The 531,256-nt window shown below is 40.4% G+C and overlaps 6 protein-coding genes across 39 annotated transcripts in view; 4 read left to right on the top strand and 2 right to left on the bottom strand.

Moving 5' to 3' along the window:
• Positions 1-122,169: 122,169 nt before the first annotated feature.
• Positions 122,170-124,830, top strand: TMEM252 (transmembrane protein 252). The gene is given in 3 exon segments (XM_077790210.2): positions 122,170-122,574; positions 124,333-124,639; positions 124,642-124,830. Coding segments are annotated over 3 exon segments (621 nt in total). The 5' UTR covers positions 122,170-122,302; the 3' UTR covers positions 124,684-124,830.
• A 6,601-nt stretch (positions 124,831-131,431) lies between these two features.
• Positions 131,432-199,264, bottom strand: PGM5 (phosphoglucomutase 5). The gene is made up of 11 exons (XM_021531754.4): positions 198,921-199,264; positions 191,636-191,798; positions 189,306-189,452; positions 185,126-185,251; positions 182,897-183,087; positions 181,857-182,011; positions 155,758-155,873; positions 147,117-147,252; positions 145,991-146,174; positions 142,503-142,637; positions 131,432-132,976 (listed from the first exon to the last, which is right to left on the bottom strand). Exons 1-11 carry the CDS (start codon positions 199,179-199,181, stop codon positions 132,887-132,889), a joined length of 1,704 nt encoding a protein of 567 aa, XP_021387429.2. The 5' UTR covers positions 199,182-199,264; the 3' UTR covers positions 131,432-132,886.
• A 12,413-nt stretch (positions 199,265-211,677) lies between these two features.
• ZNG1A (Zn regulated GTPase metalloprotein activator 1A) lies at positions 211,678-242,264 on the bottom strand. 15 transcript variants are annotated; one of them, XM_085566815.1, is made up of 17 exons: positions 242,123-242,234; positions 240,900-240,989; positions 234,630-239,534; positions 233,003-233,089; positions 232,054-232,150; positions 230,727-230,818; positions 229,601-229,657; positions 228,532-228,578; positions 223,810-223,856; positions 223,005-223,091; positions 222,133-222,177; positions 219,615-219,671; positions 216,881-216,932; positions 214,931-214,999; positions 214,764-214,829; positions 212,823-212,952; positions 211,678-212,192 (listed from the first exon to the last, which is right to left on the bottom strand). In XM_085566815.1, the coding sequence occupies exons 3-17, from the start codon at positions 234,652-234,654 to the stop codon at positions 212,119-212,121; spliced, it is 1,032 nt and encodes a 343-aa protein (XP_085422941.1). In that variant the 5' UTR covers positions 234,655-239,534; positions 240,900-240,989; positions 242,123-242,234; the 3' UTR covers positions 211,678-212,118. The 15 variants fall into 15 exon arrangements, 9 of the variants coding, with proteins under 9 accessions (XP_085422941.1, XP_085422939.1, XP_085422937.1 ...); XM_085566813.1 differs by lacking the exon at positions 240,900-240,989 and having other exon boundaries at positions 242,123-242,264; XM_085566811.1 differs by lacking the exon at positions 242,123-242,234 and having other exon boundaries at positions 240,900-241,838.
• On the top strand, positions 241,969-331,364 carry DOCK8 (dedicator of cytokinesis 8). Of its 10 annotated transcripts, none has more exons than XM_085566796.1 (49): positions 242,026-242,162; positions 253,663-253,733; positions 260,045-260,147; positions 264,351-264,507; positions 267,435-267,506; positions 270,793-270,916; positions 271,641-271,856; positions 272,241-272,326; positions 273,406-273,472; positions 273,724-273,873; positions 274,492-274,572; positions 275,390-275,549; positions 276,140-276,258; positions 276,493-276,586; positions 277,736-277,898; positions 284,991-285,108; positions 286,813-286,883; positions 287,564-287,702; positions 289,249-289,350; positions 289,992-290,087; positions 291,205-291,439; positions 292,385-292,549; positions 294,304-294,479; positions 296,122-296,217; positions 297,142-297,237; positions 297,993-298,142; positions 300,474-300,587; positions 301,902-302,057; positions 304,590-304,729; positions 305,314-305,483; positions 306,791-306,936; positions 307,626-307,808; positions 308,422-308,557; positions 309,151-309,238; positions 310,992-311,088; positions 311,788-311,922; positions 313,924-314,076; positions 315,136-315,294; positions 316,052-316,152; positions 316,586-316,778; positions 321,316-321,459; positions 322,322-322,453; positions 324,034-324,168; positions 324,721-324,810; positions 325,248-325,484; positions 326,126-326,269; positions 327,258-327,364; positions 328,230-328,400; positions 329,005-331,364. In XM_085566796.1, exons 4-49 carry the CDS (start codon positions 264,380-264,382, stop codon positions 329,066-329,068), a joined length of 6,099 nt encoding a protein of 2,032 aa, XP_085422922.1. In that variant the 5' UTR covers positions 242,026-242,162; positions 253,663-253,733; positions 260,045-260,147; positions 264,351-264,379; the 3' UTR covers positions 329,069-331,364. The 10 variants fall into 10 exon arrangements, with proteins under 10 accessions (XP_085422917.1, XP_085422922.1, XP_085422918.1 ...); XM_085566792.1 differs by having other exon boundaries at positions 264,332-264,507; XM_085566794.1 differs by lacking the exon at positions 242,026-242,162 and adding an exon at positions 252,347-253,316 and having other exon boundaries at positions 264,332-264,507.
• A 12,148-nt stretch (positions 331,365-343,512) lies between these two features.
• On the top strand, positions 343,513-470,285 carry KANK1 (KN motif and ankyrin repeat domains 1). 10 transcript variants are annotated; one of them, XM_085566803.1, is made up of 14 exons: positions 343,646-343,669; positions 366,570-366,675; positions 375,618-375,746; positions 420,272-420,388; positions 443,449-446,100; positions 455,723-455,941; positions 456,794-456,902; positions 457,890-458,099; positions 460,029-460,116; positions 462,821-463,040; positions 465,482-465,624; positions 466,141-466,341; positions 468,572-468,670; positions 469,298-470,285. In XM_085566803.1, the coding sequence occupies exons 4-14, from the start codon at positions 420,352-420,354 to the stop codon at positions 469,358-469,360; spliced, it is 4,041 nt and encodes a 1,346-aa protein (XP_085422929.1). In that variant the 5' UTR covers positions 343,646-343,669; positions 366,570-366,675; positions 375,618-375,746; positions 420,272-420,351; the 3' UTR covers positions 469,361-470,285. The 10 variants fall into 10 exon arrangements, with proteins under 10 accessions (XP_085422930.1, XP_021387419.3, XP_085422934.1 ...); XM_085566804.1 differs by lacking the exon at positions 366,570-366,675 and having other exon boundaries at positions 343,513-343,669; positions 455,723-455,932; XM_021531744.4 differs by lacking the exon at positions 366,570-366,675 and having other exon boundaries at positions 343,513-343,669.
• A 16,990-nt stretch (positions 470,286-487,275) lies between these two features.
• The window catches only part of DMRT1 (doublesex and mab-3 related transcription factor 1), a 66,498-nt gene continuing 22,517 nt past the window's right edge, over positions 487,276-531,256 (top strand). The window contains exons 1-4 of one of the 2 annotated variants that reach the window (XM_031507300.2): positions 487,276-487,771; positions 490,824-491,004; positions 510,900-511,183; positions 520,528-520,690. In XM_031507300.2, coding sequence (XP_031363160.2) covers positions 487,487-487,771; positions 490,824-491,004; positions 510,900-511,183; positions 520,528-520,690 — 913 coding nt within the window. In that variant the 5' untranslated portion in view covers positions 487,276-487,486. Of the gene's footprint in view, positions 487,772-490,823; positions 491,005-510,899; positions 511,184-520,527; positions 527,055-531,256 lie in introns of those variants that run through there. The other variant, XM_085567830.1, reaches the window with a different exon arrangement.

Genomic DNA, 531,256 nt, shown 5'->3' with positions numbered 1-531,256 from the left:
TACTGAAAGTAAATCCATTCTGCCTGAGTGGAGGGTGTACAGCAGGGATGCCAAGAGACCTCAGTAAGTTGAGCATTTTGCTAAGGAGCTCCTCTTTTGGGAGTGGATGAAGATCTCCACCACTGGGCATTCTTATATAAGGGCTCACCATCAGTATTTGCCTTGTGCCCAGGGATGTGCCTTTTAGTCTTGCCACGGCAGTGCCCCAAGAGTCCTTGTGGAGCTGGAACCATACCATGGGATAGGCACGGTCTGCAATGATTTCCTCCTAAAAATTGTCCTGATTTTATGTCAGGTTTCTTGCCAGAAGTTGCATTATAACCTCTTCGGGTAATTTTAGGGTGGTGTTATATTTTTGAAATAAATTTTGCTCTTTCTCATTCTTTGCAAAGGTAGTAGAGCAATATTAGAGCCATTGCTGAAAAGTATGATTTCCAATGCAGGAATATAGATCCATGACCAAGTACATAGTAAAATGGAGAAAAGAAGCAATTTGTTAAAATGTTCTTTTCCAAATATTCATAGCCTGTTTTTTGAGGTTGTCCTGTGCCAGATCAGAAGCTGGATTCAATGATTCTTGTGGGTCCTTTCCAAGTTAGGCTATCCTATGATTCTATTAAATATTCCATTAAATTTTCCCTAAGATAGCCTGAACTTCTTTAATTGTGGGTTTTTTTTCCCAACTTCTCCTTCTGCTGGTTCCAAAACCATTTTGAATTCCAAATTTGAAAGGGTACAGTAGTTCTTCAAAGCTCAAGGAAGGCAAGATTTGTATTAGCCTGACTTATTTTACTGCAGTAATCCTCAGGCATACTTTAGAGATAGCAGCTATTATATTGTCATTATGTGGAACAATTGTATATACTTGTGCATAACACATAAATGATACAAGAAAAAACTATTTCTCCTCCCAGTAATACTGGTAATACTACTTTTTTACATCTTCTTCCACAGCTGCACAGAAATGTTGCTATTTCTGGGTAACACAAAGTACCATTGCACTCAGTTTTGTGAAAAGGCATTAATGTATCCTTCCAAGCAAAGTCATGGGTTTATGTTGCATAGATAGAATGTAATCTCCATTTTTGAGTAATACAAAGGCACTGTATTTTGGCAATACATGGTCAGAACTGTTTTTTCATAATTCCCTGAGAAAATCACAGTTCCACAAACCACAATGTGTTGATTTTGTAGTAGCAGGGAACAGTTTTATTTATCTGGATATCCTGACCACATGCTCTGTATGTTTTCTTTGGATGATTTGTGTTGAGTAGGTTCAGTCACAGTAGATTTTGTCTTCACTGAGAGAAAGCACTCAAACAAATCCATATGACCTATGGGTCATAAAATTTTTTATTGCTATAGTCCTGAATTTATACATTGTATTTTTAACAGCATTAAAGTAATTATAGATGATTCATTCAATGAAAACATTTGCTTATCTTCAGAGGAGTCTCTGATTACCTCTTTCTTTTTTGACATCTCAAGCTTTAGGCTCAGTCTTCCAGTTTGGTCACGTCATTTTCCTTGGGTTAAGTTAATGTCTCAATCTGATTTGATAGTAACAAATTCAGTAGAGAGCATAAGGCAGCTGTCCATGGCTATTTTTAGAGAAAACTAAATTAAATCTGTGGTAGAAGGACCAGTAAATCTCCATCTAGAAGAAAACTGCTAAAGCCACCTTACAGTGCAAAGTACTGCAAAAAGGACTTAATGGAAGAGAAGATTGGGAAATACTGCTGGTTTTGGCAGAGATAGAGTTAATTTTTTTTCACAGTAGCTGCTATGGGGCTGTGGTTTTGATTTGTGCTGAAAACAGTGTTGACAATGTAGAGATGTTTTCATTATTGCTGAGCAGTACTTTCTGCCAAAGCCTTTTCTGCTCCTCACATCGCCCCACCAGTGAGGGGGCTGGGGGTGTAGAAGGAGTTGGAAGGGGACACAGCTGAATAGCTGACCCCAAGTGACCACAGGGATATCCCAGACCATATGGCATCATGCTCAAGATATAAATCTGGGGAAAATGAAGGATATGTTAAAAATCTTGGCATTTATCACTTCCCAAGTCACTGTTATACATGATGAAGCCTTGCTTTTTCCATGGGCAAACTGAAAACAGCTTGCCCATGGAAAGCAGTGAATTAATTGCTTTGCTTGTTTATGGGGCTTTTGCTTTACCTACTAAATTATCCTTATCTCAATGCACAAGTTTTCTTGCTTTTACCCTTCCAATTCTCTCCCTCATCATGCTGGTGAGGGAGTGAATGAGCAGTTGGGGCTTTGTTGCCAGCTGGGGTGAAACCTGACAGAGATGAAGTGCAAAGAACACTGATGAAGTTATAATAAAATGGACCAGGAGTTATTTTCTTCCTCAGAATATTTTCTGAAATCTAAGTTTATGCCCCTGGTTTTTTGGTGTTTTTTAAGGACAAGGTTGATGGTAAGATATTTTTCCCATTGGCTTTCCTAGTTAGGAGTTTAGCATGACAGTCTGGCTCCAAACAGAATTGCTGGCAGGTACAGTCCAGCAATTCTAGTTGTTGCTAGCATCCAGCACATAAAAGGGGTAAATATCAAGGCTGTGAAATATTTTTAGGAGAAAAAGTTTCTGAATAAGACCAATATGAAATCAAGGGTCATGTTTATTTTGTCTGAAAAAGATGTCTCAGATGCTGTGCAACCTAAATTAAAACACATATTAGTTCCTCTTTTCAGACTGGTGCCACTGGAGGAAAAGTAGGGTAAGAGCAAAAAGGTGACTACCAAGAGGGCCATGATACTGTCAATTGAAATTGGAAAGTAATTACAAAAATAAAGGATTAGACAATGTAGGAAAATACTTGGACAGATACAATAGATATTGAAACAAACATTAAATATCATAATTTCTCTTCCCATGCATTCTTCTTGCAAGTAACAGCAAAGGAACTCATCATTTGGGGAAGAAGAGGAAGAAGGTTGGTTGTGGTACAATTCCCCTTCAGCCTTACAAAACGCAGGGCATTGCACAAAGGGTAAGTTAAGTTGTGTGCCGGCATCCCCTCCAACAAGTAGAATGATTTCTTGCAGCCATGGTTGTCCATGGAGCAGAGCAGTGGCCATGCAGTCAGCACTGAGAGGGCACCCGAAGATTCCCCTGAGACTACAAAGGACGCAGAAGCCCCTGCTGGAACCAGCGGAGCAGGCTGTGCAAAGCAAGGTGTCATGTTGCAGGATTGCTATACAGCTTCTCTTCAAGCAGTGCCAGCATCCTCCGGGTCCAAGGCCAAAAGCTAATGGGGATGCTCTCGTGAGTAAGCATTTCTGGACTGAGTGCGCTGTGATCTCCATGAATTGTATGTCCGGAGAGAAATTTCTCAAGATTGCTTGCAGACCCCTGCCTCCCTCTATCTCTGCATGGTGTCTTTGGTGGCTTAGCCTGTACATCCACTATTGCAGCAGCAGCAAATGCAGAAGAACTAGACAGGTGTCTAACATAGCTCCAGATTTGGGCTGCCTGACCAGGGTAGCCACTAACATTTTCATTCCATTTTCATTCCATGAGAATTGTTTTTCAGTGTCTTCAGCATAAATTCCTATTTAAACATTTTTCCTAGGGTTTTTGTTCTGTTTTGCTTGGGGTTTTTTTGTGTTCGTTGGTTGTGTTTTTTGGGATTTGTCTGTTTTCTTGTTTTTTTTGGTTTGTTTTGGTTGGGCTTTGGTTTTTTTTTTTGTTGTTTGTTTGGGTTTGGTTTTTTTTTGTTGTTGTTGTTGTTGTTTGTTTGTTTTTTTGGTTTTTTTGTCTGAGCATGAGCAGGAAAACAAATCTACACAAGAATCTAATAAATCCTGAAAGCCAGCCTGGGCTATTTTGGGTTGAGGCATCTATAGTAATATATTAATAGTTTACACTGAGTATTTAATTAACATTATCATAAAGTTCTCTTAATGATAAATAAACCAGAATAAAACCAGCTGATCTTTCAAGAACTGAATTTGTCCTCTGCTGTTATTGGCAGTAAAAATTGATAAAGTATTACTTTAGTGTGCAGTGTAAGCTTAAATAATTCTCAAAAAATGAAAGGAGCCCACTTGCCAAGGGAAACTATGTGTTTTACCTTTGTCCCAGAGATGTATTTATATTAAATCATATAGTTGGCCCTCATTGTTCTTTTGTTTTCTTATGTATAAATCACAGATTTTCTTTGCTTTGGAAAGCTGTTTGAAAAGGTGGATATAAATTCTTCAAGAAGAGCAAAGTAAGAAGTGCTTTATCTCTAAGTTTTCATTTACATTAATTTTCTTCTGCTCAATTTCCTACATGTATACCTTGATTTTAAGGAAGTTTCTGCTAGTGTTACACAGTTGTTTGAGGGTTTCACCTTAAGTATTTATGCTCTTGATGTAATTGATTGGAAAAGTAGGGAGATGCCCATATGCAAGGGAGTGAAAGTGAAATTATGTAACACAAGAGGATGATCATCCTCCTTTTGCAGTCTCCTAACCTGAGGGGTCATCTTATCTACTCTCTATATAAATTCTGAGCAGGCTGTGATAATATTAACAAAATGAGTTTATAATATTGTGAGTTTATCATTTGCACGGACTTTAAGATCCAGGCATGCTGAAGAAAAGTCTACCTTAAACTCACACTTTTTTATGTTTTCCTGAGAGAGTAATAAGTTTACTCTATTGGTATAGTAGTATATCTAGTAAAATATAGCAGCATAGCTTTCTTTTTACCTGTGATACAATGCCTCTGGTCTAGTATAAATTCATTATGCAGTACGCCCAGTTTACTGAAATTCTGGAAGCTGATAACAATAATTAAAATACTACATGACAAGTAGTATTTTATTATGCACTCCCACAATGCCTCAGTGAGTTAATAGGCTCAGAGCCAACTGCTTTGAACCACCTGGAAGAATTATTTTTACACCTATCATGGATAGTGTTAGGGAATGATCTGGTGGGCTTGCAGATTTGCAGTTATCAAACACTAATCACCCTGGTAAGATTTCATCTCCTGAGTAACTAAACTGATATTGAGTCAAGTGACAATGACCACGGGTGAATATTGCTACTGCTTTAATGACTATGGAGCTAAACACATGGCCCAAGACTTAACAACAGGCCCTTATTCAGCAGGCAGAGCCCCAAAAGCAGCTGTGGGTGTTGTTATAATCTAAGACTGGCTGCAGGTGTTTCAGGAGGAAGGGGAAGAAAAAAGCAGCATCTTCATATAGGCATAGGATATACCTAAGAAATAAGGTGTGCCTGAGCCAGATGTCGTGAATGTGCTTAACATTTCATATTTGTAAATATGTGTAAATTTATCTGAGTAGCTTAAACTATCTTAAAAGGTTACATTCCAGAAAATGGGATATCCTCAGTCTGGATACTTCATCCTCTGATGTTCAGTTATTGCCTCAATTTTCAATTTTTTTTAATGTACCTTTCCAAGGCTTTGCTCACACTGGGACAAGCCTGGGGCATGATGAAGTCACAGCAAAAATCACAATTGTTTCACTGGGATGATTATTCTTGTGTGGTGGTTTTGTGGCTTCAAGATATTGCCAAGTTAAAATTTGTAGCATTTCTCTAGTCTGGACCACAATAACTTCATTTCTTGTCTTCATTGCAACCATAAGATCATAATGATTGGTCCTTGTATTGCTTAACTTAACATTGCATTCATGTACGTTAGGTAATGAACACATCAGGATTGCCCAATGGTAGTCATGGGAAGTTAACTTTGAAAATGCACCATGAGAATTGGGCATAGTCATGTTCTCTAAGAAAGACACTAAACCTGGGTTTCTAAGAAGGATATTATTTTTAATGTACTCCTAATAAAATCTGTTCCCTATATTGTCAGGAGAGAAGGAGGTGGTGTTCAGAGCAAAAGGCTAACTGGGGTGCTGTGAGCACATTGCAAGATCATCCCTTTTCCTCTACTTATTATAGTAGGAACTAAGGATACTGAAATATTAGATGCCAAAAAAATTACTTGAAAAAAAAAATTAAGCTTCTCCTATTAAATTTTGTGTTGTATATGGAAAGTAACCAAGTTACTAGTTTTGCATGAAGGATGAAGTAGTTTTGGTTGCTCAGCTGATGACAACACATCGTTTCTTAGAAGATACTGAGTCTTATGGGCACATGTCATGATTTAGGAATGATACTTCCCAGTTTAGTGCTCCACTGACACTCTCCAAACCATGCTGCTTCTTGCTTGTTCCCCTTCCTTCTCCCCCTCTTCTGCACTGTATGGAGAGGAGAATTGGAGGCAAAAAAAGGTAAAGGGTTGAGGTAAGAACAATTTATTTGAAACAGCAATGAGATAAGAAAACAAACACTGACAATATTAATAAAAATGTGTGCAAAAGAGAGAGTGATTCACTTGCAAAATGCTCTCTGCAGAGCTTGACCTGACCACAGCCACACCACCTCGACTGTTCCATTCAGCCCCTAACCAGTGCCATTCAACTACTCCCTCTGGCTCAAAGCCAATGCTACCCCACTGTTTCTCTGCCATGCCTCCTCGACAGAAAAGAACCCCTTCTCCTCAGAAGGGAGCCCCTTTACCCTGCCCTGGAAAAAGTGTGAAGTGGTCTAGAATAATCTCCAAGTCCTGGACATGCCTCCTCCAGACTACTGCAAAAATTAGTCCTGGCTGGAGCTAGGAGAGTAATTGAACTGAAGAGCATGAATGCTTTGTCACTTGTTCAGTGGTTTTATTGCTGAGTTTCATCTAAACTTAACTGTCCAATAAGGCATTTGAAAAAAGTATATATTTTCTGTTTTTAATGAGTGAAGGGCCTTTAAGCAGGTTTGCCTTGAGTGTTGCCTCTAGAACATCATACGTTATCAACAATTCAGAATGCAAATTCAGAAAATGTACAGACACAAAATTCAGACAGATCATGACAATCCCATGCTCTTTGAAACCCATCTGGAAAGAGAGCTCAAATTCCACAAGTCTTTCCCACTTTCTATAACACAAAAGGGAATTTGAAAACATGCAGTGGTAATTTCTGTTGCCTGGCTGACTGGTAGGCTGGTTTAGGTGCTAACAATGGCTTGCTCTTGCATAAGCCTTGGTCTAGTGGATTACAGCAGAGGGACCACATGGTGACAGAAGATGCCATTTGATTTCTCCCCTGGGTGACCATAGGGTCTGTCATAAAATTAAAAAAAGAAAAAAAGAAAAGAAATTGGGATAACTGGTCACTATCTGGGCTGCAAGAAAACTAGATAAGTGCTGCAGGCATAGAGTTTGTGAGCCTGTACACAGGCTGGAGGTATACAGTATTAACCTGTCATTTAAATCAGTTGTGTGAGAAAAAAAATGTATAGAAGATATTTGGGAAATCATAAACCTGGAAAACTTCTGTGCAATTATTAGTAAGGAGTCTGTCTGAACATACATTTAAATGACATATAAACTCTCCATCTTAGAGAAAACACTTAGCAGAAATCTTTGATCAAACTTTATTCGTGGAAGTTGCTGACAGCAAAGTGAAAGGGCAAATGGCAAAGAGCATCATCTCTATAGAAACACCATCAACAGAGGCTTATGAACCATGTTTCCAAGAGCAGAGCTGGACAAGAGAAGTGGAGCTATCACAACTGTCCTTTTCCCAGCTATAGACCTGTCATGAATAGCTATGCTGCTTCTTGCTTCCCTGACAGCTTAAAAGAAATGCAGCCTATAACTACACTGTTGCCAGCTTGACGTGACTTCTCTTTGTTATCAAAATGTTTCCCACAATGTGTTAACACTGGAGAGCACAGACAAAACCCCCTGCTTTAAGATTTAATTTGCTATTATAACCCTAGGGGAAAATGCCATCCATGAAGTTTTCCATGCAACATAATACAAGAATGGGTTGGAAAAAAAAAAGACAAATGAAGATTTTCCTGCTATGCTGCTCTCCTTGGTGGTGTGATGGGCTTAAAAGCTGGTTTAAAACCAGATCTCTGCAGGTGGCTGCAGAAGACAAGCACAGCCTGTACCACCTGGCTCTGAAGAAATTTCCACTGTGACTGCTTATAAGCAAGTTGCCTTTAAAGGTGCTATACCATCAGCAACTGCTGCCAAAAGTGCTCCTTCTCTGGAAGTTTCAGGGTTTTAGCACTAGGACTCCATCCAACTGAAGGCTCAGCAGTGACGGTAAAGCAAAGCTAACAATCAGCTCAGCTAGACAGAGAGTAGTCTCTTTGATGTAGGTAAGGAAAATTGCTTTTCTCAAACAGCAGCATTCAAGATTTCCTTTGCATTTTTTGTTTTTCTTGCATTTTACCTGGATCAGAGTAAAGCGGGGGAGGGCTTGAGACTTCTAATGAATACCTTGTTGTGAAAATATCTATTACAAAAATTCCATTCCTTCACCTCCTAAAAACTCATCAATATTTTCACTTTTTTTCTGCTATTGTGCTTTGAGTCCTCAGACTCCATTAGTTCTATCTCTTATCTAAAGGCAATGCTGGAGGATGGCTGAACTCCCTCACACAGAGCGGGGAATTGTGCCAGAACAGATTGCAAGGAGAGTGATGCAGCACAACTCAGATCCCTCCTTCTCTCAAGATAGAAACTGGGCTTTGAAAACAATAAGCCTCTCCACCAGGCATGCTCAGAATCTCCCCACTGACTCCTGATTACTGTTGGCATCCGCTTACTGCCTGGAAGGTGTAACAAGCCAAGCCCCAGCTCCTTTCTGATGTACCCCAGGGTGAATCATTGGTTTTGTAGTTTTGAAAAATATAAATATTTGATGAGCTACAGACTATCATTGTCTCCCAACTCCTTTTCCTGCACTGTATTTTTCACACAGGAACCACCTTTCTGTCCATACAAAGATCACATATCTACCGATGTGAAATTAACTGTTAAGGTTAATGCATCTAGGTGTATCCTAGATGATAATTTAAATCCTATTATCCTATACTTCAGATGACAGAATGACTTTGCAAAGATTTTCTCCTGCAATAGCCAATTTCTTTAGCAATTTTCCCTGGATTTTTCAAATGTCATAACTTTTCAGGGCTATTAGTTGAATTCAACATTGGTTAAAAAACTCCTAGAAATGCTACAACAGTGGTAGATTTTATTGCCTTCACCAAAGTCTTGGTCTGAGATTGGACAGTAGCCCCCAGTTACTTATGAAGATAGCAGTGTCAAGCTGGCAAAATAGAAGTCAGACTAAGGGTAAGGTCACCAATAAGATAAGAACAGAAATACTCTATTCAGAGTGATGTGGAAATAATAAAAGCCAAATAATTAGCATAATTTTTCAGGGAAGAGTAAAGATTACCAAATTAATATAAACGTCTTTATTTTTTTATTTTTTTATTATTTTTTTTTTTTTTAATTCAGTGTCATCTTTCTATGACAGAACTTGAACAAAGGGATTTTTGAGAAGCCTGATACAAGGACCTGGGAGCTTCCCCGTAGTTATTAACAGAAAGGAATGTTATCGATTTCAACACCTGAGAAAAATCAAAGCAATCCTGACATCAAGGTGGCCATAAAAAGAGGCTTGCTTGGTAATTCAAACCATGAGTTTTGACAAAGAACTTTCACAGAGACAAAATCATTCACAGAATCTCACAGTAAAGTTTGTTCCTTGTTTTCTCTATAGCTAGAACAGTTCTTATCATTTACTGCACAAAATAGTTTACGCTCTAATTTTCAACAGTCCCCAGTTACATAAGAAATTCTAGCCCAATACTCTTATATTACTCCCTGAAACCCAATATCCTGCATCTTCACAGCTCACACACACTTTTAGACTGAATGCTTTTATTTGGATTATCGCAGCTAGAACAGAAAGAATCATTACAACATCTCCTTGATGAAACACAGAGTATGTACAATGCACACAATATAATTCCACTTGGAAGGGGTCAACCCCAGAACAGGATGTGACCCTCATTCAATACCTAAGGAAGCACAGCACAGCTTTGACATGGCATGACTGCTTTGCTACTCAACAGCAATAAAGATATGTGTTCAAGAAGTGTGCAAGGCCAGGCTGGATGGGGCTTTGGGCAACATGGTCTAGCAAAAGTTGCCTCTGTCCATAGTAGAAGGGTTGGAACCAAGTTTGATCTTTAAGATCCTTTCCAAACTCAATCATTCTGTAACAGTTAATATTCCAGACAAAGCCTTGGATTACATGTAATTCCCCCTACATGCTAAAAAAATGTAAAATCTGTACACTACCATCTAAAAAATAAGAGTATGAAGCCCCAGACCTTCACTTGGGAATACTCTGTTTGGGGCATATAACTCTTTTTGGTAATGTTCTTGTAGCAACTTGAACTTAAAAGATTAATTAGGTGCCAAATTCCACCAAAATGATCAAGAAAAAAGAGGCAAGACATTAAGAAACCAAGAGCCATACAGCTTCTTTGTTTTGTATTGTCATGGATTCTTTCAGCCCCAAAAGAGAAGGAATAATATCTCTAACTCTGATCTCTTACCCTGGATTATTTCAGTTACTGGATCTTTTTTCCTAATCAAAACACAGCAAATTTTTTTTCATCAATTAACTTTTGACAGAGAATCAGCTTGGTGAAGGAACAGATTTGAGTTTCTGAAATGGTTACTTCAGGCTTGGGTAAGCACTTCTGTAGATGAGGAGCAGAGCTATTTCCAGGTCCATTAGAAAATAGGAGTGATGCCATGGTGATCAATGCAATTATTTTGCTTCAGATGGAAATGGTTTGGCAGGGACATTGCAAAGGGACGTTAACTGAAATGTTTATTTTTTATTAGATAAATGATGAAGATGGTTTCTATATTGTTTTAAATGGATGTTTGCTCACTTGTATTTTTCAGTGTAATCTGTAATCCAGTAAATTTACAATCTTTTTAATAAACATATGTCCAAAAATAGTATTTGGTAATCAGGACACATGATGTACAGAATAGCAATTTAGTAGTCTACATCTAATTGCTGAAAAATATACCTGAAAGTGGAAAACACGTAGAATGATCATAGAAGGTTGGGTGGAAAAAGACCTTTAGGATTATTAAGTCCAATACTGCAAAGTCCTCAGGTAAACCAAATCCCTCTCTGAGTGCCACATCTATACATCTTAAATACCTCCAGGGATACTGACTCATCCACTACCCTGGGGAGCCTATTCCAATGTTTGACAGCCCTTTCAGTGCAGAAATTTTTCTTAGTATACAATCTAAACCTACCCTGGTGAAACTTGACCCCATTTCCTCTTGTCCTATCACTTCTTACCTAGGAGAAGAGACTAACCCTCATGTCTCTGTAACCTCCTTTTAGGTAATTGTGGAGTGTGGTAAGTCTCATTGCACACCCCACCCCAGGCCTGAGTCTCCTCTTCCCCAGGCTAAACACCCTCAGCTCCCTCAGCTGCTCTTCACAGGACTTGTGCTCCAGAACCTTCTGCAGTTTCTCTGGACATGCTCCAGCACCTCTTTTCTTCTAGTGAGTTATTGAAACTGAACACAGGATTCGAGATTTAACTCCCCCACATCCAAAAAAGAATGGAGATTCTCCTTAGCTCTCTTTCTGTTGTTAATGCATTTATAGAATAGGATATAGACTTTATGTTCCAGTTATGAAACAATATAAATACAGAAGAAATATTCTATTCCTTATTTTGTTACAAACAAGGGGCATATGCCATGAACAGCATTTTGCTTTCACTTAGATTCTTTATAATTATTATTCCTTCTTTTCAACTAAACCAGCCCCACCACCCGCCAACAAAAAAAAACAAAACAAAACAAAACAAAACCAAAAAACAAAACAAAACAAAACAAAACAAAACAACAAAAAAAAACCCAAACTTATGCTAGTGATGGATGAACTAGCTAAAATGTGGTTTAAAGCTGTATACATATATGCTTGATATATATGTACAACAGTATTCAACATTTGAAAAAATAAAGTGAGATGCCATGAGATAAGGTTCCATGAGATATTTGACAGCTCCCCTTTAATTTGCATGCTGGGTAATGCTGGAGTTGTTGGATGGATGCCATGAGCACAGCTCTGAAAAAAACTACCCAGACCATTTTGATTTTGTTCTCCATCAGTGTAATGATATCCCAGGAGGCTGATGATGGAATTTCTTGTTTGTGGCATGACGCTCCTCGCAATTTTGATTCTTATACCCAGCAATCATGCTCTTATGAACTGAGGTTCGAGAAAGGAACATTTTCATACCCCTACCTTTATGGATACCATTTTTTCCTTTCCTTTTATGAAAGAAGACAGGCTATTTGTTCATTTTTCATGATAAATTTGAACCATGATGTGACCATTGTGTTTGTCCTTTTTCCTTATTTTTTTCAATTGCTATCTTATGGACTTGTTTTCTTTCACTGAGAAGGAGCCCATTAATAGATTCTTCAGTGGTATGATTTGTTATTCAGTACCAATGTAGTAAATCCTTTCATGTAGTTTGCCAAAACCCAGAGGCCTTAATTTCCCTGTTTTCACATTCCTGCTTCAGCTGGCAATGTTGGAAATGCAATAATTAAAAAAAAAAAAAGTTAGATGCATATAATCCTCTTCCTATAAATACGAGATATCACCTGGCTGTCAAAATGGATGATCATATTGTGTTTTACTGATAAATGGTATTTACCATTTAGATTTAATGCATAATTTTTAAAATGCTTTAACTTGCAAAAAAAAAACCATCTACAAAGTAGTGGTGCTTTCTTTCAAGGCACAGGCACATATGCTTCATATCTCAGTAGTAACACACTGATTCACAGCAACCACAGCTTCTGTGACATGTGTTCGGATTAGAGTAATATAAAATAAATGAAATGTTTGGATTCCAAAATACTGTCCAGATCTTTTATTTATTAACTAATGTAAAAGAACTTGCTTTTGAGTGTATGCAAGAGGAGGCAGGGAGCAGTTGGAGGCACTGGAATGAAACCAATTTACAGAGCAGTCTTTATTCTGACAGAAAAAAACACAGTCACTGTCTTATTGTCCACAGCCAATCACATCAGTGTGAGACTGGGCACTGCTTTCAAATTACATTGGACTGACATATACTTATTTACTAATCCCATCCCTTGAGCAGGCATTATTTAATTGCATACTCAGACAAAGTTTAGTAGAAGTCGGGTCAGAAGATTCATGAAAGAATCATGATGAGACTGGATTTGATCTTAATAACTACATCACTTGTCAAATCTTTATTCATGAAATAAGAAACAGAGCTGAGTTCCCACATGAATCTACACTGAGCTGCCAGAAGAGGTTCAGAAAAATCTAGGATACAGGGCAGAGAAAATCCATCTGTCAGAATTTTTAAAAAGGGGCTCTTGCAGGGTCTGAACTGACTCTGAGATTTCTGAAGTGCTGACTGATCTCTGCTTTTCAGAATTTAAGTGCTTCAAACAATAATGGCCTTATGAACCAAGATAACATGCATTTAGTGCTTAAATGATATGCATTTATGTTAAAATCTCTTCTTTGGTAGTGAGCCTCTTCTACTCAGTGCCATCTTATTTCCATGCATACCCCCTCCCAAAAAAAGCCCCACCTAACAGTCTGGATGTTGCACTACAGCAGGTGCTTAGTTTTGCTTTGAAAAGACTTGTTTCTCTCAGAGCAGGCAGCTCAGGCTGAGCTGGTACCCAGAAGCAGCTCTTGCTTGGAAGCTGGCAGAGCAGCTCTGTGTGGGCACAGACATCCCACCAGAGGTGTAAAACATAAAGCATGTGTACAGCATTGCAAAGTCTGGGACCAAGGACACAGAATTAACTAGGATGGCCCTGCTGCTCTTAAGACTAAGCAATATTTTAGAAGCGGTCAATGATTAGTGTGTGACGGCTGGTAAATAAATGAGCACACTGTGCTGTCACATAGCCATTGTCATGTATTGACTGGTGGAGTTATTCTGGATGTGTACAGGTAGAGAAGAGATCAGCATCCTGCCTGCTATATGGGTTGTAAATATAGAATAGCATAGCATATTAAAATGAAATGTGTGCCAGCCTTTTATATACAGTTTGATTAACTTCAAAGGGGCTTCTATGGCACAAAAGCTATCTCATTTACAAAAAAAAGCAAACCAAAGATAAACAAAAAACTCTTCAGAAATGAGATCATTTGCCTCCATCTTATACATGGTATACCTACTTATAATACGCAGTATACCTACTTATATTAGTTCCAGTATGACTCTAATGACAAGAAAAATAGCAGTCCTATATTCACTGTTTTCCCACTGCACATCCATCTTCTGTATTAGACACATTTTACTCTACAGTCTTTCAAGATTATCCCTTTTTCCCTCTGAGTTGCTGTGTGTCTGAAGTCAGGCTTGTCCTTTGCTGTACAGACTGAGGAGGGGAAGATATGGAAACATGGTCTGTGTTACCATGCATCCATACACACAGGCCCCAAGCATGTCTGGGAGCACAGGAGACCCCAGTGGCTGTGCAGCCCCCTGTCCATCCCCCTTGTACTCACCCTGCAGCTGCAACCAGGCTGGACAACATCCTTTTTTCCCCCCACCCATGTTGAAACTCCCATAGTGTGAAAAACAGAGTGCCAGGCATGACATGAGGTGATCCCTGATATATCCTATATTACAGACTCCCTGTACTGTGTACCCAGGGGTCAGTGGGAATCTGGAAGTCTAACATGTCCAAGCAATGTTTTCCTGTGTTTTTTTGAGGGCATGAAACCAGTTCCTAGTTTAATGTGTATATTTGTGGGGATGCTGCCCATCCCATGATCTGGGAAAGTTCTGAGAATACATCTATTACAAAAGAACTGGGAATGAAAAATTCTTGTGAAATTCAGCCTATGTTCATAGCCACACAAAATGCATAAACCTCCTAATTTCCCGGTCATCAAGAAAGTCTGCCAGGATAAAGAAAATATAGTTTGCTAATGTAAGAAATAAGCACACTGTGTGATATTGAGCAAGGAAACTCTCACACAGAGGTCACAAGCCTTTGTTTATATTCTGCCTGGCTAGAAGCATGTACCTTCCTTGGGAAAAAAAGTATGTTATTGTTGAATTATTCAGTTTTACTTCATTTACATGCAGGTATAGGTGGATATTCTCAGTCAGAGAGAAAAGGAGAGATTTCTACCAGGCTTGGCCTCAGAAGAGTTTCAAATGAATGTAAATAATTCTCTATCTCTCTTGTTGTTCACCTTGTTTATAGATATGTTCTGCCACTGTGCGTCATTCACAGCGCACCAATGGTGTCAGATACTCTTACTTTAAGACCAATGAAATCGGTCTGCATGATATTCTCTATAAAAAGAGCAGTATTTTAAATAAATCAGTTCTCTTCTTGCCTTCTGACTTGGAGTCTCTTTTGTTCCAGTCCTGCCTCAATGGCGACAGGTGTATATAATTATTACTATCATTATTCACGTGTGTTGTTTTATTGCCCACTAGCTCACTTCCGAGGTGAATGATTTTGTGGTGGATGTAGCAGAAATCTGAAAGAAAACAACAGTGACTACTTCACACAGATGAAAATGTCTTTTTCTGGCTCGGTCCTGGCTCTTCCTACAAAACCATGAGCTGTGGAGTATTCAAGGCAAACATATTTCCACCAATAATAGATTAAACAATTGCCCCAAACAAATAGATGCATGAGGAAGAGAAGAAAGCAAGGGTAACCTGAGAGGGTGTTCATGTAGATTAGCTGTTTAATCTCAATTTAGCTCACCATCTGCCTCCTCCTAACCTGCATGTTCAAGACAGCACTGTGTTTCAAAAAGGAGTGAGAATTCGCCTGATGCACATGGATGAAATTGCTGCTTCCTGCACAGTAGTTTGTTCATGGTTCTCTTTCTGTCCCATCAGGGTGCCTTTGTTTTAGCCATGCTAAAATTAAACACTGTACACTTACACTATGCTTCTTTATGTATTTTTATATATGTGCTACATAGAGAAACTAATATGTCTATCTGCATGCATGTGCTATTGCTATGTGTGTGCACAAGTATACACACCCCCCCCACACATTTTTCTAAATGTATTCATCAACACGTAAATTTTTCATAGGAATAACAGTATTTGAGACGTATTTTAGAAGTGTATATCTAGACATTCATGAGAGAAAGGGCTGATTAAGCATGATGCTACAACATTTTCCAAGGTAAGGGAGTAATAAAAACCAACCTCTGGTTTCAGCACATTTGTTATTAATTATTATAATAAACAGCTTATCTACAGGGAAAATAGAATTTTCACAGGATTAATGGAAAATTTTAAAGTCATAATATATTTAATGCATGAGTTACTTATTTGGATTTGTAGTGAAGAAACAGAAGAAAACAAATACTTTGAGTAACCCCTCAAATTATATTTTCTAGTTGATGCTTAAAATAAAATTATGACTAAAAATGTAAGAGATTATGCCATTTTTCCTCTTATACAGCTCCTGTTTTCAGACTTCAGAACTGGACTCACACTGCTCTCCCAGGAGGAGCTTGGCTGGTGGATTCTTGGGTAGCTGGCTTCCAGAGGAAAGGGCTTGTCCTGCCCTGAAGAGTCAGTTTGCCCTCTGCCAACCCACACGTCTCTATCACCCCACCAAGCTTTTATAAAGGGTATTCTCTTCCAAGCAAAGAGAAGCATCTTCTAAAACATTAACGAGCTGGAAGGACCACAAACATGTTAGCATCCCTTGGTCCTGCAGATAACCAAACTTGGTAGCCCAGATTTTTTTCAATTGCATAGGAGCAGTGAAAGTGAATGGTCTTCAAGAGCATACAGTATCCCAGCTCTCTATTTACATTTCCATAGTTTTAGGGCTTTTGTAAGCAAACATGTTTCTTTGCAATGAACTTCAAAAGCAAAATACAGAGCTGAATAATTCAGGCCCCCTATTTTTATTACATTTCAGAAATGGACCCATCTATATGCTTCACTGCTAATTTATACTCCACAAGAACCCTTTTGGCTACACAAAGGTCCCACAAAATGTAAGGTCACAAAGATGCTGCTTCCAGATTTTCTGTTATTAGCAATCAAAGGTGCCCTGCCTGGACACTATTCACTCTCTAAGGTATTCCTCCATGCCAAAAAAAAAAAAAAAAATATATATATATATATATATATATATATATATATATATATATATATATATATATATATATATATATATATATATATATCTCATTTAAAATCCCGAGTGGGAAAAATATTAATATCTGAAAGACTACAGGAGACAAAATATGTGCACAGGCCCTGTGTAGATTTCAGGTGAGAGTTGGTCCCCTTGTTCATCACTTAACAACAGAGAGGAGCAGAATTCATCACTTGCATATAAATAAGTAAGTGATCTCTGATGTGTTGCAGGGACCACCCACCCTGCTCCAGCAGTGTCTCTGTTCTCTGCCTGCAGGAAAGCCTCAGGTTTTATGAGTGTTACCTTTCTCATCTCTGCTGTTTTCTTCTGGCTGGCTGTGTTTGATTTTTAAATTTTGCTCAATCCATCTTTCATATCCTTTCAGCACCACTTTCCTCTCTTTCCTCTCTTCTGTTTCATAACTAGATGCTTTTAAGTGTCTTCACCATAATTTCCAACCACTATCTATTTCTTTGCTTGTTTACTCTAGAGAGAATGTGAGCACCAAAACATTAGTTTTCAGTCAATCAGGGACTTTCAGAATTTATCAAACCTCTTCTCCTCATTTTGTAACGATTATTATAATACTCCCATTTTGCTAAATGAGCTTTTCAACATACTTTTTTCTGTCTATGCTTTCTAATGGCTTTCTAATGACCAAAATTTACAGAGCAATTTATATTTAATACAGCTGATGTCTGTTTGCTTAACACAAGAGAATGTTTGCTAATAAGAAGACATTTAAATAATCAGCTACACAGCCCTCAGAAGCAATGTAAGAAAATAGGAAACTGCAAGTCACAGTGAATATATAATGAAACAATGCCCTCCACCCAAGTATGATGTGTAAGAGGAGCACCTGAGCTCTACTAAATCAGCTAATCAAGGCAATGGAGGCCCCACTTGCATGAAACAAAACCAATAGATAATTAGTATCTCAGGACAAGCTTCAAAAACAATGAAACAGGAAGACCTTAAGCCTGATGCTACAACATTTTCCAAGGTAAGGGATTTTGTACTGTAAAAGTTCAGAGCAGGAGCTGCCTGGGCAGTTTTCACACAGTACCTGGATGCAGTAACACGTGTATGATTCCTATTTTCTGCCCTACCCTCTAAAGTTTTCTCAGATGCTCCTCCCTCTCATTTCAGAAGCACTACACTTAACTTTTGGCATCCTCATTTCTTTTTCCATTAATACATTTTGTGTCATCTCTCAGAGTCTTTGATTTGCTCACTTCCTATTTTTGGAGAGTCTTACAACTGAAGTATTTCCAACAGCATGCCTCACAAAGGCACATTAAAAGATAGCAGAACAACTTGAGTCCCAACATACCTAAAGTTCATTGTTAACAAAATTTTCTTATTTTTCCATTTACAATGTCCATTTACAGGGACATTACAACCCTCCTCAGAGCCCTTGGCCTTTTGCCATCACTTTGAAAGGGAAACTGCCACAAAAGTCAATGGGAGATTAGCATAACACTCAGTGACAGATTTGGCATGTTGCAGCTTGAATTTGCTTGAAGGGTCATAAGACTTGATAAGTGTTCATATCAGCCCCCTTTGGCCATGTAATAATATACTCCATCACTGACACAGCATTAAAAACCTGAAATTCATTACACACTGAACCACCCATGGTAATTTTGCTATCACTCACCCTGATGCAAGTCAGCTTTGGTACCATAGATATTGTTTCATGACAGCTCTACAGTTCTTTTTAGTCATCACATTAGGTTGTCTCCATCTTGCTGCTACTGCCTACCTTAAGGCTTTATTTTCACTACCAGTTTTTAAACTCCTGCCTCTGGAACTGTATATGAAACATACAGACATGTTTTTTGTATGTAAATGGCTATTAATCTATTCATTCAAATTCATACATTCATTGTCAGATACTCCCTGTATCACCTTTGAATACATACAGAAATGCAAATTCTCTATGAAAGCAGATATAAATGAAGGTTTAGCATATGTACCTTTAAACTCAAACACCAGTTTGAATCTTGCTGGCATTTGATGTTTTCCACTCACCAGCTCAAATTCAGAGGCAGAAATGTGTAAAAATAAGAAGAGAGGGAGTCTCTGTTTTCATCCAATATATAAGCAATAAGTGACACTATTGAAATGGGGCAATCGTTTAATCACTGAGAGAATGAAGCTAATTCAGATTGATTTGGGATGAAAACACAAAGTATTCCTAATCCCAAGTGAAACACAGCAAACACAATTACCATTCATTTAGAGAAGTAAAACTGAAGATATGCCAACATCCTTTTACAGACCGAGGACAACTAATAATTCTACACTAAACTTTTTCAGCTGAGTCTTCATGTACACTTCATGGTGTCTAAACTTTCAAAAACAGAAAATAATTTATAATAAACAGCAAGTAATCTCTCAATAAAATTTTAAATAAACTCTAGCCTTGGCAAGTGAGTATCCCAATTAAAACTGGGACACTAATCAAGACCTTCACTAAGGCCTTTCAGCTGTCCTCTGTGCGCAGCTCCTGAGAAAGCTGAATAAGAAAAGCAAGGGCACACACACATACACATACATGTGATATTCCCTGGGGAAATGCCACTCCATCACAAAGCAGCAACAAATGTAGTGGGTCTGGCTCTGTAAAGAGTGGCCTGCAAGCTCATTTTCAGCTCACTACCTATTATCCCGTAGCATTTCTCCCTTACTCTCACAAAGGACCTTGCAACACCTTCCCTTCTGATTTGCCTCACTGTTCAAAGTGTCCAGGACAAAAAATGAGTGTGTGGTGCCTTTCACTGTCTCTGGCAGTATGGAGATGAAAGATGTCCTTTGTAAACAAGAACCCCTGCTGCTGCAATTTCAAACCACTGGGGCAAAACAGAGGCTGACAAGCTTAAAACCCTTTTTCAGACTTCCAGTTCTTCTTTCAGGGTTTTTCTGGCTGAAATGCTGTTTTTCTAGCTTTGTTACTGGACTTGCATCCAATGTTTACACTGTATTACCAATATCTGTTCTATATTGCTTCTGTCACAGTGTTTCAGATAGCAAACATTTTTGTTTTATAGCTCTCCTGCTTCCCTTTAACTTCTGACCTTTATTGAAAATGAACCATTTGTTTGCAGAATGTCAGGCGAAAGGACTGAATCACAGGGGCTTGGCATCTGTGAAATGCTTTGCAATCCATTGCAGCTGTATCAGGAAAGTAGTGATGGAAAACTATGAAATTCCGGGGATTATCCTGCAGGACCCTTACTTGCCTTTGGATTTCCAGGCACATTTTACTCACCAATCTACAAAAAAGAGGCCAGTTATGAATTACCCTCTTGATGCTTCCCTAATACTTTTTTTTAATGTCTCATCTATAAGCATTTCTGTCATTTTTGTAATATCTTTACTGCTCTCAGTATTTCACAGTTCTCCTCAGTGGGCCCTAGGTACTTGCATGAAGTGCTTCAGAAGACAGATGGGGACTGGATGAGTTCCAGAGCTCAGCAGTGTTTGGCAGCAAGGTGCACACTGCAATGCTGGGACATGGCATGCTACAAAACAGAGGCAGAACCCCATTTTACTTTAATTTCCACAATTCATTAAACACTAGCCAATCAGCATCTTACATCTGCATGGTTAACCAGCAGTCTAAAGAATGCTATAGTCTAAAAAATACATGCATCTTCTGGTCATAGAGGGGCAGGATGAGCTTTGCAAAGGAAAGCTGACAAAGGAAAGGATTTATCAGGAGGAGGATGGGATGAACATGAGACTACTTGTATGCTGTTGTTGCAGATATTGCTGCAAATATTCCTAAGAGGGTCTTTTCACACCCAGACTTGGAGCTATGGAAGTTCTACCTGAGAGCACCACTTAGTTTTTCAGGATTTTAAGTGGAACCTGAAACAGGATTTAGTAATTTGTGGAAGACAACCACAGTTAAGCAAATCTTCTTCCTACTCCCCACTACCCCACTGGCAATGCTCTGCAAGAGTGTAGTAGCAAGGTCATGTGCAATTTCCCCCATCACAGACCATAGATGGATATCTTCATTCCCCTGGGTACAGCAGAATGGGAATGTTGTGGTGGCTTCCCCTAAATGGGCACAGCTTTCAAGATTGGTAAAGGGCTGAAACATGAAAAATGGGCCAAGAGGCTCAGACTTTATTATATATAGACTTTATTATATATTCCTAGCTACTGAACTGGTACTTAAGTTGTCCTGCTAGCTATATGCCAATTACTGTCATTCACACAAGTTCTAATGACCTTGGCAGTGGTCACTTTATTGACACTGAAGTTAGAGGGCTTTGAGGGCTTGACAGTATGTTTGGAACATATTTCTGGAGGAAAAATCAAGAACCACAGGGAAGGAAGTGACAGTGGCATTTATGTGCCACCAATGCAACTCAGAGTTAATTTGGCACACTAGGAAAACATACAATCCACGCTCACCGAAGTTTAATAGAGGCCCTGAGTAATCCAGCTGATCAAGGTTAAGCAGGGGTGGGGAGAGAGAGGAAACCCTGCTGAAACAAAAGAATTGAGCTCAAAGAAAAGTACAGAGTCCTTGGGATTTTTGGAATGGTTTGGGTTAGAATGGACCTTAAAGATCATCTAGTTCCAATACCCCTGCAACAGGCAGAGTCACCTTCCAGTAGATTAGAGTGTTCAGAGCTCCATCCAGCCTGGCCTTGAACATGCCAAGGATGCAGCATTCTCAATGTCTCTGGGCAACCTATTGCCATGCTTCACCATATTCACAGTGAAGAATTTCCCCTTAACATCTAATCCAAATCACCGTTCTTTTAGTATAAAATAATTCCTCTTTGTCTTATCTCTATCTGCCCACGTAAAAAAAAAAATCTCTGCATCTTTTATATAAAACCATTTTAAGACCTAAAGGGCTGCATATACACAATTCTTCACAGAATCACAGAATATGCAGATTGGAAGAGACCCAAAAGGATCATCAAGTCCAACTCCTGGTCCTACACAGCACCATCCCCAAGAATGCACCATGTGCCTGAGAGCATTGCCCAAAGGCTTCTTGAACTCTGGCTGGTGCTGTGATGACTTCTCTGGGGAGCCTCTACCAGTGCTCAGCCACCCTCTAGGTGAAGAACCTTTTCCTGATATCCAGCCTAAACCTCCCCTGACACAACTCCAGGCCATTCCACTGGGTTCTGCCACAGAGAAGAGATCAGTGCCTGCCCCTCCTCTTCCCTCACATGGAAGTTGTAACTGCAGTAAAGTCTCCCCGCTGTGTCCTCTGGGCTGAACAAGCCAGGTGATCTCAGCTGCTCCTCATACAAATTTACCTCAAGGCCCTTCACCATGCTCATGATGCTCCTTTGGATGCTCTCTAATGGCTTAATGTCTTATACTGTGGTAACTAACACTGCACACAATTTGCAGGACATGTGAACCTCACTCCCTAAAGAAAGAAAACACCACAAAACGTAATTGACAATTATGATATAACTTGCCTTGAAGGCACCTCTCAGATCATGAGCTATAGCCTTGAGCATGACAGAGACTAGGCAAGTGACCTACACTGGCCCACTGGCAAAGAACAGTTAAGATATAAGTAGTGGGCAGGATTTCTAAAATGTGTTTTATGTGAAACATTTTATGTTTATATGGAAATTTCTTTCTCAGAACTCAGCTGTGCTATTAGGACCAATGCTTGTCTTCCTTTAGGAATGATGTAGAGTTTCTTTTAAATGTGGTTTTCTGGGTTGTTCTCATTCCAAATTTTTTCTGCACTTGCACAAGATTACTTGTAGACTATAGCATATTTTGTGATCTCTTCTTGATGTCTCAAACAGCTGCATCATTCCATAGCAAAATCAGACTTCACCTCCAAAGCATATTTGTTATTCCTTGCTCTGCAGCTGAAACATCTAAGTTTTATTTTCTCAATTTTTTGGTCACTGCGTATATGATGTACTTCTGGGCAGGCTTGTATTGATCTAAAAAAACATAGTAAATTTTCCAGGCTCAGATTCAAGTTGCATTAACTGGAAAAGGCAGATCACTGTAAAATGCAATATTCTCAAGAATCAATAAATCTTGCTATCAGAACAGATGAAGGTTTTCTCTGCCTCCTCTCTACTTTCCAGCCACCTCTTCAGAGAAAAGCAGGAAATTTTGCTGTGCAGGAGGAATAGTCACAAACCAAGTCCCCACAGTACCCTCCAGTGCTGCTCTTCCCATGGCAGCAGCATCCACTCTCTGGGTACTGTACTAGGCATTAAGTTTAAAATGTTATTTATCCCTCTTCAAAATTTCTATTTAATTTATAATTGTTCACTAAACCCAGAAGATAGATATGGTTATCAAATCTGTTTATTTTGGGAAGGGGGTGAAAAGGAAAGAAGGGAAACACGAGTAGTTAATATCAGCTTTAGCACTAGGCAAAAAGGAATCACAAAATTCTATGGACTGGCTGACACCTCTGGAGGTCCTCTAGGCCTGATCCCAGAAGGGTTGGGGCAGCATGTTACTCTGGAGCATGTCTAGGTGGGCTTTTAATACCCCTAACAACACCTGACAATATTTCATCATTGGTCAGAAAATTTAAGTATCAACAGAGCAACAATTAGCTATAAAATAATCTTGCCAATTCAGTGTGTTAACAATTTTTGGCAGTATTACCATCTGAGACAAATAATGTCTCATTAAGAATTTGGGAACTTCCTCTTATGTTAGCAGGATATTTTCAATTGCATCTTTTCATCTAATCTAAGAAAATTACTACTGCTTTCCTGTTTTCTGATGCTAAGAATTAATTTATTTTCTGAATGGGGCATTTTAACCACCTGCATGAGGAAAATGTCATTGCAACCACAGTATTTTATAATCCTGGGTGTCTCTTCAATAACAGGTGTATCAGATTTTCGTGCAATACTTCAGGAAAGAGCTCTGGGATGTGATACCTTTGGGTACTTGTACCTGCAGGCTGGTCCCCTATCCTACAACCTACATATTCGTAGCAGTGACTGTGCCTCCTATCTCTTATCAGTTCATCTTTTGATGACTCTTAGCCCTCAGGCTTCTTCTAGTGCCATACAACATGGCACAGCAATTACCTCAGAGGGCCCCAACAGCTCACCTGCATCTCAGGAAAGCACTCTTATAATGAATCCTCCTCCCTGCTGCCAGATATAAATCAGTCAAGAGAGTGTATACAACCTTCATCTGCCCTTGCCTGAAGCAAGTGCTACCTGTTTTGCATCCCATCTGACCTTCTGGTAAGGTTGCTGCACTTATTGCCCCTGGTGAAAGGCCATATTTGCACTGGGTGACATGCAGAGGTGTATTTAATAAGTTGAAAAATCTTGTTATAGTTTTTTATTTCTTCTAATTTCAGATGATGAAAAAAATCTTGCAGGCAATTTAAAATTCAATTCTACAACAGGAAAGTAACTGAGCTTTCATTGAAAGTAAGCACTTGTAAGTGCAAAATGAAGCATGAAAGAAGTGAAAATGTAATGGGAGATGCATTACCCTGGGGTGGAATGAAGCAGACCTGTGACCTTGGGAGACACTTCTCCGTTACATGTTAGAAATAAGTAGATGCATTTCTAATCAGCACAGCCAGGGTGAAATAGCAAGAGAAAAATGAACCCAATCCACCATTTGCCTAGGACTAGCAGGTGACAGCACTACACTACATGAGAGGGACTCAGGATGTGGCTTGGGAGGAAATAAGCCTGGAAACCCAACTCCTTACAAGCACAGAAAATGCTGGAGTGACAGTCACTCCCAGGTTGTGGAAAGCATGGGGTTACAGAGCTGTCACATGAGTCACAGCAGCAAGGTCTGTCACTGCTCTTGTCTCCTGAGAAGACTGGATATGTATCTATCCAGGAAGGGGATCTCTGAAACAAGCATTCTGTTTCACACAAAACCCCGTCTGTGCATTAAAAAAATACGCAAGATTTCTGCAAGCTCCTTTCCAGCCCTCCAATCTCTCCAACGCATCTGTGAACGCATCATGAAAATTCTCCAGTGCTCAGGTGAAGTCAGCTGAGGTGATTAACGTTTCAATGTCTGACTTCTTCTTTAGCATATCCACTTACAATCTGTAAACAAATCCTGCCACGTAGTAAACTAACAAACATTTCTATGAAACTATTTATTTCTATTTCCCCAGCATTCTTGCAACAATATAGAAATCACAGAAATAATGTGAATGGCATTTTCTGTTGCTCTTGCAAACAAACCAGTTGATGCTAGCAGTAATGTTCAAATGACATTGTAAAGCTAGACTTTCAAAGCCAGCTTGCATTACCTTGATTCTGATCCCACAGAATGAAATGAGGTCAGCTTTGACAAATACTGAGAATCTCAGCCATGAACACTATTGTTCTTACCTATAAAAGATATTTCTCACTGAGAAGGCAACAAGCCATTCAAATATAAATTACCTTATGCCAGGTACAGACTAACTTTGGACCTTGCCCTGTGGATGGCAGTGAGAGTGTTGCAGCTCAGACCATGTACCACAGATCACTTAATGATGACCCAGGTTAAAGGGTCTGTTCAAGGTCTCAAAGACAGTCTATGCCAGAGTGAGGTATTAAAATCAGCTTTCCTAATTTCTGGAGCACTGCTGCAGCCACTATTCTTATCAGCTTGTCACTGATTCTTCAGTATTTATGTGTGGACATCATGCTAATTTATGGTGTTTCTTTACAAGTGTGTCTAGAACAGCTGGATTTGTCACAGGTGCAGAAGCAAAATATTTCATCAGACTGAAGCTGAATTACTGAGACCATAATCTCATTCACAACTCAACCTCCTCAATTTAAAAGCTGTTAAGGTCTCCTTTGTGAGCACATTTTTTTTCTTTTAATTAAAACATTATCTAAGTTCAGTGTATGTTAAGAACAACAATTTTGATGGTATTTCTCTCGCCAAAAACTCATCCTGCAAGTAATCATTTTTCCTTTTCAAAGCTTTTGTCTTACTCAATATTAGAATATTAATACATCAAAACTATGATGTCCTTCCAAGGTCACAGCATAACTATATCCACTTTAGTTCCAGAACATTATTCAGCAAAAATAAAATAAATTATCACAAGAACAGTTCACAGTCAGTGTGCCAACTTATTTTTAAGTACTACAAACAAAGGTATGCAGATGTTTTTCTCTGAATATTCCTTGGAGTACACTTTTTACCTGTATGTTAATTTTCTGGAAATTTCACTTTGTTTTTATGGTACTTGAAGAGAATAAGTGTCAAATTCACAGGTTTGATACCCAAAGAACCCTTCTCCAAACAAAATCATTTCCCAAGCTTTTAATCACAAACTATATTCACCCAGAAAAGCCATGAAGACTTAAACACAAGAGAACAGGGCCACGTAACTGATGGTCTAGTCAACATGTCTCAGTTTTAAGCACTGAATTCTCAAAATGTTTGCCATAAATCCAGGATTCAGGAAGAAGGGGAAATTTTTACTAAGAAGCTCAAGGATAGGAAATAAGGATCATGTCACTACCATTCTGGAAGAAGAAGGAGCACTGAAAAAAATAAAATAGATCATGCATTGCTGAATTATTTACTCTGCTACCCAGGACATATTTGGAACAGTATTGCATTAGAAGGGAGGTTAAACGCAGTGCTACTGCAGTCTGTGCTGTCAGGTGAGTGATATTTCTTTGGAGACAAAGTATTTTGGGGTTTTTTTCCCAATGAGTAAAGTGCTTATATTCACTTCCTGTCAATCAGCCACAGGGAATTGTCTGGTGGGTCTTGAAGTGTAAAGAGGCAACATCAAGGGGAAACTACTAATAAAGGAGCAGCAACTGGGAGGAAAAAGAATTGAACTTCTGCTGAGCCTGCCTCTGATTCTCTAGGAATTATTGTTCAATCAGGCATTCATAAAAGTCAGCTGAAAACTTAGAGAAGGAGTCAAGAATGTGATTTCACTCAGTGCTCTACCGTAGAAGTGCTCATATTGCAAGGCATAAAAGTGTTGCTGTTAAATACCTATCAAATTAAACTAGGGCAAACATGCTAGAAGAGAACAAAGGGCTTAGGGGAAAAAAAAAAAAAAAAAAACCAACAAAAAAACAACCAGAAAAAGCCACCATCTTTTATTTTTCATTGGAACTATCTGTTTGTATCTCCCTCTCAGGATCAGTAACTGTGTCACTCTGTGTCAATCCACAGCACAGCCCGGAGGTTTTTCAGAAAGCCCAAGTGTGACACTGTGCTTCTGTTAGTGCTGTTGACATTACTCAGCTTGGTGATTTGCCTCCAAGGGCAGCACAAATGGGTTGGCTGTGGTACCTCGTGGGAAGGGATGGCATGCCCGGCGGGCAGCGCTCCACCGAGGGTCCCGCTGCAGACAGCCAGATGCCAGACTCCCAGCCAGAAGCCAGTGCAGCAACACGACTAATTTTCTGCTCCCCACAGCACCACTGAGCAGTTTGTGACACCTCCCCCTCCTTTCTCTCATGCAACAAAGGCTATATTGTAGGGAGGGGCATTCCCAATTCAAGGGTAGAAAAGCTGTGTATTCAGTATTTTTGGGGGATGATGGGGGAAATAATTACACAGCAGCACAGCCGGTTGCTCTGGTTTTGTCTGATTGCTTAGCATACTTTCAAAGGAAAGCAAGTTGTCACTATAGAAACTACCACATCATATGGCTATTCATGGTGCCTCTGAAATACAGAATATGTTTTAATAAGACATTTGTACTTTTTCCTGCCTTTAGAATACACTGCATAATAAATAGCTAGGTTTTGTTTTGTGTGGGTGTGTGGTTTTGTTGTTGTGGGGTTTTTTTTGTTTGGTTGGTTGGTTAGGTTTTTTTTTTTTTGGTCTTGTTTTGGTTGTTGTTGGGTTTTGTTGCTGTTGTTTTCATAGTTGTTGTTTTAATTATTATTATTATTTCTTCAAGTTTACTTTTCCACCATTGAATGGAGTACAGGGGCAGGGTTTATTTGGAAATTGATTTCCACAAGTGAGAAATGACCAGTCATTTCAGTCTGTTTTTAGCAGCAACATCATATCACTGTGGAAGAGCTCACATTGAGGGATAGGTGTTGAAATGAACAGGGCTCGTGCCTTTATTAATGTCCAGCTCTTTATTAAAAAGATTAGCTGGGCAGGGGGCTTGACATGGAGCTCACCCTTGCTGGTGTAGCTTTCCTGGTAGCCGAAGGGTGAGAAGGCGTGCACAGTCTGTCCCTGGAGTCTCCATGGCACACTGGTAGCTGGAGGTGAAGAGGTGTCCAGTCTGTATCTGAAGTCCCAGCAGACCGTCCTCTCTCCTTTCCTCCTGGCACACTGGTAGCCGCAGGGTGAGGGGATGTGCAGAGCCTGCTGCCAAAGTCCAGCAGCAGCTGTCCCCTCTCCCTACCTCCTGGTAACACCAGGAAGAGCTGCTCCTTTGCTCCTGCTTCCCACAGCCCAGTCCAGTCTGGTCCTATGCAGGTTATGGTGACAGGTCAAACACAGACTAGGGATGTGGCTCCCTTTTCCCCAGCCAGTGCACCCATCCAGCCCCTCCACTGTACCCAGCCTTCCATTTAGGGGTGTTTTCATCCCCAAAATCCCCTCCCATGATTCCACTGGTCCCTCTATTTTGCATCCCTAGAATGGCAGTGTGGGTGGGGGGTGTAGGTGATTCCCAGGAGCAGTTAGCTAATTAACATTTCAATGTCAGTACTTAGCTCAATTCAGCAGTGTCCCCATAGGAACCAGGAAGGCCCTTTTGTTCATAACAGGTGTTACAGGTAAAAATGATCCAGCCAAAGTAATATTTAATAAGTTTTTATTCAGCAATTAATATTTGGTCTAAGACAGCCACAATCAAAAGGACAGTGCCGAGCGCAGGATCGGTGCTGGGTGAGACACAGACCTGACCGCTACAGCATTGGGTCTCCTATGCTCACACCAACTGCTCTGTCCAAGCGGTTCTTATACTGTCTATTCTGCCTGAGACCAGGTTTTCTGTGATCAAGTTTTCTTCCTTTCAGAGTCCCACATATTCATGGAGTTTCTTTTCTCCACATTGAGATGAACATAATCATGTCTGGAGAGCGATGTATGTCCATGACTGAGTTACCGGAACTTGGCATTGAGATGTATCTTTCCGATGGCTTCAGCTATCTCAATCTTTGATATTTATTGATCACTTGGGAGTTCCCTGGATCACCCTGGGTAACAACCCATCTCCAAGGAGCTGTGTTTATTCATTTGCAAATGAGGTCCTCCTCCCTCTTGTCAGTGGTGGTTTCAACATATTGTGAAACAATCCCCCAGCTCTGGCTTGCATGCTTAAAATTTTATAAGAATATTTCTCACCAACATAATGTATTTTATTTATGTTTCTTTTTATAAGCAAAAAATATCCAAAATATACATAACAATAGGTATAGTAAAACTGAGTACAAAAATAACTGTCAATCCACAGCCCATTGGGAAGGAGAAGCAAAGAGATCACATGCATTAAAGTCCAGCAGGTCCCAGTTTGATGGCCAATTTTGGTAATTCAAAAATCAGTGTCTACAGAGAAAAAAGCACTAGCTGTTTGCATTGACTTTGTAGGTAATAGAGCTATCACATAAAAGATAAAACATCATAAAAAGTATGAATACATGTAAAATCTCTTGAGCGAGTGAAGTGCTCAGTAAACACATTAAGAAAAACATAGTGCATGTAACCTTCCAGTGATCATTTCCCTGTAACCCATGGTGACCTATTTCTATTTTAATATCTTTGCCATGACAGAGCTGAGAAGATATAAATCATTCAGTGGCACAAACCCACTGAACTTCGCTTTTGTTCAAATTTTCACCTCTCAGCTCCCAGATCTGTTTTTTCTTTTATTTCTCTTCACTGAAAGGAATAGAAGACTTTTGTCAGAAGTTTCTGATATGCTGTCTGGGCTCCCTCTTTTCTCACAGTGAAAAGCTCCCTCTTTTACCCCCTTTTTTTTGTCAAGTGTTTCTTGCATGAATAAAGAAGTATTCAGAAGTACAGGATTATTTAATGAGATTCTCTGGATGTTTTCCACTCCTTCACCACAGCTTTCAGCTCAAAACAACCTGTTCCACCAATCCAGCCTGCTCCCTCAGCCTCATGTCCTGCTGGTCTGCCACACAGGCTCAAGCATCCTTGCTGATCCATGTGTATTGCTACTTGTTTATCTTTTCTAGCTCCTCTTCATCCTCAAACTCTCCAGTTTCCCAGCTGTCCTTCTTGTGACAAAGCAAGTTTTTACCCGCTTCATTCTGCAAGAGCTATCAAGCCTTTACTTTCACCCAAAGCTGTAGGTTGCCTTCTGCTCCCTCTGTGCACAGTGCAGAAAGTGGCAGGCAGATGGAGGAGCATTCCTGGGGCCAGGTTGGGTCCTTCATGCCCATACAGTCGAGCTGGAGGGCAGAGGGGCCAGAACTAAGCACCAATGGTGTTCTCAGATATCTGAGTACAAGCAATCCCAGGAGCTAGGCAAGGAACTCAGATCAGTCGGGCATCTGGCCAACTGGCCTAAACCGTGTCTGTCTTGCACAGAAAGGCAAGCCTAGGAAGCTAGCATTTCTGTCTTCATACCTTCCTCAGAGACACCACAGCTCTTATAATGCCTCCATGCATACTTCATTGTTTAACTACTGGAAAATTACTGTTAATCAACCATAGCCAACTGGCCATGGCCTGAAGACTGGAATGAATTAAGAAATATGCAGATCCTGGATCTATACCAAGCATTACTTCAGCAGAGTTTTCAGGCCAGTTTTGAATGAGGTACTGGATAATCCCTACCCATGAATATAAACTTGGTCCTTACATACCTTTGTGTATCAGTTTGGCAGATTCATATTCAGAGGTCTGCCTGCTGTTAGACCTTGAAGTTACAAAGAAAGATGATGAATGGAGGCATTTCTGATGGGCCAGATGGGTCTGTTCACAGTCCAATGTTATTTGGTGTATTTTCATTTAGCTGATGACAAACTTACAGCTGGAAAAGTTGGAAGTAGAAGCAGAATGGGTAGACTGGTGAATAGATGAGGTTATGACTACTGTCAGATCTGTATTCCAGTAGTAAGAAAATTTCATACTAACATTTCATTATATCTATAGATAACATCTCAGATTGAAGTCTGTAGGACACGCAAATACAGGAATAGTTAGGAAGCATGAGATTCAAAATTATTCAGAGTCAAGCAGGTTAACCCACTGATCCTGCCCTTCCAGCAAACCAAACAAAACAAGCAATAAGCACAGATCTATCGCAGAAGTAGGGATGAGTTACTCTAAAGCTATATGTGGCGTTTGTACAGAAACTATGGAATCCGACACCTCTGCTGGGAACCACTGTGATGGACACATTGCAGAGCTGAAGAGAGTTCAGAGGAAAACAAGGGGAATGACAAGGGGAAGTCCAAGAGAAGCTATTTACTGAAGAAGCACTGTCTAGTCAATTTAGCCAAGTAAAGGTTAAGAGGTGACTTGCTCCCTGTCCAGGAATTGCTGCATGAGCAGGTAATTACTATGAGCAAAGAGCTCTTCAGCAAGCAGGGGCTTAACAAGATCAAATGGCTAGAAGCAGAAGCCAGCTGAATTCACAGTAAAAAACCCTCCTGTTTAAAAAACAGTAACCAATAGAGCAATTTTCTAGGCCAATGTTGTCACTTCAATGTTTTATCAAAACTCCCTTTTTTTCCTTTGAAGATATGTCAGGAGTTAAGCTCTTAAGGTAGGAATAACTCAGCTAATTTCTGTGGCCTACTTAAAAATCATGACAGCAGCAGCTGCAGATCTGACTTCCAGGTCCATGTAAAACACCTCCTAGAGAGACCAGAGTGGGTGGCTGGGGAAGGCTGAGAGAGAGGCTGGGCACAGCACAGTGCTCCCACAGGACAACCTCTGCAGTTTCCTCTGTTGACAGTGCCAGGAATCAGCCTGAAGGGAGCTGGGTCCCTGGAGCAGGCTGCTAGCCTCTGTGCACCACAAGAGGCAAAACCCTCAACCTGCCAGAAGCAAGCACAGAAGGTTAACAGAAATACCACCAGGAGAAAGGTCAAACCAGCAAGCCTCAGGAAAGCTCAGAAGACAGTGAGAAGTCTGGGAAAGAGAGCCCTCCCTGCTGGGACCTTGGGCCAAGGGCATTGCAGAGCTCAGCCACTTTCCTCCTCCCCTGAGACCACCTGCCCTCCAGAGCAGCAATGGCTGCTGCAGCCCTTGGGGCCTCTTTGTTTACAGGCAACAAACACTAGCGTGGCTCCAGACACCCAGCTGCTGCAAAAGAGTCAGACCACCTCCAGATGCTCCCTCATTTCCTTCCTCTTCCCTCATTCATACTCTAAATGATACCAGTCATTATCACCTGTCATCTCCTTCATCAGGCCTCCTCCTGCTCATTATCACTATCTTCCCAGTTCTCCTCCTTCCCCCACACCTCTTAGCAATGAGCAAAGTGCAGTATGATAGAGTCCAGTATACAAATCCTTAAGCACAGTTTGCCCCTGTTGTGTGGCCACCAGGAGCAGGTAGATACCTGTTGGAAAAAGCCACATTCCTTCAAGGAGCTGGAGTTTCCAAACAGATACTTTCCAACAGGGGCCTCTGGCAAAGGTGAAAATATAGTACAGAGCTTCCAAAAACCTAACATAAAAATGTCTTGGAAGTATATAAAAAGTAAAGTGCAGTCATTGCCAGGGAGAATAAACTAGAAATCATCCAGTGTTGTAAAAAAATGAAAAACTTAGGGGAGAAAAACAATTTCAAAGCAAGTGCTACGTTACCAGAAAAAAATAGATAAGGTTCAACAAGGCACCAAAAGGGAAACAGGGATTTACAATAAAAGAAAAACAGGTAATGTGGGTAACCAGAAGAGTGTAGCAGTTAGCAGGACTACAGACTTGGTCACGCAACATATCTGGGAAATGTTATAGCTGAGTGTCCTTCTTCACTAGAAAGTCTAAATGTTTGCACTCTTCACATATAAATCCATCAGTTCTTTGGAGAAAAGACTACATGCATGTAAACATAAAATACCATCAATATTCAGACATTAAGAAGAGTAACAAAATGTTCTGCATGGCTCCCAAAAGAGCAGGTAACTGCACCAGAAACTTATCTAGAAAAAACATCATTAATTATTGCAAAAATGTTAGCAGAAGAAAATTCTGCTTCTATTAGGAATGATGGCCTTTCACTTCCTTTTGCAATTGGCAGCCATCTATTTTTGGTTCAGAAATACATAATGTTAAGACCATAAATCTCAGTGACAAGACTATAGTCTCATGCTTCTGTGGACAGCTGGCCACCTGCCCTCACAGTAGCAGTGAATTTTGTCATGCACCGACAAGATTTTCATCATTGATCTGTGCATTCAAACCTGATGGCGTTTGCAGAAGACTTATCCACAGACCCCCTCACTGCAGCAAATCCCAGAAGATTCGGACTCCTAGGTCAGCTCTGTGCCTGCTCAAGTAACATTTGCTGCTGTCAGCACAGGATGCACTCCCTCCACAGTCTATCTCACATGCATAAGAAACAAGAGCCACAACAGTTTGCATACCTGCAATTAAAAGTCTTTTGCAGTATTTAATGGCTGAAGAGCCATTAAAACATGTGTGGCCCTGTTTCTTAAAATCTGTATAAGCAGGGTACTCTGTATAGTCATATGACAGGAGGGAGGCTACAGAGCCATTTTAGTTCCCCTCCAACAGCCACAGAAGCTTTTAATTGCAGGCTGTAGTCCACAGGGAGTACAGTACTCCTTGTCTGTCCCTGTACTGAAGCAGGTGCTGTTTACCATTCTCACCCTCCCTTAGGAATTTTTCTAAAGGAAAATAGCAGCCTCCTTGAACCGAGCCTGTAGAAAATAGGTTGATGAGGATATGAGTATCTGATCCCATCTCTTGTCTCTTCTCTTATCAATTTGAAAGTAGTTTTAGCTAAATCTAGGAAGTTACAGGTTTTGAGTATCTACAGCTGATTCCAGCAACTTCCCTGACTGCACTTCATGTCAGATCCTGAGCTGTGCTCATTGCCACAAAGGTAGCCTGATATGATTCTATGACACTTCATCTTTGATAGCTTTATTAATATTCTTTATAGTAAATTGCCTTCGCTCCAGTGTAACAGGAGTTAGAGCCTTACCTTCTCTGTGTATGCTGAATTCAAAAAACTGCTTTGATTCATTGGGGAATACAGGATTTTCTATCTTGCCAGATTTCTTTTCCCTTTTACAATCAATGAAAAATTCATTTTTTTAAGAAAAATACAGACGTTGTGTTCTATGTTTTACACAGCTGTTGGTATAATGTTGGCTGTGTTTTATATTTGCATGTCTGAGGGGCAGTTCAGATGGTAGCAGTCTAGTTAGTACTGTGTATGTAGAAAAAATGTATGTACATGCAGAAAAAAAGGTTGAAAATGCTCTTTAAAGGGAGAATGATTGGTTTCCATTTCTCATTGAAAAAACTGCAGTCCTTTGTGGAGAAGCCTTTCTTACCAAGAAGTGTTAGAACAGTATTTAATAAGTCTTTTATGTTGTGGCGTGGCATGCGCTCCTCTTGCCGCGGCACTCCGAGCCGTGCCAGGCTGGGCGGTGAGGGAAGAGAACGGGCGGCCGCTTCCCCCTGCAAGCTCTGCAGTTCAGTTCGTGGCACGCAGGGACAGACGAAGGCGACACGGGACTTGGGGGGTGAACGGGATGGTTTTATTCACTGAGCCCCAAGACTCCCTTGGGGGCGGGAGCAGAGGTTTTATACAGAACTCAGGAGGACGGGTGTAGGAACAGTAACCAATAAGGGAATAGCAGGGGAGGAATTTAGGGCAGAACTAACATCTGGAAGCTGAGGAGGGGGCTAGAATGAATGACAGGGAAGGTTCCAGGGAAAGGGGCAGGGAAAGGGAGGATTGACCACTTGGAGATGAGGGGGGGGTTAGGGGAGAGCTAGGGAAGACTGACACTGGGGAGAGGAGGAGATTGGGGGGTTGGGGGGGGGGAAACAGATATTAAACAAATATTAAATGAAAGAAAAACACACCACCGCATCTCCCTCTTTTCTTTTACAAAAAGAAGGAGAATTCTGTGGTTTAAGCAAATTAATAAAACATGCAAATAATATAAAATCATATGATAACATTGTAAATTACTTAAAGGACATGAAAGACACATTATTGCATTTATAGGGCAGGAAGAGTAGTAACATCCTAAATCAGACATAAGACTGTATAAAACTTGCTGTTTTGCTGCTCTGAGTAACAATCTAGAATAATGTAAATAATTGAAATAATTGAAATAGAATTGAAATCAGATAAAGACTAGGTGATTGAAATAGAATGAAATAATTGACAGAAATTAAACTAAAAAATTTAATTAGAATGATTAAAATTACAACTATTTAATTTAAGTAAAATAATTAAATGGAATTATTGGAATTAAATACAATAAAAGATCAACTAAATATAACTACTAAATTTTTAAACCTCGCAGCAATGCAGCAAGCCTGAAGCGATATACTAGTTATGCGATTCCTGTAGCAATAATGGTTAAAAACACAGCCTTTAAGTCAAAAAATATTAGAAAAGACTGAATTAATTATAATTATAACAAAACAACTTAATATTGAATTAAATTGTAACATTATATATTATTAAAAAAACATAAGTTGAAAGACATCAAAAAATGATAAACTAATTGTGATTACAACATATGAAACATATAAAAACTTCATCTGGAATATATAGAATTGTCCTAAACGAAAGTCCAAATTAAGGGTACAAAGCATAGCAGGATTTGTGACTTCATCTGATTTAGAATTTGCTTAGTTACGGCGTTTGCGATATTCAGCTTCTTAAATTCTTAAAGCAGAGTCAGCGGATAGCGGCGCTTGTCTTAAAGCAGAGTCAGCGGATAGCGATGTGGTTTGTTCAATTTGAATGTTTGTTTGCGAGGTGGGCATAATATCTTGAGTATTAATTAACTGGGATGATATTTCTTTCTATAAAATATAACTCAACAAATAGATTATTCAAAAATTAATTAAAAGCAAAAAGAGGAATTTGTAGTTAAATAAAAAGGAGTATTGGGTAGGGTACATTAAGGAATAGGATAGGGGAATCAGACAATCACTTAATTAGTGATTGCCATGATTAACAGGGGGTATCGGTAGGGGGTGGACTGGGGTGTCGCCATTTTAGGGGGAAGACAAAATGACGGATCCTCAGTCCCGGGTTTCGGCTCCATTTCCTCGGAAGAAGATCCCTCCCGACCTTCCCCCCGGAGGAAGAGCCAGAAGAAGGATTGGGGAATATCCAACCCCACCTCCCCACAATAGGGACTAGCCTCGTGCAGGGACGGTGCAGGGCTATTGGGAGAGAAATGGGACTGGCGGGAAACCAGGGGCGGAAAAGAAGGGTCAAGGCGGGAAATGGGTCCCGAGCGGCGTGGCCAGCGCCATCTTGGGAGGGGGTGCCAGATACACTGCACTTGGCCTGAGCAGTGTCCGGCAGGGCACTTGGGGCGGCTCGGCCACAGCAATCCCCAAGGGAGGATAGGAAAGGGTTTTAGGAAAGTCCGAGGGGATGGGGATATAGGGAGCTTCACAGAAGCAAAAAGGGGAAATTTATGGGGGGGTGGGCCCAACGCAGCTGGATGTTGGCGCAATGCGTGGGTGTAAAGGGTCTCTTTTAACAACTCTCCTATAGCTAATGTGTCGCCCTCTTAGCTGTTCCCTACTGGTGTCTTTTCTACCCCCTCCGTCCAGCCCAGAATGGGGAGGGGAGGATAGAGAAGACAACATTTTCGAGGAGAAGAAAAAGCGATCCAATCTAGGTCCCCACAGAAGACTAGGCGAAGAATAGCACTCAGTGCTAGCTTCCCCCAGAAAAGGAAAACCCACCCGCCTGCCAGGGACATGCAAGGCTACAGCCCCAGTCTGGGCGCAGACAGGGGTTAAAACGCAAAAAAAAAAGTGGCAAACCCAGCCGCCCGTCAGGGCGATCCCCACCCCGTGTAGCCTACCTTACCTTGCAGGCTCGGATGGAGATGGCTTGAATCTTCTCTTCGACTCGATGGAAAAGTCGTGCTAAAAACTGGGGATGTTCTTTCCCGGTTTGGCCCTTCCGGAGGCCTGGGTGTTCCCGTTAAACCAAGACTCGTCCCCGAAGCCTTGGTTTCGGCCACTATCAGCCTCCGGTGGTCTCGCTGCAGATGCTGACTGAGGAACGAACCTCTTCTCGGTCAGCCCCTCTTCAGGCTCCCCCAAGCCGCTGCCAAAACCGCCCTCTGTGTCCTCGGGTAAGTCTGCCCGCCAAAAAGCTCTGCAGCCCGGCTGCCCGTGCAGCGTGGCTGCTCCAGGGCGGGTAGATGGCGAGAACAAAGAGGGTCCCGGAGCCTCAATCTTTTTCGCTCGGCGCTCAGCTTCTCATAGCATCCGGCAGAGCTTTTACGGCCGTAGATTTTCCTCTTCCCTCCTTCTTCTTCTGTGAGGCGGGCGCCCCCACGAATTTGCCTGTTTTTTCTACAAGACGAAGGAGGGAACCATCCTCTTGCTACCATATGTTGTGGCGCGGCATGCGCTCCTCTCGCCGCGGCACTCTGAGCCGTGCCAGGCTGGGCGGTGAGGGAAGAGAACGGGCGGCCGCTTCCCCCTGCAAGCTCTTCAGTCTCAGTTCGTGGCGTGCGGGGACAGACGAGGGCGACACGGGACTTGGGGGGTGAACGGGATGGTTTTATTCCATGAGCCCCAAGACCCCCTCGGGGGCGGGAGCAGAGGTTTTATACAGAACTCAGGAGGACGGGTGTAGGAACAGTAACCAATAAGGGAATAGCAGGGGAGGAGTTTAGGGCAGAACTAACATCTGGAAGCTGAGGAGGGGGCTAGAATGAATGACAGGGAAGGTTCCAGGGAAAGGGGCAGGGAAAGGGAGGATTGACCACTTGGAGATGAGGGGGGGGTTAGGGGAGAGCTAGGGAAGACTGACACTGGGGAGAGGAGGAGATTGGGGGGTTGGGGGGGGAAACAGATATTAAACAAATATTAAATGAAAGAAAAACACACCACCGCACTTTTACAACACAAGTGTTTGGGAATTCAGAAATTCCCCATTGCCTGACTAAGCAGGCAATGAGGGCTCTCCCAATGACTGCCCCACTTAACTTGCAAAGCATCTCCCTGATGCTGGGGAAAAAATATGCTAAGAGTAAATTCTTAACATTTCACTGAGGTTTCAGCTACGATCTATTTTTGTCCTTTGAAACAGTCTTGTTTTTGAAACAAAACCTTTCTCTCTGGAAAACACATTTTCCCCTGAGAAACACCAAAGCAAAGCAGGTAAAAATTTTCAATAAATTATTGCATAGCAAATGCTGTACCAGGCTAGACCAGATCTTCATCTCATCTTGTGTCCCATCATTGGCAAATACCAAAATCCAGTGCTCAGGGCAGGGCAGAGTGACTGTGTTGAGAAGCTGTCTCTGAAAGCTGTCCTGGGAGGAAGTGGCAGCACAGGGTGTTGTCAGTCAGGGCAGCTGGGTTTGTCATTAGCAGCTTCCAGTGACTTTTATTTAGAGAAGCTCAGTGCCTTTTACATTACTGTGGGAATTTAGCACCTATCTGCTGCTACTACTTGTGCTCAGGATCTTCCACACTCAGCTGCAGGTCACATGAAGATCCACATTCCTGTGGCACAGCATGTGATTAAAAAGACATAGAGCTGTTTTTCCTCTGCCCTCATACCGGTGTCTTTCAGTGTCTACAGAGCCCTCTCAACAACACCCTGCCAGCTCATCTCCAAGGTGAAACCCTCTCATTCCTTGAGCAGTGACTGCCCTTCCTCTGACACATGACACATGGAAACAGAGTTTGGCAGAATAACCAGCATGTGGGGATGTCAGGAATTACACAGCATCACAGATATGCATTACACAGCATAAGCAGATATGTCCTAACCTCCTTCCTAGTAACTCTATTTTTAATCCCAAGCAAATTTACATTTTCTGGACTGCGTCTGGCTTTTTATGTTTTTAAAGACCTAATCCAAAACCACCATCTCACTTCCAAGCGGATATAGCAATAGTGTCTTTAGTCCAGAAACTAAGGGTAACTGCCGCTTCCCTATAAAAAGTTCAAATTTTTATCAATCCAGAATATGTCCATAAAGAAGGGGAGGCTTTGCAAAAAGAAAATCCCAAAAGCTTGTTCAGGAAGGAAACTTTCACAGACACTACACTAAACTATGAAGTTCATTGCACCTGATCTGTCACAGCATTTACTTCTATCCTAAGCAAAACTGTGCTTTTCCCAGCATCACTGAACAAACTGGGTTCCCTACACAGGACACAACTTCTGCCTCTTCCATCATTCCCTGTTGCCTTCATGGGAGGCAACGGCTACCTGGTTGCAAGGAACAGCACGGCAGCCCAGCCTAGTCCGGGCTACTTGGGCTAACGACACATGCAGACACCAGTGTGGTGGACGGTCGAAAGCGTTTATTATCTTATCTCATGGGTTTAAATAGTCTTGGGGGACTTTGCTACATCAGGGGGGGTTTGGTAGGGTCTCTAGGGTTAGTCAGGAGTGGAAAACTACTGGGTTAGGTGTGGTTGCATTCTTTGGGGTAATGGATAACATGCTGCAGGAGGAGAGGGGGAAGGGGGTCTTTCTTTCCGTCACATCCCGAAATCTTCCGTTCGCCTGTCCCTATCTACTACATCTCCCCCCTCCTTTTCATAAATAAAATGAGGTAGTCCTAGATATAGGCACTGGAGTGAGGTACAAACTTGTAACTTGGTAAGGAAAAAGGGGTTTGGTAAACTTGAGTCATTCTCGCAAGGCGAGTTTCGAAGGCTTTTGCGACTGATTGTGTTCGCTGTGGTGACCTCTTTGAACACCTTGTCACTTGAGAGATGTTGCATGACCCACCTGAATGGCTGATGAGGGTAGTGGCCTGGGTCGGCTTGCCCCCCGACCACAAGCCCCAACAGCAAAATCACACAAAGACACTGTGCATGTCTGGGTCTCACTGGTGTGGGACTCATGGGCTTTGTCTGGCGGCTTGGTGGTTCGTCATCTCCCTCTGGAACAGGGGTGTACACATCACGGGGACGGTCCATGAGCATGTCCTGCAAACAGAAACTCAGTTTTTCGTTAGTTTCATTCTGAAGGTCAGGTTTGATTGACCTGAGTGGACACCACCTGATTCTGCCCTCTTTTTTGACTGCTGCGTACCCTCGTCCCGTAAGCACCAGTCTCCAGCCCCGTTCCCATTCGCCTAGCTCGTTTTTGATCGTGACCTGCGGGCCCTCCTCTAGTGTCTGGGTGGCCAGTGCTTTCGAACGGGACTCTTTGTCTCATCTCCCCTAGGGAATTGGTTCAGTGCTAGCAATGCGGTTGCCAGCATGCATGTTTGGTCTCCTGAGGGAATGGAATTGGCAAAGCCCTCTGCCTTTGCCAATACTTCTAACTTGGCTTTTAGGGTCTGATTTGCTCACTCAACAATGGCCTGTCCGGTGCTGTTATAAGGGATTCCCTGTATTAAGGTGATGCCACACACTGAGGCGAATTCCTGCACTGATTTGGAGATAAAATTGGAAGCATTGTTTTAATTTGCTTGAGTATACCAAGCCATGCCATAACTGTCAACCAGTGCTGGATTGTGGCTTTAGAGTTACATTTGAGGTGCTGTGTTGCCACGATCACTCCACTGTAAGTGTCCACTGTCACTGCAAGCCATGCCTGGGACGGCCCCCCCACTCCGTTCACTGGGGGGACTTCTTTGCATTGCCAGTGTCGGGGCCACAGTGATTGGGGAAAAATTGAGCAGTCTGCTCCTGTGTCTGCCCAAAACTGAAGCCCTATGACGTGGGGGTCCTGACTGCCATAAAGGCGGCATGTCCTCCACACCTTCGGGGGCTCCTTCCCTATTTTCATGGCTAGGGCCACCCAGGGGTCTCGCTCTGGGGCATTTCCTGCTGGCCCTGTGGCACAGGCGCTGCTTGCGGTGGTAGTGGGTATGAAGATACCGCAGGCTGTGTTGGGAAATTCTGCAATTGTGTCGCTGGCGGGGTTACAAAGCTGGCTGCCTCCCGTGGGGGTATGGGGTATAAGGGTGCCCTGTCCTACTGGGGGTTGGCATAGACGGGCTGCCTTGCATTCGCGGCGGGAGGAGGCTGAGTGTGGCCCGCACGCCCCCTCCCTTTCCCGTTTCCCTGGGGCCGGGACCTGCATTCCTTAGCGAGATGTCCTTTCCTCCCGCAGCTCCAACAGGCTCCTCTCTGGCGTGTTTGGAGTGGAGGCGCCACGGGCTGCTGTGCTGGCTGGGGACAGCTCACTGCAATGTGACCTGCCTCACCACACTTGAAACACGCCATGGCACTGGTCAGGGTGTGGATGGCTGCCTGAATGGGTGTCAGGTGCTCTTCCCTTACCATATGTCTGATCATGTCAGCCAGGCTTGCTCTGGCTGGCAGGGAGCATAAGATATCCTTGGTGACAGAGTTGCACTGCTGGCGCAAGCAGTCAGCTACCACGGGGCCCTTTGCCTCTGCTGGCAGGGTAGAGGAGTCTATCGCTGCCTGCAGGCGATCCACAAACTGCGTGAAGCTTTCGCTCTCTGCCTGCCTCACGGTGGACCACGGCGACGGCTTGGCTACGACCCGGGAGGCTGCACGAATAGCCTCCCTTGCAGCCTGAGTGGTCGCCCTGACCTCCTCAGCCTGCATCTGCGTGGCTTGTTGCAGAGGCATGATCATATCATCGTGCTTTCCTATCAGCCTGGATAAACTCGGTCCGTGTAGTGGCTTCCTTGCGCCAGATGCTTGGGCTAGTAGCTTTGTACAATTATCCTCCCATTCCTGTCTAAACACAATCATCCCTGCACCATGAAGTATCATGCGACCTATTCGCTCGATATCAAAGGGAAGCAGGTCGTCATTATTAAAAGACCATCGATTAAAGTGGAAACCATGGCTGAATTGATTCCTTTTTCTGCAATGGCTTTGACAATTGACTGTACATCTTTTGGGTTTACCGGGGTATATACTCTTTGCTGGTTTCCTTCCGGGCCGGTGATCCTCACTGGGAAGGTTTGCATGGCAGCCGCTGGGGACCATTCCACACAGGCTATTTTTATTTCTCTCCAGTCGGTAAACTGGGCTGGTTCGTACTGTGGCTGCTTTTCGGTGCGGCTTAAAGCTTTACTTGGTTTTGTTTCAAATCATGTTGGCTCCGTTTCCTCTGTTTCAGAGTCCCAGCCGGCTTCTGTCAGCTCTTCCGAGCTGCTGGAGCTGCTGCCGGACTCCGAGTCAGAAGTCCAGTACCAACGCACTTCCAGGGCTCGGTGCCATTTGCCTGGCTCCGACCCCGCTCCTCCACCCGGGGGTGGCACCGCTCCCGCCCCCCGGGCTCGCCCTTCCTCCTTCTGGGGGAGGTCTCTCCCTTAAATGGTAGCAGCATTCGGCACAGCTGCTGGTTGGCTCCGTGCCCTCTGCCGCTCTCCTCCTCTTTCTCCCGCATACGCGCATTTGTAATACCCCATGCCTCTGGGCTTTTCGCGCCGAGACTGCCCGCGCCCCGCCCCTCTCCCTGGCTGCCAGCACCATTTTCAATGGAGTAGGGTGGCGGTGTGGTTAGGATTTTTTCCCGAGCTGCGGTTTCTGCCTCTCTGGCTTCCTTTGCCAGCCCCTGCCAAACGGATTCTGCGTGCTGCTGCACCTTCAGCAACGGGTCACTGATCGGCGGCAGCAGGACGGATGGGGAAGCCACGGATTTTTGGGAGGTTTCCGCGGGGGGCCCCGGGCCCCGGCCCGGGGAGGGGGGTGACGCGCTGGGCCCCCCCGGATCCCCGCTCCCGGGCGGATCACCCTCAGGGGCGGTTTGCGTTGCCGCTCCTACCCCTAGCTTGGGTGTAACTAATAAACACGTACGCGCTGCGCTCCATGTCTCTTGCTCTTCTAATGCTTTGCGTAGGGCTTTTTCTACTTTGCCCCATGCCTTAAGGCTTCTGCCACTGCCTGAGGATTTCGTGTCCTTGGCCAGTGTGGCTGTGCGTTTCTCCAATATCTCTGGATGCAAAACATCCACGGGGCGGTCAATTGCCCCAAGCTCAAGCAGCCTTGCTATAGCAAGATAAAAGTCTTTGAGCTTACACTCAATTCCCCATTGCTTATGAACCTCACTTACGACCCTGGCGATGGCGTCCATGACGACTGCGGGTCCTGGGACATCTCCCTCGCCGAGAACACGGTCTCACCGGTCTGGCCGCTGCTCTTGTCCAGGCGACACCCACTACCCGAGCGAATCTTTCCTGGGTTTTGGCACCAGATATGTTGCCTTCATGGAAGGCAACGGCGACCTGGTTGCAAGGAACAGCATGGCAGCCCAGCCTAGTCTGGGCTACTCGGGCTAACGACACATGCAGACACCAGTGTGGTGGACGGTCGAAAACATTTATTATCTTATCTCATGGGTTTAAATAGTCTTGGGGGACTTTGCTACATCAGGGGGGGTTTGGTAGGGTCTCTAGGGTTAGTCATGAGTGGAAAACTACTGGGTTAGGTGTGGTTACATTCTTTGGGGTAATGGATAACATGCTGCAGGAGGAGAGGGGGAAGGGGGTCTTTCTTTCCGTCACATCCCGAAATCTTCTGTCCGTCTGTCCCTATCTACTACAATTCCCCCAACTAGCACTGTGCCTGTGATGTTGCTAATTAGCCCATAGCATGATTAGTCAAGTCAGACATATTGTAAATTGAGTTCTAGAGATTTTTAAATCCTGATATTTGAGTTAACCTTTAATTAAAATATTTATAAGCACAAAACATCCTCTCTGAGCACACTGCACCAGACAAGACACTGAAAATTAATTGGCCTAGTAAAAGTTATAGACTAAGAAACAGTGATAATCAGAAAAAAGGACAGCAGACACTGTTTTAACAATAAGCTGCCCTAAGTTTACAGACAGGAGATATCAACAGGAAAGCTGCAGTATCTCCATAAGTCAGCATTATTTTCTGTAGAAGGTGAAAACAGTAACTACTGTTCAGCCAATAGGTCAAGAGAAAACAAATATGTTTGAAAGGGTAAGTGAAAAGAGTAACATGGAACATTTCTAAAAATACTACTGATGTTAATAGAAACACATGAGCTAGCACTTTAGCAACAGAGAGAAGACTCAGCAGGTCCTGTTTTTTTCTAACCCCACCTTCCTTTGTGGGCCTCAGCAAGCCAAGCTCAGTATTGATCTGAGGTATTTGTAAGGCTTTACCATTTTATTTCTTTCCACATAAATCAACAAATTTTAGCAAAATCCATCATGCACTTTTAGGAGTTCCTGGCATATCTGCATTTTTGAGTAAAAATAGCAAGCATGGGTATTTTTAAAATTTAGTTATTTCAGTTCCTGTAATGAGCAGCATTTTTAGTTCCTAGGCAGTTTTGTTGTTGTTTGAGAAATAAAAAGGAAATTCTCAAATACTAATCTCCCATTTAGAGTCTGTGTCTTGCTCAGGAGAAAACACTGCCTAGTACCTTGGAGATACATGCTTTGAAAAATTTTTGCATATTTCTAAACCCCAGCAAGAGATGAAAATACAGTTCAGGTTGTAACTGGTTGATTTATTTGATCTTTTCAGTAAAGGAGGTGCCATGGAGGACAAGCATTGGCCCTGTGCTTGTTCTAGACTTTCATGTAGGCTTTTTAAAGGCTGAGTATACTATGGGCCTGAACCTTCTTGGTCTGGTGGAGTTGCCCCTCACCATTTCACTGACTGGCTGATATTCTGTCTTTGTCTGAAGCTTGTAGCTCTATTTTTCTCAAAAGACTCAGGCCAGATACACAGACAAATGATATGGGCAAAAGAGCCAAGCATGCGACTCATCAGTGGTTATCCATTACCCAGCTGCACATTCTTACTGCTTGCTCTAAGTGCAAGGTGGCTTACAACTACCACAGGCAAGCCATTACATGTGCCTGTGATGGTTAGAATCTCTCAAAGGTTTGTATTCATTTCTCAAAGCATCTATTTATAGGTGAAAAATAATCTCTGTATTTTTAGAGACACATTTGCTGGACCCTTTTAGTGACAGCAGACAGAGCGAAAATAGCCATCCACTTACAAAGCAAGGGAGTTTAGTCCATACTCTTCAGCCGAGATGGTGGTTTTTTGCACATATTGAAATTCCATCTTAAGAGCACAGACTATGCAGAAAAAGCAGGTATTTCATTGCAATGACACCCCTGTAATTGCTGTGCAGACTCTTGCCATGAAGGCAGGGGTACAGAAGAAGTGTAACCAAAAGCCAAAAAGAAAATTATGTAGTGGGTAGAGAATAACTTTGGGTAAAAACAAGGTTAAAGCTAAGATGTCCTTGTGTCACATCTGGTTGCTTTTACTTAGGAACAAATTGCAGTAAATTTTGTAGAAAAAAGACTGATGCTATGAACACACATGTATCAATCTGTGAAAGGTAATAGGATGACTTTTCTGAGAAAGGTGTGAAGTCTAACCATCACTCTAGAATTTTCTTTCTTTCAGAGCTAATTATAAGGAGAACAAAGACAAGAGAACATCCTTTTACAGAGAAAAAGCATGGGAAAAAGGAATTTTTTCTTTCTTCTGGAATTTCCTTTGAAACATGACATTTGTGATGACATGTTACATGTTTAAATGCATGTGGAGTTGAAAAACTCACATGTGTTATATATTAAAAATGCATAGATATTAGTCATGATGGGGTATTGTTACCTTCCATTGCAAGGTACCTGCTACTTCTCGGTGAAGTCCTAGAGAAAATGTATTGGATTTTAATTTATTCCTATTAGAAAGGATAAAAGGCACTAGGTAACCCGGATTTAGTTTGAAAACTTTGTGTTTATTTAAAATTATTAAAAAATAAAAAGTATGATAAAGAAGATAAAAGTTAGAAACACTAGAAAACAAGGAGGGCAACAAACAACAACATCAGTTTGGGAGGTAATAACTGAAAAGCATAATCAAAAATAGAATCTAAAGAAGATAAGAGGTTCTTAACTGATAATAAACAACTTTAGGAGGCTGCACAGTGACAATCTTAAAGGAAAGTTAGACCCAAACACTTCTCTGAAGGGGTGCTTTTTACTTCCTATCTCTTTGTCACTACCTTCTTTTCCTCTCTCTTATCACTGCTTTGCTAATGAGAGACCATCTCCCATCATTTTGTTCCTGTCACTAACTCTGACTGCTATTCTTGTATGCCATATATTTAATGTAATTTAATTCATCCTCTTTAACTGCAGAAACTGAAATATTGCCCACTGGTGATTATTCCCATTTTTCCTCTCTCTGCACTGTAAACTTAGCTAACAAGTTTTCCCAGAGGACTCTCCCATGGAAAGAAAACCCATAAAAATTATATAAGTAAATTAGCAAGCAGGCAAATTTAGAGATTCACATGTGGATAACCACCATGGTTTGTTTATATTAAAGGGGTTCATGCTGGTGGTAGCTGCAAAAGCTGATTGACAGAAGTAAGAGTGATTTTTAGCAGTCAAGGTGCAGGCATTAGATGGTCTGTAATCTTGAGGTTGCTATGAAAGGTGAGATGATTGATAGATAAACAGACAGATATAAATAGACATATAGATCCTCTCTCTGTGCTCATATTTATCATATGTCCACCTGCAGCTTGGTGTGATCTTGCTTTATCACTTTTCCTGTAGATTAATTTCTGTATCTCAGAAATCTTGTGTAAACTGATTTGTGAGAAGTTAGAGACACACTTCACTATTTCATAAAATCCTCTTTCCTTACTGTCTTCTTCCCTAGTGCACAGCACAAGATTCATTCCTGCTTGAGAAACTTGTGTCACAGTCTGGTGAACTCTCAGACTGAATTCGGCCACTGAGACATCTAGCTGCATATATGTCACTGCTCTGAAGGAAAATTACACCTACGCCTTACCATGATTTGTCTTCAGGTGCATTCAGAGTGTTAAAATCCAGCGTCACAACTATGACAGCTTTGCTGTACACCTGCACTGAGGATGGTAGAAAACATTTGTGAATTTAAGAAGAAAATAAGTAAATTTAATTTTTAAATAAGAAAGTGAAATACCTTGTACATTTAAGGTCTGAAGTGGCATAGTGGCATGCTCATATGTTCATACAGAGAATCACAGAAGTGTTGGATAGGATGGCACCCTGGAGATCTTTCCTCTGATACACAGTCTGAGGCAGGACTTTCTCCATATCTCTGACAGGTCAGTGGGGCTTTGCCTAGACAAGCCTTTAAAGACCGTAAGTTTGGGGACTCCTCTGTGAAGTGCTACCTCCTCTCCTAGGGAGTAGGCTGCCCATCCTGAGTTTGCAAGCTGCAACACTGAGCCTCACCTCACTGGTTGCTTAAGGCCTTGGCAGTCACCCTTTGCACACTGCAGTCGATTCTTAGACTGTACTGCTGACTCCTCTTTGCAGACTCATCTCCTTCCATCTTTCCATGTGCCTTAGGATTTGAAGTCTCATCTAGACCCTCAGAGGTGCCTCTTGTTCTCCTTTCACAGCACCCTGAGTGCACCCTCACCCAGGGCTATATAAACAGGGTTCATACCTCCCCATACTGCTATGGCTATGATATCTAGTATGTGATGTGCCTTCATTATGTAATGCATACTGTAGAGGACGGTAGGAAAAATCTGACAGACTGGAATTTATTTAGCACAATTATGAGTTATTTTCATACAAGCAGTACTTGCTGACAAGAATGTTTTCTGCTGCTATTACTTTCTTCCTAAGGTTCATCAGACACAGGAAAAACACAAAAAATTTGTTTTGCAGAAGTGATTGGGAGTTTTCTAAAACTTGCTAGGAACACAGATAAAACCATTCACAGCCATCGTTCTCTTGTATTTTTAAACCAGAATGGGACATGTCTTGACATGACTTCTAAAAACCAAAATTCTTAGCTAGGCAGTAGTCAGGGGAGTCCATATTTCACAGGCATGGGAATTACAAGAGCCACAGCTGAAGCAAAGTTATTACCTTTGGTTGGTTCTGAAAATTTGGGATGAGAAGGTATTGATAAAATTTTACTAGTACTGATCCCTAACTGATTACTTACTTCAGTTTCAAAAACTGGGAGCTTTGGAGAAGAATAGAGGGATCTTGGAAAGTACTGTTTGAAATGCATAGTCAGAGGGCTGCTGAAGGTGTAGGAGGCTGTTCTCAAATGCAGAACTAGGCTATTGCATGCATTGGACGCATAACTTTGTGAAATCCCAGCATCTTTCCAACTAATATTGCACACATAATGAGAAAAGATCATGGTGCTTTATCTTCAACAAAAGCTTATGAAGATTTCTAAAACAATTGTGCAATTCCTGTACATTGCTCATTAACCTTTGTGTTTGCTTGGCAGAAGTAGCAACCCTGACTGAAGTAGAGGTGCTGGTCAAATTAAAGGTAGTCACAATACTTGTGTTCATGGAAAACTTGAGCACCAGCAGCAAGATACAAAACTTTGATAATAGTTTTCAGGCATGAACTCATGCTAGATGTTACAGACTGCACACATGGTCCCAGTGGAGAAAAATCTTCCATAAAAAATCCGTTCCTCAAGACAGGAAAAAAAAAAATCGGTTAATTCCCCATTCCAGCAGAATGTGAATATCATGTCAGCTTCCTGGACTTGCATGCCAGATGTGAGCATGTCACAACTGCTCTGTATCCTGTTTGATGTTGCCTGTCAGAAATGAAAGCCTGTCAAGTCCTCATTTGAGCAGGTATGTGTGAGTGTGTGCAGTGTGTGCATGCACACATATGCAAACTTTTGCTGGACACATGCACACATTGAGTTTTAAATCCACCAGAAATGCTTCCAGGGCAGAAAAAAAGCAAGCCATTTTCACTTGAATCACTTGCCTTCATATATTATTGAATTAAATGTAATTTTGTGAATGTTACATGGTCAGAATCTCATATCAGTGGTTTTCTTTCCCCCAGATATGTTAGTAAGATTCCACACAGTTCAGAAAAAGATTTTGCAACACTTAAACAGTCTCTTGAGATGATTTTTCCTGTTGACTTCAGTTAAATTTAGATTGCAATTTTCTTTCTAAAAGATGAATTTACCTTTGTCTTTGAGAATGAATTTGGGCTTATCAATGCCTCTGTACATCAGGCTCCAACCCCTTTGAGGAGGCTACAACAAGTTCCCTAAATTTAGTGCTTATTAAATAAATGCATTTGTTCCTAAGGAAAGGATACTGAAAAAAATGAAAGAAAAGAAAATAGGGGTAGCAATGTGGGAAGGACATCCACAAGTCATGGCCAGGTCTCAGGAACTTGCACTGTTACCTGCTGTGGGAAATTAAAAACACGGGATGGCAGCATGTGCTTGCCTCTCTGTAGATACACTTACAAATGTGTGAAAGTGATTTGCTTGAAAGAAGTGCATGATTAAAGTAGAATATCCCAGGGCTTTTAAAAATAATTTTAGGCTGGGATTTTCATGGATCAAGAGAAATAGACAAATGCACTCTAGATTTTGTAATTCTGGTAGGGTAAATTAAAAAAGAAAATAAAGGAATTACAACATTTTTGGTTTTGTGAAAAGATCATTCAATATAGCCACACATTAGTTGTGTGAAACCTTCATAATGAGTTCACAATATTTTGAACTTAGAAGATGCAACTTGCTAGTGCAAAATACATTGCTAATCAGTTTGTCCTTGGCTTAATTCATGTATCAGTTGTGGATACTATACCACAAGGTAACTTCTCAGAAATCATGGCTTTACTAATCTATAATTGCAGCCTTTATCTCCTCTGACAGGCATTATGTTGTCAGGCCAGCCAGCAGCTTGCTGATGAACTCATAAAAGAGCAACAATATGTAGTCTCAGACAGCTATAAGATCCAGCCCCACCATGCATTGCCAAGATTATTTAATAGACTGTTAAACACATTTTAAATTCTAGCTACAATTGTGATTTAAAATTTATTTTAAAAATATGTTTTTGTTGCTAGTCTGTCAACTAAAAACTTCAATTTTTCTTTCATCAAGGAAAGAACCAGCACTTCCATCTAGACTTCCTGGAGAAAGGTGTACCAAGGAGCAGACCCTGTGTACTCTGCCTCCATCAGGGCAGTGAAGCTACATGATGCCCAAAATACTGTCAGGAAATGGAGGGGCTGGGGTCTGAGACCTGGTTGGGAGCAAAGGACTGGAGCCAGAATACCTGAAAGTGCTGACTTTTCAGTAGGATTTCCCCCAGGCAATCATCCACCTTACTGGAAGCAAATAGCCAAGAGACATGCTTAAAGTCCAGGCAAGAACTGAAATATCACACCTGGTTCTAATTTCTTCATCAAGAATAAAATATACTCTCTGGTCTAATCTAAACATACACATAAATATATCAGTAAATGCAGATGGTTAAAGTGGGTGTAATCTCCTTAATACAAATGAGAGCTGCCATCCTCTGTGCAAAGCCAAACATCCCTGCCATGATGCAGTTATGTAAGATTTACCTCATGGTTGGTGGGGGATGAGGGGGGAGAGCATGATAGCAGGACAGCAATCCATGAAAAAAATGAAACATTTTGACAGTGTCAAATAGATCATAGCCCAATACTACAGAATGGAGTATGCCTAACTAGCTATCAGAATAGTACAAAAGTCAGAGAAACAGTATTATATTTCACAATGAAAAAGATGACATGAAGCTCATTTGCTTTAAATAATAAGATGTATTTCTGAATAACACCCTTTTAGCTGCCCACTGTGCCTATTCAGACTCAGATCAGTGATTATTAACCTATTTTCCCAGGAGGTAACTTTTCAGTAAGTCACTTCTGTGTGAAATGTCACTTGTAAATGAGGAATGGAATCTATTTAGCCATACATTTGATGGGAGATAAATTGCTGGGGGCGTTATTTTGGTAGTTGCTCTCTCTACACAGCCCAGGTAGCAGACAAAGCATGACATATCTCTTACAGACTCAGTGCAATAAAGTGTAAATAATTAAAAGCTTTTTGATATTATCCTGCCTTCTTTTAAAACATGTCTTCAATGACTCATTTTTTTTTTCTTAGAAGTGTTTTGTTACACATCTTCAGTAACTTCCACAGTTTTCTTGGTTAACTTTGGGATAGCATGATTTACTCTATATATGCATGTTTGTTGCTGTGTTACTGTTTGTATGCTGGGGGAATTTTCCTCTCCCATACTCATAATTTTCCACATCACATGTGAATCATCACATATTCTGCCTCTATTAGCCACTGTTAGCAACAGTAGGTAACACAATCACGGTGTTCACTGATTTAAGTAGGATTAAGACTCAAGTCCTGCAGTTTCAGTTTCTTCCTTCTTTTTACTGTGTGTCCTTGCTGCCCCTGGAGAATTCAGCCTGTCCCTCTGGGTGCCACAGAGCACTTCTCTAAATCTCAGGTGATGTATCATATAGGCAGCATCTTTCATGGGACCAGACTACCCCAAATATTACCCTCTATGTCCTATTAAAAACAAAACCAAACCAAACCAAAATCAAAAAACTACATGACACCACCCAACAGTCCATCCTTTGCCCTCCCCAAACTTTGAAAAGGTTTATTGTTCTTAATGTAAAATGTTAGCACTTTTTAAACTTAGAAATTTTGAGGGAGATCTTTTCTAGGCTAGAAAACTAATTTTTGGCTAAAAATGTCTCATGTATGGTCTATAGAAATATGTATTTCCTTCATTCATCTTTATGGCTTGATTTGTATGCCTGTTTCTGCTCTTATTATGGTCAACAAATCCACTGCTTAAACAATAATAGTGGGCTCAATTCCTGAAAGTTTCATTTGAAACACTTTTATTTTTAGGCTATTTTTACTATATTTTTCATGCCCATTAATTGATTCAGTTTTGTGTTTCTTTGGATAGAAATGTTTTGTTGCTTTAGTACTTCAGAATGAGTTTCTTTTGCTGAAGCTTTCTTAATCTTAAAAGACAGTTTCCAAAAAATCATTAAGGAATATTATTGAAGAGGGTAATTGTGGAGACAGCAGATAAGAGATTCAGAGTAAAAATGGTTTCAAAATAAAATCTTCAAACCATTGAAGGAAATTGATTGCTTCTCACACTTTGTAATTAGCACTTCACTAACCTTTGGGAAAAACAGACCCAGAGCAAGGCAAGATTCATATTTCAAAGACAGAAATAGAAAATATTAATGATTTTCCTATAATGTCTCATTTACATTTTTGCTGTATTTCATAATGTGCATTGGATATTTCTATTATAGTTTGCCATTGCAATCATTCTGCCATATTATATTTGGTAATAATTTCTAATAATATAAATAGTATATTATATTTATCTACCTAGATCTGTCTGTGTGTTTATATTGCTGTGCATGAGTGGGATCCTGCTTGCACAGGTACTTTTACATGTCTAAATACAATTCTGAAGTCTGGCACATGAGATACAAAATACATGGTTTATTAAGTAAGTACATATTAAGATAACTGACTAAAAAGATTCTACCAATTCTTACAAACATATGTAGTACATATGTTTCTGACATCTATATTTTCTCTGATTTGTCACATTTGTCCAAGCTAATCAACTGAGACAGACAGCAATATCTTTCTTTCAGTATCTTTATGGAGCCAAAAGGATTGAAATTTCAGTATTTGTCCTGTAAACTGGTATGTTTTATACATATTTCACTGAATACATAACTATTTATGAGCAGAGCAGGAGATCCACTCACCTTTGCTAAATTTCTTCTGGACTGACACTTTATTTACTAAACTCAGACTGAAATGCGCAATTAATTTTCAGTACGATCTCCCTGATTGTGAATTTTATAATAATTTGAAATGTACACTCTCTGGTAGTGTTAGCTGATGTGCCTGTACAAATGGGTATATGTTATTCAGCACACACAGGTATTTCTGTACAGCTGAACATATTCATGGAATGTGCCAGCCTAAATACTACATATGTGATCTGCTCACTGAGGGCATCATTCACGTAAACTTGACTTTCTTTCCTTAACCTGGCATATTTTCTAGGTCTGAGGTGGCTCCTGCTAGGTGTCTGAAATCTTACTTCTATAAACTATTAATAGTAACATCACTAAGTAAAATGCTTCTTGGCATATATAAGTACAAAAGATTGAGCAAGACAAAGCAATAATGGTGAAATGAAGAGGGTGAAGAAAATCGATGTATATATAACATCAAAATGGGTCCTGACACTCCAAAAATTTTGTACAAACTGGTTTCACCTTGTATCCAAAGGAACACATTCACACATCATATAGTCCTCTACAGAGCCAAGATGAAATGCAAAACAATTTTGAAATAGTCTCTTTTTTGCATTTACTGTCTAAAAAATCTATATTGGTCTTACATAGTGAACCTCAATAAAAATGTAAGCAACACCCACACTAGATGGAATCAGGTCATTTACCCTCTTTCTTTAAGTGGCACATGGTAAAGGGAGAGCAGTGATCGATTCTGCTTTTGTGTGGCCAATTATATCGGCTAATAACATATCACAAGCAAGAAGAATTGCACTCAGTCTCACCTGTTGAGCATCCAGAACAAAGCAGGTAATTTTGAAGGAACTGTCAGCAAGAAGAGAGGGAAAGAAAGCAATTGTGCTAGCAATCCACTTCACTACCCAGAAGACCGAGGTCCTTTGGGTCTACATGGCAGTGTTGGCTTTTAATTGATGCCATTTTGGAAAAGATCACCAGGCTGTGCCATCATTGGTCCAAGTTTCTCTGCACTGTTGATAAACAGACTGATTTTTGGCATCAGGTCTTCGAGCTTGGTGAGGAAGGAGAGGGGTGTTAACTTCATGGATATAGTTAGCAGTCAGCATGCTTTAGGTATGCTTCAAAAGTAGTCTTCCACACTGAACAGAAATGTTTCCACAAAAAGTTTCTTCCCAGTGTGATGGGAAAGGGCCCCACAGAAAGCCTCCCTCTTAAGGTAAGCACCTCCCATACAGCAGGTACCCAAACTCAACATCAGGTATTTCCCATTACATGTTTATGTGAAGTTTGTATATGAATGAAACCTACAGGGTTTATAAGAATTTATTAAATGTAACAAATGGGACTTCTACCATCAGATCATAGTGCTAGGAAAGGCCAGGGAGAAATAAAAGCTGTAAACACAGCAATAGATGTATTCACTAATCGAATATAAAGACATGAAGCAGAAATGCCTGTCCCAGCATCCAGACAGCACAACCAGTGAGAAGGAAAAGAGGAATGTGAAATGCCATTTTGAGTGAAGGGAGCTTGTTTGGAAGCAACCCTGGATGAATGATGTTGGGCTACCCCTGCCCGCCCTCCCTCTAGATATGCCAATTCCCTGGACTTCCTCTGGTGGGGAGTGACCTTTTATTACCTTGGGTAAATAAGGTGGTAGGAAAGATCCTTCTTGATAAGAATGGAACTTCTGGTTTTCTGATTTCATACCTTTTTTCTGTTATTGCCAGCATAATATTTGACTGTTTTTGCTAGAAAATAGCATATTTAATATTTTCCTTCATTTGACTCCAGGAAACTAAATATAGACTGCTCCTCACTCAGAAGGTGTCAAACATGTCAGAAAGAGGTGGATGGCTTGTGAAGTGCTGTGCACTCTCTTCAGATTAGGGTGATTTAGCAATGCTAAGGGCAGTTGTCTACTGACCTGAAAGGCATCGAACACCAAGACTGTAAGGAGATCTTCAGGTTTGTCAATGCCTGCAAACTCATCACTGTTGTCTAACAGAAATAAAACTTGTTTTTACATTGCTAAGGGTCTCCGGGCTTTAAAAGCAAAACCAAGAATTTTGCTTGCACATAATGCAGCTCAGAATGAAAATACAAAAATACCAACCCCCAAACTAACCAAGAACACACAAACAACCGAAGATATACTGTTCATTGTACTCATAAAGGATATGTTTGATAAACACTTTCCACATGTAGAATCACAAATTACAGTCAAGACTGCAGAAGTGGCAGAACAGGCCACTTGCCTTCACTGGGTGTTCCCCAGAGGATTGGGATGTGTACTGTGGAAAGCTGCACTTGTCCTCACCTTCCAGCTGACTTCCAATGTGACCTTGGGCAAGTAACTCGTCCGTGCCTCAGGTAGCTGGCCATAAAATTGTGCTCTCATTCTACGTCTTTGACTGGCCTTGTTTATTTACACAGTATACTAGTCAGAATTGGTGCTGTTACTTACTCTGTGTTTGTACAACAGGTAGCAAACAGAAACCCTGACCTTGTCAAGAGCTCACAGGTGACCCACTGTGGGAAGATTAAGCTCCTGCACGGTGTGGGTGGAGGGAGGCAGAGATCTCTGAAGCTTTCTCTTGGGGAAAGAGGTTTATTGGGGGTGTAGGAAAGTCTGAGCCTCGTGCTATCGTAGCACGAGGCCAGGCTTAAGAGGACGGGGGAGGGGAGAGACAAACGGTAGGAGAGGGGAAGCCCCAGGGGAGGAAGATGGGAGGAAGTCCCAAGAGGGGAGGAGAGGGCCAAGAGGGGAGGAAGTCCAAGAGAGGGAGGAAGTCCAAGAGACCGCATGGCCCCTCGGAGCTCCCTTTTCAGGGGCTCCTAGATGGGCCGGGACAAGGCATGGGCCAATGGGGTTACAGACATTGATGTTTTAGGGGCAGGTACAGAGGTGTGGGATGAGCCATACAATCTTTTGGGGGGTGGGATGGAACAGTCCATTTCACTCCAGGATTCATCCAAGGGCAGAAGTGACATCCGGCTAGCTGAGGGAACAATCGTATGCGTGGATGCCATGTTTTTCTCTATGACTTTTTAAATTTATGTCTAACATGGAGAATGGAAGACAGTGGACTTGGCTTCTCCAGCATATGGGTATTTGTTGCGCTCAATTCTTCTGCTTCAACAGCAGATTCATTTTGGCACGACTCCTCAATTACATGACTTGTCTCAGTTCAAAGAGATATAAATCACTAGTACTTCAGGTGCCTGTGCTAAATTTAGAGAGGATATTCAATAATTAAATTCAATAATGTAGTGTCGTTTTCTTGTCAAAGGCAGAAAAAAATCCCCAAGTAGAACAGAATACTGCCAAGCTTGTGTTTGTTAATTCACCTAAGGATGGAGGCAGTGAGTGGCTTCTGGCAGAGGACTTCAGTGGGATAGCTGATGGCAAAGCAGTTTGCAGCTCCAGAGAAACAAGTCCCACCACTACATAAGGAATGCTTACATGTAGACACACATAAATTGCTTAATTTTGGAACTTTCACTAAAGTGGTCACAGCATTGTGTTTCTTAGCATAGATAGCAAAATCCTTTCTCAATTGCAGAGTCTGCAGAGTCCTGCAGACAGCATGAGCATGTCCCTAGCTAGGTGCTGTTCCCCTTTTCTGTAAGAGATACCTAATCTCACCAGGCCAGAGTATGCTTTGCTCTCTAGACTAATGTTTGCCCTGACACCTCTGAGAGCATGAAACAAACCTTGAGATGCATCCACTCTTGTTTCTTCTACAAATTCTAGCAATTCTTTTTCCTAAGGGTAATTTTTTCATTACTTGTTAATTTACCCTTTATTAAGTGTATATTCTTATTACCAGAAGGAGTTGTTCCTTCAGAGCATCCCTAGGTCAGTCTCAAAGTTACAACAGGCCATGCCAGACTCATCAGGGAAGGCAAAGCTTTTAACTTTCCTCTATATCAAAATAGTGGTACCCTGCCCTGTAGCAGGGTGACACAGCAGAAGCAGGGAGAGACACAGGGATGCTCAGGAACCAGCTTTGCACTAGGGAAAATAAGGATTAACTTTGCCCGCCTGCCATAGAAGCAGCAAGGAAAAGCTGGAAAGGCTGGAAAGCAAAGAAAAAGAGGAGGTGGGCCAGATATCTTCAGTCTCTAAACAATAACTTTAAAAATGTATTGGAAACAGTATATCTAGGTTCACTGCAGTGGGTAGTTGAAATGTCCATGTTGTAGGTTTTGTGACATGCAACCTCAAAGGAGCTCAGCTGGAGATGCTGAGGATTTTCACCAGATATCATCTGCCAGTGGTGTTTACCATGCACTTTCTGCAGTCTGCTGATCGTTCTCTCTCTGATCTGCAGTAGAGAGTTGAGTTTTGCTGTTACGATGAAAATTCCTCTCCCTTTTGAGATAATGATCAAAACCCCACCCAAATTTACCAGACCCATCCACCCATCCCAAGCAGACCAGCTCTGTGCAGAAAACATGTTTGCTCTGTTTGTGAGTGAAACCAGGCAGAGACAGGGAAGACAGGATGAAACCCACTCCTCTCTTCTGGCACGGTGCCCCCCTCCATTGCTCTGCTGTCCCTGAAGCTGACAGAAGAACTCCACTGGAGCTCCTGCTCCTACTGTGGGCGTATCTTGCCTCAGGGAAACCACTTCTCCTTGAGCCAAGCACCGTGCTCTTTAGCACAGCCATCGTTTCATGGGAGCCAGTCAGTGTGCAGCCTGCTCTATGCACATGACCACACCTCTCTGCCCAGATGCTCAGCCTCGCTTAGCTTTTGCTTCACTGGACTTTGAATATTGCAATTCCCATCAACATCTGGATGTGCAGTGTTTGCTACCAGCTATACTTTATACAGTGTGATGATGTGGAGAAGAGATTTTAAAATCACTGAGGTCTGTCTTGGAGGGCAAACTTCACCTTTACAAGTGGCCACTTACAGAGCAGGGTCCCATGTCAAAGAAAAATCATAGAAGGTTATTTTTTAAAAAAAATTCATGGGAACAAAAATACAAGGGAAAGATAGAAATACTAAAGCAGGTCACTGTGGGTTCAACTCCTGCCAACATAACACATCAAGAGTATCAGGAGGAAACCCCAGGAAAGGCAGTGCAGGCAGCAGGGTTGCAGACAGCCTTGCCAGGGGTCATAGGCTGCCCCCACCCCTGTCATTTTTCCCCACAGGCATCTGACTTCTTTGGCAGCAAGAGGAGGAAGCAGCCCCAGGCCCAGGCAGGCATCCAGGGAGCCCTGTCTGTTTGCAGACAGAGGCAAAAGCTCATACAATTATTGTGTGAAGCTGAAAGGCAGTTATTCGGCTGTCTTCATTTTTAAAGACAAGGAAAGCTGGGTCTACAAGCTGAACACCGTTGTGCCATGTTGACAGCATTTCTTGTCGATGACCTCAGTATTTGCTCATTCTGACATCACTGTCAGGAGCAATATAATTCAGGCTGGTGTCCTGTGAAATACTCCCTGGGCAGATTTACAAGCGAATAAGGGTATGTGCCCTTCTGGACAGCAAGCCATTATGTTCTTACCTTTCAAAATGAGACTGAATAGTGATGAGGGAAGTTTGGAACATTCCCTCTCATCCACTGCTGATCATTTCCATTTCATTTAGAAATGAGGCCTTAAACCCTGAGGCCTTCACAGCATTTTCAGCAGACTTTTGAGGAAGAAAAGTGTATTCTTTTGAGGAAGAAAAGTATATTCTAGTATAGAGGTATTCAAAGAATTTCAGAGCAATATCCATCTTCTACAGAATTAAAAGTTCTGTGTTCAACATAACATTTTTCTGTGCAAAAGAAACCAAAAAAGTTTGAAAAAGAAGGCAGAAATGGCTTAATAAAAGTCAATAATAGTTGGGGTTTTTTTCTGAAATGAAAGGTTTGGCCTGAACTCTGGATCTCCCTTTAAATCCCAGGAATAGCCTTGTTGTCTTACATAAGTCCCTTCTCCTCAGAGAAATTTTCATCCTTGTATGAGTGAACGTAATATTATCTAAGAAATGAGCACATCAGAAGCCAGACTGAACCGATCTGTACAGTACAACATATTGCCTGTACATGAGTGCTAATTAGCAGATCAGCATACATGCTATTCCTAGGAACTGCCCCACGCTTTTTGTTATCAAGCACTGAACCCAGTTCAGTACTGTACCTGTGCTTCAGACAACGTGAGATCACAAATTGGATTTTGATGACATTCAACTGAAAAATCAGGCAGTCTAGGTCCCAAGGACTGCATCCTAGCCAAGGATGCCATACCAATTTATGCTGGTGCTAAGTTATAGTTATGTTCCTTTACTGTGAGCAAAAGGCAGATACCATAAACCACATGTAGAAGTCAATGAGGAGAGGAGCCTAAATTGTGTCAGGGCATCATTGTTGCAATTATCTGACATCACTCTGCAGCAAGAAAGGGCTAGTAATTGAGGCAAAGATCTCTCCAGCCACTACTCTCCAGCTTAGGGATACATGCCAAGTTGTGACTTGATTACATTCTTTTCCTATTTATTGATCCTTCCTCAAGACGTCTTTTCTCCACAGTTGCCACCAGCAAAAATGTACAGGCAAGTAAAGTGTACAGACAGTGTCCTAGCTGACTATCCCAAAGGTGTAACAAACACATGACTGCCATTCAACTAGATACCATTCATCCAGATGACTGGATATGATATTAAGGATGAGAAAGGCATGGAATTCCAAAATATCTGTGGTCTTTCATCTTCTTTTCAAGCTTCTAAAGACTTACAACACTCTATCAAGTTACTTACAACCCCCTTCTAAGTGGAAAAACTTTTTGTGGTTAGGCACAGCATGTGATCTGCAACATGATTTCTTCAAACGGGAGCCAAGACCTATATATTGAGTTATTCTATATTGCTGTTGTTATTGAAAAATGAAACAAGATAATTATCATTCAGGTTATAGTGGTTTCAGAACTGTAAAATTATTATCTACATATGTAGCTCAGTAGAGGAATTTTATTAGGGAGCTCTATCCACATACATGTTCTGCCTAAAGGGTTGTGTTCAAAAAAGAAATTTTGCTTATACATCTCTGCAGCGTGTACTCAGAAGTCATTTGCTACTCAGTATAACTATAAAAAAAGCCCATGTAAAAATTCAAAGGTGAAAGTTCTTGAAAATTATCAGCTAAAGCAGCTGACATATTTTCCTGGTGCTGTATTTTTTTGCCATGCTTGTTATACCCCAGCAGTACTGCAGCACTGTTAAAAGGCAAGAGCTATAGTCTTCCTGTGGTTGTTTTTTATTGACTGTGGTGGGAATGATGTTTGAAATGAAGTGGGGTCTTAGATTTCACCATGGGGCTTAGGGGCATGTGATACATTTGCTTTGCATAGGTTCCCAGTGGGAGCTTAGGGAATAAGCAAACCTTCTTCTCTGCCTCCCTTCACACCACAGCAAGGCACAGACAAGGACTCAGTTATCTGAGGCTGACCTCAGGCACAAGATAAGTTGTGAGAGATATTTCTGGGCAGGAAAACAGACACAGGTTTAGTCTTGTTAAACAAACACCCTGTTGTCTTGCCAGTGTTGAACTGGGTGCAGAAAAAATCCACTTCCCACATGAAGCTGATCTAACATACAAAGGAACAGCTCTGGTTCTCATCATTCCAGAATAGCACAAATCCTGCCACCTGTGATAAAACAAGAAAGAAATTTCACTTCAGTTAATTTCTCTTCTGTCCTGTTAAAGATAGTTATGAGCCTCCTTCCTGTGAAATGTGGTTTCATAAGAGGCTTTCATACATTACTTTGATTCTACTCTGAGTTTTTGTGTAAAAAGATAAGGACAGCACAACCCTTCTTTCCTGCCTGCATGCTGGCATTATTACCAAACAGGTCGTAAACAGGTCACCAACAAGGGGAGTGCTGGCAGGGCAGGCTGAGCTGCTTTCATTCCTGTTCAATGGGGGAGGAGGAGGTTTGGAACATGATACACTAATTGGTTCCAGAGCCATCTTTGCACTTGGGTGGATGGGATACTAGAACAATGGGACAAAGAGTAATTCCTTCAGTTTCAAACTTTTAAAAATGCTATAGCATTCTCCAGTGCAAAAATATAATCTCATGACCTTCCCTAAACTGCAACTCCAGAAAAAAAAATTTATCTAGGTCCTTTTCCAACATTGTATATTAATTTCCATTTGTCTTGTAACTTTTTACTGCAATTAAATAAACAAGACTGTTCTTCAAAACAAAAAAGAAATTTTTTTTCACTTGACAAATTTATGATGAACACTGTTTCTAGGGCAGAAAACATCCCAGAGATCTTGTGTCTGTGATCTCTCCACAATGCACCAGTGAAGGTCATCAACAATTGCAGTCCTGTGGTAACATCCAGCTGTCCTTCCCCAATAAATCCCACGTTTCTCAAGTCCTAGAGGTTCTGGTACTGGGTACAAGATCAATTGATGTGAAGCCATTCACTCCTCCCTATGGGATTGATCATGCCTGGCACAGGACCTGGCTTCCTTTCTCTGGCAGAACAGTAAACTTTAGAACACATTATCGACTAATCAGTAAGTCTGGAACTGGAAATAGGGAATGTTTGAGTATGAATTTTCAAATGGGTGTCACCAATACTTGGCCTTGTAACATTTCTCAGTTCTGCATACATGGCTATTTATACAGCACCTCAGCCTACTCTGCTTATGGTAATTGCACATAAAGCAGTCAAGCTGAATTGCTGTCCTTAACTTCCAGAACACTTTTTAGATATCATTTTACATTTTACATTTTATTTGCAGTAGTAGTCCTGGCTCAGATTTGGCTGATTAAGGGTGGCTTTCATTTTCTTCACTTTACTGGTCATCTGTGGCTTCAGGGTTGAATTACATTACAGTAGATGTTTCACATCTGAAGGGAAGGAGTGAGCAACCAGGAAACAAAAAGAAAAAATGTGGAGAGGTCTGTGTCTACAGCCAGCACCAGTGTCCTCCACAGAGACAGGAATCAGACATCCCAACTTGGTTCATTCCCACATTACCCCACATGGAGGCATTAAAACATGGCACCTGCTACTGAGCTGCAGTGGAAAGTTTAAAACTTGCTGAAATTCAGAAGTGGCAGAGACAAAAGCCCTGGCACCTCTGTGTGTCAGTGCAGATGTGGTTGCCACCAATAACTCCCATATATTTCATCCAAGTGGATTCAGTCCTGGCAGTCCCCAGGAACAATCCTGACAGTGGACATTCTTCCCTAGCCTTTGCCATTTGCCTGATGGTGAGTCACAAGAGTGTATGAACATCTTCTCTGAGACACCCAGCAACCCTCAGTGTAACCTGAACATAATGAAAAGTCTATTTGCAACATGGTACAGCTACTGAGTGGCTGAAAATTTTCATGCAAATTTCATTGCTGTAGACTTTCAGGGCTATTGCTCTGCTTATTTTAAACTGTGAAAACAGTTTAAGAGATACTACTGTAGCTCTTTGCAAAAGCCCTGCTGCCACTGCTGTCTGTACTTTCATTCATTCCTCATCTACTGTGATTGCCTTATTCATCTGTTTCATGTCAGGAATTTCACACAATTCAGTATCTTTTAAAACAGCTAGAGTTTGCTCTGCAATTATGTGTAATGTTCATTTCTTAATCCAAAATAACTGTAGCCTTCATGGGATCAGATTTCTGCACATTTCTTTCTATTAATATGCGATCTAGCTGTTGCTGATGCAGTCACACTTCTAGGAGAAGCAGAATTTGCAGAATCCACTGATCATCTGTGTGCATGAGACAAGAATCAGGCTGATTAATACACTTTGGGCTGTTGCCCTCTGGAATGCAAGGGAGCAAAGCTTTCATGACTGAGGAATTTGCACATGCACTCTTCAATCCACAATAAACAAACTGCTTTGAAATAGCAGCTCTCACTCCATGGAACTTAGTGCAGCAGAAAGATTTGCTTGAAACCTGTAAGGATTGAGGAGTATTAGAAGAATCAGCCCCAAGAACAGTCAGAGATTAAACATTGGTAACAGCACTACCTGTTGAATTCTTATAAACCACTTCCACATAGAAACAAAAGAAAAAATATCAATATCTGCTCAGGCCTGAAAACCTTTTCACACTGTGCAGATGCACAGCAAACTCTTCAATGTTTTTTGCTTCCCTGCTTACGTCTCTTTAAAGGGAGCAGAGCTGATCGCAGCAGTATGTTGCAAATGTTTTAAGGAGTTTTTTCCTACAGTGTACAGATATCTCTTCCTGTAGCTAAAGCTGCTTGTGGCAAACACACCAATGCTTTTACTGCACAATGTGGACACGTCACAGAATCAATGTCAATGAGCAAAGCAACCCTCCAAAAGTACATGTATGACCTTCATCTTCAAACAGACATTTTGTTCAGGTGTGAGTCCAGCTGGAACTGACTCTGTGATGACTCCAAATCACCAAGACACTAGTAAAAGTCCGGGCTTGGAAATAAGCTGTTTTTTTATTAACCAGCACATGAAATATAACCTCCTTCCAAACAGAAAATATCACATTTGCAAATGAGTACCTTTGATTCTGAAACAAGGAGAGCAAGGGTTTCTCTTCAGATTTCTAGCAAGTTCTGTACTGCAAAAAATTACGCTAATTTATTGTACTTTAAATGCAGTTTTCCAATGCCAGTAACAAGGCGATTGGATGGCAAGGGCTCTGGGCAATCTGAAACAGCCCGATAAGTACAGGTTGCACATAAAGATCATGTTGGTCTCATTTGCTGGTGTCACCAGAAGCCATAGAAATCCCTGTAGTAGCAAAGACAAGTCTGAAAGCCATAGCTACAGCTATGAGTTCTTTGCAAAGCAGAATGAAAGCAGCTGTTTCAAATAAGAGAAAGTACATGTTTAAACTGTGCCAAATGTAAAATTATATGAAAACACAAGGATACCCCTCCTGGACTGCATAATCAAACCCCTGGTGTCACCAGGACTGTAGAGTCAGCAAAATTCCTTGAGCGTTGGACTAATGCCAACATTTTGTGCAAGTCTCACTTCTGAGTTCAGGTGGTTTTCCTCAAATGACTTAACTGAGGTGAGAAGAACAAATATCTGCAAAGCTTGCAGAATTCACACAGTGTTGTTTGACAAATTTGTTTTCATGTTTCCTTGCATTTGCTCAGATTAGAAGAGGGAAGAAGAGGGGTGACGGTGTGATTCTTGGCCTACCTCCTAGCTGAGCACTGGGAGCACAGATGCTGTCCTTTTCAAATTGAAGGTCTGCTCCTCCTACAGCATGCTGGGTTTGGTGGACTTCCAGTTTCTTGTGGTAGTGATGTGTTGTGATTCTAAATCTCCAGAGGTAGTGAGGAAGAACCAGATCATCTGACAAGCAGAATTTCATGATGGGAGAGACCAGTGACTATAAAAAAAGTTATTTGATTAGAAAGAGAGTTTTGTTTTCAGAAATGAACAAGATGTATGTGGCAGAGCAGAAAAAAATCCACAGGAAAGCATTTGAGACACCTTAGACATATTTGACCTATGCTTAAGGAATATTCTGTAACTTTAAGGAAACTGTGTTTCTTATACTGGCTAAGACACTCAATAAGCAGGTTAGAAAGTCTTGACAAGCCCTTCCATTATATGCTTCAGTAAGACTAAGTTTCTGAAAAAGAAAAATAAAAAGAAAAAAGAAAGAAGAAAATAAAGGAGAAAAGAGAACAATTGAATGGTATTTCCTCTATTCTAGGTGAAATAAAAGGACCCCTCAAAATGACAGCTTGAAAATGAAAATGTTGACTAGAATTTCCTGGCTGGATCTGGATCATGGAGTGTTCACCAACCTTCTCAGGTCTTCCACGTGAGATATGAGACAACCAAAACACCTTGCCCATGAGAAACCTTACCCTCTGCTTTCTACTTGCTCAGGCATCTTCAGGAGAGCTCTGTATGCCTTGGCAAAAACACTATCTGAGAGGCATCAAGAAGAGTCATCAGACAGCTGCTGGATCTCCTAGGTGGTGCCTGGGCCCACCTGCAGAAGAGTCAGAGGGGATTTACTGGCAACAAGACCTTAACCACACTCAGGTTGGCAGAGGTGCCTTTGGCTGGGTTTTCTGGTGAACATAAATTCCCTGCGAATGTCAGACAGTTAGACAGTTAAGGAACATGCAGTAAAATCAGCAGGAGGTAAACCTAAACCACACGAAATACAGTCCTTCCTTACCGTCCACCCAACAATCAGTAATTTCTATAATATGCTGCCACAGGGGTCTGGAATAGATGGCATCAGTATGGTGGGAAATGTTTTAGATGGATAGATTGACTGCAGTTTTACGACAGAATATAGATAGGACGGCTCAAAGATAATCTTCACCAACATATCTCCTATCAGAGTCACAGAAGAAGAGAAGGAGGGCTAAGGTTTATACATGTGCCCCATAAAATTCTCCTGTCACTGTGGCAGGACACAGACTTCAGGGCAGGATCTGCCAACCTGACCCCACCTGGAAATCCTTCCACACTTTATGCATCCTCATGTCTCTGTGCAGTAAGGCTTAGTACACCTGGGTCTTAGATGGGCTGCTGGAAGTTTTTTTTTATTTTGTTTTAAGACAATAGCTTCTATGTACCTTGCATGCATCCTTTTAATCCTCTTAAGGCACAACAACATATTAGGCATTGATTTACAAGCAGAGAATTGAGAAGATGAGAGTGAATCTCTCACCCGAGGACAAGCAAGCGCTCTGCAGTTTCGTTTTAGAATTAAACATTGGTGTCATTATTTAAGTGCCCCATTTTTCAGACAATTTCAATTGAAAGGATATATGCAAACTAGGTGGATGCAGTGTGTAAGGTACACTAGAAAGAGGGGGGATGGGCTGTAAGCTCCAACACCACATGATTGTACTACACACACTGAAAGCCATGCACTCTGACATTCAGGACAATCAGTTGTGCATCCCCTGCCAACAACGTGCTGTTCTAGAGGGGATCCCCATCAGCTCCAGATGCTACATCACATTTACTCTAGCACAGTTTTCTGGTGCCTGAGCAGAAAGAGCCCAGAACTGCAGTAGATATTAATCTTCAAATTAATGCTATCAAGATATTTACAGTGCTGTGTCATGGCAGTGATTTGCTTCCTCAATTTGCTTCTTCAGAAAATGTAGCATCTCTGCTGTGCTCACCACACTCAGATGTGACTCAGAACTGTCTGACTCAGCAGCTCTCCAGACAGCAGGTCATATGCCAGTGCCAAAGGTCTGTCACTCTGCACTCTTACATGGCAATACAGAAGGAATGCAAGTAATCAACATATGAGCCGTAACACTCAGCTATTAATCACATGGGTGCATAGACCTCCCAGGATATGATATGCATTGTGGTTCAGCAGAAAAATGTCTGTTCCACTTTTTGGCTTTTGAATTTGTGATTTATTTGAAATCTGACTTCCCTCACTCACCTTACCCTGCAGTAATCTTTTGGCCTTGTGCTTTAGAAGGATGATTCTTCCTGGCAGGGTGTCAGGAGCCCACTTGCCTAGCTGTGTGAACCTTTATGGTGCTGACATTGGGCAGATCTTGTCTTGTGGGACCATCATGTGCATATCTGACCCCTCTGAGTGAATATAGCATGCCCACCTTGGTCTTCTAGGAGCAGGCACCATTTTGGGTGTCTCCCTCAAAAATGAGTCACCACTGTCCTATGCAAGATCAGATCTCTGCAATCTGTGGAGATGGACAGCTTGAAGTTCCCAAACTCACCAGTCCTTTGTCAGAGTTTATGGTAGTGCTGACTCATTTGCCTGCACAGTATCTGCATCAATCCAGAAACAAGAGATACGGGGAGAAGCTCAACCAGTCCCAGACACATTTCCTGTTGAAGGCAGTTTTCAGAAACTTTTCTAGTTACACTAGGCTGGGTTCTTTTGCACAGGTATCACTGACATCTTAATGTCTTCACCTTCTAACAACTTTCCTTGCTGTCTCTTCATTTATTTGTTCAGCATGAACCATTGATTTGTTCAAATACTCAGTGTAACAACACAGCTGAATCTCTGTAGTCTTTTGTTTACCCTGCCTAGATTTATTTCACACATAATATTGGCACAAATCCCAAAAGACACAAAACTAATGGTGACAATTCCTTGCCTGTCCAAGTTATAAAGGAAGAAAACCTGACATGTAGATGACACTGGGTGAGACTGTTTACAGTGTGCTTCAGTCTGGAGATTTAATGTAAAACTGTGATAAGCACAAGCTGAATTAATTTTTTTGTAACAGTGAGGCTTCAATTGCAATAGTCTTGTCAAGGATGGCTATTCTAGGTAGCAACAACACCACTATTCCTATGGTCCTTAGAGATTAGTGGAATATTTTACCTCCCTTAGCTCAATTCCTTCTGAGAACTATGCTACATGTATTACGCCCTTCCTCACTTGCAATTATTTCCACAGATAACCTTATCTTCACATGTAAGTAGCTATAAGTAAGTCAGGAATCAAAGAGAAAACATCACAGGGATGCTGTAGATAAAGCTACCTACATAAGAGACATACAGACCAAATGGCAAGAAAGATGTAGTGTTGATTATTGATACTGTGTAAGAAAAATCATAACAATCAGATTAAAACTCCTCAGAGTGATATGTCATCAAATGCACAACTATTTTTCACTGAGGCATAAACATTAGCTACTACAATGATGACAACATATTTCTAGTGATTTTTTAATAACTAATGTCATCAGTCATTATAAGTATAGCAAAAAAATGGCTGATAGCCAGCTCAAATATCAAAATAACAAACCCCAAAGGCAAATCCAAAGCTCTGCTGGGCTTTACTGTTGCTACCAAAGGCAATACTATTTCATAGTGCAATGGACAAAAGAGAAAATACGTGGGCATGTTCCTGCATGTTCCCATCCTTGGCTGTGTTCCTGGTTCACCAGTGCATCCCAGCTTGGAAAGGGCAATTGCAAAGCTCATAATCTACTTTTTGAAGATCAGAAATTTTTCCACTGCCAGCTCCTCCTAATTTCTGCATCCTGTCAGAGCTGCCAAGCCATTGCCAAAGGAGCCCAGATGCTCAGCAGGAATGACAGATGGGGAGCAACCCCATTCTCACCAAGCACAGGGATGTTGGCTGCTGGGGAGAGCAGAGGTTGCAGGGGGCAAAGAGGGTTGCTGCAAGGAGCAGCAGCTGATCTTGGCAGAGTGCTCCTGCCATTAAAACATCTAGGGCACAATGTGAGATCTTAGTAATGTCACAGTTATTATCTATCAACTCCATGTTACTGTCTTATTTTAACATGGAAAAGCAGGCAAGGCATTTTTCTGGTTTAAAAGAGAGAATATACTCATCTATTAAAAAACAATTCACCATATATCTCCCCTTTTATTGACTGCCAACTATAAGAGACTACATGAAGTCAGCATCCATACCAAGAAAGAGGATAGCAGTCCTAGAATGAACGGTGTTCTTTTGTTCTCCATCCGAAAGTAAATACCAACATGTGATGGCATAAAAATTCACCACTCCCATCAACACAGAGTAGTCACTTCAAATAGTGCTGTGAAAAAATGAAGCACTATCAGAAACAAAAATTAATTTCAGTTGAATAGTTCTTGATATAAACTATGCAGATCTCAATCTTCAAAGATAAATTAGAGGTTACATGTTTGGGCCATAGATAGGATGTCTTAGCCCTTGCCTGGCTCTTCGGTCACCATTCCACAATTCCCAAGGGGCCACAGTCAACCATGCACTGGCTCTGGCGTGGAGTCATCCGTGGGCCAAAGCTGGATCTCTGATCCCCCTTGGACCTCCATGGCTGCAGGGGCACAGCTGCTTCACCATGGTCTGTACCAGCAGCTATGGGGGAATCTCTGCTCCAGTGCCTGGAACATCTCCTGTGCCCTCCTACTTTACTAACCTCAGTGTCTGCAGAGCTGTTTCTCTCCTCTCTGTCACACAAGGTTTTACCCTCAAATAGATTATGTTGGAGGATCTGCCTCCATCGTTAATGTGCTCTTCTTTGGCTAGCAGCAGTTCCATTTGAGAGTGAGCTGGCATGGGCTGTTGGACATGAGAAAGACCTCTCTTTGCCCCCTCCTACTAGCAAATCCTTGCCACGCAAACCAAATACACACAAAGAGCAATCATTTCTCAAAGATGCATGTGACTGTCTGAAATGCTCTGTAGGAGGTGAACCAGGCTGGACTGCACTACAGTTTCTATTTCCTCCTTCAACTGGAACTATTAAAACATTATTTGAAAAATCAAAGGAGTGGTAATTTAAGTATGTCAGGGAGTCAAGATAAGTCAATGAACCATATAATTTTCTGCAGACATGAGCTGAAGGGGATAAAGCTAAAAACAACTATTTGAATTTGTGAAAGCAGACAAAGCAAAACCAACTGAGCAAGGAAGAACTGCCAGCAACATTGAAAATAGGACAGAAGTTTTAGCATCTGATAGCATTCAATTTCAATCAAAGTAGAGTATTTAATTTCAATTACTATACTAATACAAGCTGTAGGATCTTGAGCATAAAAAGTTAAAGAAGACAAGATGATTTTGCTGAACAGAGATTTTGTAATAAATGTGTTTGCATATCTGTAACTTGTGCCTCTGCAGTTCTTCCAGTGTAATTAACAGGTAGTCACTCCTTCCACTTTGAACACATCTGGTTATATCTAATCCCACACATTTCCTCAATTGCTAGAAGCTTAGAAGAGTATTTCAAGAACAACCTGAACACATCTGTCAGCATCTGCAAATAATGAAGAAATGTTTCAAAATACAGGTTTGTGAGCAATCACAGTTATTTTAATAAGGAAAATACTTCAAGGTCATAGTCTTGTGGTCACTTAGTTTGGAGTAGTTCATGAACATAGCGTCACCAAACTGTCAAAGCAGTGAATATTCAAAATATTATTTACTATGCAGGCATGTGTGACATGTGCAGTGTTTCAGTGCAAACTGAACAGGTAGTAGAAAAACAACAATTTATAAGTCTCATGGCTGTAAATACAGATACTGACTTGCAGTGTGGGACTACTGAAATAGATTACTAAAGTGTTAATTTATGTGACTTAAAAAAACATAGCTAACAAAATCATTATTTGATTTATTATGGATGTAATCCAGGGAATGAATAAAACAGCATGCTATGGATCCAGGGCTAGGTTCTGTCCTTTCAACACCCTTAGAAACCAGGCAAATGAAAATAATAAATTTGCTTAATAAAATGGAACTTTGACGTGTTCCATTAAATCCTTGTTTCAGGAACTTTGGATGGTTAATTTGGGTACTTATGTAAAACTTCTGTCTACTGTTGATCAAAAAAATTTTTTCTTTTAATTAAATATCTAATTTTCATTATTTCTGGAAATACAGAATTACAGGAGCTTTATTTCCCTAGTACATTCTAGCCTCCCTACATTGTATTAAGATGAGATGAGAAGAAATTATTGGAGACAGTTTTTGTAAATAAAGCCAGGAATTCTGTTTCAAACTTTTATGTGTCATTCAAATGATTCAAATAAAAGCAGTATTTTTTATCCGTCACTGAAAATATTTTATTAATGAGAAAAAATAGTCATTTAAAATATGCATTTAGATTTACTTCTTTGGTTCTAAATGATACCCTGTCACAAGACTAACTTTAAATGTGAGAGTAGTCCTCTAAATTAAATTATTCACTTTTCTAAATTAGATATGCACATAAATAATGACTCTACATTATGAGAACCAAAGAAATTAAAACAATCACTGCCAATCAATTCAGTCTCTATACAAGCTACAGGCAGAGTCTGCATAATTTTTCCACTTTTGTTGCAATTCTAAAAGTTATTTTTCATTTATGAATAAATTCTAATAGCAATACATTAAACAGATGCAAAAATGGTGAAAGATGACAAATTATCAAGGGCCATTTCCATTTTCTTTTATTGTCCTGAAATGGTATCTTCCTTAAAAATGAAAAAAAAAAACCAAAAAACAAAACACCATTCAAAGGGAAAACATTTAACTACAACCATATTAAGCAGAAATAAAAATCCAAAGGTGGAGATTTCCAACTATCTCTGGTCATGCTTTGCCATGGTAGCTGATCTGTGTTATATGCAGCATGTTCCTCATGAGCTCAAGCTTCCTGTTAGGTTTTCTTTAATCATGGTATCAGAGTAATTTCAAATTTCATTGCTTCTGAAAGGGGACTAGTTTTACAAGGGTCTGCATTAGAAATCTTGCATTGCAGGTCTTTTATTCTACATATTTCAAGCAGTCTTCAGGCAGAGAAATGTATTTTTCTACTACTTGTTCCATATTTTCTTTTGCACAAAAAACAAAGCCATATGTAAAACTGACTGTGACTCCAAAATTCTGCCTTTAACTAACAGAAAAAGGATTCAAAGGTCAGATTCAATATATACTGAAATGGATTCAAAACAATGACACTGTCAGAAAAAGTAATAGAATATTGATGTCCCTTCTATTAGTGTATCAAGAAGGTAAAGAAAGTGATAAATTATCATCCTGTGTCCTTGGAAGAATACAGTAAACAAATGCAGAGTCCTCCTTCTAGATCTCTTCTGCTGTTTCTTAGTGCTGATAAAACATTAGTTCTTGGACCAAGCACCAGGACTAGAGGCAAAACATCAGCACACTGAGAGCAGACCGAGCAGTTTCAGTCCTAAGGCTATTTTAAGGGTGCCTCATATGGAAACCATCTGTGATCTCCATGCATATGCTGGTGGATTGCCAGTCTTATGCCTCACTATAAAATGGTGGGGGAGAGCTAAGACCCATTTCTGACTTACATTTATGACTATCTTCATCATCACAGGCCTGCCAATTTTTTTACTGGCTGTAAGCAAGTGTTTACCTTTAGGCTTCTAAACTGATTTTATGAGACCATAATGCTCTGCCTTGCCACCATCAGCCTTTGCAGGCCAGCTCTCTACTGGGCTGATTCTCATAGCATAATCCTATGATTCAGCAAATGGACACAGATACTGCCCTAGCCCATATTGCTGGTGGTCAGTGCTGGTCATGAATGTACCCTGTTCAGGGCAATAACCACTAACTCGCTTTCTCCCTAGGGCTGCAGGGCAGACAGGCAGCAGTTAGTGAGAAGGAGAGAGTAACTGAGTAAAAGCCTGTAAAAATCTGAGAGAAAATCTTAGCTGGAAGGCCAATGTTTATTATGACTGCTGTTCTTGCCAGTGAATGTAATGCACAGATTTAGGCTAGAATAAATGAACAGAATGCAAATCAAAAAACTAAAACAGCCAGGGAGAGCCATAGACAGGAATATATGCTTCATGAGCACTGATTCATCTCATTTATTTATTAAAATATTTTTTCTCCAGAAGGCACATAGGTATGCACTGCTTGCTGCCATCAGTTAATGTATCCCAAGACTCTGCTTCTTCAGATAAGCTGGCAGTGCTTTTAAGGAAGAGCTGTGTCCCACAGCATATTCCAACTCTAACACACAATGAAGGCTGCCCACCGGTACAGCAAGGTGATAAAACAAGACAGCCCAGGCCCCAGCAGAACCACAGCAAGAAAAAAGCAAGATGTATACCAGAGGAGGCCAAATATGCCAAGCTGCACCAAAATAGCAAGGAAAAAACAGGTGATTATGGACTTAAGTCAAGGTGAAAATAAGATAGTGCTGCCAGAGGGCTGGGGGAAGAAACCAGTTTGGTCAGGTGGGAGAGAGAAGGATCAGGAAAGCACAGTAGGGAGAGAGCAAAGTAGGAGAGAGATTTTGTGGCACCATAAAGTATTGCCACTGTTCCAATCTTTGCACAGCAAAAAATTTCCTTATTTTTGTGTTTTCAGCCTTTGATACAAGTGGGAATCTTAAAAACTTGAGCTTTTGTAAAGATTAAATGTTATGTCAGTAAATGTACAGCACTAAACCTACAAGAATGGTGGTAGGGTGGTCTCCAAGGCCTTTTCTGTACCTTCCCATGGGTGAGACAGTATACGGTGCTGAAGAGTATCCCAGTGTGCTTCAGTGACAGCTTGTTCATTGCTGCAGTCCCTGTGATGCATCTTTCCTCTGGTCTACAACCAATACCTATTAGCAATTACTCCTGTAAAAACTGGAAAAGGGTAGGCAATGTGTAATGGACTTAATATTGGTCCCACAATTTCCTGAGATTGCAGACCACTCACTAGTTTATGAAAAGACACAGATAGAGCAAAAAGTAAGAGCAAGTAAGTGTAAAGAGCTTTAGAAGCAAATGTTAAATCACAAAAGCTATTTGATCTCCTAAACCATAAAGAATTGAAATGTGATCTAAGTGTTGCTTTGATCTAATATATGTTTGCAAATGGAAGATTATGATGCTGTTAATGCAAGTCCATGAAATGTATTGTATTCTTTTTTCTACTATACCAAGCATCCAGAAATAATATAATATCATATTTTCCATTTTAAACATAATGAGCCAAATTTTCAAGTGATATCAAAAGGTCATTTTCAAAAACATACAGAACAATTACATGGCTGATTTTTGTTCAGTTATCTTGACAGTGCCTACATAACAGGTAATTTGTCTTCCAGATGGTAATTATGTATCACACAGATACAGCAATGCAACTGATCTTACACAGACTGCAGCTCTTAGGGATTTGGTACCTTTCTGATAAGTAAAAACAATGGGCAGAATGAAAACCCGTTTCCTTACTCCTTCATTCCTATTAAATCCATACACAACTTTAACATTTTAAATATTTTCTGAAATCATGTTTGGCTCTAGCAGATCCTGAAAGACTATAATAAGAATGCAATCCAGTAGCATTGAGCTCCTCAGAAACTCTACTGAATTTACTGTCAGGCCAGTCATTCTCAGTTATATGTTTCATTCTCATTATAATGTTTAGATTTTTTTCTCTCCTTCAAAGAGCTTCTGCAGTTTCTCTTGACACTCATTGATCAGAGTGGTAAAAAGTGCTGCATATCACTGAGCAACATCTTTTGGTACAGTAACTCCCTTAGCCTGCAGCTGCTGCTGCAGATGCAGTATATGCACTTCCACAGCGAACAAGCCTTTTTTAAAAAGCTGTGAGGATGTGTGGTGATGGCAAAATTCCTGCTCCCTGCCTGGGGTAGGCAGTGAGGTCTAGATAGCCTCTTTGGCCTCTTTGACTTCTCACAAGGCTTCCAGTGCCACCATCTCCATCCTTTCTCTCTGCATTATGATGCTACAGGAAGTTTATGAATCACCTCCTTCTAAGAAATAGCACCTTTCAAGCCATATTAGCAGCCACCAGAAAAGTTTTCGTTTCACCTTGATTATTCCCTTTTTGCCCCAGGGCTCCTGGAGAAGGCTGTTAACCAAGTTATCCTGAGTCTGCGCCACCTCCAGCCTGTCATTTCTCAGGATGAGGAAAACACAGACTCTCCAGTCTGTGACTGTTTCCTGAGTGCTGATGGCACAGCTCAGATAAAGCATCCTCGCCTCAAACATTCTTGTCTTCAAACAAGCAGAATTGGCTCATTTTCCCAGGGCAATCATGACTCCATGCATCACCCACAAGGCACTGGGTCGGTCAGTAAGTCAGCTGCCCTTTTTTCTTCCCAGGCAGCTCATTTACAATTAGTCATTTACAATGCAAAGGGGCAAGATGGGGCAAAGGCTCTCACAACTTCGCTACTGCCCATGTCTGTCCTTCAAAGGGAGGAGGACAAAGACAGTGCCACCATTCCTGAGTAAAGGCAGGTACTGGGGGACTGGGGACAGACACTGGCACAGCCTTGGTCTGGTCTCACAGCAGCTGGCGTGGAACATGCTGCAGAAGCTGAGAGAAAGTTGAGCCCAGGAATGGGTTCAGTTTTGTCCTTTTGGTCAATGAGTACTCAACTCCAGTTATATGAAAGCCTCCTGCAGAAGTGACTTCCAGCATTTTAATTTTTACAGAAAGTAAATGCATAGATTCAGCTGTAGATTATCAAAGCAAGTGGGAGACATACAACACAAATTTGACAAAACCCACTTCTACATTAGTATTGCAGGAGCCTGACTGAAAGTATTGGTTCTTGCTACAGTATTTTAAATTTCCTTTACTTTATGATCCTTGCTTCACAGAATTGCCACTGTCTTCTGAAATTGAAAGGGAGAAAATGACATATATTTTTGAAAAGTATCTTTACTTTTGCTATCTAAGGGATATCAAGAGATGGAATGAAATCTGCTGCCCAGCCCCTACAGTACCAGGAATTTGGAGGGCTGACAATTTTCAGGGGCAGAGAAATGCAGAGAAAACAAATCTTACAAGTTAATAATTGGTGTGGATATGATTGGTAAAATATGCCAAAAGTCTAAGTGGCCATATTACAAAACAGATCAATTCTGCATTTATGCTGACTGTAGAATCATTCCCCGTGGTTTTTGACCAAGAGCCTTGGCTCTTGCTGTTGCAGGCCCAAGTCTTCTAGAGCTCCCAGCTATATGGTACCCAAGAGAGAAAGCAGAGGCCTGAAAGGTGGGAGCAGATTTCTTCTCCCAGGTTTAAAAAAAAAGATTTCTTCACTTGGGTGAAAGTCAGATGTGTGAACCAATGCCTGACGGTGTTGTTCTAAAAACAGGCAGAAGGCTTAGTCACTTTAATGTGTTTTATGGCCTTTGATTTTTTTTCCTGCATTATCAAATTTTTATAGCAGCAGGATTTTGTCAACTGTATGTGATACCAAGACAGGAAGTTCTGCCAAAGACTTTGCTTGAAGGTAGGGGAAGAAAGAAGAGAGTGTTCTTCAATTTAATGTCTGTGATGAGCAGTTTATAAGGTCTGCATATTTAAAGTACTTTGCGTTGTTCCTGCATAATTCCAGCCTTGCTTTAGAAGCAAAGACATGACTGATCATCTCAGTTGCATTCAAAAGTTTCCATTTCTTGACATCAGCTGACATTTTGTGAATTATTTACAGTGGGACACTAAAGCATATATTACACTCCCCTAAAAGCTTAACTCTTCAATGCAAATGTCTAGACTTCCTGTCATTGGAAAATCTCATCCAAAGACAGTATGCAGAAGCCAAACTCACCCTTATGGCCCCTCAAACCTATTGCTGCCATTTTATCATTCTGCAGATTCAGACAATGTAACTAAAGCACACTGAGCCTTTGGAAGTTAGTGAAATCCAAAGACTACATTTTTTTCCTTAAGGCAGGAAACTGCCAGGCTCACAGAGGGAACCTTTCAAAGACAGATACAGGCTCTGCTGTGAATGTCTTCCTCACCAGCTGCAAATCTTCAAAACTGCTGTACTGAGGAAGACAGTCCAGTCCAGCAGATCCCCAGCTAAATGATTTTCAGGAAATGATGTTGAGCTCCTCTGGGAGATGTGTGCAGCATTACCATCTGAGGCACCAAAATATGTGTGCACAAAAACAACAGAAACCTGAATGCATGCTAAGACATAGCGCTGAGTAAGGATATCTATTCAATGGGGTAGGCAGGGGTTAAGGACTAGGACTTCCATTCACAGAATTACAGAAACACATAACTGTTAAGGCTGGAAAGGACCACTGGAGGTCACATAGTCCAACTTCCCTACTCAAGCAGGGTCCTTAGGATTCTGGACTGTATTCAGGTGGAATTGGAGCATCTCCAGGGAAGGAGAATGTGCAGCCTCTCTGCACAATCTGCTCCAAGGTTCAGTCACATACATAGTAAAGAAGTTCCTCCTCATGTTGTGGTGGGACTTCCTGTGCATCAGTTTCTGCCCTTTGCCTTTCATTCTATTGCTCAGCAATATCAAAGAGGGACTGGCTCCATCCTTGGACACCCTCCCTTCAGGCATTACATACATTGATAATTAATCCTCATTGATAATTAATCCTAGTCTTTTCCAGGATGATCAGGCCCAGCTCCCCAGGACTTTCTTGGTAAGAAAAATGTTTCAGTCTATTTATACTGAGGAGCCCAGAACTGGACACAGAACTCCAGGTGTGGCCTCAGCAGGGCTGAGTACAATGGCAGGATCACCTTCCATGACCTGCTGACAGTGCTCTTCCTAATGTCCTCCAGGATACCATTGTCCTTCTTGGCCACCAGGACACGCTGCTGGCCCACGGACAGCTTGTTGGCCACCAGGACCCCCAGGTCCTTCTCTGCAGAGCTGCTCCCCAGCAGGTGCCTGGGGCTGTTCCTCCCCAGGTGCAGGACCCTTTATTTTCCTTTGTTGACTTTCAGATGGTTTTCTCTGCCCATCTCCAAACTGGTGAGGTCCTTCTGAAGGGCTGCACAGTACTCCAGAGTGTTGGCCATTCCTCCCAACTTTGTGTTCTCAGTGAATTTGCTGAGGAGGCACATTCCACCTTTTACAAATCAAGGATTAACAAGTTAAACAGTTTTGGGCCCAGTATTGAACCTTGGAGGACCCCGCCAGTGACAGGGTCACTGTGCCACTGATTTTGGCCCACTGGTATCTGTTGTTCAGCCAGTTCTTGATCCACCTCACTGTCTATTCATCCAGCCCCCATGTCTGAGATGTCCATGAGGATATTATGGGAAACATCATTAAATGACTTTCTAAAGTCCGGACATCCACCTGCTACTCTCCCCTCATCCATTAATGTAGTTAGTTCATCATAGAAGGCAATCAAGTTGGTTAAGCATGACTTTCTTTTGATGAATCCATGCTGATTGCTCCTGACCACCTTCTTGTCTCCATGTTCAAAGATGGTCAGCAGAATGAGCCATTTCTTCACCTTTCTAGGGATTGAGGTGAGGCTACCTGGCCAGTAGTTCCTCCCATTTTTGAAGACTGGGGTGCCATTTGCTTTCTTCGAGTCCTCAGGTACCACTTATCTTTATGACCTTTAAAAGATAGCAGTGAGTGAAATAGCAATGAAGCTTCAGTTCCCTCAGCACTTGTGGATGCTCCCCATCAGAGCCAGAAGTCCAATCTTGTGGATGTCAGATTTACTTAATGGTCTCTAACCCAATTCCTCTCAGCCAAAGGAGAGTATTCCTTCTTCCAAGTCTTCTCTGTGGTCTCGTGAGTCAGAGCTTCCCTAAGGGATGGGTTTGGCAGTAAAGAATGAAGCAAAGAGGCATTTGGTATCTCAGCTTTCTCTACAACCTTGATTGTGAGTGTCCCTGTTCCACTCAGTAGCAGACCCACAATTTCCCTAGCATTTATTTCATTACTGATATATTTGAAGAAGCTCTTCCTCCTGTCCTTAGTCATATTTAATTGCAGCTATGCCTTGGCCTTCCTCACTGCAATTCTGCAAACGCTGGCTATATCCATGTATTCATCCTAGGGATCCTGTCCCTGCTTCCACCCCATGTCTCTGTTTTCCCCATTCCTTGTTCAACCATGCAGGTCTTCTGTCCCTTTTTCTCACTTGCTAGCCCATGGGGATGGATGTACCTTCCTTGAACCTGAAGGAAGGAATCTCCAAATACTGACCAGCTTGTCAGACTGACTTTCCTGCAGGGCTACCCCCATGGCATTCTTCCATGAAGTTCCCTGAAGAGGCTGGAATTCGTTCTCCTGAAGTCTAGGGTTGCAATCTGATGTTCTTCATCTTTGCCAGATACTGAACTCGACAATCCATGGTCCCTGCAGCCAAGGCTGCCTCCAGCATTTCTTATTAATTAGTATTAGATACAACATTCCTTGTTGTATCTTATTAATTAGTATAAGGTACACCATTCTTATTGGTTCGTATAAGGTACACCATTCCTTGTTGGATCCTTCACAGCCTCTAGAAGTAAGTTAACATCAGGGGTGACCTGAAAGGAACCTCAGAGATTGTTATCACAGCCTTGCTGTGCTTTTCCTTCAACTGACATCACGATGGTTGAAGCTGCACACAAGAACCATGATTAATGACTGTGAGGCTGCTTCCAGATGTCTGCAAAAGAGCTCATCCACATCCTCCTCCCTATCAGAGGGGCTGTAGCAAATACTCACAGTTTTTTAGTCTGCCCTTTAATGCTTAAACATAAAATGTCACCTTGGTCATCATCCTCCCCAAGGCACAGCCCCAGCTGCTTCCCTGCAGCTCTGTTCATCAGGCTCAGGGCTAGATCTGTGGGGAGCTGAGTTCTTCACCCCTATTCACAGTAACTCCACTGTAGCATTCAATGTGAATATTAGGATGGTAAAAGTGTCTGCACAGCTCCTTGTGTGTCTCACCAGTATGGATCATAAATACAGACCCAATTGTCTTTGTGCTGCTTTTCTGTAAGAATAAGTGAATATTTTCATAGGAGGAGATTTGTTGTTAATATTTGTGCCTGGAAAAGATAAAATGGATGAGGCTAATGCCCAAGCATGCCTAAGCACAGATTTCCCTATTCAATACAACACTCAGGCAGACACAGACACAGATACTGAATGTAAGACACGGAAGATTTAACACAGCACATTTAACTTCTTTATGTCATCCAGAAAATCCATATGCCATCTGGCAACTGGGCAGTGAGCTTTTACATCTTTGTGGATGTACACAACTCTCCCACTTTCAATACAAGTGAAATCCTAGACTAGAAGCCCTTGTTCAAGCACATGCCTTAGGAAAAGAATATAATGGAAATCATTCTGCATTAAATGTAGATAATTCAAAAATTTCTATGCCCTTCAGAAGCCATGCTGTGCAGGCCAACATCAGCAAAGGACAATAGTTACACTGATTTTTTTGCTGATTCAGGAAGGGCTGAGGTTCAGCCTAAGCTGAAACTGTTGCTTTCCCTTGTATTGATAGGCTACTATACCAATAGAACTGACCAAATTAGGTAGATTGCAAGCCTTATCCTACTGAGGTGAAAGTGAAGGACATTTGAGAGTATTATTTATCTGTATAACACCAGTGCTTTGGTGAGGAAATCAGTCATGAAGCAGCTATTTGAATCTTCAGGTGTCTAACCTCTCAGAACAATGAGGAATGGGTTCAGAACAATCCTTTATCCAGACATCCTCTTCCTTTCTTTTCAAAATGCCTGTTTTCCAGTTGATAGCATTTGCTTAAGTCTCAGCTTCTGACTAAGGGGTTTAATGGCTGAAAAATTGCCTAAGGGTCAGAATATTCCAGCTCAGTTCATCCTTGGGTCACTGCATTGAACCAAGACTGCAGACAGGAGCCTGACCTCTCCAAAGTATTTTATGTCTTATAAAGAAATGCAAGTGTTGTACTTGATGTATTGTTTAAAAATGTAATTGATTTTAAAGAACTCAGAGTCTCTTGGATGAAGCCACTAATGGCACTGAAAGCTGTTATTGCCATTCTAAAATTTGCTAAAACAAAATTAATGCTATAAAGAGCAAAACCCTACCTAGCAGTCTAACTAGGTTTTGTTTTGGTTTTTCTTTTTTTGTACATCCTGTCCAGAAAACCTATATGAAAAAGTATGAAATTTATCCCTCACTCTGATGAATGAGGCAACGTATTGAGGATATTCTGGCAACTAAAGGGCACATTGTCCTATATTCATATCCACACAGAAAAGTGTGTGTGTCTATGTGGTTGTTACCTCTCACCTAAACATGCATTAAAGAGCACATGGGTGAGACAAGGTAAATGCATGTATAGGTTCAGCACAAGTTGGAGACCAAACTTTCCATGTCCATGTATGCAAAAGAAATCTTATTTGTCTTCATCAGTTTCAGAAGCTTTGCTCCATTTATTCTTCTGCAGGAACAGCAGAAAACCACCTTATGTATAGCTATGCTACAATATGCAGACATATAAGAAAAAGGGAAATGGCATTAAAGAATCCCAAGCAATTTGGTCAGTAAAGCATGCTGTGGTATCTCTGGCAGTCTTTCAGAGTGCTACAGATCTGGTTTAACTGGTCAGCCACCTGTACAAGACTTCAAAAACATTTTCTGCTATAAACCATATAATCTGTAGACCAGTTCCTTTCTGATAGAGCACAAGCTATGACAGTCCCATATTTTATGCACAGCAATCTCCTGTGTTCCTGTAGATCAATCCATCTGGTATAAATTAGAGTTCTTTGTGAAGAGAAGTATTGGCTTTCAGGATTTTTTATTCATCACAAAGAAAAATGTAAATATACTCTTTATGGTTTTTTTTACAGAAGAAAGTGTAAATATACTCTTTCTCTTTGAAAACTGAACATGGAAAAAAATATGGCAATGCACCAAAGGAAAAGCACAGCATTAAAAACAAGCAGAACTTATTTTTTCTCCTACTGTCTGACACAACATGCAACCAGAGGGCATGTCATATCTTTATTTTCTCTCAACAGCACAACTATATTCTACATATAAAACCCTGGAGAGAAATTACTGTAGAGAAACTCCACCAAGTCCTGCACCAGCCTACTACAAGGATTTTTGATCCGCAGAAGGGGCTTTTCCCAACATCACACAGCACAAGCTATCAGATGCAGATTTAATGGCCCAAGCCCCAGCTGCTGCTGCTTGTGAGAGCAGGATTTGGGCTGTGCACATGTTATTGTACATGCTGAAGCACCCAGGCCAAACATCACTCCCCTACAGCTGAACTATAAAAAAGACAAATATCTTGTGTCACTTAGAAGAAAAATAAGCTTTTGCTGACAAATGCAGCCATGACTACTTTTTGTTGCAGAACAGAGATTAGCTTAGTTTTGTTTAAAGCATGGTGCTAATAGCACCAAGATTCAATAAGGTTCAATATGGGCCATTCCCTTAAGAGTTATGGGTCCCTTCCAAATCAGAATATTCTGTGATCCATGATCTATAGCAGTGAATTGCTAAATAATGTTTTGAAAACAATGTTAAAGGATAGTTTTAAACCAACTCTTTATCCTATGGTTTTTCTAGGCCTAGAAACAGAAAATATTGCCTGCAGTTTTATTTTACTTACAGTTTATTTTCTCAGTCCTGCAGCTCCTGAGAAGCACAACATTGATACTGCTGGGGTAAGCTGTAGCACTTGAGGCATTCCCAGATACTTCACTGATAAATGCAAACAAGAATCCCCCAATATTATTGATTTTTAAGGCTGGAGACAACATCCCTATTACTAATATATGTGTCAGCATCAAAAAGATGATGATCATCTCAGACATAATTAATGCTGACAAAAAGTATTGGTAGCATTGCCACAGGTTGCTAAAAGATATAACTCAGGATCCTGGAACTGACACAAAGGGCAGAGTCATTGCTCCCCTAGAATGGCTGCACTAAGAGCTGCCAACACTGCCACATTTCACTGAGGGATTAATGCCTCTTTCTCTTTCAGGAAATGTAATTGCCTGCTCTCAGAGTCTGTCACCAAAACAAAGAGAATGAATACCATTCCTTGCAGAACAGCCCTCAGAAAGGCTGGCCTGGGACCCGTGTGATCCCCAGGGAGCAAGGCTAGCTGAGAACACAGTGAAGCTGGAGGAAATCCAGGGAGTGGGCTCAAGCATTTATCATGCATCCCTTCATGAAACACGTGTGGAGGAAAGAGCCCTCTCAAGAACATCCAGGTTTCTCAAAATTGTAAAAGATTTAAGCCAAAATTAATCCTCAGCTTCATCCAAAGCAGTGTGGCCAGCTGGGACAGAGAGGGGATTCTGCGCCTCTACTCTGGTAAGACCCCAGCTGCAGTGCTGCATCAGCTCTAGGGTCCCCAGCTTAAAAGGTTATGGACCTGCTGGGGAGAGTCTAGAGAAGGGCCATGTGTGGATGTGACAGACTGGTTAGAGAGCGAGAAACCTACATAAGTTTTCCCAGAATTGGCTTGTGAGACTTTAGGGAGTTGAAGATAAACAAGGATGGCTTATCAGGTGGTGTTTTCCTACTCTCTGTTTTCTTGTTTTTCTCAAAGATTGTTTATAAGAAATTAGTTTTGTTAATTAGCCATCAGGTGAAATGTATTGATTAATTGACCAATCAGGTCTATCTATATCAGAACAATCAGAATAAAAGAGGATCCGAATTAAAGAGATGGGGTGCTGTGCAAACCAGCCTTCTGGTGAGTCTGTGTTGTTTCTTACTCAACAGTGACAGCATGAAGATGGATGGAGAACCTCTCCTAGGACAACAGACTGAGAGACTTGAGATTTTTCATCCTTGAGGAGAACAGCTTCTGAGGAGACCTTCTATCAGCCTTCCACTACCTAAAGATGGCAACAAGAGAGCTGGAGACGGACTTTTACAAGGGCAGGTAGTGACAGAACAAGGTGGAATGGTTGGAATGGTTCAAGTTGAAAGAAGAGAAGATTTTGATTGGATATCACTGAAAAAGAAAAAATATTGTGAAAGTGCTGAGACATTGGAACAGGTTGCCTGGAGAACTTGTGGATGCTCCATCCCTTGAAGTGTTCAAGGCCAAGTTGAATGGAGGCTTGAGCAACCTGTAAGTGGCTTGAGCAACCTAGTGGAAGATGCCCCTGCCCACGGTGGGGATTGGAACAAGGGTATCTCTAAGGTCCCTGCCAATCCAACCCTTTTTGTGATTCTCTGCAATTTTTTTTCTGAACATTATAAAACCAGATAGGGTCAGCGAGAAGTACAACCAAAGTAAAAATGTACTAAAAATGTAGAATGCAATTTTATGTATGAAAAGATGTATTTCTCTCTGTATGTGTCTCATAATTAGGATTTCCTCCCCACTGCTTGTGGTAATTACACACACATATAGCAAGTTGCAGAGCTCAAGGAAAGCTGCATCTCTTCACATTACTCTCTGTTTACTAGGGTTTTGCAGGTTTTTTGTGTCATTGTCTGACAAAAAGTGTTGCAATTGCCAAGGATTCTGGTGAGAGCAGCAGAATACTTCTGCAATGTCACTCAGTGTGACCAGGAGTGGTTTTAATTTTATGGATGAACATTTAACTTATGCAGTGCTCTTTAAATCAATGTAGTAGGTACACACATTAATAATTAATATTGAAATACAATATAAAATGTTACAATGCTGCACATTTAATCCAATATAGTTACACCAAAGCTGAGTTTGGCCCACTGTATTGACTTTTGCAGACAAAAACAGAAGCACAAATAACCCAGAAGCTGAGAGGAAAATATATTAAAATATAAATATATTAAAAAACTATATATATATATATATATTAAAAAACTGAAAAAATAAGTGTATGAAAGAATGGATTAAAACCTGAAATACAAAGCATTTATTTCTGTGTAAATATAGCATTTGGAAAGTGCTTGTACAATGCAATAGCAGTACTTCCCTTACAGACGTATGTGTGTTGAAAAAGAAAGGCAAAAAACAGCTTGTGGTAAGGTAGGGTGAATGTCAGCAATAACCAGGTTCACTGCAGAGAAGTACACCTAGCAGTTAGTCTTTTGTTTTAATAAGCCCTCTGAAGCTGGAATTTTCACAAGTGCTTTCAAATTAGCTCTGCACCTTCTTTGTTGTATGAGGACAGCCTGTGTGTGCATCTATTACCCACATGATGAATGTCAAAAAAGGCAAAATGCAAATTCAAGCTGCAGCCAATTAAAACTGGACTGGAAGATGTGTCAGGGGACTGTGGAGCAGCCGCAGCTCCCTGCTGGTTACTGGTGAGCCCGTGGTCTGTGCTTTCAGCTGCAGGCTTGCTCGCATCCCCCACCCCCAACAAGTCCCAAAGCAAACACACCATGCACTGAGAGCTTGCCTTGCCAGGCATCCCCAGGGACCTGGTTTGCTTAGTGCAGCACTGGGAGAGAGTACAGACCCCAGAGCAGCTGAAATGTGAGATCATTTCTGGACAAAGTCCCAAACAATGAGTGCTCTCCACCTGCTTGAATGCATAACTCCACAAGAAAAATAGTGTAAAAACCTGTTTGTATTGAGACAAAACAAAATCAAGCAGCTTAAACCTTAGAGTCAATGTGGTTGTTTCTGTCTTCTTGAACCCTGTAATCCTGACATTGACCCCCTGCATCACCACTCACCTTCATTTTCATGCTTAACACTTGCAGGCAGGATCTGTTTTGACACAGTGAATTACTGGGAGACAGAAAGCTTTGCCCCAGTCAAGAAATCGAATAGTCATATCCCTCAGCTATAATGCAATTTACTTCCCACAAAGTTAATAATCTTTCCATGTAAAATTACACATACAAACTTCCCATATTGTCTTTCCTTACCTTATCCCCAGGCATCATATAATATTTGCAACCCCAAAGAGATAAAACATTGCAGCTGCTCCAAAATGTTCAGAAGTTGACTCACAAGAGTCCCTGTGGTCTTTACACTTTGTTCTGGAGCTTTTAGTGACACTAAATTGTTCACAGACAAACAAGAGTATGATAGCAAGATTGCAGAACAGAGAAACGGCAAACATGAACTAATGACTCTTAAGACAACACAGTAAGCAGCAATTTATTTCAAGAATGATTTTAAACAACAAATCTTCTCTGCTCCAAACATAACACTTGATCTAGACAGTGGTTTGTATTTGGATCAGAATAGGTTGAAGAAGAAACCTTTAGGGAATAAACAACTCTTTCCCCATGGATATTTCATATCACCATCTCTTCCTCTACACTTCTATTTTGCAATGGTCTGAGTTCTGTTGTACAAGTGGCTTTTCTGAGAAAGGAAATTGTATTGGACAAAAGTCAGAAGCATCCAGGGGAAGTCTAGGCAGATTTCATGCCCCTGCTTTACGATTCAATGTTCCCAGGAAGCAGGCTATTGGAGCCTCACCTTGTGGCACAGAGGCACTGATGTTTCATGTTCAGTTACAGCTGTGAAAGTAAAATTTGCATCTCTTTCATTCACAACAGCCAAGAGGAATTAGGTACAAATGGATAAAGCCACACTTAGTTTCTTACTCAAAGCAAAAACATCATTGCTGTTTGCTCACACCAGCCTCTACCTTCATAAAAGATCATCACACATTCACATCAATATATCCAGCTACAGCAAAAGTTTGTAATGCTGGGCATTGCTGCCCTACAGGTGGTAGTAGAAAGTCAAATAGAGGAGTACTGGGCCAAGTAAAGAGGCCAGTAGAAGTTGGAGGTTGCTGAGAAGGGAGACTGAGAAGACAATGAGGTCTGCCTTCCTGGAGGATACCAGCAGGAGCAAGAGGGGCTCCTCATTGCCTCAAAAGCATTTCAACAAAAGGGTCACTTTCTCTATCCTTCATGAAACTTTGACATTTCCCTTGCTCAGGAATAAGAACTGGTTTTTGGACCATGGGTGGTGCTCCAGCACAGGTTTATCCCATCTTTGGCCTGTCCTAACTGAAAGGGATGATCAGAGTGTTCACAATGAGATGAGAGCAAAGCCAAAACAGATCACCCATGCACACCTGCAAAGCCAAGGCTTCAATTTACTCAGTACTCTGGCTGGATACTCCTGGGGTGGAAAAATGCTATTTTTTATTGTCTGAAATAATAATATTCCCACTCCAATCTCCACACCTTTCAGCACTGATTTGGCTATAAAAGTAAAGATGCTATCTGGCCCTGCTCTCTTCCCACAACTTCTCTGCAATTTAAGGACTCTGCTGTGTAGTGTCTGTGTGTAGTCCCTTGCTGGAACCAGCAGCAGCAGCAGGAGGTCTGGGGTAGAGACAGGCTGCCAGGTCTCACCAGGTCCACCATCATGGCATGATGCTGGGGCTCTAGAGGAAGGAGGAAATTAGTGACACGAGGGCCTCTTGACAATCAGCAGCTATGGAACAAAGTTAGTACATTGCTGCAGAACCATGGAAAGCATTTCATGCACTGCCTGTGTGAAACCTCTGTTGCCATTTTCCAAATGCAAAAGCTATTATTATGACTTTTGCAGCTCCATAATGTCACACAAATAAAGCCTTGAACCTAGGTTTGCTGTTTTTTTTGGGGGTAGAGTTAATTTTCTTCACAGGGGCTGGTATGAGGCTGTGTTTTGGTCTTGTGCTATGTTTTGGTCTTAGCAGTGCTAAGCCTGCTCAGCAGGCTTTTCTGCTTCTTGTACTTGCACTCTGGCAAGGAAGCTGGGGAATGCTTGGGAGGCTGGGAAGAGACAGAACCAGGACAGGTGACCCAAACTGACCAAAGGGATATTCCAGACCATGTGACATCATGCTTAGGGTAAAAAGTGGGGAGAAGAAGAAAAAAGGAGGGGACATTTGGAGTGACAGAGTTTTATCTTCACAAGTAACCATTATGTGAGATGGGGCCCTGCTCTCCTGGAGATGGCTGAACACCTGCCTGCTCATGGGAAGTATGGAATAAATTCCTTGTGGTTTTTTTTCTGCTTGCATGTGAAGCTTTGCTTTTCCTATAAAACTGTTTTTTTATGTCAATCCATGAGTTTTCCAGCTTTCACCCTTCTGATCCTCTCCCCAGGAGGAGAGGATTGGCTGATGGCAGAGTGAGCAGCTGCATGGGCTTGGCTACTGGCTGGGGCTAAACCATGATATTGGGTCAATACCCAGAGAGGAAGAGACCAGATAACCTCTTCCATGGGCCTTCTCTGGTGCCCTACCCTGGACCATCAGCCCCTCATCCGTCACTGCATTTTGGACAAGCTTCCAAGAGCAGTGACACAGGCAAGCTTCCTTCTGCACACAGAGACAGAGGTATTCACTGACAAGTTTGTTGTGTTCAGTTATTGTTTCCATTGATGCTTTCACAGATCCTAAGTTAATATATTTTTCTCCTGTCTAGTACAATGACCTGTATTAAGTTTTTTCATGCAAATCAATCATCTACTTATTTCCCTCTGCATGTGCTCCTTTCAACAACAGATTGATAATGGGAACACATAGACAGAAACCATATGATTAAGCCTTCATCTCAGAGGACATTGTAGTATCTGTCCTCTCTTTATTTCTGTCCTTAAGCAAGGATATTGCCTTTCTCAAGGATAAAGAAAAGAGAAAGGAGAAGCAGGGGAAAAGGCTAGCTTCCTGAAATCTGACCCATTTGAGAGTTTTTATACTTAAGCTATTATAAAAATAATTTCTTCTACTCACATACAAGGCTACAGTCACACATAGTTGCTTGTCTTGGCTACTACATCTTAATGATCTCCCAGACTGTCCTAACATGAGGCTGTGGTGCGTGGCATCTCTTGGCTGGACATGCCTCAGCACTCACACTTTGGGAGCATCATGTTTTAAATACATCCTTGTGTCCATAAAAGGGAAAAAAGAGTTTCCTGACATGACAGTGAAGGCTCAGAAGGAAATTCTTTGAAGGAAGAATTTGAAGGCAGAGGAAAGGTTAATGAAATGTGTGAGGCCACAGAAAGAATTTTCTATCTGTCTCCAGTGCTAGTTGGGTATTTACACTGAAGCAAATAAAGAAAATTAAAAATTAATAAAACATTAGGTACCAGACATTGAATCAGAATTGTGGCGCTGGAGCAATGTTGTCTGGACAATGAAGCATTACACAAGCTAAAAATCTGATTGCTGTTGGGGTAGAACATGGATTTTGTAGAAGAGTTCTCTCTGCAGCACTGCTCCTTTTGTTCACAGTTTGCCTAATTTGGTACTTTTGTTAGTGGGAAAACAGTCTCATACTCTCATTGTTGCTATTTTAATGCACGAGCTTGCACTCCTCAAAGGGCTGGGGGGTAGAGAACACACACCTATTGCTGCATAATCAGGCACGGTGACTACAACAGGAATGATGCATGGCCCAGGAACCCTTGCTGCTCATGGCTCATGTCTCCAGTAGAATCCAGGGAGAATCCAGCCAGGGAATCACACCTGTCCTAAATATTCAGGGATGGGCCAGTCTGTGCCTGGGTACAGGAGCTGCTGCCTCCCCAGTGTAATGCAAGACACCTCTTTCCTGCTGCTCATTGCTGGAGTTCTGCCATGGATCTGTGCAAGTACAGCAGCACCTGCAGATTAGAAACTTATTCAAAAATGTAAGATGAGAGTTTCTATTTCCTGGTATTTATGTATTTCCAGAGGGCAAGGAAGATACCTAAAAACTAAATGCACGGCTCAGTAAGACAGAAGAATTGAGAAATACAAAGCCATGTTTGTTGGGAATGTATAATTGTTTGGCACCTGCTACTAAGGTTTTTCACACCAGCAGAAAAAGGAGGAAGAAGAACATGGAAGGGAACACCTTCACTCTGGAAACACATAAATCATAGAGTTAAGTGGCTCACGAAACCACCTTTCTTTAATGCTGTTGACAAGAAATCAAGGACTTACCTAAAATAATAACTCACAATTTGTAGCAACAGCTGTTCAAAATTGTTTTGCTATGTTTTATCCAGCTAATGAGCCTAAATCACTGCTTTGGTCATAGCAATGGTTAGATTCAGATTGCTGTTGCAAATTCATCAATTTAATAATTTCAAAAACAGTTTCCCAACACTGTTGCAAATTACTGGCATAATTCCCGCACTTCTGCAGAGTGGAGCACAACCTGCATTTTCAGAGCCAGGCAGAGCCGCTCAGAACCCGTAGTCAGAAGCCACAGCAGCTCATCTCAAACCCCACAGCCTGGCTATCACTGCCCTCTACCTTGGGAACCTCCACTGGATGATCCAGTGGGACAGCTGGAACTGGAGAGCAGAAAGATGGTGTTTCCCGTGTTATGTTGTGTGCTGTCCTTATTTCCCGTGCAGGCACCACAGAGATTACCAGACCGTCAGAGAAAGGAGGGATAACGCACACACCTGCTCCTCATTGCCAAACAGCAGGAAAACCCAAAGTGCAGATGTTTAGCTCAGGGGACACTTGCCAGACTCACAGATTGGAACTGTAGGGGGTCTTGGGGTCCCAAGACTGAGAAACAGTAAAACGCTGCTAATATTCACATGACATAACAGAGAGCCAAATACAGAGTGGGATAATTCACAACAGAGACCCAAACCTGCTGATAATACATGGACTACAATATTTCTGACAGTAATTTCATTCTCTGTATTTTATATAAGATGAAATCTTATGAAAATGGAAATCTTATGAAAAATAACCGAAAACAAGTGACGGATTATAAGAAAGAATCAAACAAAGGTTAAAAGAAAGAAGGGTAGATTTTCTGCTTCTTCCCTCCTATGCGTATATACAGAATGGCATACTTTCAATTGTGAAACCATTTCTTAAGCAGTTTATCTCATAAAACTCATTATGCAGCTTAAGTTTAAAAAAGAGGATATTTTCCTTATAGTCACCTTCTCTAGAACTGCTTTGAAAATTACTGGAAAAAGGCATTATTCAGGAGTTACATGTTCCTCCACCCTAAAGGGAAGGAGCTTCACAGGATCCAAAACAATAACTGAACTACATTGTGAAAGGTGAAAACTATCATTATGGTAAAACATTTAATTTAAAAAAGCCATGAGTTTTGACAATGTTATAAGTTTTCATTATGCAGGGCACATACCAGCTTCCCATCAAATGGGATTATAAAAGGCCTTATTTTCTGGAAAGGTTAATTTGTGATTGCCCATATCAGAACCTTTTCATGTGTGTCTCAATGCTGCTTCATTCATTGCTGCATACTGGTTTAGATCAGAAACTCATCCACTATTACCATTTTCAAGCTCCCACTCTAACCAATTATAATAAAAAGGAATGCAAAAGACCATCCTAGATTCTGCTTTAAGAGACTGATTTTTGGATATATTTAACATGCTCATATTAACTGAAGCTCATTTTAACTGAAGTTCCTTCAGGATCTTCACTAGGTTATCAAGAGATAACCCCTGTTATTGGCAATGCAGTTGTTACAAGATGCTTGCCTTGGCCATGAGGCAGACAGGGAATGTGTGAAAGTATTTGTTGTACATCCATCTTCAGCTTTGCAGAAATTGTCCACTAACAAAATCACATTTTCTTCAATACTTGAGAATTTAACACTAGCAACCCTTCTGGCAAAAATGACTAATTATCAGATTAGTTAAAAAAAAGAGAATGTCATTATTAATGTATCTGATCACACAGAAAGGCTCAAACTGAATATCTGGTTCTCTCTACAAAACCACTGTATAAAGACTTCCTTTATAAACATTTCTCAGTGCTTCATTCCATATTTCCACCATACAAAAAACTAATAAGTATTCTCACAGATATAAAATATTTAGAATACTTTTTAACTTCTGCAAAATGTTATTTTTATACAGCCATAATTATAATGAAATATTTTTCCTTACTTATTTTACTACATGCTAAACATAGTTGGTTTTGAATTCCAAAAATTAAACCACTCCAAAAGTCCATTTGAAGACATTAGTGCTACAACTAAAATATAAAACTTGTTCATATTTTTCTTGTCCTGAAATATTTAAAGCTGAGCTTCAATTGGCAAATGAGTCACTCCTTGTCTTGGGTCACTGTCTCCTATTTAGTTGATTTATTTCTCAAGATGGAAATTCTTCGCTGAGAAGAAACTGAAATTTGGAGCAGAGCTAAATAACACATCTGAAATGAAATCTTCTGTTTGAGATTTTGAAGCATTGTACCTCTGCTTATGCATCTGTAATGCTCATAATGGAAAGGTATGAAGAGGACAAGATTTATGGGGTCAGTGTGGGTGCTAGGGGCCTGTGGATATGGGCATGCAGTTGAAATGACCCAGAGAGAAGGCTGCCAGGCAGGAGTGTGACCATTGCTGCAGCCAGCTGCCTCCAGCAGGCTCACAAGCTTCCAGAGAGCTTCCAGAGGTCGGTGCAAATATTTCCCCAGGTGCAGCAGCCAGAGAACAAGGGAAAGCTGAAGCCACAGAGGCTCACTGCATCACATCACTCCTGTTATACTGCTGGACTGTAAAGGCAAATTTGAAGCAAAAACAAAAACAAAAAACAAACAAACAAAAAAAACACCAACAAAAAAAAAAAAAAAAAAAAAAAAAAACAAAAACAAAAACAAAAACAAAAAACCCCAAAACCAAAAACCACCACCAAAACCAAAATATCCAAACCGAAAAGGCAGCACTCCAATATCTGAAAAGTATTATCCAAATAGTTCCTGCTGGCCTAAAACAAATCGCTGACAACTAACCTGTATAATTCCACCTTTTGGCATTTCAGGCTTTTTGTATCCTGTACATTTATCCTGATTTACTTACTGCTTGCATCAAGCCAATATTAGTCTGGTATGCTTAATGTAGAGAACAGAGAGCGAGAATCAACTAATGTTAAACATAAGCTCTATTTATGTATTTTCAAGCGATCAAGTTAATCTGAGTGTACATCTTGAGTGTGACAGTCACTAATCTGCCACAGCAGTTCACACCCCTTTAAAGAAGATATTCTACACCTAGAAGGTGCAGAGAAGTGATTCTGCACAGATCTATGAAGATAACAATAACTGCCATAAGGCTTTATGGATACTTCTCAACTATAAGGCACCATGAAAATGGAGCAGATGATAAAAGACATTCCAGTCTAGCTTCTAGCAAAGCTTGTGAATGGGTTCTTGCTAAGAAATGTGAAGATGATGACAAAGTGACTTAGAATGTCTGGATTATAATGCTATTCATAGTCTTACCCTTGGTGATAAATTAAGTATGTTTTATTCAAGATTTTCACATAGATGAATTATATATTTTGATCATAAAAAAATTCACATATTGCCTCCATATAGTATTCCCTCTTAGCAGAGGATAAAACTGGAGTCTTGTGCTGCATTATGAATTTTTTTATCTGTAAGGAGTGTGCTACAGCCAAACAGCTTGAATCTTGACAATAGATTATATTTTGTAGATGATTTTGGAACACAGCATGAGAAACACTATCTATTTAGAGATTAATAGAAAAGTAGAGTGAAATTTACTTCTAGATAATTGTTCCACTTAGTTGATAAACTATGCAGCAAAATACACCATAGATAATCATAATTTAATCCTAAAGACTGTAACATATTCTGTATTACTTTTATTCATCTGCCAGAAGTGTTTCAGATGATAAAAAAATCATTTTTTAAAATGTGAACATGCCTGAATACCAAAGCATCCTCTCACAAGAAAGTTATGGCTTCTTCCTGCTGCTGAAAGGCTAAGCATGTCTATCAGGTATTATATTTTACTTCTGAATACCAGGTAAATTGGAAAAATCTGACTTTGCATGCATTAATGTACACAAACCATGCATTCCTTGAAGAAAAAGTTGAGGCCCAAAGGTTGCTTCAGCATATTGATTTGTTCTAAAGTTAACAAAGTATTTGTTTGGGAACAACTTCTCATCAAGTGGAGACTGGAAAGTGATTTCACTCCATCATAAATCCAGTCTCAGGCCTGATTGCATTTTATGAACAGAATTAGCAATTGAAACAGGCTACTCTTGTTTTATTCTGTCCCATTTTTCATTTTGTAGAAAAAGATGCTGGCCTCCCAATATCTCAAGTTTGCCATGAGGTTTGGTAGCACTTGTTTATATCCATATTATTGTATGCTGAGAAACACAGAAGTGTTTTTGTATGCATCTTTTAAGACCTTTGCACCATTTATATCCATTTAAGTACCATTTAAAATAGTAATATGAAAATCAAGGTGACTGAGCTTTCATTTTTGAAGTGCAGAAATTATACTTCAGTAAAAATGTATCTTAGTACAGACAGCAAGGAAGAATTAAGAATTCATATTAGAACCATTGACACATAAAATGTATGCACTTAACATAACAGACTGTCCTCTTTCCTGTTCCTGTACCATCTTCTGTATTCAACACCCAGGACAGATGTAGTCTGAATTCAATCAGTCAATAGTAGGAAAGTGAAATTCCCTCTCCACTGTAAAAGGATCAGGGTGTAAAAGGATCAGGCTGTGATCACCTTCCCTCCCCAGGAAGCAAGAGGCTTTACCCCATTTCCATGGCTGGGGTACATGGCCTTTCCTCCACACAGCAGGCTGCAACTGCACAGGCTCCACTAACAGCGTGTTCCCTGAGCTGTGGATGTTCCCCATTTCTCCTCTCCTAGTACACCATGCTGCTATGCTGGAATTGCTGGGATCTTTGCAAACCTTTGTCTTGGAATATTTCATTGTCTGTACAGATCTCTGCATCAGATGGCATGTTCCCATTTTCCCCCTAAACCCTGTGGAATAGCACCTTGCATTGAAATGGAAAACGCTGCACTGGTTGTACAGATGCTGTATTGGGCAATGACTGGTTTCCAATAACTGGAACTGGTAAAAAATATTGCCCAGTACAGTGTCTGAGCAGAAAATATTGTTTACCTGAAAGAGAGCCCAAGAGACTTTTAACCACAGTTGTGGATCTGGCTTATGGGCTTTGGAGTGCTCAGCTGGCACCTATGTTTTTTTCCAATGTGAAGAATCAGTAAAATTGTACCCTCTGTGACCTTTACTCCTTGAGTCTTGCCACAATTTTTCCTTTAACTGTGATCTTTCCAAAGGCAAAACTGCACTTGTCAGAAGCTTGTGAGAGGCAAACACTGCTCTACACACCCTCTGGACTGAACACAAAAGAGGACACTGCTTGTTGTTACCAGACATAATTCATTAATTTGTGAATTTTAGAGACAAATTTTCCTATGCAAATCTTATTATGACAGGCTCTTTCCTTCCATCATTTAGGAGATTTTTTCCAATGGGCCAGCAGCAATTCTCACTGCCACAGCAATAACAGCCAGTCAGTCATGTATTTTCACAGACTGGATTTTAAGAACATGTCCCTGAAGGGAACAGCTTTGAATAGCTTAGTCGGAATTGTATTTAGCAACTCTCTTTTGACCCTGGAACAGAGAGGGCTTGAGTCAGCAAGTCTGCAGTGACTGTGTTTCTACAGACTTCTTCACTCAAAGAAAAGTCATGGATGGCATGTTTGAGATATTTAATTATGGCATTCAAACATCTCACCTCATTTATCAGCAAGCAACCTAGCAAAGACCACAGCTGACGTAGCAGTTGCCTTATCTGCTTTCTCTAAAGTTAAAGCAGAACTATAGTCCTTCCTTTCCTGCTTTAGATATAGTGGCATTTTGAAAAAGCTGTTCTTTTCCCGGCAGCACAGTATATAAATAAATTCTTCTTCTCAGAGGTATATGTTACACCCAATTGAAAATTTAATTTTACATATAAAATATACTTCTGAAACATGAGGTGGAGGGCCCTTGATGCTGGGAAATTTTCTCCTCTGTTGTTTTTCTCTACAATCCAGGAACAAGAAGATCACTGTGTCTAAACCCAACCACTACAGCCAAGCACAAGCTGTTGTTTTTTGTTTGGTTGGGCTTTTTGTTTTGGTTTTTTTGTGGGGTTGGTTTATTTCTTTGTTTGTTTGTTTGTTTTGTGGTGTCCCTTGTATTTTGAGCTACACTACTACCCAGCACTGCAGTGTATATTCTCACAAAACTGCTACTAGCTCCTGCATCCCTTGGAAATTGAAAACCAAGCTGTGACTCAGCAAAACACCAATCAAACTGGAAAATAATATAATATCCAACCCAGAGTAAACCGCAAGTAACTCAAAACCCAAAGGACAATAAGCATGGAAGAAAATCACTACTTTTCTATGGAAGAATATTCTTCGTTAGAATGGCATCATCCATCACTAGCTGTTACAGCAGTTAAAGTAAAAACAGCCACAAACACATCAATATCTCAAATGATACTGTATCATTCTTTCTTCCTATATGCACAACAAGCTAAAAATAGATAACTCTATTAGTGCTCGATTTTTACAGTGCCTTGTTCCTGCCAGCCCAAGATTTCACTCTCTAAAAGCTTTTTAAAAGGCAAGCTTCATTTGAGCCTGGCTTTGGTCAAACTGACAGCTACCTTGTGAAATTCCCAAGCTGGTGACTTTAGTCCTTTCCTGATTTCAGACAGCTTCTAGGTAATGAAAGTTTTAACCTTCCCCTTACCTGGCCACCTTAGTGAAGCAGAGAGCCATCAACAGAGAGGACTTGTGCAGGGTGCATAGTTTGCCTTTTCTCTTACAGGCTGGTTAAGAAAACTCTGAGCCTATAGTGAACTCTGGAGGAAACAGAGAGGAAATAGTTTGATTGTGCTGATTAATTTCTGAGGACCCTAAGGAAGCCAAAAGGGTTTCTACACAAACTGGGAGGTGCCTGGTTAGACCAGCCAACTATTCCCAGCTATAAGCTTCTTCCAGTGATTTTGTTCATGAAAAACAGCACAGACCTCACTCCACACAGCAAAACATGAACTTACTCCTACACACTATCTAATTAATCTCAGTGGAGAGTGAATCTCAAAATGTCAGCTCCTGCAAGTCATTCTGACATATATCAGCTAAGAATCTGCCTTCTAAAGGCCCTCAAGAGGACACTAAATGCATTCCAGTATGACATTCTCCATCACTGATGCATGTTGAAGGAGAACTCTATTGTAAAAGGGTGAATGGGGAAGTTAGTGCAAGGTTGCAAACACTAAGTGCTGTAAAGTCTAAATATCATCTTGTAAAATACTTCTATTTCGGCAGTACCTAAGTCAGAACTGTGAGACACAGTTATTTCTCACCCATATGCAGAACAATCTGCAACACTCTGCACACAACCCTTGCATTTCTTCACCTGCTTTTTAGTTATTATTTTTTCCTTAGAGTTTTTCTGTAATGAAGTCAAAGATGAAAGAAACAGACTACTGTATCCAGAAAAGGCAAAAGAAAATCAGGAGCATGAGGAAAGCATTTACAAGATTGTTCCATTATTTTTTGACATAATGTTCCTGAATGAGTCTCATCTCAGGCCATCTCCATGCCACCCTGGGGTAACACACAGCTTCCACCACCTCCCATTTTGCACTAGCAGTGGCCATAGCCAGATACCCAAGTCAACAGCAATTGCTGAAAGGCTCAGCTGGGCTCCTGTCCCTGAGACCCAGCTGAGTCTTTTTGGATAACTGCTCTTCAGAGCTTGCCAGACTGTCAGGTTTTGCTCCTGCCCACATGCAGAACAGCCACACTCTTTAGGATCATTCTCAAAAGCATTGAAAAAGGACTCCTTACAAAGCATACACCTTGTCAGGAGCTGGTGCAGGCAATGTTACATTTTCTGTAACATCTCCCATGATTCCATCATTTCAGACAAACATCACCCAGAGGCTGTCTCTAGCTTCTCTAAAGCACAGGTAGCAGGACTGAGCTGTACCTGCAACTCTCATCCACCCTGAGTAATAGGATGGGGAAAAGGAAAGGAAGCCCTCCCCTTCCTTCCCACCTCTGTACTGGGTCCCTGTCTGCCTCAAGCCCAGTAACATGCTCAGCTGCTTCATGGTGTGCCCACAGAAAAACTGCTATTTTACATCCATGGGAGATGGAACTAAATCAAAGAGCCCAGACCCAGAGCTGAATTCCCCATGACCATGGTGTATACTGGTCTGAGGGCTTCCTTCCATGTGCCACCAAGGCCAAAGACACTCTGCTGCAGGCTAATCCTAAAAAAAAAAATCAGTATTATGCTTTTAAAAACAGTGTATTTCTCCTCCTTGACTAGAAAAATGAAGGCAATTACACAATTTTTAGAAAGAGAGAGCAAAAAGGAACTTCAGTGCCCCAGGCAGCAATGCTAAAGCAGATGGTAAGATGTGCTGCAGGGAGAGATAACCACAAGGATTATAACAGCAAACCATGAGCCCTGACTATTATCAAATAACTACTGAAGTAGAAGAATCTGTCTGAAATCCAGTGACATACGGACTAAGGCTGAAATTTATGAAAGCAATGCTTTGTTGATGTTTCCACAAGGAACATGGACATGCCAACTACCAGAAAAAAAACATGTCTTGTCAGCGTAGATTCAATAGGCTACATTTAAAAGGATTTTTGGTGTCAGGTTCAAACAACAGTTTAAAAAACTGGAGACCTATTACCTCAACAGCTTGTGGAAAATTAGCCTGGATAATGTTCACTTATGTTAATACTTGCGCAATGCCCTTGTGAAATGCAGAATGCCCACCCAAAACCCCCTGGACACCCGTGTGGGGGAGCAGCAGCAGCAGATGCTTTCCTCTTTAAGATACAAAGGCTCAAAGCATTAGCAGCTAAGCTTTGCCCGAGCTTCATTTAACTAAAGCGTGAGGGTGATTTTTATGGGAATCGTGCCCTCTGTTGATGCAGGTGAAGCACTTTACTAAGATGTGTTGCTGGCTGAGGTATGGCTGCTTCAGTAAGACATGTTCATAGCTAGGAAAAGGTTGGTTCTGCTTGTTTGTATAGATTTTTAATGATATTTTTCAAGCCCACGGCAGACATCACCTGAAAGGTCTTCATAGAAATGCATTAACCTGAAGAAGTTTTTCTGGTCACTACTCATGAATTTTTCTCCTGGGATGAGCATGAGAAGAGCAAGCCCACGTGTCCATCTCCCTCTGGTGACCATACACCTGAGATAAGAATAACTGTCTTGAGCAAACAGGAGCAGACAAGGTCATGCACTGCTATGTGGGTGTGTCGCACCATTTGCAGGATTTCAGTGTCTGACTTGAAAAACAGAGCAAGAATGAGAAGACTAATAACAAATTAAATTTATATCACAAATTGAGGCTTCACAAAGTATCTGTATTTCCTCATTTGTTCCTTCAGACATTTGTATTTTCCAAATCATACTTCTAACAAATATTGTCTCCCCCAAAATGTCAGAGGAGACAATGAAACTGTTCAAATGTACCATATTCAGCATACAGAATATGCCAATATAGCAATACAGAATACACATGAATTTTCCTTCAAGAATGTTCTTTAAGCAAGGCTTTCTAAACAAGTATTTTATCCCTCTGGTGTATAAGACTGTATTACATTAGCTCAGGTTAGATGTACAATTAAATCATTGGGAGAGCCTCTCCAAGCACTCTCTTTGGCTTTCTACTCTGTAGACTTTTCTAACAAGACCCAAGTGTTGTGTTCATTAGGGAGATTTCTCATGGCATTCACCCCAAACATTTCTGAAGTCTCCCTGCTCTATGCTGTTTTTGGATCCCTTTATTCTACAAACCTCTATATGTTTTTTCATGTTTGTCATGCTTGTTGGAGCTGAAAGCCATCCTTCCCAGAATCCAGCCATAGATGCATTATTTAATATCCTATGATATGCATCTTTTATATTTTCATTTAAAAAAATAAAAACATTACAAGCAGTGATTTCAAACCTTAGTGCAATTCTTGGAAGCGAGTCTCAAGCAGATTGGCTGCAGGGTATGTGCACAGACACACACTTGGATGGAAAAAATCTGGAGTTCTGTAAAGACTTGCTATTTCCATCTGAGAAGTGAATATGTTATCAGAGATCAAGACATAAAGCTTGGGAAACAGCTAGTGTGGTTCAGACTTACAAACTTAAAGCCAGGAAATCTGGCATCTGCCCAGCAACAATACTGGCTGATTCTCAACAGGAAGGGAAAAGTCTCATAAGGATCAAGGAAACTTTGGAAATGTTAATTAAATGTTGAAGTTAAGATTTTAAGTCAATGCACTTGGCCTGACCCCCTGTTTGCATTGCTGCCTCTGCCTAGCAAGAGACAGCCATCTGTCATGCAGCTGCACCGGCTTTCCCAGGCCTCACCACTTCTCCTCAGGGAGAAAATATTCATCACCCAGTGCCCACATGAAGTCCCTGAAAGGGACAGGGAGGACAAACACCTGTTTCTCCTTCTTTTCTTGCCCGCCTTGTCTTGGGGTGGTTGGGACAGCTGTCCCACAGCCTGAGGACAAGCCCTGCTCATCCTGCTCAGGTAAGAAACATTAACATGGAGAGAGTTTCCAGGCTTCGGTCATATTCCTGAAGATTTAGTATAGACCAAAGGGAAAAGGAGTACCAATTCCCAACTCTCAGAGACTCCAATATATACATATGGGCAGACCTTATGGCATTTCAGTACTTAAAGGGGAACTGTAAGAAAGATGAACTCAAACTTTTTAGCAGGGTCTATTGTGACAGGATAAGGGATAATGATTTTAAAATAAAGGAGGTTCAATTTAGATGAAATTGAAAAAATTTTCTAGAATGAGGATAGTAAAACACTGGTACAGGTTGCTCAGAGAGGTGTCCCTAGTCATGGTGGGAGATTGAACTAAATTATTTTTAGAGATTCATTTGAACGCTAACCCTTCTGTGATTCTATGATTACAGACAAAAATGTATCCTGTGATGACAGCTTTGCTGAGTGCAAATAATGAAATCCAAATGGAAAAGGATCCTAAAATTCACCATTGCAATGAGACATTGCAGTGCCACTGAAAGCCCCATTGCAAAAAGATTATCTTGCTCAAACATCACAGGTGTTTTTGGAGGTGGTACAGGAGCACATTAGCGAGAAGATTGTTCATAGAAGACAATAATAGATACACAATTTCTTACTTTCTTGCTCAGCTTGTCAAGGCTGTGTACTTTATCTAAAAATAGATATAATCAAATAGTATATTCAGCCCCAATTGTTATTACAGAGCCCACTTGCATTTGCTTAGAATAGATAATTGCAATATACCATGCTATATATTGTGCTCCATTAAACATACCCACAGTCATTGTCATCACCTCGCAAATACACATACTGCTTTATTTAAGAGTTCAACATAGGAGGAATGCATAAAGGGAGAGTGTGCTAAAGACAAAACAGGCTTCTCTGTTAAGCCTTTGCCTGAGAGGAGTCTGATCAAACCTGCTTTCCCATGTTCTGTGTTAACTGGCTGACCTTGAATAGTAAGATAGTCTCTGGGAGTTTAAAAATCTCATTGAATAATTACTCATAATATATCAATTTACCTCATCAATATATCCATTTGTTTCATAGATTGGTAGAAAAATCTGGATGTTTCTAATCCAAATCCCTGCTTGAAACAGAGTTGATACCAAAATTACATGAGATTTTTCATGGCCCCACCCAAAAAGGTTTTGTATATCTCCAAGGACAGAGACAACAAAGCATCCCACAACAGCCTATTTTAGTGTAAAGACTATCAAAATGAGGGAGCCTTTCCTAGTACATGATCAGAATTTCCCCTGGTGCAAATTGTGTCCTTTTATCCTTATATCTTGAAAAAGGCTCTATGTCCACATCGTCTATAACTCTCATTAGGTACCTGGAAACAGCAGCTAGATTCCCATCATTAGATCCCCTTTCAGGCTTTTTACTCCCTGGTGAATGTGGTTTACCTCCCAGGAAAGCCAAATTCAGATCTGGTATGCTGCTCCTGGCCTCTTGCAGAGTGCTTACTGAAGTGAGAGGAAGAACATTTTCATTCACCTGAATCATCATTTTCAAGCCAACTCCTAATTACAGCTGACTATCAGGAAGGTTGATTTTAAACATCAACTTTTTTCTTCAATAACCACGATTCTTATTCTGGCCCCATATCAGGAGTGGCAAAATAACCAGAGCACAAACCACAGTTATTTTTGCTGCTTCTAGCACAGCCAAGCCCAGAAAACAGTTTCTCTAGGGACAGGACCACCCTGTGAGTCTGCCAGGCCAAGGAGTTGTGGTTGCAGATGGAAAAAACAGGAGTCTTCCATGGTATGGGGTTTTCGGAACAGCTTGTGCTTTTTCTATGCCAGTACTGATCTAGTAGTCCTTTTGATTGCCTCACATTAGGAAGACACTGAGGAAAAAAAACCTGGGCACTTGATTTATAAGCATTTTGGGAAAAGGACTGCCTTTCTTACACTTCCAGTACACCAAGCAAACTGCCAGATCTTAAACAGGGGGTTCATAAATAAGTAACTGTGTTGCTACACATATAAGGAAATACTACATATATAAAAAATCCTCAAACTTGTCTTACATTCAGAGACATCAATGGCTCAGCACTCCTCTCGAAAGAAATCCTGTTAATTTTAACATTGAGTTATGAATATAGGCCTCTTCCCTGTTTAACTTAGGGCAGATGAGGCATCTCTTCATCAGCTGTTCACACTGCTACCTGTTTTATAAATGCCAGGGTGATCAGATTTCTCCTGCTTTTTTAGATATTTCCACTGTAATTTCCTAAAATTATAAAAACATTCAAAAATTATTCATCAGTATTACAAGTGGTAATCCTACTTAAAAGGAGATAATAAACTGACTAAACTGCTTTTGAGATAGCTCTGTTCCAAGCCCTTCTGTTTGCATTGTGTGTACTATTTGCTGACCATGCAAGTGGGTGAGTGCATTGAGGATAACTGCGTGCAGGGAGCCCTGTCCTGGCCCTGCTTGCATGGGTCTGGGCTGGCTTCTTACACGGAGGCATGAGGAATAGCCATATGCCCCTGTTGCACTTACATCGGGGGCTTACCACACTCACACCCTGAGTATTTACTCATATTACTCTTCGCAAAGGAAATAATTTCTTGGAATGACAGTAGCATACATCTATGTCTTACTCAGCACATGACAGGCAAAAGCAGGCTTCTCAAAATGGGAACTAATTCATCTCATATCCTCTGTAGCTTTTCCTTTCACTTGAGCTTTTTTTTAAGCACAGATGAGTGCTAAGCCATTAGCCTAGCATATAGCAGTGCAGCACAGACAGCATTGTAGGTAACCACAGCGTGTCCTGGTGGCCAAGAAGGCAGTGGTGTCCTGGGGGCCATTAGGAAGAGCATTGCCAGCAGGTCATGGAAGGTGATCCTGCCCCCCTCTTCAGCCCTGCTGAGGCCACACCTGGAGTGCGGTGTCCAGCTCCTCAGGACAAGAGAGACATGGAACTCCTGGAGAAAGCGTGGTGAAAGTGCAAAGATGATTAAGAAACACAAGCATCAGTCTTAAGAGCTGAGGAAACTGGGCATGTTCAGCCTCAAGAGATGTTTGAGAGGGGACATCATGCAGGCCTATAAGTATCTGAAGAGTGGGAGACAAAAGGAGGGAGCCAGGCTCTTCTGGATGGTGCTGAGCAATAGGACAGGAGGCAGCAGGCAGAAACTGATGGACAGAAGTTCCAGCTGAACATGAGAAAGAACTTCATTGTGCAAGTGACCAAACACTGGAACTGATTGCCCAGAGAGGCTGTGAAGTCTCCACTCCAAAACTGTCTGGACACAATCCTGTGTCATGCACCCTGGGAGGCCCTTCTTGAGCAGGGAGGTTGGACCAGATGACCATGGTGATCTGTTTCTACCTGACCTGGTCCTGGGACTCTGTGATTCTATAACCTTTCAAAAATATTTGTTTTCTAACATCACCATCCACTCATGTTTTGTGGTGTAAGCACCCACTTATGTAACAAACAGACATGCTCATGTGTTAACATTTTTTTCTTAAGCCATCCAGAGTTCTTGAAGAATTAGGCCAAATTCTAAATTCTGATCTCAAAAACAGGTCCAGTTAGACTTTGACTTCAGTTTGCTCAAAGTTACAGATCCAGTTAGACTTTGACTTCAGTTTGCACTCGAGATTGGTCTGTATCCCAAGATCTCTTGCAACTGAAATTTCTGCTTTTCCTCCAACTGACCCTTATTACAGCACTTTGGTCAACTCAGGGGCAGGTTACTTGATGAGGCTGTGAAATACTCATATCCATCCATGGAAAGGTCTGGAGAAACCCATGGTTGGTGTTGAGCAGGGATTTGACCACAGACCCCTGGTGTTCTCCAACCTGAAGTCTGATGTGGATCTCCCTATGATTTCTCCAGTTCCAGCTTGATTCCGAAGGAAACTTCTGTAGTATCTTCTGACATGAGGATACTATACTGAAATGAGCATCTCTTGTTCTTTTGTGTGGTATCCCATCGACATACGCCCAAACTCTGTAGCAAAGGCAAATCAGCAACTTCTGGAGATGGCAGGTTTCAGTATCCTTCTTGTCAGCTTTTTGGTCAACACAGATGGTGGTCAGGGGTAAGACAAAAAGCAGAACTGTTTGCTTTTGGGGTTTTTTTAAGTGTGGGAGGAAAATTTGTTTTAAAAAATAATGCTGTCTTGATGACTGCATTAGTCTTGATTTCAAGGAAGAAAAACATGATCTTCAAGCTGTAACAACCCAGGGCCTAAGCTTGCTTCTTGGTTTCTTTGTGGTTAGAGCTCAGCCTCGGGCTGAGGGCAGAGACCTGCCCTATCTTCATGCTCTCTGCCTTTACTTCTCCTTCTTTCCCCTTTATTCAGCTTCAGACACTCACACACATCACTGAAACTGTTATAATTGCCATAATACCCCTTTCCTGCTCAACTACCTCTGCCTTTTACCCTTTCAAGGCCCCCATTAATAATCCTTTCCATCATGACCCTATTGTAATTTCCATCATCATCAGAGATGTTGCTAAAGGCTGTGCTTTACTCTGCAGAAATCAAGGAGCTCTTCTACTCCGGCCCACATGCCGCTCTTTTTGGTCTTCATTTTTCACAGCCTCCACTCTCTTTACAAAGTTGCCATGACAAGAAGTGCAGATAGTGTTTGATCTGAAGCTGTGCCACTCAGTCCTGTTATGGAACTAGGGTCCTCTCAACAGTGATATTCAGGGGAAAAAAATATCCCTTTGTTTCCCCTGGACAACTAGAATCTGTAGAATAGATGTTTTAGTGAGTTACACACAATGATGTTTAGGTTAGAAAACAGTAATTATGGTCTAGCTGTATGAAATATGCATAGTAATTAACAATGACAGCTCTTCATGGACTGAATTAACTGGGGTATATTATGGTGCTTTTTATTTGTTTTCCTAATCATCAGTCAAGTCCTAGATAAGGTGAAAAATCAGCTTTCTTCTAAAATACTCGGTTTGTTTACTATGCAGGCTTTACTGAACAGCCAGCATTAAAGTTGCATTCCTTAACTATGCCTTAGATAACAGCACCAGAAAAATAAAAACCTCAAAATATTACATTTTGCTAAAGAACTTTGATAGCTACAAAAACGTGTTGTTGCTTAATTTGGTAGCATCAGAAATACCTGCAACTCCATATTATTCAGCTTACAGTTACATTTCAAAAAATTGAGAGTGCCATTTACATAGCTGTACTAAAAAGGAAACATTCAAAGGTGGCTAAAAAAGGGCCAATTATTAGATATATTTCAAAATGAAGTATTAGTTTCCATCGGCCTACATGCTGCTTGTGGCCATCTCTTCAGCAACAACCACTTCTAACATGCAAGCTAGCTACTTGTAAAATGGCAGTGGTGCTTATTTGGGAATCTTCCAGCAGTGAAGGAAGTGATGCAGTTTCAGTCTGATTCCATACAAGCTAAGCTTAAGTTTCCTTTTGTCTTCCTTATAATTTGTCAGATGCAGAATTAATTCCACATTGTCTTATTACTTGAAGTCCAAGTAAGGCTCCAGAGATGCGGAGTGGGGCAGTTCTGTTACAAAAAGTATATCTCTCTAGAATCATAGAATCATTTATGTTGGAAAAAACTTTTAAGATCAGCAAATCCAATTATAAAGCCAGCACTGCCAGGTCCACCACTGAATCATTTCCCTAGGTGCCACATCTCCATGTCTTTAGAATAATTCTGGCCATAGTGACCATTTCCCAGGCACCTTGTTCCAATGCTTGACAGCCCATTCAGTGTAAAAATTTTTCTGAATATCCAATCTACACCTTCCCTGGCACAGATTAAGGCCATTTCTTCTAGTCCTTTCACCTGTTACCTGGGAGAGGACACCAGCCCCATGCAGCCTCCTTTCAGGCAGTGGTAGAGAGTGGTAAGGTTCCCCCGAGCCTCCTTTTTTCTAGGCTAAACATCCCCAGCTCCCTCAGCCCTCCTCATAGGACTGGTGTTCCAGACCCTTCCCCAGCTCCATGGCCTTTGTCTGGTTGTGTTCCAGAACCTTGATGTTTTACTTAGAGTGAGTGGCCCAAAACTGAGCACAGGATTTGAGGGGTGGCCTCACCAGTGCTGAGTACAGGAGGACAATCCCTGCCCTGGTCCTGCTGGCCACACCTTTGCTGGTACAGGCCAGGGTGCCACTGGCATCCTCTAGCTAACAATATGTTTTTGAGAGAACAATGGAGTCTAAAGAGGAATAATTCTTTGATGCAATGACGTTGTGTTTTGATAGCAATCTGACCAGAGGTATCTCAGTGATAAGCTACCCCATCTCATGGTATCATTTAAGGTAAATGAGAAAGCTGAACAGTTCAAAAGGGTACTAGTGATAACAATGGGGTACTGCATAGAAATTATTCAGCATAACCATATCAAGTTAGATGGGGCTTTCTGCCAGCTGGTTTAGTGGAAGATGTCCTTACCTCTAACCAGGTACTGGAAACAGACTATCTTTAAGGTCATTTTTAACCCAAGCCATTCTATGGTTCTTTGATAACCAGAGGTCATAAACTCTGGCCCCTCATTTTGATTCTCATAAATATGGGCTGGAAAGACATAAATATTTTTCTGCATTGAGCACAAATGACCACAAAAGTACAAGTCATCAACTCTGTGTGCATACAGATCACAAAAAGGCCTGAGGAATGCCTTTTTGTGAAGCTATAAACTACAGACCCCTATGTCTATTGACATCCTTTTGAAACCTTAATCAAGGAATATTATCACTGCATTTGCTGCCTCTCTAAATATTCTTCTCACTCTGGAAGAGATGTCTTTGGCAAGAAATATCCGATGTGTGTACTAAGACCACACCACCCTGGTACAAAGATATATCATATATAATCCACAGATATAAAGAAGATTAATTCTGTTCACCATAGCACAGACTTGTAAAGCCACAAGTAATAACCCTTATTTAAGGAGAAAGATGTGACTTTCTGATCTAACTGTGCCTTATCCAGGCTCAGAGCATACATCTGTGGTTTCTATCATATTGAATATACAGGGTGAGTACTATAATTACGGTAATAGGTTACTTCAATCTAACCACAGGACTGTAAATATAACATGTATTTATAAAGTACTGGAAAGGTGTCCAGATTAGCTCAGAGCAGTGCAACATTTAAATGGTGTTATTGTTCATACTAAATTAAATACCTGTCATATTAGTTGTGCCAGAACTACATCCACAGCCTGCTACTGCCATTCAGTGGGAGTTACTGATATAACACTGTGACAGCACACAGAGCAGGGTGCTAACACTGCCAAATATGAAGAGATCCTGAGAGAGAAGTCCATGACTATTTAAAGGTCTTGAAAAAGTCTTAAAACATACCAAAAAAAAAAAAAAACCCACCACAGTATGTGACAAGGTCTGTTGCAAACAAAAAGAGTGTCCTACCACCACAAGGTTTTCTCTCTCCCAAGCTTTCCTTGACAGAGGGCTGCTCGTGACCCTCATTTCTTGAAAGCCAGGAGAGTGCATATTTCTCTGTTGGTATGGTAGCAAGGCCACACAATTAACCAAACTTTTTTGGTTAAACTTAACTGGTCTCAAGAAGGTCCTACAGCAATGAAAACCCCTGTGGCTTTCTTTTTATCTTGCCCTCAGTAATGATGTAAATCAGACACCACTTATTTCTAAAACACTACATGAAGAAAAGAATTTTTAAAAGTTGGGTTCTCCAGCATGTAGCAGAAGGCCTACTACATACCACAGTTCTTTCAAAACCCACTTGCAATAAAGGGTTTGCAAATCAAAGCTGCTGCAAAGCACACAAATCTGTTTAAGAAGACTGGGGAAGAGGGTACTTCTGTGATTGGGAAAGGTACTCTTGCAGTTAATCCATATCACAACAAATTATTATCAAATGATTGTCCCCTCTTCCTAGGTTTGGCTTCAGATGGAGCTAATGTTAGTGCACAACTTTGTGTCAGTTTCAAAAATTATTTTGAAGAGCTGTTGTTTATCAAGACAGACAGGACAATCACAGAGGACAAAGGTGAAGAAATAAAAGAGGTTTCTTAATGAGCATGTGCTGTATATCACAGCAAACTGCAAGTGGTTGTACACTGCACTGGTGATGAATGCCCCCACTCACTTACTCATTTGAGTAAGTGCCGAGCAAGGCACTGGCCTCATTGGTGGGGGTGTCAGGATGGTGAGAGATGGTCCTTGCCTTGCCTTGCCTTCCCTTGCCCTTCTCTCTTTTATAATGATTCTACTATTTTCCCTGTAAATGAATTCCTACTATATTCCTCTTATATACATCTTAGGCATTAAATTATTCTAGTTTAAATTCAATTTATCCTAGCTTCATGTATAAGTTTTTCTACAAGCAGCAGCTTGCCTTCAACAGGATAATAACTTCCTTAGTTCTGTATGTCAGCCTAAGGATTTCCACACATTTCCACCAGCAAAATAAGCATTTAAAAGTCTAACCTGCATGTAAAGGTGTATTTTTAAAATCATGCTTCCACCTGTGCTAAATGTGAGCCTATGTTAACCTAAGGAGGTTTAGGATAGAGTGTTAGCAGCGTTATTGCTATTTCAGCAGCACTTTTAACTGGAGTAGCAATGCAGAGTGTGAAACAGGTACTGTCGCCTCTTCCCATCCCACTGCTCTCCTCATCAGGCAAAACCATCAGCAAGCAAAAACCAGCTTCTGGATGGGCAGTAATGCTTCATGCCTGTCCATTTCAACTACATGGCATTCTGCTTTGCATTGATCTTGATCTTGTAAAACATGATGTTAGGTGTGTAGCTAACACACGGTTAGCTTTCGCAGAAGGAGGCAAAATCCATAAATCACTTTGCATGGATAATTCTCCCACAGGAAAGAGAGGAAGATTGACAAACAACGACCTCACAAGTTAGCATGTATATCACTGCAGCAGTATCATGAACATTTTTACTGACTCCTCAGGCAAAAGACTAAGAGAAGATACTCTTTTCCAGAAAGTTTGGGATCCAAAATTCCTGACTTTCTGAGTATAAAAGCCTGTGTGCAATTCTGCTTTATATCCACAGGTGTCAGTGGAAAACCAGCACTTCTGACATTTGTGAGGCAAAAAACAGAGTTGGCTTGAAACATCGAAGTTTAACATAGCTTAACGCCATGATTGTAGGCTCACCACCTGGAAAAGATGCAGTTTTAAAAAGATTTCAAGAGACATTTCCTGGAAAGTTCAGAAAAAGCATTCCTAGAACGAAGCAGGCTGAACAATTCAGCAGAGCAGTTCCTCTCCACACTGATATAATCCTTTCCTTTGTGGCATAAAACCTTATATCTTTTCATTTGATTCCACAGGACAGACACCTCCCATTTCCCCGTCCCTTAGCTCCTTCGTGCTAAATTCCTAGTGTGTTGTTCCCTTCATTTCCCTGGACTCTGCAGGTCTAGGCTCACGTATTCTGTCAGCACTGGATAGCTCTGCTTCATTTGTAGTTTTCCACGCCAGTTCCATCCAGCCACCTAGTGCCCCTTGCAGCCCTTCAAATTAAGGCTTCCCAAACTGTTGTTGCTACTCTGAGTGCTGCTGGAGGAGTGAAGGAGAGGGAAGCCCCTTAGATGTGGTTGTTTCTCCTCACACCCAGCCCAGGCTCATGGCATACACCTGGTTCTTACAGTCAAGAAGGCAAGATGGGTCTTAAGGAGAACTGTTGTGGCAAAGAGAGGGAACCGGTCCTGGTAGCTGTCCCCAGGGACGTGATCAGCTAAACAGCTGCACTCTCCATGGGGTCTGCCTGTGCAACATGCTGTGCTATTTGCATCTTTGTGATCTCCATTCAGGCAGGGCTCCCTCGTGAGATGCAGGATAGGACATCCCTTTGCAGGAACTACCTGGCACCATTTGGGGGTAAACACCTCCTGTATGTGACGATACCCCTAGCTGTGTGAGCAAGTATTTCTTGGAGCACAGGAGCACACTGTGGTGTAACATCACCCTTCCTTGTCAAAACAGACCTACAGATCAAGCTGGAACACTGCTACATGTCTTCTCCAGTCATTTCATGATGCAGCTGAGAGTGACCTTGGCTTCAGATGAGAGCACTGCTGCTACCAGCTGCCGAGGCTGCACAGTCCCAGCCAAGCCAGGACAGGAGGGAGCTCCTTGGGCCAGCACATTCAGCTGCAGAATGAGTCTGAGCTGCTTTTCCTCTGACAGACATGCCTGGAAGGAATGATGGTGCAGCTCTTCCAGATAGCCAGGAGCTAGGATTGCAGTGCTTGCCAGTCTGTGGCCCTTCAGTGGTTTTATCACTGCAGTTCTAGAAAAACTAATAAAAGGTATGTAAGCATCATCACCCATCGTGGAAACTCTCACTGCTGTGAGATCTCAATTTCCTTGATTTAACTTTTTAAATTTAACTTTTATAAAGAATGCAGAGAATTTGAGAATTAGGAAAGAACTGAGATGGATGTTACCAATGAAACTCATGAAAAATTGCAACTGCAATGCTGTTAGAATGCTAATTGAGAAGAATAATTATGTATATGGTAATTTCTGAAGTGTGAAACTTCTACCTGGCAGAAGGGGATAAGGCGTAATGCTTCAATCATGCAGGTTGCTTAAATAAATGAGAAGAAAGTCATATAGAAAATCAAGGGAAATCATTCCCTGAGTGAAGGAAAAAGTATATTGAAAAAAATCCCTATTGTGCAAGGAAAGTTATAAACTCTTGATTAAAAAAAAAATCCATATAATATAAATAAATGTATTATAAATGCAAATATGAGTATTATGCCACAGTGAAAAAAATAATGTTTAAATCTGAAGCGCAGTAGAAGTTTCCCAACAAAAATGACTGTTCATGAGATTTTATGTCAAGTGTAAGCAGATGTAGAAATACATTTTGCTAACTACTGTATCTTTTGAAAACTCTACTTCCAACTATTCAAAAGTCCTTCTGATGTAACTGGAAGAGAAACCAAACCAATATTATAGTCTGCGCTGACTTACATTAATCTGCACTATTTATTGTCAGTGAAGTAGTTTCATGCCTAATGATTTACAAACAGTTCTGATTACTGAAAACCTCTCCAGCTTCCATTATTAATCATAATCTCTAGAGCATCCACAGATAATTCAAGGGAAAATTCATAATTAATGTATTGTATTGTCCCATTGAGCTAATTTGAGGTTTAGTGATTTCTTTTATTTAGAAGAAAAATGTTCCATTAAACTAGCTCCAACCCTGTTAGTCTTGCAGACTACTCCAATCATGTGTTAAGAAATATAAACAATTTCCCTATAAGTCCTTTCTGAGGATGTTTCTGAGCCCTGCAGCTCTGGTCCTTCACAATGTCCACAATGGCCACCTGTGTGCAGGTGTTGAGCTGAGCCATAATGCAAATGTCTGAATCCCCAAGCTGTGCACAGCCCTGTCTCACTACCTGGCTGAGTTCTAGGATTTCTAGGGTTCTTTGCACTCTTTTTTGAATATTTGAAGAATAAAAAAACATTTTCAGCTGAAGTCATATATCACCATGCAGTTTTCTGGCAATTTATATGATTCATATGTCTATAGTCGATCAGGTTTAAGGAAACATTTGCCTTTTTAAGCTGCTCATAAGTATCAAAATACAGCTCACACACCACTGCTTGGGCTGGGTGACTTATCAAGTGAGAAATAGTATGAGATAGAAAGGTGCCAGCAGTATGATGAATTATGGGTTGAGAATGGAGGATTTCAGGTTAGTGGGGAAGACAAAGAGATTGATATTTACCCATAAGTTTTACTTTTGTGAAGAACATGACAATCTTTTCATATTGTTATTTAAAATGTGATGACTAGGAAAGTAATATGGAACCTGAATATAGACATTTACTTCCATAAAAATGATGGAACTACTTTCTTATCCACTGATTCAACGCAGAAGATAAAATACTCCCATGATCAAGTTTTTCCAATCACAGGGCTGAAGGCATAGTCTCTTTCTTGTTAAAAACAAAATATTAATTCAAATGAGAAGTCTGGGGGCTGGAGAATGGGGGTGGTGTTACAAAGCTGTATTTTGCACACAGATGAGTAATAAGACTGCAGTGGGAATGGTGGTTCTCCTTTACCACTGCAAGATGACTCCCTCTCATCAGGTAGGTTTGCAAATGGAGCACAACAGAGCCTTAACATTAAATTTGTGTCTAGGCATTCAAGATGTTTTGAGTTATATCAAAGGAAATAGCTCCCACAGTGAGATCACAAGTTGCATGGTGTTACAGAATTTCTGAGACAGAGGTAATGATTTATGTTTGGAATGAGATTTGAGCTACCCAGTCAGACTAGGCCTGATAAATGGCCTTGATGGGGACTCGAAGCCTTTGATGCAGTGAGAATTCAGTTGTGGTGCAGTCAGAAATTGTGTTAAGGTAAAAAATATACAAAGTAATCAGCTATCTGAGCACAAAATAGAGTAGAGCTGCAGTGTGAAAAGTCTCATCACCTTAAGGCAAAAGGTAAACAATGTTAGTGTGCCAATCAGAGTGCCTTTGTAACCTGTAAACTATGTAGAAGTGTATAAAAACTGCCATCTTCTCTCGAATAAACTGAGAATGGTGCGTTAATCATATTGATTGGATGTGTGTTCTGTCCTGGCCAGCTCCCCTGATTTAATGAGGCCCCTGGCTTTTGCATGGTTTGTTATTGCACAGCTGGAGGAGAGATCATTGAAGTTGCATTACAAGAAAGTAACAATAAAAAATTTAATTATTTATCTTTAATCTTCTGTAGGTATGCTTAAGACAGTAAAGATGGATGCAGACCTGATCTTCCACAGGGAACGGAAGCACTGACAAATGGCAGAATTTAAATTGTGTATGGACTGACATATTATTAAAAAACCTAAATTTTAATACATTCATATGCTCTTCCCTCCTTTTTCTTCCTGACTAAGATCTATATGGAAGTCTTCTAGTTTATGTGCAGACATTCTATGTTTTGAGGATAACATGAAATTTCAAAGAGCTCTCTCTTTCCTCTTAAAAAACACATATGTTTGTTTACATTTGCTGGGCATCGTGAGTCTGACGAACAGCAGAGTTAAAATGCTGCTTATCAGACCTCTACACATATTCAGGTGGTACCTGAGAATTGAAAGAGCAAAGCTTCTAACAGCCAAACCTTATAAAGTGTACAGGTGTAGTTTTGTGAGAGCTTTTTCTCTGTCATGCTTCATCTTTGCTGGCCAGTGGAAATGACCCAGGAGTAAATCAGACATTGAGATTAAATGAAGCTTAAAACAAAGTAAATTGCACATGGACAAAATACTGAAGGGTATGTAGAGACTTTATCAACTTTAGTAGTTGCATAGTCAAGGTTAGAGATAAAGGGAAGAAGTATTTCCTTTTTCAGTAGCCATTAACAGGATGTCCTGGGTTGTAAGATAAGCTTGTATTCTATTTGCCATCTGTTGAAGGCAAACCTGTTGGGCAGGTTTATTATCTTTTCCAAGAACCGGTTTTGCTCCTAAGAGGTAATGGTTTGTTAGTGGGCCATTGACTGATTCAATGCAGGGCTGGTAACATAACACCATCCTATTGTGAGATGTTCCACCCAGAGGGGGAAGCCAAGCACTCTTTTATTGGATATAAGGGGATACCTTTTTGGGGACAGAGCAGCTCTTTACTTTGGGGGATTGCCAGAGAAGCAGCTCTCTTCGGCGGCACTCGCAGCGAAGCAGCCGGAGCGCGCTGAGGCGACGGCGGTGGAGCTCGGAGGCAACCCCGGCGCAGAGGAAGACCGACCCACTGCCACCAGATCTTCAGAGAAAACTATACCCTTCAAAAGATCACCACTGCAGCTGCAATTCATCATCCACTGCAAGGGGAACAATCGTCCCAGCAGGACTGCTACTGGCACCCCGAATCCTCAGGTTCTGGACTTTTTTCACTGGTTTTGTTTGTACCAATTGCATTTGCCTTTTTAAATTGTTATCTAGTTTTCTCCTAGTAAAGAATTGTTAATCCCATTCCCATATCTTTGCCTGAGAGCCTTTTAATTTAAAGATCCTGGTAATTGAGGGGGGGGGGGGCGGGGTTGCCTTCTCCACTGCACAGGAGGCTTTGCCCTCTTTCACAGACTCCTGTCTTGTCGAACCAAGACACAGGACCTGTAGAGTTCAGGAGATTGGATTATAAGCAAATAGGATGGAGTCAGAAAAATGAAAAACAGTGAAAAATATTGAACCTCAAATGGATATATTTTGTCTCTAAAATGAATCTGTCTTCATTAAGCAAATAACGCACTGTAAAGGAGGGTTAATCTGCAAGGTATCCAAAGTGAGTTGCCATATAATAAACTCTTTCTTTTCAGTAATCTTCCTACAGGAGACGGAAGGCTGTTTTACCTTCCCTGTTCCTGCTGCTGTCACTGGGAGGAACAGGAACTCTCTACCTAACTTTTTCTCATATTTCCTATGCTCCAGCTACAGCTATTTAAGTCATCTTTACCACGAGAACTATATTGATATCTGTTTTATAATCAGGACTTAAAATTGCTGCTCAATTTTACATTACATGCTGCTCAACTTGAAATACTGCATGTTTTAAAGAAGAATGCAGCATCTTTAAAGAAAGAAGTTGGCTTTGCAAAAAGGATTGGGCAAGGGGCAGGAAGAAACTGGGAAACAATGGTGAGGATGAAAAGCGGGGAAGAAGAGAGAGAATGAGAAGCAGAGAGCAGAACTTCAGCCTGAGAAATAAAAAATTCTAATCAGAATATAGGTAGGAACTGCTTCTCCTTTGGGGGTATAATCAACAAGTACACAGTTACTAAAAGGTGAAGCTGTGCCTTTCTTCCTGACCCAGCTGCCCAATTCTAGCTGTTCCTTCACTTGGTGGAGGAGCTGAGCAGCTGTAAATTGAACTGGATTAGTGGAAAAAAAGGAGAAAAAAAAAAGTTCTTTTCTCTGATTCAGACTGTGGCCATTTGAATGTAAGTAAGGATCAAATGGAAAGGGACCAAAAGAGCAGCTGGGAAGGACAAAAGGCAGTGACTGTGAGCTAGGAGATAGGTACATAATCATTTGGATGGTGGTTTATGCTGACTGAAGGGCTGCAGCATCATTCCAGAAGTTAAATTACATCTGCACCATGTTCAACAGAAGGTGAGAAGCAAATGCACAGGACTGCAATTCTGCTCCTCCTTCAAGGTTCGATTATTGAAGGCTTTGAAAGACATACAACCCCAGAAAATCCAGGATTCGAGACTGGATAAAGAATCTGTTCTGGCCATATTAGAAAATACAGACCCAGTTCAGCAGCTACATTTTTGAAGGTGAAATCTCTGAAGCTGTACTTCTAATATATTTTTAATAGCATTCTATGGGTTCAGTGTTTAGAATGTGATGGAAAAGACAACAGCTATCTGGAGCATGGCACATAATACTTTTGAGATCTAGCATGGTTCAGGTGCACAGAATCAGTGATCAGTGATGGTCATCTGGGAAGAGTAAGCAGATGGTCATCTGGCAAGGAGACTCCAAGTGACTTACCTGGGAAAATGAAACATTAGCCATCAAGCTAGCATGAGGTTCCTGTGTGTGTCTGGCTAAAGGTTCACATTTTTGCTTTCTCCAAAGAACAATTAGTCAGGAGCAGAAGTGAGTTAAATTGCTGACATAATGAGCTGGAGACCAGGTTCACCTTAAACTTTGCAGGTAAAATACCTCTCAAAAAGCCTTTTATGCCTTCTTGTTTTGGAGGCAACATACTGGGAAGAAGTTTGACATGATTTCTCTCAAAGACTACACTATTGTTTAAATTAGAGTATGTTGTATGAGTTCACAAAACAGTAATGTGGTTCAGGTGAGCCTCCCAAATGATTAATTCACACCTCCATGATGTTGCAGACCAGTCTGTATTTTAAATATGCACACATCAGCCAGTGCCATCTCTTTGGTCAGAAACAGGGTCTACTCTGTCACTCCACACCCATGAAAGGTCTTCAGTAGAGACCCTTATTTCCTGCAGAACCTTCATGACCACTCCAGCAGATGCCTGATATGAGGTAGGAAGTGCCCTTCAGTCTTTTCTAAGAGGAAGTCTGGAGGAAACAGTGTTTGCACATGTGTTGTGAGCGGCTGAAGAGGATCCTCTATCATGTATAGTAGGGGATCTCCAAATAGGGAGAAGCAATGCCAGTATAGTGTTCTGTAGCAGCCTGCAAAGAGAATGGAAATGCTTCCCAGAAACACGGAACTAGTCAGCTTTTGCAATGGGACTGCCAGCCCCTGCATGCACCTGCGGCTCATGCATTTCACATCCTGCAGTGGCTGCAGACATTTCTCCTTGAATCATCAGGGAGATATCAGTCTCCTGCACTTTATTTTCCTGTAAAGCAGCAAACTAAATATAGGTCTCCTTGCCCTGTGCATTGATGAACAGTGTTGTGTAGGTATTTCCTGCCAGTATAAGCAGTCTGGTTTATGAACTGAAAGTTAAAGAGCCCTGGGGGTCCGCTGATATTTCTGGGTCCACTTGTCAGAATGTAGACCTTCATCTCAAACACCCACCTCCTAAGACACTCATTATTCTGGCTTTTTTGATTTGCCTTTTTTTTTTTTTTTTTTTTCCTGTGTATATATGTGTGTGTGTGTGTGTGTGTGTGTGTGTGTTTGGCTGACCAGTTCTTTGTCAGTCAGGCCTGTTCATTTGCACAGAAGTGTGCAAACTTGGCACAGTGCAAGCTTCACACATGCCACAAGCTGTGGTTCTTGTCCATGTGCTTTTCCAGACAATTAATATTTCTTTTAACTGCTCCTTAGGCCAATGTGCTTAATTCTCTCTTTTAAAATTGTTTTGTATTTTCTTTTGTGATATCCACCTTTTTCATTTTTTTTTGGCAAATCAGGTATGCTGTAAGTTCTGAAAACCTGCTTCTTTACAAACCTGACTGCTTGAAAGGTAGACTGTTGACATTTATTGGAGTATTGATTAACTCATTTGGTTTGAATCAGAAATGAGTAGACCTCTGCAAGTAAAATTACATATCAAAGCATGCACTGCAGTTATGGAAACAAATACAGATAACTGTAATTTCCAACACCACATTCACTCTGAAAATAATTTTGAAAGATATTTTAAGATCTCACTGTATGAGACCATTTGTCAATTTTGCATAAAACTCAAAGGATTCATCTAACCTAGAGCTAGACATTTGCATCTATTCCACTTAAAATGCTTAAAAGTTACACCTATGATAATTAAACTCTACTGATGTACAATATTTGAGTGTAGTGTTCAGCCAGCCTGCTGGAATGACTTCAAATAAGGTCACTTAGTTTCCAGGAGGTTCAATCTAATTGTGTTACAATAATTAACTCTATTGGGAAGCCAATATGAATCCTTGTTTTAATATTAAACAGTCCAGCATAGCCAAAGAGCTAGCTCTAAGCTTTTTATGCTTTGTTAGATCAAGAGCTTCCAGCTGCTCCTTCAAGGTTCACTTTTGATCTGTTTTTTGATAAAACTGCTGAAATCTTCAAGACAAGACAGAATACCTGACTTTGCCCCTGCTGTCAAAGGCAAATAGGCATCAGCGCCAACGGGACTGTGCTTCAGTGCCTCCCATACCATAAAACTAAAGACAGGTTAAAAAAGGGCTCAAGGCAGTCCTTGCCTTTCCTAGAGGAGAACAGCACTGTTCATATGGGCAGTATCCTATGTTCTCATGCTTATCTGAGTATAGATACTTGGAAGTATCTATACAGGCTATATCTCTTACTTCATTGACTCCTTCTACAAAAACATATTTTAGTCCTAGACCTCAATTTAAAAATCCTTAGGACAACTATGTCCTGGAGAAAAGGAGTATGTCAGAGGAATAAAAGTAAAAACGAAGAATGACACTTAATATTTGAATGGAAAATAGTGCTTGTTCACTTTCTCCCTAAGTAAAAATTTTCCCTAGACATTTTACACTGCCATTAAAACCATATAATCAGCTCATTACATATAATAGCACTATTATTTAACTGGTAATTTTTTACCTATTTATTCTTGGAATTCTGTCATAATCTCACACGTGAAATGGTGGAATACAAATCTTTCTGTAAAATGAACATTTCAGCTGGTACATCATCTACAGTACCGATGCATGAACAAAAGGGACCTTGTCTCATGTACAAAGGATGTTCATTCTTTGGGGTCAAAGTTATCCATATTTGCTAAGCAGTGCTGTAAAATTGTTTCCTACTCAGAAGTCATGCAGATACAACTGTGCTGGGGGCACCACAAACAGTTGGAACAGAGCAGAATGGAGAGGATGGCCCTGCACAGCCTCTAATCTGCTCAGCCAGGCTGTCACTTTGTTTACCCACAGCTCTGATCCTTATGCTTAGGTAAACAGACACCAAAGCCTTCTGTTTTGTGGGCTGGGTTATTCCTGTTTGGTTTGGGTTTTCTTTCATTTTAAAATTTCACTGTACACATGCTAATTTGTTTAACTCTTAATTCCACAGAAGGAAGCATAATGTCTGATTCAATAGATGTTCGTATGCAATTCATAGGCTTCCCAAGCCTCTGGATATCAGGCAAGACAAGGTATTTTAAAAGATGTGACCATGAGACAAATAAGCATGCTGTATTTCCATTGCCAGAGCCTTTCACTATATCTACTTGCTAAGAGAAAAAGAAGAGCAGTGTCTACTGTATTTTTTTCTTGACACAGCTTGCTGGTTTTGACATATATAAATTAAGGGAAGACCTCAGATGTCTTGATAATCCATCATGTTCATTTCAAAGTTTTACAAAAATGTACAGTTCTGATAGATATATCAATAAATAGCCTGATAGACCACAGATAATTCCATATTCATTAGGAAACTGTCCCATTTATGTGTAATTTTTTCTGACTAGCCAGTATACATAATCACTTTAAACTACTTAAAATATTAAAGCTTTCAACTATTAAACTTCAAATTATTGTTAGTTATCACAATTGTTATAAAACTTACTGTATGTCATTCTTCTAGTAAATAGCTAAACCAATAAAATTTGGAGAGAATACCTGGGAAAAAAGAATATCTGATTCACCAAAAACAAAGTTTAAATATTTGCTACAATATCATTTGTTAAAGACACAAAATTTTTGCAGTGATTTTAAAACTTAGTATCTTAATCCCTATTATTTTAAGTATTTATTACTGTTTTCTGTTACCCATATCTGGAGTAAATTATTCCCAACTCTCAATACAAAACCTGCAGTGTATTATTTTCAACCCATTTAGTTAATTTCTGCTCTTTTCAAGTATTTTTAGAATGAATTATACCCAGTTTCCTTTATGAAATTAAATTATTCATTCTCAAATATTAGCCACACCTCCTAAAATCACAATACCTTCAGGCACAAAGAGTAGTCCTGGCTGTGTTCATACATCTTGTTTTGCCTAGACATCATCACATTCTCAGACTGGAAATTGATCTGTGAAATATGATTTTGATGTTCATATTGCATCAACTCTCGGTCATTCTTAAACTTTTCTATGCTCTCAAAACTGTCACTAATTCAGGAAAAAATCCTTTGAGTGAGTTATTACAATAAATCATGTCAGTTAAGGGTGCTAGAAAGTTACAGAAGAAAGAATCAAAACTGGTATAAATTCAGAGTTTTAATTTTATTAAAAATAATTCATTTAAGACCAGAGTAAAACATATAATCTTCAAATTTCTGGTAAAATATCACTTTTTAGTATCAAATATGACCTCTAATATGGCATTATCTTATATCATGCATTGTACTGTGATATGATATGCAGCTGGCACTAACACACCCTGAGTATTTGCATTAAAAGGTCTATTTTTTAATTTTCTGATTATCAAATTTTCCATTTTATTAGTAGTTAAAAAAATAAGTTTGTGTTTCACAACTCTCATAAAAATGTGTATGATATCACAAATTTATTTTTGAGTAGCAGAATAATTCTAGAAACTGGTTTGTTGAAGCCTTACATGTTTCAACAGGATACAGGATAAGCAGTGACCTTTCTAAGTGAAACGCAAATTGCCAAACAATCACAATTATAAAATCATCCAGTGGAACACCCCTTAAGTTCATCTTCAGTCAGACTTCCTAAGAACTGCTTTTTCTCCATCTGGACTGCTACCTTTTGACCTTGGTCTGCAGCCAATTCTGCTCAGTAACCTTTACACCATGTTAGTTATTCCCTTTTCCCACCTGATCTCATTAGAAGCAACTTTCTTCCTGTTTTGTAAGAGAAATAGGAAATCTGCTCATCCAGTCTGATGCAGTCCAAAACATTCACTGCCAATAAAACAATCAAGCTGCAAAATATTAGGGAAACTGGAAAAGGCCAAGAACAACATTACAGAAAATCTGAAGTGATGGAAAATAAGAAAAATAATGGAATCCTGATAATTAAGCAGCATTATAGTGCTATTGTAATCTTTTTTTTTACCTTTTCCTTTATATACCCGCTGGATGAGATACAGATGCTGTTTTCAAGGATAATATACCCATAGTCTGTTGCCATAGATGAACCTGACCTCTTGGAGAAATCACCTAACTTCTGCAGCCTACAAAAAAAGCCCTGCAAGTCTCCAAATGCAAAACAAGAGGCAGATAGATATATATCTTCCCCATAAAAGGGGCTCCTATATGTGTCATCTTCCCTCACAGCATTGCAAGGACTAACCCCTCGTTGTCTGTGACCCCCATGCTCAGCTGCTGGGCAGTGCTGAGACCTTGCAGCCCCGCCACAGCCCTGCTCCCACTTCAGGGATGGATTCTGCCTTCGCCATCCTCTGGAGCCAGCAGCTGCCACTGACAGGTGTTGCTTGCTTCTCTCTCATTTCTTAGGATCGTCAGGGAACTGGCAGAGAAAATTAGTTTTTCTTTGGCTAAAGATTATCCTGCTATCCAGTTCTTCCCTCTAAGTGAGGTGTAGCTTAGTCACTGGCTTTTGATTCTTCTGAGAGTTATAATATTTATTTAATTTTTTCATTTCCTCATTAAGGATTTTTTCAGACTATACCTTTTTATCTCTTTTCCTAGTATAGGATGGGATTGTTTTTGAATTCTTGGATTTTTTTTCACATAGAATACAATTTCCCATCCAGGTTTCCTTGTAATATTTAACTAATCCTTTATCACCACATATATGATATGATGCTATAATGTTCCAGGTATTAATTTCAATGACTAAATAGGCAAGTGAGTACAGAAAACAAGAAGTAAAAATTATTTTTATCAACATCATTCTTTCATAAATACCATCTTGTAAAAGAAGGAGTTGGATTACTGCAGATGTGAATTTCATTAATTAACTGAACTTTAGGTAGCAGTCATGAATAATTCAGTACTTCTATTTAGGTAAGTTAAGATCTGAAGCATCAAAAAACCCAGAAGTAATAAAAAGTATTTTGTAAAATAAGGTATGTTTAACAGATATGGAGGAAGTAGAAATTGTACAGAAAAAAATATTGTCAATTCAGCTGTATCTGTTAACCTGGGGGAAAAAAAAATGGAAGGAAGAGCATTCCTTAATATTTGAAACAACAGCAAAGGTGTGCTGGTAAACAGTCCTGCAGCAGAAGGAAGATCAACAGGTGGACTTCATATTAGGCAAGACAGATGTAAATTAATTGCCTTTTGAAACAGTTTATTTTAATGTGTTTCACTCACAGAACACTTTTGCAGTTACATTTCTGGAAGAGTAGCTGTTGCTGTTGAGTGGGCATTCAACAGCACTGACTCTACCATTTCATTGTGCTCCACCTGCCTTTCACGTTCTCAGCTCCGTTAACATCTTCCCTGCATGAATTCCTACCCCCAACACATAGCTTTACCCTCCTGGTTACTGATTTTTCTGTTGCAACCAAGCCACCTCTTTCAAAAACTTGAATTTGGTGAAGCCAGTGCCTAAAATAACAGTTTTCCCTGTCCAGTGCCCCACCTGGTCCCTGAAAAATATCCACTTGTCCACATGCTGGATGGCAACTCACATTAGTGGGAATCTGCTCCACTCTATGTCTTTTCCACTGAAGCGAGTCTTTTAAGGGAAGTAATCTGTTTGTTGTGTCACCAGTGGATTTTTCAGTTGCATTTTTTACTGTTTTTGCAAATTGAATTTTACAAGCCAGTATAGGGAGTTGTGAGCTGGCTGTTGTAATAGCCATGCGATAGTAACCATGGAAATTAGGCAGCTGAAGAGAAAGCTGAGTGTACTTGTCAGACCCCAGCATATCTTTGGGGTAACTCCACATCTAGGAAACCTGCTCAGTAAGAACCATATTGCCTTCTGCTGCTTCTTCTGGAAGCACCCCCCAAGGCTGTCCTGTGTCCCAGTCTGAGGTGCTGGACTCCGTTATGGACTCCACAGGTCATGCAAGTGCTTCATGTCAGCTTCCCAGGCTCTTGGACCAAGGTACTGGATGGCAACTTTACTAAATCCTTTGTTGAGCCTAGATTGACATCTGTCAGACATTAATATTCTTTAGTGATACCTTATCTTGGCAAGTCAGAGAGAAAAGGTGAGATGACATCTTCCCTCAGAGAACAGCAATTTTACCTACACCTATTCCCCTCCCATGTCACTGTCTGCATTTATACAGAGCATATTTTCTCTTCAAACTTTTAATGGGGATTTATGAAGAGAATCTTTGCTGGTTGTTGGTTGTTTTTCTTTTAAAGTCAAATCAAATTTAACAAATACAGGTCTCATTCATAAGCAATGAAGTGTATAAACCACTGCAAATCATGCAATGAAGGGAGCAGTCCAAGTTTACACTCCAGAGATTACAGCGGCAAAGGGATGGTTCAGGAAGTTCCTGCTTCCTTCCTAAAGTAGGTAGAAGGTTACAAATTAATCTCAAAAGAGTTTATAATTCTTCAAAGAGTTAATGCTTCTCTTAATTGTCTAAAGGGCAGTTGGTCCTGTAGCATATAAAGTACCCATACATGAGTATGAGAAGTACAGCAAGAGAGCCAGCAAACAAACAGCAGACAGGAACAAAGTGCTGTGTCTTCTGCAAAAGATGCCAAAAGGTCTTTTTACTTTCATTCGTCTTTTTATGCTCTTACTCAGTTTCTCTACTATTTGTCTGGGAATACTTTGCATGTCCATAAATTCCTCCGTGTGCAGATGTGGAAACAAGCTAGTATTTCATTGCCTGTTAGCTTTGGGACTCTGTCTCCTTTTTACTGGCATTTTCTGGAGCACCTTCCATGAAGTCCTGAAATACAGGGCCCTTGGCATCTTCATGCGAAATCCCAGCCACAGAGAACCACATGTCTGCACCATAGACAGGTAAGTGTTGCAGATTAATTGGGAGGGAAGAATGCTATTTTTTAAACACACTGTGAAAAGAAAGAAGCAATACAAGGTTTTTACAAAATGCAAATCCTGTAGCCATTTTATTATTTTTCTGTGGAGAGAACTGTAGTCTCAAATTTTATTTGCTAGAGCAAGAAATAATGTGCAAACAGCCATTCATGCAAACAATACCTAAGGTAAGATATGCTACATGAAACAGAGATTCAGATTTTCCAAAGCCATGCACGGAGGCAGCATGTGCAGTTATTCCAACTTCATGCAGAAGCATTCTGAGTTCCATCTTAGAAGACAATTTAAGATGTTGCTGTGGGTAGATGCTCATGTAAGTCACCAAAGTTGAGGTATGCAGGGGGCCTCCGCTCATTCATCATATGGCTCCTGCTGAAATTTTATTGTCTCATTGTCCCCCTGATTTAAAAACTTCACGGAATTCAACCAGGCTAAGCACAAGGTTCTGTATCTGGGTTGGTGCAAATCAAAGCAAAAACACCAGGGAATGGTTTGAGAGCAATCCTGGAGTGAAGAACCTGGCAGGGGTTTGTTGATGAAAGTAGGTCAGCGTGATCCAGCAATGTGCACTTGCACCCCAGAAAGCCAAATGTGTCCTGGGCTGCATCCAAAGAAAGTCTGACCAACAGGTTGAGGGAGGGGATTCTGCTCCTTGGCTCTGTCTTTGTGAGTCCCCACCTGGAGAATTTGATCCATATCTGGCGTCCTGGCACAGAAAGGGCATGGACCTGCTACAGTGGGTCCGGAAGAGCACCATGGAGATGATCAGGGGAATGGAACACTTCTCCTGTGATGACAGGCTGAGAGACCTGGAGTTATTTAGCCCCGAGAAGGTTTCATACAGCACCCTATGTACATGAAGGGAACTTATAGGAAAGAACAAAAAAAGAACATGTAGTGACAGGACAAGGGGGAATGTTTTCAAATGGAGAAAGGTTATATTTATATTAGATCCTAGGGGGGGTGGTGAGGCACTGGAGCAGGTTGCTCAGAAAAGCTGTGGCTGCCCCATCCCTGGAACTGTTCAAGGAGAGGTTGGATGGACAACCTGGTCTAGTGGAAGGTGGCCCTGCCCATGGCAGGAGCTGAATGATCATTAAGGTCCCTTCCCAAAACATTCTGTGACCCTATGATTTTGTTCTTAACAAGTATGACGCTTTGAAAGAGAGAGTTTCTTAAACTCCACTAGGCCTGGCAAAACTCTTTAACAGGGTCACTGGATACAAATATCTTCTGGAATGTTGTGGAAGCCCTACTAGAAACACTGACAATGGGTGTTCTAAAGGCACTATAAAAGCAACATTCAGAAAATTTTGGTTAGATAAGCAGAAACATTCCAAATTTACTTTAAAACTGTGGAAAACAATAGTTTGCAATAATAAATAATTCTGAACACTGATCTCATTTTTCTTCCAAATTAAACTTTTCTGTCACTTGCTAAAATACAAGCATGATTGTTTGTATGCCATGGTTGGGAATTTTCATGGGGAAGGGTAGTCTTTTTAGAATGCTGTGTTTTAATAAAACATTTTGTACAAAGACAGGGCAAATGATACCAGTTATGCCTACATTTTATATTAATGTATTTCATTCTTTAAGCACAGTTTACAGTTAAAGCCTCATCTAAATTTTGGAAACATAACAGACAAAGCATCTGACCAAGCTCTGAGAGATAAATCACTCTTCACCATGATGTGTTTCTTTTTGGTTTTCTTATTTTAGGCCTGACTTCTATCCTCCCTCTTATGAAGACAGCATAGATCCTGAAAAATTGGTCTCCACACTGTCAGTTGGCTCCACACTAAAACAGCAAGAATTTGACAATATTCCTCCACCTCCATACAGTGAAAGCAGTGCAGAGTTTGTCAGTGAAACAAATGAGCAGGAACAGCCACCACCATACACATTATCTCTGGAGCAGCAGCAAACAGCTGGCCAAGACCCAAATCCCAGAAGCAGGTTAAATTCTCATATATTCATGCAAGAAATCACTTGCCAGCAGGACACATATTTCCAGAGGATATCTCAGGAAGAGCAACACCTATCAAAACAAGAGAGACAGGCAGCCAATAAAATCCTGCATCTGCAAAGCAGGGAAGAGTGGAAGAAGACTTATGTCAGTGATTCCTAATAGTATCACTACTTAAGGTGAAATTGCACAGGAAAAATATTGATAATTTGTGACTTAGAGTGGAGTTGGAGGGGATATGTAAAAGTGCTAAGTATTTCAAATTAGAAAAATCTCCAGAGAGATAGAAATGCTCAGGCTGTGTCTAGTAGAAGTTATAATCTGGCAACAGGAGTTTCTTACACTGCAAGATAAACGAAGCATCATGGTGTTATCAATCTTGACTTGTGCTTCATAAGGAGTTTCAGAAGAAAGCTCTCATTTTTGGTTTTAAGACATTACCTTAGCTTTTGTTTGAAATTTGCAGATTATTTGTTGCAACTGATTATTTTTGTATTGTAAACCATTCAAGTTATTTGTTTTATATTTTACAAGTGAATTCATGAATAAACTTTTTATTTAAAACAAATGCCTTGTATTTGCTTATATGATACAGGGTGCCCATGATTCAGGATAAGGGCACAATAAAATACACCACGTAGCTGCCAAACAGAGAGCTCTGGTTGTGCTTACATCTCCTCAGAGGGAACTATCAATTGCAGGAGGAAAAATCATCTCTGATTCCTCTGAGCCAGTTCTAAGCGCAGTTGCTTCTGTCACAGCTTACTCAAGACTGTGGGAACTGAAAAAGGGACCCTGTACCCTGTTTCTGACACAAGTGGCTTCATAATTACACAATGAACACCAGAAAAAAGACAGGCTTGAACTCTTCCTTCTTCTGTTACATATATCCTTCCTCCCACAAAATCACTGAGGCACATTTGCATGAGGCCACTAGCATCTATAATTCCAGATGGCAAGAAAAAGTTCATGAGGGTTCACTCAGATTAGAACTTGTAATATTTACTTAGGAGGGAACTTTTTTCTTTCTGGGTTGGAAGGTTTGGACTGGAGAAGATAATTTAGTCTGAGGCCCTGTAACAAGCAGGAACATCTTCAATTAGATCAGATTGGTCAGAGCACTGTTCAACTCGACCTTGAATTTTTCAAGGAATGGGGCAACCTGTTCCTGGTTTTGTTACAGACCAGTGAAACAGAAAAGCTATCACACTTTCCAGATATTCATGTACTGTAAGACTACAAGTTACGCATTTCAGCTGTACATGCAAGCTGTACATGGTGGTAGCCATGGCTAAGGCCAGGGAACTGACAGTTGCATCAGTTTTGTCTTTCAAAAAATTTCATTCTTTATGGGAAGAACATACAATTCTTCAGTTGCTGTAAGTAGAAAGGAAAGAAGAATAAAAAGGGGTGGACAAGCTACAGAGGAAGAAAACCCTTTCAGGACAAGTTTGGGATGAGAAATAGAGTAAAGTACCCAGAGAGAGAAAAAAAGAGTCCCTGAAAGAAACAAAACATAAAAATATTTTTCAAAGTGCCTGAAAAGCAGTACACCATAGAAAACAATAAAAATCAGAGGAACACAACATATTATTTTGAAAACAGTTAAAGAGAGGATCTGCTTGAGTGACCTTGTTATGGCCTTACCTCCTAGCATTACCATATCCATACCCCAAATCTCTTGCTTCTTTACTTCAGAGTCCCAGATTCTGAAGTTAACCAGCATTGTACAAGTATTAGTGAAGACAACAATCACAGCAGGTAAGACTGATTAACCAGGAGATATCCCTTTGCATGTTTAGCTTTTTTTTTTTTTTTTTCCCTGTGGAAATCTAACTTTTCCACTAGGTGATATTAAAGCAAGACCAAGAGAGTGGAAAATGGCTGGGACTACAGTTCTGGGTCTAAGAGCAAGTATTGCAGGGGTACTACTGAAGTTTGCTCTTGGAGTGGTTTGCTATAGGAAATGCATTCAGAGCATTTCCATATATATTTATGAACAACCAGGAAGTTCTTTCCTTTTTCCCAATTCCACAATAGTCCTGCAGTGCCCCTTTTCAGCGCCAGCCCTTTTCAGATGTTGTGAGATCATAATGGATCCAGAAATGTGAAACTAAGGATAAATGCATCTTCAACCTGCTGTATGCAATGAAGTATTTGATACAAAAAAGTTACTGAGATAGGGAGAATATCAATGTTAATACCTAATATTTTCATACAAATTGGTTTTAAATTTCTTTTTTCAGCTAATTATTATGAACTTAATGCAAAGTGGTATGGGCAATGAACTCAAAAATGTCAACCATATTAAGGCAGCAAAAGGCTTTAAACACTTTTTGCTTTTGATCATACTTAATAGCATGAATTTATCTTTGCCAAGAGGAGCAGCTGGAAATTTTAATTGACATTAAAATAAATTTTATTTGGGCTGAAGGATATGAGATGGACAAACTGAAGCTTCAGAACAGAATGGATTCAATCCATTGACAAACAACTTCCTGACACTGGTGACTGAGAAGCCAATCTTGGCACCCACAACACCAGCAGAAATGCGTGGGCATGTGAAGGTTTTTGCTGCAGAGATCATGAGATGGTGAATGCAGAAATTTGAGAGGAGGGAGAATAGCAAAGAGTGGAACCAAAGTTTGCGGAGCAGACTTTAAGATCTTTAGAGTTGCTTAAAAGAGTCACATGGGTTCTGGCCCTGGAGAAAAGATGAGTATAGGACAGCTGTTTAATTTTCAAGGTCACCACTTTTAAGCTCAAGGAATCATTCAACCTGATACACACAGTTCAAACAAAGGGAGCAGAAGACCTACATGGATGGCCAGAGAGCTCCTGACTAAACTCGGATATAAACAGGAAACGTAATGTAAGTGGAAGCGGGGACTGCTGAATTAGCGGGAATGCAGAGCCCTGTACAATCATGCAGGGATAAGATGAGGAAAGCCAAAGCCCACCTAGAGTTGAATGAGGTGATGTTGTGGTTTTAGACCAGCTGGAAATTAAGTTCCTAACATCCACTTCCCTTCCCCCTACCCCTCACAGGGAGAAAGGGATAAAAAGGGTTGAGACATTATGGGTTGAGACAACAATTTACTGGTAAAATAGTAATAAGATAAAGAAAGCAAACAGTTAACAGCAACAATACTAATATTAATAATAACAATATATAGAAGAGGGTGATTACCTGCCAAAAATGCTTGTGGAAGTCCAACTATCCCATTAGACTTACATGGTTGTTACCATGGCCAGCGACTGAGACAAAGGAAAAAAATGGTGGCTGTTACTGCATCCCTGGTGGCCACATGGCTTTTCCAAAGACACAGGAGAAAAGGCTGGACATTACCACAGCCAGTGACAGGGGAGTTTTGTCCTGCATCTGAGACAATGGAAAACAATGATGGATAAATCTCCCAAGCCAGTCTGCATGGCTCTGCTCAGACCACATCGACTGCACCACTCTGTTTGGCACTTTGCTTTCACAGGTAAAGAAGGAACAAAAATGTCTGCCCTTCCATTCTTCCTTTTCTTCTACCCAAAGCCATGCCCTCCAATGATGTGACTAGTATAGAATAAATCATCTGTACACATCCATACAGCTCCAGCCTCCTAGACATTCCCATATCTCCATCCCATCAAATGCCAAAAATAACTCTGTATGGGCTGAAACTAGGACAGATGAGAAATGTGAAGGGTAATGGGGAAAGTTTCTACAGCTACATGAGTTGAAAGAGGGCATAGGCTGAGGTGTTCAATGCCTCCTTTGCCTCCACTTTTGCTGTTAAAAGCAGCCTTCAGCAATTTTAGGCCTTTGAGACTAGAGGAAAAACATGGAGCAAGGAAGACTTACCTTGGATGGAGCAAAAAAATTGTCAGGAAGTACAACAGGACATACACATATTCATGCATTGATTTAGGATGGCATGCACAGAGCTGAAGAAACTGAGTTGTGCTATTGCAAGTTACCCTCTATTGCCTTTGAAAGATTGTGGGTGATGGGAAGTGGCCCCTGAGATAAGAGAGCAAATATCACTTCTGTCCCTGAAAGAAGGAGGATCCAGAGAGTTATAGGCTGGTCACTTTAGCCTCACTTTATTTCCCGGGGAGGTGATGGAATAGCCAATGCTAGAAACCCTTGCCAAAGACAAGGACAAAGAAGTAATTAGGATCAGGAAGGATTTATGAAAGGTAAATTGTACTTAACCAACTTGACAACCTTCTACAATATTGAAGTTCACAAAGGGAAGTCCTGCCCTTGTGGATGAACAAACCCAGACACCAACACATGCTGGGGCCAGTGGGCTGGAAAACAGCTATACAGAGAAGGATCCGGGGGTCACGTGCTTAACAAAAACTCGTCAACTCACCAGCAACTCACCTGCACAGCAAAGACAGTGATTGACATCCTGAACTGCACCAGGAAAAACAGCAGGAGCAGCTGGAGAAATGATATCCTTTCCCTCTGTTCAACACTGGTAGAGTTAAGATACATCGGGAGTGCTGGGTCCAGGTCCAAGCTTCCCAAGCACAAAACAGACATGGACTTTCCAGAGTACCTCCAGCAAAGGACTATAAAGAAAAAGGGACTGGAAAATTTGTCACATGATGATACACAGAGAGCTGGGAGTGCTTAGTCTGGAGAAGGCTCTTGAAGGATCTTACTGATTTCTAGAAATACTTGGTGGGTTAAAAAGAAGTGTATGGATCAAGACCATTCTCAGTGACAAGATGAGGCAATGGGCACAAACTGGATGATGTGAAATTCCATCTGAATACTCCAGAAGGTTTTGCTATTCAGTTTTAGGTTTTGGCTGTTGGAAAGGATGGATAAATATAATTTCCTGGCAAAAGATTCACAATAGTACAACCAGGATGAAAACAATCCCCCCTGATGGCTGGACACACCCTTACCTACAGATAGGTCCAAAAGTCAAATGGACTGTTCCATCTCAATCCCCAAAATGTATGGTTCATCCCACAGCTGTAACCCTCCCCTGAAACATCAGGTGTCTGTGACCCAATTGGCCCAAGTCTTGTTCCAGCCCACCCTGAAGCCCCCTGATAAGGGGTCTCAGAGGGGCCAGACACTCTCTTGGATCTTCCCCTCTCTTGGAATCCCCACTCTCTTGGAACTTCCACCCTCTCCTAGAGCATCCTCTTGTCTCTCCCCTCCCCCATCCCCTCAAGCCTCGCCACGTGCTGTGTCTGGCAGCTCCAAGCAAGACCTTTCACCATCCCTAATAAACCTTATATCCTAAGAGCAGCCTTCGGAGATCTCTCATCTCCATTCATCTAAGCCATCCTGGAGCCCAGCCTTCCCTACATTTGTCCCTTTTTTTTTTTCACTATGGAAGCAGTCAATCACTTGTACAGTTTGCCCAGAGAAGTTCTGGCATCTCAGCCTCTGGAGACAATTAAAACCAATTACAGATGGTCCTGGGCAGCCTCCTCTACCTGACTCTGCTGTGAGCTGGGACATAGGTGATTTTAGTCCTGATGAACTAGATGGCCCCTTCCAACCTTGAATATTCTGTGATCCTGTGTTTCAGGTGAGTAGTACATTGCCTTCCAAACTTCTCTGAACACAGAGAAAGTATGAGGGTTTAGGAAACAGAATGATCCAAATAAATGTTAATGCAATCACAGCTGAATAATACAGGAATCTTGCAACTTCCAACCTTGAGGAAGCTGCTAATTAAACAATAGCAAAAAAGGGTGTGGGTCTCTGTCACAGTGCCTAGACACTGATAAGATGAACAGTATTAATAATAATTTTCTCTCTACTAAATGTGTGGTCTGGTTTTAGGAGCTCTGCATCTTTCAGTAAGTTTGTATAACTTGCTTTTTTCCACCCATTTATCTCTCACATTAATAATGAAAAGATCTCAAGCACACTCCCATGAGACTGTGGCTACAGTCCTCCCCGACACACATCAGATAAAAAGAGCTGTACTTGAGCCTTACAAAGTTGTATTCATCTTCTTCCAAAGAAAAGCAGTTAACTGGTGGAAAATAACATTTTATCAGTATCACACATCACCATAAAAAAAGGGATGGTGAGTGGATTTCAGGTTAAGCTACTTCTGCAAGTCTGCTCTTTGACAGCTAGTCAAAACCAGACTCAAACAACCCCTTTTCTCACACAGTCCTTTTCTCCATTTCCCTACACAGGCACAACTAATGTTTCTCCAGCCCAAGACAAAGTCAATACAGAGATTTTAAAACATGCCCTTTGTTTATGATGACTGCCTTCATGAAAGTAGACTGCCATCTACTGCAGCTCTAGTGACAGCTTTCTGATAAAAGTACAAATATTCTTCAGTCTTCATCTGTTCTTGAGTCTTCCCACTGCATCCTGAAAAACACCTGGCTTCAGTATATTTTACTTTTCAAACTGCATTCTCATTTCAGAAAAGCCTGGCAAATGTATAAACAGCTAGTTCACTATATGATCAAAAATAATTTCACTGTTAGAGAATGTGTAAGAGATTTTAGAAATTTTAATGGACTGACTCTCAGAATGTTCTTTCATGCAACCTGGTACTTTGAACTGTCATAATCCAGAATGTGTCTGTGCTTGACCCTGTGTGATCTACTAGATAGGAGTTCATTATCCTGCACCTAGAGAATCCCTAATAAATATAAAATATTATATAAACCAGGTTTCTGTGAAGATAAGTGCTCTCACATTATAAACTGTCTAAACTGTGTGAGAATGTCATGGTCATATAAAAGAAAAATCTTTATAAAAAGAACTGAAGTCCTATAATCTCTTTTTGTTTATGGCAATACTTAATGGTAAGGTAGGAGAACATACCTCATTTGTTTAGAGTCAATTAAGTAATAATGTAATTGTAATAAAGGCAACTTTATTAGGATGCTTGAAAGTGCAGGGTGTCTTGTCCACAATTATGTATTAAGACAGATATACAGCATTACTCTTTATTATATACTAAGTGCTATAGCCATTTTCTGACAGAAGTGTTGGAAGAAATTTAAACAATTTCCTTTGCTGCAATATTATATAAATTTTACTAAAATTTGACAACCACAATGAATTGAAATACACTGCAAAGAGGCAAACTGCACAAAGCCACCTTGACGAATGATACAAGTGTTCACACCATTTCCAAGGAAGCAAAGCCTTCAAGCAAATCACATGCATAAAGTGTTTCTGTTCTTTTTCAGAGCACAGTATTATAGCTAGAACTGCTGTATCATTTCACAGGCAGAAAAATGCTGATGTCCATATCCCCAACAGCCTTCTCAGATCTATGCCGGGAACATCTCTTGCATTCCCCAAATTTTTATTGAGTGATTCACTGTTACCAAGAATCTAATAGAAACCAAATTCACCAGGGGGTGAATCAGACTAGTATTTCTATTCAATTGATTAGGGTTTAATTCCCTCTTATTCACTTGCTTGGTAGTAAGTGAAGCATGAGTATTCCAAAGACTTAAAAACTTCTGTAACTCCTTAAAAATTTGGTGAACTTGCAGAGATTATCTTTCAAACACAGTAAGCACCAGTATCATCTCCTGACGTAAGGATTCTTATGGAAGACAGATTCCATACCCGACATATTGCTGGAAGGACAAAATCAGCTTTATAGAACAAAGGCCTCCTTTTGGAGAAAAACAACCAAAGAGTCAAAAAGTAAGGAAAATCTAAAGGCACAAGTCACATTGATATGTTTTAAAAGCAGGGGTAAAAAAGTATGGAATAACCCCACCTTTGGGCACAAGTGTAAGTGTGTATACAACACTGCTGTCAGCGTGCATCTGTGAGCAACAGGAGAGGCCTGAGAGGAGGCATGGAGCCAGGGGAGGAAATACACCCCGTGCAAAGCTTAGCACATGGCCCTGTGACTCAGACGGGCTCTGTACCCCTTTGCAGAAACCTACCAGAAGGCGACAAGAATCCCAAACAATACTCACCAAGCATGTCTTTGCTTTGCAACTCCTCCCTGTCACCCCCTTACTGAAATTTCTCCAACTTTTATCATAGAATTCAAAACCAAGCAGTTGTCATTTTCAGCTACATTACTGACAACATTTGAACATTAAGGCCTCTTTCTTTGGTTATACTGTTATCAGAAATTATGATACTGCAGGTAAAACAAGTCAATACACTATTGCATTTGGAGATCAATGCAAATGATTACGCTTAATGTTATATTGAATTTTCCTTCCCACCCAACTTTTAAAATCATACAAGGCACAAATGGCTAACAAGTTTTAACAAGGTTCTGTCTCTTCCTTGCTGTTCCTCTTTTGGCCCTGGTTTAACAATCTTCCGTGGCTTCAAGTGATGACAGTGGGTCCCTTTCGTCCTGTCCTCTCATGAATCTGAGATATTTTCAGTGCAATTGCTATAAGAGGACTCAGCACAGCCTAAAGATGAAGAAATACATTGAATTACATAAAACAGAAATATTGAAAGACATCTTACATTTATAAATTCTTCTTTTAACTGCACAATTATATAATAATAATAGTAAACAACAATATCAAAAACTGATACAGTCTATTGCTGTTATATTTGACACAATGAAGTATCATGCTTAGCATATGTTTTGTGAAGTGTTACATTGAGTACACCTAAGCTATGCAGAAAAGAGAGACAGTAAATATATGCTGTACTGATCACTCTCTGTGTAACAGGAAATGTGGAGCTCTTTGAAATCTGCAGTACAAAACAACCCAGAAATATCAGAAGTAAACTTGTTTCTATTCTGAAAAGGGGAAGCCAAACAGATATTTTCTTCCTAAGTACACTTAATATGTGAAGCTTACGGTCAAAAGGTACTGTAACAACTAACTACCTTAACAGAATTCACAGAAGTGTGTTTTGACTAATACCACATGCAACTGTATTAATAGGATAAATTCCAAAAGAACAGCATGAACTTTCAAGTTTGAGGCTGTAGACATTATTAAATAGCCATTTATAGGCCTGAATGGGAGAGTACAGATGACATGAAAATCAAATCAAACACAATTTTTAAAGTGGCAGTTGGATCTTCTTTCAGTTAGTTAAATGATTCAGAAAAATAAAATGGCAGAACTGAGTTTTGCGTGAAAGCTTTTTTCTCAGAGATCCATGTATTTAGTTACCAAACTAATTCTTTGATCCCTATAAATTTTCTACAGCTGTTCCTTTCAAATAAATTAATTCCAACTTCACATACATTAGGTTTGAGAATCAAATGAAACAGAACAATAACTCTGGAGAGCTGAAATTTACAGATATCTTTTTTTATAAGCCTGTAAAATCAATACTGTGAATCGGTTTCAGCCACCTGACAGTTTCTGATGGGATAAGGTGTTTGCTTTATGTATGCAATCAGACAGTTAAATCAAAAAAGTGTAGAGACAAAATGTGCAAGCAGAGTAATGGAATAACTTCCATAACTTCCACCATGAATGCCATTGGTGTCAAGAGAGTTTATGATTAAGCTCAGTTATGCACAAGTGTGAGCAGTCTGACATGTTATTGCTAAAAAAGCTCCATATTTGTAGATATCTATCTACGGAATAATCACTGAAACAGAACACAAGTCTATTAAAGTCAAACATACTTAGAGATGATTAATTTGTAGAGCACAAATTCACATCTGTGAGCAAATGCCGCAAAAGTAAATATTAAAATGTGCCAATTTATAAGGTCTGGATGAGATTAAAGCATTTGAAGTTCTCCAGCACTCCCCTAAGAAACCTCTTCCTTATTTAATCTAAAAAGTACACGAAAAATTAAAAAGCAACTCTCCTCATATGCTTTACTGGACTCTGCTTTTTTAGGCAAAAAAATGCACTCTGAATAAAAAAAAAAAATCCACAAGCAACACTTTACACAATGCTGGAACAAAATACGGAATCAAATGAGTTTATGTGACACCCATTTACAAAAGCAATTTAACTTGCCAAATGATTCAAATTACTACTAAGTATTCTGCTTGTTGCAATCATGCTTCCCACCAGAGAAAGTCCTTTTTTAATTCTGCTTTCCACACTTCAATTTAATTTTTACACTTTCTTCATCCAAAATATGTAAAAAAGGCAAAAGTGTGTCATATATGGAATAGCAAGAACAGGACAGAATAACAAGATACTAGGACTACATATGCCTTTTAAAAATTCCTTTACCTCTGCCATGAATAATTTACATTTCAGTTGCAAGAGATAAATCTCAGCCAACAATCATTTATCACTAATACTCCTCTAGACATACTTCTATATCTCAAGGAGATTTTTTAAAAAGTATTCTTTATTGGTTCTGTCTACCTGAGAAGCTGTAAAACTTTACTATTGACATTTCAGCTCTAAGTGGCAATTGAAATTACCCTGGATGTTAAATAGCCCATTTCTCTTGGCAACTGTTTAGGACATATGACATGTTACCCTTTAGATAAAATATAAGAACTGAAAATTAACAGAACTGACTTAAACAGAATCTTGCTTTAGTAACTACTGATAGAAGTTATATCTCTAAAAAAATAACTGGGAGGAATGATTACAAGAAAATAAATCAAGCAAGCAGATATCCAACATTAGGCAAATACAGATTAAAAGCCTTTTCCTTGGACATAATCTGTACCAGAGATGTCAGACACGTATAATTCCTCTTGCCTCATTAGCAATTTTTCTCTCTGTGATCTTGCAAGAAAATTCCATACAATTTCCTCTCTTCTAATCAAGGTTGCCGATAAGATTTGTCCCATGACGTATCTGGTTTATCAAAAAGTTAGGAAGGGCTGAAATGTACCTGCTTGCATGTTAATAAACTCAGCATGTGCCAGTACATCCTGCAGAGCTTCTGCCATAAGGGCTCAGCACAAAGTTCAGCACAGTGTGCCTGCTTTGGCTTTCCATTCCAGAAAACACCCAGAAGTCTTTGGACAGGTTTATGCTACAGCCTCCTGCCCCAAACAATCTAAGGGATGTGGTTCATTGTGAAACGGAACTGACTCTGTAATATCCACAGCACTGGTGGTGTTGATTCAGTTGAGAAGAACACCTTCCACAGAAAAAAAGGAAAGAAACCTCTCTAGTCTTGTGCACAATCTGCCTGTTAACTCACATGGAATTACAATAAAGGTCAAGAAGCCAGTTGTTCTGCCTCTGGCAACAGGTCAGACATGAGAGGTGAAATAAACAGAAAGAAAATGGAATCCAAGTGGAGCATGAAGACATCTATGTTCACAAAAGATTACTTCTTTTCTAGTATACCCAAAGAGCTTTGAGGGAAGATCAGTTTTACCTATCAGATTAACTAATTCCCTTGATTCAAGGAATATTTGATAATTAGTGTCCCATGATTTATTTCCTTTGCAGTCCCAGATGATTTAAATTTTTTTCACTCTATAGTGTGACTTTGAGAAGAACCTGAAGCTAAATTACCTGAATAACTCAAACATGTTTTAAGTCTCCACATTCCATGTGTCCTCTAAGAAAATCTTAGGAATTTTAAAAGTAAATGCAAAACTTTTATTATGGTTCAACTCCAGCCAGCAACTAAGTATCCTGCAGCTGCTCGCTCACTTCCCTGACCCTGGCAGATTGGTAGAGAATTGGAAAAATGTAAAACCTGTGGACTGAGATAAGCACAGCTTAATAACAGAAATAAACTAAGATACAATAAAAAATTAATAATAAAAGAAAAAAGGGTGAGGAATAAAATCCAACCAAACTCCCACAAATTATGCATAATGCAGCACCCACCACCCACTGACTGATGATCAGCCTGACCCAAGCCACCCCTCACAGCAAACTCCCATATAGTTAATACACTGAACAAGGTGTTCTGTATCCCTTTGGCCACTTCAGGTCACCCATCACAGCTATGGTCCCTCCCAGATTCTTGTGGACCTCCTACTGAGAGAGCACAGGAGAATGAAAAGTCCTTGACGTGGGTTAACTTTTACTTAGCAACAACTACAACAGCAGTGTGTTATCAGAATTATTCTCATACCAAATCCAAAACAGCACACTACCACCTAGTAAGAAGAAAATTAATTCTAGCCAGATGAAACCAGAACAATTTTATTTAATTTTTTATGGACTGTACTGTATGTTCTGATACCTAACCAGAGTCATACTAAAAATCCCTCAGAAGTAAACAGAGAGGCAATAATTGTCTAGTAAACTGCTCTTGTGCTTAGTGTTGTATATGTCTTGACAGAACCATGTAGATTCCTTTCATTTTGTCCCAGTGAAGTGATATAAAACCCAGGACTTCTAGATTGCTCATTTCAGTTCCCTGCTCTTGGACCATCTCACACCATAAACAATCACTTTTTATAATCACTCACATATACAATGACATATAACAAAAGTTTTTCATATACCAAACAAGATCCATGTGCAAATCAGAGGGTTTTTCCCTCTGCTGCTCATTGTTCAATACTCACTTCAGAAATTCAGTGTTTGATGATGAAGATGTATTTTTAACCTTTTTTTTCATTTTTGCCTTTGTAATTGGTTTGCCTTTTCCAATAAAAACACAAAGAAGCAACTGCTGCCTCAAAATCTTTGCTTGGTTGCTGCTGATCTTACGATTAGCTAACTAGCATATTGCTTACTAGTCTTCAGCAAAAGTAATTGCAGCATTTGCACTTCACTGCATTCCATTTAAAGAGTACCCAATATAAGACTGTACACTACTGAGGGAATTGGCTGATGCAGTTGCACAGTCACCTGCCTTGATATCTGAAAAGTCATGACAGTCAGGGCAAGTCCCAGGTGACTGGAAAAAGGGAAGAACATTGTACTCACCTTTAAGAAGTATACAAAGGAGGAATACTGAGAACTACTGACTTGTTAGCTTCACCTCTGCCTGGGAAGATCATGGAAGAGATGCCCCTAGAGCTGTGCACATGTGGGACAGGGAGGTGATTCAGGACAGACAACGCAACCGCACCAAGGGCAGATCCTGCCTGATCAAGTCAATGGTCTTCTACGATGGGGTGATGGCATCAGTGGACAAGGGAAGGGTTACAGATGTCATTTATCTGTCATTTTACTGTAAAGCTTTGGCACAGTCCCCCACAACATCCTTCTGTCTTGACTGGAGAAAGATGGACTCAGTGGGTGGACTGTTCAGTGGACGAGGAATTGGTTTGACAGTCACACCCAGAGGGTGGTGGCCAATGGCTCAGAGTCCTAATGGACTTGAGTGACAAGTGGTGTCTCTTGAGGGTCCATAATGGGACCAGTGTTATTTAGTATCTTCATTAATGACATGGACGAAGGGATCAAGTGCAGCCTTAGCAGATTTGCAGATGACACCAACCTGAGTGGTGTACTTGACACACCTGAAAGATGGGATGCGATCCAGAGGACAAGCTTGAGAAGTGGGCCCACTTAAATTCCATGGAATTTATAAGACCAAGTGCAAGGTGCTGCACCTGAGTCAGAGCAACCCTGGTACCAGCACAGGCTGGGGACGGGCAGATCAGAGCAGCCTTGCTGAGAAGGGCTTGGGGTGCTGGTGGCTGAGAGGCTGGACCTGACCCAGCCATGGGCACTCCCAGCCCAGAGAGCCACACGTGTCCTGGGCTGCATCCAGAGCAGGGTGGGCAGCAGGACCAGGGAGGGGATTCTGCCCCTCTGCTCTGCTGTGCTCTGCTGAGACCCCACCTGCAGTGCTGCATCAGCTCTGGGGTCCCAACATGGGAAGAACATGAAACTGTGAAGCAAGTCCAAAGGAGGGACATGAAGCTGAAGAGAGGGATGGAGCACCTGCCTGCTGATAGAACTGAATTTATTCAGCCTGGTAAACTGAAGTCCTTGGGGTGACCTAATTGCAGCCTTCCAGCACCTAAAGGGAGCCTACACAAAAGAAAGGAACATTTTACATATAGTGATAGGGCAAGTGGGAATGGATTAAAACTGAAAGAGCATAGTTTAGATTAGATACTAGGAAGAAATTCTTTACTGTGAGGCTGCTGAGGCACTGGAACAGGCAGTCCCTAGAAGCTGTGTATGTCCCATCCTCCATCTTCAAAGCCAGGTGTGGATGGAGCTCTGAGCAATCTGTTCTAGTGTGGGATGTTGGTCCCTTCCAACCCAACCTTTCTTTGTCCTTGTATATGAAACTTCCTGTTTGAATCTTATTCTAGTTCAATAATACATCCATGTGGCTAAACAAACAACAAGACATGTGTAGGGATGTACAAATATCAAACATTGAGATGACCAAGAAAAGTAAGGCTATAGATGGGATTAAAGGTCAACAAAGTCTTATTTTAGTAGTTCACGCCCATTGAACATCTACATTTTACAACTGTATTAAATTTAGGAAAACTCATAACTCTATTCACTTAGAAAAAGATACATGCCAATGAATAAAGGTCCACTTCATATAAGACTTCAGGGACAAACCTGTTGTTTGTTATAATGAACTGAGCTTTCTGAAATGCTAGTTGGATGCCTATTTGAATAGTTAAAAACAAAGAAATAATTTTAAAATGGAAATATTCCATGTAAAAACTATCTGGAAAGCACTATTCTCAGGAATGCCCAATGACAAGGGCATCACCTGTGACAAGCCACATCAACTGAGTGGTCTTTAATTCTAGTGCAGAATATTTCAGTTTTAGAAAAGTACTAGGCATTGTTTTCAAGGCTTTGTTTTAGATCTAGATTGCATCACTACTCTAAGTTACACAACATTCAAATGCATAATACATTGAATTGAATTTGATTTGTTTGAATTGAAAACATCAAGTTGTTTCTGATATACCTTGGAGAGAGTATGATGTTAATTTTTCTTCATTGCTTCTGATTTTCACTGTTGATACTGGCTTGCAGAAACAATTGAATGGAAAAAAAATGGCAAGCCCTTATTTCCCAGGTGTCCATGAAACTGCTTCTACAAATTTCTTTAAATGAATAATTCAACAGCCAGAATTCATGGCTATTCACATTTGTCCATGACCTCAAACATAAATTATTGGCATATTTTGCCACTTTCCACTGAACTCCTCTGTTGTAGATCAGGATCTATGTCTAGGCATTATTCTAGGTAGAAAGTATTACCAATTAATTGTATGAAAGATGGTATTAAAATATTACTTGGGTGACTCTTACATTCATTAACACCTATGGTTTACAACACATACTGACCTACATATAAACTGGAACAAAAGATCAAGAAGGTCCACTTCTACTCAAAAGTAGACAAAGAGACATTTATTTTCTGTGACACAAAAGCAAAAGTTATATCAAGGTATTGTTGCGTTTCAGATCAGGTTTTGACTGGAATTGTCACCAGGCAAAAACATGGAGCAATGCATTATATAAAACAAGATGCTGGAAAGGCATGTTGCAATAAACAGGACCATATGAATATTTACTTAAGCAGCCAACCATCAAATCATCTTATCTTGGTTTATGATATAAAAGGTACAGAAAGGAGATTTTCTTGATCACCTGTTTCTGAAAGAGTGCAATAATACAGAAACCACATACAATTGTCTTATCAGCTACAGAAAAATATGCATTTATCATTCAAAATGTAACAACTTTCTTAAATACCATAAGGTAATACATAAGGTATATGTATATACTTAACATACTCCTTTATGTCAGTGCTTTTTCCATAACTGACCATTTACATATATGCTGTGCTCCTATTACTGACAGCAAATAGGCAACAAAGTTCTTGAAACTTCAAATCCGTCACACCTCTTTTAGATGTGTGAATGTCAGTATGAACTTTAAAACAAACTGAACAATAAAGGAATTACAGTATCAGGAAAACTATAGCACTCCTTCCTAGCAAAGCTGCTTTCTGAAAAAGGAGTATTTTATTCACATTCTTTTACATACTTCACTGAAGACTATCAAGTGTTCTCCTGGGAAATGTTTAATTATTTTTGTACATGAGGATCTCCTAAAAATTATGCAGTGTCTTGAAGTCCACCATCTGCCTGTTGGATACAAACTATGACCTTGTTTCTAATGCACTCATGTTGCTGGCAAAGCATGCAGACAGGGCGAGGAAAGAGAAGCAGTGGGAACTGTGCAATATTATGCAATGAGAAACCAAATAAAGAATTTATTGGATTAATTGAGATGAAACTTCTATTTATCCCAGATGTTATGCATATGGCAGGAGAGGAGGAGGGTGTTTACAGTACCATGTATTTCCTGAGACAGTCTGGATATTAAAATGCCTGTCTGCACTGCATAAATGCAGGAAAGTCCCTGTAGCAAGTTTCAAGGCAATGACGTTTCTACCCCTGCGATTATTTATTCATTAGTGAATGTCCTGATTAAACAGCCAAAAGTGCAGTGATCTGACAGGCTCTGTTACCAATACAGAAAAAAGTCCCTTCCAGCCTTTTTTCTGTCCTTGGGAATAAAAGACCCTTTTGGTGTGCTGAATAGATGACCAAACTCTGAAATCCTCAAGAGCACTCATAAGCCCTACTGGCCTGCTTAGGATCCCCTGAGGACTTTCCCCTGCACCCTGGCCAAGGCCCATTACCACCTGTCCCAGGGTGTTGTTCTCCTCCTGGGCTAAGCTGTAGAAGTGCTTGTCTCTAGCCTTATCTCTGCCTCTGCTACCTGGGTGGACCTCAGGCCCATGCTACAGGCAGCTTCTTTCCCTGAAAGAGTGCTTGGATAGATATCTTGTCTCTAGTTTTGACTTTGACCCTGTCTCCTGAGTAGATCTACTCATCCTTGTCTCCAGCTTTGTCTCTGGTACCATCTTCTGCTGCCCCAGAGCCCTGCATCTGATCCATCACTTGCTGAGGGAGCTTGCTACCAGAGAGCTGCCCTGTCCTCCTCACTTTCCTGCTGTAGCACCGTCCCCTGTACAAGGAGGGCACTGCCTGTGGTGCAGCAGGTCTGGATGCCTGGCTCCTACTGCTTTCTGAAGCAGATCCATTACTGCTGCTCCCTGGACATTGTATTCTGGTAAGATTTCATGCACCTCTCTCAAGCAAATGCAAGTAGAATTTAATAGATCATATCTGCAGGCATGGGATCTGCAACATTTGTGTGACAACTGAAGTACTTTTCATGACTGATACACGACTGTTTAATAGCATAGGAAGAAACTCACTAAGTTTATGGTCAGAATCTGGTGAAACATCAAACACTTACCTGGGTTCAAATTCATTTGACAGCATCTGTGTTTTGGTGGATTTGCATTTGCATTCCAGTCATGAAGACACAGCTACATGAGACTTAAAACTATAGAGTTTAATTTACTACAAGCCAAATGCTTAACTTCTTTTTCATGAAATATCCTTAGTCCTCTCTTGTATATCACAGATTTACTAAGAAAAACCTGAGAGTGTGAAGTGTGATTTATTTTATTAATTGTATAAGGCATCTGCTGAACAATCCAGCAACTTGCTCTTAACCTTCACTCTTCTTAGGAAAAAGTCTGGTTATGATATAATTCTTAGACAGCTGCAAGCCTTTCCCTTACAAGGAATCCCTACATTGTTTAGACTCCGGTAACCATATTTCCTAACTGTACTCTGATTGTGAAGAATCCTTGGGATGCCCTAATTAAATGGCTCTCAGATAATCTGCTTCAAAAATGGTTATCTTATTTTTAAAATACTGTTCCATAAATCAAATCACAACTCTAAAAAAATTCTGAAAAAAATTCTAACTAGAATGACTTCTCTTAACAGACCTGAAATCATTGTCCAGCATTTAACATGAGGTATCTCAGCCCTTGACATTCCTGTTGTGTTAGATATTACACCTACATATATTAAAACTGCTGATCCTTCCTCAAAGGTGTACACTTACAAGACTAAGGAAATAATCTACAAACACAGCACATGGGTTAAAGCATTGAGTGTTGCTTCTGATCAAAGATGAAAACACCTGGCCACTGCTATTACCAAGGCAGTGCTTTACTTAAAAACTTACTACAATCCTATTGCATTACCTGTGGTTCCTGATTGTGCTGGCTAGGATCCTTTTCATAACTCTCTGCATAGATCCGCAGAGTAGCTCTCACATGACTAGAAGCACTCATTCTGAAGATGAGCCTGGAAGCGTCTGAAAAAATAATCCGCAGGCCCTAGGAAAGGAGAAGGAACGTGATATATGTAAGGTCACGTACCTTAACAAATCACCAGCCACTGCTCCAAAATAAAAGTGAAGAGTCTTCTGGATGCCATTCTTCTTCCTTCCCCACAACTTTGGACAACACACTCTTTTTTCCCCTCTGAACACTAGAAATGATGTTGTGCATTTCCTCCTACTCCTAATAACAAATATTACTGATGTTTTTATTTCTTTTACTTGATTTGCTCTTACAAGCATGGCGGAGCACAAAATCAATGGCCTGAGAAATCGGTATAAGATCACTAAAGGTAGGTGGCCTACGAAACAGCTACAGAATCCCTGCACCAAAAAACAGTTGTCAGTAGTGAATATAAGAGACAGGACCCACTGCTACCCCTCAAATACTACACATCAATATACAGCTGCAAGAATTTCAGTAAGTCTAGTACAATTTGGAAAACTTAAGGTGTTAATTGATTTCAAGTATATTAATTAATGCACATTAACTATGTACATAATAAAGAGGATTGATTAATTCATTACTTAACTAAAATTTTGCTCTTTGCTGCCATCTTCTCATCTTTTTTTCTTTTCTCCCCCTCCCTGTTTTACTGCATATATGAACACTTTTTTTTACAGATCACAGGCCATATTCTTGGATCCACAGTTTCTGTATAGGAAGGCCATTAAGGCCAGAGGACTAAACTGCACAGATAAATAGTTGTAGTGTTGCAATATTCTACCAGCTGTGCACTAATACACATTCTAGTTCCCTTTATATAAATAGTATCCTTAGACTAAGTACGACCTCTGATAAGCCACTGAACTTTTCTTCCCCTTTGTCCTTCTACTGTCAAAGGTCTAGTGCACAAACTCAGATCCTTGCTATTTAAGTTTAAAAAAAAAGAGAGAATTAAAATAATTGCATTTTATTTTTCCAGTTTTATCAACAGCTTGACAAGACACTGATGTTGGAAATGCAGTGTATCGATATTCTAAAGTAAAACCTAAGCAAAACCTTTGTTTCCTCAGATATATGCCAAAACATCTTTAGTACCATATAAAGCCCTGTTTGATAATCACAGAATCATAGAGTAGTTTGGGTTGGAAAGAACTTCTAAAGGTCATCCAATCCTGATGTTATCAGGTCATCCTCTTCACTCAGTGGGCAGGGACATCTTCAATCAGATCTGGTTGCTCAGAGTCTCATCCAACTTGATCTTGAATAATTCCAAGGATGGGGCACACACCATCTCTCTGGACAACCTGTTCCACTGTCCTATCACTCCCACTGTAAAAAAAGTCTTCCTTACATCCAGTCTAAATTTACTCTTTTAGATTAATGCCATTACTACTTGTACTACACTGCAACAGGCTCTGCTAAAAGAATAGTCCTCATTTTTCCTATAAGCTCCCTTGAAGTACTGAAAGGTCACAATAAGGTCTCCCTGGAGCCTTTTGTCTCTTAGTAAAATGGCCAACTTTTACCTCTCATCCTTATAATTCAAATTTTACACAAAAATGCCACTGATCCCATTTCTGGCTTGCTGGACCCTCAGGAGCAACATTGTTATGTGCTGATGTGAGCAAAAACACAGTACAGCTTTAAAATTAGAAATCTTCAAAAACAACAGAATGTTTCATTTGATTTGTAAGTCTCATTATTGTAGCATGATAAACAATACTCATGGGTTTCAATAAACAGAATTAATTAGAAGCAACAGTCTGTGTGTATTGTTTGTTGCCTATTTTCTCATTGCTGTGTTTGTTTTCTGAATATGTTGTTTATTGACACTGAATAATTACCATTATCATTGTCTTCTCATTTATGAGACACATTGCAGTTACACTGAATGTAAATTTCCCTCTCCTATGTTCTGGGGAATAAAACCTGGCACATACTCCTGAACACTTAGCTGAAAAATCCACAATGCCTATGATAGTCTGAAAGAGATAGCTGCATTTAGATAATGAGCAAGCTACTCAAGGAAAAAGGCAGCAGTGAACTGTTGTTTCATTTGCATAGATCAATATCCTCTCCAATTTAGTGTGCTCGGAAAGTCCCACTGAGGCTGCAGACATATGAAGCTAGGAATGTGTCCTTGCTGAAGGACAAACTGGTAGAACTGTACTCTGAATAAATAGGAGCTACTCCCTATGAAAAAGACATGCTTTCTGGTTTTATGGGCTCCCCTTCAGAGTCTGTCTGAGAACAAGCCAAGTCATGTTTCCCTATTTGTGTTACATGGTGATATGATTAGCAATTATATTCCCATATAGAGTAAGTGCTTTGGACAAAAAAATTAAGGGAAACAAAAATGCAATTAAAATTCACAAGCTGCTTTTTGAACTACAATGGTCACGAGTTTGCCATGTCTGTAATTTTCCACTAGACTTGGATATGACAATATTCTCATATCTTATTTCAAAATTAATACACAACAAGGAAGTAGCTCAGTGGCAAGATAGACTGCTCATATATTCTGAATTCAATGTTGAATGGAAACTACAAAGACTCTGAGTAGAAAGGCATGATAACAGTTTTAATGGCTTGTAATAGTATTTCCTAGTGTTTGTTTAGGTCAAGTAATTTAAAAACGAGAGAAACTAGGACCATAAAAACATAAACAGCATAAAATCAGGACAAACTGTAATAGGAGTCACAGCTCATATTCAAGTTACAATAAATTTAATATAAATATAAATTTAGACCTGGCAAAAGCACATGGTTACTTTCAAGAACATCATGAATTTCCAAATACTGAAGGCTCAGTTTGAACTGTGGTTCTTGATAACCAAGAAATTAAGTATAAATAGACAGAAGGAGCTGGAAATTTGGGCTAGGGAAGTCAAATATGCCTCCATAGGCTACAACCTTCTAAAGTCTTCTGCATGCTACTGCCTACAATAGATATTGCATCTCAGTTATGTAAATCCTGTGGGCTGCCAAGAACAAGAATTGTTGGGTTTTTTTGGGTTTTTTTGGGTTTTTTTGGGTTTTTTTTGTAATGTGTAGCCAGTTGAGACTTCAGATAGAAAATAGAAAAAGGAAAGACCATCTTTCTATATGATATTTTCTACTGTTCTGTCTCCCTATCCATGCATTGCTTTCAACAGGGACTTCATCCTATGTTCACTGTGACGCTATTTTCTCCAGTTATGTACAGCAAGCACAAGATAAACTAAAGGTGGATTATCTTAACCAGACTGAGCTAATCTTAAGTAGGAAATGCAATATCTGTCACAGCAAAGGAAACATCATCCCATAAATAAATGGACAATCTTGCCAGATGAACTTCAGAAACAGCACTGTTGGAGACAACATGACAGCTGCAAAACTTTGCTAATCCATCACTACAGTCATACCTGTCTTTTGGTCACAGTGCCATCCACAGGATCTATGTACTCAAAGCTGTCTGTTCTTTCCACACTGTAGATATTGTTACCCACAGCAAACTGCTGATGGCTGAATGATTTGTCAGTGATCAAAGCTTCCAGGTCTCTCATTATAAAATACGCTGTTCTGGGTTCCAGTGCTTCGTAATCAAACCTTGCACATATATCAAAAAAAGGTAGAACCAGAAAATAAGTCCCCAGAGCTGAGAAGGCAGTCCTGCTTTCAGAGAGCTCTATATACTCACAATTAGCAATTTACTGCTTACTTCAAAAATCAGAAGTGGACCACTGAAGTACTGATTGTAAATGAAACCAGCGCACATATTCAAGTCCTGTGCCATCTAACCATTACATGTGTACAACCACAGTTCTATGCTGGCCACCTGACTCTAAATCAACAGAAAGCATCTAGAAAATGCAGTTTCTAAAGCAGCATAGAAAATACACATCTAGCTTTCAAAACTTAATGACACAATCAGTGCAGTGCTCAACAGATAAGTGAAACAGAGAAAACTTAGCAAAAAGTTCTGAGGAAGAGCTGTGTGCAAAAGATCTCACAAATTGTGAACTCCTCTAGATTAAGTCTGGATTAAGAGAGGCAAAAGCAAAGACGAAAATGACAGCTAGAACTCACCATATTAAGACCTTAATAAAAGTAAGTAAATATTTGTATCTTTGAAGGAGTTATCCTGAACTGGAAGCAGGCATAGGTTTCAGTTCTCACTAAACAATGTCACATGGAGGCACTTACAGAAAAAAATGCAGGAGGAAATCTTGCTGGGCTAATTTTTCTTTTTCAAAATCATATAACAAGCTGCACCTATACATTCCACAAGTAAATAATTCAAATCTTTCTGTCATTCAATATTTAAAAATTCAATTACTCATATGCTAGCAGTGACATATACACATTGTTCCTGTTCACTTATACCTCTGGAAAAACCTGTCTACAAAACAGTGATAATCTGTGGCACATTTTCATTCTGTAGGCATAGTGAATGCACCCCTAAGTGCAGCTGAGCACATCTAAACAAGCAATGATTGTAGCAGAGTTCTCCCATCAGCTGCATAAGTTCCTTCTTCTCATTTTTCTCACCTGCAGTAGTAGTGCCGGCCAAATTTTGCCCAGTGATCCCTGACAATCTCCTCCACACTCTGCTTTCGAGTTGCTAGAATTGAAAGCCAAACTAGCACAGCCCACAGTCCATCTTTCTCACGAAGGTGGTCAGACCCTAAAGAGACAGACATTAAGCACATTATTCAGTGTCACTGCAAATCAGAATGGTAAGGCTGGAAAAATGTTGCATTTAACTGTGTATGTCACATAACAGTAATCCATAGTACTAGCCCCAGCACCTCTGATATGTTCCAGATAGAAAACCAGAACTAATGTTTAAAATGTGACTTCTTAGCATCTCTTACTTATGCATGACAAAGCCTATACTTTTAAAGTAAAATAAAAATATGTACAAGTACTTGAATAGAAACAATAGCAGTATGAAAACATTTGTAGTCATTATTCCTTCTTACTGATATACTATGTTTGCACATCCCTGCTGCTGTTTCCCAGAAGTGGGCTAGATATGCAAACCCTAGCCATGAGCCAGAATGTTCTCCTTTATGAGAGCCAAGCTCAACAGCATCTCCTTATCTCTGCAGATGTCCATCTGCAGATGTCAAACTGCAGAGAAAGAACTTCCCATTCCACAAAAATTGTGAATTTCTAGAATGTTCATAACCCCCAGTCAGCACAAAACCAAGTGCTTGAAAAGATTCCTCCAGAGGGGGAAAAAAACCAAGCAAACCAGAGAGGGGGATTGTTCCTTTTTTTGTATTTCTTCATACCACTCAGTGCTAAAGAAGACTTGATGCTCCTATCTAGATCCCTTCATAGGTTTGTATTTATGAGGATAGAAATTGTTCCAACAATGAAGACTAGCAACAGTTTTGGGATACCCTACATGATTTAACATGTAGTCTCAGATCTAAGTAAGAGCCATCACTGCTGGCACTCAGTAAATACTGATGGCAATTATATAAGCTAACAGACTCAAGAAACATGTAGGCATTGCTCAGGCATAATAATACTAAATTTGGTTAAAGTTTGTTGGCTGCAGCCTTAGGATTTTCTGTCTAGTCACACATTATTTAAACAATGAGTACAAAGCAAGTGCAGTAATTCAGAAGTTTTGTTTACTCCATGAAGTACCTACTGATTATGGAGGCAACAAACTGAATTATCTGACTTTATAATATAGTTAACAAAATCCATCAGAGAGGAATCTAAAAACTCTTAGGCTGAAAACCTGTTTCCTGAAATACTCTCCTTCCTCAAATACAAAAATCCTGTTGCAGCAAGACTGCTTTGATGGCTTGGCTTTACACAGCAGCCTGCAAGGTCCACATAGCCAGCCATCTGTCAAAATAGCAGGGTTTTGCTAATGGCAGAGGACAGTTCCTATAATATAAATTGATGCACTGAAGCTGTTAATCCTGTGAAAACTTGTCAACATATTAAAGACATATAAGGAAAATAACAAGATGTGCAGAGAGACACCATGATTCCTAGGGTCAATCACTGCTGTTACCCTGAGCTTGCAATCCCTCTTCCTGGAAGAGAGCAATAATCAGCAGCCTTTGCTCACATGGATTTTCTAGGAGCCCATTGTCCTGGGTCTGCCACAGATCTGCCTGCCATTTTTATGCTCCTTGTGTTACATTCAGCCTCAACACTCTTTATCTAACATCAATCTTAACATTAACTACCACAGGGTTAAAGAAATGCAAATTACTATTCAGCACAATATTGAAGTTGTATAGGAATGATTCTTGAATACTTGTTGATGAGGATAAAGATCTGCATGAAGATTTTGTTTGTCTGTGTGTTAGGTATTACAGAAAAGAACACTGTAGATGGACTTGAGAGCCGAGACAGTAACCTGTCTTCACATTTGCAAAGTAGGTGTCCTGAGAGTAAGAATATCTCTTTTTTGCTACTTGTTCTGTAATCTGCAAGCCCTCTGCAACAGCAGTGTCGTATTACAGCAGCCAGAGTTTAAGGCTGGTGCTTGAGGAGCTGCTGCAAGAGGAGCCACAGCTCACTCTGATCCCTGCTCCTGTACTGTGAAAGCATGAAGTGCCAACCAGTCAGATGAAAAAGGGCAGGGTTATTTATGAACTCTCAAAGCTTTGCAAATAGCTTCTGATAAGAAAGGAAAACAAATGTCCCTCTACAGCAAGTCAGTCCTTCAGACACTCAGGCATAGAACCATGGAATTGTCTGGGCTTTAAGGGACCTTAAAGGTTACCTCTCACCTCTTCTACTCCCTCACTGAAGTAATATGCTAGATCGGCTTAAGGATATCTTCTCAGGAACACCAGCAATATGTTCTATGGATAATAAAGTCAGCTTACTTGTAGGCAAAGCAGGCAGCAGAGTCACAGTCATTGTCACTAAAGCCAAGAGTCTGTCCTCAGATAATGGTGCAGGCCTCTGCCCCTCCAACCAGAAGAGAAATCTAGAATAGAGCTTTCACTTTCCCAGAGGATATATTGCTCCTCCTCTGTGTATTCCAACATCAAGGAACATCATCAATCACCACAGGGGCTGGGGAGGCTCGGGGACTGGAGCAGCAGGGCATGAGCAGCCGGGGCCCCTGCAGCAGGACAGCCCCAGTGGGGCTCCAGAGCAGCCCCAGCTCCGGCACCTGGCACTTCCCGGGGATGGGACAGGGCAGAGCCAGGCCAGGACGTGAGAACACGGACAGGCCTGGCTTTGGGAACCCCTGGCCCGGCATGGTGGGGAGCTGGACACTGGCCCCGCTGCAGCATTGCTGGGCAGGGGCTGACAGCCCTGGTGCTGCTCCTGGGCAGAGTGAGGGAGCCCCAGGGGCCAGGCAGAGCCTGTAACAGCAGGCTCACACCAACATCTCTGTCCCTTTCCCTCTTAACCTGCATGCATCTGCATGCCTCTCCTTTCAGCCACTCATTCTTAGCACAGAAAAAATTCTGTTTTGCCTAAAATGTCATCTCTGCTGCTGATTATCACCAGCCATTTAAATTACTTAACTGTCTCAAAGACTTAAGAAGTGGAGACATGGAACTGAGCTTAACCCTTCAGCAATTTATTTCAATATGAATGACCATTTATTCTCCTGTTACATAACACTGAGCGGACTGCAGGCCAGCAAATCATACAGCAAAGAGTTCTGCAATCCTTCAGCAAAACAGTCTACATCATGACAATAGAGCAACAGGCTAAGCTGAACATTAAAGAGATGCATTCTGATTCAGCAAATATTTTAAGTACATTTCACTGAACCAAAACATTCTAGTGAAACAGGGACAAAAGCATTTCTGAAGATATCTTGGCTGGATTCTGAACTTTGTTCTGGTATGGCTTAAATGCATAAATCTATATGAGGAGGGCTGAATGTAATTTCTTCATATACATTTAGCAGATTTGGAATGCTGTCTGTCCTTCCATGTCCCTCAGAGAATATACTGTTTCTTCTCTGCAAAGAGAAAGCAATGGGAGAAGGTAATCCAGAGACAAAAGCCTGGATACCTAGAATCTGGGTATTTTGATTCTGTTTCAAATCAAAAATCACCAATTAAAAATACTAGCCTGACACAAGGACAAGGACAATAATCTTGTGTGCCCAGGAAGTGCTTCAGTTTGTAAGTATTAATGGATTCAAACTAAGAACATCCATCAGCTTGGTTACTGCATACATACATGTTATTGTACTTATTGCCCTCCCTTCTTTCAGCAAATTAAAATCTATTTCTGCAATTTCATTACTCTGATTTTCACCTACCAACAGTCATCTGCACATGTCTTTGCTTGCTCTGTCTCAGCTTGGTCCTACTGCCCAATTCTCATTATAGAAACTCTAGGGAGAGAGTTTACTCGCTGCCTCAGTTCAGCTAACACCATTCTTTGCTCCACAGACCCAATTAATTTGCAGAGGCACACCTGTCCTGTGCAAAGGGAAGAAGAAAAAGGTACCTCACTGCTCTGTATTCCTGAAGTTGCAATATTAACACTGCCTCCAGCTTTCTCGGGACTCTGAGTAACCTCAGATGATTCTCAGTGCTACTTTTAATTGAAACATCCTGGAATTAATGAATTTCTGAGCTGAAGCAGAAAGAGACAACAGATTAACCCTCTCTATTTAATTTGCCATTGGCAAAGGAAATTATAAAACACTGCAAGTGTTTCAACAACTTATTTTTAAGTTAATTCATTATTTCTCCATATAACAATAGGAGAAGTTTTTTTTTTTAACTGCAGTAAATTGCTGTGTCCATACTCAAGAGTAAACAACCTGGGCAAAACGCTCTATGCTCCCATTCATAGAAAAGTACTCCACATACACAATCTTAAACTGAAGAAAAGTCTTCAGAGGCAGTAGCTTGAGAAATAAAGCAAAACCATGCAAGTATGTTCATATTAAGATTTTTCTACTATGTGAAAGCTGTCTAACTTTGTCTTTATCTGAGACATCCAATTCTGATAGGGAAAGCAAACCTTGTGGGTCATATGCATGAATAAAAGGTAATTGCTTTCCACTAATTTAGTTATCCCACTCTATAATACTGCATTCTGTAAATGTGATTTTAAAACACGAAAATCACAGGAGTTGACAAACTCACACCAAATAATTTTGTTTGCACATATTTAAGTCTTACAAATTTATCATCAAGCTGAAACTTAGCATTATTTTAGGCAAACGTAAATAACTAACAGACAATTAAATAGCTCCTTTGTGGCTTTCATTCATGTCAGCAACCACACACTTTTATGTGGAAGAAGAACTAGTGGAGAATATAATCTTTCAGGAGAAAGGGGTTGATGTTAATAGAATCTGGGAATTTGGAGATGAAACAAGCAAATTTATGAAAGTTGTAGCAATTACTGAAATGGCTTAAACTAAAAGAGATAAATCAGCCACACAGTTCCCCTAATCCTGATTAATAACTTGCTGATGAAATTTAGAAACTAATTGCTGTTGCTGAGGCCTTCCTTTGAACTGTGCACTGGGAAAAGCTACTAACCTCATCTGACAAGCTCCCCACACTGCTACAAAAATGGAAGAAGTTTTTAAAGCATTGGTTTAGCTCCAAGATCAGCTGCCAGAAAACAACTTTGGGAAATACAGCTGTATGGGATATTTTCAACATCTTTTCTCCTTTTATAGCAGAAAATTTGCTTTTATTTACTTGCCAGACCAAAGTCCCTTATGTTATTAAACCAGGGCTCTGTATTACTTGGAAATTTCAGCTGGGCTTTATTACCTGGGCACACTAGCAATTTATTTCCAATGCAGTTTGATGATAGAAGGTGGATTTTTAAAACTTTTTTCTCATACACAGAGCTGTAAATTTCCCACTCTGATCACTATATCATACACTTACATAAATATTCCATGCTGAAAGCTAAAGAAGTACCAAATTTCAGTTCCCTAAATAGATATGATTTGGCAAAAGCTGCAAAATTGATTTAAATGCCCAGTACTAGCAGAAGCATGTGAGGGTCACGCGGCTTAGGACATTACTAAAAGATTCGCAATAAGGTAAATATTTACAGCTAAAAACAGATCACATTGCTAAAGTACTGGTCATCTACAAACCAGAACATGTCTTAAAAATAAACCTTGTGGCATATGAGGGCACTTTTCAGACATCTGCACTGAATTGAAAGATGATAAGGAAATGAGGCAGTGAGAAAAACAAACTTTAGACATCATGGTCATTACATAATTTGCCCCAAAAGCATCACAGGATCACAGAATGGATTGGGTTAGAAGGGACCACAACAGGGCATCTGGTTCAATCTCCCTGCTCAAGAAGGCTTATCCCAGAGCACATGGCACAAGATTGAGTCCAGACAGTTCTTGAATATCTCCAGTGAGGGACACTCCACAACATCTTTAGGAAATCTCCTTCTGTCTCATACTTTTTTACTCAGCAACTACACATTGACTGAGGAATTCAAACCCTGTGCTCAAGTTCTCTGGATGCCCATGGGATCAAATCTCAAGTGTCCAGATTTGTCTTTAGATGGAATTGGATAAAACTGGAGGTCAAGAGGCTTTCTGCCCTGAAGTTCTGCAAGTACAACAAAGTTAATCAGATCACAGCGTACCAGGATGCCAAGGCATTACTGTAGGCCAGCTCTCCATGCTGGCCAGCAGTATGTTCAAGCACTCATTTACAAGAGTCAGGATTTACAAGGAATCTGAAGAATTGACGATAGGATAGAAGAACCAGATTAATATAAGGAACAGAGTGGTAAGGAATGTAGAGACTGAAGTAAGGTCCTGCAAATTTGGAAGAGAGGCTATAAGTACAGAAGGCAATTGTTTTAAGGCCTCACTGAAAGACACAAGCAAATAAAAAGGTCAATCGCAAGCAAAGCGAAAAGTCAGGGTAATTTTCTTGCCTATCTAGAACAGTCAAACCCTAGAGGCACTTCCTTGATGCTCCTGAGTGTTTATCTTCCCAAATTCAAATACTATCAGATACTCAGGATAATTAAATTAGATCTACAGAAATCACAATGTCCTCACTGTTACAATTGATCAAAACACTTTATTTTCATTTCTATATGGCTCATCTCCAGGGCTAAAATCCACCAGTACTTGGGACACCCTGCTTAGCAAGACTGAACATGCTTTTGCAATGTGAAAGGGAAATCTGATGTTTGTCTTTTTTTATAACTGCACCATAAAATTTAAATGGCAAGTTACCTCAAAGCTTCTACTGAGCACAACTAATGATTCTTCTTTCTCCCTCAGACAGACAGCATCTGAAAGAGTCCTACTCAACACCATTAGACAAAGATAGTCTAGGATACTAACTCCCCAAGCAGAGACAGAGCTGTGTCAGTGGTTTGTCATGACATAGGGCACAGAGAGGCCACTCCTGTTTGATTTACATACCTCTACACATAACCCTACATGCAGCAGGAGGTGCTGCACTCTGTAGGCTAACGTATCTTGGTATACTTCAACATATGAGAACTCACCAAAACTCTTACAAGTTTCCCTCTATTTCAAATCCTCACTTAACTTTCTTCAGCATGATGATGAAGCCAGGAGCTTTCTTCCAAATAATTTGTGTGCTACTGAGGTCATACTGATGTCTTTAGAACCACCCAAATTTTACTAAAGTATCTGGTTTTGCATAAGCAAGAGGAACTTCAGTATTTAGAGGGAAGAGGTAAAGAACTCGCCCAGTGAAAAATAATTAAAAAGCACTGAGAGTTGAAAACTCCCCAGTTTACACCCCACATGGGTTAATGGAGATGCAGTTCAACAACACACCAACAACAAATAGCAGTACATTCTGAAAGGTACAAGATCTTCCTGCCCTTCTGTCCCCAAATTAAATCTCCTCCAATGACCTCATAGAACACACTGTAGAGGAAGTTTCTGTTCAAAAGATATAGTCAAGGCAATACAAACCCGTGCCACTCAGAGCAAATAGTGAAGATGTACAGTTTGCCATGGGACATTGGTTCCCACTGACAACAAAAATAAAATTATCATTCATTATAAATTTAAATTCTCTTCCTTTTTATATGTAAAACCCAAAGAAACATAACATATGTTTGATTCTTGCATCATAGCCCATTCATATCTATACAGCAAACAAGAAGATAATACATGATGTGCCATATCTATGGCTACTTAAAGGTATCATTATTTTTTTAAAAAGCAGCATTCTGCTCTAATTGACCCTAAAAAACAAACTTAATACTTTATATAAATCAATTAAGGCAAAATTAAATTTGTAATCAAGTTTCACTGCATGGTAAGTAATTTTCTACAAAAAGCTGCAGCCAAGGTATTACACATTCGAAATAGAGAACTCCATATAACTCACATCAAAATATAGAATAAACTATTAGCCAGGCAATTTATTAAGTTATTCTGGTCTGTGCTTTTTCAAAGACTTGTAATATAGCCCTACTGATAAACAAAAAGGAAGATTTTCTGTGCCAGAATCCAGGAAAAGAAAAAAATAAACACTCTGAAATTTATTCCATTATTCTCATAAACTAAACCCACATTTATGTACATTTACAGACCACATAGCTCAATTATTTGTTCTATTTCTTACTGTCAATACTACATTTCTGATGGCTCAAATTTGTCATTCATTCTGCATTCTGTTGTTTGATTGGTTCTTGGTACTGATAAAGCAGAAATACCTAGGGAAAACACAAATGCTCACATGTAACGCAATTTCTTCTAATGGCAGTTTTAGCTGACACTTAAGCAATTGTGATGTTCCAAAAAAGGAAAGCCTGAAACAGTTTTTGTAGATGCACCATCAGATATGCCAATCCTTTGTACACCTAATCACATTAGGAAACAACATGTGGCTTCCATATAGGCAAAATCCCTACAAATGCTGCTGCAATCTCTGAAGACTTGCAGAGGAACCAATGAGGCTTTTTTGCATTATTTTTAAGAGAATGCCAGGCGCATCCAGAAGCTGTCTGGACAGTAGTAAAATTGCTTGCCTCTGCTGAATATCCATTTCCCACATTTTTCATGCCTCAAATTTTTGAACACCACACTTAAAAGACAAGCCTCAATATGTGAATGACAGAAAGTTCTCTGTTTCAGAACAAGACAGAGCTAATTTGCTGATTGTTCTGGATTTGACTTGAGGCATCCAGGAAAAATTAAGTCTGTGGTAATTTTTGATTATGTATTACATACCAGTGCCAAAACTCTCCTCACCACAAAGGGAACAACGTCCAGAGTCCATGAGATTGGAAAAATGCCTCCATCCTGCTGGTGTTTCATACACAGGAACTTTCATTACTTTTGCAACTCTGGAAAATATACAATAAAACATTACATTATTAGAATTGTGCTTTTTTGCATATGATCTGAGATAAGTTTAGGAATATTCTAAGTCTCATTACATCTTCTGACAGCTGGGCTAGAAGTAAAAAAATAAAACCCAAAACCAAGAACAGATCAACATTACCATTCAAAACTGATCCTTGTCTCAGCACCTAACTTCAGCCAGAACCCAAGTATGTTTATACATTAAGATTATTATTTGAAAAATATAGGATCTCAGTTCAATAGACTTTACCAGTATCTTTCTCTTCTTGCTGACCAAGAAACAGCTAATCTAAGGATGGACATTTTTGTTATACTAATGTTTTGATGGAAGTTAAAATATCATGTTGAAGCTTCCCTCTTTGCAGGTAGTCAAATATCAAAATGCTTGAAAGATACTTTTACTTTTTGTAATGTGTTCAAAGACAAGACAATACAGGAATGCTTTCATTAAGCAGTATGTTCTTTGAAAACCTTTCCTCGTCTTAACTTATTTTCCTTGTCTCCTATCATATAATACAAGAAGCCTTCTCACTATCTGGGTGATGTGCCAGTGTTTCCAAGAACCAAAAATTAACCACCTTATAAGATGGATGTGCATTCTTTTCCCCAGCTGCTTAACTGGTAAATATTCCTGTTATAAATGATGACAAAAAAATCTTTTCTTGCATAAATAAAAACGAGAAAACAAGAAAGAAAGAAAGTCTAAAGAATTCTAAATCTCAAGATGGGATTTATGCAAAATGGGTTTTACCAATCTTCTATCTAATTACATTTTCTGGTGTTCATTGTGCACCTAGAGTTTTCAGAATCAACTGTTTTATAACCTGGAAAGTAAGAACTGACATACAGTGAAGCAATCTGACCAACTACCAAGAAACTTACAATTGCTTCAACTTTCAATCATACTTAACAATATTTCTTAAAGCAAGACAGTTTTCTTAATTTTAATTCCAGTCAAGCCAAAGCAAAGCAGATTAATCAAACAATCTGTGTAGAAGTGTCAAGGTGAAAGCAGTTACCCTTCTGATCAAAAAAACCACCTGTTTTCTGATGGCACATCTCTCTGTCTTACATTAAATGCATAAAACAGATGGGATAAACTGCCAAAATATGCCATCACTGACCCCTTCAAAACCTGGTACATAAATATATCTGAAGGACAGAATCACAGAATCATCAAGGTTGTAAGAGACCTTCAAGATCATCTAGTCCAAATGTCAATCTAGCACCATCATAATCACCCCAGGTGCCACATCCAGACACCTCTTTAATACTTTGAGAGAATTACTCCACCATCTCCATGGCAAGTTTATTCCAATGTCTAGCCACACTTTCAGTGAAAAAATCTTTCTAATATTGAATCTGAAACTCCCCTTGCACAACTTAAGACCACTTCCTCTTATCCTTTCACTTGAGAAGAGACTGAGATGGCAGAAGAGATTGACCCCTACCTGGGCACTGCTGGCTCATGCTCAGCTGCTGTCACCAGCACCCCCAGGGCCTTTTCCTGTGGGCAGCTCTGCAGCCACTCTGCCCCAGCCTGTGGCACTGCCTGGGGCTGCTGTGACCCAGGGGCAGGACCAGCACTGGCCTTGTTGTACCTCACACCACTGGCCTTGGCCATGATCCAGCCTGTGCAGATCCCTCTGCAGAGCCTTCCTGCCCCCCAGCAGATCAGCACTCCCACCCAGCTTGGTGCTGTCTGTGATCTGACTGAGCTGAATTCTATTTCCTTATCCAAATGATTGATAAAGATGTTAAACAGGACCAGCACCAGCACTGAGCCCTGGGGAACACTACTAGTGACCAGCCACCAGCTGGACTTAGTTCCATTCACCACCATAAATGGCAGCACTACGATTCAGCCCTTAAGTATTCTCTCTGAAATTTTTATACTCTTAGCCTGCACTCTAATGTAGTCTCCAAATCAACTTTTCTTTTATGTAAGAATATCCATTCTATAAGCTGTCTCCTATTCAGCCTAGGTATTCATATTACATCTAAAATAAGTGATTTTTAAATGAGATAGAGTAAGAATGCTGAAATTTATTTGAAAAGAGACAAACATGTACATGAAGAAAAGGGAACTACCAAAATTTTTAATCCTGAACTTAGATTTCATACCTCTAGCTTAGAGGTAATGGTGGGTATGTACTTCCTTGCATTTATACAGCACTACATATATTATTGACCCTTTGAAATGCTGTTTCATGAAGTAGGTTTCAGAAGGCACAGCTGAACAGTTTTCTGTCTGGCTCTTCAAAAAATCAAGAACATAAAAGAATTTAATCTCTGTGAGACAATAACTTCAGAATGAAAACAAGACTGTACTGCCAAAAAAAGAGAAAACAATAAACCAGAAGGCAATACCTAACAGGCTGGCAGAGCAAAACCAATTCTCTTAAGGTAGCCTGACAATACAGCTAGAATATGTTTGCCTGCAGAAATGTTCCCATATCCTGGTACAGTTTTTGGAGAAGGAAATCCTTCCCCATTTGCTTTTCTATATTCCTCTAGCTAGATAACAAATAGCCTAGGATGGACTTATCCTGACCAGCAGTAAAAGCTTCAAGAGACTGCAGCTGTTTTCAAAGATTTCTATGTACTAGACTAGCAATGAAAATACAAATGTTGTTTCTGTTGGTGTGTGGGCTCACTTTGTACAGAGTTTATAGTACAAATAGTTTATAGTAGGAATATGGTAGATTGCTCAATGCACCTTCTTTTGTTCTTCTTGTTTTCTGGCTCCTAACAATTCAGCAGAGTAAGTAGAAGTACATTGACAATTAAGCATACTCTTTTCTTATTGACATTTTTCTGAAATAATCATCATTGGAAGTCTCAAGAAATGCAGAATGTGCCTTTATGCAGCCTATAGACATTCACAGTGAAAAATCATGCCAGAAAACATGAAGGGTGTTCCCACGGAAAGCTGCAAAAATTCTCAAAGCTGCAGACTCTGAGAAATAATATGCTGCATTAGATCAAACACATAATCACACAAAATACAGGAAAACACCCTCAGAGGAAGGAAGCTAATATGGGACAGTAAAATTACTAGATCTTCAAAGCCAGGGAAATCAGAGATTAGATGCAGGAAAGGGGTGGGATTTTTAATGCTCCTACATCTACATTTTTCTAAACTAAAAATATGACTGAGTATTGAGTAGAAAAAAATTAAAGAAAAAAATCTTCATTTTACCAATTTTTTTTTCACTCTGTATTTACCAATCTGCTTTTTAACAGACAAAAATCCTAAATCACAGCTTTCAATCACTGATACAGCAAGAAGCTAGGTATTTTTTTTTAAAGATGTTCCAGTTGAGACTGGTAGAATTCCTGTGGACAAAAATTTGGAAATTATTTTCTGTGTTCTGCTGAACTGAACATTTGCAGCACTATTTAATGGAGCATATGGCTTCCTGATAAGCTTGATAGATGCTAGGCATATAAATGCTTAGGATAAGGGTTTCAAGAACTTGCAACTCTGCAAGAACTGCTGATGAGTCAAGGTAAGGATTTTTATCTTTAATAAATCATAGGTCCATTGATTACTTTTTACAATGTTTTTAGAAACACACCTTCACAGGACAGTTAAACTAAGACTATTTATTTTTTAAGTTTCTCTTCTTTCTGTGTACTCACACTAGAATCCCCAAATTTGTGGAATTAGAAATGTGAAGTCAAGTAAGGAGTTTTGTCTGTATGACGTCTCTTGATGAGAGAGGATACTACTACTCTCAAGAAGCAAGTCTTGGAACTGGTACGGCAAGTGGTATTTATCTTGCAGAAGCCTCAGATAGCACGTTATATTTAACACTCAGATATCATTTTATATATCCTTAGATATGCATAATGCATAATCAACAACATACTGATGCAGCAGTGCACCTGTAAAGATGATACATCAGGCTCTCAACTTTCATGTTGTAGGTATTGGCTGTTAAAAAGCCTGACTTAATGGATGGAATACACTTCCAGAGCAATTCAAAATAAAAACTAGGAAAAAATATGCCCGATAAATGGGTTCATTTCCCTAGCCTATTCAAAGTAAAGATGCTCTATTTTTATCTAACCATACAGGGGATATACCTGTGTTTATATGTTCCACGAGTATGAACTATGTTGAAAGAAGACAACAAACCATGGACAGTCTGGTTCTTTTCATCTTGGACATTTAATGGGACTGACTTCAAACATTGTACTTGCTTGCCTTCTTTTAGTGTAAGTGCTCACTACATCAATGAGATTATACAGTAAACCTTCTTCTGTCTGTGTTTGGCAGTAATTACCCCTTGCTAGACTAGGAAACAGAGTATTTACATTTGGAACCAAACCGAAAGGTAACCTTAGTTATAACCTTAGAATAACTTTGGTTAGTCTGCCCATATCAGAACTAACAGCATTTCTGTTCCCCAAGATGATGAAATACTAATTAAGGAGGAAAAGGTTAAATCAAAGAAGAGTGGACTGTTTGTTTTGTAATTACACATGTTATTTAAAATTATACTTTGTGAATTTAAAAAAAGCAGGAGCAGGAGCAGATGCTTTTAAATGTGGATATAACAAAATGGGTGAAAATAGGAATATAAATTATTGTACAGTTCCATCGTTAAATTTACCCTCCTACTGTTTCACAGTTTCACTGTAATTTTTATTTTGAAGAGCTAGTCCTATGCTACCTATACTGACTGCCCATTTTTTTTTTCAAACTTAAGAACATCATACAGTGCAACTGTGAAAAGCAGTTTGAGTCTTTTCATCTCTAGAAAACAGAATTATTGGAGAATTTAGTACCAACACAGAAATGTGAAGCCAATTCTTGAACTCCACAATAAGTCTCACTTAAGCATGAGCTGGACAGCTCATAATAAAGATACTAATTAACATAATTACAGTCTTCTAATACAGATTAGAATTTTTAAAAATTTCCTGACAGAAGAAAAAATGTAACAGCTAATTCTAACATTACTCCTGAAAGACCTAGCAGTCTAATGTGGAAACCTTTACCAGGCAACTGGACTACTCATTATACAGCTTCACATCTGAATATTCCAGGTCTTCTTCATAGCCATCTACATGTTACCTAACTAGGAAAACAGAGGGTACAGGACCCTTGATAGCCCAGATTATTTTCCTTGGAATTCTAGAAATATTAGCCTGCTAAACTGCGTAAAAAATATTTTCACTTTTATTTAGAAGTGCTAAAGATCCTTGTAATAGCTTTCTTTCATTTTCAGTAGACACAACAGATTATTTTTTACAGATAAACTCATAAACAAAGTGGTCCTTGATGGTATCTCCGATACATGGTGGTTTGCACTAGCAAAACACCTATGACACCAGCAGGATGACCCTGATTTACATTAACAAGAGTCAAAGGGAAGCTTTCTTCAACCTAATCTCTACAATGCCGCAAAAACATCCCAATGAATACAAATACAACAGCGTGCAGCAATCTGACTTTCTTGTGCCAGTGAAACTCTTGTAACTTCCAAGAATAGATCAGTCAATCAGACAGAATCATCCTGCCAAAGTTGTAATGCCTGTTCACCACAAAGATAAAGGTCACAACACTGGGGGAAGAGCTTGCTTTCACAAGTCTCATGAACTTGTAAAGATGTAAGTGACTGGCTAGAGTTTTGTATGTTAGGTGAAATGCTGTCTAGGGTAAACTGCAACACCACTTCCATTCAGGAGTCTGAACTTGGAGGAAGAAATAGGTATTAATGAAAAAAACACTAGAGAAGCAGCTATAGCATGTCCTTGTCTCTCATCTTGCACCACCTGCAGCTGATGTGTGAAAGATGCTAATAGGCACCTGGGTGAGCAGGCTTCAAAACACTGGCTGGTGTTCCATGGATACACTTTCAATCCAGCTACTCTCTGTGGAACCAGAACTGAGGTAAACAAGGTGCTGTAATTCAGAGAACAGAGCATCTTCCTCTGACACTGACAGGCACTAACAATCAGGAATTGAAGGAATCTCTGGGACAGATGTGGGCCACTGAAGGATAATGTGTTGTAGCAGCACTCCAAAAGAGAACAAACCTCTGTAATGGCTTCTTTCAGAGTTACTATGGCTATAGAAGGAAAAGGTTTCTCATTAGGTCTTCTAAATCTCTACTTAGCCACTGAAGTAGTCTTTGTTATCTAATCTCCAGCTGTTATCTAATCTCCAGCTGATAAACCTCATTTGATTTTAGGTCTGAAGCGTATTTGATTTCAAAGACAAAACTATTATTTGACTGAAACTTAACAGACGCTTTTTTTCTTTCCACTTCTGTAGTTTTGCTTCATACAAAGGATTAAAAGTCTAACCTTAGCCTACAAACCTTTGTATTTGGTATTTTAGTGCCTGAGTTGGTTAGATTTTTTTTTTTCCTAACACTCTGGGCACTTCCGAGATCAACACAAGTGATTTATGTTTGCCTACATCAATTTTGCTACCCCTTTATTAAAGATACTGGGTTGGCTGTTTCTAACCCCATACTACAGAATTTGTCTTAAGTGTACTTGCAACCAGACCCAAAGGTTAATGGTTTCATTCTTTCGGAGCACTTTCTTCAGCATTCAAATTTTTTCTGCAAAAAACACCAAACTATTTTTTAACTTTCTTGACTCTATATTCATTGCATGATTAGTCACCAAGTCCCTATCCCATTCTCATTGCATGGTATTTACACTTGTTCTCTCTTTGGTCTCTTCTTCCCAGTGTTGCAGAGCTCTTTGCTACTTTATTTTTCAACTTCTGAAGTCTAATTAATCTCACCTTTGGTAAGTTCTCTCTTCATTCTTACTATTTCTTAAGATACAAGAGTCATGAACCAAATGGTTGTAACTTTTTTTAGTCCCATCTCTAAGTCTTCACTTTTTACCTATGCAACTGCAATGGACTGTGAGAAATTCACAGTAGTAGCAATGATATCAGGAGCATTGGCACTAACTATAACATGAAATAGATGTTCTGCTTCTGGATGTTTTCACTCTGTCTGCACCACCTGCCCTTAAAAGGCTTCAACTGCGTATTGTGCAAGGAGCAGAACTAAAACAGTCACCTCCCTTATTTGGTCAAGTATTACAGTGTTACTCCTTCCCAGTCTTTAATTTATTAAGTAAAAGTAGTGGAATGCTAAGCCCTGGCACAGAACACAGATAACCAGGACACAGCACAAAGATAAGATATAAGCTGTCATGTCTGGCAGAGAGGCTGTCAGGACCCTGTGGTACAGAAAAAAACAGGCAGTAGACAAGTTCCCTTACTTTTTGCTTTCTAGTATGCTACATCTCACAGAGAACAGTCATAGTAAAAGAAATCAATACAGAAAAAGTATCTGGAGACACCTTAAAGTTAGGATTTGTTTTGTTTTCCTTCCTCCCAGCCCCTGCAATGTTTTAACTGAAATACTTATACAGGTGGAATAAAGGTATGCTAAACCAAGCTCTGGTGTTCAGGGGTAGTTTCCCTCTTGAAAACTGGCAACTTCAGGTGGATTTTTTTTTTTTTTTTTTTTTTGGCAGACAATAGACCTGAGTAATGGATTGCTAATAATTGCAGAAATCGTCAATAAATTCTAATCAATACTATGTGAATTAGCTTTCTATCAATGGAGCCTCCTGGCATTCATGTAACCTAAATTGTGCCAATAAACTGTTCCAGTATTTTTTCCTGCCTCTCAGTCTCACATTGGCCTTTCTTGGTTTTTGAAACCTTTCAACAGCAAAAACTAAAAACTGCTCTAGCAGAAAGGCAAAGTCATAGAATCACAGAGTCACAGAATCGTAGGATGAATTGGATTGCATGTGACCTTGAAGACCATCTAGTTCCATAGTAAGGATGGAACTAGATGTGATGGATAAGGATGCCACCCACTAGATCACATTGCTCATAGCCCCATCCAAACCTGGCCTTGGGTACTTCCAGGGATGGACTGTCCACAACTTCTCAAGCAACCTGTTTCTATGCCTCACTACCCTCACAGTGAAAAATGTCTTCTAATTTCTAATCTAAATCTCTCATATTTAGTTTGAAAACATTTTCCCTTGTCCTATCACTATGTGTGCATGTGGAAAGTTGCTCCATCTTTTCATAAGCCCTCTTTAGGTAAAGAAAGGCTCTCGCAACAGCAGAATCCCCTCCCTGACCCTGCTGGCCACCCCTCTTTATGATGCCATGCGGGACCATGCCGGTGGCATAACACAAACTTAGGTATATGACATCTGTCAATCTTCCCTTGTCAGCTGCAAGTCAGTGGATCATACAGGGCCACCAGGCTGGTCGGGCACAATCTGTCCTTAGTAAAGCTGTGCTGGCTGCCTGGATTCACCTTCTGGTCTTGCATGTGCCTTAACACTGCTTCCATGAGGATCTGTCCTATGGTCTTACCAGGCACAGAGGTGAGGCTCACAAGTCTGTAGCTCCCAGTCTCCCTTTCTCCCCCTTTTAAAAACAGGAGTGATGTTTCCCTTTTTCTAGTCTCCAGGTACTTTACCTGACCACCATAACTTTTCAAATATGATGGATATTGGCTTGGCAAGAATATAATCCAATTCCCTCAGGACTCTTGTGTGCATCTCATCAGCCTTACAGACTTGGGTCTATTTAGCTACATCAAGTAGTCTCATTCCTGCTCTACACTGCCTTGAACTTGACTCCCCTAGCCCCTACCTGCAGGTTCAGATACTTGAGCGCTGTGGAAAGCCTAACTGCCAGTGAAGACTGAGACAAAGAATTCATTGAGTACCTCAGAATTTTCCATTTCTGTTTTCACCATTCTTCCTTCTTATTTATTGTGGCCTTTACTTTTGGCCTTCCTTTCCTGAGCTATGTACTTACAGAATTCTTTCTTGTTATTCTTCACATCCCTTGCCAAGTCCCATTCAACCTGTGCCTTAGCATTCCTAACCCATCCTTTCACATCCAATCTGTATCTCTGTACTCTTCCCAGGTCACCTGTCCTGCTTCCATTGGCTATTCACTTCCTTCTTATTCCTCACTTTGAGAAGAAGATCCTAGCTCAACCATGCCAGTGTCTGTCCCGTTCTCTTTGATTTTCTGAACACTGGGATGGGAAGATCTTGTGCCCAAAGAAAAGTGATCTTAAAGAGTTGCCAGCTATGGTCTGCTCTTCAGTCCTTAAGGACAGTTTCCCAGGGGATCACATTCACTAATTATTTAAACAACAGGAAATTTGCTTTTCTAAAATTCAGCATTCAGTCTATGGTCCTTGCCAGGCCCATGTTCCTTGGGATCATGAACTCAACCCAGGCATGGTCACTACATTCCAGTCAGTCTCCGATCTTTACCACTCTAATGAGCTCATCACTAGCCTAGTGATTACTAGGCCTACTAGTCTAGGCCTAGTAATGGTTCTCCTTTGCTCAGTTTAGCTAACAAATCCATGAATACAATCTGCCTGGCTCATGTCATGCAATACCGCAGACACATACAAGCAACTGAGCTACATGGAGCTCTTGTTCAGCACAATCACCAAGCACAATATACCCAAGGAATATTGTGTGGAAAGTCAGACAGTTGGTTTTAAAATTCTATACCAAACAAATTTAAAATTTATTATCTCCCTTTGGCCCCTTGAAGTTCATTGGAATTCACCTTTCTTCCTTAGGAGCAGACTTGCACCATCACTCAGATGATTAAAGCACCTACCCAGAACTCAGGCTCCCCAATACCCACAGTGAGACCTCACAGTCAGTCATATTCCTTGTTGCCACCTGTAGGTCATGGTGTGGACAGACAGCTCTGTATTGCACACCATCAAGTTTCCCTACACAAGCTCTGCAACACCTCAGCCAAATGTTACAAGCACCTTGTGCAACACACAAAAAAAGACAGCACTATTAAATGTACTTGAGACACTTTACAAAATAAAGGAAAACAAATTTGTGTTTCAATCCCCACAGGTAATTTTCTGATTATATCCCAAAGTCATATGCCTAACTGCATAGTCAGATACAGAGCCTGGGAAGCACTGCAGAACTGAAATGCTTTTGTAAGCAGGTCAACAGCTGCAGCACAGCTCTAATCAAATCTCTGAGAAAGAACTGCAGAAAGCCACTGCCCCTTCCTGACTCCTCAGGGAGTTAAGTGGTCAAAGTAAAAATAGCCAGCACTCAGCTCCTTGCTGAGTCTGCCTTTGCCTTCAAAACTAATGTGATAATCCTGTCCACTATGGGCAGGAGGTGCAAGGATACTTTTTATGGACTCTGTACTCTAGCCTAGTCTCACTAATCTGTGATGGAGTGGACTGCCACTGATGCAGAATTCACTGGCGAACAGAATGGTAAAGGCACCTTTAAAAAATACAGAAAGCAGATGGCATGAAAAGCTGGGATTTATCACCCCACAACTGCAGGTGCTGTAATAGGTTATTATTGTAGTGACCAAGGTAGGAAATTACTGCCAGGGTTAAAACTATCAAGTGAATGCAAGTTACACACATGTTATAGTGAGGTTGTTACCATCCCAAATTTGGGAGCACTATGAGCCATTAAAGAATCTGCTTTCTGGAAAGTTAAATCACTTTCAGGAAGTTACACTGGTGGAGTACTCATATGGACACCTAGGTTTTTAAGGCCTTGAGTACAACTTTGACTTGTTAGTTCCACTCTGAAATCTGGATGATAATCTGTTCTAACAGTGAGATTCCATGGGAGAAATCAGTTCTCAGAAGAGCTAAATGTTTAATTCAATTTAACTGAAGTTTGTACATAGAAACTGAAAGCTATCCCTCCTTCTGAGGAAATTCAGCCTTAAAAAAAATCCTACCATGGATTTTATGAGAAGCCACTCACTTCAGTCGTGAAATTGGCCAATAAGTCTGTGGCATCTGCTCCTGCTCAATAAGACTATTATGGTATGGTTACTGCTGTCAGCATGAAAGCAGGGTAAAACTACAAAATACACAGTTCCATGCAGTCTCCAGAAAACAAAAAAAACCATCACAACCTAAACCAATTCTGTCAGCTTTTAAAAAAAATCACAGCACAGATTTTAGCATGGAGCAGGTCTTCCAAAAGGAATCAGAAATGGATGCAACTCCTAGACAACAGCCTTTGGTGCAATAATAATAAAATTTAATTGATTAAATACTGACTCAGGTGGACTTTTCTATGACCAAAGTTACTAAGGAGTATTGCCTTTTTCATCTCTATTGCATACATTGTTAGGTCAAGTGAAATCCCAATATTCCTCTCTTTTTTTTTAGAAAAGTTTATTTAATCATTATGCAAACTCCTTAATTTCAGAAGAAATATTTATGCTCTCATAACAAACAATGAAATCAGTGAATTTACTTTTAACTGGTAGAAATTATTCTTAGTTACCTTTTACTAGGAATAAGTGGATTGTAAAATTCTTTTTCCAAACTATTAACAAGTTTAGGCTTTTGAACTTATCACACTACCAACACTTATCTCTTCTTTTTCTTCCATTGAATGATAAAATTCAGAATGGATCTCCTGTGTTTAGAACTAACCCAGACTGTCAACCTGAATGCCTGTATCTGGACTGAGTATCTGTATCTGAGTTTGCTAAGAGCAGATGTTTATTTTAAGTATGGTATTTATAATAGTGTTCTTTTCTGCTGTGTGTGCAGGAAAACACAGACATGGTAAGATGAGAATAAACAAGAAAGGAGACTAGAAAAAGCGTCCTGCATTTCTCAGAGGCAGGTCTACGAAGTTCATAGCCAAACTTTTTGTGGGAGGACTAGTGCTTTAAGTCCTGCTGGATACTCACCCACCTTAGGCACCTTTAAAGGTGAATAATAAATGCTGTACTGAGCAATGGACCATGGTGCAGGTACCTGTCAGCTCAGGGTGAAGGAGTTACCTGTTAAGCAGGAAGCAGTCTGGGCCCATCAGTGTGGCACTGTGCTTGTGTTGGCTAATCTCCTTCACAGGCCAGGTTTGGTGCTTTGCAGGCACAAACAGGCAGTGCTACTCTACAGAATACCTCTGCACTGCCCTGCATAGATACCATGTAGGCATATGGGCTTAACCAGGCTTCCACAAAAGTCACCACACTGCATGAAGAATGTGTAATTCAGGCTTTGATGAATCTGTTATCTTCCTTAACTGCAGCAGTGTTCAGAATATTCACAAGCTTTATGTGATTTCACAGCACAATACTGTCTGTGGACATGTGACCCCATCTTCTGAGTTGTGTTCTTCAGCCCTCTTCCCCTTCCCTATGTCCTTCTTATGTCCTTCTGGCCAAGCTTCAGCATGCCACCCACACTGAGATTTATGAAGTGAGCAACCTAGGAGGTTTGTGCTGGGGGATGCTGACTCAGGCACAGAACAGCTTCAATTTCTCCTTTACAGAACAAGTGTTTTTATACAAGGGTACAGAGCCAGAAAGAAATTAATAAATAATAAATGGATGAAAATAAAAAACAAATAAGTAATAAAAAAACCAGTACTTTCATGCAGATCTTTTTTTCTGTATTCTCCATTCATTTTTTTTAATAAACTTCTACAAAAGGTTTTCTTATTTCCCTTCAAATCTCTAGGGGTTCTCATGAGTCCAAAGTAAAATGTGCTTAATTACATTGCTTAACTGGTACCAAGACCAAAATGTCAACTATTTTGCTTTACTGAGTATTAAACACCCATTATAAAGCAACATTAGTTAGGTGGACTGTAAAAGTTGTTTCCAATAAATCTGTTCACAAATTCAGCACCTTACAGACAGAAATACCACTCCCTATGAAGAGGGGCAAAAAATTATGCCAAGGTGAATAGGTCTGTGTATAAATAAAAATAAGTTGGAAGGCTTATTGTTTAAAAAGGAGGGAAGAATCAATTTCAAAGTACAAAATTCAAGTACTCATCCTCTTACTTCTGATTTCTCATGATCATTTTTCATCTATACAGAAAAGAAGGTTGCTGTGAGCACACTGTGTAAAGAAGACAAACAATTCGGTAGTTTCACATCTAGCTGAGAAGTTTACCTGCACTGAGACTCTGAGACTACAGATTGCATGGGTTCCTCCTGCCTAGACCCTGCAGACTCCTCCCTTGCCTTTAAACAGAAGTACCAATAGGAATACTCCATTTTCTATAGGAAAAACTCGAATATTGCACTTAAAGACCATCAAACCAATTAGCTTGACCAAGTATCAGTTACCACTACTAGTTATTAGTTGTAGCTAAGATGGACTTCAAGTACTAAAGGAGGAAGGCAAATTTGTCAGAGCCATACGAGGAAAAAAAACCTCCTAGAATAAACAGCTACTGAATTTTTAGAAATTAATTTCCTTCACTGAGACTCTGCCCATATAGATTCTGCTAACCTGGGGTCACCTTCCAGCACTCTCCCAATCCACAGGGTAACATTTAAAAGACTTAAAGATAAGTAACTAAATAAGGAGCATGTAAAACAGCTCCAGGGCATGAGGAGGAACAGGCACAGGAGAAACATAGTAGACTCCTTGCCCACTTTGCCTCAGGTATGGAAATACTTGTAGACATGCTAAAGCATTGCCAAGACTCTCATCCATTCATTAGTAACAAATTTTAATGTTCTGAATTATTCATTTGAAGAATTTCTAGAAAAGTTACTGTCAGGCTTTCCACAACACTTTCCAGGGAAACAAAGAATTGAATGATCTGATAAAAAATAAAAAATTACCTATAAAATATGACGTGGGCATCCTACATTTATATAACATGTATACATCCTATGTTTAATGGTGGCTGTAAAGATAGAAATGGAAGGGTCTGATGGGTTAGTTTAAGTTGCAGTTCAGTATCATTACAGTAAATTCAGCAGGACAGTCTACTAATACATCATTGCAGTGAGCTACAGGAACCTTAATTAGCTCTCTAATTATGCTGGCTGAGTGATAACCACCACAAAGACAATTTCTGAAAAGAAGCAAAGTCAGATTGAAACTGGACAAGGAGCATATGGTCACAGACTGGTAATGATGTTAGTAAAATCTTCTAACTGGCAAAGGCAAGAATGAATCAATTATCTTAAGCATTTCTAAATGCTTAAGGAGAAAAACAAACCTTTTTTGTGCACAGATTTGAAAAAAATAAACAAATAGAGCTTTTGTTGTACCTGATAGGGAGCTGATTCATTTGAACAGGAGAAAGTACTCTTAGAAATCTATAAGCTCACAGCAGTGTTCCTGAGACCACATTAATCTGATTTTACACAACAATTTCTTGTGTTTCGGAAGAACAATTTACTCAGTATTACATTAACTAGGAAGGAGGTAGATTTAGCTCTTGATTCTGGAAACCTCAAGACCTCATAGCTGATGTGGACCACTGCCCAAGGGCTAAAAACCAGCACTGACTGGCCCACAAAGGAGCTATCCTTACAGTCCCATCATGTTCCATCTTCTCTAAGAAATCAATTTGCACTTGGAAGGAAAGATACTGAGAAAAAATATGACACTGGATGATTACAGAGATAAAACCACCCATCAGACTCCTCCAGCACTGAGTGATCAGCCAGTCAGGAGCATATCCTAAATAACTTAATTCTACAGTTTACAAATAGAACTCTGACTAAGCTAATTTCCAAATACAACTCAGCAGTAACTTTATGGAGACATTTGCTCTATCTGTATTATTCCTCTCTGGAATCACAGAAAGATTCTGCAAGCCAGTCAAACCATCCATAACTACACATACCACTCCTCAGATTCATAGTAACAAAAGAAATAAACAAAAAAGAGCACTTCTAAGGCTCAGTTTACTCTCTAATATTCTGGCAACCTCATAATGTTGCATTAGTGGTAATAAATGCTATTTGGATAGCAAAACTGCGGTTATTTTCATCAACAACAAAGCCCATACTTCTCATAAACTCAGACAAATGATACAATCGATAAAAGTGATGAAAACATGAAAATTCTCACTGGGTTCCCAGCCAAACCAGTTAGGATAAAAACCTATTTATGCATTACAGTTGCAAACAATATATATGGGTAACACATCTTCTCTTTAACGTAAGTTACACACCCCTCAATGTAGAATACACAGGTTTGTGAAAATGCTATAGTTGCCTTTGAAATGTACTTTTCCACAAACCCAAACTTACAAGTCTGATAACTTCCAACAAAATGTATTGGAGCAACTAATGTTGTTTCCAACTGTTTCTCTTGGTTACAAATGCACTGGAAAGCTTTGCACAAGATGCAGTCTGTGTAACTCTTTCTTATTAGGGGGTTGTTTTCCTCAGTGCGTGGGATGTTAACAGGTGTACTCATCATGCTGTTCCACACCAAATGCTGTCTCATGTTGCTTTAGTCATCAGTTTGAGATTCAGATCCAAAATGCATAACTTCTCACCCTCTTTTGCAAATGTTTCAAGAATCAACTCCCAAAGGAAGTATAACCTTCAGGACAGCGTGCCTGTGACTCCATGCCTTATGAAAACCTCATTGTCCTTTTCACACAAGCTTCACTAGAATGATTTAAAACAGCTGTTGACATATACAGTATTCAGTTATGGCTAGGCTAGAAGTAAGGCTAAAGCAAGAGACAAAAGCTGCTTTGCCACAGACAACTAGAAAATACACACACTTCTGTGACTAAAACGAGAGAGAGATGTGCTTTGGCAGCAACATACCCCAACAGAATTTTGTCTTTCACATACTAAAACCATCTGGCACAGTGCTCAGAGTCCTTGTGAGATGAAATTAGAATCATAATATATCTCAGGTTGGAAAGGACCCATAAGGATCACCAAGTCCAACTCCCTGCTCCTCACACAATGACCTAACAATTAACCATATGTCTGAGATCATTGTTCAGATGCTCCTTGAACTTTGACAGACTTGGTGCTGTAACCACTTCCCTGGAAAGCCTGTTCCAGTGACAAATTGCACACATATGTACTGCACAACCACAGAGAATGATGCTTGATTGCAGAGTTCACAGTAGTAATGAAGAAAAGTTCAACCAGCTGGAAAGCATGCAGCCATGCTCTCCAGATGTATTGTGGTAATCCCTAGGGTTATTCATGTCCTTCCTGGCTGAGATACAAAAACCACTTTTCATTATTATTTCAGCATTCATGTGCCTATAGAGTAAGTTAACTCCTCATCATCTGGATGAAGAGAATGCACAGTGATCACATATGATGACTTCTAGCATTCTGTGAACTTTCACAAAACAAGTGTAATTTCTTTAAAAATTCCAAGTTTATTTTAGCCTCCCAATTCTCCCTGGCTAAGCAGCAGGAAGATTATGCCCTATTCTAGAAAAGACACTGTCCACTTCTTTTATGGCAACAACTGACTTACTATCAGACAGTCTGTCTCTGCCCCATTCCCAACAGTATGGCCTGTGATGAGCTAAGTGCTGTGAGCAAAGGTGGGGTTTTTCAAACATACATACAGAAAACCAGCTGTTATTGCTATGCTGTAGTATGCTGTGTTACCAGGCTGACTTGTTGATGGTTTCCTAAGACAGGAGACCAATCTTATTAATGTATGGAAATAACAGTAACAAACAAAAAGGCTGATTAAAGCAAGCTGGTCCCCGGAAAACGAAACTTACCTAAAAATATAAGAAACACCCAAGCATAAAATGACATTAATTAATTTTATTAGTGGACCTCATCTCAATAAGGAAAAACTTTGTGTTTAGTGCAACAATGAAATATCAGCCAGGTCTGTAATGAATGCAAACTACAGAAAAACAAAAGAATCCCAAAGCAATCCTTCTCACCTCCCCACCGTTAAACAGGTACCTTTTCTGTTCTAGTCCCAGGTCCTGCATAGTCATTGTTGCATACAGAACCCATGGCTTTTTCAGCAATACAAAAGTCTATGAAGGCAAGGAAAAATGCTCTGTAAGTTTTCTAATTCTACAGAAACTCTCAGGAAGATTTTATTACACCAGAGAAGAAAAATGACATGATGAATTATAAGGTGTAATAAAGAGGTATTCTCCTTATGTTCTTCTGCAGATACTTAGTGAGGTGAACAACGTCATAACTAAAGACTGGCAAGACCTGGGGTCTTTTTCAGGATATGCAATAATCCCATGAACTAAGCACAGGGAAAATACCCTCCATTAACTCAGGAGTACAAGTCTCATATTCATTAGCCTTTCTACAGTGAGGTCAGCTGGTTCCCTGTGTCTATGCTCATTGACAAAGATGCAAACCAGATGTGAATATATCCACTACGTGTGTTGCAAAACTCTGATTTCACTGTGATGCAAACTGGGTTACCAGTACTCTGAATTATCTGAATAATAAAGAATGGCTTTAGGTACATATCAGAAGTTATTGATTGCCTCCCCAGCTGCTTTTTCACCTCCCGAGTACTACAATACTGCTTCCATCCTCTCGTGCAGAGACAGCAAGATAGCTCAGAAAATGATCAGGACAGAAAAAATGCAGTTTCTCCAGATGGGCAGTTCCTTGGTTTTGAAGAAAATAAAAAAATAAATAATATAAGGGAACATAATTTTTTTTCTATAAAACACCTTGCTGTTACATAGTAATTACAAGAGTGCAAAGGTGCAGGCAAGCTCAACAATCTTGGTGGTGTAAGGGCTTTCCAGCAAAGGTCTCTTCATAAGGACACAGTACTATAACTTAGATTGGAAGTGACCATGGAAGGTCTCCAGTCCAACATCCTGGACACAAAGCTTGCTTCTTTCAGATTTCGCTGCCTCTTGTCCTTCCACCATGCAGAGCTGGGAAGTACCTGGCTCCAGCTTCTCAACAGCCACTCTCCGTAGGTTTGGGCAGCTGTTGTTAGGTCCCACCAGAGAAGCCATCCTTCTCCAGGCTGAACAGAGTTCCTCTTAGGCCTGTGCTCCAGTCCCTATCTGTGTTGGTGATCCTATGCTGAGCTCACTCCACTTTACTGATGTTTTCCCCACACTGGGGACCCCAATCCAAACAAAAACCAAAATCTGGGAGTGATTTCACACATGATAAGCAGTGAATAACTTCCCTCACTCTCTGCACCACTTCCTCATTCATACAGCCCAGGGTGTCACTGGTTTCTTCTGATTCCCGTGCACACAACTTCTCAGGCAGCTGCCCCCCAGGATGCTGGCCTGTCTCTGCAGAGCTGCTCCTCAGTTCCTCTGCTGCAGTCTCCAACACTGTAGGGCTCTGCCTTTCTGAAGGCGTGGTTTGTCACTGCTGAATTTCATTAGGTGTTTGCCATCCATTCCTGCAAGTTGTCCAGGTTCTTGTGACTGTATCAAGAACAGTGGTCAGCAGGGCCAGGACAGAGATCATCCTCCTGTATTCCTCACTGGTGAGGCTGCAGCTGAGTACTATAGTACTATGTCAATTTTTGGGCCATTCACTGCTAAAAGGATTTTGAGGTTCTAGAACATGTCCAGAGAAGGGCAACAAGGTTCATGAAGGCTCTAGTAAACCTATCATATAAGGAATGTCTGAGGCATCTGCATCTGTTTAGTCTATAAAAAAAGGAGGCTCAGGGGAGACCTAATCACTCTCTACAATTTCTCTGCAAGGAGGTTGTTATTTGGTGGGGGTTGGTCTCCTCTACTGTGCCTACAGTCAGAGGACAAATGAAATAGCCTTAAGCTAAAATAGGGGATATTCAGATTATATACTAGAAAAACATTTTTCACTGTTATAGTGCTCACGGAAACAGGTTGCCCATGGAAGTGATGGAGTCACTGTCCCACATATACGTCCAAATAGTGTCTGGATCTGGTGACAGGTTTAGTGGTCTAGGGGCGACAGTGGCAGGCAGTACCAGGTGAGTGGTTTGATGATCTTGTAGGTCTCTTCCAACCTTGATGATTCTATGACTGCTGGCTCTGCTCTCCAGCACATCAACAAGCACCACACACACAGTTTGGTGTCATCTACAAACTGGGTTTGAGTGTTCTCCAACTCCCTCCTTCAGACCACGGACAAGTATGTTAAACAGGACAGGTCACAGAAACAGACCCCTGCAGTACCTCACTTTTTACCAATTCATTAACCAATTGCCCACGAGTCTGAGCATCAAACCCGACTTTTACCTACCTAGCTCTCCACCCTTTATATTCAAATATAAAGTCCTGAGCTGGATACAAGAATAACGTGGGACAGTTTCAAAAACCTTGCTAAAATGGCAGTATTATTAAATTACATCTACTATCTTAACACCAGCAATAGATTCCATAATTTTATTAGCCAGGCAATCAGGCGGGTGAGACAGGATTTATTCTAGTAGCTCCCTAATGATGCTATTTAGATTTAGATTGCCTGGCTTACACTAGTTTTCCTTTCTTTCTCTCACAAACTGTTCTGGAGATTTTAGAGAATGAAAACTAATAAGTGCTCTTAATGGTTGTAGGACTTGTCTGGGAAGGGAAAGGAAGAAGGCAGTTTCACAAGTACATTATAGTTCTCATAGAAAAAAATACAGAAAGAAGAAAGTATAGTATGCCTTAGGTATAGACTGTTACTACAGAATCAAAGAATTGTTCATGTTGAAAAGATTTTCAATGTCTTTCATTTCCCCCACAAATGGAAGCAGGAGTCAATGCTTCTTCTCCTTCAAAACTAATATAACAATTCAAATGATTATTACTTAAAGTAAGATCTAGTCTAACAGGACCCTCAAACTTCTTAAAATAATTTTAAATTCCCTGGCTCTGCCAGTCTTATAGTGATCTTCAAAATGCAGAAAATGTAAAGAAAAATTTACTGTCCTCTTAATTTCTAAACAACTTAAGACGATTATACTTTAATACACTCTAGAAGTAGAATTTTAGATACACTGTTTTGAAATTCTGTACCAGAAATTTTTTCTTTTAAATCAGCAGGAAGCATTCTCCCTGAAGGTCACACATTGACAAAAAAATCCTTTGATGGGAGAGGTTGTTCTTATGTTGATACCAGCTGTGCTTTCCTGCTTGGGCATAACATGTTCAGACATGCTGATATACCAGGGAGCCTTGCTAAGTTGAAGCATATAATAAGACGGCGTAAAAACTGAAAGAAAGGGGCCCTTTAACTTTTAAGTAGTCACAAAATCTTCTATAGCTTTGTGATTTGGATACAAAATTCCTCAGACTGTTTTAATTAAAGCAGTTTTGGACTTTTTACCAGGACATCTGTAAGAATTCATGCTGTTTATTCATAGCCATATACATTTTGAGATGTAAGACATGAGGCACTAAGAATCTGTTACTTTCTGTTATCCACCATCAATCCACTATACACTGCCTGCTCCAAGCATTTTGCAAAACATTTCCTTTTCTCAGGTAGTTTTTCAGATACAGCACATTAAGCTTAGACAAAAGTCTGTTTGTGAGAACTACAAATACACATACTTCTAAACAGGAGTCAATCAAGGTTACAAAACATATTTATTTCTCAGCAAGCAGCAAATCTTCATCTCTCTAACTCTGGTTGACAAACGGACCTCACTCTCAGCCAAAGATTAAGCTGGAAATAGAGCACTGCATAGTTTTCAACTCATCTTTTCTTCTTACATAAAGAAAGCTTTCAAATCACCTTTATGTATTCAGTCCTGCAAGCTTCACACTGGGCAACCAATGAACCTACTAATTTTAATCTAAGCAGTTGCAGCAGTCCACTCTATACACAGGCCAGAATCCTACTACCTTTGTGCAAGAGTAAGAGCTGTGTGTTGTGTCAAGCTGCTCTGCAGCCTGCCATTCTCAACAGGGAACAGCTCCCTTCAGGCCCAGAACTGGCCATGGAATCCCTCTCAAACCCTAAAGCTAAAAGCCATGGGACTGCTTAGTTTCTCTTGCCATTAATCAATAATATGACTGAAGTATCAGTATCCTACTGATATGTCACAGGATAGGATACCAACATGTTTTCTCTCCTTTTCTTCACAAGCAGCCACTGAAGGACACAAGATTAATTCTCTCCTGTAAGTATCAAGAGCATGCAATAGGTTGATGTATGCTCGTTCTTATCTTTCACTGAAAAAGCGTTTTGAGTATCCAACTGCCATTGTCCTGTGAAGTGTTGAGAATAAACATTTACCACCTACACATTTAAAACGTATCTTGTCATGACTTCAGTATGTTTTGGCCAGTGCAGGCTAGGATAAAGAAACACTGGATAGTCAAGCATATGGTGGGTTTGCAACAGTCAAATATGCCACACTATAGTAAAGCATAACAAATCCATCATCAAAGAAAAGATAAAGATCAAGACAGACCCCTAAGGATATATTTGAATATGTTTGCAAAGATAAATCACCTCCACTGCTTAAAAAACATTCAGGGACGAAAGCATAGCAGCTAGATTACAAGCACATTGTAGAAATAAAACTAAGAGGCACAGCTAAAGAAAGAACATTAGTGCCTTGTAATGATAGTTGGTTTTTCCTCCATAAGTCTTCTCAAACATGTCATGTGTGTGTAAATAAAGCATTTAGCTGTAGAACATATTTGAAAGCTGATACAGAAAAAAACTGATTTTTTACTATATGTACAAGTATACAAAGGATTTATATGGGCACTTTTAATATTGAAATGTTAATTTACAAGTTACAAATCCTAAACACCTTTCCAATCACAGTGCTTCCCAAATTTATATTACTTTTTAAACATGTTAAATTACATTCATGAAGATTTTATGCAGTTGTCCTTCTGCAGCATTCCAGAACACAAACTGACCTTCTGCTCTAATTTCAAAACTGCTTATATGTGACATGCACTAGGTTTGACAGAGGTGTCTTAAAAAATTCACAGTGAGCCTATTTTAGATAAGAGGTAGTGAGACTGAATTATCCTGCAGAAGAAAGATGCGAACAAAGCACAGTGAATGCAGTATGAACCATGTAGAAAGACATATTTATGACTTGGAGAAGTTTTATGTTGAAAAAGTCCCTTAAAATCAATAGTACAGGGTGTCCAGGCAGAGAAAAATAAGCACACAGTACCTATCCTGCTTCTGGCACAAACTTTGTCAGACAACCAAAAAGACAGATGAAATACACAAGAAAAGACAGACAAAAAAAAAATCCATGCAGGATTTGTATCTTAAGTATTCAAGGAAATAATGACAAAGGCACAAGTGGGATGTGGTGTGTTGTGGCCTTAGGTATATATTTGAAGAAAAAGAGGAGACACTGAATGGCAAGGAAGTGGGATAAGAGATACAGGGGAAGAACATGGAAATGTGGAAGATAAGAGAGAGATCAAAGATAGATGAAAATTAAGTGTTTAGCAAAAGAGGACAAGAAATCAAAGGTGTAAGAACAAGAGGGAGGGAGGGAGGGTTGGACTTCATGATCTTATTGCCTTTTCTGCCCTAAATGTTTCTATGATATAAACAAAGCTTTTTAGTGTGCTTCAGACAAAATGGACCCTGTAAAGCACAATGTTTCTTGCTGCCAGGGGCAGCCTCCTTAAGGCAGATGGGTTAGAGCTCATAGCATCTCTGCCCTCCATGACTACAGGACATAAAAAAGCCAGAACATTTATTGTCACCATAGCCCCCGCTTAAAAGCTGTATCTAGATGATCAGACAACAAACAATCAGCAGACAGAACACTGATGTGTCTAAGTTGAATTAAGAGATAGGCTCCCAGACATAAAGTGGCAGGGTACAGCACAGTAAGGTGCTTAGTTTTGCCCAGGCTAAGTGTAATGAAAGCACTTACATGCTGTTGAAAGACCCTTGCTGTCGAAACAACATATTAGATGCTAGTCTGAGAATACAGTAGTATTCTCTCAGAAACCCATTTCTCCAGTACCATCCTGACTGTTATTTTATACACACACCCAACTTCATATTTCCTACAGAAACAATTTTTATTCACCCTTGTGATTCTCATTTTGTACACTGTTAGCCAACATCTCAGTATTTCATTTCCTTTCCTGTTATGCAGGCATCAGATAAATCAGAATACAAGGATATGAAACAAGAATAGTTTTTTGAACAGGGAATACACATTCAGATTCCCCAAAACAAAAAGAACACCAACCTATGACTACATATTGCCAGAGAATTGAAGTCTGGAGACATACTGCCACAACCCTGTTGATGTTGGAGCATATTAAAACAGATGTTTCCTGTCAAGTGTTATCCTCTACCTACAGTACATACTAGTATATTCCAGCAGTCACTTCAAGCAAACACATGCAACACTGGTTAAATATTTTTAGTGAATTCTCTTGTAATTCACTGCTCCATTTGTTAATGCCATATTCCTAAGCAACATTTAGTGTCCTTTGGATTACGGCTTCCTTCTTTTTAAGTTGCCCTTTGAAAAAGTCTTAAGCAACACACCATAAACAAAGTGGAAAAGTAACATATTTTCTAAATCCTTAAGTTATTGTGCATATTTCTTTTTCTTTAATAGAGCTAAGAGAAAAATCCAGTTCCATTACTGAGGCTAAACTGTGGCCACAAAATATGGACACGCCATAAAAAGAGGTGGTTTTCATTTGCTGTCTAGCACAGACTTCAGGAAAGACCTCTGTGACCCCAGAGGACAGTAGCCAATTGGACAGGAATTGATCAAGTTCCCCCACAGGAGAGCCACTTTTATTACCAAGGTTCAGAAGCAGGCCAAAGTTCAGTGAACCTCCAAGGAAGGTGTCTATGGTACTTCTTACAGTGTCCTAATCCATGCAGTCAGCCCACACACACCCATCCAAGGACAGATAATTTGCCAAGGAGAGCTTATGGGTCAGGATTAAATGGAGAGCAGTGAACATTATAGTGAGGGTCTGCCACAGGCCACCTGACCAGGAAGACCAAATGGATAAAGCCCTCTACAGAGAGGAGCAGCCTCATATTCACAAGCCCTGGTGCTCAGGGGGCTTTCAATCACCCTGGTATCTGTTGAAAGAGCAATGCAGCAGGGCAATTGCAACCCAGGAGTTCCTGGAGTGCATGGATGAATATTTTTTCTCCAAGTGACAGGAGCTAACAAGGAAACATCCTAAGCTGAACCTTGATCTCACCACAACGAGGGCCTGGTGTGGAATGTGAAGTGCAGTGACCATGAAATGGTGGAATGCAAGGCTGTGAGGAGAGCACACAGCAAGCTCACTAGCCTGGACTTCAGGAGAGCAAGCTTTGGTTACTTCAAGGATCTGCTCAGCAGAGTGCCATGGAACAAAGCCCAGGAGGAAAGGAGGGCCCAAGAAAGCAACATTCAAGGATCACCTGCTACAAGCTTGACTGAGATGCATCCCAGTGAAGAGGAAGTAATGCAAAACCACCAGGAAGCCCGTGTGAATGAACAAGATGTTCCTGGACAAATATAAGCACAAGAAGAAACCCTACAGAGGGTAGAAGCAGGGATAGGTAGCCTGGGAGGAATACAGATGAATTGTCCAAGTAGCTGGGGATAAGGCTAAGAAAGCTAGAGTCCTGACAGACTTAAATCTGGCCAGGGATGTCAAAAGCAGCAAAAATAGTTTCTATAAGTACACTGGTGATAAAAGGAAGACTAGGAAAAATGTGGACTCTCTCCAGAAAGAAACAGGAGACCTGGTTACTGAGGGCATAAAGAAGACTGAGAAATTCAGTGGCAGTTTTGCCTCAGCCCTTACCAGCCACAGTGCTCCAGCCACACTGCCTGAGATCCACAACTAATGGAAGGTATCCCTGTCCATGGCATGGGGTTTGGAACCACATGATCTATGTGAAAACTGCATGATCCACACTCAACTACATGACGACATGTAACTCCTAAGTCTTCAAGAAAACAAGGCAAACCACAAAACAAAAAAATAAATAAGTCAAGTGTCCTGGATACAGACTGAAAACTTCGTAACAATAAATATTTGTAAGAATGGAAGGGAAAATACTTAAGTCCTTCCATCATTATCAGTTGTTCAGTTTTATTAAATAATCAGGCTTAGCTCCACAAAACTAAATAAGTCAGTAATCACCATGAAAGAATCTTTGCACCAAGTAAACATCTCAAAGAATGTAATTCAAACAGTCACAGTGTATTGACAGGGACTTGAGTTCATGCTTTCTGACACATTTATCAAACTTTATGAAAGGCAGACAGAAAACAGTTTTACATGTCACTCTTTCTTCAGTTCCTACAGAAATACAAATATGGTGTTTACATACAAAATGAAATCTACTTATATCATATTTCAATATAACAAAAAAGAGATTTTCAGACTCCTGAACAGAATAAACAAAACACATCAAACATTGACCTATTAAAGTAGACTATCTACCCACAAGTAAGAACTATATTCCCAAAGACTCTGTCAATCATTACAGAGAGCTGCAAGCTCTGAATTTAGTAACATCTCAAAACCTCCTGAATAGGCAAACTGTAGATACAGCAATCAACCTTTCCATACAACCTACCTTTCACTTTAAACTTACTATTTCCTAATTAGACACATTTAAGGAGAGCAGCAGATCACTCTTGTCATAGTAAAGCTATGCAGCCAGATGAATTGAGACACAATTGATTCAGCCAAAGCTTTTCCAGACAGAATATATTAATGCAATAACATGTAATCATCTTTGATATTTACAGAAAACTCAGGCATGGATGGAACTTGTTTAAAATTCAGCTGCTAACACAAGGTGCTCATATTTCCTCAGTGTGAGGAGGGTTTTGATTTTTTGAATACTTGTTTAGTATTGAACTATTACTTCATCTTTTTTAAGCTTCCATGACTTTCATAAAAAGGGCTGCCAGATTAGGCTGTAAACTATTATTTACTATTAAAAAGAATAAAGTTTTATGGAAGAATACAGTCAAATATCTGTACATGAGATTTACCAATTTACTTCTTCTCCAAACTGAATTAAACTCTTTTAATGCAAGTAAAAATGGGAAAAACTCATCTAGGTAAAACCAAAATCTTGTCAAAACCAGTTTAAAAAATAAAGCACACAAAAATTGGGAAAATTACAAGCTCTTATAAAAAGATACAATTTTGGCATTGCTGTGTAATAAAAAGTAGAGATAACTAAAGTAATGACCAAGGTGATACAAATAAATATTTCATCTTACTTGTCCAGAGCTGTGCTGGTAGGCATGCTTCTGCCAAATCCTCGGACACCCATCTGACAAAAGTATGGAATGCAAGACAGATTGGCAGCAATTATTGCCAGTGAATCTGATGCATTAACAAAGAAACCATTTTGGCCAAGGATCATGTAGCGGTCCTGGAGAAGAAAACAAATTTAAAATAGCATCCTAAATTCCATGTATTGAGGACACTTAATTTCTTTTCCCAAATCTACTGGAGATAGAAAGAAAAAGAGCAGGCATTGGGTAACTCACATCCCTCTTTGGGCAGAAAAATTTACTAGCATCATCCTGGCATGTATCACACCATCACTCCCTCCTGCCTTACAAATCAAAGCTCCAGATCAAATTCTAGCTTCTGCCTCCTACGTGTCATTTCAGCAGCTCTGCTTCTGCCAAGAGAATGCTTGTGTAGGAGAATCTTTTTGACAATGACACACAATATTATGCGAGTAGGAGAGTGGTTTGTGTTTACTGAGAATAGAAAACAGCTTTTGTTCTTCAGAACCTTTTAATCTTTCTCCCACCTTGTCAGGGCAGAAAGTTCTTTTGTAATACATTGCTTTTTATTATGCTGATAATACGACATTAAAAAATTAAAATAAACAGAGGTTATGATTCAGTGCTTTATTGAGCTAAAAAGCCCTTAATTCATGATGCTAACCAAAAAGGACTTAACATTGTTACTGTCTACTGTGACAACTCTGTATTATCTATATGATTTGTGCTCCTAACCAAGGAAAAAAGTGCTACACCAGCACAAAACAAAACCATCCTAATATTTAAATAATACTCATCCTGCCTTCAAATTCTGCTTGATTTTCAGTCATCTGAAGAGAAAAATTACAACTTATGTGCCTGATTTATGGGTTGCAAATGTTACCATCTGTACCTGAAAGTAATACCACTTTCAGCTTCAATCCGTTACTGAAAAGCAGATAAATTATACTTACATGTCCCATATCTGACCCCAGACAAAACAACAACTACAGTGGAACCTCAAGATAGATATAAATACTTACTCCATCAGCATCAAAAGCAGCTCCAAATCCATACTCGCCACCTTTCATAGCCTCCAGCAAGGCAGTTGCATATGTTAAATTTGGATCAGGAGGCTGTCCACCAAAATCCTCCAGAGGAATACAGTTGATGGCAGAATTTGCAGGAGCTCCCAATTCATCACACAAGATTCTTCTCACATAGGGTCCCATAACTGTGAAAACAGAAATCTGCCATGCAATCACAAAAGCGTATGCTTGACATTCAGATTTTTCACAGCACTGTGGACATTGCATACAAAACATACTTTCAGCAATTCTATATATCTGTCCTTGCAACAACCCTCAAATTATCATTTCACAGAGGAATATGTGATTGTCCTCAAAGTAAATAATTAATCAGTATGAAAATAATCAATTCAACATGAAAATAACAATGGTGGAAGACACAGAGGTTTCTTTACCTGCTATTAAGTAAAGAAATTATCATACACAGAAAGACTGTATTTTCCTTAGTAAAATAAAAATAAATCACTATTCTATGTGTTTAAATAACACATAATAGCAAGAAAAGTTAACAGTAGGTGAATACATATGTGCAATGCACCTACCTTAAGATTCCAATTCATGTGAAAATTGCAATAGATTTGTCCATCAAAAAATTTTACTACATTTTAGTTGCTATCATGCAGAGAATAAATTAAATTTTTCTTGAAACCAACTCCAAAATACTTCTTTGCTTTGTTAAAGATATGACCAACTAAAACCCCATGCTGTTACATACCATAATTATTACATGCATTTGGTCACTGAACAGTCACCACTTGAGAACTCTGCATCCCTGATGCAGGTGTGAGCAGGTCACTCAAAGGTAAAAAATACAGGAGTGACTGCTCTCTCTTTCTCCTAACTTACTCCTAAATCTTGTTAATTGGAGCAGCGGAGACCTGAGGTAAAACTGTGTGAGTGAAACTTCTTATCATGAAAACAAAGATGTTAACTCTTAAAATATACCATGATTCAGGTTGTTATCTAAAGCAGAATCCTATCAAATTACTCTTTTTTCTGCTAGTGTTAAACTACCAGCATGTACAGCCATAAAAATATATTCCACTTGCATACACTTGAATTTATGTGTATTTTAAATTATAGATATGCATCTCTCCACCAAAATGCAAGGTCATAACTCTAGTTCTCTGTCACCTTGTAAAATAAAGTAAAGAAGCCAAGTCCTTTAAAATGTTTGTGATGAGTTTTTCTAACCCTAAGACAGACTGCATCTTTTTGACAACTTGTAAAAATTCTGAATGGTCAGTAACAGACCTGAACATGAGAGCTCCAAGGTATTTTAGTAACATTCTCTCCAGTATGGTACATGACAAGAGGCAGTGCCTTCCTCACTGCTCCCTCTGCATGACTAAAGGACACTGCCTGCCCTTTTGACACAGTCTGGAAAAACTGGATGTTCACAGCTATCACACTGTACCAGATAAAATGCTTTACAGACATTTTCTAAGTCTGTCCAGCTCCTTTTATGGGTCTTGTTTTGTAATCCCATTAAAGAATGAAACCTAGTGTACTTGATGTAATCTGTTTTCCATAAGATAATGCTAAAAAGTCTTACTCACAATCCTATCCTTCAACTCATTTTCTGCAGCAATCCTTATTTATATATTCATAATGCAGCCTAAAATAGATCTTATCCTGATCTGTGTTTCCCCAAGTGACACAGCTTATAGTTTTTTAGTATCAATACACCATTGATCTGCTTGCTGTCTCCCATGACCCTTTCAACTTGTCCATAGTATTCAGAGGTCGCAGCTAAATATTTAATTTATTTATTCAGACTTTACTAGTTTTATACCATTTATAATTTCCTCTTAGTAGAGGCTGCCTTGTAACCTGCTCAGTCACTGGACACTGCAATACACTTCACCCCCTGTCATGACAAGATTACCTCATCCTGCTTGTTTCCAAATGCAGAAAGAAAACTTCTATTGGACACACATGTCTTTACTTATTTATCAAGTAAGATAAATCTCTTTGCCTGGTAAGAAATCTAACCCATTATTAAGACTGCCTTTGTTGTTAGTATAAGGTGCAAATCCTTTCTTTTTACCCTTAACTCCTATTACATTAAAGTTCAACATTTATATACTGTATTGTTGTTGGGAAACCATTGCAGTATAACTTTTATTGGGAAGTTATTTCAGTGTACCTAGAATTCTGTCCAAACAGCACTTAAGTTCATACCTCCATTCATGGCATCGATCCTTATTTTAATCTGATTGGGTCCAGTCAGCAAATTTCTGATGGCATTGAAGTCAAAAATACTTCGAAGGAGATTGAGGTAGATTTCCACAGAATCCACAATTTCCACTAGAAAAATCACACCAAAAAAAAGTTACTACAGTTCACCCAAGTGAAGTTATTTCTTCCAGCTCTCTTCCACCCAACAGAACTGAAGTCAGAGAACACAATCCCCATATGACAAGACTTTGCTTTGAAAAGAGGAAAAGTCTAAGACTCCCACTGCCTTCAGTGTGGCTACTATCAAGCTTTAAGCCTTGAAAAGATCAACACTTTTGCCTACCAAAAGACTCCAGAGATAATGTAAGTTGACAACTTCTATTTCACTGAAGACATTAATGAATGTACATTACATGAAAGTAAACTCTTAATAGATCGTTCACTAAACCACTGAAAAATTTTGCAAGCTAAGCAGGTTTATTCTCAGAGGAAAAGTTTGCTCATGACAAGTTGACACCATTCAACTTCTATCTGACAGCAATATCTACTTGCATGATCCCTTCAAGAGAGACATACAACCTATTTTCTAAATTCTGGCACCAGAAATACCTGTGCTCAGTTTGTGTACATGGACAACAAACTATACTTTTGCACTGTACATCTCATTGGTTTAGGAAAGCAAGGCTCAGATACAACATCTGTGTTTTTGCCAAGGTCTTGCTAACTTGAAATTTAAATTCATAAAAGGAGAGCACTACAATTTTTCTAATTATTTTGGATGTACAACAATAAACAAAAATGAATTAACAAAAGTAAGTCTGTCATAATGAAAGCAGTAACCAAACAACTGTCAAAAGCCATGCTTCTCAGTCATCTTGGAATTAACTACATTTCCTGATTAAATTAAAAAGCATATGTTATACAAATGTCTTTTCATCTGGTTAAATGACTATCGTGAAATATCTTACTTGTAAGTTAAATTATGACTTAGAATCTCATCCAATTTTGTTCAGAAACACTGACCTCACACTAATGCTCCTCCTCAGAGTAACATGAAAATGACACAGACATTTTTTGAGCCTGAGAAAAACACTTAGAATAGATTGTGACAATATGCTTGAAGAAACAAAAAAAGGTTCTCAAGGCTGAAAAATTATCTATAAAACCCACTTGAAAAAGAGTCAATTCTATGGTATATGCTGGAAGTTTTAGACACCTACTAGGATTATATTATTTCATGTCTTCTATGCCCTGCTCCTAACTGCATTTTAGTATGCCCTAAGCTTTACACATGTGAACAAATGTGGCAACTCCGGTGGAGCTGCTCACACACGTGAATATAAAGCATACAAAGGATTAAAGTCTAAAAATTATTTTTACTCCTGCCAAACCCAGCCTCAGTTGTTCCAACACCTATTTAGCCTTTATTCACAGGAGTTCATACAAGTGAAGAAAAAGCAAAAGTTTCAAATACATCAGATAGTATCTTAAATTACTTTTTAGATTATTTTCATTCTTTCTACATCTTCAATCTGCATTCAAATCTGTGTAAACTGTATTTATTCACGCACTTATAAGCCAATTACATTGCTTCAGTAGGGTTCCCTTATAGCTCTAGTATCTCAGGTTGATGTATTCTTGGAAGACATGATTGGAGAATATTTTTTCCTTAGAAAAACATACAGAAAACCTGCAAATATTTGTATACACTTTTAAACATATGTCTTCATTTTAAAAATACTATTTGGAGAGATGAAACAGTTTAAAAATTTTATACTGTAGCAATTCTATGATTCCAGAATGGTGCTGGAGTCAAATTCTCTTTGCTTTTTGTTTGCCTAAAAAAGCCTAACATGTTCTTTACAATAAAATAAAATACCCCAGTGAAATCAGCATTTAAAGCCTTTTTTAAATGAAAAATTTTATTTCTCAAAATGTGAAGTTTGGGTGAAAAACAAAATGGTTTTAACTCGAGGGCATCAAGAATGCAGAAAGTTCTTGAGGCCGTGTTGAGTTTCAGAGTATTTGAAATATATTAAATATACACAAAGTTTGAAATACATGTCAGGATCCCTTAATTTGTTTTTGACTCCTTCAAGAACACAGCTGTGTTAGATAATTTTAAAACAATTGTAAGCATAAAAGTATTCACTATGCCTAGAATTAAACATGTGCTTAAGCAATCCCTTTATATTTGGAGCCACTGGATGTACAAATCCCACAACTTTTCAGAAAGATTGAGCAAAAATTAATAAAGTGAAAGTCTCACTCTTTTATCAATTAAACTTCAATAAGCAAAAAATTCCTATACTAAAAAGGTTTGTGTTTGGTGTTTAACTACTAGCAAGCATGAATTTGGCAAAGATACCTGGCTGACAGATGAGGCCTGATGCACTTAGAAGTCTGTAAGCCACATTCCTAAAGTGCAATACAAACGTAATTCTTACCTATAAATGCACACAGCATTGGACACAAAAGGAGCTGGAAACCATGGTGCAATTAGAAAACTATGACCTAATTGCTATCACAGAAATATGGGACGTGTTACATGACTGGAGCACTGCAGTTGAGGGCCACAAGCCTGTCAGAAGAGACAGGCTGGGTCTTTTCAGACAGACAGGAGGGGTGGAGGTGTTGTGCTCAACATTAAAGAAGGGTCAGATTGTGAAGACCTGACTCTGATAAACAGCCACAAACAGACTGAGACCCTGCAGGTGAAAATCAAGAACAAGATCAACATCAGACTCTGTGGTTGGTCACCTGACATGGGGAGTCTCTTGATGAGATATTTTGCTTTATGGGAAAAAAAAAAACAAACCCTACCTCCATTGGCAACCTCAAACTTCACTGCCATCTCTCCTCCAGGTTTCCTGGGATTGTGGCTAGCTGTTTGAATAATTCTAGCTGCTTTGATCTTTCAGATGATATATGATAGACCAGTGTCATCTATCTAGCCATCTTTAAGGTTTTTGACACTGTACCAATGGCATCTCATCTTGGAATTGGAGAGACATGGATCTGATGGATGGAGTATTCAATGAAGGAATTTACTGGGTGGGCACAGCCAGATTGTTGTGGTCAATGACTCTGTGTCAAGCTGAGGAGTGGGTTCCCTCAGGGCTCTGTCTTGGGACCAACCCTTCAATATCTTCACCAATGACATCACCAGTGACATTGAATGTTCCTTCAGCAGGTTTGCAGATGACAAACCAAGGTGAGCAATGCAACAACACAACAGAAGGAAGGGATGCCATCCAGAGGGACCTGGACAAGCTTGAGAAGTGGAACTGTGAGAATCTCCTGAGGTTCCACAAGTCCAAGCACAAAGTGCTGCACGTGGGTCAGGGCAGTTCCAGACACAGGTACAAACTGGGAGAAGAACTCATTAAGAGCAGCCATGCAGAGAAGGACTTGGGGGTTCTTGGGAGTGAAAAGCTGGGCGTGACCCACAGCCCAGAAAGCCAGTTGTGTCCTGAGCTGCATCCAGAGCAGGGTGGGCAGCAGGGCCAGGGAGGGGATTCTGCCCCTCTGCTCTGCTCTGCTGAGAGCCCACCTGCAGTGCTGCATCAGCTCTGGGGTTCTCAGTACCAGAAAGACACCAGCCTGGTGGAGCAGGCCCAAGGGAGCACCACAAAGATGATCAGAGGGATGGAGAAACACTCCTAAGAGGACAGGCTGAAAGATCTGGGATTGTTCAGCATGGAAAAGGTTTGGAAGAGACCTTACAGATGCCTTCCATTACATAAAAGGGAGCTAAGATTTTTGAAACAGGCAAATATGACAAGGGGGAAGGGCTTTAAAGTGAAGGAGAAGAGATTTAGAATAGATTTTAAGAAAAAATTATTTACTGTGAGGGTAATGAGGTATTTGAACAGGTTGCCAAAAGAAGCTGTGGATGTCCCACCCCTGGAAGTGTTCAAAGCAAGGTTGGATGGGACTCTGAGCACACTGCTCTATGAAAGGTCTCCCTGCCCATGACAGCACAGTTGGAACAAGATAATCCTGAAGGTACTTTCCACCACAAACTATTCTATGATTCTATACTTCGTTGTATTTTTATAACTTTTAGTAAGGTATCTTGAAGAACTGAAGTTCTGCTTATATAATTACCCATTATAATTCTGCAGCAATACTAATATTTAGACTCAATGGATTTAGCATGAGTAAAAGCAGACACTGATACCTCGGAAAGGTTTGAATTTGTTCTCCAGATCAAATTCTTGTCTTCCAAGGCGTGATAAATCAACTCTCAGATCAGGACAGATTGCATATTCCTCCAAGGTTTTGCTGATTTGATAGATTTTTTCTGAAACCATGTCTGGAGCAGGTCCTATAACAGAAATAATGTGGTGGGACATTTCTTTTAAATTTTAAATGAAATTAAAATTTTTAATGATTTAAAAAAAAATTAGAAGATTTAAAGGTGTTAAATCTTTTAAAAATTTCATATTTTAAAAAAGAGTGCTATAGCAAACATTTTTCTGAATATATTTTAATTACTATGGAATAAATAAAAACAACGTACTGCGGTAAATAAGGTCTGTTCTTTCCCTACAACACAGGTTTAAAACATTTTTGAAAAAAAACCCATGGAAATACACTGCATTACTCACAACATGTTGATTGACATGGAGTATTTAAGTTATCCAGGGGCAGGAAATACGAGATAACCACAATCATATTTGTTAGGGCTTATTGGCCAAAGACTGCCTTTTTTGACTCTGCAAGGAATCTCAACATAGCTATCAAAGGAAAACCTGTTCTTCAGCAGCAGGTTCTGGTGTTTCACAGGACTTTCTGCAAATGCACACCTGTGAAGATCAGTAGCTTGGTGTTCCATATTATTTCACTAGAAAAAAATACCAGTTTTAGAAATCTTAACAGTTTGATAGTGGTGCTGTATTGCAGTTTTCCTCCACTACCTGAATGAAACTTACCTTTGTTGGAATTCAAAACACCTTAATTTTATAACAATTAGCAATTACGAACTGGATTGGTTATGTCATTCAGAAACAGAAAACACATCTTACTTGTGAGTTACTTTCATTGCTAAAGCCTGAAAGATGTAAAAGATTACTGTCAACTAAATTAAAGTTGCAGGCTTGATGTGAAAATTACTAGATGAACTATGCCATATGCAGTGCCAAAGTTGAGTCCGAGCTGCAACTGAGTGTGAATTGCAGCAAGTCCCCTTCTGGCTCATCTGACTCTGCACAGCTTAAATTAAAGCTGTACTTCTACTCTGAAAATAATTTCTTTTATTCCCTCTGTTGTGTTCTCTCTCCTCATCCAAAATGTCAATGAAGGTTTTTTCAGTATGAACTTACCATTTGACTAGCAATGCTGCTATATGGAATGCATTGCTATGTAAATTAGTGTCTTCCATCTCAGATGCAGTGTACCAGATGGTCCAAATCACTTCAATAAAAACCAGTGACTTAACTCTTCATTTATCTTACAAAATGACTTCTTAACTCATCTAATCCAAACCCATCCAAAGGGTGAGGACGCCATTAGCTACAGATCTTCCTTGATAGATGGATGTACTGTCTACTGATATTTTCAGCTAAGGAGATCCCACATTCACTCTACATTCTCTTCTACAGCTACAGAGACAAGCCACTGCTGCTTGACTTGGATCTGCAAAATAGACTGATCAAGAATATAGAGCAACAATAACCTTCTCTGGGAGCTTGTTGCTGCGCTTAAACACTGTCATCAAATTCAAACACCTTGCCTAATACTTAACCCACATTTTCTCAGCTGGAACTTAAACCAACTACTTTTCATTATGGCCCTACTGATTAACATAAATAATTAAACCTTGTGACCTGTGTTTGAGGGGTGTTTCCTACATTAAGCTTAATAGCCTTTTTGAATTATCTTTAAAAAGGCAAAGAACACTAGAAAGACCACATCACCGTTACCCATTTATCAAGATTTTAGATGCATGTGGTGTTTTAAAGTTCATAGCATGATAATTCATCTAATGGTTTAGCTCTGGTATATGTGTGCTGTGACCCTGGCTTTCTTACTGGCTGAAATGACACAGTCCCTGTAATCCCTCTAGGATTCAAGCCTATTCTGTTCATAAAATCACACTCATTTAACCATGCACATTTTTCAATTACACAAGAGAAGGGAGAAAGCACCCCCACTGCAAGTTCTCCCATCTTCAAAATGGGGAAGGAAACATTTTATAAGCACTTTTACTTCATTTTTCTCAGATGGAAAGCACTCTACATGTATGAGGTATACAAGGTGTCAGCAACCTCACATAGTGTTATATAGGTGTACACAGATCTGTAATGTAAACCATACAGAACCTATAACATAATAGGAAAGTTTGAACCCATAAGAACATGTTAGTTGTCAATTTTGGAAAACAGGACTTTAGCTATATACAAGAATTCCCTTATTCAATGGTGGAATTGCAGTGGTAAAAGGGTACAACTCAAGTTACTGCAATGCTGTAGTGTCTTTAAAAAAAAAAAAAAAAAAAAAAAACCATACCTCCATTGGCAACTTCAAACTTTACTCCAAATTCTCCTCCAGGTCCTCCAGGACTGTGGCTAGCTGTTAGGATAATTCCACCAGCGGCTTTGATCTTTCGGATGATACATGAAACAGCAGGTGTGGATAAGATCCCATTCTGTCCAATAACCAATCTGCCAATCTACATGGAAAAAACAAGCCAAAGTACTCTGAAGAGTACTAAATTTTTGAAAATTAGTATATAAACACACAATAGGAATATATGTGCAGGATAGAAATGGTAAAGTCTTGATGCAGAACATACCCTTTTGCAGAGAAATATCTATGTGTTGGTTGCATGCTAACCTGGAGCACTGACAAAAAATACTATAACCTGGCACAGGTTTTTAACCCCAGTGGCCTGGATGTAACAGTAAAGCAAGAGCACAGTGATGATAAGGATTTGCAAAGCTCCCAAGCATAACACTAGGCTACCATCCTGCTACCAAAACTTGTCAGATAACCCCACAAATCAGCAAATCCTCTCAGACAGGATAGTTTAGGGCTGACCCCATGGATGCATTTTCAGGGCTGGGGCTTTAATAGAAAAAGAATAGAAAGAAAATTGCCTTTCACAGAGCAGCGATTCAGTGTAATCACAAGTATCACTCCGCATTAGAACCTGCAGGCTCTTGTAGTTACACTTGTATTGCCAAGACAGCCTTGGATGTCCTACCCCACAGAAAGCACAGCTCCTCCTTCAGCTATCAATGATTCCTTGGTTATTTCAAATGAACAGGGTGTGTTTCCCAGGGCGCAGCTGAGCAGGGGAAGTTCCCACCATTCTTAAAATAAAAACCCTTTCAGGCGGTGTTATTAAACACTGACTCAATGTGCCTGGTATTATGTGCAGTTCCACTGCAAGGTTCCAATTTCAAAACCATGCCTTCATCCCCTACACAGATACTACAGTTTCAGTTTAACATAAATAATCAAGGAGCCAACAAGAAATGTATTTACGAAGAAATACAAGAGAATTCAAATTTCTGAGGAACGCAAAAGGAAGATGCAAAATAAACAAGGGGAGAAGGGGAGGTTAAATGTTACAGATTAAAACTGAGGCAGCCGCATATGGAGCTTAAATGGATATTGCCAAAATCTGGAATTTCTTAATAACATCAAAAATTTTTAAAAATCAAATAAATCCCCATCACCACCAGCACTACTGAGCAGTAGCTTGGGAAGGGGCCGGGCTGTTAGAGGAGGCAGAGGGAAAGGCAGAACACTGAATCCCTCCCACTCCCCATCTGAAAGCAGGCTGGGAATTGAACTTCAGATTTCATTCTCTAGTTTGAAGGAGATTTGATAGCTCCACAGTATGTTCAGCAAAGCATCAGCACAGGAGGTGTCACTACCTGTCCATAAAGAGCTGTTCCTTCATATATAGATGACCTTCTTCTGGGCATTCTCAAGAGTAACATTGATGGTTACTTAAAAGTGTGGATTCAAATAATTTCAGAAGAGCAAAAGATTAGGAGATTATTATTTTAGCTGGTTTTGTAAACTATTTGAATTTCAAAAATTATGATTACAGAGAAATTATCAGCTTCTACCCTAAATTACTCTTTTGATAATTCTCATCAATCCCAAACTATGTTTAGCCATTTCTCTTTCATAAGAATCACACAATCTGCTTCTGAATTTTAAAAAATGTGCAAAAAATGCACTCCTCTGAGATTTCTACCTCAAGCTCTGATGAAAGAATAATTGTCTACCTGCTTCTCTTTTCAGAGTTTTTGCAGATAATTCTGAAGCCTGCAGAATGTTGCTAGAAAACAGGAGAGTCAATAAGCTAAGAAACACATAAAATATTATCATTAAAAGAAAAATATTATTTATAAAAACCTGCAATTGTTTGTTTTTAATATTGCCCTTCTCTTATTTTAAACTATGAAGCATGTAGAAAGCTAGAGCAATGACTCAATCTTCCAAATACAGCTGTCAGAAATGGGTGCCAGCTTTTAAAACAGTATTGTGTATGAGTAAACAAAAGGAATATGACAGCAATAACATTTTACAAAACGCTTGAAAACACTCTGAATCTATCTGGAGGTACTCAGGTGGAAACATATTTACACTTGCTTGCAGGCTTATCACAAGCATGGTTTTGGTATTTCTAAATCTAAAGTAGTGAATTTTAAGTTTTTGTCCTCATGCACATCACTGTATTTTTAAAAGTTAGTAGAATACTTAAATTATTCAGAATGCACAAATTACCTAGGACTATCTCTTTGACATATTTCATTCCTATTCACATGTCACACAAACATTTTTCTGGGTGCCAGATATTAACATAAATCTGAGTAATTTGATTTGCCTTAAGCACTTGTCATGAGGCTACTATTTCTGTACTACTTTGAAATATTATTTATTATGCTAATTTCTGTACATATAAATATTGCACTATTTAGTATTCTAAATAAAGATTCATACAAATCAAATTACTTAAATAATGCAATAGCATTTTATTTGCAGGGACTACTATTAAGTTTCACCTTTTATTAAGGCCATGAGTGATTCTACAAAGCTCCCTGAGGACAGTTTAGACCTTAGAGGCATAAATGTGCTAATGTGCTATCCATCTTCCTTTGCTGTTTTGATTTTGCAGGAATGCACAAGGTCTTCTTCTCTTCTCAGAATCTCTTCATTTTGAATCAGATGCTAAACTAGCATTTAATTATTTCTTTAATTTAATTAATACCTGTTTTTACAGACTTCTCACAATCTGAGCTAGAATAGTAACCAAACTGTACCCACATACTGGATCACAATTAAAAGTTGCACTAATATCCTTCTGAAAATCTTGGACAATTTCATAGCATGGAAAGATTAACTCTGGAATTCAAAAACTTGCATGGCTACAAGATCACAGGCATGTAATATGTCTTCTAACACTATGTCCCTATGCCACATTCTATTTTGCCCCTGTACTTTAAGTAACAACAGCAGAAACAAAGATCCTCAGCAAACAGTTACAGCTGAAAGAATAAAGTACCATAACAACTACTTTACAAGAACACTTTTTATGCAGTATTACCACTTGCAGCTGTGCCTTTTCAGACTATTCAGCTGATTACCATAGAGTCACTTAATGCTTTTTAAAATTATTTTTCCCAGTAATCTCTCATATGCCTCAGTCAATTATACTTGAAAGAACATGAAGCAAGCACATTGAATCCTGAACAACTTGGGGCTGTGCCTTCCTGTATTTCACTATAGTATCCTCAAGATGACTGAACACCACACTCAGTGGAGAAGCAAATAAATATCACAAAGACCCAAGGAGGGAGGGAACATTTGCATGAAAGGCCATGGAAAATAAAACCAACATAAAATTTCATAGGACGCAACCAGAAAAATCAATTCTCTGCCATCTCAAACTTCTACAGCTTTACTAGTAATACTCTGCAGTCTCTCTAGCGCATTGTCATAACTTTCCATATTCAGTGTAACAGCACTGCCTTCTGATCTGCTACTGAGACTCACAAATAACAGCTTCTCATTTAAATGTATCCTAAACTTTCCATCAAAAATGAGATACCCCATCCAGTTGGTGGGGTCTAATGGAATATTTCCATCTATACATAGAGGAATTGTATTGCAACTACTAGAGCCTTCTACCTCACTTCTTCCAGACATTAAGGTAGATAGACACTACTACTGGCATGACACAGGTGGAAAGGGAAATAGACCCTCGAAAACTTTCCTCCCACCTCCACTTTGTCAGACTGCTTCTTGCAACCCAGAATAGCACAGGACCTCTGTCTGGCCTTCCTCACACTCCCCCACCTTCCCAGGACATGCAGTCCTTTACCCAAATGTGTTTGCTACCATCCCAGCTGTGTGCCCACTGAAGGGTAACCCTGGTCATGCTTGGCTCTGAATAGGAGCTGGTGGCACATGTGCTGCTGGCAGCTGCAGAGTACGGGCCAGCCTGTAGATGCTGCCACCGTGGGAAGGCTGTGCAGGCTGCAGCTGTGGTGCATGTACCTGCAGCCCAGAGCTGCAGGGCATGAGCCAGCAGCACTGAGGATGAGTAGAAGGGAGGCCAAGCATTGGCAGCTGACTGAGCAGGGGACCTCATCTCATTCCTTGTACTGGAACCTATGCCAACCGTGCTAGGCTGTTTAGCACAGGGGGAATGTGGGATGAGTCACCAAGTTAGAACAAGAGGAACCTAGCAACTCTAAAGGGCAATCCATTTACAGATGATAATAGAAAATCACTTTTATTTTTGTACTCAGCCAGCACAACTAGCCACGGCTCTCAGTATGTGTCTTCCAGCAAGGAGATTAAAGTTCAGTTTATCAGCACTGCTGGCACCCAGGGCAGCTGAACATTTTCCATGCACATTTCAAGTCTTCCCCACATTTCATCTGATCCAGCCTACATCAGTTCACTTCTTTCCCTTGATACCAGATATATGCTTTCTCAAAATATTAACCTCATTCAAAGTGACGATCTTTGCTTTCATGAGTCTTCTCCTTTCCCCCTATTTATACAGCACAGCACCAAACAATGCTATCAGGAAGATTTAGATATTTTCCCAGCAGGTGTATTTCAATAGCCAAAAAATAAAACATACAACTAGTACTGATGAAGTAAATGTGAAACATGCATTTACATTGTGCTTGAGAGTAACAGAGGTGAAAGTGACCGGGATGAAGATGTTAGAGAGGGAACAGAGCACTAGAACATGGAAGTGAGAAGCCTTTCAATAACTCCCTACCTGCTGGGCTGTATTTCTGAGGACTGTGTCATTAGCAAGAGAATCATACATTAACTCAGATATTTGTGAGAACTGTGAGCAGAAGCATTTGGAGTCTGGCTTCAGAAAGCACTAGGAAGAAACTGTTTCTAAGAAATTTGCAGTAACTTGAGAAAAGGTTGCTGCATTATTACTACAGCAAGGTTTCAGAATTATCTCAAACTGGAAATCTCCTGAGGTCAGCAAGATATTTTAGCAAGATGGGGACTGTGACAGAAGCAGTAGCAGGGAGGCAGGCTGACAGGAAAAATTAGTCAGTGTAACTTGGATGTGAAGCCCCTGCTGTTCTAAATCCTGAATTTCTTCAGCACCTCAGTTCTTGTGGCCACCCTGCACTGAAACTCATTCCTGTAGCTCCTAGCAGCATGCAAGGATCTGCAGGGAAGGTCTTGCTGCTGAGCTCTTGCTTTAGCTGCTGCTGCACTTTACAGCACCTGGTCAACAGGTACAATTCCATCAATGAGACTGCCTCCACTGAGCTACAAGGGCAATGGGGCTAGGGAGCAGCACTCCTCCGTGTCTTGTCCCAACTCCCCACACACCAGTCCACTTCCTCTGCCCTACACTCACTCCCTGCATGCTCCCTTCCCTGACACTGCAGATGGAACCACTGCACTAGTCTCACCAGTGTCCCCACAGAGCTTTCTCACACCCTGGGCCATGCAAAACCTGGCCTCTAACAAGTCCCTATATGAACAGTGATTTTGCACTAGGTAGACAGTGTCTGGTATCTTAAGGCATCACTCAGCATCTGCTTGATATTATCAGCATGTTGAAAATGTGCTTTAGAAGTAAATTTAAAATATTCATTATTCATACAAGACTGGTTGGTCCTATACATGACAGAAAATCAGCAGGGAAAATCAAACACATATGGAGACTAATTTCAAAATTGAAAGATTTTTGGAAAGGAATGCCTTTAAAGTACTGAACTTTTGGATTAAAAAAATCCCTATTAAAGAAACCCTATATAATTATATCACTCCTTTTGCCAAACCTAGAGGATCAGTAGTCATAACAAGAGATAGCAGTTTCAACTCTGCTTTGAAGTGGGAACTTCAAGCCTACATTGTGTGGTGCTTCCAGCTTTCTGTACATACACATCCACACATGAATATGCAGTATCTAGCAGAAGACATAAGTTCTCTTCCTCAGTTCTCTTCTACTTTCAAAATTGCACAAAAAAAATTGTATCACGTCTGACCAGAGGTTTCTGCCACTGCTGTCCTGCATTTTATAATTTGCTAGTAAGTGACCAATAAAAAAGAACTTCCTTCAACAGTACCATTTTCCTCGAATTATTTTTAAAATCTCCTGAGCAGCTTGTCTGATACCTTTGTTTCCCCGAGTACTTAGTTTTAACTCTGCTACATTTTTTTCCTGCAGAATTAGGAAAAATGTTTCCTATGCTCCCATGCTTTCCTTCTAAAATAAGGTGTGAAACAGAGGTTGCAACCACCCCGATGGAGCCACCACCTCTCCAGGGCACAGCGGCACGGCCCAGGGACGCTCGAACGGGGAGGCGCGGGGCTGGCCGGGGCACCTGAGGCGCGCAGCGCTGGAATAGAGCCGCGCGGAATGGAGCACTGCTGGAATAGAGCAGTGCTGGAATAGAGCCACACGGAATAGAGCCTCACGGAATAGAGCAGTGCTGGAATAGAGCAGTGCAGGAATAGAGCCACACGGAATAGAGCCGCACGGAATGGAGCAGTGCTGGAATAGAGCCGCATGGAATAGAGCAGTGCTGGAATAGAGCAGTGCAGGAATAGAGCCGCACGGAATAGAGCCGCACGGAATAGAGTAATGCTGGAATAGAGCCGCACGGAATAGAGCAGTGCTGGAATAGAGCCTCACGGAATAGAGCCGCACGGAATAGAGCAGTGCTGGAATAGAGCCGCATGGAATAGAGCAGTGCTGGAATAGAGCAGTGCAGGAATAGAGCCGCACGGAATAGAGCCGCACGGAATAGAGCAGTGCTGGAATAGAGCAATGCTGGAATAGAGCCGCACGGAATAGAGCAGTGCTGGAATAGAGCAGTGCTGGAATAGAGCCGCACGGAATAGAGCCGCACGGAATAGAGTAATGCTGGAATAGAGCAGTGCTGGAATAGAGCCGCACGGAATAGAGCCGCAAGGAATAGAGCAGTGCTGGAATAGAGCAGTGCTGGAATAGAGCAGTGCTGGAATAGAGCCGCACGGAATAGAGCCGCACGGAATGGAGCAGTGCTGGAACAGAGCCGAACGGAATAGAGCAGTACTGGAATAGAGCAGTGCTGGAATAGAGCAGTGCTGGAATAGAGCAGTGCTGGAATAGAGCCGCACGGAATACAGCCGCACGGAATAGAGCCGCACGGAATAGAGCCGTAGGGGCTCCTCGGGGTTTACCCGTGCCTGGAGCGCCGTCCGGGCGGTGACATTGGAATGCTCTGCCCCGCGGGAGCCGCTCACTGCCGCGGGGCAGGGCGCGGTGCCGCGCAGGGACGAGGGGACAGCTTACCCCGTTGGCCGCGGCCATCTGCACGACGATCTCGATGGCCGTCTTGCTGAAGTACCTGCCGTCGCTGCCCACCACCATGGTGCAGCCCTGCCGGTCGCGGAGGTCGACGGAGGAGAGGAGGCTCTGCACGAAGTTGGGCAGGTAGTTGCGCTGGCTCTCGAAGAGCGCCGTGGGCCGGCGCAGGCCGCCGCCGCCCGTGGGGCGCTGGTCCTCGTAGGGCGCGGTCGGCACGGTGAGCACGGGGATGGGGGTGCGCTCCATGGCGGCTGCCGCCCGCGCTGCGCTCCGCTGGCCGGCGCACGCTGCGGGCCGGCGGAGCGGAGCCCAGAGGCGTTCCCCGGGCTGGCTCGGCCCCGGGCGCGGGTGCGCGCCGCCCCTTCCCCGCCCGGCCCGCCGGGGGCCCCGCCGGCGCCTCGCCGCCCGGCACGGCGCCCGGGGCTCGCCGGCTCGCTGCCACCAGCATGCGGCGGCCCCGGCCAAAAATAACCCTGGAAAGCGAAGCCGAGAGCCGCGGGCTCCTGCCAGGGATGTAACTGGAGGCAGCGAGGAGCGGGCGGGCCAGCGCTGCACACTTGCTCGGGGGGATCACGGTCTGTCAGCGCCGGGGCCCCCCCGCCGACCCCGCCGGGACCGAGTACCCCGGGGCGGCGACAGCAACCTCCGGCCGAGGGCAGCGCCCGCACGGAGCGGGGAATCCCTCCCGCCTGGGGTGAGACCGCCAATGGTACTGTCCCAGGCAAGGAAACGGGAGAGCAGGCAATTAAAGAACGAACAAAGAGAATCTGTTTTCTTTTCTTTTCTTTCCTTATTGTATTGCTCAAAAAACAATGGTTTTGTCCAGTAAATTTAAAGAGGGGCTTGCTTACTGACCGTGCTGCTTTTTCTCTCCAGGCTCGCTCTCTGTAACGCTAACCATGAAGGAGCCTTTCCCTGTGATAAACCTGGGCATTTCATACAGATGTATGGTAAAGCTTAGTTCATTGACATGGGTTCATTCTGCTTAAATGAAATGCAGAGGTGGTGGCACTAACAACTGTGAAGATGCTTGACATTTCCCAGGATAAAGGCTGTGTTTATAGATGCCTGTGACTGTCAAACATCAGCTGAAATTTTCCATCCAAATGCTCTTTTCACACTGGGCCCACACAGCATTTTTTTCTGCCAGGACAAGTAGGAGAGTTGGGAAAAATAGTCATGTAACTTTGATGTTATTCTTACGCTTAGGAAATCCCTGCAGAACTGCATCTGACCAGGCAAAAATAGTTTTGAAAGGCATTTTTCTCATTTCTGTGAAGGAGTCTGCTCATACTCCACTCAGAAGCCCGGTGTAGTATTATGGTTCAACAAAGCAACGTGTTTGCTGCAATGATGGGAGGTGACCAGGCAAACATGGGGTAAAATGCTTTTGTCTTCTACAGAGGCTGAGAGTTCATTCAGTAGTTCATTAAGAGACAGTGAGAGTGACCTGCTGAATGGTAACCAGGGGAGCTCAGTCATGGTTTTGAGCCCTATTTCTGCAGGCTTTTTAGTGGTTCATGTTTAAGACTGTTTAAGACATAATTTTCTACCCATACATTTCTTTGGCTGCCATCACAGTAAAGCATTGCTACAGTAGGCAATGCCCAACAGTTTAGTTTAAACAAAGTAATCCATGTAATCAGATACAAGAATTCTAGCTTTTTCAGCAGAATATCTTTTTAGTGGGCCATATATACTGCAGCAGAGGGCCAGAGCACATGCAGCAGAACAGTAATCTCATTTCTTTTGTTAGACCTCCTAGCCTGTAGTCATGATTGTGGCTTCCTATAGTGATTCAGAATGCATTTTAAACAGCAAAAGGGAAAAAATCTGCCCTGTGGAAATGCCAATTCTCATATCCCGAATATAAACAAAGTACCATTTAAATGAGGTAGCTGTATCTTAAATAATTTTGGGCACTGCCAGCAATGAAACCATGACATTGAGTTAGTGTGCATTACTGAAAGCTGAAATAAAATCAGATAACTGGTATTTACCAGAGCAAGTACCCAACAAGGAAACAGCAGCAAAGATGGAAAGTGTTAGAAAGAACAGATAAGATCCCAATAAAGGAAAATGTATTACCAAAGTAAGAAGAAATGTGATAGTCTTTGAAACAAAGAATTGACTGCATTTTTCACATGGGTGGAGGAAATGTGTTTTTCCAATGTATTTTGGAAAAAAATATATCAATTTGAGTAAATTTTAAAAACTCTGCAAACACTGACATTCTCAGAATGTCTCTTTTAAGAAGGACAATCAATGACAATTTTCCAGAATTGCTTGTCTCCACCTTTGCCATTAATGTACAGTAATGAAAAAGTCTATTTTACAGTCTTTTCAAGCATTGCCTTGACAAAGGCATTACCAGAAATGTAATCCAAAAGTTTATGTAACTTCTCTTTTATTATGATTCTTGTGATACTTTACAAAACTGTGTTGTAAAGTCATGCTATTTCAGGGGGACCTCAGGTTTTGTTTTAAAAAATAAAATTCCAGCCTTCACAGAAGAAGTGCAAAAGATGAGGAGGTTAATGCAGAGAACCTGAACATTTTAGTACAAAAGCTGAAGAGAAGGAACTTTTTTTTTTTTTTTTTACTTTTTACAGTTCAGTTCTTCAATTTTTCCAGCACCCAGATTAGCATTATGTTGATACATTTACCCATGGGTAAGTGCTTCAATTTCTGTTTTCTAGCAACACAGTCCTGTTGTTGGCAGATGTCATTGAGAAGTTGAGATCTCTGTAAATGGTCAATACTGCAGTGCATTAACTGATTACTGCTGTATATCTTCAGCAAATGAATAATTACCAATTTGGGGTGATATCAAAAGTCTGGAATGTCTTCATGGGAAACAACAGCTAAATGTATTCTTAGTATTACCGAACTCTGTTGTGAGTGAGTTTTTAAATGTTGTTAAAATAAAAACAGGCTTAATGGAGTGACAGGAGTGACAGTTAAATTTGTTCAGTTTCCAACTAAAACAATTAGCTTTCTGAATGTCAATGCTAGAAACTTGGTTTGACATATGCAATCTAGTTCAGGAACATTTTCAGCCCCTACTTGGGTTCCTTCTTGACTCTTAAAGCTTTTTAATTCCTGAGCCTTAAAATGTTTACCATAACTAATTTGCCTTGTGACAACATGGCAGTGTTAATTGCTTTAAAAGCTGTATTTGTGTGTTTGCCCATCTCTTTTTTTACCAGCATTTACTGGTGCCTTTGTCCTTTAGGTCCAGTTTTTTCATACACTGAGCTGGGAATTGGGTTGTTGCCTGTTGGGTTGTTGAAACAAAGAAGTTTGTCCCATTCAACAGCGGCCCTCTATATCCGCACAATTACTTCTAATTCAGTTGACCTGGTGACTTGAAGTGTCCCCTCTGCAAAATGGCAGAAAATGCTAATGGATTTTCTTGAAGGTAGATTATGGAAGCCCAGCCCAGTTCTGATTTGATGCCAACATACAGGAAATTGTCATGGACACAACACTTCCTTTCTGTTAAGGAAAAATATTTTGTATCAGCTTGCAAATGTTGCAGGGGAATTGAACAAGTGCCATTAACTAAGCAAGTTTTGCCTTTTAAGTTCACAGTTCATCACTAGTAGAATACCTGAGTTTTAGATGGAAACGTATTTTTACAGTTGTTTCATATAATATGTGTTCCAAATAGAAATGTGGATACTTGAAATTAATTCAGCCATTCCCCATGGTGCCATGTTTTAAAGTTCAAATTCTCATCCTCCACTGAGCTGGATACTCCAGTTCCTCTTATAGTGCAGTTATCATATGAGGAATAGCATGCACTTACTGCAAGTTGTAAACTTGAGCTACTGAAACAAAAATTCTAAAAATACAGTGTCAGTTTATTTAAACTACTCCAAAAATTGCACTTCAATTAATATATTGTTTTCTTTTTATAAATAAAATTATATCTTTTTATTTGTATTATTATGAAATAAGAACAAAACTACTTTTAAACACAGTGCTTCCAATTGGGGCATTTTCTACTTTTTCCCTATACTTGCAATTATTTTGTTTCAAAACATAAATGACTTAGGAGTTAAAAGAAATTAAAAGAGAAAATAAAATTGAAAGATTGGTGGATATTTTGACTGACTTTATCTTTCTTGTCTTTCAGTTCACAAATTAAAGCTTTTCCATGTGAGCATTTCTATTATGTTAGAAAAGGCAGAGAAAATGTATTTTATATTTTATAGGAAAATTAGCTCCCTTGTGGCAGAGTTTATTGAGAAGTAATATTTATGAATTTGTGGATATCCATCAAGTTCTTTTCCGGAAATTTTACTTAATCCCCAGAAAGACTATATTTCACTACAGCTGCAAGTCTGTAATTACTATGAACAGGGTGATTGTTTTAAGGAACATTTTCACACAAACTTACATGCAAATTGATTTACAAACCCAAACAGGAAAAATTCCCTGAAAACATATTTCTCATAGCTGATAAATGATTTACTGCTATGCCAGCAACTTATGATGTTGTGTAAGTTAGGTCTGACTTATAAAATTGCCTGATACTATCCATCTAATCAGGAGAAACAGGAAGGAAGAAAAGGATTGAGAGAAGGAACCAGGACAATCATCAATCATTAACCTAACAAATAAAGCAACTCTTATAAAAGGACCATTCTCCAAAAAGTCCAAAGGATGCAGAAACTTTATTCAAATAATTTTGCCCATTCTCAAGTGAGGGATACTCTCTTTCTAACTGAAAATAGGGTCACCACAATCTTGCTAGACTGTGTGACAGCAATAGATATGTTTTGTTTAACAAGCTGTTTGTACTGCCAAGTAAGCGCTGTGTTGTCAAGGCCTGATTTAGCAAGAACTTATTTCATAGTGGAAGCCTTACACTTCCATTTATGGTTATTTACCAATTATGTCACCAGTTCAAAGTGGAAAATTTATCCATATGATTGTCATTCCAGCACGTAATATGCAAAGAATAAAACACACCTTTGAAACTGTTCCTACTGCTGCAAACCTACGGATTCCCAGTCTGTTTTGCAGAGGTACAAGGAATAACTACTGCCACTGCATCCAATCAGAGTGACATATGACAAGACCCTCCAGGCTGTAATCCTCAGATGGCACAATGTTCTACAATGTTCTACATCTTACAGATACTGGCAAACAAATGGCCTCTTTCACATCATCACCCACTTGAGCACTGTGGGTTCCAGCAAACAAATTCCTTCAGGGTCTAAAGTCCCCTCCTTACAAGTAAGTATGTTCTCTGTGTATCTCATCCTTCCAGTAGTGGAATTACTGAGTAAAATGAAAACCTCAGCTGAGACACAATGGTTTGATGCTGGGCACAGAAATGGGACACACATTCTCAAATTTATCCTGTCTATCTATCTCCTAGCCCAGGGATGCTAGGTAGTAAAGGTTGCAGAAATACTGCTGTTTATTCTTGCTGTACTAATAGATTAGCACATGGAAGAGAAACTGAATTGATAGCAGAGATCTGTTTTTCATCCATTTTAAGAGCTCATGGTTTTTAACATTAAGTCAAAGCACAAGAAAAGTTTAAAAACATGGAGAAAGAAATGTTCCCACAACACCTCTTCACCAACATGTCTGAAGGAAGATATACAGTCAACATAAGGATTGATACAGGGATTCCTTGCCTTATATATGTTTGCCCTCTACAACAATAAAGCAAGGGAATAAGACCAAAATAGCATCAGTCTGCTCTGAGTCACAGCATCTCTGACAAGAACTCAAAGCTAAAACTACTCAGGAACACAAACACATAAACACAAACAAACAAACAAATGAAAAAAGGAAGAATAAATCAGCATAGAAAAACAGCTCCTTCAAATAGAGGAGGACTTTAATAGCAGCTTTATTTTTGAGTTTTTGGGAAAGACAGAATATATTTAAGTCTCAGTTCAACAAACAAATTCACTTGCCTTTTAGAAAGCACTTTGACACCTAAGGCTTAAAAAGCCCTCTTTTAATGAAAAGTCTCAAACAGAATTCCAGTGATTCTTTTATAAGTGTCAGCATCATGGAATAGAGATCACTTTGCATAGTTGTTTAGTCATTTGCTTTGGGGTTTTATTGCATCCACTGAAACATAAATAGTTAACTTCATCATGCCATTTGAATCTGACTCTGCCATTTAAGGGAATACTATTGGATTAAGCACTTGAGATTTTTTTTTCTCCTTTCAAGAATTCTTCTCCTTCTCGTGTCAAGGGTCAAGTAATTTTTCAGCATATATAGTCTAAATTCTACCTCACAAATTGATTCTGCCAGGGAACTTGTTTTATCTTCTGACAATAACTGATGAAAGGAAGAAAATTTCTCAGAGTAACATACCATGCCTGCTAAACAACCTTTCCATATTCTAGTGATTCTATTTCTTCTGGAAGATTAGACAGACGTGAGAATAGTTCTTTAAAATTATAAAAATCGTCCAGAAGAAACCTTTCACTAAGATCCAGGGGAAAATCATACAAAAAGAGTCAAAGGTGTAATTTCAGGATACCTCAAGAGATTTGGATTCAAGTCCTGGCCAGCAGCTGAGTGCTCTGGGTGACTGCAGTACCACTGTGAGGTGTGGAAAGTGGTGGAGCAGCGCCTCCTTCTGTGGGCCTGTCTGCTCTCTCAGCCTCTGCGAAGCTCTGTCTGCAGCCAAAGTCCGATTTATTTTTCTCTTTTGTAACCTACTAAATCTTCTGGCTCATCTCTGAAGAGTTTGCTCTCACTTTCCATGACCTGTAAGTCAGGAAAGGTGCTTAGTTAAGGATATCCATTAGTATGCATGCAATTTGGAAAATTGCTGTCAGACAAACTAGCCTTTCTCTTTTGGTGTGTATTCCATTCTTGGTTTTGCCTGACCTTTCATCTGGTTCTTCAGCCTGCCATTGCAAAAAGTAATCTGTCATTGAATTTGTTTGTACAAATCTGTCTTATTTAGACCACAATTCTTTCAGAGAAATAATATGCTGATTTAGTTACTTTAGAATTACCAGTTCTTTTTCCCCATGATGCTCCTCTTGCGCAGAAGGGAAGGGCTATTTCTACCTACCAGTTTAACTGAGGGTGCAGGTTTTACTTGCTCTTGTTGACCTTTGCCTGTCAGGTTTTATTTTGGATCATATTATGTCAATTATTCCAATTCCCATCCAGTCACTTTAATGGCTATATAATTAATCAGCAACACTGTCCATCCTGTAGCATCAGGAATACCTGAGGGGTGTGGAGAGGTAAAAAGAAAATCCCCACCAAACTAAAAAATGTCATGAAGACAGCACTTTGCACTCTGACCACTCTTTTTGAAGAACATCATTAAAGTTATCCCTCTTTCTATGGTAGTGGGGCAGAAAACTTAAACTTACTTTCTCAGGCACTTTTGATATCATATTTCGGTCTTGCTACTGTGTCAACAAAGTCCTCAGTCAAAATCATTAAGTCAGTATTATCTTACTTTTAGGAGAAAGAGGAAAGAATTTGCAGGAGGTAAAAAAAATCTCACTCTGATTTTAGAGTGAACCATCAGTCTCAAGGGATAAAGATTTTTATTTTCCACAGTCTCTCTCCTTTATTAACTAGGAAAAAGCATAAGGTCAAAATCAGATAGAATGTCCTAGAAGACTACATCTGCGTTGTTGAACAGCTGACAAAGTTGCTGAAACGAAGGTTACCGCTAGATGACACTAAATACTCGTTTAATGTGGCTTTTCCTACCCGTGTGTAGATCGGCTACTAGAAGGGAAAAACAAAGAAATGGAGCAGCAGGGATGAATCCTCTTTTGGAACAAATTCGTTTTCCCCTGGAAACAACAGCAGAGTTCTTCACTGAGTAAAATTTGCTTATTTATTGGATAGTAAAGTCTTTATTTCAGCTCAAGTAATATGCTGCTTTACAGTCTTAATTTTGAGTTGTCCTCTGAGGTATGACCTTCTGATATTCCGGTTTGCAAACCAGAACTCCAGCAACTGTGTTAGGTTTCATTTTTACTCACCTTCCTCCAACTCCTCTAAGGTAGATGCTGATCCCACATAAGCATGTTTTCAGAAACAAGTAGCAGAATATTTACAAAGAAGCAAATAAAAAACTGTGATTTTAAAAGTTTTGTTTATTCAGGCTGTGATTTATAAACAAATTGATCTAGTTGAAGATGTCCCTGCTCAGTGCAGGTGTTGGACTAGATGACCTTTAAAGATCCCGTCCGAACAAAACTATTTTATGATTCTGTGATTCTATGGTTATGCTTAAAACCTCCTGGAAAGTACAGCTTAAATGTCATAGGAATGTCAAGTCTTTGATCAGGTAGCCTCCAGTACATTGATAGCAGCCGTATCAGTTTACAACAACCAGACCCTTTCATCTTGTTGTAACATTAGAATGGCATTACATTGTTATATATTGCTAGCAGGCAATTGTAATATATATGTAGGGGTTTTTAATAAACTTTTGCTTTAAGATGAGATTCAATGCTGTGATTCTGACCAGCCTCTTGTGAATTAAAACAAAATTCTGCACTGGTCAAGACAGAAAAATGTAGCCTGTACTATTGCATTTAAGTGAAATTATAAAAAATTACCAATTTTAACAGTATAAAATTATTATTAACTGCTCATTACAATTAAAAAGAAGCTTGAACATTTCAAGAACAGTACAGAGAAAGTAATAAAGAAACCAAATAACAAATGATTTGTGCTTGTCAATTGAAATTATCAAACTGAAGGAGATGCAAGAGATTTGAATCCTATTAAGAGAGCAATGTGAAATTTGGAGGTATTTCAGACTAGCCAAGTGAGAACAGTAAGATCAGTAAGTCCATTCTACTCAAAGACTGAAAGCAATACAATGAAACCACACTTTAGACCAATATTTTAAAGTAAATGCAAGTTACTAGTGTTTTACTTATTTCTTGATGGGTAATACACATCCTAGATTGCTTGGTGTTTGATTTGTTACAGCTGTACTATTTTCTGAAAATTTCTGTGCACATTGGTGTGTGCAGGACTGAGGCCAAGGTGGACTGGAGTCCTGACGCAGGTGTCTCTGCGAAGCTGCTGGCCACAGCCAGACTTGGATTTCCCCTTTGTCTGCTTTGCCTGCATGTACACAGCCGGAAGAGCAAAGGACTGTGCATAGGGCATTGGGATGGGAACACAGCCTTGTCATCCTGCAGGATGACACTGCAAGTGACAGGCCACAGGCTTTGCACTGAGTGTGCAGCACATCAGGGCTGAGGCTTGCCACACCTGGTCTGGCCAATCTCTTCCTGACCTGCCTGAAGCTTTGACTTCTTCAACTCATTTGTGACAGCAGTTTCTCTAACTAGTCAGGTGTAAATTGCAAATTTGTTTAACTTTTTTATCCTTGGATGTTACCATCGTATTTTTTACAGCTAGTAGTAACAAGCTGCCATTCTGTGTAGATATGTTTATGGCTTAATTTAAGGAAACAGGATAGAGAAACATGACTGATACAATATCAGTGGCCTTGAGAAGCTGAGACAAGGATATGTTGTAGACGAGTACAGGCATAAGGGGTGATAAGAAATGCAGCACAGGCCTAGCACTGGAATCCCACTGCTATAAACAATTCACCTACAATCAGTTAAAACCACGCAGACCTGGACCTGTATGTAGTGTATATAATGTACATGCAATTTATATAGCAAATCTGGATGCAATGTAAAGCTGTAGAGCAGTGCAGGATGAGCAAACCATGGCTGCAAGTACAAAACAGCTCATGTGGACTGAGGGAGGAATAATAAACAATGGACACTTTGGGCCAATATTCCTGGTAGCAGAGGAGATGCCCCACAAGGAGAGGCGGATGCTGTTGCTGTGAGCTCTGCAGGGCAGCTGGGCTAATGACGGCAGTAGAGAAACAGGGTGGCTCACAAGGACAGCAGGTGGCTGGGACCCCAACCCCATCCATCCTGTCCCCTCTGGTCACATCCTGCCTACAGGCAGGAGCTGGAATGGAACATGGACAACATGTTCCATGTTCCAGCAGGTGGGAAGTTATACATAAGGATTAAAAAGTAAGATTCTAGTAAAATACTACCAAATTCAGAACTACCTAGATTTTAAAGGGCATAATAAATTAAACCATGATCACCCATTCATCTTCCCAGGTAATTCCTGAAGATTAAACCTATCAGGTTACATAAACAAATGGCACAAGAGTGCAAAGATATATTTTTTGTTAGTTTCAAGTTTAATGGAGCTCCTGGAAACGTGGAAAATAGAATTCTGTGGGGGAAAAAAGGCTGCTTTGTAAAGTCTATTTCTGTAGATGTTTGATATTTATGAAGGCACAGGAGTGATCAAATCATTGCAATTTGCCTCTAGGACAGAAACTCCTCAGCATCTGCTAGGGAACAAAATATGGAGATTTGTTGACAAGATCACTTCCTACCTAGAGCTTTGTGTCTCCTGGTGTAGGGACTGAAGCACCATTAGTGGGAGCTATCTGACTGGGAAGTAAGCCCAGGTCTAATGGCCATCATTTCTTCAGAGAAGGTGTGGCTGTGCCTCTGTTGGAACCTGCACAGGAAGAACTGCTAATGCTTGTCTTCACCAGATCCCTCCTCACCCCAACCTGAACATCCCTGGCTACTCCACCATCCACACCATAGCCCCAAGACAGGGCTGAGTGGTATCTGCTTGCCCCTTTCACCCTCCTCCACAACCTCACTTCAACCCAATTCCAGTTCCTTGGAGAAGGCCATTCTTGACACAGCTCCCCATAACACAGATTTTCCAGAGCTGTCATTATCTTTCCTCCTCTTTTGGTTCTGGAGTGATGCAAAGACAAGGCTCAGCACCCCAAGCTGGGCATGTAAGACCAGAGGAGAAAATGCTGGTTAAATAAATATCCAAGTAATGTAACCAGTGGTCTTGGGAGGTGAGGATAAAGACCAGGTGCTTGGCATGTTTCCAGTGTTATTATGCATGAACAGAATAGAGAACAAGGCACTGAGGTATCCTGACAGCCAGCAAGAGGAGTATAAACTGCTGAGTAGCTGCTTGCTCTCCATCCCATGGGATCCCTTGAAATATGCAGGCAGTTTAGAGAAGACAAGCAAAGATGTGCATACTGACTAGAGCTTCTCTGACATTATCATTGCAAGCAGTGCAGGGAAAGTCCTAGCAAGAAAGGGTAAGTGGTACCAACATGAGCATACAGAGAGCAGAGCCTATACTTCCAGCTGCAGATACCCTCTACAGCAACAAAAATCCCCAGTATATTGACAGAGATCATGGAAATTTTAGAGTGTGGTGGACTGTGTGGTGAGTGAACAAATATTAAAAAATAATCATCAAAAAAATGCCTCAGTGTAAGCCATCTATGCCTTTTTCCCTTATGACTTGTGATTGAAGATCTTATTACATCTCTGAACTTTTTTTCAAACTGAAAGTTAGTAACACTTCAGAGATTAATCACTTCAAAGAGAACAGAGTTCCTCTATTACATGAGGCATTTATAAAATAAGAGGTATTTTGATCACTTTTCCTGTGAAAAATAGAAGCAAAATCACCAAAAATTGTAAATGTATTATCCACTAATTTAAATATATGTGATCTTATTACTCAGTAAATAACAGTGATGGCAATCATTTGACAAATTTCCCTGCAGGACTGTGTGTCATTTATGTAGTTCAAAACAGTGTGAGAACATATATTCGTTTTTAAAATGAAGAGTTCTAACTGCTAAGGGAAACAGTATCACTCAGCTATACCAGTTCACTCAAATGCCACCAAGGTCTGCTAAACAGAAAGCAACATTGTGTAAGCAGATTGTTCTTTCTTTATACCTTGCTTTAGAGAAAAAATTAAGTCCTGAAAACTACTTCAACCTATCTAAAATTACTTCTAATGTGAGGAATGAAGTCATGCCTGCTGATATACCTACTGGAGAGTAATTCTATCTTAGCTAAGATACATGACTTAAATATTTTAATCTATTGAGACACCAGCACTGGGCAGTGAAAGATTAATGTCTTCATCCTCAGTTCTTGAAAACAAATTCCAAACCCATATATTCCAACAGAAGCAAAGTGAAAAAAATTAAGACTGTTGATATTGGCTGAAGGAGAGACTGAGAGTGGCCCTCTTTCTTTTCTTTTTAATGTTAGGTGTGAGACAACTAACACACTCCTGGTAGTGAAAACAAGCTTCTGCTTAGTCAGGCACATCACCAAGCATCCACAGCAAGCACTCTAGCTAAAAGTTCATCTTTCAGAACTGCATGTCCTAGAATTTTGTTTGCAAACATTTTTAATTCTACATTATCTTCTCGCATTGACTTATTTTGCTTTCACACAGCAATATCCCTCTAAAGCTAAGAGGTGAACAAGAGTACTGGAGAATGTACAGGACAGGAAACTCAACTCTAAAATTGTAATGAGTAGAGAGATAAAAGCTTCAGACCAGGTTTTTAAAGTAGTGTCACAGAACTCTGTAACAAATCATGCAGAGCAGCCTGAACACGGTGGAAATGTGCAGTCCCCAGTTCCCCAAATCTGGAACTGGCAGGGTGATGGCCTGGGATATCGAAGAGTTCAGCTACCTCTTTCAAACTCCTGACTGTGTGACCAAACACTGCATTCACAGCTTTTGTGTAGACGGCATTTACTCAATGTGATCTTGTACCTTAGTATTTGTACTTAGTTTCATTACACAACAGGTTTACAGGTACAACAGGATGGGTGCACATACTCAAAAATCACAAAGCAAGTGGAAAGAGATGGAAGACAGTTTAATATTAAACACTAAACATTTTTTACTGTGATTACATCAGTGGCAATAATCACTATTGCTTCATTCCCAGTGGAAGAGAGTTAGCAAGACAAAACACTAAGCTTCAAACACGTTTCCAATACCCCTAAAGTAATGGAGATAACTTTTGCCTATCTCCATTTCCACACAGTTACATGATGTTGCTGACACAGATTCAGCCAAATCCAAAATAGGAGATTTGTGTTTCATTACAGACCATAAGAGCTAATCTTAAAGCGGTAGGTCAGCTGGAATTCTTAGGAAGACTTCAGGGTTCAACTGTTGCATAAACTGCAAGAGGTTATAGAAACTACTACAGTCCATGCCATTCAGTCTTTTCTGGAATAAAATCCTTGCAGGATTAAAACAGACATTTAATTTTTTTTTTTTTAGTTTTATGTCAACTGTTTCCTGGTTCTTCTCTCACAGTGGCTATGAATACTTCTTTGATGATCTCCTTATCCAAGTTCCTGCCTGTAAAGAGAAATAAAATATCTAACTGTATTTACAGTACATTACAAAAAAACACACATACAAGTAGCTTCTTCTAACCTAAGAAGTGTTTATTATATCAATCAGTGAGAATAGCAGTATTAAAATTAAGGCAACAACAGACTTCAAGTTGCACAGATAAGGGGGAAAAGTAGGTTATTTCTGGTAATAAAACTTCGCACAACAAGCAAATAAATAGAAAGTAGAAACACAGAACCTCAGCACTGCAAGCTTTTCAGAAACAAAATCTGATTTTAAGCATTTTAAAGCTATAATAACCTTCCTTCTATTCCCATCACCCAATTTGTAACTACAGATTTTAGAAATAACATTAAATATGCCAACATAATTTATGAAAGCTTAGTATTTTATTGATTTTATTTGGTTTGATTTTGGTGGCACTAATAGGGATAGTGTAGACTCCTCTCAGCTGCAATTCTGAACTTCAGGAGGTTTTGATGGATAAGCCTTTGAGAGAGAGTTATGCTGACCATACTGCACTAATTCTGGGCAGTTTAGCCTGATTGCTTTTCACTGGCTAAGTCTGTGAGACTGTCTGTGAAAAAACCAGCTTCTTAAACTCAAACAAGGAGATGTGTAATTTCCCCTTACCAATTAGGACCAGCCTGTTTGTTCTCTTTTCATCTTCTTTCCATGCAACTGAAGTCTCTTCTAGGTCATAGAGTTCATGGACACCTTGGACTATCACTTGATGAGATTTGCCTTGAATAGATACCAGTCCCTTATCAGAAAAATAACTGTTAGGGTATATAAACAAAACTTTAAAACTAAAATATGTAAGAGGGGAAACAAAACTTTCAATCTAGTTCAAGCAGGGAATAGTACTTCTGGCACCTATGCACTTGTTAGTCAAAATAAACGTATATTATCAATCAATACATCTACTCATAACTTCCATTTTCAGATCTCCTTATTTTGTTAAAGGCTAAGAATTACACTTTACCATACTTTGCTTTCTGTTCCACATTGGTCAGTACCTAGCCTGCCCAAGCAAAAATTAAATGTCATCATCTACTATGCCTCTTTGAATACATGGTATTTGACAATGGGAGTCCATGAAAGCTTGCCTGCCAACAAAATAATGTAAAATGAACAAAAACGTTTGATTTCAGGTTAGCCTAATTAAGCTCTTATGCTTAGTGTATTTACTTTTCTGAAACAAAATCCCTGAATATTGGAGAAAGAGTAAACATTTGTGAAGTAAAACAAAAGCAACAGTCTTAGAAGGGATCACAGTCAGTGTGAGTCTACTAACCCACATATCAAAAACTCTATTAAAACAGTTTTCATCACTTCATAGGACAATGTTCTAAAATATTTTAGTGGAACACATTCTGTAAAACATGTCTTATACTTCCTGGAAGTTCCTCCCAGAATTTTCCCTAAACCAGGACACTTCCCTAAAAAAAGAAACACTTAAAAATATTTCATAAAATAGGTCTCCATTTGACCTATTAGTTGGAATTCTATAACTATTACTGCCAAAAAGGTTATGACTGCAGATAAAATATAAATATAAAAGCAACAAACTCTGAAACCTGTTATGTAATTAGTTGCCTGGGGTTCATTTGCTTTGATGTATTTTTCTGTGACTGAGGGACATCACACATATTATCACAGGCTTCACATTTCATAAAGGATTAATTTGATTCCAATGCTCAATACACCAGAAATGTGCTTGTGCATGGCATTACTGCTTTTCAGGCAGCTTCAGATACATCCGTGGCTGTTCTCTTCTATTTGCCAGGAAGGAGAAGACCAGGATACTCTAATTTTGTTGCTGAGAAAGCAAAAAAACAAATTTCCTTCTGATAAAACTAGAATAATTATATTGCTATCTGTGATGGTCAAGTGTTCTCAGGAAACAAACCAGAGCTTTACTTTCTTATATTTCTTACAGCCTGACAAATGACTGACTGGACTTTCATTGTTTACTTGGCTGCTTGGTATAAGGTAAGTGAAAGTAGATCCTGAATTGTCACCTCTACTCCTCTCAAAACCAAGCAACTGAAAAACATATGAAGTGCCCACAAAGATGAAAGCTTATGAGCTGCATCTTTAAAACTATAGCCTGACAATACCGTAAGAAGCTGTTAATTGTAGACCACAACTACTATTGCATTCCTATGTTACGCCAAATTGAATTTCTGCATATTATGGCAACAATTTTAAGTATACCTAGCAATCTGTAGGATCCAATCTACAATATCCCAACCATAGATATGTGAGATGGATGGTATCTTTCAAAGCAATGGAGGTAGAAAATTAAAAGTGATATAACTATGGCTTGATTTTTAACCCTGCACTGATGTCTGTACATGATCAATGTTTGCTCCTCTGCCAGCTATCTCTTCCTGAGTCATTCTTGGAATGACAACTTGCTACTCCCCATTTCATCTGCTCTGCTACAGTGATCAACAGCACCTCTGATAGGTCTTTAATTGTGCTGTCATTGTGTTGACAGCATAATGCAGATTCTTAGGTGTAAAGACAAAAAGTACAAAACAAAGAAGCTGGTAATTTCTGACTAACCTTCAGTCTTATGACATCCATGCTGCATCCAGTCTTATCTTTCACATTCTTCTCCCACAGAAGATTCTATGAAAAGAAAAATTTGTTTCAATAAACAAAGTGGCATGGGATGAGTTTCTATAAAAAGTTACAATATTTTTTTGAGTTGACAGTGATATATTACTTACCTGAATAAAGAGATTTAAGTTTTCTTCTTTTATAGTTCCTGGAACATCAAATGTTACTGTAATTATAGCCTGCAAACAGAAAGATACACTTATTATTACTACACTGAACAAACATCCCATAACAGTAATTTCAAAAATGGTTCTTTATAACTTGGCCTCATAAAAAGGCAATTATATGACAACATCAAATTTAAAAAAAAAAAAATCTCTATTTCTGTTCTGCTCTAACTTGCTAAATTAAGTTCTACTTTTTTTTTCTGTTTGGGTGTGCACTTACAGGGCATACACAATGCTTTGAACAGTTTAATGCCATTAGTTGCTACCATGTAATTCTTTGCTGTAGAGACTATTATGATCAAGCTTTCAAATATGGTTAACAATGCTCTTTTTTTGGCTTACTCATCTTGATGACAACTCTATCAGACAAAAAATAATCAACATAGTTTTCATAAAAGGCAACCTGTACTTGCCTCATAACAAAAGCTGTTTATAAACAGACTATGTAGGAATAGGCTGAGAAAATCAAGATGTCTGAAGTTAAGTTTTGTGCCAAAGCAACCACCATCTAACTGCTCAGGATCAGTTATTATAAAAAAAAAAAAAAAAAAGAAAACATGTAGTTTAAAATTAACAATTTAGTTAAAGACTAAATAATACATCTTATTTTTGTCACTATAACTGCTCAATTGTATGGAAGAACAGAGAATGACTTCCTGTAACGCCTTCAAACTACTACCTTCTGATGACTAGTCTAACTTAAAGGGGAAAAAAAATAAAGCAACAAGCAGCAAATGTTTGTCTAAGTAAACCAAGTAAACTTATCTAAACAATTAAGAGTTAACATTCTGAGCAGCTTCAAAACATGTCAGACCCAAGTTCACTTTGCTCCGAGCACAGTGCAGTTTGTTTTGGTTGACCTTCAACGTGAAGATAATAAGCACACTTTGTCTTACAACAAGGACTTGCAGCCTACTGTGAGAAGTGTTCTGCCTTCATTATACCTCAAATGTCTCAACAGTCATCTTAAATATGTGGGTGTTAACTAAACACAGATACTAACAACCAATTATGTTGAATGGCTCCACACTACAAAATTAACAATAACTTCCTTAATAACACAAGGATACTATAACTCATAACATTCAGGAAGGATTCTATTTAACCTTTCCATCTACTTTACGGATCTATTAAGATTCTATAACTGAGCATACTTAAGAATTTTGATTAAACAAAAAATATCAAAATTGTTATTGTAATTATAATTAAGCATGAACTGATTTTGTATTTAATCTTTAGTTTCAAAATTAAATTATAATTGCCTTTTCCTGCTTTCAAGACTAGCAACTTCACAGTTAAAATATGCAGTTTAAAAAGAAAACCACAGGCAGCGTATGCATCATATTTTAGCCTGAAAATTAAATTCAATCATAGAAAGCTTCTGCAAAAAGGTTTCTAAGACACTTTAAAAAATAGAAGTTCTTACTTTTTTTGCAGCCACTGAGGGGACTGGTGGCCTATGGGAGAATCCCACCCACCTAGGGACACCCTAAGGTGGACTGTTACCACAATTCAACCAGAGAGATTTTGTTTTGGACAGAAAACCTACAGGACAGACTGGCTGCAAATTTACAACTTGTTTCTGCAAATACCTAAAAAAACCCCATAGTTCTATTTGGTTCACTAATACTCTCCATGGGACTCAACAAATTACATGACTGTCTGGAGCACTGGAAGCTTATACGCTATTTTTGAAAGTGATAATATAATATAGCCATTTAGAATCTATCTACAACAAAGCACATTCCTTTTGTGTAATCTAGGTCATCTTCCAAATACCTTATAACACATTACTCCCTAACTGAAACCTTCTGAAACGGTAACAAAATCACCATGCAATATTGAACAGCCCTGTTGTTGCAAAAACATCAAAGCAGTATTTTTCGTAATTACCTTATCTAGATGTGCATGTGTTGTCTTTACATGCTCAAGCTTTTTCTGCAAACTGAAAATAAGTGAAGTTAAATGTCACATTTGAGTAGGGTTGGCAAAATTTCATTAGTTCAAAACTTTAAAAATTCCAGTATTGCAGAGCAAAGCTGAAATATCAAAGATAGACCACATATCCAGAATAAGTGCCAACAATTAATTTTTAATCTCAAAATAGAAATGTTTAATTATATTTGTTTGATATACTTAATTGTTTGTGTTAGAAAATTAAGCTTTTTAAAACATAAAGAGAATTATAGTCCAGATTTGCAATATCTTCAGCATTAAAAACATTTATACTTCAATGAACACAATACCCTTGATACTCCTTTCTGCAAAAAAGGCAAACTACATCATAAAAACAAGCAAGAAAAATGAAACCACTAGAATTTATCGAGTTCATAGATGTTGGTTTTTTTAGAAAACTTCACAATTATTTGAAAATCAAGAAGAAAATAATTTAAAAAGCTGTTGCTTGAGAGAAGAAAATCTGTAACATGAATTGAAATACTGTATACTAGCTTCCACTTCTCAGCTGTACAGCTCGCTTCTACTATGCAGTGTGCCTGCTAACTTAAAACAGATACTCTCTACTCAATAAGACCTCAAGTTCAAGCTCTACTTGGGAACTTCTTTTGTGAAATAATATTTACGGTCTTACTGCATCTTTTAGTGTGACAACAGAAAATTGTACTGCAGCTTTAGATTTCACATCCACATCTGTCTCAATTAATCAAGACAGCACAAAATTTCTTCAAATACCATCTTCTGTACTGTTTCTATTTTCTCTCTATATTGTGGATAACACACAGGAAGAAACACTGTAGCAGAAGTTACTGTGATGCCCTCTGCCACTTCAGAGAAGATTGCCCATAAAAATCCCTCCTCCTCATTTGATGACTGTAAAATTTTAAGAAGCCTTTATGGTGGGGAAAAATCTCACTGTCTGCTACAGAAGTAACATTTCACATTCCTAGTTCTATTTCCTTTGTTTTGCTGTCTTCTTCTCATACTGCCCTTCACAGTATCCACAATTCATGATGTGTTTCCTGTGACTTCAGGGTGTATACAGACTACAGCGTTCTACCACACTGTGACACCAAACAGATGTTGCATCTGTCTGCTGACAGAAATCCTTCCTGCAGTATGCCATTAAAAGAAAAAAAATTATTAATGTATTGTGGTGCTGGATGCAGAGATTTTCTGTTCAGGTGATGGCACTGAAACCACCACTATTATTTTATATAAGAATTTCTGTGTCTAGGGACTAAAACCAGGGTAAGCAATTTCATTGTGCTGAGTTCAAACATATACAAAATAGACTGAACTTCTTTTAAGTAGTCTACAATCTTCTTCACAATTTAGAATTTGTCTTTAAATGCTGACATTTTAAAGTGTTTCCTCTGTTTTAACACCAAATATTGAGAAGCTCTAAGTAACTGAGTGAGATAAGAGAGAAGACTAGCCTGAGGAAAGCAATAAGGATTTTTTTTTGTCAGTTCCTTAAGAACTTTCTCAGATCTGTGGAGTGCAGCAAACTAGTAAACTTCACAGAACACCACCTAATATTACAAGTAATCAAATCTAACTGTGAACTGCCGTTAACAGGAACAATCTTTTTCTGGTTCACATATTTTTACTGCTTTAACTCTGCTGTGTGTCCAGCATGAGTCAATTCAGTTAGCTGATTCACTATAAGAACTTGGAATATGGGGTTATGATCTGGCTTACAAACTAATAGTTATCTAATGCCTCTAAAGGATATATCAGTCTCCCTCCTCCCTTAACTTTGTTTTGGATGCCTAGTTTGGTATTTTCCTGATGCTGCCAATTGGTAGAAATCTTAAAAAAAAACACCACAGTATTTCACTGATTAGACAAAAGCCAGTGCCAGCAAAAACCACACAAAACCTATCATTTTGATAGTACTGTACCAGTTCAGAGGGAAATCTCACAAGCGCATGTTATCTAACAGAGGTCACTAATTTGCATGTCCTGCAATTTCTCCCTAGTGTGAATAAGGAATTTGCTCCATTCTATTATGGGAAGTGAAAAGTCTGTATCCAGGAAGAGAATGAAGCCGATACTGCCCTCTTCTTCCCTCCTTTCCTTTACGATTGCTCCAGAACTCCAGTACTTTGCTGTGCTTCAGCACTCAGATGAACAGAAAGACCTTTCCCCCTTCCTTCCCATTTTATTTCTGCACCCATTCAGGATGCTGAATCATACACTCAGCATTTAAAAACCCCAGAAATGACAAACGCAGTTATCAGAATTTGTAGAGCCTTTATTTGCTGTAGAACCTCAGTCCCTCATTCTTTCATGTGAAATCTACAGAGGCCTCCATTTCATCATAATAAAAAGGAGAAAAATTTTGAATTGCTTTAAAAGAACCAGAGAAGTGTACAAATCTACTCTGATACTAAACCAATACTTGCATTTTGGGGAGAAAACCCAACCAACCATACATATTCTGGCTCATTTAACTTTATAAGATCAAAAAGGTTTTTGACAGCATTTGAAGAAGAAAGGAATTCCATCTGATATTACCACTTATGGCTGCCCTGGTCTAGACAGGACAGACTAAACTAGAATTTCTAACAGAAACTCAGATGCAAATTTGAGCCAGGATTTCAGTGTGTCAGTTTCATACACAGGTATTTTTATTTAATAGAAGACAAAAAAATTATCACCATACCTTACTCCAGATAAACTGTCAAAAGCATGTAGATCCAAGACATTAGAGAGATCAACTCTAAAGAGATGGGAAAAATGAAAGTTTTGTATTTTTCATGTATTTAAATGTCAGGTTTTAAAGGTGTTCACTGAAGCAAATGTTTCTTTTCTTGTCTATCAGACTAATGCCACTAATACTTAGCCATATATTTGGATATCAGTGGTTGGTACTGCCTTCTACAAGGAAATGCTGTGTTTCGCTACACAATAACACGAAAGTACAGAAACAAAATTTTTAAAATTGTACTGTTTTACAGTAAAAGACAAGGTATTTCAAAAAATATTATAAAATCCCTTATACTGGATGCCTGAATAATAAATTATTTTCCCTGAAGCAGAAAAGGAACCTTGAGCCTCTTGAAACAGACACAAACCCCTGCAATACATGTAGCTTATACTGACACACTGTTAGAAAACAAAACTGAAAAAAACTTTATAAGGGAAGCACTACTACTAGGAATTTCAACTTTACAATTTGAAACAGACAAAATAAAAATGTAATACAGAATAGGCAGTACCAATCATATCTGCTTACAAGAATGGCTACCTATAAACTTACATAATAAACTTTTCTTCACAAAGTAATACAAACTACTGATTTCACTGCTAATAGCAACTGGCAGCTTTTCATATGCAGTTAATGACATGTGGCTAAATAAAAATAACATGACAGGTAAAAAACCACCCACCTCTGGAATACAACCAGAATCATTAAACTTTTACATCCAACAGCAATTGTACCAAGCAGTTTCTAAGATTAAAGACTTATAACAGAATACACAAACAATTAATGTGTAAAATTCATGACCAGCTCAGTGTCAGCTGTTTTCAGCAGTGTTCTAAAAAATCACATAGTAACCCTCCCGTTTAAATGCAGGATTTGAGGGACAAACCCCTCTAAAAAAGGGTATGTCCTCAAATAACATGCCAATATATTAATTTTGTGCTTATTTCACATTTGGAATGTTTAATAATGGAAGATAGCATATGTATCATTTACAGAGCAATATTTACAAGTAAGAAAGAGTTGTCATGGAGGACTCAAGCTGAGGCCCACTTTATCTCATATTCAACAAATAGTGCTAGCTGGCATCAGACATCATACAATATGTAAAGAGATCACATGTTGGATCTCCCCATAATGTTATTTAAAACACAAATAATGTAGTTCAGTGTCTTCTTCAAAACTGGTCCTATCTGATCACCCAACAACAGCAAGTATTTTTCTCTACAATTTCAAACTACATTTGACAGTAACTTTAAAAAGCCAAGTATACTTTATTTAGGTTATGACTATTACCTTCCCTTTAAATTTGTTTAAATCAAAAGCCTATATTTTATGAACACTGACCACAATAATCCAATAATTGATATCAATGTGCACAAATCAGTCCCAGCAGTCTGAGAGATATACTGCCCTCCTAATGCTCCTGGGAATACAGTATCCATTTAAGTCCTTATTAAAGAAGATCAGAAATCCGAGTCAGAATTTCAATTAAAAATCAATTAAGAACAGAAAAAAACAGTGCAATGATTTTTTTTTTTTTTGTTCTTGTAACTTCCTTTCACTGCTTTCAAAGTAATCTTGTAGTAACAACTTATTTGCAGCAGCAATGAGAATAATATTAAAGGTGACACAATTGAAGGAAAACACTGTAATGCACATGCCCAATTATTAGCTCAAAACCAACCTGGCCATGCAAGCTGCTCTTCAATCACAAGGCCAAGGGTGTCCTGAGATGCATTAGGAAGAGCATTGCCAGCAGTTCATGGGAGGCAATCCTGCCCCTCCAGTCAGCTCTAGTAAGGCTGTGCCTGGAATTCTGTGCCGAGTTATGGGCTCCTCAGCACAGAGGAGACATGGAGCTCCTGGAGGGAGTCCAGGGGAGGGCAACAAAGATGTTAAAAGAACTGGAGCACCTCACTAATGGCGAAAGTCTGAGGGAGCAGGGCCTGTTCAGACTCAATAAGATGACTGAGAGGGGATCTCCTCAGTGTATAGAAGTATCTGAAGGGAGGGTGCCAGAGGATGGAGCAGGCTCTCAGTGCTGCCAGGCAACAAGCAGGAACAGTTAAGTTCCACTTGAACATGAGCAAGAACTACTTGGATGACCAAGTACTGGAACAGATTGCCCAGAGAGGCTATGGGGTGTCCTTCATGGGGGATACTCAAGAACCATCTGGACACTATCCTGTGCCATGTGCTCTGGGATGACCCTGCTAGGCAAGAGGGTTGGACAAGATGACCCACTGTGCTCTCTTCCAACTTCACTCATTCTGGCATTCTGTGATATAAACACTAACAAAGAAAAACATAATTCCTCAAAATTTTTTTTCTAGATGCTTATTCATAAAATAAATATTGGATAAAATATTTCTAATTCAGTAATTTTCCTTTAGTAAAGCTGATTTAATAGAACACTTTGAACTGTCTATACATAAGCAGGATCTACTACCTAGTAATAGTGGCCATTTAATACCTTGATCTTTGTGTCTCTAGAATTTTAACAAGTCCATTTATTGACCTAAAATAAAACAGAAAAATCATTAGTTAGACGAAAATATAACCATGATATATTGTTTTAATATGTTAACCATGGACAGCATCACATGAAATAGCATCCCAACTATGGTATTATCCTGTTATATAACTATCAGATATGGGCTGATAGTTATTTAACAAGCTAATAACATGTTCCACTAACAGCTGGGGAACCTCACAAGTTCTGACAACATGATACCTCCAGTGAGAACAGCATTTTCCTATCCAAAGCTATTCACAATACATTCTGCTCAATCTAAGCATTTTTATTTTCATATTTCAAAAACCTAATATAGTTGTAAAGTATTTTAAAATGTTAATGCTTAATTTGGCTTATCATGGTATTGATAGAAAAGAGTAATGTCTTCTATCATTAATTTGATTCAGACCATTGGTTCTTCTGCTCCCATGACAATTGTTTGGGACTTCCTCTATATATCTTTGCATTTGCTAGTGATCTCATATTTACTGGCAGACTTTTTTCTACTTCTGCTAATTCTCAAAAATGGTAACAGCTGCTCAGAAATGTAAAAACATAAACACTTAAGACAAAGGCCTGTCCTTAATAAAGGCCTGCCCTTGTAAATAACATCAAATATTACCTAGATAGACAAAATGCTAAGATAGTGTAAGTATACAGAAGTACTGAAATATCTTTAGCAAGAGGCAGTCTCTTTTCTTTTGTAAGCTTATCAATTTTTGCCAATCCAATAATGAGATTTAATTTCTATTCTAACAGCAGTAAAGAAGTAACTATGTTAAAATTAATTTTTGATGAAGTAGTGTTACAATCATGTCAAAGTTTCATACCTCACAGATGTTCTGACCTTATTCAATTCTTCCTCTGAAACCAAATCTGTTTTATTGATGATTATAAGATCAGCTAATGCAACCTGCCTATATATTAAGAAAAAAAAGAGAGAAAAAGACATCACTAATGAATAAAACTTTATCTGTAAGGCAGAAACATCATCTCTCCCATGGTCCCAAAGATAGATCAATGTTATTATAGAAGAGCAAGCATTAATCAAACTAGAACATCATGGAGAATGACTAAAGTACTGCTGACTTTTCCTCAATATGTTCTTCTGTGTCCTAACAGATCAAATCAAGGCTTGCTAGATTCTTTTATTTTGGGGTTGTTTTGTTTGTTTGTTTCAGGATTTTTATGTCATCTAATCCAAAGTGGTTAGTGATTTAACAACTTTACAAATCCCTATTTGCCTTGCATGTGGTCCTTGTAATGCAATACTTGAAGTCTGTTTTATGAAGACTTAACTGTTACAATAACCCTTAATTATTGTGGCTCCACATTTATTAAAAAGTATTCCTCTATTGCCAGTTCTGCTTCAAGCATGGTACATCCTAACATGAAATTTCCCCAACACAGGTACTTCTCATTCATCTAAATAAAATCCCATCACTATTAGAAGAGTCTGTTCTTGGCAGAAAGATTAAATGAAGCATTTATTAACATTTTACCCCATTACACCAATCTACCTCCATTTATGCAAAGCAGGAGAAAAAAAGCCCTATTAAAAAAACCCATTTCCAGTGAACTTTTATATAGTGCAATTCCCAACTTGATATATAAAATTAATTTATATGTCCATACCGAGATGCTTCATTAATAAGGCCTTCTGGTTTCTCCTCTGTCAAGTGCTAAACAAAAATTAAAATAACTGGATTAATAATATTCAAATTAAATTTAAATTCATTTGCAATTGAAGAAAGCCAAATCCAATTCAGTTGAGGTGTGTTTTTCAACAAGGTATTGAGGAAGATGGCATCTAGAGTCTTTTAAAATGATAGTGAAGAAGTACATTTATACATTCACCATTATAGAGATTTATAAATAGCTTAAAGCAAACTCTTCTAAACTCTTCTAACTCTTCCAGCTCTTTAGCATTATTATTAGAATGCTAAAGAGTTGGAAAACTTTCTAATATTTATTTTAATTACTTTTCAACTTTACAATGAAGTTAAAAAATCACCATAACATAGAGAAACAATGAAATAATGTATCTGGAAGAAAATGAAGGCTCAGTTATTTTAAAAATGAGTGTGAACTCAACTAACAGAACACAGGCTAGGCTTGCAACACAGCATTTCATACATATATCTTCACACTCTTTTCATCTGGAAGGAAAAGACAAACTGTACTTTGATAGTAAAACTGGTAGCTTTTTCCAAGTTCATATGAATAAACCACTGCTCTTTGGCAAGTCTGTCCAAAATCAGAAGCTATAGGAGTTTCAGTATCATCTCCACTTGTCTGCCCAAGCTAGTGTCTTCACAGAAGAATTAGTGAAAGGGAAGAAAATACCTGCATCTCAAGCTTACTTAATTTAGGCACACCAACAGACTATACTGAAGCAGCAAAGGTCTACCTACAAGTTATTTTCTGCTCATTTTGTCATGGAGGTAGCAGTTTCTAGAAGAGAAATGTCACAGACATCTGAAGGAAGTAAAACTTCAGACTGATGCCACAATATTAGTAAGAACTTGCCATTTAAGCTTAAATCACTAGGAAAGTTAGAATCCTGTACACTTCATCAGTTCTAAACTTATCAGGAATATTACTTTAAAATCTCCGTTTCAAACTACAGAAATACCAAATTAAAAGTGAAATCTATTGTCATGGGAAATATATAGCTTTTTAAAAACCTAGGAAACTTCTTTCTTTATTGGAATTATCAGGCATCTAACAGTATTTTACTTGTAGAAAAGTAAAAATAGGTTATTGCATACTATGAGTCTATCATGTAAAAAGAATCAAAAGCTATTTCCTGACTGTGCACAGCCTAAGCAGAGAATTGTTATGATGACTCTCAGGAACCTCTCCTATAACCTTTTCTTTATAATCCTCTATGTATTTATTCCATTCAATTAATGTTTAGGTTTGTTGCCCTGAAAAGAGCAAATGTCAGTAGTCCAGATGTCAGGTCTTGGAAGTTGAGGACTGCAACCTCAAGCTGTCCAACTGTTGGCCCTCGATTAAAGAAATTAGTATTTCAGACTGCTGTATGACAAACCTGTTAGACTGATGGCATGGCATCATGGCATCAATTAGCATGGAGATGGTGGTATGGTTGGTCACAGGGCATGTTTGTCAGCTTTTCTTGAAATGGGTTGGTTCTTTGAATGTGGCATACTTAAATTGCTGCCCAACGTCATTACCCGTATGGCTTTCAAAGTTCTTTGAATAATAAGCAGTTGCTGAGGTCAGACTTTGCAGAGGAACTAAACAAGTTATCAAGTCCTTCTATACCAAAGTTTACTTAGTACACAACTGAAAAAGTCTGAAGTTCCTACTATTCTAGGTAGATGTCAGTGTTTTACAGGTTTACTGATTAGATAATGTATGTTTTCATTGAGGTGCCCAAAGTAACAGTAGATAGAAAATTTGAATGTTTCAAAACATTTTTGTGTTGTTCCTATTACTTGAAAGTCTAGCATTTGAAAAACTAATTTTCAGTAATAATTTAGTGCTGCTCTGTGCAACACAATTATATTTTATTTAAGACACTAATTCAGCACTGCACGAAGAAAATGATAAACAGAACAACGTTTTAGCAAGCAATAAAACACATCTGAATTAGTATGAGGGAACGCAGCTGAAAAGTTGCTGACCTAAAAGATGGTATGATTTCTTGTGATAGTTGAGATGATTTAGAAGATAGTGACTGCTTGGAAGAGCAAATTACCCCATTCCCCTCACTCTTCTACCAACTTCTCCACAAAAGTTCTTGCAGAACACAATGAACTTAACTTGCCAAACTGCTATGAGGTTGGATTTGTTCTCTTCCATTCCAACACAAATTGATGAGAGGACAGGACTGCTAATTTGATTCACCCTTTTGGTAAGTCACATATGAGATAAGCACAAATGAAAGGAGAAATCCAAGCAATCCGAAAAAAAAAAAAAAAACCTTACACAGGAAGAATTACTCTCTTATTTTTAAACCATTTTTCTTCTGAGCCACCTGCAGCCATTTTAAATGCAGAAATATTAAAAACACTTCCAAAGCATAGAATTTTTATGGGACTGTTATAGATGGGTAATGCAGTGGCTGGCTCCTGCAATTACAGAATTAATATTATGTGTATGTTAAGAGAAGTTCTATTAATGTATAGTTACATTATTGTGATTTCTTGTTTGGATGTTCTCTGTTCTCCCCACAGTCTCCTTTCCCCCCTGTATGGTTGCCAAGAGATGGCCTTGGTAGCTGGGACATGTGGAAGGAGAGCCTGTGCCCCTTGCATCGGGCATTTGGGAGAAGGGTAGGTTTGCTGCTAGGAGGCGCAGCACGACAACACCTGACCTCCAATCAAGTTGCAAGGAAGTAGTCTACACCAATGGATGGTGAAGGAGTTGACTGACAGACTTTGCAAGGGGCCAGAGTTGGCTGATGCAACACCAAAAGTATAAAAGGTGGAGCAGCCATTTTGTGGGTGAGCACATGCAGTTTAGTTCCATGCTCCCAGTGCTCCTCTTTCTCCTTATTCAGTCCTTTTGTTGTATTTTGTTAAGGCTTAATAAACCTTTGAAATTCTCAAAATGAGCAGCATTTCTCACAAATGACGGCTCAGTATGGGATATAATGTCCAAAAAGTAGAGTCACACTTCCCACCAGCCAGCTTGAGGACTGTTTTAAGTAACACTTTGGGTGGAGAATTTGAATTGTATCAGTTATTAAGGTAATTGTCACATTCTAATGGGTAGGGATTGCAAGTGTCTGTTGAGGGGAAGTACACAGGGAACAGTGAGAGGTGCTAGGGTAGTTCACTTGGGCATTGACAAGTAAGGGACTAGAGGGCAAGACCAGGCTGGCCCCTGTGCTCGCCACCAAGATTATATAGCCCTGCTGAGGGCAGCAACCCCATAAGCTTAGTAATGTGGGGGCACAAGCTACACCAGACCTCTATCATTCCTCCATTGTCTTTTCCCTACAGAATCCAATACAGGTACAATTGACAAATAGAGTACAACAGGGACTAGAGGGCCAGCTCATGTTGGCCTCTGTACTTGCCCTGCAAGATACACCTGCTATAAGTAGCAACCCCATGGGCAGGGTAGATCAGGGATACCAGACCTCTGTGATCCCCTTTTGTCTGCTCCAACAGATCATGTCCAATTCACGTCAACAACTCCACCAATCATTTTACTTAAGCTAAACCTGAGGTTTTTTTCTCCCTGATCCCACTGTTCTCACTCACATCAACAGATACTATTATGACTCATCCAAAATTAAATTGGACTCAAGAGAAGAGTAGATCATCAAAATTAAAAATGGGAATTAATTGCTCGAGCCAAATGACTTACAGAAAAGAAAAAGGGGGGTTTGGTATAGATGGTTAATGCACTGGTTTGCTCTCGCAATTAAGAGATTAATATTTTATGTATATTATGAGAAGTTCGATTTGTTGTTTGGATGTCCTCTTTTCTTGCTAGAGTCCCTCTTTCCCCCTTGTATGGTCTTTTTCCTTATTCAGTCCTTTTGTTGTATTTTGTTAAGGTTTAATAAACCTTTGAAATTTTAAGAGTGAGCAGCATTTCTCACAATGATGAAGGCATTTTTTTGTATGGTCACTTTTTTTTTGAATCCTGCAAAATCAGTACCCAATCAAAGCAGTAACCTCCTAAGTTATTAAGTTGCAAATAGTTATATTTACACCCACCTATTATCAAAAAAACTAAAAACAGGAAAAAAAAGCTGGATTATTTGAATTAATCACAATTTTTGCTGACCAAAGCTTACTGTTCTATATGTCTGTCCTTACTTTATACTTTATATACAGATTACTCTAATACCTGCTCTTTTTGTCTGTTTCCATATAACATTTTAATGTGAAGCAGTACCAGGACACCTGTGCTCTCATTTATCCTTGCTACAGCTACCATTACATTAGTATCCTTCCCAGACCAAGCCCTAACTCAGCTGTTACCACAATTGAGGTAAAAGACATCTGTTCTTAGTCCTCTCCTTTCAACTACCACAGAGCAGTGACCAATTTCTCCAATGTTTTTACAGCAATCCAAATGCCTATTTGGATTAAAAGCAACATTCCTGAGTGAAGAGATATATCTAGAAGAAACCAAGAACTTAGCAACGTGGAATTCTTGTCACTCCTGTTGCTGTGTCTGTAAGAAACTGAAATCCTGCAAAAATCAGTAATTCCTTGTGCCCATTCAAAAGATAGTAATAATGAAATACATCCTTATTCAATCTAAGAATTACAGCTATTGTTAAAATTAATTAATCCATGTGAACACTACTGCAATAGCTGTTCTAATGCTGCAGTTTCAAACCATGTAACAAATCTAATAACTTACCTGCAATCCATGCTTTGCATCAACAACAGACACAATACCTAAAACATTAAAATGGAATAGAAATGTGCTGAAAGCAGCTGACAGTTTAACAACTTGAAAACCTCCTGTACAAAGGTAATAATATCAGCATGTTTACAACTAGCTATAATGAACTGGAAGCACTGAAGGTATGTGAACATTAAACTTGTTACCTAAGTATTTTTTATTCATTGTCATATCTGTGGTAGTAAAATGTCTACAGAACCAGGTGAGATAAATTCTCACAAAGTAGACGCCTCATCTTCCACAAGAGGAAACTGGCTGAGGTATGCTTTTACAGAATATTGAAAAAAATTAAGGGACTGACTGATGTATGCAGCCATTCTGACGGTAAATGACCAGGAATTTGCAAGTCTCTGGCAGAAACTTTGGAAATTCCTTCTTATTGAACTCAATGCTTCCTTCCTTGGTTAGATGGCTATTTCACAGACTGCCCAAAATGTTAGTAGGGCGTTTTTTTAAGCCAACAAGTAAACTTTTTTCCCTACATTAAAAAATTGCTCTTTAACTACATATAGTGATGACTTATCTTTCAGTAATCTGATTTTTTTATTAGAACACAACAAATATTAAAGCCAACAAGTACAATAGGCAAATAAAGCAAAAAACAAAGGGCAGAAACATCCAGGTATTGACAAGTTATGAATTCAGAAAAATAGGAAACCCTTTAGGAAACATTGTAGTTAAGGAGAAGGGTGGGAGAAGGAAGAAAGAGAAAAAAAGTAATATTACTCCTAAATGAGGTTTTATAACATATAGCTAATGGGATTTTCTCCGTACATCACTATCAAGAGCTGTCCATATTTGATCCCTTAGAAAAGCATTAAACAACTTTTTCTGGATTTAGCAAGATTGAGCACCTCGCCAAGTAAATGATCACAGAGGCATCCTTGAACATTCTGATGTTTGTTTAAGTTCATACATTTCAAACATTTTCTGAAACCTTGCCTTAAAACACCAATAATACATTACTCTAAATCCAGACATGAAATGCCAATACACAGAAAAATAAGCTTTCACTTCTTACCATCGAGATAGATGTCACTTCCCAGCTCAGAATCAACCCAAAACATGGAGGCCACAGCTCCTAAGAAGTGTAGTATATATAAAGTTGCAAAATTGAGATTTTTCCAGTAAACTACCAACACTGAGTATTTAATAGAAAATCTGTATTTGCTGTGCTAACAATAAGATCAGTGACAAAATTAATTCCAACACCTAAAACTGTCCACCTGAAGTGATATGAGGCAGTCCTTCAAACACCACTCTGTATCAGACCCAAATACCTGTCAGTTGTTCTAGTGCTTACTCAGGCAAGATATAGGAGGGATCACAACATGAAATCGTTTTCTGGTATCTATTGATTTTTTTCCAAAAAGCTTAATAGTTTTCCAATTTGACTCAGACAGAATTTGTGTGTAACAGAGGCCAAATCAATGTTCTGTCCTTTGAAGAAAATTACTTTATAATGACAACTATTTAGCTTTGAGCTGGAAAGCACCAGTCTCCTAAAGGGGAAACAATTGAATTTCTGATAAGAATTTCCTTCCCTCTCCATCTACAACAGATTTTTAATGTGGATGGTTTAGAGAAAACTGCTTTGGATAGCTATTCCTAACATGAGCTCAAGTTTAGACACTCTTTTTATAATAAATACTACTAAAGAGCACAGAAGGATTCTGTAAAATCTACTATTGTTCTTTAAGAAGAATGTGCTAGTCTATTTCACAGTATATTTCACAACTTTACAAAATATAAGGCCTATCACAACTAGAGTAACAATAAAACAGATGTTAACTATTTAGACTTTAAAAGGCGGAATGTAGAACATCAAAAGTGTACTGAAAACTACTGCTTTCAGAGTATGCTTCTCTTTGCTAAGCCCAGTGTCTTCTCTAAATGGAAATATATTTTAGCTGGATTTCTACTAAGCTTTAGATTCAATTTAGAGCAAGTTCAGCAAACAGAACCCAAACACAACCTCATATCTGCACCTTGACTCAATTCATTGGAGTCTCTACCACCACCAAAACATAGGCGCCTGACAACTCACCACTTTATATTACAACTGTCAATGTGAACTAACTGGTGAGCAAATAAACACTTCATAAAAACAGAATAATTATCATGGTTAAGAAAATTGTAATGTGAACTACCTGGATCTGCCAAACCAGTTGTTTCTAACAATATATAATCAAATTTTCCTCTCCTTTGCATCAGGTTCTCAATTGCTTTCACACCATTGTCCCTGTAAGAAGAAACAATTAAGCCTGAGAACAGAGAAAACAAGCTAAAGCATGTATTTAAACATATCTTCTGATGCAGAACACAGTGTCAGTGTCATCAAAGCAAAAGTTCTGAGTCAGGACATTGCCAGACTTACAGTCTTCAATGCAAAATTAATTATCTGGTGGTATATTATTAGGCAAATTTTAGTTTTCTATTTCATTTTAGTCTGAAAATAGCATTTGCCTAATCCCACCAGGTGACTTAAAGATTTGTTTTCAAACACTGAACAACCTGTAAATGACAGTAAGGCTGTGTAGATATGTAACTATTTGGTATGGCAGCTGATATATACAGAAATAAGGGGTGAAGTAGAAGTGAAGCATGTGCCCTGCCTTGCTACCTCATTTTCACCAAGATTATCATGCCATTTACTTAAATCAGAGCTGATGAAGTCAGCCTGACACAGAAATGTATAGCATTTATATAAGAAAACAATGTACGCAAATCATAGCAGCATGGGAAAAAAAAAATTAAAAAACAATGTATACATAACTTTTATGCTTCTCTTAGGACAGTATCCCTTACACCCCAGAAAAACAGAATCCAATAAGATCCTCCATTTTCCACTTAGTACCTATTACTATTTACAAAACATCAGTTCTCCCAAATTTTCAGGACAAACAGGCCATGACCCTTAGCACGAACAATTCAGCATCGAAAAAGACAGCATAAAAAAAACATGTCAAAGGAACAAATACTCTCTTGATCTTTACCATGACCATCACCTTACAGATTTGGATACTGTGTTGCATTAGGTCACAAAAGGTTTTCCATTCATCCTTTTTGATGAATACAATATAGAAGTAGTAACCAATGTACAAAGAAAGAAGGAGACTAAGTGTTTTGTGAGGAAAATGGGAAACCTGAGTCCCAGTTCCAGCCTAACTGAATATTCAGCTCTCTACATGGAAGTATATTATACTAACAATAGAGGGATAGATCCCTACTCTACAATAGCCCCGTGATGTATAAATTGGTATTTAGATTACTTTTCTGAAAGACACCAATTCCAAATCCAGCAAGGCAGCAACAGGAAATAAATTTCTACCTCCCAAATTCCAATTGGTGTGTCCAACAAAAGAAGTCTCAATCAATTCTACCATCAGTTTCAGGAATCAAATTCTGGATGTCTTCTCCCTACCTCAATTCCCCACAATATCCACTGTAAGAACTTGTACAACAGGCCTTACTCACTTTACTGAACAGCACAAGCAGCCATTTCTGAGCTCCAGCCATTCTTCATAGAGCTCTCCCCCTTGACTGATTGCCAGAGATTTCTCCAAGGCACTTCCTGAAAACACAAGTAGTGCTATATTTTTAATTTACAATCTTGCATGACAATGCCTGTAAGAGAGAGATATGCGGATTACATTCTTTTCTCCCGAGACCACGTTTCTGACATATTCTTTAAGAAATTTGTATTTTCTATTTTATGAGAAATTTAGAAGTCAAGACAAAGCTCATTCCACAAAGATCAAGCCCCACTGGATGATGGTACATCACAAGTGCCACAAACTGTGCTAGAAGAAAGGGATGCCAGCCTGTGCCTGCCTATCAAATAAAGGCTCTGTCTGTTCATTTTATGTCAGGCTCTGTGACCAGAAAAGCTACACGCACCTTTATTGATGAAAACAAACCAACAAAAAGCACCCACCAACACAGTATAAACTCTAAACAATGTAAGCTTCTGACTGTGGGAGGTCTGAAACTACAGCTAGAGCAATTAAAAATCCTGAAAGCAAAGAGTTCAAAGAACAATAGCCATCAAGCACACATCACCCCATTTTCTTGGTGATTTGCAAATGGCTGAAGGGAAAGAAAATAAAAGAAAATATCATCTACCAACATATTATTTTAATTTCCATTTGCTTGGAACTGAGTGGGACAAATGGAGGTATAGCAATTTCCACAGGGTGATGTATTTACTTACTTTACTCTGAGGGCCTATATTTATGTGCAAAATAGATTAATGCAGGTCACTATTTTATGAAAACCAGCAAAAATACTTTCTGCCCTTCTGAAAACTATGAAGTATGTTAATAATTTCAGTAATGGATTTAAAATTACAGCAGTCTTGGTTTCCAACAGTTTTATGTACTCGTCATTTTGTGGCAAAAAGAAAGCTCTCTGCACATTTACATACCTTCTCCGAATTCATTCAGAATAACTGCAATTCTTTTATTGTGCTGTTCTGTCAGTATGTAATTTAGAAGAGTTGTTTTTCCAGCTCCTAGAACACAGACCATATTTCTATTAAAATGTAAAAAAAACTCCACATAAAGTTTCAAATAAAAACTAAATACTGTTATGCATGCACATGCACACTTCAAGCAATTCTCTTCTAAATAGAAGTTTTCATTCTAATGTCCTACATTCTATTCTAATGATGTAGAAATTAATTTGTAGATATATTTCAACCCATAGAACTATCAGGACAGTTCTCAGTCTTAAACAACTCACAGATTTTCCATTCATAAAGTGTCAGTACTTGATAAACCCACAAGTTCCCTACTAGATGGGCAGTTTTTTCCTACAAAACTAATTTTTATGCTTTTCTTAACAAAAGGCACACTTAATCTTTTTCTTACTGCCTTTTCTGACCAGTTCTGCCATCAGATGTGCTACTAACTGCCTTTAAACGGGGCATTGTTAAAAAACGTCTTCACAACCTCTGCGACACCACCTTAAGAGCAGTATCATCCCAGGCACAAGATCACAGAATTGCCAAAGCTAGAAGGGATCTCTGGAGATCTAATCCAAAGCCGGCGGCCACTACAACTAGGGAGCTTACTTGTCCTTAACAGGTTTTTCTCTGCAACAGTGTGATGCAGTACAAAGTTACAACTTTTAGAACAGTGACGGAGGTTCTAAATTTAACCAGATCCTTACAGTCCGTAAATGCGTGTAGCACACAGTAACTCTGCTGGTCGAGGAGTACGGGAGAAACGCCGAACCTCATGTTTTTCACACTGCAACGCAGTGTGCATTTAACTGGGCCAAATACGCTGCGCTATTCTGACGCTAAGCGACCAAGAGCCGTCTGTCAGTCGTGGCCTGAACGAAGCGGCCCCTGCAAGTGGCGAAAGCAGCAGCGGGTGCTTCCGCCGCTGCTCAAGCCCACAGGAGCGGCGGAGGGCCCCGCCCGGCAGCCCCGGCCCCGCCGCCGCCCGGGCCTTCCCCGTCCGCGCGCAGCCCCTACCGCCCGCTCCTCACCCAAGTACCCCGTGATGATCGTCACGGGGATCCTCCTGCCGGGGCCGGCATCGCTCTGCTCCGCGCCGCCTATCGGGACCAGCTCAGGGCAGGGCTCGTCCTCCATCAGCGCGGACGGGCCCGGCGCGGCGCGGCGCGGCCCGGCCCGCCCCAGCACCGCGCCCCCGCGCCGCCGCCACCGCGGTGACGTCACCGCAGTGGCCTCACCGAGCGGCGTCACGCGCCGCCACCGCAGTGACGTCACCGCAGTGGCCTCACCGAGCGGCGTCACGCGCCGCCACCGCAGTGACGTCACCGCAGTGGCCTCACCGAGCGGCGTCACGCGCCGCCACCGGAGTGACGTCACCGCAGTGGCCTCACCGAGCGGCGTCACGCGCCGCCGCGCCCGGCCCCGCGGCCCTGCGCGGGGCTCTGCGCAGGCGCGGCTGCGGAGCGCGGGGCGCCCTCGGGGAAGGGGGCTGTGGCTCGGGGAGCGGCGCTGCTGCGCGGCTGCCGCCCTGCTCCAGCAGGGACAGCGCAGGGCACACGGCGCCGAGTGTGTTCCGGTGCTCAGTCACCTGCACAGTGAAAGTTCTTCCTCATGTTGACGTGGCACTTGATCAGTTTCTGCCCGTTGCCCCTTGTCCTGTTGCCCGGCTCTGCTGAGAGGAGTGCTTTCCTGGCTCCTCCCTTTTGGCACCCGCTCCAGGAGCTCCGTGTCTCTCTTGTCCTGAGGAGCCCAGAACTGGACACAGCACTCCAGGGCTGAGTACAATGGCAGGATCACCTCCCTCCACCTGCTGACAGTGCTCTTCCTAATGCCCTTCAGGATAGCACTGTCCTTCTTGGCCACCAGGACACGCTGCTGGCTCATGGACAGCTTGTTGGCCACCAGAACCCCCAGGTCCTTCCCTGCAGAGCTGCTCCCCAGCAGGTCAGCCCCAAGCCTGGTTCAGACACAAGGAGCAGTAAAGCAACCCCAGTGTGAATAACAAGCTGTCGTCTATCTATAATCAAATAATCAGCAATATCGATGTTGGTTTTCTCTGCTCTCCATTAGGGATTGTGAGGGGGGACATACCATGTGTAAGACACAACTACAGTAAATTTTAACAGTGTTATGTGCTCCCCGGTTTTGTGGGCCAGAGGTTAAGCAAATAGGTAACACATTTCTCCATGCAGAAGATGTAAATGTAACAGCATTGGAGAGGCAAAGAGAGGGGATTGGCCTGATGCATGCTTATACATTCACTCATCCAAAACCCAGGTGGCGTTCTCTGCTCTCAGGGTTCAGTAGCAGTAGTTTGAGTGCTGTTACGGCAAAATATGTTAGGCTTCATCATGTTTGTCCATCTTGTATGGCTTGTAATAAATGTACTTGGTATTTATTCTTGACTCTTCCTATACTTGTGTAGGTTAAAATATTTAATACTGATAATATTTGATGATATTCCACTCTAAATAGTTGGCATCTCCTTCAGTCATTCTAATTTTAACAAGCATGTGAAAGCCTGGTTTAAGAAATTATAAAATAATTCATTTAATACATTGATTCAGCTTGTCCGATGGAGATACGGAGATACAAACATATTTATTCCAACAGAAATACCCACAGTATACACCCTGTTGATTTCCACAATTTTAGCACCAATGCATTATAAAATGCATCTTTTTGCATTCTTGTATCAGTGATCAGGTCACCTTGTATGATTCATCCTATTTTAGAGGAAAAATCTGATCAACTTTTCAAAGCTGTATCTGCTAGAACCCTGCCTGGTGGTAAATGTTTTTGCTGTCCTGGAAATGCACAGCTTTATAAAATGTTGTTATTAAGGCATTGATTGAAAAAAATTACAAGATTGTGTAAAAGAAGAGAAGGTCAGAAAGGCATTGGGAATGAGCAGTTTTGCATTGCAGTGCACACTAAAAAATGGGTGTAAGTTGTCATTCAAAATGAGACCATTTGTAATACCAAAATTTCAATTACATGTCAGTGAGACATCTGGTATTGGGAAAGAGAGGTGATTAAACCAGTGTCATGGTTCCTTAAGTGGTCCTGCTCTTCATCAGCTCACATAACACTGCTTATTATTTTTTCTTTTGAACAAAATTACCTAAAACAAATACTATGGTTTATGGGTTTTCTTTTGGTTTCTTTAAAATTTATATTAAAATACTAGAATTTTGCTATAAGTATTAGCTGTCCTTTCTTTTCTGCTGAACCATGTAATAAAGTCTACTTTGTAAAGACAAATGTAAAACCTGTCTATTTTAGTGTGGTAGCAGCCAAACGAGCATTGCAAACTTAAATCTGCATGGCATTATTGAATCATGTTATTCTAAGATATTTGTAGACCAAACAAACAACATTAGAAAGCAGTAAAGTGTCTCTGGGTACCAGGAAGTTGTGTTTAATTATTACTTTAGCTGGCTGCACTTGAAATAACTTATTCCCTTTCCTAATACTGAAGATCTCAGTGCAAGCCAAGCCATTTTAATGATGGACCAAAGACTGGTTTTAATGATGGACTAAAGTGTTTAAGGCTTTAGTGGAGAATTAGGGAGGAAGACTATAACAGGAAAATAAGAGCATTGCAACTTGCTAATTCCTGACACAGTAGCAAGGGGAGCATGATCTGAGCAAAGCAGCAGGAGAAGAAAATCATTGGTATTTCAGTATTATGTTGAATATGAGTCTTAAAGCATGATAGCCCTGTGAGAAGGAGGTTCCTGCATGTTCCTACTAGTCAGTATAGTACAATATAGTTCAGCAGCTCAGAGAATGGAATTGCAAATTTATACAATGATACCAGTTAGTCTGCAAAACAATAAGGAAATGTATATTAAGTTCAGTTTTGTGATCTCAGAATATAAGATGGTATGCAGATGCAAAACTTCAGTCAGTATGATTTGCATATTCCCCAGGGTACATTTACTTCTTTCTTGTCTGTTACCTGTTAAACTATTCCTGTATAAAGTTATTTTTATTTTCTTACCTGCACTTGCATTGACAGTTTTTCCTGACAACAAGACTTAATTTTTCTTTGAAGAATGCAGGTTAGTCATTTAAGAGGAGGATCTTACTTCAGCTAGTGCACCTGCTTTTTAACACTGCTACTTTTTATGGCTTATATTCTCAATATGCTAATACAATCTGAAACTTAGTGAAACTAGGAACATGAGAAAAAAGGTATGGTTTATAATCAGAATTTAAATATCAGAGCTCATCTAGCAAGTTGCCTCATTGTATGTAAGAAAATTATGTCAGTAAGGGAAAATTTTGTGAGTGTTGTTTCTCTAGAGTTTTGTTCACTGTGAAGGTGAGCAAATATTTCTGTTTGAGAAACTCAGATGTGAATTTGGCCAGTAGAATTTGTATTTCTCCAGAAGAATTTGCACAGACAAGTGGAAAAAGAGGACATGCTTTCACATATACTGGCTTTCTTCTTTTAGACTCAAATGTTTTATAAAAAAAAGGCTGCAGAGTGATCTTAGTTCCCTTTTTTCTCCTTCACCAACACAAAACTGAAACTTAAACCTAGGAGTAACTTTAAATTTATTTTTAAGGGAGTTCAGTATTTTCTTGTCAAGCTAGTTAAAACATTAATAGAAATAATGGAGAATTACACTCATTTTTCTGAGGGTTAGTCTACTAAATTTCATGTAACATTTTTTGTTTAAAGCACTTTTGACTAAATTACTTAGATTTTACTGTATGCAGTTGAGATCTGTGACAGAAAAACCACAGAAATTGATGACAGCTTCCTTTAAGGAAGGATTGTCTAGCTGCACTGGCTACATTACACTCTTCTGATGTGGTAGGAAGGTGGAATATGAACAAATATTAACAGGCATGATGTGTTTCTGGCAGGTTGCAAACTGAGATCATCACAGTTTTCCTCTTGGTGTGAACCTCTAGATATTCTTACAGGGTCATCAAATCATATTTATTCATTAATGAGTTCACCATACCACTAGTGTTTTTTGCCAAGGATGCAAACTTAACACTATAAAATATATTGAGAAAACTCCCCTGGATCTAACTCAATAGCCGGTCAATCAGCAAAGGTACATCCTCTACTAATAAACAGGTGATACTTAAGCAGGGCTTTGTAGGGATACAGGCCATGCTTGTGGTGGGATACAAAGTTGTGTTTAGCAATATTCATGGTGCCCTGATACTCAATCATGCAGTAGCGTTCCTCACAGGGATACTGCTGCCAATGAAGAAGTGTGGAAATGTGTGGCTTACAAGGCAAAAAAAAATTCCTTGGTAGGTGACACATGCCAACATGCCAATCATTGTTTCTTCCAGTGTTTCTTTAATCCCAGCCTGCAAACCCCTTCAAAACAATTTGCAGCAGTATCCATTCTTCCCACCTATACAGAACTGGTGCTGACATTACCACCACTCAGCTGTTCTTTGTGGCTGGGCCTGATCTCCTTAGCGTGCCCAGGTACAGCATCCAACCAGGCATGGACCCAACACCTCCCAGTCAGGTGCAGGAGGAAGACCAAGTTACAGTGAGAGCATTTGAAACCCAAGAAAAATTACAGGAAAGCATAGGTTATGACTGATTCTAGAGCTGAGGTGGTGAAGCAATGAGGTGGGGAATGCAAGCATGGTTTCCACTGTATCTAATACAACACATAATAGCAGCTACTGAAACCCAAGCAAGCTAGGTTTGGAGAATGATGGTCTGTTCTGAATTGCTCTGTTTTCTTTAATTTTGATCTTTTTTATGCCTTCACTGGAACCTGGTTTGATGAAATTTTTTAATCCTCTGACTGGAAAGATCTTATTTTACTTCATGTTATAAAGGAGTGTTTAGACTTCATTGATTTGTATTGGTAGGTTGGTTTGTTGCAGGAATTCAAATAATACAGTTTGTTTAGCAAAAACTGGAACACTCACTCATACTGAAAATATTGAATTGGATAAGATAGCATAATAACTTTATCAGCTTCTCATCTGGTAGTGCTCCAATGAGTTAAAATGATGTAAACTTCTTAATAAAAGTCCATAGATTTTTCTTTTTTTTTTTCCCTTCAGAAAAGGCAATGTAACTGCTGACACAGTAGATTAAATGAGTATTTCATGAGTTTTACTGCTCCTATGCCAAAGCAGGGTTTCCAATAATTCAGTTCATTGAAAAATATGAGAACTTTAAATTACCTTAGCGTTTGTCCTGTATCTGCTGAATATATATCCTGGTTTTGACTGGTTTGGCTGGGTTTTGGTAGAATATATTTACTTCATGGTAGTTGATTATGGGGCTGTGTTTTGGATTTGTGCTGGAAGAAGTGTTGATAACACAGGGACGTTCTTGTTATTGCTGAGCTGCACTTGCGTAGCATCAAGGCCTTTTCTGCCTCTCATTGCCTTCAGTGAGGAGGCTGAGGGGGCACATGGAGTTGTGAAGGGACCCCAAATGACCACAGGAATACCCCAGGCCACATGGCATCATGCTCAGCATAGAAAGCTGGGGAGAAGAAGAAAGAAGAGGGGTCTTTCAGACTGATGACATTTGTTTTCCCAAGTCACATTACCAATTGTGGAGCCCTGCTTTCCTAGGGATGGCTAAACACCCACCTGCCCATGGGAAACAGTGACTGAATTCCTTGTTTTGCTTTGCTTGTGTGCACAGCCTTTGTTTTCCCCATTAAACCGGCTTTGTCTAGACCCACAAGTCTTCTCACTTCTATCCTTCCAATTCTTTCTTCGCTTTCACACTGGACGAGCGTGTGAGACACAGTTGCCAGCTGGGGTTAAACCATGACAGCATCCTCTCTCTCAGTGTCTAAACATACTTGCCAAAACTTTAAAGTTTTGGAAACTTTAATTTTGTGTGTCGTCTCAGGCATTTTTTTCCTGCATGTGGCATTTTTTTCCTGCATGTCCATGCTTACCAAGACTATAAGAAGCTGCAAAATAAACAGTTGTATCATTAATAAATTGATGTATTTGTGCTCATTGGTATGTTATGTGCATTTCTGCTAGCTCTATTACTATAGCAGGATTTAGCAATCAAGGAAGGACTCTACTTCATGCCACATGAGCTATTAAAATGAAGCCTGCACTCTTTTGTAGCTTCAATGAGGTAGTGTCTTGCCAGACCCAGTATCTACGGCATTCAAAAGTTTTTCTTGTCACCAATACATGTTGAACTACAGCTAGATATCAGTGATTTGTAATTAAGTGATAATAAAGTTTGAGTTACGTGTAGGTAAGTGGCTTTAGCTTTATCTTGGTGAGGTAAAGACAGGATGGGTGTGGTGGGTAAGTTCCAAGAAATAAAGTGTCCAATTTATTATTCCCAAAGCAAATATTTGTTAGGTAACAACATCCTATTAATAATAGATTTTAATATTTTGACTCCTAAGTTTCTCTGAACTATTTGAGATCTTGTTCTGCTGTAGATCCTTGTGGGTTTTTTTCCCCTAAAACATACCCATATTTGTTTCAATTTTTGATTTTTTATTTACCTCTGTTTTCTTTTTCTTAAACCTCTTTGGCATTTCAACATTTCCCTAGGTGCCCTTAGCCAGAGGTTAACCTAGAGATTAACATTCATATTTGAGACCATGCATACTTAACAGTACTCTAAAGAATGGTGAATCCTACAGAGAAAAAGAAAATTGTTAGTAGAACATTTTAGGCCCTTGCTGTTTGACAATCTCCTGTTCCATGCCTCATATCCCACTTTTTTCCTCTAGACTCCCTCCACATTACTAGGAATGGAGAGATAAGCTATGACTGCCTTCAATAGGTGAATCCTAATGTTGTTGCCATCAAAGCACAGGTTTAATAAAAACAAGACAATCTAAAACTGAACTGTATCTACTACCTCAAAATTCATCTGTAGAAACCATGTTTGGCTTTTGTTTCCCCTTTCAAAGGAAGGGTGAGTTCTCCTTATCTGCAGCAGCAATGAAAACTACATCAAGGAAAAAAGAAAAATACCAGACAGGAAACATAATTTCATAACACAAACACAAGATAATTAAAATGGCCTTTTTAGAAAGCTGAGCGGTAGGTACTGGTGAATAGAACAGCAGTGCCAAGCTTTGTGCCAAGCTGAGCTGATATCTGGTTTTGTTACCTGTGAGTTTTTCTTACACACACTGTTTAGATGTAAGAGAAACAAAGATACTGGGCGCACAGGTGTGCTGGCAAAATATTGTCCCAGGTAAAGGATTGACCTTTCACAACTTGCTGTCCCTACTTACCCAAACAGCTCCACCTATGCACTACTGGGGCCGAAGGAAGCTCCCTGTCTATCTCTGATCCCTGAGGGGCAGTGGGCGCGGTTCTGCCCTGCTCCGAGCAGCCCTAGTCCGGCCTGCTCCGATCCTGCGTGTCCCGGCCCGGCGGCCCTGCCTGCTCCCCGGCAGGATGGGTTGGATGCTCGGCCCCGGCCATGGCCAGCGCAGCAGTGCGCGCCGCTTCTTCGCCCGCCCCGCAGAGCAGCGCTTGACCCCCGGCGGGTGTGCACGCGTGTGGGTGTGCTGGGGCGGAGGTGTCTGACACTCGTACTGCAGTTTCCAAAAGAAAAAGGGCCGTGAGGGATGCGCGTGGATTCCGCAACTATGCGTGCTCAGATGTACACGGTGCCTTCCGTTCCTGTCCGTGCCTAAGCGTTTGCCTTCCCCGCTGTTTCCCTCCAAAATGCCCCCGGAGGGCTCGGGGTTAGCCTCTATAAAAGAGGGAGAGGAATTCCCGCTCTCCCCCAGCACCTGTGGGCGCCCTGGCCGAGGCGGACAGCTGGTTGAAGCCGCCGGGAAGGCGCAGGACTCCCGGGACGCCGGGCTGGACGCTGCGGGCGGTGGGAGCCACAGCAGTCTGCTGTGCAGGAGGGCAGATCCCTCCCACTCCGGCCAATTCTAGTGAGGAAGGTAAAATGCGGAAGTTGCCACCCAGAACTGTCAGTGGATCGTCGGGTTTTTAGCCCGGAGCACGCAATTAAGAAAAACAAATAAATGAACTAAAGCCGCCCTTCGTGCGCACAGCCAGTCTCGGTCCCGGTCGGCAGCCGACACCCACGGCTGCTCGCCCGCATGGCGACGTTACCTGGCGCAGACAGGAGGGCGTTCGCCCTGAAAATCAACAGGTAAGCGGCTTTCCTCGCATCCGGCAAATACCCCTCGCCAGTCGCAGCTGGCCGAGACAGGCGGGCGGCGAGAGCAGGGCGGGACGGCTCCTCCCCCGGAGACCCCCGGGGCGGGGAGCCGTCTGACAGCTCCAGATAGCCGGGCGAGCCGGGCTGGCCAGCCTTCCCCGGGCTGCGGGAGCTGCGGACCTGGCTGCACTTCTGCTGTAAGGTTTGCTTTGATGAAGGGTACTCCGACGAAGCCGGCTGTGGGTCCGTGTCCTCTGGCAGGAAGGTGTTGACCAGTCTCACCCCAGGAGTTCGTTCCCTATCTGTTCTGTTCGAAGAAGTTCCGAGTTCTTTGGAGGGGCTGCTCGCTGGCGATGGGTCGGGGATTTGGGTTCCCCCTCACAAGAAGTGGCAAAATTACCTGATCCCTCTAAATTAGCACTCCTGGCAAATGAGTTAATGTAGGGCATCAATACAGCAATGGTATACATCCCTGGGAATTTTTTTTTTCATTCTTTCATCTTTGAAAAGTCCCCCTATGACTGAAAATATATCTACTGCCCACATTTTCTTCCTCAAACAAATACATTAGAGTCTGGCTGTTGGAACACCATACTTTTGAGGCTAAACTTGCTGCCTGATAGACTTTGGTGTCTTTTCCCAGGGAAGTCCTGACTCTCAGTTTGTCTGTGCTCTGTGGTGGCAGTAAGAAACCAAGACAATTATTTTCATATTGTTAGGTTAAAGAAAAAAACAGGCCTCCTTTATAAGAGTCTTGTCATCTGAGACAAAAACTGTTTCCAGGGTGTTGATGTAAGTAACAGGTACCTGAGATTGCTGACACATAAAAGAACAAATAGCATAATGGTAATATAAACTGAGGATAAGTCTCTGTGCCAGAGAGAAAAGTATGCAGAGAAACTCCACCTCCTCAGCAATTTGTTGGAAGACATGGGGTTTACAGTCAGGGAGGATAAAATTAGCTCCTCTATGATGTGCCTTTCTCATGGCAGAATATGCATCAGCATACATTTCTGTATCCTTTGGGAATTTATTTTAAATTTATGGTGGAATAATCACAAGAGTGAGGCATCATATTTAGAAGCCATCAGATGAGCAGCTCATGAGAGGAGCAGGCCACAATTTCTGATCCTTTGGAGACTTGCTTGAACAGAAATCATAACTAGCTGATGTTTACAGAGTTTATTTTCTTTCTTCCTATTTTTAGGGTCAGCTTTTTGGCAGCTTTTCCTAGCTTTGGTGATGGTCACTCTTCATCTCTATGACTAAAGCCTTACAAAGTAGCAGAATCATAACAACTAGTTCAGCTTCATTTAATAAAGATTCACAGAAGATTTTTAGTAGGAACTGTTGTAAAATTAAATTAGCTATAATTTTTATATTTTTTAATCAATTGTGAAATAGTATTTTTCATAGCAAGTTAAATGTTGAAATATAAGAATATTCTGAATATTATTCCAATTTAAGAGCATGCCCTTTTATTTTTTGAACATGGATATTATCTTCTACACTTATGCTTTATTCTCTTTTATCAGTATAGTAGATATTTTTTTAGAAAGATATTTTGTTTCTCTTTCTTCAAAAGCAGCAGGACATTTTTACATTACTCCAATGCAGTTTCTACTGTTGACAGGAGAGCGATAGATCTTTGCAAGAAGCATTTTTAATGTGGTAGTTTGGATTTTTTGAAGTAATTTTAAAAATCAGAGGAGTAATACGTTAGTGTGTTAGGTTTCTTGACTGTACACAAAAGAGTAATTTACAGCTGTAAAATATTTTTCTTTCTTTTCAGAGTTTGTGATTTCTTCAAAATGTAATTCATATTGAAAGTTGAACATTACTGACAAGGCAACATTTTTAGGAGTTAGTACATTGACTCTATAATTACTTTGTATTCACTACAAATTTGCATGGTTTTTTGTTCACTATTTCTTTTACCAGTGATTTATGTAAGTTATATACTGTTTTTATGAGGACCAGCAGAATTTTAGGTTCTATTCTGCCTAAACTTCAGCCACCTACCTGCTACTAACATAAGGTGTACCCTGGTGTGTTTGGTGAGCCATGACATATATTTGACCAACCTATGAAATCTTTCTGTCAAAAATCAGCAATAACATGATACAAAATGTCTTAGTGGTCTCATTACGATTTAAATTTAGTCCAACTTCATGAGCACTGTGGTTGCAGATGTTTGAGGAACAGCTATTACATGACAAGCAACATATTTGCTTAAAGCTAGGTCAAACTTTAAAAACAGGTCTTCAAATGCCTTCAAACTCTTGTATGCAATCTACCCACATAACTGTGTTTTCCTATCTCTTTATTCTTCCTTCCACCCATCTCGTGTCTTTTGCCCCAACCTGTTGCTTCCTGCCTTTTTTTAATCCTGCAAAGACTTGCACATATGGTTTTAATGCATGTATGTAAGTAGTTCCTTCTGCACTAATAGGATAGGTTTTATGAATAATGATGTTCACTCCTATGTAGAAGTGAAGGAACAAACTTTTAGTGTCTGTCAAGTCAGGCAGCTAGAAATCAGCATGGGACACAAAAAGCTATTATCATCCTTGCTAGATCATCAACTCACCATGGCTAGAGATGTGGGCTCTAATATGTACCAGCTGAGCAATGTAGGTTTGAGAGACCTCAAAAACTGAATTTTAATCAGTTTGTCATGGCAGTGTGTTAGGATAAACACAATATTGACAAAAGAAATATTCTGGTTTTATTATTTTTAGCTAGTGTAATTTGCTGTCTTATCTTTCACCTAGGTCTTGCAGTAGAAATTGTTTGTTTTTACTTCAAGTGAAGAAAATTGTGCTTCAAGCACTTAGCTGGGGCACTGGTGACCAGTGCTCTACATTCAAAACATTTCAACACACAATTACAAATCAGAAGGTTATGAAGAACAGCAGTACAGGTCCCATATCACCTAACTTTCAATGATTTTTCTCTTGCAATTAAAAACCCTCTAAATAGGCATACTCCTCAACTGTCTCCACAGACATCTGTTGTCTGAATTTCACAAGTATTACATAAGAAATTTTCAACATTCATTTCTGTAATTTCATTTCCTTGTCCCTGAAATGGCCCAGTTGCACAACAAACTTAGCTTTTCCTGTTCTAGTTTTAATATGTGTACTTAAGGATGTGTTTACATATATAGACTTATATTAAGGAATAACAAACATTATCAATATTAAAGGAAACATTTGATACCAATATTGAAGGAAACAACTAAAGATTTCGATCTTTTAGAAGTTTACATTAAAAGTTATACTTATATGAAATTCTCCACTTGTATCTGAAATTCTATTTTACATTTTTATTTTTTTCTTACCTGAAATGAAACTATCAGCTTTAATTGTAATTTGTACAGTGTCAGGTCTGAAGATCCATGAGAATTTAAATGACAACAGCTGTTGTGGGAGAGTCAAATTTTTTTTTTTTTCACAGTGAAAAAATTGTCTTCATTTCCTGCATACTCTGATAGTCGGTTGCTGTTCAATGCAACCCTTTCATGGGACTGAGACTATCATCTTTGGATTGAATTTCAATAAAATCATTGTTATATGGATATAGTAAGATGTTAACTACTTAAAAGAATTGACCAGACTCCATTGTATACACTAAGCTATTTATTTTTATAATTTTTTCTTTTCAAACTCTAAATATATAAAAGAGGCTCCAGAGAGGACCTCAGTCTTTTGTACGTACAATAAGTTTATGCATTAAATATAAAATCTAGTGTATACATGTGTGAAATGGTAGTGGTTTTGTACTTGGTACAGAGAATAGTAAATGTAACAGATTAAAGAGAAAAAAGTAAGATTAATGTATTTCATATGTTAGGTATAGCAATGTAAGATAACAATTTATAGTAAATGGGCATTTTTCTATGAGGTCCACAAAAATAAATGAGATTATGCTTTTAAATACCTGGGACAATTACATGGGGTTCACATGCACGGGTTCACATACAGATCGAGTTTGCATCTTAGATCCCTAAAAAAGTTTGCATTGGAGAGTACCTATAATGATCATGTAGTTCCAAACCCCCTGTTATTCGTAGAGATATCTTTCACCAAGTCAGGTTCTTCAGAGCCCCAACAAACCTGGCCTTGAACATTTCCAGTGATGGGGCATCCACAGTTTCTCTATACAAATTGTTCCAATGTGTCACCACCTTCACAGTAAAAAATTTATTCTTAATATCTAACCTTAACTATCCTCTTTCATTTTAAAGTGAGATGAATCACTTTCTCCCTTGCACTGTCACTACAGGCTCTTTAAAAAAGTCCCTCCTTATAGTTCCTGCAGGTCCCCTTTAGGTACTGGAAGGCTGATACTGGGTCTTCCCAGTGCCTCCTCTGCTCCAGGCTGAAAAAATCCAACTTCTCCAGGCTGTCCAACTCCACAGGAGAGGTGCTGCAGCTCTCCTCTGGACTCAGTCCAAGGGATCTGTTTCCTTCCCATGCTGGGACCCCAGAGCTGATGCAGCACTGCAGGTGGGCTCTCAGCAGAGCAGAACAGAGGGGCAGAATCCCCTCCCTGGCCCTGCTGCCCACCCTGCTCTGGATGCAGCCCAGGACACGTGTAGCTCTCTGGGCCTTAAGCATGCATTCCAGCTTTTCATTCATCAGTACCCTCAATTTCTTCTCTGGACAACTATTCTCAATTAATTCATCTCTCAATCTGTACAGGTCTTGATGGTTGCCCTGAACATGTTCAATGCCTTGTGCTTGGCCTTTTTGAACTTCGTCAGGTTCATATGAGCCTTCTAAACCTGTCAGGGTCCCTTCCCTCTGGACTGATCCCTTCCATCAAGTGAATCAAGTGAACTACTCAGCTTGATGGTGCACTCAGTCCCACCATGTATGTCATTAATGAAGTTATTAAATAGAGTTGCTCCCTCCACTTACTTACCCTTGAGGAACAGCTCTTATTACTTATTTCTGTTCTCTGGACATTGCACATTCACTGGAGATCAAGAAAGAAAGCTATCAAGCTGGTTCCTTTTCCAGCTATGAGTCCATCCATTAAATACATGTCTTCCAATTGAGAGTAAGAGAGTTGTGGGTCACCATACAGAAATTCAGGTGGGTAACACCAGTTGCTCTTTTCATGTCCACTAATGCAGTCACTCCATTGTAGAAGGCCTCTAGATGAGTACAGCACAACCTGCCCTAGGTGAAGTCATGTTGGCTGTCTTTAATCATCCATGTGCTTCATTATAGCTTTCAGGAGAATCTTTTGCATGATCTTGCCAGGCACTGAAGTAAGGCAGACTAGCACTGTTCCTGGATACTTGTTTTGTTTGCAAATCTTTAATCTGGCTATAGGAAATATATACTGGAGTATACAGTAGTATCACTATATTTTTTTCATCTTTCATTCAATTTTTTCCATTTTTTCAGCTGACTACAACATGTGTTTCCTTCCAATTGTCCACAGCATTTATCTTCCATTTCTGGTTTGCAGGGATAGATTATAAACTGACCAAAGTATGTCCTCAATTCTTTCACAAAGTCACACAATAGTTGAGGTTGGAGAGGTTATCTTGTTCAGCTCTTCTGTTCAAGCAGGGCCATTTAGACCTAGCTGCATATGATCATATCCAGCTGGATTTTGAAGGCCTCCAAGGGGGCAGATTCCACAGTTTCTTTGAGCAACCTGCCAGAGCTCAGTCACCCTCATGGGAAAAAAAATGTTTCACATAGAATCTCCCAAGTTTCAGGGCAGGCCCATTGCCCCTAGTGCTGTTACTGAGAACCACTAAGAAAAGCTTAGCTCTGTCTTCTTTACTCTGTCCCTTTAGATATTTGTATAAATTTTTAAGATTCTCCCAAGCCTTCCCTTCTCTGAACAGTCTCATCTGTCTCAGTCTTTCCCCACTGGAGAGACACTGTGGTTTCTTCGTCACCTTATTCACCCTTGGCTAGTGTCTCTCCAATATATCCATGTCTCTCTTGTACTGAGGAGCCCAGTCTTGGGCAGAGAATTTAGGTATGTCTCACCAGCATCGAGCAGAGGGCAAGGATCAGATACTTCAACCCACTGGCAGTACTCTGCCCAGCACACCCTGGCATAACATCTGGCTTTTTATGCAACCAGAGCATATTGCTGGCTTGTGTTCAACTTTGTGGAATTCTCAGTCTCCTAGAACCAATGTAGTCATGGTCCTCTAGGACCTCTGATGTTTTCCTGCAAAGCTGCTTTCCAGCTAAGTGCCTTCCAGCATGAAGACAATGCTTCCAAGCATGAAGACAATCCAGGTGCAGGGCTTTGCACTTTTTGAACTTCATAAGGTTTCCATCAGTCCTTTTCTTGAGCCCATTGAGTTCTCTCTGAATGGCAGCATGACCTTCTGGTGCATCAAGAAGGTAATGCTGCACTGTCCTCCCACTTCTGTGTCATGAGTAAACTTGCTGAGGGTATGCTCTGCCCTGTCATCCATATCATTAATGAAGATGTTAATCAGGATTGGATCAAGTATTGACCCTTGAGTTTTACTGCTATTTTATCCCCTCCACCTAGACTTCTTGCCACTGATCATCACCAACTGTTCAGGAAGTTTTCATTCCAACTCACTGTCTTTTCATCCAACTTATACTTCACCAGCTTTAGACATTGTTCTTGTAGACAAATGAAGAACCCCATCTCTTTACTCCAAGCTGGTTTTTCCTAGCTTGTGGCATCATTATCTTTGTGTCTTCTGGATTTGTATACAGCATAAGGAATAGACTGTACATGTACTTAAAGCAGGTGAAGAGAGGGGAAAGAAGACAGGGTGCTCCACAACTTCATATACTACTCATAAAGACCAGTCCCCACTGCAGCCTCTACACATAGATGCTTTACCTCCCTCCTTCCCACTGCTTGAAATCCGGGCAGTTTGAGGGAGCAGAAAAGATAAAAAGGACTCAATACCATGGTTTCATCCCTGTTCTATCAGTTACAAGTGCTCACTGCATGTGAACAACTAAATAGTTATTCAAAGCCTCAGATGGCACTTCGTCTAGGTATATTGACCTGTGTGTCATATTCTGGAACATTTTTACAAGTACTCCTCCACTATAAGGGAGAGACGTAAACTAGCAAAAGCGGATTGTAAATCAGTTAAGGGAGTAAGCTGAAGAAAAAAGCAGCAGCATAGGTCTAGATTGTGCCATAGGGTAATAATTTATATTTTTGTTTAAATTTCCTGTAAGCATCTCCTCATTTTTTAAAGGCAAGATTATCCAGGATCATGCCTTTACTACATTTGGTATCATAGTGTCCATCACAAAGACTAAAAGCCCTTTCCTCTGGCATACTCTGCAAAAATTGCAACACATCATGCCTAAAATATATGTAACTTTTAGGAAGTAGAGAAGAAATAGCAAGAAAATGTCCTCATAACTACTTCTCAGAGGGTACTGGTGCCTTTGGTTATTCATAGTAACTTGCTTTTGGTTTTTATTGATTACCCTTTCTGGAGTCATCGCCTGCCATACAATGAAGGTGATAGTAGCCAGTTAAGTAGGAGGTTGATGACAAACACAGGTCCACCCAGCCATATCTCTGTGAAAAATTACAAGTGCAGGAAAGATAGACTCCATAATACAAGGGTACACTTTATCAGCTGGTAGGCAGCTGTAGAAACTGTGTCTTTAGAGAACAGTTGGTCATGCAAGCAGAATGCTGTTGTTACAGTTGAGACAGATGTTATTGACAGCTAGGAAGCTCTCTAACTGCAGCCTTGATACTCAAATAGGGTTTAAAATATAGCCATCTATTTTCTGTTATAGTTGCTTAAGCATAGTATTATACAGTACTTACATATCCGTACAATCACTGAATTCAGGTGTCATAATCCCTGTTACATGATTAGAGTAGTGGGATTTTTGCTTTTTCTCTGGGAAATGACTTCTGAATTTGAAAGAGACTTTGAGCTCTGAGAAGAAAAGCTCAGGACAGCATTTTAACATTATTTTTAAGATCTTATGTCCCTCAAGACTTCAGACATATATGTGCATGGTGAAGCCTAGCCTGCAATTTATGATGAGGTTCCTTTTTTTATATGTATATAGTCAAGGAAATCCTAAGCTTACCAAGGTAAAATGTAGATGCAAATAAGAAACATTTTTAGGTCCACCAAGTCCTGTGTGTGAATATTTCTTATTCATTGTTGTCATTTTCAAACATGAAGTGAAAACCAGCATGAAAATTATTTTATACCTTCTACAATTTTCAGGTTTTATGGTCATTAAAAATTACAGTTAATGAGCAAAAGTCTATATGGTTGTCCTTTTTTCTTATTCTGACTTGACTATTTTTAAATTTGATTTGAGAAACCCATACCAGACTTTACTGTTGTCTGTAATAGTAGGAAAAAGTGTATTCTGTGAATGTGTTCTTAGTGTAAAACAATTAACACTAAAAGTTTGCCATCGTAAATGCAATTACAGAAAAATAGGCCCAGGCTTAAGCAGCTCTTGGATCAAGTTCACACAAAAAGTCCCTATGAGTTCCTCATGAGTTTTGTAGAATTATACTTGCACATGATGAATCACAGTTTTCTGAGCCTTGGTAATAATGGAGATCTTTTATAAGGGAGTCACCTAGACTCAATATTAGTATTTTTCCCTAAAGTCAAGCAAACTGAGTTAGATAAAAGCATACATTATTTCAGTTGTTACATAATCTGAGCCTTACAAAGATAATAGTATCAAGATGTCATATTTAGAACATTGAGTAAAATGTAATAGTTCTCCAGCTTGAAATTTTCCAGGTATTTTAGTTTGTAACTTATGATGTAAAATGTATTGCATAATTCATATATGTTTGTAACAGTGTGTAATAAGAAAATTTGTACATGTAAAGACAACCAGCAGATACAAAAATATATTATTTTTAACAATAGCTTTTAATATTTGCCAAATCCTGTGAACAATCTTATTTTTAAGAGCGTGAGCAAAAGATCCAGCTTTCAAATGTATCTTAGATATTACTTTGGCTCCTGCTGAAGTTGAATCAAAATTTTCTGTTCTAGAAATAGCAGTACCCCTTTATGTGCTTGAAAGTGGGCCAATTTTTTTTTTTTTTAGGTATTTTAGTAAACGATCCTACTTTCTCTAGTTCAACTTAGTCTAAAAAAAAAAAATGTTGCTCTAAGAAGTGACTGGGAAAAAATGTCTCATATTTTTCCCATATCAGAAAAGTCACACTGAAGCTCCACAAATCTGTGTTCTTAGGAAATGAGGGCTCAAAAGATTAACACAAATTATTTTTCCAGTTCTGTCCCATTTGCCTTATTTCCTCCTCTGGCCTTTCCTGTACTCAGTATTAAAGACCCTTTTATGATTATATTATTAATTTATTTGAAGTTGACAGCAACGTTTTGTGCTGGTTGATAAAAATACAAACTTTGACCTTGATAAAGAAAATAAAAACAACCCTATAGGAACAAAAAGAAAAAAAATTCCCTTGAATAACATGTACATAGTCTTTATTTTAATATTATTTATTATAGTTGCAAATGTCTGACTTTTTCCACTTAGTATCAATAATTGTTTCTTAGTAAAAAAGTGAACACAAAGCACAAGAACTACTAAACTTGGTATGAGATTTACAAAATTATCAGTATTACAGTAGCATTTTCTTAGCAAAGCCTTTTAGATACTCAGATAATACACATTAGCTGGAATATAAGTCTTTGCACTTATTTCATAATCACTTTGTTATGAATTGCAGGAACAGTGCAGACAAAACAAAAATCTACATGAGTAAACTAACATTATTCTATTGCTTTCAACTCACAGTATAAGGAGAGGGTAGCACATGCAATCATTACTGACCTTGAAATTGCCATTATCATTTTTATTGTAAATAATGTAAGCTTTTGGAATACTTTAAAGCAGTTTAGGAAAAAAAAAAAAAAAAAAAAGAAAGAAAGCTATGCCATAACAACAATTTTGCAATGGAATATAGGACTGTGTGTCTCCTGGGGGCTGTAGAGGCATATTAGTTAAAAAAGTGTGTCTTCAGACATCTCAGTTAACAGAAAATAATAAAGCACCAATGCAAGCTTTAGTGCTTTTCAAGCAGAGAGGCTCCTGAGCCAAACACAGAAAATTGTCCTTAGATAAACTGAGATTAATCCGTTCAGAATGAAAGCTTTGTGTACATACTGCTGTGTGCTGGTGGATATTAAGTCAATGGACACAACATAAGAATTATGGTTTTTACACACATATTTATCTTTTGTTGGCATCAGTAATTAGCATCATATGAGATATTAATTACAAATTTTCTATTGCATATATAAACTATCACAACCAGTCTAAGTCTATAATAGGATGGCAGATGACATTGATACTTTCTGCTTTCCAGGAGGTACCACTAAACTATCACACCTAAAACGACTTTCACTGCAAGATCCAACCAGTCAACAATGTATGCACATTGTCTTCTCAAATGTTATTTTATAGCTATTCCTGTTATCCATGCAGTACTTAAAAACTGCATAAAAACATTGTTCATCAGGAGCAAATCATAGGTTTTTGGTTTCTTTTCATGGCCAGGATTAGAAAATTATTTTTGTCAGTGTTCATGTGTCTTCCCGAGGGAGAAGCAGCAAAACAGAAAGGCAGTGAAAAATCTTCTCTGAATAAATATCATCCATGACCTGGGAAAGAAATAAAAATTGAGCTCATGCCCATTTTACTTTGTAACAAGCTGACAGCATAATTAAGTCAACAGTTTCCTCTTCTAGATTTTTTTCTTTCTTCCCACACCATCCCTTGTAAGAAGATTGTTGTAAAATTCCAACCATCATGAATAGGATCTTTATTGCTTTAGCTGATATAGAGTCTTAATGTGGTAGACCCCAAAGTGGGTGTATGCCAGAGGGTGTACAGCCTACCTGAGCCAACAAGGAAGCAGCAGCAGTTCAGATCGACCACTGCTGTAAACAGTGACTAACACAGTGGAGCTCTGGTGCCTTAAGGACTAATTAGAAACTTAGAAGAAAAACAGGCAGTGCTACTGGCAGTAAGAACAGGAGATCTAAGTGAGATTCCCATATTTGCTAGTTAAAGACCTGGATCATTGCCCAAAACTTTGTGTGTGTTTGCATGTGGGAGTGAAAGAGAGCGATAGGTAATTGTAACATTTTTCTCTTCCAGAGCTTTTTAGTTGTTTGTTTTCAGTTGTAACTAGAGAAGTTTCATCATAGGCTCAGCAAAGAACAAAAACTGGTCATGAATTTTCTTTGTCAATGTCAGATGAAAGGGATTACTCTTCAGGATAACGAAGACTGAGTATTTTACCTGTTAAGTAAACGTTTTCTCTTTTTTTTTTCTTTTTTTTTTTTTTTTAATGATTCTGCCAACTGTGTACATTTTAGTATGAATGTGTCTGTCTTTGGAGATAGTTCTTTTACTTTCTATTTATTTATTTATTTTCATATTTCCTTGCTGTCTAATTGCGTATGCGGCTCTTGCAGAAGACAACTTCAGTCTGCTGGAAGGGATTGTGAGGTTGTTAAGGATTACTCTTTCTGCCTCCCCTCTAATAGTAAGTAACTTCGGAGAACTTCATCCAGTAGACATGTGAAACGTACTTTTAAAATCAAATATTTTCTTATAAAGTTTCTGATTTTCAGTTAATAGGTGATCTTTAATGCTGTCCTCTTTCACTTTTATTTTTAATTTGTTTTTCTCTGTTTGAATTTTCATATTATATACATACTAAAAAAAAACCTATTGTGCCTGCTTTTAAATTACATATTTCAAAGATATATGTCATTGAAATATGACATGCAGAATTTACAGTGAAACTGCAAAACCTGCTTTATGCATTATAAGCATTCATATAGTTTTAATTATAGAACCAGCAGTGTTCAGCCATAGATCTCACATATGTTAGAGGAAGAAAATAAATGGCTCTTTTTCCTTTCCTGATACCTCATCTGGGCCCAACTAATAACCCAAATCTCCAAGCTTACAATCCTTCAAGGAGCTCTGTCCTGAGAAACATTCCAGAATTTGACCTCCAATATTAATTTAATTTTAAGAACCTCCAGGTGTAGTCTGTAACTTTGGTTACACTGTTAATATATTATGCAAACTGAGTGCTTTGCTTTGGAGAGTATTTGTGAAATACAGACTATGTCTCAGCTGTTTACTAGAAATTACAGTGTGGGACAGACACTGGTGAAATTGATATTGAAAAGCACCAGTTTGGGGTTTGGGTTTTGTTTTGGTTGGTTGTTTTTATTTGGCTATCCTCCAGTCCTGTCTGGGTCGATCAGGAAGTCTGGTGAATTCTAGCTTTTTCAAGAATTGTACCAGATTGTATGATTGTATGCCATCATCATTCAGGGCCCAAGACATCACAGAGTGGAAAAACTAGTTCCGATTTATGTTTTTTTGCTCTGATGCTGTGGTTCAGCCAAGGACCTAAAATCCAGAAAATCCTTAGTATGCTGTCATCTGTCAACTTTGTACAGGTTTACAGTATCTTTCTATATGCATATTGGCAAACTGAATTTAGCAGTGACCTTTGTGGAAAAGTCTTCACTTTTTTTTCAGCTAGTGAAAAGGAGCAGTACCAATATATGATCCATAGAGCTATTAACACTGCTGAGTCCCACTGGTCTTTGGATGTGTTGCAGTTGCCCAGATGCTGTTTTCCAGGTAGTTCAGGGACATTGCAAATGGGCTCTTCACACTAGGCAATCATGAGATGGCTGCTTAGAATCACAGAGTGGTTTGAGCCAGCAAGTATTGTGAAGGTCAGCTAGATCTAACTGTTCCTTTTATGGGCAGGGACGCCTTTCAATAGGCAAGGTTGCTCAAAGCCCCATCCAACATATCCTTGAGCACTTCCAAGTTCAGGGCATCCACAGCTTCTCTGGGCAACCTGTTCCAGTACCTCACCACCCTCTCTGTAAAGAATTTGTCTAAGATCTAATCTAAATCTCTCCTCTCTAAGTTAACAACTGTTGCCCCTTTGTCATATCATTATTTGCCTGTAGAAAAAGTCACACTCCTTCTTTTTGACATGTTCCATTTAGGTAGCAAAAGGTTGTGATGAGGCCCCCCCCCCAGAGAACAACTCCAGGTCTCTCAGCCTTTGCAGGAGAGATCCTGCAGTCCTCTGATCCTTATGATTCTCCTTTGGACCTGCTACAACAGGTCCATGTTTATAGTGTCCTGAGGACCCCAGACCTGGACTCAGTACCCCAGGCAGGTTGCAGAAGAGAAGAACAGAGAGGCCAAATCCCCCTTCCTCAGCCTTCCTCCAGGCCACAGTTCTTTGGATGCAGCCCAGGATGCAGTTGAGTTTTTATGCTGTGATCACACACTGCTGGGTCATGTCCAGCTTTTCATCCAGGAGAGCCCCCAGGCCCTTCTCCACAGAGCTGCTCTCAAGGAGTTCTTCTCCCAGTCTGTACTCATACCTGGGACTGCCCTTGCCCAGGGAAAGCACATCACACTTGGACTTGTTGAACCTCAAGAGATTCCCATAGACCCACTGCTTAAGTTTGTCCAGGTTCCTCTGGATGGCATCCTTTCCATCTGTTGTGTTACCTGTACTGCTCAGCTTTGTGTCATCTGCAAACCTGCTGAGGGTGCACTCGGTGTCACTGTAAATGTCACTGGTGAAGATACAGAAGACCACCAGTCCCCAGACAGAGCCCTGATGAATACCACTCCTCACCAGCCTCCATCTGGAGGGTTCACAAGAGCCATTGACAGCAGCTCATAGGCTGTATTCATCCAGCTAAATAGTAAATCCAGCTAAATAGTAAATCCATCATAGCCATGCCTCTCCAATTTGGAGGTAAGCTGTCACGTGGGATAATGTCACAGAAACCTAGGTACACGACATCAGTAAGTCTTTTGTTGTTGACCTTTGCAGACCTCGTACAGGCCACCAGGCTGGTCAGGCAAAATTTGTCCTTAGTAAAGCCGTGCTGACTGCCTTGGATCACCTCCATGTGCCTTAACATTGCTTCTATGAGGATCTGTCCCATGATCCCCCACGCACAGAGGTGAGGCTCACCAGTCTGTAGTTGCCTTTGTGTTCCTTCTTTCTTCCCTTTTTAAAAATGAGAGCAATGTTTTCCTTTTTCAGTCAACCAGGATTTTACCTGACCACCAGGACTTTCCAAATATAATGGAGAATGGCTTGGCCACACCACCAGCCAGCTTCCTCAGGCAACTTTTAGTGTTCTGCTGCTGTTCCAGTGAGAACTTCCTTCCAAATACTTTACTTGAACTTTCTTGTTTCAATTTAAGCACATTACTTATTCTTCCTCCCTCTACAGACATGGACTGTTCACCATTTTCTTTACTTATTGCTATCTTCTACATAGTCAAGGACAACTGCTGTCTCCTGTCCGTCTCCCTTTTTGTGACACAATTGGTTTTTTCTCCTGGGTCATCCTCGCCAAAATTTTTAGCCTTCTGACTGCTCTCTTTTGAAGCCTTTTAAAATTGATTCCATCTTACTCTGTGTTGTTATAAGTGTGTACATCAGCCCAAGTATGTCTCATTTACTTCTATAGAAGTCAGAAATAGCATCAGTTTCTCTTCACTGTGGTAGTTGCATTGGTAAGTGTCCCAGTATACTCTCTTAATGTTTCTTCTGTGATGTGACTATTTTTTTCCACAGTTAATTTCACTTTTTGTATTTCTGCTGTTGGCTTTTTTTCTTCCTATGTTTAGAGGTTTACATTCATTTTTATTGATTCTAGCTGTGCTGATTTCAGACTGTTTCTAAAATACTCACAAAATTCCTCCTGGGTTGATGTGATCCCCAGATTTTAGTCCTATGTTACCTATATCATCATCCATGTTGTAAAATAAAGTATGGACTGGAGTTAGATTGAGGAAAAAATAAATTGCTTCTCATAGTAAAATTTCCTTGCAATCATCTTTTGAACCAATGATGACTATGCCTTGAATATGTTTTAATAACCAGCTGTGAGCTCTTTTTGGAATCAGCTGTGATGATTCCATCCAGCCACTCTCTCTGCCTATAGGAATGTCATGAGGGACAGTATCAAGAGCCTCACTGGGCCAGTTAAACTATCTCAGAAGAGCATTAGATTGGTTTTATGTGACTGCCCTTAGATAAATCCATATTGTCTGTTCATCATCTCCTAATAATTGCCAATAATATACCAATAATTGTGAAACTTTTTGGACCAGAATTTACTGCAGTCCGTATCTTCTAGTTGCCCACCATACATCAGACTATTCATCAGACTATTAATCATCAGACTATTAATAAACAGGCATGTCTAATGTGATGTACATTTTGAAGTTAAGTCCAATTTCATGGTCCCCTTGCTTCAAGTGAATGGAAACCACAGAACTTTTTCTCATCTTTTTCAGTGACTGCTTTGCATTTATCCTTAACCACTTGCCATCTTTCCTTCTTTTTTAACACATAGATAGACCATTGTTGCTGTCAAGTATGACTGTAAAGCTCTCCTCAGAATCAGACAGGTCTTTTGTACAGACAAGGAGGGTGAAAGTATAGTCAGGTATAGATGGACTGCAGCCTTCATGAAAGCTAAGACATGACATGCACTAAATGACTGTGAACTACAATTTTCCTATCAGTAGCGCCCAAGGCAGCTCTTTGATCAGGGAAACAGGCATGTCACAGACAATGGCCATTCTGGCACTATCAGAGAGCCATCTAGTAGGACCTCTGTTTCCACAGTTCCACAAGTTTTCAAAAGTTTCCATGCAGATCCCTGACTGTTACACCCACCTTTCCTCCATGTTGGTGTGATTAACTGGTGCTTTTGGTTCTTTTAGCAATTGGGACTTTCCTTTATCTAATCCTAGCAAATCTAGGCAATCATTTCTGAATTGGTTCAAACAAATCTTGCTGTCTTCTCTTATTCTTTCTGTACTTTCTTCCTTTAGTCATTGCAAAACTGTGAAGTCAGTCAAATGAAGTATTCTTATCTGAAAGGTGCCATTACACATCGGAAGGTTTGTCATCCATTTGACTGATTCCGTTTTCAAGTTCTTTCTATTGGTGAGACACTGGAACTAAAAGTGATGACAGTGCTCTTGAGAACTGTATTTGCTCTCAATTAGCTACATTTGCCCTGGCTTTTACTAGACAGCAAATTTGGCCCCTCATACATATGTGTGCTTCCTCTTGTACTGAAAATTCATATAATTTCCTCTTTGAAGCATCTGATAACCTCATATTGGATATAATCTAAAGATGTCTTTAATCATTGTTTAGCAGCAACCTCTGCTATGGACTACAACAGTCTACATCTGCTGCTACCTCTACTCTTTCCATCAGTAACAGATACTTTGGCATAGGGAAGAAATGGACTCAGTTTGCAGTAAAATAATAATTTTGAATAATTTGAGTTTTGTATGTTATCAGAGATTATTTGTAGTGGGAAACTGAGTAACAATAACCCTGATATACAAGAAGATTTTCTTTCTAAAATATGTCAAATATAATCTACAGAAGGCACAGACTTCATCACTTTCCCTACATAGCTTCTTGATTATGTAATCATTGAATAACCTTTAAAAGGTCTTGGCTTTGAGTTTTGGGATACCACTGATAAGTAGGAAATCCTCTTCCAAATGGATTTGTTCTGTCTGCAATTGCTGCTGACTTCAAATTGCAGCAGCATTACACTCACACCTGTCATGGCCTTTTGACCTAAAAACATCTAATTTATGCAATTTTTATTTTCTAAATCAGGCCTAATACCTCTAATACTTTGAATTCCTTTGTCAGGTGCCTGTTGCTTCATGTCAACAGAAATGTATTAAGTGACATTCAGGTTTCGTCATACTCAAAAAAGCTGTAGTGTCACAGAATAAATACAGTAGTCATAGGAGTCAAGAAGCCACAAAGGAGAAAACTACAGGCAAAACTGTTGCGTGGCATCTAGTAATTCTAAGATGCCTATTAATGCTTGCTGAAGTTGGAAGAATCTCCTATGGAAGGGAGTATCTTCTTACCCCTGTGTTTTACTTTTTCCCATTTGACTGCCCTGGTGGGCTGCAAGCTATTAATTTTTGCTTGGAACCTGCTTAACTGCATCTTGTTTTAAAAGTCTTATCCTGAATCCTTAAGGTGAAATATAGTGTAAGTGTTTTGTTACATTTCATGGCTGATTATTCTTAAACTGATAACTCTAAATTGTATTAAATATTAATTGATTAGTCTCCATGAAAAATCACTATGGTACTCTGCTATATTTTCAGACTGTGTACATTACCACCCTGGGATTTCTGAAGAATTCAGTCCTGGGGTCTCTCTACTTCACTTACTTAGCACCTTAGAAGTTTTTTCCTCAAATGTTTAGCTGATACACTAGGCAGATTTTTAATTCCTTCTTTGGCTTGCCTTGGGCTTTTTACAGCAAATTGCATTAGTAGTGTAAGTCTGGGCTTATGCTGTTGAGTGAGTGGTCCTGTTTTTATCCCTTGACCAATGTGATGTTCATCCCTTGCTTATGTGTTCATTTTTCTTTCTCTGCTTTATTAATGTATTTTTGCTTTGCAGAAGTGAATATGCAAGTATTGCTATGAAGGTTGCTGTCACACCAAGGCCAAGGTTATTCTTTCTTGCATAGCATTTTCCAGTTTTGAGGGCTGCAAAATAATGATAAAAATCTGTTGGAAGAGTGACAGAATATTAGTTATATAGGATGGCAAATGTTTTATGAGATTGGCATCAACTACAAACCAAGAGGAGCCTAGACCAATATAAATGTATATTTCTAAACACCAAGACTGGAGACTAAATCAGCTAAATGCTGGCATTTGGAATTTGTAAAGGGATAATTGTAATTATAAGGATTTTTCTCTGCTTAATTAAAGGCACTCGTCTGCAGAAATAAGAAAGCAGTTTACTCTCCAACCAGGCTTTGCACAGTTCTGTCAACGAAGCTTAAGTACCCCTGGCTTTTCTACAACTAATCTGGTAAGTTCTGGGTTTATTCTTTGCACAAGTTTGGCATGTACCTTGCTTAATTGTTTTAGGGTAAATTAAATGATCTTCTAAGTTGTCTTGCATTCCACTGGCTTCTACCTGAAACTGTTAAAAAATACTTTCTGGTGAGCTGCAGAAATGATGCCTTTGAGAAATATGAGACTGTTCCTTGGAGCCTGGAACAGACAGTCCATCTACATATTACAATTAATAAAAGTTAATTAGTAAGTGCTGGAGTATATTACATTCTTTCCCTGATCAAAACATTCAACAACTTCTTCAAATAAATGCTTTGAGTGGTAATCCTTCTTCTTCCCCCAGCTTTATATACTAAGCATGATTCCATGTGGTCTGAAATAGCCTGTGGTCAGCTGGGGTCACCTGTCCTGGCTGTGTCCTCTCCCAGCTTCTTGTGTATCCCATCTCCTTGCTGGTGGGATGGTATGAGGAGCAGAAAAGGCCTCGGTTCCTTGTAAGTGCTGCTCAGCAGTAATGAAAACAAATTTTACTATCAACACTGTTTCCACCATAAATCCAAAACATAGCCCCATAATATTTACTATGAAGAAAAATCAACTGTATCCATGCCAAAACTAGCACAGATCAATGAATATAGAAAAAAAAATCAGAACAGTAGAGGTTCAAAAATCCCAACTTAATATAATTTCCAGAACCAGCAGCAGGGTCAACATGCTGACTGTTTTTTAGTGCTGTAGAATGTGCATGTTAAGTGAGAAATGCTGAAGCATGTCCCAGTTGACATACATATAATGGAGTCAACTGTTAAATGTCTCCAAATCATCTTCAGCCTTCCACATTAATCAACCTCTAAAGAAGTCAGGTCATATGACAGTGCCCTTATGACAAAGGGAAAAATCTTTTTATTGCCTTTCAGGAGGATGAGTATTCTGAAAACATACTATGCCATAAAAGAAACTGATTATGATTCTGGTCCCTAGCATTTTAATTTCTGATTCTTTTTGTGAGGCCTGATAAGTAGAAGCAGGAAGAGTCTTTGTGCACTGGTGATTGTGAAAATCTAGATGAAAGTGGGTGCTTCCTGTGTCAGGGCCTCCCACCACTACTCAGTTCCTTAATCTGAGGCGCTGTGATCTTTAACTTGTTCCTTGTGGTTACTCAGCCTGACGAGGCCAAGTCCCTTCTGCACGCAGACAACTGCTTGTGCCACCAAAATACTTGGTAGCATTTCATTTACCAAGTATTACACTGTAGCTGCCATTTTGTGTGTGCTATCACAATCTACATTCCTCCAATTCATCATCCTTAAAAAGGTATGTTTGCAGTAATGGTTTGTGGCATTTTCTGTAGAAAATTGTTTTGCATGTTTTTATGATATGTGAAAATGATATGTTGTTAGGGAGTTCATTTCCCTCCACCTGCATTTTCTTTTTACACTATCTTTTATACATTTGTGTCTAATTTACAATGGTCAAAAGCACATATTTCTAGTGATTAAAGATTATTGTTAACACTTGAACTAGAAAAAGAGGATACAATGAAATGCAATGGATTTGACCTGACAGAATGGAAAAGTGTGACTTCAGAAAGGAAGTGCAATGGTTAATCAAAAATTAGATTGTATTAAACAAAACTATTTTGCATGCTAGACATTGCATCTTCAGAAACTGAAAAGACGTAGTACGCCTATTGTACGTTAAGCTATGTTTTACTTTAATCTTCTGTGAATGGCTTTTTAAATTAAATCTAAATATATGTTATATATTTTTATATATTTACAGTTATAGTTATTAGTTATAGATGTAGTTATATATATTACACATTATTTATTTATTTTTATATACCTATTTAAATCTAAAATTCTCTATATAGACATATTTACATATCTATATATTAACATGCTATGGTTTATCTACTAACATTACAGTATGTGAGCTTCAACCATATTATGTTGATAATTAGTAAAAAAACAATAGAAAATAGAGTTTACTATTTATTCATAACTATTGATCAGGCATGTTCAGCACTATACTGGGTGCAAACCAGAGATAGTGCTTAAACTAAAAACCAGTAGAGTATTTTTCTTCAGCTGACTGCCTCATAATTTGATGGGCTTGCTGGTAATGTTAAGTTTTCCTTTTGGCTAAAAGGAGCAAAGAGAGGGTAAGATTTTTCCCAGAGACAATTTTGATAATTTAGTCGATGCCTTAAATATAAAGGCAGAGGAATGAGTTCAGAGACTGTATTTATGCAGAAACCAATATCGTTTCGCTTTAAAAGGGGAACCTGAAGTAGGGGGTGGTACTCGGCTGGATTCAAAGGTCTCTACTAAAATATTTGCAGGAGTATTTACCACATCTGGGTTTTTTTTTCAGAAGTTTAAATTGGTTTGCTTCTCCTAGATGTTTCCAGTGCATTTCTTCCAAATATGCTTAACTTTCTGCAAGATATTTCTGGATTTTTGTTATCTGAAAAACTTCCTCAACTATATTTCCAGAACACTAAAATGGTTCCAAAGCTTGCATTTACTATTAATTGTTTTTAACACTTTTTTTCCTATTGTGGCTGATGTGGCATATTAAGCTCAGAGCCATTTTAGTTCAAAGTTGCTGGAGCTTTGCCATTGTAGAGTCCCTATGCATGTTTCATAAATTAAGAAATTTCTCATTGTCCCATTGAGCTAAAATTCCTGATGTTGTAGATAGAAAAATTATGACACTGGTGTCACTTCATGCCCTGGTGAAATTCCTCTTATTTCCATGAAAGCCTTGCATGAGCATGCCTCAGTATTAATGAGGGAAGACTTGCTGATTTTGACTCACAGATTTTTTCTGTGCAGAAGAACACTGGAGTATAACGAGGATAGCTTAAGAGCACATTGGATGAGACAATAGGCAGAAGAACATGGAATATAAAGGCATGTTGATATGAGGGACATTGGAAGCCTTCTTATCCCCACAACACACCAACAGCACCACAGACCATTTTTTTGCTGACAGCTTCAGAAGAAAGCCTTGTGAAAGATATGTGGGCTAATAGTGCAATATAATCCTCACTCTTTACAGAAAGCAGGATTTATTAGCTGGCGTTTTAGCTATTTTGCTAGAATTCTTCCTCACAGTAAGTTATTCCAGTCCTATTATTCTAAAGCTGCAACTAATTTGCTTTATTTTTACAGTGATGAGGTCTCAGCAGCCTTTCTGGAACAACAGGAAATAAACCAGAGATATTCTAATGTTGTAGTTTTTAGATATACTTTTTACTTGTCAAGAAAATCAATGATAAGATATTCTAGTCTCTGCACTCAATTGGACAAATATTGTATTTCCTAAAGCTATACAGGGTATTTTTATTTGCTACATAACAAATAAAATAATTTTCAGTTTTGTCTATGCATACACTTTTAATACATAAAATCATTTTTATTTATATGTAGAACATCTCTAGGTACCAAATAAAACAAGAGTTTCAGCCTCTGTTTTTGACACTAAACATTTCAAAAGCAGACAGTTTAATGGCATGCATGAGTCGTAGAGCTTGTAGTTGTTTAACTTTGCTCTGAGTGGACCTTCTGTTTAAGAATGTCTAATTAAATGTAATGAGATACAACTTCTGTCTAGCAAGGTGCAATGCTGTGCACTGTAGAAGTGGGGAATATCTAAGGTTTGCAGGAATAGCTTTAGTAGTTCCATGTAATCTTTTGCAAAAGCACAATACCAACCCTTGAAAAATATGATCAATTAGGAGGAACTTGAATAATACAAAACCTAGTAACATTCAGAAATGAAAAATAGTAATTTTTTCCCTGATTTTCTGTATATATTGTCCTCAATTTTGTTTGCAGTTGAAAACACAGAGTATTTATATTAGTGTATTTCAGGCACAGCACCTCAAACGAGTGCTTCTTTATTATGGCAGCAGCTATGGTGCTTACCGTTGGTCCTTAGCTCTGTTACTTGGAGTAACTTCAGAGACTTGGCCTTGTTATTCCTAGTGTGTTTTGTCTGCCCATTGGCATTGCCTGTCACTACCATTTTGGTCATCTCCCTTACGTCCTTTCTTGTTTCTAGGTTAGAAGTTTAGATGTTTGTTTCTGATGTGTGATAAAGAATGGGGCAATTACAATAGTTAAATAAATTACACTATCAAAAAGAACCTTCTGTTGCTAAAATAAATGCTTCTTTATTTCTCATTAGCCTTCCTTTTATGATGCAGTAGACCCAGTAGATTTTGAAGGCTTCCTGATGACACAGCTGAATAACTTGGACTTAGATCTAGCACAAGAACTTGGGGACTTTCCTGAAGATGATCTGGATGTTGTCTTTACACCCAAAGAGTTCAGGACTTTGCAACCCTCTTTGCCAGAAGATGGGTAAGGAAAGTTTCTCTCGCTACAAAAATAAAGTTAGTTTTGAATAGCTAAAAATACTTTTGAAGATGCTGATCCAACATCACTCTTCTGCCCATCCAGCCATTACACAGTTCCTGAACTTCAAATGTTTGCCACTGGCTCTGTTAGGCTTCTTTGAACACTTAAAATTATGCAAGTGTTTACACAACTTACTTGGTAGTGGCACAAGTGGAGTAGGCATCAACCAGGAAAAAGAGTAAAGAAGGACAAAAGGATGGTACTAAAAATAATTTTTGCAGCTGTGATGCCAGAAATATAAGTTTACTCTGACCATGTAACAAGCACAGTATTGAATTTTTTGGATTTTTTTGCTATCTGTGTGTCACATGACATTGATCAGATCACATGTGGTTTTAGGTTAACATTGCTGAAATAATCACCCTGTTTTAAACAGCTTATATAGGTAGCTTGTGGTGACACTGATGCTCAGTGGTCCTGCAAATATATAGGATGGTTTGAAAAACAGGCATGCTATGAGCAAAAGAATTTTTCAGAATGAGAAAATCTATCAGGGAGTTTTCAGATGTGGTATTAAAAAATCTATGTGTTATATATTAAATACTCTTCAGGGACTGTTTCACTGTAGACGGTACCTTTAAGTAGAACTCCAAAGGCCTGTTGAATTTTGCAAGCGGTAATGGTGAGATAATTGTGAAGTCCAAACCATTTAACCCCAAACTGCTACATCAGCAGAGATGGCTAACTATTCAGTGTGTTTGGGATGGGGGCTGGCTCCTTGCAGTGTATCCAGGAAACGTACAGCACAGGCTATATTCAGTGTGTGCTGAACCACACTGAGGGACAAATTGGCTTAGTTCACCTTGTCTTGGCTCACAGGGTAGACCTGCATCCCTCTCTGTTCCTGCAAAAGTGGCTGCACACTGCTCTAGTTTTTATCAGCCATCTGTTCAAACTAGAGCCCAATGTAACAGCAGTATTTGTTCAGTGTTTTCTGCCTGACACACCAAATACAATGAGGCTAAGTGGGAAACACAGTTTGTGTGATTTTTGCCAGCTGTCAACTAATTGAGAATCCTCTCTCTGAGCAAGATTTCAGTCTGCAAGTTACTTCTTGGCTCAGTGCCTCTCTCAAGAAGTTCAGGAAAACAAAGAGATACGTAGAGATGAGATGCCATGCTAGGTTATCTGAGAACTCTTTGAATCACACAGTTTCTAAGGGATTTTCTAATATTTGCATAATATGTGATTTTCACTTGAAGTTACTCATAGAAAAGTCCCAATCTTTACAAGGGATTCTTGTTTTTTCTGTGTATTTGAGAAAGAGAATGGATGTGGGAGACGATGAATGGGTTTTTTTTGCTTGAAGTAATCTTTTATTTAAACAATGGACAAAAATATTAAAATAATTATTCAACTTTTGAAATTACATCTAAAATAAGGCAATTTCTTACCAGTCTCCAAGGTAAGAAATAGGTACACTTCCCACCATGCTTGATGTTTAAAACATCAGTTACCTATTTGTTTTTCCAGTAGAAGACCATGCAGGCTCATGCTGTACAATCAGTTTTAAGCCTGATTTGCACCACAAAGTTATTAAGACTATAAAGAGTCTGTGACAAAGCTCAAATAGTCAATATCAAGAAATGTGCTTTCAGCAGATTTTTTTACACAGCAGCTTGCCACTTAGCCATTCACATCAATATCATTAGTATTAGTGTTTTTATAGAAAATCCTGATCAAGAGTGCCAGGATGTCTTAGGGAGGATGAGAATACAGTAGGGGCATGCACCAAGGATGGGCCTGCAGGCAATGCAGTCTTTGATGTCTCTGTGCACTGAGAGCAGGAAACAGGTACCACCGATCAAACTGGGTTAATGTGCTGCCTGCCAGCAAACACACCTCCCACCTGGCCCAGAGGCAGGAACCACCAGAGGCAGGAGCACTCGACAGCCTGGCACCAGCCAAGGCTCTGACCACCGTGCACACACAAACCCGAACAAACTGCTAGCCAGCCCCACTAACCAGTTGCAAATCTCTTCTGAGTTCTATGTGGAAACTGCTAAAAATTATCACACCTTTCACCTGTTCCTGTATTGAATGCGTATCCTACCTGCTCTTTTACTCACTTGGACTGGAGAATGCTACAAATTATTTTGGAACAGGTCAATGAATGGGCATAAGGGAATCATACCACAGCATCATGATGTAAAGTTCATGGGACATTGTGTTTGGACAAAAGACCTGTAGTTCCAAATAGTATCCAGGCTATCAAGGAGCACTGACAACCCCCTTCATTAAAGGAGACTTATTTGAAAAAGAGAAAATTAAATTATAATGTATTCTTATAATTTAAAGATTTATTATGCTATCTGATTAAAAGCTTAGTGTTTTAAGATTTTCTTTGTTTCTGTGAGAAGAGAAAATTGCACATACATAATAACTAGGTATTTGCAAGAGTCCAGGAGCTGACATCTCTAAAAGAATATATCTTAAGACTTGTTACCAAGTTTTGAAAATCACAAGATTGGTTATGTTGTATAATTTATTTAATTTTACTATATTTTATAGCAATGTCACTCTTATGTTTATAAATAATGTGGCAAGTGTTAAATGGCAAGTGTACCTCTGTTAAATGTATTTTTGTACAGTACCAAAAATCTGCATAAGAGAATTCATGCAGTACAGAGGATTTTTTTAAAACCTCAAACAATGGTTTAGCAGTAAAATAAATACACGGAAGATAGGACTAACAGAGAGGCCTTTATCTGACTAGCATGTTTAGATAAATTTGTTTGTCCTGAAAGTATGACTTAGGAGCTGAAATATGTTGCTTTTTCTACAGGGTTGAACTGGACTCACATGTCAAAGACTGTGTTCTTGTCCTGAAAATATGACTTAGGAGCTGAAATATGTTGCTTTTTCTACAGGGTTGAACTGGACTCACATGTCAAAGACTGTGTTCAGACTTACATCCGTGAGTGGCTGATTGTGAATCGAAAGTAAGCAACATAAAACTAAATACAATAAAAATTACATTACATCTTACTTATCAGAGAGATGTTTGCTGTTATAAGTTATGCTAAATTACAATGATTTTAGTCATAAATGGAAGATAAGAACTGACTTTTCAGTAGTATAAATAACCGCATTGTTTTGTTTGAGATGGTGTACATTGCCAAATACTGTTGCATCTGCTTCTTAATTGTCAGGCACTCTGAGAGTGGATGAGAAGTTGATGGGAAGAAATTCACGCCAACCCTCTGTAGTGACGATTTATCTTAATCAGAAAAACTAGTACTGTTTGATCCCACTAAAAGGAAAGATAACAGGGATAAAGATTATATTTGCATGCTTTTCTCCTATTCATGCCCTGAAAATTCAACATGATTTGATTTCCAAATGTGTCTGAAAACTCAAGGATTGTGGGCTTTCCCAGCAGTGACTGAGTGTGTTCATGGGATTATCCATGTTATGCCCAAATTTTATATCAGTAAATGATTTCTGCACTTGAGCTCAGTGTAATTCAACACACAGAGCTGGGCCTGTAGTCATTATAAGTGTTTAATTTCCTTTAGTTTAGTTCATTATATTTTAATTTAATTTTATCTTATTCTGTCCTATTCCATTTCATATGTAAAATGTGAAGGGGACTCTCAGTTAATGCTCTCTGTTGCAGGGAGTCCCCCAGACTCTCAGTGGAGTCTTGTGGCATGTCTTGCCTCTTTCCCCATCACCTCATCCTGTTCTTCAGAAAGAGGTTTTTGGAGCTCTGTTTTGTCTGTAGCACTTCCTCTTCATCCACTCCTGCACTCATGCCCAGCTCTTGAAAAGCAGAAGGAGCAGCAGGTGGTTAAGCGCTGACACATTTGCTGCCATTTTGTTCTGCCTCTTCACTCGCCCTTGTTATTCTGTGTTTTTCTGATGTGCATCAGCAGCCAGTGCCTTATGGGTTTATAATAGTGATTCCAGAGGACTTTGTGCTGTTTAACTGTGCAGCTTGTGCTCCTCAGTGCAGCAGCTGCTGGGGGTTATTAAGAGACTTCCTCCAGGGGTGCTGATGAAATTGATTGAGTTCTCAGAACTGCTCCACAGTGAGTCACTAAAAGTATGCTAGTAGGTTTTTTTGGCTTTCCTCCCTCACCACTCAGAGCAGAGGCACCAGCTCTTTCACACAGTGCTGTTCTGTATGCTGTAAAGAGACAGTGTGCAGCTTTGTTTGTGCACAGGAGAAGGGAGTGAGCAGTAAAGTAGGTGAAGTGAAAAATAGAACATAGCTATTTTTGCATTTATGTGTGCTGGTAGAAGTGCAAATGGAGCCATAGAAATACACATATATGGAACGTTTTGCTGAGTGTTTTACTATTTTGTTCATTCGAGTGAGGTAAATTTGCATTCAAAAGCTTTATTGAGCAGTTGACTCTGTGGTAAGCATGATGGTGGACTCTGCCAGAGAGTTGAGCTTTGGTGGCTTTGGCTAACAATTCAAGTAAGTAATTAAAATTTGCAAAGACCAAAACATTACCAAATATCCTGCAGTGTCACATAATCAATAGATTGTTATTGACAGATTGTTATTGGTAATCTCATGTTATGCTTGGACAGCTTTTCTTTTTTTCAAAACAAGCGTGAGAGGAAGAAAAGTTATCAAGAGAGAAATTAGAAAAAAGTAATTGTAGAAGGTTTTCCATTGTTCTGAGGAAGGCTGGAAAAAATGTAGCTGCCTACTTGACAGATGTTATAGAACAGATTGCTGAATATGTTGTCTGGTGAGCTATGGGTGAGAGAAGTGTATGAGTGATTTTGATCCACTCATGAATGTGAAGGCTCAGAACAGGAGATTGAGGAGTCTCCAGTGGGTGGCATGAGCAGAGGTCATCCTCAGACCCCAGGATAGAGAGATATGTGGCAGAAAAGCTGGGCACAGCTGGAGTCTATGTGGATTTGCAGAAGGCTGAATGGGTAACTTGTTCCTGTGCCTATATCAGTTGTCCTTTGGGGCTTTTTCCTCATCTAATTTTCTTAATTCAGTTTATGCCCATTAAATTGACATGTGTATTAAAACCATGGTTTGCCACTTGGTGAGTTTTAATTGCTATAATGATTTCCAAAATAAATAAACAATATAAATAAATTTTCTAGGAGTAGTTTAGGGGAAAGGCATCTTCACTGTAGTTTTCACACCACAGGGAAAATGTGAACATCATCTGTTTGCCACCAGAGATAGTGAAAAATAATTTATACAACCTCTTTTGGATTCTTAAAAGTCATAAAGTCATGCAAAATTTCTGCTTTCCATTCTGGATAATTACAGTGGTTCCAAAACAAGGTCACATCCAAGGAGAGCTTGGATTGTGTTTTTATGACCAGTTTTCATCGCAGTGAACTGGCAAATGATTAAAATGCAAACAATTAAAATTAAAACACATCAGAGCATATAATTCAGTTACTCCCAAAATGTAATAAAAAGGTGTCTCCCTGATCAATAATTGCTTATTGTGTCTTCTTTATGAAAGTAGTCAGATGCTCAGTCATTTCTTTGGGAGTGTCACAGAAAGGATAATGAATGAAGCAGGATGTTGTAAATAAGGAGATTGATTGCAAAAAGACCATCAGAGGATTTAAGAAATTGCATATTACAGTGAAAGAAACGGCTCTGGATGCATCTAACACCTTTTTTTTTGAATACCTGCTGGTTTTTTCCATCTGCCTCAAAAATATAACTTGAAATTTCAGGAGAATTTTTCAAAGTTGCCAGCCTGGAGGGTTACATTGTGCCATAGAAATAGCCCTCTTCAAAACCAGGCCTATTTTTGGAAGGTGTAGATTGTTGCATGTGATTAACTTGGGATATTAGCTAGGTCCAGGATAAGAGAAGTAAGAGCTTTGATGTATATAATTGAAGAAGCCAGACAAGAGATAAATTATCCTGATCCATGTTCTTAAGGTCCATGAAATAACCACCATGTCTGATGAGGAGATCAGAGCAGATTTTGTTCCTAAGTCAGGTTTTCCTGCTGTCTCAGACTTATACTCTGTAGAAAAAATTATCTGAATTATCTTTTTTTCCTTTTAAACTGCTGTTAATATACATTATAGAGTTGCAATACTGCATTAAAACATGTTAAAGTTGTGAAATGTCACATTTTTATGTAAAATCTGTGGTACACTGCTTTTTGCAGAATATTCTTCTCAGTTTTAAAATAATTTTTAATTTGTCTTTTCTCTTTTATTTTCCCTTAATACCTCTTCATGTTATCCTGACTTTCTGGGGCTTCTTCATAAAAGAAACCAAGGGAATTCAGATACTTGTAGCCTGAAAAACAAGGGATCCCGAAAAGATTTTCACAAAACGCTTCAAAAACAAACATTTGAATCAGAAACATTGGATTCTGGCGATGCAACTTTTCAGGTACATTTTCTTCACTTTGGGAAAAGTGATCAAATACATCACATACATTTTGCTTCCCTCAAAAGAAGCATCTGGTGTGACCTACCCTTGAGTGTTGTGCGCAGTTTTGGTCATTGCAATATGAGAGAGATATGAAGCTGTTGAAGATGTTGAAGGGCCTTGTGGTGAAGCTGCATGAGAAGTGCCTGAGGCTGCTTGGTCTGTTCAGCCTGAAGAAGAGGACACTGAGGGGAGACCTCATTGCAGTTCACATTTTCCTTGTGAGGGGAAGAGGATGGAGAGGCACTGATCTCTTCTCTGTGGCGAAGAGTGGCAGGACCCAAGGGAATGCACTGAAGTTGTGTCAGGGGAGGTTTAGGTTGGATATTAGGAAAAGGCTCTTCACCCAGTGGCACTGGAACAGGCTCCCCAGGGAAGTCATCACTGCACCGAGTTTGACAGAATTCAAGAGGCCTTTGGACAATGCTCTCAGGCACATGGTGTATTTTTGGGGTGTCCTGTGCAGGGCCAGGAGCTGGACTCTGTGATCCTAGTGGGTCCCTTCTAGCTCAGCATATTCTGTGATTCTGTGATCTGTGACGGCATCAGGCAGAGCACCATGCTCGCCATTAGGCCTCACGGCAGAGGGTTAAGAGGCATTAAGATCCCCTCTGCCAGCTCACCAAGAGCCATTCTGTGATACCCTGGTGCCCAAGCCGCACCTTGCCACTTTCCTGTATTCCAGCAGGTTGGACCCCAGCACGTGCCCGCTCTCCCGGAGGAGGCTTCCAGGCCGAGCCTGGGCTGCTCGGACCTGGAGCTGCGCAGCCTGCAGCCGGACCCGCGGCTGGAGCAGCTGCTGCGGCACGTCAGCGCGGAGGAGTTCGAGAGGCTGAACGAGGAGGCACGCCGCACCAACAGGCACCCCGAGCTCCTCGCCCTCTACCCCTCCGTGGATGAGGTGAGCTGGAGACTGGCTGCCCTGCTCATCTGTCCCAGCACTCCTGAGCCTAAAGCTGCACCACAGTAGATAAACACGACACTGCTCTCAGTGTGGGCCAAGCCACATGCTGGTGATATAGCTGTCAGAATGTGACCGTTCATAGTAGCTTGTACTTGGGGTCCACAACTGTAAATATGTGGTGTAAATGCCAGTTAGGGGTCAGGAATGTAAATACTTATAAATAAATAAATCTATTTTCTTTCATCTCTGGAGACATTAACTGCCCACTAAGGGGGGGAAGATGCTAGTCCGAAACAGTAGCTCAGCTACTGTCACATAGATGTTTTATGCAAGTGTGTAAATTTACAGTTGTTTTAATTGAGTATGACTGTTTAATGATAGGAGGATGCAGTGGAGATACGGCCAGTGCCAGATTGCCCAAAGGAACATCTGGGCAACAGGATTTTGGTGAAGCTGCAGACTCTGAAGTAAGTAATCCTTCACATGCATCGCTCACCATTTCTGAGTTCACAACCGTGTGCAGGTGCACGCCTTGTTGCACCACCACAGCTGTCCCCTACAACTGCGGTTGCTGCTCAAGTGTTCTTAGTATAGCAGAGAATTTTTCCTATCTGTCTTTACAGAAGTCTTTAATATGTCAGGATGAAAAGGGGCTGGGAGTGAACCCAGATTATATATTAAAAAAAAAAAATGGTGATTGGTGTCCTATGCACTGCTGGACTTTCATTGTCATTTAACCCCAACCAACATCCAAGCCCCACATAGCCATTCACTCACTCCTCCAACAGGACTGGGGAAAGAATCAGAAGGGTAAATCTGGAGAAGTCATGGGTTGAGATATAGACATTTTAATAGGGAAAGGAAGTGACACATAGATAAGCAAAGGAAAACAAGGAATTAATTTGCAGATTCCCAGATGTAGGCCAGTGTTCATCCATCTTCAGGAGAGCAAATGCACATGTAACATGACCCAGGAAGACAAACATCGTCAGTTCAGTTTCCACCCCCTTGCTCCTTTTACCCCCCATTTGTTTTCTGAGCATGGTGCCACATGATCTGGAATATCCCTTTGGTTATTTGGGGTCACCTGTCCTATCTGTGTTTCCTCCTAGACTCCCACACATTCTAATCTCCTCACCAGCGGGAGGAGTACCAAAAGCAGAAAAGGCTTTAATTCTGGGCAAGCCCTGCTCAGCAACAGCAAAAACATCTTTATATTTATCAACCATGTGTTCAGGACAAATCCAAAACCCTAAAAAACCAGCACAATTTCGTAAACAGGAAAAAATATGAACATTTTAACTGATCTGTAAGACCACCTTATTGTCAAATTTAGAAAATGATGCAATCTACTACTCTTCCTCTCAAAATCATCTAATATAATGCACTAATAAAAAAATCCTTAAGACTAAGAATTAGTCTGGAGCTAAAAATTTATCTGCAGTTTTTAATGAAAGTGCCAGTAAAAATATAATCCTTCTTTTTTTTAATACACAGCCATATGACTGCAGTATCAATCAGTGTCTTGTGTGTCTTTCCCTAACAGGTTTGATATAGAGATAGAACCTTTGTTTGCAAGTATAGCTCTCTATGACATAAAGGAAAGAAAAAAGGTAAGTGCATACACAATATTTTAGTTCACTTGGCCTGAGTTTTTATCTTCATAGTATTAACTTAGGAAAACTTACTAAAAACTTTCTACTTTTTTACACATGCAATCTGATTCAGGTTTCTTGTTATTCAGTCAGTCACATGCTTGTAATTATTTATTTTATAGTTGTAGTTACAGATTTTAATTTGTTTAAAATAAAATTTTAAGCATTTTTGCTTTACAACGTATTTTAACCCCTTTTTTCTTTTCAAGATCTCGGAAAATTTTCATTGTGACCTCAATTCTGATTCATTAAGAGGATTCTTGCGTTCTCATACACCCTCCATTGACTTGTCTACTCAGGCAAGATCAGCAATATTTTCTGTCACTTATCCCTCACCAGACATATACCTGGTAATAAAGGTACGTTACAGTGGTACTTTGACACCATTCTGCCTGTTCCCAGCTGTTCCTGTTGTCTGACTTCACGGAACTGACCAACATGGCTTTTGTCTAGATGAGATGAATTATGACAGTTCAATAGTAGTATGTGAGCAGGTATCCAGTGGTATATCTCATTCTCAAGCTATGAAGTTCTATTAGTATCCCATGTACCAGTTCTAGTGAGTACATAGAATTTCCTCTATCTGCCAAAGGGACATCAAAAATATAGAGAAATAAGGCACTTTAAAAATTTTATTTACAATCTGTTGGGTTTTTTTGGCACTGGTTTAGTGAACTTTGCATCATTTTGTTTGCTTAATTCTGAAACTGAGTTAGCTTGAACCACTTCATTTGGAATGTGTTAATTATCCTGATTTCAGTGAAAATGCAGTAGTAAGTGATTGACTGTGTTGTCACATATATATTTTCTGCTTTCTAACAGATGGAAAAGTAGAGGGTTTTGTATCAGTTACTCCATAAAGACAGTTTTAAGACTTTATATATCCAGGCGAGTTCTTTCAAATTGCTAGAGTAGCAATGTGTTACTATTTGGATTACATTTTCTCTTTAATTATTTTATTTCATTGCTTTATTTAGATAGAAAAAGTGCTTCAGCAAGGAGAAATTGGAGACTGCGCAGAGCCCTACATGGTTCTTAAAGAAAGTGAGGCTGGCAAGGTAAGTAAATAACTGTAAAGAATATTTAGATCAAAAAAAGCATGCTAAAAACAAACAAACAAACAAACACAACAGAAAAAGACCAGACCCTTTGAAATAAGATGAAATACCAAAAACACTGGAGGAAAAGCTGGTTAGCTCATCCATGGTGCAAGCAGTTTGATGTCTGTGGCTGACAGAAAGAAATCAGGAGAAAGCAAGGTGCGTTCTTTTTACTGACCCCTTTGGAAATCAATACTGACAATCTTGAGTCATGAAGCAGATAGGGGTGAGTAAAGGAAATGACTGTAGAATTAGCAGAAATACTTGTACCTCAGAGACACACTATTGATTTGGATGGGCAGATGGCCTGTTGTAGTGTGCAGCTGTCCCGTTCAGTACTGGTGTCCATAGATAATGAGAGTTCTGTTCAGGGAATTCACAGTCATTTACCTCCCTGCAACAGACTGACAGTGTTTTCTGGGCTTCCACACATCTCACCTTGAGAATATTGTTTTCAGTGGAATGCTTTTTCTGTATGTGATGAAAGAAGTAGAACCTGCTAACGTTTCATGGTGATTGTTCATTCTGGATTTGAATATTACTGCAAAAAGACTGGCTTTCTACATTTCTACAATATAAATGAACTAATTGAAAAGAAATTGAAATGAATGCACGAATCAAAACAGCTACCATTCTGTCTGTGATGTAGCAAGAAAATATGTGATACCAATACAAGTTATTTACTGAACTGTAAATATGTAACTTACATTTTTGTCTATGATAGCATTGCAATAACAGATTGCTTTTGAAACAGCCAATATTTCCTTTGTTTCAGACAAAAGAAAAGATTGAAAAACTGAAAGCACAAGCAGAATCCTTTTGTCAGAGGTTAGGGAAATACAGAATGCCATTTGCCTGGATTCCCATAAGCCTGAGTAATTTCTTCAACATTTCAACACTTGAACGAGAAATACAAGAAGCTGAAGGTTTAAACGGTACTTGTCTAACTTTTCTAAGGCAAAATGACTCTTCAGCAGGACTGAATATAGGCAACAATGTTATTCATTCTGGCATCAAAAGTGAATCGCAGGTTCAAAGTCATGTCTTGTCAGCTTTCCTTTTCAGTCCTACAGACACTTACAAATTAATTGTGGTCATCATGTTGTCTCTACATATTTATTTTTATGTCTGCTAAATATTCTTTCATGGTTTAGGCCCAATTTTCATTAAACACTGACTTTGTAGAAGTAAAATTCCCTTTGCCCATGGAGTTAGTTAGCAATACTGAGCAATCAAGATACCAAACATATCAGTTTGGTAGGCAGGACCATTGTTCAGTATGCTTTATAACCCATGAACTAAAAATTTTAAAAATCTTTTGCTCTGCAGCAGAAATATGTCACTTCAATGTCCTAGCATTCCACTATTTCACATAGTCTGAAATAAAAGAAGCAGAATGTTTTAGGTGGTCTATCCTCTGATGTTGGTGAGATTTTTCTATGATTTTCTAGTGTATTCTGAGAATCTTTGTACTGCAGCAAAAAGTAAAAAACAAGATGATGATACAGTTGATTTCCCTTTGAAGGGAAAGATTCCAGTAGTGACAAGAAGGCAACACTGCTACAGGCAAGAAGGCTTTCTGAGAGAAGTTTCAACTCAGATGAACCAGCATCAACCAAAACCCTTAACACCTTCTTTAAACAGGTACTCGGTTCTCTTTACTTCTGATTTCATAAGATATTTTTAACCTATGTAATATGAATTGTGTTGGGAAAAGGTACCAGTTATATTTGTGTGGGGACAGAGGACAACTGCAGTCAAGTAAGTAGCAACCCACTTGCTTTGGATGCCTCAAGGACATAGTTCACTCCTGAACATTTTGTCCGTGTTATGAAGTATTGTTACAAAGGTACTGGATTTTTGTCTTTCTCTTGGTAGGAAGGAGACAGGCTCAGTGATGAAGATCTATTTAAATTTTTAGCTGATTTCAAAAGATCATCTTCCTTGCAAAGAAGAATTAAGACTTTACCAGGTACATAATTAATTTTGGATGGAAGCTGTTATATGCATATTTCTCCCCTAAACTGTTCTGTAAATTCCAAACCCAAAATCTGTTTGACTTGGGTTTAAAGCCTATAATATGTGCCATTGTGGAACTTCCTGGGTTTCTGGTGTCTACCTGAACTCAGATATTTTTGATTTTTTTTTTCCTGCATGAATGAGTATGGAGATTTAGATTTAGCTTGATTTTTTTAATTATTTGTTTTTCTCCCTAATTTATAGTGTACCTACTGGATATCTTTTGTTATTATTCAAACAATTTGAAGACAGCTCTTTAAAGCAAATTTCTAGGTTCATTGCTACTTCCCTGCAATGCTTTGAAATGGTTCATATTTTATAGAGAGTTATTAAAATATGTATACATTTCATCTTAACTTGATATTAAAGTCAGCATTAGTTAACAAAGTAGAGAAGTATAGGCAGTGTTTAGCTACTGTCTAACACTTGGCCAGCATAATTTTTCTTTTCAAGTAAATTACAGTTCAACCTCTTCTGCATTGTGGAGGAACCTTAAAAAATATGAACTGAGGGCAAAGCTCTTCTTTCTTTTTAGCTGATAACCAGAAATGGCAAGTCTGAGCGCCACAAACGGCTTTAACTTACCACAGCAGAGAATTTAAATTGAAAGTCTGTTTATAGTGGGGTAAATGTTATCATATTAACTGTGTAAGTGCTCACCACAGAAAGCCTAGCTTTCCTGCTGGGTGGTGCCTGTTTTGTCAGAGATTAGTCTGAGCAGAATCTGAGGGGGAGGGGGAGTAAGAGACAACTGTAGACAGCACACCTTTTGTTTGTCTCCCAGACAAATGTTATAGTACTTGTGTGTGAGAGACACTAGAACATCAGACAGCATATAATATTCCGTCTTTTTTTCGATTTTCTTTGGAACAGTACAGGGTAGACTTAAGGAGCTATGTGCTGCCCTGATTGTGAAGGGATGTGTGTAGGCTACTTATCTGTATCCTTTTTATCTACCTGTGATTTCCTTCCATGCAGCTCAAGAACCAGTTCTTTTTTCTGCACTGTTGCTATGTAACCTTACATATTGTTTTTATTTTTCTTTTATTATAGACTGATCAGTTTTAAATTTTTGTTAAGATTTTGTGATTTAATTTTAAAGGAACACTTAAAGTAGAGATTTCCCCAGCTCCAGAAAACACTGGTTATTGTCTGACACCAGAACTACTCCCAGTGAAGCCATTTTCAGAAAACCGTAATCGCCCTCTCAAAGAGATTTTGGAATTCCCAATTAGAGAAGTGTATGTTCCCCACACCATTTATAGGTAAGAAATAACATATATTTTTAACATTTATTTGAAAAATGTGATTAAGATTCTTTTTCAGAAGTAGAAACAAAAAATATTTTTTTAAAAGCCTAAAGACAATGTGTTGGGCTGATGATTTAATCTTCCTAGCCATTACAAGATAAAATACCTGCACAATATCCCATAATGTGTTTACTAATCTAGCTGTGCTGTCTTTTGAAAAATTTTCTCTATAACATTAAAAAAAACTCCTTTGACACTTGTCATTGATTTGGTATCTATCTATCTATCTATCTATCTCTCTATATATCTATCTATCTATCTATCTATCTATCTATCTATCTATCTATCTATCATCTATCTATCTATTCTCCTTTGTGTTTGTTTGGTTTGGAGCTTTTTTTTTTTTTTTCCCAGTAGATCTTATTATCATTTTTAACACTTCTGGTAAATTTTTATGCTGAGTTGTTTCTATTGTTAATTGGAGTCATCTGAGTGTCTGAGGAAATAATGTGTTGCACTATGAACTTTTTAACTATGAATGAGCACTCTATGCTCTGTAATTTAATTTCTTTAAATCTGTTCTGTTATGATTGTTTCAAGGTTATCTCAGAACTCAGTAGTGTGCAAGTGAGAAATTCCAATAATTTATTTCTTAATAATCTGGAACACCTGAGTGTCCTATAGGAATTTAACAGCAGAAGAACATGTTTCAGGATGTTTGTGCAGTATTTCATTGCTAGTGAGTGGTGTTACAGTAATAGCTAACAGTAATTCTGATGGGGCAAATTTCAGTATTATAGATACAGAAATGTCTTGAAATAATGACTTTCATCAGACCATTGTGTTTGTCAAGACAAGGGAGCTTCTAACAAAAAAATAGATTGTGCTATTCTAAGGGGGATTTCTGATCCTTAAAACAGTGGCTAGATATTATGTTGTATTAGTGGCAAAAATGTGACTACCAACAAGGAATCACAGAATGAAGGCACAGAATAAAGCGATGTAAAGCTTACTCATTTCTTGTGGTGGAAATTAGCTGCTCACTTGACCCAACCCAGGAGGAAACAAGGACAAGATTTGTGGTTCTGTACAACTCAAAACTGCACCATGGCAAACTAAAATATTCTGTGGAGATGATTCACACCTTCACAGTAAACTAGAGATCTGTTTGGCTGTTGGTGGCACCTAGATTTGTGTCTCAGCTTTAAATGAAAGCAAAAAAAGTGGCAGATCTTATCTTACAGTAACAACTTGCAGTGTGGTATCAGCAGGAAATAAGTAAGCCAGTTTGGCTATAGCCTCATTAGAAGTTTTGGAAGAGTTACTCCTGGGCTCTGCCACAATTCAGTGGTATTCAATCTCCCGAGGGCAGCTCACAGCACCGGTACACTAAAATGCAGAGAGTTATGGTACTTCTTCTCTGTGTATCAAAGATAGAATTGGATGATGGTAGAACTTTAATGCAGACTTTTCTATAGGGAAAGTAGTTTTTATAGAATTGAAAGTAGAAATGTAAATTAATGTGAGCAAATATGCCTTTTTTTAGTTTAATGAAAAAAATAAGATAGAATTTTAACTTTTCTACCCGTTGTCTGATCCCAGTAAGTGTCAATTCCAATGTGCAGTCTCACAGTGTCTAAAGGTCTGCTTTTTAACCATTAGTAACTACTGTGTTTCTGAGCTGTAACAACAGCTGAGTCTGCACAGAATATTCTCCCTTTAGTTCTCATCAGCAGCCAAGCATAATGAATGTCATAATGAATACTTCTACAGCCAGACATAATGAATAGCAAAGCCACAATGCTGAAAATTAATTTGTGCTTCTCCTAAAGCAAATTTGATGTCTGCACACCTTCCGTTGCCAGGGTGTCTGTACTGAATACATACATCCACATTAGAGGAAATGCTTGCTATTGCTCAACAGTCACACTCTCTCAGCAAGAGTTCACACCTCACATGCTTAACCTTTGCTTTTAAATCTCCATTTTGATTTTCACACTAAGTAAAAGTCATAGAAAAAAGACAAAGTAGGATTTGTTCACCCTAATTTGTAATAATGATGGCAACAAAGAATAGTTGCCTTCATTAATCTTTACATTGATTAGTGAATCAATGGTAATGACAAGGCTGAAATGCATAGGTGATGTAGGCCAATGAACATCAAGTCCAACTATAACCTGGCACTGCCAGGTCCACCACTAAACTGTGTCCCTTAAGCAGCACATCTACCTGTGACTTCACAGGATAGCCTGCCAATGCTTGACAGCCCTTTTGGTGAAGAAATATATCTTAATATCCAATTTAAAGCCCTCTGATCCTCCTTTTCTCCAGGTTATATGCTCCCAGCTATCTCAGCTGCTTGTCACAGGACTTGTGCTCCAGACCCTTCCCCAGCTCTGTTGCCCTTCTCTGGACACATTACAACACTTCTCTATCCTTCTTGGAATGAGTGGTTCAGAAATGCACATAAGATTTAAGGTGCAGCCTCACCAGCTCTGAGTACAGGGGACAATCCCTGCCCTGCTCCTGCTGGCCACTCTGTTGCTGGCACAGCCCAGGATGCCATTGTCCCTCTTGGCCACCTGGGCACTGCTGGCTCATGCTCAGCTGCTGTCACCAGCACCCCCAGGGCCTTTTCCTGTGGGCAGCTCTGCAGCCACTCTGCCCCAGCCTGTGGCACTGCCTGGGGCTGCTGTGACCCAGGGGCAGGACCAGCACTGGCCTTGTTGTACCTCACACCACTGGCCTTGGCCATGATCCAGCCTGTGCAGATCCCTCCATGGAACCCTGAAGACCCTTTGCTTAATTTAACTGCCATGCAATTTTCGTTGCTTGGTTTTCCACACAGTGAATACCATTTTGAGTCAGAGATTAAACTAACCCATGAGGAGTAACTCTAAATTTTTAATAGAGCCAAATACAAAGTGTTTGATGTTATCTTATTTCCTTTCTTCCAATCTGAAAAGTAGAATCATCCTGTCTTACTTAAGTAATTTTATAGCATTTAGTCATAGATGTGAGTCATGGCTTGCTAGGGCCTTAAAGGTGATTTAGTATTTTCTAATTTTCGGAAATATGTCTGCAAACCATAAATGCTTTAAGTACATAAGTCCCCAGACACTGTGGGGGAGAGGGTGTCAAAGACATTTCAAAGGAATGAATTGTTGGGTTTTTTGGTTTGTTTTGGTGTTTTGTTTTTGGTTTGTTTGGGTTTTTTTTGGTTTTGATTTTTTTGTTTAGTTGGTTGGTTGGGGTTCTTTTGCTTTTTTTTAATAGCTTTTTCCTTTGTGAAAGGAAAAATGGAGCCTCTGTTATAGTCTTTGAACTCAGGTCTTGCAAGCCTTTTTTTTTTTACTGGTGTAATGCCATTATTTTAAATGATGCTATTTCTGATTTATGCTAGAGAGATCAGCCAGCCCACTTTCTTTGTGCACTGTGAAATTGAGCACTTCTTTTTGTTGTGTACTTACATTTCTTTAATAAAAATATTTCCCTGAAATTGTCAAAACATTCCAAGATTTATTTCTTTCATACTCCTCTATTTTTAATAGGAAAAATCATATAATTTAAAGTTTGTTTGTCATCTTATTTTCTCATTAAGTATTAATGAAAATTATGTTGTTTACTGCCACTATGAAATGTTGGTGCTGAGGAAGAGGGATTTGTCACATCACTTCTGCAGTAACTCAGCTTAACCAGGCACAGGAAGTCCTGCTTGTGATAGGGGTAGTACCTAACGCTTAGGGGATTTTTGAAGGAAGGGAAAAAAAAACTTTTCTTTGTGGTTTTGTTTCATTTAATTTCAAACCACTTAGCAATGTTCTCATACTTGCAGTGTGAACAAACTTCTCAGTCTGCAGTGTGAGCTGGAGGCCTATGCTTTGGTGGTAATTGTCCTACCCCATCCTTGACAGGTTTGTGGTGAGGAAAGGTTATTGATGAATGACAGTGTCTCAGTCCTGTTATTGCTCTCACAGCATTATTTACTCCTCTCTGCCTCTCTGCCTGTGGAGTCCAGAGAGAGCATGTTTACTACATGTGAGTCTTCTAAGGGTCCTTTGGTCTAGTTTTACATCTGTTCACCAACTCTTCAGATGATTCAAAATTTTAGCAACATGAAAAAACTAATTCAAACTATTTTCCAAATTACTCATCCTAAAGTATGGAATTTATGACTCATACACATCCTCTTCTTGAAGTTCTGTCACTGTGCTTATTTTCCTAGACAATGACTGACTAGAATGGGTTTGCATGTTTAGTTAAGCATTTGTGATACGCTTTTTAATTTTTAACCTTGTTTTTTGCTGAAGACTACTCACAAAAATTGTGAAAGAATCAACAAATATTGAAAATTGTAACTAATGGGTACATCAGCTTTTGTGTCTCGTACCATAAATTTTAAATGTCAGTGTTAACATCACTCCTCACCTACAGAATATTCAGCAGGGGCTGCTTGCACATATGATGAGTTTTGCTCTGTATGGAATTCTCATCACAGTCATCAGTGAAGATACCTAATATTCATAAAAAGTTTGAGATGCATTTGTTGAGATCTCATATGAGGTGTAATCTAGCAAAGAAAAGGATTTTTTTTTTTGCACATATGCACAAGCAATATTTACAAGCACTAAATAAGAATGGTCACAGACTTGAAACTCTGAATAGATTTTATTTTGGCAGAGAATAGGTCTGTGTTGCTTTGCCCATGGGAAGTGATTAAATCACTGCTAAGCCCCATGAAAATGCAAGAAAGAAATTTGTATGAGAATTGCCATGTGGTGTCCTGTGCCAGGTTAAGGGGACCCTTAGCTTTCCCAGCATGTAACTGATTCTGAAATAGTCTCTTACCACTCTTCTGGGTCATTCTCTGACCCACAGAAGCTGTTGGCATCTGTGCCTCAACCAGGTCTCTGCTGGCCTTTGGGATTTTATTCTCAGTCTAAGTGACACTGCCATGGCTTTTGTAGACTCACACTGTCCCTTGAATAGCTCTTTTGTTTTTCAAGCATATCTGGCTGTATCTGGAGCTAGAGTCCTGCACTTTCTGAAGGGAGAGTGAGGGGAGAAATTTGATCACACTGACCAGAAGTATTTGCTGTGACATGTTGCTATAGTTCTGCTCAATCCAGAGCCTTGGGGAAGATGCACTGCCTTCTGGAGCCCTTATGGGCATCCTACTTGTTCTATTACTTAAAAGACAGCAATATTTGCTGCCCCAATCTCCCTGCTAACTGCCATGTAAAAATGCTCCTTGTCTTTGCTTCTCTTCAGGCTTTTGGAGTGCATGGATGGAGTGCAGGCAGTAGTACTAAGGCAGGGGTCAGCAGTGGGTTTACAGTTCTTACCTGTGTGAGGGAACATCTATTGATTATCGTCTCACTTTCCTGCTTTGGATGTCAGCCATCATTTTCACCTCTGCAGGATATCCAGAGTCAGCATTTGCCTCTGTTCTTCCTCCATGCTGATGGGCTTAATACACATGTAAGCAAGATCCCTAAAACTACTTTGACAGAAATGGCACAAGCTTTAGCTTTTCAGTCCAGTACTTGTTGGAATAATGCTTCCTTGGTCGTGTTCAGCAGAGAGGTCTCTGTGTTTTTACATATCTTTCATCTCAAGTCACTTCTAAAAGTAAAATCCAGTGCCCAGGTACATTACATAGATTTGTGACATCTTGTCCTAGGCTGCAGATTAATGAAGCAATGGCTGTATTATTCAGCCTTCCCTACATGTATTTCTTCACTTCTGGTAGATGTAGTATTGATTATATCCTTCATTTAATATGTCAGTCCACCAGGTATAATTCAGTAGAGGTTACCAATATATTTCGCTCTTTCACTTAGCTTTCCTTAACATCATCTGGGAGAGAATTTGGCGAAGCAAAACTTGCACATAATGTAGTAAGGAAAAGAGTGCACTAGTGTGATAGGCAAAAGTACCATTCTGAATGAAGGGAAAGGCAAATTAAAAGCAATTTTTTTTTACTAAGGAATAATGCTGTGTGCTATGTTGGTTGGAAAGAGTAGCTTGAACTCAGTAATTGAATGGTACTGTCATGTTGAGACACATGGAAATCAGAAGAAGAAACCACAGTTTTCCTGGTCTTGGGATATAGTAAATGGAAGATGGTCTGACTTACTGGCAATATTCTCCAAGGTTGCTTGACTTTTTCAGCTGACGGCGGTACTGAGGAGATATCTGTGATAAGGACAGTACAATTCTCTGTGCAGCTTCTGACTGACACAGATGAAAAGAAATCTTGAAAGTTCATGAATAATCCTCATTGCTTTTCACTGAAAGCCAGCATGCTTCCTCCAACACTTTTCTTATTCCTTACACTCAGAGGACAAGCAGTGAGAATCCTATAGCAGACTGGGAAAACAAGACAGTAAATAGACATAATCATGATTACAGAACCTGTGCATAATCCAGATCTACCTGAAATCTCAGATCCATAAACTTCACCAGAGAAAAATTTTTCTATTAATATTTTTACTCTTCTATTGGAATTATATGTCAGAAGACCATATATTTATATGTCTGACATATAATTATATGTCAGAAGACTATATTTCAAAGCATTATTCATGTTCAATACTAATAAGAGGTAGCTTATAGAAATATTTTTTCAAATTTTCTTATTTGTATTTACTCAGGTTCATTGATACTGCTTTTTGGTTTGTATAACTTAGAAATAGATGCCTTCTTTTTTGCTATAAGCTATGAATGTATGAACTTTAGTTGTTGATTTCCTTGTTTTTATCACCTATGAGTAATTATTTTCTCCTTCCAATATCTGATTATTCACACCTGAAAAAGGAACTGCTTTTTTGAGAGATTCCTGCTTTTCATTACATCGAGCAAAGATAATGTTTGTAACAGAACACAGCTTAGTGTAGGTGAAACCTTAAACATAGGACGTTCTATGTATCACACCATGCAATTTTCTTTTATGTGTGGACTTCTGAAACTGAGTTCTGACAGATCTTTCACTATGTAGGTGGAATTGAAGGACAGGGAGAGGAATGGGCAAGACACTAATTTGTGTGCTTAATTTTCAAGCAGGAATGCTTGCCATTTACTAGTTCTTCCTTATCTTTCTTCCAGAAATCTCCTCTATGTTTACCCTCAGAGGCTGAATTTTGCTAACAGACTGGCTTCTGCAAGGAATATTACCATCAAGATCCAATTTATGTGTGGTGAAGACCCATCCTGTGCAATGCCGGTAATAAATGCTGAGATTTCTTAGCAGGCTTTTGTTTACATGCATTCCTGAGAAACCTCTGACAAGAGAAGTCATTATTTATTTCCCATCAACACAGTTTCCAGTGGGACCTTAGGAAGCCTACCACAGAAAGCTTGAGAAACTTTCATTCTCATCCTAAAGCAGGGCTATACTCCTTATCCACAGCAAAAAATACTTGTGATTCTAGTGCAACCAGAAGCAGGTTGCTCTCTCTCACTAAATCTTCCTACCCTGTTTTCAGAAGAATAACATAGTATTACATCAGTATAATGCTGGAAGTTCTAAATGTAAAATTCACAGAGGAATTCAGAGACCTTTTAAGAATGATACAGTCTATTTTGCAGGGTAACTCCTCTGCATGCACTATGTTTACACAAGTGCTCAGGTATTACACTGGAAGGTAAAAGTTGGGATCTTCATCCCATATGCTCATTATGCCTGAGTATAAATGGATGCACGATCATGCTGCATAGGTGGAGATTTGATTTCCATGTTTGAAACACACTGTGTATTAGGGCATATGTGTATGCTACTAGCAGAGCAGACAGTCCTATCTAGGTTCAGGTTATTCAGCATCTCTCACTGTAAGGTCCCCTATTCAACTTCACCAAGATTCAGAGGTTCTGTTTGAAGTGTTCTAACCCAGATGCCTGCTTCAGCTCGAATTTCTTTTTCTATTTTCAAGACATTGTTTTTGGCTACTTGAGAATTAATTGAGATAAAAATCTTCTGTGATTTTATGTGTTGGAGAAGGAAAACAGTGAGTGGAAATATTACTTTGAGGAAATTTTAGTCCAACAATCTGTTGGACCAAGGACTATCACTCAAACAGCCTTTATCAGTGTGCTGACATTGTTTAGTATATACTTCACAGCTTTGTTCCACATAACCTGTGGACCTGAAAACAGATCATCAACAGTGTTTCCCAAGCTACATTTCTTCCAGAGTTAGAGCTATGCCCTGTGAATGTAACACCTTCTTTTACACAATACTGCATTTTTGATTTCCTTAAATTCTACCTGTGCTATGATTAGGTTTTGACAAATAGTTAGTACAGACACAGTTCATCTTCTCTCTCCACTGTAAGTGACCTTCCTCTCAATACATATATAACGACTTGCACAGTGCAGAGATTCTTGTCTAAGCTCATGTCCCAGGGCTCCCTATAAATTATTTGGTTTCAAGGCCTTACCATAGACATGTGTCTCAGGAAAGCAAATTTGGCACCAGAAATGCCTATTTTTCTTCATTGATTTTAAAGGTACTTTGGACCTCTAAGGTAAGGTGAGATGCATCTCACCTTGAATGAGCAGGTTATAACTGGAAAACAAAACTCCTAAAAATACATTTTATTTAACTTTTTAGCTCTTAGATAAAGACAGTGTAACAACATGTAAATGGCTTACCATAACCTTTTTCCTATGATTCCTACGCTTTTAGTTTATGAGTAAAGAAAGTCATAAATGTGAAGTAGTCAGTGCCTTAGAAATAACTCTGCTCCATTTTCCTGGTGTTTTACCCTGAATGGAGTGTGGGAAAGGTGCTTGGTAATAAGACATTTATGCCAACAAGCTAAGATAAAATTGAGGAGTAATTTTAAATCTTTAGCGATTGTCTTAAAATTTAGACAAGATGATTACAAATAAATGCTGTAGTCCTGATTTTCTATTCTTCTTAATATAGGTAATTTTTGGGAAATCTTCAGGTCCAGAATTTGTCCAAGAAATATACACGGCTATCACATATCATAATAAGTAAGTGTTGTTACTATCTATTCACACGACTTGAGAAGTATTCATTATGATCTCTCTACGTAATTGTTACACTACATAGCTCATCAATGAATGCTATTTTAAGCATTTATATTTTGTGCAATTTGTCATATCTAATTTGGATTGCTACTTTCATTTGCATAAGTGGCTGTTGTAGAAGAGACCTTTGCTTTTCTTGTTCAAAGCTTTTTAGTAGTTGAGAATATTTTTACTATGAAGATTAACAGGAACAGGAAACAGTGCAACTTTTAAAATCATTCACTTCAGTAAATTCATTGATCCAAAAGAGTTGTAGGGACATTCTCATTCTCATAAATGAGAACTTGGGATTTAGGACTTGCAGAATACTTATGCAAAAATCCAAAACAGAGATTGAAACCTAGAGATACTTGGAAGCTGAATCTGCCCAGCTGATATTGTTTTCTTTTGATTCAAAGCTGTAGGTTGTTCATAAATATAACATCCACATTCTTACTGCATAAAAATATTTAAAGTTCATAAAAATATGTGTGTATATATATGTATATTTTGTTAAATTCAACTCTGTTTTCAGGAGTTATCTGGTTGTATAACCATAGCATCTAAAAGCCAACTGGCAAATTTGTCTCTGTCTCAGTCTTACATTTACATTGAGAACATGCTTGGCATTTTTTTTTTAACAGATCTCCTGACTTTTATGAAGAAGTCAAAATTAAGCTGCCAGCAAAACTCACAGAGAAGCACCATCTACTGTTCACATTCTACCACATCAGCTGCCAACCAAAGCAAGGAGCATCTGTTGAAACCCTCCTAGGGTATTCAGTAAGTTCCATGTGACACATAAGAGTGGGGGTGTATGGGTGTGTGGGCGTGTATATGTGCGTGTCTATGTGTATCCAATGCAGACTCTCTGCTTATCAAGAATTTTGTAATTTATTCCTTTCTGGTTGTGGCAATACATCAAAATCAGCGGAGGATCTTAGTGTGAATTCATGGAAACGAGGTGCCACCAGAGTTGTGTTACATCCTCATCCTATAATTTTACTGTGTTAACTGTCTTTGTACTTAATGAATTCACTTGAATCAACTGAAATATGTGCCTAAATATTTGCAACAGCAATGCTTTATAACACATAATCTCATTCTGTTAGATTCTATTTATTGAAAAAAAAATAACCTAAACCATACATAATTACAATTATTACTGTTACCACGTTCATACATGAGGTAACAGCTAATGTAATATTTTCCTTTAGGTTTTACACGGCACTTCATTTCTGTTCTAAATTGTCTTTTATCCACATAAAAAATTTAAAAACCAGAAAGACTCCAAAAGCTAAAATGTAATTCTTTTGCCTTCTTTATCTTCATGTTGAGACTAGATTGTCTTAGGTTAAGAAATACATGTTGTAGCATAGTCTCTCTGACCTTTTTTTTTATCAAACAGTATTTTTAAATTGAGAGATTTAAATATAAAAAGAAAACTGAAGACGATGATGCTTCAGATTTGAAAATGTCCTAGAGCTTTGGTCAGCAATTGAAATGTGGAGCCAGACAAGGACTTTCCATGCTTTCTTGCTATGAAATTTGGGAGGCCATTGTATTTCTGTATTTTTGATTGTTTGCTTGTTTGTTTCTTTGTTGGCTTTTGGAGTTTTTAAACCACAGTACACAACCACAAATCCTTGCAAAGGTTTAATTTTGGTTTTGTTTTTGTTTTTGTTTTTTTTATGGACAGTTATAGTCCCAGCAGTGTTAGAGGGATTGTTAAGAAATAAATTAGTTCAGAACCAAGATTTGGCATAGGTGAAGATTTAATTTTCAAGTTTTTGTTCACCTAAATTCAAAATGTAACTGCCCTGTGATATTCAAATGCCCAGGCTCTTTCAGACTTGAATAAAAAATTAAATGTGTCCAAATATTAGTGGAGGGATATGACAAATCAGTCTGGCATGGTGATCATAAGGAAGATGTTCAATTTAAGCCCAGAAAAACTTTAGCTGTCAATTCATTTCAATACCAAGAATCAATGTATTCGAGATACATGAGTTTTTAAATCAAAATGTGGGTTCCACTAAATCCTTCTGATAGGATTTATTAGAAAAATGTGTGACACACATGAGAAGGTTTGTATTTGTTTTCTTCAAAAGAGATGGTTTGTAAAGCAGTCTTTTACATTTTTCTACAGTAGCTATCAGCTATCTTTGAATTTAAAATACAAAGAAATTACTGTTGAATGGGTTAGAGCAGAAAAGCTTGGGTCAATATCTCATTTGTTGTTTTGTTGACTGTATCTAACAAATTAAATAAATAGGTCTAACCATTTATCATTAGGAATATAGCTGTGTTTTCTCTTCATTTGTTTCAGTGGCTGCCAATTCTATTAAATGATCGTCTTCAAACTGGACATTATAGTCTTCCTGTTGCATTGGATAAACTGCCTTTACACTACTCAATTCACTCTCCTGAGGTAACAAACAAAATTATTAAAAGATAGTATGTAGGAGAACAACATAAGTGTTTTAGAAACTAACATTGCTGTCTGCTGGCAGGCAGTGCCTCTTTTTTGTTCTTTAGAAGGGGAAAGTCTGAGGAAAAGTGTTGTTGTTATTATTGTCATTGGTATTAATATTTTATATCATTATACTATTTTTTAACAGTACTATTTTTTCTGTGACTTTGTGGGAGGGGGAGGAGAAATGGAATCAGGTGGTATTACTGGAGCAGAAAACCATGCCTTCTCAGAAAACATGGCATGTAGGAAACTTGTCCGGGAGTTTAAACTGCACAACATCACCACGGAATGCCTTTGGCAATGCTTTGACCAGGAAATTTTAGCTTTAACAGTATTCCATGAGAAGATGCATACTTACATGGTCTGTGCTAGACATCCAGCTGAAATTCTCTAAATATCCCTGCTCAGTGCATCAGCTTCTGTCCAAGAGACTGTGAGAACAAGGAGATTCTTAGCTGTCATCCTCTGTGTGGCACTGAATTAGGATGTCTAAAATGAAGTGAATAGTGGGAATAACCTATAGACCCTCATGTAAACAGACTTTCTGTTTGAGCATTAAAAGGAAGATGATTCCCATATTTTTCTTTCCATCACAGAAAATTCCATCTCAGACACCCCCTATAAAGTGGGTTGAAGGACACAAGGGCGTTTTCATTGTTGACGTTCAAGCTGTGTCATCTGTTCACACCCAGGTAATGCGTCAGAAGTAACATACAGCTGTAGTTTCATTTTTTAAAAAATTCAGATTTACAGGCCAATTTAGCAAGTTTATGAAACAGAAGTGTTTCAGCCCACACAGTTTATAAAAAATTTAGGAGCTATGAAAATAACCTGATATCCTCCATGAATGAAATCCTTTGGTGAAATTAAATCTATTGGTGGAAGTGAACCAAAGACCACTCCTGGCAGCGAGTCACATGGAGCAATAGGGAGCCTGGTGTCCTCTCAGCTCTGCAGGGGTCTGCTCAGGATGTGATTGAAAGGTGCTGGCAGAGCACAGTCCCAGTTTCTGCAGTCTGCATCTTCTGTTCTTCAAGGCTAGTTCAGACAGCATGTCCACTGAACTAGCCAAATGAACTAGTGCACTGAACTGTCCAAAGCACCTCCCCACCTCCATTGACATGTTATATACCACCAGTGTGTGTTAAGCAGCTCACCTGTCGATGCCATGTGCTCTGGGGACACAAGCTTAGTGCTGGGTGAGACCTCAATGATTCCCATCATTTAAATGCCATAGGAAATTGGATCTTTGCCCATCTTACTGAGATGCTGGTTTGAGGCAGATCAGCTTTGTTTTGTTTCTGCTGCTTTTCGGTGGCTCTTATCCCTTATCCCATTCTAGTTAAGCCTAGTAAATATGTCCTAACATCTGAAGGCCCTGATGGACCTGAAGCAGGTCCATCACCCCTTTGCAGCATGTTTTTTAAATACAAGTGGGGCATACTCATATGGCACATAACTTGTAGGCACTCAGGTGTGAGTGGCAGATGGACTATAATGTGACAGAGTTTTATCAAATAGAAGGAAAACTATTTTCATTAAATGAAGTGATCAGTTTAGGGAGGGCAATAACTTTCCTGCCTTCAAGCTGATCGCACCACAGTCTGAATTTGAACCAGATGGATAGGAGCAAACAAAGCACTGTGACAGCTGCTTTATAAGTTGATCACTCAGAGCAGAAACTACTGAAAGCCAGAAGGGCAAAAATCTTTCCTTTCATCCCATGAGGTAGTATGATCAGGCTTTTCTTAGCTAGTGGTAGCCTGAAATATGTCAACTTTGTTAACTGTGAGTGCACTGTATTTGCAGGATAACCATCTGGAGAAGTTCTTCACTTTGTGCCATTCTCTGGAAAGCCAAGTGACATTCCCCTTTCGAGTGATGGATCAGAAGATTACAGAGGCTTCACTGGAGCATGAATTGAAACTCAGCATTATCTGTTTGAATTCTTCACGCCTTGAACCTCTTGTCCTATTTTTGCATTTGGTACTAGATAAACTTTTCCAGCTGGCTGTACAACCTATGGTCATAGCTGGCCAGACAGGTATTTACTGGTTCATGGCCTTCAAATACTTTGCAAGCAACCTAGATATGTGGGAGAAATGGTTGCTGAAATAGTCAGGCTTGGATTTAGTATTTAGGGTAGCACACTTCAGAAAGAGTTGTGCTGGTCAAGATAGAGTCTCACTGCACAATTTAATCAGGCTTAACAGAGTTGCTTCATTTTCTCTTTCCCCCTGCATTTAAGACTCTTAGTCTCTGGTTGGAAGGTACATTAAACTGTAGTAATTTACTTAGCTGAAAATATAGGTCAGAAAGTGGGTTGTGGTTCAGCTTTGTTTGGAATTGAGTTGTTTTGCAAGTAAAACACCAGCAAAATAATTATCCTACAACTGACACTGCTGTCTGCATCATATCCTCTGCCCAAAGATCTTTAGACAGAGTTGAGTGAGCACAAAACCAGAGAATATAATAGTGAACACTGATTTTTGTTTTACTGAGATGCCAGTTGCCCATAACATATTTAAGTCTGGAAGAATGGCATATTTGCATACAGTGGTGTAGGTAATTTCCTATCTCGTTCAGATAATGAACATCTGTCATTCACTACAATATTTGTGCTAAAGCCTGCTAGTTTGTATTTGTTTGTCAACTGGAGAGTAATGAGTTTTAGTATTCTGCAAGAAGATAATTTATAGGAAATATGTGAAGGCTGCTAGAAATGTAATTAACAGTTACAGTCTGCTTTTATGTAGCATAAAGTGACAGAATACCAGTGATTTGAGTGAAAGTCAGTGGGTCTGCTAAAGAGTGTTTATGAGCCTATGTAGACTTTGGGTCTGCTCAGGCATAGCAATTGCTGTCTAAAACTGAATTTGTTAAGGACTGAATTGAACCTTGCAAGATTAGTTGTTGATACGAAGAATGCTCTCATTTAATTATATTATACACTTCAGTGCTAACTCTAGTTCTTGCCTTTGTTTCACAGCCAACTTCTCACAGTTTGCCTTTGAGTCAGTGGTTGCAATAGTGAATAGTCTCCACAACAGCAAAGAGCTGAGCAAGGACCAGCATGGAAGGAACTGTCTCCTGGCATCTTATGTGTACTATGTATTTCGTCTGCCAGACCCACAAAGAGAAGTGGTCAAACCAGGTATTGTTGGTGCAAGGGTTGCAGAAGTATTTTTTTATTGATACATGCGGTGAAGCATGACACTTTCGAGAGAAGGATTTAAGGTACTGACCTTTAAGATAGCAAACACAACTTCTCAGACCCAGACTGCATACCATTTAAGCACTCCACTGTTCTGATATACCATTTTCTCAGAGTAAGATCATGAATATCAGCACTGCAAAGAGCAAAATAGATTTGCCCTCTTAATCTACAGCCCTCAGTTATTAATTTAAGATGAAGGGCTGAGGTGAGAGGTTTCCACAGCTACAAGCAATATTGCAGATTCATGAAGATGAATTCAAGAGAAATTGCCTAAACTTGCCTGAAACATTTTCTAGAAGAGTTTTTTTCGTAAGTTAAAATGGCCTTAAATGCCAATTTTATTGACCTGTACATGAATAAATTACTTTCCGTGCAAAGTAACCTACTGCCAAGTGGTGTAGGGCCAAGCTCACCCAATGTCTCCTTTGCATTAAGGATGTCATTAGAGGATAAAATATTGTATGACCAATAGGTTTAGTCAGGTGATCTCTCTCCTTTTCCTAGCCCTGGTGAGACCATACCTGGAGCACTGTGTCCATCTCTGAGCTCCCCAGTACAAGAGAGACATGAACACGTTGGTCAAAAATGGGCCAAGGGCCATAAAAATGACAAAAGGGTCTGGAACATCTCTTCAGTAAAGAAAGGCTGAGAGAGCTGGGCTCTTCAGCCTGGAGAAAACAAACTTCAGGGAGGATCTTCAGTGTACAAAAAGAGCTGAAGGGAGAGTGCAAAGAAGACAGCCTGGTTGTTTCCAGTGGCACCCAGTGACAAGATCAGAGACAATGGGCACACACTGACTGAAACAGAGAGAACATGAGGAAACACTTCCTCTGAGGGTGGCTGAGTACTGGTACAGGTTGGCCAGAGAGGTTGCCTGAACCTCTCACCTTGGAGATAGTAGAAAGCCATCTGGTTGTAGTCCCAGGCAGCTGACTCAAGGTGACCCTGCTTTGGGCAGAGAGGTTGGACTAGATGGCCGTCAATGGGCCCTTCCAGTCTCGACCATTCTATTATTCTGTTGCAATCATTATCCTAAAGCCTATAGGATTCATTTGATTAATTGGTATATGTTCAATGGTTTACCACGAGCAGCCGTGCTGTGGGAGCTAAAGCTTTTTTTCTCTTTTGAATATTAATTTAAATCCCCCTTGAGGTACATTTAGACTGATGTTGGGATATGCAAAAATCTGTGAGCTCACAAACACTTGGGAATTCTTTGTCCTGTAGAAATAAGTTCTGTGGTAAAACTGAAAACCAGATATCATTTAGTGAAATTCCTGCTGGCGGTTCTCCCCACTTCCTTGGATACTTCAAACATGGCATTAAATCATGTGTTGAAGGTGGTATTTTGTGTTTAGACCTGCGAATATTGTCTTAATCTACAGCAAATTTAAAAGAACTGATGGAAAGAAAGAGATATTATAATAGTGGTGCTACTTAGGTAGCATCTATTAATCTTTTGGTATTGCTTGTGTAATGACCCTGTTAGCAGTTGACTGGGACAATATCTGTAACTTCTCTCTCAATGTCTGTGTAGATTGTTAATGCAGCAGTTGGTAGTGGGGTTTTCAGGAGCTTTATTCTTTTCAAAATGCTGACAGTACAACACCACTGAGCAAAACCAGCTTGAACCTGATGTTTGTCTCATATGTATGTCCTTCAGTCTTAATTCAAACATCTCACTGTGGCAGGTGGAGGCAGCAGTGCTGTTTCGACAGAATCTCGTTATTACACCTTTGGACGCACGTCTGCAGTGTCTGTTGGAAATAAACTCCTGCAGAGCAGAGTGATAAGCTGCAGCAATCCTGACATCACTGTTGCACAAGCTGCTGCTGATGAGGAGGTCAAAAGCGTCATGTCATCCAAGGTAAGATAATAATAAATCAAATATATGAAGAATGGTATGGTGCAAAGCCTAATAATCTAGATTTTGTCTTAGAGGGTTGGATTTGCTCCTTATAAATGAACTGTATGTATCACCAGCAGTATATTCTGTTTATCTGATTTGGCATAAATATATGTTAAATCCCATTGCTAAATTCTGATTCAGTGGAGAGCAAGAGGCGGGAACTCTATCTCTTGTTTGTGGCTTAGACATTTCACAGAGGCTTTTTTTTGCTTTTTTTTTGACTTGTCTCACTCTCCTGTTATTCCAGATTTTAAGTTCTGTCCACAGCTGGTGACCTGGTCTGGTCCAAGCTGCAGAGTCAGTGCAGCCACAGACCTTTCTTCCTCTTTTTTTTTTTTTTTTTTTTTGGTGTTATATAGTTTCCTATTAAAAAAAAAAAAAAAAAAGTAAGTAGTCAGTTATATCAGCTACAGTGCATAGAGTGCAGATGCCATGTGCATAATTTGCACCTGGGTCTTTCCAAATATTAATTCAACCACAGAGTGAAATACAAGCTTCCTCTGCATTCTCAACCACTGCTACATATACCACCAATGGCTTGCAGGACAGAGCAGTTTATCCAAGAGGAAGGATCTTGTTTCCCTGATTGGCAGCAGATGCTTAATGATCTACAGCATCCCAGCCCATCTCAGAGCTTTAGGAGGATGGCTGTGTGTCTGGGGAAACCAAAACCTAGATTCTGCCACTCAGCTGGAACTGGGAAGCTATGCCTCTGGCAAAAGCAGAATTTTTTTCCCCTGTGCAAGCAGCCTGTTGCTAGTTGCAGCCCTGGCAGAACTCTACAGCAATACATGTGATGAGGTCTGAACTGTATCCCCTCCTCACTTTTCTTTGAGTAATATATGTAAAATATTACTTCTCAAGTAGATTATTTTCAGAAATATTTTGAAATCTTTTCTCTGTTGAATGAGCATGTGCCTCTCCATCTAAAATGAATAGGTACTGGTCTTCAGCTAATTAAATCAGAACTAGTAAGATATACAGGCTTTCAAATTTTATTTGATTTGTTCATATGGGCATATATATCCACCCATAGAAATTTTTAATCAAATAGATTTGAATTTTTATAACTTTTACTCTAATGTAATGTGTCCTAGGGGGAAAAAAAAAGCAAACCAAGGGCTTGAATTAACATGTTTGAAATTACAGCTTCTTCACATTGATAAATATAGAAATTTACAATTGGTTCCTGACATTTCACTGCATCTTAAATTGGCATCACATTTAATGGAAGGAAGTACTTCAAGGGGCTAGTTTATTTTCGACATAGAGCTGGGGATAAACTTACACCTTTAAAGGTTTAAGGGTGAATGGTATCTTCCAAAGTATAGCTGCAGTGCTGCCACTGGGCAGGCGATGGCAGTGCCTTTGCACCCTGCTGCTGCTGCTGCTGCTGCTGCTGCTGCTGTCAGGTGGTCTTCGGCCTTGAGTGGGAAGGGGATGGGAAGAAGGAAACAGAAGAACTGTTTCAATTAATGTCTCTGCGTATCTTAAGAAAACCCTAAACCAACCCCCAGCTGTGGGTGATTTCTTCTCTGATAATTAGATTAAGCTAGTTATGGATTTACTATTATGCATTTCTTCCATCTGTATGCCCCAGCCTGTGGATCACAGCTCCAGTCGTATGTCTTACTACGTTGAAGGAACAAATGATATGTCAGGCCTTTGTGCAAGCACAAGACCCTCCAATAAAAAGGTAGGCTATGAGTATACATGAGGGAACTCCTTGCAGAACCTGGAGCATCCTGAGCTAGTGCTGGCAATTAACACTTCTAAATGTGGAGAGGGGAGCAGCAGAACAAATTATCAGCTAGTTTTATCAAACAAGGAATTACTGATGAGATATTGAATCTGTGGGTAAACATTACCCAAACTTTTTTGCTTCTGCTCCAGAATCTTTAGATTCTTTATCCAGGACAGATTTAGACAAGTATCAGCCTGTCTAGGTCCTCCCTTTGCTCTCTTTCTCGAGGTCTCAGAGCCTTGGTCATTTTCCACTGCTGTTTACCTTTGGATACATGTCTTTACATGTTACAGTAAACTGCATTCAGAAGTATTTGCCTCCTTTTTCTTCTGTAAAGAATTATTTTCCTTGTCCCATTTTGTAATTTTTAGAACCAAGCTTTTGTAGTCCAGATTTGAGTTTCCTAGAAGTTTAGATAACTGTGTTTATGTGTCTTGTGTCTAAATGTCACTGTAAAAAATACTGCCTCCAACTAGGAATGTCTGTACAATGTCTGCTGTGGTTATTGCTCTGTCCTTCTCATCCACCACTTTTATCTTCTCTCAGAAAAACATGGATGTGCTAAACAGAAGTGCTTAGTAGGTAGTGGGAAACATGACTGCTCCCTATAGTGTACAGACAATGAGAATCGTCCAAAGGCATTTCTCTCTTCAGTTATATGTAGTTCTGGATCCACAGAAAAATGGGTACCAAAGTCTGTGTGCCAACAGCATTCACTTTGGTGAAATCTGCCTTCTAATCTTGCAAGGATGCCCATACATCCCCATTCAGCTGCTCACCCTCCAGTATGGAAAAGTTTCACTCAGGGAAAATGTTGAAACTGAAAGATGAGTTGATTGAAAATCCGTTGTCCAACAGTCTGTGTTTGTTATGTAGCATTTCCATGAGGAGCTGGCATTACAGATGGTGGTCAGCACGGGCATAGTGAGAGAAACAGTCTTCAAGTATGCCTGGTTCTTCTTTGAGCTCCTGGTAAGACTCGACAGCGGTATTTTTCAATTAGTCAATGGCGGCATGTAGTAGGTGTTCCAGACACAGATTCAGTTATTCTGCTTTTTGTAAAGGAGAGGTCTCAACTAATGGAAGTGCAAAGAGTACAAAATAAAGAGTTCTTTGTATTCACCCTCGTTCCTCACTATGGCAGTGATAGCAAACTTCTGTATGAACTACATGAGCAGTAGTCCACAGTTTGCAAAAGACTCATCAACTAAGTCCTTCCTTTTTGGTGAATATCTATTCCTATTTTTTCCTTTTTGTCAACAACATGGGAGCAGTGACAAAGCTCCACAAACTCACAGTTCTACAGGGTCCTGCAATGATGCATGTCAGTGCAAAAACTATACTGATTTCCATTATCAGCATGTAAGTAATGCAACATTAGAAATAAGAATTCCACAAGTGTCACTCATTGTCTGTCATCATAAAGGGCAAAAGTGGCAAGCAGCAGAATTTCAGAAGTCCAGATAAAGGGGTTGCAGGACAGTGATTTTGATTTCAGGATTTCAGGTACTGAAAGATGAATATAAACAGGAATCAATGTCTGTCTCTATTGGAGCCTTAGACCCTCTGTTGTCATTGCCATGTAGGATTTATCACAGCAGCTCTGAGAAAATGAGTGATGAAATTCAGGGAAAAGGAAGTAGGAAATCTTACTCTTACAAACAAACTGAAAGCTGTATTTTACCTCCAGTCTGGGCATTTTTTAGTATTCTTTTTCGGCTTTGCAGATAAAGAGTATGGCTCAGTATGTTCACAACACAGAGAAGCAAGATAACCCAAGAAGAAGCCGGTTCTCCGATCGTTTTAAAGATGATATTACCACTATAGTTGGTGTGGTTACTTCAGAGATTGCTGCACTTGTAGTCAAACCACCCAAGGTAAGTGGATTAAATAAGCACTATGGAACCTTGCTACTCATCCTGTGTTACAGTGAGCTAAATTCAATCTCATTTCAATATCAGTAGTGCTGCTAGAATTAGGCAAATATTCTCACATGGACCTTAAGTGGGACTTGTGGCACTGTAAAAGGCAGCTTTGTCTCTCTTAGGAGACTGGTTTTGTTCAGCTCAGTTCCTCAGCCTGCTTCTCACTGTGGCTGCAGTGTACAAGAAGAGAATTCCCTTTTCTATTGACAGGAAAGGCTGGACATCCATTTTCAGTTGTAGTAATTCTTTATGCCATGTTAGCCAGCACATCAGACTGCAGCCCCACCAGGACTTCTTCATTTTATTCCCCTTTGCAGGTACCATCTATCCTGCTGCATTGTGTTTAATTCTTCATTTGAGTTCTCTGTAGCAGTGGAATATGCCTTAGGAAGGCAGTGCTCCTCATGAGTGTTACAAAAGCCAGCCACAAGTGATCTAACCCATGATCTCTTTAAAGAGACACTGGCCACTTGAAAAGTGAAGACCAGAAATAAACCTTAAGTCCCATGAAATTCTTTGTACTTTTAGCAAATTGCACTGATACAACAGATTATAAAGTTGAAAGGATCACAAACTGTAATTTATACTTTAACATTGCTACTGTCAGCCTGTATCACTGATACTGCTTTGGACTGGCCAGTAGAAAAACCTAAGGCCACAGATAGGCACTGGGAGACTGTTGTTTGTTCAGTTGTAACCCACTTGTTTTCATGCCCCAGAGCTGCCAATTTTAGCTAGCCCAGCAGAGTGCTCTGCACCAGAGCAAGGCAGAGCAGCTGGGAGAGCTGGCCTGCCAGTTCACTTTTCAAGAAGCTCCATTTCATAATCCACTTATTCCAAGTGCTGTTGAGGATCAGAAACCAGGAAAGGGCAAGACCAGACAAACTGAGGCAGAGAATGACAGAATGGATTGTCACTGTTCACCAAAAAGTTGTTCTCAAAGCTCAATCTATTGGTGTGCTTCTGTGATAGCCATATGCAGAGAAATAATTTCCACAGAAATGTTTACCTAAGCCATCAGTGACATTTTTTTTAATACATCATGAAATAAAAAATTGTTACAATAAAAATGCCTTAACAGAATTGTAGGCTTTGAAAAGAAATTAGTATTTATGGCTTCCTCACAAGAAATACACAGGTTTTTGTGGGTTTTTAATTTAATTCACATTTTGATAGAATGAGCATATAGAACCTGATTGTGTGTGAAAACCCCACTGTTTTTGGAATTCTGGCCATTGTTTAGGTGTACAGAGTAGTAGGCAATATATGTCTGATTTTAAAATCCAAGAAGCGATAATTGATGTTTCAATACATGGTTGACCATGTCAGATTGCCCTGGATTTTTCAGGGATATGTCTGGAATATGCTTGCCTGACCATAAGGTAGTGGAAAACCAGGTTTTTCTTCATTGTAGAAAAATATTTTCCTGTGCAAATTCCAGATTGTAGAGAATTTCCTGAATAGCAACAGAAAGCTTGAAAATGAAAAAGTGAATTGTAGCCACCCTGAGGTGCTGCACACCTGTTCTCAATAACCAGAGGTGCCAGTACAGGCAATATTTTTCTCCGTCATCTCCTTTGTCAGTTTTGAGCATTAAATTTGTGCAGATTCCTCAGGCATCTTCGCTAATTCCTCTTGGTGAACTACACAGGCTACTGAGAGTTTATGATTTAAATTGGTATGTTTGAAGAACTGTGGCCTCATTTTAGAGGGTACATGAAGCTTTTTGTGATTCTTACTTGAGGCTGTGTAACTCTGGTAATCAGGCCAATTCCAAGCATACAAGAGTTTAGCTTCTGGTTGGTAAACTCCACAGCTTTTTCTTACCAGTATTTAGTTACTATCAGTTTTACACTTAAAATTTCTAAACAAAATACTTTCCATCAGCAAAGCCAGTGCAGGTTTTTCTTAGTATTTTATATATTTTAAGTTCCTAAACCAGCATTCTATTATATTGAATAGAAAAAAAGTCATGTGCAGTACTGCAGCCAGTAGGCAATTCAGAACAGGTCTCAAATTCATTGTTGTCAGCCCAAAGGGGTGCACAAATGAACTGTTCATCCTGTGACATTTCTCTGTGAAACAATTGCAATAATTTACAGAAGTGATTCTATGCAATTTTAACAAGATCATGTGAACTGGAGAGCTGAAGCCATCTTAACCTGTATTTTCCTTGAGATGGTTCTGGGAGCTGACCCCTGCACTATTCTTCATTATTCTGAAAAGTATTCCACCTTTATGTAAGTTTTATACATGATAGCTGGAATTTTTTATCTTTTTAAGGAAAGTGAACAAGCAGAAAATATTAATATCAGCCTGGCATTTTTCTTGTATGATCTTCTTTCTTTGATGGATAGAGGATTTGTGTTTAAGCTCATCAGACATTACTGTAATCAGGTAAGCACCACACATTATTTGGATTGCATTTGGCTTATGTGTTTTGTTCTGTTTGATTAGTTTATCCATCAATATCTTTGAGTGTCGGAGTCCAGAACATCCCTCTCTGTCTCAAGACCCTGGCAGGGGTCTCCAAGACCCTGGCAAGAAGTCAAAAAACATCTGTGGCTTCGATTCTAGCCTGTGGAAAGCTGTCTGGATGAAGAATTACAAGTCACAAGGGTTTTAGTAGTATGATATTGGAACTAACACAGGGTGGAAAAGTAGAATTTTGAGTTTTTTAAGATAAGAGGTTCAGGGGACAAGATGGAGGGATTTGGGCGTGTCCTAACCTTCTTGTTCTTCTTGTCCTCCATGTCTTACTGTGATAGTGACACTTTTCTATTGGTTTAAGGTAGAGATTCGGTGTCTAACATAGGTGATGGGAATTCACATTTGAGTTGTGTTAAAGGTCTGGGTAAAATTCCTATTTCCTATTGCATATACAATGATTTTAATTTGATGTGTGATCTGCAGGGAAAAAATTGAGTGGAGGTAAAGACTCTTTTAGAAATAGTTTCATAGTTTGCATTGCTGCAAAACATCCATGGAACCATTTTTCTACCCTTATTTTTTTACTTTTTTTACTTATTATTTACTGCCCTTAGCAGTAGGATCTGCAGATAACACAGATCAACTTTCTGACTTCTCCAGCTGAGTGCCGTGAGGACAGTATTTAGTTTTCAAGGAATCACTCAAAATAAGACATCTGTCTTCTTGCTTCATGAGTCTCTGAAAATTAAAAATAAATGGTGATGCAGAATGTTGTTATGGAATTATCTGTTGTATTTGACAGGGAGCATTTTCCTTCTGGTTTGTGACCTGTATTTGTGCTAGTCCATCTAGTATCTCCATGAATTTCTTCACTGATATCATTGTTGATAAGACGGGAAATTATGAGACCACCAATGTCCTGTGTTGCTTAGCAGGACATTTTATGAGTTTGCCACAGACTCAGAAAAGTTCAGTTTGTTTTTCATTTTTGTCTTATGCAAAATACAAAAATATTGTATGTTTTTTGTTTGGGGGAAAAGAAAAAAGAAACAATTTGTTATCTCTTGGGAAGTTGAAAGTCATCTGGGGAGCAGGGAGAGAGACACCATCATTGTCAAACAAAGAGCAGCTAATGTATGGAAACTAGTTAGGTACAGTGAGCATTTTAATGTACACAGGACTATGTGTTTATGTCCTTTTCAGGGAGCAGGATATTTCACTATTTGGTAATTCAAACAATACTAGCCCATCACTTGACATTTTTTTGTTTGTTTTTCCTAGCTTTCAAACAAGCTGAATTCACTCTCCACCCTGATTTCCATGAGACTTGAGTTCCTGAGAATTCTCTGCAGCCATGAGCATTACCTCAATCTGAACCTCTTCTTCATGACATCTGCATCTGCTCCAGCATCTCCCTCTCCCTCCTTGTCCTCCCAGGTATTTGTCCATTAGATAGGTATTGCATGAACATCACATGAGGCACATGTAGAAAAATACTTACATTGCTCTGTATTCAGATACTTAAGTTAGAATCAGCCACTGTTGGATCAGGGAGAAAAATTTCCCACTTGAGAAAAAGGGACGGTAGAAGAAAGGCTACAGGAGTGCTACTGCAAAGCTGCACTACAGGAATAAAAATTGAACATGACACAGACATGTGCACCCCTGGAAGCATGCACATGCACCTTCACAGAAAATTACTGTTGAGGTCTAGACATGAGGTCTAAAAGGAGCACAGCTCTGAAGGCCAGTTTACAGGCACACCCTTGTCCCATCCACACACAACCACAAATATGTATTTCAATATCTGTTTTGGAGAATTATGGCAGGCAGCAGTGCACGCTATGTGTGTGTTTGCCTTCTAATGGAACTTACTTCCCAGGTGGAAATAGATGGTAACACCATCCAAATTAGTGACTAATACACTGCAAATTTCAATATCTTGGAATAGTGAATTTTTGTAGAGCTTTCATGTTGCTTAAAATAGGATTATCATGCTTTCTTTTTCCAGTGTTCTTTCTTCTGGGTTTCTCCCCCACAGTAGTACAGATCATGCTATATCTTTGTCCATAGTTCTCTGTGGTTTTCTGAATAGCGTTCTCCTTTTAATTTCAACTATATTATTTTCTGTGTGGAAACACTGAGGTGTTCTGAGTAGACCAAGCAATCTGCATCATATCTCATTTCTCCAGAAGTTTTTCCAGACTTGGTCTGATACTGACACAGCTCTAGACTTCCTTAATGTCAGGACCTCCCATGATCTACCTGACCACAGAGTTCACAAACACATCAAAAAAAAGAAATTGTTGATTGGCACGCGACACTCTATTTTGCCAGTCTTACGCTCTTCTCTACATTCTGTGGAGATAGTTTTCTACAATGGGGCAAACCCCCACCAAAGGCTGCTCACGTGTCTGTTTTCCATCTCAGTGGTCTTGCAGAGGTCAGGACTGGGTCGAAGCATTTCAATGCTTGGAGGCAAGGGGATGGAATTGAAACAAAAAATTATGGGAGGTACAGACACAGTCTCAGTAATGTAGCAGTTCAAATTCGTGGTTTCTTTTTTGAGTGTCATTGCCAAAGAATTGGTTGGATGCTAAGATGTGCTCCATCTCATACCTTAATAAGGGCTGTCAAACGTTCATTATAGCAAATAATATTTCCCTGCTTATGGGAATAAAAAATATCAACACAGTTCTTGTAACTAGTTCTAGCAAGTCAGAGCTTGGCTGACACCAGTTTAATTAATATTTCCTTCAAGCAACATCAACTCCTTTATGAGTAACCTACAATGTGCAACCTGTGCAAATCAATAAGGCTTTTGTGGCCCTTGCATGATTTAATGCACTAGCTGGCCACCCTTGCAATAATTTTGATCTGCCTGCAGGAGTGCAGCCTGCTTGAGTTAGACTTGCAGTAGAAATATGGTCTTGTGAGTAAATATTGTGAAATTTTTTTGAGAGAAGCCAGACTCACTTAACTGTGTGTTCTACACTTTGACATTATTTCACACAAACATAGTAGAGACAATGCCTGTTATTTTGAAGTTGAATGGGAGTGGGCCTAAGGATAGGGATCCAAAATTCGGGGCTGCTAGGAGACATGGGGTTCATTTGACCCAATATACTAAAAGATAGCTACCACAGTGTGGTATACTGATACTTCATGTGTTTGGGCTCTGAGACTATTCCCAGGTGACTGACAGAAATATTGGAAGGAATACTGAAGAATATAGATTAAAAGCAAAATTGGGACTCATAAAACCCAGTAGCTGCAGTGGGAGTAGGGTCTAAGACTTAGGCTCATCTAAGCAAGGGACAAGAACATTCCAGGTGATCTGTGACACACACCTCTGATTGCAGAAGCTAAGAAGTTCACAGCACATATATAGCAGCAACTTTCCATTCCTGGGCTGGCTGTATATCAGTCACAGCTATAAGTTAGAGCGTTTGAAGGCTGGTCTAAATTATGCCAGCTGCCAGCAAGCCCAGCCAAGGATTTCCGGGGCAAAAGAAAACATGGTTCACGTGTCTTTCCTGACCTTACTTCCATACTTGACATCATGGAGGCTGAAGAACACACAGTGAACAGCTTCTGACACCTAAGTCCCTCTTAATGTAGAGGCACTTGCTTGCTCTGTGATAGCTAATGGTTGCTCTGCAGCAATAAGAGCAAGAGTAGAAAAAATTCTGACTTTGTATCCTGTCCAAAATAATGAATACAAGGTAGGAATTTTAGGTCTCAAAAAGTGTAAAATGAGTTGCTTGCACAGAATGGAAAGCTCTTGGCGAGCTTTTAATTTCACACAGAGATATCTTCCTCCAAAATGCCCAACATTCTTTCAAAGTCTGTGATTTTCCTCTGGTAGACATTTTCTACAGAGTTTGTTACATTGACTGTGACTGTGATCTCTTTAAGAAACATTGGTTTCCATGATCATTCTTTAACACTTCTAATATATTTCTGCAGAACTCCAGCTCCTGCTCTAGTTACCAGGACCAGAAAATCACTGGTATGTTTGACCTCTCAACTGAATACCGTCAGCAGCACTTCCTGACTGGCTTACTTTTCACTGAACTGGCAGCAGCATTGGATGCAGACAGTGAGGGGTGTGTATCCTAATTTTCAGGTTATAGAATGGGATCAGGTCACATTGTTATTCTGGGCAAGGCCACAGTTTGACTCCAGGACAGTCCTGCTTCCCCCATGCTTTTCAGTGAATCACTCTAACATAGCAATGACCCAGTCATGGTTTTAGCTGCAGCATGTTCCTCCCAATTAATAAAAATATATTATTTGTGATGGTAGTGTTGGCTGAATACAGAAATTAAGAACACAAAATTTCAGTTGCTCTTCCTTCTAAAACACCTTTGTCTTTGAACTTAAGTGTTTAGCAAAACTGGCCAGAGTCTTATGCTTTTCCTTAATCATCTCCTTTTACAACAATGAGTTTTTATGGGAAGTTTGAAAGACTTGGGTGCTCTTTGATTTTGGTAAAGTGTCTTGGAGATTTAAGATACCTATGGCTTGGAGGGAATAGGAATCTCTGCTCAGAATGAAAGAGACTATCAAATGCATACTGGTGTTTATTATTTCTTTTGTTCACTTCCTTTCTATTTATTAAATCTATGATTTATAAGTGACTTATGCATGATTCATTAATGGAACTCATGGATGGTTTCTGTGTTAACAGGATTAGCAAGGTGCAAAGAAAAGCTGTCAGTGCTATCCTTAGCCTGCTGAGTTCCCATGACCTAGACCCACGTTGCTCCAAAAAGGAGGTGAAGATTAAAATTGCAGCTCTTTACCTCCCTTTGGTTGGTATTATTTTGGATTCACTACCACAACTCCATGATTTTACAAGTAAGACTTTTTTGCCTTTGCATTTTTCAACTTCTAAGAGGGACTTGTCTAAATAATTTATCAAACATAAGAGATTAATCTAGTAATGTAGAATATGTCTATACTTAGAAGTAAACTGGATTTTTACAAACAGGAAAAACTTAAGTGTCCTCGCTTCATGAGGAAGTGATAGACCAGAGATACATCTGTAAGTGCTCCTGCATATCTCTTTGTGTAAGTTTTCTGACCTTCCAAATAAAGCCTGCAAGGTCTGCAAGAAATATTTAGCTCTAGATACACTTAACAGTAGTGAAAATACTGATAGTGATACTGACATCATGTTACACCACAATTATAGAAATTAGATTGTATTCTCTTTTTTTATTTCTTTTTTGCTGCTATTAACATGATACCAAAATTAATCAATTAAATTATAAGCTTTGAGGAGTGTATTTTTGTCACTGGTTCTGAAAATATTTCACATTTAAATATCTTAAGAAAAAACCTTCTAGTATGAACTTACTAGTTGTCTATCACTTTCAATTGGGTAAGATGAAAGCATTTACTGTACATTGGCAAATTAGATTTCACACCATTCTTTTAATCTAAGTATTATCCTTATACCATAGATGAAGAGTTATTATGAAGAAGCCCAGGTTTACCAATATGCCTAGGTTTAGAGTTCTTCCTTTGAGAATCTGTCACAAGAGGCCATGATCACATTCTCAACACATGGGGTCCAGCTAATCATTCAGCTTCTCTGAAAAACAGAACTTGCAAAACACAAAATGGATGCTCAGAATTAGACAAGATTTTTACAAAACTTAGGTATAAATAATTCCATTTCCTGAAAGTGATGTCAAGAATCAGCAGTTAGAAGCAGCTGGGTGCCTGAAATAAAACTTGTCTTTAAGTCAGCAGGCAATACTGGATCTGTCAGCTCTTAGCAGACTTACATACTTCATTGAATATTACCAAATCCATGTCTAGTTTCTGTGCGTATCCTCTTGACTGAAATTAACTAGAAGTGGGTGGTTCCAAGTCTTACAAAGTACTGGCTTGGCTTTGAACTTCAGAGATAATCTCATGTTTGCTACCACCTTTTAGGTATTTTAGTATTTGAATAATTTGGCAGTCTTCGCAGATGTCTGCAATTTCTCTTGCTGATGCTGTGACTCTCTCACTGCTTGGTACATCAGCTATACAAACAGGCTCAGGGACAGAAGTGCCAGTTGTTTTGCTCAGTTACAGACTGATGGAAAATTGTGACATGTGAGCAGAAGCAACTGGATTGCCCCTGAAGTTCCAATGGGATATTTCAAATTTAGTTTCAGATAGCCGCAGCGGAAAGGGACGCACAGGAAACCCAGAAGAAGAACAAGAGTCTTCAGGTGCAATCAACCAAAATGTGGCCCTTGCCATTGCAGGGAATCAGTTCAACATCAGGAACTCTGGAATACCTCTGGTATCCCTGGTATGTTCACTGCTCTGCCAATCTCCTTTCTTCTATCTGTTTTCATCTTCCTTTTTTTATCCTTTCTTCCCACTATTAGCTATATGAGAAATTGCATTTTTGTTTCCTCCAACTCCAATAGACAGAAGGACTATCTCTCATAGTCCTTCTGTCATCTTCTCCTATTCTCTTCTAATTATTTGCTGTTTTAACATACATTGTTCACTTTTTTTCTCCCACATGCTATTTTCATTTCCACACCAAATCTAGACTCCTTCCCAGATCAGCAAATACCACTATGGCAGCCCCACTGTTGCAGTCTTACCTGAATGCATGGATCTAGGATTCAGATGCTTTTTCTCTATATATGGACTTTTTATTTTCTTAATCTACTATGCAATGACATAGCTACAGGGCAGAGGGGAAGCAAATGGTTACAGAATCTTTTCCCTACATTTTTATAAGGAAATTATTATACAAGCATGTAGGAAACTGATGCTTCTCTCAGTCTTTCATTTGCATTCAACTGGTCCTTTCATTAATTACACATACAGTCAAAATTACAATAACAATCACCTGGAATATGTTAAATTTACTGAAGTCCAGTCCTGAGATTTGAGTCCAATGAAATTTAAATAAGATTACTTCACTCAAATGACCTTCCTCTCCCTTTTCTTCTTTCAATTGACATTTACTTTATGTGTTCCTAGCCCTACAGACAGAGTGCCACATTAGGTCCTGATACTACTCGCAACCTTTTGATCTGTTTTCTCTGGATTATGAAAAATGCTGATCAGAACCTAATACAGAAATGGATTGCAGACCTTCCATCCATGCAGCTGAACAGGATTTTAGACCTCCTCTTCATTTGTGTTTCATGCTTTGAGTATAAGGTAAATTAAACAAGGCATTGTTTGTTGTCCTGGTTTGGAACAATTTTCTTCCTTAAATTCCAGCTGTCCAGGGGACATCTGTTATTTACAATGGTTAAATTAGCACTTATCTAATCCAGACAAATTACTTCAGATAAAATAACTGACAATAGCCTTCAAGCAAAATGCTGCCAAAGCTTTTGAGGAAGTTCTATGAAGGTAACCTAAGTCGTTTAATTATTTTCTTTTACCTGGGCATTCAGGGGCTGTTTCTGGTGGGAATTATATCAACAGCTCCTGTAAGTACTGGACAGGACACTACAGATGACTCTTAGTTATGAGCAGGTGCTTGATGTCAGTACTTCTCTTTCTGGGAGGATCCATCTGAAATGGACAAAATAAACTTCTCTCTGAACTTTAATTTCTTCCTCAGTAGAACTGAACTACATCTTTATTTCTATTAGCAGTACACATGGTACCTCTTTCCTCATTTGCAACATTTATTAGACTTTATATATTAATCAATCATATTCATTGCTTTCTGTCCCCTCTACAGGTCTATTTCTGGAGATGGAATTTGGTCTCATGACCAAAAATGAGGCATTGGTAATGATTGCTTTAACTTTACTTCCAGGGCAAGCAAAGCTCAGATAAAGTCAGCACCCAAGCACTCCAGAAGTCACGCGATGTGAAAGCTCGATTAGAAGAGGCTTTACTGAGAGGAGAAGGAGCCAGAGGAGAAATGATGAAGCGCTGCAGAATACCAGCTGGTACTTCAAACCATTGCTCCCCATGCCTTTTGACAGGACCTCAAGTGTCTACAGACATAAATGAGTTTGTTGGGCTTCTGCACACTATCCATTTTCATCCTCGTCCATTTCACCTCCTTTTCAGCCACAGTCCATTCCTTTGCAGACCATTCTTGGTTTTGCATGGATGAAAATATCATTAGGTTTCAACTCTCCAAGATGTAGCTAGGACTGAGTTCCTCTCATGTGAATAATATGAAGCCAAGAAAGAAGTTTCAAGATATTCTAAAAAGTTGTGTTAGTATCTAATCAAGAGCCAAGAAATGGTATCAAAACCATCACTAAAAACAAATCATTCACAGCAGAAAAGGTTGCTTCATTTAATAAATGGAGAATCTGTGGGTTGATTTATGTAGGTTTTTGTAGACATTAAGCAAATTAATGCTCTAAAAATCCTAAGTAAAAAAAATTATGAGTCTTTCACTAGAGCCCTGAGTTGAATGGTTTTAGTTCTGATAGACTGCTACAGAAATATATCTCCTCCTTTTGGCAAGCTGTCAGACTTCAAGTGTCCCCTTTTGTTTTAGTCTCTCTGACATATGTTGCACTCTTAGGGAATGACAGATCAGCAGGGCTAAATGAAAATTTGCGCTGGAGAAAGGAGCAGACGCAGTGGCGGCAGGCAAATGAGAGACAAGATAAGTAAGTAGTTTAATTAATGCATATTGCTTTTGCAACAGCTTTTATTAGAACCAAGCTTCTTGGGGTTTTTATGTTTTGTCCTTGCTCCCAGGATGTTTTATTACAAAATGAGTAGTTTCTCTTTTTTGTCAAAGAGAAAGAAAAAGAAAATGTTTCTGTAGCAGAAATATCCAGCTGTTGCTATGACACAACAAAGAGGTCACAAATACTAGAAAGAGAATTTTAAATAGTTATCTACATGTTTTTTTTTCCTTCTTCTTAATAGTGTGGCAAACATGAGTTAGTGGCAGAGTTGTATCAAATACACCATGGAGGTTTGCTGCATTTATTTTGATGTTGCTCCTGGATCCTCAGTACATACAGTACTGTGGTATATGTATTGTCACATTAAATCAGCGGAGCTGGGTTTGATATGCTATATTAATATTGAGAAGCTCTGTCAGCAGGAGTCAGGAAAGATAATGCTTTGGGATTGTAGCAGCACTTATAAGATACGTGCCATGCTAGAGAAGATCCAGTCAGCATGTGGATCAAAGCTCAGTGGTTGCTGGAAATAGTCCAAACACCTGCAAAGTTCACTAAATTTGTTCTGTTCTTACTCTTATTGGGATTTTTGCCCTTATTATAGCACTAAAGTTTTTGCAGTCCCTTCTGGTTTTTGTTGTTTTGAGTCATTGTAGTTATTAACCACATCACTTCCCTGATTTCCTTTCTTAACCCTCCTCAGAATTATCTGTTTGTCCACTAAAGGACAGCTCTTTGCTCCTCTGGTTTTTGGGGTTTTTTTGGGTTTGTTTTTTTTTTTTTTGGTGGGTTTTTTGGTTTTTTGTTTTGTTTTGGTTTTTTTGGATAAAGTAGTGTAGCAGAACAGCTACATATTTTGAAGTCACTCAGAAGTGTGATTATGAGGGCGTTTCTCCAGCCACCGACATGCACCTTAGGAACTTTAGCCAAAGTCAAAGAGTCTTTAATCTCAAGCTCTAGAAAGCAGCTTCTAGCCAGGCAACAGCACTTTTTTGAGCAGCTTAGGAAAAAGAAAAATGCCTCTTTGTGTTTCTGGCACGGATATGTGAAAATGCGGTTTCATTAGTAGCTGCTCCTATGCTTATTCAGCTGCAGAGGAACTGTGTTCCAGACCTCATTCTTAAGTCTCAGCTAAGAAGGTATCATGAGTTGCCTTACCCTGTCTCCTGTCTTTTATCAATATTTCATTTCTCTTAAATAGCCTGGGACACTGCTGTATGGACCTGCTGTCTTTTGTTTTCTACAGTCTCAGGAAAAAACATTTTAAATTGCCAACATTAAACAATGCTTCTATGTCACTGAAGCAATTTCCACTTTAATCTAGTCTACTGTTTTTACTTCTTTTAATGAAATTGTCAGATCAGTTATCAGTTACTCCATTTTGGAGTTTTGTGTCCTGCTACAGGCAATGCATTCAGAAATTACAGCATAGTTTACTGAAAAACTGAACATGACATTACGTAGCCACTATGCAGATGACTATTAAGGAGGAAAAGCATCTTTCCAAACTGTCTAGAGGCCTAGTTTTCAGAAGTCCCCTTTGTGACTGCTCTTCTATGATAGCAGCTTTCCTAATTTCACTCCATAATTTTTAAGAAACATTTGTCATTGCCTGCTCTTATGGGATCATTCAGAATAGTATGCATTTTTATTCTGGCTTTGTTTAAACAGCAAGTCATCTAACTCTTGGGATATCCTTTACTTGCTTTAATTAGAACTCCTTTTGCAGGACGAAAGCTGAGCTAGACCAAGAAGCTCTGATCAGCGGAAACCTGGCAACTGAAGCTAACCTGATCATTCTTGATATGCAAGAGAACATCATTCAGGTGAAAAATAGTACAGGTGGCTTAGTACCAATCCCTGCTCCCTCAGAAGCCAGTGGAAGCAAGATTATTTTTTCCTTTTGTTTCTTAAACAGTGCAAAATATGTTCAGATCTTCTGTAAACTTCTGTAGTCTTGAATAGAAAAAAAATCATATGTAGGGAGTAGAAAGCTTCATGTTTGAAAACTTGTTAGTAGAAAAGCATTTATCTGCTAGACTTTTGTCGTACTGGACTTTATTTTTACATTACACCACTCATAGCACCTAGTCTCCCCAGTGTTGTTGTGAGTTTGATCAGAACATACCAGTATGTCTGTTTAGCCTAGATGCTCAGGATATAAGGATGCAAGGGACAGAGTGGTGCTTTCCCACCACAGGATCAGTTCCCAACCCAAAGTATACATGAAGAATTGGAGAGAGTAGAAGTGGAGCTTCAAAAATCACTGCAGGAGCTCACTGATCTTAAAAATGCATTGGAGAATCATCAGAATTTGGGAAACGTTTGGGACCATTCCCCCTCTGTCTTGTCTTCACTACAAAAGTGCTTTGAAATTTCTCCAGAGCAGATGTTAAAAATGAAGAAACTGCAATTTCTGAATTACTGGGTGTCTCATGGGCTGGAGAGCAGAACTTCAGTTTCCTGTGTGCCAGTTCTTTGTTGAATTACCTCATACAGTTATTGTTTTTCTCTCTCCTATGTAGGCAAGCTTTGCAGCAGAATGCAGAGATAATCTCCTGGGAGGAGTTTTGAAGGTCCTGGTAAATTCTCTTGGCTATGATCAGAGCACGACTTACCTGACTCATTGCTTTGCCACACTCAGAGCACTCATTGCCAAGGTATGCTCTTGATATACTTTTGTTTTCATGCTTCAAATCAAATTAAAAGAACACCATTTGTAGAGCAAAGCTATCTCCATTCCCTTATCACTTTTCTTTGATATTTATTAAATATATTTTGCCTATATAAGTGCAAATTACTACCTATAGGGTTGTTACAGGATTTCTGCATCTGTTGTAAGGTTACTTCACTGACCACACAAGATGGAATAATTAAATCTGAATAATCTTGTGGTTTTACAGTCTACTCTTAAACTTAGAAGATTTACTAATGAAAAGCCAAGCAATTCCACACACTTTATTTCAAATACATTCTGATTTTATTTAGGAATATTAATGCCAAGAACTGCACAAGAATTCCATAGAGTTCAATTTAAGTAATTATATCAGCATGACTAGTTTCAAGTCAGATGAGCAGCAGAGAAATCAAAACTTATGAGACACTGAGGTCATCATTCTAAGTTTCTATTTCTAAGATGGGTTGCAAAATTCTAAGTAGATTCTAAGACATTGACAGTTTTCATCTTTGTTCTGCCTGAAAATGAAGCCAAATCCTCATCTCTCTTCCACTTCTGTATCTCCAATAAAAAAACTCCAGGTCAGAAGAAACAAGAACAATAAAGGAAAAAAACCTAACCAAAAAACAAAACAAAACAAAACAAAAACAAAAACAAAAACCCAAAACAACACAAAAAAAACAACAACAAAAACCACAAAAACAAACTAAATCAAAAAAAAAAACCACCTGAAAACTTCAAAACATATATGAGGAGAGAAATTGACCCAAAGTATTTTTTTTTTTTTTAATAGAGATCATAAGGAGTTGGGTGCTTCATAAGGACTCTAAAAATCTTTTTATGATTCATTCTCCTACAAAAAAAAGCAGCTCCACTAAGGAAGAATCCATGAAATGTTTTTTTTCCCTAAACTATTCTAAAATACAAATAAGAAACAGGATACTCCTGTCCAGTTAATGCCTGTCTGCTCTTAAATGCAGATTGGCTGACAAAGCCTAATTACAGGGTAGATACCTGAATAGTTATGAAACTTGTAATTATGTTTTCATTTTACTTTATCTTTAAAAGCTCACTTCCAATTAGAGTAATGAATTTTGTGAAGCAATTGTTATTCTCATTGAAATAGATCTTGTAGTTAAGCTGACTCTGTTCTGTATTTCATGAAGCAATCAGTCCAATTATTTCTATTACACTGTAGGCATATATATGTTATTTTACAAATAAAAGTTATAAAAACCTGTGCCAGCAGACTTCTAATATCAATTAGACACAAAACAGTGAGATAATGGACTGAAGAAAGGCTGAGAATTGGGAAATCAGTCTGCAAATTGGAAATAATATCTCATATTCACTCAGACACCTTTATCAGTCCTGTGTATGTAGATATGGTACTGGTGCATCTGTGCTGTCTCTGCTGAGAGTTTCTTTGGACAGACATCCTGCCCCCAGGCTTGTTGCTGCCATGTGCATTGTGAAGGCACTGCAAAGGAGAGTCTGGTAGGAAAGATTGGCAGTGGAAGTTTTGTCACGCACCATAGGAGGAAGAACATATTGGAAGACTGGGGTAGGGTAGGGCGTTGGTGCAAAGAGCAAAATATTGCTCTTAATATACTTAAGGAAGTATTTGCATGCTTCATCAATCATTATGTATTCTGAAAATAGCAAATCGCCATACTTTTAAGAATTTTGCAATATTTAATGTTTGCAAAAACTCCTGGGGCCATCATACTCTGAGTTTATTCTGTCTCTTTCTCTTTTTTCCAGAACACAAACCCTTCTTTTCAAACCCTTCTTTCTTGTAGAAAATCTTAAAAATTGAATCTACAGCATCACAGGGATCAGAAGTCATAATAAAAAGAACTATAAAATGTAGTTTTTGAAAACTTTTGCCTTTTTTTGAGCCCTTTTACTTTTGTGCACTAGGATAATAATATTTTAATGTCTAGAAATAAGAGTAATAAATGTTTTCTTCTCCTTCCCTTAGTTTGGAGATTTGCTGTTTGAAGAAGAGGTTGAACAGTGTGCTGACCTGTGTCAAAGAGTTCTCCATCACTGCAGCAGCAGCATAGACATTACACGGACTCAAGCCTGTGCCACTCTCTATCTCCTCATGAGATACAGCTTCAGCTCTACCAGTGTAAGATTTTGAGAGCAGCAGTGTATTTTGTGCCAACTTTTTTTGTGATCAATTGAAACAAAGACTGGCATTGCAACAGCAAGTGGAATGCATCTGCAGTCACCTGGTCTGCTGTTTCACACAGTTGAACCAAGAGAAGTGCTAAAAGTGCAGGGGGAAAGTAGCTTTAATTACTGTTCATTGCTTTGATTCAGGTAACATGACTCAATGTTGTCCTGCAATATCTATAAATGCAGCTTCACACAGAGCAGCATTAGGCCTATGACAGCAAAGACTATACAATGCATAAGCAATACCCTTCACACCGTCTTTTTTCTTTCATTCCTGTGTCAGAACAACTCATCTAGTTCTATTCTAATGCAATTGCAACCTCAGCAGAACTCCTGTATACTTGTATTAATGGGAATTCTTCATAAGCTCCTTGGTCTTAGAATTAGGCTCTGATTTTTACCACACATGTGGAGCCAAATACATACATTATGCATGTGGATTAATAATGTTCTAGCACAAAAGCATATGCATTAGCATTTTGGACAGCATCTGATCTTGCACAGAATTTTCTTCACTAGTTATTATTTTAAAAGCCTTGGATATGTAAAAAGTGTAAGCTCTGCAAAAGCAAAATGTACTGCAGACACACCATGATCATCAGGGTATAAAGCATCCCCAATAGAAGCTCCCAGAGGCCTTTTGCCACCCAAATTTGTTTCCAGAATATTTTTCCAGTCCTTCTTCCTGACCTGTTTCAGCGTGTGGTCTGATCCACACACCCACTGGCCTGTTCAAAGGAGGAAAGGGGTGTTTCTGGCTTTCTCCTGTCTCAAGTAAGCATGCATATTTCAAGGAACACTGGAGCACCAAAGTACAGACATGTCAAAATTAGGGATCTTTGGCTTAAGTGTGTAAAACATGGTTAGGTTTGATGCGCCAGAGGCCACTTAGTGAGTTGTGAGTCTACTGCACTCAATATGGACAGGAGAATCACTTTGATAGGGGAGGTAGACATGAACTGCAGTGCAGCCATCATTCTTTCATGCTTTTGTTTTTGTCTTCTGGAAGAATTTTTCAAGAGTGAAGATGCAGGTGACCATGTCACTAGCTTCTCTGGTTGGAAAATCTCCTGAGTTTAATGAGGAATTCCTTCGACGATCCTTGAGAACCATCCTGGCCTATGCAGAGGAAGATACAGATATGCAGGCAACACCATTTCCCATTCAGGTTAAGTCTTTTATGGCATCTGTGGCTTTTATCAGGAGCTTTCACATAGGAGCATGCTTGAAGCAAGTTCTAGATCTTGGTCTTTCAAAGCAATGAAAATAAGAGATTATTGCATAAATTTATGTCTAGCACAAGAGTAAGTGGGGAAGAAGGGGATATTATTCTATAAAATAAACTCTAAATAATATTCCCTGAAATCACATTACAGGAGAATCATCTCTTGGTTTTGAGTACAGCTTTGTCCTAGACCCCAACAGGAATTATGCCCTCTAAGATCTTCCCAAAATGCAATTTGATTCACTGTGTTTTCAGACAAGTACCACCTGGGAAACTTATCTCTATTTGCCAACTTGTAAGGTGTCAGCAGCAGTAATGAAAAACATGTCAGACAACTGTCAAACACTTTGTTAAAAATCTTAGAATAACTTAGGTTGTGCTGAAGGCTTACAAAAACATCTGGTTTCAGATGCAAGATCAACTGAAGCTGAACTCCATTAGCACATTTGTTTGTTTTTTTTTTTTTTCATTCAGAAATAAATATTGCAAAGGATTTCAGCTCGTTTTGATTAGTTAAAATGTGTATATGTAAGATTTGCTATGTCAGCAGCCTTTGCTGCATTACATAGAACTGAAGAAAACATCCTGACATTTCCTTGGGTAAAAGAGGCTTAAGAAGAGTAACATCATCTTGTACAGAAGTTGTTTTTCCAGAAGGAAAAAATAAACACATTGCACATTGATCTTTGCATTGCTTCAGGTAGAGGAGCTACTGTGTAATCTGAATGGCATCCTGTCAGATACAGTGAAAATGAGGGAATTTCAGGAAGATCCAGAGATGCTGATGGACCTCATGTACAGGTGAATCCATTTTGAATTGCTACTGAGAAAATTCTACAGTGAGGTGAGCTGAATTATGCATTTTAGAGACAAGGTGTGACAAACTAGCTGTTTGTAAACATTGCCTCTTTAGCAGAGCTGGTCTTTAGCAGGAGGCCCAGGCTGCTGCAATAAGCACATTGCAGTGCAGCCTCTGGGAGGTGGACGTAGATTTGGGAAAGGATAAGAGTCAGGAACATTGAATAGTCTTGGATGCAGCTGTATTACTTTCCTCATAGTCCTTCTATCTCCTGCTCAGCCCTGCCTAACCATTTGTTTTGCTTTCTGTTTAATGAATTACATAGAATAAATACAGAGATGTCTCCTTCCATTCAACCCAGGGGAAGAATTATAAAGGTATTTTTGTTATTTGAGAAGTGATCATTCACAGCTGCTTTCTGGTCTGTGTTTTCAGAATTGCAAAAGGATACCAGACATCGCCAGACCTGAGGCTGACTTGGCTGCAGAACATGGCAGAGAAGCACACCAAGAGGAAGTGCTACACAGAAGCAGCTATGTGCCTGGTCCATGCTGCAGCACTGGTCTCAGAATACCTGAGCATGCTTGAGGATCGCAACTATCTCCCTGTGGGCAGCGTCAGTTTTCAGGTAAAAGGCTCTGACAGCATGAGGCAGCTCTGGTGTGTGTGTTTGTTCTTGTGCTAAGCAAAGCAGAGGTGCATGTATGGGGTAGATGTTACAATGGCAGTCTCCAGCTTCTATTTCCAGTGGTTTGACACTATAATCTCTCATTTGCTAAGTAGAACCCCTCTATTATCATATGCTTTTTCTAGGGCTGTTACTTATCAACTGTGACAGATGCATCTTTCAAACTTCTTTCTCATAATCTAGATAATTGGAGCTGCTCAGCTCTTTCAGGTGTGTTCTCCAATCCTTTGACTGCCCTTAAGTGACTAACCAAACCCTTTTGATTGATGAATAACACAATCACTGCAGTCAATCCAGTACATTCAAGTCAAGTAAAAATATCCCGTAAGTTCTTTCAGCATGTGCTGTAACTCTCACATTCTCTCACAATCTCTCTGACTACTTCACTGGTTCTTTTGGCATTGTTGAGCTCTTTACTCAGGAATAAACTGATCTTTTCCCAACAATTTTCTTGAGTTTAGTTTTTCACCTTACTTTTCTACGTCACATAGATGAAAGCATAAGTCCTTGTGGTTAAACTTCTTTTAAATGCAGATATATATACACTTAGTTTATCAGATTATGCAGTTACCTCAACTGACTTCATATGCAAATTCAATTATTTTAGTGCTTTTCTCTACATTATTAAAAATAAAAATGGCCAAACCCTTCATTTATTGCCATGTGTTGATAATTTCTCTTATATCATTACTCTCTGAAATCAGTGAATTGTTGGCTGCAATGATTAAAGTAAATCATAAATAATTTCAATTAATTAGTGGAAATATTTTGTAGGATCACCTTAGATGTTATATAGACATCTACTGTTTAGACTTTGTTACCTTTATTAGACTGTAACCCCAGGATTGCATAGTCTGGTGTTGATTCAGGCTAAGTACAATACCTCTAAGATTTTCTTTAGTAATTTCTTATCAGTATTTCCACCATTTTGTCCTGGTGCAGTCTGATAAACCTGCCACCATATGCTCATCTTTTACACTTCAAAGAAGTAGATGATCCCCAAAGCATATTTTGTCTTCTGGAACTTCCCCAGTTTTCTAAAACAAATGGCAGCTCAGAATTCACTGCTTGAACAATCCTTTGATTTGCTTTTTTGATCTGTTGGGGAGCACATTTTATTGTCAAAGTGAGTTTGGAATACTTAACACTAATATTTGGTGCATTCATCATTCCTTATTAAAACCATACCACCTGGGATTTTTCCCTTCAAAATAGTAAATGTGAACATGACTGAGCCACTTGGCATTTTGTATTGAATTTAGTTCATTGGGCATTACTATTTGCAATTCCACCTCAGGAATTAGGTGGTGGACAAGTGTTTATTCTTAATTTTCTTTAATATCAAGATAGCTGTATATACTCTGAATGGCTAAACTTCTGGCCATGGGTTTATACTTCTGCCATTTTGCATCCCTTATCAATTTTGTATACCTTCAAACTTCTAACTTCGATGCATTACTTCTATTTACCCTTCTTTTCTCTCTACTTGTTGGATACTATCATCGTTTGGATATAAGTGAAATCTGCATTCCCTCCCCAATGTCATACTGCTCCCAGGCTGCCTTGAGTGCTTGTAAGCTCACACACTTGACCCTAGCACAATTCCTCCCTCCATTGCTCCTAGATTATGCAGGTTGCTATAAATGGATATGTTTTCATTTATGTTAGAGAATTGAAGTCTATTGTGCAAGGCAGTAGGCAAGCAAAAATTTAGAAGTTTAAAAGCAGCAAATCAATTCCTCTCATCAAAATGCTTGTGCAAATACATGTTTTCCAAAGAAATAATTGCCCCATAGGAGAGAGGTAATAAAATGCCCTAATGACAAGGACCTAATTACAGAACTCTTTATCTGACAGGAAAATTTTGAATTTCAGTTTACTCAATAACAGTAACTAACTGTAATAACCCTTTGCATTTTTACATAGGCTTTCAACAAAAGGTTTCCCATTCCTTACAAATAGGTTTATGTTTTATAGCACCTGTGGAAATCTTATTCAGATGACTTTGTTAAAGGAGGGAAACACCACACAAACTGGCTCAGCTTTACATGTAGTTACAGGTCACACTCCCTGATTCTTTCTGTAATCATTTCTTCATTTGGCTCAGGTATGAGATCAACTAATATTGGTGATATGCATTTAGTTATGGAACTGAGGGTGATAATAATGTGAATAAAAATATTATTCTAGATGAGTAGAAGTATTACCTCCTTTTTACAGATGAGTAAAATGAGTCAGCAAAAGATCAAATCAGTTCTTATTTTGATCTTCTACAGTGAGTCTGTTAGCATCCAGAAAACTGACTGTCAGTAGAGTAATACTTTTCCTTATATTGTACCAGACAAAATGCTTCCCTCTATGCAATCAAAACTATCACTCAAAATCAGAGTGGGGTCACTTTCAGTGGAATTCTCTTTGAGCTTAATTCATATTAACACTTCACAAGCTGTAAAGCAGAATTAGTGGGATTATGAAGTGCATAGGGACTGACTTTAAAACCACTTGGTATTAACACAGACAAGTATTTTGTGTATGTGTCTACCTGCTGAGGTACCCAGCTCAGCAGCAGCCTAATTTGGCTGGGCTGTTTGGGCATCTAGGTTGCAGGCTACCCTGGCCTTATTTAACATGGTGATAAGGGCTGGGGATCAGAGGGGTTTTTGAGTTCACAGAAGTACTTATTTTCCTTAATGAAAACTAGGCTTGTGAATTTCAATATAATTGCTGATAAAATACATGGTGATTTATGTGCTGCCTTTATAATACAAGGGATATGTAAAATTATTCAATATGAAAGATATAAAGGCTTAAGTTGGGTGAGGCATGTCCACTTCGCAGAAGATCATGTAAGCCTCAGGAGTATGTCGTGCAGTCTCTCTCCTCTTAGAGTGCATGGACTGTAAAACATGAAAGTACATTCCTGATATTAGTTATTAGAGGCTTAAAGGTGGAGAAGGGACAATTGGTGTCCATGCCTTTCTAATTACTTTTGTATATAAATTACTTCTCTAGACTCTCTTCTCTTTGCTAAAGGAAAATAAAAAATAATAATTTTTTTTAAAGCCACCAGAGTCACATGAAAACAGTCCTTAATGGCTACTGTTACAGAAGAGGAAAACTTGAAATTAATCTGCATGGCTTTTGAGTTTCTGCAGATATGAGCCAGTGAATCTAAGTCTGGTTGAAGTCACTCTCTTCAATGACACTGGTCAGTAAAAAGTGACATAGGTGTGCTAAATGTGCTGTAGTTCTTCCTCTGGCCAAAATTCAGATGTGTTCTTAACTCCTGTGAATGCTATTCCAAGGCTGTGCTCACCCTTCCAGTGGGGCTGACATGATGTGCAGACAAGGAAGTGTGATGGCACCACTTGGATGGTTGGAGTAAATTTCACCCATGGAGAAATAAATACATCCATAAAACCCAGGGGTGAAAGCCCAATGCTGCTAGCGGTGTGTGGTGTCAATTCTCTATCTGAAATCTGATCAATAGTAACAGCCCTCAGGGCCTCTGCTATTTTATAAAGATGCCTTTAAGGGCTCAGCTAGACAGCCAGCTGGCATCCATCCTGCACTCAGACAGATTGTCATTGCCAATTTCTGCTGAAATGAGACACTATGACACTAATTTAACTCCTTTTAATTAATAGAAAATCAAAGCTTAGCCTTTGTGCTGCTGCTAAAAGTTACATTTGGCAATCCCATACTATATGTACACATATTTGCTGTTATCTTGTACGTATTTCTATATATTTTAATTTTTTTTAATGTTGATGCCACCCAGTGTTATATATTCAAAGAAGTCCTGAAGAATGGTAGACATGTTCTTTAAAGGTCTAGAATCTCAAGAGAGTGACTTCATCTAGTTTTATTTAAATGCACAGTGGGATCCATAACATTAACAAGAAACTGAGTAAATTCTGCAGATTTAAAGTGCAGTATGGCAGAGAATGAACCAAGAAGGAGCAATCAATTATTGTAGTTTTTAGTATGATATTACCTGTGTCCTACTTCTCATCTGCTTGGAAAAGGTGGATAAAAACCTGAACATTCAATTTATTCAAGTAGGTGGCAGAAGGTCTGGAATGCAGTTTGGAATTTCCCACCCCTAAGTGCCAGCACTAGGAAAGGCACATTGCTTGTGACCTTAGTACTACTGGGTATTGAGCTCACTGCAAGCTCCATGGAAATCCAGCCACCAGAAAGAGCTAGTTTGACACCTACAGGAATCTGCATTTTAAACTGAGGCTAGAAAGAAAATTTATGATTCTTCCAGTGAAACTCCTGATCTGCCATCTATGGAGATTTATGATGTTATTTTAACTTCTGAAAACTAATGTAACTGTGTGTCCCCTGGTTGCACCTGAAAAACCTGATTCCTCTTCCCATCATGTAAATATGTTGAAACAATTTCTTCCTCAAGCTTTGTGAAATACTGTTGATTTAGGTTTTTTTATTTGTGTGCTTTAATGGATTTTAGAACATTTCATCCAATGCGCTGGAGGAATCTGCTGTTTCAGATGATGTTTTGTCTCCAGATGAAGATGGCATATGTTCTGGGAGGTATTTCTCAGAAAGTGGACTGGTAGGCCTGCTGGAACAAGCTGCAGAGCTCTTCAGCACGGTGAGTGAGGACCAGAACCACCAGGAGGGAATGGATAGTGGGCTACCTAAGCCAGATCCACAGCTTCCTTTTCTGCACGTGAGGAAACAATGTAGTACTCCTAAACCAGGCATGACAGACCTGCCACAGTCCAAATAACAAGAGGACACATTTTTGGCCGTCCAAATACTGCCTCAGTCAGATTGATTAACCTAGGCTTTTTCAGCCCAGCTCAGTCACATACCCACCTCTACAGTGCAGACCACAGGCAACATCAACAGAAAGTGATTGTCTCAGGCAGCAACCAAGATTTTCAGTTGGTATTATGAAGAGATAGTACATTTAAGAAAAAGATCTTGCATAAAGTATGTATTTTAGAAGGCATGTGAGAGTTACTCATATACTTTTATAAAGTGTACAACCAGGAACCTCATAATCTATGCTTACTATATAAGGACTTGTGATTTAGCATCTCTAAAGATATCACTTGGGTCCCTTTGTCCAGACACAGCTCTGGTTGCCGTGAATCATACATGACAAACAAGTCCATTTCCTGCTGCTAACCTGCATTTCTAGTTCTTGTAGCCCTGAAGCAGAAACCAGGGCTTTACACAGGAATTTGAGCTCAAGAGCCAGATCAGAGATCCAAATTATATCCAGTATCCAGTTCTCTGTTTGCTGTTCAGAACGACCCATTTACCATTGCTAGTTTTCAGAGCACCAAAACAAGCAACACAGCAGATTAACAGATGATTCCTATAAATCCCCTTTTCTCCATTGATAGAGATATAGTTTCTTTTAATTTCTTTTTAGAGTGTATGAAAACTCACTTCATTCCTTCCTTTTTTTTTTTTTTTTTTTTTTTTTTTTTTTTAATTCTAAGGGAGGTTTGTATGAAACTGTGAATGAAGTGTACAAAATTGTCATCCCCATATTGGAAGCACATCGAGACTTCAGGAAGCTTACCTTGACACACAGCAAGCTACAGAAGGCCTTTGACAGCATTATTAATAAGGTACTTTTGAGGCAAGGCACTGCTAGCAAGACACTTTTCTGGGTTGCACTATTTGTTTGAGACTGCTGTTAATAAAATTGTTCATGAGTGTATTGGGTTTGTGTGGCCAGGTTTTGATAGTGGAGGGGGAGGGTTAGAAGAATAATGCCAGTGAGAAGCTGCTAGAAACTTTACCCATGTCCAACAGAGCCAATGCCAGCTGCTAGACAAGGCTGAGCCCATCAGTGGCAGTGGCCGCAGCTCTGGGATAATATATTTTAAAAGGGAAAAAAGTTACTGGCCAGATGTAATTGTGCTCAGAGGAAAGACAAGTGGAAAATATGTGAGAGCGACAGCTCAGCAGACACCAAGGTCAGTGGAGAAGGAGGGGCAGGAGGTGTCATGGGTGCCAAAAAGATTCCCCTGCAGCCCATGGTGCAGCCAAGGGTGAGACAGCTGTGTCCCTGAAGCCCAGGGAGATCCACAGGGGAGAAGAGATCCACCTGCAGCCCATGCCAGAGTGGGTGGATGCCTGAAAGAAGGCTGTAACCCCATGTGAAGCTCACACTAGAGCAGGGAGGAACCACAGAAGAACTCCTCTCCCTGGGCAGTGGGAGAAGCAACATGTGATGAACTGACCATAACCCCCATTTCCCATCTCCCTATGCCACTGGGAGAGAAGATGTAGAGCCTAAGGAGAAAGGGGGCAAGATATTTTTAAAAGTTGTTCTACTTCTTGTTATCCTGTTCTGAGTTTGATTGGTAATAAATGTGATTAGTTTTCCCAAGTAAAGTGTGTTTTGCCCATGATGGTAACTAATTAGTGATCACTCCCTATCCTTATGTCAGTTCATGAACCATTTATTATTGCTCTCCAGGGAGGGATAATACTGTGGCTTTGGTGGGTACCTGGCCTCCTGCCATGATCAACCTACCAGAATTTGAAATAATTCTATTTCTTTTCTCAAATAAAACTTCCACCTGTTTAGGTCTACCTACATGGCCTACAGTGTAAAAAGGCTCTCCCTACAAAAAAAGCAGAAATGAATGGGTTTAGCTGACCATATCTGTGTCCACTGGGCCACATCTGTTTAACAAAAATAACTTTAATGTGTTATTGTTTAGTGTTTTTAGTTATAAACAGAAGAGTGGTTATATTTATAAAACATATTTCATAAATATGAAAACCTATCTGAATTGTCAGCACTCATACCATCCCTTCTCTTTCTTCAGAAGAATCTTATGCTGAGCTTAGTCAGTTTCAAATTTGTATCAATTTTCATTGCAAATTTGCAAAATTTTCATTTTGTTACATGTATTCAAAGGAATTAAGAAATAATAAGCTATTTTGTTTTGTGCAACCTCCCTCATGATTAGGTTAAATTCTAAATTAGATTTCAGTCAAATGTCCCTTAGTTGTATGCTTTCTCTCCTGTGCTTCTAATCCATCAGCACTGATGATACATAGAAGTGGCTTTGAAATGGGGAAAATGTAGGACGAGTGGATTTTCTTATACATCAGTTGGGGGGAAAAGAGGCACCCAAATACTATAATGTCCACATAAAGCAGTTGTGAATTTCCTCTTCTTTTTATCTATCAGGGTCAGAAACGAATGTTTGGAACTTACTTCCGTGTTGGTTTCTATGGATCAAAATTTGGGGACTTAGATGAACAGGAATTTGTTTATAAAGAGCCTGCAATTACAAAACTACCAGAGATTTCTCACAGATTAGAGGTAAGGAAAAACATTATACTAACAGGATCTCAAATGGTATATTATACTTTTCAGTCAACCCACACAGTCCTGATATTATCATTGCTATATGAAAAAATCAGTAACAGACTGATTTGTGCCACAGAATATTTCCTTAGTGTTTCCTTAGTATTTCTTTAGTGTTTCCTTAGTGTTTCCTTTCCACAGTATCCCTTATTAAAGCATAATTATGTAAGTGAGCCATTCTTTTGAGGCTATGTGTCATTCAAGCAGGCCTATAAAATGTTGAGTGATTTTGAGCATGCCAGATATTTGCTTTGGTATCTTTTAAACATTTTTTATAGAATTGCTATATTCCCTCCTGATTGTTTAACCTCAAGCTCTGTGACTGTCTGAGCAATTCACAGTGATCTTTGTCAGAAGATGCCTTACCCTGGCCAGCTGTGGTTTGTGGAACAGTATACTGACTGTACAAAGCCCAGAAATTGTCATGGTTGTCACTCCTTTCTCCTAGAATTGCATTAGCATTGCATTAAAGACTAAAATTTTGGGATAATTCTTTTTTCTTTCTAGGGATTTTATGGCCAGTGTTTTGGGGAGGATGTTGTGGAAGTGATTAAGGACTCTGCTCCTGTAGACAAAAGAAAGCTGGATCCCAATAAGGTAGGGAAAGTACTACCAAGAGGGTTGAGTGCTTTCTCTCACAAGAGAAATGAGAAGGTCCCCTTTGCAACTTTTATGCTCAAACATTAAGGCATTAAAAGAAACCACCCAACTTGGCATCTCTGTGCCCAGGGGTATTAAAACTTCTGTGACAGGCTCAGGTAGCTTGTCATAGAGCATAGAAATTAAAAGTTCCAGTCTCTGGTCCTTGCCCTGGTTCTGGTCCCCAGGGTTAAGCTGTGCCCTTCTAGATGCAAATTTTGTTAGCTCTGAATAAGAAAATGATCTCTGAAGGATTTTCAGCTCTATGCTTTTCCAGACCATCCATTGCCTACACATCCTTAGGCAATGTGTACTAAGGGATACTTCACATGAACCATTCCTTTTACATTCCTTGGGTTGTAAAGTACTGTAATGGTTCTTCCCTCTTTTCTTAGGCATACATACAAATTACTTTTGTGGAGCCCTATTTTGATGAGTATGAGATGAAGGACAGAGTTACCTATTTCGAAAAGAACTTCAACATCTGTCGGTTCATGTACACTACGCCTTTCACTATGGATGGGCGTCCCAGAGGAGAACTTTATGAGCAATACAAGAGGAACACCATCCTAACCACAATGCATGCTTTCCCCTACATCAAAACTAGAATCAATGTCATCCAAAGAGAAGAGGTAATTGGATTTTGAAGACAGATCTAATTTCTCAAGGACTGAATGAATCTCTGGATGGAAAGATTTCCAAATTTATGCTTGGCAATAAAAAAGAATTCTGAATTTCTCAGACATTGCTCTTGTAAACAGAACTATCACAGAAGGGACAGACAAGGCAAGATATACTGTGGAGAAGAGACAATAGCCAATGTACATTCTTCTTTTGACCTCCTAGCTGTAATGCTGTGTAGGGGGATGTGTGGAGCTCTGTTTGTAGCTATACTTCTAGCTGGTAAAGCAGATGTAGGATAGGAGTACAGTCAGAGAACTAGATTTGGCTTAGGTCTGGTTTAGAAACAGGGAAGCTTTATACATAAAGCTTCACCATTTCAGGCATGAAATGTTAGAGTAAGAATGAATTTATGCCAACAGAAGGTCTGACTCACACCCTATTTCTGCAAATGATAAGACATCTAAGATCTTTGGATCAGCTGCACCATCTGCCAAGATGACCATCTGCCAAGTTAGATTGAACAGTGTTCGTGAGTTTCACAACTACTGCTTTTGAAACAGGAGAATGATAGTGATATTGTTGTATTTAGAATAGGTCAGCTGCATGCATGACTCAGGTAATGAACCATCTTTTCTTCCCTTTCACTTAGTTTATTTTAACACCAATTGAAGTTGCTATTGAAGATATGCGTAAAAAAACACAGGAACTAACTGCAGCCACCAACCAAGAACCACCAGATGCCAAAATGCTCCAGATGGTTTTGCAGGGCTCAGTTGGAGCCACTGTAAATCAGGTAAGGGATCCAAGTAAGCCAGATGAAGTGTACTTTCCTCACTGTGCATTCTCTTTTGCACTCCTATTTCTTCCACTGGAAGAAGTACATCTAGTCAGATACATTTAGTCACTGTGTGTATTTAATTGATATTTAGTAACTGTATACTGTTCATCAGCTATGCTTTTGGTGAAAGTGTTCCTGGGAAGCATTGTACTGGCTTCTGGCACTGAAACGTAGAAATCTTGTGAATGAATCCAAAGAGTTTTCATTTCTAACCTGCTAGCCATCTTAGCCATTTTGTTCATTGCAGATTTATCCTTGGAGAATGGGAATAATAATAATAACAATTTTCCTGTGGAACCACCACAAACTCAGTTTCATGGAAATTAAGTCAATACATGAAGTCAAGTCCTGAGTGCCCCAAAGTAAAGCTGAAATACAATATGTATAACATAAACATACACGCTAAAAAAAAGCCCAGGCAATTAAAAAACTTAAAATGGAATGATGAAGCCATGGCTGAGCAAAAACTTGGTGTTATGCACAGTATCACAGAGTTTGGGTTTTTTTCCTGAAAGCCTAAATACTCTGTTTCCAACCAATGCATCTATTATGAAATGCAAAGAATGACCTTTTTCAGCACTGGGCTTATTGCCTGAAGGTCTTGTAATACACACAGAGGAGCTGTGTTTCTCTAATATAACCAGGTTTGTCACTGGAGCTGTCTCAGCTCCTCTCTGCTGGGCAAAATTTGCTCCCTTTGTTGTGGAACTGGAGGACGAATAATAACAGGAGAGGATAAGATACGCTGGGCAAAAATTCTGCTTGCCAAAGGAAGTATTGTGGTGGAAGGGGAGCTAAAATTCATCCTGTTATGGTAACTGTGCCTAGTTTTATTTTCTTTCGTAATTGCAGTCGTGAAATAACAAACAGCTTTAAACAAATGTGTGTTCTGTTTTCAGTCTAAGCAGGCGGGTTTCACATTTTCCTGTGTTATTTCTATAAGGGACCACTAGAGGTAGCACAAGTGTTCCTGGATGAAATTCCAGCAGACCCCAAACTTTATCGACATCACAACAAGCTGAGGTTGTGCTTCAAAGAGTTTATAATGAGGTCAGTAAAATAAAACTGAAATGCGGAATTACATCAATACATTCAATATTAGCAATACTGCAATGATAATATAACTGAGTAATTACCTATGCAAGTTTAGCATCATGAATCCTGGCATCTCACACTTTGAACACTTGCACCACGCTTGTTATCTCGGCTTCACATTAATGCCTAGCTCAGCATTGCTTTCTCAAAGGGAAGAAATGTTAACACTCTAATAATGTGAAATTAATGAAATTAAGATCTTCCATTTCTTTTGCCTTTGACATCTTACAGAAATCAAACATTTCAGACTATTGCCTTGATTTGATTTTTAATAAAATGACATTCTTACTTAGCAAGCTGTTCATAAGAAAACTGCATCTATCAAGCAGACACAGCAGTAGTGGCAGACACGTCCTTTGCTTTAGATACGTTTGTAGATCTCAACAGGAATATTCATATACGATGATACTCATCTCCTCAGTCCAGACTATCCTCCTTGATAAAGGATAAGTTAAATAGAGTTAAATAAAAATAAGTCTTATGCAGAAGATACAGTTTCTAAGTATTGCTATTGCCCATTTATCTGTTTATACAGTAAGTACGCAGCTAGCTCAGTATTCTGCCGTCATTAAAATTGCTTTTAATTAGTTCATTCATGCTTTCCTAATTTCTTTAAAATATCATCTCAATTTATGTACTTGAAAAAAACAGAACTTTCTTATTAGTTCATTATCACTTTAGTCTTGACAAGTTACCAGAGGAATGCCTAGACTAAAAGAACTGGATTCTTGTCCATTTCAATTACCTAACACAAAACAAGGGAGTTTAACAGAAGTAGATTATATATATATCATGTCTTTTTTCCTTTCCTTTTGTCTAGGTGTGGTGAAGCAGTGGAGAAAAACAAGCAACTTATTACTGCTGATCAGCGGGAATATCATCAGGAGCTCAGAAGAAACTACATGAAACTGAAGGAGAACCTTAGGCCCATGATTGAGAGGAAGATCCCAGAGCTGTACAAACCTGTACCGCTTAAGATCCATAGCATAAGGTATAGTTAGGGCAGGTTATCTGTTGTGGCTATACAAAATTATGCCACTTTTTGCAAGGAAAAAAGGGAGTTTTACTGGCAGTTAAAACCAAGCCAGAATATACACAGCCAACTCCATATACTGATTAAAGAAATTTGCTGACTTCCGCTGGAGATGATTGTAGTGTTAGCTGTGTTTTTCAATCTCTGCATTCTGGGGGTAGAGGATTTATGTAATTTTAAAGGCATTGTTAGATAAGACTTCTCTCTCACCCTAACAAATTTACTGGAAACGTCTTGTGATTTTTCAACATTTGAAGCCAGAAAGGAGATAGAACAAGTATGGTACCATGTGGTGTTAGGCAGCATGAAGTCATCCTTTCACTACAGAAAACATAATCCTTTTTAGTCACATGACTGACACAGAAGAGTCCAGTCTACTTTGATTATGACTATATGCTTCTTCACAAAGTCACTGTGTCCAGTTTGGGGTGGGAGAAGAAGAAATTACAACTCTGACCTGCCAACACATAGCATGGTTCAGCAGAGTTTCTTTTCACAAGACAGGTATTTTTTTGTTTGTTTTTAATTTGCCAACTCTATTTATGAATCTGTTTCATTGCAGGGAATCTTTTCGTAACCACAGTTTTAGGAAATATGATGCCCAGACTTCTTCCCAAAGCACCTAAGCACTAGCTGCTTTGGCCAAGGAAGAGTTTCATGCTGCAAGACAGAAGAGATGGAGTATTTATTCCACATCTATGAAATGAGAAATCTCTCACAAGACAGCATGTGCACTTTCTGGACAGCATGCAGAAAAGTATTTACACAGGATCACTGAATGAAACCTAGGGGATAAATCCTAATCAAGCACATTTATCACAAGGGCTTGGAAAGGAAGGGGATGCTTTTTTTTTTTTTTTTTTTTTTAGATACTTTTGTATATATTGTACAATAATGGCCTAATGCAGAGGGGTGAACCTTAGAGTGGCCAGTGGCATGAAGCCAGTCATGACTAGGTAACAGACATAGAACTTTGTGTGTTTTGATTGAGGTGAATCCAAATAACATGTTGAAGGAATAACAACAAATTATATCTGTTTATAGTCCTTTACCAAGACAGCATTTAACTTGCAGAAGCACATTCTACAAGTTAATCACATGCTTAAATTTTGTCTTAATGAGGAGGGACATGGTTACCTGCTCAGTGTTTGCTGGGTAGGTGCCCTATGGAAGGATAATTTACTCAATCAGTTTCTGAACAGATTCTTGTCATGGCCCTTAACTGCAGGGAGTTCTGCACAAGGTTTCTCAACCAAACCATGAAAATTAATAAGTAATAATAGATAGTTTTTGTAGATCTTCTTTTTTTCTAAGTATAGGGATATGCAGTATAGCAACTTGACATGCAGTTAGTGATTTGTAACATATTTAGCAGAGCTAACAAGTAATAATTTGAAAAGAAGATGCTAAGCTATGAGTGATTCTTTATTACATAAAGCTCTTATGTAGATAACCTTATTGAAAATTAACTACAGAAGCTCACGATGGGGATTTCCTGCAAATCATTTGACTCAGGCTTTACTGCAGCTTAAGAGAAATTAGCACATAATTTATAATATCTAGTGCTTGGTATTTTTTGAGTCCTAAAGAAATATCTTACTAAGTAATCTTTACACCCCTTCTCTGAATTATGGAAATGTTATTACAATTTTTCAGATGAGGATGCAAAGAGAGAGGAGAAATTAGGACTTCAGAACTTATTTAGGACTTTTGGAACTCATTTGGACTTTTGGAACTCCTTTAGTGAGGCAGTGGAAGAGCTACAGTTTTTATTGTGACTATGCTTGCCACATAATGTTTGTATTTTGAAACAAGGATCTGTTTAAGTGTCCTAAATATTAGTTCCTCTCCTGCACCTCGTCAATGTTTTGGAAATTATACTTTAATGCTGATTAAAGTAACCAATTCCATTTGTCCAAGCACAGAATTTAATGTTAAAATTCAAGGAAATGGTATATTTTTTTCCTTTATGCTTTATTTTAGAAAATTACAGTGAACTTCTTCAGAGCTGATGCCATATGTTTCAAAAGGCAAGGCCTCTTTAATCCAAAAGTGTAAGGGAGATTGAGGCTGTTGCTCTTAGTGGAAACATTTTGATTTTTTATGGTCACTTGCAGCCTTGCAATTTGATAATATGAATATTCCAAGCACTTAATTAACATTTTTATCATGTTTTGAATGTGTTTTGTAGAAGATTAGCACAGATAATCAAACAAGATGAGATGTAGAAGTAGGTGAAATAAACCCTGTAGTTACACAGCACTTGGAGTGTAAGAAAATAATTTCCATCTTCATTCATAGTATTGTTAAATTAAATAATCAGGAATAACAACTCCCTGACTTTGAAGTGAACATATCCAAAGTACACAAGCAAATGGTATAAAAAGCTTAAAGCAAAAGATGCCTCTATGTCAGAGTCGTTTCTCTATCTTCAAGTTGCTTTGAAACAGTTCTAGATTGAAAAATTACTGATTTCCCGAAGTTTTGAAGCTATGAGATCTCTGCCTATCAGAACTTAGCCCTTTCTCTATTGTTTTTAACTTCCAGTTAAGGAGAAAGGTCACAATTTAACATCACTGTTTACAAGATACTTACCCTTTACAGCCTAACTAACAGAAACCTCAGGTAAATAAAACTCCCAATTTATCTAGTACAATATACTAGATAAAAGTAATGAAGTGGCTCCTTGAACTGAAATAATACTCAGGAGAATATGAATACTGACAGAGTCTTCTCTCTTCTCCATTTTACAAGCTGAGCACCTCGCAGTCAGATGGCCAGTCTTGCCCTCAGTTTGCATTTCATGTTGTCCCTTCTGCAAATGGAACATGGGTTGTACATTTCTTTTAAGAGCTGAACTATGTGAAACAAATTTTCTGTTTTACAATATTCATTTTGCAATAAAGCAATTGTTACATGGCATATTTAGCAGTGCTGCCTTTGTGTTGCATCTTATATCTCAGTAGAATGCAGCTGGAAAGAAAGTTTCAGCAGGAAGAACATTTTCTTGTAGAAGCATCATTTATCAAATGTCAGAATCTGTGGTATTGATGACTCCAAGATTGTAGAAAGTCTCTGTCTTTCTTCCCCTCAGCCAAAGCAGAAGCCATAATTGGTCTGTGCTGGTTCCAAGGTTGTTTATTCTGTTTATCTCTCACATGTTCTGCTGCCCTGCCCAGCTCTGTCCTGCAGGGCAGCGTGTGGGGCTCTGCCCTCAGTGGGATGTTACAAACATTAAATACCAGAAACTCCCTGGGCTGGATTTACAATAATGTGCCAATATCTGTCACCTACGTTGAACAGTGTGTCCCTATCCTGAACCAACAGAAAAATGCCAACACCACAGTGAAACATGGAGGGCATGAAGAAGAAGAAAAAGGACAAGACACACCCAATTTCCTCCGTCTTGTCCCCTTTGGACCCCTTATCTAGAATCCTAAAATTTTACTTTTGCCACACTTAATTATTACTTATATCAAACACTCAGAGCTTGTAATTCATCCTGTAAGATTGAAAACTCTTTCCCATGGACAGAGATCACAGACAGTGTCTCTGGGGGCTCTGTCCAGGGGGGTTCCTGACCCCTGCCAGGGTCCCAGACCTTCCAGGGCAGCCAGAGGGATGTCCTGGATTCCCACAGTCAAAAAATACATTTATCTGGGCAGAGGATGTGTTGGTCTGTCTTTAAGATAAATTGTGACTATTGCAGGGATTAAAAGCAACAAGTTGCTTCCCAACTTCTGTTTTTCATTCAGTGTATGTGAAAAATGTCAGTGGGAAGCTCAGTGACAGTAGTGCCCTCCTTTCTTCCCCTGGTCTGTAGCTGTAGAGCAGAAACATGCCTGATTCCTGAATTCAGCATCTGGGTGATTCAAGACTAAGGGAGAGTTTTGTGTGTCCAAACTAGGTAGATCCAGGGATAAACTGCTGAGACTGTCAAAGGGAGTGCCAACAGATAAGCATGACACCATCCTAGATATTCAGCTGGGAGTCACTGGAGCTCACTCACCCCTTCCATTTACCACTGGCAAGCACCAGCTTTAAGGAGCATGGTGCTGAATTTGGCACAGGAATCCTCTAGCTCAGCACCAGCCTCTGTCTGTTGACACATCAGCCATGCCCCATCCTGTGGCAGCACACGGGTGGCAAGGTGGTGACCAGCAGCCTCAGGTCTGTGCACAGCCCCACTGCCATGGGAGAGCACTCCCGACCCAGAGCAGGGGTCGGCACACTCTTGCACATCTGGAGCTATAAGGAGTCCATGCCGGGTATGAGGGGGTCAGCAATAATGCCCAGAAGTATAAATATCAGCGCATTTTGAAAACATTTGAATAGTCAAAGCAGCTGCTTTTGGTCAGCACTACGAACCCTACATGGGCAGCACGGGATTTCCTGGTTTACAGAACAGTTACAGAACAGGGAGCACACCTTTCATGCTACATAAAAAACCCACAACATCAGGAGGTGATGGACTGAACAGGCATGAATGTGAGTAGGAGTAGCCACATTTGTGCTGGGTACAGAGAAAAGCAGTGCTGTCACTTAAAATTGGCAGTGTGGATTATTTGACCTCTCCTGGGAAGATGAATGCTTCCTTGTTATGTTTCCCACCAAATGTGAAGACTGGGAAAAGTGAAAGCAAGCATTTAAACTATTTTTCGTTGTTTTTCTTTGTCTATTGGAAGTATCATTGTCTCAAACATTTCAGAAAGGGCAAAAAGCTTAGCAGAGAGCTTGACACAGGGCCAGCTAGGAATCTTTTAGGTGTTTCAATCTCTCAAAGCAATACTTGTTATGAAAATGAAGCACATAATAAGTGTTTTACAGGGGTTTACTGCACTACACTGCTGATGTCTTCTGGTAGAGAGGAACATGTAGGAGGAGTGCTCGTAGGGTGCTGCCATTAGCAAAAGTCCCTTTTGATTACATGAATAAAGACAATGCACTCTCACAATAGAACTCAGTTTATGTTTTGGAAAGCTACAGTAAATTCTGGCATTCATGGAGCACTTCACATAGTGATGATGTTTCTGTCACTCTTTATGTTCTTACTGAGGGATTGGTTTAAATTACTCATTTTCATTCAAAACCAGACTGTTTTGTAACATTATTATTATTCAATATTGATAAGTAAAAGATCCTAAAAACATCAAAGTATTTAGCTGACCAAACCATGCAAAACTGAATCCCTGAAGGTGCTCAATAATAACCTTTAGAACAATAATTTAGAAAGCCTTGAAAGTTATAACATTTTGTTCTGCTTGTCTGTTCTAAGCAATTTGATGTTTTGCACTTTTCAAAACAAAATTTTCTCTTTAGAAAAAAAAATTACAATGCTGAATTTTACTTTTTTTTTAGTTTATCTTCATTAATTTAAAAGATATCTAAACCATTACACACAACCTTTTGTCTATGTTCTTTTAGAATTATATCTTGTTACAGAAATAAGGTTTTTCACTATCAGCCTCTATTCATGGAATATTTCTAAACATGAAGCTACTGTTAGGATGCAAATTACAAGAAAATGAAATAACCAAAGGGGCAAGGTGTTTCAGCTGGATGGCAAGAGGACTAAGTCTTGTGCACTTAATAACCATGTGTAAAACAATTGGAAGGGAAAATTTCCAATCACGCATTTCTGACTTTCCCAAATGTGAACATCTGGGCAACTTTCTTTTCCCCAAGAAGAGCTCAATGGAAGCAAACAAACAAAAGCAAGTTTATCACTACTGGTCCATCTAGAATTTGAAAGTGCCAGAAACCATCTTAAAACCTTAAGAACCTCAAGCAAACAATTGTTTCTGGACTTAATACATAGCAAAGAAGGAAGTTTGTACAAAGCCCTATCCCTGCCTGTATTTGCAATTGGTTTTTCAGGAGATGAACCTTCTCAGGTATCAAAGAAAGGTTGGAAATGCTCCAAAGGAATCAATTCCTTTTTGGCCTAAGGCATAAAATCCTGGGCTCAAATCTAAACCCTTGAGGAGATGTTTTTCCCAGAGGAAGAAAGGGAAGGGAAAGGAAGAAGGGGAAGGGATTGTGAGCAAGAAAAATATTACAAAAATTAAGTTGATAGCACTTGCCTCAGAGGCTGGAGATCTGTTAACAGCCTGGAAGAATGGCATCTTCACTGTAGTTCATAATGCCAGCTTTTTACATTGGGAAAATAATATTAAATCAACAGTGTCTAAATATTTCAAAGAAGTTGGTTTATGTAAGAGGCTTCAATAATTGATTAAATTAAGAAGAGCAAAACTCTTGTAATCTATGGCGGATTAAAGAGCATGTAGGATGTAAAAGATTGCTCAACTCAGGTTGTAGGGAAACAGTTGCCCTCAAGGCCTGCTGCAGCCTAGGACAAAGGCTGCAGCTGAGTGAAAGAAATCCATCCATTAATAAGCAATAAGAAAGGAAAAGATCAAACACCAACACTGGTGGGAACAAAAGGAGCAGTACTTTAAAAGGGCAGGGTAAATTGCTGAATACATCTCACTTTCTAGACCATATGGGACACTCAGCACCCGAGTGAGGACTGTTGTGCACTAATGACAGCTGTCAGGCAAAAAGTAATAACAAAATATTTAAACAAATAAATAAAATAGAGATTTTTTTTCCCTAATAAAAACATTCTTATTTTTTGTCGGGCTTTAGTGGGCTGAGTTTGTTTGTTTGTTGATGTCATGGGGTTTGTTTTGTTTCATTTTGGTTGGATTTTTTTTAATGCTGACTTCCTGGATTTTGCCAGTTTACACCAGGAACTGGGAAACTGCAAAAGCAACAAACAAAAGGCACACTGCTTTCACATCCCTCCTTGGAAGGAGACAGAACAAACTTGGGATTGTTCCTTCCAGGAGAGTATTCAGGCTGTTTAGGAGGAGTGACACAACCCTGCACATCTCCTGCAGTAATGACCAGTAATGCCAGGAGCAACCACTGGTTCCACATCCTATGCACAAAAGGGGTGCTGTGGACAGAAATTACATAATTTGGAAAGAAAGTCACAGACAGGCATAGTTTGAGGAAACAGAGGGCACTGCAGCATGCCCTGTTTTTTACACTAGTTTTGGTTCACTGGTAATTTTCTGTATTGCACCCAAATATACCTCCCAGTGCCTTTGCAAGCTCTTGAGCCCTGCTCTCAAGGCAGGCACCATCACCAGAGCACTGGCACTGTAACACTAGCTGCTGTGAGAGCACTCAGTGTTTTCATGGTGAAGAACATCTTCCTAGAAAGGCTACCCAAGCCTTCCTACAGTGCCGATAATTCCCACAGCCTGGGAAAGCACTTAACATAAAGTACATGTGGTTGGAAAACGGGGAGCTTGTTTAATCTCCCTTTAATTTCAGCAGTTCTCTTTCAGATAGTTCCCATCCCTGCTCTCCCTGACTCACTGCCTGCACAAGATCCCTTTGCCTGACTACTTTGAGTTGGACAGTTCAGCGTGGAAGGGAGAGCCCACGAAAGCTCCACAGGCACAGCTGCAGGAGCACACTACAGAGACCACGCAGCAGAGCTGGGACACATCAGCACACAGCACTGACAGAGCTGCTCAGTGCCACTGCTGGAAAACTGCTTTAACTCAATGGGGATTAACTTACTATTTTGAATCCTCAGCAGTGCTCTGCATTAATAAATAGTACCAAGGTGCATTCCCTGCATCCAGGGAGAACTGCACACCATGTGTTCATGTCTTCATGTGTTCCAGCATAGTCTGAGACAGTGAGAGGATACCCGTATCCATACAACAACTGCCAGGTCTCAGATGAAGCATCTGGCTACCAAAATAAAACAAAGATTTAGTTTAATGAATGAATCTGTACTTACTATCTGTACCAGCTTGTGTTGGCAGTAGGTACATCTGAAGGCTGAAGGCTTACACTGCTAGTCATGCATTCATTAAAACACAAATACAGTACTTTTACACCAGGCATGCTGTACTCCTGCTGCTGCAAAAGCCAATATTGGATGCCTCAGGATGAAAAATCTTTGTGAGTTATGGGAGAGGATCTACACCCACAACCAGCATTATAAAGCACAGATTAATCAGCATGGCATGCGTTTGAAGAACAAATAAACTGTCCCCAGCCTCTGAAAAGCACCTTAAAACTGATGTCTTCCAAAGAGGAACAAAAGGCCCATTGTCTTCCTCAGCTTGATGTCTAGTCAATATGTGACCTTTAGTGTTGGGAATCATCACTAAATGACCACCAGATGGGCCTTTATTTGTTAAATCAGTCAGTGAGAAGGTGAGAAGTTAAATCAGGTGAGAAGAATATAAGATGGGTCCACCACCCTTCTCAACAAAATGCTCAAATACATAAAGTTTTTCTTGCATTTTTACAGTTAAGACCCTCAATATCCTAAACATATTTCTTAAAAAAAAAGGTACCATGCCTCTAAGTTAAAACACTCTCATGAACTTGAAACTAGAATGAAGGCTGAGAAACACCATTCTAAGAGGATGGTTGTCTAGTGAATATGATGAAATCAAATAATCATTTGTACAAAGTAAACAAATTTATCTATGCAGGAGAGAATAGGACCTACCTATATCCTACCTATCTCCACAATGAAGGAGAAAATACTCCAATGACCTAGGCATGAGGGAAATAAATGATGGGGTCATTAGTTTCCTCATTCTGCTATTCCTTGGCATGAATATGCATACATTTAGGATTGCATCAAATGAATCTATCTTTGGGAGTTGATTTTATAAATTTCTTGTCCCAGCAAGCAATTGCCAGAGGTTTTTCTGTCCTGTGTTCTTCCTACAGATGTTGTTTTGCCTGTTACTATAGGTCTCAAGTTTGCTTCTGGGGTGCTGTAAAACATCTTCTCCCTGCCCTGGCATGTAAGACAGTCATCCTGTGAATATCCAGCCTCATTCAGGGCAACTCTGCCTCTCACAAGCTGTCTCTCAGACATGCTCATTTTTCCCAGCACAGGCCTCCAAAGGTGATAATTTAAGGTTTCAGCATGATTCTCCAATGTAGTTCAAAACCCCAGCAGCTGTATGCACATATCCATTAAGGAAATTATTCTATTAATCTCTCAGATGAATCACGACATGCATCAAGTCGAAGAAAGGCCTTTTGCAGAGATTGAGCTTGGTTGTACAACTTCATTATACTAATGATACAAGTACATTAAACTGCAGTGGCCTCCTCATCCTGCTCAAAAATGAAGGTCTGGGAGGTCTGGGGAATCAAGCATTTTTAAAAATATTTCAGGAACAAAAGTTTGGTGGCAATTTTTTCCTCTGTCATATTAGAATTGCTCAAACCTTGGGGAGCATATTTTGACACTGCTTCTCTAGAGGCAAGCGCTACATTTCATCTAGTAAATGATTTCTGGAGTTGCATTCTTGTGCATTCATGCACAAACCAAGAACACTGTTCTGCATCAAATATCCATAGGCCTAATGGTGAGATCCAAGACAATGTGTGGCAAACAGCAACACGTACCCTCCAGCATTGAAAACTCTCATGATGGAAAATCAGGTGTCCTGCTGCATTCTTTCATCTCACTCTGGACTCCCAGGCAAGCACATGGTATTTTTTCCCTGCTGCCACTGATATGAGCCATGAACCAGGGTGGAAAAAACGCCCTGCCTCCTTTTGTGTTTGTGTAACATCCTTCCTTTGCAGATGGGGCTCTGCAGAAAACAGCCATGCAGTGTGAACTGCCAGTGGTGTTCTGTGCTGGGAAAAGAGAGACATAACGTGCATCTTGTGAAACTACTGCATCTTTAAAAGTAAGTCAGGACAGCAGATGCACAAGAGAGCAAAAGCTGGGCTTTTACAGGCTTGCAGTGGAGAGGATTACTCTGCCTCTCAGCTGCCATGCCCACCAGTGCAACATTACCCCTGCTCTCACTGTGGTATGCAGAATGTTCACAACAGCAAACATTCATAATTTTTAAATACTGTTTTATTTAATTCCTCAGGCTGCTATCCAGCTTTGGCCTTGGCAGCTGCTTGGCAATAATCAGTACTTCACAGTGTCCTTCAGAGGCAGAGGTGCACCAGAGGCCTTTGATGGGGATACTCCAGCTGCACAGCCCTGCCCTGCCCTCTCTGTTTGACACACCACAAAGGCAGGGAGGACCTGGGGGACAAGGGTGGGAGGGTCACTCAGTTCTGATCATTCTTAGGTGGGTGCTTGAACACCATTTCCTGCATGCCAAATCTTCCTTTTGGATAAAAAAGAAATAAGTGTTTTTTTCATGTAAGAGGTACTTCTAGACTGGACAAAATAAGGCAAAGGAAAACATTACCATTTCCTATGGAAAGAATATTTCAACTTTTTGTTTTGTTTGGCAAAATCATAATTATTGTTTTTATAAAATTTTTATAGGATTGGTGGTGTTTATACATCAGGACTGTTTCCACTACCCCTACAAATCAGGTAAAGTTTACTGTGGCTTAAGGAGCTTTCCTGAAGCTGTGAGACTTGTGGAATTGTCAGCATCCTATTTTCTGAGGTTGGGGAAATGTGGGAGAAGTGAAATTATGCAATTTATGAGTTAGAGTGCTGAGGAGCTGCTTGCTGTGGAGCCATAGACATACATTGCAGTTAGAGGAAGACCTAAGGCAAATATCTAAGATAACTGTGGCCTTTCATGTTCCTCTACAGTGGCAGCAAAGCAAAAAATTTCTGCCAAATACAGCAGCAGAGGGAATGTCTGATGCCCCTCCTTTCACAGTTCTACAAAAGGGGGCCACAGCTGGGAGCAGGGTTGATGCAATCTGCCTCTAAATTTAGCCTGGAGAGCACCTGCACTCAGGTGCACTTACAGCACAGAGGGTGCTGATGTGACTGACCCAGTGGCTCCTGAGTAAGCTGTGAGGGATGTCCAACAATAAACAGGTTTCAGGCATGGGAAGTGTTAAAATCCAGGAGGGGGCTTGAAAATTCGTGAGAGCTCACTCTGCCTGAGCCTCTGTTCAACCCATTGCAGAAGGGCAGGATGACTTCTCAGAAGTCCTTGTTTTTAACACATGCTCTGTGTGTGCATAGGGTTTATCTGTATTGTGAGTAATCTGAAATATCTGTCAAAGCATACCACCAATATTTATCTGGACCAGATAATGGAAAAATATAATGTGTTATCTCTCTTCAAAGACATACTTCCAGACATGCCCCTTATGATTTCCTACTCACAGACATGGGGCATTTGGCTTTTTGAAAGAAATGGGTGAATTTAGGATTTTTGAGGGTGGTAGGCACTTTTTCTCTAAATGTTTAATTGTTCAGACTTCCTACCTGTGAGAGCAGATTACAAACAGAAAACACGCAGGGAGCTAGAAAAGCCCTGCAAAAGCAATTGTCTCAGACCAGTGTCTCTTGCTGGCACTCAGGCTGAGCAAGGCAAACACTCGCTCCCGCAGCCCCAGGTGGGAGCTCCAAGGCATCTCCGACAGAGACAAAGCCAGCGCCCAACTGGAAAGGAGGAATGGCTCCTCATGGCTCGCACCTGTGAAAGAGTAGCAACACATTCACATCTTCATGCCCCTTTCTCCTGGAGGCTTTGGCTGGGTTAATTTAGACAAGTTTCTCTCTTTGGTGCTTTACAGGGTAGGATCTCTGTTCCCTCTCCCAGCCTTCCCTGTGTGCATGTGCAGGGCAGATGGGGGATTGTCAGGTGCTCACTGTCTCCCCTCACTTCGTGCTCGCCTGTACCCCTCTGCCCCACCTGGCAGATCCCCAAGGCTCCCAGTTGATGCACTCTGCAAATCCTCTGCAGGGCCAGACAAGCCCCAGGGAGCTGAAAGGTGAACCAAGACCTGCCGGTTTTAATTGCACCATCAAAGGAAAAAGCCCCATCCACGGCATGACCACACCCACTGAAAGACTTCTGTCATTCTTACGTAGTAATGCAACAATTGACTTCTTTATTTAATTTCACTTGTTTTAACTGTCAAGAGCTGGCAGCTCTTGAAAGAAAGGATTAAGTGGGAGAAGTGGAAAGAGTCCTATCTGCTTGCTCTGTACACTGCCGTAGTCTGAGTGCTTTCATTCTGTTTGTACAGTTTCTGGTACAACATGGTCCTGACCCAACTAATCAGATGAATAAACTGATAGTAAGGAGTTATTTGCTAGTCTGAATATACTTTCTTTTTTGTTGTTAATATAAAAAATGGTAAGTGGTGCTTACTGTTATCTCGACTACTTCTTTCATCAGCAACCCCTTTTTTTAAGAGTTGGTAATTCAGCCATTAAAAAACAGCCTCTGGATGGGAAGTTAGCAGTCAGGATTAATAACTATTAGCATCTTAAAGAGCTGCAGGGCCTGTTTGCAAATTTGGACTGCCAATATTTCCAAAAATATGAGAGCTTGAATTAAAATGTACAAAAATCCTTTTTTAAAAGAATAAAAGCTCTGTGGTTTGAGAAGTTGTTTACATCAACGTCATAGCAGCTTTACTTAGAAAAATACTAGATGTGATTTAATAGCTAAAGTGTTTTAATGGCTTCAGAAATTTCAGAAGAAATACTGGAAATTATATAGATGGAAATGTCACTGAGCCTATTAGCTTTTTATAGAATGAGAAAACCCTAACCTTTTTTGCCTACCATTAGTTGAGTGTGGTCCATAGGGAAAAAACAAACAAAAAAACAAAACAAAAAACCAAAAAAAAAACCCCAAAAAAACCCCAAACAACCAGAGATTTTCAAATTTCCTTAATATTCTCCTTGGTCTATTCTGGAATCAATATTCATTGAGAGAAACGTTGGTGGTTTCCATTCATGAACTTCAGGTATCATGTCTGAAAAAAAAAAAAAATCTGGGAATATTCAGAGCTTCGGGAGAATTAACCAGGGAAAGGCAGAAGAAAAGCAGAGGAATTACACAGAAAGAAGGAAATGAGAAGGAATCAGAAGATACTAGTATTTGATAGCGCACTACATGTAAAACCAGAAAAAGCAAGGAGTATTGCACCACAGCTGTGTCCTTTTGCTCTGTGAAGTAACTCACAATTATCACCTTGCAGGGTCCAATATCCAGAGCTGGAAAAGAAAACCAGGTATTGTTTTCTGGACATTCCTGACTTTGCTGAGTCTCCTGCATCTTACTTACTCCTAGTCTGTGGATTCTGATTTTTATTTGTAGGGACTATCCTGTGAAACCCTGGCACCATCACAAAATCATTTGCTCCGGGAGACACTGGAGCCCTGGGGCAATGGAGATAGCGCTTGAGATAAGAGTGGGAGGAGTGAAGGAAAACACCCATCAACCGTTCCGAATATTCAAACCCTTAAGCGAAAAAATTCAAGGCACACAAAAAAAACCAAAAAACGGGACTACTGCATCCTTTCCCAGCTGAAAAGGCTTTAGTGATGGCCTGTTCTGACCAGTAACAATCAAGGCACAAGTCTTAAAATTTGTTTCTAAGCTGAGGTTCACAAAACAATGCAGAGGGAGCTGATGCCAATTGTGGTCGCTGAAAGCCCTGCCGAGAACTCCATCCTACCCAGTGCAGCCGGAGGACGCATTCTGCCGGGGCTCCAACATGAAAAAAGGGCTTCACGCGAGAGCCTCCACTGGGGAATCCCAATCCCTCGGCATTAGACTGCACCAGCCTTGGACAGGTATCGGAACTGACCCCACTAACTGGAACTGCTAGGGCCAACATTCTTTCTGGGCTTCCAACCACTCCCTGCAGCCTGCACACATCACGGACTCCACTTGGGTTAGCCTCCGGCAGATTTTCCCAAGGGTGATTTTTTCCCAAGATTTCCAGGCGCAGCCCCGACGGTAAACCTACCTGACGAGGAGCTCCCGCATCCCTGGGTGATGTTCTGGAGGATGCTCGGGGGGCAGAGGAGCTGTCCCGGGGGATGCTCGGGGGCAGAGGGGCTGTCCCGGGGGATGATGGGGGGCAGAGGGGCTGTGCCGGGGGATGCTCGGGGGCAGAGGGGCTGTCCCGGGGGATGATGGGGGGCAGAGGGGCTGTCCCGGGGGATGATGGGGGGCAGAGGGGCTGTGCCGGGGGATGCTCGGGGGGCAGAGGGGCTGTCCCGGAGGATGCACGGGGGCAGAGGGGCTGTCCCGGGGGATGTTCGGGGGGCAGAGGGGCTGTCCCGGGGGACGATGGGGGGCAGAGGGGCTGTCCCGGGGGATGCTCGGGGGACAGATGGGCTGTCCCGGGGGATGCTCGGGGGGCAGAGGGGCTGTCCCGGGGGACGATGGGGGGCAGAGGGACTGCCCTGGGGATGATGGGGGGCAGAGGGGCTGTTCCGGGGGATGCACGGGGGCAGAGGGGCTGTGCCGGGGGATGCTCGGGGGCAGAGGGGCTGTGCCGGGGGATGCTCGGGGGGCAGAGGGGCTGTGCCGGGGGATGCACGGGGGCAGAGGGGCTGTGCCGGGGGATGCTCGGGGGCAGAGGGGCTGTTCCGGGGGATGATGGGGGGCAGAGGGGCTGTCCCGGGGGATGCTCGGGGGCAGAGGGGCTGTCCCGGGGGACGATGGGGGGCAGAGGGGCTGTCCCGGGGGATGATGGGGGGCAGAGGGGCTGTGCCGGGGGATGCTCGGGGGGCAGAGGGGCTGTGCCGGGGGATGCTCGGGGGGCAGAGGGGCTGTCCCGGGGGACGATGGGGGGCAGAGGGGCTGTCCCGGGGGATGATGGGGGGCAGAGGGGCTGTGCCGGGGGATGCTCGGGGGCAGAGGGGCTGTGCCGGGGGATGCTCGGGGGGCAGAGGGGCTGTCCCGGGGGATGCTCGGGGGGCAGAGGGGCTGTCCCGGGGGACGATGGGGGGCAGAGGGGCTGTCCCGGGGGATGCTCGGGGGGCAGAGGGGCTGTCCCGGGGGATGCACGGGGGCAGAGGGGCTGTCCCGGGGGACGATGGGGGGCAGAGGGGCTGTCCCGGGGGATGCTCGGGGGGCAGAGGGGCTGTCCCGGGGGACGATGGGGGGCAGAGGGGCTGTCCCGGGGGATGCTCGGGGGGCAGAGGGGCTGTCCCGGGGGACGATGGGGGGCAGAGGGGCTGTCCCGGGGGACGATGGGGGGCAGACAGCCGCGGCCCGGGCGGGAGGGCGGCCGGAGCGCCGCGCTGTTTTTGGGCAGCGCGCAGCCGCAGTGCGGCCGCCGGCGGTACAAAGCGGGGCCGGAGCGCGGCGCGGAGTCGCGGCGCGGCGGCGGGAGGGAGCCGGGCAGGGGCGCTGAAGTTTTGCGGGGTCACTGGGGCCCCTCCCGACCTCCTCGCCGGGACGCGGAGCCCGCAGGTGAGCGGGGTGCGATTGGGATGGGCTGGCCGTGGCTCGGGCGAGGGGCAGCGGAGCAGCGCCGGTGCTCCGGCCCCGGGAGCTCCCGGCTCTGTCGGAGCGGACGGGCGGGCACGGCGCTGCCCCGCTGGCAGGGAGACCGCGGTCCCGGGTACTGGTCTCTGAGCGTGTCGCGAAGAGTTGTTGATCGCCCTCCCCCGCTGGAGTGAAAATGTTTGATTATGCCAGGCGAGGTGCGGACGCGCGTGGTCCGTGCCCCGCGTCCCGCCCGCTCCCGGAGCCGAGCGGCTGCCCCGGCCCCGAGGGAAGCGCTCCAGGTGCGGTGGGAATACCTGAGCTGGGGAGAGGAGGGGGTGGAATGGGTCACTTGTGAGAGCAGCGTTCACCGGTGCTTTGTTTAAATGGACCGTCACTAACTTGTGAGCCGGCACTTCAAAAGAGAAGAGAATTTTTTTGGTGTAGGGGGATGGGAAAAGGGGAAGGTCTTCGGCTTTGATGCTCAGTACATGAAAATATCTTAACTTTGGCTGCTCTTCACGAAATAAGAAAAAAGCCAACTCTAACTCTTAAAGACATCCTGAAGTGTTTGAAAACAGTCTTAATTTTTCTGAAACAACGTTTTGAGACCCAATAGCTTGATACACATTTACATGTAAAAACTGATTGAGATATAATTACAAGCCTCAGTAATGATAGTGACTTTCTTGTGACTGCTTTGTCCCCGAGTTACACGTAAGACCAAGCTGAGTTTAACTTTTCTTGTACTCATGGTAAGGTCAGGCATAGTGTGCTTTTTGTTAAATCGAAGCTCTCAAGCATTTAAGTAGCAGCTAAGTCTGTTTGGCATATTAGTAGCATAGTTGACTACCTTGTATCTTGGCAAACCATAAAAGATACCATGACAATTGCTGATTAAACATATCGGCTGTATCTTACCCTTTTTTTTCACCCCTTCTGTCAGAGTGACTTATTAAAGGTTGTTTGGGTGTCTGTTGAGAAGGAAGGAAAATATGGGAAAACTGAGAGGATGCTGGTCGGGTTTATGTGTGGATTTTAGAAAGGCCAAACTAATTTAGATAGTGTTCATGATGTGCTGAAAAAGCCCTGACATTTTTGTTCAGGTGGTTTGTCAGGTCCTTAGAAGTGCTGATTGGGTCTTCAAGTCCAGAGTCAGTTTTCCAAAGGGAGTGGGTGCCAGTGGGGCGCAGTGGGGCTGCCTGACAGGAGTAGGGCTGCAATCCCAGCCAATCCGTGCTGCAAGCAATATCTTTGAAGTCTTGTCTTTCTTCTGGCTGAGAACAGCTGCCATGTATTAGTGACTAGGTGAAATAGGATTCCACCCCAAAACTGCCTCAATGTGATATTGTCATATGATGGGACAGCCCGGATATTGTCATATGATGGGACAGCCCGTGTCCTTCCTCTGTTGGTTTTGAATGAGAGAGGTTGCAGCTCTGGTGTGGGGTGATGGGGTGTGGAAACGTGTTGCATTCCACACAGTGCTGAGTGTGGGTCACAGTAGCACCAGAGGCAGTGGCACAACCCCAGGTTGTGGCAGAGTGCAACTTGGGCTGAAGGATAGGTGGATACAGGCTCTTGTGTGCTTCAAAATCTGTAGCTTTGCTAACCATGTGTTTAATGGAATTTGGTGTTACATTTGACTCTGTTTCATTTGTCTGATATCACAGTGTGGTTTGTCTCTTTTTATTGCTAGCAATCTAGCTAGAAGGAAATTTATATTGTAAAGTATTTTAGTGACAACTTCTGTAGCATTCCAGCCCATATGGGAGTCCTAGTGTCTTAATTTTTAAATTTGTGCACACCTGCTTTCTTTTAAGATTGGGCTTTACTCCAGAATTGCACTGGAGAAAACCTTGATTGAACACTGAATGTGAACTGGTTTTAGGTGTCAGTTCAGTGTGTCTTTAAAAATCCCACCTCCTTGGGAGACCCTGCTATGGAAGTATTTCTTGTAGCACAAATAACTTCAGTTTGAGATGAGCTGATCCAGTAGCTCCCCCTCAGTATCTGTTTGACTTTTCTCACTCAAGCAGTTTTCTCAGGTTTGTAAGCTTCTGGTACAGCTTGTCTCAATTTCTGCAGTGCACTGCATGTCTAAATAATAGATGATGAAAGTGAAATGAAAACGTCCAAATGAAGAGTCAGTTTTGCAAATTTTGCAGAGCTGCTGTGAAGAGCTGTTGGGAATGGGCATCTGATTGTGCTTTTAGTTGCTAAAACATTGGCTGTTAACTGAGGAGAATTGCAGATTTTCTTGTGGTGTCAGCACCTGTTGCAGTAGTAGGTCATGGAGATGAAGAGTTTTTTCCCCTGTCATTTAGCTAATGGAATTCTAAGCTAAGGTGAATTCTTTCTGAAACAAAGAGGTGCTGGAAATGATGTAGGCATGATTAGCTGCAGTTTATGTTAATGGAATTGGCTGATGGGCCAAAGGAGGTGTTTCAGGCATCATTGCTTGTACTGTTTATCCACCCAGATTCTCCTCTGCACTTTAGAAAGGGAAGAAGCATAGTACTTGGAAAGTGCCTTGAAAGATTGTGTATATGCATGTGCACAAGTATGAATTTTATCTAAAATTTCTGTGGGTTGTGTCAAGATGACATGTGTTAAGCTGATGACTAGGTTTTCATGTTGTAATGATGAGGAGGAGTTCATGTGGAATTGCAACAAGAAGTAGCAGTGAACTACTTCCAAAAACTATGATTCCACCTAAGTTTTTAAAGATGCAGTAAATGTAGTTTACAGATAACTTGAAATGCCAGCTGTAACTGTTGACAGAATTTGAGAAGGCTTTTGTTTAAACTATTTAAGCATATCTAAAAATAACATTGTATTTTTATAAATATTTTATATAGCCATATTTCACAAGCCTTTATGAAACAAAAAAATTTATGAACATTATTAAATAAGTTCATCTTGACTAGAGATTGAGATTTATGGTGAGGTTTATAATGTGTTTGAGTCTAGTGGGAAATGATTGATTTTAAGTATCTTAATAGTATCTGCTTGCATGGTTGAATAATTGGCAGTGCTGTAAAAAGGCATTTAGGTATCTCAAGGGAAGCTACTTAGGCTTGTCAGCTCTAACACTCCACAGTGGTCTCTCACTCCCATTATAGAGGCTATATATTGAGAGGAAATAACATGCAAGTTATATTAGTGTTCCAGCTATCAAAAGACTGATACCTGAAGAGAAATAAATACATTTAAGGAATGAGCAATTGGCATAATTGATTTTTTTTTTTTTCAGTTTATATGGTTTCCTACCAGTGTTGTATTGTGAATTATACTTGTAAGGTCCATCTAGCATGTTCTCTAACTCTGAATTGTGCCCATGTATTTTACTTTGGAAAACTATCTGCAGTCATGATACTAGTGTTGAGATTTGTGGTTAAATCTTAATAGTGATTCAGGCCATGTTTATATTTGTACTTCACCAAAGGTTCCCTGGCAAACTCCAGAAAGCAGAAAGATGTGTGTGGTGATAGTCATTTTATCACCATTAACGGTGTACTTGTTCATGAGGCAAAAAAAGGATATAACTTGTAATGTGCTGTGGTGAATATGGGAAATACTTTCTGAGCTTTGATAGTAATGAAGAAAAATCTGTCATTTAGGAGGGGTGGCAAGAGCATCTGATCTCTCTTTTGGGCTGCTGCAGACTCTGGGCTCTTAACCCTGTATTAAGCCAAATGACTAGTCTGGCTAAAGCATAACTTAGAAGGCGACATCCAGTTGGACTTAAAGCGCTCCCACAGGTTTCCCTTGTCAGTTAGTGTCAATTTTTTGTGTTTTTCTGAGCTCAAAAATGTGTTTCTGATTTCTAATTAGAGCTGTACTGAGGAAGTATAGCTGGCAATTAAACATGAGTCATGAATGCATGTTTTGAATGTCCCTTTAATTCTTTAGAGATGTGAGTAGACTGAAGACAGAGGAGTTGGACAAGATCAGTTGGAACTTAATTGTGGATAAGCATTGTCAAACTGAGTCGGGTCTTTTCAAAAGCCAGACTGCTGTTCACATGCTTTTCTGATGTATGGGCTCCCTGTTGCACACAGGAGCCAAAAGTAGACCCAGATATCTGCCCTGTCGGGTTGGAGGTTGTAACTACCTTTCCCTAAAACAAGGCATCTCCAGAAAATGTTCTGGTGAAGGATGGGGATGTTGGGCACTGGGGGTGTCCCAGCCTGCTTTGGGGCTCAGGGATAGTGCCTGTGTCCCATTCCTCACACAGACAGATTCTGTGCCATCCTGGAGCACTGTGATAACTGTGTGACACACAGAGCTCAAGACAAAGAAGTGTCAGTGGGGGAAGTCTCCTGCATGCATAATATGTCTGTTTTTCCATCTTCTCTGCAGCCGTGTATCCTGTGAGCTACAGACAGCTTTTTGTGGTGTTTGGGGGTGGTTGGTGTCCAGAAGGGCAGTGGGGGTACCTCACTGGGTTTCTGCACTGGCCTGGTGATGTATTAAGCCTATTTCTTCATATGCTAGTGCTCTGAAGTTGAGGATGTCCTTCCTGCCTGCAGATGCCCTAAGCTGCTCATTGTGGAAATCTAGAAGGATTTACTGTTGAGTTCTTCATTATCTAAAGGTACCCTTTCCTCATCCCAAGGACATTGTTTTTCCTTACTGGTCTGCCATCATCTGAGTGCAGAGAGTCCAGTGCATTTGCAGGAAACAGTGGTGCCCTGGCAGGAGCAGGTTAAACTGCTGCTGAGGTTTCCAAGAAGATGCAGACAGGCAAAATGTTAGTTATTGGACAAGGCACTAGCCTTAGTAAGGCTGCTTTGGGTTGAGAGGTTCTATACCAGAGGTTTTTATCAAATGTGAGGTACCTATACATCTGAAACTGATGAGGGCTAATCAATCCTGCATGTCTTGTATGAGTCTGTAATTAGTTAACATTGACTTTTAAACTCCAAGTCGCTGGACTTTTTTTCCTACTTTTTTACTATTTCAAGTAGTATTCCCAAGTTTAGCTCCAGACAGGCTACTACCCACACAAATGATCAGTCCTTCTCTTGGTCTCACTGACATGATAGCCCTTATGGCTGCTGTGTACTGACAATGGATTCTGTAGCATGTGTGCACGCATTTCAGCCTCCTAATTGTATGGCTTGATCAACACTTCTTGACATAAGGACAAGCACTGATTTAGATTTTATGCACCATCTATTATTTTACATAATCCGCCAGCCCCTTCCAAATAATGTAGTTTGGTCTGTTAAAGATTGAACAACTTCTTTTTGAAGAAGTCTCTTTCCACAATTTAAAAGTGTTTCTGATCTCTTCCTAATTCTGCAGTGTCATTATTAAGGGGGAGGATGCTGCCCAGATTGACTCAGATAATTTTGCACCATGAATTGCTGACTGGCACCAGAAATGTTTCTGTTTTATCCAGCACCCATGCCAGTCTCCACACTTCCTGGCTCTTTCCTTTTGACTCTGCCTGTGCCACAGGGAAGCCTACAGGGGCTGCAGGTAGGCAGAAAACCTGTGTCTGCTGAAAGCAGCAAGCTCTTGTGGCAGCTATTTTGCTGCCACTTTCTTTCTGTTGGTGCTATTACTAATGTGGCTGTGGGACAAAACAGATTGGAACACTGATCTGGCTGGAAACAGATGTGCTGGAATACCTCCCTGCCTCCCTCCTCTCACCCCTGGATATTTGATGTGTGCAGTGTCCCATGGGCTGTGCCAACATAGTATGAGAGGGTGGGAAGCCTCAGCGGTAGTATGGGGATGTGTCAGAAATTAATAGGCGTGAAATCACGGTACTGTGATTGCCTCCCGAGCCTGTGAATTGGAAATCCATGTGATGTGGATTTTCATGTGATGTGGTACATTAGAACCTTTTTGGCAGATGATGATCAGAAGCACTGATCATCAAAGCCCTGCTTTGTGGGTGGGACTGGGAGAGTTCCTCACCTTGCATTTTCTACTCATCATGCTATCAGCCTGCAACCTGTTAGTCTCAAAGATTAAGAGTTTAGTTTAAAACTAAACTAATTATCTGTTTAAACTAATTTCTCTCCCCCGAGATATTCTGATCTTTCTTTTTTTTCCCCTTTTTTTTTTTTTTTTTTCTTTTTTAACCACAACTATTTTCCCAGTTAACGGCTGGAAGTCTTCCCTGAAGTGAGACAATGTCGAGAAGTTGAATGTGTTTGTTTAGGTGCATAAACATGGCTGTGCAATGTGGGGCTTCCATCAGTGTTTTCATTCATTTCATGACCTGTTAAATGAGAAAAGGATGGTGCTTATTCTTGAGCTGTTTTGGAACAGCTGTGTCAAAACGCCCCCAAGGACCTCAGACAATAGTGAACTCTCAGCGAATGATGCTTTTTTAATCTCTGTCTCAGCATATCGAGACGCAAAGGATCTCTGAGAGTTATACCGAATTAATCTAGCTTCAGTAGTGAAAGAAAGATACATGAGTGTGTGTGCCTCTTTTATGTGGCTCTTCAGTATTTCTCCAGACAGATTTGCGAAGTGTAGTGATTGGGGAAAGTAATATTTAGATTCAGACTAGGGAACCTTTCTCCCTATTTATGTAGACACTTCTGAGTGTTTTAAAATTAGAATATGAAAAGTAACAAAGGACGGTCAAACTACTGATAGTATGACAAAAGCAGGGGCACTTGACTCATGCACAGTTATTAAATGAAACAATATTGCAGAATTTTATTCCCAATTTCCAGACTTCCAATAGAAGAGAAATCAGAATGAAAGAGTTGATAGGTCTTCTCAGTTTTGCAGTATGGCAAATGCAATTTAAGGTTGTTGGTATTTTCTGACCAGTGCTTTGTTATTGACCCACCTCTTAGTAGACATGTTGTTTAAATTCATCAGTATTCCTTTGCAGTGTTAGTAGTCTAATACATTAAGATATAATCTACTTCCCACTGCAGTTCAGGTTTTGGAGGGCTGCACTAGAGCGCTTCTCCCTGCCAGGGTGTATCTACCTCAATAGACACAGCAAAATACCTGCTAAGAAAAGATGTTTACTTTAGCTGAATATATCTTCAGAGTAGAAACTGGTGTTTCTATCAGAGGTGAATCCTACTCTGGGGGACCTGTTTGTTTTGTTTTTAAAGGAGAGTGCTTTAGTGGATTATGATTCATTTGCTGGAATCTGACTTTTCACTCCCATTAGCCACAGATACACCCACATGTACCTGCCATTCTGCAATAGATAACTTCAGTGTGCATTGTTTACATTTCAGATACTAAACCAGGGTGAAAATCAGACTGTTCATTCATTGTGATCTGTCATGTAGCTGAGTGTGAGTGCACATCCCTTCAGGCTCCATTAGCATGAGTTAACTTTGTAATTGGGTTTCTGGGGCAAACAGGGACAGGAAAGAGAAGTAATTTGGCAGGCCAGGCTTAGCTTTTTTGTCCTGTGTGTTGTAAGTGCACAAGAGAGCAGAAGTAAAAGATGGGTGCAGGATGGATGGAGAAATCCTAACAAAGCAGAGGACCACAGCTATTTAACCAGTTAAATAGTTAAATAGTTGTCAAAACTTGATCTGGATGTTACAGAGTATCATGCAGCTTAACCAAGGTGGGACTTTACAGATATATTAAAGCACAATTTCTATAGCCTCCTGTGATTTTCAGAGCCCTTCTCTTGCTGCTCTGTATTTTTCACCTGTCTGGCAGTAGCACTTTGCCTTGTAGAGTCTAGCAAGAGAAAATTGCTTGCTTTCAACAGAAAATTCAGGCTTGCTGAATGAAAATCAATGAACTTAATAGAAATAGTAGTTGTGGAATAGACTAGAAATGTAAGTGTTGAAGTTGCTCTAAACTCTGTTCATAATACCTCATTTTGCACAACTAAACCAAAAAAGAGAGAGGGGGGAAAAAAATCCAAGCCAAACTGCAAAAAGCTAGAGTTCCTGAGCAGGGGGGGACAGGTTTGGGGGTTTTTTTCTTCCATTTTTTAAGGCACTGAAAGTCATCTGGCTGTTTTCAGGTGTTCAGTTTGGAATGTGATTAGAACTAAGCTTTCTATGGTGTTTTTTTTTTTTTTAAACCACACTTCAGAATTTTCAATCAATAACTTAACTTTTAAAACAATAGTATTTTTCCCAGATTAATCTTAAGACTCAGAAAATGCAATACAAGAAGAGATTTTTAGCTTAAGTTCCATTCCTTCCTGATACCTGGGGCTGAACTTGTTCTTAAGCTTTCAGGTTTCTGCTTTTTTTTTTTTTTTTTTTTTTTTCCTGATGATAAGCTCCTGAAGGGTTTTCTTTCCTTAGATGAATGCTAATCTTACTCTGGCACCACTGGCCATTTTCTCAACTTACATTTTACCAGCAGCCTGCTCAGGCAGTTTTCTGTGCATGACAAGTCAGTAACATTCGAAGATGAGCTATAATCACCTGCAAGACCAAGGTGAATTCTTTCTGAAACAAAGAGGTGCTGGAAATGATGCAGACATGAATAGCTGCAGTTTATGTATCTTGTCAGCATCGTTTAAGTGGGTTGACAAACTTGATGAATGCTTCTTAGTTTGTTCTTGTGGTGTTATAGGCTGCTTCACGCGTGGGGGTTTTTGAGTAGACAAGGGTTCTGATGTGTGTCGTGGAAGTTGCCTCGATCCTGATCCCATCTGTGATTTAGCGCTGAGCCTTTGTCTCCTTTGTGTTTATCTTGCAGTTTCTCATCCCATCACGACTGCTGCTTGTGCCCACTGTGGTGTTTTTAAGCAGTGTTGCAGGATCACATAAACGAAAATACTAGTGGCTGGCGGGAGAGTTCTCACTGAGGAAATTTAAGGAAAACAAACCCCTCTTTGTATCTGTGCACACATCACGGCTGTCACGAGTTATGCGGGGTAGGCGTGCTAAGGAGATGCAGTCGGTGCTCATTCCGGTGGGAGGTGCACCTCCTGGGAGGCTCCAGACAGAGAGGCAGAGCTCTGTCACTGAGTGGTTGGACTGGGATGAGGGGATCAAGAAAATGTGGTTGAAATGAAATTGAGTTCTTCAAGGATCTTATAAATAAGCAGTTGACAGAATATTGTTCATATTGTAAGGGGTTGTTGGTTTTGGCTGAAGCAGACTTCAGAGGGTTTCAGGGTTGTTATCTGTAGCAATTCCATCTTTTGTTGGCCTGGGGCAGAGTTTGTGCATGTACAGCTGAATATTAAATCTCTGGCTCAGGAAGTGTTAAGTGCATGGATTTATTAGTCTTAATGCTGGTATATTTTTCACGCCACCAACTAGCCAAAATACAGGAGGCCCTGCAGTTTGTATTAGCTGGTAGAGATTAATGACAGTTTTATTGCAAATCGACATTTGTAGTTTTGTTTCCACAAGCACAGGGTGATTGGGACAGGAAGGGACCTTTGCTGGTTTGCAGCCCGTAGTTGAGCCTTTTGACCCCTCCACAGACTGCCCCCTTTAAAAGGAGCCCTCGGCAACCCCGGCTGCCTCTTGGTCTTCTTGTTGTTCCCCTGGTAGCCCCTCCCATCCCTCTCTCCCGGGCAGCAAAGCCCCCTGGCCCCCAGTTCGCATTGCTCACATTCCCGAGCTCTGCGTGCACACAGTGGGATGAGCGAGGCAGCTAAGCTGGTCCTCTGCTCTGGCTTGGAAACCACTGTTGTGAAAGCAGCCTGCCTGCTCCTGTCCTCCCTTTATATCCATCAGAGCCCCCCTGCCCACATAGCTCACATTCCTGAGCCAAATTTCATTTGGGATGTTGTTTTGCTTTGGAGGCTGTCCCTGCTTGGTAAAAGTTTCCTTGTAGCTGCATCTCAATGGAAGAGTAGCGGTTTATGTCCCCTTGTTTGACACACTTGGTGGCTGTTCTGGGTGCTTCAAGGTCTCTCTGGTGACTGAAAGTGAGCGAGATGACAGATGCAGCAGTGAGGATAGTGATGTAAGGAGCCAGAGGTTTGGCTGTGCAAGGGCTGAAGGAGAACGCTGGGGTCCTGGAGGAGATATCACTGGAGCTGGTGTCTGTGACTATTGTGTGGCAGAGGAAGTTTCATTGTAATTTCAGTTTAAAGATTTTTTTCCTCCCCAACTCTTCCTCCAAGCAACTTGCTAATTTGCATCACAAAAGTGAGCCAGGATTGTCCTCTTACTATTTTTCAGAAAATAGCAATTGTCTTCAACTCTGAGTGAAAACGGCACGATTTATGGGTTGCTTTATGCATACTGGTGCATTCAAGTACAACTGTTAATTGAACTGCCTGATATTCTTTACCACAATGTCCGGTTACAGCTGGGCTTTCATCAGTACTGAGAGAGTCTCATTGCAAGGAGGACTGTCTGGTCTGTGATACTGGTGTTACCCTGTGGAAGAACCAGCTGGGTATGTAAGGCACATCCTGCACATCCTGTCTTCAGAAACAGTGGGCTGTTTCCCATGTCTTACTACTGCTAAGCAGTAGTAGAGATTCTTTGAGAAAATAAAAAAATAGCAACAATGAATTTATACACAGCTAGGAGCACTAATAATTTTCTGTCAGCCAAAAGCCATTTGTATCTGTATTAAAGCTTAGTCAAACTGGCTTTGCTGGAGCATCTCATCACTTTGATTTCAGTGCAGAAGTTGTCAAGCCACAAGGCTGCCCTGACATTCCTGCATAAAGTTGCTGTAAATAAGTGTGTGACCAGTGTTTGTGTACCCATAGGTCAGAAGCAGTAGTTACTCCATATGTGCTTTTTCCTCTTTCCTTTCTATTAATCTCTGGACCTTTGTCTAAAACCCAGAGTATTACAGAGGCTGCAGGAGGGGCCAGAGTAAGGCATGGAGTCTGTATTCTGTATTGCCCCAAGATTCATGGGGCTTTGTTGCAAAATTGTCCTGTTTATTTCTCTTGCTGTGAGTAGAAAAGCCTTTTGTGGCTGGCTAAACTTTAGAAAAGTATTCGGCCGAAGGAAGAACATTTTCTTTCCTTTGTCAAGTAAAATCGTCCGTTGGACCAATGCTTGAATAGTTAGATTGAGCTGTGTTTGGCCTGTGAAAATCCAGGTATTTTTTGCCAAAACTGAGGTAAACTCCAGATAGAACTTAACATGTGCTCTTTCTCAATGAATTACTCACATAAAAGCACTTGCTAAACCATGTCTAGACTGCAAAGACCTGGATTTGACTGAATCTAATTAAAGCAATGGTGGCTTTCAGGTACCGATTTAACTGCAGTATGTTACCCTGAGAAAGGGGCTGACCATGGCTGAAGTGGTTTCCACCTGCATATGGAGGCAAATTGAAGTCAGACACCTTTGAAATGGTACTGCTGCCCGCCAGCTTAGCCTGCCACACAGAGAACATCATATACCCAGAGGAGGATAGCCAAGCAGCTCATGGCAATACAGGTTTCAGCACAGTCTTCTCAGAAAACCTGAAATCAACTTCCTGCTGGTTTTGGAGAATTGGAGAATAATTTTGTGAGTTACCTAAAGGTTTCTGACTTCATTGCAGAGATATGAAGAGTCTGAAAATATCGCTGCTAGAAATACTGGTTTTGATACTGGAGGTTAAACATGTTCAGTGCACAGCACTAATGTCTCTGCTGGCCAGCCACCCTCATGACTAAGCTTGTGAGTTCATTGCCCATCTGTGCCCATTGCCTCATCCTAACTCAGGTTGATTACCAGCTGCTTATTGATTAAGATGGATTAGGGGAGTCCTGGATGTCTGACACAGCTGGTTTCTCCCATCCCCGAGTAAGTCACTGAGTGGAAGTTGTGGTATTGCCCGTGGATCCCTCCCTGGAGCTGTTCAGGGTAGGTTTTACTGGAGTACAGAGCAGCATAATGTAACTCCTGGCTTCTGATTGTTTTACCTCGTGGCCTTGAACGTTTGCCCAGACATGTCTGTGAAGCATCTCGGCTGTACTCATGCTTTTGCTATTCCTCTGTCTCCGCTCTCAGGACTCCTTTTATTTCCTGTAACTTTTCTATCTAGTGTGCACTTTGTTCAGCACCCACCAAGTTGTGCCTGCTCCTCCTCTTTCACCCTGACCCTGAATGCTTGCTCTGTTCAAAGTCTCTAAGACAATTCAGAAAAGGGGGGGTCACCAATAAGAAAATGGAAGAAATAAAAGGGAGAAGTGAAAGAGCTGTCTCTGACAGAATTCAGTCTCTGCTGTCTAATCTGACAAGTATAACTTTTTCATGAGAAACTGTCCTTTGCTTCACATTTTCAGCCTGTCATCAAATTTCTGCTAGTTTTGAACTTTGTCTCATGAGGCTGTTGCAGGAGTAATGAGCCAGTAGTGCAATTCCTTTTCTTGTGATTGGAAGTGGAGGGGGGAAAAAAAGTCTCAGCTGCCTCTCACTGTGAAACAGCAGCAGTGGGTGACTGCCATGACTTTTTAGGTTATTGCAGTCTTACAAAATGTTCTAGTTTGGAAATTAAAAGAGAAGATATACTGGACTATTCTTAGTACTAAGTTCAAGGCTCAGCATTGCAAAGAAAGTTTGTGTAGCTAATAAAAAGTATACATACTACTTATTGCCAGTGTGCAGAGAGAACTTTTTCTGGTAAGGAATGTTGTCATGACCTTGTCTTGTCCCTGAGTGTCTGAAAACTTGCATTTTTGTCATCTTTTCAGCAGAACACAACCTGGGATGAACCACATAGTGGCTAGGGGTCACAGCATCAATGTGCCATGCTTGCTTTAGTGAGTTCTCTTGTTTGCAGCTCAGTAGTGGGGGCTGTGGATTAGCCCCATCAGTGCCTTCTCCTCTGGCCATGGGCTGTGACCCATGCTTTTTTAAGCTCTTCCTGCTTGCTGCAGCAATCTGGTGTTTTCTTAGCTGTGAACACTCTTCTAGGCTGATTTGTGTATGATTTTTTTTAACAGATCTCTTGATTTCCTTTCACTGTTAACATGTTAATTCACAGCTAGTTGTTACAGGACTGAGTACATTTTGGGTCACGAACAGCCCCAGTCTGTGCTGGGACTATTCCTGCATGAATTATGTTTTGCTGCTGTGCAAAGAAGGCTGTTGTACTGTATGAATTTGCAATTTATCTTGCATGGCCCAGTCAGGACTCAAGTTGGATGGTGCTGATGGATGAGGTGATTAATGCTGATGTTGAAGTTACAGGCAAAGAAGTTCCTAGCTTCATGGCTTCTTACCATGAATAAAGGGGAAGTATTTTTCTTGCTATACTGAGCTTCTCTCTGATCTCTGCGAAGTCTCCATTAGATCCATCCGTTCCCTTGATCCCTTCTTGAAAACTTCATTTTACATAATGATTTTTTTTTTTCCTTTAGAATGAAGGAAAATTCTCCTTACTTTTTTCTTGATGTCTGTCTATTGGAAGTGACAGAAATTGCATCAGAGCCTGGGTGGGTTTTTTTTGTAGATGAGTTTGTATTCCCTAAGACTCTGGCATTTATCAGCCCTTGTTCACTATGGAAGTTGCAGGTCATTGAGATATTTTAACTCCTGACCTAATAGCATGTGAGTGTTTGCTGTTGCCCAGTTTGCTCAATTCCCTGTTTGGTCAGCAGCTGGGGAGTGCTGGGAGCTTTGCTGGCCTTGGCTCCAGGTCTGTCACAGAGCTGGCTCGCTGCTGGCATTAGCCTTGTCTGCCAGCCAGTGTGACCGGTGAGCCGAGCAGAAGTTAAAATGCTGTCAGCGTGCTCAGCCCAGGGCAGGGCTGGGTGGCACAGTCCCTCCAGCTTATGGGGGAGAAGGGTGATGTGGGTGCACAGCTCTCGCTCAGCCTGCTGGCTGCAGGGCACCTCATACCTGTTTCCTTGTGTTTGCTGAAGGGTAATTGTAAACACCCGTTTCCCACTTTCTTTCTAGGTCTTTCTTTGGTGTTCCTTTTAACCCAGATTTTTCCTTCAGCTTGCCAGTTACTTATGACTCCTAATTCCGGTTTAATGACTTTTTTGTGTCTGGGGATTGTACTTTATTTGCATCACAACAGAGCCCTGTGAAAGCCTTGCAGTAATGTCAGCTCTGGATCTGGTGTTAGGCAGCTCAAAGTGCCAGGCATGAGTTTTATCAAATTGGTCCCTTTGTGCTGCAAAGTTTGAAGATACTGATCTCATTGGAAGTAGGCAGGTGGCATGTCGAGCAGCCCATCTAAGAGTTGCCTGCGAGAAAACTTGTTTTAATGAGAAAGAATAGAAAAGTAACAACTCTGTCAGAAGGAGAGATTTCAGGAGTTCAGTTTTATGACATCACTAGTAAAAGTAACTTACTGAACATAAACATACCAAGAGCATCTCTAGGGTTAGTCAGTCTCTCCTTTTTCTATTTTATGTATTATGGCCTATTGATTTAATGAGCTTGTAGAACCAATTTCTCAAAGCCTGGTAATAAAACACATCAGTTAGAATGAGGCTGAAGTTTGGATGAAGTTATTTTGTTTCGTGGACTGTTTCTTTCAACGCCTTGGATTAATATGTTTGGGTTTTGTTGGTTTTTCTTAATTAAGAAAAAAGTTCATACCAGAACTATGTAGCAAAATATGCTTCTAATCTGCAGCCTTCCAAGCTGCATTTCTTTTTAATTGCCAAATGTTCTATTTGCCAGTAGAAGCATGGGAAAATATTAATAACTGAGAGATTATCTGATTAAGAATGTTGAAAGAAGTCTGCTAGCATCAGGACTTTTTTTTTTATGGTTATGAGTAACTGTGAATGCTTCATTTTAGTAGGAAAAAAGGAGATAGTACTAAACCTCAGCTCATTTTTTGTTTTTGTCTCACTCAGCTCAGGCCAAAAGGCTTTGAATGGGTCATTGCATTTGGAAGTTTTTCAGTTTCTAAATATCCTTTGGAGAGCAAAGGAAAAAAAAAACAAAACAAACAACAAAACAAAAAACTCCTAACACACAACACCCCCAGCTGTATTACATCCAACAAGTTTTGCAATACTTCAGTACTGCTAGAGTGTCCTGCAGTTGCTTCCTTTCCTTTTGATGAGTTTTAATAGATCCGTGCCTGTTCTGTTAGCTTGCTTCAGATAGAAAGCAAGAGAAGGAATTGCCTTTCCAGAAGGAACTTCTTGTATGCTGTGAATGCAAATAGACCGTTTGCTCCCCTCCCACCGCCTAAATCCTTCCTCCCAAGCTTTGTGGGATTTAGTGCCAGCTCACAACGTAAGTGTGACAGCTGGTTAGTGTCCAAAGTCCTTTTTATTGTTTCAGCTTTAATCAGGAAATTATTTGTCAGAGGATCAAAGCACTCTTGGGTGAATAAACTTTTTTGCCAAACTGTAGCTTTGATGCATATGTAAATATTGTCTGATATTTATTGGGATGGAGTGATCCTTGCACAGGACTGATTTTTGGCTATAACCCAAATAAAACTGGAGTTGACACTGCTAATTTTACAGAGCAGCTTGCATGAACTGTTAGAGATCACAAATGGAAATTAGATCAGATGTGCCAGTAAGTTGCATGCAGGTGGCAAAAGGTCTCTTAGCTCACCTCCTGATATAATTCTGAAAGCAGTGAACAAACTTCCAGTGTTGACAGTGACTCCTCTCTTTGCCTCCCCTTCTGCCTCTCTTTCTGAAAGACAGTTTGCATGTCACGTGGCACTGCAGGCTTTGTGACTATGGAGATGTGATTTCACCTGTGCACTGCTCTAAGGGCTTCTGGGAATTGCTTCTGGGAGCTCATTTTGCCATGCAAAAATGCAGTGAAGTAAGACCCCCTGGGAGGACTTGGCTTGTGTGTCCGTGTGTTTGCAAATATTTTATTGGCAATGCCATGCTGTGAGAGAAGGGGTGAGATCCAGTGCCTGGGATTCCTTTGTTCCCTACACGGATAGGGTGCTGTTGTTGGGACAAATGTGTACATGTCTGTGCAAGTGCCAGTGCTGGTGGAAGAAGCATGAGCTGCAGGCACAGATGAAGGTGGTCTTCAGCTAGAGAATGTGTTCTGTGAGGAAATAAAGCTGAGTAAGGTTGTGTTGATGCCTGAGGAGAAGGTGGGAGGGGGGAGGTCAGGGTGCAAGACAATGAGGTAGTGGCTGGGTAACATCACTCTTAAGCAGCTGTTACAAGGAAGTTTGTTGGGGACAGGGGTGGTGATTCTTTTTGTCCATGAGAGCGCACAGCTCTAGATGACTGTTTGAGACAGCAGTCCCATTATGAAGGATGGATGTATTCTCTTCAATATTTGGGAGCTGACTGGATTTTTTTTTCTATAAAAATTGTATTTGGGTGAAACATACCCAAAACATAAGTTACACGTTCTTTTCCTGCTTTATGATTTGAAGTACCATGTTTCTCAGTCACCCTGAAGTATTTCCCCATCCCAAATGTGTGGAACCCTCTCTGGGCAGGAAGGCCAGGCCCTGCTCTCCAGAAACAAATGGGTGATGCATTGCATGGTGGCTCAGCTGCCAGCATCTCTCAGGCACCTGACACCTCTTCTTGACTCCATATGGAAGGAAAGGAAGGCATGGAGATATGGTGTGGCAAACCCTGTTCTGCTGCCTGCAGTGCCTTTGGGGATGTGAATGGCTTGTGCTGCAGCACTGTATAGCTTGAAGGAGGGGGGGTTTGTGCTCCGTAGAAGGGAGAAGAAAATTGGTGGTACATGATGAATTCATTAAGTTAATGTCTGTCTGGTACAACTGAGGGTGAAATGGAAAGAAATGCATGGTGTCAGGATGCCTGATGGATGGGAGAAGTGTTGTACTGAGGGACACAGAAATGACATAAAGGGAGATGTTAATCAGTAACAAGCTGAGTCCTCTTGCAACAGCTTGCAAACCCAAGTAGAGATGTACACAGTATGAAAGGAAGGAATGTGCACAAATATATTTATTCCAAGTACAGAAGGACTTGCCCCCATTTGTACACTCAAAAATGGGGCATTTTATTGCTTTTGAGAAGAAGTAACATAATGTAGTAGGAAATACGACCCTATGCCTTTTGTTCTCTGTAATGTTCTTCAGATGCAATAGCCTTGGTGTGAAATGCCTTGTAATCAACCAGAGGGCAGCTGCTTACCCAGCCTGTGTTCTGGACATCAGCGTTCCTGATCCAGCCTGCTGCATCTTCAGGGTCTTTTAAATGACCTCTCCTGAATTCTTGTCCAAAGCAAGGCTTCAAGCCAGTCAGTTTGTCAGAGAAAAGCTTGGAGAGAGGGACTCATTAACCTAGAATGATATATCTTACAATGAAGGCCTCTCCTTTAAAAGGAAAGAAAACAGAACAAATACTATTCCTGTTGTTTGCCCAGCACAAAGTCTGTTTTGTTTCAAGGAAGTACCTGATCCTTGACATTTTCATTTTCTTATTGTTGGCTCTGAATTGCTCACCTGAGACTGAGCTGCAGGTGTCTTCAGGTTCAAACGAAGTAGAACATTCTTGCTTCTCAGATTTCAATGAAATTTGTGTGCTGTAAGACCAGAAACTACAATAATTTCTTTTTCCAGGGAAAAAAAGGTGTGTGAAATTTTTGTGTGGGTGGGTATAAAGAAAAGGATGGGGACAAAGGGCTAAAAAGTTTGTGTGAGAAAGCACAGCTGGCTAGACTGCACATCTCCAGTGCATTGAGCTCTGTGTATCTAGAGGGTGATAACACAAAAAAAAAAAAAAAAAAAAAAAAATCTATTCCATTGCCTGTGTTTGTCCAGTTGGCCTGTTGCCTAGTTGTACTCATGCAGTTGTGAAGACATGGTCTTGGTGCTCCTGCTTCACTCTGGGTAAAGCAGAGATGAAGAGAAGTAGTGATGGGAGCTACCCATGTAACTGTTTAAAAATGGCAATGAGATTAGAGGTACTTTGAGGGTGGCACAAGTTTATAGCTTGCCCTTCCTCATTAAAAAAAAACCAAAAAACCCCCAAAAAACCCAAGAAAACAAACCCGAAATAATAATTTAAGGAATTCCATAGCTTTTGTCCTAGCTAAAATGAGGGACAACTCAGTCATAAACTGAATGAAAAGGAGAAATGCATGTTGGATTATTGAGTCTTTATTCAGGCAGGTGGATGTTTTATTTACATTTTAATGATTGTGGTGTCCCTTTGCTACTCTAAAATGCTACAGCTGAGTGCAGATGTTCCAGAGAACACTTGACTTCTGGATGTATCTGCCTAATGACAGCTCGAAGTTTTGACTTTTGCTATTGGTACTAACAGAGCAGTCTTTACAGAATGCCTGAGACCCATAGTGTGAAAAGTTTGCTGAACTCTTTTTGTGGAGTGTTTTTCCAATGTTTCTTCTGTGTGACTTATCTCTCATTTTAGTGCTGTACCCAAGCAGATTTTTTTAGCCTTTGATCCAAGATAACTAACACTTAAAACAACAGAGTCTTGCTTCCTTGGTTTTCAAGTGTGTTAGCTATCCATGTCTTAAACTGGCATGTCACTTGCAACTGCATTCTGGTCCTGCCCTTACAGCAAGGCATCTCTACCCTGCTGCGACTTGTTCAGAAATAGTTTATTTCAGGGAAACTTGTTCAACTAAGAGATATGAGATCTCTTCTCATTACACGTTTGAAAGTATCTATGCCTTTGGCATGCTGACCTCCCACCAAACTCACTGTGCAAGGTAAATTGGTGCCCTGGAAATTAGTCGGGAAAGAGCAATGGTGCTTTACTTTCACTCTTTCTCGCTGCTGATAGAGAAAATCTTAGGATGATTGTGTCTTTTTTAATGGCATTTTTCAAAACAAATGAAGCCCGTTCTTAAAATGCCATCAAGTGCTTATTCGTAGATAAGCACGTACTTTGCAGCCAGAAGCTTTGCAATGCCTGGGTGAGGAGGAATTAATTAGCAACCTTCGTGCTAGGTGGTGTCTTCTTTCACTGTTCTCAGATTGCAAAGGGTAAGAAAGAGAAAAAAACCTGCCTGGTTATCTCTTGATTTCATGTTGGCCCACCCCAGACAGTCTGGGTAGAGCTCAGTTGAAGTTTCCACCAGACAGGGCCTTTGCAGAGCTGGGAATTGCCATTCCACCTTACACACTTGGCCTCTCCGTGCTGTCCTTGCTGGCAGGTGTGGGGACAGACGGCACGACTGCTGCAGTAGGAAGGCGAGAGTCAGCGTTGTCACTGCTGGCTGCAGCTTTGCTTGTGCCCATGTGGGCTTGTGACCGAGTTACTGTGGCTCAGGAGCTAAAAAATCCAACACTTTGTCCAAACCCTCCTCTTTCTGTGTAGAACATCACTGTTACAGCAAGAAGTCACTTTTCCCTTGGCTTCATTTTATTCACATTGCTCTAAGAAAGCAAGTTTTTAATTACTGTTTTGATAAGCATGTGTATTTGTTGAGAATAAAACATGAAAGTAAATATGTCAACCTTTTTTCCCCTACACAGTAAAAATGAAATTCCTGCAACTACCTTTAGGAAAACAACTTTTCACTTAGGCTTGTGGTAGAAGCTGTTTCGTGGCAGTGTGTCTTTGAGTGTATCTACATGTCCCCCCTTTACCTCCCTGGAACTTGCTGGTACTGTTGTTGCAGGAGGTTTTTTGTTTATAGTACAGCTATATTAGCACTGTAGCAGGGTACAGGCTGCTACTCCTGACCCCTGGGGTTTCTGAGAAGGTCACAATGGAGGAGCTGGAATTCCTGCCTTAATTACACTGCAGCAGAGTATCCATGCTGGTTTTCCCAAAAGATTAACAGAATGATACTGCACTGCTTTGAAATGTGATCTCAGAGCATCTAGCTCTCAGGACAGCTTCTTTCATGTTTAACACATGCATGGATTTTATGTATTTTTAAATTACTAATTATTACGCCTTCGAATAAAATGTGAATGGTAGTTTATCGCACTGGTTGTTTGCTATTGATTTTGTCTTTCTTACCAGAAGCCTTCAGTTCTCTCCTGTGGAGTAGCAGGAAAGAGAAAGGCTTTGTTTCCCTGGTAATATTTTGAGGTAGCTAAACTGCAGCTATTATGCAGTTGCTGTAATGTACAGTAAGGTACAGCTCTAAAGATTTGAAGAATAAATACACAAAAAATTGTCCAGTGGTTAGGCTTGATAGATTGCAGAGATGCCTGCAGATTTCCACTGAAACGGAAGGTACAGATGTTGCAGTTCTAGGACTTTGGGGAAAGCATGCTAGAAGGAACTCTGTACCTTTCCCTCCTTATATAGACAGCTTGGCTCCCGGAGCAAGCAGAGTCTTGGCTTCAATCCATCTACACTGTGAAATGTGGTATCAAAGTATCTGCACTATTGTGAGCAATTGTTTTATCAGTCATTGGCCCTGGCATGGTCAACAGAGCAGGGGGATTTTGTAGGTGCCCCTGTTTCATGCAGTTTCTGTGGTTTTCTCTGTGCTCTTGGTTTGGGGGGGTGCCAGAGTACCTCAGGATGATTTGTCTTTATCTTAACTTCTGTATGCTATGAGCATTTCCAAACTGGACTGCACCTCCAGGGAAAATATGAACATATCAATTTTCACTGCTGTTTCCCCCCAAAGCAGCTTAGTCTCCAAGCATTCCGGAAATAGACTCTTTTCTAATAATGGTACAAGGCTCTTTCCTTCTTTCTCTCAGAACTTAGGTATTGAGAAGGAAGACTGAAATACTTGTTTATGCACCCGAATTACCCTCCTTCCTTTTACCCCAAATCCTTGTGTGCATACAGACAGGCTATACATGGCAACATTTTTTTGGATGGAAGCCCACAATAATAAGGTTTTCTTTCTGTCACTGCTGATGAAAAAGTGTCAAGAAGGCACTCGCTGCAGGGCAGAGCAGGGAGATATTCATGTTTCTAGTGCGTACTCCAGATGTTTATGCAATGTGCCTAAGCTTGCTGTGGAATACAAAATATTTGTGAAAGGCCCCCAGGTCTATCCATGGATAAGCTATTTGTCCAGGTTTTCTGAACAAAGCAGGAGAGAGAGCTTAACTGACAAGCCCTAATTAGCTCTGTTCTCTAGCAGCTCTTTCCCAGGAGAATGGCTTGGGGAAGGTTGTTATCAAATGACTTGGAACCTGGAAAACCATAATGTTGACTTTTCACTTTATTTGTGTTTACTGGAGTAGCAAATACTGAAATAGACTGCAGAAATTCCTGCTCTTAAACAGAGGCAATTAAGTGATTGCAACCAACATACGATGCAAACTCAGATCTTTGTTCTGTTTCCTCTCTTCACCACAAGCCACTTTTGTTTGCCTTAAAGCATTTTCTTTGCATACCTCAGAACTTTTGAATAGATATTTTAGGTAATGCTTAAGATGGTCACTCTGTCATCTTTTAATTATTTTATAGTTTATGTGAAAGAGGGAGAGAATCTTCAAAATAAAACTGTCCACATTTTGCATCAGTGTGTAAGAAAGTTTACAGGTGTTACACTCTGCATAAATAATTGTTTACAAAAACATACTTAAAACTTACCAAAAAATCTCCAGTAAGTTCTGATTATATGGTCAAAACAACTTAACACTGACCAATTTTCATTAACTTGAGATCTCAAATACATGTGAAAAATACTGCCCTAAAATTTTACTTTCTATGAGGTTGCTGTGGCAACTTGTATTTCCTGATATACATGGATATTCTGCATAAAGGGAAAACATATTTTTGATACTACAACATCTGACTTAAAATATCAAGAGGTGTTTCACTGTGTGCATTGCTATAGTTTCCAGAGTTTTAGAAGGATATTATAATGAACAAAAGACACAGGGAGCTGGACTGCTTGCAAAACAAAACAGAAGAATGATTCCAGAATTATTCATGTATCATTGCTGGAACAGTGTTCCAGATGCATGCATTGTCCCTAATGCCTGGGGAATTAGCTGAAACAAATACCTTGTATTCCACATATATTTGTGCCAAGCACCAGGAGCTAAATGGGCTGAATCAAGAACACTGAAGTTAGGTTGTAGGCAAGGGGTTAGGTCAATTGCCCAGAACAGCAACATGTAGGTGTGTTGGTATCAAAATAAGTTCAGGGGCAATTGGGTTCAGAATAGCTATAGGCATTGCTGCATGTCACTTGGTCAGGAGTGCAGCTAGGTCTTGATTTTCAGGAGCATGAGAACTTAGCTAGAGAAGACTTTTATTTGACATGTGTGTGCAGTTCTTCTGTCTTGTGAACAGCATTTTCTCCCTCTTCAAAAAATTGCATTTTGTGTTGTTAGCCTTAAAAAGTACTGAAAACCTTAAAAGCACTGAAAATGCTGTATATTTCACAGCTCCAGCTGTGAATATCAGTTTGTAGTATTTCATTTTTCTTGGCAGTAGTTCCTCCACCCAAAACTTGAAAGGTGATTGCTGCTTTATCCTTGAAGGGAAGACCAGGCTGTATGGAGAGGACACTCGGTATGCCTGGTGTGAAGGGGGAGCTGCCATAGGCAGGCATGTTGCACAAAGTGGATGCCTCTGCAGTCAGAAGCAAGCATGGTCTCTTTCTTTGTGTTTCATCTGCCTGTTTACCTTCCAGTGGGTTTTTATTCCACCCAGCCCTATGGATTGGTTCTGACAAAGGTCCCTGGGTTTGCTGAGGAGCAGGCAGGCAATACACAGGTGTGTGAAGCAGCACCCTGCAGGGACAGGTGGATGATGAATGATGGGATGTGGTTGGTGCTACAGCAGGCATCCTTGGAAGTGCCATATGAATGAATGCAATGGGTTTGTGGGGTTGAAGGAAAACAAAATTACAGTATAGTCAGTGGTGGGGCAGAAAGCTCACAATTTATGGTTTAGCCTGCTGAAGTCTTGGCTTTGATTAGGCAGCACTGAAATTTTATCTTGGTAACATATGCACAGTTAAGTCCAGAGAAAATTTCTCTGGCCCTAAGAAATTTTGCTCTCCTGAGATCTCATGAAATTTTTTCATAATTGATGGTTGGGATATGATCTAAGCCTGGAGAGTCAGTGTGACTTTTCCATTCATATTGATTTACGGATGAAAGAATGTGTGGCAAATACCCAGAGTAATTACGCATGTTTCTAATGTTTCAGCTTGAATAATACCGCCCACCTTCCCAGAGAGGTCAAGTTACTGTTTCAGGCATTGCAGTTAAATAATGTACCGTGTGCCAGAGAGAAACGGTGGACTAACAGCCCTGTAAGTTTTTAATACAGTTTTTTTTACTTTTTCAGGAAATAGTGAAATTAGATCAGGTTTGTGTCACTGGGTAGGTTTTGAATTTACAATCTAATGGACTATTTAAAATATATCTCAATGGGAGAGTACTTGTGGCTTGAAGTGGTGATTTGTTTTTGAATAGCAGTACTTAATGTCGAAGGAGTATTGAAATGTGTGTGTGCCTGGTCGGTGTCTCTTTATGGTGCAGAAACTGTTTGCAAACTGCTGCAGCAACATAGTTCCTCACAAGTCAAATTCTGCTTGGCAGAAGCAGTGGTGAGACAACAATTAAGCTGGTGGTTTTTTATCCATGGTGACCCAAAAGCACACTGAGATGATAAAGCAGTGTTGCAAAGCTTGTGCTGAATTTCATCTGCATTTCCATTCTGTGCTCTGCATCCCCTGCCTTTTGCAGGCTGCCCTTGCCACTGGGAGCCTACAACTTTTCAGGCAGAATTGGTTGAGGTTCACATTGCTTAGTGACCTTTATGTTTCATGCACCGTGCGGGGTAGATGGAACTTTTGCATGTAGGTAACATTTTTTAGCAGTTCAAGAGAAGCATACAGTGACAATCACACTGCGTATACGCATGTTTTCCACAATCTACTTTGAAAGATTGTTGTTAGACTGCAACCTTAATGTCTGTGAGCTGGAGCAGGAAAATCTAGTGTTTAAGGTTTTGGAGAAGGGTGGCGGTGTTCTGTATGGAATGAGAGAGAGTATTAATATTGTAAGGAGAGTCTCACTACTTACTTTTTGGCAGAAAGGACAGGAATATTGTGGATAAGAGGCTGGACATGACCCAGCCATGGGCACTCCCAGCCCAGAAAGCCACACATGTCCTGGGCTGCATCCAGAGCAGGGTGGGCAGAGGGCCAGGGAGGGGATTCTGCCCCTCTGCTCTGCTCTGCTGAGACCCCACCTGCAGTGCTGCACCAGCTCTGGGGTCCCAGCATGGGAAGGACATGGAACTGTTGGAGTGAGTACAGAGGAGGGACACTAAGGTGGTTAGAGGAATGGAGCACCTGTCCTATGAGGAAAAGCTGAAAGAATTGGGATTGTTCAGCCTGGAAAAGAGAAGACTTTGGGTGACCTAATTGCTGCCTTTCAGTATCTGAAGGGAGCCTGCAAGAAAGATGGAGTGGGATTTTTACAAGAGCATGTACCAACAGGACAGGGGGGAATGGATTAAAACTGAAAGCAGGTAGATTTAGATTAGATATTAGGAAAAAATTCTTTACTGTGGGTGTTGTAAGACATTGGAACAGATTGCCCAGAAAAGCTGTGGATGTCCCATCCCTGGAAATGTTCAGGGCCAGGTTAATTGGAGCTTGGAGCAAGCTGGTCTAGTGAAAGGTAGCCCTGTCCATGGCAGGGGGGTTGGAACTAGATATCTTTAATGTCCCTTCCAAGCCAAATCATTTGTGATTCCAAAAATACTGCCATTAGTGTATGCTGCCTTTAGTAGAGTTCCAAATCAATGCCATTGATGAATATGCAAGCCATGGTAAATTTCAGAAGAGAACAACATCCTGACCACCACTACCTGTGTCCTGCTTCTCCTCCCCTTGTCTTCCTTTTGCTAGGACAAGCTGCTTTGTCCTAGGGACACCGACACATGTCTTACCGTGACTGGGTTTGAAGTTTAATTTGGGAAAGCTGTTCTGTTGAGAGATGGTGGTAGAACTCTGGGGAATAATCTGCCCTTTTCCTTGGAGGCCATATACTTGGTTATTTAATTTTCCTGGTTATTGAATCATTGGAAGTCTTTTTTTGTCTACCATCTCTCATCTAAAATGTCTGGTTTACTCTTTTGTCTAGAACACAGCACTCTTGAAGGCATAGGAGCATACAGTAGTTATTCTGGATTATTTGCTTCACAGGAAGTAAATACAGAATGACCGTATTTTTAGCTGTTCTTTAAACAATTGATGCAGAACTTCTGATGAGACAACTGTCATATCTGTTTTTTTCTTTTTGTACAAGTATTGCCACGACAATGGCCCTGAGTGATACATGACTTTTGAGGACCCTTTTCATTGCAGTCTGCTGCAGTGAGGAGTGTGCCACCCAACAGCACTATGCAGCCTGGGGTTCATAAATTAATTGTTTTTTCAGAACTTTAGGCTGAAAATATGATGGAGGCTTTTTTTCTCATCTTGGTTCAGTATAACTTCCATAGAGCTATTACTAGGAGTGTCTAGAGAGTGTTTAGCATCATTCCCAAACAGTGGTGGATTTTGAACACTAGTCCACCACAGCCCTTCCAAAATTCCCATCTTTTAGGAATATAAACTTTAGAATATCACTGGGAAGATGGTCATAAGATCCACTTGAAAATCCCTAAAGACAGCTAGGTGACATCCATATGGAAAGCCCAGCTGCAAAGAAGTGACCTGGTCTGGGTTTGACTTGGTGCCAGAGAAAGATGTGAGCTTTGTGGTTGATTTTCATTCTGACTCAAAGTCTTGGGATGTTGCCTGTCCCTAAGTAAGAGGAGGTTCAGCCTTTAGGCTTAGATATGGAGATGGATATTTGAGGGACAGGAATTCCCTAAGATGCAGGTAATTGGCATGTTTCTAGCTGCCTATTTTTAGCTATAGCTGTGTTACACCCAGGAAGATATATAGTGATGATTAACATTTGGGGAATGTTTTCATATTCTGTGAGGATGGGAAAAGAGCACAAAGAGGCATTTTTACAGATATTTGCTTTCGTCACTTGAAATCTAGCAACTAAACATTTTTGGGAGTAATAAAGGTTATTAGTGTTTCAGATCTGCTGCTCCTGAAGATAATATTCTGTATCTTTAAGTGAATTTTAAAGGATAAGCTATCTAGTGAAATATCTTCTGCCTTTTAAAAGTTTCCAGGCCCCTTTTCCTCCCTTCCTCTCCTAGTCCAGCTGAGATGGGACCAGAGGAGTAAGCAAGTGGCTCTCCTCAGGAGCATCATGTGTCTCACCTGGGAACAAGGCAAGCAAGATAGTGTTTTATGATTCCTTTCAGTTTCTTTCCCACCTTTGCAGTTACTTTTCATTGCAAAACAAAAGAAATACTTTCGTGCCCTTTCCTAATCTCTGCTTGCCTTAAGGAAGCAAGCACAGATTCATCATGTCTATTGTTGCTTATCAGCAGTAATTTATTATACAGTGATGTAAACAAGCAAAGGGTATAAGTGGATAAGAGATGAAGTACAGGATATAATTGGTATATGAAGGAAGTTAAAAGGAGAACATAAGTAGCTGAAGGTCTTTCCAGTTTTCCTTCTTTCTTGAACCACTTTTTATGTAACTTCACACCAGTGCTTCTGTTGTGACACCTTCTTCTCCCTCCATTCCTTGCCTAATGTCAAGTATCCCATCTAAACTGGCCTTATAAAACACATGCTGCTTAGGAGCCATAGAAAATGCACTGGTTTTTAATCTGGGTAAGATTTAGTAGCTTAGTTTTGCATTCAGAGACCAAAGAATTGCATCTGCATGCTCATGGGCGTGTGTGGAAAAAAAAATCTTCACAAACAAAACTGGGGTGTGTTAATGACTTTATGTCCTCAGTCACTGGGTGTGAAGTCCAAGAGTAGCAGTCTCCCAGCAGATGGGAAAAAAGAAAGTCCTGAGTGAATTCTGGCACTGTCAGTGAGGCTTTATCTCTGGCAGCAGCCTTGGTTGTTGTTCGTCCTGTTCCTTTGCCCATTTCTGCTTAAGACTCGGATCTCTCTCTGCCAGCTGAAGCTCTCCATTGCAGTGGTGGTTGTGTCATGGTATTGTTTGTCCTACCAGGCAAAGGTCTCCTCTCACAAAGCCCAGCATGAGCTCCAGTTTCTGTAGGGAAGGTTCTGGAGGAGGGAATGGGACATGTATCTGACCTCTGAATGCTGAATTAACTTCACCTGATGTGGCAGCTAAAGCTATTAAGATTCAGCACACGTTTGTATGGCTTGCTGGGTTTTGTCACCACCTTGACGAGTAGTTGTTATTTGGAGACTTATGCCACTTTTACTGTGTACAAATCACAATCAACCTGTGGGTAAAAAAAATATTTTGAAGGAGAGAGTCTTTTATTAGGCAGTGTTAAACTCAGATGTACACCATATGTTTTAACAACATTTGTGAATGTTTTTTAAATGCGTTGCGTAGCAAATGTTTCTTCTATGGCACCTTTCTGTTTTTTTTCATGAGCTGAAGTATTTGTAAGTGTGAAAACTGCTACTTTAATATCTATTTAAATCAATTGCAATTTAATTACTCATAAGTGAATTGTTATGCTTTTTATAGTGTTTTATTAGTCTCTGCAGACTTATTTGAGTATTTGTCCTCTCCGCTGAGAGCATGAAAATCTCAAGGACTCTTGATACTATTTAATCTATGTGATTTCTCTCTGTCTCAAGGCAATGCACTCTGTTAGACAGTTGTCCCTGTGCTTTTACTACAGTAAACAGCCTATGTGCTGAAACCAACTTCTGAACACTATGGTACAAACCCAAGGTGAAGCTGTCTTTCCTTGTGCTGTGACCTCTGCAGAACTGACAGACACGTGAGAAGGCAGCCTTGCCTGCCAGCTTCTAGGTGAGCTGGTGTATGCCAGTTACCTGCAACATGAGCCATCTCACATAAGAAAATCCTGAATTCGTGGAACTGTGTTCTGCAGAAGATCTGTCGGTTGAAAGAGGCCATAAGAACAGGATTGTCTCGGAAATTACTCGTTTTAAAATATATGTTTGTGGGGAGAAGAAAGAGGGGACTGCATTGGGGCTCTTCAGTGTCTGAAATTGTTCTGCATGGCAGTAAAGCACTTCTCTGACTATGGTTTGTTTGTGTGACAGAAAATGACCCTTCTGTGTCTTTCATTCTTTATTGTGGACAGGTATGAGGCTGTGTTCTGCTGCAGGTTATATTGTGTATCAGGTGTTCCCCTTCCCTATTGCTCTCTGGCCGTTAAAAAAACAGTTCCTGTTGGGACAGGTGGTTTAAGCTACTGCTGGGTGCATTATTCCTTATTGTACGTGTTTTAACAATTCAAAAGAAGTCAAAGTCCATTTGAAGTACGTGAAGAGCATGTCTTGGTACCAAGAGGTGGCATCAGGTACAGTAGATAAAGTGTTCTGGTTTTAGCCCAGGACTTGTTTTATCACCAGAAAGTTGAAAACAAAGTCGCTTTAGCAACAATTTAACTTCTACCCTGCTAACCTCTACTTGGAGCTTACTAAATGGAGAACATTTACACTAGTGCTAGAGAGCTTCTCCTTGGTCTGTTTTAAATGTCTGTTAAAATGCGGTGTGAATTGCCGCAGCTGATTGTCAGACAATCACCATTATCATTACACGTAGCTCCTCTGAGCTGCTGACCTGAACGTTTTCTTCTGGAGCCCAGGATACTGTCTGCAGGTATATATTCTCACATTCCTCCTCCTAGCAGCCGAGGATGCTCAGTAATTGCTTGTCGATTATTTTAATATTTTTCAAGAATTGGTGCAGTGTAGAGCTCACTATTGTGTCCTGAGGTGGTAGATTTCAATAAAACACACAGCTTCTGACAGGAAACACCCCTCTGTGGTGTAAGACTCTTACATGTGAAAAAGACTGCTTGGGGTGGGAGGTGGGTATCCAAATGGCAATACATCAACATTGGGAGATTCCTGTGGTGTCCTGCCTGGCTTAATTAGTGTCTCTGAAGCGGTAATTAGCATATCTGTGCCACCCAGACACAGCCTTAGTTATTTCCTTCAGTAATTATGAGAACTTATGTCAGTGAGATGTATCAAGACTGAATAGTGCTTTTGACTACTTAAAGGCATTCCTGTCCCAAAATGTAGAACATGTTCACCAGGAAATAGTGCCTTCACCACTGAAAATGTTACATTCAGATTTATTTTTTAAAAAAGTCTCCTTCACATCAAGAATGTGACTGCCCCTCTGGTGCTACACAGGACATCTCTGGTTCACTTCACACTGCTTGTTGGATTATTGAGATATGCCATATCTGAGGCATATCTCAGTAAGCAATCTAGGCATGTCCTTACTGTTGAGGGGGCTGGTGTTTTTTCAGGCCAGCATAAATTCCTCCTTAGATAAGTGAATTGGGCTGCTGGCTGCTGGAGGGAAGTGTGTGCGTTGGAGGAGCGTGTGGGTGGAGGTGTTCAACAGTGCTAGAATGGAAAAGGAGAGAAGATGGAATACATGTATTACCCATCTGGTGACTTGTCAGGCTAGTGAAGTACACTGTGAAACATGTGCGCCTTTTGTTAAAAATTGACACCATGTCTTTGGGACTTTAAGGACTATCTGTTGCATAGCAAGTTTAGCTTAAATCTAACATACTATGAAGGTTAAAACTTTATGTAAAAATTACAACTTTATTGGTAAATGCACTCGCATTTTATATTCAACATCTCTGCTTAACTGTTTGACCATGTTTATTTTCATTTCTACTTTTCTTTCCTTGTGCCTAATACTCAGTTATGCTACTCACTGAGTAAATTTTCTGGCTGGAAATAAAATTGCCATTTGTGGGGCAGTTTAGAAGAACAATTACTTTTTTATGTGAGATACATACACCCATTTTGTACAGATTAAAATTTTGCTTAGTGTTACATATGCTATTTTAAATACCCATTGTAACAGAATGTTTTCTGATGTTTGGTGGTTTTAATTAATACCTGTTAGGTGTGGTTTGTTCTCCCCTTAAGGGAAAAAATGTGTATACAGTGTACTGTTTTTAGTTTTGGTCATGCTTAGATGTGTAGGAGTCAGATGATTGTGTACACATGCATGCTGTGATTTGTTTGGGGTAAAAAGTGAAACAGAAGCATTCCTTCCATCTGGTGTGGAAAACAGTCAGGTACATGGTAAGACTTGGCTCCCAAAGGATTTCTGACTTTTAATCATCCCTCTTTGACAAAAAAGAAAAATTCCCCCAACATTGTCACTAGTTCGTCTTGGGGCTTGAGCCATGTTCTGGTTCTAGCCTTTGGAGTTGAACAGTTACTGTGTTTTAGGCTGATTTTTAACAGGCATGGGCATAAACTCTCTTCAGCTAAATTACACGGAGTATCTGGTAAGGAGTTTATGCTAGCTGTGGGACAGTGAGCAGAATGTGACATCAGCTGGAAAAATATAACTCATGAGAAACACCTGAATGATCATCACTCCATGGTATAAGGGACCCATGGCAGCAGGGGTTTGAAAGTCAGGTTTTTGTGTCCTTGAATAGTGGCCCTGGGTGTGTGACTGTGTATAACTATGACTTTCCAGACTGAACACCTGAAAAGTCCTGTACTGCTTTATAAGAAGTGTAGTGGAGGAGGTTATAGAGAAAAGCAATGATTGGGGTACTTCCTATAATCTGTGAATATGGAACTCCAAGGATATGATTTGTTTCCTATAATCTCAAGTTTCCACATGCAATTGCAGTCTTTATTACTATGTAAATGGAGATGTTTATAATCAGCTTAGAATATACCCCTGTTATAAGAAAGGCATTTTTAAGGCATCATGAATATGTAACTTGCTGTATAAAACATTCAAATTTTATAGAAATAGCTAAAATTAAAAGTAAACATGTTGAGAAAATGTTAGAAAGAGGAGGGGTGAAGAAATTGCTTGGGGCTTTTGGATTTCTGTTTTTTTTAACAAATGTAGGTGTTTAACTTATTACCCCCGCCCCACTCCTCCCAAAGCCATGGACTTTTGCAGTTTCCCTTCATGTTACTTTTTATTTAAATTTATGAAGATAATTAACCTTTAGAGGCTTTTTTAAGGATTTGTAAACAGTGCAGGATTAGAACAAGATATTTATCTGTATGGGCACATTGGCCTGTGACATGCTTTTAATGGTAGATTTTTTATTAATTTATAATAAAAACTCTGTAATTTTTTACCTGGTATTATTTGCCTGCACTCCATTAAGCCCCCATCTCTAGAGTTTTACAAACTGGGAGAGAGTTACGTTCATACCAATGCTTTAGGGAAGTACGTAACAATTTGGATGATAAGAAGTATCTTTTATCTGAAAATAATCTTTAAGGCTCTCTTGAGTAACCATGCTATAGATAAGTTTTTCTGCTGGGCCATCACTCTATAGCTGTCAAATGATCGGCACCGCCTTCAGGTGCAGCTGCCTTGGGCAGTACTTGTGAGTGGCCCTGAGGATGTCTCAGTTCAAGGAGCCCTCTTGTGTGTGGATGTGCCTCTAGTTTTGGGAAGTTTTCTCATTTGGAGGATTAAACACACAAAATGAGTTGGAGATGAAAAACAAATATCTAAACCTTAGTGGTGGAATATCTTTGCTGAACTGTGGAGGAAGAGAGCTGCCTTATGTGCTACAGTGGTGCAGGCATTAACTCTGCTGCAGCTCCACTCAGTGTAGGTTGAGTGCTTGCAAGATGAGAATTCTGTGAAAAGCCTATCCAGAGGAATGAACCAAGTCCCTCCATAAATGTTTCTCTTTTTCCTGTAGTTTGTATAGAAGTACCTCCATGTGTCTTCTGCATATATCAAGATCCCCATTCATAATGTGCCAATCCTTACTCACATGGGCTTCTGATGCATTTCCCAGTTCAAATCTGGGTTACTAACACCTACTGCTATGTTTCTGTAACTGGTGTGGCTGGTGTGTCCTGATGTGCCTGGAGCTTTGTTTCTGTGTATTCACATGGACTATTGTTTGAACAAAGATTTAAATTGGGAAGGCAGGGCAGGGTGTCACAGCTATTGCAAGATGCATGCTTTCTCCTCACAGTGTGGTAGCCAAAATGTGCTTGAGCATTTCACCTTGGAAACATAAAATAACTTAGCCTTTAATTTCTGCGGTTATTTTTTCATTGTTCAGCAGCATGGCTCTATGAGGCATCAGCAGTTTTAAGCACAAGATATATTGAACAACATAGGAACTAATTGGTGCTTTTTATTTCTCTTCTTGTAGGATGAGTCTCAGGTTCCTGAATGTGGTGTCAAATGCTGACACATTGAATTAGGTGTATCTGCTGCATTATTCTGATGTTTAGAAAGGCTTAAAGGAAAGCGACTGGCACCTCTGTTACAGTCTTTTAAGGTAAGATGTTATTTCTTTTGTCAGGGCAAAGGGAAGAAGACAGATGTGATTCCACAAACTGTCCTAGCTCCACTCTTGGTCTCTAATCAACCCATTGTGGTTTAGTCCAATGCAGCCACTTGCTCACTCACCAATGGGATGGGGGAGAGAATCAGAGGAGTAAAAGTGTAAAACTTGTGCATTTAGACAAAGATAGTTTAATATGGAAAGCAAGAGCCACGCATGAAAACAAAGCAAAACAAGGAATTAAGTCACCACTTCCCATGTACTGGGAGGTGCTTAGCCATCCCAGGAAAGTCAGGCCCCATCATGCATAAAGGTGACTTGGGAAGACTAATGTCATCACTCCAAATGTTCCCTCTTCCTTGATGCCGTATGGTCTGGAATATCCCTTTGGTCTTCTGGGGTCATTTGTCCTGGCTGTGTTCCCTCGCGATTCCTTGTGCATCCCCAGCCTCCTTGCTGGTGGCATGGTATGAGGAGCATAAAAGGCCTTGTCACTATGCATGAACTCAGCAATAGCTTAGAATATCCATGTGTTATCAATTCTGTTACCAGAACAAACCTAAAGCACAGTTTTTTATCAGCTATTGTGAGGAAAATTAATTCCACCCTAGTTAAAATCAGCACAAAACTACATGAACCTAAGGTCTTGTATTGGACCCAGCTGTTGGTATTTGTTGTTTATAAGCAAATTCACTGACTTCAGTAAGACAAAATCCATGCAATTTCAAGAAATATCCATGAAGAAACAATTTTTCTTTTCCTAAACCACTAATTCTGCACTCTTAAGTGCTTGTATATCTTTCCATTCGCACACCTTAGTTCTTCTATCTATGTATTAGAATTATTTAGGAGTATAGAATGCCATGCAGAGATCAATTGACTACCAGGAAAAATAAGGCTATGAAGTTAACATGGCTGTAGCTAGAAAAGTGACTATTCTGCTTTGACTAGAGTTGCTGCTGTGGTCTTTCACTAATTACCTCTGTTTTCTGTGCATGTTTTGGAATCATGGCTGGATTGTCACCACTGTAGTGCTGCTGCATTTTCTCGGCAGCGTGGCAAGCCAGCCACAGACCAGGCTGACAGTGAGTCAGTCAGCACCACGTTATGCTGTGCCCAGTGAGCAGCACGGCCTCTTACTGCTGCTGCTGCAGAGTTGTTATGGTGACCAGTGACTGCTGTGAGTACCCCAGTAGGACAGGGCTATATAGATTTCTTTTTTCTCTTTTCTGTGCAAAGGTCAGGTTAAGAGCAGCACCAAAGGGATGGCCTGAATGAAATCTCTAAAAAAGGAAATCCAGATAAGTAAAGGCTGCGTAAAGACTCTTTGCTACTGACTCCTGAATTGCCTCAGGTTTGACAGCTGCTGTTTGAAGTGGTAGCTGCGTCCTGTTTTTATTTACACTTAGTGTCACTGCCTGCCCACCTTATTACATGCACTGCAATACACTGCAGAGTTGGACGAGAGGTAAGACACACCTAAAACTGCATTTCTCTTTTGAAGAGGAAGGATTTAGTCTATTGATGGCTGTGAGTACCTGGGATGGCTAATTGCTTTTCTTCTGCTGCTTTTGCAGCTTTAATCAGAGTGTATAGAAGCAGTAGAGACAGCTTGTTTGGCTTTTGAGTGTGGTGAGCTTGTTTCGCTTTTGACTGTGGAGGAAATCTGGTGCTTACAGATGTGGACTTGAATTGCTGCCAGGTTATGGGGCAGGTAAAGGGCTCCTGAATCTAGTGATTCCAAAGATACGAGGACACCAGCTGGTTTTCCTCACATTTTGAAACTCAGTAAGTGTGGAAAAGCGGAACTCCTGCAGTTTTTCATTACTCCATGAACTTGCCATTCAGATGTAAAGGGGTGTGTGTATGTAGATGGAAACACCCAGACTGCACTGACTCTCTCTGGCTCTGTTGTGCAAAAGCATTTCAGAAAGGGGGCAGAGGTTCTACAGTAGACAGCTACCATGATTGGGAAGCCTGTGTGCACTTTGTCTGCAGGCCTCATACCAGCACATTTTGGATTTGTCCTGCTCATAGGACAGTGTCTGCTCCTCCTTGGAGGATGCTGTTCTTCCCTTGGCTCTTGTACCCAGGCTGTTGCTCTTCTGGAGATTATTCTTTTACCAGGAAAACATTTGTACATGAATTTTATATTTTCTGGTGGTAAAAAGTGTTTTGAAAGCAAAGGAGAAATGCTTAGAATAGGCAAAATAAAGAAACTTACTGTTGCTGTGACTAGGCTGGTTGCAGATCCTGTGTGGCTGTGTGCTGCAGCCATGTCCTGGCTTTAAAAGTGGGCACCCTCAGCCAAGCATGGGTTTCTAAGGGAAGGCAATCTGTGCATATATGCCCAGAGAGGCTCTCAGGTTGGCTTTGCAGATCCCCAGCCTTGCCAATGTGCTGCAGCAGGTGCCAGTAATGCAGTGCAGTCACAGCCTGCGTGTCCAGCGGGGTGCAGTGGCTGGCCCTGCGAGGTACAGGGTGGGAATTGAGGGGACGGTGCTGTAATGAAGCCCATGCAGAGAGAACTGAAGAGTATGATTGCACAAAGGCTGGAAAATACATAGCAGACTTGTATGGACTCTCAGGGAGCTGACAAATAGGGAAGGATTGCTGACTGCCTCGGAAAGCACAGGAGCACCAGGTACTGAGAAGTGGGCAGTGCCAAACTCTTCTCACAGGGCTGTGCGTATGGAGAAGAGCAGGATGAAGCTATTTCCTTTTCAGGTGCTCTGAATTTAGTTACCCTCCAAGTTACACATACATTTTTATGTATCTTTGCTTGTCCCTACATGGAGTGGCATGGTGAGCTGTCCTTTTGCATCAGTAGCTCTGGGAACTTAGGGCAGGGCAGCACAGGCATTACTGGCAGTAGCCATCAGCATAAAGATGTGCTACCAATTAAATGTCAGCACACAAGGCAGGGCTACTAATTTAGCAAATCTTGGGAGAAGTGGTGTTAATTTCTCTCCACAAAGCACAGTATTTGAAAACTGGGTATGGTATGATGGCATGTAACACAACAGTTCATTGTGCCCAAGGCATTTTGCATTTGTACCAATACTGATAACTTGAAATACTAATATGAACACCTCAGTGCTTTTTGCCTGTGTGTTACAAAACCAGCATCTCACTGGTGTTATATACTCCATGGAGAAGGACCCAAGAGCATCTTGTCTGTTTCTGAACTTCAGTGAATGTGATCCTTGTGCAGATGATTAAAGCACTGCACTTCTAATTGGATCACAGACTTTGGCAATGTGAGATGAGCAACAAACTTATTAAAATTAATTTCCACTTATAAAACCATGCTTCCTTCATTGGGATTGCCTGAGGTTTCTCAGAGCTGTGTCTTGTAGCCTTAATTTAGCTTTGATTTTAGTAAAAAGAAAGGCCTAACTGCAATATCATCAGACTTAAAACAGCATTTTCACTTTTCACAGCAGAAACTCAGCCTATTTAAGAGGGAAAAAATTCAAAACAGCAGCTAACATTATGAAGAAAGTCCTTAACTTCTGACAGATGAAAATACAGACTGGTTGAAATATAAATGTTCAACAATCACCTTGAATAGCTGATCCTTAAGCTGTAATTTTTTTACACTTCTGGTTATCTTCTGTTTATCTTATTATTTTTATCTGGCCTTTCTGAGTTTTCTGTGCTTGCTGGACCAGTTAATTTGGAGTTTTACACACTGATTAGTTGGCTTCAGAGGTCCCTGATACATTTTCATGTGCAAATGAGATATAATTTTTGAGAAAATATGTGTATTGTAAGTGCAGTTAAGCTTTGCTCTAATCCAAATACCACTGAAAAGAGTTAATTTTCTTCTCTCAGCACCTGCACAATTAAATGCAGTCATTTTTTTATTTGACCTGGTATTTCCACTTGACCTACTTAAAACAGTTTGGCTTAAGTTCTGGCTCTTTCCTCCTTCCTCCCCTTACTTGTGGTTGTGCTTAAATATGCCACAAGGCCATCAAGCTGCCCAGCCATGCTGTGTTACAGCTTCCACCTTCCCACATGGTACAGAAGGATTTTTTTGGTGTCCTCTTGTCATGCCAGTTGGCAGAGAGACCTGGAGTGTCCCACCTGGAGTGATGGTCTGCGTGTGAAAAGGTTGTCACAATGTCACCTTGTGCTTGCCCATTTGTAGAGGGAAGCCAGCTGTGCAGCCTGACTGTAAAAGAAAAGCAGTAGGAGTCTGCAGTGTGACCCAAACCACCTCCTGGTGGTGCTGCCATCCATCTTGTGGCTGGTTGTACCTGACTCGAGTCTCAAACAAGCTGAGGAGGGCTCAGCTGGAGGCCCCACCTGAGCATTGGTCACTGACAGAGCAGAGTCCAGGTGAAACTGTTGGATGTGCAGATCTTTTGTCTGCATCCCATGCTGCTGGTGGCCAGCACATGTGCTCCAAGTTCCTTGGTGCTTTTTTGCATTTCAGGCGTTCAGGAGCTGGGACCACTGTGGTTGGAAGTGGTGCTACTGACCAAGAGCAACCAACCTGTGCCATATCATATTTTTGTGAATTTGGTCTGTAGAAGTGACCCCATTCCTCACTTTTTTACTGGCACATTAAATGCTGCTGAGCTATTTCAGAACAGTAACTAGTTCTTTATATTGACGAAAGGCTTGTGTGCTTTTCTGATTTATGAGACTTGTGAAATATTAAAAAAAAATAAGTCTATTAATCTTTGGAGCAACCTAAACATAAAAAAAAATCCCACAAAAACATCTTAGAGTTTTAGTGCTTTTGCTGCTAGAACCTGACACCAATTCAGCAACTCTCAGGAATTTCTGAGAATGACAAACAGTTGCTAGTATAGAAAGTCAAGTCTCTTGTTTCATGTTTTAATCTTAACGAGTTCAGAGTTTTGAGCTGTTACCTTTATGTTTTTATTTCCCCTTTTGCTGTTTCTCTACATGTAAGGAACAAGAGTAACTCATCTTTCTTTCTGCTAAAGGTGCTTCTACTTTTTCAAAGGAGATGCTTTGTCCACTAGGAACTGTGTCTCAGCATGCTAATAAAATTCACTTTTTGCCTTTAGAATGTTTATTCAAAGTGGCCTGGCTGGCTCACATTAGCTGTGTGGGTGGACTGTCCTTGAATTTTGTCAACTTAATTTAGTACTGCACAATACCAGTGATGGAAAACAGCTATAAATTGTCTGTGTGCAGCCATGCATTATTGATAAAGGGTAAAATAGGCTCTACAATTTCTTTATTTGATGTTGTTAGTGCAACAACTGGCTGATTTGTTAAGACTTTTCCCCCTCCTATTGGCAGTAAAATATCTCTTCATTTTGAACTCTGAGTTTTCTGAATTTTGATTTGTTTGGGGTTGAAAACTTGCTTTGTCTCCAGTGTTACTAAATGTAATGGAAATACTCTCACAGAGTAAAAACAAACCTAAGTTCAGGGGGAACTAAGCAAACAGTAATTTTGACTCCATGCTGAAGACAGGACTTTCCTAATTATCTCAAATATTTAGAAATAGAAAATGGATCATAAAGTCTCACAGTATGTTTAGAAGAAAAAATGCTTTAATATACTTCATTTGGCACATGCTTAGAGAAAATGCTTTACAGTGAGCTCAGTGTGCTTTGTAATTTCAGTGTTCCTTCAAAGTTTATGAAAAAAATTCAAGCCTTAAATCTGTCACACCTTTTCTCCTGTTGACACTGATGATGAGTAGAGACTCTACTGAATATAATTTGCATATAAAACTGTGCTGTAAACTAAACAGTCCTTTCCCTGTAGTTGAACAAAGGTACAATGAAGTGCTGAAAACTGGAAATTAATAAATATGTAAGTAAAAAAAAAACTTGCCAGCAAAACTGCAGGGTGCTTAGTCTTCCCAACGGATGTCCAGCACTGAGACTTCTTTTTAAGCTATAACTTTTGGAAGAGTACCTTCCCAGAGATTGTTATTGTAATACAGCCAAGGGAAGGTACAATTTGTGGCAAGGAAATATTATATTAGAATTATGGAATTTTATTTCCCTCTTTTATGTTTGTAGATAGATATGCTTTTGGAGAAACATTCCAGACCCATACAGATTTTTACTGTCTTTTTTTTGTCTTTGTAGAAGTGTCTGGGTAGGGAATTCACAGATTATACTCATGTTTATAATGATTTATTTTATTCCATGGGGAATTGATGTGTATTAGTTTAACTTTCCATATATTTGCAGTCTTTTAAGGTTAAAAGTAATTAAGTAATGAAGTAATTAAACTGGTTGTGTTGTTACAGTCAGAAGGTAGGAAAAACCATTGGTAAAAGGACTAATATGACTGACAGAGGCTTGCTAGAGATTTACATTACGAATGACTCATTCTTCAAAACTTTTTCATTTTCTGATGGAAATTGTGGAGTAAATCAAATACAATGGCTATGAGTGATTAAAATGCAAAACTTATGAATTCTTACTGACTTTGTAAATATGACAACTGTTAATATAAAACCATTTATCTTAAAACAGTCTTGAGGCTGTGAATATTTAAATGAAAGCTTCAACTCTCAAAGATGGTTATTTTGATATTGAACATCATTAATTATGTGGCTTGCATAGAAAGCTGTCATGGAAGAGGCACAGGAGATTTTTTTTCCATAGGTCATCTGGTAGATCTGTGGCAATTCACTTGATAAATCAAAATAGCAAAGTTTAAATACTTACACAATTCAGATGTTACAGAGTGCTCTAAAAATTCTCTACTGGTTGAAGAGGATATCTTGGGTTTGATCTTACAGAAAATACAAACAGTGGACATAGACTTGCCTGTGATTTTGGTATTGGAGTAACTGTGCAGCTGTATTTTTTTAGAGAAGGGCAGGCTTCAGCCACGTTACTACAATTCTGTTTAGACAGTTTTGGGGGTATGAGTGTGTGTGCAATTTCTTCTGGAAACAAGTATACTTTGGTAGTGAAATGCAATTTTAAAAATCCTTTGTTCCTGTTGTTTTATTAAAAGAGCATCTTTCACTGGCGTTGTTAGAAGCCACAGTAGTGAGAAACAGTAAAATAAGGAAATACTCCAGAGTACAATGAGATTAGATTCCCCTCCACATCTGCACACTTGCTTCAGGCAGTGCATGGATGGTGTTATTCATACCTCTTCATTTACCCCCCATAGAAGTCAATCAGTAGTCTGACAAACACAAAAGAGCTTTAATGCAAGTTGACATTTGTTTTGTTCATACTAACCAAATATGCCTTGGTCCAGCAAGGTTGAATGACTTTTGGAAAGCTAACTAGATTAGAAATGTACTGTGCAAGTGACCTGAGTGTTGCTTGCTACCATCCAAAATCCTTGTCCCTTGGGAGGGCCATTGTGGAGGAAGGTGGGATGGATGAGGAGGTAAGAAATCAGCTTCATGTGGCTGATCTCTGCAGACCATGCTCAGAAAACAGGGACAGCTGTATATGTTGCAGGAATGGTGTGATGCTAAAGGACCTGAAAGTAGTTGATTTAAAAACAAGTACATAAAATATAAAAAGCTTAGTTTTTCTAAGGGAAACCAGAGACTTTTCCAAGTAATCAGTATAAACGAGAAAGTGGTAGGGGAAGAGTGAGGCTGGTGACTTGTGAAGAGAAGTTATTTGAAAATTTTCTGTTACTTTTAATGTGGTATTTCCCGTTCATTTTAAAATGCATTGAAAGAGGATGTTAATTTTTTTTTTTCTTTCCAGTATAGGAATTAACAGAGACGAAGTGGAATCCTTCACCTTAAAATATTTTGTTTTTAAAAGCATAGGGTAGGAGAGTAAAACATGTTCCTGCATCTATCCCCACCCAGGAGCTAACGCCAAATGCATTGTCACTGACCAGTTGCAGTATTCCCTACTATAAGGGAAAGAAAACTGATTTCCCCTCTCTTGGTACAAAAAAAAAAAAATGTATTAAGCTTGTTTGGGTGGGATAAACTTCAGAGGCCTCTTCCAGATTTGATTGGTAGTACAAAACCTGTGTTGGTTCTAACACAGGTGTGTCGTGCTTCCATTACCCCAACCAGCCAGGCTGCAGTACCCTTCTGTGAATCACAGAACAGTCATCATTGTGGACAAAATCTCTTTTCTCCTTTTTGCTGTTACACTATATTGTCCTCCACTAATTTGAAAAAGATGGGGAGTACACTGAATTACCCTGACTCTGTTAAATTACTACATCAATAGTGCAGCAATATTTTCTCTGAGAGGCTCTGCACTGGCAGAAACTGACTCTCACTGAATTTGCCATGAACTTTCAGCTGTAAAAGTAATTAATTCTCTGCAAAATACGCTTTAAGTAGAGCTATGTCCTTGCCCTAATGTCTGTAATGCCAAAAATAACATTTTGTCCTTCTAGAAGACTCTATTAATGATCACCCTCTTTGCAAAATGCAGAGCACTTATTAACCCTTCTTCCCCCAACAACCATTTTGGCTGGCAGTTTTCATGCAGTTTAGTGCAATACAGTGGTCAAGACATGTTGCTCCTCCACTATGTGTACAGAACACAGAGCTGTAGGTTTCTCTGATATTTTCCTCCTGTTCCCCTTTTCCCCCTCCCTTTTGTGCTGCTCTTTATGAGGTGCTGGGGGATGGCAGCATAGATTTTCCCAGTATACATCAAAGTAAATATATTTAAGCTGGATGCAGTAAAAGCAAAACATTATATGGCAGAAAAATTACTAGGTAGGGAAAAACTGAGTTATGTTGTTTGGGAAAATGATTACACCTCTGGCTAATTACAAAATAATTGAATGAGTGGTTATGTGTTGCCTCACTGCAAGCTTTAAGTATCTGAAACATGATCTGGTGGTTTTTTTTTTTTTTTTAAAGTGCTGTAATTTGCTATGAAATAGAAAATTGAGTAAATAAAGTTTGGATCTAGCATGATCCTCAGCTGTTCTTCAAGGTTCCATTCCTCCTTCTGTTTTAACCTGGGATGTTCTTTGGTACCTGGGGTATAAAAATGCAGGTTTGTTTCTGGTGTTCTATTTATTTTGTGCTAGACAAATTGCATTCCTGAAAACTTTCTGTAGGCTGCCTATAGCAAAGGCAGTGCTGGCATGTGAGGTTTCAAGATGCAGAATAGGCTGAAGAACTCACTTTTAAAGGTACACTATGAATGACTGGGCTTAATATGTATTATACCCAAGGAATTTTGCCCCCAACAGTTTAGAGGTACATACCACTTTAAGGAGCCTGTGGTTTTCTTTGGAGTGAAATCACAAGTGATTTCAGGTTTTGTTGCAGCTTTTTTCTGTTTTCTTTGCCTTGGCCTCGAATGTTTTAGCATCTTTTGTTGCCTTTCTTCCACAGCAGGCTCAGTAGAGGTGCAACAGCAACTATAAATTGTCTTCTATGATAAAGAAGGGTGCAAAATAAAGATGCACATTGTTGCTTCCCAAAGATCAGAATGAAATTTCAGATGTTAACAGTGTCATCAACATGCAGGACACATCTGGGCACACGCACTTAGGCGTTATTTTAGCTGAATGTATTTGGCAGTCCCTGGGGTGTAAAAGGAAAATTTGTCCTTGAGTTTTTTTAAAGACTAATAGTTACAATGTTGAAATAGTCATCAAAAGTTTTAAAGTTAATTATCTGATAAGTAAACCTGCAATGTTTCATTGTTGATTTTTCTGAACCAATTTTTAAACTTCAGACTAAGTTTAAAAAGGTTGGTTAAAAATATGTTTTCCATTCCGTTGATGGAATGTGTCCATGATTCCCAAAGGGTAAAAGAGTTCCTGTGCCAAATTCAACAGAGTTGCAAGAGATGTTATTTTAAGTCTGTCTTCTGTGAAGGATGGATTATGGCTTGTTCTGACCAAATTAGAAACTGTAGGAAAGAGGAAAGGATTTTTTGCCAGGTTACCCTTCATCTGTGAGAAATGCTACTACCCTAAACTTGTCTCTCTGTCATATCACTTCAGGTTAATGGCTCCCTTCATTTTGCTTCAAATTCTAGCTTCCTCTGCTTTAAAAATAATAATAAAAAAGTGCATTTCAGAAAGATTCACCGTGTTTTAAAGAGAGATGGGGAATCCAGGTGACTGCCCCTCCAAGTCAGTAATTGATGGCATTTCAGTCCAGGGAGGAGTTTGGCTTGGTTAATGCAACTTTACACCAGAAGTATGCATCTCATTATTTTTTGTGTCTATATTTATTTAACTTTAGGCTGTGTGTTTTACCTGTAACATTCCTTTTAGTCATGACTGAGAGCAAACTAAGCAGGTAGTCACAGGTTTAAATGCACAACAATGTGCCTTTGTTGAGGATGGTTAGCTGGGCTTCTCTTTTAATTGAAAATACATAGAGGTAAGAAAAAGTAATGTATTTAAAATGGAAATCTCTTTTTGTGCAACATAAACCAATTTTTCTTTATGTTAAAAAGAAGGGGGCTACTAGGGCATTGTGTCCTTTGGTAGGTATCTGAAACAATTTATGATCTATCGGTAGTCAATGAGTAATTGTTTGAACTGTTTTAGAAATCGGTTTTCTTGTAGACACCTAGTGCCTTGGGTTACAAGATGTGGCTGGAGTGTGTATTCTTTTGCCATCTTGTGTGCTCTTAGAGCTGGGGCAGTTGTTTTCTCTTACTTGGGCCACCTGTTAAAACCAGATGTGGGGTTTTTCTTTATCTCTTCCCCAACCAATCCTCCCTCTGGGAAATATCTTCTGTTAATGAGCCATTGAGTCTCACTGCATAAAAGTTGACCGATAAATGACTGATAAAAGTTACATCACCCCATTGTGAGATGCTCCACCCAGGGGGCGGAGCCAAGCATTCCTACTTGGATATAGTCTGGAACACCAGAGCAGCCTTTTCCCACTGGATTCCCAGAGGAAGACCAGACCCATCTACACCACCACTGGACCTTCAGAGGAGAACTCCACCCTTCTATAGGATCACTGCTTCAACAGAACCAAATCTGTCACTGCAGGAGGACTGCAGCCAACATTTAATGGGACTGCTACCAGCACCCTGACACACAGAGTGTCAGGTTGTATTCTGATTCTGCCAGTAGGGTATTTTTTTTTTTTTGTACTACTGCATTTGTATTTTAATTTTTCTAGTAAAGAACTGTTATTCCTATTTCCATATCTTTGCCTGAGAGCCCCTTAATTTCAAAATTATAATAATTCAGAGGCAGAGGAACTACATTTTCCATTTTAAGGGAGGCTCCTGCCTCCCTTAAAAAAAAGACACCTGTCTTTTTTCAAACCAAGACACCTGGGAAAAAAAAAAACAGATCGGAAGTTCAAGGAATTTTGAAGGCAAAAGTGCCTTATAAACACAGGAGGAATCGGGGATCTGAGCTGATCTGAAGGAGCTGAGAGAGATGATTCACTCTGTAGCTATGGCCATCTATTTTGTATCAGGTTTGCTGCTCATAAGTAATTTACTTTAGCTTATCCTGGCTCAGCATTGCCTGTGGTGCTAGCCTGCCTTTACAGTGTTTTCTGAACAGATGTTTTTTGATGTGAATTATGTAAAGATTTCTGCACATGCTTTAGAGATGGGCAATTGGTTTTTTTGGGGGTATTTTAAAATTCTAGATTGCTAATGCATTGAGCAACAAGCTCTAATCCCAGATTTTGAAAGCAATTATTTCAGCTGTAAAGAGCTTCAGAGTTTGACTTGCATGCTTCCTCTTGTGTAGGTAATTAAGAGTTGCCTAACGCAGTACTACAAAATCTTCTGGTTTTGGGTAGGGCACTTCTGAAAAGGCTCTCTGAGAGTGATGGACAGATTGCATTTAAGTCAGATATGAGCTGACCATAGCAGCTGTCACCCAGAGAACTCTACCCTGAACTTTGATCTCCAAATGCATGTATCCTTCTCATAGAAGAAATTAATAATACAGGCGGAAGCACAGGGACTATGTGAGAGTCTGGAAGAATAGGATAGGAAGGATGTTTAGGAGATAGTAGGTCTCAAGAGAGGACCACAAGCCCAAACACAGTTCCACTTGTGAAGTCTTTTGATGCAGTGTAGTGTGTATGAATCATAGTGGAAAACCAGTCTCTGAGAAATTTAAGGATATTTACATTACTTGATACAGAAGACTGAACACACAAAATCTCAGAGCTAGTCTGTAAGAAGGTCAAGAAGAACGTTTTTCATAGCATTTTAATCCAAATTAACAAATATGACCTATTTCATGTGTGCAGAAAATCACACTATGAAAAGCCAGTGCCCATGAAGGAGCCCTGCAACTTTATTCGAATAAAGGTGGAGAGTCCTCTGGGGCACATGCCTGTGAGGATTTCTCTCTCAGGATTTCAGAGGGCACAACCTCATTTTATCTTAAACTCCCGGCCACACATTTCCCTCTTCATTTCCCCATTGGCTGAGGTACTGTGAAGGTACAGCCTGGTACAGCCTTCCCAAACTGCCTACCCCATATGCCCGCTTGAGCCTGTCAGTTTTGAAGTTCAGGCTGTCTGGGTCCTGGAGTAGACTTTGTTTGGACCCATTTTTCTGTTATGCTGAAGTTCAGGAGCCAAACTGTCTAGGTTCTGTAACAAACATGCAATTTGCAGTTGGTAGAGACATTAAAACCCATTTCAAAGATATTACTACCCATTCCATCTTAAGGCACCCATCAAATTGTTTGTAAAGATGCTAGCACACATTTCCTATCACATGCTTATGTCCCATTCTACTATTTTTTTAATGCTGAAAAATCAAGTCAGAAGTAGTTCCCAGAGGTACAGTATTATTCTATGTCTCAGAAATGACTTCTAGCCTTCCTGCTAGTTTTTGATAAAGATTCATATAATGGGGTTTTTCTTGCCTTTTACTGTGTTGAACAATTTTCAGACAAACCCTTCATATTCTACTGAGATAGATGGAGTTCATTGTAAGTTTTTGGGTTTTTTAAGAACAAGTATATCAGAACAGAGGTCATGCTGTTGTTTGTATGTATTTTTAGCAGTGACTAAGACTACTCCTGAAACAAGGAACAACTGTCTCTCATGAGGAGGGAGAAGAATTTATAAAATGAAAAATGTGTTTAAAATTATGAAAGCTATTCCATTTGTCACTAGTTTGTAAATCCCAAATGTGAGTTTTTGTGTAGTAATGATGTGGCTAAAACTAGTTTATAGTTGGAAATGTGTTGATTTCAATTAATCTGTACAACCTACAACTGTTTTTGTTTGTAAACCTCAATAAATACTATGGTGGTACTAGAGAAATGAATAACTGGAAAAGCAAAACAAGCTTCAGTAAGAACACAAGAACTTTGCAGAAGATTTTATTTGTTGTTTTGCTGCATATGGGTCCTCCTTCATCATGAGAGAAAATAAAAGGAAAGTAAAAGAATTTTTTAGTGTTCTGTAATCTTTTTCTTCTGTTTTCCCTCTACATTCTAGAATCTATCTTCATTTTTTTCTCCGCTGAGTGTTTTAGAACAGCATTCTGATTCAATAACTATATTTTATCATTAGCATGGCTGCAGCATGTTATTTTGCCAGTGTTCCCATTGAGAAGCAGTGGCATGAAGTGGATTAAATAAGTCAAGGAAACTGACTTAAGGGAACTGTCACTTAAAGAGCTATAAGGTTATTCTCTCCCACTTAGTGAACTATACAACAAAACACATGCAAGAAAGGAAGAGATGGAGACTTTAGGCAATCTTCTGGCATATCATGCCTAGGTTTATTGAGCTTTCTCAGCCCTGTGTGCAGCAGAGACATGGCAGCACTCATCTTGGAGAAGAGCCTTGGTTGTGATCTTTTTGTTGAGTAGGGGGGTGAGTGACCTCAGGGGGCAGTACCTCAGCAGATGGTCAGTGATCACAGTTCTTGCAAAGCTCTTTTGTTGTTCAGCTTATCAATGAGATCTAGCAGTTGTATATCCTACCCTATTGACAACCTCATAGATACTGAGGTTATAAAACGTACACCATTCTTTAGTACTGGACTTAAAAAACAGAGTGGCCTTGCTTCCCCCTGCAAATATTTAACATAAGTTTTAGAGCCATATTTTTGGACTGAGTAGGTACCACTCTTACTGAGTGCAGAAAGTACATGTTTGTATTGTGCTGTGGTTTTGGAAGGCACAGATTGGGCTGGACAGGTGTCACAGGAAGACAGGAATACCAGGACAATATTTTTCTTTAGTGAAAATGGAAAAATAAAGTATGTGTTTGAATTCTGCATACTGAAGACTGTCCTCCATCAGGTTCCTTAGCTGAAAAGATTTCCTAGTCTGAGCAAGGTAGGACAGTCCTGCTGTGGAAAGACAGGGAGAGCAAGATAAATGCACAGTTTGGAACGTGAGCAATGCTAATTCAGCATTCTGTTCAGAAAACTAACCTGACAAAATAAAGATTTCTACCATGTTAGTGAAATGAAACAATTGAGTAAGACTTGGAGGGAGAACTTGGGTAATGAATAGAATAGAACATCATGACAGTGCTAATTTGCTTTAACTGTTTTGATGTCCACTGTTAGGTTTTTTTCCTTCACATAGAGAAATTCATGAGTGCTGGGTTCCAGTGTGCAATTGAAAAAATCCATTTGATTCTTAAGCAATGAAGAGTGAAATGCAAAATTACTCAGTTTCATTTCAGGAGACAGTAGCTGTTAATGCTTTGGTCAATAAAAATAATCTCTTAGAGATATGACCTTCAGGCATGTCAAAGATCATGGATACAGTCTCTCGTTCATGTACTGTAACCAATAAAACTGTTATTCATCAGACTATGGATAATCTTGGGCACCTGTGATCTTCTTTCCTCCTGTGTGATCAGGAAAATTTAGAATACCTGCACAGGCTTTTCAGGCATCTCTATGTTAGATACTGATAGCCATTACTATGGCCACATTCTGATTGTTTTCCCTCTTCTTTTGGCAAGCAAGAGATTTTCTTCTCGAATATAATTCATTGCATGAAAAATGTGCATGTTTAGGAAGAAAATCAACTTCTTTGAAGGAAAACTGTTTGCTTTTGTCACTTAATCTGAGTCTGTTTTTAAAAATGGTACACTGTTGTGGAATTCAGGAGATTTTGAGGTGTCACAGTTCCCAAAGTAATGAACCCAGTAACAGCTCTGTAGGAGCAGTGTGCTTTCCTATGTGTGCTCTATAAAGATGATTTCAAGGCCTGGAATTGCTCTTGGGGCAGATGTGGCAGACTGTGTGCATTAGGTGGCTCGCAGTTATGAAAAACATTTTCAACTATATGCAAGATAATTTTAAAAGGCATTAGCTGTGTTTGTGTCCTGTGAGGCAATTAGAACAAATCAAGAGTCGTAAGTTCAGACTTTCTCAAAAGCTGGTAGGTTTTGGTATCTTGAATAGTTCTGCAAATACTGTCCTGTCTCTGTTTATTTCTGTTATTGTAAAATTATCTCTGTTGCAGGCTCCACAAGTGAAATAAGATGGAGGTAGCATTATTGTCTGTTACAAGGCACTGCAAAATTATTATGCTGTTTCATTACAAAAAATGTCCTTTCATTAGAAACCAAAAAGGTAACAAAAGCCCTTTATGACTCCTTCCCAAGTGGAGCAAGGCTGCAGCAAAATTCTGCTGCTGCTGTCTTGTTTGTTCTTTAAATTAAAATCTGATATAAAAATGAGGGAACAGGTGATACTCACACCTTTGAATGTGTAGGCATGCTGGGATAACCACTGAGTGGATTAATCTGTCCCATTTCATTATTTGGGCAATTAATCCTGCAAAGTAAGAACTGCAATTCAAAAATGTTGGAATTACCACAGGGACAGTTACATGGTTTATGCCTGATGGCTAGACTGATCTTTAGATGTTGTCTTCCATGTAAAGGGGACACTGCTGAAACTGCCTGTCACTGTACTGCCACAGGTGCTGCTCTGAAGATTTGTGAGAGAAGGCAAGTAAGATAATGACTGTATTTGACAGTCCTCTGCTTCCTGAGGCTGCAGCAATACAGCACAGCCACAGACTTCATTTCTTCATCTTCCAGACCCCTCCACAGTTTGGATATCTGTGCAAGTCCAGGGAGAAGCCTTGGAAGTGTTGACTTACCTTGACCCTGAATGGCAAGAAGGACAAACAAATTTTTTTGGGTGACAGTTGAGGGAGGTAGAGCAAAAGTTTCTGTTGGTTCCTTGCTGTCATCTTAAAGACTTGGCACAAACCAGAGGAAGTGGCAGATCTGACTGTGCATCTGCCTGATTAGCTTTGTAGGAAGGGACCCAGGGTGCCACCAGATTCAGGCAGAGTGTCAGGGCTAGAGAGACTTCTTGTTTCCACAGCCATGAGCTGAGGTGTGTGCAGGACCCTGGAGTTACAGACTGCTGCTGGCTGTCCGCAAGGGGATGCATTTCTGCATGCTCTGCTCTCTTCCTCTCTTGGCAGCAGAGGTGCTGGTTTTCCTGGCAATTGACATGCCAGGCCTCACTTTTTAAGGGAGAGGTTGCAGAGGAAATGGGGCCCTTTTTTCCTTTTGGTCCACTTGTATCAAATAGCTTTATGAAGGAAAGTAGGGCTGCTGGCTTGGGTTTCTGTAAGGGAGGAGATAAGATTTAAAAAACCGGAGAGACTAAGAATCACATATCAGTGGCAAAGTACAGACAAGTTACAAGGAATAATGTTATTTATTGTGGAGTTTGGTGCCTTACCAAAGATAGTATGCAGGAAAATTTAACTGATGTTTTTATTTCAGCCAACATACACAGTTTCTACATGGTGCGTACACATCTGGTATGCATGATTCCCTATGTGTCTTCTGTGACAGTGCACACACTAGGGAGCTCTGTCAAAATGGTTTAATTTCTGCAAGACTGCTTCGGTACTTTGTCTTTATTTGATGCTCTGCATAGGATATATGGAAGTATATAAGTAGAGTTTGCTGTACAATTTCAGCCATTGCAGGTTAGTAATTAACAACTCTTGCACTGGTGGAATGTTCTTTTGTTAGGAGAATTTTGTATTAATCCCAACACTGTGGTACTTCATGCTTGAGAGCATTTTCATAAATCTCCATTACAAGACTGTCACCAGATGTATGGAAGGAAGGCAACCAGAGGAACCTAGGAAGGAAACCAAAGACTTTAGGCACACATGGATCATGGGAAAATTAGTCTAAACTGTCTAAACAGGAAAGACAGTTTGGCAACTCTAATGTACCTGAGTTTGCAGAAGAAACTCCTGGTTTCTTCTGTGTCTTATACAGGCTCTGTCCTTAATAAAGAGAATTATTTTGGCAGAGCTGTTGCAGGTTTTAGATGACAGCAACAATGGATATGAGAGAAATCTCCCTGTTGGTTTGCTGGGAGTTTTTTTATTTTATTAGGTTTTTGCATATGTATTTGCACATCCAAGTTTTGAGTAATGAGAAGGTTAAAAGTTGCATTTAAGCAACTCCATGTGTGTATATTGGCTTCTTGATGAATTCTGTCAGTCTTTCTATTGTGTCCTAATATTTATGCATAAAAGCGCAACCTGCTTCCAAAATAATCACAAGTTTTGAAACTTGGCTTTAAGGTTTCCGAAGTATGGTTCACTTCACAATGAAGGCATTAAAGGTAGTGATATATAGTGAGACAGTTCCCAGGGGATTTTAAGTGATCCATATCCAAGCTGCCAAAAATGTTCTTGCCAGGGGGAAGAGGGGAGTGGGTGGACTGTGGCATTATTTATGGACTACTGAGACATGCAGCCTTGAACTGGAAGGAAATCAAAGGTATGCTGTAGTATTTGCCCTCAGTCCTAGAGCACCCAAGCAGCCTGGATCCCACCTCTGGAGTTAGACAAAGCCCTCCCTGGCACACCTGTGTGACAGCAGAGCTGGCACCATCGTGGCACTTCAATGCCGCTCCTAATTCCCCGTGCCTTCTGCACTTTGAGCAAAGAAATGTCTCCAGTGAGTGTGGCAGCCGTTCACTGGTGGGCACATGCAATCTTGTGTCATCCCAAAGTCCCCTTCTGCGATTGCCTGCAGAACAGGTCTGGAGGCCTGAGGAGTTTTTATCACAGTGCAGTACTTGCCATGTCTCTCTGCAGCAGTTCCTGCTCTCACCATAGACTCATGGCTGTGTCTGTTCTATAGGATGGAGTGTCCTTGGTCAGTCTTTCCAAAATGTGCAGAATGAGTCTTCAGATCCTCTAGAAAGATACTGTATATTGATTGATCTGTTAACTGTCAGATGCCTTGCAAGACTGACAGTTTTGATCAATGTGAAAATAGGAGTGTTCTTAATCTAGTCTGCATTGTTTTAAAAGAAAAGTGTTAATACTGCACAGTTAATATTATACAAATCATTCTGCATTGTCTTCAATATTGTATGCAAGAGTATTAATTAGTCTAAGTGTTTGGATGACTCATTAACCAGTCTTTTGCTAGCCTCCTTGTTTCCTAGTATGGAAAACACAAGGGGTGAGCTGGACAGAAAGGTGAGCAGAGATGGAATTCATAGGTCTGTCCAGTAAGTGCAGTTAACTGAAATCCAGAGATTCATCCATGGCATTTGTGATGAGGACACAAGATGCCTGAATGAGAACCATGCACTCTGTGCATACAAGTCTGCTGCCCCTCTGCCTGCAAATGGCAGGTGATGCACTTTGGGATTCATGCACATTCATGGTAAACCTGTGTGACAGTTTTTAAAATAAATACATTAAAGACTTTAGTTTTTAAGTGTTAGTAATATTCTGGGCAGAAAACTGCTCCAGAGGCTTGGCTTTCCTTAAGGGCTATGTCCTTCCCTTGCTGAAAATCCTGATGCCATACAGTAGGTAGTTCAGCCGAGTAGAAGGTGCTGCATGAAATAATCATCAAGATACAAAACTCGGAATGAAGAAAGCCAAGAATGAACAAAGAAACCTTCAGAAGTTCCCAGGAGTCTATGTAACAATCGTGAGACGGTGAGCAGCCTCAGCAGTTTGGCAGCAGGCACCTCTGTTTTTCTCAAGAGCCAGGCTGCTTTAGGACTCAGCTATCAGGTAATATCAGTGTAAATCTGCATGAGTATGCCCTGAAGGATGTTCTCAGTCTCTGTTCAACAGGATGGCCTCCTTTGCAAACAATGTTTTTCATAACATAGTGTGTATATAAATAAATCATTATAATTAGAAAGGTGCGCAGATTTTCCTCTCCATCTCAGAAAAACAAATTTTCAGCACAGTTTGCTGTGGGAGTGAAAAGATCCTTTATTTCCTAGTCTGTGATAACCTGTAGATTTGCCAGGTTTCTCTCAAATGTGTAGTTTAGGTTAGGCATTCCTTAGTGAAATGCCCTATTGGTAGATGAACAACACCCCCACAAACCACGTCTGTCTCTGGACACTTGCACAACCTGCTGGAGAGCTAGTAAAATATTTCCATGCCTTTGAAATTTAGTTAGCAATTATGGATAAGTTTTGGCATGTGTCTGGAGATGGGATGCAGAGCTTGTGCCTTCTTTGAAATGTTGTTCCAAATTGTTTAAAAATGCTAAGTGTTGATTCAAAATTAAATTTAAAAAAAAAAAAAAAAAAAAAAAAAAAAAAAAAGGGAAATCAGGAAGCCAGCTGTCTGGAAAGCTTTCACAGAAGTGCAGGTATGTTACGTTATCCTTGGGCTCTTTCTAGAGTTGCAGAGTTTAGCATGGATTTGTCCATGAAAGGATGAGGCTGAATACTTCGAAATTACACAGTCACTTTTAACTACTTCTGTTAAGGCTGCCACTAGTGGAAGAAATGATCTGAAGTGGTGCTTTCCCTCTGTCACTTTATTCTGTTTTGTTTATACAGGTCTGTCTCTACCAGATCAGGTTGAGGTCCACAGGGTTCAGTCTGTTCCCTGACAGCGACAAGGGAAAAGTGCCCAGGGAATATAACATAAGAACAGGGTAGGCACACAGTAAATTGTTAGGATATACCACTAATCGCTAGCAATTTGTAGTCCAGAACTGTCTTAAGCCACAAGAAGGTTATTAGTTTGTTTCAATAGCCCTTGGTGGACAAATACATTGTTATTTAAAAACCATCTGAGGTTTTTAAGTATGGGTGACTTTTAGCACAGTCAATAACATCCTGTGGCAAGGAGTTTCACAAACTATTTGGGTTTTGTGAATGCACCTCATTTTTAATTTTTCTTTTTATCCTGCCTGACATCCCCTAGTTTCTGCAAACCTGAGTAACATTTTCTTCCTGTAAATCTGTTCATAGTTTTTAAACCACATATTTAGTGTCTTTTTAATTATGGAAGTTTTTTTTATTTTCTCTCACATCAGTAAAAGTTCATAGAATATCCTGAGTTGGGAGGTACACACAAGGATCATCAAGTCCAACTCCTGGTCGTGCACAGGACACACCAATAATCACCATGTGACTAGTCACCCGAGAGTGTTGTCCAAAGGCCTCTTGGACTCTGTCAGGCTTGGTGCTGTGACCATTTCCCTAGAGAGCCTGTTCCAGCGGCCAGCCACCATCTGTGTGAAGAGCCTTTTCCTAATATCCAACCTAAACCTCCCCTGACACAACTTCAGTCCATTCCCTCAGGTCCTACCCCTGGTCACCACAGAGAAGAGTGGTGCCTGCCCCTCCTCTTCCTCTCATGAGGAAGTTGTAGCTGCAATGAGGTCTCCCCTCAGTTTCCTCCAGGCTGAACAGACCAGGGGACCTCAGCTGCTCCTCAAGACCCTTCACCATTCTCATGGGCCTCCTTTGGACATTCTCCAGTAGTTTTATATTTCTTTTACTGTGGCACCCAGAGCTGCCCCCAGCACTGGAGGTGAGGCTGCCCCAGCTCATAGCAGAGCAGGACAATTCCCTCCCTTGCCCAGCTGGCCATGCTGTGCCTGATGTCCCTAGGACACGGCTGGCCCTCCTGGCTGCCAGGGCACTGCTGACCATGTTCAACTTGCCATCAGCCAGGGCCCAACAGAGTGAGGCAGCTCTCCCAGCCTTTTGTGTCCCAGCCTGTCAATACATCCTGGCTTGCCGTGTCCCAGGTGCTAGGTGTGGCACTTGTCTTTATTATAAATATCATGTCACTGGTGATTGCCTAGGTGTCTCTGCTGGGCCTCTCTGCCTTCAACAGCTCTTCCCAACTGTCAACAAAATTGCTTAGTATCCTTTTGAGTTCTGTACTCAAGTCATTTATGAAGAGGTTGAAGAGCACTGACCCTAAGGAGGAGCCCTGTGGAAGCCCACTGGTGACAGGTCACCAGCCTGGTGCCACCCCATTCACTGCAACCCTCTGTGGTTGGCCACTAAGCCAGCTGCTCACCCATCGCATGACATGTCCAGAAGGATCCTGTGAGAGACAGTATCAAAACCTCTGTTGAATTCCAAATAACACTCATCTTCCCTTGACCAGCTGTGTGGATTACCCTGTCATAAAATAAAATTAAGTTTGACAAGAATGATTTTTCCCTTATGAACATGTTTTAGCAGTGACCAATGACTGCATTGTCCTTCAGTTGTTTTTCAATACCTCGCAGAGTAATTCCCAAAATTTTGTCAGTCACTGAAATGAGACTGTGACAGGTCTGTAGTTTCCAGGCTCATCCTTCTTGACCTGCTTGGAATCTGGGACAATGTTAGCAGCTTCCAGTCAATTGGGACCTTTGGGATTCCCAAAACCATTGACATCAGGCAGCTCTTTAAATACTCTGAGTTCCATTAGGCCCCATAGATTTACAGTAGTCCAACTGGTGCAGCAGATCTCACAGTTCATTCCTCTGTGATCATATTCATACTGTAACAGGTCAATGTTACTTCTGCACTACCTTTTGTTATTAATGTATTTAAAAAAAAAAACTTTTTATTATCCCCCACAGTACTGGCCAGCTTCAATTCCAGTTGAGCTTTGGCCACATGAATTTTCTCCCTACAGTGGCAAGCAGCATTGTCATATCTTTGATCATAATTCCAAAAAATTCCTGAAATGGAAATCAGAGAATACTTAAAATGTGGTGTAGGGGAGTATATTGTAATATATGTTATTTCTTCTTCCTGCCCAATCTTGTTTTGATGGGTCAATACTAGGAAGAATACTTGTTTTTCTATGCTGCTGTTGAAGCCTTCATGCTAAAATGTAAAAATATGATTGTGTAACTTCTGGATATATATTTTTTTCTTCCATTTTGAAATATTTTGAGTATTTCTAGCACTGAATGGGGGGTGGGGGAGCAGGAATCAAGGATATCCTGTTCTGCTTGTGCATACAATAGCAGAGATTAGGGATTTTACATATTTAACAAAGACTTGCTTAATTTTTCATAGCATTTAGTAGTCATTGTTTTAGTGTGAGAGAGAAGGAAACTCTCTGACAGTGAAATTCCTCTCCTTCCTTGCAGCTCAGGTTTGATTTCTTAATTGCCATATCATCAGCAGCATCACCACTCATCAGCTCTGCCTGCAGATGGTGAGACCTGAGTTGCCAATCTGGTGAGCTGGCCAAGAAGTTGCCAAATCCTCCTCCCTCCCAAACCAAAAGACTGCTTCCCTTCCCACCAGCTTCATGACTGATCAATTTTTCGGTAGGATTTGTTCACAGGATAAAATCTCTCTGAGGAGTCTGCTTGGTGCTAGGTGACCTGAGTACTTTCCCTCCAGGTTGTGACCTGGTGGCCACATGGCCTGGAGCCTGATGGGCTGTGGCTAGGTGGGACCCAGATACAGAGATGCAGGTAAAGTTTCCTAAATTCAGTGTACCAGCTGATCACTGTGAATTTGAAAGAGACTCCAACAGGTAACCACCATGGCCTCTGCAGCTGGGCGCAACTAGTGCTGACTGCCTTCAGGGCAACTACTGCTGTCATCTTAGTTACCATGGTGTCATTAAGACACTTTTTACTAAGTTCACAAAGGTGAGGGTTGGATTTTTTAAAGTTATTTTTGGATAAAGGTTCAACTGTAGGTAATGGATCTGTGCAGTTTTAAACAATTGCTGAAGGACAGCAGAAGGGTAGATACAAGTGGCTGGTGCCTTGTCCACGCACAGCAAGTTGTAGTCTTTTGGTCACAAAGATGACAGGATTTACCAGGCAGCTGTCTGTGCCATGGACTAGCTTACTGTTCTCTGCAGTGCAATCCACGTCCCTGGGTGTAGACTATCCCTTTACCAAGAAAACACCTTGTAATTTCACTTGAAAGTAAAGTGCCAGACTGGGGTATGTCCACTGACTGCTGATCTTACCTCTCTGAGCTGTTCAGCTGTGCAAGTGAGCTAAGTGGCACAGAAGGCAACCTCTTTCCATGGTATACAAATGCTTACCTGCTCAATGGAATCCTCTCCAATGATTTTTAAAGGACAACAGAGAAACACTCTAATGTCTGATAAAAGTACAGTGTCTCCTTGAGACTGTAAGTTAGCAAAGAATTTGCTGTGTGTGGACAAGGCACCTGTCACTTCTATCTGCCCTTCTGCTGTCCTTCTTAAGAAACTTTAGACTCCACACCTGTTTGATTTTTGTAAATTGGTGGAACTTATTTCTTTGTAACAAAATTGAAATAACTTTCCATTGTTTTCTGGGATGCTGTTGCGAGAGTGAGCATCACTGGGTCCCTGCTCTCAATGTCTCCAGTCCCAAGGTGGGAAGTAATCTCATGCAGAAGGCTTGCTCTAAGGAGAGCCATTCTTTCATAGCAAGAAAAGCACTCTGATCTCACAGGGTTACTGAGCAATGTAATTGTGTTATTCTTCTGATTGAGAGCCATGCATAGGGAGCCTTATTTAGACACCAGATCTTCCAGTATAATTTTTTAATGACTAATTCAATGCACAGTAAAAATCACAAGTGAGCAGGTGCTGATGGTAAGGATTTTTTCCACAGGTAGTTTTTTTCTGATGCCATAAAGAGGAGAGCATTAATTTGTGTACAAACATTATTGCTTTTCATATAGAAAAGCTCAAAATAGTAAAAGCTAGATGCATTCAGGGTCCTGTTAAGGCATCACTTACCCCAAGTGAAATGCAAGCATCATGGATTATAAATGTCACATAACTTGGACATATCATCCAAGAGGCAGGTTTCATCATTTTCCTCATCCGCTTTATGAGTTGGTGCAGGAAGCCAGCAGGCTCCTGCAGTGGTTAACTTGGAGAAGTCACTAAGTTTTGACCCCGGCTCTTGGAAGGACTCCATCTCTTCCCCTCCTGGACAGAAGAAGGCCCTTACACTTAATATTAAAGGGGGAGCTCAACGTTAAAGACACGACAACTCCTTGGTTAGGAGCCAATCCATACTCAACACTATGCATCTTTTTTGGATGCTAGACAGTGGTGCCTGAAACACCCAGACTCTATGACTAGCTGGCAATGTTATTTCCTTACTCATCTTGCTGGCCAGGAAGGTCCCTAAGTGTGAACCCCTCAGCATCCCATGATGGCCAGCTCTGGCAGAGTGTAAAGCACCAAGTGACCAGGGCTGTGTCCCACATCCCTGCCTTGCCCCCAGCAGGGAGATGGGCACAAGCTGACCCGAGATGGCTCCTGGCACTCTGTGCCCTGGGCAGCAGCAGCTCACAAGCCTTTGCAGGAAGCAAGAGCTGTGTAACCCTTGTCCTGTGCAGTTTAATTTTGACAGCTGTGACAGCCAGCAGAGCTTTGGCTTCAGATGTAGTGTAATGATTAGTGTAACACGCAAATAATAATTTTGTTGTAACATCTGTCATCCTTTCAGGGTGAGGCTGTGTGTTTTACCCGTGGGCTGACAGTTGCTGGATGGATTTTGTTAGGTTCCCAGACACACCCTGGTGTGTCTGTATAATTGATGTACTTATTAAAAAGGGAACAGAAAAACCTCTTCTGTTCCCAATACCTGATTTAATAATAAACTCTCATTTAGGTCTGTGAACAAGTCTTTTTTTGCAATGCTGATCTCACAACTTTGGTTTATTATGGTTTGCAGTTACGAATGTAGAAGATATTTGTGTTGGCCATTGAAAACACAGGAGTGTTTTGCAATTTTTTTCTCTTTCTGCTGCTTTGTATGGCAGAAACATGCTGAAAATACGCTCCCTTAAAACTAGCAGTTTCATCTTTAAAAAAAAAAAAAAAAAGTCCAAACCCCAGCTTCTTGCACTAGATGGCAGTATGGATAGTTCAATGGGAAAATTGTTTTATTTAGAAAAATCGTAAGATTGATGATAGAAAATATTCAACATTAAAAAAAATCACTTTCTAGTGATGGCAAAATCACTTTTCATTGCTTGTCCATCACACATTTTTGCTGGGGAGAAATGTGATTCCAAATTTGAAAAGCTTGTGTAAGAGGTGCCAGTTTTCAGAGTTGCAAACTATTGCATTATTCTCCTTTTCATTTCTCCTCTTACATCTCAGAAGAGCTGAGGTCTCCTGGACTGAGTGTTCATCTACACACTTCTAAAGATGTGTTGCTGCTGTTCCCTCAGACACAAGCCTGGGGAGGATTCTGCTGAGTGGCAATTACTAAATATTGAGAAGTATGCTAAAATGACTGGGTGTAATTACACATTGTTGGTCAAGGGTTGGCAGTGGATGAATAGGTGTATCAAGTTGCACATACCTTGAAGAAACTTTATCAAATTATCAAAATTAATCTATAATTAAGAAAAATACAGCATCCTTCTATACATGTGAAATATTAAACACAGTGGATAAGCTTAAGTCAGGATGCTTGCCCCATACCTGATTGCCAATGTGAGGGTAAAATCCTGGTGAAGAGCAGCAATCATTTATTGAAATTCAACAATGCTACTTTTCATTGGAAGAAATTGAAGGGCAGACCTGAATTGAAACATGGTATCTGAAATTCTTCTCTGACTAGATGGTCATGAACCTGTTGTATGTTGGAAAAAATAATAGTCCCTATTCTGAGGTATTTATGCCAAGGTATAGGCCTTTGAAATTGTGGGAGTTGTGGTCTCACATTTTCCTTGTAGTAAGACCTTCAGCAAGTTTACCAGTAGAGAGAAGGGAAAGAAAGTTTAGATAATAACTGGCAAATCCGCTAGCAATTATTTTGAGTTAGGTAAAAAAGTTGCTATCTGTTATCTACTCAACTTAGCCCTTAGGTATAATTAGAAAAAGTACCATGCAGACACCTCTGCAAAAATTTGTCTTAGATGTGTAAAAATGTATTTTCACCAAGTGTTTTGTGGCACATCCTTTAGCTCTGATACATAATGCAAAACAGAAATTAAGATTAGTGATTTGAAACTGATTATCAGTAAGGTTTTAAGGTAAAGCTGTTTATCTTGTGGGGGAGAGAACTATGAAACTTTTAATTGGAAATAGGTATCCAATACCCAGATGCTTTTACACTAAAGTGCCAGCATCTTTCCATGGCTTGTGCTATCTGTATAAGATAAAAAGTATAAAAGATAAAATTATTTGAAAAGGATAACAAAACTAGCTTGTGTTACTTTTTCTCTTCTCCTTTTTTTAGCAAAAATAAATAAATTAAAATACACATACTGTTGTTTCTCTTTCATGATCTCCTCTACCAGGACATTATTTTCACTGTATGCAGTATAGGGCAATATTTCTGGATCACCATTTCCCCAGATGTGCTTATTAAGAATTATTGCTTTTTATTTCACACTGTGGTACTAAACAAACAAACAAATAGAAAACTCAACCCCTCCTTCCAGCTGGGAGTTACAAATGACCTTAAAAGTAAGCTAGCAATGCCAATGAAAATACTGTGGTCTACCAAAGATAAATGGAAATGCAGACATGCTATAATATTGAAGTTACAGAAAATTGAGTAATAACTGGTTTATATTATACTGTAACCACTGGGCTGAATGTGCTTGAAGTCAAGTATATTTCTGTGAGTAAGAGCAGAAGAATTTGCTGACAGGAACAATTGTTAAATGTCTGTACCTTCATTAGAGGCAAAAGGAAGCTTGATTTGTGCAGCTGCCTCTCACTGATAGAACATCTCCTACAGATGTGAAGCCTCAGTAGGAAAAGATTGGTTTATTGCAAAGAAAATTCTGCCCAGTAGTCTCAGCACAGTTTTTAAGAAAATTGTCTTGATTACATACTGGTTGAATTAGTTTGAATTGAGAGGAACATACAGTTTCCTGAAGAAGTAGACATAATGCTGGGAAATGAGATTTGTTGTCCTTTTATCTGTTGATTATTCACCATTTGTCAGTGAGTAACATTAATATTACTGCCAGGTTTTATACTGGCCTTGGCCAGTTCTGTGCTCCATAGTTTAAGTTGTGCTGAAAAACTTGTATTTTCCAGGTAGAACAAAAAAATACATATACCTTCTTATTTTATGTATTGAGTCTTGGACTACTTTATGGAAAATGCTAGAGGACTACTTGCAAAATGCTAGAGGCATCTGCTGCTGAAAGTGTGGGTTGTTACATTTAATGCTTTGTCCAGAGAGGGTTGCCAAGCATAGGAAGAGAGTAGCGAAGTTAGAGTTTACAACTTTGACTTCTCTATCTGGGACAAATTTTGTCTGAAAATTCTGATTTCACTTAATGAAGTTCAATCATTCAGTCAATTTTTTGGAAATTAAACCATTTTCAGAGTGGATTACATCCCAAGAAGTAGACTCATAAGTATGAGGTCAGCTACAGTGCCCTTGTGGGAGCTCGCAGCAACTGCTTTGAACCTGGGCTCAACTCTGCTGTGAATTTACTGAAACAGCTGCTTATCAGTTGGCATGGGTCAATGCTTTCACATTTTTATTGCTGATGCCTGGGAAAGTTGGGTGTTTGTGCATCCTGTACTTGCCTATTGTAAATATTCCCTCTGACATTCTGCAAAATAGGGGGCAATAATAATACCTTGTGCTTGCAGTTTTTTCAGTTTATCAGCTCCCCATATTCCCTGGAATAAAGCTCAAGGAAATGACTGGGTCGGAGGGCAGGATGGAGTGGCCCAGGCTTTGGTTTGTGGCATATGCACGCTGTTTTTAGCAGGTTCCAGTGCTGCAGGCTGGTCTGGGAAATAAATTGCTCAATTACTAAATTGGCAGTGTCTCCTCACGGATGTTTTTGCTGCTGTTTGCACTCTCTGAATGGCCCTGTGGTGAGATCTTAACCATCTTGCAGGAGTAAAGCCGGGCACTGCAAACCAGTAGTGGTGCAGACCACAAGCTTTGTGGGAGCATACACTGTCGCCTGTGAAACTTGTTCCTTGCATCTTGTGAGGCTTACAGATCTTAGTATTTTGGTCTTTTGACCCAAATCTTGGTATTCAGAGTCTTTAGGATAGTTAAAGTGTAGCAGGCTCACCTAGTGCATTGCTAGCTTAGCTGCTTTAGTGGATTCTTGCCTTTTGAAAATCAAATGGGGTCCTCGCTATTCCATTAAATCTTGCTGTTAGCTGCCTAGTCTCCATATTCACATAGAAGATGGTCCTAATAGCAAAACAGCATACTTCCTGGCTTGCAGCAAATCTCCCTATCCTGTTTTCCCTTGAATGGCGTTGGTTGACAATATTAGGCAGTCTGCTTCAGCACCTGTGCTATGGGGGCAGGAGCTACAGTTCTTCCAAGAGCAGCAGTTTTTCCCTGTTTACACCTATATAGAGACTCAGAAATTTTCTGACAAAAGTTTGCTAAAACTAGTGCTAGGATGCCACAGGTCATTGTGATGCATTTTGATTTTGTAATATACATAAGTAACAGTAATTTAATCAACAGATCTGGAAAGATCAAGAACAGGACTGATTAGGCATAAAGACTACACAATTAATAAATAAAATTAATAATAATCTCATCTGGGATTAGAGGTTGGTGTGAGAGAGTTCGCAGGAAATAATTAGAACACATTCATTGGGAGATTTGTTTATCTTTTATTCCTGTTACTTATTCCTCCTACTTTTCTCTAATGCAAATTTCCGCCCATGCTGTAACTATGAGCTGGTGCAAAACACAGCTCGCCCTGAGGAATGGTAAGAAGCATGATGTTTGTTTCCCCCCACTACTCCGTGTAGTGGTTGCTCTGTAGAGGTATGCACTGCTATGCCCACTGATGATTTTGGCAAATTTGGGAATTAACTGTGTAGATTCCAGGTGATTGGGAGCAGAAACCACATGCCTTGATACCAAAGCCGAAAATGAAAAAAAGTAATTGCTTTATAGTGTCCCACAAATAGGTTTTAAGTGTTGTGGTTTGAATGTTAGAAGTGAATTTTGACTGTCATTAGTCACAGTTAGGATGCTGAAGAGGGAGACATGGTTAGCTTTTTAATGAAGTAATTTTCTAGAACTGTGAAACTTTGTTTAAAAACAAAAAAGCTATTTTTTGTTGAAAATGTGATCACCGTTGGGGTACATTGGAATAGCTTCTGTTCTTGTGGAATCCATCTTTTGTTCTGAAATAATCTGTTTTGGTATTCTGAAATCTGACTCTGAGGTGCTATTTTTCTTTGGGGTCAGGTTTTTCCAAGTTCTTTTATACACAGAATAAAGCTGTGCAGCTGCCACTCGGTGATACAGCACAGGATTGCAGTTGTATTGTGGAGAGTGTGTCCCATTTTTGGAAAGCAGATGGCATTCAGTAGCCCAACTGGATTTTGTTAAGAAGAATACTATTCAGTATCAGCAGTTGGAATTGGCAAGACCAGTGCTTGTCAGTGCTGCAGAGGAAAGAGCTCAAGAATCTGTCATGCTCATCATGAGTGATAATGCGTATGAGCACAGCGGCTCGGTGAACATGCTTGCCTGAAATACTTTGCTCTGTGTGATGAAACTAATAATGTTTCTGAAGGACTGTCCAAGTATCTTTGAGCTTCTTGTCTCTGATTTTACTTTGCCCTCCCTTGAGGAACATGCAAATGGAATAACGTCCTATTTCTAACTACAAAGCTCAGCCTGCAATAGTTCTTTTTCTGGAACTAATGCCTTTAAAGATATTCACAGGTAGAAATTAATTACTTCTTTAGACAGCAGTTGTCTCTCTCATGAATCAACTCTATCTTGCAGTATTTATCAACACTTTTTAATAAGATGAAATTTACATTTACAGATAGTATTCATATGCACAGAGTAGCAGAGATTCCTAAAGGTTTTTTTTTAAGTGTGTCATCATCCTTGTTGCTTTGAATGCTGTTTTGTTATTGCAGCAAGCTAAATACACACTATCTCATGGGATGGGCAGATCTAGAGAGTGTAGGGAGTGATTTCTGCTGTTCTGTCCCACCTTGCTTCAAAAACCTGTGTGCTGCTGAGAATGAACAAAATGTTCTCTTCACAGTTGCATTCCTTCTGCCACTGTTCACTGCTGCCAAGTCAATAAAACAAAAGTGGAATTTTGTAAAGCTGTCTTTTTTTTTTCTTTTTTTTTTTTTTAACTTTTAATAGTTCTTGGTTTCTGAGCAAAGCGATGCAGGTTTTGCCTTCCCACATTGCCTTGCTAATTGGCACTTTTGGCAATGTTTGTTTCTGCAGCTTTTTTTGGAGCATAGCAGCTGCCTGTAAAATCTTTCATGAGGGGAGGAGATGGAATGGTACTCACACTCACAGCTGTGTTTATTTCCGTATGAGCTAAAAACTGCCCAGCTCCAAAATGCTCAGCCATAAAGCGAGCACCACCACAGCAGCTGTAGGTCACCTTAGGGATGGAGCCAGGGTTTATGTGCCTGTCCTGCAACAGGGACAGCTGCCTCAAGCTCTCAGCAGAGGTAAACACCATGAAGAGGTGCATTTGTGGGTGTCACTGAGCTGATAGGGAGACGATGGTGGGAGACACCTTGGAAACCTTGATTCCTCTCTATAGCTCTTGTGTGAGAGGCCAGCTCCTACTTGAGACAAAAATCTCATTAGTTATGGACCAAGAAATCTTGTTGTTAAACAGTGATGCTAAGAAATTTGTTTCAACTTTTTTTTATGCTACTCCTTTCCCTGCAACTGGGCGCAGACTAGATCACAGAGAGGGATGTTCACATATCTTGCAGCTCTGTAGTCCATGCTGTAATCTGATTATCAGCAGCTCTCCAAGGAAGCTTTGAAAGTCCTTTTCTGCTTCTGTAAGTCCTGCAATGAGCTCCCTAAGGAAAATGAAGGATGAATACTACTGAAAATCTGCAGTCTGCTTTTTGTGCTGCAGCGTCCACCACTACGTTAACCCTTCCTATTTCTATCACACTTTTTCAAGAATGTATTCTGTTATCTGAGTTATAATATAATAAAATAATCTTGATTTTATGTTATGCTACTTCGCAGTACGTTAATCGCCCATGTATTTATTTACAACAACAACAAAGCCACTCACTACAAATTTTGGCAGCAATCATATCTACCTAGTTCTTATTGTAGAGCAATTGTTGAGGTGTGATGTGTGATTTATGCACCAAAAAACAAACAAAAACCAAAAATCAGCTGAGAGTTGGCTCTAGTTAAGCAAACAGAGAGGTACATGCAAAGGTTTGAAGTCTTATGCTGCAGCTACAATACTTCAATTAAGGATAAAAAATGCAACCATACGCTTCTTTATTGACTCTGAGCTGCAAGCATGGGTCACAGTGTAGAAGTTGGTGTGACTTGGCGCATCAATTTGTAAGATGGATGTTGCTCAGGAAAGCTTGATCAAATTTTAGACATGTTCATTTTTAACATTTGCTTTCTAATTTTGGTGGGAGTGAAGACAATGTAAATTGAGTAAGTTTCCATAGGAGTTTTGTTGTTTAAGTGCTATTTATCTTTCTTAAAATGGCTCTTAAAGAGCATGCCTTACTTGATAGTTGCTGATGAGAAAATAGTGTTTGTGTATGTGCCTCAAAGGCTCATGCGCCTGAGCAATCGTATGATGAATTTAGCTACATCTATAAGGAAACTAATGCTGGTTTTCACCCTTTAAGAACCTATCCAGTATTTTCTTTCTTTGAAAAGTCCTATTTTCATAGCAATTATTTTTCAGTTTGATGGCAGCAGGTAAGAAGCATTCCAATGTCCTCACATAACACAAAATAATTTTCATTTGGGTTTGTATTTCTTCCCCCAGTTATAGATGTGCTATAAAATAATCAATATATAACAAAAATTATGCATTTGAATTGTAATACTCAATTGAATACATGAATATAGTCTGCTTCTTAAATCATATTTTTTAAATAATTCATAGTGTTTATTTCTTAAGGCTTGTCTTCTGCAAGCTTAACATCATTTGCTTGTTTCTTCTCTTTTAACTTTACATTTTTCTGGTCAAGTACATATACTGTGTTGGAAATACTGTTGTCTGGTTTACAAGTGAGTATTTTGTACTGCCAATTCTGTTCTGGTAGAGGTAAACTGAAGCAGTTTTTGTGCCTATACTTGTGTAAAATCAGATCACATTCTTCTTAATAAGGTGTTTCCCCATCTTAAATGATTGCAGAGAGCTTCCTACCTTGATGGCAGCTTTCCTCCCTGAAAGAGGAAATGCTTTTATGAATAGGGAAATACAGGATATTTCTAAATACTGTGCAATCTAATATCTTAAATTTATTATTTACCCTATTGCTCTATAGCAAAGAAAAATTCCCTTTGTGTAAGCACCTATATACAAGACATGTGATGGCATTTAGATGTAGGGAATGGAAAAGTAATTGTTTACCTAAGGAAAATTTTGCCTTCTTACATGTTTTCAGCTTTTGGAATTTCACTGCAGGCTAACATTAGCACACAGCCTTCATTCTGTTCATTTTCTTGGCAACATTTTGATACTGGATGTACATTATTAGAAACAAAGGGCAAAATATGGATTAATAATTAATCCATTACAAGTAATACGTATATCCTTAGTAATTCAGTTTTAACCTCTCTGCTTGCTTTTGCTATTGTTTTGAGGACAGGGGGAAAGAGGAAATCATTCAGTACAGCAGAGAATAGTAAAAAGTAAATGCTAGTATTTCCTCATATGGTGATTAAGTGGCTTCAGAAACTTAAGAAATTAAAAGGAAGAGGAGGACTTGCAAAGGTCTTTAATCCTGTTGTGTGGTGCTGCTTTGTAATGGGTTTGTTTGTCTATTGTCTTCCCTTACAGCAAAAATATACAGAAGTGTAACAATTCCTATTGCTTAGGTGTAGTGGACCTGTTGCTCCAAGGAATGGTAGCAGATAAGATTAGCCTCAAATTAGGTACATAGATCCTTGGTGACAAAACATTAAAAATAAACAGCTCCTCCAAATAAGTAAGGTGGGGAAAAGGAAATACAGCACATCTTAAGAAAAAAGCTAGGGAGAGAACATCTCTTTTAAGAGTCCTCTCCTATAAGAACTTTTCTCAAGATTTTAAATAAGTAAAAGATTAGCTGTATTGCTAAAAGGTGTTATTTTTAGACTTTTTAAGGAAATTAGAGTGGCTGCAGAAGGGACCCTTAAGTTCTGCTCAGATTGAAATAAACAATCTTAAAATCTTAAAAAAATTTTCTTTTTATCTGACTGGGACCGTCCTTCTTCAAATTCAGCTGCTGTCTTCTGGATTATGCATAGAATGATGGAGAAGGGGGACGGTATAAATAAGTAGTGTATTTTCTGTTCTGCAGTTCTTGCAAGAAGATAGATGGTTGTGCTTTAAAGCTCTGTATTGATTTGTTCACTGTGGCTGTGTGTTTATCAGAAATTTGTGGGTACCGGGGCTGAGGAGAGCTCAAAGTATGGTTTAGCTTTCTGGGGAAGCACCCTGTGGTTGGGAATAATCTGAACAAAGAAAGTGCCCCACTGCTAGGACCTTTATGGTGTGCTTTCAGGAGGGCATTGATAATTGAGCTTATTCTGCTCTCAACAATACAAGTGAATATGAAAGCCATTCTTTTGTTACTAAGAACATCAGAATTAGTTTTAGTTTTATTTACACCACATAAGTTCCTACTTAGGACTTGCTTTCTGTGGAGAAACACATGAATCACACTGAAGATGCATTGTTTCAATGACAGTCCTGTTGTGTTGCTTTTCAGAAGCTTAAAGCTTCTTGAATTGCTTTTTTTACCAGAAGTTGGTTTGTTGTGCAAGATGCACTGCCATCTATTTGTCTGTTTGCTCATATGGTGTCTGATAAAAACATACCTTATTTTGCTATTTCTTTATTAACATTCTGCTATCTAACAAGAGATCAACTAAAAGGACTAAAGGTAACATATTTATGGATTCCCATAGAAAGCTGTGGTTTTTGCAGATTATGGTGGACTCCACTGTCCCGGGGTTATAACAGGGTGAGTGTTTCAGATCCATACACCATCTAGGGAACTACAGATTTGATTCTAACTTGACACGTGGTGTGAGATATAGATGGCCCCTTGTTTGTTATTGTTTCAGCTCATGTCAGCGCTGAGATAGAGCTCTGGCTGACAGACAGTGTGAATGAAGGCTGAGTTTATTTGGATGTGACTGGCAGAAATGAGTCAGCACTGTGGCAGTCATACCACACACGTCCCAGGAGCCTCTTAGCACCTCTGCTTCCTGGCACCCTGTGGCACCACAATGGTGTGCCTCATGCCAGATGCCAGATGCAGGGCTGTCAATTAGAATTTTCAGGGGATAGACATAATTCACTGAGTCCTGGCTCCTTAAGTGAAAAGTTCTTGTGCAGTAAGTTGATCACCACACTTTTCTCTGCACTGGACTCTCCTGCCACTGTACATCTGTTTGAAAAAGATAAGGAGCATGAGCATGAGAAGATGCTGTGAATAATTAATGGAAGTGTTAGTTCACTCTCTCACTGAGAAGGAGGAAGACATTATATGAACTCTATGCTGATTTCAATTACTCGGATTAAATTACAGAGTCCCAGAGCATTAGGAACAGGTTGTTTTAATGTTGATTTGACTAGGCTGCAGAGAGGAACATTCCCTGTGAGGGACAAGTGCATTGCCCCAACTTGTGGTCTCCTCCTTTGGGTGGGTAAGTTCCCTGCAGGTATCCACATGTAGCAAAATGTTTTTGGCTGCATGCAATGCTGAGGCTGAGTGACACTTGCTTGACAAGCTGATGAGTCTTTCTCTATGAGCTGTTGAGCAGGAAGACTATGGAGATACCCAGCTAGACTGGCTCCATCATACTCTGCTGCACCTGCTGCCAGATGGTCTCCAGCTGCTTCATGCCAGCTCCAAATCACAGTGTTAGCACGGTTTGGTGATTCTGCATGCTCTGCAATGAGAGCCCATATGGCATGTTGTGGGGTATCTGGCAGGTTTTTGCTGCTGTGATATCCTGCCTCCCTCCTGCCAGAATGTGAAGATTTGCAATTCATAGGCTGTGGTGTGGACATATGGTGGCTTTGGAGGCAGGACCAGATAAACATCCTCACCCCTGGAATTAATGTTGAAAGCCTGAGAAGAGATGGTTTGTGGTTTAGTGAGGTGGTAGAAATAATAGTGCTGTTTCTGTGGGATGCTGTGATGGAGTGGGAAGGGACAGCAGCCTGGAGCATGTCTGGAGTTTGTTTCCTGGCCATGCTGAAGCTGTGGGGTTGTGGTCTCCTTAGAAAAGCTGTAATTAGTAGAGCTCCCTTGTATTGCTGAAGGAAGAGAAATGGGCCCATGTTAGTATTGAGGTTGGAGCTATTGTCTAACACTTGCAGATAGATGTTGGCAGTGTCGGCTGTAGACAGAGTCCTCTCTTGTAAACTATGGTGGATGAAAAGGAAGAGCCTGGCCCTTGCAATATTGTCTCCTTGCCTCTACAGTTTCCCACTTTCATTGTGGAAAAATATTATAATTTCTCTGTTCATGTAAGGTTGATACCACAGTACCAACCATATTTGTAGTTAAAAAAAGGAAGAGGTACTGGGATTTGGGCATTATTGAGAGGGGAAGGTAGCATTTATGGCTATATGAAGACAAAGCTGATCTGCTGGAGCTTTCTCAGGTAAAGATACATCCTCAGCCGAGGTTACAGTAACATGAGCAAATGCTGCTAGACAAAAGTATTTGTCCTTGAATTTGGCAACTGTCCCATATCGTTGCCCTTCTGTCATGTCAGCTTTATAGTTGGTCTGGTTATGTATAGCATCTCAGACCTAAAATCAGAGGAAGAGACAGACTTGATATTTGACTGTCTGCCTCTAAATATGTTTCATGCTTGTGCCATTATACATGCAATGTCACTGAAGACTAAATACTTGGACACTTTATAGAAGAGTTAGACTTTTCTATTTATCAGAATTTGTGCCTTAAAATCCTTACAGTTTGTCTTATATATAAAGTCCAAACAAGATCACAGTCCATTTCATAAACTGTTTGTAAACATCCTTGATTGGTTTGTTCATCTCAGCCTTCAAGTTTATCTACCTGTAAATTCTCTTTGAATAAGTTAATTAATTTGAAATTATTGGGATCTGCATATGTGTTTTTCCAACTGTTGTTCAACTTTTAATGTTTAAATATAGACTGGAAAGGCTACAGTGTTTTGTACTGCCCCATTGAGTGAACAGTAATGGACAGTTTATACATTATGCTGTGGAGAGAAGGTAGAACTGCTTCTCATCCCAGGCAGAACAATTCCAGGGTTGTCAGTTCTGGGAGGCCACACGTATACTACAGCTGGGATGCATGCATCGTCCCCAAGATGCATTCTTTCCTCTCCCAACTTTTTTGAAGCCTTGTCATTTGTTTTTCACGCTGGATTTCAGTCTTTGTCAGAGCAGATGAAAATGCTGCTCAGCACACATTTAATTTCCCTCTTGGAGACTGAACTATTTTAAGCTGTTTCATCCCTCCTGCTTTTCCACAAGAAAAATATGGATAGCCCAGTTTCATCCCTTGGGCTCCCTGTCACAGCAAGCATTAAAACCCATAGCAATACCATACTGGTTTGAATTCATGTACTTTTATGTGACTCATTATTCACTGGCATAAATAAAAGGGAGTGTCTTCTACATCACCCATTAGGAATTTCAGGTATTAAAAAAAGTTGTTTTTTCTACCATGGATTGCTTTTCTTTTTCTAGTTGATTTTTTTTTTTTCTCTAATGTAAACAGAAATGAGTTTCTGAGTTGCAGCACCATGCAGTCTTCTGAAGGTGGCTTTTTTCCCTTCTGTAAGCTAACATGATGACAATGATGTTGTCAGGAATGATTTTCAAAAGAGATGGGTGGTCTTAGAATGCTTGCAGGGTATGGGAGGCCTTGCAGCACTGTGTGATGGGTGTCATCCAAACATGCTCTTGCACATTAGACAAGGGCCACCAAGTCATCAGACTGTATGGACGGGATGTCCTCCTTATTACAAGTGACAAAAGTGTCCCAACTCTGGTTCACAGAATCCATACAAAGATTTCCTTTTCTAATGAGTGGTGATCCTCATAGTAGGAATATAGGGCTGCCACTGCCATTAGAGCTGCCACTTCTGGCTGGCAGTGAGTCTGCTGCCCTCTGAGAACAGGCATGGTTATCAAAAGTCCACTAGGCTGACCTGATGTCTTTTGGGATACTTTGGAGGGCTGGGTGCAACTTCTGGCCTGTGTTAGAGAAAGCTGCTTGTGCTTGCAGGTAAGTTCTGTTTTGTCTTAACTGCTTGACAAGAATAACTAGAACTGAGGTTTACCTTCCCACAAATTAGCTAGTTGTTAGAGCCAAGCTTGGTTATACTAAAAAAAAAAAAGAATGTACCTTACCCCATTTTGTAAGATTGTTCTTGTAAATGACTTTTTAGTAAGATGCTATTCATGACCAGGATCTTCCACATGGCGACTATACATGAAAGGGTAAAAAAAGGGCAAAGTAAAATGAGCTGGCACTGTATTGCCTATGAGCTGGGAGAGAAGATTATAGTTCATAAAATCACAGATTGTGGTTTGAATCTGAATCTGAAAAAGCTGAATCTGCACTGATTTTGACCAAGTCCTGCAATGCAAGAATTTGGTGGCAGTAAAATTTGTGAAACATCAGTTTAAAATAAGAAAAACTTTCGTGGGTAGGTATTGACAGCCTGGGACTTCCTGACCCACAAGGCAGCAGAAGCAGCTGGCATCAGCAGGGTCAGAAAGAGGCTAGTTAAATTCACAGGCAATTTATATGAATATTAAAATTACATACTAAGGACATTAGTTTGTCCTTAGTAGGTAATTTTAAATATTCATATAAATATTCTAAATCAAATAATTGTTGGTGCTTGGAGAATACAGAAACATGGATTCATCATAAGGCACTTGAACGCTCCTTAAAAAATAAATGCTGTTGCTACTATTGAAAACAATATAGTCTGGATGAATCATTTATCTGACCCTACAGAATGCTGGTTATGTTTGTGTCTGCTGGGTACTATTTTGAAATCTTTTTGTGTTGGTTTTTTTTTTTTAGTTTTTATAGAGATGGGGTATCTCTAGTCTATAACCTTCTTAAATTAAAACACCTTATCTCAGTGTTTCCATACAGGTGTACAAAACCATATAAACTTTCTATCAACTTTTGAAAATTCTTTACAAATACATTTCCTACACTTTAGCTGTTTCTTTTTCCTTTCCCAGCAAGTCACTGAGTGGCTTGTGTAGAATGGCTGATTTCTCTTCTGAATCCTCCAGACACAACTGGATAATTCCATGTGGTAGGAACCTAAAACCCAGGTAGACCATTTCTGCTATTGCTAGCAAATGTGGCAAAGCAATACTTGCAGAAATTCAGAAAAAATGTGGGATATTTCAAATAGCCAGAAGGACCCAGTATTTTTGAAATATTATCACATATATCCATTTTCTGGGGCATTTTCTGTATTGAAAGCTGCCCAGTAAAGCCCCGTTCCTGTACAGTGGGTAAGTGGCTTGGGAGAGTGAAGCAGAGGCTCAGGAGATGATAAGACAATTTTCAAGTATGTAGAAGAAAACCCCTCAGACCCCTATGTTACTGAAGGTTGTACATTTATCCTCTGCTTGCAGCAATAACAAGGTGGGCAAACAAGCTAATGCAAGCCTGCTTAAGGCAGGGGCTGGGGGAGAAGACAATTGAGGGAATCCCCATGAAACTGTCTTATATTTATTTCCAACACAGCTTGAGAACTGGAGCCTGGCATGGCATTAGCTCAAACTTTGGGGTTCAAAAGCAACAAAGCTTTGAGTTGGGTCTGATATTTTGTTGTTGTTTTTGTCAGAAGGGAAGCATTTGGCCTGGGTAGGAGCACTCTGGCTGTTCTTTTGTCAGCTTGCTGACTCAGGTCCCAGAGTTTCTGAGCCATCACTCTCTTCTTAACAGAGCTTAGCTCAGCTTTTGCCTGGAGCTCTGCTGTAAAGAAAGACCTTTTTACAGACCACTGCCATTAGTGGAGGGAGTGAAGAAGGCGGGCAGGTAAATTCATGCTGACCGTAGCCATATCTTTTTAATTAACTTGCTTGTTGAAAGGATTTACAAGGCTTCTTTTGCTCTCATCATACTGCAGATTCTGCACAAAAAAAAAAAAAAAAAAAAAAAAAAAAAAAGAAAGAAAAAAACCCCAACCAAACAACCACCACACCACCCAACACATAATGACATAATGAGAGGTGAGTTTTTTTGATTGACTGCTTAAATTTTGTCCAAAATAAATTACCTGTCATACTGCATGTAGTAAGAATTGTTTCTGTCTTTTGATGGAGAGACTGAACCACAACTGACTGCTGCCTGAGAGATGCTGCAGGAAACAAAGGTCCCAGGGATTTTTAGTTCTTCGTTTTAGGGTGGCCTAGCTGCTGATTTATTTTGTTCAGTTAGTGATACTTGAACAGCAGCTTGCATTACTTTGTTTGTGATTTGGATGAAACATTATAAAGACATTTGCTCTAGAAAGCATATGAATGGGTGAATTGTTACATGATTAAATAATTAAGTGAAATTTTAAATCATTCACAGTTTACCCTTATCTCAACACTGATCACTCCATGTCTGACCTGAAAAAAAAAATCCTTATCTGCCTGCATTCTTATTTGGTTTTTGCTTTTAATTCTAAAGTAGCATATATATAAAAAATAAAGTATTTTTCCCTTATAAATGTTGCCTTTCAATTTATTGGCCACTCATTTTGATAAACATAAAGATAAGAAGAACACAGCCAAGGCAGGGGTAAGATTGAAAAGAAAGTATCACTGAGATACAGTCATTATCCCAGGATAGATACCAACCACAGAGCAACTCCCCACATACTTTCTCTTTTGCTGTTGTTGGCTTCAGACCTTGCTTCATTTAAATTGCACCTGGCATACTTAGTACACGTAGGTTGCAGATATTCCTGTTTCCTGTAGAGAATCACAAATTTGAAAAGTGCTTGCCACTCTAGCTGAGCAGGAGGGATTCCCACTGCCAATTTCTTCTTGCAGCTAGAGAAATTACCATTTGTGTTTTCAGATGAGTTTTGCATATATCTTGCCTTTTGTTTGCAAATGATATCAGTGTCTTGCAGAATGAAACTGGGCAAGTTCTACTGCCAGGACGACCCACATGTGAGAGCAAAGTCTCAGGTAGAAGTCTTGTTGCACTGATGTATAGCAGGAATGGAGCAGTACCAGTTCTTCTTGAGTATTGCATCTCATGGGTCAACTTGCTCTGTCAAACCCTTCTACCCGACTATTTAATCACCACTTTGCACTTGTTGGATAGGATTGCAGAGCTGGTTTTTCTCCTGAAACCATTCCCTGACTATATTCATTTGAACAATTGGGAGCCTGTACCTTCAAATCCGTCACAGTTCTGATCTACAGAACTCCCACTTGGAATCTAGATCTTAAACAACAGAATTGTATTGTGTGAGCCACAATCACCCTGTGAGTAGTTCAAATTATGGTGCTGATCTGGAGCTTTTTTGGAGAGGTTGAGGTGACTGTTTGCTCTTAAGAGTCAGTGTGTGCCATGAGAAAAAAGAAGTTACATATGCATCTACTTAGCCTAAAGCCTCCTTGCCTGGGAAGCCAGAATCTGTTTCCTTGAATCCCACAAACCAGTGTGTCCCCATCACTATTTCCACATGTGACCTCAGCCCTGGACAGGAGGACTTTCAGGATTGTTTTTCTGGGTTAAGAGCTGAGTTAGATTTCTCTTCTAGAAATTACTGTGTTGCCAACATGCTGTTCTACAGCTGCTCTTAGACCAAACCTCAGCCATTTTCTGTCTTAAGTGTCTCCTACAAACATCAGACTGAAGTGCGAGTCTGGATCTTCTGCAAGCTTGTGCCTCTAGAGGCTTCTGCATTTCTGCAGATCTGCTGTGTGGATGCCAGAACTGATCTATACCTACTCAGATACTTCTGGTGCAGAAACACCAGAATAGGTGTTAGCAAGACACAGCACAAAAGAGGAGCAAGGTTCTTTTCCCTTGTGACTAGGACAGGATTAGGACATAGGCTTCATGTTCTCCCTAAGAAATCACCATTCTGGAAAAACCTGTAAAAGCTGAGGTGTCATGAATGTTTGTAGAAACTGAGGATCATGTGTGTTTAAGGTTTTGCTATTGAACCTCAGGGCAGAAGAGAGTTTGAATATCTAATGCAAAACACTTTTAACAACTGCTTCATTGAGCAATAACTCTTCATACAGCTAGTCTCTGCTTGTTTTGCATTTGCCCTAGGATCTGTAAATCACAGTATTCACAGGCAAGCATGGGTTGAGCATGTAAAAACACATAGGCAAAGAGTTGAAGACTTGGGAATGGATTATACAAGCTCCTCTACTAATTTTCTTGTGTAAGATGTCTCTGCCAGAGAATATGCTTTGCTGTAGAGGAGACTAAGTTTTCTTCCTCTCTGTGTTCTAGCTGGTCTCTGGTATTTTTATGCGCCTCACCCACAAGAGAGACTTGTGTCCAAATGCAGCTTCTGGGGTGTGTGCAACTGGGGAATTACATGTGGCACCATTCTAAAAATGATCCATGTATGTGTTGATGCAATTTCAGGAATACAGTTCCCCATGTATAGCTCAAAGCACATTTTAACAAAATTCCCTTCTTCCATGAGTTTGCTGAGCCAGATCAAATTTTCTCTGTATTTAAAGGGCTGTTTAATAGGTAGCTTTTCAATTCCTGCTACATTTAATATCAAACAAACAAACAAAAAGCAAAACAAAAAACCCTACCATACCAAAAAATACAGAAGTCAATTACTTCACTTAGCTATGAAATTATTAGGTCCTATATTTTCCTTTCTTTTTTTCATTTTCTTCTAGCTGTTGGACTAAATTTGCTTCCTGAATTATTTTATTAATCCTCACTTAAGCTCAGAAGCAGCAAGTGAGTTTGCTTGAGGTACTTGAGCCTGCATAGCTTTGAAATTGACAGAAGCATACTCACAAGGCATTGTATCAGGTCAATTGCATCTCTTCAAGCCACAAAACAATGGAGATCTCAATATTTCAAGCCTTGTTTAGATTTTCAGCACTGTTTTTATTAACTCTGTGTCAATTCTCACCTCAATTACATTTATTTCTTGCTATGAGGAAGCTCTCCTCACTTGTCCCTGTGAATGGTGACTGTAACAGGTTTTACTTTTAAACCCATCATGAGGCACGCCACAGTCGGGCCTCTTTTTTGTGGTTGACTCACTCATGTTTGGGACTGCACTGCACCTAGAAGAGATGTGTCCTCCCCCGAGGATCCCCTCCCACCCCTCTGTCCATACCCATCCCTGGGTGCATGCTATGCTCTCAGGTCTCCCCTTGTACAGTGCATATAATGAAAGCAGGGAAGCATACCTGTTGTTACAGTGCTACCAAGACAGCACAGAGCTATGCTGAACAAATTAGAAGTGAGTGAATAAATTCAGTTTTCTTTACTCTTGGTTACAATGATAGAGATAGATACCTTGCTATGTGCAGCCCGCCCTGAGACAGCGGCTGTCCTGAGCTTCAGGAGACATCCTGAATTTCACACGGAGGCTGATAATAACTTTTCAGTAAGCATTCATTGGGACTAAGTAAAAATTGCCTGTCTTCACCTTAAATCATAACTTTATATCCTTATAGCAAGAAGACATGGGAGTGATGCTTTAAAATCTCTCTGTTTGAAAGGAAGTCGTTAATATTTTCCTACAAGCTCACAGATTTAAAACTTCTGTCCCAGCTGCAAACTCTGTTAGCAACATGTTTTTCTTTTTTTTTTTCTTTTTTTTTTTCTTTGCCATGTTTCATTGTTTCAGAAATTTTATAATTATCATTAGGCCTGGAATCTTGTGATGGGCCTCTCTTGATTAAGGCCTGTGTTGGATTCCTGCCTTATATTGCCATTCATAGCCTTTCACTTATACAATCTTTACAGCAGCTTCATGCTCTGCCCTTCACTGAACAAGATGTGGTAAACATCAGTGTATAAGGCAGAGCTAGGGAAGGAGAAATTGCAATGAAGCTCTTTCTGCATTCTTGGAAAATTTATATCAGGATTGTACTTAAAATGAAGGTATTTGTGTTGTTGAAGGAGAAAGCAAGGCTGTATTAACTTGTATGATGGAGCTCTATCACATTTTAAAGACAGCCAGCTTCTCTATCAGTCAGTGTATCTCTGACTCAAATTCACATGGTGCCAGCCCTTATTAATTTCTTGATTTTCTTTTACTTTGCTAATCTGCTTAGCTTTTAAATACTTTTCTGCACATAGTGTCAAAGATAAATCAAATATAATTGGAAAAATGTGACTAGTTTCTTGAGGAGTTGTCAACCCAAGTCAGATGGGGGTCAGCAAAGCAACATGTTCTTTATATGCCTAAGCTCCACCTATCTGAGTCAACAAAATAAAATGCTGTTTGGACTGTAGAAAACTCAAAGCAGACTCAGGAAGAGGCATCTCCGCAGCCCCAGATGAGTCAGATTTTCTGCCCTGAAGATGAGAGTTGTGATCAGGCTGCCCCCTGCACTGAAGCTGGGCAGGGAAGAAGGAACTGAGCCTTGCTGCAGAGCCAACAATTCTGGCTTTGCCGAGCCAGCCAGCAAACCACAGAACTGCTGCTGGTTTGGCTTCTGCCTCTCATTTGGCTTCATCTCAGCAGCCACCCACCCAAGAGGACAGTGCCCTTTTTTGTACCTGCAGCCTGAGCTTTAGGCAAATGCTGCTTATTGGTTCAATCTCCCATGTGTGGGTTGGAAGAAAATGCAACACCCAGAGAACCCATTGCTGCTGGAACTTGCAGTGGAGAGGTCTTGAAGTCAGATGAGCACCACTTCTGACAGCATCCATGCCACCCTGCTGGCTTCCAGTAGCTCTTGGTGTCCAGGTTTGTCAGGCAGAGATGCCTGCTCTGGCTGCATCTGAGGGTTCTACCCACACCTCCCCAGGGGCACATCTGAGCACAGAAATTGCTCACTGGTACAGTGTTTCTGTAGGTGCTCTTCACCTAAAAAATCCTCTAACCCTGCCTTTGTAAGATGTTGGATAATCTAAAACTTTATACACATGCCTGCAAATGAGGAATCTGCGGTGGTACAGGGGAGTTTAGAGACCAGCTGCAAAAAAGTTGAGGACAGGACATGAAAATCAAGGCCAATTGCAGATTCAGATAGTTGCATCCTCACTAATGACAGATCCAGAGGTTGTCAGAGAGCCACGGTTCAGCTACAGTCACTTGGACACCCTTGGGGTTTGTGATAGCTAGGATGCTGATTTGAGAGGAGCATGCTAGTGCTGGGCTGAAGTTTTTATTAAAGATGAGACTTTAAACAGACAGAAATGCCTACTGCTTAATGTACCTAACTTCTTAAAACGACGTGTTTTTAACTGCTTTTTACTTGTTTGTTGCAGGTTGCATGTCTGGTTGGACTTGATGCATGGCATTTGCATGACTCCAAAAAACCTAGCAGTGGATGTGTCACTGAGCAAACATGGCCTACCCAGCAAACACTAACGGCAGCGCTGCAGGTAACTGAACGGGAACACTTTCCCCCTTTGGATTATTAATTAAAAGAATTCTTACATTGTGCAAGCAGGAAAAGGAAGTAATGGCAGTTTAAATACTGAAAAAATAGTTTCCTGGTAGATCAGAGACCATCTGTTCTGCCCCCAACCACCCCAATAATCTTTTAAATATTTATAGTATGCAAAACAGTTTGGGAAGACCTAAGGGTTGGCACTCCATCATTCAGCATGCATTGTCCTCCTCTGCTTTCAAGGACCTACTGGGGCTTACTCTAGACTCTGGGAGGGCTTTTCTGCAAATCAGGAGGCTGTTACACTGAGTCTGTAATAGTTTGTGAGATTAACCAGCTCTTAATGCATCATATCCCCAGCCCTTCCTGGTTACCCTTACTAATCAGTCAAATTCTTGTTTCTTACTTCTACGCAAAGCTTAAAACCATTTCTCAAGCAATAACGTGAAGAGGTGTTCACTTTTTTGTTATTTTTAAGGAGTTCCTGAACTATCTGTTTTGGTTGTGTGATACTCTGTGATATGGGTTGCTTGGCATGTTCAAAGGTTGCTCAGGAGGGCTGGCAGGTCAGGAGGGGGCAGAAATTGCAGAACTACTGATAACAGCACAGCAGCAGTGCTCCTCCTGCGGTTATGTCAATATTTTCCTCTTCTGATCACTGCACAAACATAGTTTTAGCCCACTAAAGCTGAGGCTGTTACAGTAGGATTACACAGAAAATGTCAAGTGCATGGCAGGAGCTTGTGAGTTACTCACTGTGCTCACTGTAGAATTATTCTAATTAGACCATGGGATTAAAACATTTTGTGTGCAGGATATTAGAAATATGGAGTGCCACTATGTGCAGTTTTGTGCAAAACAAGAAGTCTTTTTTAAAGGCTAGTGAAAGTTCAGTTAAGTCTTTGGAATTACTATTATCTGTTGATGATTTAAGGCTAAATTTACCAATGTTGTTAAATCTTGAGACTGCTGAAATAAGATATTTCTATTCCCTTCTCCCATGCCCATTTTATATAATTAGGAGTATATTCTTTAAGATAGAAACCATATCCTTTTGTAACCTTCAGTAATCCTTTTGAGAAGGTAGACTGCAAAACCTCTGGTGTGTGACTTAACTGTAGCTCTTTGCTGCCTAAACACCCCGATGTAACTTGACTTTTTTTTGTAATACACCTTTAACTTAAGTCATGCAGAAAAATTTCCTCTGCTTACAAGGAAAGAAAAATTGTGCATGGAGTGTTACTGATTACTAATCTTTTTTTCTCCCTGCAGTAGAATTGTCTATTGAAAAAGTTGGTGGGCTGATGTGTAAGTCTAAAAGAAACTAAATGCTTGTACTGTTATTGCAAAATGAAGTTTTAGTTTCAGGATTATTATGCAAACAAACAAGGCTTCTTGCAGGATAAAGCTGTTTGTTCCCTTCTTGGAGGATAAAGTTATTTGTTCCCTTATTCGTAGAAAGACGCTGTAATAAAAAACAAGTATTTAATTCAGAACAAAATTGGACAACATTTTGCAGATACTGTCAGGACTTGTTGGCTTTGCAAGCCCTTGAGGCCAGTGTTCTAACATGCAGATATGTACGCCCGTTTCTCCAAATAGTTCATAATAGACAAAATATTGGGTGGCAAATACCTGTGATTTGTTGTGCTGCTGTGCTGCCTGGGAGAGAATGCCTCTGGATGAGCAGGAACTGATCTGGGCGTTGGAGGTATTGAAGCAAGCTTCTTAATTGCATGGAGCGCTACGAGTGGAAAGACAAACTTCAGGGGTGGTGTTTTCTGCGCCCTCTGAATCAATCAGCAGCAGGAAAAAGAACTAGAAAGACTTGTTAGGGACTACTAAACCACATTTACGTTACTTGAATATTTTGGCAAGTCTGACCACATGTTCAGCTTCATTCAAGTATGAAGTGACTAAGAAGCAAGCAGTGGTTTCCTTTGGTTAACTCGAGAATGTGAGTACTTGCACTATCAAATAATTATGCCTATGTGCCATTTCGGTAATTTTTTTGCAGTGTATAAGCCTATGTGGACTACTGCTGCTGCAGATGAAATTTGTAAAGGAATGCTTGAATTTGGAACTTGTTTCCAGGAAAGGATCTAGCTATTTTGCATTTGCATAGAGATTTTTTTAAAGGGATATTTATGGGAAGTAGATTTGCTGTAAATATTTTAGTGAGAGTGTATAGGAGATAAACTACAAAGCAAGTGATGACTTTATCATGAAAGTACCTATCATTAGTTTCACTGTCTCTTGCCTATCTCAGTAAAGACATTAGCCTTAAATGTGATGAATAAATGACAGTCTGTGATTTATGCTTCAGTACTGTTTGTCAATAGTTTTGTTTGCTGCTGACTTCAAAATTTTATAACTCTGTTCACAATTTCATTGCACAGAGGTCTCGTAGTGAACTGTATTTTTTTGGGCTGCAAGCTTACTTATTCTTTATTATCCAGTTTGGGAGGTTTTTTTCTTACTGATGTTGGACTAGGCTGTCAAAGTTGTACTGTCTGCTCAGAAAAGACCTGAATAAATTGGTGCTTGCAGAAAAATTTGCTATATTTTATGAAGTGCTGGATAGTGCTTAGTTATAGGTTCTGGATAACTGTTTAGTCTTCACTTGAGGCATGTGAGCTCACTGCTCAGTCCAGTAAACTAAACCAGAGTTAAGGAGTGTAGAACAAGTCCAGAGCATGGTGTGCAGTCATCCAAGAAGCTGCCTCAGGAGCTGGGAAATACCCTCAGTCTGTGGGGAGCTATTGGGAGTCTGCAGTTGGTTTGGTACATGATACAAATTAATTTCTTTTTGCATAGTACAAGAAAAAATAAATTAGGTGATTGTTTCTCTAAATAGTATTAGTGTCTCCATTAACTGCTGGGTGAAACTTCCAGTAATTGTTAGCTTCTGTGCTTGCTAGGACTGATGCATAATTCATCTATTTAATGAGGCTTTGCTAACATTTCTATAATGATATCTGTAGAAATGTCTTCCAGTCAGCTACGAAAAGCACAATGAACAATGAACAAGCAGAAAACTTACAGGGCAGTTTGGAAATAGCTCCAAATGGATTTTCATTCCTTTCACTAACAACCTCTTTGTGAAAACTTTCTTTTCAAAACAGATGTTCTGAAAGGCACTGCATGGAATAAACTTCCAGTCTAATTCTGTTTATTCTGATGTGGAAAAGAAGGAAACAGCAAAACAAACATAGGAGACTGATTTAGAAAAGATAAAGGATTAAAAACTGGTTTTGTCACTAACTATAACAAAAAAAATTTTTTAGTTGACTTCCCTAAGCACCTCATTTTCTATATCCAGAGACTGAAGAATTGTTAGTCACTCCTTAACAGACATAAAAAAGCACTTCCAGTTTTTTTGAGTAGGATGAGCTGCAGGGGTCAGTATAGCAAGGCTGTTGCACAAACCCTTTCTTTACTTTTGCTGTACAGCAAATGCATATTATTTTCTGTATGTAGGGTCAGAGATTTCCCTGCTCTTTTCTGTTTCCTCCCTTTTGTCTTTACCTTCTCGTCAATCTAGTGTATGGATTTATGTTTCTGTGCCTTCCCACTCCATTTTTAACTTGCTTTTCTACATACAGAAGCACAGCATCCTGCACATGTTCATTTCAGCTGCTTATTTGCATGTTTAACTCTGCTCCATGCTTTAGAGTCCAGCACAATTCTTAAAGTGGTGAAATTGTAGCACCTGAACATCATTTTTACTGTTAGTCTCCTTGCACCTGTAAAACAAGGAACTGCTGCTGTGATAGCCAGTCTGCAGCTGTCAAGTGTATTTGCTCCCAGTGTATTCTTTTCACTCACAGCTGATCTGGGCATCCACCTCCATTCCTTGCAGCAAGCCAGGGCTGTGGGACCACAGGTGGTTTGATGAGAGAGATACAAATAATATCTGGACCGCTGTTTCCTCTGCAGCAGCCTGGCATCCTCTAGTTATTTTATATGTGCGCAGTTACACTGGAGCACCCTGTGGGCTTCTGGTCAGATTTTCTTTGTATCTGAGCAATTTTCTTAACTCCTACATGAAGTTATAATTATACACCAGTTAGGCAGAGAATGAGGCCATCACTAAAAGCTGCTGCCTGAATTAATGTTGTTTGAGATACTAACATCAGCATGACTCAAAGACCAAATGTTTAATAAATGTATTTTCCATCTGCTGGTATATAAATGCTTAAGCAACTGTTGAAAAGTATTATGAAAACCCCAGTTAACTTATTAACCCTTTTAATTGAGGCCAGTAAATAGAACATTTACTTAGAGTAAATGTTTTTATCACACACATCCTCTGCATTGATTTGTAACAACTCTTACCAAAGATTTGTAGACACACTTTTCTTTCAGTTACTGTATTATTTGACTTACCGTCTCTCCTCTGATTCCATTTTCCTCATTCATTTTAGGTAATATGCACAGAATTTTGCATTATTTCTAGCCTCATAATGTAAATATAGTCTAGGCAGAAAGTGTACACCTGAACATTACCACTGTTACTAACTTTAGCAGAATTCTTCACTACTTCTTCACTTTAGCACCATTCTTCATTACAGACCATCCATCTGGGAACTTACAGACCTAAATGAGTTACCAGTTGAAAGTGCTGGTTGCCAGGTAGTAGCCCATCTGCTGGAGCCTTTGCTCCTGAGTAGTGAGGTGCCTGCCCCAGGAGCCCAGCTGCCAGTCGCTCTCACTGCCTCCTGCGCGGTGGCTGTCACTGCGGCATGGCTGCAGTGCTGCTGACACACCAAGCTCTGCACTCAGCGGCCTCTGAGTTTACTTTATTCAGCAGATGCAAGTGACCAGGATTCAGGAGAGTTTGTCTTTTTACCTAATCAGTCATGCAAGGACAATTTGTTTGAGTCAGGACTGTGTGATGACAGACTATCTAAGCGTGTTCCTCCCCTAGCATGCTCCCTGCTCCAAACCTGTTTCCAGTAATTTTCAGAATTAATGGAGATGGGTGTATGCCCAAGTGTGTGTTTTAGTAGCTAGTGAAAGGCTCTTGCCATCAAGAGAGCCTGCTCCATTGGCCTGCAGTCTTGAGCTTTCGGGATGGGCATATAGCTGTCACTGGGATCCAGCTCCTGCCTCACCCACAAGCGGTCCTGTGAGTCACTCTGGTGGTGCCCAGTATTAAAAGACAAGCTAGGGTGGGACCATGAAATCTATGGGAAGAAGGGTGAGTGAGGCTTCAGTGATTTCACATAATCTCTATCACAAGACATATCAACATTTTTATCAGTATGCTGTAGTACATTCACTGATCCCAGATCTGCCTTAAGGACAGATGGCTGGAGTAGAAGCATGTGATCTCACAGTGAATGTTGTGTTTTTACTTGAATTAATAACTGCTTCTGCAACTGCTAGTTGATTACTGTAATACAAGGGTGTATTTGCCTCTGCAGTAGAACACTTAAAAATTCACTGATTTACATTTGCCCAACTTAAAGACCTTTATGAGACTGCAGAGGGCCAGGGACCACCCATCTTTTACTCAGGACTTGCTGTCCAAAGAATGTGCTACAGGTCTGATTTTGGGTGCTAGTGGAAAGGCAGGGATCAGGAAGAAGTTAGAATAAGTTAAATATAGTGTCATTGGAAGTTTGGCGACATAGGAGTCCGCTCTGGATAGTCCAGTCCTTAGAAATGGAAATTGCATGAAGTGGGAAAGAGATGGTCCATGACACAAAATAATGATATGCGGACACTGATGCTCTGCAGGAGGACAAAGCTGCCTTGAAAAAAAGAATATGTTTAATTGATCTGTCTTTTTGTCAGAGATTACTGCAGCTGTTGTTCTGGATTACCTTCTGCAGCTGCTCAGATTCTTATATCTCACCTAGGCAGAGGACTGTGTTCATTCTCTCTGACGAAGGCTTGCTCATGGAGCAATGCAGGCTTTCCTTCTCTGGCTGTTGTGATGCACTTGTGTGGCAGCACATGACGTTCTCATGTGGCCTGCTGCTGCTCCCTGTGGAAATACATGCCCTTTTCACCCTGGGAGGAAGCTAAGGGTGCTCATCTTGTATTTTAAAGTTTTCTAGGGACTCATCAGGCATGTATTGCTATTTGTGGTACCATGCAGCCTTCCTGCACTGGAGATCAACAGTGATAAAACCCCCAAGTTCTCGTGGTGGAAGTCACGGCTTTGCACTGTCTGGTGGCAGCTGGGGTGAGGGTAAGGAGCAAGCACCAGAAACAGGACAGGCACATGTCACAGGAAAAACACCAAGAATAAACTTTTTCCAGACCTGAAAAATTACTCTCTCTTCATTATCTGCTTTTCCCCACTTACACACAACTCAGTAATTTTTTCCCCAAACTATTCTACAGTATTCCTCACTTCCCAGATTCTTCTGCAGAAAGCAGTTAATGAATAATGCATATAAATCTCTTCCCTGTGGGAAGGGAAGATATTTTGTTCCTTTTTAAAATATATGGTCCCTCAGAAAAATTACTTGGATGGAAATAACCTGATGGTAGTTGCTTGTCTTTCTGTTTGTAAGCACATGAGTGCTTGCATTTAGGCATGTTCCTTACAAAAGGGTTACTACTGGAGCAGAAGTCCTTGAGAACCTTCTTGTAGTGGCCACCTCTCTCCTCCCCCTCTTTTGAGCTATTTGTAAGCTTTGTATTAGACATGACAGAAGGGCAGCCCTTCCTGTATCATGTTTTCAGAGCACTTTTAGGGGCTGACTTCCCACGTTGGCATTGCTGCTGTATCTCCATTTCCTTCCCCTGGTAATATGACTCCCCTTGGTAGCAGAGAAATGTTCCTGCCAGGATGTCCCAGTATAACCAGCTCTGAGCTTTGGGACAGCAGTGGTTGGCCTCTGCTGTGGGATATAGGTTGGGGTGTCTGGGGGGCAGGTAACCACATCCAAAAAGGGCTCTCCTGCTCTCTATCTTTCTAAAACTATTCAGAGCATATTCTCAGTCTCTTGAGAATTTTCTTCTGATTCTTCACAGACTTTGACAAAACTAAATGCTCAGACGCTTGGAGAGGTAGGTGAGTGTGCCATCTAGTCATACTCTTTCATGATTTCTGTCTGTCCTTCCCTACCTTTGCAAGATCTTCTTACCTGTATAAGTAGGTAATATGACCCTTACCCCTTCTCACAGTCCATCCCTTTATTTTGCCCGAGGTCTCCTCCCTTGTTATCTTGAACTGTAATTAATGTTTTATGTGACTGTTTCCTCTTTTTAAAATTAATGTATTCCTGTGTCTTTTTCCTTTATAACAGTATGTTGATTTCCTTCAACATATAAGGGCCTGTCTGTGATATTTTTGCCCTTCTGTATTTGTTTGAAAGTTGAGGGGGGCAGGGGGAAAAACAGGGGACACTGATTTTTTAATATCTGGGTTTGAAGGTTTGGTCAGATTAGGATGAGGATCAAATTACCTGATAATTGGGAGCAGACTGCACTCCCTATATAAACCAGACATCCCTTGTCTGGAGTAGTCTCTTACTGCTGAAGGGCATGCTGGTGTACTCCTAGCCCCTTCCCTACCCTTGCCTCACACAACCAACCTCTTTGCCTGGAGCACTGTCATATGGTTTGCAAAGCAAGTAATAGATAAGGAAACACTTGCACAACTCTGATGCTGTTGCTGGAATTTCAGGTCTAATACTAGCAAATGGGTCAATTTTGACACTTCATATACACTGCTTCATAAATCTAAAATGTGCAGCTTTCAAAAAACCAGTGCATTGCAAGAAAATAAAGTGAGGCACATGGCCATGGTTGAATAAAGTGGACTAATATTTGTATATGATACAAGCGTATAGGCAAGATCAGGGCAGTCAGGTTTCAAGGACTTACAAATATCACCAGGAGTTTTTTACTTCAGTAAGTCCATGGCTAAGTCCTTTCTCCCCCTTCCTTCTTCTCCCCTCCCTCCAGCAGAACTGTGATTCTTTAATTTTAGATATCTTTTTCCGTTATTGTAAGTTATAAACCTAAAAAAGGTATTCCTGTCTAAAATAATTTTCTTTGCTTTTGCTCCTCTTGTCTGTTTTTTGTATGTGGAGACCGATGGCTGCTATATAGTTTTTAAGATTGTCAAGACCCAAGTGTGCTTACATGGCTGTGCATCCACTGCATCACCCTTTAGACTTTCACCATTCTCCCTCATCATCATTAGTTAAAGTCCTGTCCCCTTCCTCTCTCTCAGAGAGTCTGCCATCCAGGATGCTTGTCCTTCCCTTTTTGCTCCCTAATACTCAGTGCCTTTTTCCAGTGCTTGGTTTCAACCCAGGTCTCCCCAGGGATGCAAAGGAATTTCTTCAAGTCTGTACCCTGAAGAGTGTAGACTGATACATAACCTTCCTCTGCCTCTGCTTCCTCACAACCCATTTTCTGTGTTGTGAAAAAGGCAATGTTGACAATTTTGAGAAAATTACTTATCTGACCCTTTACAGAGAAGAGCTGTAAGACTACAACTCTGCAAATATAAATGTGGCTCAGCCACACAATCTCAGCCCACAGGACAAGTCACCAGCACAGCAGCAGGAGAGACATCTCTCTGTGAAACTGTGTGTCACATCTCCCCATCCAGTCCATCTTTACTGTCCATTGTCAATCCTGCTACTGTGTGATGTACTGCATGCACTGTTTATCAGTTTATCAGTCACATGGCACATTAACAGGACATGTATTCTTGCCCATGGATCCCATTAGGCAGGTCCTGGTAAACTGACCTGATCTCCTTCTCTGTCAAGGTGACTTGCTTAGTGGATGAGGGAAAGGTTGTGGATGTTTCTGCCTCGACTAAGTATGGCTTTTGACACTGTTTCTCACAGAATTCCCCTGGAGAAAGAGGCTGCTCATGGCTCAGTGTCTTTACCCACTGCTCACTGGGTAAAAAAACATCTGGATGACCAGGACTCAATTTGGAGGATCCTAATGGATGGAGTTACAGCCAGCTTGTGGCCGGTGCTCTCTAGGGCTCAGTACTGGGACCAGTTCTGTTAAGGTCTTCATGGATTATATGGATGAGGGCATATCAAGGGCACTGTCACGCAGTTTAGAGACAGCACCAACTCCAGCAGGATTGTTGATCTGCTGGAGGGCAGGAAGGCTCTGCAGAGGGATCTGCACAGGCTGGATCATGGCCAAGGCCAGTGGTGTGAGGTACAACAAGGCCAGTGCTGGTCCTGCCCCTGGGTCACAGCAGCCCCAGGCAGTGCCACAGGCTGGGGCAGAGTGGCTGCAGAGCTGCCCACAGGAAAAGGCCCTGGGGGTGCTGGTGACTGAGGTCAGACATGAAGCCGATCTGCCCAGCCATCTCCTCTCTAGCAGATGCCCTTGGAAGGACATAAGAAGCAAGCGAACACACTTCTTCCCTTGGTGTACAGAAACCTGCAACTCAGAGACTTCCCAAGCTGGGGTGGTCTAGGTGTGTTTTAGGTCACAGTGTCAAATATGTGTTTTCAGGTGCAACTGAACGTGAACCAGCAGTGCCCAGGTGGCCAAGAGGGACAATGGCACCTGACCTGTACCAGCAAGAGTGTGGCCAGCAGGAGCAGGGCAGGGATTGCTCCTCTTTACTCAGCACTGGCGAGGCTGCACCTCAAATCCTGTGTTCAGTTCTGGGCCCCTCACTCCAAGAAGGACCTTGTGGTGCTGGATGGAGACCAGGGAAGGGCAATGGAGCTGGAGAAGGGTCTGGAACACAAGTTGTTAAAGAGAGAGCTGTGGTTGTTTAGCCTGGAGAAAAGGAGGCTCAGGGGGACCTTATCACTCTCTACAACTGCTGGAAAGGAGCGTGTAACCAAGTGGGAGTCAGCCTCTTCTCCCAGGGAACAAGTGACAGGATGAGAGCCTCAAGCCTCAGGAAAGGTTGCATAGGAAAAATTTCTTCACCAAAATGGTTGCCAAGCTTGGAACAGGCTTCTCAGGGAAGTGGTTGAAACACCGTCCCTGAAGATGTTTTAAAGGTGTGTTGTACATGCAGTGCTTGGGAACAGACCAGTGTTCTAGTGGTGGACATGGAAGTTTTGAGTTAATAGTTTATGATCTTAAAGGTCTTTTCCAACCTAAAAATTTCTGTGATTCTATGCTTCTAAGGAAAAAAAAATTACCAGATATGAAGGCTTGAATTGTCCACTTGCTCCCACAACAAAGCTTCTCAGCATAAGCTTTCCCAAGCAATCACATTACTTACCTGAGTTACTTACCCCAGGACACACAAAATACCAAGAAGTTGAAGCTCATTCTGTGTGATGCCAAATTTGATGAACAATTAACAATTAATATGGGGGCATTTACCAGTTGCACCTGAAAACACATATTTGACACTGTGACTTAAAACACATCCTGGACCACGTCAGCTTGGGAAGTCTCTGAGTTGCAGGTTTCTGTACACCAAGGGAAGAAGTGTGTTTGCTTGCTTCTTGTATCCTTCCAGAGGCATCTGCTAGAGAGGAGATGGCTGGGCAGATCAATTTCATGTCTGACCTCAATGGCTAGCAGGTTTTAAATCATTCTGTGGAAACCAGCTGCCAAATTCTGGAAGGCTGTAAAGAAAAGAAAAAAAAAACAAAATAGCATGTGCCCACTCTCTCATAAATTTAAATCTAGAAGACCCCATATCCAATCTGCATCAAAATGCAGCAGCTGTTTTTGGGGATGGGAACATAAACCTGACAATAGTGGGTATGGCCAAGCTCCGTGCTCCCCTGAACTGTATCTCTGTAATCAGGAAGATTATTTCATTCTTTCCAAGCAGAGCCACACCATTGCTGAGGAAATGGTCTGTTGGAGGCATGTGTTTTAAAGAGCTGTGTTTCATCCATCGCCTTTCACAGATCCATTGTGCTTTCTCTGCCTTTTGTTTTCAAAAGGGGTGTGAAATAACCTGCTTTTTAGATAAGAATTTATCAGCTGGATGGCTGCCCATGCACCAAACCTTACATTCCCTCTACTTCAGACCAAGTCAGGCTTTTTGGTCACTGGGGAGCTGTGCTCTGACCTCAGTTTTGTTTCTACTGCAAGCAGTAGCTGAATGAGTTTATTTGACATTTTAAGGGTCACAAAAACCAAGAAAATAAATATGTATATGCTCTTTGCCTTTAGGTTTTACTGGAGCTAACCCAGACATGTGCCTCCATACTATACCATACACACTATAGGTTATTATATGCACTCCTGAGGCCTTTTTCAGCCTGCTGAGTAATAGAGTTTTGAAGACAGTCCACTCAAGGTGCATGACTTGATGAAGTGCCTGTTCAAATGTCGAGCCCTCAAAACCACAGAGTTATGATAAACAGATGGAATATGTGTAGACAGCTGCTAAATCTGTTCTTCTCTAAACAGGATATCATGCTGTCTTTTTTTAGAAAAACTAAACCATATAATGTTAAGGTTTTTTTTTCTCTCGGAGCAGAATCCAAACTCTTGAGAAGAATGTTCTGGCCATTCTCTTCTCTTTGCTTCTGTATTCTAAGTGTCACGTTTGCTTTCAGAGTAGAAGACTACATGGCTGTTATAGTGGTTTTCCCTGCTGATGGAGCTAGAGATGCCCACCACTAACACACAGTCCTGCTTTGCACTGCTTATTCTCACCTGGCTGGTTGAAAGATAGGGCTTAAACAGCAGCAAGCACAAAGTGGTGGCTGCAGGCCAGGCAGTGTTTTCAAGGGCTGAAATTTTGCTTTTTTTCCTGAATTGAAAACATGGGTTGAGTGTCAGCTGCCCTAGGGGTTTTCTGTCTTCTAGCAGAAGCTTCAAACCATGGTTAGGAACTGTTCCCAAATAATATTTTGTGGAGAGCTGCTTTTTGTCTTGCATGGGGTTGTTAGAGCACAGACCAAACCAAATTCATTTAAAATTTAATACCTTTGTGTTCCATAGATGAAACAAACTGGGTTCTTCAGACTTATTTTGTGAGCTCATGGTTTATATATGGTTTATACATTGAATACATCAATGACTTGTAATTCAAGGAAATAATTTAAAATTACCTAGAGAACAGAACCTACTTTAGAGCCCGAAAGCTGATGCCTGGAAGTATTGTATATTACTTTGCTTCATATTAAATGCCACTGAATCCATCAAGACATTCAGGAAACACTTTCATTTTAAGTCTGCAATTTTAGCTGAAGGTATTGCGGAGGACTTGGACCTTGCTCCTGCCAATTCAGCAAAAGATCCTACTTCTGTCTGAAGCACAGCTCTTCCAGTTTGCAATGAACTTGGAAATTGTTTTGAGAATTCATGTTCCACCCCCCTTCCCCCCCACCCACACACACTTTTTTTAACTGTTCTTGAGAATCTGCATATAAAACACAAAAATAAAGTTATTTTCCTTTAGTCCTGTGAAGTTTTAGGACCTTTGCCCTTGTTAAATGAGTCTGTCTTTTAAAAGCAACTGTTGTAAGTAGAGGTGAAGAGACATGGAGCTGAGGGCTTTGAGGATATTTTTATGAGGCTGAGAAATGGGTCTTCTTGCATCTAGAATCCCAGTTATCCTTACTTGAGTTAATACTTGGTGTTACGTGGAAACAAGAAAATTGAATATGGAAAAATTGTGCATTGTTTTCAAAGTGCTTTTACTAACATAAGGGATATCTTGTATATTTTGGGTGTGTTTCAGAAAAAAAAAGAAAACATATACTAAAAGTTTTATTTTTATCCCTCAAATTATAACCTGCATATGAGGAGCATAAATAAAACAAGATTGAATGTAACACAGACAAAATTGCAAGCAGTGGTAGTTACAACAGGGGTAATTGTTCTGCCCAAATTGTATCAATGAACCTTTCTGTGCTCTCAGTCCACATGTGGGAGTGAGAAATGAGAGGTGGGTGGGGGTGAAAGGCTTGGGGAGGAAGGGAGAGCACAGGGTGGAAGAGAAGTGACCTGAACTGAAAATTCCCTTTTGGGAATTACATCTGTCTTCTTCTTCAGAAAAAAAAAAAAATAAAAAATCAACAAACAAACAAACAAACACAACCAAAACCAAAAAAAAAAACCCACCCAGAAACCCAACATCATTTTAGTGTGTCACTTTGTACAATTCCTTTTGTCCTGTAACCGAGTTAATGTATTTTAACCCTTGAGGAACCAGAGGCATTGCACAGCATGTGAAGTGCTGTGAAGGAGACTGCTGGCGCTGGCGCTGGGCTGGCTGCCGGGCTGGGACTGTCTCAGGAAATTCCAAATGAATATAAATAAATGCTGTGTAGCAACCACTGGGCTCCCTGCCTGCTGATGTGTCAGGACTGTGCAGTCCCTTTAAGGCAAAGGAAAGTGTGCTTCAGCCTTAATTTGCTGAAAAACCGAACACGGTAACATCCAGGGGTTTGCTTCTCATGGATCGGTGAGTGAGACCCTCAAATGGGCCTGGGTGAGGGGCTGGCTCTGCCAAAACCAGCCCTTGATGTTCTGACAGGATATTAAGTTGGGATGGGTAGAGGGTTTTTTTCATGTTTTTGATGGTGCTGGGTTAGTCGTGTTGTCTCACAAGTGCTGCCATCTGAAGGGAATTTGTACTTGGGGATTGAGGCACCTCTGGTAGCCTCTTTGTTTTCCTCCTTGTCTACACAGTAGTTTGTTTCCTTCAACAAACCCAGGTTTTCTCATGGAAGATCAGTGTTGTGAAAGCTCTAGAGAAGGGAGTGGGGCTGTGCACCTATTTGCTGCAAAGTATCACTTCAAAAGCAGAAAGGCAGCTGTTGCCCTCAAAGCTGGTAATTTTGAGTATTTTTCATAGGCTTTCAATTATAAACCATTGGTTTTAGTTAGTTTACAACTTTTTTCAGAAAATCAGTTTGTTGTTCTGAACTATTTTATATGAAGAGGAAAAGCTTTCAATTTTTTTGGCAAATGCAAATCACTTAGGCTTTTGAAGTTGGGAAAGCAATACACATCTCATAGAAGGAATCAGTACTAGACTAGTATAAAGAAGGGGGGGCGGGAACAATTCCCAGTATTTGAAATATCATACTGATTATGCAGCATAAACCATATTTCTTATGGAGGCAAGCATGTGACAAAATAATGTCCTTCCAGGACTCATAAAAACAAATATTTGTTGAACCACTCTTGCAGAAGACAATTATTCAATTTTTTCCACTCTGTGCACAGCTGTAAGACAAAACTGAAACTGTAAATCCATTTTAATACTCCACAGCAGGTTTATATCCCAGGTTATTCATGTTACAATAGCCCTATGTATCTGTTCTCCACTTCTCACCTCTTCAGAGATTTACCAGCACAGAAGGGTAATGACATCATAAATCTAAATATTTTGGTTTTGTTATTCAGTTGCTCTTGGATAGAAAATGAATACAGCCTTCTTTGCTTGTGCTTCAGCAGGTAAAACTGATGCACCTTTGTGTTAAAAGATGTTTTCTAGCAAACTCCCTTGCTTGCATCCATGACTTCTTTGGGGAGATGATTTGGATAAGTAAGTAAGAAAGAAAGAAAGAAAGAGAAGAATTTAGGAGTTTGCTCCTCTTTTGTCTTACCAGCCTTTTACTTCAGTATTGTGAAGCCTATCCTACTATGTGGATTCCTGCCTGGAATTTGTATTTTTTTTTTTTTTCCTTTGTCACTTTTATTGTGATAATGAAGCAACAACGGATGATGTAGTGCTGGAAGAGTGGGGCAGGTGTGCCATGTTTTCAAGGATTGGCAAAGGAGGTAGGAGAGCTGTGGGGTTTCTTCTGTGTCGCAGAGGACAGCAAGGTGCTTCACCAACACTGGGAGTCAACCTCGTGTTCATCATTTCCTTTCAGTGTTTATTTCTCAGTTCCATTGCTTGACATGGGCATTAATGGGGCATTGGAGGATGGAGGATGGAGGATGGAGGATGGAGGATGATGTGGGAAGCACATCAGTGAAATGCAACTAAGGCTGTTTCTGACTTGTCTGACAGTGGACCTGCTGGTCATGCTTAAAGCCACAGGTGGACTTGTGACAGCAATTTGCCAAAGTAGCCACTATTATCAGTTGTTTCTGTCCAGAGGTGGCAGTGCTGTTGGAAACAGAAGCAATCACCACCATGGTTTCTGCTCTGCTCTTCCTTGCTGGTGGTGGGGCACTTAGCTAATGACTGTATCCCTTCCCACCCATGCCCTGCTTCCTGCCACTCACTGCCCCTGGGACCTCTGAGTCAGAAACTGGGATGGAGACAGAACAGCCTAGCCTCTTAGTTTTTGTGGTTAATGGCTTGAGGTGGTGCACACACAAGATGTGCCAGCACAAAACTGCCAAATATTGAGTTATTCCAAGTATGTTAAAAATAAGATTTATTATCAGCCTCAAATAAAGACGTTGTCAATAATATAAAGCAGATTTTTGAATTTTGATAGGGGGGCATTTTGCAGTCACTCTTAAGATGATTGTGCTTTTTACTTCCTCGGGAACATATTTCTCCTCAAAAATGTTATCTCTTTATTTAAGATTAATTAATTTGCACAACTTTGTTCTAGTATGTATTTTCTAGTTTAAATAAACTTCTGTTTGAGTTGCAAGTACAGATTCTAGAAGTAAAACTTGGAGACATTAAAAGTCTAGAGAGGGTTAAAAGGTGTGTTTTTGGAAGGTGGTTTTTGCTTTCAGCTCACAGAAATAACTTTTGGCTGTGGGTATATGATGTTCAGATATAAATTCTGTAGGTAAGTCTTTTTGTACCATGTAAAAGAAAACACTTAATGGTGTAAAAATGGGTAATGTGACCTTGAAAGACCCCATTCTAACACCAAAAGGACTATTCACTACATATATGCTCCTTTGATTAGCTGTCTGGTAAGCATTCTGAATATTTTCTATTTGTGATACCAAAGTGCAAAATGCTCTGTCATAACTGGCAAACATGTGCCAAGGAGAAGAATAAAAGCTAGAGTGTCTTCTTAACCTCTACAAGGTTAGTAAATAGTTTGGTGGTTGAGGAATTGAACCCTGAGGAGGAGGTGACGGTGGGACATCCAGACTAGTGCACCCATCTGATAACCAGCACCAAAGCAAGAGCTGGCCAGTCAGTCTCACTTCAGTGCCAGGTGAGATCATGGAGGAGATCCTCCTGAAAATGATGTACATGAAGAATGAGGTGGTTGCTGACAGCCAATTTGGCTTCACTGGGGGCACACCATGCCTGTCAAATGTGTGGGCCTTCCATGGTGGGGTTACAGTGGATGGTGGGATGAGGGAAGATTAGAGATCCAGTATCATCTGCCTGGACTTGTGCAAAGTATTTGACACTGTCTCACATGACATCCTTGTCTCTAAACCAGAGACGCATGGATCTGATGGATGTAGAAAGAATAGACTGGATGTCTGCGCTCAAAGAGTAGGGCTCAACAACTCAATATCCAAATCAGTGATCAGTGACACCCCCTGCCAGGGTCAGTATTGGGCCTGGTGCTGTTTAATGTCTTTGTTGGTGACATGATCAGTGGTAGTACCCTCAGCACATTTGCCAGGGATTCCATGCCACATGGTGTGGTCAACACTCCAGGGAGCAGGGATGCCGTCCAGAAGGACTGACAGGTGGGCCTCTGTCCTCAAGTACAACAAGGCCAAGTGTAATGCTCTGGATCAGGGCAATCCTGAGCACAAATACAGGCTGAGCAGAGAATGGACTGAGAGCGGCCTGGGGGAGAAGGACTTGTTTGAAGGAAAGGATGTTGTTTGGCAAGAAGCTTTAAATAACCCAGCAATATGTATTTGCAGCCCAGAAAGCCAACTGCATTTTAGGCTGCATCCATAGAAGTGTGACCAACAGGTCAATGGAGGTGTTTCTCCACCATTTCTGCACTCTTGTGAGACCCCATCTGGAATACTGTATCCAAGTCTGGATCCCCCAGCATAAGAGGGATGTGGACCTCCTGGAGTTCAGAGTAGGGTCATTAAGATGATCAGAGGGCTGGAGCATCTCTCCTATGAAGACAAGCTGAGACAGTGTGAGTTGTTCAGCCTGGTGAAGCAAAGCGTTCAGGGAGACCTTCCAGCAACATTCTTAGGACATACGGCACGGCCTGCAAGAAAGCTGGAGAGGCACTTTCTATGAGGGCACGTAGTGATGCTTTTAATGCTATTTGTATTGTGGCTGTGATTGTTTTTTTTTCTTATTGCTGTACTTACCCTATTTCTAGAAACACCATGATATTAAAAGAGCAGATCAATTCTTTAAATTCCTTCTTTTACCAATGTTGCATGGTAAATGGGGCATCTTAGCCCAGTGCCCTGGTGTTTGTGATCAAGAGCAAGCAAAACACAGCAGCCAGCTTAACCACTTCTCTTCAACTGATGCTGCTTTTGTTCATTGACTTAAGGTACTGTCCTTAATTCACATCTCTGTGACTTAACCACTGCAAATACCTGAGCTGAAGCATCTACAACGTGAAATAAAACCCTATTTACTATACAGTTCTGTAGCTTCATGCCTTCTCTGTTATTACCAGGGAAGTTGCTATTCCCCATTTTCTGATGACAACCCACACCCTAAGCACTGAATATTTAGATGTCAGATTTAAAAGTCAGCTCTCCAGCTGGGGTATTGGCACATAAATTTTGAAAAGTAATCTAAAACCCACATATAAGTTTTTTCCTAGTTTTCTGCTTCTTATTTTTTTCAGATTAAATTTGCAGCAAACATTTTACACTAAAGATTTATTGGTTTGGTAAAATGTGCTTCTCTCTAACAGGAGAACCCTCCATCCCTGTAAGTGTGGGTTTGGTAGCAGGGTCTGTTGTGATTGGGGAGTTCTGGTTTGGACTGTACTACCCTATGCCTAACAGTATCAGGTACATCAGGAGTTAAATCACATTTGCTCGGAGCATGACTGTAGCTGAGTATGAGCAAAACAGATTACCTTCCTTACAAGGCAGTATTTATTGGCTGGTTTTCCGTGTCAGAAAAAGAGATGAAGGTGTTATCAGCCACATCCACAGTACAGTGTAGCATTCTGGGCAATTGTGCAGTTGTGCAGTGTTGTTGTACAAGCAGAGCTGGGCCATCCCAGCAGCACAGCCTGGCGCTGCAGGAAGGGTGGCTGAGGCCAGCACCAGGCTATGGTCATGAGCAGCTTGCTGGCTTGACTGCTGTGCTGTCATGCCTTTCCTCCTTGCAGAAGATGACCAGCCAGCTGGGGCAGTGTGTACTCTACACCTGTGGTGTGCTTCACGTTGCCACTTAGTTCTTTAACTGCAAAGAGAAAAATAAAACACTTGATGCTCCTGCTGTGTCTGGAAAAGTACAGAAATTACTTGCTATTGCTGTAAATTCATTTCTTTCTAGGTTCTTGAATTAAAATAAAATCTTTTATGTCAACTTCAGTTTTTGGACTTTTCCCCACCAGCCCTTTTGAAAACAATAGAGACCTAGACTGAATCTCTGGGGAGCAAGTAGTTTCATGGCATCTCCTGTATATTCCTAGCCAAGAGAAAACTGATAAAATGAATGTGAAAGGTTAAGGTCTATTTTCCAAGAGATTTTATTGTGGTTGTTTTGTTTAACTTATATTCAAATCCCAACACTTAAATAGGAGAATGAAAGAAAAATGGTCAAATATTCAGTTTTGCTTTTTTTTTTTAAATGTGCTTGGCCTCATGAGTTTTCAATCTTTTCAGAAGGCGAGACTGATATTTATATATAGTTAATTGAAGAAAAAGAAATGAATGAAAGTAGTATTTTGGAGGTGGGAGGGAAAGGGGGAAATTCACCAATTTATTCTCTGTTTTAGTAAGGAATCAGAAAGTCAGAACTTTTCTTTAATTCCTTTTCCTGCCCCTGATAAGCTTTCAAATTGAAGTTGAGCATACAAAAATACAGATTGACTCCATTTATGCCAACTATTGCTTCTGCATTTTTTTCTTTGCAACTTTCTTTATGAATTGTCTTACGTCATAACTCTGGAAGGAGACTGTTATTCATAACAATGTTTCAATGAAAAATGCTACTTTAGTAGTAGTCAGATCCATGATAAAAATGTGTTAGAGCAGATATCATAACCAGATGGGGAGAACAGGCTCAACATATGATATTTGTATTTTTCAAGGCACCTCAGACTTTCAGTGTTGGAAAGACATCTTCAGTTGCTTCTCTTTGGTCTCCTTGTACCTTCCAAGGCAGCTCTACAATAAAGGTTTTCTAGCATGCAGAACCAAAACTCAATGTGTGCCCACAATTCCCTTGCTTTTGTCTTCCTGAGAAGTCTTGTAGCACAGAAACTAAATATTCTATTCTTTTTCCAGTTCTCCTGGCCTGAAAGCTGCCATGATTAGTGTGGACTCAGGTAGAGCTGACTCCATATTTTAATATACTGATGTTCTGTTTTAGTGCACTGGATAGGATATCATTTAATAGAAATTGGCAAGACTGGAATGTTTGGACAGAGCCAGTCCCATGAGTAAAGAAGGTGAAGAGCACATTTTTTAAATGCCACTTGTGTTCTGCCCATGGTTATCCTGTGGCAGGGAGAGGGAAATGAAGTCTTTGTGTACTTCTGGAGAAATGCATTAATAATGACAGTACCACACCGAAGCCTCTATGTTTCAGAGTGCTCTGCTTCCCTGGTACTGGCTGTAAAACATGATGTGTTTATGTCTCATTGCATTTGGACTTGATCTTAAAGGTCTTTTCCAACCTTCATTTACTATGAAAAGAGGAGTGTCTGCAGCATTTATGCAGACAAAGGTGTATGTCTTTGTGCATCTGCACATGTGATTAATACTTGCCTGATATACTGCACAGGTTAGGAATAGTTCTAACTTCATCAGTATCCATGATCAACTGGCAAAAAATGAGACAAGGAGCCTAACATGAGTGTTTGTACTGTGTGGTGTTTGCTGCAATACTTCTATGTGTGTGGGCATAGGAATCTTTAGTTCGTTTGAGGTCTTTGGACATGAAGGGACAGTGGTTCCTCTGAGGTTAATCTGGGGTACCTGCTGGTGTAGCATTTGGTATGCACCCACTACAGCTAGGAACTAAGTGTATCCGTGGTTTATCCACGACCTAAGGGCTGGAAAGGCTGCACCTTCACCAGGTGTTTATTAATTTCATTTTTATTAGATTTTTTCCCCTTTTGGAACCAACAAAACCATTTTTATTGCTACAAAACAGCCATCCATTTTGTTTTGTTTCATGTTTAGCAGGCACGCCCATTTTGGCCTTTTCTCTGAGACAACAAAATGCACAAAGGCTTGGCACAGCTCCTGCATGCTGCATCAGTGTTGTGTTGGTGGTAGTGGATTGCATGCCTGATCCTCTTTTCTCTTCATTTATCAAGAAGCTCTCCAGGGGTCAGCTGACAATACTGGGATCACATGGATGGAATGTTCACTGTGTTGTTTTAAGGAGAAGCAACAGGCACTCAGCTCCAGGCACATCTTGTGCTTGTACCACAAACAAACTGCGTCCTGGCAGTGCTGCTAGCTTAAGCTGAGGACCAGAGAGATTCCATCGTGAAGACACTGAGCTGTCTGCATGTGTTGTAGGAAGTTTAGTGAGGGATTCAGTGCCAGTGCAGTTGTTTCCTTCTTACTATTTAGTTTTTATAGGTTTCTGTTGAGCAATCTTAATTCCATGAAGAACAAAATACATAAAGAGATCCCAGTTTGACTCTCATGACTGAACATGAGATTTGCATGTCTTTTTAGAGTTTTATGAATATTTTGCCAAAGATGCATTAATTCTTGAGTCCTAGGCCCTTCACAGAGGAAGAGTCTGTTCTTCCTTCCCCCATCCAACACTTATGCATTGTGCCCAAGGACATTTTAGAGAAACTGTTTGACTTCACTGGTGTAGTGATGGGAAAATCAGAGATGTTGCCGGGTAGGAAGACAAGGACCCAGACAAGCAAAAGAAAATGGGAACAATAGGTAAAAAAAAACCTGGGGAAAACAGGACAACAGGTAAAACCGATGGAGCGTGAATTTACATGGGCTGGGTAAAGTGACTAGAACCAAACCTGAGACTGAGGGGTGAGAGTATAACCAAATTTAGTCTATAATTGGTGGTTCAAGCAGAATAGATGTAAGAAATACAGGGAGAAAATGGCTGAGAAATACAAATCATGAGGAGAAAGCAAAAAGAATCCAAAAGGGTACAGGGAATGAGGGTCAAGGAGAGAGTAAGCACAAACCTAGGGTGCAGACAGGACCAATCTAGGGTGTGGAGCTGTGGGGTGTGGAAAGGAGAGTTGTTTGTCTGCAGGGAATGGAGCCAGCATGAGAATCTGGGAATAGAGGACTGACTTCAGGGAGGAAGAGGAGTAATTTAGAGAATATGCTCTCATTCTCTCCGTGGCAGGGGGAGTCCTGGAGACTGTTCTCCTGCCTGACATCGAGGCAATCCTACTGGACAGCACTGAGCTGTGTGTCCTCATGTGTCGGAAGTGTTTTTCTATGCATGTATTTTTGCTTCCAGTGGTATTCAGATGGCTATTTTGGGTGTATCTGTAAGTAAATACCACACCATACTGACACTCTGGTCTTTCAGCAGAAACATGTGGTCTGGGGGTGGGGGGGGTGTTTCTGTCTGTCGAACTGTGTGTCTACACTGCAGAACCGAGGTACTGAAGTGACCTGGTGGCCCCGCTGCCGTGGCTCTGACATGTGCGTGCCTGTGTCTGTGCCTCCATGCTATTCTTTTCCTGAAGAGTAGTAGTAGTTTCTTCTGAGCAGCGTCCTCCTCCCAGCCATAGCTCAGGATGTCCTGCGGTAGCCAAAAGCATGATGGGTCACCATGAAAGCAGTCACACTGTTGGCAGGCAAAGCTTAAATATGCCAAGGAGATTGGAAAAACAGGAGCTCACCCCCCTCCTCCCCCCGCCGAAAGCCTTTTCAGTAGAACATTAAGTCACTTCCTGTAGTTGCAGTAAGTCTAGAGGTTCTTTTTCCCCTCCTCGTTCCCGCAGCCCGTGCTCCCGGGAGAGGACGCGCTCGCAGCGGCAGCGCCGGCTCCGCGCCGGCGGAGGGGCAGCGCGGCGGGCGGGGCGGCGGGCGGCCCTTCCTTATGGGGCGAAGCCGCAGCGAGCCGGAGGGAGCCCGGGCCCCGGCGTGTGACACATGAAGCTAGGACAGCCGTACGTGGCTGGAAAATTTGCAGTGTGGGGGCAGAGACATGTGGCTAAGTCAGGTAACCGGAAAGCTGGCTTTTATTATTCCTCCGGCGCATAACTTGCAATAGTTGTTTTTCCGTTTTTGGCTTTGGGTTGTTTTTTTTTTTTTTTTCCCCTTTATTTTTATTTTTTGTCCTGCCAAATATGAGGCAGGGGGATCAGGTTGTATGGCAGTGCTGCATATAAATACGCAGCCTGAGAAAAACCCAGCAGATGTATTGAACTTTTTACTTAGATTGCTTCAAGAACAGGTGAGTCCTGTGGCTGGAGGGCAGGTGGGTGCCTCTTGTATAACGCTTGTCCCTGAGCAGTGGAGTGCGGGACCCTGCTGGAAGGGATCTTGCTGCCTGTTGTGGTGGTGGGAGCTTCACGGAGTTTAAAATTAAAGAGGCAGAGGTGCTGGTGGAAGTAATAGGAGCTGAAGTGAGAGCAAGTTGGTGGTGCTGCTGTTGCAGCACTTCCCAGGGCCATGAAACAGCACTGCAGAGCTGTGTAAAGTCCAGTGGCATCAGTTGCATAAGGAGTGGGTTCAGAGTTCCCATTGCCTGCTTGAATGCACCCTCTAGAGAAGTTGGTCTGCTCTGGTACATTGTAATCTTATGGTCTTTACATGATAACATGGCGTGTGTGAAAGCTTGGTGAGGCATAGGAATACTGGAAAGATTTGAGGAAGGGTTGGATGGATTTGAGATACTGGCTGCGCCCCTTCATTAACAGACACTATCTCTGTGTATGTATGTGTTCACATTTATGTGCGTATGCACTTCTCCCACTGATTAACTTTTAAAAAGTTAATCAGGATTTAGTGTTAAGGGTCAGTCAGCGGAAAGTCGGTCTGTTTGCTGAGCTGCAGCAGCAGTTTCAGCCTCAGGCATGCAGTGAACACCCATCTTTCTATGCTCGTGTGTGAGTATGTGGTTTTTACTGAATGCTGATTTTGTTTCTTCTCTTCCAGAAAAAGAGGAAGTTACTATAAATGGAGAGGATGAAAAAGAACGGAAAGACCCCTATTTTGTGGAAACACCTTATGGCTACCAGCTAGATTTGGATTTTCTGAAGTACGTGGATGATATACAAAAGGGAAATACCATTAAGAAGCTAAATATAAGAAAGAGGAGGAAAGCTGTACCAGCCTCGGTGGGTACCAAGAACTCTGGTGGCCGGTGCGGTGGCTGGACCTCCACAGAGTCTCTCTCTTCATCAAATAGTGATGAGAACAAGCAGTCTTTGGCAACGAGGTGTCAAGTAAACTTGCCTGTTCCTGCCAAACCCTCAGTTTCCTTTGAAGTATCTCCTACCTACTTAACTGTCCCAGAGAATAAACAGCTTCCTCCTCCCTCCCCCCAGCCTCCTCGGCACAACCTTCTTGTAACAAAAACCCTCATGGAAACACGGAGGCGACTGGAGCAGGAGAGGATGATGCAGGGCACGCCTGGAGATGTCCGCAGGCCTCGACTTTCCAGCTTTGGAGGCATGGGCTCCACAAGCTCCCTCCCCTCTTTTGTGGGATCCAGTGGGTACAGTCAAGTATCTCAGCACCTGCAGAATGGCTATCAGGGGAACGGCGACTATGGTGCCTGCTTCAGCTCCTCATTGGGCAGTTCCATTCGTCACAGCCCCATGAGCTCGGGAATATCCACACCAGTCACCAACGTGAGCCCGGTGCATCTGCAGCACATCAGGGAGCAAATGGCAGTTGCCCTCAAGCGTCTCAAGGAGCTTGAGGAGCAAGTCAAGACTATTCCTGTGCTGCAGGTCAAAATTTCAGTGTTGCAGGAGGAGAAGAGGCACATGATGGCTGAACTTAAAAACCACAGGAAAGCCACTCAAAATGAGACATACGGTTTCAGAAAGCGATCCTATAGTGCAGGAAATGCAGAGCAGTGGGAACACATGTCTCAGGTGAGAAGAGGTGGAGAGCTGTATATAGATTGTGAGGAAGAGATGGAGAGTGTGGAGCAGAGCTCTCAGAGGATAGAGGAGTTCAGGCAGCTGACTGCTGAGATGCAAGCCCTGGAGAAAAAAATCCAAGATAGCAACTATGAAAGTCCGGCAAACCTTAGGGTGAACAGAGAAAGTCTGACAAAAGAAGCTCGATCTGTTGCTGTGGGTGCTGATGAGAACATGAACGATGTCATTATATACAACAGATCTGCAAGGCAATGCAAAGAAGTAGCTGTGGGAACAGAGAAAGAAGTGAGGGAGTGTGGAGTTGGGGTGACAGAGGCCATGCTTGGACTGTCTACAGAGATTGAGAAGGAGATAGAGCTTCAGCAGCAGACCATTGAAGCCCTTAAGGAGAAAATTTATAGACTAGAGGTTCAGTTAAAGGAAACCACCCATGACAGGGAAATGACCAAATTAAAACAGGAGTTGCAGGCAGCTGGGTCTAGAAAGAAGGTGGATAAAGCCATGATGGCTCAACCCCATGTTGTCAGTAGGATGGTGGAGGCTGTCATACAGACAAGAGACCAAATGGTGGGAGACCACGTGGCCGTTGCGGATTCGTCAGTGGGAAACCATCTACAGACCAGCAGCATCGGCACCTCCTGCAGACCTGCCACGCGGAGCGCAGCTGCAGGCCCTGAGCTGCTGATGAGCCGGTGGCTGGTGAGAGAGAGGGCAGAGGTGCAAGATCAGAGTACCGGGAGCTCCATGGAGCTGCGTGATAAGTCAGTGGGCACAGAGACGAGCGTCCGTGAGACAGGCGTCAACACAGAGGAGCCATCAGAGGTGCTGAGTCCTTGTCAGATGGCACAGGTGGTTGGAGCAGTGAGGTCTGTGGGCTGCGGGGACTGCTCAGTGGACGTGGTGGTTTGTGTGCCCAAGGAACACGTGTCCCGTGAAACAGCCACCGAGGCTGTACCCAGGGCAGAGGCAATGGTGATGGCTGTGCCTTCCACAGCTAGCCAGCAAACCAGCACTGCTTTGGAGATGGTGAGCCAGTGCACCAGCACAGAGGTGGCCTGCCTGGCAGACTGTGGGACTAACACCACTCTGAGCAGCTGTGACAAGCAGACCAGCACGGACGGCGTGGAGGTGCGGAGTGTGGCAGTAGGGGATGGCCGGGTGAAGGACATACACGCGTCTGCTAAGGTGCGTTCAGTTGGAGTGGGCACTATGCTCTCTAGCCACCCTGGCTTTGAAAAGCCTTCTGCAATAAAAACCAGAGACTGTGGCATTGGACAGATAAGTGTTTATGAGAACTACCTGGTTGGTCTGAAAATGAGGAGCATTGCCTGTGGACCCCCTCCGTTGCCGGTTGTCCGAGCTGGCACCAGGAGCGTAGGTGTTGGGGGAGAGTCTGTGTGCGACCCAGTCAGTGGTCAGCCAGAGAGCCCTCTGCCTCCATCTGAGCTGAGGACAGGCTTGGATCACTACATTGAACGTGTGCAGAAGCTGCTGCAGGAACAGCAGATGCTGCTTGCTGAAAATTACAGTGAATTGGCAGAAGCCTTTGGGGAGCCCCACTCCCAGATTGGATCTCTCAATTCACAGCTCATCAGTACCCTCACCTCCATCAACTCTGTCATGAAATATGCCAGTACAGAGGAGCTGCGTAGCCTGGACCTTCAGAAGCAGTGCATGGAGAGAAGCACCCCAGCAGGTAAGCCCCGTGTCAAGGCACGCATCTGGTGCATTGTTTGGCTCTTTCTCAGGGCTGCAGATCAGCTGCCTGCTAGGCTCTCTATTAGTCTGGAAGCCACTGTGTAGCCCTCCCCAGAGAAGCACAGAGCAGGGCATTGTTGTTGAATGCCCATTGGATATTCTGTCCAAGTCATTGCTGGTAGCTGAAAAAGCAGAGTCAGTTTTACCTCTCGCAGTCCAGCAGGCTCTGAAGGTCCTGTTGATGATGGTGCCATGCTCTGACCATGCAAGAGAGGCGTCTAAAATTTTGAAAGGTTTAACCACTGTGTAATGTGCTGATTTAGTATTACAACTTCAGGAGTATTTGAGGTTAGTGCCTGTGGGTTTGGAATTTTAAACTTGGCATGCATGTTTTTAAAAACAATAGTGTCAGATTTGACAGAGCCAAAAGTCACTTACAGTATTGATATCAAACTGACTTGTTTCCACAGACATTTGCCTGCATTTTGTAATGTTTCTTCCAAAGGCACATTGCCTTTGTTCCTTGTGCTGCTCAGACAGAGAGCTGTGGGGTGCTTTCCCTATTCCAGCAGGCTGATTGCTTTATAATAGGCAACTCCAGAGCACTTCACAGAAGCCAAATCTTGGACTTTCTCTGTTCCAGGAACTGTTTGTCATAATCCCTAGTTACAACCTTGTGTTTGAAAGGCATAACTAGTGCTAGAGTTTTTGGTGACACTCAGGAAAGGCAAGAATTTTAATTTAAACACTCCTTACCTTTTATTTACTAACTTAAAAATATAGACAATTATTTTGACAGATTTTTGTATTTCCTGGAGTAGAGTACTTTTACATTTTTTCTAATGTATCTGATAGTCTAATTTAAAACTTAGCCATTTTTTTTTTAATATTGGTGAATCCAACCACATTACTATCAAATTTATAAATGGTGGCTTCCTGGAAACCCATATGTAATGTCTGGTGGTGACTGTTAGATACTTTCTTCTTGATCTTGCCATACAGTGACTGTAACAAGATGTTAAGGAGGTGGTGAAGACTGGTACAAATGCATGTCCTGTAGGTGCTGAAAAGGGAAAAAAACCCCTGACTATTTACTGTTTAATGTCAGCATAATGTTATTGGCTAATCCAAATAGTTATATAAAGCTCTTACAGCTTGCTTACTGTCTTATTTTTGTCAAATCTAGTTTTTTAGCACATCTGTTGATGTGCTGAGTAGAACCATACACATAGTAAGCTAAGTTTAAAAACCTAAAAGGTTTAGGATCTCATAGTGAAGGAAATAAGCGACATTTATGTAACAGTAAGGAAAACATATGATATTCTGTCTGCATACATGCAATATGATACTGTATAAGCAATATTATTATCTTTCTGGTATGGACTTTATATTCCTGTCTTCTTTCAAGTAGTGATAGAATAATAATAACAATAAGGGTATCCAGCAGATATCAAAAGTCTCTGTAAAACAGTGAACCAGAGTTATCACTATCTGTAAATACTTAATTCCTTTCCTAGCTTTAACTGCGTAGTATCAAATGTGTAGTCAAGAGGCTTGAAAGCATTTAGACACAGGTGGAGCAACAGATAATATTTACTAAAAATGTTAATGCATGGATTCAGATTTCACATTCCTGATAATATTATTTTGGAATAATTTTATTTTAGCTTGTAATGCCATTATCTTTAGCTGTGGATGATGAGTGTAAAATTTCTTTATTTTTAGTCCCTGGTGAGGGATGCCTGGACAGCATAAATAAGTCAAGCTATGGTCTATAACAGTTTAGACCCATGGAGAATTGGACTGGAAAAGAGATCTTAAGCCTGAAATGTTACCCTATCTCTTTCTATTAATTTTGAAAATATTGCCTTTAATAAATTTATCTGCTGGTCTTGCTGTCCTTTTCTATGGTTTTACAGATCATGTGTTATATATTTCTGTAGAAAAATTTTTTGCTGAATGAAGCATTAACTTGAATAATTCTGTAATCACTGGAACTAATAAAGCCTTTCTTTTTCTGTGCACCAGTATTTCATGTTAGCTTGTGAGCTCTTAATAAGTTTTTTTCCTCATTTAGATATCTTGGATGTAGCTTTTCAGGGGTGTGTGTGAACTCAGCCAGTTCCCTTTTCTCCAGGCCTGGCATCTCAGACTGATTTCTGTAAAGCCTATATAAACACAAAAAGCCTTCAGACCACTGAGTCTCTGTTCCACTTCAGTTCAAATAAGCAACTGAGTTGAAGCTATTGAGAGGAGTGTGACTGTGCACACCTCGTTTTTTTAGAAAAACAGGCTGAAGTGTCAGTTTCCAATTAGCATCATATTCCAGTAACATCATATTTAATGCTTTATTCAAAGAGCATCCCTAGGAAGTATCGAGGCCAGTTTCTTTTAGGGCAAAAATACTTGAGCTAGCTTTGAGGGATATGATTTGGGTACCAGTATGCCATACTAATGGTCTGTGGTCTGTGCTGCTTCTGAGATAGCACATCAGTTGAGTTCTCAGCTTTACAGATTTATCTCCTGGTTATTGCTGGGGAGACTGGGTATGCTGCAGGGACCTCTGGCATCTCACCTTCCCTGACACAGCCTGTGGCAGGTGATGGAGACACAGGCAGGAAAGCTGGAGCCTGCTGAGCAGGACACAGGCTGGCAGTTTTCATCTCCAGACACCTTAGACTACTGAGACAATCTCTGAGCCAAGTCTATTAGCAATTTGTATTTTGCTTGTTGCAAATTAATCACCTTCCTTCTGTAACTTGGCAAATATATTTACATCTACATATGAACTGTCTTTCAGAAGCTCTAGTGACCTTATGGAATTCAAACCCACTGGCCAGATGAGCACATTTCCACTCTGCAAAGTCATGTTAGCTGGACTTTGCAACCTGTGTGTCCAGCTTATCCATATGGATGTAGGTCACAAACCTAGACTCTAACTGTCTTAGACTAACAGTATATAGGAAGTCTGAAGGGAGGCGAATGCATTAATCTCCTCTGTTTGTTGCTCTAGATTTTTAAAGAATTTTCAGGATGTTATATTTTAATGCTCATATGATATGTTTTGCAAGATACCAGCGAGAAGCATAACATCACTTGTGCAGGTTCTGATTACATGGACTTTTCACAAGTCTAGGTGGCTTTCACTGGCAGAGAGTTTTCAAGAATGGTATTTAAGAACAACTGATCTGCCATTGCCCTGAAAAATTACCTGAAAATGCATTGCTATTTTGCTTCAGTGATCTTCAGATACCAGTTTTGTTGTCACATTTTAGAATAATCCTGACTGAGTGTCCCTGTAGAAGCATTACACTACTTAGTCATCATGAGGAAGTAGGCAGCTTCTTGAGTTAAAACTTCAGGGAGTGAAAGAAAATAGGAAGCATGTCATGTAGGAATGTCTGGAGGGTTTGGAAATCTTGATGTGCCATCTGTTGGAAAATCTTCCAAGGTTTTAAGTTTTAACCAGAGTTGGGGAAGCAGGCTGAGGGACAGTGGAGAGACCAAAAGAATGATGGTGATGTGAGAAGGCCCTGGTTCTCCAAAATTGGTGTATCAGACTAATGAGGCAATGTGAACATGGTCATCTTCTGTGCTGCCAGTTACTATGCAGGCAATTGGAAAAAGCTGTTTTGCTTTGCAGCTCTTCTGTTTGAGACACCCTTTCTCTTGAAGAATGTGTTGTTTGACAGGTTAGTAGCTTCTCTCCTGGCAGCACAAACTATTGCAGCTGAAGACTCAGGGCTTGCTTGAGGCTCAGAAGCCTGTGCTGATATGGCACAGGTACAGTGGTGATCCTGTAAAGCTCTGGATTGCTACAGATCACAGTGGTTGTGCCTATGTGAAGGCAGGTGAAGGAAGTCCTCATCCCCAGCTGCCACAGATGCATGCCTCAATCACCAGGTTAAGTTTCTGTAGAGATGTTCTTGCTTGTGTTACAAACAGGATACATCCTTCAGTCTGCTGGGAAGATGTGGAGCATTTTCCACATTGCCTGAAAAGTCACGCATGATGCAAAACAGCCACACAGATGGTCCCACCTAAGAGCTACATGAGTACTGTTTATTTACACATTTCTGGCTCGTGTCTCAGAGAATACAGTGCCTCCTCTGCATGTTTACTGTGGCAGGTGGTTTCTGCCAGTTCTGACAACATGGGAAGCTCAAATTGAAATGCTGTTCAAAAATGGTACCAGCCTCCATAAACCTCTTCTGACAGGTTTGATGTACCTTCGCTGGTCATATGTTAACTCAAGCTTATTAGTGTTGTAATATTTGCTGGTTTGGCTCAATGGTAGCACTACATGTAGTGTTTGAATCTAAAAGCTGCTCTATCTCCTGGGTTCTGCTTCAGTTAGCAGACAGCATAATTTGCCACAGTATAGATTATTTTTCCCTTCGAATTTATTGCTGCTTGTAGAGTGGCAATCTGCAGCCTGCTAAGCTGTCTGTTAGCTAGAGCCCCAGTTCTCTCCCTATGGTGTGGCACAGAGATGTAATGTTCAGGCACTGAGCTCTGTTTGGAGTTCCACTCTCATGGTAACAGGCACAGCTATGAATATTTAATAGCAAGATTCCCATTTTTCCGAAGAAGTGTTGTCATATTTCAGCACCAATAAAACATCAGCTGATAAAATAAATCCACATGAATGAGAAAGAAAGAAAGAAGTACTCCAAGCTGACCTTTCTACTGTGCCCAGCATCGTGAGATGCTTTGATCCACCACTCCTCAGGGAGATGGAGGATGGCTTTCACCAAGCTTCACACACAGTTGTCTTGGAAAAGAGTGTTTCATAAATAAGATGATTAGCTGCTTCAAAGATGTGTGATCTTTTGTGGTCAGTCATGTTTAATGAAAAGAATTGGTTTTAACTTCCAGTTTCAACAAGCTGGATTCACAGTCTAATTTGGGGATAAAAAACAACTTCTCAGTACAGAGAAAATGGTTAAGGTGAGAGTGAAAATGAGATTGTTCTTGCAGTCTCTTACTACAGCCTTCATTCTATTAGAAGGACTGTTTTCCCTGGCGCTGAATGGTAGTTCAACATCTGCCTGTGTTTGGACTCCAAGAGAATCTGCCTTCTGTCAGTTTATTGTATAAAAAGTTCATGTGGGGCAATTTTTTGGTTTGAAACTTTAAATTCACTGGCTCTTAAGATGGAATGGCTCAAAAGTACTTTTTACAATGAAACTACTCTCTAGTCTTGTGAAGGTACTGCATTCATCAGTTGGATGGGTTACTATCAATCACTGTAAATGTTTAAACATAGTATGGTTGCTCATTACTGCTTTTTAATGTACCATCTTAGAATGGGTTTTATTCTTTAACAGTTCAGATAAGTAGACCAAATTGAAAGTGGATTAAAATAATTTATATTTAATAAAAAAGAAACCACTTTTTAGGCATGATGATTTAAAAACACTGGAGGAGAGTACTTCAGTTAAAATAATTTTGTAATGAGCTTATTGTTACTGTAAAGAAATCATGCAGTGTGAAAGAGAAGTATTTCCTTGCTGCATATGCTCCAGACAATATTTATGCACTGTCTTTAGTGGGGAATGTATAGCTTGTATCACTGACCATTATAAACATATTGTGCATATATATGCTGGCACTGACCAAAAGGTTAAAAATAAAATCTTTTTGCAACTACCACATAAAAAAAAAAAGCTTGTGTGCTTTTTTAAGCTAGAAGCCTATGATGTTCCAGTCAGAGAGCTAGGTTCTCATCCTGATGGTATTTAATCACTCGGCCTTGTTTGCACTTCTCTTGATTTGCAGTGGGATAAAAGTATTGTCAAGCTAAATTGTTTTTCTGATAACACTTAGTTTGCTTCCATCAAACTAAATGGAAGATTTCAAAAGCAGGTGAAGGCCAGACTTCTGTTCGCATGAGTTCATCACAAATCGAGAAAAATCTGTTGGGCTCCCTGAACCAGCTAACAGCATGACTACTTGTGATGTCATAAATGTGAGGGAAGATCTGCAATTAGGAAGGAAAATGGCATCCTAATAACAGTAGACAGATATTAAAGGTGCTGGAAATGGCATGGGTAATCTGTTGCTTCTCTGTAGCAGCTTTGCTGTCACCCTGGTTTAAATTGGTGAGATTTCCAAAAGAAGCGCAAGTGATTTATGAGAGGAGATTCCTTCTAAAAAATTAAAAATAGGTGTTCTCATTGCTTTAAACTACTGGAGCTAAACCCATGAAGATGCTCCAATCTCTTGTTTCCCTCTGAAACTGATAAGAGCAACTTTCTGCGTAAGTGTTTATGTACAGATGAAGTTAGCAAGTTTTTTTGTTTTGCTGTGTCACACTTTTGCCTCTAAATTACTCCTGAACTTTTCCAAAATCCTCTACTATGTTGAAAAATGCATTAGAAGTTCTTGACAGGTCCCTGCTGTAGTTTACTATTCTGTGTCAGTACTTAGAAACTTATGTCAAGTCTGTAGTATTTTCTTGGAACAGAAAGCTTAGGAATATCGTCAAGGCAAGTCTGTCTGGAGAGTCTCTGAGGGTCCCGAGGGTCTCTGCCTGGAGGTGGTGCCTGACTGAGTATTGACCCGTTGGCAGATTTGCTGTCAGCGCTGTGCCCTGCAACCTGGAGAAGGATTCTGCTCAAGCATACTTGAGATCTCTGTGAAGTGAGAGGAACAGTCTATTTTAAGATTCCTGTAGACCTATGGTGATCTTCAGCCAGGGTTTCATTTCCACACTAGAGAGGTGTGTGCTACCTCCAGCTGTAAGACGAGCCCTGCAGTTCTGTTGGACGAAGAGGGAACTTGGTTCATTTGACTTTTTGGTTTGCACAGCAATAGATTAATCTATTAAATCATGGACTATAATGTTGGATGGTAAGCCCTTTCCATTGTCTGTTCTTCTCAGTGATTGGACTAAGTGCTTTCCAAGTGTCTTCATGTTTGCTGTCTTGAAAAGGGGAAGGCCTGGGAGCTGATATTAAATTATAATTTACAGCAAAGAGCTTTAATACGGAGTTGGACCCAAATCTCTCTTTCCCTCATTGGGTACTGTTCATGCGATAAGTGTAGACATCTAAGAGCTTTGCAGGGAGAATGAGTGCACTGACCAATTTGCCTAATGCACGTTTATTGTCTCCTTGCCCTCAAGTGTTGATGTCACCTCTTCTGTCAGGACTAGCTGAGCAGAACCCTTTTCTTCTTCATTGGAAGGCATGGACATCATGCCCTGTATCCTGAATTCAGTGTGGTGCTTCTCAGCCATTGATGCATGTACCAGAAGAGGGAACCTATTGAAATCATGTTGCATTGGTGGCAGGTTCAGGAGAGGCTGTGAGTCAGGGGAGAGAGGTCTGCTATTGTCCTCATTTCTGTCTGTCCTAGCCTGCAGCTCCCTCCCCTGCCCATCCCAGGGCAGGAGGGATGCCTAAGGAAATTTAGGCTCAGGCTTGGGGCCATGACAAGGGTCCACGAGGTGCTGCTGTTGGTTCACCTCAGGCTGGAGCCCCACTTTGCCCTGCCAGAGTCCTGCCCTCAGCTCTGGCATGCACGAGCCCACCTGTGCCTCCAGACACTCCATGGTTGTCACAGCTGCTTTAGCAGGAGAACTGTGTCTGGCAGACTAGGCAGACAGTTCTGCTGAAAGCAAACCTGGGCATCTTTGGAACTTTGCATGTCCCTGGATGCTTCAGAGCAGATTTCCTTCACTCCTTCCCATGTCCTCAGAGGCCAGTCTGGAGCAGAAGGGGTGACCTGGTAAAACCAGCCCAGGCAGCCACCATCAGCTGTAGCTGGAAGTGGTTACTGTGCTTGATACTCTAATTGCACCTGTCACAGCTCCAGGCAAGCAAAGCGACATTCCCTTGTTTTTCAGCTAAGAGAATTTAAAAATCATTGGGTTTTTTGGCTTAAAAATCATTTGGTGTTCTATCACCTTGGCAGCCCTCTTCTGCTTAGCTGCTGGATGAGGGATGATGCTTGCTGTTGGGAAGAGACCCTACCAAAGTCAGTCTGTGCTGCAAAGTGGGGAGTGGTGGGGGAGCAAGGGCAGGACTTCCCTCTTGCTTTTCATGAGTGTCCAGGTGTTCAGACATTTCTCTAGAAGGATTACTCCTACTCAGGGCGCCCTGGGAAGCTGCCACCTTCTTACACATGCATGCGCACACACACACACACACAGGTACGTTCTACTCTCAAGAAAAAGCTTTTTTGCTGTGTTTGTAGTGACATGACTGTCAACACCCTGCTGTGTGCCTTTTCCTGCAGGCAGCTTCCCCTGTATGTTGGAGGAGCTATAAGCCGTGGTGGGACTGGGCAATAGGCATCACTGCTGGAGAAGGGTGCTTTGGGAAATGCATGCAGGGTGAGACTTGAGTGGAAGTTCAGACACTTGGGTGGGAATGGGAGCAAAAGGGAGGAAGCTGCTGGGAAGTGACAGTGTTCAGAAAAATCAGCTTCATTATATCCTGTTGTAGGAAAAATTCACTGAGGTGAAGTAGCAAGGGGGAAAGGCAGTCTAACAAGAACATCTTGCTAGACAGAGATGTAGCTGTGTGTCTAAACATTAATGTTTGGAATTTACTTACTACAGTGTGTCAGCACCCTGTGCAGTGCCAGTCATATTTGAATGAGAAGGCTATGCCTTAGTTCTTGATAAATACAAAGGCAAAAAGTAATATAGAGGCACACATCACTGAAAGCAAGAAGAGAATGGGGGGAAAAAAAGTGGTAGTGTTAGTTCAAAACTAACACTAAAGCAAGTTAAACTTTTGCCTTTTGTTTTTCCTTGAATGCTAACAAGATTACTAGGGAGGCATATGTGTGTAAAAAAACACTCAGTATGTTTTACAAACAAAAGCATTTGTGCAGATTTGTAGAGAAGTTGTAATAGCACAGCTGGAGTAACTCCAGGGGAATCTGTAAAAGCCTGTATGTAATTAGCACTGCTTTTTGAATACACAATGGGCAAAAGTGAGTGAATGCCAGCAAATCAGTGAGGGAAAAAATGTGTAACCCAAAGGTTTGGAACTTGGTTTAAATACAACTACTAGCTCAGTACAATCCTGACCAAAAAAAAAAAAAAAAAGAAAAAAGAAATGTAGTATGTGGGAGTTCATTGCAATTGTCTCAGTAACTGGGCAAAGCACATAGCTTTCAGAATTAGTTTGAGTACTGGAAAAAAGGGAAAATTTCCTGAAAAAAATCTATTTTCATGGAAAATGTAATTTCTTAAAGAACAAGTACAATGAAAAGGTTACTGTTCTTGCAGAAAAAACCTTCAGAGCCTCTGAACATGCTGTGCTCCTCAGGCATGTCATCAAGGAGCAGCTCAGTGAGCCCACCCTGACCAGGGTGCCAGGAGCTGAGGTCACTGCTCATACTGAAAGAGAAGGAAAAAGAAAGACTGCTCCTTTCATGCATTTTAAAGCAAATATCTTCATAGCTTGTCCTTGCATTGTCTGTCTTTATCAAAAGAAAAATGCATGGCTATTTTTTTTGTCTTTTGTGAAAATTATCACAGTCTTTTTCTGATTAGGTCCTCAGGAAAGAGTATTTTAAAAGACAAGCTTTTTTTTCCTAGTTTGGTTTTTGATGGAAATATTATCCTTTGACTTGTCCATGACACCTACTGTCTTTGGCAGGTGCTGCTTTGGAGTACATCCCTCATGGCCAGCTTGCAAACACACACTTAGCGTCAAATTTGCGAATGCTGAAATTGGAGCAGGACACTGTGACCACTGAGGAGGAGAGGAAGACTCCCCTTGTAGAAGCTGCTCGAGGAAGGAAGTCTTTTTCTTCTCAGGATAAAGCTCTCACTCCAATTAACCTGACAGATGATCAGCTTGCCTCAGGTCTCTATGGTAATAACTGGCTCACATTCACTTTTCATTGTGCTGGTGGAGTCTGAATATGAAATACAGTTAGAGGTTTTCAATATCCTCAAAAAAGCAAAAAGCGGGAAGAGATGCAGCTGAGAGGAAATTCACATTGTGATACCATGTGTCTGCAGATAGTGGTTAGGTTTTAAATGGCAGATTGTAGCACATCAGTGAAATGCAATTTAGTGTCTTCCTAAGAAAAGTCTTCTGAAAGATAAAGGGTTAATAATTTTTAAAATACATTTTTATGCATCTTTTACTTGTCCTTGATAGAGAGGTTGGTTTAAAAGTTTTTTAATGAATACTAAATCTAAAAGACCATCTTTGATTGACTCTACGTGTTGAATAGTTTGTTAAATATTCTATATGTATTGTTAAACACACTATCTGTATTGATGTGTTCATTTTGGCAAGGAGCTGCTGTTCTCTGACACTAAAAATTAAGATTTTCTTAACAGAATAACCGATTTCACTGTTAAAAATTTTTCACTAATAGCAAAGAAAAAAAGCTAAAAATAAAAATAAACATACAAAAAAATAGTCTTTTCTTTAAGTTTTCTAAAGCATCATGAAGATTAGCAGCAAGTTGTAAGATGGAGAAGTTAGGCTTAACTAGTTTCTACAGCTAATTTTGAAGCTGTTCTTCTGTATTTCCAATGTGCATGTCAAACCATGACTGTATGTATATTAAAAAACCAAGCTTCAGATGGTAAATTACAGAGAGAGCTGTTGAAAAATATAGAGTTGTTTTGAAAAATCAACTATAATGCTGCTGCATTCAAAGCTGGCTACAGATTTATACTCATATGTATGCTTTATCTCCCTTTCTAACAGTATGTACTAATAATGAGAACACACTCAAATCTATCATGAAGAAAAGAGATGGGAAGAAGGAATTGAGCAACACCAAGAAGAACCTGCAGTTTGTCGGCATTAATGGCGGGTAAGAGACCTGTCTGCAAAACATCTGTTGTTGTAGCACTTTTCACAGTGGGAAGAAGAAAAAGAGCCCAAGAACACATGCATAGGTTTGGCCTATCCTTCAGCCTGAGGTGCAACCACTGAATGTAAGGATAAGAAGGAAGAATTGAACAGCTGAGCTCCTCTTAATCCTCTTGTGCTTGCAAGTCATATATGGCATCCGCCTCAAATACCTGCACATTAGATTGCTAGCAGACTTACCACAGGAAAGTGAAACAATTTCAGACAGCCATGAGGACATTTCTCAGGCAATGCTGTAGTAAGGAAAACTTGTATGTTTCTTCGGTAGCTGACAAGCACAGCATTATACTATTGAACAATACAGCAAGAGATGCCATTGCCTTAGAATTAATTTTTCTGGCTTTGTGTTAAATACATACAGAGACCTACCTATACAAATACAGAAGCCAGTATGGAAAATTGTCTTCTTTTAAAATATTACTTGCCCTCGCAGAATGTTGCAAAGACCTTTAAAGTGCTTTAATCCTATTTTTTTTATGTAGCTTTTCTAGCCCTTTCCTCAGATTAGTTTTTCTTTAGCACAAATGCTTTGTTCAGTATATAGCCTAAATACCCCACTTACCTAATTTCCTACATATTAGCTAAAAGTATCATTGCATATAGTGAGGGAAAGTTATAAGTTTGTTAGCTTCCCTGCTTGTATCTGCCTAGTAAGGCAATACAATTTACTCTGAACAAAGTAATTTCATTTTGGGGATAAGGCAAGGTCTGACAAAATGTTAAGACTTACATTCTTTTATTACACACTGTGTACATAGTACTGACAGTGTCATTTGTCAGTAACACTTGAGTCCAGTGAGTAGAAGAGGTCTCTGAGGGAAAAAACAGGACTAAGCTTTTGCAGGATGCTTTTCCACTTGTGCCAGTGCAAGCAGGTACTGAGAATGGCACTGAGCAAGCACATCTGCCCCTGCCCCTTCTCCTGTAGGTATGAGACCACATCCAGCGATGACTCCAGCTCCGAGGAGAGCTCCTCCTCTGATTCAGAGGAGGAGTGCGAGAGCCACGGGTACCCCTGCGACCAGCACACAGAAGAAAAGCAGCCCAGCCCCCACGCTGCCGAGGTCTGTGCCATGGGGGCAGAGAAAGACAGTGCCCTCCCAGAGTGTGAGGCCGAGGAGGTGGAAATCAGAGAGAGGTAGGCTGCCCACCCTCTCCAGAGTGTGCCTCCGGGGAGGTCACCTCTGCCCTGTGTCAAGGGGCAAGCTGTGTGGGCTGTGCTTTCTGCCTGTGGAGAAAGCATCAGCCCCAACACTGGCCGACTGCTGCCCACTTCCCTCCTTCTCAAGTGGGTAGCCAAAGGCAGTTTCATGGAAAAATGACTGTGTGTGAGCAGGAAGAAGGTGTCAGAGGGTATCCTTTCTAGCAGCTGACTCTACTGACTTTAAATGATTCATTAACAGCAAGACTCTGGTGCCTCCCCTAGCAGAGGCTGTCCCAGGTCACAGCTGGCACTCGCTTGGGAGCAGGCAGTGCCTTGTTAATGGCCTGGTCTGTAAGCAAACTAGTTAATCTTGAGCCATGCACACCAGGTCAGCTGGCTGCTGGGAGTGCATCTTGCATTTGCACCTTCCACAGCATCTCAGGCATGGCGCAGTAAGATGATGGGGTACAACACTAAGGACACCAAGATCATGTGCTTCATGTGAGATTATATACTGTAATCTTTAAAATACACTTTCAAGGCTGTCATCACACACTTGTTCAACATCTCATGTCTTAGGGTCCTTTTGAAATCACTGTGTAAAGTAGAATTTGACAGACAAGGCTGTGCTTTTTTTGGCACATGGAAAGAATAAAGTGGTGAGTTTTTACTGATTCTTTGTTAGCAAACAGCAAAAGGAAGTATGAACTGAGGCAGTGAAAGGATATCCTACAGATAATGGGTTTGCCAGTGTGCTAATTTGGAAAATTACGCAGGTAGAATAATAACAGAGAAAGAGCTAAAATAAAATTAATGTCATGTTTCACTGGAGATGTAGCTTAGCATCAAGTTATCTGTAATTGTCAGCTGTTAAATAAAAGAGATGAAGAAATTAATAATTCAGAGTTTGGAGGCCTTGGAGCTGTGTGTTATTTGAAGAGCCCTGAGCTTTCTTTATACAGTACTGTAGGATAGCCTGTTGTTTTACAGGTGGCATAAAAATATGGGGAGCCTCTGAAAAGAGCTCTCTAATTTGTATTTACAGTAGCAAGGGGTGATAGGGAAGAAGAGCATCAGAACAGCTTAGCTAGCCATTGTACTTAAGGAGTACATTCCTTGCAAGTTGACTGCCCTGGCCATGCCCTCCGAGGGGAAGAGTCAGGGCACATGGCCATGTATGGCCATGGTCCATGCAATGGTGCAGAATTTCATTGCTCTGTTAGCACTAGCAGCTGGCTTGTAATACACAAGGGCTAAAATGCCTGTCTTATACACATGAGTATGTTAGCTTCTCTGGTTTTTGGGAGAATTTTCTGGGGAAATTGCAATTATCCTCTGTGCAGGCTTTAGGCAAAGATGGTGGGCCACAGCCTGGTATGACATGTAGCACAGGCCTTCTTGACCTTTCTTTTGAAATTTGTAATGACAAGGGAGTAAAAATTAAGTGCTGGAGAAAGAGAGTAAATTTCCAGAGTGGGTAGGATAAGAAAGGCTAGTTCCAATGAATGGGAGCTGGCACGGAGGCATCTCTTGAGCTGTTTCCCACTGCTTAATTCTGTTTCCATCACAACTATTGGCATTTCTCCTCATCAATCAAGTAATCAAATCATATAGCATATAAAGTGTGATCTGCAGTCACACAGCAGTAGGTGAGAATTTCCACTAGAAGCATTGCCAAGTCTTACAGCATGAAAGTGATGTGTTTCCCACTCTACATTCCTGTTGCTCTTCCCACACTCATCTCCATTCAGTGTGGAGGGAATGTCTGTAAGAAGAGCTGCCAGAGTGGCTTCTGTGTGGTAGGAGCAGATGGCTTGCCTGGAAACTTTAATTCCCAGAGAACTTTCAGAGAAACAAATGTTTCTATACTGAAATGCTAAGGTAAAAATTTAAACATGCCATGTATTTTGCTGTCTTCCTCAGGTACGAGCTAAGTGAAAAGATGCTTTCTGCCTGTAACCTGCTGAGAAACAACATTGATGACCCCAAGGCATTAACAAACAAAGATGTGGTAAGCAATACAGGTGAAAATTTTCTCTTGAGATGCAATAGAAAAACTTCAGGGAGATGTGACTTCTGGTTTTACAGGACCAGTACAGCAGTGGCTAGGCAGAAGAGGATTTCATCTGTCCTGTAGAGTCACAAAGCTCTTTCTACTGCGGCATTTCCATCCAGAGAATGTACTTGTGCTTTGTGTGCTTCAGTATTATTGTCCCAAGGCACACATATAAAAACAGTAACATGAAAGTACAGTTTCAACATACCTATGCATTCCTGTGTTATTCCTGTGGTTTTGCTAATTTAGCTGGTGTGGGTAGCTCTCAGGCCTCACATTAGGAGACTGCAGTGGGTGAAGAGTCTGTTGCATCCTATGAAAAAAACTCAGAGTCTGTTCTGAAACACTAGGTGATCTGTCTTCTTCTTCAAACAGGGATGCTGTTTGTCTTGTTTACTGCACTGGCACTTTTTATCAGTGCTGCAGAGACTTATTGTTATTTATTTGGAGGATTTATTGTTAGTACTTAAGTAATACTCAAGTCTCCAGACATAAAATTGTATTTGCCTTAATGGAAATGCCTCAGATAGGGATTGCTTATGCTACTCTGTGAGGGCAATCTGAAAGCAAAGGAACACTGCTTAATAATATGAAATTGAATTTTGCATTTGTTACACTTGTGCAGTGCTATAAAAGGCAACAACTTAGTGTTCTATATATATACTTCTACTATAGAGCATTTGCAGCTTCTTAAATACAATAATGTTGTCTGTATGACACAGTAATACTGTCTATGTCCAATTCTGATATCTGTGGTCCAGTGAATATTTTGAAAGGTTGTTTCATACAATTGTGAGACATAGTTTTTAATTCTGTGTTTGTCCTTCAGGAGTAGTTTAGGCATTCAAACAACAAATGCTTTAGGCCCCCTTGGAGTTGAAAGTGTCAAAAATGGCAAAACCAGATTATGATCTCTGCCTTAGAAGGGTAATTTGAATTTACATTTTTCTTTCTTGTACCCGAAGTGTTTCGTAGTGCAAGTAGTGTTTGTAGGTGGAAGCTGCAGACTAATCAGCTCTTGTCCTGTCTGCTGACGACGAAGTCTTGTCCAAACAGCTTAAATGTCAGTATAGCTAAGGATCTGTATGAGTTGTCCCAACCTCTTCCAGTATATCCAGCTCTTATAGCTGGTGTTTACACCAGAAAGAGTTGTGGACTGCATATTTTTGAATGTGATGGATTAATTGAATTTTAAAAGTGTGTTGTTTATTTAATCATGTGTGTGATACTGTGGCTAAAAATAATTTCTTAGTGGTATTTTGCACTCAGTAGTGCCTGAAATAAATTTAAAAATTCTATTGTGTCAGTTTATGGCCACCTTTGCATTTCAACTCTCTATGTTCACAGAATACATACATCACATTATAGTAGCACTGATGTAAAATACTCTGTTAATGTGTTTATGTACTACAGATACATAGGTGGCACTGGTGTGGATAGAATGTTTTCTCTTCACCAGACACAGACCACCTCTAGAGCTACTGGTGTGTTTTCACTAGAAGCTAGATAAATTTTCTGAATGTCTTCTCTGCAAAATTGCCCTTGAATTTACTGGCTGCCTTGCAGGTGAGGGTTTATGAGAAAGATACAGTCCTTCTATGTTAGAGAAAGTGTCTCAAAGTCAGAGCTGGTGGTGAATATGGAAGCCTTCTTGTCTCAGTGAGATCTGCTCTACCTACACAACAGACAAGTCCTCTCCTACTCCCCCACTCACAGTCCAAACCCATGGGAAAGTCTGTCCTGAATGTGTAGCCTGCATCTTCTCACTGCAACTAAAATCTCTTTATTACTAAAGCCAGACAGCCTTTGGGTGAAGAACAGGTTCTTCCTTTTTTTCCTCTTTTCTGCGACAAAAGTTACACGGTTTCTTTCCTCAGTGGTTCTTTTCAGCAAAGTATCTCCAGTCCTTCCTGTCTGTCCTGTAAGTCAGATTTCCTTGACTTCTGTTAATTCTTGCTGCTTATCTTTGAAACTGTTTCAACCAAATATTTTGTGTCATTCAGTGATCAGACCAGACAAAGTAGTCCAGGTATTGTCTTCATAGTACTAGGCAGAAAGAAGGGACTTCATCGCATGCCATGCAAGCTATAAATCTGTTTATTCAGCCCAAAACAGTATTTATCTTTTACATTATGATGTACTATTGGGTTCAGTTTGTAATCATCTGTAATGATCAGTTCTTCTTCTTCAGAACTGCAGTCCAGACAGTTCTCATATACTTTGTGCATTTGTTAATTTGTGCCTTAGAACTGGGCCTATCTGACTTAGTTTTAAGTCCAGTGAGAGTCTTGATTTTATCAGTGATTTATAAATGTAGTTAAGTATTTTATGGAAATTGTTGCGCAACTCTTCTTTTTCCCTTTCACCAGCATTTGATAACTGTTAATTCTGGGAGTATTGTCATCCTGTGGTGTCAATTTGTATTGTCAAATTCTGTGGTGTCAGAGGTGAAAGTCAGGTGAAGTGAGAGGAAGCAAATGGTGTTTTAAAGCGGACTTTAGTCAGAGGGGATGCTTCAGTCTGTATATCTTATTTGTGAGCTGAATACTTTCTTCCTGTGTTGGACTAAAAAATATTTGACCTGTATTGCTGACTTATGGGATGGAAAATCTTTAAAATAGATTGTCCATATGAAATTTTTCTGTCTTGGTTTCGGCAGAGGTTTTGTTTAAATACTATCCAGCATGAGTGGTTTCGTGTCTCAAGTCAGAAGTCAGCTCTCCCTGAAATGGTTGGAGACTACATAACTGCTTTTGAAGAGATTTCTCCTGCTGTCCTCAGACATATCATCAACATGGCAGATGGAAATGGAAACACAGCTCTGCATTACAGTGTGTCACATTCTAACTTTGAAATTGTAAAGCTTCTTCTGGATGCAAGTAAGTTTGCTTTATGGTTTGTTTTTTTTTTTCATTATTCTTGGTTTTTCAATTCTCATGGGTGAAATTCTTGATGGACTAGAGACCAAGTTTGGTCTTCTTCCAGCAGGTGTTTTATTTGTTAACAGTTATATGGTGGCTTACTTAGGTAGTCTAGAATCTTTGTTTCCAATACTAGCTTTGGAGGTGATGTTTCTTGAGGAAGTTATAAAAAAACACTTAAGAGTTGAGGTAGATAGTTAGATTCCTGACTCTTGCACTGTAGTCCCAAGTTCAGTAGCACCAGTCTCCAGCAGTTTTCTCTGGAGGCAGCACAGCTGCTGCTCAGCATTCTGTAGGGTGCTGATGGAGGAAGATGCATTGAAGTATAAATACCATCTTAAACACACAAGCTAGTCTAGCTTTGTCTAGAGCAGTGCCACCACATTGACTCATCTATGCTATATTCTGGCCACCACATTGACTCATCTATGCTACTTTCCTGAGAAACTGGAACAATATGGCATTCTGTCACAGAGACCATTTCCCTAGTCCATAAGCAATCTGATGCTGCTTCATGTGGTTGTTTTGTTGCTTCATTTTCTTGATCTTCTTGCAATGCACGTGCAGAAAGAGTATTGGCAAAGGAGAGACTCTGGAGTATCTGCTCCTCACATTCAGTGTGCCAGATGGCATCCAGCAGAAGGTATCACACAGATGTTTAATCTGTTTAATTCTAGTTTTTCTCTCTGAGTAAAGTTTTTTCTCTAAACTAGTTGAAAAACCTGTCACAGTTGATTGTGAAAGCTTAACTCGGTCAGTGACATGTCTGGAGTGTAAGCCAAGCCAAGCAGAAGGGGAGCATCAGATAAACAAGGATATGAATGATACAAATCTCAGCTTTGATAACCTAGCACATGTGTCACACATGCAGAGATTTCTTCAAGAGGAAAGTGAGCACTTTGATATCTCTGGTCCTTTTGAAGGCAGCCTGTGTTTGGGAAGAGTGAGTCACAGCAGGGGAATGCAGGGAATGTCAAGAGTGTGGTGAAACGGGGCAGGCTGGGTCTGCAGCACAGTGTGGTAGGAGGAAGCTGCCCCTCTGCTTCTCTGGGTGTCTCAGAGGAGCAAGAACATGCTCATCTCTTGCTGGAAATCAAGAGATGAGGTCAGCTTTGTAGTACAGTAGTATCACAGGTAGATTCTTATACCAAGAACTCTATGTCTGTGTTTGGTGAGAAGAGTGGACAAGATGAGATGAGAGAATCCTCCATAGCATGAAGCAGAGTCACCAAGAGGGCAAAAAAGAGAACTGTTTCCCTCAGCCATATGGAAAAGGAGCTAAATGTGACCTCAGAAAACACACTCTGCTAAAGTAGTCAAGTCAGAGTAGTAGCACAATGCTTCTGAAAGTTTTTCATTACTCAGGATGTGATGCATTTATCAGTAGCTTCACAGAAGTGATGCCTGAAAAATGTATTGATCTACTGGTTATAAGGTATCATCATCAACATATATGTAACATGAAAAGAATTTGCAATATCTTACATCTGCACTCAAATTCTTTCTGAAATGTTGTTTTGACTGAAAGAAAATCCTTTGCCCATAAGTCTGAAGAATTTCTTGAACCATTTTTGCTTGTTAAGATACCTGTGGTGCATTTTAACCTCTAGTCTGCAGATAATGTTTATGTAAATCTGAGTTCCTGCTTTCCAATATGATGAGCTGCTGCCCAGTTAACCAATAAGCACTTCTGAATTTTTGCAGAATTTCAGGATCAGAGACAGACTGGAGGCAAGGTTTGAACAAAAAGGAGAACTCTTTGTTGGTTGCTGGCACTGGTGGACTTGTCCGTATTTGTTCCCAGAGCAGTTTTGTTCATGGTCAAATACATTGTAGAACTGGCAGCAGTCTTTAATTTAAATGGTTTGGTTTTTTGGCAGCTCCAAATCATGTTGAAGTACACTTGCAGGTTTTTAAAGTAACACCAATTGCAGGAAAATTGTGCTAAAGACATAGGCTTTGTGCTGAAGTGAAATATCTTTTCCATTGACCATATTATTGAACCACTTTTATTCTGCAGTCTGCATGCCTTTGGAAGAAGACCTTAAAGACTATCCTGACAGTGTTTCTGAATATCATGCTAAATTTCAGACCACTTGCTTTTACAAAAGGAAAAAATAATGCACAAATAAAGCCCTAAATGATAACATATAAAATGTCTTTGTGCTCTCTCTTGTGTTGTACACATAGTACAAAATAATTATTTTCTTTGTTTGGCTCAAGAGCTCCTCTGTTAATTTTTTTCTTCTCCACCTTCCCTTGAATTGCATCCATTATGAAAGCAGTTGCTACTTTTTCTTTTTATAGGCTGCTCTACTGACAGTTTATTCAGTTGATTAGCACAATTAGTGCTTTTTTGGGTTCTTGCTTTCTGAAGAAATTATGTCATTCCTCTGCAGATGTCTGTAATGTAAATCATCAGAACAAGGCTGGTTATACCCCCATCATGCTTGCTGCACTTGCAGCTGTGGAAGTGGAGAAGGACATGAGGATAGTGGAGGAACTGTTCAGCTGTGGGGACGTGAATGCTAAAGCCAGTCAGGTCAGTCATACAGTTCACAAGGCACGGTTCTTACTGCTGTACTCCTGTGCCTTTTTATTTTTCCTTCCATGCTTCCATCCCTGCTCTTATCAATTTGAATATTGCTCTCATTTGTGGGTTTTTTATGTATGTTTTTGATTGCTACATACAAAATGGACCTGTGGCAGAACAGTTGAGCCTCAGGTCTGGACCTCTTCTAAAAATGAAGGTTGATCACAGTGTGAAAGAACTATTACTGAATTTTGGGCAACATTTACAAATTCTGCAGCATTTAGCTCCTTTGAATAAACTACAGATGTCTGAAAAGAGATTGAATATCTTCCATTAATTCAATAAATAGCTCTGTGAATATGGGATATATGATACATAAGACGTATTTAAATAATGGCAATCAAAGCCTTGAAAGACTTTTTTCCCCCAGAAGAAACACAGTACCTCAAAAAAAAAAAAAAGTGTTTGTGCTTTGTCACTGATTGTTTTTGTAGTTATTTGGGTTTTCCTCTTGTCTCCATGCAGGCTGGTCAGACTGCACTGATGCTAGCTGTGAGCCATGGCCGGATAGACATGGTTAAAGCTTTACTGGCCTGTGGTGCAGACGTCAATATCCAGGATGATGAGGGCTCTACAGCTCTGATGTGCGCCAGTGAGCATGGACATGTGGAGATTGTAAAGCTTCTGCTGGCCCAGCCTGGGTGTAACAGCACCCTGGAGGACAACGTGAGTTGCCTTTTCAATGCTTCTGAAGTCTGCTTGGGTGAATGTCTGACTCAGAGTGCCAGAGTACCAGCCATAATGAATCTTTTGCTTAATTGGTAGCAAGTGCTGTGATTATTTGGTTAGTATTTTTACTTTTCTAACAGATGTACCTGGTAGCAATTTCTGTGGTTAGCTGTAGGTGTTTAGTGGCCAGAACAGAAAAAAACATTTGTTAGCTCATAGTTAGCTCAACACCTTTCCCTCTCACATTCCTTCCCCCTTTCAAAGGAGTTTTCTAGTTTTCAGTTAGGACCTTGTCTGGTGACTTAGGGCCTCACTGTGTTGCTTTTCTGTGCCCATGGCAAACATCAGCCCTATAATTCTCTTGAAATGGTGTTCACACTGTTCCTACACCATGACTTCTGAGACTATAGGTTCAGTCTTAGTCATGAAGCTACAATGTCCTGACAATAAATGGATACAGACTCTGACTTCAGTGCCAAGTGAGACACCTGCATATTTCTTGTCTGCAGGGACCATTGCAGCCTACACTGTCAGCAGACAATTTGTTCTGTAGATTTCTCAAGCTTGAAAACATTGACATAGCTTTTTTCTTGCTATGTTCTTGTTAACAACATTTTTTTGCATACTTTTCCTTTCTTCCTATTGCTTTACCCACTGAACACTGGGTTTGGATTTGGGAGGGCAGTGGGTGGTTATTTGTTGAAGCTGTTGCAGAGAGGCAAGGACATAATTTAACTTCCTTCACCCAAATGCTGCAGGAGGCAGCTCAGTTCCTTGTAGTGCTAGCAGTGTGGAACTTCCAGCAAGAGAGGAAAATGTAAGAAGACTTCAGTCTGACAAACACTTTCAGGAGCAGTCTAGATGATTGCTGCTTGGATGCTCTTAGCACTATCAGATACAAAATCAGTAATTACAGTCTTTATGGGGACATTATAGTTAACTACTCCGGTGGCCAGTTTGATCTTTCCCAGCAGAGTTTGACTGCTGCTTATTCACAGATTTGTCTGTGCTGTGGGATTGAGATTTTTAGCATTCCCCTAGCTATTGTCAGTGTCACAGTGATGCTTTTCCAGTCTGCGTGATCAGTAGTAAGATGAGTATCATCCCATTAATGTGTGCCACAGTGATTCAGCACCTCTCTTTAAGAACTTGTGTTGACTTTGATTGGAGAGTGTTAACTGTGCATTTGTCAGGCATTATATTGCACTGTGGTAAGACAGCTCTTCCTGTCTGTTCAGGACAATTAGATTTATGTATAATTGCTCCCTTTAGTCTTATAAGAAAACTTTCCATGTGGATACTGTCCATTGTGTCCCATGCTGGAAAAATGGTTTACTATTTAAAAACTGGTGCCAACTGTTCCAATTCCAGTGCTACAGCAGTGGCTGGAATGGTGCTCCATCCCTGTGAGACATTTCCAATACTGGCATTATTGTAGAGACTTCTGTGTGCAAGAGCCAAAAGCCAGGCCATGAACCAAGCACCAGGTTCATATCATAGGTTGCCTGACATATGTGTTTTCCTTGACCAAATATGGTCCAAAGGAAAATCAGTAAAATACTCTTATTAGTAAGTAAAAGCAGATTAGTAAAATACTCTTTCAGCTGTAGCACTTTTTGCTTCTAGAACCCTCAACAACCAACAACAACCTCAACCAAAGCTGTGGTTTTTGAAAGCAATGGTATCTTCTGAGAAACTAAGGTGGCAGCATTTGACTAGGAAAGCCCATTTGTTTGTATTTAGACTTCCATCAAAGACCATTTGGAATTATGAGTGCAATTTCTCTTAATGTTGATGGGAGCTATACCACAACAATTATCATCTTAACATGGCAGTTATCATTATATCTGACCAGCATTTTCCCCTCCCTTATCATCTCTTCTACTTGTTGCTGACATTGTAGTTTCTCTGAGACAGCCCAATCTTCTGGTCTTGCACAGCACTACATGTAACATTACTGCGATAATAGTGTGCTCATTCTTCCACAGCAATAATCGAGATTCCTCATTTAGAGAAATTATGAGGCTTTGACAATTGGACTGCCTCATAAAACAGCAGTGCAAGGCTTAAAACAAAAGAAATTAAACAAGACTCTAAATTAACCTGTCTGTATGAGCAGTAAGGCCTCCACTTAATAACTTCACTTCTCTGTGGGCTGATGGGAATTTTAAGAGATCTGTTAAACATACAAGCACTAATTCTCTTGTTTCTTCCTTTCTTTTCTCAGGATGGCAGCACAGCACTTTCAATAGCCCTGGAAGCTGGACATAAGGACATAGCAGTTCTCCTGTATGCCCATGTCAACTTTTCCAAAACCCAGTCACCGGTTAGTACACAACCTCCTGTAGGTTATGTTTAACTTGCTGCTGTTGAACATAATAGTGAAATGTAAACAAGAAATTTACTTCCTGACAGCTGTACAGCAATACAGCACATGAAATTTTGAGTTTTATTCACAAGACAATTTCTGTGCTGTTAAGTGGAAAGTACTTTTTAAAATACATGTTGACTGCAGAAAGTTGAAGCCTGACTGAGGGATAGCTCCTGCTTCTGCTCCTAATTACCAAGGGGTACAGATAGCTCACTGCCAAGGTTCACTGATTCTGGCTAGTGTGCAGAGGTGCTGTTGGAGTATTTTAATGGTGATTATTGACCTGGAGACTGAAACATAGCTGTTCTAGGTGTTTTGGCAGCTATCCACCTCTCTTCTAGCCCTGACTCACTCTCCTGATAAACAGCTGCTAAACACCTCACTGTCTAAACAATATGCACTTGTAGCTAGTAGGCTGTTTGATAGCTGGCACTTTTCTTCCTAAAATTTAAAAAAAAAAAAATATATATATATATAGCTGTACAATTAAAGGTAAGGAACAGAGTAATTCTGAGTGTTGTGTTTTCTATCCACTGGCTGGAATAATTTCTCTTTGATTAACTGTTCTTTATTCTCTTTTAGGGCACTCCTAGGCTTAGCAGAAGGACATCTCCTGGTCCCACCCACAGAGCCACATTTGAGTAGTAGTGTATAAATACCTGTAAAAAATCTCTATGCCATCTTTAAGCTGCTAAATGTTACTGTTTTACTGAGACAGATACTGAATGTAATTGTCTTGTGCCTGAACTCACCAGCAAAGTGAAAGCAGAGATCTAGTGCTAAAGGTAGAAAATTTAAACTTGAAGCAAGCATATAGTTAAGTAGTGCTCAGTGGAGAAACTTAGCCAGAACTGTTCTTTTGCTCACATGCTCATCCTTCTGTACACTGGCATAAATCCTGGTTTTTTTTTGTTGTAGATTGTCCTTTCTTATGTGCAGACTAAGACTTCTAAAGCTATCCATGCAGGGATGTCCCAGTGGCTTATTTTTGGTAATTCTAAAATATACTTACTGTGCCTAGACTTCATCACAGTAAACTTTTCATAAATTTCATTCCAACATGATTTTCATGTTTTTGATTACTTTGAAATTCAGAAGTTGCAGTTGCTTATGTAGTCAGTTCCATGGATCTTGAGCTGGTGGGTGAATGGGTAGGTATTGGGGATAGAGACTCTTGTCAGGTCTGAAGTTCACTAAATAAGTTGTTGCTAATTGGGGATAATGTATAACTTTTTATATAAAAGATACTAGTATCTATAAAATTAACTCACACAGTATTTTCAACATTTTATATTCTGTAATAATTAAAAACTACATGAAAAATTACATGTCCTGTTACCATATTTTTATTAACTGTTTCAGTCTATAAGCTCCATACATGTTTATTGGAGAATAAAATTAGAGGTACCAGTTGTATATTCCCCTTGAGTGTAATTGAGTGTACATCTTGGTGCATATTTATGGAATGCTATTACCTTGTCACATTCACTTTAGTCAAGTGTATTGAAATGTTTGAAGTGCCTTAGACTCTTGCCATATTTTCAGAATAAAATTTCATTATGCTGTTTTACTCCTCTCCTGATTTACTTGTGATTTGTCATCATCCAGAAAGGCTGCACATTACAACTGCAGCAGGAAAACAAGCTAAATTGGTAAATCAAGGCAGGGAGGGCTGAACAGTGCCCATATGAGGTTTTTCTTGCTGACTGGAAGAACTTTACCCAAGATGATCTGCCTTTGCTTGTCTTGCACAGGCTGCACTCTTTGCTGTTTGGTTAAGAAGTGACCTCTCTCAGCCATGTGAGGCATCCTGGGGAGGTGTTGAAGGACTGTGTTCAAGAGCAGTCCACTTGAACAGAAAGGCAGTTAACTGAAATAAAAGCCTTTGAGCCTTATCTTACAAGCAGCCCTGTGGCAACTTGGTGAAGGGAATGCTTTTTAGATGGCTTGGAACCAAGTCCAAAGCTGGTGCCTGTGTATCCTTGTCAGTTCTGACCTATCTGATTAGACAGAAATATATCTCAGTGTGTTCCTTCAAGGGATCTGAACAGTTCTGTTGCTCTCTGTCCTTTGTCCTTCTCTCCCTAAGTCCCTATCAAACAGCTTTTCCAACATAGTCCCTTTGAAAAAGGGACCCACTGAAGCCATTCTCACTTGGCCTACATTGACTTGGTGACTTGGCATGCCAAGAAGTCTCTGTGGGCTGGACACGGTTTGGCCCAGCACAGCAGGTACCATGTGATAACCAATGCCAGACTAGTACCCCAGAATTGGAGTGTCTCATGAGCAAATGGCAGCTGAAGTATCTCTGACCGAGGGGGTCACAGCACAGTGGTCCCAAATAAGCCACTCCCCCCCACCCCCACCCCTTGATGTTAGCCAGTTTTTACTCTTGCACCTCTCTGGCCAACTTTTCTTCTCACTCTTCACTTAGCATCTGTTAATGTATGGGTGCTCTCTCACCTGGATCCTACATGCTAAGTATAGAGGCACATCAGCCAGCATGCCAAATTACTGTGAAAATGAGGTCTCCCTGTGCCACAAGACTGACAGCAAAGAGCAGCAGCAGCTGCCAAAAATAACAAACAGCCACAGAACAAAACTAACAAAAAAATGACACAAAACAACAAAAAAACCCATACCACCAGAAAAATACCTCTCACTTTGCCATCTGTCAAGAGGCAGTGGGTGCAGGCTGTCCTGCGTAGCAGGGTGCTGTACGTAGGGATCACCCAATAACCTGAGGTTGTGCCACACATAGTACACAACAGTAATGCAACCTTCCCAATGAATTCTTCATTCACTTAGGATCTGGGTGATTTTATCATTAAACAGAATTAGTGCAAGTTGGATCTCCCTGGCTTGGGCATGGCAAGAGTTGCTTTTGAGTCTTTTTCAGATCTGTTGAACTGACATCTCTTGCCCTAGAACAACTGTCTGGAAAGCAGAGTCAAGATAATCTGTTCTTGTCTTCATGAGTTTAAAATACACACGGGGCTAGAGATAAACAAATCAAGCTGAAGAAGTGAAGAAAATGGATGACTGCTTTAATCTTTCTCCAGAACTTAATCTAATTTTACAGAAAATCCAGTTCACTTACTTAATACATGCTTGCCTGTATCTCAAGGATTAAATTCTCAACTAGCAGAGAGACGTGCTGCCAGGACAGAATTGGGGAACAAAGAGGTTTCTAATTTCAGTTTTACCAAGAATATAATTTTTACTTAGCACTGGCTTGGCCAAAACTAGACTACTTGTGCTTTTTTAAGGGAGTTAGTGATCATACATTTAAGTCTGGCTTTTATCTCATGACAATAGTTTTAGGTAATCTTTAGAGGAGCAGGGAATTGGACTTTATGTGTCTGTTCTAACTTGAGATATGCCATGATTCTGTGACACTGTGATGGCAGTTTTAAAGCATGTAGATTATGCTCCAAAGTCTGACTTTGTTGAAAAGTATGTTGAACCACCCGATAATGTCCTCTTCAGTAGTACATCTGTATTGCTGTAGGAAATAAGTTAATTAGTAACATGTTTAATTGGTCTTTGCCCCCAAAATAGTTTTTAAACTACGATCTCTGTTGCTGTGCTACTGAGCTTCATTTGCACATGATATTTGTACATACTGTAGCCTAACCCCCTCTTTGTACATAGTGGAGCAAAAAAAAGAATGTGAAATGCCCATGAATAATGGCTTTCCAGAGCAGAGGGCCATGACTCTCCCTCCACAAATCAATGGGAGTCCTGGACATGATGGGATTCTTGGATGTGCAGCTATCATAGAAGGGTTTAAAACAATTAGTCCAGTTTAGGTGACTAATGACACAGGGAGAATCACTAAATGTACTTAAATAATTTTTTTTTACCTGCAACAAAAACATAAGGAGAGTAATGTGGAATGAACATTCCTCCTGTAGCATCCCACAAACTCTTGTCTTAGTCAATTTCCAAGCCCTCTGCCCTGGCAACAGTGGTAACTACCTGCCATAGAGTTAGTCCTCCTGGAGGAAAAAGACAGACTCCCACATGGATTTCTGTTCCTTTTTTTCTTTTGTTTTCTTCCCCCAGTCCTGAATACAAATGGTACATCAGAAATGAAAATATTTTCTAATTTAAAACCTCATTTTCCTGGGCTAAAATGCCTTGTTAAAGAAAAGTGCCCCCAGTTTTAGTTGTATGGTGAAGTAGGCTATTGTGGTATGCCATGTCAGGAAGATTGCCAAAAGGAACCAAAATTTTGGATGTGTTAAGTGAATATAGATGAAAAGTAGAAAATTAACTTGACTATTTTATTAAAGTCAGTGATGGTCATTTCTGGCTTAAAATCCTATTAGAGTAGACTTAATGAATTTAGCACTTAAAAAAGTACAAAATAAGAATAATTACTTCCTTTTAAATTTTGTTCTCTTAAATGGTTCTGCCAGCTCCAGGAGGTGACACCTGAATCAATTCATAATGTGGAGGTTAGGCCTGTCCCCAGGAAACAGTTAAGAGGTTCCCAAAAGTGTTAGTATACACTGATGCCCTCTGCAAGCCAAGTTTAATTCCACCTACTAATGCTGGATGGCATTTATCACCAGTGCTGGGATTAAGGGGTTTACCATTCATACCAGCTCTGACCTGAGCTCCCCCTGCACATTCTAACTGGAATTTGTTTTTCAGGTTAGATGATGACTGACTCGCAGTATATCCAAGCGTGATGTTGTCATCACTTTTGAACTCTGACTGTCAGTGAATATATAAGAGATTGGCACTTTTTCAAGATTGTAAAATATGTCACTGTCCTTTTCCAGTTACATTGTCATACATTGAGTCTGTCAATTGAAACATGAGAGTTACTGGTATGGAGTTTACATTATGGAAATTAGCCAACAAAATATTAATCTAAAATCAACATTTTTTGCAAGACATACTTTCAGATGTTTTATCTTCTTGAGACAGCTGGAAGAACTTCAGTTATTCTAGAAATAGCTTTTTAGTCCATTTCTCCTGGTGTCTCATACTTTTGGCTGAGATGTCTGTCTGTTAGAAGTCCAGTTCAACCATGGTGTGAATTAATGCAAGCCTTGGCGTCAATCCCTGACACACAGGACTAGCTGTTTCCTGGAAGGGAAGCGGCCCAAACATTACAGGCATCTTCCTGCCTTTGAAAGGCACCAGCAAAGCTGGCCAAAACAGCATTCATGCTCTTACTGCAGCTGCAGACAACTCTCCTCAGTGGACTCTGTGCCTGCATGCAGGCCTGTAAACTTCATCCCTTCCTGCTCTTGTATGGGCACCCAGGTGTGTTAACTACAAACATTTCCTCACTAAAAAGAGATGCTTTCTGTTGTTTAGTTCATATGGTGATACTTGGGCCTGTCTCTGAAGGCCTAATGTGGGACAAAGGACAGAAGTAAGGGGCCAAGGATCAGTGCTGGAAGACCTGCAAGGAGGATTTAGTACTAAATGTTTTTAGAAATGGCCACGGTAGGATTAGAAGAAAGGGCTATCCAGTTTTGGGTTTGTTTTGTATTTCAGTTTGGAATTGTAGAAGTATTAGCCATTACTACTCAGAGCTTAATGCAATGCCTAGGGAAGTAAATTTAAAAATTCCTGCCTTCCTTCACTTTGGCTGTAGTATCTTTGTGCACACGTACACTGAACACAAGTGCCTGGTTAAAGCTGAGCCACCTGGTTGGTTTTAGTTCCTGTAACATCATCCAGTGTATCAGTACCTTGAGTACCACTGAACAGTAAAGTGCTGTTGAAAGAGCTCAAGAATTGCATGCTACCTGCACAAATATTTGGGAACCTCTTTCTAAGAAACTTATTAGGAAATGCTAAGAATTTTTTTTTTGTGGATTTTTGTTTTTCAAAGAATCTAACAACTTTACTTAAAGAAAGTTGTTTGTAAAAGGGTAAATCTATTTTCCTGACAGGTTGTTAGGCAATAAAAACAAGGCACATAAGTAAGTTATTCTCAAAGTAGTATTGTCTTACAGCTGTGTACATCTGCAGTGGATTGGTCCTGGCTGAACACCAGATGCCCACCAAAACAATTTAGTCACTCCCCTCCTCTGAATGTCAGGGAGAGAGAGAAAAGTCTGGTGGGTTATAAGGACAGGGAGAGATCACTCACAAGTTACTGTCACAGGCAAAACAGACTCAGAGAGAATAGTTTAATTTACTGCCAATCAAATCAGAGTAGAATAACAAGGAAATAAGCCCCAAATCTTTAAACACCTTCCCTCTCCCCTCCCTTCTTCCCAGGCCAAAGTCTACTACTGAATTCTCTGCCTCCTCCCCACCAGTGGCACAGGAGGACTGGAATGAGGGTTGTAGTCAGTTCATTAAGTTGCTTCCACTGCTTCTCCCTCTGCTTACCTTGCCCTAGCATAAGATCTGTCCCATGGGAGACAGTCCTCCTCAAATTCTCCACCATTAATCCTTCTAATAGGCTGCACTTCTTCCCTCCAGTGTGGGTTTCCCACAGGGTCACAAGTTCTGCCAACAATTCTGCTCCAGCACGGGCTCTTCTCTCCATGATACACGGGTCCTACCAAGAGACTGCTCCTTACTGGGCTTCCAACAGGGTCCACAGCTTCCACCATGTATCCACCTGCTCTGCCGTGGAGCCATGCACAGGTGGAGGTGGATCTTGGCTCCATTGTGGACCTCCATGGGCTGCAGGGGCACAGCTGCCTCACCATCGTCTGCACCAGGGGCTGCAGGGGAATCTCAGCTCCAGTACCTTGAGCCCCTCCTCCCTATCCTTCTCCACTAACTTTTGTGTTTGCAGAGCTGTTTCCCTCAAGTGTTCTCACTCATCTCTTCCTGCTGCTGTTGCTGAGCAGATTTTACCCTGTCTTATACATACTATGCTCGAGAAAATATCACTGTTACTGATGGGCTCGGCCATGGCCAGCAGTGGGTCTGTCTTAGAGCCAGCTAACACTGGCTCAGTTGGATGCAGGGGAAGAGTCTGGCATCCTCTCACAGAAGCACCCTGCTAGCACCCCTGCTACTAAAACCTGGCCATATAAACCCTGTACAACAAACCTTTGCTAATATATCAGATGGTTCCTTACTATAGGTGATTAATGAATTCTCAAAACTTCTATTGTAAGTGTTCTATTTCCTTAACTATTTTCAATTCTTCGTGTTGAAAAAAAAGCATGTTTCCACACACCAAAACTCCCACCCTATGCATCATCCCTGAAGAGATCTCAGGAATGAGAGGGTCATTAGGGAAAACAGAAGTCTTTAGGCAGTTGGTACCTGCTATGAGCACTTCACCTGGGCCCTTAAAGCAAATGGGGCACTGCAGGCAAGCTTGATTCACTTTTCTTTATAATTTTATCCATGGTGCTTTGCTGCTTTACCCTGTGCCAGTGGGCAAGTGGTAGCCATTCCTCTTGAGAACTATATCTTTGCATGTTCGGTTAGGCAACACCAGAAAAAATATACTGCCTTTTAAAAATATTTCTTGCAATACAAAACTGCACTTCAAGGACTTCTATGCAGAGACCTGTAAATAAGGGCCGCATTATAATTAAGCAGAGCATGATTAAATACATTCAGCTATGAATGACAAACCTCAATGTCCATGTCAAACCTCATGTCCACTCCAAACATTACACTCATTTGCAGTATTATTTTTTAGATAACATGAGGAGTAACATTATTTTCAAACCTTTGTATGTGCTTAGAAATCTCTAAGAACTGATCTGAATGTGAGTAACAAAGAGGTATTTCTAAGAGATGTACTGGTAAATTTTTTTTCAGTCTTTCACTTAATGCTTTTAGTACTGCTGCAGAAACAGTCCTTGCTGTATTCTGTAAAGCTTTGTCTAGCTGCAGAGCTGCAAGGGTAGCTCATGCTCCCCCAGTAATGCTGTCCTTCATCACTGAGCCACATTATCTTCACCAAGATGAAGACTTGAGATTTCATTTGCATGAGATTTCACTCATCATGGCGGAACAGGTAGACTAGGAAAAGATCCTCCTCCACTTCCTGGCTATGCTATCATGCCTTTCTTTGAGGCATGAAAGGCCACCTGCTGTGTCTGGCAGTCATCCTGCAGCACCCGTGCATTGCTCTTGGACATTTTCTGGGGCTGGAAAGGCAACTTTTCTCCAGTTCCAAGTGTGAGCGAGACTTGGACTCAGACAGTTACAATCCCTTGATACTGAGCAGGCAGGGGATGGCCCTGGAAATAACTTGCCCCCACTCCACCAACATGCACTCATTCTTAAAAATTTATCATGGGAATTTTCCAGTCCAACCAGATACATCTGTTTAGAGGCCCTTTATTGTGGTGCCTTTATCTGCATCACCAGCCTAACAGGAGGAGCAAGAATCATGTTAATGCCTTCTGCAGTGGAAGCTGATTTGGGAGATTTGTGAGCAGAACAACTGTACAAAGAGATTGGAAGAGATTAGAAACACAGCATTACAAAATGAGGCTCATTTTAGCAAAACCAGATTGAAACAACTGAGGAAAAAGATTATGTATTTGTGGGCACGACAGAAAGTTGTAAATCTGTAATGCTGAAAGACAACTTGCCAGAGAGCTCCTTAAACAAGAACTGGCAGTTGATGAGAAGAAAAATATGGTCTGTGCATTTTTTGTCCATTTCAGATGGAGCACAGGCACCTGACACTGGAAGATATAATGCAACTTGACACCATTTACAGTCACAGTGTTCCAGCAGACAGGTCCAAAGTATGCCACCCTCAACAGAACAAACAACAGCTGCTAAAAAGCTGGAAGATGAAAAAAAAAAAAAAAAGGAAGAAGTTAAAAATAGTAGTTTTGTTTTGATAAGAGATAAATCCTGTATAAAAGGAATTTAGAACATCTCACATTATATGAGTGCTGAAATAATAAGCCATGTGGATGGTTTGTAAAGAGACAGGCAAAGAGATACAGAAAGTTCTTTAGATTAATTTTGCAAAACCAGGTTTTAGTTCTTGCAAAATTTGGGTGAGTTTTTAAATGAATATTGAGTTTGTTTCCACTTTTTTCTCATATAGTAATTGCCTCATCTGGCCTTCTCACAGCTCACATTTGGTCAGAATATGGTCAAGACTTGAAAACAAAGTGACATATTGATATGAAAACGTGTGTGTGTGTGTGTGTGTGTGTGTGTGAGTTTCTGAAAACATGCTATAGACATGACTGAGAACGCCTCCTTTAAGCTGGGTGAATAAAATCCAGTGCCTTCCCACTGGAGCACTACAGAGCTCTGTAGATCTGAAGGAGGGCCCAGCTGCAACCCATCAAATGCTGGCTATTCCCCCTCCCTCGGCTGCCACAGCCTCCCCTGTGACTTTTCTGTGGAGTGGGGAGACCTCTGCAGACAGGATAAATCCAACATTGCTGCAGGGTGCAGAAGGAGACAACCAGATTCTCTGACAGAGCAGTCAGTTACTCTAGAGGTTTGTTGGGGTTTTGTTTATGTGTTTCTTTTTGGGGTTAGGCTGGAGTTTTCTGATTGGTTGAGTTGAGGTTTTGTTTGCTTTGTTTAGTATTCTGGTATTATTTCATTCATTCTTTCTCTTTCAAAAGTTCCTTTTCAACTGCTGACATATCAGGGCTGCATGTATAACCTGATATATGCAAATCTTGGTCTGAACTACATTCTAATTTAACGCTGAATTAGTAGCCCACTGCTTTCTACCCAAATTTTGTGCAAAGAGACTGAGTAGTATTCTCCTAAGATCTGGTGCCAGGAGATGGAAAGTTGTTGTGCCCAGTAGCCCAGAGCTACCTTTGGAAGGAGGGATGAGCACTGTAAAACAACTGCTAACAGAAATGTAAGCTCCACAGACAGAGAAAGAAACTTTGTCATACAACCCTGTACTAAACCACAAGACTTCTACAGCTCTTCTCCCAAGTCAACATGGAAGAAGTTCAGGAGCCTAACTTTACCTTCTGAGAAATATCTGGTTTCTCTTGTACAGAACTAGTCTACCAAGAGGCATAGGATTTCTGTGCAGGCTCTGGGAGATATCTCTGCTGTAGAAATTAAAGTTCTCTTCAAATTACAGGATGATTTTCTTGAGGATGCTAACAAAATCACCTACCATGGAATCCAGTGCAGGACACATACTTGACACAAGTATGTTATCCCCTACCCCCACCCTTACCAGAGAGCAGGTGAAAAGGGGCACTTGCCCTAACTTACAGTAGTGAAGATGATGGACAAAACTCTTTTCCAACTGCAGAAAGGTTTGTGTATTATTCTCCTCAAGGCTGCAAGAAAATAGGTTCTTCAAAGGCAGAAATAAACCTATAAAACAGGCTATCATCTACTGTGGACATGAACACAGCTTCCAGTGATCTGCTGCTGGCATGCAGTTACTGAGAAACATAAAAACAAGCTGAACTGAGTACACTTCTCCAACACATAAATACTTGAGCTGAGGAACTAGCTATTCCAAACAATTCATCCTGAAATATAATACAGACTGCTGAAAGTACCTGAAGTAAGAAAACGAATGAGTCTCACATAATAATGAGGTTGTGTTTCTACTTCAATAGCATCCAAACAGAACTAAATGTGCAGAAGTCACTCCTTCTGTCCCCTGCTAAGAAAAGACTTGTATTACCCAGTATTTTAAGCCCACTCCTGAATTTCAGTGTTCAGCTGTCACCCTTTATCACCATCACTGGTCCACTTCTAAAGTATGGTTAACAGTTCAATCTTACATGACTTGGTTTGGGACATCAGTTATTTTGACCATCTTAGGAAGATTATCAGTGCCCTCTAGAAGTTAATAGTGATAATAACAATTATTTTAAGTATCTTTTTGAATAGGAATAAAAGATAAGTACAAGAGAATCTTTGTTAATAACATTGCCATCCTTGGTAACAGCTCCTACCTTAACAATAACAATATCATTATTGTAACCAAGTAAGTAATATTTTCGAAAAAAAAGAACAAGTATATGTGTGTCTGTATGTGTAATTTTCACTCTATTCATCAAATTTGTTTTGAAAAAAGATAGGAAGTGTCTCACTACAGCACATAAGAATAAACAGCTACTCAAAATTGGCATGTGCTCTTCACCCAAAGGAAAAAAAGATCAGCAAGCTGATGGGCCATAAAGCAAAGTGAGTATCCAGGCAGGTATTTAAGGTATGTATCATTCAGACAGTAGAACACAGTGAGTCCTCCAGAAAGGAATTACGGCCTATTATGTTTATAATAGAGACTCCAGCAATACTAGAGGTGTACCTTACTTACTCTAGGTGCCTAACGAACAATATTCTTAGATGTCATTGTGAATTCACAGAAACTACTTTCCAGTGAAAAGGCAATCTCCATGCCTTGGTTTCTTGAAAAAAGGTAAGAGAAAATAATGACTTAAACAATTATGCAGAGAAGACACTCTTTGTTTTCAGCCTCATCATGTGCTATCTATTACAATTTCAAACTCTGAGGACATTTAAGAATATTTTACTCAGACAATGTGAATATTTTCATGCACTTGACTGGAATGACTGAGCTGGGCTCAGAACATCTTTATTCTGGCATCTTCAAATGGTCCTGTTTGCATATGAATAACAGAAAATTAAGGTGTCTAATTAGTTTTTATGGAATGTTTCCTTCACCTTTCAAGGTATCTCAGTGTCAAGACAAATTAAATTAAAACTAAAATAATAATATTATTATTTTAATAATAAAATATAATTAAAATTAATAGCTTTACAGTTGAAATAATTTGTAACCATGTACCACCTTCCTTACCAGCTTCTCATCAATAGTATAAGAGGAACTCAATTACTCTTAATTACCAAATATGCATATATGATGTACAGAGATCATCAACCCCGATATTGCTGACCAACACAAGTGATAGAAGAAAACTGTTGCCTAAGGAAGCCAACTAAGTGCTCTGATTATCTCTATCTTGATAGCACTAAGTAAAGCTTTACTTGATAGGCATTTGTTTCCTGGGATCTGGATCTCCCAGGTCCTTTCTCTGAACTGGATTCTTAGCAAACCCTTGAAGGGGGAAAGACCCAAGGCACTGTCCATAACATTTGGGGACCACCTCTGAATGGCCCGATTACTCCTGGGGCTCTGGGGCATGGAGGCTGGAATGCAAGAGGCTCTAGGGGAAGAGAGGCTGGCTGACAGCAAAGAAAGCCTCTTTCCCATGCTAGGAGACATAAAAGGTCAGCAGCTCACATCAAGTCATTTCACAGCATGGCCAATTGAGTAATAGTCATTTGACTTTGATTAAAATATTTGGAAGAGCTCAGCTGTTTCTGGAGGTAATTCTGACACACCTGCCCCACTCTATAGACCTGAAAAGCTTCCTACAGGAAACGGCAAGAAATGGGGGAAAGGCAGCACAATACTTTGCTCTCAAGCACTCACTGATTTTAATGGGAAGTTTCACAGAATGCTCCCCTGAGAACAGTATATTATGTGAAAAATATATTTATTTAGGCTTAAGGAAAAAAGTTGAAAATAAATCAAGAGATACTGTAGTAACAACTTTGCTTCTACTGAGCATCAGAATTAGAAGCAACAAATAAAAAAACCAAATGGAGAGTAAATTGACATAGTAAAACCTACCCCTTCCCTTACCTTGGCTGTAACCATCCTTCAGAATTACAGAGTTTCAACAGTTTTAAGTTTCTGAAAATCAAGAATGCAAAATAATAAAAACTTGCACAATTTAGAGAAGGCATAGATAATAAAGCAAGTGCTTTATAATTTGCAATGATCTATTTCTTCCTTTACATACCAATTAGTTTGCTCAGTGAAGTGGAAATTTAACTGTATCCATTAAAACATTGAAGACCATAAATTAAAAAATAGCAATTAATTGTGTTGCCTATTTTTAAGACGTTGGAGTTTAGTTTCTCATATTCTGGCAGTCTATCAAACTCAGCTCCATTACAGATGTCTTAGAGCTGAATTGATGATGATATTCAGAAGTAAGGGCATTCTCTTCAGTAGTCCTGCCCTGATGAAGGAGCTCAAATGTATAGATGGCTTATGCGACTCTATCATTCTTACTGTGTGAATTAGGAATGTTAGAAATGTCAGCTTAATGAGTCATGCAACAGTCTTCAATGTTCTAAGTCACTGGATCCAATTAATTTTCAAGTGTGCCTAAAATGAACAATGAATACTGAGAAGAAGCAGTTCAGTGGTTTTCTCCACACTTACTTTTTAACTTCTATTTTATACGTTGCACTTAATAATGCTTTCAAATAGCTCTCTAAGTCAATTATTAACAATGATTGAAATTTCCAAGGAGCTGACAGTGTTTTTTCTTCAGCCTTTACATCTGCAAAGAAATTATTCCAATTTGCATGAACAAATGAGGAAAGGAAGTATGTAGGTGTTAGTGTCAAAAACAGTAATTTTTCCCTCTTCTTTATTCATATTATTAGTAACAGTAGTCAGAGTGGTAACATGATAAACATATACATTTTTAAAATATATCCATTCTATTTGCTTCACTGAACTTGAAAACTGCTTTGGTTTTGTGTTATATTTGGCATAATGTAACAACATGAATTTTGTTTCCAGCGAATCCTATTTTTATTGAGCAGTGTGGACCAATCTCATTGGCTGGGCTCCCCTAGCCATGAAGGGAAAGAGCTGTTTGTTATAATAGACAGGATTTTCTTTATTTTTACATAAGTAATTTTTACCATAGTCCTAACATTTGGACCATTAAACTCTAGATTCTGATTAGTGTGTATCCTACAAACAAATGTTTCTGCTTAGGCACCCCATGCTGGTGGCTCTCCTCAGTTTTGGCTCATGTGAAGTTATTGGTGAGAAAAGGTTTTCTTTCCCTATGCTTACTGGGAGAATAACAATCAGCAGAGTATGAATAAACATGCTGCTTCAGAGGTCATTAAGGCATGTCACCTGCTATGGCCAGCCTGTTCTCCACCTAGGGATATGTGTGATGCTGTTCCCTGCCCCTTGCCAACATTCCTTCTTGCACTCTTTGTAGCAGGGCCCCCTGACACCTTATCTTCCCAGTGATTACGGATTTGTACCAAGAGAAAAGAATATGAACTGAGGGTGCTGAAGAGTGTACAACTAGCGATCTTTGTAAGCAGAGATGGGCACAGCAGCTTTTTCACTGTTGGCAAGCTGTGGGCCACCACCCCAAGTACTGTCCTTACTCTCACTGAGGAAAGGCAGCAAATAGCCAAATGGTAGCAGCACTATAAATTGCTTTAGTTGTTCTCTCAGTGAAAGTGGAGCCCTGGGCACCAGAGGGGAAAACCAAAAAAATGAAAAAAAAAAAAAAAAAAAAAAAAAAAACAAAAAACCCCAAAAAACAAACAAACAAACAAAAAAACAAACCCTCAAACAACCAGACAAATAACAACCTTGAAGGAAAAAGGACTTTGAAGAAAAGAGAACAAAGCAGCACACCAAAACTCCTGATCCCTAAATGCCCATGCCAGAGAAATATCTTTGGAGCAAGGAAGACTGAAGCACATAAAATCTTAAGTCTGAGTCAAAGATTCAGCTTGATTGAAATGACTTTTAGCAAAAACCATCAGATTTCAGTGATCTAGAGTAATGATCCTGGTGTCAATACTCCATATATCATCAGAGAAGTGTCTGAGGGAACAGCTGTAAGGCAAACCTTAAAATCTTGCAAACACTGAGCATTTCAAGGCAAGGTTTGGGTTCAGATATATGTTCAATAAGAAAATCTTTTCTTTTGTTGTGGCGCTGGCAGTTTGAGACCTGCAGGTAGCATAACCTGAAAACAGAAACAGTTAGAAACATAAATATAGAAGTGAGAGGATAAAACAACTCAAAAAACTATACACTAGCAGAAAGCATCAAGAAAATCCTCCACTTCGAATACAAAACTTTGTTTGGTGGGTTGTGTTTTAAGAGCCAAAGGACAAAACTTCAGCTTCTCTGTAAGTTAAAGGAGGATTAAAATAAAGAAAGAATGAAAGAGAACGGCACAGATGTACAAATTAAAGGGGAAAAAAAAAAAAAAGCACGGTTTATTTATGCCACCTACTGGATTTTTCTTGAAGTATCTTTTCAAGTGCTTTAGTTGTGATGATGTCCATCACTCCAGCAAATATGCTTGCATGGGAGACTACTCACACAAGTAAACCAGCTGAAATCCACCAGATGACTCACGCATGTACAGACTGACAGAGCTGGACGAGTAGAGAGGAGGGTAGCTCTATACCCGTTTATTTTGTTAAGGTGATGATTCTAGGGCAGCCCAGACACCCAAAGCTGCAGGCAAGCACTAAAGTTCAACACTGAGGAGCTTCCCAGCTCCTATCAGTGCCTCAGGGAATGTGCTGGCAAGGTTTCACTCCTTTGCTTGACTCCCTCTGGCTGTCTTTGATATTTTGTTCAAAATGTCCAGAGTGTGTTTATGGATATGTCGATGTTTTCAGACAATGCAGAATGGCAGTGTGCATGCTTTATCTTCTATCCCTCAGCACTGAGAGCTGAGGCTCTTTGGGGAACCCACAACCAGCCCTGGGGAGTACAGTCTATAAAATGATCTGTCAGAGTCAAAAATAGAAACTCTCTGATTTGATCCACTGACAGAAAAAAGCAAACCAAAACCAACCAAACAAAAAAGCCAAAACCCACAAAACAAAAATTAAACAGAATCAGGTACAGCAGATTACTGAAATGAAATGTACTCAACTCCACTGACTTCTGAGAAAGTGAAGGTCTTCATTTTCCAGACAACACTGTTAGAATTAAACCCTTTTTAATTTGTCAGTCCGCCACTGGCTTGCTGAGTCATACCAAATGTGGTGGTAGGATCAGGTCTCACTCACATCTGTCCCTCAAAGTGATAATCTTGTTAGCAAATAAAATCTTTTTGCCAGGTTCAAGGGATAAGCCAAAGGCATGCAAAGGACAGATCACCAATAACAGATGATGTTAGGGACTTTAAAGAAATAGGTAAAGCTAAAGGGCAACTATCAGACAACTATTAAGACAAAAGAAAAAAAGGAAAAGCAAAAATGCAGGTTCTTGATTCTTATTTTTCTCATTGGATATATTAATTACAGTTATTTGCAAAGATGATGGCAAACTGCAGTAATCTTAAGTCACTGACATCATCACTAGACAGACTTGAACCAGAGATGCCCAGACATACATTAAATGAATGACAAAATTTCCTGAAGACTTACAGTGAGGTTATTGTGATTCGTCTTAGGACTAATGGCAGTTTATGACCATCTCCTATTGCTTCATTACTCCACAGATGACAAATCCAGCAGTGTGCTGTCAACTTCACTATGCAACCATTTAAAAAAAATTGGGGAAAAACATTGCACTCTAAACCATACTCAAAGTGTGACTTGAACTAGCAAAACTAAAGCAATTAATTTTTAAATGATTGAGCATATACTTGTATTCATAAGGCATCTAGATATTTTGGTGATATTCATCCAGAACACAAAACACCAGATAAGTACTAACAACATTAATATTTTGTTCTGTATGGTAGATTCTGTTCTGTGGATAATACCGATCTGTGCAGTTAACCCAAAAAACAGTAGTAGAAAATACTAATTATGTGAAGGAGTGATGAATGAATGTTCTTATTGGAACTGTTGCATTTTTTACATCCTGTATTTAATCTCTGAGGTTGGCTGTCCCACTTAGTTTCTAGTCAAAAGTCAGATATATAAGCAGCTGGTGACTGCTATTATTTTTCCTTTGTTTTTGCCTGCTTTATGCGCTGTCCTTCTCTCTTCTGCTTTTCACCCCTGCTGTCATTTCTGATTTTCTTCTCCTACCTCTGTTGGGTTTTATTTTATTTTGCCTTTCTTAGTCTTTTGATTTAGCCTCCTTTCATCTACATTTTAATTTGCATTTTCAATTGGCTTAAGATAATTTGTAGGGGAGCACCTGAAAACATTTCTCTGTGTGTGCTCCACCATGCACTGAACTCCACAAACTGGATATTCAAGGCTTGCTCCTAGACAAAATTTTGGAAACTGATCAATGCCCATGTGACTTGAGAAGATCTCAACTGTTTTCATTCAGGGTTGAATTTTATATTTTGATATACAAAGCTAAGTATACTTACATTGTTCACTTCCTTAAATATTTGTGTTATGCACTACTACATGTAAAAGGCAAATCCTATTTTTGTTCATGTAAACATCATGTTCTTCTTCTCCTGTCTTGTGGGAAAATGTGCAGATACTGACATCAGAAATGTCAGCCCCAGAAAAGTGATGTAAGGGAAAAGTTTCAGTTTCTGTGAGCTGAATGATGGTCATACCAAGCCCACACAGCTTGTGCTCAGCCTTCACTTGTGGACCATCTGACTGTTTGCGACTGGGGCTTAACAGGAGTGTCTGAATGAGGTATCTCTCTGGAGGATGACATGTGCCATAAATGTCTCCAATGTTGTACCATGAAGGAACAAGTTCTTTAAATGGAATTTATTAAAAGGTGATGCAAAGCATCAAGCAGCAAGGATCTGGGGCTTTCTTCAGGTTAAGAAAAGCACTCACTGTTTCCAGCATGGAGGCTCAGTCTGAGCAGAATTAGCTTGGAGTTAGCTGATCACAAAGAGAGATGTCTTTCTTGGCTTCTTCTAGCAGAAATAAATTTCTACCTACTGTAACTTACTGCCATCTGATATGCTGAGTCATGAAGCTAGGGTTATAGAAATCTTTATGCAAGCTTTATAAATCAGCCTCACATAATCTCAGGTGCTTTCTGCTTCATCTCTGTTGAGTCGCTCATTTGACAGTTGTCATTCATCTTAGATTGAGATGTAATTTAATAGTTTCATTTCAGCATGAAGATAGCGTCATTTAAAGTTGAGCCCAGAAAGATTTAAAGGTGTAACAGAGGAAATATTAATACTGTAAATAATATCTGTAGAGCTGCATGTGTTTATAAATCACATGGTGCCAAGTTGTAAGGGCAGCCTACGGAAAGAAGGAAAAAGCATCTTTGCTTGTCTTCTCCTGCAGAGTTCAGCCAGTCTGTCACCCACACCAGCTCCAGAGGTGATGGCTACCGAGTTCACTGTGCTCTCACTCACCCTTTACCTGGTATCACCTGCCCACACAGATATTGATTAAGGTGTCTTTATAGACAGTGCACGATACGAGGGCAAGGTTAAGACGTTCAGGGAGGATGCAGTCCAGCAACACTGCAGCAGCCCCACGACAGAGCAGCTGAGCTGCAGCAACTGGGGTGTTTTTGTTCGGGCACCACACCACTCCCTTGGCCAGGCCTGCCCAAACCTGACCTGGCCAACACAGCGGACCACTGCGCTTAAACATCGCCTCTCCGGAAAGATTCCGCCTTGCTGTCGCAGACCTCGTCCAGCATCAGCACATGGCCACGGCCTGCGCTGGCCGCCGCGGGCACGGAGGGCGGGCAGAGGCCGCGGGCTGGCTCGGAGCAGCCCCCGAGCGGGCTGGGTATCCCGTCGTGCGGGACCTGCGGGCGGCGCGGCCGAGCCGAGCCCCGCGCTGCCGCCAGGCCTGCCCGGCGCCGCGCCGTGCCGCCGACGGGACCGCCGCACGGGCCCGCCTTTCCCGCCGCAGGCCGGCCGCGGAGGGAGGAGCGCGGAGGGAACGGCGGCCGCTCCCTCGAGGGAGCGAGGATTTGGCGGCCGCGGACCCCCAGCAGCAGGAGAGGGGGAGGCGCAGCAGGAGGGGCGACGCCGCCGGGTGCTGCCCGCCAAAACACGCGGGGTGGCGGGACGGGACGGGGCAGGAGCGCGGAGACTGCTCTGCCGGCTGCCCCAGCCTGCCGCGATGCCCAGTGACACCCCGGCCATCAGCAACCCCCCGGACGTCGCGGGCCCAGGGGACGAGGCGAACAGCTTCGGGCAGGCGGCGGCCGCCATGGTCTCTGCCCCGGCGGACAGTGGCGCCGCCGCAGCGGGGAAGAAGCGTCCGCGACTGCCCAAGTGTGCCCGCTGCCGCAACCACGGCTACTCTTCGCCGCTGAAGGGGCACAAGCGCTTCTGCATGTGGCGGGACTGCCTGTGCAACAAGTGCAGCCTCATCGCCGAGCGGCAGCGCATCATGGCAGCGCAGGTGAGCTGGGATGGAGCGGGGTGTTCTCCGCGCCCGGGGCTCGGGCCCGTCGGGGCCGCGCCGAGATGCGCTGCGAGACCGCAGACGCGGGTAGCCTCGGCCCGGGCAGGAGCCAGGGGTTACACCGCTGCCTTACTATGTTAGTGAAACTTCTCGTTATGTTTCTCGCAAGTTATTTAATTTTTATTTTCCATAAGAAATGGGAGATGCCTCAGAGGCGCGGAGGGTGGCAGTCGGGGGGCAGCGGCGGGCGGTCAGCGCGCCTGCCGGGCACGGCCGAGAGCGGTTCCCGCGGGCCGGGTACCGCCGGGCCCTGTGGACAGCGCTCGGGGGCTGTAGAGCCTGCACGGAGCGACCTAAGCTGCCGTCAGGGCCTTTTTCCCCTCTTGCTTTTAACTAGAAAATGAATAATCTAGCCAAAAAATTGCTTATCGAGAATATTTTGTGCTGGTGGTTCCAGACTCGGTGTAAACTGAGTTTCCTTATGCTGGTGGTTTCAGCTGAGTGCATTTCTAACTTTTTTTTGGGATTTTTTTTTTAACGGCGTTGTTGTTGTTGGACGTTTTGTATGTAGCAGTTCCTCACATAGCTGTGTAATGGGTGATCTTAAATCTCAACGAGGGTTTAGTGTTCTGAGCGCTAAGAAAACAAACGGCGTCCACGGTAGGAATAGCGTTTTCGTTGGGTCGTCTCGCTGGAGTCACAATTCTGGCGGTGCAAATACAGGGCTCTGTAAACCTTCGTGATCTTTATGTTGCAAACTTAATTAAGTGGGGTCCTGGGTGTGTACTGAAGTGGCTGCTGGACTAGTTGATCTCTGCGAGGGGCATTTTACCCCCGCGGCAGTGCGAATGATCTCCTTAGCAAGTAATTGGCGGGGGTTTAAAAGCTCGTGGTGCCAGTGGAGGTAGATCATTATGATACCAGACCCACCCATCAGTTTGCAATTGCTGTCTGCTCAGCAATTCTGCTGAGCTGTCTGCTAAGAGCTTTGTGATCCCGGATAAAATGTGTGTCGGGCTGACAGGTTTTAAAAACCTAAGCAGCCCTAGATTAAATCCCCGCATTTTTAAAAATTTTGTTATTCGGTGCAGGTATATAAAACGTCCTCAGAACTCACTGGAAGTAAGTTTTCGTTCATTTAAATAATTCCTCCTTGTTGGTAGTATGGCAGCCCAGAAATTGTTGTTATGCCCAAGTTGCATGCACTTTCTGTGCCTGGTGTGAACCTTGGAAAAATAAACGTGAATCGCTTGGCTGTATGCGTCGGGGAAGGGAGTACAAAGTGAAGTGTTCCCGTGCAAAATGTCCCCATCGGCACGGATTCCTTTGCTGCTCATCTGCACTGGGTGTGTGCAGTCAGGCAGTTGGTGTCTCCTGGCTATCAGGTTCTGGTGATGGCCCTCCTGGGGGTATTGTCTTCCCTGCCTAGTATTTGAAAGTAGGTTTGAAAGCCTCCCTAGCTAAACCTTATCTGTGTAGGAGTTACACATTTAAAGTCTGTCTTTCCCCCTTTTGATATATTTCTGTAGTAAGCCCCTTGATGCTGGTGGAATTTTACAGGTCAAGGTTATTGGCTTGTGAAGTCGAAGTTACAGTGGTGTTTGCAAGTCTGCACCCTCTGTATGGGATGTTTCTTCTTGAAAGGGCTAATAGTAACTAATAGAATTATAAATCTGTATTAGGAAAAAGTATAGCTTTGAACATGAAAATGTAGGGAAGTCGTGTCCCAGATACCCAGGAGAATTTCCAGTAAGAAATGCTCATGATCCCAGCCTGTAAACTGGAAGAGATTTCCAAGGTTCAAGCAAAGATGCAAGTCAGTCACCTTAAAAGTAGCAGGGTAAGTAGCTGTAGCAGTGTCATATATACTCCCCAGACACAAATGGCATGGGTGGACAGATGTGTTAAATTGATCTACTAGTTCAGATGAGGCAGAAGGGGCTGTCTGCAAGCAGTGAATATGGTTTGTTTGCACCCATGTGCAGACTGTGTAGTGCCTATAGGCTTGGCCAGTGCCAGTTAGGCTTTGGAACATTGTCAGTATTGGGAAAGAAATGGGAAGTTCCAGCTTCTCCAGACTTGCCCGGCTCTCTTCAATGTGTGTGATGCTGTCTGAGATGCTTGCATGATGCTACTCTACATTTGCCATGCTTCTATGCTGAAATTTTCTTGAAGGACATTTCTGGCAAAGAGCCAGCAGGGAACCTAGCAGGCCTGGATTGAGCAGCAGATCACAGGTACAAACCTTCATGAAAAACTGCTTTATATTGATAAGAGGCGCAGCAGAATCCTGCAAGCAGACTAACTTCTTAACCTCAGCAGCTGTTATGTGAGCAGAGAGGAGGGTAGTGAGTACACTTTATACAGTGTGCTTGTCCCAAGAGCAGCTGTGCTGGGGGAGTGTAGTCAGCTGTAGCACGTGTTCATCTGGCCTCAGTGGAAGAAGATGTATATGTCACCAGCATTTCATCGGCTTATTCATATGTGCTTGGACACAAAAAGGGGTTGGTTTTTGCTTTTTATGCTTCTCTGCCCATTGGCTGTATTGTGTGAAGGGCCTAAAGAGTAAGCCAGATGAGGAGTGGCTGAGTGATCTGGCTTTGTTTAGCCTAGAGAAAAGACTGCTCGTAAGGAACCTTCTGCAGCTGCTTGAAAGGAGGTTGTGGATCAACCTCTTCTTGCAGGCAGCCAGTAGTGACAGGATGAGAGGAAATCGGCTCAAGCTGGGCCAGGGGACATTCAGGGTGACATCAGGAAGAATGGAAATAATTGTCAAGTACTGAAACCAGAAACCATACCTGGAGGTATTAAAGAAACAACTGGATCTGATAGTTAGTGTTATAGTTTAGCTGACATTTAATGGTGTTTGGTTGACAAGTGGACTCAGTGGTCTTGGATGTCTTTTCCAGCCTTAGTGATTCTATGATCAGCAGTACTCTCTAGTATGAATAGTGAAAAACCAGCTTTGAATCTGAGTTGTTCATTGCTACCAGTATAGATTGTGCTCAAAATCACAGAACGTACCTCTTATCTTGTCTTTTGTTCCTAGGTTGCCCTAAGAAGACAGCAAGCTCAGGAAGAGGAACTGGGAATCAGCCACCCAATGCCCCTGCCCACTGTTGCTGAGATGTTTGTTAAGAACAGTGGTGGCAGCCCTTGCCTCTCGCTGGGAAGCAGCAGCCCAGTGCACTCGACAGGTACAGCCATGACAGCAGCTAGTACACCACCAGGTAAAGTGCTGAGAGAGCGGTGATCACAGCTGAAGGTGATGGCCAACACTGCTTATGCCTGCTGTTGACATATGTTCCTCTCTTTGCAGTGACAGGGTTATGGAGAATCCTCTCCCTAGCAACATTGTATTTTTGCACAATGAAAATGTAAAGTTAGTAATTTACATTTCGTAAATAAAAAAAAAGTAAATTAATAAAAACAAAGCTTTTAATTTAAAGTTTTAAATTATTTTAAAGTAAATAAAATGAAAGTAAAGTTTGTACAGTGTAATGTAAAGTTAGTGGAAGGGAAAGATCCAGTATCAGTCTTTAATATTTTATTTGATTATTTTTACTTGCAAATCAAAATTTCTTTTGCACAGACTTGTGCTGTAATAAAATTCAATAGGGTGTGTGATTGCAGGTAGAGAATTATGGGAAGCTTTTGTCCTTTGTCCCAAAACATGTACTCCTGCTACAGTCACAGTAAGTGGGTTTTGGCTGCCTTTGTAGCTTCTCCAAAATTCAGGAGTTTCCAGAACTGTACAGAAGTCAAGTACATAGGAAATGTTATTGACCCCAGGAGCAGAGATGTGACATCTTACAAAACTCGATGTGGTGGCACATTGGTTCTGTGTGGCATGGTGTGATGAACTATGAAAGAGTGACATAGTCCTTCTCTTTTACTACAATTACTGTATTGCATTTAACACTTGTAAAACAAACTCCAAAAAAAAAACAGCAACAAGAAACAGTATTTGTCTGTTGATGCAGTGAAAGCTTGGCTAAGCAAAGATGGCATTGCTAGGCAAGTGAAGACTCTAGGCAAAGTGTTTTTCTCTATGCAAATTGCTTTTTCGCTTCTCTAACTACTCCTGACAGATACAGTGATTGAACATATGGAAGAAAGAAGAAGGGAGCTGGTGTAATTGATTTCTTGTGTATAGATAGAAAAAAGAAAACAAATACAGATAAAGGGAAAACGAAGTTTCATTCATTTTTAATAATTTATGCACATGCCAGTAATACAGGTGAATATGCTTGCCAGATAGAAAGGTGATTCTAAAGGGGGCAGTGCCTTGCATTAATAAAAGGACAATGCATGTGTGTGTTTGTCAAGTGATGCTGCTCTGTTTTGCAGGCCATTAAAAGTATGTCAGATGGATTTGTTTGATCTAGTGCAGATATGCAGTTTCAGACCATTGTAGAGGAATTTTGTTGGGAAGCTTTTAAAAGAACAGCTTAATAAAGCAATAAATAGCTTTTTATTGGCTTTTTTTGTTTTCATTATGTTAGTGTCACCTTTGAATTGATGCAGTTACTCCTTTCATATTTGCATTACTGCATGCTTTGTCTTTAGACATGGAAAAAGCTGGCTAAAGATTAAAGTAGTATATTCAGTAATATATAGAGATTGTGTGTAACTCAGGAGAACAAGAAGATCCTTGCTTGTACAGAAAGGCCAAAGAATGAAATCATTTTACTGTTGACAAACCTGGCATAAGCTGTGATCTTAATGTTTTTAAAATGACAGTATTTAATTTATTAATCCCATTTAAATAATTACTAATTAATTGAATTGAATTATGGTCTTTTAATGAAAAGCATTGATCAAACAGGCTTAAACAATCACATGCTTGAAAAAATACTTCAAACCATAAAAATGCCTAATGTTAAAATATTTTGAACTGTTCAACTATTTTCAGTCAGAGCAGTCATCTTTCTTACAATGGAAGTTGAGCGACTTAAATACATTGTTTTTCAAGCATTTTACTAAATAACTACCTGTTATTATTTGTGTCCAAATAAATAACTGTTTTTGAGTGGCATTTGAAATATGCAACTTCATCTCCAGAAAGAAGATGTGATTCAAGTCAATAATCAAGACAGTATCAACCTTGTTCACCAGAAATGGAAGCATCTGCGAATGAATAGGAAATCAGGTTCATAGTTTTGCTTTTGGGCACCAGACAAGTAGCAACAGACATTATGCTTAGCTCAGAGGTGACTACACTGTATAAATAAAGTTATGTCCCTAATAGTTTTGGTATGTTCATCTGCTGAAAGCAGATGATGGGATAGCAGTGACTGTCTGCTGGCTCTGAAGCTGGAGAAGGTTCTGTGCATTTCTCCAGATCTGTAGGGTAGCTTTATCAGGTGTCTGAGTACAGGCTTTGGTGAGTAATACAGCCTAAATATCCCCATGCTTTTCCTTTTAGCATATAATGGTCTTTTTTTCAGATGAAAAATTGCCATGTGGTATAAATTCTGGCTTTAGATGTTGGGTTGTTTCAGGACCAGGTACTTGATGGATTCTTGTATTGCTGTTTAATGATTTTATTACTACCCTAAACTGCAAGCAAAATGAGAGACCCCACTGGAGCAAGTGTCATTGTCTCAGGTTAGTAGGCTGAGGTGCTGATTTTTCAAGAACTTACAGTAATTATTAAAGGAAGCAGGGAAAAGTGAAACCCTTTATGGCAAGGGGTGTCAGCAGTTCCCTGCAAGCTGCAGGGTAAGCAGTGGCTTCTGGGAGTACAGCATGTCCTGTATGCTTCACATTAGATTGGGCAAGAGGTGATTTTGACAGAGGTAATTCTATTCCTCCTGTCAGGTTTTTGGCTTAGGAGGGCAGTTCTTCTTTGGGACTCCCATCACATGGAGCATTGTTTTCCAGCAGAGGAGTGAATGTGTGAAGGAGTTGCACAAATCAGATATAGTGCCAGAGAGCGAGTCATTGCTTGCTGTATCCATTTTATTAGCAGATCAGAAATAGTGTGATATCTGCAAACCAGAGGCAGTTTTTCAGATCCCATTGTGACATGCTGTTTTCGGAAAGGGAAAAAAATGAATTCTCATTGTCATAGCATAGATGTTTGATGTTTAGTTTGGATGGAGTGCATGTCCCACTCAGAAGCAAGCTGGGAATTTGCAGGGTGGTTGGAGGGGAACAAACCATGGTCGCAGGGCATTAGTAGGGTGTCTTGGAGACTGAATTTGTTGTTCCTGTGCAGTTCCCCTTAAAAATTTGAAGCTTGCTGAAAGAAAAGGCCATTTAATTGTACAGAGCAGCAAAAGTCATTATCCCAGGACATTTGATGTAATCCCTTCTGTAGGATAGGTATATATTTTTAGGTTAACAGATATGCAAAATATAGGAAAGATTATGGTGAAGCATGTAGAATGTGCTTTCCAGACATTCTCATAACATCCGTGTTCTTCACCGGTCTGTGTCACTTTAGAGCCTCTGCCATTTTGATATTTAGCAGTCATGGGTGTCAGAGATGGGAGGCAGATGAGGTCTCTAAATGCCTTTGAGTTTACTGAAAAAAGGAAAGCTGCTCATACTGAATGGAGGATGCATTTCACCTTTGCTTCATTATATATGATCCTCGTCACAGACTAAGGATCGTGTTTGTTATTTCGCCAGCGGAGTGGCTGCAGGATACATTGCCAGATGACTGGAAGGTACTAGATAACACCCCTTCTTTCTGCTGTTTTGCACTCTTGTTGGCCCAGTTTAGAAGTGTCCAGTATAGATGGGACTGTTGTGGGATGTAAATGCCAGCTCCTGGCCCTGTGCTCTGTTGCGGTTGTTTCCCTGTTGTATGTGCAATGACAAAAGTGTTGAGGTGCCTTCCTAGTATCACTGGTTGACAAACGTAATTTTAAACAATTGTGAATAGTAAGCTTGTATTTGGTCTTTCCCTTTGTTATATTTATTATGTTTGACAGAAACAAAATGGTATTCTTTTTTTCTCAAAGTAGATACTGTCTTCACTCTGAAACTCCTTGGCAAATAGAAAGGGTTTTATCTACTCAAAAATACAAACCATAGTGGGGTCAGCAGTAACAGAATGCTTAATGTATGATGTTACTGAGATCACTTTGAACTTGCAGTGCCCTAGCTGTCTACAAAAACCCTACCATGCCTTCTTTACTCTTCCTTTACTTTCTTGATCACTATTGTGATTTCAAAAATTGATGCCAGATCTTGCAGCTGTTGTGCTACATAGGTGATGAGCTTAAAAAATCTGGTTGTTATAATGGAAAAATATCATACTCTGGTTTTTAAAAAGTGAGAAACTTTCTTTTTGAAAGAAAGCTCTTTAACAGTATTTATAGTATAAGTGTCAAGTGCTGTCAAAATTTCAGTTTCATTGAAGAAGCCTCATTTTAGTCAACTCATCCTGTGGAAGCTGCTGTGGCCATTTCATTGTGAGAGTGCTTGGGGTGGAAACAGGGTAGCCACAGAGGTTCTGGAGTCTCCATGTTTGGGGAGACTCAGAACTTGGCTGGATGGTGTATAAGGAACATGATACAACTGGGAAGCTGGCTCTGGTTTTTGTAAAATTTGAGCCAGCTGGTGTCTAAAGATCCTTTCCAAACTAGACTGTTCTGTGAATCTCTGAAATTTCTACTTGCTTGTATTGACATTAAGTCAACATAATTAAATTTGAAGTTCAGTCACCCTCAATACTGATAAGCATTTGCAAGCCTGTGAAAGAAATCTTAACTATTTTGACCTTGTAATATCCTGTGGTAGATATTTTTTTTTAAACAAAGAATTAGCATTGTGGGGATTGACAGGTGTTGGAGGGGATTGATAGTTCAGGTGGCAGCAGCTTCAACAAGGCTGGCAGTAAGAAGGCAGCATTAGCTGCTCTGCCTGCCTGTGCCAGGACTAACATAATGACTGCATGCCTTCAGAGATCTTAGTGGGTCTGCAGTGGTTATTGGTCCATACTCCTGCTCTTTGCTTTTCTCTTGGTCTCCTCACTACTTTCTAAGGATGATTTTCTCCTGCTGCACCCATGGCTGCTTCTTAACCAGTTTTAGTTGCTGGCTGCCTCCTGCTCCTGCCAACCTCCTTCCATTGCTTCCTGGTGCTTTCCCTGGCTTTTTCCAGAGTCAGCAGATCTCTTCTAAAAGGTAAGTACAGCTAAACATAACCTGTCTTTACTGGATTGTAACAGCAAGGAGAGAGAAGTTTTGTGTCCTTCCCCTGTGAATAACTAATCCATCATCATCATCATCTGGTTTTCGCTGGTTCATTGTAGTTAAGATGAGAGAAAAAGAATCGCATATGCATGTGTCTGTTGTAAGAGTTTGTGGATTTCTTAACTACTCTTGGTCTGAGATGATTTCTACAGCACAAGTTAGATATTTTCTTGGGAAGTAGTTACTGGAAGTGCTTTTTTGCTTATATAATAGTTACTAAATCTCTTTCAAGCTGGACTAAGTATTACAGGAGCTTTGATCAATCTTCCCTTGATTTAGGATAAAATTTATCCTGCATAGGCTTTTTTAATCTCAGACGGATACAAGTATGCAATGAACAAAACACTTCACAGTGTAGTGGCCATGGTTTTGTAATTTTAAATTCCTATCAAAATAATGTGTTTTGCTCAGAGTTAAGTAAGAAGGAGTTGGTTATGAAGCAAGAAAGGGTGGGCATTTCAGCTTCTCTCTGCTGCTTTGGGTTCACTGTACTTGGGAAAATGGTAGAGGAGTTCTGAGCATCTCATTATAAAAGGACATAGATAAATCTGAAAGGATAGAGGGAAGGGTGACAAAAATGATGTATTGCTTGTAGAAAAGGAGACTAAGGGTGGATATAAACAGTCTATAAATATTTGAGAGGTAATAATATGGAGGAGGAGGAGGGATTATTTACAGTGCTTGAGACAGCATAACAAGGAGCAACGGCTTGAAACTAAAAAAGGCAAAATTAAATTAAGACACTAGACACTTTTTTTTCCTAACGAGTAGTGCAATTAGCAACGGAGTGACCTGCATAAGGACAAGGGGGTAAGTGAAGCGTAATCAGGAGAGGTGTTTAAGAATGTGTTAGATTATGATCTTAAGTGATTAATATGGGGGTAAATTCTGATCAATGTGCAGGTTAAAGTAGATGACGGAAATCTCCTACAGCTTTGTCATCTCTTATATGATTCATTGCCTCCAGCCATTGTTTGACTCTTTTAAATAAATCATAATGTTACAGGGTTCTGCATCCCTGATTAGATGTTTCCAGTCAATTCACCAGTTGTCTTGCAAAGCTTGCGGTTCTCTCGTTCCTCTTTTCAAACAATATTCGTCACTGCAGCTTTGCATGTGCGCATGTGTGTAGGTGCCTGTGTTTTAACTGAGCTAATGTTTGAGGTATCCTTTCACTGGAACTGACTCTTTTCAAAAAGCTGGTATTTCTGTTGTATTGGTGAAGCCAAGGTAGAACTAACAGCACTTCTCAAAGTGTCTGAATTAAGAAGTTTTTATTTTTCTGTCAGACTTTCAGTCCTGTGTGATGCTTCACTGGAAGTGTAAAAACACATAGAATTATAAAAAGATTTGGAAAATCCTCAGAGAAGATTGCTTTTATTTTTCTGTGCAAGTGGTATTCCGAACATTGTCTAGAGCTGTGTTCACCAGAGGCAGGGGCTGGGGAGAGGTTTCTGCAGCATGCCAAGGCATTAAGTGTGCTAGGGACCAGTCACGACCTACCCCAACTCCCTTACCAAATTTGAGAAAGGCTGCTCAACCCTGAGATGGAATAAAGCACAAGAAACTCAGCAGTTACTTCTACCCTTCTTTTACATTTTGGAAGAGATTTTTTTTTCTCCCAAAAGGATTTTCATTATAATTTTTTGGGGTTTTTTTTTTTTTCATTTTCAAAAATACTTCAGCATTTTGTGTTTTCAGCATCTTGCTATCCAAGTTTTGTCACACCACACCACATAAGGTTTTCAGACATAAATCTATGGTTAGATCAAATTAGCTGCTTAGCAGAGTTTTCTACGTGTTGGACAGATTTTGCTGTGTACAGTGTCCCAACACCTGATTTTCTTCCCACCTAAAGTAGCAGGGCTGGTCAGCACATCCAGTTGTTCCTTTTGCCTTGGAAACTCTTCCTCTGTAACACTGATATTTGCATATGTTCATTCAGATTTAGAGAATTATCTGTGCCAGATTGTGCTTTCCATTTGTTGCTCTGAACACTGAGATAAAGAATGGAGTAGAAGAAGAAAATGTACTAGGAGTTTTTAAGAATTTACTATCCGTGGGCACATTATTCACTATCTGCAGCTAACCTCTTGTTCCTTTCTGTGTCCTTGAAACAGTTATTATAACTTCTCTGAATGTGTGGGGCTCTTTGTTTTAAAGAAAAGATAGAAGTGAGGAGTGAAGGAGTACTGCACAGTTCCCTAACTGAGCACTGATTTGATTTCTTGCTTCTCCTTTTGTTTCACATGCTTTATTATACCTTGAAGACTGCTTTCATTTGCTTAATTTATCAAATAACTTCCTATCTCAGCCTGTTCAACCATTTTCCATTTACAGTAGATTTGTCACTTAATAACATGAGAACTAAAATGCAGTTTTGAAGGTTTCTTTTGTAGAGATGCTTTTTCATAAGCCTCTTCTCATTCTTCTGTATTATTGAATTTAACTAAACTTTCTTCTGAGTTTGAGTACCTTCTAGTCTTAATCAGGGTTGTGGACTTAAATACTTAAATAACTTTACTTAAATAACAAACACTGTTCATGCACATGTCCTGTGTTTTCCTGAAGAGTTTGCAGAGAGTTAGTTAAATACTGATTTCATTTGCAGTAAGATTGGATGTCTGATTTTTTGTTTTTTAATTTATGTTTCCTGTTTTTACTTGTACTATTTTATTGCTTAGAGGATAAGCCACTGTTTGGTTATTTGGATGTCTGTAGTAATGGACACAACTGAACCTCAGCAGATGCTAAGCCACTTCAGTTCAAATCAGTGTGCATTTGTCAGTTATGCATGAACGCCATTCATTAGTGATCAATTTACATTTGCATTGAAGCCAGTTTTGTGAGTGCAAATGGTGTTGCACCCATGTAACACTGGCAATCATACACAAAAGTTACGCACATCTCTGTGATTCTTGTTCTCTCGCTTAGATCTGCTGGATGTCTGCAGTGTTTTTTCACTACTCCTGCTTTTAGTTTCTGCATCACGTATTAGGTAGAGTTTAAAAGCCCTCCAGTTATTTCCAGTTGGTCTGTTGTAGAAACTTTTGGGTTTCTGTCATAATAGCTTGTAACCAAGCATGGGCTCCAGCTAATTCCAACGATCATCCTACTCCCTTTATTATTTTTAGTGTGAGTCATAGTGATTTTAACATAGTCATATTTCCTCCAAGGTCTCCTATCTCAGACACTTGTGAAGCTTTCCCTCCCTTCTAATGTTTTCTTTGATCTCTCATTAATGTCTTAAATCCCTTTAGATTTTATCCAAACCAAGTTTCTTTCTCGTCCTCTGAATTTGCTTCTTTGCCCCTGCAGGTGTCTGGGCTGTTTTCCATCATTGTTCAGAAATCTGTTTTTCTTTCCTAATTTCCTATAATTTCTAATTTCTTCCTCTGGGTTTTTTTTTTGGTTTTTTTTTTTTTTTTTTTTTGTTTTTTTTTTAATTGTGTTTTTTTGTCTCCATTACTCACTTTAGTAGCATGTTGGATTTGGTAGCATGAAGACAAAGAGTTAACCATTTGTAAATTTCCTTCTCAGAACTGATATCTCAAGGTGAATAATAACATGCATACATAGATATGCACATACAGTAGTCACACTCCCAGCTTTTTATACTGAGGATTGAAAATGCTTCTTGTTTCTCATGCCCTTAATTTTCTGAAGCACTGATTTTATTGGTCCTGATCCCACTAGCTGTCACACATGAGGATTACTTCAGACATGTAAATAATCCTGTTGTTTCAGTTCAGTGTGGACAAATGTATGCTGGGGCATTTAAATAGTGCCTGCACCTTCATGGAGTTGAAGCCATATTAAAAGATTTTGAATGTATTTTCTTTACCAAAGCCATACATATTTTTATCCACTTAAGACTTGAGTATGATCCTATAGCTGTGTTATAATGACCAAAACTGCAAGAAAAGAAAGAACAAGCATTACCCCCCACAACTCCCAAAAAAGATCAACTACTCTGCTATAGTCCATGACAGAGACATTGAAAATTGAATTTGCTGCCGTAGATATCTTATTGAAGGCCTGAAACTTAAATTAATTGTGGAAATAAAATATTATTTTCTATAGGTTTTATTTCTGCTGCTGTATTAGGAGTATTGTTAAGTGGCATACTAAATGTTTGCAGCAGATCATTTTTATTAAGTGTATACTAAATGTGAACAAAATGATCCTTCTCTAGTTCTACTGAAATCAGGCATATTTCAACTTCTGTTAGCTGGATCTGGACCGGGGCTCTGTGTGGGACTGAGAAACTTACTATGCCAGGCTGCAGTCTTCTGAATGAAATTGCTCTCTCCTTTTTTTTTTTTTTTTATTTGCACAAATCAAAATTTTTTTACAAAATATAGGTTTGTGTGAAGATTAAAATTAACCAAAAATCTTGAAATTGAAAGGGTTTTTGAATTGCATTTGAAACACACATACAGAGTTACCAATAACTTCACCCATTATGGAATAATAACTGTACATATGGAAAACGGGAAGAAATGCTCAGTAATTTTTTTCTGGTCCCTGCTTTGCAAAAAGACTTGTAATATTATAACTGTTATAACTGTATATGGAGATGGTGACATTTTGGTTCCAACAGCAGGACTGACAACTCATATGCAGTATTAGGAAGAAAAAAGGAAAAAAAACAACAACTTGGCTGAAGATATGGGAAGTCTCCCTTACTGGAAATACTTCAGAACTGTCTGGACAGTCCTGTGCAATGTCTTGTAGGATGACCCTGCTTGAGCGGGGTGGGTGAACCCGATGACTCCCTGCCATCCCTTTCAACCTGACCCACTCTGTGATTTCCAGTAAATATTTTAACACTGAAGAAGTATCTAAATTTTGAAAGAAAGATGATGTCATGCCAGTGTTTCAAGAAAAGTGAGTGTGGTAGGGTACGTGGCTGCAAATCTGTCAGCTTGACATCAGTTTTTTGAAAATAGTGGAACAATCCACAGCAAAATGAAATATGCAAGAAGGGGAGAAATGATGTTCACACAACATGAATTAACAGAAGCTTATGGGTAAAGATTCTGTCAAGTTGGTAATCTTACATCATTACCAAATTGTTTGGTGAAGTGACATACTGATGCAATCGCAAATCCTGCAAGGCAGTTGATTTTTGTATCCCATGGCATCTTGATTAGAAACCTGAACTGACAGAAAATCAGTACTGTATGTGTTACGTGGTTTTAAGGAAAATGATCCTATTTGTAGGTGTGAGTAGGGAATTTTAACACAGTAGTGTTTCTGGAGGTGTCTCACAGGGATGTGCTATTCATTGTAATCATTCCACTGGTATCTTGGAAATCTGGCATCATCACAGGTTGTACTGGTATGTGATGGAAAGGTACATGTACTGGCAAGCACTGCAGAACACAAAAGTGTAGTACAGGGAGGCTTGGTTAGCCTTGGGGATACTGTGCTGAATGTTAGTGGTTCCTGGGAAGAGGATGAACTGGCACAGTCCTTCTAGGCAAGTATGTGGTTGGGGAAGCTGGTGAGGTGGTCATGGAACTAGTGCTAGTGGGACTCCTACCCTGGGAGCATGGTATATACCAGAAAGTGGGCTCAAAATGAGTATTGGAAGGGAGGACATCACTGAACCAAAACCAGTGGAAAGTTAGGAGAGGGGACAAGAGAAGTAGATCTGTTTCCTGTTTGTACTGTTCCCTAGGTTTCTCTTTGTACCTAGTGGTGGGGATGTAGCAATGGTCTGGACCTGCACACCTGGACTTTAACTTGGAAGAGCTCAGGCAAAGGAATCATTAAAAGATCAAAGAACATGTACTGGAGTGAAAGTCAGTAGTTTATTTTACACTTTAGTGATCTCCCTAGATAACCTTTATTTGATCTCCAGTATGATTGTTCTGATTGCTTATGCCTTTCCCAGACTATGCCAGCTCCAGTTCAAGTTTTCTGTGTTATTTAATGGGCTAAGTTTGGTGTTGTGAACAGCAGCAGCACTGGGGATACAAAATCCTGTGAATTCATAAGGCTCAAGAAGGCTTATAGAAAATAACCTTAGTTCTGAGCTCTCCCAGCTTTCCCTGAAATGTATTGTCTCCTTTGCCTAATGTTTATCCTAGAGTGCTTTTTCTGGCAAGATTTTTGCTTGCTAAAATCTGTTGTCCCACTTAGAGCCGGTTTAGCCCTTCAGAAGTAGAACTAGGTAAATGCCATTTTGTTCAAAGACCACTATGGAGTTATTCCTGAAGGGGAGAAAAAATTAATACTGGTTTCTTCCAGGTGAAATTGAGTTCTTGCAGTCAAGTAGCCCTTAAGAAGCATGCCCTGTACCCATACACACTGCTGCCATTATGCCAGCTTCTCACTGATAATGCCAGGTGAACTTAACAGTCCAGCAGCTGCACCTAGCAAGGAATTTTTCATGACACCCATAGTTTCTAGACCCACTGCAGGAAAGCCGCAATGACTGGCTGTTTTGTCTTGCTGTGGTGGGAGGAGGTGAAAAGCAAATGATAGGAGTTGGCAGGTGATAAGGCATAGTTGTAATAAAGAGGTGGAATAGACTTGTCCTTGTATACTTCAGTTCCAGGGAAAAGGCCAGAGGCCTACAAGAGGCTTAGAATTGGTGCACCACACACTTAGGGATTGATTTGTTTGTTTGTTTGTTTGTTTGTTTAAAGTGTGTATTCCTGCTTTTGAGAATAATGATGTATATTTCTGGCTAGGGTTGGAGAGGTACTGTGGTGTCAGTAAGAAGTTTTGGTTATGCTATATATTCCTAACCTGGAGACAGCTGCTGATAGCCCTCATGTCTGATATGGCTGGTACTTGATATTTTTCTTTCTCTAATAGGTGTTGGAGCACAGCTCCATACCCAGGGCAGTCTGGGAAGATAATCTGAACAAAAAGGAAAAAGAAACACCAGATGTCATTTTTGAGCTCAGTATAGGGCCATAACATTGGCTATTGTTGGAGGGGGGAAGAGGCAGAGTTTTCTGAAAAGCTTTCCGGTCAAAACAATTAGGAGTGCTACAGATACAGCTTTCAGTAGAAGAATAAGATTAGAAGAGCTTGTACATCTCAGAGACCAGGTTCCAGGACAGGAGTACAAGCACAACCTCCCCTCCTGCTGTGCAGACCCTGCTTGTTGCCTGTGTTTGCTGGCTCATCTTGGTTGCAGAGTGGTCTCCACATCCCCACTGCCTGAGAGGCAGTACAGAGTGAAAGGCCAGAGATCTGAAAACTGTGGAGAAACACAAAGAAGGGTTTCGTCTTCACAGCAGTGCCTTGAGTAGCTACCTCTTAGCATTTGAATTTAGAGTTACTTTTACTTCTTTTTCTCCAGGAGTCCAGGGTCTCGTGGTTCAGTCTTCTTTTAAAGGGAGAAGGCTTTCACTGACAGATTTGAAAGGCATGGTTCTGTGTACCTTGTGCTACAGCAATTCATACTGTTCACTTTTAGTCCAAAATAGATACTTGATCCTTGATGTTTCCTTCTATTTGTCGTGATGTTAGAAAAGTGTGTCGGACTTTCTGATTCCTGGGGAGTTTGTTTATTTAACTACATGGTTCAAAAACACCAACACCTCTTTTTTATACTACAATTTCCTAAGTCATAATTTTGTCAATATGTCTTTGCAGATAGGGATACCCATTGAAAGTTTTATACATACAAGTACCTAAAAGAGAGGTTTTAAGATAAAGCACCCTCTGGGATATATTGATGAACAGGGAACTAAGGGGAAGACAAAAGTCAGGATAACAGGGCATTATCTCTCCTGTTTTCTTGAGAGTCCTGCTTCTCTGTCACCTCCATTTCTAGTGTCCTTAGGAAGAAGAGGGCTGTAGTACATGGACTTGTAGTGCAGTGAAGCTCTTAGCTGAATCAGATAGTGCTAGGATGCTGATCACTACCTGGTCCTTTTCTGGGAGTTTTGAGAGTATTGAAGACAAAATCTTGGTTCTTTGCACGTTTTCACATTAGTATCCATAAAGGACAAGCCCTGTGAATATCTTAGTGGTCCAAATTTGTCTGTTGAGAACCTGTACTGCATTAACCAAAACTGTGAAGGGTGGTGAGGTGGTTTGTATTCTGCATAGTGAAGGAACAGTAAATGGACTTTGTGTAAAAGAGCAGGGATCAGCAGCTTACAAAGCTGTGAAAACAAGGTTAAATAGACTCTGCTAAGAAAGAGGAGGAAGAGAAAAGGTGTCACTGTAGAAGAGGGCAGCTTGGATGTCTTCAGAGCTTGATGTTCCAGTTTAGCTGCTTGTTGCTGTCAGGCTTCTTAAATTCCCACTGAGAGACACTAGCCTTTTCCCATTCCCTTCCTTCTGTTGTTACTGGAGGGGTTTCCTTTCCTTTTCTTACTTGATCTAAAGCAGGGAGTGGGAATGGGGAAGGCCTTAGTGTGTAATATTTTGTATGGTATTACTATTCAAGGTACAAATAATAAATCACACAGTACATGCGTAGACAATTTACTGCCAGCTTTTGTATATGCTGTGACAAGTGCTCAAAAGGTCAAAAAAGCTTCCTTAACAAATTTGATAAGATAATGCAGTGAGCTGTAACATCATGAAGTCCTGGGGGCCATAGACCAGAATATAAGAAATAATTATGCATGGTAATGGGTAATTACAGATAATGGCCTTTTTTGGGGGTGGCATAAAATTACACAGCCCCACAGCCTTGCCTGAAATGAACATTGTCTAGCACATTAACTTTATATCAAGCTAAAAGTTCAATGCTGGAACCAAAGATAATCCACAACTTCTAATGGGAAGACAACAGAAATACTCCTATCAAAGACAGAGCACATGTGTGGGTTTTGTTACTTGGGAGGCAGCGTTTCTCAGCAGAAAATAATAGTGCCAGCTTTCTTTGACATCTGAAATAGCTCTGTCATGATTGTCTGGTGGGAGAAACACATTGTACCAGAGTTTCTGATTATGATGTTAGGGAGTGATTTCACACTGGCCTTGTTCAAGGCTACTGTCCAGCCTCAGGATACAAATTGAGCTAAACTAATGCATTGCAAGACTTAATATGCTGAACCAGCTAATAGGAGTGTGTCAATGCATTATGTACTGAGCAAGGAAAAATTGTCAGATAAAAGATTCTTTTGAGGTGTTTCCTGACTGAATAGTTTTTTGTGTGTGTTTTAATGGTGAGCTGTCCCTGGTGTAGAGGCTGGGTTGCAGGAAGAATTAAAACTGGTGAAAACAGTCTGAAGTGAAAACTGCAGGAAGTGTAAACTTACCAGTAGTTGAGCTTGCTTACTGGGCAGTGCTTACCTGTTCATTGAGGCACTGTGTTACTTGAGTAGTCACAGTTCTGTATTTTCAACAGCAGAGCTATGTATGTGCAGAGTTCTCTCTGTAGGCATAGAAAAAATAAAAACCATGAACCATTGGTTTATATAAGAAGACATGCCAATAAATGGGGGCAGTGAAATTCTCATAATTGCTACAATGCAGTACAAATCCCTTGTCTGAAATGCCCAATCAGATGGAGACTAATCCAGTCGAACACCACATGACTAAATCGAACCATATTGTGGCATGCTCCCCGACAAGGAAACATGGCTCTGCTATCCTGATTTATAAAACAGTTACTGGTGTGCATCTGTCACAAATAAGGTGACACTAATAATGTCCCCCGGATTTCCCTGCCATTCCCAGTAGGCACTTTGGTGCTACCACCCTGCTCTACATGCTGAGAAAGTCTAATAGTATGGACTCTATGGCATTTGACCTCTTACCACAGGCTTACCCACACATACTTAAATTACCGTTGCCAGCACATAATAATGTATAAAACTGGCTCTTAACAATACCAGTAGGAATAGAAAATACTCCATGCTTTTATGCAGCCTTCCAATTTCAGTAGTTTTACTTCTCAGTATATAACCTTAAAAACACATTTGCATCTGTGAAAAAGAGATGATGTTGGAAATTCTCGTAAATTACCTGGCCTTTCTCCTTTCTTCTCCCTGATGATCTATAGACTGGCCTTTGCGTTGATTTTGCCATGCATATCCGTAATTTGTGTAAATCACCATAGCTTTATTGAAGTAAATGGTCTGAGACTGGTTTACATTACCTACGGACCAGACCAGTGTTTTTTACTGTGCTCTGCTAAGCAAAGGCAGGAGCCCATCATAGGTTACTGAATGTAAAAGACATATATGTGTAACTGACCCCTAGTACTCACCTTCTTTAAAAGAAAATACCAGCCACCCTGAAATGAATTACTGGTTAACTACTATTAATATGCCATAGAGTCAGAGAGTCGTCTACAACACTGAAAGATCAATACCAGTATTTATTGTGCATCATATTGATCTTCTATGAAAGAGTGGGCCATATTTCACACTGTGTACATAGTGCAAAAAAAGTAGCATCAGACTTAGTAAAGACATAGAGAAGAACTTAGACCTCCAAGGACACAGCTGCACAAAGACGTACTGTTGTCTTTGCTGCAAAACAGTTGCTCATGGATGGAGAGCCTATGATGGCCCTACATAGTAGACTTGGTGTTCCAAAATCTGTTCCAAAATCTGAGTGAGAATTTAAACTGCTTTGGTTTTTTGTTTTTTTTTTGTTACTGTTATTCTAATTTCTGTACTTCCTTGTACAGGCTCAGTCCCATTTTTGATCATGTTGCACTTGCAACTTCCAAAATACTGAATTTGTGTGTAATAGCAAGGGAAAGGCCCAGGAGCCCTTCCTACTTTTTCCATCTAGAGAACCAAGGCATAAGCCCAGATCCTGCAGCAGATCTCATATTTTGAAGCGCAGGTAGAGGGGCAGAGTGGAAGCTTGACAATGCAGCAGAGGTTATCTTCTTGAGAGCTTAATTCATCTCAGAAATTGTACCCTGATATGCAGGTGTTGTAATGCTGCAAGTTCTAAGGCAGGGGAGGACTCTCTTCTTGCCAGGATAAACATTCAGCTGTATTGAACTTGGAAGAAATAAAGAAATCAGCTGAAAGCTGATTTCTTAACCTTGGTGTTCTCTACTTGATGGCAGAAGACGGCCTCCTTTGGGAAGAGCACTTACCTGGTTGAGTGGATGGAGGCATGGCTGTAGGAAGGTTCAGCTACTAGATAAGAGTCTACCCCTACAGGTATGGTCCAAGGACCAACCAGAGGAACTCCAGCTAGATAGTTAAAGATGTTGATCCCTGGAAATTTGTCCTTCCACATTTAGAAGCATGGTGTCTCGTGGGATTTAGGGAAAACTAACTCTTCTGGCTGTATTTCCTCTGAGCCCTAGTTCTTCAAGGAGCTGAATGTGTCTTTCCTTCATTTGAGCTTTTGCCTCTCCCATTGCTCCCATTTTTGTTGTTAATACGCTGGGGCACATCTCTGTGGTGTGGCCCTGCAGCTCTGAATGGTTGTGTGCTGGAGATGTTACAAGGACCATATATTTAATAACTCTGGGTTTTTAAGGGAAAAATGCCCAGCTTGCTGATGCTTGGGGTTTTATGCATATGGGTGTCGGAGTGGCTGAATGAGCCAGCTCTGCAGAGCAGCTTTGGAGATAGCAGCTGATGGTAGTGTAAAGACTTGGAGCATAGACCGACAGCTGAAAGAAAGCAGAGAACACTTCTGGTGGGTTTGTAACAGCCCTGAACTCTGAACTACTGGTGGTTGTTGTGCAGTTACATAAAGGAAAACGTGGGAAAAGTCAAAACTTTTGCACCACTGGTGCCAAATGATGGTAGTCCAAACCACAGATAGAAGATAGAAAAGAAGGATGAAAAAGCTTTTTTTTTTTTCTCCTTAATGCCAGTGCTGCTCTTCAGAAGGGAGCTGTAGCACTAACAGCTGCTGGAATGTCACAGAAGCATCAGGAATATCAGGAATGGTTGTGATTTGATGGATGGCTATAGGTAGGTTTCTGTTCTAGCTTAGCCTATCTTGTCCCATGTTAGGAAGTGTAGTGCATAAAACCTTTCCAAAAGTTACAATAAAATGTGTTACTTTCTCCCCTTCTTCCTTTTAGCTGCTGGCACCCAGTGTGACTAATCTCTCCTGCTTATTAGAGAATCAGAATCACAGAATCATACAGATTGGAAAAGACTTGTTAAGATCATTGAGTCCAGCCTTCAACCCGTCACCACCTTGTCAATTGACCATAGCACTTAGTGTCACATCCAGTCATTCCTTGACACCCTCCAGGAATGGTAATTCTGCCACTTCCCTGGGCAGCCCATCCCAATGCTTAATAACCCTTTCTGCAAAGTTCTTTCTTATGTCCAGCCTGAACCTTCATTGGCACAGCTTGAGGCTGTCTCCTGTCATTCTGCCACTTTGTACATGGGAGAAGAGTCCAGTCCCCATCTGACTACAACCTACTTTCAGGCAGTTGCAGAGGGTGATATGGTCCCCCTGAGCCTCCTTTACTCCAGCCTAAACAACTCCAGTCACTCATAGGACAGGTGTTCCACAACCTTCCCCTGCTCCATTGCCCTTCTCTGGACATGCTCCAGCACCTCAGTGTCTTTCTTGGAGTGAGGGGCCCAGCTGAATACAGTGCTGAAGGTGTGGCCTCACCGGTGCTGAGTGCAGGGGACAATCCCTGCCCTGCTCCTGCTGGCCACTCTGGTGCTGGCACAGCCCAGGATGCCATTGTCCCTCTTGGCCACCTGGGCACTGCTGGCTCATGCTCAGCTGCTGTCACCAGCACCCTCAGGGCCTTTTCCTGTGGGCAGCTCTGCAGCCACTCTGCCCCAGCCTGTGGCACTGCCTGGGGCTGCTGTGACCCAGGGGCAGGACCAGCACTGGCCTTGTTGTACCTCACACCACTGCCCTTGGCCATGATCCAGCCTGTGCAGATCCCTCTGCAGAGCCTTCCTGCCCTCCTGCAGATCAGCACTCCTGCTTGATTTAGTGTTGTCTGTGAATTGACTGAGGATAATCTTGATTCCCTCATCCAGATCATGTAGGTGTAGAGAGACCTTGTGTTCCTGGTGCTAGTATTTTTAATGGGGAGTAGTCACCCTTCTAATGGTGGACTGTAAATTGAAAGACACTACAGAGATTTTAGAAGAAATCAGGCATTTGTGCAGCATAATATAGCCTTGTGAGAAGTTCAGCCGGTGACTGCCTTGCATGTCTCTGTCATGTGAAATCTGTATCCCAGCAAGGAATGTGTTGGAGGATTTTACTTTTGGCTTCTATTTTGCAACATTTAAAATGGAACAATTGGAATGCAGCTTTATTTGAGAGGTAAATTTAGGGAGGGGAGTCAAGCTTGTGCTGTGTCTGGTCTAAGTTCTGATTTTATCAGATGTACTCAAAAGGATCTAAGAGTCTTGCCCAGAAGCAGAATAATAATTCTAAAAATTTTAAAAATGAAAGTGCAGAAACTGTGAAAAGTCTTCTGTGGTATTGCAGGCACTTCTGTTTTGTGTGCAAATTTGAGAAATACTCCAGATAAGGATAAGCCAGCTGACATGGTTCTGCAGAAAAATCAGGTGCAGGAGTCTTTGCTAATAAATAGTTCATTTATGTCAACAGAATGGCAACAAGAGCTGAATGGGGTACTCTGTAATTTAGTGACCTGGAAGGAGATGATCCATGATTGCAGAAAGCTTTCATTATAACTGAAGAAGTGAAACACAATTGCATTGTAGATAGCAGTAATAGGTAAAACTGATTATTTGATCTAATATGCAGCTGATGCACAGGACTGTGGAGGTGTTACCATGACTCTGAGAGGCTGGTATGCCACCATATTCCTTCCATAGGTAAGTAACCAAGACGCAGGTACACCAAGAGAAAGATCAGAACAAACTAGGCATGCCCGAAATGTTCCTTAGAGCTGTTATTTCCTATGTGCTTGTTGCCCGTGCTGCTTCATGTCCATACCATGTCCATATCTTGGGAGCTCATCCATAGGCTTTAAACCACATTGTTTTCTTCTCTACAAAAGAGCTGGACAGCATCATGGGGAGAAGTGGAACTCCTTACATTGAACTGGTACAAGGCAGGGTCACAGACATACAAACTAAAGCCAGAGCTACAGATAACGGAGAGATCTGGATGTTTGATTTTTTTCCCCCTTGTATATATAAGATTGTGGCAGTTTTTTGTTGTGTCTGGCTTGGCAGTGTAACTGATGCCACATACGAGAGAGAGCTTAAGAGTGCAATAGTACCAACAAGCATCTTCTCTTTTTAATGCTTGCAAATATTGCAAGGCCCTGGTTGACAGTGGGGTTCTCATTGTCTGAGAAGCATCCCCATCTTAGGGAGTAACAGAGGCAGAGCTTGCCTGTGGGGAGTGCAGCCAGCTAACCCATGATCTGGAAGCAGTCCAGAGTGGATGCTAGAAGTCACAAGCAGTACCTTTCTCCTGCTCCTCTTTTGCTAGTGGTGGGAGATCTTGTTCTGCTCTGTGATTCTCTAGGTATGGGAGCTAAATTTGGGTGAGGCTCAGCAAGGATTGAGGACCTTAGGTAGTGTGTGTGTTTCTGGGACACCTTGGCTGTTCCTGTGGTATCCCACTGCAGCTTCTCTTGTCTTGTGGCTGTTTGCCCTTCCTAGAGGCATGTTCAGAAGGTGTCCTCTCACCTTCAGGACACTGGCTGGGAGGAGTCATTCTGTAGCTAGCTCCTTCCTGCTTTTAGAGAGTTACAAGAGACTTGGCACACTGTTACAGGGATAAAAAGTAGTAGGGGACTGCAAAGTTAGGCAGTCTGCAACCAACCTGCCATTGGTTTTGTTTGCTGTTTTGCAGTCTGTGGTGTGTGTAGGTGACAGTCTTGGACTGTGAGTAGTTGCTGGTCCATTTGAGTTTCCACTGAACTCTCAGCCATGTTTAGCTTTCAGCTCCTACTTCTTATTTACCACTCTGTCCTGCCTTTGGTAGGAGTAGTAGCTCATTAGAATGTGAAAGATAATGGTGTTTTTTTTCTCTTCCAGAGGGACGGATGCTCATTCAGGACATCCCTTCCCTCCCCAGCAGAGGGCACGTGGAGAGCACGTCTGAGCTGGTTGTGGACTCCGCCTACTACAGCAGTTTCTACCAGCCGCCTCTGTATCCTTGTTACAGCAACCTGTGCAACTACTCCCAGTACCAGATGGCAGTGGCTGGCGAGCCTTCCTCAAGTGAGACGGGGGGGGCAGTTGTAGGGTCTGCCATGAAGAACAGCCGTCGAAGTCTCCCAGCAACATACATGCCGAGCCAGTCAGGGAAACAGTGGCAGGTACGATCTCCTCTTTGCTGGTTTCGCGGCAGTGCAAACACCAGGACACATTTTAAGAAAGTTAGACAAAACGGGTGCTTGCAATGCAGTGTAACAAAAGTAATTACATAGTTGGACAGTGATAATGGTATGGATAAATTGCCACAAGCTCAAAGGGCACTAACTTGATTTTATCTTCTGTATTCTGTGACAGTAGATTATTAACTGTTTTCCAGAAAAAAGAGTCCAACTCAATTGCTCAACATAACATCCTGAGAGCCTAAGGTGTAATTTCTGGGAGGCTTTGCTCTCAGAAGCATGGGTTTTTTCTGTGTTTCACATCCAAGGTGCCGAGGTGACCTGGGAGACCATGCTGTTGTGCAGCGGTTTGGTTGCAGTCAGTTGAACATGACGTGGCATATAGTTAGTTGTGTGTTGTAGCAGTTGCAGCTCCAGAGCTTGTGTTTTTACTCATGTAGTTCAGATTACAGGCAGTTTCCTGAGAGGTTCAGACTAGAGCTCTGTGTACTTCATTAGGATATAAAGTAAATCAAGCCCTCTCACTCTAGGGCTTGATAATTGTACCCTCCAACTCAGTACCAGTCAGAAGCTGGAAAAAGGGGAAATCTGCCAAGATGGGGAATTCTTGGTGAAGTGGAAACATTTCAGTGACTCTGGGGCTGTTTGCTTTTGGACTTCAGAGGTGTTTTTTCTGTCTGAGACTGAACTGGTAAGACTGTACCCTTTGTGTCTGTATTTGCCTGTGTCCCTTGTGTAAGGGCAGGAGAGGGCAGACCCCTTCTGCAGAGCATCAAGACAGGGCAGGCTGCTTCTGCAAAGACTGTGTTGTGAAACCACTCAACAATGAAATGTCCACCAAAACCTCCTTGTGTAAATGAACAGATAGGTCATCCTGTTTGCTGACAGGGAGTTTCTCTAGCCAGGTCTCTGGCACAGGGACCAGCTCTGAAAGGGCATTTTAGTTTTTGATACCGAGGAGCTGAAACTAATGCCAGGGTGATTACAGTTACTGTAGCATTTATCACTATTCCACATGCCTTTTTCTGCCGGGAGTACCACTGTATGGGATAAAAAGCTATCTCCCTTCCTTCTGCAGTGCAAGCTCATGCTATGAGAGCTTCTTCTCTCAGTGTGTTGATACATGTATACATGAAGGTATACTTTTCCAGTTGATGGCATACTGTTCAGCTGATGAATTCAGTCACCAGGCCAAGGGGAAAATTAGTCAAGGCGAGTTACAGGATTTTGGGCATGGTAATGGGCTGAGGTGCCAGGTGCTTTTTCAACTCTTTCATTTTGGTTGATTGGGTTAGCCTGGTATAGTCGAATATTTCAGATAGGTTACTTCTCAAGCATCTGCAGCATTTATCTTGCTGATGCGTGGAGACACCACTGCAACACAAACGAAGTCTGGCAACATCGGGCATGTGAAAATAATGTTCTTGCAGGCTGCTAGACCCACACTTCACCTAGCACATGGTGTGATTAAACATGTTAAATCTTGGAATGAAGATGTGATGTCCATGTACTGTAATTTATACAGAAAGTCTTGGCTTCAAGAGTCTGTGTCTCACTTGTGAGATCTCCTGTTGCTTGTGGAATCTTTGACACCCCATAAAGAAATAAAAACAACTCTGTGGTTTCCGTAATTCTTCTCTTCAGGCCCTGCAGAAACTAACTTCTGCTTAAGTGACATTCAAATTAGTGAGATCTTGAAGAGGTAAGTAAGGAAAAAATGTCATGGTTGTTGTCCAAAAGGTGAGTTTTCCTTCCACCAGCAGGCTCAAAGCTGTGGATGTCTCTTGTGGAAATATACCACATTACTCTATTCACCTTTATGGGAATTTAATTATCTACCACATCTAAGATTTTAATTTCTCCAGAGCAGACCTTTTGGATCCCTGTGTGGTGTTTTGTTTGGATGTCCAAGCAGAGAGAATAAATGTGCTGCTTTTTGCCTGCAGAATTTGCCCAGCTTCTTATGTCCTGAAACCAGGTCAACTTCTCTTCAGCAGGGCAGGATGTAGTTCAAGGTCAGTGTTTTGTAACTTACAAGCTGTTTCTGAGACTGATCTGCAAGAAGGATAGTTATTGCTGGAAGGGCTTGCATACTCTTACAACAGTGGAAGATTGCACAAATAATCATAAAAAGTTTTAGTGAGAGGCTAGAAAACATCAGATGGCAGTGGGTGCAGTGATCCTGAGGTTGTAAAACCCTGTGTGGCACTGAAGATGGTTTATTGTATGGGATAAAAGGAGCTTGCTGCACGTGGTTGTACATTGATTCTGCACACATAGGTTACCAGCAAGGGAAGATCACAGAAATAACAATAAATGGAAGATAAGAATAACTAATGAGCTTTTCTGTCAAGCACAGTAAGGAATTATAGGAGAGTTTCATTTGAAGCATGATCCTCAAAGAGGAATCAGACCTTGCTTATAATCAGGAGGTTTTGCTGGCAAACCTGTGTATGCTTATCCTCCTCAGAGGAAAAATGTAGCTGTTACCTACACAGGGACTTCTGCTGGGCTGCTTGTACTGACTGAATTTATTTTTCACACGTACAGGCTTTCTTAAACCAGACTCCAATAGAAGTGCATCTTCTTTTCTAACTTGTATTGTTGTTAACTGTTTTGATCAAAGTTTTTGATCTTTGTTTCTTTGCCAGAATCATAGCTGGGCAGTGCCTGTTGTAACCAAATCAGGGCTGCTTGCTAAGGTGTGAGCTCACAGGAGAGTTTCTTTCATGGTACAAGTCACCACTGTGTTCACTGGAAGGTATTCTAGTTTAAGCTGGGTAGACAAGACACCTGGCTTTTCCAGGCTTACTTGGTGAAGGCTCACAGATCCTAGATTAACTTCAGCCACATAGGGAGAATTGCATATTTAACTTCTGGACACAGACAAGGCCTTGAGCAGCCCAGCTGTCTGCTGTTTCAGAATTTAGGGAGCAAGAGAGAATAGCCAGGGAGGAAACATGTGAGTGTGTGTGGGATGAGATGAGGATTAATGCATCATTGAGCATTAGCAAATAAACTGAATCACTGAATCTTTAATGTAGATTAATGTCAGATTTCATTAGTCTTTGTTCTTTGCAGAAGCTGGCATGCTCGAGTGGATTCATAAAGGTGCAAATATTTTATGTATTTCTCTGTAGGTTTTCCTCATCTATATACAGTCACACCAGAAGTTGTATCCATCATGATTTGATAAGCATAATGAAGATTACTATTTTGGTTGAGGCTTCTTCGATCATTTATATTCTGCTGCTCCTTCCAGCTCTAAGGCAGATAATCACATATGTCTGGTGTTGCACCTGGGGAAGAAACAAGCCTAGGTTGGTAGGAAATGTAGCAGATTTGATGGTTACTGTACCTTGCCTTTCCCTCCAATCCTGTGTGGGCATCTGGAGTCTCCCTTGAAGCTCTTGAAATTCCTTATTACGATGGGAATTTTTGTGCATTCCATCCAATTAAAAATAAAATCAGTTTGCCAACATACTTCATGTCAGAATAGGTTGGTGTACTTGAAAGTTGGTGCTTCTGAAACTGGTCTCACTTCAGGTTGGTTGGGGACTGCCTGACTTCACAGTCCCCTACTATTTTTATGCTATAACAGTGTGCTAAGTCGCTTGTAACTCTTTAGAAGCAGAAAGGAGAATACAGGGTGATTGTAGCCTTTCTATCAAAGCAAAAGTAAAGCCTTGTTGGACATGTCTGAATCTAATCAGACTTGATTTTCAAAGCTGACAAACTGCTGGCATGTGGTCCACAGCACAAGTCTAATCTGGACTCATTGTGAGTCAGCATTACCCCCCAAAAATGTTAAAATTTCTGGTTCATTCAGCTAAACCATTAAAATTGGTAAGATATGCAGAATGTGCCCCCACACCTCAGGACCAGTGGCTGCTTTTTCCTTGGTGCTCTGGTAACTCCAGGGATCCTGTTCCTGGGAAAGGTTAAGGCTGGTTTGGATGTTTTGGATACATTTCAGAACTTCCCTTTCCCTTCCCTCCCCTCCACTCTCCTCTCTTTCAGAGCCTCAAGTTTTTTGTTCTTTCCTTACAGCAGTTTAGAGCAAAAATAATTTGTAAGAAACCAGGATATTTTTACTTTATAATGTGGGATTTACATTAACCATCTGTTAAGTATTTAGTGTTGCTTATGTAGGAAACTGTTTTTTAAGGATTTCTTAGAAGTACCAAACTTGGAAAAATTCTATTTTACAAAATCCAGGGAAATGTGGCTATGACAGGACAGCTAGGAGGTTGAAGAATAACCACTTGCTGGTAAAAAAAGATGTCTCTTTAACTTTTTCCACCTGCTTCTGCTTTCTGGCCCGGTTTTTCTTGAAAAAGCCAGTCTCTCTTAAAAAAGTTGCAGTCTTATTCTTCAGAAGTCAGTGTAAAGTGTGTGCATGTGTGTGTAAATGTATACACATTGTGCAAGTCACCCAAGACAGTCCCAATTTTATGTGTAAGCAGTGAATTATATACTGTATTCATAACATACCCTTCACACTACAGATTTATGCTAAAAGTATCCTAATGTTTCTGACAGCTCATGTGTGACATGAATGCAATCCATATTTCTTGGAGGAGCTAATCTATGTGGTTTATTTTCCAATACTGCTGATAGGGCTATATCTCTAGGTGTCACTGCAGTTGAGATTCTGATGGTAACATATTGTTTATGGGTCACTGCCTTTGTCTAAAAGAATAGGTTGGAACAGAATAGCAAAGGTTAATTAAGTTTGTCTATCAAGGAGAGACAGATATAGATGTGTCTTGTATTTTCTGTGCTAGGATCAAAGTAAGTCAAGGCAGGGTATCATAGACTCATTTTTTCTTTTTTTCTGGAAAGCATGCTTAGCTGGTTTGAGGAATGAAACACCTTGGGCAGTATGAGTACAGCAGTAGTTGTGCGGGGTCAGCACATGAGCAGTAACATTGCAAGGTAGGAGAGTAGCAGCAAACCTGTTTTTACCTGCAGAAACTGAGGCAGGTAAGTTAAATAACTTGCCACAGTCACACAGAGGACACAGAGATTACTGATGCCTCAATTTCCATTTCATTGCCCAATGGCTGCCTTCTTGCCCATGCCAAAAAACAACCTGTGAATTCTGTTGTTTGCAAGCAATGACACAAATGCAAGTTTATGCCCACTAAAATTGACTTTAAAGATCAAGGCAGAAGGAGGAGTCTATGTTAAGCTTTCAAGTTTCTTAGGCGTTTCCGTAATTACTGAGTTTGCTAAGTTTGTTGATGAGTCATGGGTGAAATAAAAGGATGGAATCCTGGGTGAAGTGATTTGGCCAGGGTCATGTGGCACGCAGTGGCAGAGCTGAAGGATTGCACTTTGATCTCCTGTGTTGCTTATAAATTTTTGCAGCTCTTGTCACCCAGGAATAGCATCCATGACCTCCTCCTGTTTGTCTTTCTTGGAAAGAAGCCCATAGTTAGGATCAGCTGCAAAGTGTGAAGATAGCACTGTCGGGCTCACAAAGAGATTGCGTCTGGCAGCTTCTGCAAATAAAAGAATTACACAGGTGGTGTTTTGGCTAAACAAATGCCTGTGAAGGGCAGAATCATTCTCTCACCTCTGAGACTAGAGAGGTGAGTCACCACTTGGTGCTTGTTTTGACACCTTCCTGTTTCTGGTTTGGCCACCTTCTCTCCTCAGCTCTTTTTCCATGAAGAAGGTATGTAGAGGTTATGCAGATGCTACCAGAAGCTTGGGAAGAGGCACTGGGCTTTATGTGCTCTTCCACCAGCTGTTGAGAAAGGCTTTTTACAGGAATGGTCTGACGCAAGAGCATTTTCCTCATATTTTCCCTGGATTTTACTATATATGCTGTCACTGTTGGACATAGCTGTAGGGCTGCCCTGACCATTTTGTTCATTAATTAACAAGTCCTGTTTCTGACTTGGTGTGCAAGGGCAAACTGTAGCTGCCTCTCAGTTCCTCACAGTGGCTTTTCGCTACACAGGGGAAGAATTTACAATACACTTGTGGCCTTCCAATCAGGCCATATTTATTTGTTAATGAATTGTAAAAATCTCAACATTGCTTGCAGTACATCTTTTAAAACATTACTGAGTGTGTGCTGTGTTGTACAATTTAGGGGAACTTGTAAATGTTGCATAGGCCAACTGCTGTTCTGATGATATGTGTCTCCCACTAAAGTCTCTGAGGTACTTGGTGAATCCTGCAGCTGGAGCAGAGCACAAGCACTATGTGGGCTGGAAGAGAAGCAACTTAGCAGCTTAGAATGCCTTCTGCAAAGACTAATGCATGCTTTTGCCTTCCACAGCTCTTGCTCACCTAAAATATGCCTTGTTCTTTTGGCAAGTAGCGTGCAGTGATAAAAACCAGAGTAGTTTGTGGGACTGTTCCAGCTCATGCCTGTCTCAGCTTTGTTGTAGGGGTGGAAGGGGTAAGGGAGGCAGGAGACACCAGAAGGCCTGGCATTGTCCTCATGTGATCCATGCATGACCCTAGCATTCACCCTGACAGCCCTAGTACAGGATCCCAAACCTGGTACCTGACTGTAGCATTTAGAAAGCTGAACTGCCCCAGGTTAAAAATAATCTTAATAATCAAGGAAAATAATCCCCAAGGCTGTCTTGATTCTCTTTTTTTGGCAGCCAAAAACCTTCAAGGATTCCACAGAGCTGCAGGAGTTAGTACAGACCAAATGTTCCTTCTCGTGGGGTAGTGGTCTCCTAAGCCCCCTTTTTAATGCAGTGCTAAGGTCAAGAATTTTTACAACTGGTTGGTTTTTTATTGTTACTGTAAAATAGGATTGCTAAGCACTATAAAAAGGAAACCTTATGGTTCAGATTTACTGTGGTATAGATTCTAAATAGTTTAATAAAAGAAAACCAAAAGCTTTTGGATTTTCTTCAGTGGTTAATACACAGCATATTCTTTGCTGAGCCAAGCCTCTGGCTGTCAGTTGAACTGTGGTTCATAGACTTGGTGTGGGTAATAAGATTATAAAACATGTCTCTTGCTAGCCAGCTACCACACACTAATAATAATAGTAGTAATAATTCATTGCATCTAGGGATTTTAGGTGAGTTGTTTTTTTTTAAGAAATGGAGAAAACCCCTAAAAAAAGTGTTGAATGGAGGAGGTGGATCACTGCATCCACTTTACAGGAGGGGAAATGTGCACATGATAGAGTTCGTGCTGGGGAGTGATCCCTCCATTTTGCTACAGCTGAAATAATCTGTCTCCTGCAGGCAGCCTTTTCTTGGTTGTACGTGTGCACACGTGGCCTTGCACAAGGGAGAAGTGGAGATGTGAGGTCTGTGGATGCTGCCCTGCCCCACTAAGGGAGGGAAAACTATATGCAACACAGCAGATAAAGAACAGTTGACTAACTTTCTTTTTTTCCCCTGGTACTGAGCTGTTGAGCTTTGCAGATGTGCAGATTCAAAATGTCCTTTGGACTGTGCTTTTGGGCAGTTCGTATCGCACAGAGGCAATGTTTTGTTGGGGGAGTCTTGTTTCCAAAAAGGAGAGTGCCCCTTGTCAGAAGAGGAGAAGTAATGTCAGTGGTTGAGTTCAGACTTCCTCAGGATGACTCATTAAATTTTTGAACAGTAATTTACTATTTACTCTGGATGAAACTTGAGTGTGTGTAGAACTTTTTCTGCATATGAAGATAGAAAAACAAAAATGTTAAGTATTGCTTTAATTTATAGGAGAAAAACCCTTAACTTTCACAGGCTAAAAGCAAGTCCCTCAGTACATGTGCAAGTATATGCAACTATGCAGCTGTCAGAAATCATGCAGAAGTTCACTTTGCTTCCTGTGAACAGCCACCATTCTCTTTCTGTGCACCTAATCTCACTGAAAATATGCCTTAGAGAGCACCAACAGGATTTTATGTGGCTTGGGGCCACAGTATTTGCAGCTAGGCATATGAAAATGAATTACATGGAATTCCCCTTGGAAAACAAAGGGTGACTGCGTTGTGGAGTGGTTCTGGGAGGTGCTGGTGGCTCCGAGTGCCAGGACCAGACCCTGTAGGTGTACTGGCATGGGGCAGCTGTGTGGGACTGTAGGTGCATGCCCAGCCTCCCCTGCTCCCTGGCTCTGATGGGCTTTGCAGCCTGGGAAGGGCTGAGGAGCGGGGCTCCAGGGACCCAAGGAAGCCACAATGGAGCGGGCAGAGCGGAGGTGGGACCTAGCTGAAAAGGCTGTCAGGCATGTCTGCTTGCAGACATTGTGTAGTGGCATAGCTGGGTGTGCATTATTGCTGGCACTGCTACTACCTAACTGGTACAAAGCTATGACAGTTTGTCTCTGCCCAGAAGCTTTCCATCTTTCAGTCATTCTCTTTCCACCATACTTAGAGAAACCATCTAGTCTTATCTTTCCCATTGCGACAGTTAGTCTTGTTTTGGGAGCATTTTTGCAGTACAGAGGCCATGTTGCATTGTAAGGGCTTTGTATAACAAATAATAGTAAGTTGTTAGTTTTTTTCATAAAATAAAAATTTGAGAAAGAATTGCCACTTTTTTGAGGAGATCAGTTTGGATGATATCAGGGCATTGGAGTAGAAAAGACTTTGATTTGTGAGTGTTGCCACTTCGCTGCAATCTGTGTAAGGGAAAAGGGACATCCAATTGATGTTGTGCTGACATGGCAGACCTGCTGGCTGGTGTCCAGTTGTGGCTTCACAACCAGCTTCTTGTGTAGTCTAAACACAATTTGCTTTTTTTCAGTAACTCAGGAAAATATTTTTCCCATCTTATGGTATTGTAAGAAAAACAGTGCTTGTGTTCGGGTGTGTCACTGCTCAACACCATGGAGCATCATATCCTGTGAGACTCGGTCGACAGGAGTCGACCTCCTTAGCCACCCAGGAGGTCCCTGACAGAGCAGTTGCCAGCAGTCTGACATGGGTTGGTCTTTGGGGAGGTGTAGAAGATGTATGGACGCTTCACCTCTGACACTGGCCAGGTGTATACACTTGAATGTGCCATAAGCTGGGGACTTGGCAGGAAGGTGCTGGCAGTGAAGGGTACTTGCTTGTGTGCCAGATGCATCTCCATCTGCAGTAAGGTAAAACAGCATAGGTGTGCTGCTGCTGCTGCGTCTGCTGCTGGGTCATATCTCACATCACACCACCTGTAGCTGGTCGATGTGGGCGGACTGTGAAGCCATCAAATCAAAAACCCAAGGCCAGCATGTCAGAATTTTACTTCCCATGCATCCACTGTGACCTCCTTCAAAGCCATGGAGGGGTGGCAGGGAGGGATAGCAGGGTGCCCCCGTGGCACTGGGGCTTTGCTTTCACAGGCTGCTCTTGCATTTCTCTCTCCTGACAGGTGAAGGGCATGGAGAAACACCACACCATCAGCTCCCAGTACCGTATGTGTTCCTACTACCCACCTGCTTCCTACCTGGGACAGGGGGTTGGCACTTCCATGTGCCGCCCCCAAATCCTGACCCCTGAGGACATCCCCTCCTCCTCGGAGTCAAAAGCTAAAGGTGAGTGCACCCACTGGGGTGTGTGGCACCAGCTGGCCTTGGACCTGCACTCAGGAGGTGTGGGTTGCTGCTGGGAAGGAAGCGAAGCATCATCAAGCAGCTGTTTTAAAGATAGTGGCTTCTGGAAGGCTTGTAATGTGGTGGCAAAGTAAGGCTGATGGTGTATAGTCATGCAGTCTTGCACTTTAGAAGCCTCATTGTTCAGGAGTCCAATCAGTTGTACCTTCTGCACTTACGTATGTCTCTTAAGTTGTATGGCGCTTGAGGTGCTGTTTGGTGCTTATCACCTGGCTCCCTCACAGGAGTAAATAACAATCTTTGCTCCAATCTCAGAATTACCTTTCTTCTCAGAAATGCTGTGATTTTTTCCACAGGCCTCCCACTGAGCCTTTGCCATCCTTTCTGACTCGCATGTGGGAACTACTGCATCCCAGCCATATAATGAAGCCCTTTGCATACTTGCTTCTGTTTTTTTTTTTTTTCACACTAATCATACCATGTTACTTAATTTAAAACTACCACAGATAAATCTTTACATACTGTGTTTCAGGCTCTCCTAAGGAATATTGTAATCAGCAGTAATTTCCAGTGCTGGTGAGCCATTCAGGAGCAGGAGGTGGAGCTTCCTTCATTCCTGAGTGACTCATTTAAGAGGTGTCTGGGTAGCATGGGGAGCAGGAGCAGGCAAACAGGGTCACAGCAGTTTGTGCAGGCAGGGCAAGCAGGCAGGGCTGCAGGTTCTTGCTAGTCAGGTGAGGCATTTTTATTGGTTGGTTTGCTTTAGGCTTTCTCCTAGTAATAGTTTTAACCCGGTCAAAATCTGTGGTCAGTTCAAGTGTATGTGACCAAGTGGAGCCCTCCAAAAAGGATGTGTCTGTACTGACCCATTCCTGCCTGGAGTGTTTGAGCTTATCCATGTTTTCAAGGAGTGCTGTGGAGGAAGCCTGCCTATAGTGTGAATAGATGAACGACCTCCTTTTACTGGGGGCCTAGCTTAGGGAGGAAGTTGAAAGATTAAGGAGTATCAGGGATAGTGAAAGGGAAATAGGCTGGTGGACTTCAGCCCTTACATCTTTAAGGGAAGCCCACCAAGGGTCAGAGGACTCCTATGCTTCTCTCAGGCAGTAGGAGGGGCACCTGGTAGATGAAGGGGAGTGGAAATGTGTCCCTGCTTGGGGAGGTAATAACAAAAATCCCTCCTGGCCCACATCCCCTTGCCACGTGCCACATCAGAATAGGTATGAGGCCCTGGATCTAGGGAGGCAGCCAGATGATTTAGAAGATAATCGTCCACCCAGTGAGCCTCCGAATTATGACTTGTCTAAAAACAGATTGGCACCTCTAACATTAAGAAGAAAAGAAGGGTAATCGTACGGATGATTTCCTTCTGAGTGGAATAGAGGGCCCCGTATGTCGACCGGACCCATCCCACAGGGAGGTCTGCTGCCTCCCTGGGGCCCAGGTACGAAACATCACTGAGAGACTCCCTGGACTGATTCAGTCCTCTGATTGTTACCCACTGCTGATACTCCAGGCTGGCAGTGATGAGATTGAAAACAGGACTGTCAGGGCATTAAAAAGGGACTTTAGGCTACTGGGCCAGGTGGTTGATAGGACAGGTGCACAGGTAGTGTTCTGCTCAGTCCCTTTGGTGGCAGAAAAAAAGATGAAAGAAATAGGAGAACTCACATTATTAACAAGTGGCTCAAGGATTGATGTCATCAGCAAAATTTCAGATTCTTTGATGATGGGGCAACTTTTATGGTACCTGCTCTACTGGAATCAGACAGGATACATCTCTCTGTTAAGGGCAGTGGGTTTTTAGCTCATGAGCTGGCAGACCTTGTTGAGAGGACTTTAAACTAGGTGTGAAGGGGGAAGGAGATGCATCTGGCTGTCTGAAAGCAGGCCTAAGGATGGTAAGACTGTGTTAGGGGAGAAATCAGCAGCCCATCTGAGGTGCATGTACACCAATGCATGCAGAATGGATAACAAACAGGAAGAGGTGGAGGCCATGGTGCAACAGCAGAACCATGAAGTAGTCGCCATCACAGAAACCTGGTGGGATGACTCGCATAGTTGGAGCACTGCACTGGATGGCTACAAGCTCTTCAGAGGAAGGAGAATAGGTGGAGGGGTGGCTCTTTATATTAGGGGGGGTTTGGATGTCGTAGGTATTGAAACTAAGGATGATGAAGTTGAGTCCCTATGGGTTAAAATTAAGGGGAAGGCCAAAAAGGCCAACATCCTACTGGGAGTCTGCTATCGTCCACCCAACCATACCAGGTGGACAGCTTATTCTATAACAACTGAACAGTGTTTCTAGATCATCAGCCCTTGTTCTTGTGGGCAACTTCAACCTACCAGACATCTGCTGGGAACTTAATACAGCAGAAAAACAGCAGTCTAGAAAGTTTTTAGAGTGTGTGGGGGATAACCTTTTGTCACAACTGGTGGGCAAGCCCACCAGGGGAGGAACTATGTTATACCTGTTGTTCACAAATAGAGGTGGACTGGTGGGTAATGTGGAGGTTGGAGGCCACTTGAGGCACAGTGATCATGAAATTATTGTGAATTGGTGAAATAAGGAGGAATGTCAATAAGATCTCTCTGTTGGACTTCCGGAGGGCAGACTTTGGCCTATTTAAGAGACTTAATTCAGAGAGTTCCTTGGGAAAGAGGCCTTGAAAACAAAGGAGTCCAGGAGTGATGGGTGTGCCTTCAAAGCAGAGATCTTGAGGGTGCAAGAACAGACTGTCCCCTATGTGCCAAAAGATGAGTCAACGAGGCAAATGTCCAGTCTGGATGAGCAATGAGGTTTTGAAAGAACTTAGAAATAAAATAAAGGTGTATTATCTTTTCAAGGAGGGACTAGTTTCTCAGGGAGTATTTAAGGGAGCTGCTGGAGCATGTAGAAAAAAAATTTGGGAGGCCAAAGCTCAGTTTGAACTTAACCTGGCAACTTCTGTTAAAAATGATAAAAAAAGTTTTTACAAATATATTAATAGTAAAAGAACCTCTGTTCCTTATTGGATAAATAAGGAACAAGGCAACCTAGTAACCAAAGATCAGGAAAAGGTTGAAATGCCTTCTTCGCCTCAGTCTTTAGTGGTAAGACAGCTTGTCCTCAAGACAACTGTCCTCAGGGGTTGATCGGTGGTGCCAGGGAGCCGAATGGTCCTCTTGTTATCCAAGAAGAGGCAGTCAGGGAACTGCTGAGATGCTTGGATATTCATAACTCTATGGACCAGATGGGATCCACCCTAGGGTGATGAGGGAGCTGGCGGATGAGCTTGCAAAGCCACTCTCCATCATTTATCAAGAGTTGTGGCTCACTGGCGAGATTCCAGATGATTGGAAACTGACCAAAGAGACACCCATTTATAAAAAAAGAAGGAAGGAGGATCCTGGTAATTACAGGCCAGTTAGCCTGACCTCAGTACCAGGTAAGATAATGGAACAGTTCATACTGAGTGCTATCACACAGCACTTACAGGATGGCCAGGGTATCAGACACAGCCAGCAGGGGCTTATGAAGGGTAGATCATGTTTGACCAACCTGGTCTCCTTCTGTGGCCAAATGACCTGCCTGGTGGATGCAGGAAAGGCTGTGCATGTTGATCATTTGGGCTTCAGCAAGGCCTTTGGCACTGTCTCCCACAGCACACTGCTGGAGAAGCTGCAGCCCACGGCTGGGACAGGAGCACTCTGTGCTGGGTTCAGAACTGGCTGCATGGCCGGGCCAGAGAGTGCTGGTGAGCAGTGCTGCATCCAGCTGGGGCCAGGCACCAGTGGTGTCCCTCAGGCTCTGTGCTGGGACCAGCTCTGTTAAATGGCTTTATTGATGGCATGGATGACAGGATTGAGTCCTTCATTAAAGAATTTGCAGATGACACTGAGCTGGGAGCTTGTGTTACTCTATTGGAAGGAAAGAGTGCTCTGCAGAGAGACTTAGATCGGTTGGATGGATGAACAGAATCAAATAAGATGAAGTTTAATAAGTCTTAAGTGCCAAGTTCTACATTTTGGCCACAAAAGTCCCCTACAACGTTACAAGCTGGGGACAGTGTGGCTGGACAGTGTTCAGGCACAAAGGGACTGGGGGTGCTGGTCAACAGCTGGTTAAATAGGAGCCAGCAGTGTGCCCTGGTGGCCCAGAAGGCCAAGGGCATCCTGGCCTGTGTTAGGAATTGTGTGGCCAGCAGGAGCAGGGAGGTCATTCTCCTCCTGTACTCAGCACTGGTGAGGCCACACCTTGAGTGCTGTGTCCAGTCCTGGTCCCTCAGTTTGGGAAGGACGTTGAGACGCTTGAGCACATCCAGAGGAGTCAACGAGGCTGGAGAGGGGCTTGGAACACAAACCCTGTGAGGAACATTTGAAGGAACTGGAGTTGTTTAGCCTGGAGAGGAGGAGGCTTAGAGGTGACCTTATTGCTCTCTACAACTTCCTGAAGGGAGGTTGTAGACAGGTGGGGGTCGGTCTCTTCCACCGGGTAGCAGCTGACAGAACAAGGGGACACAGCCTCAAGCTACGTCAAGATACCTATACATTAGATACAAGATAAAAGTTTTTCACTGGAAGAATAATAAAATATTGGAATTGTCTCCCCTGGGAGGTGGTAGAATCACCATCTCTAGATGTGTTTAAAAAAAGACTGGACATGGCACTTGGTGCTATAGTCTAGTTGAGGTGTTAGAGTATAGCTTGGACTTGATGATCTTAGAGGTCTCTTCCAGCCTCATTATTCTGTGATTCTGTGATTTACCCTGTAGTTTTGACAGTGTTTCTTGAGCTTCTTGGTTCCCTTATTCCCACAGCAGACAGTGCTAACAGGGGTGTTGGCTCTGCTGGAGTAATCCAACTCCACTGAGCTGCCTCTTCATCACTGAATCAGGTCAATAACTGATGCTGGAGAAATAAGAGAAACAGAGAACAAAATCTTGACACTCTCTAGCATTCAAAGATGTCCTGAGCCAGGATAATAAGCTTTTCACACATTTGTCTGTACCACTTAGTGAACGTGGCAGCTTAATTTTATACGGTCTATGGGAAGTATTTTTTTTTTTCATTCGCTTTACACCTGCTAAGTTTTAGTGGGTTGTTTTTGTTTCGTTTTTTTATTTCGCTGAGTCATAGCACTGATAACATCATCCATCCTCATTTTCTTCTCTTTCCTTCTACATTAAAGTTATTCTTCTCCTCTTTCTGACTGGTGGAGGACGTATGTTGTGTAGGTTCCATAATTGTTCTGTCATGGTCTTTCTGTGGCTGGAAGACCTGGTGTCTGTTTCAGTTGTGTCCAGTGGTTCTGTCATGACAGAGCCTTAAGGATTCAAGTGATATTTCGGAAGGTGAAGAGTGTATAAAGTCATACCCGAGCCTTGTATAAGTCAGCACTGAGCCCTTGTATTCACTTACTCCAGAATCATCTCTGTAGAGGAGGTAGCTGTTCTTTCATAGTGGCTGTTTCTCAAAGTCTTCCAACTAACTGTGGCATGTTAGATAGATGAAGAAACAATATGTGGTGTGATGAAACCTTAGGCTTTTCCTCCTTCTCTAGTAGTTTTAAATGGCTTAGAGAAATCAGTGATCCTTGGTTCATTTTCCTTCTCTTTTCTTCAACTTTATTTTATTCCCTCTTTTCTAACCACCACTGAACAGTGACGTCTTCCTTTCTGCCCATTGGTTGGAGAAGCAGTTGGTTTTATGCTCAACTGCAGTTGACACTTTTTCTTGCATCCATCACTGCTAACTCACTAAGAGGTCTTACCAGCCAAGTGTTTTTAAAAATAGACAAAAGACCTTATACCCTTTGTTCCCAAATGCACTTCAGTAATTTTTCATCACTCTAGAAAAAAATTATATGTAATGTTCTACTGATTTTTAAACTGCATAAATACTGTATTTTCAATAATCCCTGACTGCTTCTCCAGACACTACTCTACACACAGATATTGTTCCCTAAGTTACACCATCAATCAGAAACTGACAAGCAGTGAGATGTAATTTACTGAGATCAAACAGCATTTTCCAGACTCTGAAGAAGTGTTTTTCCATAGCAGGGAGCTAGTGGGTGAAAGAGGCACCAATGTTTTTGGAAGAAATTTGAACCCATGAGCAGGATCATAGCCAACAGGCTTCTTAGAAGCATCTTCTTTTTTTCTTAGGCATAGTCTTGGAGGAGATGTTTTTACTTTTTCTGCCTACAGAGAAAAGAATATCTTCAGGAAATACATTATTTACTCTTCTGTGACATTTTTCTTCTGGTGCTTTTCATGGACCTGAGAGGGTTAGAGGTTTGTTGCCTCTTTATTGTCACCTGTGTGAGTGCTGGGTGGATCCTGTGTATTAAGCGGGGGGGGGGGGGGGGCGTAATTTCCCCAAAGTATTGACTGCACATGTTGCAGTTGCTGTCTCCTACAAAAGACACATTCTTGAGTATTTCACTGTTAATTGTTGGGCTGAGCTTTCTGTCCACTGCCTGACCCCTTTGTTATGAAGCCTAAGTGACATGTTTCTGTAGTGTAAGTGGTTGCTGCTTTCTGAAGACAACTCTCACGTGTTTTCAAAAAAGCAAATCATACTTTATTCATTCCTTTTGTACATTTGAAGTGGTAATCATGCTCAGAGTCTTCCTTTCTTTTTAAAAATATGTATTGATGGATTTTAGATCCCGAAGCGAACATTAGGATCATCTAATTTAATTTTTTATATAATGTAGACTGTAAAACTTGACCTAAACTCCTGCAGCAAATCAGTGACTATATTTTTAAAACCAATGTGAAGACTTATGTATTGCTAACCCGGAAATTTTACAGAAGGGTAACAGTGTGCTTAGAAGAGCTGCAGGGCAAAATAAAAAACTGAGGTTTTAGCCACATTTTCAAAACATCCAAAATGTGCATATTTAATAAAAATGATTGTTCAGTTAGTTCCCAGGCAAGAATATGAAGTGGTCTTATTACACACACATACAGTCTACTACCTGCACTTCAGCTACAGCTTCAGCATTATAGAGGCTTTGCCAGTTCTTGTGTTGTCATTATATTTGAGTAAGACCATTAACTAATTTTATTCTGGTAAGCTAACTGCCTGCTTAGACCAGTTGCAGTCAAAGGGATGAGAAATGAACTAGCCACACTTTCTTTCTTTCAGTGAAGATATTTGAAAGCTTTTAGCACTTGTACAGGCCCATCGTGGCATGTTAGAGTGTCTTACATATAATAATGGGCTGATGCTTTCTGAGTAGTAAAATACCATCATCACTCAACCTCCTTGCAGTCTGAAGTGTTTCCAAGTAAAATGTTTTGTTTCCAACTAAGCACAGCTGCTGCCGTTTCAGCAGAAACTGGGAAAAAATTAGATAAGAAGTTGGTAAACCAGTGACAAACAACAAAAGGATGTTGTTAGAGGGCTTCCTTAGGTCACCAAGTTTTAAGTTTCAGGCAGTAATTTCTAGGTGGGAGGGAGATACTATACTCAGTACTGCAAAATATTTCCTTTTCCTTTTTTCTGCAAAAGCAATGGGAGGAAAGTACATATAAGAAGATTGCCAAATCTTGTGCATGTACATGCAAAAGTATAGTTTTGGAAGACAAGTTGAGGAGTGGGGAAGTGAGAGTGAGACACAACAAGGTATTTAATCTCTAAAAGCCAAATGCTTTGTTCCCATTATTCCTGTGGGACAGCTGAATGCTTTTTTGTTGTTGTTGTTGTTTTTGGGGTTTTTTTCGTTTGGTTGGTTGGTTGGTTGGTTGGTTGGTTGGTTGGTTGGTTCTTGGTTTTTTGTTTCGTTGGTTGAGTGCTTTGTTTTGTTTTGTTTTTGAAATGAAGCTTCTTGGGTTTTGTACATAAGCCAGAATAGTCTTAACTCCTTCCACTGATTTTCAGTAAGCCTTTCCAGCATTTATGAAATAACCTGGACAAAACCTTGGTTTGAGAGATCAAGAAAGCACATTCAAGGCATATGCCTCACTCTGGGTCCTGTTTACAGCGCGCGAAAGTGCAGCATTTGCTTATCTGTATGAAAGTGTTTACCAGATTTGGGAAAGTGACAGAAAAATTCAACATTCAAATAGAAATATGCAAAGGATAAACAACCCTGTATCAGCAGACACTTCATATTTTAGAGTAGTTACCTGGTCTTAAAGTTGGCATGAAGTGAAACCTCCTCTATGTCATCATTGGGTTAAATGTTGAGATATTTGCATCACATGTCTGGCTATGATGAAAAAATATCTTGCATTTAAAATTTTTTTCCAGCTGCTGGACAATTTTGAATTTTTTATTTTCCTGTCTTAAGTGTCATGAGTGTTGGAAATACGAGGAATGAAGCACTGGAATAGTGCTGTGTTTGCAGCTTAAACATTAAGCAGGAGTCTGAAAGTTCTCCTAAAGACACGTAAGAAAAGGTTATATTTTGATGCAGAAAACATCAGCAGTTTTGTGTAAATAAGCAAGCATCATTTTATGAAGAAGAACATTTCTGGTGACAGGTTTTCTGTGTAACTGCTTCCAGCACTACAACACTTTTTCACAGTCCTTTCTAGAATTCATATAGCACGTATGTCCAGTTTTAAAGTTGTGGAAATGGAAGTGATTCGGTCAATTCCATAATCTTCATTTAGAGGCTCAGTCTTGCTTCTGTGCTTGGATGCTGTATCAACAACAGTACTGAGCCATGGGAGAAGCCTGGCCATGGGGGAAACCGGAGCAGATCTGTAAAGAGCCTCTTCCAGTAGTTCCGCAAGAAAGGGCATGTTGGAAGCAGTCTCCCTGCTTCAGATAAAAAAGTTTCACTTTGACAAAAGCATTGCTGGCATGCAAGGAATGGTATGTGCCCCAGAAAAATGCTCAAGAGATGGAAAGATTGGGTGTTTTCTTCCTAGCTGGGCTTTTGTATATGAAATTTTTTTGCAGCTTCCTATATATCTTAATTTTGCATGAATATATGTCCTAGAAGTGAATGCCATAACAAACAAGTAACACTTCAGAGCCATAGGTGGCATCTGCCTGTAAGTGCAGAAGGGGTCAAGAAGTCCTGGTAAGCAAAAGGTCCCTGAGACCATTTCCCTGAATCTGAAGTGCTTTCTGCAAGCATTGAAGGTAAAAAGATGGAACTGCAAACAAAGCAGGCTGATTTGATATGGCTGAGAAATGACCCCAAAGAACAGCAAAAAGCCTTGCCTCTGTCTGCTCTTAATTTGCAGCCAGCTGGGGAGACGTACTGACACAGCTATTCTAAAAAAGTGCTTAGGAACTGGGAAACAACTACAGCAAATAGCCTAAATTATCTTCTGTTAGTCAGCTAGCCACAATTTATGTAAGCTGAAGAGTAGCTGTTTAGTCTCAGGCAGTCCAGGTGTTGTCAGGTGTGAGACATACTTCTTCTTCTCCTTTTCTGTGCACCTCTTTGGAGAGCATCACCAGAAATCATCTTGAGTTTGGAAGGGTTTCAGGAGCAGAGTGTTTGGGGAGGATAAAATTTTGGACCCAGAAATTCATCAGTATTTAGCTTGTGTGTTACGTATATGTGTCTATCTGTGCATCTTTTGCTTAAAAAGTGACCTCTACTCAAGAATATCTCTCCTTAATGATGAAAGAGCAGTGTTTGCTGAAAATTCAAGACTCTAGTTTCCACTATCATTTTACATCAAACTCTTAGCAATAGATTTTGAGGTAACACCAAAGAAGAGGAAAGGGGTAAGGATCTAAATCTGTAGATCTGCAACAGTTCGTTCAAGTGGCTCACTTGAACTTGGGGCAGCTGTTTATTTTTTTGTGCATTGTTATTTCTGCTTTTTATAGTCCACAATGGCTATGCTTCATGCAGCTTCTCTTTGGCACTGATTACAATGACTGTGAGCAGATCTTGTGTTATATTTTTGCATGACTTAATTATGTTGCATGCACATTGCAATATTTAATAGATCTCTTTAGGTAAATTACTTTTTAACATCATTTTCATTAAAATTGGAATTTTCAGTGTACCTGAACAGACAGTTGTTGAGCAGAGCCTTTTTTTATCTTTTAAAGTAAATGGGTTGCTAACCCTGACTCATGATGGTATTAATCATGCTTTATAATCTCAATAGTTGTTACAGCAGCTGTCAAAATGTATTTGATAATGTAAGTCATATTCAGTATAAGCTAATTTTTCTGTGTATGGAAGTCCTTTTGTAAATTACTAGTCTGTGTTATAAATGAGGTTGTATTAGTGAAGATTTGAGCAACATTTAAATGTATTTATAAGGTTCTGATGGGAATTCCTAGCAATTTTTTTTTCATGCTTCTTTAGTTTGGTCCTGATTAAAGGCTCATTTTCATAGTTTCTCCTCTAAATGCAACATTTATATTATGCTCGCTCAGAAGCGCACAGCAGCTTCGCATTGGATGACTGCAGAATTACAGGCTTGTTTCATTACTTTTTCTGATTCACAGGTTTTGCTGATTCATGTCAGGGTGACTGACAAATCCTTGCTGTTTGATCTGGGAGCAGCCACTGGTAATGCCTCCAGAGTAGTAGAAAAAAACTGTATTTTTGAAGGCTTTTTACCTGGTTTTGTG

The sequence above is a fragment of the Lonchura striata genome, chromosome Z (assembly GCF_050655825.1).
Source record: "Lonchura striata isolate lonStrDom1 chromosome Z, ASM5065582v1, whole genome shotgun sequence".
Taxonomy (NCBI): domain Eukaryota; kingdom Metazoa; phylum Chordata; class Aves; order Passeriformes; family Estrildidae; genus Lonchura; species Lonchura striata.
The sequence above is the reverse complement of the archived record's forward strand: the minus strand, read 5'-3'. Positions and strand labels throughout refer to the sequence as shown.

Coding starts and splice junctions, on each gene's coding strand:
- PGM5 (XM_021531754.4), bottom strand. CDS start 199,181: ATGGAGCGCACCCCCATCCCCGTGCTCACCGTGCCGACCGCGCCCTAC. Junction 182,012..182,896: donor CTGCTTTTGATGCTGATGGA/GTAAGTATTTAT, acceptor TTTCTTCTCCAG/GACCGCTACATGATCCTTGG. Junction 142,638..145,990: donor GCACTGTGACCAAAAGACAG/GTATGACTGTAG, acceptor CTCCTTTCCTAG/GGCCTGCGGATTATTTTTTC.
- ZNG1A (XM_085566810.1), bottom strand. CDS start 234,178: ATGGAGGACGAGCCCTGCCCTGAGCTGGTCCCGATAGGCGGCGCGGAG. Junction 223,092..223,809: donor CTTATTAATGAAGCATCTCG/GTATGGACATAT, acceptor CTTAATATATAG/GCAGGTTGCATTAGCTGATC. Junction 215,000..216,880: donor CACATGCACATCTAGATAAG/GTAATTACGAAA, acceptor TTCTGTTTGCAG/GCTATAATTACAGTAACATT.
- DOCK8 (XM_085566791.1), top strand. CDS start 242,110: ATGGCGACGTTACCTGGCGCAGACAGGAGGGCGTTCGCCCTGAAAATC. Junction 276,587..277,735: donor AAGAATTAAGACTTTACCAG/GTACATAATTAA, acceptor TTAATTTTAAAG/GAACACTTAAAGTAGAGATT. Junction 314,077..315,135: donor ACAGCTTCAGCTCTACCAGT/GTAAGATTTTGA, acceptor GTCTTCTGGAAG/AATTTTTCAAGAGTGAAGAT.
- KANK1 (XM_085566801.1), top strand. CDS start 434,752: ATGCACCTTTGTGTTAAAAGATGTTTTCTAGCAAACTCCCTTGCTTGC. Junction 446,101..455,722: donor GGAGAGAAGCACCCCAGCAG/GTAAGCCCCGTG, acceptor TGTCTTTGGCAG/GTGCTGCTTTGGAGTACATC. Junction 456,903..457,889: donor TTTGTCGGCATTAATGGCGG/GTAAGAGACCTG, acceptor CTTCTCCTGTAG/GTATGAGACCACATCCAGCG.